Here is a 548633-nt window from a genome sequence, read left to right on the forward strand (position 1 = left end):
AATCTCTTCTGTGGTGAATATTCTGTCCATGTCCTCTCCCATTTTTGGATGGGGTTATTTGTTGTCTTGTTGTTGAGTTTGGCAAGCTCTTTGTATATGTTGGTTATTAAACTCTTGTCTGATGTTTGGCATGTAAGGATCTTCTCCCATTCTGTGAGGGGTCTCTTGGTTTGGGTAGTGGTTTCTTTTGCTGTGAAGAAGCTTTTTAATTTGATGTAGTCCCATAGGTTTATACTTGCCTTAGTCTTCTTTGTAATTGGATTCGTTTCATTGAAAATGTCTTTAAAATTTATGTGGAAAAGAGTTCTGCCAATATTTTCCTCTAAGTATATGATAGTTTGTGGTCTAACATCCAAGTCCTTGATCCACTTGGAATTTACTTTTGTATTTGGTGAAATACAGTGATTCAGTTTCATTCTTCTGCATGTTTCAACCCATTGTTTCCAACACCATTTGTTGAAGAGACTCTGCTTTCCCCATGTAATGGTCTGGGCCCCTTTGTCAAAGATTAGATGTCCATAGGTGTGGGGCCTCATTTCTGGGCTCTCAATTCTATTCCACTGGTCAGTGTATCTATTCATGTTCCAGTACCAAGCAGTTTTGATGACAATGGCCCTATAATAGTTTGAGATCTGGGAGTGTGATGCCTCCAGTTCTGTTCTTTTTTCTCAAGATTGTTTTGGCAATTCTAGTTCTTTTCTGGTTCCAGATAAACATTTGTAGCATTTTTTCTATTCTCCTAAAAAATGTGCTTGGGATCTTGATGGGGATAGCATTAAATTTGTAGATGGTTCTGGGTAATATATTCATTTTGGGGAGTCGGGCTGTAGCGCAGAGGGTTAAGCACAGGTGGCACAAAGCACAAGGACCGGCATAAGGATCCTGGTTCGAACCCCGACTCGACTCCCCACCTGCAGGGGAGTCGCTTCACAGGCGGTGAAGCAGGTCTGCAGGTGTCTATCTTTCTTTCCTCCTCTCTGTCTTCCCCTCCTCTTTCCATTTCTCTCTGTCCTATCCAAAAATGACGACAACAACAATAATAACTACAACAATAAAAGGAATAAGTAAAATAAAAATTTAAAAAATATATATATATATATTCATTTTGATGATGTTAATTCTTCCAACCCATGAACATGGAATATCTTTCCACTTCTTTGTGTCTTTTTCAATTTCTTTGAGTAGTGACTCATAATTTTCAGTATACAAGTCTCTCACTTCCTTGGTTAGATTTACTCCTAGATATTTTATTGTTTTTGTTGCTATAATAAAAGGAATTGATTTCTTGATTTCAATTTCTTCTAACTTAGTGTTTGCATAGAGGAATGCCACTGACTTTTGAATGTTAATTTTATAGCCTGGCACCTTACTGTATTGCCTGATGATTTCCAAAAGCTTCTTGCTGGATTCCTTAGGATTTTCCATGTATACTATCATGTCATCTGCAAATAAGGAGAGTTTGACTTCTTCTCTTCCAATCTGTATCCCTTTAATTCTTTGCTCCTGCATGATTGCTATAGCAAGAACTTCCAACACTGTGTTGAATAGTAATGGTGATAGTGGGCAGCCCTGTCTAGTACCTGATCTGAGTGGAAATGCTTCCAGTTTTTCACCATTGAGTATGATGTTGGCTGTAGGTTTGTTATATATAGACTCCACTATCTTCCGGAATTTTCCATCTATTCCCATTTTTTGTAGTGTTTTGATCATAAAGGGATGTTGGATTTTGTCAAAGGCTTTCTCTGCATCTATTGATATGACCATGTGGTTTTTGATGTTGCTTTTGTTGATGTGGTGGATCACATTGATTGATTTACATATATTAAACCAATCTTGCATGCCTGGGATAAACCCCACTTGGTCATGATGAACAACCTTTTTGATATACTACTGTATCCGGTTGGCTAGAATTTTGTTTAATATTTTCGCATCTATATTCATCAGAGATATTGGTCTGTAGTTTTCTTTTTTGGTTCTGTCCCTATCTGCTTTTGATACAAGGGTGATGTTGGCTTCATAGAAGCTGGCAGGGAGTAATCCAGTGTCTTCAATCTTCTGGAAGACTTTTAAAAGTAGAGGTATTAGTTCTTCTTTGAAGGTTTTGTAGAATTCATTTGTAAAAGCATCTGGTCCAGGACTTTTATTTTTGGGGAGATTTTTAATAACTGTCTCAATTTCATTAGCTGTGATGGGCCTGTTCATGTTATCCACTTCCTCCTTACTTAGTTTTGGAAGTTGGTAGGTATCTAGGAAATCATTCATTTCTTCCAGGTTCTCTAGCTTGGTAGCATATAGTTGTTCATAGAAGCCTCGCATGATATGTTGAATTTCTGTGGTGTCTGTTGTGATATCTCCTCTTTCATTTACTATCCGATTTATTTGGGTCTTCTCCCTTTTTTGTTTTGTGAGTCTGGCTAAAGGTTTGTCAATTTTGTTTACTCTTTCGAAGAACCAACATTTACTTTCGTTGTTCTTTTGTATGGTTTTCTTATTCTCAATGTTATTTATTTCTGCCCTAACTTTAGTGATTTCTGTCCTTCTCGTTGCTTTAGGGTTCCTTTGTTGTTCTTCTTCTAGGTCTTTAAGATGTGCAATCAGGCTGTTTATTTGTGCTTTTTCTTATTTCCTAATGTGTGCTTGTATAGCTATGAACTTCCCTCTTAGGACTGCTTTAGCTGTGTCCCAAATATTTTGATAGCTTGTGTCTTCATTTTCATTGAACTCTCGAAACATTTTGATTTCTTCCTTAATTTCCTCTTTGACCCAGAAGTTGTTAAGAAGTGTACTGTTGAGCTTCCACATTTTGGGACTGTTACTAATCTTTTGTTGATTGTTAAGTGTTAATTTCATTCCACTGTGGTCTGAGAAGATGCTTGGGACGATTTCAATGCTCTTGAATTGGCTGATGCTGTCTTTGTGGCCTAACATATGGTCTATGCTTGAGAAGGACCCATGTGGATTTGAGTAAAATGTGTATTCCAGTTTCTTGGGATGAATGACTCTGAAAATGTCCAATAGTTCTAGTTTATCTATCTCTTCATTTAGCTCCCTTATGTCTTTATTGATTTTCTGCCTGGATGAACTGTCAAGTTGAGAGAGTGGGGTGTTGAAGTCCCCTACTATGATTGTGTTACTGTTAATATATTGCTGTAGCTCTTTCAGTAGAAGTTTGATGTATTTAGATGGCTTCTGATTGGGTGCATAGATATTAGTAATTGTTAAGTCCTCTTGTCTGACTGAACCTCTGAGCATTAAGTAGTGTCCATTCCTATCTTTTGTAATCTTATCTATTTTAAAGTCTATCATGTCAGATATGAGAATAGCTGTTCCTGCCCTTTTTTGTGGGCCATTGGCTTGTATGATAGTTTTCCATCCTTTCACTTTAAGTCTGTGTTTGTCTTGTTGAGTTAGGTGGGTTTCCTGTAGACAACATACTGTTGGGTTGTGTTTTCTGATCCATCTTCCTACTCTGTGTCTTTTAATAGCTGAATTCAGGCCATTGATATTTATTGATGTCCAAGATTGAAGATATTTTAAAGCCATTCTTGTAGAGTTTTAGAGTGTTTTGATATATGTCCTATTTGTGGTGCTCTGATTGTTTATAGACCTTTCAGAACTTCTTTCAGGGCAGCTTGGTGATGGTTGCTTCCTTCAACTGTTGCTTGTCTGAGAAGGTTTTGATGGCTCCCTCTAGTCGGAATGACAGTCTAGCAAGATATAGTATTCTTGGCTGAAAGACTTTCTCATTGAGCACTCAGTAGATATCTTGCCATTCTCTTCTGGCCTGTAGTGTTTGTATGGAGAAGTCTGCTGCTAACCTTATAGGTTTTCCTTTGTAGGTGACTCTGTTTTTCTCTTGCAGCCTTCAGGATCCTTTCTTTATCCTTATTCCTTTCCATTCTAAGTATGATATGTCTTGGTTTCTTTAGGTCTGGGTTAATTCTGTTTGGGACCCTCTGGGCTTCTCGAATCTTTATGTCTTTGATGTTGTCTAGAGTAGAGAATTTTTCAGCTATTATGGCCTGGAATGCAGCAAATGCCAGAGAGGGTGTGGGGGTCAAACGAACCCTCCTGCACTGCTGGTGGGAATGTCAATTGGTCCAACCTCTGTGGAGAACAGTCTGGAGAACTCTCAGAAGGCTAGAAATGGACCTACCCTATGATCTTGCAATTCCTCTCCTGAGGATATATCCTAAAGAACCCAACACATCCATCCTAAAAGATTTGTGTACACATATTTCATAGCTGCAAAATCTGTAATAGTCAAAACCTGGAAGCAACCAGGTGTCCAACAACAGATGAGTGGCTTAGCAAGCTGTGGTTTATATATACACAATAGAATATTACTCACCTATTAAAAATGGTGACTTTACCGTTTTCAGCCCATCTTGGATGGAGCTTGAAGAAATCATGTTAAGTGAAATAAGTCAGAAACAGAAGGATGAATATGGGATGATCTCACTCTCAGGCATAAGGTGAAAAACAAGATCAGAAGAGAAAAAAACACAAGTAGAACCTGAATTGTAGTTGATGTATTGCACCAAAGTAAAAGACCCTGGGATGGAGTGTACAGGTCCAAAAATGATGACAGAGGACCTAGTGGGGATTGTATTGTTATGTGAAAACCAAGAAATGTTATACATGTATAAACTATTGTATTTACTAACGAGTGTAAAACATTAATCCCCCAATTAAGAAATTTTTTTAAAAAGTAGGTGACTAACTGAATTTGGTCCACACGCTATAGCCCTAATCCAGGAAACAGAAAAATAAATCTTCATAACGACTTTTAATATATTCTGTTGTTCTTTGCTATGCAGACAGGTATGATAACTACCAGAAGTTATTTAGAGACTTCCCTAAAAAGGCAAGCTTTTTTTTCCCCCCTTTTGTTGCTCTTGTTGTAGCTTTGTTGTGGTTATTATTATTGCCCTTGTTGACGCAATTCGTTGTTGGATAGGACAAAGAGAAATGGAGAGAGGAGGGGAAGACAGAGAAGGGAAGAGAAAGATAGACACCTGCAGACCTGCTTCACGGCCTGTGAAGCGACTCCCCTGCAGGTGGGGAGCCGGGGGCTCGAACCGGGATCCTTACGCCGGTCCCTGCGCTTTGCGCCACATGCGCTTAACCCACTGCGCCACACCGCCCGACCCCCAAAAGCAAGCTTTTAAAAAAATATTTATTTGTTCCTTTTTTGCTGCCCTTGTTGTTTTATTGTTGAACTTATTATTGATGTCGTTGCTGTTGGATAGGACAGAAAGAAATGAGAGAAGAGGGGAAGACAGAAAGGGGGAGAGAAAGATAGACACCTGTTGACCTGATTCACTGCTTGTGAAGTGACTGCCCTGTAGATGGGGAGCCGGGGGCTCGAACTGGAATACTTATTGCGCCACCTGCACATAACCCTCTGCGCAACCGCCCAACTCCCAAAACCTAAGCTTTTATTTTTTTTTTAATTTTTTAAAATTTTTTTAAAGACTTTTTTAAAAAATATTTATTTTATTTATTTATTCCCTTTTGTTGCCCTTGTTGTTTTATTGTTGTTGTCATTGTTGGATAGGACAGAGAGAAATGGAGAGAGGAGGGGAAGACAGAGAGGGGGAGAGAAAGATAGACACCTGCAGACCTGCTTCATTGCCTGTGAAGCGACTCCCCTGCAGGTGGGGAGCCGGTGTTCGAACCGGGAACCTTATGCCGATCTTGGGGTTTGCGCCACCTGCGCTTAAACCTAAGCTTTTAATACTCATTTAATCATTTAAAATGAGAAGAGGGGAGCCAGGCAGTAATGCAGTGGGTTATTAGTGTGAAGCACAAGACCAGCAAGAACCAATGTAAGGATCCTGGTTCGAGCTCCTGGCTCCCACTTACAGGGGGCGGGCGTCACTTAAGTGGTAAAGCAGGTCTGCAGGTGTCTGTCTTTCTCTCTCCCTCTCTGTCTTCCCCACCTCTCAATTTCTCTCTGTCCTATCCAACAACAACAGCAATAACAATAATAATGACAACAAAAAATGGGGGAAATGGTGTTCAGGAGCAGTGGATTCATAGCATAGGCATGAAGCCCCAGTCATAAGCCTGGAGGCAAAATAAATAAATATGACAGGACTAACAACAAGATACCCACCTGGGAGGGTGCCCGCTCTGCCATCACAGCCTTGGTTCAAGCCAGCCCCCAGTACTAGAAAAAAACATAGTGTTTTTCCCTCTCTCCCACCGTCTCTCTGTAAAAGTCCACCCAATGCAATGAAGCCCCAACAACAAAAAGGAAGATAGCCCAGAAAGACTTTTTTTTTAATTTATTTTTTACTGGGGAATTAATGTTTTACATTCAACAATAAATACAATAGTTTGTACATGCATAACATTCCCCAGTTTCCCATTTAACAATACAACCCCCACTATGTCATTTATCATCCTTCATGGACCTGTATTCTCCCCACCCACCCAACCCAGAGTCTTTTACTTTGGTGCAATACGCCAATTCCATTTCAGGTTCTACTTGTGTTTTCTTTTCTGATCTTGTTTTTCAACTTCTGCCTGAGAGTGAGATCATCCCATATTCATCCTTCTGTTTCTGACTTATTTCACTTAACATGATTTTTTCAAGGTCCATCCAAGATCGGCTGAAAACGGTGAAGTCACCATTTTTTACAGCTGAGTAGTATTCCATTGTGTATATATACCACAACTTGCTCAGCCACTCATCTGTTGTTGGACACCTGGGTTGCTTCCAGGTTTGGGCTATTACAAATTGTGCTACCAAGAACATATGTGTACACAGATCTTTTTGGATGGATGTGTTGGGTTCCTTAGGATATATCCCCAGGAGAGGAATTGCAGGATCATAGGGTAAGTCCATTTCTAGCCTTCTGAGAGTTCTCCAGACTGTTCTCCACAGAGGTTGGACCAACTGACATTCCCACCAGCAGTGTAGGAGGGTTCCTTTGACCCCACACCCTCTCCGGCATTTGCTGCTGTTACCTTTTCTGATGTATGACATTCTCACAGGAGTGAAGTGGTATCTCATTGTTGTCTTTACCAGAAAGACTTTTAACATATGAACGTTCTTCATGTTAAAAATTTGTTGACGCCAAGTGCTGGCTCATACAGTAGAATATATATTCTACTATATGTAAGAACCTAGATTCAAGCCCCCAGTTACCATTCAATATATATGTACAACTTCATGAAGGAATCTTTAGGAACAGTAGGGTAGGGAGTGCAGTAGTATCTCTGCTCTCTCCCTATCAAAAAAAAAAAAAAAGTAAGTAAATGAGATAAAATATAGATAGGTAGATTAGCTAACAGTAATTAAGGTATGAGCTGGAAATTTAAAATACACGGGTATACACAAATCCATGTTACCCAAATGCTGACACTGATCTATCTTGTGTGGTATTGAAGCATGCTCAGTATCACTCATGGCTGGTTCTTCATTTAAAGAAACTCAAAATTAATAGCCACAGAAGATAAGAAACTACCCATATTCAGCTAATGTATTGTAAGTCATTACCCCACACACAAACACACAATAAAATGATTTTTCTTTTTTGCCTCCTTGGTTATTGCTGGGGCTCAGTGCCTGCATGAATCCACTGCTCCTAGAGGCCATTTTTCCCCCTTTTGTTGCCCTTGTTGTTGTAGCCTTGTTATAGTTATTACTGTTGTTGATGTCGTTCGTTGTTGGATAGGACAGAAAGAAATCAAGAGAGATGGTGAAGACAGAGAGAGGAAGAGAAAGACACCTACAGACCTTCTTCATCGCCGGTGAAACGATCCTGGTTCGAGACCCCGGCTCCCCACCTGCAGGGGAGTCGCTTCACAGGCGAAGTGGGTCTGCAGGTATCTTTCTCTCCCCCTCTTTGTCTTCCCCTCCTCTCTCCATTTCTCTCTGTCCTATCCAACAATGACAACATCAACAACAACAGCAGCAACAATAAAAAGACAACAGGGCAACAAAAGGAAAATAAATAAAATAAAATGAAAAAAAAAAAGATAATGGCATCTGGAACCAGAAAAAACCTAGAATTGCCAAAACAATCTTGAGAAAAAAGAACAGAACTGGAGGCATCACACTCCCAGATCTCAAACTGTATTATAGGGCCATTGTCATCAAAACTGCTTGGTACTGGAACATGAATAGACACACTGACCAGTGGAATAGAATTGAGAGCCCAGAAATGAGGCCCCACACCTATGGACATCTAATCTTTGACAAAGGGGCCCAGACTATTACATGGGGAAAGCAGAGTCTCCTCAACAAATGGTGTTGGAAACAATGGGTTGAAACATGCAGAAGAATGAAACCGAATCACTGTATTTCACCAAATACAAAAGTAAATTCCAAGTGGATCAAGGACTTGGATGTTAGACCACAAACTATCAAATACTTAGAGGAAAATATTGGCAGAACTCATTTCCACATAAATTTTAAAGACATTTTCAATGAAACGAATCCAATTACAAGGAAAACTAAGGCAAGTATAAACCTGTGGGACTACATCAAGTTAAAAAGCTTCTTCACAGCAAAAGAAACCACTACCCAAACCAAGAGACCCCTCACAGAATGGGAGAAGATCTTTACATGCCATACATCAGATAAGAGTTTAATAACCAACATATATAGCTTATCAGACTCAACAACAAGACAACAAATAACCCCATCCAAAAATGGGGGGAGGACTTGGACAGACTATTCACACAGAAGAGATCCAAAAGGCCGAGAAACACATGAAAAAATGCTCCAAGTCTCTGATTGTCAGAGAAATGCAAAAAAAGACAACAATGAGATACCACTTCACTCCTGTGAGAATGTCATACATCAGAAAAGGTAACAGCAGCAAATGCCGGAGAGGGTGTGGGGTCAAAGGAACCCTCCTACACTGCTGGTGGGAATGTCAGTTGGTCCAACCTCTGTGGAGAACAGTCTGGAGAACTCTCAGAAGGCTAGAAATGGACTTACCCTATGATCCTGCAATTCCTCTCCTGGGGTTATATCCTAAGGAACTCAACACATCCATCCAAAAAGATCTGTGTACACATATGTTCTTGGTAGCACAATTTGTAATAGCCCAAACCTGGAAGCAACCCAGGTGTCCAACAACAGATGAGTGGCTGAGCAAGTTGTGGTATATATACACAATGGAATACTACTCAGCTGTAAAAAATGGTGACTTCACCGTTTTCAGCCGATCTTGGATGGACCTTGAAAAAATCACGTTAAGTGAAATAAGTCAGAAACAGAAGGATGAATATGGGATGATCTCACTCTCAGCAGAAGTTGAAAAACAAGATCAGAAAAGAAAACACAAGTAGAACCTGAAATGGAACTGGCGTATTGCACCAAAGTAAAAGACTCTGGGTTGGGTGGGTGGGGAGAATACAGGTCCATGAAGGATGATAAATGACATAGTGGGGGTTGTATTGTTAAATGGGAAACTGGGGAATGTTATGCATGTACAAACCATTGTATTTACTGTTGAATGTAATACATTAATTCCCCAATAAAGAAATAAATTTTAAAAAAAAGAAGTGGTTAAGTGGGGCTATAGGGGGTCTCTCTGTGTCTCTCCTTCTCTGTCTCCCCCTTCCCTCTCAATTTCTGGTTGTCTCTATCCAATAAATAAAGATAATTTTTTTAAAATTAAAAAAAAAGATAATGGCAGCATTTTTCATTGTTTCTTTAAAGAAAAAAAGTAGTTTCAAGCGAGAGATAGTATAGAGAGGTAAAACAAACTTTCTTTTTGCCTCCAGGGTTATTTGCCTCCACTGCTCTTGGAGGCCATTTTTTCCCCCTTTTATTGCCCTTGTTGTTGTAGCCTTGTGGTGGTTATTATTGTTATTGTTGATGTCGTTCATTGTTGGACAGGACAGAGAGAAATGAAGAGAGGAGGGGAAGACTGAGAGGGAGAGAGAAAGATATAGACACCTGCAGACCTGTTTCACTGCTTGTGAAGCGACTCCCCTGCAGGTGGGGAGCGGGGGCTGGAACCTGGATCCTTATACCGGTCCCTGTGCTTTGCGCCACGTGCGCTTAACCCACTGCGCTACCGCCCGACCCCCAAAACAAACCCTTATATGAGTAGTGCCGAAGGCCTTTTTTTTCTCCCCAATTTAGGAAAAGCTGAAAAACTGACATTTTGTTTACTGTTCAACTTCGTATAGTGAGATCCACACACAGTATGATCCTAAACTGCCTTACAATGTTTACCTGTCTTCTAAAAATATTTCAACTTGAAAAACTTAATTCTCTTACAAAATAGCATATTCTTAGTAGAAGAAACACTAGTGAAATTAGGTTTGAATTCCAGTCCAAAGCTAGCAACGAAATATATGAGAACCTGACATTTACTCATTCATCATGAATGAACTAAGAACTTATTAGATGCTAGAAACACATTAGTGGAGAAAATATTTAAAATCTTGCTGTCGTGATATTTTATAGTGAACCACTTAATCTCTAAAAACTGCTTCTTTTCTCTGAAATAATGAACTTTATTTGTTTGCATTTGATATACAAATATATTTTTTTCTTTCTTTTTTTTTTAAAAAAAAGATTTTACTTATCTATCAATGAGGAAGAGAGGAGGAGAAAGAAAGAACCAGACATCACTCTGGTACATGTGCTGCCAGGGATGGAACTCAGGACCTCACGCTTGAGAGTCCAAAGCTTTATCACTGCACCACCTCCCAGAACACTACATATATATTTCTTTTAAATTTTTTATTTTTTGCCTCCCGGGTTATTGCTAGGACTCAGTGCCTGCACTACGAATCCACTGCTCCTAGAGGCAATTTTTTCCCTTTTGTTGCCCTTGTTGTTGTTTACCGTTGTAATTGTTGTGATTGCTGTCATTGTTGGATAGGACAGAAAGAAATTGAGAGAGGAGGGGAAAACAGAGAGAGTGAGAGAAAGATAAAAGACCTGCAGACCTGCCTCACAGTTTGTAAAGTGTTCCCCTACTGGTGGGGAGACAGGGACTCAAACCATATCTTCAAACCAGTCATTGTGCTTCACGCCATGTGAGCTTAACCCGCTATGCTACCACCCGGGCCCCAAATAATGAATTTCATATTTAAGTATATACTCAATTGCACACACACACGCACACTTTTTCTTGGCCTGTTAAAAGTACATATTTTCATGCCTGAAGTTCTAGAGCTAACAAGTAAGAAATATATTTTTAAGGAAGTTTATATGGCGAATACATTTCCACTACTTAAATATACAAAAAGATTGTCTTCTACAGGGAAATATTTTACAAGGAAGTCAACCTCCCAGGAGCTTGGGTGAAAGAAAGATGGTTCTGCTGATTTGAGTTACTATAGGTTTGTCCATAGTAATGTGCTAGAGGTACAATGTCAAAGTAGGATCCTGAAGAGCAGAGTTAAGACACCTGGCAGTGGCCTTTCCAAGATTTCTGCACCAAGGGAAAAGTAAGTTTCAGTGGGCTGAAGGGGGTAATATGGTTTATAAATTTGGAAAGTTTTGATGTCAGACCCTTTCTAAAGCCTGTTAATTTGAGGAAATCAAGAACTTGGATTTTACACAATTTTTCATAGAGCTAAAACAACACATCATTAAAACTGTCATGTGAATACATATATTTCTTCTTTTTTTTTATTGCCACCAGGGTTATCACTCAGTCCTGGTGATGAATCCATGCATGATGCTCCCAGTGGCCTTTTATTCTATCTATCTCTAATCTTTCTTCTTATGTTATTTGATAAGACAGAAAGAAGTTGAGGGGGCTAGGCAGTGGCACACCTGGTTAAGTGCACATAATAGAAAGCGCAAGGACCCACATGGAAGGATCCAGGTTTGAACCTCTGGTTCCCCACCTGCAGGGAGGCACTTAATAAGCAGTGACGCAGGTCTGCTTTCTTTCTCCTCACTGTCTCAATTTCTCTCTGTCTTATCAAGTATAACAGAGGGGAAGAAATGGATGCCAGTGGCAGGGAATTTGTAGTGCCAGCACTGAGCCCCAGTGATAACCCTGATCATTGGGAAGGAAAGAAGGGAGGGAAGGAGGGAGGGAGAAAGGGAGGGAGGGAAAGAGGACTCAGGAGTCAACAACTCTATAGTAAATCATTAGCCCCTCCAACAAAATAAACAAAAATCCACTCAAAAAAAAAAAAAAAAGATTATCTAGTGAATTAATCATTTTTATTTTTCTTCAGAGTAGGATCTCATCTTTGTTTTCAAACTGCATGCCTCAAAACAATTTTTTAAGATTTTATTTATTTATTTTTAATTTTATTTATTCCCTTTTGTTGCCCTTGTTGTTTTATTGTTGTAGTTATTATTGTTGTTGTCGTTGTTGGATAGGACAGAGAGAAATGGAGAGAGGAGGGGAAGACAGAGAGGGGAAGAGAAAGACACCTGCAGACCTGCTTCACCAGTTGTGAAGTGACTCACCTACAGGTGGGGAGCCAGGGCTCGAACCGGGATCCTTACATTTGTCCCTGTGCTTTGCGCCACCTGCGCTTAACCCACTGCGCTACAGCCCGACTCCCTATTTTATTTATTTATTTATTTATGAGAAATATAGGAGAGAAAGTACCAGACATCACTCTAGTACATGTGCTGCCAGGGATTGAACTCAGAACCTCAATGCTTGAGAGTCCAATGCTTTATCCACTGCGCCACCTCCCGGACCACAGCCTCAAAATAATTTATCAGAAATACAATCATAGATTCAAATATGGTTCCTGTATGTAACAATACAATTTCTATTTCATTTATCATCAAGATATACTCCCCTCCCCCCACAGTTAAGTAGGCATAGCAATCCTTCAAAGATTCCACAACTCCAAATCTTAGGTTGCTTTATAAAGATTTATTTAAAGAGAGAGAAAGAGGTCAGAGTACTAATCTGATATATGCAGGGTTATGGATCAAGCCTGAAGCTTCATGCATGCAAGTCCTATACTCTACATGCTGAGCCACTTCCCCAACCACCATATATGTAATTGTTTTTGTTGTTCTTTTTTTTTTTTTGCAACTGGGGCTTGGGCACTGGGAGGAAAGGGGACTGATTATCACCATACAAGAAAACATCATTTTATATTAACAGGTGAATAATTTCACCACTGGGGATGTGAGGGGAGTCAAAGCTAAAATTTTAAAGTATGTATGAAAGGATAGTAAAAAATTCCTACCTTTAAACCGACTGCTATAAGATCTGTAACAACACTGTATGGGAAAAGTAAAAAAGAGAAAATGGAAAACAAAGTTAGAGAACAAGATCTTAAAAGACAGTAAGATTAAAGAAAAGAAAAAAGCACTATATTAACAATAAAAATAAGAATGAGTTGTGAAATGCCAATACAAAGAAAAGTGATGAGACAGTAGCAACAGCAGAGTATAAAATAAAGCTTTATGGGATATGGGTAGTAGTGCAGTGGGTTAAGCGCACGTGGTGCAAAGCACAAGGACCAACGGAAGGATTCCGGTTAGAGCCCTCGCCTCCCCACCTGCAGGGGAGTCGCTTCACAAGTGGTGAAACAGGTCTGCAGGTGTCTATCTTTCTCTCTCCCCCTCTCTGTCTTCCTGTCCTCTCTCCATTTCTCTCTGTCCTATCTTACAATGACAACAATAATAACTACAACAATAAAAACAAGGGCAACAAAAGGGAAAATAAAAACTCCAAGTCAAAATTTAAATTTACTAAAGTTCATTCTTTTAAACCAGATATAAATGAATAATGAATGAACTTTACAGAAATTGAAGATACCTATAAACTTGCATCTACCACCCAAAATAAAGCTAAAGTGGTCTCTTACAGTTAAAATAAACACAGATATAAAGGCTTTCAGAGATACGTGTAAAAAAAAAAAAAAAACTTGTGGCAAATCAGGTGCTGTACAGAGTGGCTAGAGCACTGGAATAAAAAGCATGAGGTCCTGAGTTCAATCACCAGCACAAAATGTGCAAAAGTGATGCTCTGGTTCTCTTAGTCTCCTCTTAATAAATCTTAAATAGAAAAATAATGTCTTATAGCCCAGAAAGTAGCACAGCAGGTAAATCTCTAAACTTGCACACATGAAATTCCAAATTCAATCCTAAGTACCACATATGACAGAGATACTCTGATTCTTGATCCTTCATTAATAAACTAAAATTCAAAACAAACTATTTGTAAAATAGCTCAGGAGGAAATAAACACCCATATACAAAAGACAGAGTCTGAAGAGAAACTAGAAAGGTATGTTTGCTAGTACTAGTTGGCTTTTTGTTTTAACTACCCAAAATAATGAAAGGGGAAGTTGTTTTCTGGTGACGGAAAAAAGGTGTAGAAAAACCCAGTTCGCCTCTCAAAACCAAAAAAAAAAAAAAAAAAAAAAACCTCTATTTTCTATGCTATATTTTAATAAAGCATTTACCACTATGGATTGTTTCATGATGCAAACTTAGCTACTTTAAATAAATGCACTTATTTTCTTCACAGATGTTTTAAACTGGAAATTTATTTGTCTGAAATTTAACTGTGAGAATTCTGACCAATGGTCCTGATACAAAGGCTATATAGCAAACTGGAATCCCAAAATAATTTACCTTCCACTATCTGTCTTATTTACACCAATAAGCTAACTTTTTAATAAGTTTTTAGTGATTCACATATCCAATTTAAGTTTCAGAACACAGCTTCACACCTCAATATGTACCAGTATGTATATACCACACTACCCCCACCAAAGTTCTAAACACATCCACCACTATCAAATTGATCCTCCTCTCCCTCCCCTCTGATAGCCATACTTTTCTCAGTCTGTTATTTTTGTTGTGCTTTGTTAACCTGTTTACTGTGAATAAGTTATTAATATTAGCTTTAAAATCATACATGGGGTGAAGTGTTACTTCCTAACCACTGTCCAGAAGAGTAAGCTTGCACTTTCCAGTCATCTAAGTCAAGAGGCATAACCCAAGAGTTCTTGTTATTATCATATAAATTTTCCAAAGCATAAACTAGCTTGTCTCAATAGATCATGTAAGCCATCTGACAACTTACAATACATAATTTCACAGCCTTCCTGAACTGAAAGTGACATAATTCCACAAATTACAGTAACAAAAATTTGCACACGTGTAAAATGTAATTATACAAAGTAATGTGTTGTGAGCTTTCAACAATATTCTAAAAGAAGTTTCAAACAAATAAAAGCAGGACTTTGAAAAGTATCGCAGTCGTAAATAAAATCAAGGTTGCCCTTTGTCTAATATATGCAGCAGTGTGCAATCTACATTTAAATGAGCCATCCCAATACATCCCAATACTTAATACTGAGAAACTAGAATAAATGAAGGCAAAAACTGTTGGGCGACTCCAAAGACTAACAATAATCATCAACTGTATGGCGACATGCACACGACACATGTTCAAGTTTCAAATATTCTGTAGCCAACAAGTTTAGAGAAATTTTGCCACCGAAAGCATGCAAAAGGCCAAACAAACCTCAAATACATAATAAAGATAAATGAATTTGAAACCTCCAATAGAGCTGGAGGAGTGTGTGTGTGTGTGTGTGTGTGTGTGTGTGTGCGCGCGCGCGTGCGTGTCAAGATCTTGATTGTAGGTAGAATACGACCTTCCATGAATTTTACTCAATTTCTCATTAGATCAAATTCATGTCAGCTCCCACCCCCAAAAACCTGGATCCTCTGAGAAACGGTTGTAGGTGCTTTGCGATCTATTCGCATTGATCACGGATCTGATTAAGTTCAGTGAAACCTTGAACTTTACACAATGTTTTACATCTCCGGCAGAGCATTCTTTTTTTTTGGGGGGGGAGGGCGGGTTTTGCACAATGTTTTACATCTCCGGCAGAGCATTTTCTAAGTTTGCTTTTTTTTTTTTGGGGGGGGGGGTTACACAATGTTTTACATCCCCGACAGAGTATTCTCAAGTTTGCGGTGCTACATGGGGAAGTGTCCATGGTCACCTCCAGACACCTCTGCGTCTGGAGATCTCGGCCGCCCCTCGCGGGGCCCCGGCTCCGGGTCGCCGCCCAGACGTGTCCCGACGCGTGCATTCGCCGCCCGCCAGCCCGCGGCCACTGGCCTCCCCGCTAGGGGAAGCTCCGGCGCTCGCCCCACCTCACCGGTAAACAGCTACTCCCCGAGAGCCGCCTCCGCCTCCCCCAGCGCCGCGCACCATTTTCTGAGAGGAAGTGTCGGGAGGCCGGGCTCCCCCAACTCTCTGAAAGGGAAGCGAATCCCACGACCCGGCGGCCGCACGGGCCTTGCATGCGCTCCCCCGTGCGCGGGTGGGAAGGGGCAGACGCTACCAGGGCGTCCCGCGGGGGAAGGCGGCTCCGGCTTCCCCGAGGAGGCGCCCGGAAGCCAAGCCGTCGGGCTGGGTCATCGCCGCCCTGGCGGCCAGTGCAGCAGCGTCCGGCTTCCCGGTTTCGACACGTCGGGCTGGAGGCGAAAGGAAGGGGGACGAGCGCTGGTCGTCGCACCGCCGAGCACTTACCCATCCATGGCCCAGACGGAGCAGCACAGCGAGCAAGGAGCTGGGCGGCCCGCCGCGGCCGGAGGGCGGCGGCGGCAGCAGGGCGGCTCCGGAGACGCGCGAGCGGCACCTCTCCCGAAGCCTCGGCCGGTCGGAGGTGGAAGGAGTGGGAAACAGGGGCGGAGACCAGGGACGCTCCCGCCACCGCCGCGCCCCCGCCTTCCCCACCCCGCAAGCGCGTCCTCGCCTCGCCTTTCCCCGCCCCTCGGCGTCACGCCCTGCCCTCAGCCCCGCCCGAAGTCGCCCTCCGCCTCGGCTCCGTGGCGCCCTCTTCCTGCGAGTGCGCTTCAAACTCCGCCTCCCGGTTCCTCGCAGGGCGCGCGCACCCCGTCCCTCCGGGACTCGCGGGCGCGCGCGCCTTGTACTTCCCGCTCCCTCGCCCCGCCCGCCCCCTGCGGGCTCCACTGCCTTCCGGCTTCTCGGCCCTGGCGACCTGGCTCCAACAACTCCCTCTACCGGCCAGAAAAGCTTCGGGGACCCCAGAAGTGCGGTGCAAATGCCCCGCGTGGGCGGTCCTGTGGCTGACTCGGAGGGTGCCGGGCTCCGGGCTCTGGGCTCTGGGCTCCGGGCTCCGGGTTCCGAGTTCCGGGCCCCGGGCTCCGCAACCCGACGGCAGCGCGCTCCCGAGAGGGACCCGCACCGGGAAGGTGCGAGCGGTGCGGATGGACTGAAGGGGAGTGAAGTGCCAGGCGACGGCCCCGTACGTTTTTAGTCTCCGGCGGGTGCTTTTCGACCCGACGGTCTGTAGTTACTGAATTAACAGGAAACAGTAAGTGCACGACCTGGAAAGGCCACGTATGCCGCCGTCCTTGCTATAATAATAGTTCCTACAGTCCTGGATGTAAACTGGCAAAAACTAGGCGGGAGTGATCTCGTTTTTCCCGATGAAAATTTAGACACGAATAAAGTGATTTAAACACTGTTTCAAAGTCAGGAAACGCTTGTCACCAAAGCAGGCGTTTTACTTCTAGTCTGAACAAGTGTGGGGCGCTGGCAGTTTTCTCTGTCTATGCAGTTCTGAAATTGAATGATTTTTCATTTCTCACATCACCAAAATACGAACGATAATATAAAACACTATCTTCAGTCAATTTTTAATCTGACTTTAGAAAGGAGGACTGCTCCTTCTCAGCCTCCTTGTTTGAAAAGCATGGACAAGAATCTCACTCATTTGTCTGTACTATTTTTGAATAAGTGGGTGCTACCAAGAAGATTTAAACTCAATTCATCCATCATTCAGTGAATGTTTTCTTGCCCCCTCAATGGCAAGCACTCATAACCAAGAAAATAAGGATCCATGGGCCGGAGAAATAACTGCCTTGGAAAGTGTCTCCTTTGCCTTGTACATGACTCAGGTTCCACCCCAGCCCCCATCACACTAAAAGAAGCTGTGGTGCTGTGGTCCCTGTGTCTGTCTCTGTGTCTCAGTTTGGAAAGGTAAATTTTAAGAAAGAGGGAGCTGGTGTTAGCACAACTCGGTTGAGCACACATGGATTGAAATTCAAGCCCTCCCTACCTGCAAGGGGGAAACTTCAGGAGACAAGAGGCAATGTTACAGGTGTCTCTCTTTCTCTCTCTCTCTCTGTCTCTCCCTCTCCCTCTGTCTCCTCTCAATTTATCTTCGTCTCTAGCCAAAATAATTAAGAAAAGGATAAATAGAAATCCATCCAGTCTTGATGATTGAGTCAACTCATGTATATGTGTATATTTACACACACATATATGAGTATTATCTCTGTGTGTATGTGTGTGTGTATGTGTGTGTATATAGACTTGTTTTGCATACAGAGAAAGAAATTTGAGAGGGAAGGGTGACATAGAAAGGGAAAGATACATAGTGGGGGTTGTATTGTTAAATGGGAAACTGGGGAATGTTATGCATGTACAAACTATTGTATTTACTGTTGAATGTAAAACATTAATTACCCAATAAAGAAATAAATTTAAAAAAAAGAAAGAAAAAAAGAAAGATACAAGGACCGATATTAGGATCCCAGTTGGAGCCCCTGGCTCCCCACCTGCAGGGGAGTCCCTTCACAGGCGGTGAAACAGGTCTGCAGGTGTCTATCTTTCTCTCCCCTCTCTGTCTTCCTCTTCTCTCTCCATTTCTCTCTGTCCTATCCAACAATGACAACATCAATAACAACAATAAAACAAGGGCAACAAAAGGGAAAATAAATGAATAAATAAATATTTTTTAAAAAGAAAGGGAATGATAGACACCGCCTATCCCTGATTGTTTGTTTAATACACACACATATGAAGACCATAGGTCTTCATACATGCAGCCCTATTTCAGTATGCTTTTTCACTTAAAGATCCTATGACAAATTCTTTTTTTATTTCTTTATTGGGCAATTAATGTTTTACATTCAACAGTAAATATAATAGTTTGTACATGCATAACATTTCTCAGTTTTCCATATAACAATAGAACCCCCACTAGGTCCTCTGTCATCCTTCTTGGACCTATGTTCCCCCCCCCCCCCCCCCGCCACCCACCCACCTGAGTTTTTTTTTTTTATCAGTACTTTTTATCTAGTTAATACTTTTGTTCACCTCTAGCATATGGCTGGGGATTAAGCCTGGCACCTTGGAGCCTCAGTCATAAAAGTTTTATGCAGAACCATTATGCTGCCTCTTTGTCCCTGTTGATTCTAACTACTCAAAATAACAACATTGCCAAGAAGATCATGTATATATGAACATCTTCCCACACATATCTACTAAATAAAACTTTAGAAGTATATAAGCATCATATAAAAGTATATAAGAATGTAAGAATATTTTATATGAGTATATAAGAATTTACAAATTTGATAAGTAATGCCAAAATAATTTTTTTAAAGCTAAAACCTTTTGGAACAGATTTTAAGAAAAAAAGGTAAAATGTAGGAATTCTCATAATATTTTTAAAAATTTATTTTTATTTTTTATTTATTACTGGATAGAGACAGAGAGAAATTGAGATGGGAGGGAGAGATAGAGAGGGAAAGAGACAGAGACACCAGCAACCCAGCTTCACCATTCATGAAGCTTTCCCCCTGTAGGTGGGGACTCTCATAATCTTAAGATGGCTAAAAGATTTTAAAATTAAAAAAATTATAATGTGAGGTCTATCTAAAATGAACTGGCCATATATATTTTTATTTTTTTTATTTATTATATTTATTAGCTAGAGACAGCCAGAAATTGAGAGGGTAAGGGGAGATACAAAGGGAGAGAAACAGAGACACTTGCAGCACTGCTTCACCACTCACAAAACTTTCCCCTACAAGTGGGGACAGGGACGTGAACCTGCATCCTAAAGAGGAACATAAAGAGGAACGGAGATACCTATAGGCCTGCTTCACCATTTGTGAAACTTTCCCCCAAAGGTGGGAACCTGGGGCTTGAGTCAGGGTCCTTGTGCATTGTAACATGTGCACTCAACCAGGTTTGGCACATTATTATACATTTATTAACTTTATTCATTTAATTTGATAGGACGGAAATTGAGAAGGAAGAACACTTGCAGCACTTATAAAGCTGTCCCCCGGGAGTCCAGCGGTAGCGCAGCGGGTTAAGCGCAGGTGGCGCAAAGCACAAGGACCCCCCCGGAAGGATCCCGGTTCCAAGCTCTGGCTCCCTACCTGCAGGGGAGTCGCTTCACAGGCCATGAAGCGGGTCTACAGGTGTCTATCTTTCTCTCCCCCGTCTTCCCCTCCTCTCTCCATTTCTCTCCATTCCTATCTAACAACGATGACAACAATAGTACAACAATAAAAAGAAACAACAAGGGTAACAAAAGGGAATAAATAAATAAATAAATATTTTTTTTAAAAGTAAAAGCTTTCCCCCTGTGGGTGGGGACTGGGTCCTTTAATTTGGGTCCCTGCACGTGGTAATATGTGCACTTAACCGGGTGTACCATTGCCCAACCAGCTGCATTAAACATTTGTTATTGCTTGAGGAGAAGGGAAAGAAGAGGACAATAACAACTGACACTCAAATTTGGAAGACTATATAAGTTTAATGCAATTCCATTATACCCATATTATTAACAGTAAAGCCTCCATAGGGCTTATTTTAAAAACAGCTTATTTTACTAACATAAACAAAACTTCATGGCATCCCCTAAAATCTTACAGAAACTTTTACAACAGAAGCTATATGAAAATAATTCTCAACAGAAAACAAGATAAGACTTTTCCCTTTCACCTGCCTCTTGATTATACTTCTGAGAGGGGGTAGATAGCAAAATGGTTATGCAAAAAGACTCATGCCTGAGGCTCCAAAATCCCAGGTTCAGTCCCATGCACCACCATAATTCTTAGCTGATCAGTGTTCTGGTTAATAAAAAAAGAAGACAAAACACTTTTTATTTTTTACCTTTTGTTGCCCTAGTTGTTTTATTGTTGTTGTTCTTGATGTTGTCGTTGTTGGATAGGACAGGGGCCACGTGCGCTTAACCCACCACTCTACCACCCAACTCCCAGACAAAACACTTATAATGGGAGCACAGTGATAGCTCACATGGTTGAATGAACATGTTACAATTTTGCAAAGTCCCAGGTTCCAGTCCCTGGTCCCACCTGCAGGGGGAAAGCTTTGCACGTGATGAAGCAGTGCTGCAGGTATCTCTTTTCCTCTCTCTCCCTCTACCCTCTCAATTTCTGACTGTCTCTATCCAATAAATAAATATAATAATAATAATAAATAGCTCACCTGGAAGGGTACCTACTTAGCCATGGGTGCAATGCAGGTTCTAGCCCCTGGTGAACTATATAGGAGAATTTATACACTGTGATATCTTTTCCTCTCTCTCTTTTTCAGTCTGAAAAAGTCAATCTAGCCCTGGTAATACACTTTTCTTGGATTGAGGTCCATGAGTTTGTGAGTCTCTCTGATTCAAAAACAGTAAATAGAATGGGATTTAATCATCTAGGACCACATCTGGAATAAATCCTATCTATTCCTTATCCATGATCTTTTGTAATTCCAATTTAAAATTCTAAATTTTCTAAATGATCAGATATAAACCATCCCTCACACCTAATTTGGCTTGAGAGCTTTATGTTCTATATACTGGCTTCTTTTGTTTTCTTTTTCATATATATGAGACAATGATAAATTGAGACTAAAGGGGGAGATGTAGATGGAGACAGGACCTGCAGCACTGCTTCAACACTTGTGAAACTTCCCCCCCAAAAGGTGGGGACTGGGGGTTTGAACCCAGGTTCTTGAGCATGGTAATGTATGTGGTCAACCATATGCTTATGAGAGAGAGATCCAGAACATCCCTGTGACATGTGCAGTGCTAAGATCAAACTTAAGAACTTGTGCTTGAGAGTCCAGTGATTTTTTTTTTTTAATTTTTAATTTTATTTATTTATTTATTTTTACCAGAGCACTGCTCAGCTCTGGCTTATGAATAGTGTGGGGGATTGAACCTGGAACTTTGGAGCCTCAGGCATGAGAGTCTCTTTGCATAACCATTAAACTATCTATCCCCGCCAGTCCAGTCCTTTATCCTTGTACCAGCACCCAGGCCTTTATATATTGGCTTCTTGATGGTGAAGAAGGCAATGAATTAATTTGATAATTGTTTTTCTTTTTCTTTTTTAACTTGATAATTGTTTAAATTGTTTTTTTTCCTTTTTGTCATTACTAGGTCATGTATACACACATTTCACTGTTCCACATTTCACTGTTTCAAGTTAGATTTTTCATTCAAGTAAAAAGAGAGAAGGGATAAGATGCCTCAGCACTGGTATTCCTCCTGTGTTAACTGTAGCATACCCTCAAGGTCTGCCAAGGCATGAGTCATCCTACTCAATAAGCTATTTCTCTGCCCCCTAAAGATTTGTTTTATTTCATGAGAGAGAGTCTAGAGTACCACCCTGGTACATTGTGTACTTGGGAATCAAACCTGGAGCCTCGGACATGAAAATCCTGCTTTCTATCCACTCAGCCATTTCTCTACCCTTTTAATTTGTTAATTGCTCCATACTTGTCAAAAATGAGTTACAAAAATCAATTATAAGTACTCCAACATTTTAATGTCCTTATGTTTGTGTTCTAACTTGTCTAATAGATTTCCCTAAAATGGTGGGAGAAAGCTCACCCAGTAGAGCATACACAAAGCCCTATGTTCAAGCCCTGATACCAAATGGGACCGTCGTATTTGTGTGTGTGTGTGTGTGTGTGTGTGTGTGTGTGTGTGTGTGTTCCCTACCCCTCTGTCTTACTCTCTTCCTGTCTATTGAATCATACCTGTAGTAGGGCTGGAAGATGTGAAAAAAAAAAAAAATTCAGGGCCAAGCAGTAGCACTACAGGTTATGCTCACAAGGACAAGGACCAGCTTAATCCAGGTTTGAGCCCCAGGCTCCTCACTGCAGGGGGGTCACTTCACAAGCGGTGAAGCAGGTCTGCAGGTGTCTATATCACCCCTCCTCTTCCCTTCCTTTCTCCATTTCTCTCTGTCCTATCCAACAACAATAATAGCAATAACAACAGCCTCCAGGAGCACGGCATAATAGTGCTGTGATAATCCTGGAGGCAAGAAAAAAATCCTTTATTTATTTATTTTACCAGAGTACGGCTCAGCCCTGGTTTATGGTGGTGCAGGGGATTGAACCTCCCTATCCTTTAATATCTTTATCTGACAAGACACACCCTCGCACTGACTATTTCTATGCTAAGACAAAATGCAACCTTTGAACTTGTCTCTCTTTTTTTTTTAATTTATAAAAAGGAAACATTGACAAAACCATAGGATAAGAGGGTTACAACTCCACACAATTCCCACCACCAGAACTCCATATCCCATCCCCTCCCCTGATAGCTTTCTTATTCTTTAACCCTGTGGGGGTATGGACCCAAGGTCATTGTGGGATGCAGAAGGGGGAAGGTCTGGCTTCTATAATTGCTTCCCCACTGAACATGATCCATACTCCCAGCCTGCCTCTCTCTTACCCTAGTAGGGTGGGGCTCTGGGGAATCAGAGCTCCAGGACATATCGGTGGGGTTGTCTGTCCAGGGAAGTCTGGTTGGCATCCTGCTAGCATCTGGAACCTGGTGGCTGAAAAGAGAGTTAACATACAAAGCCAAACAAATTGTTGATTAATCATGAACCAAATGCTGGAATAGTGCAGATGAAGAATTGGGGGGGTGTCTCCATTTTGTAGATTGCTAGTAGACGTATTTTAGTTATATTCCAAAGGGCCTGTGGCTATACTAATGTTTTGTTTTGTTTTTTTCTTTTTTCCTTTTTCTTTTTTCCTGAGCCTGAAATCTGATATGTAGGTGGATCCAAGTTATTGTCTGGGGAGATGATGTCATGGCTGGAAAAAGGACCAGAAAGCTGGATCAGGGAAGAGAGTAGCTCCCTAATATGTATAAATATTGTTGACCGTAAACCCCAGTGATGTGATCTGGGGCCCATATTCAGCTTAGGAGCCTATGTGACCTCTTCATCCCTCTAGATCTGAGCTCACATTCTGTGGTCATGAGTAGGTACGTTCCAAGCTTCCCCAATATCAGGACCCATCTTCCTCAGGTGTAGCATAGAGTATGTTGTCCATCCTCCCTTTGAGGATGGGACATTTTCTACCATTGTTGATCCAAGTTAAGGGCAAGGTCCTGTGGGGACCCACAAAGGGGTCTGTTTTGTTGTTCCTGATAGAAATGACAGGAAACAATGGAGAGAAGGATTTATTCAAGGTCTAGGCCCATCATATCTGTATGGGAATCTCAGGACTTCCTGATTAGGGCCCCAGCTGATGGGGTGGCCTGATAGTGACTAAAGGGCCGTGGTTAAAGTATGCCAATTTCTTGCCATTATTCAGCTTTTGCAGTCCTTGCTTTGATAAGGATAGCTTGGGAGTGATTGAGGGAAGTGTAACAGGAAGTAGGTGATGAGGGTATCTAAGTCTAAGTAGACACTAGTCCATTATGAACTTTATTCTGACTCACTGCAGACTATTGTGTACTTTTGCTTTCAGGTATATTTTTTGCACTCATTTATGGATACATATGAACATATTCTCTATCTCACAGGACCTGGTCTATATCTAGGTTTTGGGGCTTTGTTAGGAACTGAGCCACCTGGAATGGAATTAGAGAATCCTATGAAAGGAAAGGTCTCAGGAGTCAGGTGGTAGTACAGCGGGTTAAGCACACATAGCATAAAGCGCAAGGACCAGCGTAAGGATCCCAGTTCCAGCCCATGGCTCCCCACCTGCAGGGGAGTAGCTTCACAGGCAGTGAAGCAGGTCTGTAGGTGCCTGTCTTTCTCTCCCCCTCTCTGTCTTCCCTTCCTCTCTCCATTTCTTTCTGTCCTATCCAACAATGACAACATCAATAATAACTACAACAATAAAACAAGGGCAACAAAAGTGAATAAATAAATATTAAAAAAAGAAGAAGAAGAAAGGAAAGGCCTCACCAGAGTAATGAGGCTGAAGGGTTGACATTCCATGTCTGGACACAGTCTGAAGTGAAGCATGCTGAGGTGGTACTCATTGTGTTGATTAGGTTGGGATCGGTGGATGCAATATCATTTGGAATGAATTGAGAGAAGCATGCAGGAAAGTGAGCCTCACCCTAGAGGTTCCAGGACTGGGGGAAATATAGGTTCTATAGAGGAAGCAGGAGGTTCTTGCTGTCTTAGGGTTTAAGAAGACAATACATAGTTATTGTAATAATCACATTATTTGGCAATTGGGTTAACTTTCAAGTATCCGTTTTAGGATTTGCTGTATCATACACAACATCACCGTAATTTCTGGCTTTTGACATTATTTGTATATAGCTGTGCCACTGGTTGCTTCTCTTCTCCCTGGTCTGAGCTTTTAAGAGAGTCAACATGTCAAAGACTCAGCGTATGTATGAAAAAGACTCAGTCTTTGCTTTAAAAAGTTCAAGACCTACAATCAATTTTTCCCCTCTCATATTAATTAGTGATTTATGACTACAAATTAATGAGTGTACATAAACACCATACCTACCACCAAAAGACTGTATCTTCCCCTTCCTCCCCCTCCCACCCCCCCACACCCTACCCCCCACCCCAATGGTGAAGCCGAACATCCACCCTCACCCTCAACCCAGGGTTTTTATTTTGGTGCCCTACTCCAATGAACTTGCCTCTTAAGATATTCCAGGGGCATGATCCGGGAGGTGGTGCAGTGGTAAAGCTTTGGACTCTCAGGCATGAGGTCCCAAGTTTGATCCCAGGCAGCACATGTGCCAGAGTGATGTCTGGTTCTTTCTCTCGCCTATCTTTCTCATAAATAAATAAAATCTTAAAAAAAAAAAAAAAGATATTCCAGGGGCTGGGTGGTGACGCACGTGGTTGAGCACACATGTTACAATGCCCAAGGACCTGGGTTCACTCCCCTGGTTCCCACCTGCAGGGGGAAAGCTTTGTGAGTAGTGAAGCAGTGTTGCAGGTGTCTCTCTGTCTCTCAATCTTTCTATCATCCTCTTTCCTCTCAATTTCTGTCTCTATACAATAAACAAATAAAAAATTGTTTTTTTTCAAAAAAGATATTCCAACATGTGGTAGTAGTTAACATATAACGGCCTGGGGAGATAGCATAGTGGTTATACAGAAGACTTTTTTTTTTTTAATTTATTTTATTTTATTTATTCCTTTTGTTGCCCTTGTTTTATTGTTGTAGTTATTATTGATGTCATTGTTGTTGGATAGGACAGAGAGAAATGGAGAGAGGAGGGGAAGACAGAGAGGGGGAGAGAAAGACAGACACCTGCAGACCTGCTTCACCGCCTGTGAAGCGACTCCTCTGCAGGTGGGGAGCCGGGGGCTCAAACCGGGATCCTTCTGCTGGTCCTTGTGCTTAGCGCCACCTGCGCTTAACCCACTGTGCTACCGCCCGATACAGAAGACTTTCATGCTTAAGCCTTCAAGATCCCAGGTTTAATCCTACCTTAAGCCAAAGCTAAACAGTATTCTGGTAAAATAAATAAATAAAATTATTTGAGGTTTGGAAAGTAGTCTCCTGAATAGTACATTTGTTTTTTGTTTTTTTTTTTGTTTTTTGAAAAGAGAGTTAACATACAAAGCCAAACAAATTGTTGAGCAATCATGGACCCAAAGCTTGGAAAAGTGGAGAGGAAGTATTAGGGAGGTACTCACTGCAAACTCTAGTATACTTCTGCTTTCTTACTTTGGTGTCATACTCCAAACTCAGTCAATTTCTGCTTTGCGTTTCTACTTCTTCTTCCTTTTTTTTTTTTTTTTTTACATGCATAACATTCCCCAGATTCCCATTTAACAATACAACCCCCACTATTTCATTCATCAAGTACATTTGTTTTGTTATTCATGTAACCCAAATTCAAGCCTGCCCCCACCACACTAGAGGAAACTTTGGTGCTGTAATGTCTTTCCCTCTGTTTGTTTCTTTTTCCTCATCCTCTTCTTCTTTTTGAGTTTTTTATTATATTTTTTCTATTTTGTTATTTTTATTAAGAGAGAGAGGAAGAAAAAGATACTCTGGCTTATGCAGTACTGAAGAACAAACTCAGGACACCATGCTTGAGAGTCCAATATTTTATTTACTGTGCCACCTCTAAAGTTACTCTGTCTCTATCTTTAAAAGTTCTGGAGTGCTAAAACCCCTGTGACAACAAAAAAGCAAACATATATTCTTCAAATTGAAACATCTGATTTTATGCTAAGAAAGATAATCTCATAGCCTGGAAGGTCAAGCAGTGGACAAATCACTGAGTTCTGAGTTCCATCCCTGTTATCACATGAACCAGAGTGATGCTCTGGCTCTCTCTCCCCACCCCCACCCTTGTTCATAAATAAATAAAACTTTTACAAAAAGCAAATTAAAATTAAGGAAAGATAGTCTTAAAAGGTTTTGTATTGTAGCATTCCATTTATATAACATTCTCAATGAATAAAGTAATGTTTTGCCAAGGGTTAAGAATGCAGTTGGATGGTTTGAGAGGAATTAGGATGGGTGTACTATTATGGTGATGAAAGAGGGATGTTTATGATGTTGAGACTGCTCTCTAGGTTCTGTATCTTGATCATTACATTGGTTATACAAATTTACACAAGAAAAAATACAGAACTTTAGGCACATGCAAACTATATGTAAAATGGGCAAAATTCATATAAAGTCGGTGTATGTACCAATGTCTGTTTCCTGGTTTTAATACTGCCTATAGTTATTTATTTATTTAAAAAATATTTTATTTTATTTTATATTTTATTTATTTATGAGAAAGATGGAGAGAGAAAGAACCAGACATCACTTCGGCACATGTGCTGCCAGGGATCGAACTCGGGACCTCATGCTTGAGAGTCCAAAGCTTTACCACTGCGCCACCTCCCAGACCACATAACACTGCCTATAGTTATTAAGATGTTAACATTAGAGTAAATCTTCACACAAGTTCCTGTTTATAGTATTTCTTAAATTTATTGGGAATTTTTTTAAATTTCTAATAAAACAGTAAAGTATGATGTAGTACAGTGTTTCCTTAATACTCATTATTTGTTCAGCAGTTAAACAACAACAAATTTAAGAGGCTTCAGGAAAATGTGTGGGAGTATAATTTATATATTTCAAACTAAATCATCTTGGTTCTCATAATAGATTATAGTAGCTGATATACACACTGTACTCAGACTCTTGACAGACTCTGCCCAGCCAGCTGAATTGTGAGCCTGCCTTCAAAGTCTTTCTCAACTATTTGAGAAAGAAGCTTACAAGTGTCTCCTACATACTCTTTCAACCTCACAACCACCATTGAGTCATGTTCATTTTCCTTATTTGGTGCCTGGGGTCCATTTAAAGCTCCTAATAGGACCAATGCCTAATTTGAAGGAATCCACTGTTTTTTGCACTGAAGGTTTCTGTCCTGTGGTAGAAGTTTCTAGGCTATGTTAAAGTTATCACTGGATTTTTGTGGAGTGCTTTTCTGAAGAGAGGAGAGTTTCTTTCCCCTGTCATTTTGTCAGACTGTGCCATTGAGGTCCTAGTGCCTCCCAAATTATTTAATAAGACAGCATTTTCTTTCTTTCTTTCTTTCTTTTTTTTTTTTTTTTTTTTGCCTCTAGGGTTATTGCTGGGGTTCAGTGCCTCTACTATGAATCCACTGCTCCTGGAGGCCATTTTTTTCCCATATTGTTGCCCTTGTTGTCATTATTGTTATTGTTGCCATTGCTGTCATTGTTGGATAGGACAGAGAGAAATCAAAAGAGGAAGAAATGACAGTGAGAGAAAAAGATAGATACCTGCAGACCTGCTTCACCTCTTGTGAAGCGACCCCCCCACCCTGCAGCTGGGGAGCTGGGGGACTCAAACTGGGATCATTATGCCGGTCCTTGTGCTTCGCACCATGTGTGCTTATTAACCCACTGCGCTATCGCCAGACCCCCCTCTCCTTTTTCTATTTTATCCACTGAAAATCCTTTAACACTTAGGTGAGAGTCTATGGTGTTAAGCCAAAGAAGAGTTTTCAGTATTAATCACTGTACTGCTAAGAATTACAATTTAGGGTGTAGGGTATTGCACCAAAGCAAAGAACTCCCGGGAAGGACAGAAAGGGATGGGATAGAGGGGCTCTAAGTGCTGGTATATGATGATGGAGAAGACTGAGAGCAAGAATGTCTTTCAGACACCTATCATGGGGAGATGAGAGATAATTCATAATGTGAGATGGTTCCCAAAATCACCTGCTTCCTCTTGCCCCTTTAATTGTTGGTGTTTTTTCAGGCTGCAATATTTAGAGAACTTATAGAATTTTCTCATTCCTATCTGGAATAGGATGCCCACACACTGTATAATTAAAGAGTTTACTTTTTAAATTTTTTTTTTACTTATTTTTTATTTGATAGGACAGAGAAATTAAGAGAGGGAGGGGGGGGTCGGGCGGTGGCGCAGTGGGTTAAGCGCATGTGGTGCAAAGCGCAGGGACCGGCTTAGGGATCCCGGTTCGAGCCCCCGGCTCCCCACCTGCAGGGGAGTCACTTCACAGGCGGTGAAGCAGGTCTGCAGGTGTCTATCTTTCTCTCCCCTTCTCTGTCTTCCCCTCCTCTCTCCATTTCTCTCTGTCCTATCCAACAACGAATTGCATCAACAAGGGCAATAATAATAACCACAACGAAGCTACAAGGGCAACAAAAGGGGGGGGGGGGAATGGACTCCAGGAGCGGTGGATTCATGGTACAGGCACCGAGCCCAGCAATAACCCTGGAGGAGGAAAAAAAAAAAAAAAAGAGAGAGAGGGAGGGAAGATAGATAGATAAAGAGAAACATCTACAGAACTGCTTCAATGCTTAGGAAACTCCCCCATAGATGGGAACTGGGGGCTTAATTTGGGATCCTTGCATGTGGCAATATGTTTGTTCAACTAGGCGCACCACTACCTGGCCCCTACATTACAATTTTTTAAAATTATGATAGAGACAGAGAGAAATAGGATAAGAGAGGGGAAGATAGTGGGAGAGAGGGAGCACATGCAGCACTGAAGCTTCCCTCCGGTAGATGGGAACTGGGTACTCAAAACTGGGTCCTTGACATTGGTAACTTGTATCAAAAAACTGTACAGGGGAGGGGTTCACTGTATGCCTGGGAGCAGAGTTTTGTTGGAGTCTCAGGGTTGAGAAATAAACTTCACTACATTATTAGCAGTGAGAGAAATGAGGGGATGTGGAGGGGGTGGTCAGTGGCTCACTGGGTTGAGCACACATAGTACAAAGCACAAAGACCGGGGTAAGGATCCAGGTTGGAGCCCCAGCTCCCCATATTGCAGGGGGTCAATTCACAAGGGTTGTGAAGCAGGTATCCATGCGTCTTGCTTTCTCTATTCCTCACTGTCCTCCCCTTCTCTCTCAACTTCTCTCTGTTCTGTCCAGTAAAATGTAAAAAAATGGCTGTAGGAGCATAGTGCAGGTACAGTAACCCTGGAGGCAAAAAAAAAAAAAAAAAAAAAAAAAAGGATATGGAGTGGCTGACACATCTTACAGTGAGGTTCTGCCAAACTGTCTCTGCTGAATTTGTCCAAAAGCTTTTTCTGCCTTTGTACTCTACCTATCTGCAGATATATGAAATTCATATAAAAGCATTACATAAATGCCTTTATACTTACAGCAGTATGGCATTGTAAATGTCTTAATCTGTTTCACAGGATAGTTCTTTCGTAGGTGTTTGAGATCATATCACTAGTAGAAAAATATAAATTTTATTTTGCAACTTGAACAAGACATTAAATTAGGCTACTAAATCAACACTTTCCTCTAATTTTTTAAACATAACTTTATAAAAGATTCCAGATCAGTGTATATCTGTTTTTTTTTCCCTTTTTGAAATAACAGCCATGTACAAAATGCAAACTATTGTTTGCAAGATTAGTGGAAAGGTTTTTGGGTGCCAGACAACCTGTGAGTGCTGTTGTTCTCCCTCCCCTACATGGTTCTAAAAAATGCTTAGTAGCAGATGATCCCACAGGGCACCAAGCAAGTGTTCAACCTTGAACAGATAAAAATGCAAAAGGTCAGTAGCAAAAAAAAAAACAAAAAGAACAAATTGGAACACGTTTCTATGAGAATATGTTATTTATGTAACTAGGAAAGCAAAGCTCCCCAGTCCCACCCCCACCCATTAAGATGGAGGACTGCTTGTATCTGAGGATAAGTCTTCATGTAGCCTCTCTTCTCCAAGAGTAGTGGGAGTATGAGGCCTTAATCAAGAATTTAATTTTGTAAAGAGTAGTAGGAGGATGACACCTACAAGAATTTAATTTGGCACAGAGTAAAGTCATGGGATAATTCCAAAGCTTGGTCTTTGTGTAGCAAAACAGTGACCATAGGTAGGTGGCTGGGGACAGGAAAAATAACTCAGTAGATCACACACTGAACTGTTTAAGAGGGCCTAGGTTCAAGCCACATCTACCACATGGGAACAGCTACAAGGGGAAGCTTCTTAAGCAAGCCATGGGGCAGTGCTATGGTGTCTTTACATCTTTCTCTGATTCATTGTCTCTTACTCTCTATCAAGATTCAATTGCAGGGCTGGGTGGTGGCACACCTGTTTGAGTGCACATATTAAAATGCACAAGAACCCAGGTTCAAGCCCCAAACCCCCACCTAAAACGGGAAAGCTTTGTGAGTGGTGAAGCAGAGCTGCAGGTTGTTTCTCATTCTCTCTCCCTCTGTATCTCCCTCTACCCTCTCAATTTCTGGCTGTCTCTATCCAGTAAATAATAATAATAATTCAGTTGGGAAGAAAATTTGTACAAAAGCAGAGGAACTGTGCAGGAAAGGAATCCCAGTGATAAGCACATGAGAGATAAATAGCTTAATATAGGCCTGATCCTTAAACTAATTTGAAATGTTGTTTGTTCATTTATTTATTTATTGTCTCTAGGGATTCACTTCTTTAGGCCAATTCCTTCTTCTCCTTCTCCTGCTTTTTTGCCATCAGGATTACTGTTGGTTCTTAGTGCCAGCAATACGAATCCATTGCTCCCAGCAGCCACTTTTTTCCAGGGACAAGGAGCTAGAGAGGAGAGAAAGATAGACACCTTCAGACCTGTTTCCCTGCTCATAAAACAGACCCTCTGCAGGTGCAAAGTGGGAATTTGAACCTGGGTCCTTGCACTTGGTAAAATGTGCATTCATTCAGGTGTGCCACTGCCCAGCTTCCCAGGCTGACTTGTTTGGACAGAGAGACAGAGGTGAAGAGAGGATGAGGGAGACCACAGCATCAAAGTTTACTCCAATGCATTGGGGGCCAGGCTTGAACCTTGGTTGTTGTACACATGATAAAGTAGCAAACTATTCAAATAAGCCATTTTGCTAGCCTAAATAAAGGTCCTTTGTTTTGAAAAAATGCCTCATAGGCAGTTTGAAAACTAGACAATAAAAAGAACTGACATTGCTTTGGAAAATAAGATACTATCTTTTAAGTGAGGGGTGAAATTATGATTATGAAAGAATCAAATGTTTCTCTTTCTCAGCATGCACAGATTATATACTTAAATTTTTTTATTCTTTATTTATTTATTGGATATAGAGACAGCCAGAAATCAAGAGGAAAGGGGGTGACAGAGGGAGAGAGAGACACCTGCAACACTGCTTCACCACTGGCAATGCTTTCCTCCTACAAGTGGGGTCTAGGGGCTCAAACTTGGGTCCTTGTGAACTGTAACGTGCACTCAACCAGGTACACCACTGCCCAGTCCCTATGCACAGATTATATTATTCACATAGTGTTGTGACACAGCCTGTGAATAGGACTTTGGGACTTGATTAGTGTATAGCCGAGGCTGACCATGACAATACAATGAGCATACGCCTGATGGACTTAGATAAATCAAATGATTGAATTTACAGGCAGCCAGAAGGCTAGCCCTTTTCCCCGGCTCCTTCTCCTGCTTTCGCTCAGGCTGGCCTGACTTCCCAAGGACCAGCCATGCTTCCTATCCTGGGAGCTGAACTTTGGTAAGGTATAGATTCACGGACCTGTCCTACTCTTCTAACAATAATTATCTACCTTGCTGTACCTAAAATATACTGTTCCAGACTGCTGTACTGCCATGTAATAAACTTTGATTGTTTTAAACCAATGCCAAGCAGCAGCAGCTGCACCTCTTGAAAAGTCCTTTTATTTTTTAAATTACAATAATGCTATGAGTGCTATGTCTCAAAAGTTATATACGACTCTGGGAGAGTTGACTTTTGTTTGACTTAATAATTATTAGGGACTAGGAAGGATTGGGTAGAAATAACACCAAGAGAACTGTATATGGGATACCCTTCCCACCCATGTCTCTCTTACTAAAATCATATTTTAAATAAAATGGTGAAAAGACTTGAGACAATGAGAAAGTGATGTGAATCCTGGCATGAGACCAACCTATGTGAATAGGGTATGGAGTGTCCTGGCAGTGATGTTATTATTATTGTTATTGTTGCTTTATTATTATTATTCCCTTTTGTTACCCTTGTTGTTTTATTGTTGTAATTATTGTTGTTATTTATGTCGTCGTTGGATAGGACAGAGAGAAATGGAGAGAGGAGGGGAAGACAGAGAGGGGGAGAGAAAGATAGACATCTGCAGACCTGCTTCACCGCTTGTAAAGTGACTCTCCTGCAGGTGGGGAGCCGGTGCTTGAACCGGGATCCTTCTGCTGGTCCTTGTGCTTTGCGCCACGTGTGTTTAACCCGCTGCACTACCACCGGGCTCCCTATTATTATTATTTTTAACAGAGCACTGCTCAGTTCTGGCTTATGGTGGTGTGGGAGATTGAATCTGGGGCTTTGGAGCTTTAAGCATGAGAGTCTCTTCGCATAATCATCAAGCTATCTACCCCCACCCTCTCTAATGTGATATTAAAGACTATTTTATTTTATTTTTTAAAATTTTTTTATTAATTTTATTTTAGAGAGAGATGCAGAGAGAGAGGGACAGAGAGAGAAACACTGGAGCACTGCTCAGCTCAGGTTTGTGGTGGGGGGGGATTGAACCTTGGATTTAGGAGCCTCAGGCATGAGAGTCTGTTTGCATAACCATTGTGCTGTCTCCCCCGCCCATTAAAGACTATTTTAAAGAAGGAATATAGGCCCAACCTCCAGATTTCAACTCACTCCCACCTCCAGATTTCTGATTTATGAAGTCTTGCATAATGGAGTGGAAGAATTTGTACCTGCAGAAGGTTTCTAGGTAGTGCTAATGATATTAATTGGGACATCAGAAGATATAAGCCAGTAGTTCTTACTTTTGATTGTAAATTGGAATCACTTGGGGATCTTTTTTTTAAAAAAAATCTGACTTGGTCTTCTAGGGATTATAATAAAATTGTTGTGGGGCACAAACAGTAGTAAGTTTTTCTTTCGGGAGTTGGGCAGTAGTGCAGTGGGTTAAGCACACGTGGTGCAAAGCACAAGGACCAGTGTAAGGATCCTGGTTTGACACCCCCCCACTCCCCACCTGCAGGGGAAGTCGCTTCACAGGTGGTGAAGCAGGTCTGCAGGTGTCTGTCTTTCTCTCCCCGTCTTCCCCTCCTCTCTCCATTTCTCTCTGTCCTATCCAACAACAACAACATCAACAACAATGATATCAACAACAACAATAACTACAACTACAAAACAACAAGGTCAACAAAAGGGAAAATAAATAATAATTTTTTTTTTTAAATAAGTATTTCTTTCATTATTTTTTTTTTCTATCAGAGCACTTCTTAGCTCTTGCTTGTAGTGGTATCAGGCACTGAAGCTGAAACCTCAAAGTCTCTGACAGAAAAATCTTTTGCATACACTGCTATACTATCTCTCTGATCCTAAATAGTACATTTTTTTCTTTCTTGGATTTATTTATGAAAGGGTGAGAAAAAGAGAGAGCGAACCAGAGCATCGATCTGGAACATGCAATGATGGACTTGGACTTGGATCCTCATAGTTTTGTGATCCAACACTTTACCACTGCACCACCTCCTGGGCTGCAAGTAGTCTCTACATACATCCATCCATCCAAGAGATTTATTATTTATTTATTTAAGTAAAACATTGATGATAGGAATGGATTACATTGACCAAGATCAGTGATTCTCAATATTGGCTGCATATACCTGAGAGGTATTAGGAAATACTATTAATGCTTAGCTGGTCCGAGAGGTGGTTCAATGGAGAAAACATTGAACTCTCAAGTGTGAGGTCCTAAATTCAGTCACTATAGAGTGATATTCTTTTCCTCTCTTCCCCTGCATCTCTTTCTCTCTTATAGCTCTCATAAATATATCTCTTGGATGGATGGACGGACGGATGGATGGATGGATGGATGGATGGATGGACAGCTGGGAAGGTGGCATGCCTGGTTAACTGTGCACATTACATAAGGACCCAGTTTCAAGCCCCCTAGTCCTCACCTGCAGGGGGAAAATTTCATGAGTGATGAAGCAAGCTGCAGTTATCTCTGTTTCTTTCCCTCTCTACTTTCCTCCTCCCCTCCCAATTTCTGTCTCTATACAATAATAAATAAAAAATGTAATTATTTATTTTTTAAAATATTTTTAACCTTTATTTATTTGATAGAAACAGCCAGAAGTTGAGAGGAAGGGGGAGATAGAGAGAGGAGACAGAGAGACACCTGCAGCACTGCTTCACCACTTGTGAAGCTTTCCCCCTGCAGGTGGGGACCAGGGACTCGAACTGGGGTCCTTGCACACTATAACATGTGCACTCAACCAGGTGCGCCACCACCCAGCCCCATATAAATGCAATTAAAAACATATTTAAGGGGCTAGGTGGTGGCACACTTGGTTGAGTGCACATGTTACAATGTGCAAGGGTCATGGTTCATGCCCCCAGTCCCCACCTCCAGGGGGAAAGCTTTGAGAGTGGTAAAACAGGGCTGCAGGTGTCTGTCTCTCTCCCTCTCTATCATCCCCTCCCCTCTCAATTTCTGACTTTCTATTCAATAAAAAAAATAAAGACAATTAAAATATTTAAATAAATAATAATAAATCTCTTGGATGGATGGAGAGGCTACTTGCAGGCCAGGAGGTGGTGCAGTGAGTAAAGTGTTGGATCACAAAAATATGAAGATCCAAGTCCAAGTCCATCATTGCATGTTCCAGATCGATGCTCTCTCTCATCCTCTCACCTTCTCATAAATCTAAGAAAGAAAAAATGTACTACTTAGGATCTATAAGATATAAGCATTCTCATTCAGTTGAAACAAACAAAGCTTTTTAGTTTAAATTAGTTTTTAAAATTGTTATTATCTTTATTTATTTGATAGCCAAAAATTGACAGGGAAGTGGGTGATAGAGTGGGAGAGAGACAGAGAGACGCTTGCAGCCCTGCTTCACTACTTGCAAAGCTTTCTCCCTACAGGTGGGGACTGGGGGCTCAAACTGTGGTCCTTGCACATTATTACACATGTACTCAACCAGCTGCACTACTACCTGCCCCCGCCCTTTTTTTACAGTGGAGTTCTAGTTGGAACTGGAGTCTCATGCATGGTAAAGCAACACACTATCCAAGTGAACTATTTCACAGGCCCTGTAGCTATAATGTCATATAGTTATCTTTACTTTGTTACAGGTCAAGTCTTCTTTCTTTCTTTCCTCCTCCCTCTCCTCCTTGTTCCTCTCCTTCTTTCTCTTTTCTCTCTTCACTTCTCTCCTTCTCTCTAAGTTTTTCTCTTTTAACTAGTAAGTACATGAGAAGGAGTTTCCCCCTGCAGGTGCTCCCTTGTGATTTCCCAGGACTCCAACCTGGGCTGTTGTGCAAGCCACTTACTGACCTCATACTACTTGTCATTATTTTAAAAAATGATAACTGACACATATATATCACTCACATCTATGATAGTGTGAGTACCTAGGGCAATTTTCCCTTAGGGGGGTATTCAGAAATTTCTAGAGACATTTTGGTGGCCTGGAGATGATTGGTGGTGTTAATTTTTTTATTAATAATTTACATGATTATAATGTAATAGAGGTATAATTCTAAACCACTCCCACCATCAAAGCTCCCAACCTCCTTCAACAGTGACCACTATAGTTCTCCCAAGGTCAAAGATAAGGGTTGAATATACTTTTCCTCCAAAGTTCATGTATTTGAATTCTCCATATTCCACATAAGCATACTCACTGTCATTCCATTCATTTTGTCCCAAAGGACACAATATAGTCTTTTAAAAAATATATCTATTTATTCCCTTTTGTTGCCCTTGTTGTTTTATTGTTGTTGTTTTCCACTGCCCCCCTCCTGTTGTTGTCATCAATGTTGTCATTGTTGGATAGGACAGAGAGAAATGGAGAGAGGAAGGGAAGACAGAGAGGGGGAACATAGACACCTGCAGACCTGCTTCACCACTTGTGAAGCGACTCCTCTGCAGGTGGGGAACCAGGGGCTGGAATTGGGATCCTTACATTGGTTCGAGTTTTGCGCCACCTGCACTTAGCCCACTTCACTACTGCCCAACTCCCAATATATTCTTTTTTAACTGCTTAATAGCCTATTGAGTATATGTCTTGTGGCTTTTAAAAAAATATTTATTTATTCCCTTTTGTTGCCCTTTTTGTTTTATTGCTAAAGTTATTATTGTCGTTATTATTAATGTTGTTGTTGTTGGATAGGACAGAAAGAAATGGAGAGAGGAGGGGAAGACAGATAGGAGGAGAGAAAGATAGATACCTGCAGACCTGCTTCACCGCCTGTGAAGCGACTCCCCTGCAAGTGGGGAGCCAGGGACTCGAACTGTGATCCTTACGCTAGTCCTTGCACTTTGCACCACCTGTGCTTAACGCACTGCGCTACTGCCCAACTCCCACATATTTATTAATTTATAATGTTTATTTATCGGCTAGATAGTGCCAACCTGTTAAAGCACACACATTAACCATCCTCAAGGACCTAGGTTCAAGTCCCCAGTTCTCACCTGCAGGGGGAAAGCTTCACAGTGAATCAATGCTGTAGCTATCTCTCTTACTATTCTTCCCCTTTCAATTTCTCTCTGTTATCAAATAAATAAAAATTATTCTTAAAAATATATACTTATTAACAGGAAAGTGGGAAGGAGAGAAACAGAGCATCACTCTGGCAAATACGATGGTCAAACTCGGGCTTAATGCTTTCAGATTCAAAGTCAAGCCACTGCACCACCTCCTGGTTTTTGTTGTTGTTATTTATTTGTAAAATAAAAATTTACGACAAGACTATAGGATGAGGGGTAAAATTCCACATAATTTCCACCACCAGAGCTCCATATCCTAGCCCCTCCCTTGAAAGCTTTCCTAGTTTTTATCCCTCTGGGAGCATGGACCCAGGATCATTACAGGGCACAGAAGGTGGAAGGTCTGGCTTCTGCAATTACTTCACCTCTAAACATGGATGTTGGCAGGCCTGTCCTTGTCTTTCCCTAGTAGGGCAGGGCTCTGTAGAGGTGGGGTTCCAGGATACATTGGTGAGGTCCTCAGTCCGGGGAAGTCATGTTGGCATCATGGTAGCATCTGCAACTTGGTGTCTGAAAAAGCATTAAGATATAGAGCAGAACAAATTGTTTAATAGTCAGGAACCTAAAGGCAAGAATATAGCAGGTGAGACTTGGGGTCTCCATTTTGGAAGAGGCTAGAAGGTCTATTTTATGTATATTCCAAGGGGGCCATGACTTTACTAGTTTTTACCTGAGCACTACAGCTAACATGCAGGTGGACCCAAGGTCCACCTAGGGAGATGGTGTCAGAGCCGGAAATAAGACTAGAAAGCTGGATCAGGGCAGAGAGTAGCTCCTAAATATGGGAAGGGTATATAAGTGTCATTTTATGGTGTCTTTTTTTTTTTTTCTTAAGGTTTTTCTACTTGCTGTTTTGGGTCACTGCAGACTATTGTGCACTTTTGCTTTAAAGTGTATATTTTCCCCTAACTTATGGGCACAAGTGCACATATGTTCTGTCTCATGGGCCCTGATCTATATCTAGGTTCTGTGGCTTTGTTAGGTGGTGCACCACCCAATATGGAATTGAGGAGTCCTGTGAGCTAGGAAAGGTTTCCTCAGAGTGCTGAAGCTGAAGGGTTGATATTCCACACCTGGTGTCTCTGGACACAATCTGAAGTGAGATGTGTTGAGGTGGTACTGGTTGCATTGATTTGGTTGAGCTGATCAGCAGATGCAGTATCAAATGGTATGGATCGAGTGAAGCATGCAGAAAGACAAGCTATGCCCCAGAGTTTCCAGGACTGGGAGAAATATGGGTTTTATTAAAAAAAAAAATATATATATATATATATGGGTTTTATAGAGAAAGGGGAGGGTTCCTGCTATCTTAGCGGTTAAGAAGGCAATAGATAGTTTTTATTGTAACCAAGTTACTAGGGAATTTGGTTTACTTTGAAAATCTCATGGTTAGGGTTTGCTCTTTCATACAAGACCTTGCCATGATTTATGTCATTGATGCTATTTACGTATAGCTGTATCTTATATAGTGGCACAAGCAGTTGCTTCTGGTCTCCCTGATCTAAAACTATAGGTGATTTAATATTTCAGTTCAACAGTCATTATTAGAAATGTATTAAAAATTTGATCCCACTGTTAAAATTCAATCAGGTTACTGATTTGAAATTGTAGGCGCTCAGGCGGAAGGAATATATACTCAGAACTGGGGTCTGTACCTAAAAACGTCTGAGTTTCAATCTATTTTTCCCCTCACATATTGGTTAAATAGTGATTTATAAGATTATAAGTTAATAAGAGTGTATATTAACACTGTTCCCACCACCAAAGGTCTGTGTCCCCACCCCACATCCCTACAGTGAAGCTAAAAGTCTACCTTCTCCCCACCACCCAGAGTTTTTTACTTTGGTGCAAATACTCCAAACTCAGTCAAATTCTACTTTGTTTTTCCCTGTCTGTTCTTCTGTCTCAATTTCTGTTTATGAGTGGGATCATCCCAGACTCATCTTTCCCTTTCTGATTTATCTCACTTAACAAGATTCCTTCTAGCGAAGGTGGGTTCATTATTCTTAATAGCTGAGTAGTATTCCCTTGAGTATATATACCACAGCTTTCTTAGCCATTCATCTGTTGTTGGGTACCTGGTGGCTTCCAAGTTTTGGTTATTATGAATTGTGTTGCTATGAACACAGTTGTATCTTTTTGTATCTTTTTGGATGGGTGTGATTGTGTCCTTAGGATATATCCCTAGGAGAGGAGTTACTGGGATATAAGGAAGGTCCATTTCAAGCCTTGTGAGGGTTCTCCAGATTGCTCTCCTCAGGGATTTGATCAATTGACAGTCCAACCAACAGTGCAGGAGTTCCTTTGTCACACAATCCAGCATTTGTTGCTACTGTCATTTTTGATGTATGATTTTTTTTTTTTTTTTTTTTTGCTAGAGAGTAAGAAGACAGAGGGAGAAAGGGGAGACACTTTGGGGATATATTTAATATTATTTTCTTTAAGGAGTTTAAAAATGTATATCCCTTTTTATTTTCCTTTTATGGCTGTCTTACAGAGATACTCATACCATTTTTTTTTGCCTTAATTCAAGTCAGATAATATATGATATTGTCAAATAAATTTTGAAATAACAGTGCCATCTGGTGGTTATAAGTATAGACCTAAATGTGAAACTTTTTTTTTTTTTTGTATTTGTTTTTCCAGATTACTAACCTTTTTTTTTTTTTTTTTTTTTTTTTTATGCACCCCATGACCCTGGGTCCATGCTCCCAGAGGCTTAAAGAATAGGAAAGCAGGGGCCAGGTGGTGGTGCACCTGGTTAAGCGCATACATTACAGTGCACAAGGCCCCAGGTTCAAGCCCCTGGTCCCCCCTGTAGGGGGAAAGCCTCACAAGTGAAGTAGGGCTGCAGGTGTCTCTCTGTCTTTCTCTCTCTATCTCCCCGACTCCTCTCAATTTCTCTCTACCTCTATCCAATAGTAAATAAGTAAAAATATTTTTTTAAAAAAAGGACGGTGGGTAGACAGCATAATGCCCCCGCACCACCATAAGCCAGAGTTGAGCAGTGCTGTGGTAAAAAAATAAAAAATAGGAAAGCTGTGATCCGGGAGGTAGTGCAATGGATAAAGCACTGAACGCTCAGGCATGAGGTTCCAAGTTCAACCCCCGACAGCACATGTACCGGTGTGATGTCTGGTTCTTTCTCTCTCTCCTCCTATCATTCTCATTAATAAATAAATATTTTAAAAATAGGAAAGCACAGATTACTAACCTTTTGAGGAACTGCAAGACTGTTTTCTACAGTGTCTATATCATTTTACAGTCCCAGTCACAATGTATGAGGATTCCAATTTCTCCACATTCTGACCAACACTGTTATTTTTCAACTTTTTTTTCCCCCCTCAGAGCTCTGCCTATTTCTGGAGTTATGATGGTGCTGGGGACAGAACCTGGTACCTTTGGAGCCTCAGTATGAAAGTTTTTATTTTTTGAATAATCTTAAACTTTTCTATTATAATCATGTTAGTGGGTATAAGGTGGAGTTTTATTATGGTTTTAATTTGCAGTGCCTTAATATTTAATGTTGGGAATGTTTTTCGGTAGTTTGTTTTAAAAAAGATTTATTTATTAATGAGTCAGGGCATCACTGGCAGGGCATCACTATGCCAGGGTTCAAACTTGAGACCTCATGTTTGACAGCCTAACATTTTATCCACTGTGTCACTTCCCAGTCTATTTTATGTACATTCATGCCATAGATATAGATATATTATTTTGAAAAAGTCTTATTTAGGGGCTGGGTGGTGGCACACCCTGTTGAGTGCACATGCTATAATGCATAAGGACCCGGGTTCAAGCCCCCACCTGCAGGGAAAGGCTTCGTGAGTGGTGAATCAATGTTGCAGGTGTCTATCTCTCTCCCTCTCTGTCACCCCCTTCCCTCTCAATTTCTGGCTGTCTCTATCCAATGAATAAAAATAATATAATTTTTTTTAAATGAAGTCTTAGTTACCCCTCATGTTCCCCGCCCCCCCATGCCACACACACACACACACACACACACACACACACACACACACTTTTGTCCAGGAATGAATTCTGGCCTTACACATGTGTCATTCTGCTGATCAGTATTCCTGGGTCAAGCTTTCCATTCTTTATTTTTGAGAGAGAGAGGGAGAGAGAAATATACACAGAGGGGAGAGAAGGTCTACTATTCATGAAGCTTTTCCTGGTGTTATTCATGGTGCTTGAATTTGAATCCAGGGGCCTTATGCCTGGGTAAAATGTGGATGCTCTATCCACTGTGCTATCTTTTAGCCCCACACACACTTTTTTCTTTTCTTCTCTTTTTTCTTTTTGCCCCTAGGACTTTGCCAGGTCTTTCAGCCTGTGTTCACTCAATGAACTCTTTCCTCTCCCCCTTTCAATCACAGATAGAAATACAGTGAGAAGGTGGTGGTGCACTTGTTTGAACACATATGTTACAATGTGCTAGGACCCAGGTTCAAATCCTGGTCCCCACCTGCAGAGGGAAAGCTTTGGAAGTGGAGAAGCAGTGCTGCAGGTCTCTTTCTCTCTTTCTCTCTCTCTCTCTCTCTCTCTCAAAAATAAAGAATGGAAAGCTTGACCCAGGAATACTCTCTCTTTCTCTCTCACTTCCCCAACCCTATTTCTGGCTGTCTTTATCAATAAGTAAAGATAAAAAAATAAAAATAAAAATAACACAATGAGAGAAAGATACCACAGCACAGTTCTATAACTTTTGAAGTTTTTCCTGGTACATGGTTCTTACTTTTGTCTTTGGTGTTTGAGCTTGGTAAAGAATGTGTGCTACCAGGTGAGATATTTCCTGCCCTCCCATTAACTCATTTTGAAAAAAAATATATATATATATATATTTGGCAGCCTAGGAAGTGGTACTGTAAATAAAACATTGGATTCTCAAACATCCTCATGTTCAAGTTTGAGTTCCAGCATTGCATGTAGCAAAGTGATTTTCTGGTTATCTCTCTCTCACATAAATAAATAAATAAGTTAAAGGTATTTTTGTTGCTGTGTTAAAGAGTTCTTCATATTCTGGATACTATACTTTATCAAATAACATGATTTACAAATATGTTCTCCCTTTCTGTGGGTTGTCTTTTTACCTTCTAGAGTGAAAATATATTGCATCTAACATTACCAATCAATACTCTTTTTAATATTCTTTTTTAAAGTGCTTATTTTTGACTTAACAGAGATATTGAGAAGGGAAGGGGAGATGAAGAGGGAGAGAGACACCTGCAGCATTGCTTCATCTCTCATGAAGTTTCTCCCCTGCACATAGGGATTGGAAGCTTGAATCTGGACCCTTGCATATGGTAACTTGTATATTCAAGAAGGTTCACCACTGCCCAGCTCCTCAATACCCTTTCTAAAGCTATTACTATTATTATTATTACCACCATCAGAGCATTGCTTACATCTGGCTTTTTGTGGTGTGGGGGATTGAACCTGGGACTTTGGAGCCTCAGACTCAAGTCCTTTTGCTCAACCATTATGCTGGCTCCCTCTGCCCAGGTATCTAATATTTATAACAGTAAATATAACACACTGGCTTCTAGTCATCCTTCCTTCATAGGGAGGTATTGTCTTTTTAGTCTTTATTTCCAGTGATCTGAAGATAGTAGATGTGAATATTTTTTTTTTTTTTTTTTTTTTTTTTTTTTTTTTTTTTTTTTTAAAACTTCAATTTCTTTTTTTTTAAATATTTATTTTATTTATTTATTCCCTTTTGTTGCCCTTGTTGTTTTATTGTTGTAGTTATTATTGTTGTTGTCATTGTTGGATAGGACAGAGAGAAATAGAGAGAGGAGGGGAAGACAGAGAGGAGGAGCGAAAGACAGACACCTGCAGACCTGCTTCACCGCCTGTGAAGCGACTCCCCTGCAGGTGGGGAGCCGGGGTTCGAACCGGGATCCTTATGCCGGTCCTTGTGCTTTGCGCCACCTGCGCTTAACCCGCTGCGCTACAGCCCGACTCCCAGATGTGAATATTTTTTGAATAATTTCTAAAGAGCATGTCCTGTGGATTACAAACAGAAATATCTCAAAGAAATTGACAAGTGGGTGGGGAGAATACAGGTCCATGAAAAATGATGAATAAAATAGTGGGGGTTGTATTGTTAAATGGGAATCTGGGGAATGTTATGCATGTACAAACTATTGTATTTACTGTTGAATGTAAAGCATTAATTCCCCAATAAAGAAATAAATTATAAAATAAAATAAAAAAAGAAATTGACAAGTGACTGTAAAATGTTAAACCCCTAATAAAAAAAGAAAAAAAAAGAAAAAAATTGGCAAATGATATAAATAAGTAGAGCCATTAGAGGCTTCAAATAAATAAGAGATTATATACCTCATCTCTATGCTAGTTTCTTTTTTTTTAAATTTCTTTATTGGGAAATTAATGTTTTACATTCAATAGTAAATACAATAGTTTGTACATGCATAACATTGCCCAGTTTTCCATATAACAATACAACCCCCACTAGGTCCTCTGTCATCCTTCTTGGATCTGTATTCTCCCCACCCACCCACCCCAGAGTCTTTTACTTTGGTGCAATACACCTCTATGCTAGTTTCTTCATCTCTTCATCACATAACCTCATTATATTGTTCTACTTCATGACACAAAACATCTTCACTGGGCCAGGCAGTAGCACACATGGTTAAATGCACACATTACAAAACAGCTTCACGTCTCCATAAAACTTTGCCAGTCTAGTTTACTAGGGAAGTTGAGTTGTGTCCAAAGTATACTACCAAAAGCAATAGTGGGTTCCAGTTATCGCTTCAGATCCAAACTGAGTTTGGGAATTTCCTGCAGAGATTCTGCCTAAAAATGCAGGTGGAGGGTGATATAGCTGGTCTGGATAGTGTACTGCTTTGTTGTGTGTGCCACCCAGGTTCTAAACTGAGCCCCCACCACCACCACCCACACACACACAGGACGAAGAAAATTTAAGTGTTGTGGCTCTTTTTGTATATATTTATTTCTGGTTTACCAGCGCACTGTTCAGCTCTTCTGAACAGTGAGGAGGTGAGGAGGGACTTTGAAGCCTCAGTCATGAGAGTCTGTTTGCAGAACCATTATGCTATCTACCCCACCCTCTCTTTATATAATTGTTTAAAATCTTTATTATTGATAGAGACAGCCAGAAATTGAGAGGAAGGTGGAGACAGAGAGAGACAGAGGGACACCTGCAGCCCTGCTACACCACTTCCCCCAGCTGGTGGGGACTGGGGGCTTGAGCCAGGGTCCCTGAGCATGGTAAAATAGGCGCTTAACCAGGTGCGCCACCACCAGGCCCCTGTACCCCACCCTCTCTGCCTCGCTCTTAAAAAATAAAATAAAGGAGTTCCCCTCCCCCCAACATTAACTATTAATTCTTTTAAATTTTATTTTATTTATTTTTAATAGAGACAGAAATTGAGAGGTAAGAGGCAGATAGAGAGGAAGAGAGACTCTTGTAACACTGCTTTACTGCTTGTGAAGCTTCCCCCCTCCCCCCGCAGGGGGGGACCAGGGGCTTAAACCGTGTCACCACCTGGCTCCAATTATGGCTTCTACTAAGTGTGGCAAGAGTTCTGACCCAGAAGTTCTGACCCTTCAGCACACACAAAGGTCTATTCTTTTTTCTTTTTAAAAATATATGTTGGGGGGGGGGGGCAGGCGGTAGCGCAGCGGGTTGAGCGCACGTGGCACAAAGCTCAAGGACCGGCCCAAGGATCCCGGTTCGAGCCCCCAGCTCCCCACCTGCAGGGGAGTCGCTTCACAGGTGGTGAAGCATGTTTCCAGGTGTCTTTCTCTCCCTCTCTGTCTTCCCCTCCTCTCTCCATTTCTCTGTCCTATCCAACAACAACAATAATGTTAACAACAACACCGATAAACAACAAGGGCAACAAACGGGAACAAATGGCCTCCAGGAGCAGTGGATTCCTAGTGGCAGGCACCGAGCCCCAGCAATAACCCTGGAGGCAAAAAAAAAAAAAAAAAAAAAAGAATATATATTGGATAGAGCCAGAGAAATTGAGAGGTAAGGGAGAGATGGAGAGACCTACATGTAGCAGTTTCATCGCTAGTGAACCTTCTCCTCTTCAGGTGGGGACTGGGGGCTTGAACCACTGAGATAGGTACACGCTACTAGCTGTACCACCATTTGGCTGTTTAGATCTTTCAACACACAGGCGAGGTAGGCCAGCTTTCATCCAGCTTCAGTGGGAGAATGGAAATGCGATGCTGGCTGGCTTCTGGCAGAAAGTGCCTATATATGACAAGGACAACGTTCATCAAGGAGGCCCTCTAAGGCGCGGGTGTCCCGGAGAGACGCCAGAGTTGGTCCCAGGGTGAGCGAGAGCCCAAGTGCCCCTAGGTCAGGCAGCGTCCTTCTGCAGCCGCAGCCTAGCCCTCGAGGCTTTAACAACACGACTCAGCGGCCACCCTGATGGCAGGCGAACACAGCACTGCCACCACGAATCCTTCACCGGCTTGGGCAAGTGGCACGTAGTTGCTGATGCGCGGAGTGAAGTCTGGCGCTGGCAGGAGACCGATTGTCACCGTATAGCCCTGCGAGACGGGTGTGGCGGGGTTGTCCCTCACAGCGCCTGCGCAGAGACCGGACCTCTATGGATCTGGCTACCGGGGTGGGGGGCGGCAACTAGCGCAGGCAAGGCACACCGCGTGCGCAGGCGCACCCAGCACTCTCTCGGTTCTCTGAATCCTCAGCAAGCCTCGGGGGCAGGGCCCCAGGGGGCGTGGTCTGGGGCGGGGCTAAATGCAGAGGGAAGGTCTGCAGTTCCCTGTCCTCTTTTGCGGTGTTTTGCCACTGACTCAGATCTTCGGAAATCATGTTACCCAACACAGGGTAAGGGGCCGGGGCCGGTTGGGAGGTCTGGTCTGGTTGAGAGAATGGTCCTGAAGACCCTGCCGCGGTGGTGGGAGGGTTAATGAAGTTATAGACTGCTCTCTGAGAGATTGCTCCGCGCTGCGCGCTGGGTTCTAAAATCTGCTACAACAGGCCAAAAAAGTAACCCAGAGTTGTGTGTTTCAGCAAGGCAGCTGTGTAAAAACCTCTTCCAAAGGTTTAAAACAAACAGACAAATCCAAAATGGATTACCCCGTCTCCCTAGTACTTGGCCCCACCTGGTGATTAGCATTGGTCTTGTTTGAGTGCATGAAAGTTCTAGGGGAAAGGTCATGGTGACACTGCACCGAGTGAGTCTCGCTAGTTACTCATGCTTCAGAGTCCAACACCCTCTCCAGAGCACTACTTCCCAGGCTACAGTCTCGCTAGTTCCTAAAGCTCGTTCTAGAATAATAAAATAATGTGGTGTTTAAAGAGCTATTTAAAATTAGTGAAAAATTATTAAATACGGATGGATATTTTGGGGGGATTTTATTTTTACTTTCAAACAATTTTCAATTGTTATATGTACATAGAATTTGCCTTTTTTTTATCTTTTTTTTTTTTTTAATTAGTTTTACCAGAGCAATGCTCAGCTCTAGCTTATGGTGGGGCGGGGATTGAACCTGGGACTTTGTAGCCTCAGGCATGAGAGTCTCTTTGTATAAACATTATGCTATCTACCCCCGCCCGAATTTGCCTTCTTATTCATTTAAAAATCTGTGGTTTTAAGTATATTCACACTATTGCAACCAATCTCCAGAACCTTTCAACTTGGAATTTTAGTTTCTATATCCATTAAACAATTCCCCCTTGGGGTCGGGTGGTGGCGAGCATGTTACAGTGCACAAAGGACTCAGGTTCGAGCCCCCAGTACCCACCTCCAGGTGGAAAGCTTTGCAAGTGGTGAAGCAAGACTGCAGGTGTATCTCTCTTTCTCTCTCACTCCCTTCCCTCTCGATTTATGACTGTCTCTATCTAATCAGTAAATAAAAATAATTTTTTAAAAAAATTCCCCCTTCCTCTTTCCCTAGCTCCAAGCAACCATCATTCTTTTCTGTTTTCTCTTTTCTTAACTTTTGAGTGTCCTTAGAGAAAGTGACATATCCATTTTGTAATTTGCGTGAAACCTATGGGCACATAACCTAAAAACTTAAATGGTTCAAAAGGTTTGGGCAAACTTTCTTCATTCCCAACTTGAAGTTTGCTACCCTCTGAATATGATTCCGAAGATAGTCTATGCATTTAAAAACATATTTTGTATACCTAAACTCGTGCACACAATCTCTGTCTTTGTCTCTGTCACACACCACTTTAAAACCAGTTGCACACTTCCTTACAGGCTTTGCTATTTTTAGCTTTCCTATTTATTTATTTATTTATTTATTTATTTATTTTTACCAGAACACTGCTCAGCGCTGGTTTATGGTAGTGCTGGGGATTGAACCTAGGACCTTTTGTACCTTAGGGATGAAAGGCTTTTTGCTATCTTCCCAGCCCCAACTTTGCTATTTCTTAAAATAGTTTTTTAAGCAGAAGGTAGATAGCATAATGGTTATGCAAACAGACTCTCGTGCCTGAAACTCTTAACATCCCAGGCTCAATTCCCCGCACCACCATAAGCCAGAACTGAATAGTGTTCTGGTAAAAAATAAAATAAAATAAAATAAAATAGTTTTTAATAATTTTATTGTTATTGATTTATAAAATAAAAAATCACGACAAGACCATAGGATGAGGGGTACAATTCCATACAATTTCCACCACTAGAGCTCCGTATCCTATCCCCTCCCTTGAAAGCTTTCCTAGTTTTTATCCCTCTGGGAGCATGGACCCAGGATCATTACGGGGTGCAGAAGGTGGAAGGTCTGGCTTCTGCAATTACTTCACCTCTTTTCTTCTTCTAGCGTTTGCCCTTCTTCCGTAGCCAGTCAACAGCATCAGGTTGAGCCTGATGTAAAGTTTCGAGACCTCCTTTGAATCTGGAGAGGTGGCAGTCGTTGACTATGTGGGTCATAGTCTGTCTGTAGCCGCAGGGGCAGTTCAGGTCGTCTCTGGCTCCCCAGCGGTGGAACATAGCGGCGCACCGGCCATAGCCTGTTCGATAGCGATTGAGGAGGGCCCAATCATAACGTGCTAGGTCAAAGCCGGGTTGACGCTTGCAGGGGTCTGTGATGAGGTGTTTGTTCTTTACCTCAGCTGACTGCCAACTCTGTTTCCAAGAGACTGGAACAGAGAAGTTCAGTGTAGGCGTAGGGGACCAGATTGGGTGACGAGACGTCAAGCGTTGGGCAGGGTGGGCAAAGATATCCGCGTATATTGGCAGGTCCGGTCGAGCGTAGATGTGGGAAATGAACTTAGATGATGCCGCATCCCGACGAATATCTGGCGGGGCGATGTTGCTAAGAACTGGCAGCCATGGAACCGGGGTGGAACGGATGGTTCCAGAAATTATCCTCATGGAGGAATATAATTTGGAATCGACCAAGTGGACATGGGGGCTACGGAACCATACTGGGGCACAGTATTCTGCAGTGGAATAGCATAACGCCAGAGATGATGATCGTAGTGTGGAAGCGCTCGCGCCCCATGAGGAGCTGGCCAGTCTTGCAATGATGTTATTCCTCGCGCTCACCTTTGCTGCAGTTTTTATGAGATGTTTGTGAAATGACAGAGTACGATCGAGAGTAACGTCAAGATAGACTGGCCTCTGAACATGGATGTTGGCAGGCCTGTCCTTGTCTTTCCCTAGTAGGGCAGGGCTCTGTAGTGGTGGGGTTCCAGGATACATTGGTGAGGTTCTCAGTCCGGGGAAGTCATGTTGGCATCATGGTAGCATCTGCAACTTGGTGTCTGAAAAAGCATTAAGATATAGAGCAGAACAAATTGTTTAATAGTCAGGAACCTAAAGGCAAGAATATAGCAGGTGAGACTTGGGGTCTCCATTTTGGAAGAGGCTAGAAGGTCTATTTTATGTATATTCCAAGGGGGCCATGACTTTACTAGTTTTTACCTGAGCACTACAGCTAACATGCAGGTGGACCCAAGGTCCACCTAGGGAGATGGTGTCAGAGCCGGAAATAAGACTAGAAAGCTGGATCAGGGCAGAGAGTAGCTCCTAAATATGGGAAGGGTATATAAGTGTCATTTTATGGTGTCTTTTTTTTTTTTCTTAAGGTTTTTCTACTTGCTGTTTTGGGTCACTGCAAACTATTGTGCACTTTTGCTTTAAAGTGTATATTTTCCTCTAACTTATGGACACAAGTGTGTTGTATTCTTTACATTGGGTTGTTCTAGCTCTCCCCCTGCCAAGAAAATTTGGATCAGTCCTGCTAATTTCGCGGCTGCTTGGCCCCGCCCAAGGAACCCGGAGAGGGTTCCAGAGTTCCAGAGTTGAAGAGTTAGAGAGTGCTTGGCGCCATCGTGGGGGAAAGAGGCAGCAGAGTTCTGTTTGGTGATTAGTTTGTCTTAGTTTATAAATCGTTGTTCCTGAATAAAGAAATACAGCTTCCCTGCCCAGCCGTATGTCTCTGGTCGTCTCTGTTACCCGCCTGTGAAGCAAGCCCGGCCAGCTAGAGCCTCCGAATTTTAACAACACAAGTGCACATGTGTTCTGTCTCATGGGCCCTGATCTATATCTAGGTTCTGTGGCTTTGTTAGGTGGTGCACCACCCAATATGGAATTGAGGAGTCCTGTGAGCTAGGAAAGGTTTCCTCAGAGTGCTGGAGCTGAAGGGTTGACATTCCACACCTGGTGTCTCTGGACACAATCTGAAGTGAGATGTGTTGAGGTGGTACTGGTTGCATTGATTTGGTTGAGCTGATCAGCAGATGCAGTATCAAATGGTATGGATCGAGTGAAGCATGCAGAAAGACAAGCTGTGCCCCGGAGTTTCCAGGACTGGGAGAAATATGGGTTTTATAAAAAAAAAGAAAAGAAAGAAATATGGGTTTTATAGAGAAAGGGGAGGGTTCCTGCTGTCTTAGCGGTTAAGAAGGCAATAGATAGTTTTTATTGTAACCAAGTTACTAGGGAATTTGGTTTACTTTAAAAATCTCATGGTTAGGGTTTGCTCTTTCATACAAGACCTTGCCATGATTTATGTCATTGATGCTATTTACGTATAGCTGTATCTTATATAGTGGCACAAGCAGTTGCTTCTGGTCTCCCTGATCTAAAACTATAGGTGATTTAATATTTCAGTTCAACAGTCATTATTAGAAATGTATTAAAAATTTGATCCCACTGTTAAAATTCAATCAGGTTACTGATTTGAAATTGTAGGCGCTCAGGCGGAAGGAATATATACTCAGAACTGGGGTCTGTACCTAAAAACGTCTGAGTTTCAATCTATTTTTCCCCTCACATATTGGTTAAATAGTGATTTATAAGATTATAAGTTAATAAGAGTGTATATTAACACTGTTCCCACCACCAAAGGTCTGTGTCCCCACCCCACACCCCTACAGTGAAGCTAAAAGTCTACCTTCTCCCCACCACCCAGAGTTTTTTACTTTGGTGCAAATACTCCAAACTCAGTCAAATTCTACTTTGTTTTTCCCTGTCTGTCCTTCTGTCTCAATTTCTGTTTATGAGTGGGATCATCCCAGACTCATCTTTCCCTTTCTGATTTACCTCACTTAACAAGATTCCTTCTAGCTCCATCCAAGATGGTCAGAGAAGGTGGGTTCATTATTCTTAATAGCTGAGTAGTATTCCCTTGAGTATATATACCACAGCTTTCTTAGCCATTCATCTTGAAGATGCTCTTCAAGGAGCATCTTGGACACCTACATGAGGTATCTGGAAATATTTGGCAATATTTTTGATTGTCCCAATTTGGAGGGGCCAATATTACTGGGATCTAAGAGGTAGAGTCCACAGGTGCTGGTAAACAGCCTGCAATACACAGGATAGCCCTCTACAACAAAAGGTCAGGTAGTCCAGATTGAGCAAACTTGGTTTGAAGCCATTTGTTTATCTTCTTTGCCTGATTTTCATAACTATGTATTTTACTGGTCCCTGTGAGCTCTATTAAACATTTTATTCTACATCTTAATTATGTTATTGAGTAAAGTTATCCATCTTTTAAAGCTTTTTTCCCTTTATTTTTATTATAGAAACAGAGAGAAATAGGTTGGGGGAGTCACCTGAAACACTGCTTCACAGCTCCTGAAGCTTCCCTCATGCAGGTGGGGGCAGAGAGTTTGAAGCTAGGTCCTTGATCATGCTAACCTGTGCTCTCTACCTGGTGCACCAATGCCCAACCCAATTTTTTTTTTTAGTTTTTGTGATAAATCCATAAGAGCATTTTAAGCAAGGATTTGTTGTTGTTGTTAAAGGGGTAGTCTTACATTTTATGTTTTGAGTTTTGTTGTCGCAGATTTTTCAATCACATGTGAGGAAATACTGTTTTCCATTCTATTTAGATATAGAAAAGTTGTTAGAAAGTCCATTTCGGGGGCCAGGCGGTAGTGCAAAGGGTTAAGTGCAAGTGGTGTAAAGTGCAAGGACCAGTAAAAGGATCTCAGTTCCAACCCCTGGCTCCCCACCTGCAGGGTGGTAGCTTCACAGGAGGTGAAGCAGGTCTGCAGGTGTCTTTCTCCCTCTCTGTCTTCCCCTCCTCTCTTGGTTTCTCTCTGTCCTGTCCAACAACAACAATGGCAAGAACAAGGGCAACAAAAATGGAAAAAAAATGGCCTCCAGGAGCAGTGGATTCATAGTGCAGGCACTGAGCCCCAGCGATAACCCTGGAGGAAAAAAATAGTCCATTTCATTTTGGTTCAGATGGCTGGATTTACAGTTGGTCTAGCACCATTTTCTACTAGAAATACCACCTCAGTCATTCACTGAATTCTTCTATGTATGGGAGTCTGTTTCTGGGTCTGTTACTCTGGTCTCTCTAGTCATGTACAATTACTAAACTTGTTTTAATTTGTTCTAGTTTTATACATTTAATTTGTTCTAGTTTTTTTTTTTTTTTTTTTTTCCCCTCCAGGGTTATTGCTGGGCTCGGTGCCTGCACCATGAATCCACCGCTCCTGGAGGCCATTTTTCCCCCTTTTTGTTGCCCTAGTTGTTGCAGCCTCGTTGCGGTTATTATTGCTATTGTTGACGTTGCTTTGTTGTTGGATAGGACAGAGAGAAATGGAGAGAGGAGGGGAAGACAGAGAGAGGGGGAGAGAAAGTTAGACACCTGCATACCTGCTTCACCGCCTGTGAAGCGACTCCACTGCAGGTGGGGAGCCGGGGGCTTGAACCGGGATCCTTACGCTGGTCCCTGCGCTTTGCGCCACGTGCGCTTAACCCACTGCGCCACCGCCCGACCCCCAATTTGTTCTAGTTTTATACATTTTCAAAATATAGAAAAGACCAGTTCCTATCTTTGTGGAGTACCTGCCCCCCCCCCATAACTTTTCTTGTTTATTTTTGAATTTTTAAAATTCAAATGAATTTTAAAATAGCTTGTATAGCTTTTTTAAGTGATTTTTTTCTTTTTAAAAATAGTTGAAATTTTTGCTGCCTTTGTCAGAATTTTGAAGAGTAATAGAATATTGGTAAATTGTGATTTAGATTAACTCTACATTGGCAAGTTTCAACCATCTATCAATGGTACAAAGCATATTGGTGCATCTTTCTCTTTCTCTTTCTCTTTTTCCTTCTCTATCTCCTTCCTCTCTCTTTCTCCTATACTTTAGTTCTAATGCTTTAAAGCTAGAGGAATTCCTTAGCAGTATAGAGTCAAGTTACATGAGAATGGGAGAAACAATATACCTTACTTTCTGCCAGTGCCTTTTAGACTCTTCAGCGAGGAGTCCTTTAAAATGCCTTTTGTCCTACTGGGAATCAATCCAAAACTATACTGAATGCAGAGGGATACAACTTTAAAGCAGTAGTTGAGATATTTACATCTAAATATTTATGTTAAAGTCATTTTAATAATCTGTACATACCACTTTTTGTTTTAAAAAGAAGGGAAAATTATAAACACATAAGATACGTTATACATAAGTGTTTACATATATATTTTTTTTTTGCAAAAATAAATATAAGAAGGACAAGCCAGAAACTAATGGAGCTGATTGCTTACAGATTAGGTAATTTTTTTTTGGTGTGTGACTTATATTTATTATTATTATTATCATCATTATTATTTATGAGAGCACTGCTCAGCTCTGGCTTCTAGTGGTGCTGGGAATTGAACTGAGACTTCAGAATCACAGGTATGAAAGCCTTTTGCAGAATGATTATGTTGGCTCCTTTTGAGAACCATTATGCTGTCCCTCCAACCCAAAGTTGTGACTTTTAAACTGTATGTTTTACAACATTCCTCACTAAAGGTACAAAAGAGATAAACTAATTTGGAATGCCATCTAAAAGGAACCCAGCTGTATGTAAATATTAGCTAATAAATATAGAAAAGTAATTCAAATAAAAATAACATAGTAATTTTACTGTATACTTTTAAAGGGATTTATTTCAAACAAAAAGAAATATAAAGCTTGAGTTTAAGTAAACTTATTCATGTTTTTTATTGACTTTAACTTTAAGAGAGTGACAGAGGAAGAGATGGCAGAGCAACAAAGTTGGGACCTTGTGTTTTTGAGTTCTATGCCTTATCCACTGGTCATATTATTCATATTTTTAAGAGGTTTATTTATTAAAGAGAGAGAATCAGAGCATCACTCTAGTAAATCAAGGATCAAACTCAGGATCTAATGCCTCCAAGTTTTGTGTTCTACCACTGTACTACCATCCAGGCTATCTTGGTATATTACTATTATTGGTATTGGTGTAATACTTCTAAATGTGCTTTATTACTATTATTATTCATTTATTGCATAGAAACACAGAGAAACTGAGATGTAATAGGAGATAGCTAAAAAGAGAGAGACCTGCAGTACTGCTTCACTGCTTGTGAAGCTTCCCAGTGTAAATGGGGACTAGGAGGTTGAATTTAGGTCCTTGTGCATGGTAACATGTGCACCACTGTCTAGCTCCAGTGTAATACTTTTTCCCCCCATCAGGGTTATTGCTGGGATTCAGTGCCAGCACTATGAATCCACTGTTTCCAGCAGCCATTTTCCTATTTGTTTTTCTTTCTATTTTATTGGATAGGACAGAGAGAAATTGGGAGAAGGGGGGAGATAGTAATAAAGATAGACACCTCTAGCAGACCTGCTTCACTGCTTATGAAGCTTCCCCTCTGCAGGTAGGGAGTGGAGGCTAGAACCCAACCCCTTGCACATGGTAATATTTAGCTTAACTGGGAGCACCACCATCTGGCCCCAGTGTAATACTTCTAATATTAGTGTCTTACGATATTAAATATAACTTTTGTTAAGTAACTTACTGTCATATTTAGCAGTAGATGAGGATCCTTATCTCTGCATTGCCATGGCCAAGACCATATTAGAGGAGACTTTTAAAAAATATATTTATTTATTCATTTTTCCTTTTGTTGCCCTTGTTTAACATTGTTGTGGTTATTATGGCTGTTGTTACTGATGTTGTTGGATAGAACAGAAAGAAATGGAGAGAGGAGGGGAAGACAGAGAGGGGGAAAGAAAGACAGACACCTGCAGACTTCACCGCTTGAGAAGCGACTCCCCTGCAGGTGGGGAGCTGAGGGCTCAAACTGGGATCTTTATGCAGCTCCTTGCACTTTGCACCACGTGCGCTTAATCCACTGCCACCACCGGACACCCGAGACTTTTTTTATCTCCTAATCTGACTCCAAGGGCCCTTACTCTTTTTTCCAAAAGTTTATTTAAAATAGTTTTTTATAAAAAAGTTTATTTATAATAGTTTTATTTCTTTTTTTTTTTTAATTGGGGAATTAATGTTTTACATTCAACAGTAAATACAATAGTTTGTACATGCATAACATTCCCCAGGTTCCCATATAACTATACAACCCCCACTAGGTCCTCTGAATCCTTCTTGGACCTGTATTCTCCACACCCACCCACCCCAGCGTCTTTTACTTTGGTGGCATACACCAATTCCATTTCAGGTTCTACTGGTGTTTTCTTTTCTGATCTTGTTTTTCAACTTCTGCCTGAGAGTGAGATCATCCCATATTCATCCTTCTGTTTCTGACTTATTTCACTCAACATGATTTTTTCAAGGTCCATCCAAGATCGGCTGAAAACGGTGAAGTCACCATTTTTTACAGCTGAGTAGTATTCCATTGTGTATATATACCACAACTTTCTCAGCCACTCATCTGTTGTTGGACACCTGGGTTGCTTCCAGGTTTTGGCTATTACAAATTGTGCTGCCAAGAACATATGTGTACACAGATCTTTTTGGATGGATATGTTGGGTTCCTTAGGATATATCCCCAGGAGAGGAATTGCAGGATCATAGGGTAGGTCCATTTCTAGCCTTCTGAGACTGTTCTCCACAGAGGTTGGACCAATTGACATTCCCACCAGCAGTGTAGGAGGGTTCCTTTGACCCCACATCCTCTCCAGCATTTGCTGCTGTTACCTTTTCTGATGTATGACATTCTCACAGGAGTGAAGTGGTATCTCGTTGTTTTCTTTATTTGCATTTCTCTGACAATCAGAGACTTGGAGCATTTTTTCATGTGTTTCTCGGCCTTTTGGATCTCTTCTGTGGTGAATATTCTATCCATGTCCTCTCCCCATTTTTGGATGGGGTTATTTTTGTCTTGTTGTTGAGTTTGGCAAGCTCTTTATATATGTTGGTTATTAAACTCTCGTCTGATGTTTGGCATGTAAAGATCTTCTCCCATTCTGTGAGGGGTCTCTTGGTTTGGGTAGTAGTTTCTTTTGCTATGCAGAAACTTTTTAATTTGATGTAGTCCCATAGATTTATACTTGCCTTAGTCTTCTTTGTAATTGGATTCGTTTCATTGAAGATGTCTTTAAAATTTATGTGGAAAAGAGTTATGCCAATATTTTCCTCTAAGTATCTGATAAATTTCTGGTCTAACATCCAAGTCCTAGATCCACTTGGAATTTACTTTTGTATTTGGTGAAATACAGTGATTCAGTTTAATTCTTCTGCATGTTTCAACCCATTTTCTCCAACACCATTTGTTGAAGAGACTCTGCTTTCCCCATGTAATAGTCTGAGCCTCTTTGTCAAAGATTAGATGTCCGTAGGTGTGGGGGCTCACTTCTGGGCTCTCAATTCTATTCCACTGGTCAGTGTGTCTATTCATGTTCCAGTACCAAGCAGTTTTGATGACAACGGCCCTATAATACAGTTTGAGATCTGGGAGTGTGATGCCTCCAGTCCTGTTCTTTCTTCTCAAGATCGGTTTGGCAATTCTAGGTCTTTTCTGGTTCCAGATAAACATTTGTAGCATTTGTTCTATTCTCCTAAAAAATGTGCTAGGGATCTTCATGGGGATAGCATTAAATTTGTATATGGCTCTGGGTAGTATATTCATTTTAATAATGTTAATTCTTCCAACCCATGAACATGGAATATCTTTCCTCTTCTTTGTGTCTTTTTCAATTTCCTTGAGTAGTGACTCATAATTTTCATTATACAAGTCTTTCACTTCTTTGGTTAGGTTTACTCTTAGATATTTTATTTTTTTTTGTTACTATACTTAAGGGAATTGATTTGTGAATTTCAATTTCTTCTAACTTAGTGTTTGCATAGAGGAATGCCACTGAGTTTTGAATATTAATTTTGTAGCCTGACACCTTACTGTATTGCCTGATGATTTCCAAAAGCTTCTTGCTGGAATCTTTAGGTTTTTCTATGTCATCTTTTATATCATCTTTATGTCATTTTTATCATGTCATCTGCAAATAGGGAGAGTTTGACTTCTTCTCTTCCAGTCTGTATCCTTTTAATTCCTTGGTCCTGCCTGATTGCTATGTCAAGAACTTCCAACACTGTGTTGAATGGTAATGGTGATAGTGGGCAGCCCTGTCTAGTACCTGATCTGAGTGGAAATGCTTCCAGTTTTTCACCATTGAGTATGATGTTGGCTATAGGTTTGCTATGTATAGACTCCACTATCTTCCGGAATTTTCCATCTATTCCCATTTTTTGTAGTGTTTTGATCATAAAGGGATGTTGTGTTTTGTCAAAGGCTTTCTCTGCATCTATTGATATGACCATGTGGTTTTTGGTCTTGCTTTTGTTGGTGTGGTGGATCACATTGATTGATTTACATGTATTAAACCAACCTTGCATCCCTGGGATAAACCACACTTGGTCATGATGAACAATCTTTTTAATATACTGCTGTATCCGGTTGGCTAGAATTTTGTTCAGTATTTTAGCATCTATGTTCATCAGAGATATTGGTCTGTAGTTTTCTTTTATGGTTGTGTCCCTGTCTGCTTTTGGTATCAGAGTGATGTTAGCTTCATAGAAGCTGGCAGGGAATATTCCAGTGTCTTCAATCTTCTGGAAGACTTTTAAAAGTAGAGGTATTAGTTCTTCTTTGAAGGTTTTGTAGAATTCATTTGTAAAAGCATCTGGTCCAGGACTTTTATTTTTGGGGAGATTTTTGATAACTGTTTTAATTTCATTAGCTGTGATGGGCCTGTTCATGTTATCCACTTCCTCTTTACTTAGTTTTGGAAGTTGGTAGGTATCTAGGAAATTGTCCATTTCTTCCAGGTTCTCTAGCTTGGTGGCATATAGTTGTTCATAGAAGCCTCGCGTGATATGCTGAATTTCTGTGGTTTCTGTTGTGATATCTCCTCTTTCATTTACTATCCGATTTATTTGGGTCTTCTCCCTTTTTTGTTTTGTGAGTCTGGCTCAAGGTTTGTCGATTTTGTTTACTCTTTCGAAGAACCAACATTTACTTTTGTTGATCTTTTGTATGGTTTTCTTATTCTCAACGTTATTTATTTCTGCCCTAACTTTAGTGATTTCTGTCCTTCTGGTTGGTTTAGGGTTCCTTTGTTCTTCTAGGTCTTTAAGATGTGCAATCAGGCTGTTTATTTGTGCTTTTTCTTATTTCCTAATGTGTGCTTGTATAGCTATAAACTTCCCTCTTAATACTGCCTTAGCTGTGTCCCAAATGTTTTGATAGCTTGTGTCTTCATTTTCATTGAAGTCTCAAAACATTTTGATTTCTTCCTTGATTTCCTCTTTGACCCAGAGGTTGTTAAGAAGTGTACTGTTGAGCTTCCACATTTTGGGACTATTACTAATCTTTTGTTAATCTTGATTGTTAAGTGTTAGTTTAATTGTACTATAGTCTGAGAAGATGCTTGGGATGATTTCAATGCTCTTGAATTTGCTGATGCTGTCTTTGTGGCCTAACATATGGTCTATGCTTGAGAATGACCCATGTGAATTTGAGTAAATGTGTATTCCAGTTTCTTGGGATGAATGACTCTGAAAATGTCCAAGAGTTCTAGTTTATCTATCTCTTCATTTAGCTCCCTTATGTCTTTATTGATTTTCTGCCTGGATGATCTGTCAAGTTGAGATAGTGGGGTGTTGAAGTCCCCTACTATGACTGTGTTGCTGTTAATATATTGCTGTAGCTCTTTCAGTAGAAGTTTGATGTATTTAGATGGCTTCTGATTGAGTGCATAGATGTTAATAATTGTCTTCTTGATTGACTGAACCTCTGAGCATTAAGTAGTGTCCATTCCTATCTTTTGTAATCTTATCTATTTTAAAGTCTATCATGTCAGATATGAGAATAGCTGTTCCTGCCCTTTTTTGTGGGTCATTGGCTTGTATGATAGTTTTCCATCCTTTCACTTTAAGACTGTGTTTGCGTTGTTGAGTTAGGTGGGTTTCCTATAGATAGCATATTGTTGGGTTGTATTTTCTGATCCATCTTCCTACTCTGTGTCTTTTAATAGGTGAATTCAGGCCATTGACATTTATTGATGTCAAAGACTGAAGATATTTTAAAGCCATTTTTGTAGAGTTTTAGAGTGTTCTGATATATGTCCTATTTATGATGGTTTTTAGAAGACCTTTCAGAACTTCTTTCAGGGCAGGCTTGACGATAGTTGATTCCTTCAACTGTTGCTTGTCTGAGAAGTTTTTGATGCCTCCATCTAGTCTGAATGACAGTCTAACAGGATATAGTATTCTTGGTTGAAAGCCTTTCTCATTGAGCACTCGATAGATATCTTGCCATTCTCTTCTGGCCTGTAGTGTTTGTGTGGAGAAGTCTGCTGCTAATCTTATGGGTTTTCCTCTGTAGGTGACTCTTTGTTTTTTCTCTTGCAGCCTTCAGGATCCTTTCTTTATCCTTATTCCTTTCCATTCTAAATATGATGTGTCTTGGTGTCTTTAGGTCTGGGTTAATTCTGTTTGGGACCCTCTGGGCTTCTTGAATCTTTATGTCTTTGATATTGTCTAGACTAGAGAAGTTTTCAGCTATTATGGCCTGAGAATACTTTCTTCCTTTCCTTCTCTTTCTTCCTCTGGTAAGCCAATAATGCGTAGATTGTTACTTTTGAAGTCATCCTATAGGTCTGTTGTTGTTTTCAGCATCTCTTAATCTCTTTTTGAGATCTCTTACTTCTTTTTTAGTTGTCTCTAATTCATCCTTGATCTTGCTAATTCTGTCTTTAGCCTCATTGATTCTATTCTCTCTGCCCTCTGCTGTTTTCTGGAGTTCATCTATTTTGTTTCCCTGTTCTGATACTGTTTTAGCTTGTTCAGCTAGTTGTGTTCTTAGCTCAGCTATTTCAGCTTTCAGCTCTCTAATAACCTTGAGATAGTTAGTGTTTTCTTCCATAGTCTCATTTTTTGTTCCTGTATTTCTGATTACAATTCTTTCAAACTCTTTACTCACTCCTGTTATTATTTCCTTAGCTAATGTTTGGACGTTGAACTCATTATTTTGTGCTTCACCCTTTGGGAGGCTTTTAGCTGGACTGTTGTCCTGGTTCGTTTCTCCAATATTTCTTCTTGTTGGTTTACCCATTTTATATATTATTTATTCGTTCCCTCTCTTAGTACTTTTCAAATTACTGATCACTATTTCCTGGATTGACTTGTGTCTAAGTAAGTTAATTAAAGGGCTCACAGTGGTGGAAGTTAACTGTTGTTTCAATAGTATTTTACTCCCTGAGTTGGAGCTCATTGATTTAAAAGCCTCTTTTTTTTTTTTTTTCCTTCTCTGTAAGCTATGAGAGCCTGAGGGCTTCTAACTATAAGTAGGCTTCTTAGCTTAATCACTGACTCCTAACCAAGCTATAAGGCAGGGTGTGGCAGTGATAGTCCAGTGGTTATGCAAAGAGACTTTCACAGCCCCATAGCTATGCCACTGAGGTATAGGTCTTCTGAATTTCCTGGTTAGATCTCTGTCCCCTGCTGCTGCTCCAGATTTTGAGGGCAGTAGCAATGGAGACTCAGAGTTGCACTTGGTGAGTCTCCAGGGAGTCCTCTCCTCCCTTCAGCTGTCCCCTTGTTGGTGGAACAGACTGGAGGTGGTGTCTCAACTCATATACTGTCGAACTGTTACCAGCCACTTAGTCTCTCCCTAGGATCCTCTCTGTCACCAGCCTTGTGTGTTTGCACTCACTGGTGATTTGGTGGGTTCCTGTAGTCATTCTAGTCCTGTCTTGTTTCAGTCTCAGGTGGTCTCCTTTGGTATTCCTAGTTGATTCGGGAGAGGAGAGGAGAGGACTTATTATTATTTTTTATTGCCACCAGGATTATTGCTTGGTGCCTACACTACAAATCCAGCACTCCATGCAGCTATTTTTTGGTGTGTGTTTTTCTTTTTTTTTTTTTTTTAATTTTATTTGATAAGACAGAAAAATAGAGAGGGAAAGGGGAGATAGGGAGGGATAGAAAGAGAAACACCTACAGCACTACCTGACTGCTCATGAAGCTTTCCCCGTGCAGAAAAAGGGGTCTGGGGCTTGAATTTGGGTGCTTGTACATGGTAATGTTTGTGTCAGCAGAGTTCCTAATAATATTTGTGTGGAGAAGTCTGCTGCTAATCTTATGGGTTTTCCTCTGTAGGTGACTCTTTGTTTTTCTCTTGCAGCCTTCAGGATCCTTTCTTTATCCTTATTCCTTTCCATTCTAAATATGATGTGTCTTGGTGTCTTCAAGTCTGGGTTAATTCTGTTTGGGACCCTCTGGGCTTCTTGTTGTGTTGTATTTTCTGATCCATCTTCCTACTCTTTGCCTTTTAATAGGTGAATTCAGGCCATTGACATTTATTGATACCATAGATTGAAGATATTTTAACACCATTATTTTAGATTTTTAGAGTGTTCTGATATATGGCACATTTATGGTGTTCTGACTGTTTATAAAGACCATTCAGAACTTCTTTCAGGGCAGGCTTGGTGATAGTTGATTCTTTCAACTGTTGCTTGTCTTTGATGTTGTCTAAACTAGAGAAGTTCTCAGCTATTATGTCCTGAAGAATTTTTTCTTCCCCTCCCTCTCTTTCTTCCTCAGGTAAGCCAATAACGCATATATTATTTCTTTTGAAGTCATCCCATATGTCTCTGTTGTTGTTTTCAGTATCTTTTAATCTCTTTTTGAGATCTCTTACTTCTTTTTCAGTTATCTCGAATTCGTTCTCAATCTTGCTAATTCTGTTATGGAGAGTTCTTAAACAAATAAAAATGTAGTCACCTTAGGGTACATTCTTAATGATTTATCCAAAGGACACTGAAACAGCAATTAGAAGGGACATATGCACCCCTATTTTCATAGGTGCAGTATTCACAAGAGACAAAGAATGGAAACCCATTTCATAGCTGATACCCTTCTCTTCTTGTAACCCTGGTAAAACAGAATAAAGATAAGTGATAGAATTTTGCCCATGTCCCAATTCTTCCCCACAAAGAATTTTGGAGGTAGAAGGGAAGAAAATTCCTTTATAAGGTGACATCACTTTATTCCACTCTCTTCTCAGGATCAGCAAACTCTTAAATCAGTAGTTTCTGGTCTGTAGGATGTGGCTGTGAAGAGACAGAGTTGATTTTATTATTATTATTATTATTTATTAATGATTTAATAATTATCAACAAGATTGTGGGATAAGAGGGGTACAATACCATACCATTCCCACCACCAGAGTTCTATATTCCATCCCCTCTACTGAAAGTTTCCTTATTCTTTATCCCTCTGGAAATATGGACCAAAGATCTTTATGGATCTTTACAGAAGGCTTGAGATTTGGCTTTTGTAATTGCTTCTCTGCTGAGCATGGACACTGGCAGGTCGATCCATATCCCCAGCCTGTTTTTGTCTTTCCCTAGTGGGATAGGGCTCTGAGGATGTAAGGTTCCAGGACATATTGGTGAGGTCATTCCCCTGGGGAAGTCAGGATGGAATCTTAATAGCATCTACAACTTGGTGGCTGATAGGCAGTATGATAGAAATCAGGACATGGTTTATAAATAATATCTATATGTAACTGTATAACTACTGTCACACACCTATTCATACTATATATATTTCAAAAGTATGATATAGTGTAGTTGTGATTAATAAAATACAATTGCTTGAAAGCAAAAAAAAAAAAAAAGGAGGAAAGAGAAAAATCAGGGTGTGGAGGGACATCATGTCAAATGTGATGCTGGAAATTTCACTCAAGGCCTCATACTTGAAAAGCCAAGGTTTTCTTTTCTTTTTTTTCCCCTCCAGGGTTATCACTGGGGCTTTCTGTACCTGCACTATGAATCCACTGCTACTGGAGGCCATTTTTTCCCATTTTGTTGCCCTTGTTGTTATTATTGCCATTGCTGTTACTGGATAAGACAGAGAGAAATTGAGAGAGGAGGAGAAGTGAAAGACACCTACAGACCTGCTTCACCTCCTGTGAAGTGACCCCCCCCCACTGCAGGTGGGGAGCGGGGATCCCTCACGCTGGTCCTTGTGCTTTGCACCGTGTGTGCGCTTAACCCGCTGCGCTACCAACCGGCCCCCAGAAAAGTCAAGCTTTTATCCACTGCATCCCTTCTCAGATCATAGTCAGGAAACTCTTAAAGAAAAAGTAGGAAATATTTACCTTATCCGTTATTAAATTGGAAATATTTAAATTTAATATTAAATTGGAAATATTTACCTTATCAGTTGCTAAGACTGATAAAACTCTTATAATTAAAATATGTGTGATTCTGGGAGTCAGGAGGTAGCGCAGGGCATTAAGCTCACGTGGTGCAAAGCGCAAGGACCGGCTATGATCCTGGTTCAAACCCCTGGCTCCCCACTTGTAGGGGAGTTGCTTCACAGGCTGTGAAGCAGGTCTGCAGGTATCTCTCTGTTTCTCTTCCTCTCTGTCTCCCCCTTCTCTCAATTTCTCTCTGTTTCTATCCAATAACAAATTTTAAAAAATTAAAAAAAAGAAAAAGGCAAGTAAAATAAAATTGTGTGATTCATGAAAGATGTGAAGTACAAGAAGAAATGGAAACCAAAGTTACTGTACAGAAACTTAACCAAAGTTAAGTACAGAAATCTTTGAAAATATTTAATGTATTACTAAGTCATTACTAGTAAGAACTGGAATGAAAGTGATAATGAACTAGAATAGAGAGCCTTGGAAACACCTATATATTTATAGAGACACAGTCTAAGAGAAAGGTGGCATTGAAGGGGCTTTTTATTTTATTTATTTATTTATTTTCTTTCTCAACTTTATTGTCAACTTTTAAAAAATTTTTTATTTTTATTTTTTTTATAAAAAGGAAACACTGACAAAACCATAGGATAAAAGGGGTACAACTCCACACAGTTCCCACCACCAGATCTCCATATGCCATCCCCTCCCCTCATAGCTTTCCTATTCTTTAACCCTCTGGGCGTATGGACCCTAGATCATTGTGGGATGTAAAAGGTGGAAGGTCTGGCTTCTGTAATTGCTTCTCCGCTGAACATGGGTGTTGACAGGTTAATCCATATTCCCAGCCTGCCTCTCTCTTTCCCTAGTAGTGTGGGGCTCTGGAGAAGCGGAGCTCCAGACACATTGGTGGGGTCATCTGTCCAGGGAAGTCTCTGGTCGGCATCATGCTAACATCTGGAACCTGGTGGCTGAAAAGAGAGTTAACATACAAAGTCAAACAAATTGTCCAGCCTCCCTTCAGAGGATGGGACATTCTCTACTGTTGTTGACCCAAGTTGAGGGCTAGGTCCTATGGGGGGCCCACAGCGGGGTCTGTTTTGTTGTTCCTAATAGAGAATGACCGGTAACAAGGCAAGAGGGATTTATTTGAGGTCTAGGCTGAAGGGGCTTTTTAGAATAAGATAGCTGGTTCACCATGTGGGGAAAAATGTACTTTTATATCCACCTGCATTCATCTGCAAAAGACTTTCATGCCTGGGGCTCCAAAGATTTAAGTTCAATTCCTGACACCACCATCAACCAGAATTGTGTTCTGGCAAAAGTAAACAAAAACAACTGGTAGGTAAAGAAAACATTGGCATTTCTTATAAGATCACATTTCTCTTTTGTAGGAGGCTAGCTGGATGTACAGTTTTTATCACTGGTGCAAGTCGTGGCATTGGCAAAGCCATTGCATTGAAAGCAGCAAAGGATGGAGCAAATATTGTCATTGCTGCAAAGACTACACAGGCACACCCCAAACTTCCAGGCACAATCTATACTGCTGCTGAAGAAAGTGAGTGAGTGTAATAGTTACGCTTTTTCTTGAAATTTTCTTACCAGAGTTTCAATATGTAGAAGTTTGCTTGAGGAGTTGGGTAGTTAAGCAAGCGCACATACTATGAAGCTCAAAAATCCGTGCAAGGAACCTGGTTTGAGTCCCTGGCTCCCCACCTGCAGGTGTGTGGGTGTAGGGTTGCTTCACAAGTGGTGAAATAGGTCTGCAGGTGTCTGTCTTTCTCTTCTGCTCTCTATCCTCCACTCACAATTTCTCTCTGTCCTATTGAATTAAAAAAAAAAAAAAAAAAGGTGCCAGAAGTGGTGAATGTGCAGTGCTGGTGCAGAGGCAAAGAAAAAAAGAAAATTTGCTTGAGAGTTGAAAGCACTTTATAAATAGTTGTATCTCAGGGGGTTGGGCGGTAGCGCAGCGGGTTAAGCGCACGTGTTGCAAAGTGCAAATACCGGGGTAAGGATCCCGGTTGGAGCCCCCGCTCCCCACCTGCAGGGGAGTCACTTCACAGGTGGTGAAGCAGGTCTGCAGGTGTTTGTCTTTCTCTCCCCTTCTCTGTCTTCCCCTCCCCTCTCCATTTCTCTCTGTCCTATCCAACAACGAACGACATCAACAATAACAATAATAGCCACAACAAGGCTACAACAACAAGGGCAACAAAAGGGGGAAAAATGGCCTCCAGGAGCAGTGGATTCATGGTACAGGCACTGAGCCTCAGCAATAACCCTGGAGGTAAAAAAAGAAAGAAAGAAAGAAAGAAAGGAATAGTTGTATCTCTTTAAAGAATTATTTTGTCACCTTAGAACAAGAATTACTTTTCCTATTCCAGCACTTTTGAGAGATCCTATCTTGGGAAGGGTAATGGCTCTGGATGGAAGTAGAAAATGGGGAGCAGAGTGGAGAGAAGGAAATTTGAGAGGTAGATACTGTGAACACTTTGAAAAAGCTCTTCATGCTGTTTTTCTCTGCACAAATAACAAGTCATTATTTTAATAATTTTCGTGCACACGTAATTATCAACTACTTATACATGACATTGTTAAGCACAGAACCAGGAGGGAGGGCTTAAAATTTCAGGTTCATTTGATTTTCTTAGTATTATTATGTTAATAAATTTGTGGTTATGTTAGGGGAATATATATGAAGTATTCTTTTTAAAAAATATTTTTTACTTATTCCCTTTTTATTGTTGTAGTTATTATTGTTGTCGTCATTGTTGGATAGGACAGAGAGAAATGGAGAGAGGGAGAGAGAAAGATAGACACCTGCAGACCTGCTTCACTGCCTGTATATGTGAAGTATTCTATGAGTGAAATAATTCTTGGGATTTGTTTTAAATGCATTAGCAAAAAAACAATGTGGTACTCAGAGCAGACAAATAAAGACTAACAACTAGCAAAACATGACAAAAACAAAACAAAGCAAAAACAGTTGTTGAAAATAGGAGAAAATATTGGTCTCTATATATTTGAAATATTCAATAATAAAAGCTTTATTTGCTTGTTTATTTTTTTATTTATTTATTTACCAGAGCACTGCTCAGCTCTGGCTTATACTGGTGCAGGGGATTGAACCTGGGACTTTGGAGCCTCAGGCATGAGAGTCTGTTTGCATAGCCATTATGCTATCTACCCCTGCCCTATTTGCTTGTCTTAAAGAATTACTTATTCATTACTGAGAGAGTGAGAACCACAGCATCATTCTGGCATATGCATTGCCAGGGCTCAAACTCAGAACCTTGTGATGGAGGGTCAAACATTTTATCCATTGTTCTACTTCCCAATTAAAGTTTATTTTAATTAATTATTTTTATTTTACTTTGTTTCTTTTTTTTTCTTCTTCTTTAATGTGATGCCAAGGAATGGACCGAGGATCTCACACTTGCTTGATTGTACTGATTTGTCTTCCTACCCCAGTTTTTAAGTTCTGCTTATTTAGAGAGGAATAAAAAAAAGAGGAGAGGGAGAAATAGAGAGAGGAGATAAGGGGATGGGTGGTGGTGCACCTGCTTGAGTACACACATTACAATGCGCAAGGACCCGTGTTCAAGGACCCAGTCCTCACCTGTAGGGAAGATAGAGTAGGAGAGAGAAAGACATCTGCAGACCTGCTTCACCATTTGTGAAGCATCTCCCCTGCAGATGGGGAGCTGGGGTCTCAAACCCAGATCCATGTGCAGGTCACTGCTTCGTACTATGTATGCTCAACCAGGTGTGCCACCACCTGGCCCCACAAATGATTTTTTTTTTTAATTACATTCCTTTTTAAATTTTTCAATACAGTTGTTCTAGCTAGTCTGAAGCTAGATATGCATTAGTCAAATCTTTACCATTAAAGGGTTGAGCTACTAGTACTTAAAAGACATAGTTGTTACTATTGATTTCCGGTAATAGTATACTCTTTCCTTTTGACTCAAACTGAAAGATTTAATGCTCTTTGTTTATCTTTTGTAGTAGAAGCAGCTGGAGGAAAGGCCTTGCCATGTGTTGTTGATGTGAGAGATGAACAACAAATCAGTAGTGCTGTGGAGAAAGCAGTTGAGAAATTTGGAGGTACTGTCTTAATTCTGAAATAATTCTTGAATATGAAAATGTAGGTGAAACTATATTTAAAAATATTGTCTAAGTGTCTGGAATATAAGCTGGGATGACTGTTTACTTTTACAGGAATACAGGAACATAGTTTATAAATCAAGTAATGCTTTAATTATTTTGCAATTTTATTAGTGACAACATTGATTTACAAAATTATAATATAAAGGGTATAATTTCATACCATTCTCGTCACCAGAGTTCTGTGTCCCCATTCCCTTCATTGGAAACTCAAGTTATTTCTCCCAAGGTCACAGATATGGGCTATTATTTCTACAAGAGTCTGTCTATATTTATGTATATTTGCCCATTTTTTCCCATGGCCCCATCTTCTCTTTCTTTTTTAAATTTTTTTTCCCTTTTGTTGCCCTTGTTGCTTTTTTATTGTTGTTGTAGTTATTATTGTTGTTGTAGTTGATGTCGTCGTTGTTGGATATGATGGAGAGAGGAGGGGAAGACAGAGAGGAGGAGAGAAAGATAGACACCTGCAGACCTGCTTCACCACCTGTGAATCGACCCCCCTACAGGTGGGAGCCTGGGGCTCGAATCTGGATCCTTACGCTGGTCCTTGAGTTTCGCACCACGTGCGCTTAACCTGCTGCACTACTGCCCGACTCCCCTTCTCTTCCTTTCTAACTCATACCTACACCTATCACTAGTTCTGAATACCCCTCCCCTTTTCCTTTTTCTCATCTTCAGATGGAATTGGAGTTCAGAGCTCTCTGATCGTCTTTTACCTATCATTTCTCCTCTGCTGGGACTATGGACCAAATTTCTTTTCAGAGTGCAGGAGCTGGGAGTTCTGGTTTCTATAATTGCTTCTCCACTGGATATGGACATTGGCAGGTCAATCCATACCCCCATCCTGTTTCTATCTTTCCCTAGTGGGGTAGGGCTCTGGAGAGGTGAGGTTCTAAGATATACTGGTAAAGTTGTCTGCTCAGGGAAATCAGGATGGAGTCATAGTTGCATCTACAACTTGGTAGTTGAAAGGAGGTAAGATAGGGGGCCAGGCAGTGGGCTAAACGCATGTGGCGCAAAGCTTAAGGACCGGAGTAAGGATCTGGGTTGGAGCCCCTGGCTCCCCACCTGCAGGGGAGTTGCTTTCTCTTTCCCTCTCTGTCTTCCCCTCCTCTCTCCATTTCTCTCTGTCCTATACAAAAACAGCAGCAGCAATGGCAACAGTAGCAACAACAAGGGTAACAACAAGGGCAACAAAATGGGAAAAATGGTCACCAGGAGTAGTGGATTCATTTTTAGTGCAGGCACCGAGTCCCAGCAATAATCCTGGAGGCAAAAAAAGGGAAGATATAAAACAATAATATGATTAATCAACAGGAACTAAAAAGTCAGAATAGGGATTTTAGGGTGGAAAGAAGTGTGAAAGTCTATTTTAGGTATGTTCCTTGGGGCCTATGACTTTCGTAGTTTTTACTTGAGTTTGATAGCTAACATGGAGTTGGACAAAAATATTGTCTGAGAAGATGGTGTCAGATTTGAGAATGGGGGTAGAAAGTTGGACTAGGGCAGAAAGTAGCTCCCAATCTTGAAGAAAATCTATGTATACTATTAACTGTTTACCCCATCCACCTGACTCAGGGGCCATATATATTTATATTTAGCACAGGAGCCTGTGTAACTTCTGAGTTCCTGTTTGTTGGAGCTTGCAGTTATTGGCCACAGGTGGGAACATTCTAGGCTGTACTCATTTCAGAACCAGTCTTCCTCAAGTGGCAGGGTAGGATGACCCAGCTTCCCTTAGAGAGTGGGGAAGCCCCTACCTTTTTTTTTTTTATTCTTTTTTATATTTTTATTTATTATTGGATAAAGACAAATAGAAATTGAGAGAGAACAGGGAGAGAGGGAGAGAGATAGAGAGACACCTGCAGCTCTGCTCCACCACTCATGAATTTTTCCCCCTGCAAATGGGGACCAGGGGCTTGAACCTGGGTCCTTGCACACTGTAATGTGTGCACTTAACCAGGTGTGACACCAGCTGGCCCAGTCCCTACCTTTAATGCTTTTAATTTGTTAAAAAAAATTTATTAATATAATCTGCTCTATAGTATAGATTTAGGACCTTGATAATAATATACATCTATTCAAACAGTTCCCCATATGCCATTCATCTGTATTTCCCAGCTAATCTATCAATTTATGACTTTTGCTAATAACCCTAAGTGCAAGAACACTGTGTTATAGTGGGCTGACAGAGCTTTGGCTCAAGTGGAGCTTCTTTAGACCTAAAATCTTGTATTTGCTAAGAACCTTTCCCAGAGTAGTGTGAATGCCCATGTGAAAAGAGATAAGCAAATTCAAACTTAAGATTTTCTTATTGTTAAGGTTAGAAATGTGGAACGGAGAGGAAGCCACATTCATATGGAGCCTTTTTTCTCTACCTGCTTGTAAAAGTGACTGGTTAGTATCAGTTGGGCTTTACCAATTGGGCTTTACCTGACTGGCAACCTGAGAGGTGACCCACTTGGCTCTCAAATATGAGGTCCCAAGATTAATCACTAGTGTTACATGAGCCAGAGTGATGCTCTAATGTATTCTCACTCTCTCTTTCTCCTTCTCTATCTAATAAATAACTCATTTTAAAAAATTTCCCTAATTAGATTATTTGTTCATTTTAAAAAAAAAATCTTTATTTATTTATTGGATAGAGACAACTAGAAATCAAAAAAGAAGGGGGAGATAGAGAGGGAGAGAGACAGATAAACACCTGCAGCCCTGCTTCACCACTCACAAAGCTTTCCTCCTGCAGGTGGGGACTGGGGGCTTGAACCCAGGTCCTTGTGTAGTGTAACGTGCTCTTAAACAGGTGTGCCACCACCCGGCCTCTTATCTGTTCATTTTAAAAGGAAGATTTAAGGGATGAAAGTAGCTGGGGTTGATTTGAACCTTTTCCATTGATCATTCAGTGTACTTTTTGTCTGTCAGTTGAGAATTAGCTTGGAGCATGACATCATGAGAATGTCAGAGAGGCTTGCTACTACTTTTGCCTGATGTCTTTCCTAGTTTTTATTTCTACCCTTTGAGTGACTTAAGCCAAAGTTTTTAAGGATGTGTTTTCAGAAAACATTAGGAGTAGAAACTCTGTATTCCCAGCAACAACGACAGCAATAACAACAACGAAGATAAACAACAAGGGTAACAAAAGGGGGGGATTACATAATAAATAAATAAAAAAGAAAGAAACTCTGTACTAAAGAGTATGGAGGACCAGAATGATACACAGAGGTAACACATTTAATTATCATGTCTGAGGCTGCAGAGCTCCCAGATTCAATCCCTGGCACCACCTTTTGACAGAGCTGAATAGTTCTCTGGTCTTCTTTCTTTCATATATATATATTACTTATTTATTTATTCCCTTCTGTTGCCCTTGTTGTTCCATCGTTGTAGTCGTTGATGTCGTCGTTGTTGGTTAGGACAGAGAGAAATGGAGAGAGGAGGGGAAGACAGAGAGTGGGAGAGAAAGACACCTGCAGACCTGCTTCACCGCCTGTGAAGTGACTCCCCTGCAGGTGGGGAGCCGGGGGCTCGAACCGGGATCCCCAAGTCGGTCCTTGCACTTCGCGCCATGTGCACTCAACCCGCTGCGTTACCGCCTGACTCCCCTGTCTTCTTTCTTAATATCTCAGTGTCTTGAGAGAATAAATAAATTTTGGGGGCTGGGTGGTGGTTTACCTGGTTGAGTGCACATGTTACAATGCACAAGGACCCAGGTTCGAGTCCCCAGTCCCCACCTGCAGGGGGAAAGCTTCATGAGTGGTGAAGCAGTGCTGCAGGTGTCTTTCTGTCTCTCTTCCTCTCTCTCCCTACTTCCCTCGATTTCTAGCTGTCTATCCAATAAATAAATAAAGATAATGCAAAAAATTAAAAAAGAAAATAAATAGGTTTTTTTTAAAGACTTAAAGATTTTAGAAACAAAGGATTGAAGATAAGATCAATTTTTTATTACATATGAAAGAAGTGTGTTTGTGCAGCGGGTTAAGCGCAGGTGGTGCAAAGTGCAAGGACCAGTGTAACAATCCCAATTCAAGTCCCCAGCTCCCCACCTGTAGGGGAGTCGCTTCACAAGTGGTGAAGCAGGTCTGCAGGTGTCTCTCTTTCTTTTCCCCTCTCTGTCTTCCTCTCTTCTTTCCATTTCTCTCTGTCCTATCCAATAATGACAACGTCAATAACAACAAGAATAACTACAACAATAAAACAAGGGCAACAAAAGGGAATAAGTAAATAGATATTTTTAAAAAAATTTAAAAAAAGAAGTGTGCTTGTGACTGAAATGTTTTAGTGAGTATGACAGTTGTATTTAAACCATTATCTAGATATTTTGAGAAAGGAACATAACAATGTTACTCTAATAACAAAAGATATTTACTATAGTGTGATATAACAGTAGAAATTATTATTGAATGTCCTCTTTAAAGAATTATATGGGGGTTGGGGCTTGGCACACAACAACAGCAATGGCAACAATAACAATATCAACAAGGGCAACAACAACAACAAAAAAAGAGGGGAAAATGGCTTCTAGGAGCAGTGGATTCATAGTGCAGGCACTGAGTCCCAGCAATAACCCTGGTTGCAAAACAAAAAAATCAAGTGGTATTTGGCATGGCTACAGAGTCTTGCATTGTTTTATTAGCAGTTATACTATTAAAAAGAAATTTGTTGGGGCCGGGCACTAGCATACTCAGTTGAGTGCACATATTACCATGTACAAGGACCCGGATTTGACCTCCTCTATATCTGCAAGGGTGGAAGCTTCATGAGCAGTTAAGCAGGTTTGCAGGTGTCTCTTTGTCTCTGTCTCCCCCTCCATTCTCAGTTTCTCTGTCCTATCTAATAAAAATAGAGAGAAAGAAAGAAAGAAAGAAAGAAAGAAAGAAAGAAAGAAAGAAAAAGAAAGGGAGAGAGAAAGGAAGAGCTCTGGATCAGAAGGGAAAACTCTAAGCAGAACTTGGACTGGAGTTGGTTTACTGCACCAAAGTAAAAAGACTCTGGGGTAGGGGGAAGAGTTCGGGTTCTGAAACACGATGACAGAGGAGGACCTAGTGGGGGTTGTGTTGTTATGTAGAAATGTTATACATGTACAAACTATTGTATTTTACTGTTGACTGTAAACCATTAATCCACCAATAAAGAAATTTAAAAGTTAGAAAGAAAAAAAGAAAAGAAAGAAGGAAGAAAGAAAGGTCTACGAGATGGCACAGCATTAGACTCTCAACCATGGGGTCCTGAGTTTGATCCCTGGCACACATGTACTAGAGTGATGTCTGGTTCTTTCTCTCTCTGTCCTTCTACCTTTCTAATAAATAAAACTTAAAAAAAAATTTTTTTTAATAAAGAAAGAAAGGAATCTGTGAGACATCAGCTTCATACAGTTGATGTTTTTATTGATTTATTTTTCATTAAGTTTACATGACATTAACATAAAATTGATTATTTGAAAACAGGGATTGATGTTTTGGTGAATAATGCCAGTGCTATTAGCTTGACCAACACATTGGAAACACCTACAAAGAGAGTGGATTTGATGATGAATGTCAACACGAGAGGCACTTACCTAACGTAAGTTAAAGACGTGGGGAGAATTTTGCAGTATTTTCTAAGACAGCTAGGTAGAAACAGTTTTTAACAGATTAACAGTATAGTTCAAAATCTAGTAAATTATTTTAAAGGCCTAAAAGTATTCTAAGTCAATAGATAATATTTTCAATATTTAATTTTATCCAGAGTTCATTTTCTATGTGAGTCTTATAAAGACTATAGTATAATTGAGGCATTTTAGGATATTAGCTTGAATGATGACACAAATGCATACCAAATCTTCTGATTACTCAAGTCAACAATAATCTCTCCTGTAAAAAAACAAAACAAAACTTTGGTTTTAGTTTTATAAAACATAAGTTTGTTAAGGATCACATTTTAATATTACTGACAGAAGTCTACTACTATCTTGGGCAACACTGAAGAAAATATAGAAGACACAATGAAAACTTATGTAGTGCTGATTTTGTCTGGGTTGGTTAGACAATCTATACTTTTGTTTATTTGCTTATGTACTCTCATATCTTAGCAATTTTTTCTGTTGATATAAGGATAGACCAACAAAGAATTTGCTTGTCTGCCTTAAGTAATTCTTCTATGTATCTATTTTATATGTATACATGGAATAGTGTTTTGGTGTGAGACTCCTTTGTATTTGACTCAAATCCTATCCCCTGTTCTTCATGACTTCATGTTTCTTTTTTTTTTTTTTTTACTTTATATATTTTTCTTTTTTTTAATGTTTTTTTATTTATTTAAAAAAGGAGGCATTAACAAAACCGTAGGATAAGAGTGATACAACTCCACACAGTTCCCACCACCAGATCTTCGTATACCATCCCCTCCCTTGGTAGCTTTCCTATTCTTTTTTTTTTTGTAAGGTTTTATTTTTATTTTTATTTTTCAATCAGAGCACTGTTCAGCTCTGGCTTATGGTGGTATGGGAGGTTGAACCTGAGTCTGTTTGGAGCCTCAGGCATAAGAGTCTGTTTGCATAACTATTATGCTATCTACCCTCTGCCCAGCTTTCCTATTCTTTATCCCTCTGGGATCATTGTGGGGTGCAGAAGGTGGAAGCTCTGGCTTCTATAATTGTGTCCCCACTGAACATGGACGTTGACAGGTCAATCCATACTCCCAGCCTGCCTCTCTCTTTCCCTAGTAGATTGGGGTTCTGGGGAGGCGGAGCTCCAGGACACATTGGTGGGGTCATCTGTCCAGGGAAGTCTGGTCGGCATCATGCTAGCATCTGGAACTTGGTGGCTGGAAGGAGAGTTAACATACAAAGCCAAACAAATTGTTGAGAGTTTATTTTTTTTAATTTTTATTTATAAAATGGAAACACTGACAAGAGAGATACAATTCTCACCACCAGAACTCTGTATCCCGTCACCTTTCCTGATAGCTTTCCTATTCTTTTTTATTATTATTATTTTAATTTATTTATAAAATGGAAACACCAACAAGATCATAGGATAAGAGGGGTACAATTCTCACTACCAGAGCTCCGCATTCCATCCCCTCCCCTGATAGCTTTCCTATTCTTTAAAGCCCTGGGAGTAAGGACCCTGGGTCATTATGTGGTGCAAAAGGTGGAAGGTCTGGCTTCTGTAATTGCTTCCCTGCTGAACGTGGGTGTTGGCAGGTCAATCCATACTCCCAGCCTGTCTGTCTCTTTCCCTACTAGGGCAGAGCTCAGGGGAAGTGGAGCTCCAGGACACATTGGTGGAGTCATCTGCCCAGGGAAGACCTGTTGGCATCATGGTAACATGTGGAACCTGGTGGCTGAAAAAAAGAGTTAAGATATGAAGCAGAACAAATTGTTGACTAACTATGAACCTCAAGGCTAGAATCAATTGCAGATGAAGATTTTGGGTCTCTGTTTTGGAAATATCTAGTAGGTCTATTTCAGGTATATTCCAAAGGGCCTATGACTTCATTAGTTTTTGCCTGAGCCTGACATCTGATAAGCAGGTGGACCCAAGTTATTGTCTGGGGAGATGATGTCATGGCTGGAAAAGGCGATAGAAATCTGATAAAGGAAGAGAGTAGCTCCCAAATAAGGGAAAAGTGTATAAATATTGTTGATTGTAAACCCCATTGATTTGATCTGAGACCCATATTGAGCATTGGAGTCTATGTAACCTCTGCATGCCTGTAGATCTGAATTCGCATTTTGTGATCATGAGTAGGAACATTCCAAGTTGCACTAATTTCAGGACCCATCTTCCTCAGGTGGCAGATAGAGTATGTTATCCAACCTCCCCTTTGGAGGATGGAACATTTTCTACCATTGTTGATCCACATTGAGGGCAAGGTCCTATGGGGGTCCACAGATGGCTCTGTTGTGTTGTTCCTGATAGAGATGATGGGTAACAATGGAGAGAGGGATCTATTCGAGGTCTAGGCTCATCAGGTCTGTGTGGGAATCCCAGGACTTTCCAATTAGGGCCCCAGCTGATGGGGTGGCCTGATAGTGACTAAAGAGTCATCATTAAAGTATGCCAGTCGCTTGCCCTTATTCAACTTTTGTAGTCCTTACTTTGATAAGGTTAGCTTTGTAGTAACTGAGGGAAGTGTAATAGGGAGTAGGTGAAGAGGGTATCTATGTCTAAGTAGAAACTCTTTCATTATGTATATTATGGTGTCTTTTTAGGTCTTTCTACTGGCTTGCTTCATTTATTGGCTCATTGTAAACTATTGTGAACTTTTGATTTAAGGTATATATTTTGCCCTAATTTATGGATACATGTGTATGTATGCCCTATTATGGGACCTGGTCTATATCTAGGTTTTGAATCTTTGTTGGGAAGTGAACTACCCAGAATGGAATGAAGGAGTCCTGTGAAAAAGGAAAGGCCTCACCTGAGTAATGAGGCTGGAGGGTTGACATTTCACTCCTGATGTTTCTGAACACATTCCAAAGTGAAGCATGCTGAGGTGGTGCTCATTGCATTGAATAGGCTGGGATCAGCAGATGCAGTATCAGTTGGTATGAACTGAGAGAAGCATGTAGGAAAGTGACCCCCCACCCTAGAGGTTCCAGGACTGAAGGAAATATGGGCTTTATAGAGGAAGCAGGAGGTTCCTGCTGTCTTAGGGTTTAAGAAGGCAATAGATAGTTATTGCTATAACCAAATAATTTGGCATTTGGGTTAACTTTGAAAATCCCATTGTTAGGATTTGCTGTATCATACATACCTCACCATAATTTATGTGCTTTATGCTATTAATATATATCTGTATCTTATAAAGTAACACCACTGGTTACTTCTGTTTTCCTGGTCTAAGCTTTTAGGAGAGTTAACGTTTCAATGACTCAGCCTATGGTCTGTGCATGAAAAAGTTTGAGACAATCAATTATCCCCCCTCTCATTTTAATTAAATAGTGATTAATATGACTACAAGTTAATAGGAGTGTACATAAACACCATTCCTACCACCAAAAGACTGTGAAGCTGAACATCCTCCCTCATCCTCTGCCCAGAGATTTTTACTTTGATGCCATACTCCAAAACTCACATTCTGTGGTCATGGCTAGGAACATGCCAGGCTGCACTAATTTCAGGACCCATCCTCCTCGGGTAGTAGGTAGAGCATATTGTCCAACCTTCCTTTGGAGAATGGGACATTCCCTACTATTGTTGAACCACATTGAGGGCAAGGTCCTATAGGGGCCCAACAAAGGGGTCCATTTTGTTGTTCCTGATGGAGATGACCAGTGATAGTGGAGAAAGAGATCTGTTAAGAGGTCTAGGCCCATCATGTCTGTGAGAATCCCAGGACTCCCTGACTAGGGCCTTAGGTGATCGGGTGGCCTGGTAGAGACTGAAAAGTCATTATTAAAGTATGCTAGTCTCTTGCCCTTATTCAGCTTTTGTAGTCCTTAATTTGTCTGACAAGGTTAACTTTGGAGTGTTTGATCCTTTAGCTTTTGCATAGTTGAGAAGACCTTTAATATTCCCTCATATTTGAAGGACAGTTTCACAGGATACAAAAGCTGTGGCTGGAATTCTCTTTCTTTTTGTACTTTGAATATGCCATTCCATTCTCTCCTTGCCTCTGGGGTCTATGAAAATATATCTGATGAAAGATTGATATCTCTACCTTTGTATGTAACTTCTTTTCCCTAGCAACCTGCAATTTTTTCCGTTGTCATTGAGTTTTTATAATTTTAAAATAATGTGCCTTGATGTTGGTTGTTTTACATTCATGTACCTGGGTGTACAGTTGGTATCTTGAATAAGTGTGTTGTGAGGATTGCCTAGGTGAGGGAAATTACAACCAAAATTTCTCTGAAAATGGTCTCTGGGCCTTTGACCCTCAGTATTCCTGTCACTCTTATATTTGACTTTTTAAAAAATATTTATTTATTTATTCCCTTTTGTTGCCCTTGTTGTTTTATTGCTGTAGTTATTATTGATGTCGTTGTTGGATAGGACAGAGAGAAATAAAGAGAGGAAGGGAAGACAGAGAGAGGGAGAGAAAGAGAGACACCTGCAGACCTGCTTCACCACTTGTAAAGCAACTCCTCTGCAGGTGGGGAGCCAGGGGCTTGAACCTTAGGCCTGTCCTTGTGCTTTGCGCCACATGCGCGTAACCTGCTGCGCTGCTGCCTGACTCCTTATATTCAGCTTTTTATGGAGTCTGCAATTTCACAATTCCTTTATTCTTTCTAATTTTTCTTCTCCTTCATCTTTAAGTTGAAAGAGTGGACTTGATGCCAACCAGACTTCCCTGGAGAGACAACCAATGTGTCCTGGAGCTCCGTTTCCCTAGAGTCCTTCCCCACTAGGGAAAGAGAGAGACAGGCTGGGAGTATGGATCGACCTGTCAATGCCCATGTTCAGTGGGGAAGCAATTACAGAAGCCAGACCTTCAACCTTCTGCATCCCACAATGACCTTGGGTCCATACTCCCAGAGGGTTAAAGAATAAGAAACTTATCAGGGAAGGAGAGGGGATGCAGAGTTCTGGTTGTGGGAATTGTGCGAAGTTGTACCCCTCTTATCCTATGGTTTAGCCAATGTTTCCTTTTTATAAATAAAAAATTAAAAAAAAAACTGGACAAACTATCTTCTAGATTGGAAATTCTTTCTTCTGCATGTGTGAGTCTTATTTCCTAAGCTTTCTACCTGAGACGAACTGCACTCAGAGTGTCTTTGACTCCCTGCAGTTCTGTTTGAAGTTTTTATTTCATGCTTCCTAACTGCTTAGTGAATTCTTTTATAAAAATTTATTTATAAAAAGGAAACACTGACAAAACCATAGGATAAGAGGGTACAACTCCACACAGTTCCCACCACCAGAACTCCGTATCCCATCCTCTCCCTTGATAACTTTCCTGTTCTTTAACCCTCTGGAGTATGGACCCAAGGTCACTGTGGGATGCAGAAGGTTGAAGGTCTGGCTTCTGTAATTGCTTCCCTGCCCCGGCCAGTGGGGTGAGAACAGGGGCTAGGAACCCTGGGACCTGGAATGAAAGGGACAGGAGACACAAAGAATGACAGCAAGACAGGATTCTGATCAAGCTGCAAAATTTTATTGTGCTTACAGGCATTATAAGGCTTTGGGGAAGGGGGAGTGCAAGAGGAGAAGGAGGAGGGGGAGCAATTATCAAGGTGGAATGTCCCTTGCAACATACATAGCCGAAACTATGTCTATTAACTATAACTATGTGTTGTGTCACTTGTTTTCTGGTAAATGGCCTACCTGCGGGGAAATAGAAACTTACCTCGAGGGCTTTCATTGTTTCAAAGGCTTATCTTCTATAAAGCAGAGAATGGCTCTTGGCATCTCCTCCCTTCTTTTCAATTTTAACTGAGGCAGGAAATTGAGGGTGAGGGGTAGGACCTTAAGAGCAGATTTGGTGGGCATTAACCAGAGTGAGGGAGTATTGATCTGATTCCTCCCACGGGGTGAATAGAAACCAATCTTCCCGCATCTCTTGGTGTCTTTTGGGGAGGGGAGGGAGAGCCACAGTTTCCAGGGTGAAGAGAACTTCAAGGCAAACAATTTTTGTTGCTGACACCAACCTCCATGCAAATCAGGTTTGCTTCACGGGGGACTCAGAGGCGGACTATATAGGGTCCTCCCCCTGCAGTGCTTAGCCTCACACCCCTTACTGGTGTCTTTGCCCTGCCAAGGTTGGATGCCTCAGTGCATAAATCTGAGTTTTATGCCATCCGTAAAGGAGGTCTGTCACCCTCAGGTTCAGCTAGGCCTCTGTCAGCCAAATCAAGTCTATGATAATGTATTTGTAAGGGTTTTGATGGCAAGGAGTCAGTTTGCTGTTTTATAAAATCAGTAATCTTATTGAAAATAAAGGGTCCTAAGGTAATCATTAACAGAAGACTAATCAAGGGTCCCATAAGGGGCTCTGTAGTGACTCAAGACTATTTGTGGTGGAGTCTATAACCTGTTGTAGTTTGTCAGAAAATTCATGGGAGGAATATATAGAGTGTCCTAGCGTGCCACCAGCAAGTCTAAGGGAAGCAGTCAGTGGATGTGATGTCCAGGGGAAGAAACACAGCATGTCTGGTCCTCTGGTGGTCATCAGCACCAACTGATGAAATTTTTCTTCTTCATAGAGGGTCAGCTGTGGAACAAGCAAAACTAGGAGGCAAGGACCAGGTAGAGAAGAATTGACATGAAAATATAGGATGGTGTTGTACCAAAACACAGAGGAGGTGCATACACATTAGGTGAGGTTCCTTGAATATGAGGAATATTTTGAGAAAAGTGAGCTGTCAAATGAACATGCAAAGATGAAGTCAGCAGTGGTAGGTCAGCAGAAAGAGAAGACTTGGATAGGCTGGTGCGGTTCGCTGGAATATATACTGCCATGGCGTCCTTTGTGGTAAGGACTTGCCAACAGGGACTGTGGATTTTGCAAGAGCAATAATGTCATCCACCATAATAAAAGGAAAACAAACATGGACATCCAGTGTTGAAAAAAGAGAAAGAAGAAATATGTCTTTATGGCTGGAAAAGTGGGTGGCTTTGTCAATGAGATATAATAAATGGACAATTCGAATTTTTGTAAATATTAAAAAGTCTTAGTATAGTTACTTCATTGACACTTTAGCCAACTGAATACTGGGGGGTGCATTCCCCTTCTTTTTTTATTAATTGAGCTTAAGGATTTTAGTTTTTCTTGTTTGAGCTGTAGCCCACATAAATTTGGAAAAAATACCAACTGAGAAAAAAAATGTTTTTGTTTACTAAACATGGGCAGGTGAATCACAATCTGCCAGAGAGCATTGGCTTTTATCAATGGAGATTAATCTTAAAAGTCTGAATAGCAGGGTCTTAATTAAACAATGCAGGAGCCAGTAAAGTGCTCTCACTATGGCAGGTCAAGCGTTAAAATTTTAAGAGGCTTGTAAAAAAAATGAGAAAAATTTTAGGATATAAGTGACTTTCGGAGTCATCACACACCCATAAATAAAAAATGAAAAATGTTTAGTTTTAAATCTTACCATATAAGCAGTCAGTTCTTCATGTGCAGATGTACCTATAATTATTTACTTAGGGAGAGAACTTGTACCAATTGATGATCTAATGTTTAGAATTGGCTTGAGTTTTTTTAATATGATTTTAGAAGGCTTTTTATTAAAATATACCAATATGTTATAGAAAGTCAATACATAATGTGTGGACATGATAAAATGTTTATCATTTTTTAGCATTATTTTAAACTGATTAGACAGTTTAAGCACACTATTACAACTTAGTTTACTAAGATCTTTACTCATCACAAGGCTATCATGAGTAAGCGTAGATATAAAACTCAATAGATTTTGCTCTTTAGAACTCTAATATGGCAACTTAAAAGGCTAAAATAAAACCTCATAGCTTAAATGTTTAAAATAGTAATTTTGTTAAATCCGGATTTGCCAAAACAAATCTTTTATCAGACCAAAAACACCATTTGCCAAGAATAAATCTCTGACAGCATCTTAAAACAAACCAGATAATTTTTAAAAGCAGAGAGATATAAAGAGGAAAACCAGAGCAAAAGCCTCAGGCTAGAACATCATTAATATAACCACTGTGTTATTTTTCACTTACCTAAGCCAGTTCTACTTTTTTAGTTGAGAAGGTATTTTAAAACTTTTACATGTCAATAACCTTTCTGTCATTTTCCACACAGGAGATAGAGACACATCTGCAGTGTGTGATACCTAACTTGAGAGGCTCTGTTTGAATTTTAAAGAGCATAAATTTAAAAGTCATCTTTTTAACCTCCTGTAGCAATTCCTATAACCAGGATCTCTAAACCCAATTCAGTTTAACTAAATTTTTCTTTAAACTTTAAACAAACTTAAGTTACTTAAAGAGTTAACACACATTAGTGACATTGGTTCTCAAAACATCTCTAGTGTCAGACAAATGCCAAATTTGCTGTGGACCAATATCCACAAAACAGTTCACAGGACATTTTGGGGGCCCTCCAGAATGTACTGGAACTTTTTCAGTTAAATACATAGATAATTTGCATATCAATTTGGAGAAGAATTGTCACATTAAATACTTAAGACTTTTACTTTAAATCTTTAGCTGTATTAGCAAATGAATTTTTACCTTTATGTTACCACATAAGAACTGTGTTGGAAACCTTTTTTTTTTGAGTCACTTAAACAATTTTAAGTAAAATGTTAAACTTTGTTAGGATCTCTGCTTATCACAAAGCTATCACACCCTTAGGGCAGCTATGAACAAGGGTGGGTACACAACTTAATTTATCTTTTACTTTGATTTGGATAGGTAACTTAAAAAGCTAAGATAAACCTTATAGCTGAAATGTTCAAAATAAATTTTTACTGTTAACATTTCTTTTAGATGACCATTTTACACTAAATAATTTTGTTGAATCACATCTGCCGAATAAAAATTTTTATCAGGCCAGGAATAGCACGTTTAACCCTTTTTTCCTGGCAAGGCCACTGCTCTACCCAGAGTGGGTTATTAGAAAGCCAGTTAAGCATGGAATTTGTTACAAACAGTGGCAGTTGGTATTGGGGTGCTGTTAAGGTTTAGAATTTTCACAAGAGTGAGAGAGACTGCAGAGGCATTTTACCACGCCTAGAGATCTCAGAAAATCTTTTAACTAATGAATTGATGCTGATATTAGCTATCAGAAGGATGAAACTGTCCTATATTTTACTTTGGTAAAGGTGTGCCAACTCTATGAGTCGGGATCTTTAAAACCACATTTAGCTTAACTAAATCTTATTTAAAACTTAAAACAAACTTTAGTTACTTAGGGGTTAACACACATTAATGAAAACAAAGTTAGCACACAGACTTAAAACAGACATTCTTGGTGAAAAGAAAAATTTTCCCTTTGAAAAGCAGATTTTGGATTTCTAACTCACAGCCTCTCCATCCCACCCCACCCCCGCCCAGGGGCGTTTGTGGCTTAGGGGATGATTGACTGAAGTCTTTGCCAATCTGTGGAGCAGGAGCTCTGTGCCGTGACTGGCTGCGCGGATGGAACAGGCGGGCTTAGTTTACTGCCACGCATGGAAAAAAATCTTTGAAAGTTCTTTTTCTGGGCTAAGGTACATTTTACAGTTTTAAAGAAACAATTCATTAAATTTCTATCAAAAGTGTGTACTGGTTCTCTGATTAATAGCTTTTAAGTTAAAGAGAACGTCTTGTTTGATTGATTTCATTCTTTCTTTAAAGAATAGCTTGCTAGCCAGATAAGATCTCACTCAGAATTGGTTTAACGCTTTCTGAGAGCTCTGGGGGAAGCCAGAGGGAAAAAGCTGGATCTTTTTTGGCTGGCTAGTTTTAAGATAATGCCAAATCAAGAGCAGTTCTTTAACTAATTGTAAATGCTCTCATTTTTTTTTCTATTAATTTTCTAAGGCAAGCTGTTTTTTGTGCTAGTTGAGTTTTAGCCTTGGTGGTATAATCAGTAATATTGGCCAAGTCAAGGACCAGAGCACAAAACAGAGGGGTGGTGGCGTAAGGAGGTGGTCTGGACAAAGAAGAGCGTAGGGGTGGCTGGTCAGGATTATGATATTTGGCCATCTCTTCATCAAGGGATAAGGCCTCTTCAGGAGAAAGACTATCATCACGCCCTTCTTTGGTGTGGGGGTCTGAAGGTTGTCAAAGAGGGGTAAATCTTAACAGGAGGGCACTTAGCAGGGGTCTCCTGAATCAGGCATGGGAATAGAGACAGACTCACAAACAGAAGGTCGCCGGGAGTGTCCCTGTAAGACTTTTTCTCCCTCTCTCATGACTTCCTGTACATCAGGACAATGTTTATAGACTTTGAGTATATCATTTACTAAATTCCAATAAGAAAAAGCCTAGACTGGAATCTTTTCTGGACCAAAGGTCTCATAAAAATCTCTTAAACAGTTTCCTACTCTAGCCCATCTTTTTTCATCAATAGTCCCCTCTAAGGGAAAACATGGGCAAACATCACTCACAAAATAAAAAAAACTTCTTGAGATCCTTTTTCTTAACCCTTACTCCTCGTGTCTTTCATTGTTTCAAAGGCTTATCTTCTATCAAGCAGAGAATGGCTCTTGGCACTTCCCCACTGAACATGGGTGTTGACAGGTCAATCCATACTCCCAGCCTCTCTCTCTCTTTCCCTAGTGAGGTTTTCTTCTGGGGAAGCAGAGCTCCAGGACACATTGGTGGGGTTGTCTTTCCAGGGAAGTCTGGTTGGCATCATGCTAGCATCTGGGAACCTGGTGGCTGAAAAGAGAGTTAACATATAAAGCCAAACAAATTGTTGACTATACTTAGTGAATTCTGATTAAATATCCCGTTTCATGCTTTTTATCTTTTTTTTTTTTTTTCCTCCTCCGGGGTTATTGCTGAGCTCGGTGCCTGCACCATGAATCCACCGCTCCTGGAGGCCATTTTCCCCCCTTTTTGTTGCCCTAGTTGTTGCAGCCTCGTTGCGGTTATTATTGCCATTGTTGACATTGCTTTGTTGTTGGATAGGACAGAGAGAAATGGAGAGAGGAGGGGAAGACAGAGAGAGGGGGAGAGAAAGATAGACACCTGCATACCTGCTTCACCGCCCGTGAAGCGACTCCCCTGCAGGTGGGGAGCCGGGGGCTCGAGCCGGGACTTTTTATCTTTTAAGAGAACTTTGTTCTAAGATCTTCTTTTATGTTTCTTAATTATATAATGAAAAATTCCTTCAACTCATGTGTATGTTTCTCCATACTATGCTTAGGTTCTTGGAGAGTCTTCATAATAAGCTTTCTGTTCTCTTTCTCTGGTAGTTTCCTTACATTTGTAATTTCTTGGGGTCCCTCTGTTTCATATCTGTCTGACTGATATGGCATGGCTACTTTTTCTGTTTCTCTGGTTACTTTTTTGTGCTCATGCATTTATTGTGCTGGCTATTGCTGGCCAGCTGGGGGTGATATCGTTGTGACTTATAGGCTTCTCTTTGTTTATATATTTTGTGTTGCATGGGGTAGAGCTGAGAATGGACTTTCTAATGGTCACAAATGTTTCCTGTTTTTTTGGTGTGTTCTTGCCCAAAAGTGTAAGGCTAAAATCCCTATGTCAAAGATTGAAAGGTCGTAAACTCCCTTCTCTTTTTGCCAGTGTGGGGAGTATTTCATTTCTTGCTGTGCATAGTGACAAAATGGCACTGTACTGTGCCACCCGGAGCTCTAAATTCCTGTGTTCAGCTTAAATCCTGTGCAACCCTTTCGCTCCTAATGCACACAGGAGCACCGACCTGAGGCTGAGGATGTTTAAGTTGTAGTTGGTGGATTCTGTTTAGGTATATAATTGTGATAATTTTTTGTTTTGGGGTGAGATCTGATTTGATCCCTGTTACTCCATGGCCATGCCTCCTGGAAATTAAATATCTTTCATAGACTAAGTATTGATCTACAGGATTATTTCACAAGGATGCCTTTCTACATTTCCCTTAGTTATCAGTACATTTCACACTCAAACCATCATCTTGTTCGACCATAGAGACTTGGGTCCCAAACCTGCCGTTAGTCCTTCTCCTTTTCCCTTTTAAAATCCCCAGTTCTGCTGCAGTGGACTATAATCCATTGAAGTTTCAACCTGTGTTGTCCTTTGCTTTGTTTCTTAGAACCCATCTATGAATAAGATCAACTGGTATTCATCCTCCTTTTGGCTCACTTCATCTAACATAATTCTCTCTAGTTCCTTCCATGTTGTTCCAATGGAGAATATGTTGTATTTTTTTTATGGCTATATATTATTCTATCATGTACATATGCTACAGTTTCTTTTTTTTTTTTTTTTTTGCTACAGTTTCTTTAACCATTCACCTTTTGTTGGATACTTGTGTTGTTTCCAAATGCTGGTTGTTTCCAAATGTGTTGCTATGAATAGGCGTGTACATAGAATTTTAAAAGTCTCTTATAATTAATAATTTGATGAAAGAATTTTGATTGAATCTAAACATAATTTTAACAGGTGTTTAAAAATATAAAGTTTGGGCTATCAAGATAGTTCACCAGGGAGGGTGCTTGCTCTTGTGCATGATCCAAGTTTGAATCTGGATCATTTTTTGGCACCATTTGTGCAGTACTCCACTCTTTCTCTGCCTTACATTAAAATAAATCAGTATTTTATTTTTATAAATATGAGAACATTCTACAGATTAATGTCTAAGTTTGCTACTCTGTAGAAGAAGCTTAAAATATAACTTTAAAAAGGCGAAGTTGTTGGAAAGCTATTAATTTGATGTATGTTTTCTTTTTCTTTCAGATCAAAGGCATGTATTCCTTATTTGAAAAAGAGTAAAATTGCTCATATCCTCAATCTCAGTCCACCACTAAATCTCAATCCAATGTGGTTTAAACAGCACTGTGGTAGGTGATAGGATAAGGGGGAAAGTTTGGGGTCGTGGGGATGGAATACAGGATTTGTAATGAGGGCATGGTTTGGATGATTACTTTTGTACTAATTCAAAGTGTCTTTGATGCTATTACAAATTGTGTATAATTCCAATTGTGTATAATTAAAATTTCTATGCAACTTGAGCAACATTTTGGAAAATAGATTCTTAATCTTTTATGCAATAAAAATGAGGTATAATTTACATTCAGTGAAATTCACAGATCTTAATGATTCGATTTGATGAGTTTTGACAGACACCTACATATGTTTAACCAACATCCAAGTTAGAATATGTATTTCAGGGCCACGTGGTGGTACACCCAGTAAAGCTCTACATTTCAGAATGCACAAGGACCAGAGTTCAAGCCCTGAGTTCCCACCTGTAGGGGAAGCTTCACAAGCAGTGAAGTTGTCTCTCTCTCTCCCACTCTATCTTCTCCTTCCCTCTCAATTTCTCTCTGTCTCTATACAATAAATAAATAAATAAATAAATTTCCATTCTCCAAAATTTTCCTAAGACCTAGAAGATATTTTTTCTTAATATTTATTTATTTATTCCCTTTTGTTGCCCTTGTTGTTTTATTGTTGTAGTTATTCTTGTTGTCATTGTTGGATAGGACAGAGAGAAATGGAGAGAGGAGGGGAAGACAGAGAGGAGGAGAGAAAGATAGACACCTGCTGACCTGCTTCACCTCCTGTGAAGTGACTCTTCTTTAGGTGGAGAGCGGGCCTCCAACTGGGATCTTTACTCCAGCCCTTGCTCTTTGTGCCACGTGCATTTAACCCGCTGCGCTACTGCCTGACTCCCGAAGTTATGTTTTATTGAAAGTGATTTCTTTTTCTGTAAATTGGTTAAAAACTACTTATGTGGGAGTCGGGCGGTGGCACAGTGGGTTAAGTGCATGTGGCGCAAAGCACAAGGACCGGCATAAGGAGGGGAGCTGGGGGCTTGAACCTTTATCCTTAAGCCAGTCCTTGTGCTTCGTGCCACCTGTATTTAACCCACTGCACTATATCGCCTGACTCACTAATTACCTCTTTTAACTTGTATCAGATACTCAGTCCTGACTTCACCAAGATATACTGCATATGGAAAGGCATTTAAATAGGATCTCACATAATGAAATTTAAAAAATATTTTCAAGCATTAAAAAAAGAAAAAGCAATGGGGCTAGGCTAAGTGGTACACCTGGTTAAGTGCACACATTACAGTGCATAAATACCCAGGTTCAAGCCCCTGGTCCCCACCTGAAGGGCTGCAAGTGTCTCTTTGTCTCTTACCCTTTCAGTCTCCTATCCCTTCTCAATTTTTCTCTGTATCAAATAAATTTTTAAAAAATCAAGAAAAAAATTTTAAATATAAAGAAAAAAGCAGACTGATTAAAAAATGTAAGCCCATAATATTAAAAAACTTGAAGCTTGTGGACTGGGTAGATAGCATAATGGATATGCAAAAAACTTTCATGCCTGAGGCTCCTAGGTCCCAGGTTCAATTCCCAGAATTCTCTGTGTGTATTTCTCCCTCTGTATTTCTTTCTCTCATTAAAAAAAAAAAGTGGGGGTCGGGCAGTGGTGCAGTGGGTTAAGTGCACTTCACAGGCGGTGAATCAGGTCTGCAGGTATCTATCTTTCTCTCCCCCTCTCTGTCTTCCCCTCCTCTCTCCATTTCTCTTCTGTCCAACAACGAACAGCATCAACAATGGCAATAATAATAACCACAACGAGGCTACAAGAACATGGGCAACAAAAAGGTGGAAAAAATGGCTTCCAGGAGCGGTGGATTCATGGTGCAGGCACCGAGCCCAGCAATAACCCTGGAGGGAAAAAAAATAAATAAATAAGTAAAGTTTAAAAAAGGACGATTGAAACATATTACTGTTTCTTTACTCTTTTTTTTTTTTTTAATATTTATTTATTCCCTTTTGTTGCTCTTGTTGTTTTATTGTTGTAGTTATTATTGATGTTGTTGTTGGATAGGACAGAGAGAAATTGAGAGAGGAGGGGAAGACAAACCTGACAATATATGTTAAAATGGAAATATATAAAACTAATTTATATTTAGCTACTTCCATAAAAACTTTTTAAAATAGTCCATTTGTGGGAGTCAGGTGGTAGCGCAGTGGGTTAAGCACACATGGTGCCAAGTGCAAGGACCAGCAGAAGGACCACCAGATCCTGATTCAAGTCCCCGCCTCCCCACCTGCAGGGGAGTCGCTTTCCAGGCGGTGAAGCAGGTCTGCAGGTGTCTTTCTCTCTCCCTCTCTGTCTTCCCCTCCTCTCTCCATTTCTGTCCTATCCAACAGTGGCATCAATAACAACAATAATAACAACTACAACAATAAAATAACAAGGGCAATAAAAGGGAATAAATAAATATTTTAAAAAATAGTCCATTTATAAAATCATTTTTGTATTATTAAATAAATTTGGAAATATATATCAGAATCTATTAATACAAAAGAATTGGTTAATTATACACAAATTGATCTGTGTCTTAGTTAAATTGTTATTTTTTTGTGGTTTCTTTCAGCTTATACTATTGCTAAGTATGGTATGTCTATGTGTGTGCTTGGAATGGCAGAAGAATTTAAAGGTGAAATTGCTGTCAATGCGTTATGGCCTAGAACAGGTAAGTAATTAAAAAAATTATTTTTGTTATTGAATCTCTTTTTTTTTTCATTTGTTGATTTTAGACTCTTGGCATGCAACATGGCTAGATGATCTCAGTTTTTTTTTTTATAATTTATTTCTTTATTGGGGAATTAATGTTTTACATTCAACAGTAAATACAATAGTTTGTACATGCATAACATTCCCCAGATTTCCATTTAACAATACAACCCCCACTATGTCATACATCATCCTTCATGGACCTGTATTCTACCAACCCACCCACCCACCCCAGTCTTTTACTTTGGTGCAATACGCCAATTCCATTTCAGGTTCTACTTGTGTTTTCTTTTCTAATCTTGTTTTTCAACTTCGGCCTAAGAGTGAGATCATCCCATATTCATCCTTCTATTTCTGACTTATTTCACTCAACATGATTTTTTCAAGGTCCATCCAAGATCGGCTGAAAACGGTGAAGTCACCATTTTTTATAGCTGAGTAGTATTCCATTGTGTATATATACCACAACTTGCTCAGCCACTCATCTGTTGTTGGACACCTGGGTTGCTTCCAGGTTTGGGCTATTACAAATTGTGCTGCCAAGAACATATGTGTACACAGATCTTTTTGGATGGATGCGTTGGGTTCCTTAGGATATATCCCCAGGAGGGGAATTGCAGGGTCATAGGGTAGGTCCATTTCTAGCCTTCTGAGAGTTCTCCAGACTGTTCTCCACAGAGGTTGGACCAATTGACATTCCCACCAGCAGTGTAGGAGGGTTCCTTTGACCCCACACCCTCTCCAGCATTTGCTGCTGTTACCTTTTCTGATGTATGACATTCTCACAGGAGTGAAGTGTTATCTCATTGTTGTTTTTATTTACATTTCTCTGACAATCAGAGACTTGGAGCATTTTTTCATGTATTTCTCAGCCTTTTGAACCTCTTCTGTGGTGAATATTCTGTCCATGTGTTCTCCCATTTTTGGATGGGGTTATTTGTTGTCTTGTTGTTGAGTTTGGCAAGCTCTTTGTATATGTTGGTTATTAAACTCTTGTCTGATGTTTGGCATGTAAAGATCTTCTCCCATTCTGTGAGGGGTCTCTTGGTTTGGGTAGTGGTTTCTTTTGCTATGCAGAAGCTTTTTAATTTGATGTAGTCCCATAGGTTCATGCTTGCCTTAGTCTTCTTTGTAATTGGATTCGTTTCATTGAAGATGTCTTTAAAATTTATGTGGAAAAGAGTTCTGCCAATATTTTCCTCTGAGTATCTGATAGTTTCTGGTCTAACATCCAAGTCCTTGATCCACTTGGAATTTACTTTTGGATTTGGTGAAATACAGTGGTTCAGTTTCATTCTTCTGAAACACCATTTGTTGAAGAGACTCTGCTGTCCCCATTTCATAGTCTGGCCCCTTTTTCAAAGATTAGATGTCCATAGGTGTGGGGCCTCATTTCTGGGCTCTCAGTTCTATTCCACTGGTCAGTGTGTCTATTCATGTTCCAGTACCAAGCAGTTTTGATGACAATGGCTCTATAATACAGTTTGAGATCTGGGAGTGTGATGCCTCCAGTTCTGTTCTTTTTTCTCAAGATTGTTTTGGCAATTCTAGGTCTTTTCTGGTTCCAGATAAACATTTGTAGCATTTTTTTCTATTCTCCTAAAAAATGTGCTTGGGATTTTGATGGGGATAGCATTAAATTTGTAGATGGCTCTGGGTAATATATTCATTTTGATGTTGTTAATTCTTCCAACCCGTGAACATGGAATATCTTTCCACTTCTTTGTGTCTTTTTCAATTTCTTTGAGTAGTGACTCATAATTTTCAGTATACAAGTCTTTCACTTCCTTGGTTAGGTTTACTCCTAGATATTTTATTGTTTTTGTTGCTATTGTAAAAGGAATTGATTTCTAAATTTCAATTTCTTCTAACTTAGTGTTTGCATAGAGGAATGCTATTGACTTTATGTTGGTATGCATGAGACCCCTTCTGTTTCATTTGGTTTAAATCCCCCCTGCTTAACACTATTCTATTTACATAACCACTTCATTCTGTTTACATAACCACTGTTAACAAGTACCACCCTCCCTCCAGGGCATTGGTGGTTCAGCGATAGGATTCTCGCCTGCTCAACCCCCTCCTTGTCACACTCTGATTTTCACCAGTCACTTTTCTCTCCACCCTCTCTATGTCACATCCTGTTTCCACCCTACTTGACAAGTATATATAAAGACAGCATTGTGAGTTTTACTTTACCTTTAGTTTAGCTTAGCTCGGCTTAGATTGTGCTACGTCCTGCATGAATAAAGAGATACTGCCTACAGCTCAACCATGAGTCCCTGGTCGTCTGTTACCCACCCGTGAAGCCAGCCTGGCGAAAACAACAACTTTAAAATGTTAATTTTATAGCCTGACACCTTACTGTATTGCCTGATGATTTCCAAAAGCTTCTTGCTGGATTCCTTAGGTTTTTTCTGTGTATATTATCATGTTATCTGCAAATAGGGAGAGTTTGACTTCTTCTCTTCCAATCTGTATCCTTTTAATTCCTTGGTCCTGCCTGATTGCTGTGTCAAGAACTTCCAACACTGTTTTAGCTTGTTCAGCTAGTTGCATTCTTAGCTCAGCAATTTCAGCTTTCAGCTCTCTAATAACCATGAGATAATTAGTATTTTCTTCCATATTCTCATTTGTTGTTCCTGCATTTCTGATTACAATTTTTTCAAATTTTTACTCACTCCTGTTATTATTTCCTTAGCTAATGTTTGGATGTTGAACTCGTTATTTTGTGCTTCACCCTCTGGAGGACTTTTAGCTGGACTCTTGTCCTGGTTCGATTCTCCAATATTTTTTCTTGTTGTTTTAACCATTTTATATATTATGTTATGAGTTCCCTTTATCAGTACTTTTCAAATTATTGATCACTATTGCCTGGGTTGACTTGTGTCTAAGTAAGTTAATTAAAGGGCTCACAGTGGTGGAAGTTAACAGTTGTTTCAATCCCTGAGTTGGAACTCAGTGGTTTAAAAGCCTCTTTATTTTTTTCTCTCCTTCCCTGCAGGCTATGGGAGCCTGAGGGCTTTTAAACTATCAATAGGCTTCTTAGCTTAATCACTGACTCCTGACCAAGAGATAAAGCATGGTGTGGCAGAGATAATCCAGTGGTTATGCAATAGACTTTCACAGCCCCTCAGCTATGCCACCGAGGTATAGGTCTTCTCCTGAGTTTCCTGGTTAGATCTCTGTCCCCTGGTGTTCCTCCCTGTCGCTGCTCCAGATTCTGAGGGTAGTAGCAATAGAGACTCAGAGTTGCACTTGGTGAGTCTCTGGGGAGTCCTCTCCTCCCTTCAGCTGTCCCCTTGTTGGTGGAGCTGACTGGAGGTGGTGTCTCAACTGATAAACTGCTGAACTGTTAGCAGTCACTTAATCTCTCCTTAGGCTCCTCTCTCCTCTCTGTCACCAGCCACACGTGTTTGTGTTCACCATTGATTTACTGGGTCCCTGTGGTCATTCTAGTCCTGTCTTGTTTCAGTCCCGGGTGGTCTCCTTTGGTATTCCTAGTTGATCCGGGAGAGGAGAGGAGAGGAGAGAAAGCGATCTGCTGCTCGTAACTCTGACTCCGGAAGTCGAATCCCCCTTTGTTAGATTTATTCCTAGGTATTTGATCTTCTTGGATTCAATTGTGAATGGTATTGCTTCCTTCAATTTTGCTTCTTCTGACCCATCTTTTCCATAAAGAACGTCACAGGTTTATGTTGGTGTTGCATTGCATTGTGGGGGGAGAGAGAAGAGACCAGGAATTCATGGCGGAGTGGGAACGCAAATATTTATTCATGTGGGTGCCCCAGAGTTGGGTTTGAGCACAGTGGTTTAAGCCATGTGGAGCTAGCAAAATGGCCGTCTCCCACTATGCCCACCAGCCCTTCTCTAGGTCTTCTCAGAGTCAGGACACGGAAGAGAAAAGGGGCAAAACCGGAATAGCAGCAGGCTTTATAGGGCAAAAACTGAAAATGGCAAGTAGGGATGGGATTGGCTAGGAAAGAGGTAAAAGGCATGCTGGGAATGTGGAAGTGTCCTTACCAACTGTTGCAATGGTTTCAACTGAATTAGCAATATCCTGAGGGGATAACATGGTGGGGATCTTTCAGGCAAAACAATTTTTCTGTAAGCAGAGCAGGGGGGCTGGCTTTAAGGCCCAACAGGTTTATGGATATTGCTTTTTAAAAAAAAAAAATTATTTATTTATTTATTTCCTTTTGTTGCCCTTGTTGTTTTTATTCATTTATTTCCTTATGAGAAACATAGGAGGAGAGAGAAAGAGCCAGACATCACTCTGGTGCATGTGCTGCTTGGGATTGAACTCAGGACCTCATGCTTGAGAGTCCGATGCTTTATCTACTGCGCCACCTCCCGGACTATGGGTATTGATTTTGTAGCATGCTACTTTACTGAATTGAGTGATGATTTCCAGTAGTTTCTTGGCAGAGTTTCTGGGGTCTTCTGGGTATACCCACATATCATCTGTGAATAATGAGAATTTAACTTCATCCTTTCCAATTTGGATTCCTTTGATATCTCTTTCTTGTCTGATTGCTATGGCAAGGGCTTTTAGGACAATGTTGAATAAAAATGGTGAGAGTGGGCACTCTTGTCTAGTTCCTGATTTTAGGGGAAAAGCTTTCAATTTTCCCCCATTGACTATGACATAATCTGTGGGCTTATCATATATAGCCTTTATTATGTTACAGGATTTTCCTTCCACCCCCAGTTTCTCGAGGGCCTTTATCATGCATGGGTGTTGCATCTTGTTGAATGCTTTTTCTGCATTGATTGATAGGATCATGTGATTTTTATCTTTATTTTTGTTGACATAATGGATTACATTTATTGACTTATGGATGTTGAACCATCCCTGTTTCCCAGGGAATGAATCCCACATGATCTTGGTGGATTATTCTCTTAATAGTTTGTTGAATTCAATTAGCCAAGATTTTGTTGAGGATCTTTGCATCAGTGTTCATCAGGGATATAGGTGTATAGTTTTCTTATTGATGGGGTCCTTTTCTGCTTTGTGGATTAGGGTGATGTTAGCCTCATAGAATGTAATTGGGAGTGTTCCCTCTTCCTCTATTTCTGAAAGAGTTTGAGGAGGATGGGTATTAGTTGTTCTTTGAATGTTTTGTAAAATTCCTTGGTATAGCCATCAGGGCCTGGGCTTTTATTCTTGGGTGGGCTTTTGATTACTTTTTCAATTTCTTTATTAGTGATTGGCCTGTTAAGTTTATCTACTTCCTCTTGTATCAAGGTTGGTAGTGGGTATGAATCTAAGAATGTGTCCATTTCTTCTAAGTTGTCAAATTTGGTTCCATACAGATACCCATAATATTCTTGCATAATCTTTGAATCTGTACCTCATCTGTTGTAATGTCTCCTCTTTCATTTTTGATTTTTGATTTTGATTTTTTATTTTTCATTTTCATTTTCTCCCTTTTTCTCCTGGTGAGTGTAGTGACTTATATATTTTATTTATCCTTTCAAACAGCCAGCTCTTGGTTTCATTAATCTTCCTAGTGGTCTTCTTGTTTTCTATTTCATTGATTTCTGCTCTGATTTTGACTATTTCCTGTCTCCTGCTGACTGTTGGTTCTTTTTGTTGCTCCACTTCTAGTTGATTGAGGTGGGTTGTTAGATAGTTTACTAGTGATTTCTCTTATTTATTAATGTGGATCCGTATTGCAATGAACTTCCCTCTCAGCTCTGCTTTTTCTGCATCCCATAGGGTCTGGTAACTGGTTTCTTCATTTACATTGGTATCAAGGTAATTCTTAATTTCTTTTTTGATCTCTTCAATGACCCATTTATTGTTCAGCAGCATATTGTTTAGTTTCCAAGCTTTGCGGGAAATTTCTTTTCCTTTTTTGGTTGATTTCTAGCTTCATGCTCTCATGGTCTGAGAGGATGCATTTTATAATTTTAATATTTACATATAAATGTTCCATGTGTACTTGAGAAGAATGTGTATCCATTACTTTTGGATGGAAAGTTCTGTATATATCTATTAGGTCCATTTCATTTATGGTTTCATTTAAGTTCGCTATTTCCCTATTGATTTTTTTTTGTCCAGATGTTCTGTCTCTGTCAGTGGTGTGTTGATATCTCCTACTGTTTTTTTTTTTAATTTTTTTATTCCCTTTTGTTGCCCTTTTTTTTGTTGTTGTAGTTATTATTGTTGTTGTCATTGTTGTTGGATAGGACAGAGAGAAATGTAGAGAGATGGGGGGAAGACAGAGAGGGGGAGAAAAAGACAGACACCTGCAGACCTGCTTCACTGCTTGTGAAGATACTCCCCTGAAGGTGGGGAGCCGGGGCTCGAACCAGGATCCTTACACCGGTCCTTGCGTTGTGCTCCACCTGCGCTTAACCTGCTGCACTGTAGCCCGACTCCCGATATCTCCTACCGTTATTGTGTTGCTATCAATGTCTCCCTTGAATTCAGTAAGTATTTGTTTTATATATTTGGGTGCTTCTAAGGTGGATATATATTTATGATGGTTATATCTTATTGTTGGATTGATCCTTTAACCATTATGTAATGTCCTTCTCTATCTTTGATTACTTTCTTTGCCTGAAAGTCTATTTTATCAGAGAATAGGATAGCTGTCCCTGCCCTTTTTTGTGAGTTACTAGCTTGGAATATCTTGCTCCAACCTCTTATATTCAGTTTCCGTTTGTCTTTCTTCGGATGTGTGTTTCCTGAAGACATATAATGGATGGATCTTGTTCTTTAATCCATTTAGCTACTCTTGAGTCTTTTGATAGGTGAATTTAGGCCATTCACATTTAAGGTGATTATTGATATATGTGGTTTACTTCTGATTTTTTTTTAAATTGTTGAATCTTTGCCTATTTATTTCTATCTGACCTCTTGAGTGGATGAGTTTCTGTGGTGAATTCCTCACTGATTTTTCTTGTGTTTTCTGGTTACTATGTGTGTAATAACCAGCATTGTGTATCTAGAAAAGTCTTTTTTAAGTTTATCTTGATTAACATTTGATAGGACCTCTTTGTCTTTTAATTCCCTCCCTTATTTGTTCCCTACTGCCACTCACCTTGCTGAGAATGCTGAGAATGTGTGTTCGTTTTCTTCCTCCTTTCCTATAAGACTCCATTCAGTATTTCTTGTAAGGTGGGGGTAGATTGTGGTAAATTCCTTTAGTTTTTGAATATTTGGGAATACCTTTATTTCTCCTTCACACTTGAAAGATAATTTTGCAGTATACAAAATTTGTGGCTGAAATTCCCTCTCTTTTAGTGCCTCCAATATGTCATTCTGCTCTCTCCTTGCCATTAGTGTTTGTGGAGAAAAATATGATGAGAGTCTGGTATTTCTCCCTTTGTATGTATCTTCTTTCCTTCCCCTAGCAGTCTGTAAAATTTTCTCCTTGTCGTTGAATTTTGATAATTTTACAACAATTGCCTTGGTGTTGGCCATTTTGAATCTGTGAATCTGGGTGATCGGTCTGCCTCTGAAATAAGTATGTTCTGAGGATTGCTCAGGGGAGGGAAATTTTTATTTAAACTTTCTCTGAAAATTACCTCTGGACCTTTGACCCAGTCTACCTCCTCAGGTATCCCTATAACCTGTATATTTTACCTTTTTATAGTGTCTGCAATTTCACAGAGTAGCTTTTTGCTTTCTAAACCTTTCCTCTCCATCTTGTGTCACTATAGTTGATTAGTACATTTCTTCTAGAATGAAAGCTTTTAAAGGTAGTGACGAGATTAAAATTGTTTCCAGGGAGTTGGGTGGTAGTGAGCAGGTTAAGTGTTTGTGGCGCAAAGCGGAAGGACTAGTGTAAGGATCCCAGTTTAAGCGCCCGGCCTGCAGGGGAGTTGCTTCACAGGCGGTGAAGCAGGTCTGCAGGTATCTATCTTTCTCTTCCCCCTTTCTTTTTTCCCCTCTTCTCTCCATTTCTCTCTGTCTTATCCAACAACAATAATAACTACAACAATAAAACAACAAGGGCAACAAAAGGGAATAAATAAATAAATAAATAAATACTTAAAAAATAACTAAAATTGTTTCCATGTGAGTTAAAAGCCTATTATATGTAAAGATCTACAACATCTAACCTCCATAATGGCCACCTCCTTCTCAGTTCCTACTGCTTTCCCCTCACTTCAGACTCACTGACCTTTTCCCTGCTCTTTCATTATGCCACACGTTGCTCACTTACAAGAACCTTTACACCAGCTACTTCTCTGCTGGTATTTTCCCCCAGCTACCTACTGGCTAACACACCCTCTAGGCTAACTGTATCACCTTATCCAACCTATGTTCAGTTGTCTCCTTCTCAAAAAAGACTAAACTTTGATATCCTATTACTGACTTCTGAGAATCCAAACCTTACTTACCTTATTGCTTTGTTAATTATTATAGGCATTCAATAAAAATTTTTAATGTGCCTATGGTTACTTTTCATATGGCTCCAAAGACACTCTGAACAAAGGTTATGCAAAAAAAGAAAAAGAGGAAGAATATTATATGACAGGGACTGTGATTATCAGGAATAGTGGGAGAAATCAGTTCACTATTAAGATCATAGCTTTAGGGGAGTTGGGCTGTAGTGCAGCGGGTTAAGCTCACATGGCATGAAGCACAAGGACCAGCTTAAGGATCTAGGTTCCAGCCAGAGCCACTTCACAAGCGGTGAAGCAGGTCTGCAGGTATCTTTTCCTCTCCCTGTCTTCCCCATCTCTCTCTATTTCTCTCTGTCCTATCTAAGAACGACAATATCAATAACAACAACAATAACAACAACAACAACAAAAAAAAAACCAATGGGAGTCATTGTTAAGCGGTTAAACGCACGTGGTCCAAAGGACAAGGATTGGCCCTCGGCTCCCACCTGTAGGAGGGTCCCTTCACTGGCGGTGAAGCAGGTCTGCAGGTGTCTGTCTTTCTCTCCCCCTCTTTGTCTTCCCCTCCTCTCTCCATTTCTCTCTGTCCTATCTAACAACAATGACATCAATAACAACAATAATAACTACAACAATAAGAAAAACAAGGGCAACAAAAGGGAAAATAAATAAATAAAAATATCTTAGCTTTAGCCTTGAGATGTCCATTTTTGAAGGTTTACTATGAAAGTATTAGTACTATTTGGATCCTAGATTTGATATACTGTCAACCTTAATTTATAGTCATGTTCCATGATGAATTATGTACAGGGTACTCTTTGGAACATAGTGTGAGGGCCATGTAACTCAACTGAAAGATCAGAAAGAGCAGGCCAGGCGGTGGCGCACCCATTTAAGCACACATATCAAGATGTGCAAGGACCTTAGTTTGAGCCTCTGCTCCCCACTTGCGAGGGATACATTTCACAAGCAGTGAAGCAGTTCTGCAGATGTCTATCTTTCCTCCAACCCCTCTCAATTTCTCTGTCTTGCCAAATAAAAATTAAAAAATGGTAAAAATGGCCACCAGGATTGGTGGATTTGTTGTGCAGGCACTAACCTCAGTGATAACCCTGGTGGCAAAAAAGAAAAAAGAAGAAACAAAAAGGTCAGAAGGGAAATTTCCTAACTGAGGTAAACAGCTGAAATAACACCTCTAGAAGGTGTTGTAAATTAGCAAGGAGGGGAACTGGACGAGGCATTCCAGGCAGAGAAAACTACAAAGTCTGAAGACTGTATTTGGTAGAAAAGGAGTTTAACGTGTCTGTGTGGTATGGAGTGAATTCATGAATTTAAGCATCTCCAAGTATATCAGATTGACTGGTTTATTGGGTTGGTGTGAGGTTGTGGGGGGGAGAGGGTTAAACTAAGTCCTAGGTCTTGTTTGCCAACTTGAGAACCTTGAATTTTAATGTATACTTAGTGATGCAGGGCTGCTTTAGAATTTGAGAAGCAGGAGACTGGATAATAAGCAGAGGGGAAGTAGGAGTAGTGTGGTGAAATGACTGTTGATGAGGTTTATGAAGCTTAATTTGGAATCTGAATGTAGGATTGTGGAGAGAGGAGGAGGAAAGCTAGATAGTATATTGCATTATTCATTATTGAGGCAATGAAAATGAAAATGAATTTGACAGGGTGTCCAAGCTTCTGGTGGTTTGAGGCCTTCATTTTTTTTTTTAAAGCACATTTTCTCTTACTAGATTCTGAAGAGTAGCTCTTTTTATGCTTGCTAGAACAAGAAGTAATTTCACAACATTATTGCTCTTCAAGGGAAAGGAGATTTATTGCACTTTGTTTAATGGTTTGGATATAGTGTCATACATAATCTACAATCAAAGTACTATCCTGGCCTATTGTTTGTCATCTCTGGTTCATTATTTCTTCTCTAAACCAGCTACATTATAACTCCTGGGTCTAGAACCCCCCTGAATTCAACACATTCCCAAAAAGGGATCAGACAGCATCTAGTAATTTCCCACCATGAAGGTGTCAGAGCCCAACAAATCTCCTCAGATATGTGTAAATTCTTACTTTTTTCCCCTCTTTTTTTTTTTTTTTTTTTTTTAAATCCATGTCATAGTTATGGTCCAAAGGGAGAATGCTGAGGGGAGTGGGAATGAGCCTCTGAGCACTGCTATTCAAAATGTCTGCTGCTTTTTAACTTGAGTGACCAAAATAAGTATGGCAGAAGGAGGAAAGTTCATCCTCAAATACAGTTTTTGTGAGCTGAGGAGGGGAATGGTGGCAGCAGAATGAAAGATGGCAAAGGCATCACAGGACAGCTGCAGTCTTCTGTCACCTGGACTATATGACAAGGAGACATAGAAACTCAGCCAGGGAAGTCAAGATGGCTGTTGGCACCAAAACTTCTGTTTTTCAAAGGACTTAGAAGTCATCCAGGTTAGACAACAGTTAATAATATCATTCATGATTCTGAAATGCCCATGTTCTTATATTTTTATTAGATATCTGATAGCAGTATATCTTTATCATTTATAATGTCTTTTAGCTTATTGGCAGTTTTTTTCCCCCTAGGAGTACATAAAATTGTGATATGTTTATCATCAGTGATATCTTTGGTTCAGTGATTACACAAAAAATATATGGGCATGGTTGGTGGGTGTTGGAGAACTGAAACACGCTCTCTCCCCAGACAGAGTCAAAGGAAGCATTTATGTTTTAAATCTGATATATGCTCCAGAAGTTTCATGTTTCACTGTTCTTATGTTTTACATATGTTTTTGCATGTGCTCATGTGGAAAAAAAATCTACAAGTAATTTAAAAATAGATGTCTTATTTTAATAAGAGAGATTTAGGGAGAAAATACAGAGAAAGAAACCAGAGTACTGCTCAGCTCTGATTTATGGTGGTGCAGGGGATTTAACCTAGGACCTCAGGATCTCAGAACCTCAGGCATGAAAGTCATTTACATAGCCATTAGCTATCTCTGCCACCTGATTTTTGTAACATTTTTTAAATTTTCTTTTCCTAATTTCTTCCATTCTTTCTCTCTCTCTCTCTGTCTTCCTCCATCTCTCTCTCTCTCTCTCTCACCTCCAGGGTTATTGCTGGGGCTCAGTGCCTGCACCATGAATCCACTGCTCCTGGAAGCTATTTTTTTCCCCTTCTGTACCCCCCCCTTTTACTGTTGTTGTGGTTATTATTATTGTTGTTATTGATGTCGTTGTTGTATAGGACAGAGAGAAATGGAGGGGGGAGGGGTGGGGGGAAGAGAAAGATAGATACCTTTAGACCTGCATCACCACTTGTGAAGCAACCCCCCTGCAGGTGGGGAGCTGGGGGCACGAACCAGAATCCTTACACCAGTCTTTGTGCCTTGCACCATGTGCGCTACCGCTTGACCTCATTTTTTTAAAAAAATATTTATTTATTTATTAGAAATATAAGAGGAGAGAGAGAAAGAATCAGGTATCACTGTGGTTCATGTGTTGCCAGGGATTGAACTTGGGACCTCATGCTTCAGAGTCCAATGCTTTTTCCACTGTGCTATCTCCTGGACCACTGTAACTGTTTTCTTTGTAAGATTTTTGTAACTGTTTTGAGCTAACTATTACCAGGAGTACCAACCAGAATCCATTAGTTACCTATTCCATTCTCAAATAATACTTTAGTTTTAGGATCACTCTTAAGCAATTTTCATTACATATCTTACTTCTTTTGTTTTTTAAATTGAAGTGAGGCTGGTTTACAAACCTGTATACTTTTTAAATTTTAACATTATGAAAACGATGTACAAGACAGTGGTTTTCACATGAGTACAATTTCTTTTTAAAAAAATATTCCCTTTTGTTGCCCTTGTTTTATTGTTTTAGGTATTATTGTTGTTATTGATGTTGTTGTTGTTAGGTAGGACAGAGAAAAATGGAGAGAGGAGGGGAAGACAGAGAGGGGGAGAGAAAGATAGACACCTGCAGACCTATTTCACCACCTGTGAAGTGACTCCCCTGCAGGTGGGGAGCCGGGGCTCAAACCGGGATCCCTACTAAGGTTCTTGTGCTTTGCACCACCGTCCGACTCCCATGAGTACAATTTCTTTTTTTTTTTAAATTATTTTTATTTATTAATTTTTTTCCTTTTTCTGCCCTTGTTTTTTATTGTTGTTGTAGTTATTAATGTTGCTATTGATGTTGTCGTTGTTAGATAGGATAGAGAGAAACGGAAAGAGGAGGGAAAGACAGAGGGGGAGAGACCTGCTTCAAGTGCAAATATAATAAACAAATAATTAGGCTTCCTGGAGTGGTAGATTTATCATGCAGGCACTGAGCCCCAGCTATAACCCTGGTGGGGGAAAAATTATCTGGGCTTAAAGAGAACCTTCCAAATTCACTCTGCCTCTACTGTATGCGTATGATTGTTTTAGACTCATACAGTCATGGACTGTAAAACAAACAAGATTCTAGAAGAAGAGAAAGACAGTAAACTTGGGAAAGAAGCTTCATATTTTGGAGACAGCCAACTAAGGCAAAAATCACCAAGCTGATTTACCAAAAACTACAGTGTAATCAGTACTAAAATCCCTGACTTGTCACTCAGTGCTTTTTCTCTTCTTCCCATCTGATTTATTTTACTGAGCACACTATCCTCAAGTCACTTCTTTGTTGCTGTAAATGCTGAGATTTCATCTTTCAATAAAGATTTTTTCTTTCTTTTTTTAATTTTTATTTTTTTTCTTTATCTAAAAGAAACAATGACAAAACCATAGGATAAGAGGGGTACAATTCCACACAATTCCCACCACCAGAACTCCATATTCCATCCCATCCCTTGATAGCTTTCGTATTCTTTAACTCTCTGGGAGTATGGACCCAGGGTAATTGTGGGATGCAGAAGGTGGAAGGACTGGCTTCTGTAATTGTTTCCCCGCTGAACATGGGCATTGACAGGTCAATCCCTACTCCCAGCCTGCCTCTCTTTTCTAGTGGGGCGGGGTTCTGAGGAATTGGAGCTCCAGGACACATTGGTGGGGTTGTCTGCCCAGGGAAGTCCTATTGGCATCATGGTAGCATTTGGAACCTGGTGGCTAAAAAGAGAGTTAACATATAAAGCCAAACAAGTTGTTGACTAATTATGAACCTAAAGGCTGGAATAGTGCAGATGAAGAGTTAGGGGTGTCTCCATTCTGTAGATTGCTAGTAGGCATATTTTAGTCATATTCCAAAGGGCCTGTGGCTATACTAGGGTTTTTTTTTGTTTGTTTTTTTTTCCCCTGAGCTTGAAGTCTGATATGCAGGTGGATCCTAGTTATTGTCTGGGGAGAGGATGTCATGGCTGGAAAAAGGACCAGAAAGCTGGATCGGGAAGAGAGTAGCCCAAATATGGGAAAGAGGTATAAATATTGTTGACAGTAAACCCCTTTGATTTGATCTGATCTGGGGCCCATATTCAGCTTAGGAGCCTATGTGACCTCTGCATCCCTATAAATCCAACCTCACATTCTGTGGTCATTAGTAGGAACATTCCAAGCTGCCCTAGTATCAGGACCCATCTTCCTCAATTGTAGCCAGTCTCTTGCAGTCCTTGCTTTGATAAGGATGGCTTGGGAGGATCACGTGAGGGAAGTATAATAGGAAATAGGTGAGGAGGGTATCTAAGTCTAAATAGAGACTATTTCATTATGAACTTTATACTGACTCACTGCAGACTATTGTGTACTTTTGCTTTCAGGTATATATTTTGCCCTAATTTATGGATACATGTGAACATATGCACTATCTCATGGGACCTGGTCTATGTCTAGGTTTTGGGACTTTGTTAGGAAGTGAATCACCTGGAGTGGAATTAGAGAATTCTATGAAAGGAAAGTTCTCATCCAAGTAATGAGGGTGAAGGGTTGACATTCCACACCTGACATCTCTGGACAGTCTGAAGTGTAGCATACCGAGGTGGTACTCATTGCGTTGATTAGGTTGGGATCAGCAGATGCAATATCATTTGGTATGAATTGAGAGAAGCATGCAGAAAAGTGAGCTCCACTTTAGAAGTTCCAGGACTGGGGAAATATAGGCTCTATAGAAGATGTGGGAGGTTCCTGCTGTCTTAGGGTTTAAGAAGGCAGTAGTTATTTATTGCTATAATCAGATTATTTGGCAATTGGATTAATTTTGAAAAGTCCCTTTGTTAGGATTTGCTGTATCATACACAGTATCAACATTATTTATGTCCTTTGACATTATTTATATATAGCTGTGCTATAGGTTGCTTCTGTTCTCCCTGGTCTAAGCTTTTAAGAGAGTCAACATATCAAAGACTCAGCCTATGGTCTGTGCATTAAAAAGTTTCAGGCATTCAATGAGTATCCCCCTCTCATATTAATTAAATAGTGATTTAATTAAATGATTTAATTTAAATAGTGATGACTACAAATTACTAGGAGTGTACATAAACATCATTCCCACCACCAAAAGACTGTGTGTCCCTTCCCACCCCCCCACCCTGCTCCATGAAGCCGAACATCCACCCACTCAGTACTTTTTTTTTATGCCTAACTGACTTTTTATTTATTTATTGACTCCCAAGAATAGTAAGCAAATTCTAAATTCTAAATCAGAAGTCATAATTTAATCTTACTGTGAATCTCAGGAAGGAATCCTTTTTCAGACAGAATTGTACAGAATTAGGAACATGTGTTTTCTATCCAGTTATGTATATATTGGATTGTCAGAGAAGGCATATGGCATGACTTTTCTGACAACCCAGTAGACCATTTGACTGATCCCTTAAATTCTCTGAACCTTCTTTTTATCACCTGTGAAGGAAAGAGATTAGCGGTGCTTGTATATTACTTTCATAGTGCTAATACTTGATCTGACATTATATATGTGTATATTTACTTTCTCCACAGCTATACACACTGCTGCCATGGATATGCTGGGAGGATCTGGCGTTGAAAGCCAGTGTAGAAAAGTTGATATCATTGCAGATGCTGCATATTCCATTTTCAAAAAGCCAAAAAGTTTTACTGGAAACTTTATTATTGATGAAAATATCCTAAAAGAAGAAGGGATAAAAAACTTTGATGTCTATGCAATCAAACCAGGTAATGTTTCTAAGTTTTAAAAAGTAGTGATGTGTTTTTTCATCTTTTCTCCAATGGACACATGTTCTGTGTGCATATTTGTGTGCTTACAAATTAATATTTATTCTTAAAAGCTATCCTCCCACTGAAAGAAAAAAATCCTACACAGATACAACTTCAAATAGAAAGAAAAGAAGGAACAGAGAAAGAAGGAAGGGAGGAAAGAAGCAAGGAAGTTTGAGTGATATGAAAGTATTGGGTTATCAGAAAAGTTATGATGTATTTTTGTTTATTTACTTAATTTATTTTCATTTTGCATTAGTGATTTACAAAATTATAAGCTAATAAGGGTATACCCACCATTCCCACTGCTAGAGTTCTGTGTCCCTACTCCCCTCCAGCAGAAACTGCAGTAGTTCTCCTCATGTCACAGACATGGGTTAACTTTATATGTATATATACATATGTATATATTTATATCCCATTTGTTTTATGGTTCTGCTTTTACTTCCTATGTCATTTTTTATTGGTGATTTAATATTGATTTACAGAATTACATGTCAATAGGGTATAATTCCATACTATTCCCACCACTAGAGTTCTGAATTCCCAATCCCTCCATTGTAAGCTACAGTAGTTTTCCTAAGATTGCATATATGAGTCAACTATTATTTCTACAATTATATGTCTATATTTGTATATAATTGTATATAATTGCCGTTTTTTTTTAAAAAAAAAAGGTCTCGTTTTCTCTTCCTTTCCAAGCTACACATAACCCTATTACTATGTCCAAGTGTTCCTCTCTTTTTCCTTCTCTCTCTGGGTCCTGATGGAGTTGGAGTTCAGAGCTCTCTTATCTACTTCCTATCAATTCTCCACCACTGGGAGTATGGATCAAAATTATTTTTGGGGTGCAGAAGGTAGGAGTTCTGGCTTCTGTAATTGCTTTTTCACTGGGCATGTGTGTTGGCAGATCGATCCATACCCCTAGCCTGTTTCTATCTTTCCCTAGTTGGGTAGAGCTCTGGAGAGGTGAAGGTTCAAGACATATTGATAAGGTTGTCTGCCCAGAGAAGTCAGGATGGAATCATAATAGCATCTGCAACTTGGTGGCTGAAAGGTGGCAAGATACAAAGTGGGACAAAATGGTTAATAAACAAGAACTAAAAAATAGGAACAAAGCAGATGAGATTAGCAATCTTAGCATGGAAGGAAGCTAGGAAATCCATTCTAGGCATGTTCCTAGGGGCTCATGACTATTGCAGTTTTTTTTGCTAGCGTTTGATAGCTAACATGGACTTGGACAAAAATATTGTCTGAGAAGATGGTGTCAGAATAGAGAAAAGGGCTAGAAAGTTGGATTAAGGCAAGAGTAGCTCCTATTACTGAAAAAAAATCTATGAATAAAATTAACTGTTTACCTCATCCACCTAACAGAGCGTGTGTGTGTATGTGTGTGTGTGTTAGCATAAGAGCCTGTGTAACCTCTAAGTCCTATTGATCTGAGCTCAAAGTTCATGGATACAGCTGGGAACATTGCAAGCTGCACTAATTTCAGGACCAGTTTTCCTCAGGTGGCAGAGCAGGATGACTCAAGTCTCCCTTTGAAGGCTAGGGCAGTCCCTATCATTGCTGCTTTTTATGGTGAGAACAAGGACCTGTGAAGGCCAGTAAGAGGGCTTATGATGATGGGACTATTGATTGTTGAGACAGATAGTCACTAGAGGTTTAGGCCCATCATATTTGTGTGGGATACAAGGATTCCCTGGCTAAGGCCCCAGATGATGGGTAGTGTGATATTGACCAAAAAGGCACTATAAGTGAGCCAGTCTCTTGCCCTTATCCAACTTTCGTCCTCCCATTATCTGATGACCTTAAACTTTTTGTGTGTGTGTGTCTTTTATTATTTATGAAAAGGAAACACTGACAAAACCATAGGATAAGAGGTATACAAGTCCACACAGTTCCCACCACTAGAACTCTGTATCCCATCCCCTCCCTTGATAGCTTTCCTACTCTTTAACCCTCTGGGAGTATGAACCCAAGGTCATTGTGGGATGCAGAAGGTGGAAGGTCTGGCTTCTGTAATTGCTTCCCCGCTGAACATGGGCATTGGCAGGTCAATCCCTACTCCCAGCCTGCCTCTTTCCCTAGTGAGGTGGGGTTCTGGGGAATCAGAGCTCCAGGACACATTGGTGGGGTTGTCTGTCTAGGGAAGTTTGGTCGGCATCATGCTAGCATCTGGAACCTGGTGGCTGAAAAGAGAGTTAACATATAAAGCCAAACAAATTGTTGATAAATCGTGAACCTAAAGGCTGGAATAGTGCAGATGAAGAGTTGGCCGGCGGGGGGGGGGGGGGGGATGGTCTCCATTTTGTAGATAGCTAGGATAGCTAGTAGGACTATTTTAGTTATATTCCAAAGAGCCTGTGACTATACTAGTTTTTTTGTCCCCACTCCCAGCCTGAAATCTGATATGCAGGTGGATCCAAGTTATTGTCTGGAGAGATGATGTCATGGCTGGAAAAAGGACCAGAAAGCTGGATCGGGGAGAGAGTAGCTCCCAAATATGGGAAAGGTGTATAAATATTGTTGATTGTAAACTCCATCGATTTGATGTGATCTGGGGCCCATATTCAGTTTAGAAGCCTATGTGACCTCTACATCCCTGTAGATCTGAGCTCACATTCTTCAGTGCCCCACCTGCAGAGGAGTCGTTTCACAAGTGGTGAAGCAGGTCTGCAGGTATCTTATCTTTCTCTCCCCCTCTCTTTCTTCCCCTCCTCTCTCCATTTCTCTCTGTCCTATCCAACAATGAGGACATCAGTAACAACAACAATAATTACTACTACAACAACAAAAAAAGGGCAACAAAAAGGAAATAAATAAAAGAAATACCTCTAAAATCAATAAATATGGATTATATTTTTGTTTGTTTGATTCAAGTTCGTGTGTTCAGTTCTCTAGATTCCACATGAGTGAAACCATCGTATAGTTGTCCTTTACCTTCTTACCTCAATAAGCAAATCTTGATTTCTATCTATTTTATCACAAAGAATACAAAGTCATCTTTTTATTGCTGAGTCATAACCCATTGAGTAAATTGTCCCATAACTTTTTGAAAAAATATTTTATTTATTTTATTTTTGAGATGTGAAAAAGAGAGAGATAGGAACACCAGAGCACTGCTCAGCTCTGGCTTATGGTGGTGTGGGGGATTGAACCTGGGACTTTGGAACCTCAGGCATGGGAGTCTGTTTGCATAACCATTATGCTATCTCTTCCACCCATCCCATAATTTTTTATATATTTATCCCCTTTTGTTGCCCTTGTTGTTTTATTTTATTATTATTGTTGTTGATGTCGTTCGTTGTTGGATAGGACAGAGAGATATGGAGAGAGGAGGGGAAGACAAAGAGGGGGAGAGAAAGATAGATACCTGCAGACCTGCTTTATCACTTGTGAAGCGACTCCCCTGCAGGTGAGGAGAGGGGGCTTGAACTGGGATCCTTACATGGGTCCTTGTGTTTTGCGCCACATGCACTTAACCCGCTGCACTACCGCCAGACTCCTCATCCTATAACTTTTTTTTATCCAGTCACCTGTTGCAGGGCATTTTGATTGTTTACATTATTTGGGTACTATGAATAATGCAGCTATAAACATGGGTGTACAAATATCACTTTAAATTAGTATTATTGTCTCTTTTGGATAAATGCCTAGGAGTGGAGTTTAAGGATTCTCCCGGTGTCAGGTGGTGGTGCACGTGGTTGAGCACATGTTACAGTGCACAAGGACCCGGGTTTGAGTGCCGGGTCCCCATTTGCAGGGGGGAATCTTTGCCAGTGGTGAAGCAGTGTTGCAGGCATTTCTCTCCCCCTTTTTCCCCCTTCCCTCTCCATTTCTGGCTGTCTCTAGCCAATAAATAAATAAATAAATATAAGGAGTTGGGCGGTAGCTCAGCGGGTTAAGCGCACCTGGCGCAAAGCGCAAGGACCAGTGTAAGGATCTCAGTTTGAGACCCCAGCTCCCCACCTGCAGGGGAGTCGCTTCACAGGCAGGTCTGCAGGTGTCTATCTTTCTCTCCCCCTCTGTCTTCCCCTCCTCTCTCCTTTTCTCTCTGTCCTAACAACAATGACATCAATAACAACAATAATAATTACAACAACAATAAAGAACAAGGGTCACAAAAAGGGAAAATAAAAAAATAAATAATAATAATAATAAACATAATAAAAACTATTAAAAAATTTTAAAGGATTCTCCTTATTGTTTTCCATATTTGTACAAGTGGCATTCCTCCCAGCAGTGTAGTAGGGTTCCTTTCTCTCTACATTCTTTCTAACACTTATCCTCTCCTGTTTTATTGATAAAGGCCATTCTAACAGGTGTGAGGTGACATCTCAATCTGGTTTTAATTTGTATTTCTCTGATGATGAGTGAATTGGAGCATTTCTGTGTATGTCTGTGGGCCATGTGTATCTCTTCTTCAGAGAACTATCCATATTTTCTGCCCACTTGTTTCATTGGGTTGTTATTTTTCTTTTTGTTGAGCTGAATGAGTTCTATATAAATGTTTGATATCAGCAGCTTGTCTGAAGTATGATGTCAAGTATGTTCTCTCAGTTGCTAGGTTTCCTGTTTATCCTTATGGAGTTTTCTTTTGATTTGATATATTCCCATTTGTTCAATCTTTGTATTTGTTTTCCTTTCCCATGGGGTAAAGTCTCCAAATACATCTTTAGTGCTGATGTCATGAAATGTTTCACCTATATGTTATTCTATATATTTTATACTTTCAGGTTTAATATCTAAATCTTTGATCCATTTTGAGCTAATTTTATTGTATGGTGTTATTTGGTTATCTAGTTTCATTTTTCTACATGTGGCTGTCCATTTCTGTGAACACCACTTTTTTTTTTAAGGTTTTAAAAAATATTTATTTCCTTTTTGTTGCCCTTGTTGTTTTTATTGTTGTTGTGGTTATTATTGCTGTTGATGTCATCGTTGTCGGATAGGACAGAGAGAAATGGAGAGAGGAGGGGAAAATAGAGAGGGGGAGAGACACCTATCTAGACACCTACAGACCTGCTTCACTGCTTGTGAAGCAACTCCCCTGCAGGTGGGGAGCCGAGAGCTCGAACTGGGATCCTCACACTGGTCCTTGTGCTTTGCAGCCACCTGCACTTAACCCGATGGGCTACCGCCCGACTCCCCCTCTATTTCTTTTAAGTGTTTTATAGTTTTCCTTGAAAAAGTCCTTCATGTCATTTGTTAGATTTCTTCCTAGGTATTTTGTTTTTTGGATTCAATTGTAAATGGGATTGCTTCCTACAGTTTCATTACTCTGGCCCATCTTTTGTGTAGAGAAATGCCACAGACTTGTGAGTATTGATTTTGTAACCTGCTACTTTATTGAATTTACTGATGATTTATTTAGTAGTTTCTTGGAAGAGTTTCTGGGGTCCTCTAGGTATATCAATATGTCATCTTCAAATAATGGTAGTTTAACTTCATCCTTTCCAATCTGGATTCCTTTGATATCTCTTTCTTGCCTGATTGCAACGTCGAGGACTATATTGAATATAAGTGGTGAGAGTAGGAATCCTTGTCTAGTTCCTGAGTTTTTAACTATTTTTTAAGATTTAAAAATTTTTTTTTTAATTTTTATCTTTATTTATTGGATAGAGACAGCCAGAAATCTAGAAGGAATGGGGTGATAGAGAGGAAGAGACACAAAGACACCTGCAGCCCTGCTTTACCACTCATGAAGCTTTCCCCCTGCAGGTGGAGAGTGGGGGCTCGAACCCGGGTCCTTGCGCTCTGTAATGTGTGCGCTCAACCAGGTGCGCCACTGCCTGGTCCCTTTAAGATTTAAAAAAGATTTATGATGTTAGTCATGGGTTTGTTATATATAGACTTTATTATGTTGAGTAATGTTATATATAGCCTTTATGTTGAGGAATTTTCCTTCCACCTCCAGTTTTTTGTTTTTGGGGTTTTTTTTAGATGGCTTGTATCATAAAGGGGTTATGGACCATGTCAAATGCTTGTTCTGGATCAATTTATAAAAATCATGTGGTTTGGGCTGGGGAGACAGCATAATGGTCAAGCCTGAGGCTCTGAGGTCCCAGGTTCAATCCCCAGCCCCACCATAAGCCAGAACTGAGCAGTGTTTTGGTCTCTTTCTCTCAGTATCTTTCCCTCTGTATCACTCTTTCTCATAAAATAAAGCTAAATAAAATATTTTTTTAAAAAGTCATGTGGTTTTTACCTGTTTTTATCTTTCTTTTTGTTAATATGGTGGATTAAATTGGTTGACTTGTGGGTGTTGAACCATCCCTGTTTCCCAAGGATGATGATCCCACATGATCTTGGTGGGTTATTTTCTTAATATGTTGTTGAATTCGATTAGCCATAGTTCTGTTGAGGGTCTTTGCATCAGTGTTCATCAGGGAAATAGGTCTATAGTTTTCTTTTTTTGGTGGGGTCCTTTTCTGCTTTGTGGGTCAGGGTGATGTGATTGGGAGTTTTCCCTCTTCCTCTGTTTTCTGAAAGAGTTTGAGGAGGATGGGTGTTAGTTCTTTGAATGTTTTGTAAAATTCATTAATATAGTCATCTGGACCCATGCTTTATATCTTGGGGAGGCTTTTGATTACTGTTTCAATTTCTTTTTTAAAAATACTGTATTTATTTATTAATGAGAAAGACAGGAGAAAAGAGAGAAAGAACCAGACATCACTCTGGTACATGTGCCACCAGGGATTGAAGTTGGAACCTCCTGCTTGATAGTCCAATGCTTTATCCACTGTGCCACCTCCTGGACCACCTGTTTCAATTTCTTTACTAGTGATTGGCTTGTCAAGGTTGGCAGTTGGTATGATTCTAAGAATGTGTCTATTACTTCTAAGTTGTTTAGAATTTAGTTCCATACTGATGTCCACAGTATCCTTGCATGATCCTTTGTATCTCTAATTCATCTGTTGTAATGTCTCCTCTTTCATTTTTGAGTGATTTTACCATAGCATTCTCCCTTTTTCTCTTAATGAGTGTCGTTAGTTTATCTATTTTATTTATCCTTTCAAAGAACCAGCTCTTGGCTTCATTAATCTTACTTATGGTTCTTTCTTTCTTTCTTTTTTCCTTTCTTTCTTTCTTTCTTTCTTTCTATTTCATTGATTTCTACTGTCCAAAGACTCAGAAAAATTAAATGTATTAAAGAACAGGATCCATCCATTATATGTCTTCAGGAAACACACATCCAAAGAAAATACAAATGTAAGAGGTTAGAGCAAGATATTCCAAGCTAATAACGCACTGAAAATGGCAGGAATAGCTATTCTATTCTCTGATAAAATACAATTTCAGGTAGAGAAAGTGAATAGAGACAAAGAAGGACACTGCATAATAGTCAAAGGTTTAATCTAACAAAAAGACATAACTATCGTAAATATATATATATGCCCCAAACTCAGGTGTCTATCTTTTTCTCTCCCTCTGTCCCCCCCCCCCCAATTTCTCTCTATCCTATCCAACAACAATAACAGCAATGACAGTAATAATGACAAGGGTAACAAAATGGCAACAAAATTGGGAAAATGGCCTCCAGGAACAGTGGATTCGTAGTGCAGGCACGGAGTCCCAGTAATAACTCTGGAGGCAAAAAATTAAAAAATAATAAAAAAAGGCAAAGCAAAGTAAACAAACAAAAAAGACCTGAGAAGATTATGCCTTTGTATAAAAAAGCAGTTTACTAATAAGTGGCTGAATCCAAAACAGACCCAGGGCTTTTGGGTACTAGTACAATTACAATTTAAATCCTATTTTAGGCACTCAAGGTATAGTGTCATTATGCACAAAATGTTAAATTTGATTTAAATTAAATATCCTACCATATGTAAAGAATTGAACATGATTAAATGCAACAGTAAATGTTAGGATATAACAGTACATTCCTGCCTTCTAGTATTTTTTCCCCAAAAATCACTTTATTGAGGGAGAATGATTTACAAGATAATTGTTAAGGGCCTGGGTTGTCAAAACTGATAAAGCATACATGGTACTAGACAGTTGTTACACGAGCAGCCCTCTAGCATTTTTTTTTCTTTCTTTTTTTGTGTACTGAGAGCTACAGACAAACAGATGGCTCTAGCCACTGTTATAACTTGCCTGACTGTTTTGGTTAGATTTCCTTTCTTCCCCTCCCTTCTTCTATTCCTTCCTCTTTCCCTTCCTTCCTTCCTTCCTTCCTTCCATCTTTCCCTCTCTCCCTCCCTTCCTTCCTTTCTTCCTTCCTCTTTTTTTTTTTTTGAGAGAGAATACAGCTCTAAAATTTCCTTCAATGAATTGGGGCCAGGCTGGATTGAACCTAGGTCATGCACATGGCAAAGTAGCACACTTTTTTGTTTATTTTGTTTTGTTTTGGGAATTATCCAATTTATTTAATACATTCTGAAATACAATTGTTTATGAAAACAAAAATTTCTGTGGTTGAAAACAGAAAAATTAAGTGTTTTTCTCATTATCTATTAAGAAAATTAGAGCATAATCTACACAGAAGGATGTTTAAACCTAAAAAAATATATGGAATGCTTCACAAATTTGCGTGTATTCCTTGCAAGGGACCATGCTTTGTATCGTTCCAATTTTAGTATATGTGCTGCCAAATCAAGCATGCAAAGTAGCACACTTTCCCAGTGTGCTATTTTACCAGCCCTTTGGTTGGATCTTGAAGATGAAGTTTGTCATAGAAAAAAGGATAACTGGGTTATGGAAAAATATTTTAATTTAATAGATGTCAAGTGGTTTAGCACTTATCATGATGTTCTTTTCCACTGTATAAGAATGAGTGATCACTAAAATAAAATAGACAAGAAGTTTATTGAGCAGGTGTTAAGATATTAATATGTTAAAGTTAATATGTTAATATTAACTTTAGGTTAGTATGTTATTAACATATGTTAATATGTTACATTAACCTGATTGTTTGGGGGGGTGAATTTTTCAGGCCATCCTTTGTTACCGGATTTCTTCTTAGATGAATACCCAGATACCAAGAAAATGGAATCACATGGTAAGATGTCAACCATATTATATGCAGGAAACTAAAGATACTGATTTATGTATTTTTCCTAAACCATATAATTGGACATTTCTGCCTTCTACTTTTAAAACATTTTGTAGTTTAACTAGACATGTAAGGTGGAAGCTTAGTTAATTCTACTAAAGAAAATTCTTAAAACAAAACAGGGAGTTGGACAGTAGCGCTGTGGGTTAAGTGCAGGTGGCGCAAAGCGCAAGGACCGGCGTAAGGATCCTGGTTCCAGCCCCCGGCTCCCCACCTACAGGGGAGTCACTTCACAAGTGGTGAAGCAGGTCTGCAGGTGTCTATCTTTCTCTCTTCCTCTCTCCCCCTCCTCTCTTCATTTCTATCTGTCCTATCCAACAATGACGACATCAACAACAATAAAACAAGGGCAACAAAAGGGAATAAATAAATATTAAAAAAAAAGAAACTTCTACCAGTAAGAAATTCTTAATATATTCATTTCATTTGGCTAAAGAAAAATTTTCTAAAAATAACTATTTTAATGTTTTATTTATTTTGCCATGGCCTTTAAATGTTTCATTTTTATGTGTGTTAAGGAAAAAAGTATCACACCAAAGTAAATCTCACACCATTCTTCAAGTTTATTCTATGTGATTTTTTTTTTTTTGCCTCCAGTGTTATTGCTGGGGCTCATGGCCATTTTTTCATTTTATTGGATAGGACAGAGAGACTCAAGAGGGGATGGGGAAATAGGGAGAGAGAAAGACACCTGCAGACCTGCTTCAGCATTGGGGAAGCTTCTCCCTATCCCCTGCATGTGGGAGCTGGAGGTTCCAGCCTGGATCCTTGTGCAGGTTCTTGTGCTTTGTACTATGTGTGCTTAACCTGGTGCACCAGTGCCCAGCCCCATGCTTTGTGATTAATATTATGGGAGAAATTAACTTAAAATTTTTTTTTGGTTTCACTGTTTTGTTTTGCAGTTTGGAATCAATAGCTTTCCCAAACTGTCTAGGGTTTCTATTTAGTCTTTGTGTTTTGACATGCTACTGGCTTAGTGCAAAACATGTAAGAAGCACTCTAGCAAATCCCCATGAGAAGAATGTCTTTCATGGTTTATTAACAAGATGACTATATTGTTTCTGGGTCCTTATTTTTTGCCCATAAATACTGAACTTTCTTCCTTCTTCTTTTTTTTTTTTCTTTTTTCTCTTTTGTCGCCAGGGTTATTTCTGGAGCTCGGTGCCTGCACCATGAATCCACTGTTCCTAGAGGCTATTTTCCCTCTTTTGTTGCCCTGGTTGTTTTTTTTTTTCTCTTTAATAGTTGTGGTTATTATTATTGTTGTTGTCGTTGTTGTTGGATAGGACAGAGAGAAATGGAGAGAGATGGGGAAGACAGAGAGGAGAGAAAGATAGATACCTGCAGACCTGATTTACCACCTGTGGAGTGACACACACACCCACCCCCCCAACCCCCCCACCCCCGCAAGTGGGGAGCCGTGTGCTCGAACCGGGATCCTTACGCCGGTCCTTGCTCTTCATGCTACGTGCGCTTAACTCGCTGCGATACCACCCGGCCCCCAATACCGAACTTTCTAATTGATCATGGATTTGTTTTTTGTTTTAAGGTGGGTGTTAAAAATTTTAGAAACAAAATTCCCAATTTCCTCTATAACTTTAGCAAATCTATACACTTTACTGTAGTACATTTAGTGTCAAGTCTTATTTCTGGCTTCATCCTATTTTTACTATTTTTTTTACCCAATTTTGGAGATAGTTAAAAAAATTACTTAGGTAATAGAAAAGACCATTTTTCTTTTGCAGTATAAAATATTTGAAAAATATAGCAATAAGAGGCATTTGTAATTCCACCATTGAAATATTGTTGTTGTTGTTGTTTTTTTCCTCCAGGGTCATTGCTGGGCTCAGTGCCTGCACCATGAATCCACCGCTCCTGCAGGCCATTTTCCCCCCTTTTTGTTGCCCTAGTTGTTGTAGCCTCGTTGTGGTTATTATTATTGCCATTGTTGATGTTGTTCTTTGTTGGATAGGACAGAGAGAAATGGAGAGAGGAGGGGAAGACAGAGAGGGGGAGAGAAAGATAGACACCTGCAGACCTTCTTCACCACCTGTGAAGCGACTCCCCTGCAGGTGGGGAGCCGGGGGCTCGAACCGGGATCCTTACGCCGGTCCCTGCGCTTTGCGCCATCTGCGCTTAACCCACTATACCACCGCCCGACCCCCTGTGTTTTTTTTTTTTTTTTTTTTTTTTAACAAGAGCACTACTGAGCTCTGGCTTATGGTAGTACCAGGAATTCATATTGGAACATGTAAGAAATTCTGCTGTATAAATTTCCTGTTATTCCCCTGACCCTGGCATAGCTCATTTTAAAATTAAAAGATTTGTACCTGGGCACGTAGTTCAGCAGATAAAGTCACACACTTCACCCCCAGCACTGCATTAGAAGATTAATCATTTAGTTAATTAGCATTGGCAAGATAGCTTATGTCAGTGTGTACGTGATCCAGCCTTGAGCCTGACCCCCACCTCAGTGAAGAAAGCTTCAATAATGTGGTGCCTCTTTCTCTCTCTGTTTCTATTATATTCTGTGTCTTGTTCTTTCTATCTGAAAAAGTCAGTCTAGAGCAGTGAAGCCTCAGGACAAAAATAGTAATTCAAAAATTAAAATTATCATTTTAAAACCTATTATTATTTTGCTACCAGGGTTATTACTGGGTCTTGATGTCTATGTAAAAATTTCAGAGCCTGCAGCTTTATTCAGTGGGTAATACTTCTCCACAAAAAAATTATATTTGACTAATTTTTATGTAACCACCATAAACACTGAGGCAATAAAGGGGTACACTATCTGTAGTCAACTTAAAAACAGTAACAGTAGTGAATAAAAATTTACAATGTATTTTCTCTTTGCTGCACTGGATCTTAAGGATTTCATCTTTAATATCTGCTTGGACTTCAGCTTAAAAGAGGATAAAAGCTTTATTATTTTTTTTATTTGTCTCTGGAAATATCATAATGGAGTGTAATTTATATTCAACAAATTTAGAGTGCTTTTTCTGTGTCATGGAGTATCTATGTTGTCAGTTAGATTTCATTTAATAACTTTGGGTGAGTTATGTTGGACAACATGGCTGGTTACACTTTGAATTGGGAGCTAGACACGAGAGTTAATTTTGAGTTGAGAGTACAGGTTGGCCTTGTAGTTAATTTAATTAATGAATTATTCTATTGTTCCCACCTGTTTCAGCGTGGGAGGGCTAGCTGCCAAACTGACTACAAGTAATTTTAGGAAGATAAACAAAATAACAGAGGTTGGTAGTGGAAAACAATTTCATGATGTGTGAGTCCAGCACTCCTGTGGACTACAGTTCTTTTCCATAGTTTATCACACTCTGAGTGGTTAGGTCCAGTGGGTTGTGAATGCAGGTTACAAACTGATATAACCTCCATTCCTCTGACTTTGTGTTTCTGTTGGGGTAGGGGTATAGGGGAGACTTTCTTGAATGACTGGCCTACCTCTTCATCCAGGGGGGAGAGTCCAAAATGATAAAATTGGGAGTACAAACATTCTGAGAAGGCTGTCATCAGTTTGCACACAATCTTTACTTTTAGAGACATATCTTACCTCTCATGGGAGGAGCAAAGTTCAGTCTAGAGATGTAGGGACTAGGTGAATAAGGTCAATTTAGAGGTTACAGTTATTGGGAAGTTAACTTTGTTTTTTAGGTTACCCTCTCCAGTTCAGTTACACTAATGTCTGTAGACTATATTTTGATCTCAGGTTTCCGACTATTGTGTCTTACTTTCTCATTTGGTTTTAGAACTAAGAGTTATTGTTACCTCTAAACTACATTAGGTTCATTTTAATATAAAAACCTGTATTTTTTAGTAGTAGCTTTTAAAAACTTAATTAAATTCAACATTTTACTTGGAGAGTATAAACCACTTACATTTATAATTATAACATATGTTTGATTGTTAGTCCATCAGAGTGATTTATGCTTTTATATGAAGCTGAATGTATTTAAGATCATTTTAGTCAAATAGGTTCAATTATTAGCAAGGTATTCTGCCAATTAGTTAATTCTGTATATAGCTTATACCTTTCTGGCTAGGCTTTGAAATCATGTACAACAATAATATTTTGCAGATGCTACTCTAGAATTAAAAGAGGAAAAGCCAAAATCACCACCAAAACCACGCTCTGGAGCTGTGGAAGAAACATTTAGGATTGTTAAGGACTCTCTCAGTGATGATGTTGTCAAAGCCACTCAAGCAATATACCTGTTTGAACTCTCAGGTAAGAGAGCCTAGTAGGCTGTGGTTTTTATGTAGCAAAAGAGACTGTTTCCTTTGCAAGAAAATTGGCTGCCAATATTCACCACTTGGATAATTGACTGTACCAGGACCTTTACCCTAGAATCTTGACAATCAAAAATAGCAAATGACTATTGATAGTTTTTTCCTTTTTTTTTTTTCTTTTTGCTGCCAAGGTTATTAGTGGAGCTTCAAGCTTGCACAATTCCATTGCTCACTGCTCCCAGTGGATTTTTTTTTTTTTGAAAGAGGGTGAAAGGCAGAGGGGAAACACAGTATCACTGTTCCACTCTACATAAAGCTTCCCCATGTGGGTCCTCTCATATGGTGGCTGGAGACTTATTTCTCAGAGATACTGGCTTTTCTCTACCTCCTCCAACACACAATCCTGGTCCAGGGACATATTCAAACTCTTGAACTACCCAGCACTATCTTTTTTCTTTTTAATATTTTATTTATTTATTAATAAGAGGAATAGGAGGAGAGAGAGAGAACCAGACATCACTCTGGTACATATGCTGCCGGGGATCGAACTCGGGACTTCATAGCTTAAGAGTCCAACTTTATCCACTGCACCACCTCCCGGACCACCCTACTTGTCTTTTCTATCCTCTTTAACTCTTTCAAGTTCTCTGTACTGCTGTTAAGTTGATATTTTTAAAATATAAACTTTCATGGTGTGAAGTGCAAGTATCAGTGTAAGGATCTCAGTTCCCGCCCCTAGCTCCCCACCTGCAGGGAGGTCGCTTCATAGGTGGTGAAGCAGGTCTGCAGGTGTCTTTCTCTCCCTCCTCTGCCTTCCCCTCCTCTCTCAATTTCTCTCTGTCCTATCCAACAACAACATCAACAATGGCAACAAAATGGAAAAAACGGACTCCAAGAGCAGTGGATTCGTAGTGTAGGCCCTACTCTGAGGCCCAGTGATAGCCCTTGAGGGGAAACACACACACACACAGATATGTAAACCTTATTTTCATTACAAAGCATGTCTCTTAAGATTAGTGAGCGCTGGCAAAATAGTTCATTTGGCTAGTGTGCTAGTTTGCCATGTGCATGACCTAGGTTTGAGCCTGACTCCCACCACAATGAAGGAAATTTTAACGTTATTCTTTGTTTCTATCATCCATCTGTCTATATGTCTGCCTACCTATCTATCTATCTATCTATCTATCTATCTATCTATCTATCTATCTATCCATCTATCTGAAATAGTCAGCCTAAAGTGGTACATCTCTGGAGAGTTAGTGAATCCTTTACCTGGCTCACTATACTGTGCTTCTGGATTGCTTCAGAAACTCATCTAATGCTACTGTCTACGCTCTTCCTTCAAGTTAATTTTATTTGGTTTGATTTTTGCAGCACCAACTCCCACATGTATTATTCCATTGCTCCAAGGCCAAGTCTCTCATTGTTTTTCATTTCAGATAGAGAGGAGAGAGCCCGAGACTATGGTACCACTCCACCATCTTGAGTGGAGTGCCCAGTACACCACATGGGGGTACTGTGACATTGGAGGAAGCTTTGGTGCAGCAGTCTCTTGATTGTTACCTGAGGATGAGGAGAAGGACGACGAACTGTAAGAGGAGGAGGAGAAGAAGAAGAGTATATTTTCATTGGTGTTTATAATTCTTTTTTATCTTCTCTACAGGTGAAGATGGTGGGACATGGTTTCTTGATCTTAAAAGCAAGGGTGGGAACGTTGGGTATGGAGAACCTTCTGTTCGGGCAGATGTGGTAATGAGTATGTCAACTGAAGATTTCATAAAAATGTTTTCTGGTGAGTTTTCAGTTTGCTTTAGTTTCTGTTTGTTTAAAGAATATTAGTTCTGGGCGAGGTGGTGGTACACCTGGTTAAGTGCACACATTACAGTACGCAAGGACCCAGGCTCAAGCCCCTGATCCCCACCTGCAAGGGGAAGCTTCACTAATGGTGAAGCAGGACTGCAGGTGTCTTTCTGTCTCTCTCCCTCCCTATCTCCCTCTCCCCTCTAAATTTCTCTTTGGAATATCAAATAAAATGAAAAATAATAAATATAGAAAAGAATATTAGTTCTAATATTTTGCTGTACTCTTTTCAAAATAATCAAGGCTCATATGTGTTTGTAGCATTGTTATTGTAGTAGCTATTGTGAGAGCCCATAATCTTGGAAAGGCCATTCTTATTGTTAGCTCTGCTGTCCTTCGACTTCATCTAACAAATGGGGAGTAAAGTGGTCCAGGAGATGGCACAGTGAATGAAGTGTTGGACTTCAAGCATGAGGTCCCAAGTTCAGTCCCTGATAGGGATGTTCTGGTTCTCTCTCTCTCCATCTCTCTCTCTCTCTCTCTGTGTGTGTGTGTGTGTGTGTGTCTCTCTCTCCCTGCCTGTCTCTCTCATTGATAAATAAATACATAAAATTTTAATGTAGAGTAGATGTCAGACTTCTTTTTTACATGGTTGAGAATCTACTAAGATAATGTTAGAAACGGCTATTACAAAGGGGCTCCTGGGTGATCTTCATTTCTGTAATTGCCAATACATTGGTCATGGGCCATGCTGAATTCAGCTGCAGCTCATTTATAAAGAGTAAAATCAGGAGGGTTCAGTCCTGTTAGCTATTATAGTGTGAAAATGCAGCCCTCTATATCACCCCATGCCCCTGCTTTCTTTCTTTTTAAAAAATATATTTTATTTATTTATTTTGTTTTGTTTACCAGAGCATTGCTCAGCTCTGGCTTATGGTGGTGCAGGAGATTGTACATGAGACTGTGGAGCCTCAGGCATGAGAGCCTCTGCATGGCATTATGCTATCTACCCCTGCCCTCTGTTTACTGTGTTATTGTTTTTTGTTGTTGTTTGTTTGTTTTGGTTTTTAGTACTTTATTTACTTTATTTACTTATTTGCTAGAGACAAATTGAGAGAGGAGGGGAAAATACAGAGGAAGAAAGAGAAACACCTACAGCACTGATTCACCACTCATGAAGTTTTTGGGGCTGTGGGTCCTCACACATTGTAATGTGTGTTCAACCCGGTGTGTCACCGCCTAGCCCTGATCCTGTTTTCTGTGGAATTGCTAACCAAGAGAAATTTTTACATAACATAACTTTCTGTTCTGCCCATGTAACCATGCCAGAGATTTTTAATGGTAAGCCTGCTACTTTCTACTCTTGGAGTACTACTCCAAGTGCTAAGGTAATTAACACATCTATTTAATAGTTGCAGCACTTTAAAAAGCATTTTAACATTCTAATCTAGAGAGTCTTTTATTTAGTGAATTATAAATATGCTCATTATTTATTCTGTTTAACTCTTCATAAATTAAAGGTAACCATGCTTTGTAGGTCTTACTTTCCAAATCTTTTAAAAAGTATTTGTTTAGTTAATCAGAGAAAGACCAAAGTGCCTCACCATTCTGGCAAAGTATCAGGGACTGATATGGGGTGGACAGGTGCAAGTCCCACACTCTACTCACTGAACCATTTCCTGTTTGCTTCCTACTTTTAACCCAGATACTAGGGGCCTCCATATTATCTGAGGAAATCTATGTATGATGTTTTGAATGATCAGGGTTTCTTCACTTTTTCCTTTCTTTTTAATAGTGTTGAATAATCGTGGTACCAAAAATAAAAAGTAGACTTAAAAAATAAAATAAATAAAATTAAGTCTTTATGATTTTGGTTTATGATCATATATATAATTTTTGTGTGAATGTCTATAAATGCATACATGTGTTTATGAGAACAAGTTTGTAACATTACTATTGTTTGGTAATATTTCTCACTGCCACAATGTCTTTCAGTGTTAAGGTGCCTCCTCCCTCTCTGTTCTTCAAACTCTATCTTAAAAAAAATGTCACCATGAATACTACTAATGAGTAGTTTTTATTTCTTTAATCATTTAAAAAAGAAGACTTATTGGGGGCTGGGCAGTGGCACACCAGCTTAAGCGCACATAAAACAAAGCACAAGGACCTGCACAAGGATCCTGGTTCCAGCCCCAGGCTGCCCACCTGCTGGGGCGTTGCCTCTCAAGCAGTGAAGCAGGTCTACTGGTGCCTCTCTCACTTTCTTCTCACTTTCTCTGTCACCTATCCAATTAAAAAGAAAGAAAATAAACTGTAGAAGATTTGCTGATTAACATGCAGAAAGGAACAACACACACATCTATAGAATATTATACATACTAGCTTTTTACTTTTGCAGAGCTGGGACCTCACACACATGCGATTTCACTCTTCCTGCTGGGGGTGGTGGTGAGGTATGGGACTAAGAGAGAAGAAGGGAAAGAGGGAGGGGACACTTTCAGGAGAAAAAATGCTATGCCCAGAAGACCTACTAGCATCTCCTTTCTGTTGTAGTTTACTGTTTTATTTTTTCCCCCAACTGGGTGATCTCAAGGCCTCTTACATGTATACCACAGTTTAGTAGTATTCCCAGGCCAGTTTTTTCTTTTTTCTACTTTAAAGAGATGAGGTTGGAAGGGAGAGGGAGAAACAGAACAGAGAGACAATACAATACCATTTCATCATCCATGTGGCTCCCCAGGTGCCATCACTGGTATTCCCAGGTGCTAGAGCTTGACTCATGCACAGTAAGATGAATGCTCTTATCTGGTAAAGTATCTCATGATGTCCTTTGTTGTATTTTTTTTAAATAATGTTTTAGATTGTTGAAGTTTATTTTGTTTTAAGAAGAGAAAGGGTGGTCCGGGAGGTGGCGCAGTGGTAAAGCTTTGGACTCTCAAGCATGAGATCCTGAGTTCGATCCCTGGCAGCACATGTGCCAGAGTGATGTCTGATTCTTTCTCTCTCCTCCTATCTTTCTCATAAATAAATAAAATCTTTAAAAAAAAAAAGAAGAAGAAGAAGAGAAAGGGAGAGAGATCAGAGCACTGGTCTTTGCAGTGCTAGGGGTTAAACCTGGGGCCATATGCATGTAAGTACTGTACTCTACTACTGAGATATCTCTCCAGCCTCCCCAATTGTATTTTAATATAATCTATCAAAATTCTACTTTCCAAGAGCACACTCTCATTTTCTGATTGTTTCATTCTTCTAATGATTCAACTTCCTCAGTTTTTTTTTTTTTTCATTCTCTCCTTTAAAAAGAAATATTTACTTAATTTTGATGAGTGATAAGAGAAAGTTGGGGAAAGAGAAACACAGAGCACTGCTCAGCTCTGGCTTATGGTGGTGCTGGGGACTGAACCTAGGACTTGCATGAGTGTCTTTTGCATGACCATTATGCTGTCTCCAAAGACCTCCCCCGTCCCGTTTTATGCCCATTAATCCTTACACATGAGTCTCTATAAAGCTGAGACAATCTGTGTATGAGCTAGGCTTGTAGTTTTTGTAGGTTTTCATTGTAGAGTAAAAGAGCAGGTATCCAGATTTAGCCAAAGGGCACACAAGTGTCAGCATTTGTAGGTTTGGGGGAAGGGTTATTCTGTTCTTATAAAGAAAGAAGATCTTTGGGGGTCGGGCTGTGGCGCAGTGGGTTAAGCGCATGAGGTGCAAAGCGCAAGGACCGGTGTAAGGATCCCGGTTTGAGCCCCTGGCTCCCCACCTAAAGGGGAGTCGCTTCACAATTGGTGAAGCAGGTCTGCAGGTGTCTATCTTTCTCTCCCCCTCTCTCTGTCTTCCCCTCCTCTCTCCATTTCTCTCTGTCCTATCCAACAACAAAGCAACGTCAACAATGGCAATAATAATAACCACAACGAGGCTACAACAACAAGGGCAACAAAAGGGGGAAAAATGGCCTCCAGGAGCGGTGGATTCATGGTGCAGGCACCGAGCCCAGCAATCCCTGAAGAAAAAAAAAAAAAAAGAAGGAAGATCTTCAAATATCTTATCTGTAAATAAAAATCATTCCTTAGTCTGTTATCTGTAAATTTTGGTATTTTAGTATCATATTTCTATGAAATATTAGTTTATTAAAATTAAAGACTTAGATTTTTATCTTTAATCATAACCATTATAATTTAGTTCCATGACCAATTTTAATATAGCTCCTACTAAAATAAAGATGTTTACTTTCTGAGTATATGTAGATGCAGTACATAAGTCCATATTTTAGAGAGAGAGAGAGCTGATGTGTGGCACAATAGCAATTTACTGTGTACCAGACACATTGTGTCTTCTGAAGATAGGACCTGCAGATAAGCCAAAATAGTTTATCAACATAAAACTATAAATGAGAAAACATTCCTGGTTTTGAATTGCAGCACTGTCATATACACAATCTGTGGCCTTGGGAAAGTGAAATATTTCTCTATGCCTCCATTTCCTCCTTAGTTCTACTTTGTATCAGGCCCTGCATTATCACTGGAGAGCAACAAAGTTTCCTCCCTTCACCTGATGTTCATTAATTACGTTGTTACTAACTATAGTTCTCTTTTAATACTCACCTTTGATACCCTGATTTCTGTGGTTGATATAATGGTAATATACACTTTCTATGTCCTGCCATTATATTTTTAATGAGGATTTCTTAAAATATATGTATTTGGAAGATTCAAGAACTCTGGGGGAGGGGGCCAGGTGGTGGTGCACCTACTCCCCCACCTGCAGGGGTGGAGGGGTCACTTCACAAGCAGTGAAACAGATCTGCAGGTGTCATTCTCTCTCCCTCTCTATATTCCCCTCCCCTCGCAGTTTCTCTCTGTTCTATCCAAAAAAATCGGGAAAATGGCCACAGGAGCAGTGGATTCATAGTGCAGGCACCGAGCCCCAGTGATAACCCTGTGGGGGGGGGGGGGGGCCCTCTGGAGGAGTGGGGAGTGGAAGGGGACTGAAAAGAGAAGTGTGGACCTGCTGTCCTATGGTAGAGGAAGATTTCAAATTGGTACAGGGTGTGGTGTGCTGATGCCTGTGGTGGAGAAATGTGAAACTTTCATCTGTGACAAGAGTCTTGCAAGTGAATGTATCCTCAGTAATCTTGAAAAAAAAAAAAGCATGCATTTTGATGGTACATGTTTCTGTTTTAATTAAACCACAAGCCTTGCTCATATACAGCTTCCCTTAGCTTTATAGAGGCTCACCTATAAGGATTAATGGTCATAAAATAGGGGTGGGGGAAAAAAAGGCCTGTCGAAAGTCGGGCGGTAGCGCAGGGGGTTAAGTTCAGGTGGCACAAAGCGCAAGGACCAGCTTAGGATCCCGGTTCGAGCTCTTGGCTCCCCACCTGCAGGGGAGTTGCTTTACAAATGGTGAAGCAGGTCTGCAGGTGTCTTTCCCTCCCCCTCTCTGTCTTCCCCATCTCTCTCCACTTCTCTGTCCTATCCAACAATGATGACATATAAATAACAACAATAATTAGAAAAATAAAACAACAAGGCTAACAAAAGAGAATAAATAATTTTTTTTTTAAAAAAAAAGGGCCTGTGGAGATAGCATAATGGTTATGCAAAAAGACTTTCATGCCTGAAGCTCTGAGTTGCCTGGTTCAATCCCCAGTACCACCAGAAGCCAGAGCTGAGCAGTGCTCTGGTCTTTCTTCTGTGCCTTTCTCTGTATCTCTTTCATTAAAAAAAAAGAGTAAATATTTTAATTAATTAAAAATGAATGTATTTATAGCGTTTGCTTCTAAACTTGTAATGTTTAATGAAATACAGTAGTTTGTAATGTTAGCAAAAATAGATAGTATTTGGCTGGCCAAATATTCATTTAAGCACCATGTATCTTTTAGTGTATCATAACCAATATGTAAGTGTTACAACTTCAACTTTTTGCTATACTTTTGGTAATTATTGTTTTTCCATTATCATACTATAGAATATTGTCTGACTCTAGGAAATGAGATTCCCAAGATAATGATAAAAAATGCTATATTCGAAATTTTTATGTTTACAAGGTTTATAGAACTCAAGGACTTTCAGAATTTGTTTTTGGTGCCAGATATCCCTAATGGCACCAGTTGATGCTTCTCTTTGTCTCTCATTTTCTCATTTTAGGGAAACTAAAACCAACAATGGCATTCATGTCAGGAAAGTTGAAGATTAAAGGAAACATGGCCCTAGCAATCAAACTAGAAAAGCTAATGAATCAGATGAACACCCGACTGTGAAAAAAAAAAAAAAGGAAAAAAATGTTGACTGTTTAGCTAAAAAGTAAAAGGGCTCAACAGTTAGTCTGTTGTTTGTTTTCTTCTCTGTGCATTAAAAGGATATGCATGTTCTGAAAAAAAATTTTCTGTATCTATAATTGAAATTGTAATTAAAACAGCTAGCTAATCAAACCTAAGTGTTATTAAGTGAAATTTTAAGACACTTCTTTGTTGCTTGTTTTTTTCTGTTTTGGAAGTTTTGCTCTCTGTGCCCTGAATATATCTCACTAACCATTTTCTTCTAGGAAAAACATTATAAATAACCAATCAGGGTCAGGCAGTAAAATTAGCTATTTTTCAAAGATTTTTCCCATGTAAAATGAAGCTACTATATTTTTTAATGTTTGGATTTTGAATTGTATACTAATAAAAAAGTTTATTATATTTCAGGCTTTTATATACTTTAGAGATCTACAATGAATTTTATAGAAATAACAATAAACTATAGTAAGTACTATGTGAAGAGTAATGAGTCTTTAAAATTATTTTATTTAGAAATGATTTTGTATTTACTTCTATAATAAAGAGGGGAAAACCAGAGTATTGCTGGGCACTAGCATGTGAGATAGGTGATAGGGATTGAACCTGGGTTCTCTGAGGTCATGGTATGCAAGCAAGTTCTATGCTCTACTTAATTTTTTCACAAACATGATTATTTCTTGATGTATTAATTTTGGAGATTTTCTGCTAACAATCATATGACCTACCACACACACACACACACCTTAAGTTAATAAAAAAATATCTGTTTTACTTTATGTTGTTACTTATTACTGAAGATTTAAGCTTATGTATTTACTTCTATCAATGAAGACAAAATTTAATATGGAATTGTTATGATAGGAGAATACTTTTTTAAATGGTTTGTATTATCTTTTATTTACTTATTTATTTAATTATTGGATAGAGATAGCCAGAAATCAAGAGGGAAGGGGGTGATAGGAAGAAAGACAGAGAGATACCTGTAGCCCTGCTTCACCACTCACAAAGCTTTCTTCCTTCAGGTGGAGACTGGGGGCTCAAACCCTCATCCTTGTGCATTATAACATGTGCCCTCAACCAGGTGTGCTACCACCCAGTCCCAGTAGGAGAATATTTATATGCCAACTTTTCTGTCTTACTTCCTTCACAGTGGTGTCATGTCACTTTGACTCGTATTGTTGAAAACAAATATAATTCCCTCATCCCTCAACTATAAAGCCTTCATGCTTTGCCCAAAAGTGTATATTCCAACAACTGAAAATCTATTATCTTTCTTACCATAATTACATACATCACTGCATATCTAATTATTTTGCTATTAAATAAGTTTTTTTAGTTTTATTAGCGACTTAATATTGATTTACAAAATTATAAGATAATAGGGGTACATTTTAAAAATATTTATTCCCTTTTGCTGCCCTTTGTTGTAGTTATTATTGTTGTTGTTAATTGATGTCATCATTGTTAGATAGGACAGAGAGAAATGGAGAGGGGAGGGGAAGACGGGGGGGGGGGGAGAGAAAGATAGATACCTGCAGACCTGTTTCACCTCTTGTGAAGCGACGCCCTAGTGGGTAGGGAGCCGGGGTCTCGAACCGGTATCCTTATGCCAGTCCTTGCACTTTGTGGCACCTGCGCTACCGCCCGACTCCCTAGGGGTACAATTTTGCACTGCTCCCACCACCAGAGTTCTATAATCCTATTCCCTCCATTGGAAGCTATAGTAGTTCATCCTATGTTGCAGATATGGATTGACTTATTTCTGTAACTGTCTATATTTATATATATTAGCCTTTTTTCCCCCCTGTGATCCTAAGTCACATGTACACTTATTTATACTTCTGAATATCCTTCCCTTTTCCTCTTCTCTCTCCAGATCCTGATGGAGTTCAGAACCCTCTGGTCATCTTCCCCTATCATTTCTCTCCCTCCCCTCTGGTAGTATGGACCAAAATTCTTTATAGGGTGCAGAAGGTGGGAGTTCTGGCTTCTATATTTGCTTCTTCTCTAGACATGGGGTTTAGTAGATCATCTATACCCCCAACTCATTTCTATCTTTCCCTATTGGATTGTTCTGGGGAGGTGAGGTTCCAGGACACATTGGTGAGGTTGTCTGCCCAGGGAAGACTAATGAGTTTTTCATAAGAAAATATTTATACCCTACTAGGGAAAGAGAGAGGCAGACTGGGAGTATGGACCGACCAGTCAACGCCCATGTTCAGCGGGAAAGTAATTACAGAAGCCAGACCTTCTACCTTCTGCAACCCACAATGACCCTGGGTCCATGCTCCCAGAGAGATAGAGAATGGGAAAGCTATCAGGGGAGGGGGTGGGATATGGAGATTGGGTGGTGGGAATTGTGTGGAGTTGTACCCCTCCTACCCTATGGTTTTGTTAATTAATCCTTTCTTAAATAAAAAAAAAAAAACTTCCCCTCAGGGGATAAAAAAAGAAAAGGTAACAGCAGCAAATGCTGGAGAAAAAAAAAAAAAAAGAAAATATTTATATGGGGGTCGGGCGGTGGCGCAGTGGGTTAAGCGCATGTGGCGCAAAGCGCAGGGACTGGCATAAGGATCCTGGTTCAAGCCCCCGGCTCCCCACTTGCAGGAGAGTCGCTTCACAGGTGGTAAAGCAGGTCTGCAGGTGTCAATCTTTCTCTCCCCCTCTCTGTCTTCCCCTCCTCTCTCCATTTCTCTCTGTACTATCCAACAATGAACAACATCAACAATGGTAATAATAATAACCACAACGAGACTACAACAAGGGCAACAAAAAGGGGGGGGGGATGGCCAGTATTTGATAGTTTCTGGTCTAACATCCAGGTCCTTGATCCATTTGGAGTTGATTTTTGTTTCTTGTGAGATAAGGTGGTTCAGTTTCATTCTTCTGCATGTTTCAACCCAGTTTTCCCAGCACCATTTATTGAAGAGAGTCTCCTTCCTCTGTTTAATACTTTGGGCCCCCTTATCAAAGATTAGATGTCCATATGTGTGGGGTTTAGTTCTGGACTTTCAATTCTGTTCCACTGGTCTGTGTACCAGTGTTTTGTTCCAGTACCAAACTGTTTTGATAATGAGGGCCTTATAATATAGTTTGAGATCTGGGAGTGTTATGCCTCCATTTCTGTTTCTTTTCCTCAAGATTGTTCTGGCAATTCTAGGTGTTTTCTGGTTCCAGATAAATTATTGTATTTTTTGTTCTATTCTCTTAAAGAAGCTTGGTGGAACTTTGATGGGTATCACATTAAATTTGTATATGGCTCTGGGGAGAATGATTTTACTTTCAAGGTGTAGTTCTTCAAGGGTAACAGCTGAAACTCTGAGCTGTTTAATAGGGCACTTCTTTTTCTAGTTAATTCTTTTTTTTTTTTTTCCCTCCAGGGTTATTGCTGGGCTCAGTGCCTGCACCATGAATCCACCGCTCCTGGAGGCCATTTTCCTCCCCTTTTATTGCCCTTGTTGTTGTAGCCTCGTTGTGGTTATTATTATTGCCATTGTTGATGTTGTTCGTTGTTGGATAGGACAGAGAGAAATGGAGAGAGGAGGGGAAGACAGAGAGAGGGGAAGAGAAAGATAGACACCTGCAGACCTGCTTCACCGTCTGTGAAGCGACTCCCCTGCAGGTGGGGAGCCGGGGTTGGAATGGGGATCCTTACGCCGGTCCCTGTGCTTTGCGCCACATGCGCTTAACCCATTGTGCCACCGCCCGACCCCCTTTCTAGTTAATGCTTTCCAGTACCATGAGACAAAGGTAGATTTCTGCTTACACTTTTTACCTCAGATTTATTTTATTTCATGAATTATATAGTGAAAGTGAGGAAAGAGACAGATACAGAGAGAGACTGAGACTGAGACCAGAGCAGCACTCTGACATATATGGTGTTGGGAATTTCACTCAGGACCTCATACTTGCAAGCTGCAAACTGCCTCACTGCACCACCCTTTTTGCTTGATTTCTTGTCCCTGGAAATCAGTGTATAGTTTAAGAAGTGTCATGTAGACCTATCAATTCCTATTACTGACCTCCCAAGTCAAAATCAAGCTGCCTTGACAGACTGACCTCCAATCTTTCTACCTACAGTCAACTAAACTGCCTGCTTTGTTTCTATACTCTTTTTTTAAAAAATATTTTATTTATTTACTTATTATTGGATAGAGACAGAAAGAAATTGAGAGGGGAATTGGAGATAGAGAGGAAGAGAAACAGAAAGACACCTTTAGTCCTGCTTCACCACTTGTGAAGTTTTCTCCTGCACGTGGGGACCTGGGTCCTTGTGCATTGTAATGTGTGCACTTAACCAGGTGCACCACTGCATGGTCCCTGTTTCTATACTCTTTAAGCACAAATCATCAATTCCCTGAGAAGGAATAGTGACTAAGTATATTGAATTCAGTAACTGTATTGACAGTCCCCTTCTTGAATTTTTGGACTAAAGTCTTGGTAGCCTGGGTGCCCTATTATATATATATATATATATATATATTGCATTTTTTTTAATTTAAGAAAGGATTAATTAACAAAACCATAGGGTAGGAGGGGTACAATTCCACACAATTCCCACTACCCAATCTCCATTTCCCACCCCCTCCCCTGATAGCTTTCCCATTCTCTATCCCTCTGGGAGCATGGACCCAGGGTCATTGTGGGTTGCAGAAGGTAGAAGGTCTGGCTTCTGTAATTGCTTATATATCTTATTTATTTGTTAGGATAGAGACATTGAATGGGGGAGGCAAAACCGAAAGAGACAACTGCAACACTGTTTCACTACTACTGAATCTTTCCTCCCTGCAGGTGGGACCTGGGAATTTGAACATGAGTTATTGGTTCTATAATATCTTTAAACAGCCTTCACCCCTCCCCTCCATTAAAATCCACGCTTGGGGTGTTGGGTGGTAGCGCAGCGGGTTAAGCGCAGGTGGAGCAAGGTGCAAGGACCAGCGTAAGGATCCCGGTTCGAGCCCTGGTTCCCCACCTGCAGGGGAGTTGCTTCACAGGTGGTGAAGCAGGTCTGCAGGTGTCTATCTTTCTCTCCCCCTCTCTGTCTTCCCCTCCTCTCTCCATTTCTCTGTGTCCTATCTAACAACGATGACATCAATAACAACAGTAATAACTACAACAAAAATAAAAAGACAAGGGCAACAAAAGGGAAAATAAATAAAATTAAAAAAAAAAACAGTCTTTACATTTCTCAGTGGAAGTTTTAGTTGACAAGATAATCCCATCATAGTGGAAGCCTGCATCATCCATCTATCTATATATCTATATATCTACATCTATCTATCTATAGATAGATATAGGTATAATTTAGTGGAGGACCTAATCTGGGGGAGGGTGCAGGAACCTATCACAGGGAGATGAGAAATTGTACCCAAGGGTCCAGGTGGTGGCACACCTGGTTGAGTGCACATGTTGCAATGCATAAGGATCCAGGTTTAAGTCCTGAGGCCCCACCTGTAGGGGGAAGTTTGGTGAGCAGTGAAGCAAGGCTTCAGATGTCTCTTTGTTGCTCTATCTCTCCCTCTCAATTTCTGGCTGTCTCTGTCAAATAAATACACTACAAAAAAAAAAAAAACTCTTAAAAAAAGAAATTGTGCCCATAATTGTGTCAATAACTGTACTCTAAGCTATTATCCACCACAACACAGTGATTTGTGAGGAAAAACAGAAAATTAGATCTTACATTAAAAAAAAATTATGGTTAAGCGCACATGGCCCGAAGCTCAAGGATTGGAGTTAGGATCCCAGTTCCCTACCTGCAGGATGGATCACTTCACAAGCAGTGAAGGAGGTCTACAGGTGTCTATCTTTTTTCTCCCCCTCTCTGTCTTCCCTCCTCTCTATTTCTGTTCTATCAAACAACAAATGACATCAGCAACAACAATAGTAACAACAATGATAACAAGGGCTACAAAAGAGAAAAAAAGGCCTCCAGGAGAAGTGGATTCAATAAGTCCCAGCAATAACCCTGGAGGCAAAACAAAAAACATCATGATGGAAACATTTAAAAAATAAATGGAATTACATTTAACATTTTTATCTCTTTTAATTAATTAGATAATTAATTAACTTTTTACCACTAGGGATATTGCTGAGGATTCAAGTTGACATAATTCTATGGCTCCCAAGAGACTACATTTGGGTTTTTTTTCTCTTTAGTTAGAGGGTGAGAAACAGAGGGAAAGTGAGGGATAGCATAGCACTGCTTAACGACTTGTGGTGCTTCTTTCATATATGTGCCCCCATATTTTCCCCAGGTCCTCATGCATTGTAAAGCATGTTCTACTGAGCGAGCTACATCTTGACCCCTTTAATACTTTATTTTAAACACTATTTATTTGTTTTGAGTAAAGACAGAAAAACTGAGAGGGAAAGGGGGGGGATTTGCACTGATTCACTGCTCATGAAGCTTTTTCCCTGGAGGTGGGGACGGGGGGGCTGGGTCTTTGCACACTATAATGTATGCTCTCAACCAGGTGTACCAATGCCCTGCCCTGGACCCCTTTAATTCTGTTCAGCTCTGGCTTATGGTGTTATGGGGGCTTGAACCTGGGACTTTGGAGCCTCAGGCATGAGAGTCTGTTTGCATAACCATTATGCTATCTACCCTCCGCCTGTCTCCTTTAATTTCTTTAAATTGCAAAGACACTGAAAGGGTGAGAAATGCACAGAGAGAAAGAGCTCAAAACACATCACTCAGCCCTCTGTGTAGCTTCCCCTAATGGTGGTTTTGTGATACTCCAGTGTTGTGTTAGGTCTTGAACCCAGGTCCTATGCATGGTAAGGTATGAACTCTAGTGGGTGAGCTACCTTCTGCTGTGAACTTAAATTTATTTCTTCTCCTTCCTCTTCTCTTTCTTCTTTTGGTCATTGCCAGGGTTTCACTGCTGTGAACCAATTTCTTTTTTCAGATAGAGACAGAGGGAGCCAGGTTTGAACATGGGTCTTGAACATGACAAATCAGTTGTATTATCTAGGTGAGCTATCGTGCCAGCCCATACTTAAAATCTGTACTTGTGGTAAAACTTTATCCTCTTAACTAGTTTAAGTATATAATTCAGTAATACTAACTATATTCACATTGTCATGGAACATTTCTAGAACTTTCTCCTTTTGTAAAACTGAGACTATGTTCAGGGAGCAATATCCCACATTCCCCTTCTCCAGTCCCTGGCAATTACCATTCTACTTTTGGTATTTATGACCTTGAAAGCTCTCAGTACCTCATAAGTATCTCATCCAGTTTCTGTCCTTTTGTGACTGACTTATTTCACTCATGATGTCCTTAAGGTTTATCCTTACTTCAGCATTTTTTTTTTTCTTTTGTAAGAGTGAATATCAGCGGGCTGGGGTGATAGCAGAATGGTTATGCAAAAGACTGTCATGCCTGAGGCTCTGAGATGCCAGGTTCAATCCCTAGCACCACCATAAGCCAGAGGTGAGCAGTGCTCTAGTCTCTTTCTGTAATTGTCTCTGTATCTCAATTTCATTATTAAATAAATAAATAAAGTATATATATTTTAAAAGTAAGAATGGACCTAAGGTTAGTATTTTTAAAAAGTGATATATATGACATATTTGGTTCATGTATCCATTCATGTATTTATTCATTCATCCATGAAAGGATACTTCATGGCAATTATGGTACAGCAAAAATGGGTTGTCCAAATGTCTATTTAGGGTCCTACTTTAAATTCTTTTTTCCTTAATATTATTTATTTATTCTCTTTTGTTGCCCTTGTTGTTTTATTGTTGCAGTTATTATTGTTGTTCTTGATGTCGTCGTTGTTGGATAGAACAGAGAGAAATGGAGAGAGGAGGGGAAGACAGAGAGGGGGAGAGAAAGATAGATACCTTTCGTCCAATGTTGTTTTCATTTCTGTGATTAATAAGTTTATTATTGCTTGCATACTTTTCTTATCTATGGCTACTTCTGGCTGATTTGTAGTTTCTTCTGGGCTCTTATCTTCATTCATTGGAGTAACAGTTTTATTTGTTTTTGATCTACCAGGACAGCAGCAACAAATGCTGGAGAGGCTGTGGGGACAGAGGAACCCTTTTGCATTACTGGTGGGAATGTAAATTGGTACAGCCTCTGTGGAGCGAAGTCTGGAGAACTCTAACAAGGATAGACATGGACCTTCCATATGATCCAGTAATTCCTCTCCTGGGATTATACCCCAAAGACTCCATAACATCCAACCAAAAAGAGGTGTGTACTCCTATGTTCATAGAAGCACAATTCATAATAGCTAAAACATGGAAGCAACCCAGGTGCCCAACAACAGATGAGTGGCTGAGAAAGCTGTGGTATATATACACAATGGAATACTTTGCAGCTATCAAGAACAATGAACCCACCTTCTCTGACCCATCTTGGACAGAACTAGAAGGAATTATGTTAAGTGAGCTAAGTCAGAAAGATAAAGATGAGTATGGGATGATCCCACTCATCAACAGAAGCTGAGTAAGAAGATCTGAAAGGGAAACTAAATGCAGGACCTGACTAAATTACAGCAGGAACCCCTCATCTCCACTATAGAGCCTCTACTTTCCCCAGTCCTGGAACCTTTGGATAGGGCCCACTTTCCCATATGCCTCTCCCAATCCATATCAAATAATATTGCATCTGCCGATCACAACCTTATCAACACAACGATTGCCACCTCAACATGCTTCACTTCAGACTGTGTCCAGAGACTTCACGTGTGGAATGACAACCCTTCAGCTTCATTACTTGGGTGAGACCTTTCCTTTCATAGTATTCTCTAATTCCATCCCAGGTGGTTCACTTTCTAACAAAGTCCCAAAACTTAGATATACACCAGTTTCTGTGAGAGAGACCATATGTATGTTCATAAGTATCCATAAACTACTGCAAAATATATATCTGAAAGCAGAAGTACACTAGAGTTTGCAATGAGTACCCCCCTAACACTTCCTCTCCACTATTCCAAGCTTGGGGTCCATGATTGCTCAACAATTTGTTTGGCTTTGTATGTTAACTCTCTTTTCAGTCACCAGGTTCCAGATGCCATCAGGATGCCGGCCAGGCTTCCCTGGACTGAAGACCCCACCAATATGTCCTGGAGCTCAGCTTCCCCAGAGACCCACCCTACTAGGGAAAGAGAGAGGCAGACTGGGAGTATGGACTGACCAGTCAACGTCCATGTTCAGCGGGGAAGCAACTACAGAAGCCAGACCTTCTGCCTTCTGCAACCCACAATGACCCTGGGTCCATGCTCCCAGAGGGCTAGAGAATGGGAACAATAAACTACAACAATAAAACAAGGGCAACAAAAAGAATATATTTAAAAAAGATTTACTTTATTATTTAAATCACATATAGAGTTTCATATAACATAGCTACAATCCAGAGCACCATTCTGGCATATACTCCAACAGGTATCAAACCAGGACCTTAGGCATGTAAGGTCTGTATTCTATTAACTGACTTAATTCCCTAGTCGCCCCAATTTTTAACTTTTTGAGAAACTGCCACACTGTTTTCCATACTGGGTGTACACACACACACACACACACACACACACACACACACACACACACACACTTTAAATAGAGACAGACAGGCAAAGAGGCAGAGAGAGAGAGAGAGAATGAAAAACACCATACCACTAGAGGAAACTTCAGTATGGTGGAAGCCCAGGCTTGAACCTGGATTGCACACATGATGAAGCAACACACCATCCACATAAACTATTTCACTAGCCATGGGTGCACCAGTTCACATTTTCACCAGGGCTTCACGATCTCCACATGGTTTCATATTTGAAATATGTAGTGATTGACTGGTTGTGGTTTTAAAAGTTCTTTTTAATTTTTTTGAATAGAGAAACTGATACAAAGAGGGAAATATGGAGAGAGAAATTGAGACACCTGCAGCACTGCTTTACCACTCATGAAATTGCCCCCAGGTGGGGACTTGAACCCTTATCCTTGCACAGAGTAACATGTTTACTTTGTACCACCACCAGACTGGGCTGGGTGTGTTAATTTTAAAAAATATATGTATAGGGGGTCGGGCGGTAGCGCAGTGGGTTAAGCGCACGTGGCGCAAAGCGCAGCGACCAGAGTAAGGATCCCGGTTCGACCCCCCCGGCTCCCCACCTGCAGGGGAGTCGCTTCACAGGCGGTGAAGCAGGTCTGCAGGTGTCTATCTTTCTCTCCCCCTCTCTCTCTGTCTTCCCCTCCTCTCTCCATTTCTCTCTGTCCTATCCAACAACAAAGCAACGTCAACAATGGCAATAATAACCGCAAGGAGGCTGCAACAACTAGGGCAACAAAAAGGGGGGAAAATGGCCTCCAGGAGCGGTGGATTCATGGTGCAGGCACCGAGCCCAGCAATAACCCTGGAGGAAAGAAAAAAAATATATATATGTATAAAGATTTACATGAGGGGGGTAGGACACAAACCAGGGCTGAGGAGACAACATCATAATGGTTATGCAAACACATTCTCATGCCTGAAACTCCTAGGTTCCAGGTCCCAGGTTGAATCCCCAGTGCTCCATAAGCCAGAGCAAAGCAGTGGTCTGATGAGAGTGAGAGGGAGGGGGAGAGGGAGTGGGGAGGCAGAGGCAAGGAGGGGAGAGGGAGAGGGAAAGAGAGAGAAAGAGATATCAGAGAATCACTCTAGCACATGCAATGCTAGGGACCTCCTGCTTTCAAGTTCAACACTATCGCATATAAGATCACGTGATTTGGTTCATTGAAGAGACATTATTTCATCAAAAATTTCTATACAAATTTATTCAGCCTAGACCAGGAATGTTCATAGCGCAAGGCGTTAGGAACTCATTGTACTTGGTTCAGGGTTTAAGTTTCTTTTTTTTTTTTTTATTTATTCCCTTTTGTTGCCCTTGTTGTTTTATTGTAGTTATTATTGTTGTTGTCGTTGTTGGATAGGACAGAGAGAAATGGAGAGAGGAGGGGAAGACAGAGAGGAGGAGAGAAAGATAGACACCTGCAGACCTGCTTCACCGCCTGTGAAGCGACTCCCCTGCAGGTGGGGAGCCGGGGTTCGAACCAGGATCCTTATGCAGGTCCTTGTCCTTTGCGCCACCTGCGCTTAACCCGCCTTGCTACAGCCCGACTCCCTAGGGTTTAAGTTTCTTTTTCTGCTTAGTCATATTCTCTCTCATTACCTTTCCCCAAATACAACTGACAAAGTAATATCTCTGTCACAAAATATCTCTGTAACAAATAATGCCAATTGTACATGCTCTAAATACCACTTATTACCACTACAATATTATTTTGGAGCTGCTCAGTCCTATAAATGAAAAGGAATTTCCACAGTGTGAAACCTGGAGCTAGTCTCAAGAGGAATCTAGGCTTCTTCAGCTACTCTATGTGATGTTGGACACATTAAATTTGTTTCCACATCTACAAAAAATTGTAATACAAACATGACCTACTTGATAGAACTTTTCCCCCCCTACATGGAATCAACAGCTCTGGTAGACTTGTTCAGATAGTCAGAGACAGGGACCTTACTATTCCCATATTGCCATACCTGGGGTCCTAATGGCAGCAGGCGCCCTCCCAGGTGAGCTCTTCCACCAGACTTCCTAAAACCCTTAGGACTAAATATGTTTCACTTCGCACAGTAATTAGTGTAAATTCCAAGCACACAGGAAACGCTACAAAAATGTTTTCTAGGCAAATTAGGAGTGGTGGTCACCTGGTAGCACGAGGCAGAGCTGAGAAGGTAAGTGTTTACAGGGTGCTTCCCTGATCTTAATGCGCTTTAGATGTCATCGAGCCGTCCTCCGCCCCCCCTCCCTTGGGATGGGAGCATCTTGTAGTTGGACTAGAAACTTCCACTGGGCAGTGGAGAAGGTGGGTTGTCGGAGGCGATCTTACACACAGGTTATAACTTAGGGCGTTAAGAGAGGTGTCCACACAGTTCTAGCAAGAAGGTGTGCTCCTTGTATTTAGAGCGAGCTGCACGGAGATCGGAGGCGCCAGAGGACCGGGAGACCCGGGCGTGTGTCAGAAGGGCGTGCGGTCCAACACAGAACTTCGCGGGGCTCGCGGGTCCCACACCTGTCGCGGCGCCGAGAGGGAGCTCGTGCGCGCGCGTGTAGACGGGGGGTCGCTGCACGCCCCCTCCGGGCGGCCGAGACCGCGAGCTTGGAGCGCGTCGTGGGAGGTGTCGTTACACACTTCCTGTGGGTCTCGCGGACCACGGCGCGTTTCCGGTGCCGGCTGGAGCCCGGGGTCCGAGCCCCCGCCCCGCTCGCCGGCGCCGCCCCGCCCGCGCCCCGCCCCCCGACCCCGCTCGCCAGCCCCCGCGCTCCGAGCCGGGCGCGCAGAGCCTGGGGCGCACAGAGCAACGCGCGCGGGTCGCGGAGCCAGGCTGGCGCCCCCGTCCCCGCCCCCGCCCCCGCCCCGCGCCTCCGCCCGCCGCCCGCTCGGCGCCTTCCCAGCTCCACTCGCATTCGCTCTCCGGCCCTTCGCCCCCTCCGTTCCGTCCCGTCCAGTCCCGACAGCCCGGCTCCCGCAGGCCCCCCCCATCACCCGCCGCCCGCGTTCCTATGGACAGACGCACAGACACCTGCAGGTGGGTGAGAGCCCGCGCGCGGGGCGGGGATGAGCGCGCCTGAGCTGCGACCTGGGTCGGGGCGCCCCTTTGTGCAGGGGGCGGGCGCTCCGCGGTCGGCTCTGCCTCCCCCTCCACCCCTCACCCCTCACCCCCCCCCCCCCCGCCCCGGCGGCCGTGCGGTGTGACCCGACTGAACCCTCCTTTTGTCTCCTCTGGGGCTGGGAGGGAAGGCCGAGAGTCAGGGCTGAAACCCGCGCGGCCCGATGTCGCCCGCGACAAGTCTGGGGGTGTGTGGGCTGGAGACCCCACGCGGCCGAGAGGGCTGGGGGCAGCACCCGCCGCCGCTCCATCTGCCCCTCCCGGGCTGGCCGGCCGCCCAGCATCTCCAGTCGCCGCGGCCGCGCTGCAGGGGTCTGGCTCGCCTTCTCCCGCTCCTGGGTCGGCTTGAGGTGGAGAGCAGGGCAGGAAGGAGAAAGAAAAGACCTGCCCCCGTAGTTTGCAAGTCCTAAGGTGGTCATGAAGAGGGAGGGAGAGAGGTGGTTCAGGGTTCTGCCCCACTTGTTTCCCTCCAGGGAGGTGAGCCGAGGTGCAATTGGGGCGTGTGTGAAGGAACGTGCATCGCCGGGTCTCTTATTTATTGTTTCTAACGGAGGAGGGCTTTCTCCAAAGGCTCTTCCGCGGCCCCCTCCATTGCCCCCCTTCGTCCTCCCTCTTCATCCGAGGCTGCGCACAGTGATTAGTGTTTGTTATCGAATACATCGAGAATATATTCTCCCCGCTAGGAGACTGGACTAGCCAAAATAAAAATGTTTTTGGTTTTTTGATGGATTTCTTTCTCTTCTCACCTTTATATTCGATAGAGACTTAAAGGCCAGGAATAAAAGATGAATATGGCTGTGAATTTTACAATTTTTCATTCATATATATACATATTTATATATGTTTTAAGTTTGGCGGTAAAGTTTTGTTTTCTAGACTCCTTAGGATTAAATGCATGACAGCATCTTCTACCGATTAAATAGTTAACAATCAAGAGAGTCAGGTTGTGGTAGCTGCTACATTAGAGGTTCAACTGGAATGGAATAAACAATTATTTAGCTTTCTATTCAAAGCAGAAAAGAAGGGTTTTTGTTGTTGGTTTAAGATATGAACGTTTTCTCAACATATGGGGGGGCATATAGGGTCCCCCCTCCTTTCCTAATCCTTGTTTTGTTCTTGTGTATTTATGCATTCTCTATATAGAATGAGATGGTTGGGTTGAAATATGTTTTGGAAAGTACTGTAGGTGATATTTCTGATTTATATTAATTGTTTGGCTAAGTTTCTTATGAATGGTTCTGTGTAGTTATAGGTCTACAAATGATAAACGAATAACCCAGAAGATGAACTTAAGATTCAGATACTTAATGTGAACGTGGTATTATATCTTTGTATTAATCTCAGTGTATTGCTCACTTCTGGAGACTGTGTGTGGCTATTGTGTTAGAATCCATGTGGAAACAAATCTAGCGTTTATCAAGGAGACTAAAAATATAGTTTGGGGGAACAACTGTATCTGGAAAATGAAGACTTTCTTAAAAAAAAAGAAAGGAAGGAAGAAAGAAAGGCATTATAATCCAAACTTGAAGGTAAAAAGCATGGTGGGATTTTTTTTGTTACTTGAATTTCCGTGAATGAGATGTAGAAATTCATTGGAAACCAGTATACTACCTATACCTTTTAAATTAAATAAGCGGATTTATGTTAATATAGAGGGGAAGCAGTTTAGCAAGCCGGAAATAGTGGTCTTTTTTTTTAAAATTAATATTTATTCCCTTTTGTTGACCTTGTTTTACTGTTGTAGGTAGTTATTGATATCGTCGTTGTCAGATAGGACAGAGAGAAATGGAGGAGGGGAAAGACACCTGCAGACCTGCTTCACGGACTGTGAAGTGAGCCCCCCCTGCAGGTGGGGAGCTGGGATCCTTATGCCAGTCCTTGTGTTTTGCACCACCTGCACTTGCTGCCGCCCGACTCCCGAGGTCTTTTTCTAATAGAAAAATCCTAGATTTGCCCCTCCCTCCCAGTTAGAACAACACATTGGTATTATTAGCATGGCTAATTTTGTAAATGTCCCTCATTTGTTCAGATTGAAGATATTGTAAGATTAATTTTGAGTATGCCTAAGGTGTACAAATTTATGCACTTGGCTTAAAGTTTAGAAGTGCCTGCACTTAACAACAATCTCACCACAATTCCTTTGAATTGATCACATTTTGTTGCTACTTTTTTTGACATTGCATCTAGATTAGATAAATGAATTTAAACTCTGTGCAAAGGCACAAAACTAGGCCCTACCAAGCCCCTGAGTAAGGTTTCTCTTCATTTTCTGTTAAGTGTGGGCCAAAGAAAGCGAGTATTTAAATTCCTTTCAGCTTTATTTTGCCTAGTGGAGTTCTTCTTCTTCTAGCGTTTGCCCTTCTTCCGTAGCCAGTCAACAGCGTCAGGTTGAGCCTGATGTAAAGTTTCGAGACCTAGTGGAGTAGAATTAAAAAACACTCCTAGACTTTCAGAACCACTCCCCAGTTTCAGCTCTTAACATACACACTCTATTAGTTCTTAGAAGTATTAAAGATAAGGCAGTAAATTAAATTGCTTGTTTATGTATTTGTTACAGGACTGTCAGTCATAGTGATAAAGTTTAACAAAGAGTCATTGTATAAACTAAACTTTAATAAAGAGTGGCATATGCTGAGAATTATCTGACAAAGTTGTGGTTGTGTCTAATAATTTCTGGGCTGACTAAAAGGTAACTTTTTTGCTTTGCTTTGTGTTTACCTTTTGATTGTGATATATAGATATTAATTTTTTAAAGAATTTCTTTTTAAATTATCTTAATTTATTTATTGATACAGACAGCCAGAAACCCAGAGAAGGAAGGGTGAGATAGAGAGGGAGAGAGACAGAGACATCTACAGACCTGCTTCACCACTCGCAAAGCTTTCCCCTTGCATGTTGGGGCTGGGGGCTGGAGCCCAGGTCCTTGTGCATTGTAACGTGTGCTCAACTAGGTGTGCCACCACCTGGCCCTAGATATTAATTTTTTTGAGACTTGTACAGTTGTTATATTTTAACATAGCATTCTTAAGGACCTTATATATTTTCAACTGTTTTCATTTCTGGTACACTAATGCTTAGGAAGTTAATATAATTGTTTTTTACTTTACTTTTTTTCTTTTTAAAGATTTTTTATTTTTATTTATTAATGAGAAAGGAGGAGAGAGAGAACCAGACATCACTCTGGTACATGTGCTGCTGGGGATCTCAGGATCTCATGCTTGAAAGTCCAATGCTTTATCTACTGTGCCACCTCCCAGACCACTGTTTTTTACTTTTCAGGATTGAAAAAGTTTCTGCTACTTTTGATATTATGACAAATGCTCTCATCAGAAGATTTGAATGACTGTAAAGTTGTATTTTTAAATATAACTCAGCAGATGCCAGGTAGTGGCACACCTGGCTGAGTGCTCACATTATAGTGCTCAAGGACCCAGGTTCAAGCCCCTGGTCCCACCTGCAGGGGGAAAGCTTCATGAGTGGTGAAGCAGGGCTGCAGGTGTCTCTGTCTCTTTCCCTCTCTATCTCCTCCCCTCTCAATTTCTCTCTGTCTCTATTCAATAATACATAAATAAAAGTAAAAAGAAAACTTAAAAAATAAAATAAATATTACTCAGCAATATAAACAGATGTCTAGCAACTTCAAACAAACACCCACTAGGTTACCCACAGTTAAATTAGAAAAACTTTAAAATCCACAGATTTTTCTTACCTTTTCCTGTTACAAGTGTGGGGCCATTAAAGCAAATTCAAAATAATCTCATTATATATCCTGGAATGCTCAAATAACTAATATTATCACAAGCAGTGACCAAATGGAAAGTTGAAAAGTAACACTTTTTATAATAGGCATCTGACTTTGACGTCTTTCTTTTTGCAATATTTCTGGGGGATGAGGATGGGGAGGGAGGAGAGTAGGTCTGACTTACTGGTGTAGAGGACCTTGACCTCTCATCCCAGCCCTTATCATCCTGATTGTCTAAGGAAAGCAGAAATCCATGCTGCTTGCTGAAGATGGAGAATGTATTCTTGGATTAATATTCTGCTACCAGATGTATGAGGCTGGCTCCAAAGAAGCTTTTTCTCTTAAATACTGTCAAAAACAGGGAAGCTGAAGATTGGAGAGAAGCCATTTATTTTGAACAGTTTATTTTCTGACATTTTGTGTTTGTAAAGAAACCTGCTCATAATATTTACTTAAGAAGTCTACATAGTTGCCCAAAGAAGAGGAATAGGTTTCTTTTTCCTTTTTAAAAAAAGTTTCCAGAGAGAGTTCAACTCTAATATGATACTTCTTGACTTTGCTTCTGATTAATTGATTTATGGACTTTATTTACCAGCATAATTGGAGAATTCTTTTGCTGTACTGAAATTGCATTCTGCTTGTGCTCTGGTCTGTTTCCTAGGTAACAAATGCACTGCATAGATTTCATAATGAGGACTGTGACTGGCTAGTAATAGTGTAAATTCTCTTGTTTGGTAAAGCTTAGTTTCAAATTCAAATAAAGGTCAAGAAACCAAAAGTATTGAAAATGCAAATTTTGCATTTTATTTTGTCAACAAAGTTTAATATACTTTACTGGAGAAAGGCAAATAATACAGCAGTATTCAAGTTTGATTTGCAAAGTTTTACACTTACATTGCTGAATAGTTTTTAAAAACTGTTTCGTAATTGGTAATAACAACAATATTATATATTTAAGAAGTATTTTATCAGACTAACAAGAGAGTTCACCTGGGAAGGTTTCTGCTTTGCTTTGTGTGTAACCAAGGTTCTACTCTAGTGCCAGTCACACTGGAAGAAACTTCTGTGTTTTGCTTTCTTTGTCTCTTACTGGTTCTTTTTCTGAAAAAGTCTACTAGGAGCTGAAGCCTCCCGGAAGATCAAAAAGAAAAGAAACATTTTATCACACTATATATAAGGAATTCAAAGATACTTGGTGAAGAACATCAGAAATAGGGCCTTTCGTACTTAAAGATTAGTGAGTGATGTCATGTATGTATCCAAAGATAAGTTGTGTAACTTTTAATGAAATCTGATTTTTTAAAAAATCTGATTTTTAAAACTTTAACAGTAACCTGGAGGGTGGTATACTGGTTAGAACATGAAGTTAAACTTAAAGCTAAAAGCATGAAGTTAACCTTTAAAAAAGTGGATTTTATTTTATTTATTTACTTATTTATTTATATTTATTTCCCCCTTTTTGTTGTCCTTGTTTTCTATTGTAGTTATTATTGTTGTTGATGTCGTTGTTGTTAGATAGGACAGAGAGAAATGGAGAGAATAGAAGACAGAGAGGGGAGAGAAAGATAGACACCTGCAGACCTGCCTCACCGCCTGTGATTCCCCTGCAGGTGGGGAAGCTGAAGGCTGGAACCTGGATTCTTAGGCTGGTTCTTGCGCTTTGCACCACATGCGCTTAACCCGCTGTGCTACCGCTGACTCCCATTTATTTACTTTTAACCAGAGCACTGCTCAGCTCTGGCTTGTGGTGCCGGGGATTGAACCTGGGACCTTTGGTGCCTCAGGCATGAAAGACTTTTTGCATAACCATTATGTTACCTCCCCAACCCCATGAACTTAAACTTAAAAGCTTGAGGTTTGGGGGCTGGGTGGCAGTATACCTGGTAGAACACACATTCTGCCATGCACAAAGACCCAGGTTGAAGCCTCTGGTCCCCACCTGTATGGGGAAAGTGTGTGTTCTATCAGGTGAGCTATCTCCTGACCTTAGTTTCTTTTCTTTTTTTTTTTTTTCTTTCCCTCCAGGGTTATTGCTAGGCTCGGTGCCTGCACCATGAATCCACCACTCCTGGAGGCCATTTTTTCCCCCCTTTTTGTTGCCCTTGTTGTTATAGCTTCGTTGTGGTTATTATTATTGCCATTGTTGATGTTGTTCTTTGTTGGATAGGACAGAGAGAAATGGAGAGAGGAGGGGAAGACAGAGAGAGGGGAAGAGAAAGACACCAGCAGACCTGCTTCACCGCCTGTGAAGTGACTCCCCTGCAGGTGGGGAGCCCGGGGCTTGAACTGGAATCCTTACGCCGGTCCCTGCTCTTTGCGCCACATGCGCTTAACCCAACTGCGCCACCGCCCAACCCCCCCTGGCTTTAGTTTCTTATCTTATTTCCTTTCTAATTATATTTTTCTTTCTTTTTTGTGGAAATGCTGTCTCCAAGATAGTATTCTTTCAGTGATACAAGTTCATATCTCCCTGCAATATGGGCTTAGAATACTGAATCTTTTTGTTAACGATTTTTAAGACTTACTTATTTTAAAGGGGGGAGGGAGGGAGGGAGGAAGAGAAACAGACAGAGAGAGAGAATTTGAACCAGAGCATCACTCTGGCATATATGATTCTAGGGCTTGAACTTGAACTTCATGAGCTCTTTTTTAAACATTAGTAACTTTTAGAAAATATTTTATTATTATTTTTGTTGTTGTTGTTGTATAGAGACAGAAATCAAGAGGGAGGAGGGAGATAGAGCAAAAGAGAGACGGGCTGGGGACTCATAGCTTGGTCCTTGCACAGGGTAATGTATGTGCTTTACTGGATAAGCTATTTCTTGGTCTCTTATTTGTATTTAAAAATACCTTAGTTTGGGGAGTTGGGTGGTAGTGCAGCGGGTTAAGTGTAGGTGGCACAAAGCACAAGGACCTGCCTAAGGATCCTGGTTTGAGCCCCGGCTCCCCTCTTTCAGGGGAGTCGCCACTTTCAGGGGAGTCGCCACTTTCAGGGGAGTCGCCACTTTCAGGGGAGTCGCTTCACAAGTGGTGAAGCAGGTCTGCAGGTGTCTATCTTTCTCTTTCCCTCTCGGTCTTCCCCATCTCTCTCCATTTCTCTCTGTCCTATCCAACAACAACGACATCAATAAAAAATTTTTAAAAAATACTTTAGTTTGAAAAGTTTAAAGTAGAAAATTGATTTTTGGGGGCTGGGCAATGATGCACCTAGCTAGTGCACCTGTTATCATGCACAGGGATGCAGGTTCAGGTCCCTAATACCCACTTGTAGGGGGAAAGCTTCATGAGTGGCGAAGCAGTACTGCAGGTGTCTCTCTTCTAGCACCTTCCCCTCTCAGTTCCTCTGTATCCTATCAAATAAAGTTAAAAAGTTTAAAAGCAAAAAGAAAATTAATTAAAAAAATTTTTTTTTATTTAAGAAAGGATTAATTAACAAAACCATAGGGTAGGAGGGTTACAACTCCACACAATTCCCACCACCCAATCTCCATATCCCACCCCCTCCCCCGATAGCTTTCCCATTCTCTAGCCCTCTGGGAGCATGGACCCAGGGTCATTGAGGGTTGCAGAAGGTAGAAGGTCTGGCTTCTGTAATTGCTTCCCCGCTGAACATGGGCGTTCACTGGTCGGTCCATGCTCCCAGTCTGCCTCTCTCTTTCCCTAGTAGGATGTGTCTCTACTAGGGAAGCTGAGCTCCAGGACATATTGGTGGGGTCTTCAATCCAGGGAAGCCTGGCTAGCATCCTGATGGCATCTGGAACCTGGTGATTGAAAAGAGAGTTAACATACAAAGCCAAACAAATTGTTGAGCAAGAAAATTAATTTTTATATGTGAGAGACACATATCAAAAAGAAAGATTATTTCACCACTGTCATTTGTGATGTTCTGTTCTTTATATTCAGCCATAATTGAAACTAAGGCCGCCTCCTATATCCAGGGCATGCACTCTTGCAGAGCCACTCCCTGAACTGGAAAATCCTTAACAAGTAGTTTAGAGTACTTGTGGCCATATTCAGTAAAAGTACTGATGTGTGTGTGTTTCACATAAAGTCTGAGGACCTGCTGTTTCTTTTTTTTTTTTTGTCTCAAGTGCTTTCATCATGAGTTATACACTATATTGATCACTTCATATAGTCCTTGGCCATGATATATATAAACTTCAACTTACCTTTTTCTTCATATGTCTTTTTTACATTCCATAGCTTCGTGAATGGTACTACCTGGCCACCTATTTCTGTAATTCAGAAATTGTGAATCTTCAGTCTCATGTTCCATACCTAATCAAGTCTTTGATAGTCAGTTTCTATTTTTGTCAGTTCTGTCAATTAACATAGATCACATATTAACTACTCTGTTTCCCTTTGCACATCATTAATATTAGTTCTACAGTTAAGTATGTTTAGTGTGCAATGTAAGTCTTTATGCTGAGTCTTATGTAATTATCTGGTAGTCTGAAGCTCATTGCATCCTCATAAATGACTCATCTGAGCAATATCTAATATTTAAAACTATTTCTACATGGCTTTTATATTTGAAGGTCAGTTTTGCTGGCTCACATTTTCTTTCTTTGGTATCTTAAATGTGTTACTCTGTTGCAGAGTTTGGCAGGCGTTTTTGGCTTTGGGGGGGCATAAACCAAGGCCACAATTATTCAGTTGCTATTGTAGAACAAGAAAAGTCAGAAAGAGTACATAAATGAGTAAGTATGATTGTGCTTTAACACAGTTTTTTTTTTTTTTTTGGTTGGGAAATATGTTTATTTAAAATAACCAAGGGACACTTAATTCCACTCCTTACATACAATTAATTTCCCCCCTCTCGTATTAATTAACTAGTGATGTATATGACTACATTTTACTAGAAGTGTACATAAACACCATTCCCACCACCAAAAGACTGTGACCCATCCCTCCCACCCACTCCCACCCCCCACTGGCCCAGGAAGCTGCATGTCTACCCCTTACCTCAGGGTTATTACTTTGGTGCCCTACTTACAATTTGGTCAGGTCCTGCTTTTAGTTTCCCTTTCAGATCTTCTTCCTCAACTTCTGTTGATGAGTGGGATCATCCCATACTCATCTTTATCTTTCTGACTTAGCTCACTTAACATAATACCTTCTAGCTCCGTCCAAGATGGGTCAGAGAAGGTGGGTTCATTGTTCTTGATAGCTGCATAGTATTCCATTGTGTATATATACCACAGCTTTCTCAGCTACTCATCTGTTGGGCACCTGGATTGCTTCCAGGTTTTAGCTATTATGAATTGTGCTGCTATGAACATAGGAGTACACACCTCTTTTTGGTTGGGTGTTATGTAACACAGTTTTATATAGCAAACAATGGACTGTAGTTTGTCAGCAGCCATAGTTTGTCAAGGCTTTTTTTTTTTTCTTTCTCTTTTTGGTTCAAAAAAGTTTATGTTAACAATATGACTTTCTCTTTTTCATGTGACTATGTCTTTTTGCCCAGATGTCCAAGTTATTTTTCATCTTTAATGACCAATTATATTATTAAATCATGCCCTAAATGTTTTTTCTGTTGCTTTTTTCATATATATAATGTGAATTTTATTGTTGACTTACATTTTTAAAAAATATTTTTTGTTACTATCTGTATTTATTTATTGGGTAGAGACAGAAATTGAGAGGGAAGGGGGATGTAGAGAGGGAGAGAGAAAGACACTTACAGAACCACTTTACCACTTGGGAAGCTTTCCTCCTGCAGGTGGGCATCGGGGGCTTGAACCACGTCCTTGCACATTGGAACGTGTACTCAACCAGGTGTGCCACCAGATCCCTTGGCTTAAATATTTCTCATAATCTCATCAACTGTAGATCTTGGTACTTATTCTATTTCCATTGTTTTTATTTCCTTATTTGGTGTTTGCTGTTACATGTCTGTGGAATCTTCTTTGCTTGTCTTTTATATCTATACCTTTCTTTAATTTGTTTTTATTATGCTATTTTATATTTATTTTTTCCTCTTTATCTTTTAGTTTCTGTAATGTACATTATATGTATCTACCTATTGTGTCTAGTGCTCTTCCTATTCTTTCAAATATATATATTTTTAATATTTATTTATTCCCTTTTGTTGCCCTTATTGTTTTTTATTGTTGTAGTTGTTGGATAGGACAGAGAGAAATAGAGGAGGGGAAGACAGAGAGGGGGAGAGAAAGAGAGACACCTGCAGACCTGCTTCACTGCCTGTGAAGCAATTCCCCTGCAGGTGGGGAGCCAAGGGCTCAAACCCGGATCCTTCTGCTGGTCCTTACGCCTTGCACCACGTGCGCTTAACCCACTGAGCTACCATCGGACTCCCCTCTTTCAAATCTTGTCCTGAATTATGTCATATCTTTCTGTATATACTCTTGTTATTTATGCTATTTATTTATTTAGGTTTTTTGCCTCCACGGTTATCGCTGGGGCTTGGTGCCTGCACTATGAATCCAGTGCTTCTCGAGGCCATTTTTCCCATTTTGCTGCCCTTGCTGTTGGATAGGACAGAGAGAAATTGAGAAAGGAGGGGAAGATAGAGAGGAGGAGAGAAAGACAGACACCTGCAGACCTGCTTCACTGCAGGTGGGGAGCCAGGGACTTGAACCGGGATCCTTGCTCCAGTCCCTGTGCTTTGCGCCACATGTGCTTAAACCAGCTGTGCTACTGTCTGGCCCCCAGTTTTTCAATTTTTAACGTGTGCTATTTCATTGCTTCTATCATTCTCCTCATTTATTTGAATTCATATTGAAGTACAGTGTTACAGTTCTTTATTGTGTCATGCAAGCTAAAGCCTCATTATCCAAAGTAACTTGGTCAAAATCAGACTTATTGTGTAGAAAGGTGAAAAGCACTTAAGTTTAAGGATACAGATACTTTGAAGTGTGATTTATCTGGGGTACATCAACATAACACTGTATCACATAGTATATATAGTTGCCATTTGGGAAGAATTTCAGTTTGGGTTGATTGCATACAGTGCTACAAACATCTAGAACATTGATTTGGTAAGTACATATCTTTGAGTAGAATTATTGAGTCATAGGATATGCACTTGTACAACTTGAGTAGTTACTGCCAAATATCTTTCCAAAGTGCTAGTACTCCATTTATATTTCTCTACCAGTTGATACTTAGCATGGCAATGGATGAGAATTCCGGTTATTCTACATTCCTACCAATACTTGATATTCTTTTTTTTTTTAAATTATATTTATTTATTTATTTTTCCTTTTGTTGCCTTTGTTGTCTTTTTATTGTTGTTGTAGTTATTATTGCTGTTGTTATTGATGTTGTCATTGTTAGATAGGACAGAGAAATGGAGAGAAGAGGGGAAGACAGAGAGGGGGAGAGAAAGACACTTGCAGACCTGCTTCACCGATTGTGAAGTGACTCCCCTGCAGGTGGGAAGCCAGGGCTTGAACCTGGATCCTTCTGCTGGTCCTTGCACTTTGTGCCACGTGCGCTTAACCCACTGCACTACCGCCCAACTCCCAATACTTGATATTCTTAATCTTTTAAACTTTATTTCATATGCAATAGAGAGTTTCATGTGATAGATCATCCAGAGCAGCACTCCAGGGATGGGCTGGGAGCCTAAACTGTGCAAACCCTGTAGTCTTACCAATAGCTGCTAATCTTCATTTAATCATTTTTGTACATGCCACTTTAATTTTAAGAAAGTGGTCATATTTTTAAGTACTTCTCTTAGGCAACAGAAGAGAAAAATCTTGACTCTATAAGACTACAAAACTACCATGGCATATTCCCACAATCATCAGAAAAACCTTTTATTAAAGCACAGGGAAATCCATCAAATTTAAACACGAACAAGAAAAAAGTACAGTCTAATCATTATGTAGAATACTTCCCTGAGACCGTATTCAAAGGAAGTGCTGTAGTAGGCAAGGTCATGTGGAAGAAAGTCAAGTGCTTGAACTGATGACCAGCATTTACTACAAGACATGTGAAGTCATCTTTGGCCTTACAGTTCATCTCACTCAGCAAGTAATAGTAGCCACAGGAACAAATCCCGGTTAAACAAGAAGAGAAAATGAATGAACAACTCACCAATATTTTCATTTGTGTGTAGTGATACTGTGGTTTTAACTTACATTTTCCAGATTGTATATCTTTTCATGTACTTATTTAACATCTATATATCCTCTTATGTGAAATGCTTATTTATGTCTTTTACTCTTTCAATTGATATTTTTTTTCTATTTGAGAGTTTAAAAAACTATGTTCTAGATGCTAGTTTTATTTTTTATCTTTGTTTATTGGGTAGAGTCAGCCAGAAATTGAGAGGAGGAGGGAGATAGAGAAGGAGAGAGACGGAGAGAGACACCTGCAGCCCTGCTTCACCACTCGTGAAGGTGGGGACGGGGCTGTTGAACCCAGGTCCTTGCGCACTGCAATGTGAGCACTCAACCAGGTACACCACTGCCCAGCCCGAGATGCTAGTTTTTGGTCAAATATGTAGTTTGAAAATGTTTTCTTCTTGTCTGTAGTGTTTTTTAGTCCACTTAATACAGGTTTTCACAAAACAAAGTTGTTTTGTTTGTTTATTTTGTTTAGTTTTCCACCAAGAAATGAACTCAGGACCTCATGCATGCATGATTTTATTTATAGAGAGTGGAAAGAGGAAGAGAGAGTATAGTATGGTATGCTCTCATCTATAGCTCTTCTGGTGTTGTCCATGGGGCTACTATGTGGTCCCAGGACTTAAACTCATGACTATTATATACAAAGTATTTAATTTTTTGACCAATGTTTCTTTTATAGATTATGCTTTTGGTCTCAAATCTAAGAACTATTTGTTTAGCCCTGGATTCTAGAGATTTTACCTACTTGTACTGTTTTCTACAAGATTTTTAGTTATTCTTAAAAATTTACTTAATTTACATATACGAGATAGAGTTTCACATGAGACAGAGAGAGGAGGGAGTGGGATAGGAAAATAGAGATAGAGAAGAAAATAGAAGAGAAGAACAGAGCAGAGCAGAGCAGAGAAAGAATAGAGAAAAGTAAAGCACCACTCTGGTACATGTGGTGTTGAGGCTTGAACCAGGAAACTCAGGCTTGAAAGTTTGGTATTCTGTCATTTGAAATATTTTCCCCAGACACCATGTGTTTTTAGCTTTATATGTAAGTGTGCTATCCATTTATTTATTTATTTATCTTGCATATAAGAGAAAAAGATGAGAAGGAAGGAGATGGGGGAAGGACACCTAAGTATCTTTCCACCATTCCTGGAATTCCACTTCTTTCCACCCTTGGTACTCTCATGTAGTACTGGGGATTGAGTCCAGAACTTATATATGGAAGGCTTGCACTGCACCCATTGAGACATCTCTCCAACTCCCTTCTGTCTTTGTTGTTATCAAAGGAGTAAAGTTTAAGTAGTTTGACTCCTTTCATTCCTTCCTTCTTTGACCTGTGGCTGTCCAGTGGCTACAGCATCATTTGTTAAAAAGGCTATTCTGATTGGGAGGTAGCACACTCAGTTGAGTTCATATATTTCCATGCTCAAGGGCCCTAGTTCAAGTCCTGGTCCCTGTGTTCAGGGGAGAAGCTTCACAAGTGGTGAAGCCATGCTGCAGATGTCTCTTTCTTTCTCCCATTCTGTCTCCCATCCTCTCTGTTACTGGTAAAATAAAAGAAAGAACACAAGGCTGTCTTTCCATTTAATTGCCTTTGCACTTTTGTGAAAAATTAATTGAATGCATGCATGTATAAGTGTGTTTCTTCATCTGCTTAATCTATTTTTATGAGTAGATTTGAGGAGCATTTGCTGCCATCCTGTTTTTTTTTTTTAATTTCTCTATTGGGGATTAATATTTTACAATCGACAGTAAATATAATAGTTTGTACATGCATAACATTTCCCAGTTTTCCACACAACAATACAACCCCCACTAGGTCCTCTGCCATCCTGTTCCAGGACCTGAGCTTTCTCTCCCCACCCACCCCAGAGTCTTTTACTTTGGTGCAATACATCAACTCCAGTCCAAATTCTGTTTTTTTCTTCTGATCTTGTTTTTCAACTTCTGTCTGTGAGTGAAATCATTCCATATTCATCCTTCTGTTTCTGACTTATTTCACATGACATGATTTTTTTTAAGCTCCATCCAAGATGGGCTGAAAATGGTCACCATTTTTATTCTGAAAATGTCCAGTAGTTCTAGTTTATCTATCTCTTCATTTAGCTCCCTCATTTCTTTATTGACTTTCTGCCTGGATGATCTGTCAAGTTGAGAGAGTGCGGTGTTTAAGTCCCCTACTATTACTGTGTTGCTATTAATATATTCCTATAGCTCTTTCAGGAGTTTTCGACGTATTTAAATGCCTTCTCATTGGGTGCATAGATGTCGATGATAATTAAGACCTCTTGATTGATTGATCCTCTGAGTACTAATGTCCATTCCTATCTTTTTATTTATTTATTTATCTATTTATTTATTTTTATTTTAAGGTTTATTGTGTCAGATATGAGAATACCTGTTCCTGCTCCTTTTTATGGCCCATTGGCTTGTATGGTAGTTTTCCATCCTTTCACTTTGACTCTGTGTTTGTCTCATTGAGTTAGGTGAGATTCCAGCAGACAGTTGGGTTGTGTTTTCTGATTCATCTTCCTACCCTTTGCCTTTTAATAGGTAAATTCAGGCCATTGACATTTATTGATACTATAGATTAAAGATATTTTAATGCCATTATTGTAGATTTTTAGAATGTTCTGATATATGGCATGTTTATGGTGATCTGATTGTTTATTATAAGAGACCTTTCAGAGCTTCTTTCAGGACAGACTTGGTGATAGTCTGAGAAGGTTTTTATGCCTCCATCTAGTCTGAATGAGTCTAGCAGGATCTAGTAGTATTGGCTGAAAGCCTTTTTTTTTTTTTTTATGGTTAGTTGTTTGGGATTTCTGAATCACTTTATTTGTAAACCCATGCTATTTTATTTTTTAAATTTTTATGTTACAGAATTACATGTCGACAGGGGTTTGAATCCACACCATTCCCACCACCAGAGTTCTGAATCTTTACTCTCCCCACTGCAATCTACCACAGTTCCCCTAAAGTTGTAGACATGGACCAACCATCTTCTTTACAACTATCTATCCATATTTATACATAGTTGCCCCTTCTTTTTCTGATTCAGTCCTCTCCCTCTAAACCACTCATGACATCATATGACTCATGACATCATAAGTCCCTCTCCTTTTCCCTCTCTCTCTATGGGTACTGATGGAGCTGGAGTGCAAAACCCTCTTATCTTCATCCTATCACTTCTCTCCCACTGGCAGTATGGATCAAGGTTGTTTATGGAGAGCAGAAGGTAGGAGTTCTGGCTTCTGTAGCTGCTTCTCCACTTAGCATGGACATTGACAGGTTGATCCATACCCCCAGCCTGTGTTGAAAGCCTTTCTCATTAAGCGCTGGATAGGTATCTTCCCATTCTCTTCTGACCTGTAGTGTTTTTATGGAGAAATCTACAGCTAATCTTAAGGGTTTTCCTCTGTAAGTGACTCTTTGTTTTTCTCTTGCAACCTTCAGGGTCCTTCCTGTATCCTTATTCCTTTTCATTCTAAATATGATGTGTTTCAGTGTCTTTAAGTCTGGGTTAATTCTTTTTGGGACCCTCTGGGTTTCTTGAACCTTTATGTCTTTTATGTTGTCTAGACTAGGAAAATTCTCATCTGTTATGTCCTGTAGAATGCTTTCTTCCTCTGGCAGGCCTATAATGCATATATTATTTCTTTTGAAGTCATCCCACACATCTCTGTTGTTGTTTTTAGTATTTCTTAATCTCTTTTTAAGATCTCTTACTTCTTTCTTAGTTTTCTCTAGTTCATCCTCAATCTTGCTAATTCTGTTTTCTGCCTCATTTATTCTATTTTCTATCCCCTCTGCTGTTTTTTGTAGCTCAGCTATTTTGTTACCCTGTTCTTATATTGTATTAGCTTATTCAGCTCGTTGTGCTCTTAGCTCAGCTAGTTCATCTTTCAGCTCTCTAATTACCTCAAGATAGTTACTGCTTTCTTTCAGAGTCTCATTTGTTGTTTCTGCATTTCTGATGACAATTCTTTCAAAGTCTTTACTTACTCCTGTGACTATTTCCTTAACTAGTTTGGATGTTGCCTCATTATTTTGTGCTTCTATCTTTGGAGGGGCTTTTAGCTGGACTTTTGTCCTGGTTCATTTCCTCAATGTTTCTCCTTGGTTTAACAATTATTATAGTATGTTATGAGGTCCTTCTCTCAGTACTTTTCAGTGCACTGATCACTCTTGCCTGGATGACCTGTGTCTAAGTAAGGTACTTAAAGAGTTCACAGTTGTGGAAATCAACAGTTATTTCAGTGTTGTTGTTGTTTTTTTAACTTTTTAAATTAATATATATTTATTTCCTTTTCGTTGCCCTTGTTTTTATTGTTGTAGTAATTATTGTTGTTGTTACTGATGTTGTCATTGTTAGATAGGACAGAGAGAAATGGAGAGAGGAGGGAAAGACAGAGAGGGGGAGAGAAAGACACCTGCAGACCTGCTTCACCTCCTGTGAAGCGACTCCCCTGCAGGTGGGGAGCCAGGGGAACGAACCGGGATCCTCATGCTGGTCTTGTACTTTCCTGCCACATACGCTTAACCTACTGCGCTACTGCCTGACTCCCCAGTTGTTTCAATGTTATCTCAGTCCCTGAGTTGAAGCACAGTGGCAGTTAATGCCTCTTTTGTTCTTTTTCTTCCCTGTAGGTTCTGGTAGCTTGAGGGCTTTTACCTGTAAGTAGGTTTTTTAGCTTAATCTTTCACTCCTGACCAAGTGATAAAAGAGGGTGGTAGAGAGATAGCACAGTGGTTATGCGAAGAGACTCCCACACCCCAAGGATTCAAAGCCCTGGGCTTAGTTCAGCTTCTCTGCTGGTAGCCAGAGCCAAGCCGGACAGCCCTGCTTTGCCCTGTGAGTTTTTAAACAAGTCCCGTTTATAGTCTGTGGGTTCTGAGGCAATTATTCACCATGTTCTCATCAGGAAAACAATGTAGAAATGCTCCCACTATACAGCCTCACCTCTAGTCCACTGGGTTGTAGATCTTCTCCTGAGTTTCCTGGTTAGTTCTCTGCCCACTACCTCCATGCCAGCACAGGGCCTCCCCACTGCTGCCCCAGCCTCTTAGGGGCAGTAGGAATGGAGACTCATAGTTGCATTTGGTGAGTCTTCAGTTGTCTTTTTGTTGGTAAAGCAAGACTGGAGGTGGTGCCTCAACCAGCAGACTGCCGGACTGTTACCAGCTGCTCAGGAGTTGATATGGGCTTTAGCTCCAGGAGTCTCTCTTTAGGTTCCTCTCTGTCCATGAGCTGCATGTGTTTTCATTCACTGGTGACTTGGTGGGTTCCCAAAGTAGTTCTAATCTTGTCTTGTTGCAGTCTCCACCATCCTGTTGTTGATGAGTCCTTGCTCATTCCTAAGTATATGTGTGTATGTATGCATGTGTGTGTATGTGTACTTATTGTTGTCTTTTCCTGTTGGTCAAATGATTAAAATATCTAAATCTATTTATACCAGCAGTGGTGACAGGAGATAAAGTAGAGAGTGATGAGTGAAGTATAAATCCATCTGATAGTGTATATACTCAAAATTCTATTATTTGAGTGTCCTCTAACCTTAGAGGCTGGAAGGCACTAAACCCAATAATGAATATAGTTGATGTTGAGTTTTTCTAGAAAATGATTTAATTTTAAAAATATATACCAAAAAAACTTTTGTAAAATGGTGTGTGTGGGGGTGGGGTGGGAGGGGATTCAACTTATACAGTACTTTCAGAATCTGTGAGAAAGATGTTAGATGTATTTTTCTTTTTGCCTCCAGGGTTATTTCTGGGGCTCAGTTCCTGCACCAGGAATCCACTGCTCCTGGAGGCCATTTTTTCCTCCCCTTTTTTTGTTGCCCTTGTTGTTGTAGTTAAGGATTATTTTATATACGCAGTACATACCAGTTTACTATTTGAGATTGCCTACAATTCTATTACTTTTTTTTTTTTGCCTCCAGTGTTGTTGCTGCGGCTTGGTGCTCCAGGAGGCTGTTTTTTCCCCCTTTTGTTGCCCTTGTTGTTTTATCGTTGTTGTGGTTATTATTGATGTTGTTATTTGATGTCGTTGTTGTTGGATAAGACAGAGAGAAATCACAACAGGAGGGGAAGATACAGCGGGGGAGAGAAAGACGTCTGCAGACCTGCTTCACCACTTGTGAAGAGATCCCTCCTGCAGGTGGGGAGCCAGGGCTCGAACCAGGATCCTTCAGTTGGTGCTTGCACTTCGTGCCATGTGCACTTAACCCACTGCACTACTGCCTGACCTCAGATTGTTACTTTTTACAGAAAAAAAAATTTGAAAAATGAAGTACTTTTACAGTGTCAGCTTTTTTTTTTTTCCAGTACTAAGTCAGAAGGATTACTTGCTCAAGCTGCTGTTTTTGTTTTTTTTTTTCCTCCAGGGTTATTGTTCCTGGGCTCGGTGCCTGCACCATGAATCCACCGCTCCTAGAGGCCATTCCCCCCCCCCCTTTTGTTGCCCTTGTTGTTGTAGCCCTGTTGTGGTCATTATTATTACCATTGTTGATGTTGTTTTTTGTTGGATAGGACAGAGAGAAATGGAGAGAGGAGGGGAAGACAGAGCGGGGGAGAGAAAGTGCTGTTAAAAATTCGGGACGGCTCCTGCGGGGCGGGTAACAGAGACGCGGAGACAACAGCTGGGCAGGGAAGCTGTATTTCTTTATTCAGGAACAACGATTCATAAACTAAGACAAACTAATCACCAAACAGAATTCCGCTGTCTCTTTGCGGCGGCGCAAGCACTCTCTCCAACTCTGGAACTCTGGCGGGTTTTCTAGGGGCGGGGCCAAGCGGCCCATGAAATCTAACTGGACTGATCTAATTCTCTTGGTGGGGGAGGGCTAGAACAAACCAATGTAAAGCATACGACAAGAAAGCTAGACACCTGCAGACCTGCTTCACCACCTGTGGAGCAGCTGTGCCACCGCCCGACCCCCAAGCTGCTGTTTTTTAAAGTGTGTGTGTGTGTGTGTGTGTGTGTGTGTGTGTGTGGAGAGAGAGAGAGAGAGAGAATCAACAGTACAAAACTTAGTGCTATAGTGCTCCCATGGGGTATACTGGAGGCTTGACTATGGGTTGTGTACATGATAAGCAGGTGTCCTTCTATGTGAGCTATTCTGCCCCCATCCCCCATGCAACTAAGTAAATGTGGGTATAATCAACAATGTTTCTGCCATAACTTTTGACAAAAGTGGGGCAGTTTTGGTCCTAAGATCCTAACAGGACTCAGGTTCTTTAACATGCTTAGTATTAGTAGTCCATTTCTGTCATAACATTTATAGTATTTAATTGAACCTGACAGTCCCTTGAAATTTTCTTAATCTGTCACATAAGAGTGTAGGAAGATCTCTGAGAAGGTTTTTAAGCCATAAAAATATTTATGATTTATTTAATATTTAAGACTTACAGAAACACCTGGAGGTGGGAGGAAGGAAGGCCACACATTTACAGAGTCCTTCAGTAAACTGCTAGCAATATCTAATTAGTCTTTTACAGCTCTCTGCTTATTACCTTAGGCACTGATCCAATAAGTAGCATAGGACTCAGTTTGCCTTTTAACATCCTTGGCTATTCTTTTTTTTTTTTTAATCTTATAAAAATTTAATTTTTATTTGGGCTTTGACAATCACAGAAACAGACCTGTTCATTTATTATTATTTATACAGTTAGAATTTGGTTGAAATGAGAAGACATTCAGTTCCCATCCCACAGGTGTGAACAGGGTCCTGTGCACTAAGTTGGGTGATGCACCTCCCCGGCCCCTGAAAGACATCTAAATTCTCGAAGTTACTCTCCTCCTTAGTAGGCACCTGCTGCTCTCTCTGTCTCTCAGAGTTCTACCCCTCCATGTGATAGCACGAGGAAAGCAAGGCAGGGACTGTACCACTGAGCTCTATCTTGACACACCTTCAACTTATGCTTCACCATGCAACCTGCCAGATAAAGGATCCCTGTATAGTCGAAGTAACTGAAGCAAGTGAAGATATCTCCCCTGTAATCCAGCCGTCTGGAATTTCCAGTGAAAGCTCTAAGCCAGCCATCTGGAATTCCCAGTGAGAGCACATGAACTTACTTCCCTGAGAGAGCGTATCCCAAAAGCTTGGCTACTATTCTTTTCAGGGTTTAGGTTGATAAGTCATTTGCAGATAATTCACCTTGAATGCTTAGGAAGTATGTGTGGAATTTCTTTTAGGTTTTAAGAAATGTCTTGTGATTGATTAGTTTCGTTTGAGTTTTTTGAATAGGGACTTTTGGACCATTAGCACCAAGTGAACTGCATTTGTATCAACTGGAGTATCAGTCAAACTTCCTGTACCTGTAAGAGCAAAATGTGACTCTGATAGATCTGAGAGATTGTTCTTTTAGCTCTACTTGGTAATTCTTTTGTTGGCTCTTTTTCCCTTTAGTTTTTTATTTATAAAAAGGAAACATTGACTAAATCATAGGATAAGAGGGGTTCAACTTCACACAGTTCCCACCACCAGAACTCTGTATCCCATCCCCTCCCCTGATAGCTTTCCTATTTATCCCTCTGGGAGTTTGGATCCAAGGTCATTGTGGGATGCAGAAGGTTGAAGTTCTGGCTTTTGTAATTGCTTCCCCGCTGAACATGTGTGTTGACAGGTCAATCCATACTCCCAGCCTGTCTCTCTCCTTCCCTAGTGGGGAAGGGCTCTGGGGAAGCAAAGTTCCAGGACACATTGGTGTGGTTGTCTGTTCAGGGAAGTCTGGTCGGCATCATGCTAGCATCTGGAGCCCTATCCCGAGAATCCCTGGTCACAAGCTGCTGCTTGTTGGAGCTCACGCCAGCTGCTGCTTCTAAGTCGCCATCTTCCTTTTTTTGGCTTTTGATCCCTTTGAGGAATGGATAAAAAATTTTGATTCTCTTCTTAGAAAATGCATTTCTGTGGTCTGGGAGGTGGTGCAGTGGGTAAAAGCACTGACTCTCAAGCATGAGGTCCTGAGTTCAATCCCTGGCAGCACATGTACCAGAATGATGTCTGGTTCTTTATCTCTCTCCGCCTTTCTCATAAATAAATAAATAAATAAAATCTTAAAAAAAAGAAGAAAAGAAAATGCACTTCTGCCATATAAGATATACTTTGTATAAATTATAGGAAATAAGTGGGTCCCCAATGCATAATTCTAACAGTTTGTGTTTTATGGGTATATTTTAGTGCATGAGTTTCTTCTGTTTAAGAATAGAGACCTTGGGGATGGGGCAGGTAGAGCACATAGCGCAAAGCACAAGTACCGGCAAAAGGTTTCTGGCTGGAGCAGCTGGCTCCCCACCTGTGTGTGTGTGTGTGTGTGTGTGGGGGGGGTCGCTTCACAAGCAGTGAAACAGATCTGCAGGTGTTTATCCTTCTTTCCCTTGAGTTCCCCTCCTGTCTCGATTTCTCTCTGTCCTATCCAGCATTAACAACAATAACAACAAGGGCAACAAAATGGGAAAAATGGCCTCCAGGAGTAGTGGGTTCATAGTGCAGCCACCGAGCCCCAGTAATAACCCTGGAGGCAGAAAAAGAAAAGAAAAAAGTAAAAAAAGAAACTTTAAAGGTTTGAGCTAAGAGTTAGGAAAAAGGAACTCTTAAACTTCTTGGGAAAGTATACCATTTTTGAAGGAGGAAAGGACAAAATGACATTTTTATAAAGAAATTCATTTAAAGATATTTGTGATAAATAAGGTAGTAGTATGCATCTGGTTAAATTATTCTTCTGTAGTACAGATTGGAAAAAATAGCACCTCACTACTAGTGCATTGACAAAGGCAGTCTAGTAAGGAAACATTAAAAAGCTTTAATTCTTACTCTCATTTCTACAGCAATAAAGAGGAAGAATTCATTATGTCAAGCATTGCAAATAAGCTTGTATTAAAGCAACTACATATGATGAAGGCACATTGTAGGAACACCTTGTGAAAGACAATTTTCATGGAAGATGATTATTCAATAGGGCTTTAATTTACAAGAAACATTCCACCATATAATTGAGCTCTTTTACACACATTGCTTTGCTTCAGTAGATTGCATTTGCTCCCTGCATATGTACAATGCCATAAGGGTGGTTAAAATCTGATTCAGTCTAGCTGGAAGGTGAAACAACAGCTGAAAGTCATGTCATAAAAACATACATTATTAAGCATCTGAGAATTGTTTTCGAAATCAGTTTTCTGTTCATTGGTTTGTAGCAGAAAGCTGATTGTGTCTCTTTTTGTTCTTTTTTTGTTAACAAGCTTTATATTGTAGGAATGGTTTTCTTCTGTTGGCCATTAGTTAAACTATATAATTCAATTTGAGTTTTTTTTTTTTTTCATTATTATAGGTGATTCACCTGTATTTTCCTTTTGTGACATGAACAAACATAGTCTATACTTGTAGTCATTATAGAAAGAAACTTACTCCCCACCTACAGGAAGGAAGCTTCATGAGTGGTGAAGTAGGTCTGCAGGCGTCTCTCTCCCTTTCTCCCTCCCTCTCTATCCCCCCACCGCAATTTCTCTGTCGTATCAAAGTGGGGGGGGCAATTGGACACCACAAACAGTGGATTTGTTATGCTGGCACTGAGCCCCATCAGTAGGGGCAATAAAGAAAGAAAGAAAAAAAAACCAAAATTATTTGGTAATAAAAAACACATTAAAATAAATATTTCAACAAATAACTGATTTAAATACCCAGAGATAGTTTTTTTAAATAGATAATGTAAACTTATCTAATATCTTCTTTATTTCTATTAGCAAATAGCTTATGGATAAGCTTTATCATAGAAAAGAAGTGTTAGATGAACCTGGAACATCTGGTTTCTCATGGATGTTTCATCCTTGAGCCATTTAAACATCACAGCAGTCAGGTAGATCATAAGAATTGCATGGATGAGTTTTGATTTCACTCCCCATCAAGAAGAAGGTATATGGACATTGAAGGAAAATGGTAGTTATTGCCCTTTGCAAGAATATTGATGGAAAGAGGAAAATAAAAACCCTGAAAATAAGATGAGAGTTTCAAATGAAGGGATGACAGTTTGAAACATTTTCTACTTGGCACCTTCCATGTTTTTGTTGAATGAAATCTTCCAATAGTTTAAAACTTAGAGTGAAAGTGGGCAACTAAGAAGACTGGGAAGAAATGATTTGGTAGCTTGCTGAGATAATGGTTCCTGGGTCTGGGGAGATAGCATAAAGGTTGTGCAAAAGACTCTTATGCCTGAGGCTTCTAGGTCCAAGGTTAAGTCCCCAGCACTACTAGAAGCCAGACAATAACAACAAAATGGGAAAAATGGCCTCCAGGAGCAGTGGGTTCATAGTGCAGGCACGAGCCCCAGCAATAACTCTGGAGGCAAAAAAAAAAAAAAAAAAAAAAAAAAAAGCTGGTCTCTGCACCTCTCTCTCATTAAAACAAAATAAACAAAATAATGTATTAATATTATTAGAATGTTGGGAAAGTCACAGCACTTTCTTTGAATAGAAAAACAGAAAAATCCATCATGACTTTTCTGACAGCCCAATATTTTTGTTTTATTTTTTTCACCAGAGCTCTGGCTTATGGTGGTGCCAGGGATTGAACCTGTGACCTCTGATGCCTCAGAGAAAGACACTTGCAGTACTACTTTACTACTGGTGAAGCTTTCATCCTTCAAGGATTAGGGACTTGATTCTGGGTCCTTTTGCACATTGTAACGTGCTCTTCAATCATCAAAGCCATACAAATTATAACTTGAATTCTTTTTCCCTTCCTTCTCTCTACTATGGCTTATGGTAGTGGTGACAGTTGAACCTGGTACCATTGGTGCCTCAAGTATGAAAGTCTTTTTGCATAACCATTCATTATGTCGGGAAGACATAATATCAATAGGTCTACAGAATTTTTCCTTTCAATATTCCAGTTTTCCTTACAGAAATGAGAAAGCCAATCCTTATATTCATTTGGAATTACACAAGACACCAAATAGTTAAACTAATTTTGAAAAAGAACAAAGTTGAAAGCTCTACTAATAAAGACAGTGTGATATTAGTATAAGATAATATACTGATATATATATATATATATATATATATACACACACATACTGGTATATGATATATATATATATACATACTGATAAATGGAGTATAATTGGTGGCCTACAAATATGTCTATGACCAGTTGATTTTTTTCCCTAAAGTTTTATTTATATATTTATTTGCCTCCGGGGTTATCACTGGGGCTTGGTGCTGGCTCTACAAATCCACTGGTAGCCCTTTTTTATCCCATTTTATTAGATAGGAAAGAGAATTTAAGAGAGGAAGGGGTATAGAGAGAGAGAGAGAGAGAGAGACAGCTGCAGATCTGCTTCACCACTTATGAAGTGACTCCCCTGCAGTTGGGGAGTTTGAGGTTTGTGTGGATCCTTGAGCATAGTACTATGTGTGCCTGGCCCCCTCTAAAGTTTTATTTATTTATTTATTGTACTTGTGTTCTTTATTTTTTTATTTATAAAAAGGAAACATTGACAAAACCATAGGATAAGAGGGGTACAACTCCGCACAATTCCCACCACCAGATCTTCGTATCCCATCCCCTACCCTGATAGCTTTCCTGTTCTTTATCCCTTGGAGGGTATGGACATTTTGGGATGCAGAAGGTAGAAGGTCTAGCTTCTCTAATTGCTTCCCCACTGAACATGGGCATGGACTGGTCAATCCATACTCCCAACCTGCCTCTCTCTTTCCCTAGTAGGTTGGATTTCTGGGGAAGTGGAGCTCCAGAACACATTGGTGGGGTTGTCTGTCCAGGGAAGTCTGCTCGGCATCATGCTAGCATTTGAAACCTGGTGGCTGAAAAGAGAGTTAACATACAAAGCCAAACAAATTGTTGACCAGTCATGAACTTAAAGGCTGGAAAAAGAGATGCAGATAAAGAGTTGGGGGGGGGGGTCCTCCATTTTGTAGATAGCTAGTAGGCATATTTTAGTTATATTCCAAAGGGCCTGTGGCTATACTAGTTTTTTGTTTTTTTTTTTCCTCTGAGCCTGAAATCTGATATGCAGGTGAATCCAAATTATTGTCTGGGGAGAGGATGTTATGGCTGGAATAAAGTTTTATTTATTAATGAGAGAGAGAGAGAAAGAAAGAAAGAGAGGTGCAAAACACTACAGCATTATTCTAGCATATGTGATACTCGAAATCAAATCTGGGACCTCACCATTGCATGCCCTGAACTTCACCATTGTACCATCTCCCATATCCTGGCCAGTTGACTTTTGAGCAGTGTGCCAAATTCATCCAGTCTGCTTCAACAGATGGTGCTGGGGCAACCATATTTTTACACACACATAAATGAAGTTTAACCCCTATCTCATCTATTGTTTGAATCAAATTAATGAATATTAACTTTAAGTGAATCAAAGAATCAAAGCCAAGAAATGCTTATAATGATAAAGTACAAGAAACACTGTATGCTGCTTTGAATTTATGATTTCTTTATAAAAAGTGAGATTTTAATAATTATTATACAAATATAAAATTTAATATAAATTAGATACTTCTTTTAAAAATTACTTAATTAAAAACTTTTTTTTGCCTCTGGGATTATTGCTGGGGCTCAGTGAGCCTGCATCACAAATCCACTGCTCCTAGAAGCTATATTTTTCCTTTTGTTACCCTTGTTGTTTTATCATTGTTGTGATTATTATTGTTGTTGTTATTGATGTCCTTGTTGTTGATTAGGACAGAAAGAAATTGAGAGAGGAAGGGGGACAGAGAGGAGGAGAGAAAGACACCTGCAGACTTGCTTCACCACTTGTGACATGACCTTCCTGTAGGTGGGGAGCCAGGGGTTCAAACCGGGATCCTTATACCAGCCCTTGCCCTGCTTGAACTGGGATCCTTAATGCTGGTCCTTGTGCTTTGCGCCATGTGCGCTTAACCCGCTGCACTACCGCCTGACCCCCAATTAAAAACATTTTTATGTGGTGTTCAGGGATGAACCTAAGACCTTGCACATGTACAGTATTACCAGGTTGTCTTCCAGCACAGCCTTCATTAAAAATTTTTTTTTGAGAGACAAGGCAGGGAGGGGGGAGAAAGAGACACCAAAGTAGTGTTCCAATATCCATAGAGTTCCTTTGGTGATGCCTTGGGTGCGCTCAAGTGCTGCCAGGAGTTAAACCCAGGTCCTAATGTAAGGCAAGGCATTTGCTGCACCCACTGGATCACCTCCTGGGCCCTTAGTGTTTCTTTATGATTCACGGACTTGCTCTCAACAGCACTTCAAACTATCGAGCATTCATTTGGAAGTTTCATCATCTGTTTATATTTATTTTGTTCTGAGGATCTAATCCAGGTCTTTGTGTATATAAGACATGTGTCCTATATTGGGGCAACATGGAATGTTCCTACTCATGACCACAGAATGTGAGCTCAGATCTAGAGGGATGCAGAGGTCACACAGGCTCCTAAGCTAATAACAGGCCCCAGATCAGATCAAATCGATGGGGATTACAGTCAACAATATTTATACACCTTTCCCATATCAGGGAGCTACTCTCTTCCCTAATCCAGCTTTCTGGTCCTTTTTCCAGCCATGACATCATCTCCCCAGACAATAACTTGAATCCACTGGCATATCAGATTTCAGGCTCAGAGAAAAAAAAACAAAAAACTAGTATAGCTACAGGCCCTTTGTAATATAATTAAAACCTGCTGACTAGCTATCTACAAAATGGAGGACACCCCCCCAACTCTTCATCTGTACTATTCCAGCCTTTTGGTCCATGATTGGTCAACAGTTTGTTTGGCTTTGTATGTTAACTCTTGTCAGCCACCAGGTTCCAGATGCTAGCATGATGCCGACCAGACTTCCCTGGACAGACGGCCCCACCAATATGTCCTGGAGCTCCACTTCCCCAGAGCCCTTCCCCACTAGGGAAGGAGAGAGACAGGCTGGGAGTATGGATTGACCAGTCTACGCCCATGTTCAGTGGGGAAGCAATTACAGAAGCCAGACCTTCCACCTTCTGCATCCCACAATGACCTTGGGTCCATACTCCCAGAGGGTTAAAGAATAGGAAAGCTATCAAGGGAGGGGATGGGATATGGAGTTCTGGTGGTGGGAATTGTGTGGAGTTGTACCCCTCTTATCCTATGGTTTAGTCAGTGTTTCCTTTTTATAAATAATAAATAAAAAAAAAGACATGTGCACTACCATTGAGCTAATCCTGTACAGTCTAGTTTTTGTGTATTAGTTTATCATCATGTCATTACACACAGTTATTTAAATATATTTCACAATTAACAAAGTCTCTTAAAAGGCAAATATAGAAGAAAGAAAAATACCTATCCAAAGAAATCTATGTATACCTGTGTTCATAGCAGCACAATGCATAATAATCCAAACTGAAAGCAACCCAGATGCCCAGTGACAGATGTGTGGATAAAAAAGTTATATATATATCATGCTAGCATCTGGAACCTGGTTCTTGACAAGAGAGTTAACATACAAAGCCAAACAAACTGTTGACCAGTCATGGACCAAAAGGCTGGAATAGTGCAGATGAAGAGTTGAGGGGGGTCCTCCATTTTGTAGATAGCTAGTCAGCAGATTTTAATTACAAAGGGCCTGTAGCTATACTAGTTTTTTTATTTTTATTTTTTCCTCTGAGCCTGAAATCTGATATGCCAGTGGGTCCAAGTTATTGTCTGGGGAGATGATGTCATGGCTGGAAAAAGGACCAGAAAGCTGGATTAGAGAAGAGAGTAGCTCCCTAATATGGGAAAGGTGTATAAATATTGTTGACTGTAAACCCCATCGATTTGATCTAATCTGGGGCCCATATTCAGTTTAGGATCCTGTGAGACCTTTTCATCCCTGTAGATCTGAGCTCACATCTTTAGTCATCAGTAGGAACATTCCAAGCTGCCCCAGTATCGACCCATCTTCCTCAGGTGTAGAATAGAGTATGTTGTCCAGCCTCCCTTCGGAGGATGGGACATTCTCTACCATTGTTGATCCAAGTTGAGGGCAAGGTCCTATGGGGTACCCACAAGGGGCTCTATTCTGTTGTTCCTGATAGAAATGACTGGTAACAATGGAGAGAGGGATTTATTTGATGTCTAGGCTCATCATGTCTATTTAGAATTTTAGTACTCCCCAATTTGGGCACCAGCTGATGGAATGGCCTGATAGTGACTAAAGAGTCATTGTGAAAGTATGTCAGTCTCTTGCCCTTATTCAGCTTTTGCAGTCCTTGCTTTTTTAAGGTTAACTTTGGAGTGAGTGAGAGAACTGTAATAGGAAGTAGGTGAGGAGGGTATCTAAGTCTAAGTAGACATTATTTCATTATGTACTTGATACTGACTCACTACAGACTATATTTTTGCTTTCAGGTATATATTTTGCCCTAATTTATGGATACATGTGAACATATGCTCTGTCTTACAGGACCTGGTCTATATCTAGGTTTTGGGATTTTGTTAGGAAGTGAACCTCCTGGAATGGAATTAGAGAAAGGAAATGAAAGGAAGGGTCTCACCTAAGTAATGAGTGTGAAGGGTTGACATTCCACCCCTGACGTCTCTGGACACAGTCTGAAGTGAAGCATGCTGAGGTGGTACTCCTTGCAGTGATTAGGTTGGGATAGGTGGATACAATATCATTTGGTATGAATTGAGAGAAGAATGCAGGAAAGTGAGCCCCACCCTAGAGGTTCCAGGACTGGGGAAAATATAGGCTCTATAGAGGAAGCTGAAGATTCCTGCTGTCTTAGGGTTTAAGAAGACAGTAGATAGTTATTGCTATAATCACATTATTTGGCAGTTGGGTTAACTTTGAAATATCCCTTTGTTTGGATTTGCTGTATCATACACAACATCACCATAATTTATGTCCTTTGACATTCTTTGGATTTAGCTGTGCCACCGGTTGCTTCTGTTCTCCCTGGTCTAAGCTTTTTTTTTTTTTTTTCCTCCAGGGTTATTGCTGGGCTCGGTGCCTGCACCATGAATCCACCGCTCCTGGAGGCCATTTTTCCCCCTTTTTGTTGCCCTAGTTGTTGCAGTCTCGTTGCGGTTATTATTGCCATTGTTGACGTTGCTTTGTTGTTGGATAGGACAGAGAGAAATGGAGAGAGGAGGGGAAGACAGAGAAAGAGGGGAGAGAAAGATAGACACCTGCAGACCTGCTTCACCGCCCGTGAAGCGACTCCCCTGCAGGTGGGGAGCCGGGGGCTCGAACCGGGATCCTTACGCCGGTCCCTGCGCTTTGCGCCATGTGCGCTTAACCCACTGCGCCACCGCCCGACTCCCTCTGGTCTAAGCTTTTAAGAGAGTCAACATATCAAAGACTCAGCGTATGTATTAAAAAGACTCTGTGTTTTAAAAAGTTCAAGACCTATAATCAATTTTTCCCCTCTCATATTAAATAGTGATTTATATGAGTACAAATTAATAGGAGTGTACATAAACTTCATTCCCACCACTAAAAGACTGTGTCCCATCCCATCCTCACTCCCTCCCACCCCCGGCCCTGTGAAGGCAAACATCTACCCTCACCCTCAACCCAGAGATTTTTACTTTGGTGCCCTACTCCAAATTTAGTTAAATCCTGCTTTTAGTTTCCCTTTCTGTTCTTGCTCAGCTTCTGTTGATGAGTGGGATCATCCCATACTCATCTTTATCTTTCTGACTTAGCTCACTTAGCTCACTTAACAGAATTCCTTCTAGCTCTATTCAAGATGGGTCAGAAAAGGTAGGTTCATTGTTCTTAATAGCTGCATAGTATTCCATTGTGTATATATATTACAACTTTGTCAACCACTCATCTGTTGTTGGGCACCTGGGTTGCTTCCAGGTTTTAGCTATTATGAATTGTGCTGCTATGAACATAGGTGTACACATTTCATTTTTGGTTGGGTATTAATGGAGTCCTTGGGGTATATCCCTAGGAGAGGAATTACTGGGTCATATGGAAGGTCCATGTGAGAGTTCTCCAGACTGCTCTCCAGAGAGGCTGGACCAATTTACATTCCCACCAGCAGGGCAGAAGGGTTCCTCTTTCCCCACATCACCTCCAGCATTTGTTGCTGCTGTCCTTTTTGATGTATGCCATTCTCACAGGGGTGAGGTGGTATCTCAGTGTTGGTTTTATTGGCATTTCTCTGACAGTCAGTGACCTGGAACAATTTTTCATGTTTGTTAGCCTTTTGGATCTAGTCTGTAGTGAATGTTCTGTTTATATTCTCTGCCTATTTTTGGATGGGGTCATTTGCTTTTTTGTTGCTAAGTTTGCTGAGCTCTTTGTATATTTTGGTGATTAGTCTCTTGTCTGATGTATGGCATGTAAAGTATTTGATAGTTTCTGGTCTACCATCCCGGTCCTTGGCCCATTTGGAGTTGATTTTTGTTTCCAGTGAGAAAAGGTGGTTCAATTTCATTCAGTTTTCCCAGCACCATTTATTGAAGAGAACCTCCTTCCTCTATTTAATACTTTGGGCCTCCTTATCAAAGATTAGATGTCCATAGGTGTTGGGGTTTAGTTCTGGGCTTTCAACTCAGTTCCACTGGTCTGTGTGCGTATTTTTGTTTCAGTACCAGGCTGTTTTGATGATGATGTTCTTATAATATAGTTTGTTTCCTTTTCTCAAGGTTGTTTTGGCTATTTTAGATGTTTTCTGGTTCCAGATAAGTTTATTGTAGTTTTTGTTCTATTTTCTTAAAGAAGCTTGGTGGAATTTTGATGGGTATTGCATCAAATTTGTATGGCTCTGGGGAGAATATTCATTTTGATGATATTTATGCTTCAAATCCATGAGCAAGAGTTGTCTTTCCATTTTTTTAAATAAAGATGTTATTTATTTATGAGAAAGATAGGAGATGAAAGAACCTGACATCACTCTAGCATATGTGCTGCTGGGGATCAAACTGAGGACCTCATGCTTGAGTGTCCACAGCTTTACCACAGCTTCACCTCCTGGACCACGTCTTTCCATTTCTTGGTATCATTTTCTATTTCCTTGAATACTGACTCATAATTTTCAGTATACAAGTCTTTCACTTCTTTGGTCAGCTTTATTCCTAGGTATTTTATTGATTTTGCTGCAGCAGTGAATGGGAGTGATTTCTGGATGTCTTCTTCAGATTTAATGTTTGCATAAAGAAATGCCACTGATCTTTGTACATTGATTTTGTAGCCTGACACCTTGCTATATTGCCCAATAACTAACTACCAGTAGTTTTCTGCTGGATTCTTTAGATTTCTTTATGTATGCTATCATATCATCTGTAAATAGTGAGAGCTTGACTTCTTCCCTTCCAATCTGTATTCCTTTGATTTCTTTCTCTTGCCTGATTGCTATGGCAAGAACTTCCTATACTTTGTTGAAGAGTAATGGTGATAATGGACATCCTTGTCTAGCCCCTGATCTGAGGGGGAATGCTTTCAGCTTCTGTCCATTGAGGATGATGTTGACTGTAGGTTTGCTATATATGGACTCCACTCTCTTGAGGAATTCCGCATCTATTCCCATTTTTTGTAGTGTTTTGAGCATGAATGGGTGTTGGATTTTGTCAAAGGTTTTCTCTGCATCTATTGATATAATTATGCGGTTTTTTGTTTTGCTTTTATTGTTTTGGTGAATGACAATGATTGACATATGTATGTTGAACCAGCCTTGCATTCCTGGGATAAATCCCACTTGGTTGTGTTGAACAATCTTTTTGATAAACTGCTGTATCCGGTTGGCCAGGATCTTGTTTAATATTTTGGCATCTATGTTTATCAGAGATATTGGTCTGTAGTTTTCCTTTTTTGTTGTGTCCCTCTCTGCTTTTGGTATCAGGGTAATGTTGGCTTCATAGAAGGTGGAAGGGAGTGTTCCTGTTTCTTCGATCTTGTGGAAAAGCTTTAAAAGTATAGGTATTAACTATTTCCTGAAGGTTTTGTAGAATTCGTTTGTGAAGCCGTCTGGTCCAGGAGTTTTTGTTGTTGGGAAGATTCTTAATAACTGTTTTGATTTCTTGGTCTGTTATTGGTGCATTTAGGTTTTGTAGTTCTTCTTGGTTCAGTTTTGGAGGGGCATATGTTTCTAGGAATTCTTCCATTTCTTCTAAATTCTCTAGCTTGGTGGCGTATAGTTCTTCATAGAAGTTTCGCATAATTTTCTGGATTTCTGTGGTGTCAGTTGTGATATCTCCTCTATCGTTTACAATTCTATTTATTTTAGTCTCCTTCCTTTTTTTTTTTTTTGTGAGTCTGGCTAGGGGTTTGTTAATCTTGTTTACTTTTTCAAAGTACGAACATTTGGCTTCATTGAGATTTTTGTATGGTTCTCTTATTTTCAGTGTTTTTTTTTTTCTGCTCTCATTTTAGTGATTTCTGTCCTGGTTGCTTTAGGGTTCCTTTGTTCCTCTTCCTGTAAGTCCTTAAGGCCTGCAGTATGATCGTTTGAGTTTTTTCTTGTTCTCTAATATGTGATTGTATGGCTATGAGTTTCCCTCTCGGTACTGCTTTAGCTGTGTCCTAAATATTTTGAAAGCTTCATTTTCATTTGTTTCCAATTTCTTGCTTGATTGTCTCTCTGACCCACTGTTAAGCAGTATGTTGTTGAGTTTCCAAATTCTGTGGCTTTTAGTAATTTTCTGTTTGTTGTTAAATGTTAGTTTTACTCCAATGTGGTCTGAGAAGATACTTGTGATGATTTCAGTGCTCTTGAGTTTGTTGATACTGTCTTTGTGGCCTAACATGTGGTCTGTCCTTAAGAATGTGCTGTGTGGATTTGAAAAGAATGTGAATTCCAGTTTTTGTGGGTGAAGAACTCTGAAAATGTCCAGGAGGTCTAGTCTTCATTTAATTCTCTTCTTTCTTTGTTGATTCTCTGCTTCATTGATCTTATTAGAAAATATTATGTAGGTGGTATGTTTGTGAAAATATATCTTAAATTTTTAGCTCTTTGAAGCAAGTACAGTGTGAATTATCACTACAAGTCTTAACAGTGAGAAATGCACTTATATCTTGGATTTCAAAGGCATATTTGTGTTGTTTTGATAAAAAAAGTCATGTTATGGGAATAATCTGACCCCCATGGATTATCAGTTCATTTAGTTGTTGGTCTGTTAAAGCATTTAATTAGTACTTTTGTAAGTACTGATATAAGTATATATTGAGTTGTTTCTAAGTCTGCAGTGGACCAGTATAATAGAAAAGCACTGGTTCAGTCCCCTCTATCATAAATCATATTAACTAAGATAAAAGTATCCTTTAGTTTTGTTTATTGGAAAAAATGGAGACATGGAAACAGTTTTTTTTTTTATATTCTTTTTTTTTTATTTAAGAAAGGATTAATTAACAAAACCATAGGGTAGGAGGGGTACAACTCCACACGGAAACAGTTTTTGTTTGTTGTGATTTTACACTTGGCTTGAATGATTTCTAAAAAGAAGCAGTAAATAAAATTTATTTTACATGCTAGGTAAGCATACTGTTTTTATTTCTTCTTAGTATATTAATTCAATCTTTAGCAATGACTTTAAGTAGAAGTACTACTACCCTAGTTTGTAAATCCGATAAGACTTGTGGTAAAGTCTCAGGTAACTAGATAGAGAATTAAAAAGTACTTGTGTGTTAACTACATTATTTATCACTCTGAAAGCAGCAGCATATGCTTAATGGCCTACTGTTATCTCCTTGACACTCTATATATAGTCCATTTGAGTTTGCCCTAGATGAACAGCTTTTTTTTCCCCCACCAAGGCTATTACTAGAACTTGTTGCCAGCAAGATGGATCCACTGCCATTGCTCAGCACCATGATTTAAATATTATATGTAATGCTGTTTTGAATGTAGGGGTGCAAATATATTTTTAGTTATTATTTTCAGGGTGGGGGTGGGTGGGTGAGGTGAGGTCATTGTGAGGATCTTTGCACATAGTACTTTGTGTTTTTAAAGGGGTGTGCCACCACTCAGCCCCATTTTTAGTGTCTTAAAATATAAGAGTAGATTGTTTGCTTGGGATTCTGATATCACTTATTATTATTTTTTAAATTTACTTTTTAAGTTTTTAATTTTTTTTGTCATCAGGATAATTGCTGAGGCTCAGGCCAACACTACAAATCTGCCGCTCCCCATGACCATATTTTCCTTTTTATTTTTTGTTCTTTTTAATTTTTATTAGATAGGATAGAGAGAAATTGAGAAAGGAGGGGGAGATAGACACCTACAGACCTGCTTCACTGCCTGTGAAGAGTTCCCCTGCAGCTGGGGAGTGAGGACTCAAACCTGGGTACTTGACATGGTAATATGTGTGCTTAACCAGGTATACCACTGACCAGCCCCCATCATTTTTTTTTTTAAATTATTCTTTCACCCATTACTTATTTAACTGTAAACTTAGTTTCCAAATAAATAATCCAATGCTATATTTGAAGGCACTAATAACTAGAAGCAGAACGGTGGTGCACCCCTTTGAGAGCACATAATATTATGCGCAAAGACCTGCAGAAGAACCACCCCACCATCCTCCCCATCCTCACTCCCCCCACCCCCAGTCCCCAACCCCTCACCAAGTATTTGGTCATAAACCAATGTGGTTATTAAACATTTGGAATATGACTAGTGAGGGAATGAAATTTTAATTATTTTAAGTTTAAATGCCACTGTAGAAGATGATTAGCAAGTTATTGCTCTTCCCAGGGAAGTCAGAGCTTGCCATCTATGCTAAATTAAGATTGAATTTCCTTGTTGGAAAAATAATACAAATTCTAGTTGGCTGTATTTTATAATATAGTTTTTTCCACAGAAAAGTCAGAACTTATTTACATTTTCAGTAATATATAATTTTTAATTTGAAGTAATTCATAAATCTTATTTATTTATTTTCTGCTTCCAGGGTTATTGCTGGGGCTCAGTGCTTGCACTACGAATCCACTGCTCCTGGAGGCCATTTTTCCCATTTTGTTGCCCTTGTTGTTATTGTTATTGCATAGGACAGAGAGAAATATAGAGAGGAGGGGAAAACAGAGGGGGAGAGAAAGACTCGTGTAGACCTGCTTCACTGCTTGTGAAGTGACATGCCTGCAGGTGGAGAGCTGGGGGCTCAAACTGGGATCCTTACAACCATCGTCATGCTTTGCGTCATGTACGCTTAACCCACTGCACTATCGCCCAGCCCCCTCAAATCTGTTTTGAAAGTAATAAGAGTTGCAGTTACAAAGAAATGCAGTAAGCAAGTGGCTATCATTAACCTCTTCAATCATTAATTAAGTACTGAAGAGGGTCCTCTGGGACATGTGGCCATGGAATCACCAGGATCGAATCATCTCTCCTCCCAAAATCAAATACAACAAGAGACCTAACTAAAGTCATAATCTACAGCTGAAAGATCTGTAGCCTCAGGTGAGTGCTCGTGTGTGAAAAGGGGACTGGGTTGAAGAACAGCAAAGTCAAATCAGAGCTCTGGTTGGCATGGCACTGAGCTACACCACTTTGACGATTTTGCTTTAAGCGCAGCAAGCAGTGAAGGTTGTTCTGAGTGCTGGAAACAAAGAAAAAGTGGCTTAAACCTCCCAGTCTTTGACTCAAGAGATTTTTAGCCTTCTAAATTTAAGGCAAGGACACAACATAAACAGAGCATTTGTGACTACAAGACAGCCCAAAGCAACCACCCCATCCCATCCATTACAGATCATACAAACAAGAGGAGCTTAGAGATCATAGTAGCACCACCTGCTGGCCATCAATAACCAGTACAGAGTAGCAGCAGCTGCATCTCTCTACTCTCCCCAGTCAACTAAGAATAACAAAGGAGATCACCTGAGAACACAAAACAAGGCTCTATAACTGAACTCTTTTTTTGGATATGACAGAGAGAAATCAAGGGAGGAGGGGAAGACAGAGAAGGGTAGAGATAAGACACCTGCAGACTTCCTTCACCTCCCATGAAGCAACTTTCCCCTGCAGGCAGGTGGGAAGCTGAGGGCTCGAACCAGGATCTTTATGCTGGACCTCGCTCTTCATGCCATGTGCACTTAACCCACTGAGCTATTGCTCCCACCCTCACCCCCAACTCTAAGTACCTTACTTAGACACAAGTGAATTCAGGCAAGTGTGATTAGTGGATTGAATAGCACTGAGAGAGGAACCTCATAACACACCATATACAATGGTTAAACCAACAAGAAACATTGGAGAAATGAACCAAGACAAAGCTTTTATCTAAAAGCCTCCCCAAAGGGTTTTGAGGACAAGATCCAAACACTAATTGAAGTATTAGTCACAGGAGTTAGGAAAGAGTTTGAAAGTAATATCAGAAATAGGGAAACAGTAAATGAGACTCTGAAAGAAAACATTAACTATCTGGAGTTAATTAGAGAGCTAAAAGCTGAAATAACAGATAAGAGCACAACTACCTGAACAAGCTAGTGAAGTATCAGAACAGGGTAACAAAATAGCTGAACTACAGAAAACAGTACAGGGGAGAGAGAATAGAATAAATGAGGCAGAAAACAGAATTAGCAAGATTGAGGATGAATTAGAGAAAACTATTAAATCTCAAAAAGATTAAATACTGAAAATAACAACAGAGAAATATTATTTCAAAAGAAATAATATATGCATATTGGCTTGCCAGAGGGAAAAAGAGAAAGAGGGGAAAAAAGGATTCTACAGGGATTCTAAAAAGGATTCTATAGCTGAGAACTTCTCCAGTCTAGACAATATAAAAGACATACAGGTTCAAGAAACCCAGAGGGTTCCAAACAGAATTAACCCAGACTTAAAGATGCCAAGACACATCATATTTAGAATGAAAAGGAATAAGGATAAAGAAAGGATTTTGAATGCTGCAAGAGAAAAAACAAAGAGTCACTTACTGAGGAAAACCCATAAAATTAGCAGCAGATTTCTCCACACACACTACAGGCCAGAAGATATCTATTGAGTGTTCAATGAGAAGGGCTTTCAACCAAGACTACTGTATCCTGCTAGACTGTCATTCAAACTAGATGGAGGCATAAAAATCTTCTCAGAAAAGCAACAGTTGAAGGAATCAACTATCACCAAGTCTGCTCTGCATGAAGTTCTGGGAGGTCTCTTATAAACCATCATCACATCATCATCATAAACATAAACATGCTATATATCAGAACACTCTAAAACTTTAGAATAATAGCATTAAAATATATTCATTCTGTAATATCAAAAAATGTCAGTGGCCCCTGCATCCACCTATTAAAAGGCATTGAGTAGGAAGATGGATCAGAAAACACAACCCAAACATATGTTGTCTGCAGGAATCCCACCTAACTCAACAAGACAAACACAAACTCAAAGTGAAAAGATTGAACTTTACTGTACAAGCCAATGGACCACAAAAAAGGGGCAGGAACAGCTAGTTTCAATATGACACGATAGACCTTAAAACAAATAAAATTTAAAAAGATAAGAATGGACATTATTTAATCCTCAGATCAGTCAGTCAAGAGGACCTAACAATTATTAACATCTATGCACCCAATGAGAGACCATCTAAATACATCAAACATCTACTGTAAGTGCTACAGCAATATATTAACAGCAACACAGTAATAATAGGGGATTTCAATACCCCTTGTATGTTAGACCAGAAACTACCAAATATTTAGAGGAAAATATTGGCAGAACTCTTTTCCATCTAAATTTTAAAGGCATCTTCACTGAAATAAATCCAATTACCAAAAAAAAAAAAGTTGAACAATAAACACAAAGCAGAAATTGGACTGTGTCTGTTGTATTGCACCAAAGTAAAGGACTCTGGGGTGGGGGGGAGGGTTCAGGTCCTGGAACATGAAGGCAGAGGAGGACCTAGAACATGGTTGAATTGTTATGTGGAAAACTGAGAAATGTGAACAGGTATAGATTGCATAATGCTTATGAAAAGATACTCTAATTCCTGAGGCTCCAAAGTTTCAGGTTCATGGTGAACTCACCTTCTTGGATGGAGCTTGAAGATAGCATGTTAAGTGAGATAAGTCAGAAACAGAAGGATGAATATGGGATGATCTCACTCATAGGCAGAAGTTGAAAAACAAGCTAGAAGGGAAAACTCTAAGCAAAACTTGGACTGGAGCTGGTGTATTGCCCCAAAGTAAAAGACTTAGTGGTGGGGAGTTGGGTTCAGGTCCTGAAGCATGATAGAGGAGGACCTAGTGGGGGTAGTATTGTTATGTGGAAATGTTATACATGTACAAGCTATTGTATTTTCCTGTTGACTGTAAACCATTAATCCACCATTAAAGAAGTTTTAAAAAAATTGAATCCTAAAAAAAAAATTAAGTACTGAAATTAAACTTTCAGTTAAGTATGTCATTAAGGGTTAAAGAAAGCTGTCTTTGGGTGTCGGATGGTAGCGCAGTGGGTTAAGTGCACGTGGCGCAAAGCGCAAGGACCTTTGTAAGGATCCCAGTTTGAGCCCCCGGCTCCCCACCTGCAGAGGAGTCACTTCACAGGCAGTGAAGCAAGCCTGCAGGTGTCCTATCTTTCTCTCCCCCTCTCTGTCTTCCCTTCCTCTCTCCATTTATTTCTCTTATCTAACAACAAACAACATCAACATCAACAACAACAGTAATAACCACAACAAGGCTACAACAACAAGGGCAACAAAAGGGGGGAAAATGGCCTTCAGGAGCAGTGGATTCATGGTGCAGGCACTGAGCCCCAGAAATAACCCTGGAGGCAAAAAAAAAGAGCAGTCTTCAATTTATTTATTATTTTAAAATTTATTCAGATATGAATATTTTACCTTAATTGGTGCCTTGCATTGATAAATACCAAAATAAATTATTGGTCAAGCAGATATACTAGTATCTTATATTACTGATAAAATGATTGATAATAGTGAAATAGACTGATTCTGGGGACCACCAGTGGTCTGTTCATTGCCTGAATTATTTGTACCTAATGATGAAATTACTCCTGTTTTATTGGTGTTTATTGCTGCAGTTATTCACATATAAAAGTATTTTACTGGGGGCCAGGTGGTAGCGCAGTAGATTAAGTGCACATGGTGCGAAGCACAAGGACCGGCAATAAGGGTCCCTGTTGGAGCCCCGGTTCCCCACCTGCAGGGGGGTCACTTCACAAGAGGTGAAGCAGGTCTTCAGGTGTCTCTCCCCCTTTCTGTCTTCCCTGCCTCTCTCGATTTCTTTCTGTCTTATCCAACAATGACAGCAGTAATTTTTTTTGCCGTGGAGGCAAAAAAAAATTATTTTATCTAATACCTATTATATGAAGGGAGATTTAGTATTTATTTTTATGTGACTTTTTTTTTTCTTTCCCCTCCAGGGTTATTGCTGGGCTCGGTGCCTGCACCATGAATCCACCGCTCCTGGAGGCCATTTTTCCCCCTTTTTGTTGCCCTAGTTGTTGCAGCCTCGTTGCGGTTATTATTGCCATTGTTGACGTTGCTTTGTTGTTGGATAGGACAGAGAGAAATGGAGAGAGGAGGGGAAGACAGAGAGAGAAGGGGAGAGAAAGATAGACACCTGCAGACCTGCTTCACCGCCCGTGAAGCGACTCCCCTGCAGGTGGGGAGCCGGGGGCTCGAACCGGGATCCTTGCGCCACGTGTGCTTAACCCACTGCGCCACCGCCTGACTCCCTATGTGACTTTTTTAAAGCATTTTATTTATTTATTTTTCCTTTTGTTGCCCTTGTTTTGTGATTTTTTAAAAAGTTTTTAAAAAATATTTATTCCCTTTTGTTGCCCTTGTTGTTTTATTATTGTAGTTGTTATTGATGCCATCGTTGTTGGATAGGACAGAGAGAAATGGAGAGAGAAGGGGAAGACAGAGATAGACACCTACAGACTTGCTTCACCGCTTGTGAAGCGACTCCCCTGAAGGTTGGGAGTGGGGTCTTGAACTGGGATCCTTACTCAGGTCTTTGCACTTTGTGCTACGTGCACTTAACCCGCTGTGCTACCACCTGACCCCCCCTTTTAAAAATTTTTAAAAAATATTTATTCCCTTTTGCTGCCCTTGTTGTTTTTTTATTGTTGTAGTTATTATTGATGTCGTTGTCACATAGGACAGACAGAAATAGAGAAAGGAGGGGAAGACAGAGAGGAGGAGAGAAAGATAGACACCTGCAGACCTCCTTCACCGTTTGTGAAGCGACTCCTCTACAGGTGGGGATCCGGGGCTGGAACCGGGACCGGGATCCTTATGCGTCCCTGTGCTTTGCGCTACATGCGCTTAACCTACTGCATTACCGCCCGACTCCCTTTTATTTTATTATTATTATTATTTTTGTCTCCAGGGTTATTGCCAGGGCTCGATTCCTGCACCACGAATCCACTGCTCCTGGAGACCATTTTTTCCCCTTTTGTTGCCCTTGTTATTTTATCATTGTTGTGGTTATTATTGTTGTTGTTGCTGTCGTTGGATAGGACTGAGAGAAATAGAGTAGGGGAAGACAGAGATAGACACCTATAGACACCTATAGACCTGCTTCACCACTTGTGAAGCGACTCCCCTGCAGTTGGGGAGCCGGGGGCTCAAACTGGGATTCTTATGCTGATCCTTGCGCTTTGCTCCACCTGCGCTTAACCCGCTGCGCTACCACCACCTGACTCCTTTTATGAGACTTTCTAGTCTTAATAAGGTTCCACAATTTCACTTCCTCTGTATGAGAGAAACCACATCATGTCCTTTGTTCTTGCTTCTATTTTGCAAACTTACTACATTGTATAATTGAAATATTAACAAATAGCCCTTTAACTTACTGAATCTGGGTGAGCACAGAAGAGAAGGAACAGGAAGGCTCTGGGGTAGTTTTTAGGGACATTGGTGTAAGAGAGAAGTGGAAGAACTCTTAATATTCATTTTTATGTGTTAAGCACACATGGCACAAAGCACAAGGGGCCGGCATAAGGATCCCGGTTCCAGCCCCCAGCTTCCCACCTGCAGGAGGTCGCTTGGCAAGCCGGGAAGCAGGTCTGCAGGTGTCTATCTTTCTCTCCTCCTCTCCTTCTTCCCCATCTCTCTCCATTTCTCTCTGTCCTATCCAACAACAACAGCTATGACATCAATAATAACTACAAGCACAACAAGAAGGGCAACAAAATGGGAAAAATAGCCTCCAGGAGCAGTGGATTTGTAGTGCAAGCACCGAGCCCCAGCAATAACCCTGGAGGCAAAAAAATTTTTTTTATGTATCTCCATTGATGAGTTCTCCTAAGTAGGATTTGTACATATTGATTAACTATAGAAATTCAGATTGTGCTATATGTTGCTGACCCAGCGGTGGGATGCGAAGGAGAGAGAATCCAAGTGCAGAGGGAACACAAATCTTTATTGTTGGGTCAGACGGGTGGTTCAAGCCACGTGGAGCCAGCCAAAAAAAATGGGTGTGTCCTGCTACCTCACCACAGGGCAAGAGAGAGCAAGCCATGAGAGGAGGGAGAGTAGGTGGACTTTTTAGGGACATTATTGGTTGGGGAAAGCCTTGAAAGTACCATATTACTCTGTGTAGGGTGGCAGGGCCTTGGAGAGACATCTGCACAGCAGCTGTAGACCTGGGAGATGTTTGTAGTAGATTATTCATTTAGTCACTAAGAGGCTTATATACTAATCTTTTCGTTTCACCTTTTTTTTTTTTAATTTTTTTTATTTTTTTATTTTTTTTATTTAAGAAAGGATTAATTAACAAAACCATAGGGTAGGAGGAGTACAACTCCACACAATTCCCACTGCCCAATCTCCATATCCCACCCCCTCCCCCGATAGCTTTCCCATTCTCTATCCCTCTGGGAGCATGGACCCAGGGTCATTGAGGGTTGCAGAAGGTAGAAGGTCTGGCTTCTGTAATTGCTTCCTCGTTGAACATGGGCGTTGACTGGTCGGTCCACACTCCCAGTCTGCCTCTCTCTTTCCCTAGTAGGATGGGTCTCTGGGGAAGCTGAGCTCCAGGACACATTGGTGGTGTCTTCAATCCAGGGAAGTCTGGCTGGCATCCTGATGACACCTGGAACCTGGTGACTGAAAAGAGAGTTAACATACAAAGCCAAACAAATTGTTGAGCAATCATGGACCCAAAGCTTGGAAAAGTGGAGAGGAAGTATTAGGGAGGTACTCACTGCAAACTCTAGTATACTTCTGCTTTCTTACTTTGGTGCCATACTCCAAACTCAGTCAATTTCTGCTTTGCGTTTCTACTTCTTCTTCCTTTTTTTTTTTTTTTTTTTTACATGCATAACATTCCCCAGATTCCCATTTAGCAATACAACCCCCACTATTTCATTCATCATTTTTCATGGACCTGTATTCTCCCCACCCACCCACCCACCCCAGAGTCTTTTACTTTGGTGTAATACTCCAATTCCATTTTAGGTTCGACTTGTGTTTTCTTTTCTAATCTTGTTTTTCAACTTCGGCCTGAGAGTGAGATCATCCCATATTCATCCTTCTGTTTCTGACTTATTTCACTCAACATGATTTTTTCAAGGTCTATCCAAGATCGGCTGAAAACGGTGAAGTCACCATTTTTTTACAGCTGAGTAGTATTCCATTGTGTATATATACCACAACTTGCTCAGCCACTCATCTGTTGTTGGACACCTGGGTTGCTTCCAGGTTTTGGCTATTACAAATTGTGCTACCAAGAACATATGTGTACACAGATCTTTTTGGATGGATGTGTTGGGTTCCTTAGGATATATCCCCAGGAGGGGAATTGCAGGATCATAGGGTAGGTCCATTTCTAGCCTTCTGAGAGTTCTCCAGACTGTTCTCCACAGAGGTTGGACCAATTGACATTCCCACCAGCAGTGCAGGAGGGTTCCTTTGACCCCACATCCTCTCCAGCATTTGCTGCTGTTACCTTTTCTGATGCATGACATTCTCACAGGAGTGAAGTGATATCTCATTGTTGTCTTGATTTGCATTTCTCTGACAATCAGAGACTTGGAGCATTTTTTCATGTGTTTCTTGGCCTTTTGGATCTCTTCTGTGGTGAATATTCTGTCCAATTCCTCCCCCCATTTTTGGATGGGGTTATTTGTTGTCTTGTTGTTGAGTCTGGTAAGCTCTTTATATATGTTGGTTATTAAACTCTTATCTGATGTATGTCATGTAAAGATCTTCTCCCATTCTGTGAGGGGTCTCTTGATTTGGGTAGTGGTTTCTTTTGCTGTGAAGAAGCTTTTTAATTTGATGTAGTCCCATAGGTTTATACTTGCCTTAGTCTTCCTTGTAATTGGATTCGTTTCATTGAAAATGTCTTTAAAATTTATGCGGAAAAAAGTTCTTCCAATATTTTCCTCTAAGTATCTGATAGTTTCTGGTCTAACATCCAAGTCCTTGATCCACTTGGAATTTACTTTTGTATTTGGTGAAATACAGTGATTCAGCTTCATTCTTCTGCATGTTTCAACCCATTGTTTCCAACACCATTTGTTGAAGAGACTCTGCTTTCCCCATGTAATATTCTGGGCCCCTTTGTCAAAGATTAGATGTCCATAGGTGTGGGGCCTCATTTCTGGGCTCTCAATTCTATTCCACTGGTCAGTGTGTCTGTGCATGTTACAGTACCAAGCAGTTTTGATGACAATGGCCGTATAATATAGTTTGAGATCTGGCAGTGTGATGCCTCCGGTTCTGTTTTTTTTTCTCAAGATTGTTTTGGCAATTCTAGGTCTTTTCTGGTTCCAGATAAACATTTGTAGCATTTGTTCTATTCTCCTAAAAAATGTGCTTGGGATCTTGATGGGGATAGCATTAAATTTGTAGATGGCTCTGGGTAATATATTCATTTTGATGATGTTAATTCTTCCAACCCATGAGCATGGAATATCTTTCCACTTCTTTGTGTCTTTTTCAATTTCTTTGAGTAGTGACTCATAATTTTCAGTATACAAGTCTTTCACTTCTTTGGTTAGGTTTATTCCTAGATATTTTATTGTTTTTGTTGCTATAGAAAAAGGAACTGATTTCTGGATTTCAATTTCTTCTAACTTAGTGTTTGCATAGAGGAATGCCACTGACTTTTCAATGTTAATTTTATAGCCTGACACATTACTGTATTGCCTGATGATTTCCAAAAGCTTCTTGCTGGATTCCTTAGGTTTTTCCATGTATACTATCATGTCATCTGCAAATAAGGAGAGTTTGACTTCTTCTCTTCCAATCTGTATTCCTTTAATTCCTTGCTCCTGCCTGATTGCTATGGCAAGAACTTCCAACACTATGTTGAATAGTAATGGTGATAGTGGGCAGCCCTGTCTAGTACCTGATCTGAGTGGAAATGCTTCCAGTTTTTCACCATTGAGTATGATGTTGGCTGTAGGTTTGTTATATATAGACTCCACTATCTTCAGGAATTTTCCATCTATTCCTATTTTTTGTAGTGTTTTGATCATAAAGGGATGTTGTATTTTGTCAAAGGCTTTCTCTGCATCTATTGATATGACCATGTGGTTTTTGGTCTTGCTTTTGTTGATGTGGTGGATCACATTGATTGATTTACGTATATTAAACCAACCTTGCATGCCTGGGATAAACCCCACTTGGTCATGATGAACAATTTTTTTGATATACTGCTGTATCCGGTTGGCTAGAATTTTGTTCAATATTTTCGCATCTATGTTCATTAGAGATATTGGTCTTTAGTTTTCTTTTTTGGTTGTGTCCCTGTCTGCTTTTGGTATCAGGGTGATGTTGGCTTCATAGAAGCTGGCAGGGAGTATTCCAGTGTCTTCAATCTTCTGGAAGACTTTTAAAAGTAGAGGTATTAGTTCTTCTTTGAAAGTTTTGTAGAATTCATTTGTAAAACCATCTGGTCCAGGACTTTTATTTTGGGGAAGGTTTTTGACAACTGTTTCCATTTCATTAGCTGTGATGGGCCTGTTCATGTTATCCACTTCCTCTTTACTTAGTTTTGGAAGTTGGTAGGTATCTAGGAAATCATTCATTTCTTGCAGGTTCTCTAGCTTGGTGGCATATAGTTGTTCATAGAAGCCTCGCATGATATGTTGAATTTCTGCAGTGTCTGTTGTGATTTCTCCTCTTTCATTTACTATCCGATTTATTTGGGTCTTCTCCTTTTTTTGTTTTGTGAGTCTGGCTAAAGGTTTGTCGATTTTGTTTACTCTTTCGAAGAACCAACATTTACTTTCATTGATCTTTTGTATGGTTTTCCTATTCTCAATATTATTTATTTCTGCCTTAACTTTAGTAATTTCTGTCCTTCTGGTTGCTTTAGGATTCCTTTGTTGTTCTTCTTCTAGGTCTTTAAGATGTGCAATCAGGCTGTTTATTTGTGCCTTTTCTTGTTTCCTAATGAGTGCTTGTATAGCTATGAACTTCTCTCTTAGGACTGCTTTAGCTGTGTCCCAAATATTTTGATAGCTTGTGTCTTCATTTTCATTGAACTCTCGAAACATTTTGATTTCTTCCTTGATTTCCTCTTTGACCCAGAAGTTGTTAAGAAGTGTACTGTTGAGCTTCCACATTTTGGCACTGTTACTAATCTTTTGTTGATTGTTAAGTGTTAGTTTAATTCCACTGTGGTCTGAGAAGATGCTTGGGATGATTTCAGTGCTCTTGAATAGGCTGATGCTGTCTTTGTGGCCTAACATATGGTCTATCCTTGAGAATGATCCATGTGGATTTGAGTAAAATGTGTATTCCAGTTTCTTGGGATGAATGACTCTGAAAATGTCCAATAGTTCTAGTTTATCTCTCTCTTCATTTAGCTCCCTTATGTCTTTATTGATTTTCTGCCTGGATGATCTGTCAAGTTGAGATAGTGGGGTGTTGAAGTCCCCTACTATGATTGTGTTACTGTTAATATATTGCTGTAGCTCTTTCAGTAGCTGTTTGATGTATTTAGATGGCTTCTCATTGGGTGCATAGATATTAATAATTGTTAAGTCCTCTTGATTGACTGATCCTCTGAGCAGTAAGTAGTGTCCATTCCTATATTTTTTAATCTTATGTATTTTAAAGTCTATCATGTCAGATATGAGAATAGCTGTTCCTGCCCTTTTTTGTGGGCCATTGGCTTGAATGATAGTTTTCCATCCTTTCACTTTAAGTCTGTGTTTGTCTTGTTGCGTTAGGTGAGTTTCCTGTAGACAACATATTGTTGGGTTGTGTTTTCTGATCCATCTTCCTACTCTGTGTCTTTTAATAGGCGAATTCAGTCCATTGACATTTATTGATATCAAAGATTGAAGATATTTTAACGCCATTCTTGTAGAGTTTTAGAGTGTTTTGATATATGTTCTATTTGTGGTGGTCTGGTTGTTTATAGGAGACCTTTCAGAAATTCTTTCAAGGCAGGCTTGGTGATGGTTGCTTCCTTCAACTGTTGCTTGTCTGAGAAGGTTTTGATGCTTCCATCTAGTCTGAATGACAATCTAGCAGGATATAGTATTCTTGGCTGAAAGCCTTTCTCATTGAGTACTCGATTGATATCTTGCCATTCTCGTTTCACCTTTTAAATAGTCTGTATTCTGTAGGCATGAAGACATTTACTCCTATATCTTACATGAGTATTTTCTTTGTGTATTTTTAAAAACCCCACTCCATTTCATGTATCTTGCTCAGTTGTATTTCTCAGGTATCAACTTAGAGTCATTGCTTCAGAAAAGTCTCCCTGACCATACTTGTTTGAATTATTTTCTGGCAATTGCCCCATCTTTGATTACTTGCCATATCCATATCTTAAACCCCTTAATTTAGTGACCTTCAGTCTTATTTATCCACTTACCTTTGTACATTTATTTGTTTTCAAGTATTTATCATGTGTCTACTCTTTGTCAGGTGGTTTTATTTCTAGAAAAGTTTCAGATTTGGGGCCGGTTGGTGGCACACCTGCTTGAGCACACATGTTGCAATGCGCAAGGACCCAGGTTAGAGCTCCCGGTCCCCAACTGTAGGGGAAAAGCTTCACGAGTGGTAAAGCAGGATGGTAGGTGTCTTTCTGTCTCTTTCCCTCTTTGCCTCTCCCTTCCTCTCAATTTCTGACTGTCTCTATCCAATAAATAAAGATAATAAAAAAAAGAAAAGTTTCCGATTTAAAAAAAAGAAATGTGAAGATATTATAGAGAATTGCCATACACTGCATATGCTTTTTTCCCCTTTTAAGAACATCTTACATTAATATGGTGCATGTGTTACAAGTCATGAATCAGTATTGATACAGTATTATTAATGAAAGCCCATACTTCATTCATATTTCCTTAGCTTTTAACCTAATGACTTTTCTACATCCAGGATCACACATTATATGTAGTTTTCATAAACTGTGTTACTCAGACCTTGTTTTTTAAAAATATTTTTATTTATTTGTTTATTGATGAGAGGGATAGAAGGAAAGAGAAAGGACCAGGCATAACTCTGGTACATGATTTGCCAGGGATGGAACTCAGGACTTCATGCTATAGAGTCCAACTGTGCTACCCCCTGGATCACAATGTTTTTATTTATTTATTATTAGATAGAGACAGAGAAATTTGGAGTGGAGAGGGCTAGAGACACAGAGATACCTGCAGCCCTGCATCACCACTTGAGAAGTTTTCTCCCTGCAGGTGGGGACCAGGCTCTGGAGCCTGGGTCCTTGTGCACTGTAATGTGTGTGCTTAACCAGGTGTGCCCCCACTTGGCCCCATGTCTATCATTTTTTTAATGCATTGGCAAGAAATGAACTTAAGATGTCACATGTGAGGTTGCACTGAGTGACCACCTGGGTCCCATTACATTTTTATTCTTTATTTGTGAAGAGAAAGTACAAGGGAGGGGATACCTCAACACTATTCTACCTTCCATGGAGCTTCTCTGATACCGTCAGTGTGCAATATGCTGCAGAGGCTTAAATTAAGGCCTGTGCATAGAAAGGCATATACTATCCCTCTTCTTGAGGAGGTAGTATTTACATAAATTATTTAAAATTTTTCTGTGTAATGTATTTGTGTTTTTTTCCATTTGTTAATTATTTATATTGTATGAACACATAGATACTTTAGTTTATAAGCTACTACTGCATTATTTTGTCCAATGAATTGTTCTAGGTTTGGCCATTGGAGCTCTTAGCATTAGCTCCTGTGTCCCTTTGGCATATTCCCATCAGTTTGTTTTTGAGTACTTCCTTATCTTGTATTATAAGGGTACTCAGGTAAAATTTCCTTTCTCCAGCAAGAAGATAATGCAATAGTTGTACAAAAAGAACTTTCATGTTTGAGGCTCCAAGACCCTAGGTTCAATCTCTGGTGCTACCATAAACCAGAGCTGAGTAATACTCTAGTTAAAAATAATAAATTAATAATTTTACCTCCGATTTAATATAAAATATGTTCACATATGAACTCAGTTTATTAAAATAGATAAAAGGTTTTTCAATATTCTATTTTTTTATAAATGAAATATTTATTTCTTAATGTATTTATTTATTCCCTTTTGTTGCCCTTGTTCTATTGTTGTAGTTACTGATGTCGTTGTTGGATAGGACAGAGAAAAATGGAGAGAGGAGGGGAAGACAGAGAGGGGGAGAGAAAGAGAGATACCTGCAGACCTGCTTCGCCGCCTGTGAAGTGATTCCCCTGCAGGTGGGGAGCCGGGGGTTCGAACTGGGATCCTTATGCTGGTCCATGCGCTTTGTGCCACCTGTGATTAATCCACTGCGTTACCGCCTGACTCCCTCATTCTGTTTTTTGATGATTTATATAGCTTCATCTCAAGGTATAAATTTATGTGAGTACTTTCTTAGAATAATAATTTTTTTACTACAGTTTTATTATTTCATATTTTTTGGATATAGCTTTTGCTTTTCTGTCATTAGAGAAGTTTTGCTTTTCTCTGGCTTTATGGTTGCCAGTAACTGAACAGACACCATTGTGCTAGCACTGTTTCAATGATTATATATACTGAGTGGTAAGATTGCTTAGTCTAAAAAACAGACTCCATAATATTTGGCTTTGGGCTGTAATTACCAGTCATTCTTGCCAGAAATTAAGTTTAGCTTTTAAAAGGCAGAATTTCTTCTTATATTTATCTCTAAATATTTCAGAGAGTGTTATAAAACTCTTTGTTATTCCGTTCCATATTTATTTACAGTTTATTCTGAGTTACAGATGCTTGATTAAGGTATAACAAGTAATTGAACAACCACATGGAAAATGTTTGATAACAGGATATAAATATAGTAACATTTGATTTGATTAATACTTTGTTTAAATGAAATTAACTGAGCCGAAGTACAAATAAAAGACTGGGAAGAAGTACCAAATGTTAATAGCAAATGCTTATTAAATAGTATGTTTTCCTATTACTAATTTTTTAATTTGGCATATATTGCTTGTCTAATGAGAAAATGAGGGCATTTTTTTTTAAATTTAAGAAAGAGCATATTCTACAAGGAATTTTGGTGGGTGCTAATTTGATTATTCGAGTATAGTTACTATTTAAGTATATTATTCCAGTATACTATTCCAGTAAATTATTCCAGTATGGTTACTATTCCAGTATAGTTACTATAGAAAGGTACTAGACTTTCTTAAAAAGTAGAGAATGTTTCATCTTCTGAAGGGAGGATGGACAACATACTCTCTCTTCCACCTGAGGAAGATGGGTCCTGAAATTGGGGCAGCATGGAATGTTCCCACTCATGACCACAGAATGTAAGCTCAGATCTATAGGGATGCAGAGGTCACATAGGCTCATAAGCTGAATATGGGTCCCAGGTCAGATCAAATCGATGGGATTTACAGTTAACAATATTTATATACCTTTCCCATATTTGGGAGCTACTCTCTTCCCTGATCTGGCTTTGTGGTCCTTTTCCCAGCCATGACATCATCTCCCTAGACAATCACTTGGATCCACCTGCATATCAGAAAAAAAAAAAAGTAGTATAGTCATGGGCCCTTTGGAATATAACTAAAATAGGCCTACTAACTATCTATCAAATGGAGACCCCCAAATCTTCATCTGCAATATTCCATTCTTTAAGTTCATGATTAGTCAACAACTTGTTCTGCTTTATATCTTAACTTTTTTTTTCAGCCACCAGGTTCCAGATGCTAATATGATTAGTACCTTTGTGTCCTGGAGTCCCACTTTCCTAGAGCCCTGCCCTAGTAGGGAAAGAGAGAGGCAGGCTGGGAGTTTGGATTGACCTGCCAACACCCATGTTCAGCGGGGAAGCAATTACAGAAGCCAGACCTTCCACCTTCCGCAACCCATGATGACCCTGGGTCCATACTCCCAGAGAGATAAAGAATAGGAAAGCTATCAGGGTAGGGGGTGGGATACGGAGTTCTGGTGGTGGGAATTGTGTAGAATTGTACCCTTCTTATCCTATGTTTTTTTTGTCAGTTCTTCCTTTTTATAAATAAAAATAAAAAGTATTCCGTGGCACAGTTTGGTTTTCTCCACGGATGATCCTTATAATAAAAACACTTTTTAGTTTATAGATGTTTAGATAAATTTAAAAATATATACTTTATTACAATCTAATTCACACTGTTTTGTAATGTTATCTCTCCATCTCTGTTTTTTAAAAATATTTATTTATTCCCTTTTGTTGCCCTTGTTATTTTATTGTGTTGTAGTTATTGTTGTGGGATAGGACAGAGAGAAATGGAGAGAGGAGGGGAAGACAGAGAGGGAGAGAGAAAGATAGACACGTGTAGACCACATGTGAAGCGACTCCCCTGCAGATGGGGAGTCAGGGGCTCAAACCTGGATACATATACCAGTCCTTTCACTTTGTACCACATGTGCTCAACCCGCTGTGCTACCTCCTGACTCCCTCTCTCTCTCTCTTTGTGTGTGTGAGTATGTGTATATATTTAAAGCCAGAGCACTGCTCAGCTCTGGTTTATGGTGGTCTAAGGGATTGAACATGGGGCTTTGGAACCTCAGATATGAGTCTCTATGCATGTGCTATGCTATTTCCCCTTTCACTCACCCACCCACCACCCTCCCTCCATTCATTCATTCATTCCTTCCTTCCTTCCTCCCTCCCTCCCTTCCTTCCTTCCTTCCTTCCTTCCTTCCTTCCTTCCTTCCTTCCTATAGATGAATTTTTACAGCAGTTATACACATAAATGATCTAAGTATAGAAGTTAACACTCAGTATTTATCTGTTGAATACATGACTTTATTAATGTCTGCTCAGTTGGAGCAGAATTGGGCTCTGAGGTTTCTAAAGGCTGCAGAGCCTAGTCTGGCTTTACAGTAACTATTGACATTTTGAGAAATAGCCTCATAGTCTTCTCCTCACAGTCTTCTTAAAGAAGACTGATGGCCTCAGTATATACCTTGGGGGAGTTTCTTTCTATTAAAAATACCTAATGCCATTTAGTTGTTTTAAATTTTATTTTAAAGAGAGGTGAATTGAGGCTTAGAAGTTGCAGAGTAGCTTTTGTAGGCTTTGGGTAGCCTCTATTAGAGGTAGAATTTTTTTTTTTTTTTTTTTTTTTTTTTTACAAAAGATATATTCCAGTCTTTAAATAACTTGCAAATTCACCACAATTGGAGACAGATGTATTTAAAATATTTTCCTTTTCAAGCCTCCCCTCCCTGTTCCCATTTTTTTTTTTTTTTAGTAAACCATACTTTTCTTTATAACTTAGAAATACATTCAAGTGGATTTATTTGAATCTTAAGACAGATAGGATATTCCTCATCTTTGTTGTTATCATAAAGGAAAGAAAAAAGGACAAAAGAAAAAAGAAGAAGAAAAAGAATAGCTCCTGGGTGTGGTGTTGTGCAGTCACAGATCCCTTGAAATAATGTTGGCTAAATAATAAAGTAAATAAATATCTAATAAGTCCTCAACAGTGGATATTATTCTTATTTTAATATTATTCTAGTTATAAGCAAAGAATATCAGAATGCAACTTTAAAATGCATGTTTTTGGGGGTTGGCAGTAGTACACTGGGTTGAGCGCAAATGGCGCAAAGCACAAGTGGTGAAGCAGGGGGTCACTTCACAGGTGCTGAAGCAGGTCTGCAAGTGTTTTTCTTTCCCCTTCTCTATCTATCTCAATTTCTCTCTGTCCTATAAAAAAAAAAAAAGTAAGTGGTAGGAATAATATCAGTCTGTAGTTGTTAAACTAAACATGACCAGACTGAATTCTTCCATTGAAAGAAAGAGTATGCCATCCTGAGTTTAAGGCCTCAGAATACTGTTTGTTAAACAGTTCAGCTACTTGAAATTTCATGTTCTTTTAAAAAAAATAATGTATTTATTTATTTATTCATGAGAAAGATAGGAAGAGAGACAGAACCAGACATCACTCTGGTACGTGTGCTACTGGGGATCGAACTCAGGACCTCATAGTTGAGAATCCAATGCTTTATCCACTGTGCCACCTCCTGGACCATGAATTTTCATATTCCTTATTTATTAATTATATTAAGTTTTTCAAGGTAGCACAGCAGTTTATGCAGAATTTTCATGCCTGAGGCCTGGGAGTACTAGGTTTAATTCTCAGTACTGTCATAAGTTAGAACTGATCAGTCCATCATGTTTAACATGTATTTAAATACATGTTAAAGGTGAAACAAAGCAGTCAAATCAAGGAGCTAAAATCTTTAGTTTGGTAAAAAAAAAAAATTCCAAGAAGAATTCAAAATTACATAGGAAAATAGAAGAAGTAATCAACTGATAGAACTGCTATATGTTTTTACGGTTTTATAAGAGAAAAACTTGTTATTTTTGCATGTATCTAAGGCTTAGGTATTGGAATAAAACAAGAAAAGTAGCTCAAGATGTAAGACTCTGTAAGATTTAAGAAATATTGAGACCCTGCACTGGTTGATGTGTGCTTGGAGGTAAAAGTTCTTGTAGAAGTATTTTAATTCAGAAGTGAACAACTATATTTTCAGTACTGTTTTAAGGAAGGCTAAAATAATTGGATGAGTTAGTTGCCTTGAAAGTATACTCAATATAGTGTGTACAATGAATATGAGTGTATTCTTATGAAATTTTCTTAATGAATCTATTGATATTCATTAAATTTTAAACTGAGTTCAAAATTTCCCAATATCGTCAAGAGTACAGACCATGAATCAATATATGTTGATGGAAATATGAATATAGTATTAATGAATATATTGGCATTCATTAAATTTTAAACCAGATTTAGAAATGTCCCAATATGGTCAAGAGCATAGCTCATGAATATGACTATGAACTTATGAAAATGCTCATGAATCTATTGATATTCATTATTTTAAAACTGTAATGTTTTCCCAATAGCGCAATGAAGAATATATTCATGAATATATTCATAAGAAGGATATGTTCATGAATATAACCACAGCAAAGAATAGATTCACATATTGGATATATTCATGAAACATATTCATAAGAATGCTAAGCTTTAAAAAAGAATGTTAAGCCATTGTATGGCTTTTTGCTTTTTACAAATTAAATGATTCTTCAAATACTCCTATGATGCAAAACCAAATTTCTCTGAAATATTTTTTTAAAAAGTATAAATTTGGTATATTCAGTGAATTGATCTATTTATGAGTTGGTTCCTAGTGAGTACTTTTTAGCAAATTAAAATCCTGTCTTTCAGTATGAAATGAACTGTTATTTAATCACAGCTTTTACTCTGGGAAGCTAAGACAAAGAGAAGATGTTGGAAACAGCTTGTCTATCTTAGTACATGAGAAAAATGCTTAATGCCACTAAAGAAATTGCCTGTTAGGGGGTCGGGCTGTGGCGCAAAGCTCAAGGACCTGCATAAGTATCCTGGTTCGAGCCCCCGGCTCTCCACCTGCAGGGGAGTCGCTTCATAGGCGGTGAAGCAGGTCTGCAGGTGTCTCTCTTTCTCTCCCCCCTCTGTCTTCCCCTCCTCTTTCCATTTCTCTCTGTCCTATCCAACAGTGAACAACATCAACAATGGTAATAATAATGACCACAAGGAGGCTGCAATAAGGGCAACAAAAGGGGGAAAAATGGCCTCCAGGAGCGGTAGATTCATGGTGCAGGCACCGAGCCCAGCAGTAACCCTGGAGGAAAAAAATAAAATAAAATAAAATAAAATAAAATAAAATAAAATAAAATAAAGAAATTGCCTGTTGAAGGGAGGGCCTCAAGCTATTACATGATATCAAAGAAGTAAAGTACTCAAATAAATGAGAATTATGTGCCAGACAGTGAGTGTGGCCACATATTTCTATTTTAAGTTTCAGCACATGGGGTCCATGCTAGTTAGACTATAGTTTAGCAACAAGGAGCAGTTTCTTTTCTTTTCATTAATCTTTATTTATTTATTGGGTACAGCCAGAAATTGAGAGGGAAGGAGGAGAAAGAGTCGAGACAGAGAGACATCTGCAGACTTGGTTCACCACTCATGAAGCTTTCCCCTACACCCTACAGGTGGGGTCCTGGGACTTTAAACGGGGTTGGGGGGAGTGGTGGTGGGGAGTCTTGCACATTGTAACGTGTGCACTCAATCCAGCCTCGACCCAGTCCGGAAACTAGCAGTTTCTAGCCTCAGACTATCCTCACTTGAAGCCAGACTATGCCTCTCTCTGAACCTTTGGGAAAAAAAATTGAGGTATAATTTACATGTACAAATCTTAAATGAATTATTATTTTGCCATCACTATAACTGCTCCAATTTGAAAAATTTTTTTATTTTAATTCATAGAGACGGTGGCATTGGGGACAAACCAGACATTCTCCTTGGTGAGCTAACTTGCTGGCTTGAAAAGTAATCATTAAATGTCAATAAATAGTGAACTAGGTCTTGTAAGCATCTTAATTATACATTGTTTTTAGCTGTGGTATTGTTTTGATGTTAATTTTCTGGTGTTTATATGAAGAATTTTGTAAAATACTTAACATCTTCATTAACGTTAGCATTGAATTGTGAGCTTCTAAAGTTCACTGTCCATTTCAGATATATATATATATATATATATATATATATATATATATATATATATATATATATATATATTTGATTTAATATCATACCTAGCACTATTGAAAATACTTAATCGGAAGTTTTTGTGACATTTCTGCTCTACCGCATGTGCCATCATCCAGCCTCAGATTTGGAGGTTTTTGAATAAATACGTAAAACATCTTTTGTGGAAATACCTTGTTGTAGATGCTTATAATACTATATCTAAGATATTTTAATCAAGATTGGAACATATGTTTTCCTACAGTATTTACATTTTCCCTATATCTCATCTCTGCCTTCATCTCAGTCTCGCTCTATCCTATCAAATAAAAATAAAGAGGTTCTCTTTTCCTTTATATCCCCAGTCTCTGTCTACTAAATCCCTCCATACCACAGTTCCTTGGCATATGGATTCATTTATTTAAATTTTATTTATTTTTTTCCACCAGGAGTATCACTGTGGCTGCATGACACCACCGTTTCTGGTGGCTATTTCAACTCCCCTCCTATTTTTTTAGAGGGTGAGAGACAGAGAGATGAAAGAGACCCCCCCAAAAAAAAAGAGAAGGAAAGATGCATACAATATTGCTCCATTACTCATGAAGCTTTCCCTTTGCAGATGGGGGTTGGGGGCTTGAATTTGGGTCCTTGCATATGGTAATGTATGTGCTTTATCAGATATGCCAAATCCAGCTCCAGTGGATTAATTTAAAAAAATATTTTCTTGGGCAGGGGAGACAGCATAATGTTTATGCAAAAAAGGCTTTCATGCTTTAAGGCTCTGAGGTCCCAGGTTCAGTCCCCAACATCACCATAAACCAGAGCTGAGCAGTGCTCTGGTCTCTTTGTGTATGTATCTTTGTATTGCCCCAGTCACTTAATGGATAAGGCACTGGCCTCCTTAAAATATATATTTTTTGTATTATCATTATTTATCTGTTGGATAGAGACAGGCAGAAATTGAGAGGGAAGGAGGTAATAGGAAGAGACAGAGAGATGCCCGCAAAACTGCTTCACCACTTGCAAAGCTTTCCCCCTGATGGTGGGTACTGGGGGCTCGAACTTGGGTTCTTCTGCTTTGTAACATGTGTGCTCAACCAGATGTGCTCAACCAGGTGCGCCACTACCTGACCCCCCAGCACATTAATTGCGTAGAACTTTTATTTCTCAGTGGCTTTCATAATTATAAAATGGATGGAAATACTGAGCAACTTGAAAATATTTAAAATGTTCTATACTACTAGGTTTAAATGTCAGATCTTAGAGGACCCTAAGGAATTTATATTCTGTCCCTTTATTTGACTGTAAAAAACTGAAAAAAAATTGGATTCCTTCTTCTAACTCTTACCAAGGTGTTTTGTACTTGGTTGTTTAATTGTTGGCATTTCTAGCTAGAATTTAAATTCCATGGGAATAGTGATCATACCCGTGTAAAATTGAATGTTGCTAAGAAGAGTGTTTGGAAGGGAGTAAATGTTCAGTTATTGCTGCTAAATGAATGCAGGAAGGAAGATTGATGAAGAAATTGGAAGACTGTGGCTGTTGAATCTAAGTTTAGCACGCTGAGAGTTGGATGTTTGTAATCTACTCCATCACATTAGAAAGTCAAGGTTTGAAACATATAGATGTGGCACTGCTTGCATTGACTGAGTTGAGATGAGCAGATGCAGTACCAAATGGTATGGATTAAGAGAAGCATGAAGGAAAATGAGCAAAACCCCAGAGGTTCCAGGACTGGGAGAAATACTGATTTTTACAGAAAATGAGGAAGGTTCTTTGCTGTCTTAGAGTTTAAGAAGGCAATAGATAATTATTATAACCAAGTTATTTGGGAACTTGGTTTGCTTTGAAAAATCCCATGGTTTGAGACATTCAATCAAATTTTCCCCTCTCATTAATTAAGTAGTGATTTATATGACTACAAGTTAATAGGAGTTAATACATAAACACCATTCCCACCACCAAAAGACTGTGTCCCAACCCCCCCCCATGCTACCCCCTGCTACTTCCACCCCCACCCCCCCCACCCCCCCCACCCCCCCGGTTAGGCTGAACATCTACCCTAACCCTCAACCCAGAGATTTTTACTTTAGTGCCCTACTCCAAACTCAGTCAAATCCTGCTTTAAGTTTCCCTCTCTGTTCTTCTTTCTCAATAGGAGTATATGTTAACACCATTCCTGCCACCCAAAGTCTGTGTCCTTATCCCCACCTCCCAACAGTGTAGCTGAAAATTGACCATTTGCCCCCAGAGTTTTTTTTTTTTTCATTTTATTATCTTTATTTATTTATTGTGTTAAGACAGTGAGAAATCGAGATGGAAAGGGTTACAGAAAGGGAGAGAGACAGAGAAACACCTGCAACACTGCTAGACCACGCCAAAAGCTTTCCTTCTGAAGATGGGGACCAGGGGCTTGAACCTGGGTCCTTGTACCTTGTAACGTGCACTCAATTAGATGCGCCAAATCCCTGCCAGTTTTTTTGTTTGTTTGTTTTACTTTGGTGCAGTACTTCAAACTCAGTCAATATCTGCTTTGCTTTTCTGTTCGTCTTTCTCAACTTGTGTTTATGAGTGGGATCATCCCATACTCATCTTTCTCTGTCTGGCTTATTTCACTTCAACATAATTCCTTCTAGCTCCATCCAAGATGAGTTGAAGATGGTGGATTCATTATTCTAAATAGCTGAGTAGTATTCCATTGTGTATATAGACCACAGCTTCTCAGCCATTCATCTGTTGTTGACACTTGGGTTGCTTCCAGGTTTTGACTATTAGGAATTATGCTGATATGAACATAGGTATGCACATCTTTTTGGATGAATGTGTTTGACTGCTTAGGCTATATCCCTAGGAGAGGAGTTACTGGGTCATAAGGAAAGTCCATTTCTAGCCTTGTGAGGGTTTTCCAGACTTTCTCTCCACAAAAGTCAGACATTCCCACTAGCAGTGCAAGAGGGTTCCTTTGTCCCCACAACCTCTCCAGCAATTGTTGTTGCTGTCATTTCTGATGTACGACATTCTCACAGGACTGAGATGGTATCTCAGTGTTGTCTTAATTTGCATTTCTCTGACAGTCCACGACTTGGAGCAATTTTTCATATGTCTTTTGACCTTTTATATTTCTTCTGTAGTGAATATTCTGTTCATATTCTCTCCCCATTTTTGAATTGAGTCTTTTGTTGTTGTTGCTCTTTATATATTTTGGCTATTAGCCTCTTGTCTGATGTATGGAATGTAACAATGTAAAGATCTTCTCCCATTCTGTGAAGGGTCTCTTTGTTTGGGTGACGTTTCTTTGCTGTGGGAAAGCTTTTCAATTTGATGTAGTTCCATTGGTTTACTTTTGTTTTATCTTCTTTTTTTGCATATTTTATTTTTATTTATTTATATTTATTTATTTAAGAAAGAAGACATTAAGGAGGGGTACAACTCCACACAATTCCCACTACCCGATCTCCATATCCCATCCCCTCCCCTGATAGCTTTCCCATTCTCTATCCCTCTGGGAGCATGGACCCAGGGTCGTTGTGGGTTGCAGAAGGTGGAAGGTCCGGCTTCTGTAATTGCTTCCCTGCTGAACATGGGCATTGACTGGTCGATCCATACTCCCAGTCTGCCTCTCTCTTTCCCTAGTAGTGTGAGTCTCTGGGGAAGTGGGGCTCTAAGACACATTGTTGGGGTCATCAGTCCAGTCCAGGGAAGTCTGGTTGGCATCATGCTGGCATCTGGAACCTGGTGGCTGAAAAGAGAGTTAACATACAAAGCCAAACAAATTGATTTTATCTTCTTTGTTATTGGGTCTGTGTCATTAAAGATGCCCTAAAGATATAGATGGGAAAGAGTTCCACCAATATTTTCCTCTAAGTTTTTGATAGTTCTGGTCTAACATCTAGATACTTGATCCATTTGGAGTTTACTTTTGTGTTTGCTGAAACATAGTGGTTCAGTTTCATTCTGCACATTTCAACCCAGTTTTCCCAGCACAATTTATTGAAGAGACCCTCCTTTCTCCATTTAATATCTTGGGCCCTCTTATCAAAAACTAGATGTTCTTAGATGTGGGGGGTTATTTCTGGGCTTTCAACTCTGTCCCACTGTTCTGTGTCTATTTTTTTTTGAAGATTTTATTTATTAATGAGAAAGAAAGAAAGATAGAGAGAGAGAGAGAGAACCAGACATTACTCTGGTACATGTGCTGCCAGGGATTGAACTCAGTACCTCATGCTTGAGAGTCTAGTGCCTTAGCCACTGGGTTACCTCCCGGACAACTGTGTGTCTATTTTTGTTACAGTACCAGGCAGTTTTGATTACAGTGGCCTTATAGTTTGAGTTTGGGTGTGTGATGCCTCCAGTTCTTTTTCTTTCTCAAGATTGTTTTGGCAATTCTAGGTGTTTTCAGGTTCCAAATAAGTATTTATAATTTTTGTTCTATTGTCCTAAAGAAATTGGTGGGACACTGATGGGTATCATATTAAATTTGTATATGGTAAAGTATTCATTTAGAAGATGTTAATTTTCCCAATCCATGAGCATGGGATATCTTTCCACTTCTTCATATCATTTTCTATTTCCTTGAGTAGCAACTCATAATTATCAGTATACAGGGTTTTCTGTTCTTTGGTTAGATTTATTCCTAGATAGTTTATTGATTTTGCTGCTATAGATGAGGGAATGATTTTCAGACATGTCAGGCCTGGGATGTCAACCCTCCAGCTCTAATAACGTGGTGAGATCTTTCATAGCTCACAGGACTCCTTAGTTCCATTTTGGGTGGCACACTTGCCAACAAAGTTACAGAACTTAGATACAGACCAGGGCCCAAGGGATAGGGCACATGTATGCGTGTATCAGTAAGTTAGGGGGGAAATACATACCTTAAAGTAAAAGTGCAGTAACTCAATAAGTGCAGCAAGTAAGTAGAAAGACATAAAAAAAGACATCATAAAATACTTAATAGTTTCTACTTAGACCTAAATACCCTTTGCACATCATATTTCAGTTCCCTCAATCACTGTAAGTCTAACTTTGTCAGATAAAGTAAGGACTACAAAAGTTGGGTAAGGACAAGAGACCAGCGCACTTAAATGATAGCCCTTTTGGTCACTACCAGGCCACCCCATCATTCAGGGCTCTTGGCAAGGTATCCTGGGATTCCCACATAGATATGATGGGAGTAGACCTCTAACAGATTCCTCTCTCCACCATCACTGGTCATCTCCATCAGGAACAACATTATAAAACCTCTTGTGGGCATATATAGGACCTTGCCCGCAATATAGAACAGCAATGGTGGAAATTGCCCCAGTCTCTGAAGGGAGGCTGTGTCAACATACTCTGCCATTCAAGGAATACTGGTTCTGAAATGAGTACAGACTAGAATGTTCCTAGCTGTGCCCATGGACTGCAAGCTCATACTGACAGGGATTCAGATGTTACACAGGCTCCTGTGCTAAATATCAGTAGATACAGACCTTAGGTCAGATTGATGGGGTTTACAGTTGGTGATATTTATATACTTTTCCCATATTTGGGAGTTACTCTCTGCGCTGATTTAGCTTTCTAGTCCTGTCCTCAGCTCTGACACTATCTTCACAGATGATGTAAAAACAAAAAGCCTATAAGCATGTCAGCTGTCAGGCCCAAGCAAAAATTAGTAAAGTCATATATCCCTTGGAATATACTTAAAATAGACATGCTAGCTCCTTTCAACATGAAGGCCTCAAATCTCCTCTGCTATATTCTTACCTTTAGATTCCTGATTTATTAACAGTTTGTTCTGCTTTGTATCTTGATGCTTCTCAGCCACTAAATTGTAGATGCCACCATGATGCCAACTTGACTTCCTTTGGTAGATGACCTCACCAGTGTGTCCTGGAACCCCACCTCCATAGAGCCCTATCCCACTAGGGAAAGACAGAAATAGGCTGGAAGTATGGATAGACCTGTCAATGCTCATGTCCAGTGGAGAAGCAATTACAGAAGCCAGACCTCCACCATCTGCACCCCATGGAGATCTCTAGTCATGGGAGTTATATGGAATTGTATTCCTCTTTTTTCACAATCTTGTCAATCATTATCAAATCACTAATAAAAAATTAAAAAGAGGGAGTTGGGCGGTAGCACAGCGGGTTAAGCGCAGGTGGCACAAAGCACAAGGACCTGCGTAAAGATCCCGGTTCAGGCCCCTGACTCCCCACCTACAGGGAAGTCACTTCACAAGCGGTGAAGCAGGTCTGTAGGTGTCTGTCTTTCTCTCCCCCTCTGTCTTCTCCTCCTCTCTCCATTTCTCTCTGTCCTATCTAACAATGACGACAACCATAAAAAAAAAAAAAAGAAAAAAAATTAAAACACTCATTCTACACAAGGAAAAAATAGTCTTTTGTATAACCATTATGCTACCTCTCTGGCACAAAATGTGGCCTTCCTAAAACCCTGATCAAATCATTTCCCCAATTTAAACCCTACACCATTTGTTGAAGAGACTCCCCTTTTCCCATGTAATAGTCTGGGCACCTTTGTCAAAGATTAAATGTCCACACATGTGGGTGTTTATTTCTGGGCTCTCAATTCTATTTCACTGTTTAATGTGTTTGTTCATGTTCCAGTACCAAGCAGTTTTGATTACAATGGCCCTATAATACAGTTTGAGATCTGAGAGTGTGATGCCTCTAGTTCTGTTCTTTCTTCTCAGGATATTTTTGGTAGTTTAAACCCTTAATAAACTGGTTTTGTTTTGTTAAAAAAAGTCAAGGTTTGTGGAAATGATTAATTTTCTTTTTAAATTTTTTTTATTATCTTTATTTAGTGGCTAGAGACAGCCAGAAATCGAGAGGGAAGGGGATGATAGAAATGAAGAGAGACAGACACCTACAGCACCACTTCACCACTTGCAAAGCTTTTCCCCTGCAGGTAGGTTCATTGTAACATATGCACTCAACCAGGTGCACCACCACCTGGTCACGGAATGATTAATTAATTTCCTTAAGTACAAGCCTGTAATATTCTGTTGGGAGCCCTGTAATACAGTTATAAACATAATATCAAATATCTGGATGACTGTGTCTATGTGTTTTTCTTTTTTTGCCATCCCAGGGCCTTGCATATATGTGATAACTGCTGAGCTCTTCTAACCTAATTACCTACAATTTTTTTTAATGCTATGCTGAGGAATAAAGTGAGGATCTTGTACATGTGTAAAACTGTTGAGTGGCCTCCCTAGCCTAATTTATTATTCTGTATCTGTCTTCTCTTCCTCCTCTTTCTTGAGAGAGAGAGAGAGAGAGAAGTGAGGAAAGAGAAACAGAGCACAGATACCACAGCATCACACAGGGGTGGCAGTAGTATAGTGGTTATGCAAAAAGATTTTCATGACTGAAGCTCCAAAGTTTCAAGTACAGTCTCCCCACCCCATATCATGGTGAACCAGAGTTGAGCAGTGCTCTTGTCTTTTTCTCTATGTATCTTTCTCTGTGTATCTTTCTCTATGTATCTTAATCATTAAAATAAAAAAATAATAATTTTGTTTTATTGCTTAATAATATACATGTACATATACATACATATACATAAATACATATGTGTTCATGAGTAGCATACATGAGAGAATCTATATAGTAAGTGTACTTTGTTTCAGGCTCTGGCCTCTCCTTTCTAATAAAGTGCAGACTCCTTAACTTGGCATTTGTAATCTCCATGATTCTCAAACTTTTTTTTCCTTTATTTTATAGGACATAGAGAAATTGAGGGGAGAGCAGGACATAGAGAGGGAGAGAGACAAAGAGATATGGTAATATTTGCTTCACTGCCAGTGAAGAAGCTTCCCTTCACGCACTCTCCTTCCCCTTATAGATGGGCAGTGTGGGTTTGAATCCAGTTCCTTGCACATGGCAACCAGGTATGTCACTGCCCAGTCCTCTCATATTTTTTCTTAAGTAATATCCTGTAATTTGCTTCTATTTTACACTTTAAAATTAAAAAAAAAATATTCCCTTTTGTTTCCCTTGTTTTATTATTGGAGTTATTATTGTTGTTCTTGATGTCATCGTTGTTGGATAGGACAGAAAGAAATGGAGAGAAAAGGGGACGACAGAGGGGGAGAGAAAGATAGACACCTGCAGACCTGCCTCACCACTTGCGAAGCGACCTGCCTGCATGTGAGGAGCCAGGGGCTCGAACCGGGATCCTTATGCTGGTCTTTGCACTTAGCGCCACCTGCGCTTAACCTGCTGTGTTACTGTCCAACTCCCTCCTGTAATTTCCTTTAACCTAATTTATTCTCAAGTGAATGAAAGTTTGTTTTACTCTGTACACACTGAACTTCCCACTTTCTTGGCTACACTTGATGTTTTCTTCTTGTAACCCCCACATTATGCATATCCTTATATATGTTCAGTCAGTCCACAAATATTTATTGAGACTGACTTATGCCAGACACTTGGCCACATTAATGAAACCAGATTGAGAGATTAATGAAATCATAGCTTTATGCTAAAAGAGTTAATACTAGTAGAGATGGGCACTTAAAAGTAGGGACATATGATCCCAGGGGGACAAAAAGAGTAGCACCCCACCAAGACTTGGTGTCAGGAAATTGTGAGGATGTGGTTGAGCTTGGGAGGGCTTGAGCTGAGTAGTGCATCTATCCTGTTAGTCTCTCTACTGAGAGATTGAGCAAGGAGGGACAGGAGTAACCCCAAAGGTGTGTCTCATCCTATCAGACTCCCTGCCTCACAAAGCACCCTGCATTCCTGATATTATGGCCATTAGATAAAAAGAAAGGGGGAGATGTTGGGTAATTGTGAGGAGCCTCACAAAGCACCCTGCATTCCTGATAATATAGCCTATCTACATAATCATTGTTTTGCCTGAGAGATCCCCACCCATTCCATTTCTTTGATCTATCTTCTTTCTACCTTGAGACCCTCCCTGCCTACAGGGTAATATTAATCCTACCAGTTAAAACCCTTGCAACAGTTGCTAAGGAAGTTCCTACCTTTCCAGCTCGCTTTTGCCTTTCTCCACCCCCTTCCTAGCCATCTCCATTTCCGACTTGCCACTTCCAGGTCTACTGTTTAAAAGTGTTGGCTCTCTGATCAGTAAAGATATTGCATTGCCACTCTGCCACGAGTTCCTGAGTCATCTCTCCCACATCGCTGAGTGAGTAGCAGCCCAGGCTGGCTCTGGTCGAGTTCTCTCCAACCCAGAGAGTACGCACCTGGGAAGAGGCATCCCCATGCTAGCCTGGCATCTCCCCCTTTCTTTTTATCTAATGGCCATAATATCAGGAATGTGGGGTGCTTTGTGAGGTAGGGAGTCTGATAGGACGAGGCACACCTTTGGGGTTACTCCTGTCCCTCCTTGCTCAACCTCTCGGTAGAGAGAGAGACTAACAGGATAGATGCACTCCTCAGGTCAAGCCCTGGCAAGCTCAACCACATCCTCACAATTTCCCAACAATTTGGAGTGAAAAAATAACTCTGAATTAGTGGTTTTCAAATGGGTTGGATTGGTGCAGGGAGATGCATTTGACTGTATCTGAAGATGGAGGCATTTGGGGTTGTCATAGAAAGCTCATAAAACTGTTGTACTCATGGTTAGATTATTAAAGTGAAAGAGTATAAATTAATCCCAGCAAAGGGTTCTCCCTTTGCAGATTGGACAAAGTGTAGGATAAACCAGGCATAGGATTCCAGCTATGCCTTTTCTGTGCTATCATATAAAGACACACTTAATTCTCCCAGCAACAGTATATGTCAAAGCATTAAGTACCAACCAGGGAAGCTTACCCAAGTCTTAGTGTCTAAGACTTTTTATTGAGAGTCAGTTACAAAAGCATGTAACACTAGTGCAATTGAATTTTATTTACATAATTTTCAAACTCCCAGAGGTCAAACCATGCAATATGTTTCAAGGCCTCAGGCATACTCAGTCTTATCAGGCACAATATTGCATGAATTTAGGGGTTTAGGAGTTGAATCTTTAGGAGCTGCTCAAGAGCTTGCCAGTTTTTCTTTGTGTGTTTTAACCAGTTCTACTGAATTTATCCTTTACTGCTCAGACTTTTTTTTTTTTTACTAAGGGAATTACATTTTGTTCCTTTACTATTAATTTTGCTCTTTGTAATTGTAGTAAAATATACATAATGTGAAACTTCATTTTTTAAACTGTTTATTATCTTTATTGGGTAGAGACAGCCAGAAATTGAGAGGGAAGGTGGTGATAAAGAAGGAGAGAGACAGAGAGAGAAGGCTACTTTACCACTTGTGAAGCTTTCCCCCTACAGGTGGGGACCGGGGACTCGAACCCCTTGCACATTGTAACATGTGTGCTCAACCAACTACACCACCACGGGCCTTGAAACTTCATTTCTTTTTTAATATTTATTTTATTTATTTATTTATTTATTCCCTTTTGTTGCCCTTGTTGTTTTTTTATTGTTGTAGTTATTATTGTTGTTGTTGTATAGGACAGAGAGAAATGGAGAGAGGAGGAAGACAGAGAGGAGGAGAGAAAGATAGACACCTGCAGACCTGCTTCACCGCCTGTGAAGCGACTCCCCTGCAGGTGGGGAGCCGGGGTTCGAACCGGGATCCTTATGCCGGTCCTTGTGCTTTGCGCCACCTGCGCTTAACCCGCTGCACTACAGCCCGACTCCCAAAACTTCATTTTTAAAACAGTTTTTAAGTGTACAGCTCAGAAATAAGTATATTCATTTACATTGTTGTGTAACCATCAACACTATCCATGTCCAGGATATCTCTTGTCATCCTAAATTAAAAATTAACTTCATTTTTCTTTTAGGTAACTCTTGTAGGTAGTATTTGCCTTTTTGTGTCTAGGTTAGCTAATTTATCATAATGACCTTAGGGTTCCCATCCATGTAGAAGCATGAACGAGAAGTTTTTACTTTTTTTTTTTTTTTTTTGTCTCCAGGGGACTTGGTGCCTGCTCTGGGACTTGGTGCCTGCACTATGAATCCACTGCTCTTGGAGGCCATTTCTTCCCTTTTGTTGCCCTTGTTGTTTATTGTTGTTGTTGTTATTGTTCTCGTTATTGGATAGGACAGAACGAAATCTAGAGAGGAGGGAAGACGGGGAGAGGAAGACAGACACCTGCAGACCTGCTTCACTGCCTGTGAAGTGCCTGTAGCTAGGGAGCCCTGGCTAGAACCAGGATCCTTAAACTGGTCCTTGGCTTTGCGCCATGTGCGCTTAACTCGCTGCGTGACCACCCAAGCCCCGAAGTTTTTACTTTTTAAAAAATTTACTTACTTTTTATATTTATTTTGCCTCTAGGGTTATTGCTGGGCTCGGTGCTTGTACTAGAATACACTGCTCCTGGAGGTCATTTTTTCCCCATTTTGCTGCCCTTGTTATTATTATTATTGTTGCCATTGATATTGTTGTAGGATAGGACAGAGAGAAATCGAGATGGGTTGGAGAGAAAGACACCTGCAGACCTGCTTCACCACTTGTTAAGTGACCTCCCTGCAGTTGGAGAGCTTGGGGCTCAAACCCATAATGAAAATATATTTAAAATGAAAAATATTTAAATAATGAAACATATTTAAAAAATTAATAACAACAAGGGCAACAAAATGGGAAAAATGGCCTCCAGGAGCAGTGGATTTGTAGTGCAGGCACAGAGCCCTAGTGATAACCCTGGAGGCAAAATAAAATAAAAGTAAAAATTGATGATGAGCCTACAGGAAGCAGGCCTGTCAGGCAGAGTCATTGTAAGAGATAATCACTTTTATTTTGGAAGGGATTGATTTATTTTTTTAAATCCCTGCTGAGACTTAATACTTAAACAATTCTACCATTCCTGGGTCTATCTGTCTCTCTCCTTTTTAAAAAAATATGTTTTAATTTATTTTGAATAGAGAAAGGGAGAAGTTGAAAGGAGAGAGACAGAATGGTAGAGAGACACCTATAGCACTGCGTTATCACTTGTGAAGCTTCCCCCTGCAGGTGGGGACTGGGTGTTGTGGTGTGTTTTTGTTTGTTTTTTGTTTTTTACCAGAGCACTGCTCAGCTCTGGCTTATGGTGGTGCGGGGATTGAACCTGGGCCTCTGGAGCCTTAGGCATGAGAGTCTTTTTGCATAACCATTATGCTATTTACCCTCTGCCCTGGACTGGGTGTTGTGTATTGTTCCAAAGCAGAAGACTGGTGAAGGAGAAAAGGGGACAGGGTGAAGGGACATTGGGGATCTGTTGTGTCTCCTAGACACCTATCAAGGGGGAGATAGAGGCTGTGCCTATATGTGAAGGACTATACTATAAACTATCAACCCTCCCCTTCCCCCAATAAAATTAATACATAAGTAAGGAAGTAACTACTGAAAAAAAAAATGGAAAAGGAAAGGTAGGTCATCCCAGAGTGGTGATATATCTTTGCATTGATCAAAACAAATAAATAAATAAAAGATTCTCTTTCCCTTTCCTGTTTATAGTTATATTTTTTTTTTTGGCTCCTCATGATCTTGATTACAGTCACTTTAAAGTATTATAAGAAATTTTTAATAATTTTGGAATCAGGTAGATTTATTCTAATTTTATTACTATTTAAAACTTTTGTATTTCTTTATTATTTATTTCCATTGTTGCTCTTGTTGTTTTTATATTTGTTGTAGTTAATATTGTTGTTATTTATGTCATTGTTGGATAGGACAAAGGGAAATGGAGAGAGGAGGGGAAGACTGAGAGAAGGAGAGAAAGATAAGACACCTGCAGACCTGCTTCTCCGCTTGTGAAGCGACTCCCCTGCAGGTGGGGAGCCGGGGGCTCAAACCAGGATCCTTACGCTGGTCCTTGGCTTTGCACCATGTGTGCTTAGCCTGCTGCGCTACTGCCTGACTCCCAAAACTTTTGTATTTCTATATAAATCTTAGAAGGGCTGGGTAGAGATGTACCATGTAAAACATATACACACTGACCTGGATTGAAGCCCCCTGGATCCCACCTGTAGGCACAAAGCTTCATAAGCAGTAGAACAATGCTGCAGGCATCTTTCTTTTCTGTCCCCCCTCTGCCATCTCACCCTCTATCAAAAGAAAAGGGAGTGGGGAGAGAATGGCAACCAGGAGTGGTCAGGTTGTCATGCTGGCTCTGAGCCCCAGTGATAACCCTGATAGTTTTTCTAGGATCAACTTGTAAGTTTCAACTAAAATAGCCTGGTATGCTTTTGATGGAAATTATGTTGAATATATAGATCCATTTGAGAATATCAACCTAACAGATTTTGAATATTATAATCCATAAGTATGATATAGAGCTTTCCTTACTTAGGTAACATTTATTTCTCTGAGCATGGTTTTGTAGTTTTGGTCTTATATCTCTTTTTTTAGGTTTATGCCTAATATATTTGGCACTTTATAAGTAGTTTTAAAAATTCTGTTGTCTATTAGATTATTAAAATACTAATCTTATGTCCTATTACTTTAATAAATTCATTTATGTGTTCATTTGGTAGTTGTTTTGTGAATTCTAAGCAGCCATACAATCTACAAATAGAAACAACTTTACTTCTGTTCTAATACATCTTTTATTTATTTTTATTACATTATTTCAGTTACTACTACTTTAGTACAGTGTTGACTAAAAGTAATATAAGTACGTATGCTTACCTTATTCTGTTCTTGGGGGGAAATAATTTTGTCTTATATTGAATATGATGCAAACTGTATAAATTTTCTATATATTCCATTTATCAGTTACAGGAATGTCCTACTTACATTAGTTTGCTGAGGATTTTTAACCTACATGAATTATGCATTATTGAAGTGATCTTGCATGGACTAGGAGATAATTCACCTGGTAGAACATGGGTTTTATTATGAGCAAGGTGCTGGTATTAGTTCCCTGATTTCATATGGGAGCATCATAGAGCATCATAGATAGAGAACTCTGTAGATAATGGAGTAGTACCGTTGTATGACTCCTCTGCTTCTCCCCTTCCCTCTAAATTAAAAGAAGATAATAAAACTGGCATAGGGAAGTCACTTAAGTGGTATTGTGCATATGTATGCAAGTTCTCAAATTTATTCCCCAGAATCACATTTTTAAAAAGAAATGATTGTATGGGTTTTCTCCTATAAACTATTCCTCTATTAGATAATATTGATTGATTATTTTGAATGTTTAGCCAACACCGCATTTCTGGAAAAGTCTAAATTATGATACATTATCTGTTTTAAGTATTATTGGATTCAGTTTGGTAAGATTTATAAAGGTTTTTTGTATCAAGTAAAAACTATTCTTGGGGCTGGGTGGTGGCGCACCTGGTTGATTGCACGTGTTACAATGCGTAAGGACCCAGGTTCCAGTCCCTGGTCCCCACCTACAGAAGGAAAGCTTCAGGAGTGGTGAAGCAGTGCTACAGGTGTCTCTCTGTCTCTCTTTATCTCTACCCCCCCTTCCTTCTTGATTTCTGGCTGTTTCTATCCAGTAAATAAATTAATAAATATAATAAAAATTAAAAAAATTTAAAAAGTACTCTCATCTATACTTTTTTTGCATCTTCAATAAGTTGGGTGTTCTCTCTCCTATTTTTTATTTTTATTATTTTTTATTTATAAGATAGAGATACTGACAAGACCATAGGATAAGAGGGGTGCAATTCTACACAGTTCCCACCACCAGAACTCTGAATCTCATCCCCTCCCTTGAAAGCTTTCCTATTCTTTATCCCTCTGGGAGTTTGGACCCAGGGGCATTATGGGGTACAGAAAGTGGAAGGTCTGGCTTCTATAATTGCTTCGCTGATGAACATAGGTGTTGGTAGTGTTGCTTGAGTTTGGTAGCTAGCATGAGGTTGGATGAGAGTATTGTCTGAGGGAATGGTGTCAGGGTGGAGAAAAGGGCTAGAAAGTTGGATTAGGGAAGGGAGTAGCTCTCATTCTTTAAAAAAATTTTTTTTTTGTGAGTAAAACTGTCCATCCAACTGCTCCAGGGCTCATATATAAAAGCATGTTTATATTTAGTGACAGAGCCTGTGTAACCTCAAAGTCATATTGGTCTGAGCTTCTAGCTCATGGTCACATCTGAGGAACATTGCAGGTTGCATTCATTTTAGGACCAGTCTTTTTCAAGTGGCAGGACAGGATACCCCCAGCCTCCCTTCAGAGACTGGGGTTATCCCCACCGTCATTGCTTTATGGTAGAGCCAAGGTCCTGAGAGGGCCCACAAGATGCTGTTCCTTACGGAAGCGACCAGTGGTAGTGGAGAGAGGGACCCTGTAGAGGTCAAGGCCCATCATGTGTATGGGAATCCAAGGATTCCCTAACTAGGACCCCAGAAGATCAGATGGTGTGATGTTAACCAAACAGGCCATTATTAAGTGGGTCAGTCTCTTGCCCTTCACCAACTTTTGCAGTCCTTTCTTTATCTGATAATTTTAGATTTTTCTCTGAGTTGTTGAGCCATTGAGTATCATTTCTTGAACCCAACCAGATTTAGGTTTTGGGGATCTGTCTTCTTTGGGCCTTTCTGCTAGGCTGTCCTGCTAATTTTGGTATAAATCCATTCAATTACAGAATTTATGATTCCTTCTTTAGGCGCTTGAATCATTATTGAGCACTTTGACTTTGAGTTATATGATTGCCCCTTGTTTATGGATTCGTGTACGCCTATATCCAGTACCCTAAACCCTAGCCTAATCTGGAATCTGTTACTTAGTTAAATAACATGCCATCTAATTTGGATGTAGGTAGTCCCATGTGTTAGGATAGGTCTCACCAGATTTGAAGAGTTGTGAGGTTGACTTCTCAGGCTGGTATCAGGTTACAGTCCACAGTAGGATTTCAATAGCAGCATAATATAAGGTGGCAGCACCAGTAATGATTTGGTTGAAGTTGATAGAGTCGGTATGGCAGTAAGGAATCATAGAAAAGGAATTTCAAGAAATATGGGCATATCCTAGAGGTACCAGGACTAGGAGAAATGCAAGTATTAAAGAGGATTCAAGGGATTTCTTACAGTCTTAGAGAGAGTTAAAATATCAATCATTAATTATTATAGCCAGGTTAGTTGGGGGGGGGTTAGTATCTGTATTAGTATACTTGACTTCACTATGATTTGAACCCTTTTAGTGTTATCTTAACCTCTTTGTAAATACTTACAAGGTCAAAAGGTCTTGATTTGTCTGGCCTAAAGCTATAGTTGATTTAGATGTTTGCAGAGCTTTATTTTCAGTTACATTTTTTTTTTCTTTTTTATTTAAGAAAGGATTAATTAACAAAACCATAGGGTAGGAGGGGTACAACCCCACACAATTCCCACCGCCCAATCTCCATATCCCACCCCCTCCCCCGATAGCTTTCCCATTCTCTATCCCTCTGGGAGCATGGACCCAGGGTCGTTGAGGGTTGCAGAAGGTAGAAGGTCTGGCTTCTGTAATTGCTTCCCCGCTGAACATGGGCGTTGACTGGTCGGTCCATACTCCCAGTCTGCCTCTCTCTTTTTCAGTTACATTTTTAGAGATCCATAAACAATCCCCTTATCAGAGTTTGATCATTTTGCAAATCTAAGATAAATATTAGGAAGAGCTAGTATTTGACTTAGGGCTATGGTCTAGGCAGTTGGGGAACTTGAAATATTAAATTTATCCACCCCTCCCACATGTCATATTGCTATTGATAGGACTAAATTGTGATAGGACTAGATTTTCACATCTTCCCTGCCACTGAAAATCTGTGCCCTCCCCCCTTTCCCCTCTAGGTAACCACTATAGTTTTCCCATTTTAAATATGGGTTGTGTTGTGTCTGGTTGTTTATTTTATGTATGTGTGTTCCACATATGAGTGAGACCATCTTATAGTTTTCCTTTACCTCCTTGCTTATTTCACGAAGCATAATATTCTCAAGTTTCATCCATTTTATTCCAAAGGATATAAAATCATCTTTTTTATTAAGTAGTATTCCATTGAGTATATGTCCCATAACTTTTTTTAAAAGAATTTTTGTATTTATTTATCCCTTTTGTTGCCATTATTGTTTTATTGTTGTGGTTATTATTATTGTTGTCGTCATTGTTCGATAGGACAGACAGAAATGGAGAAAGGAGGGGAAGACAGAGAGGGGGAGCGAAAGATAGACACCTGCAGACCTGCTTCACCGCCTGTGAAGCAACTCCCCTACAGGTGGGGAGCCAGGGCTCGAACTGGGATCCTTACTCCAGTCCTTGCAGTTTTTACTTTTACCTGTGCTTAACCGCTGCGCTACAGCCTGACTCCCTCCATAACTTTTTTAATTAGTCATCTGTGGAAGGACATTTTGGTTGCTTCCAAATTTTTGCTATTGTAGATAATGGGGCTGCATATATCCCTTTGAATTAGTGATATTATCTCTTTTTTTTTTTTTTTTTTCCTCCAGGGTTATTGCTGGGCTCAGTGCCTGCACCATGGGCTCAGTAGCCTGCACCGCTCCTGGAGGCCATTTTCCCCCCTTTTGTTGCCCTTGTTGTTGTATCCTTGTTGTGGTTATTATTATTGCCATTGTTGACGTTGTTCGTTGTTGGATAGGACAGAGAGAAATGGAGAGAGGAGGGGAAGGCAGAGGCGGAGAGAGAGAGAGACACCTGCAGACCTGCTTCACTGCCTGTGAAGCGACTTCCCTGCAGGTGGGAAGCCGGGGGCTCCAACCCGGATCCTTACGCCAGTCCCCGGATCCTTACGCCAGTCCTTGCGCTTTGCGCCACATGCGCTTTACCCACCGCGTCACCGACCTACCCCCGTGATATTATCTCTTTTGGGTAAATGCCTAGGAGTGGAATTGCTGGGTCATAAGGCATTTCCATCTGTATTTGCTTAAGGATTCTCCATACTGTTCTCTGTTGGGTTTCTTGGGGGAAATGGGCCAGCTTCCACTTCACTGTCTGACCTGTTGGCCACCAGAGACAGGTGGAAAGTAGTGAATCTCGGGTCAGCAGCAGCAAGGATGAGCTTGCTGAGTGGTCTTCCAAGTACTGTGGTGGCAGATGGTAGGTACCACAAACCACCTCAGGGTACCATGCTGGTGGACAGAACACTTGATTGTTTCAGTTACAAGTTTATAAAGGGGAAGCTATGCAGGGAAAGGCAGCCAGGCTGGCCAATGAGACCAATATCTCCTTATAAGGAAAAAGAACAAGGCAATGAGAAGGTATGGATGGTGATGCAGGAACGGGGAAATAGAAATTTAAAGAAGGCGAAGCCCACCAGAGGGAGGAGGGGTGTGTTGATGCGGCGAGATTGATAGGCTGGTTGGAATTCCCCACATTCTCCAGCTCATCTTGCTCAACCACAGTGGCTGGCATGCCAAGGGGAGATGGTAGATGAACTTGGGGCGGGGGGAGTCAATCATCCATGCTCAAACACGCATTAGACCCACAGTTCTCCATAATGGTTGTACCATTTTGCATTCCCACCAGCAGTGTATTAGAGTTCCTTTCTCTCCACATCCTTTCCAACATTTATCTTCTCCTGTTTTATTGGGTTGTTCTTTTTGTTGTTGTTGTTGAGCTGAATGAGTTCTTTATAGATGTTTGATATCAAGTGCTTGTCTGAAGTATGGTGTGTGAATGTGTTCTCCCATTTGCTGGGATTCCTGCTTATCTTTATGGAGTTTTATTTTGATGTATAGATGCTTTTTAAGTTGATATAGTTTGACCTGTTCAGTCTTGCTTTTGTTTCATTTGCCCATGGGGTGAAGTCTCCAAATATGTCTTTAGTGTTAATGTTAGTGAAATGTTTCACCGATACGTTCTTCTATGTATTTTATACTTTCAGGGCTGATATCTAGATCTTTGATCCATTTTGAGTTAATTTTGGTGTATGGTGTTAATTGGTGGTCTAGTTTCATTTTTCTACATGTGGCTGTCCAATTCTGCCAACACCATTTGTTAAAGAGAATTTCTTTTCCCCAATGGTCAGATTTGGCCCCTTTTTCAGATATGAGGTGTCTGTACATGGGTTAGGGATTGACTTTTGGGATCTCTGTTCTGTTACATTGGTCCATATGACCATTTTTGTTCCAGTACCACACTATTTTGATTACTACTGCTTTGTAGTATAACCTGAAGTGATGCCTCCATTTTTCTTCTTTCTCCTTAGTTTTTGCTATTCGTGTTTTTTTCAAGTTCCACACAAATTTTTGAATAATCTGTTCAATTTCCTTGAAATATATCATTGGGATTTTAATAGGGATTGCATTGAATCTGTAGATTACTTTTGGCAAAATTGCCATTTTAATGATATTTATTCTCCCAATCCATGAATAGGGGATGCTCTTCCATTTCTTTATGTCATCCTCTATTTCTTTTAACAGTGTCGTATAGTTTTCCTTGAAAAGGTCCTTTACATCCTTTATTAGATTTATTCCTAGATATTTGATCTTTTTGGGTTCATTGAATGGTATTGCTTCCTTCAGTTTCATTTCTTCTGACCTATCTTTTGCATAAAGAAATGCCATGGATTTATGGGTATTGATTTTGTAGTCTGCTACTTTACTGAATTGATTGATGATTTCCAGTAGTTTCTTGGCAGAGTTTCTGGGGTCTTCTAGGTATAACAACATAATGTCTGCGAATAATGAGAATTTAACTTTATCCTTTCCAATTTGGATTCCTTTGATATCTCTTTTTTGTCTAATTGCTATGGCAAGGACTTCTAGGACTATGTTGAATAAATGGTGAGAGTGGTACCCTTGTCTAGTTCCTGATTTTAGGGGAAAAGCTTTCAATTTTTCCCCATTGACTATGACGTTAGCTGTGGGCTTATCATATATAGCCTTTATTATGTTAAGGAATTTTTCTTCCACTCCCAGTTTCTTGAGGGCTTTTATCATAAATGAGTGTTGTACCTTGTCGAATGCTTTTTCTGCATTGAGTGATAGAATCATGTGATTTTTATCTTTACTTTTGCTGATATAGTTTATTACACTTATTGACTTACGGATATTGAACCTGTTTCCCAGGGATGAATCCCACTTGATTTTGGTGGATTATTCTCTTAATATGTTGTTGTATTTGATTAGTCAATATTTTGTTGAGGATCTTTGCATTAATATTCATCAGGGATATAGGTCTATAGTTTTCTTTTTTGTTGGAGTCCTTTCCTGCTTTGGGCATCAGGGTGATGTTAGCCTCATAGAATTTATTTGGGAGTGTTCCCTCTTCTATTTTCTGGGAGAGTTTGAGGAGGATGGGTGTTAGTTCTTCTTTGAATATTTTGTAAAATTCATTAGTATAGCCAACAGGACCCTGGCTTTTGTTCTTGGGTAGGCTTTTGATTACTATTTCAATTTCTTTACTAGTGATTGGCCTGTTAAGTTTATCTATTTCCTCTTGTGTCAAGGTTGGTAGTGGTATGACTCTAAGAATGTGTCCATTTCTTCTAAGTTGTCAAATTTGGTTTTATACATGTGTCCATAATATTTTTGCATAATCTTTTGAATCTCTACCTGTTGTAATATCTCTTTCATTTTTGAGTGATTTTACCATAGCATTCTCTCTTTTTCTCTTGGTGAGCATAGCTAGTGGCTTATCTATTTTATTTATCCTTTCAAAGAACCAGCTCTTGGTTTCATTAATCTTCTTAATGGTCTCCTTGTTTTCTATTTCATTGATTTCTGCTCTGATTTTAACTATTTCCTATCTCCTGCTGACTGTTGGTTCTTTTTGTTGCTCTACTTCTAGTTGATTGAGGTGGGTTGTTAGATGGTTTACTAGTGATTTCTCCTGTTTATTATTTTGGGCCTGTATTGCTATGAACTTCCCTCTCAGCACTGCTTTTGCTGCATCCCATAGGGTCTGGTAATCGGTTTCATCATTTACATTGATATCGGGATAATTCTTAATTTTTTTTTTAATCTCCTCAGTGACCCATTTATTGTTCAGCAGCATATTGTTTAGTCTCCAGGCTTTGGGGAAATTTCCTTTTTTGGTTGATTTCTAGTTTCATGTCTTCGTGGTCTGAGAGGATGCATTTTATAATTTTAATATTTATATATTTGTTTAGACTGTCTGTGTGGCCCAGCATATCATCAATCCTTGTAAATGTTCCATGTGTTCTAGAGAAGAATGTGTATCCATTACTTTTGGGATGGAAAGTTCTGTATATATCTATTAGGTCCATTTCATTTATGGTTTCATTTAAGTTCGCTATTTCTCTATTGATTTTTTTTTTTTTTTGGTCCAGATACTCTGTCTCTTTCTGTGAGTGGTGTGTTGAAATCTCCTACTGTTATTGTGTTGCTGTTAATGTCTCCCTTGAATTCAGTAAGTGTTTGTTTTATATATTTGGGTGCTCCTAAGTTGGGGGCATATCTGTTAATGATGGTTATATCTTCTTGTTGGATTGATCCTTTAACCATTATGTAATGTCCTTCTCTATCTTTGATTACTTTCCTTGCCTGAAAGTCTATTTTATCAGAGAATAGGATAGCTGTCCCTGCCCTTTTTTGTGAGTTACTAGCTTGGAATATCTTGCTCCAACCTCTTATATTCAGTTTCCGTTAGTCTTTTCTTTGGATGTGTGTTTCCTGAGACATATAATGGATGGATCCTGTTCTTTAATCCATTTGGCTGCTCTGAGTCTTTTGACAGGTGAATTTAGGCCATTCATATTTAAGGTGATTATTGATATATGTGGTTTACTTATGTCCATTCTGATTTTTGTTTTGAGTTTATTTTAAATTGTTGAATCTTTGCCCATTTGTTTCTATCTAACCTATTGTGTGGAGGAGTTTCTGTAGTGAATTCCTCACTGATTTTTCTTGTGTTTTCTGTTTTTTTGTGTGTGTGTTCACCATGTGTACAATAACTAGTATTGTGTATCTAGAAAAGTCTTTTTTAAGTTGACCTTGATTAACAAACATTTGATAGGGCTTGTCTTTTTTAAAAATTTTTTTATTTATAAAAAGGAAACATTGACAAAACCATAGGATAAGAGGGGTACAACTCCACACAATTCCCACCACCAGAACTCTATATCCCATCCCCTCCTTTGATAGCTTTCCTATTCTTTATCCCTCTGGGAGTATGGGCCCAAGGTTATTGTGGGATGCAGAAGGTGGAAGGTCTGGCTTCTGTAATTGCTTCCCCGCTGAACATGGGCATTGACAGGATGAACCATACTCCCAGCCTACCTCTCTGCTTCCCCAATGGGGCAGGATTCTAGGTAATTGGAGCTCCAGGACACATTGGTGGGGTTGTCTGTCCAGGGAAGTCTGGTTGGCATCATGCTAGCATCTGGAACCTGGTGGCTGAAAAGAGAGTTAACATATAAAGCTGAACAAGTTGTTGCCTAATCATGAATCTAAAGGCTGGAATAGTGCAGATGAAGAGTTGGGGGTGTCTCCGTTCTGTAGATAGCTAGTAGGCATATTTTAGTCATATTCCAAAGGGACTGTGGCTATACTAGGGTTTTTTTTTTTTTTCCCTGAGCCTGAAGTCTGATGCAGGTGGATCCTAGTAATTGTCTGGGGAGATGATGTCATGGCTGGAAAAAGGACCAGAAAGCTGGATCAGGGGAGAGAGTAGCTCCCAAATATGGGGAAGGTGTATAAATATTGTTGACAGTAAACCCCTTTGATTTGATCTGATCTGGGGCCCATATTCAGCTTAGGAGCCTATGTGACCTCTGCATCCCTGTAGATCCGACCTCACATTCTGTGGTCATCAGTAGGAACATTCCAAGCTGCCCCCAATATCAGGACCCATCTTCCTCAAGTGTAGCATTGAGTATGTTGTCCAACTTCCCTTCAGAGGATGGAACATTCTCTACCATTGTTGATCCAAGTTGAGGTCAAGGTCCTATGTTCTTTGTCTTTTAATTCCCTCCCCTATTTGCTTGTTGTTCTTTCATATTTTATTGTGTTTTTTGTTTCTAGTCTAGTGCTGTTCACCTCGCTGAAAACGTGTGTTCCTTTGTTTCCTCCTTTCCTGTAAGACTCCATTCAGTATTTCTTGTAAGGTGATCTTAATTCTGGCCAATTTCTTTAGTTTTTGAATATTTGGGAATACCTTTATTTCTCCCTCATACTTGAAGGATAATTTCGCAGGATACAAAATTCGTGGCTGAAATTTCCTCTCCTTTAATGCCTTGAATGTCATTCCACTCTCTCCTTGCCTCTAGGGTTTGTGTATAAAAATATGATGAAAGTCTGATATTTCTCTCTTTGTATGTAATGTCTTTCCTTTTCCTAGGAGTCTGCAAAATTTTCTCCTTGCCATTGAGTTTTGATAATTTTACAATATGTGCCTTGGTGTTGGTCATTTTAGATGTGTGAACCTGGGTGATTGATCTGCCTTCAAAATAGGTATGTTCTGAAGATTGCCTAGGTAAGGGAATTTTTCATCTAAAATTTCTCTGAAAATTATCTCTGGACCTTTGACCTGGTCTACTTCCTCAGGTATCCCTATAACTCCTATATTCGACCTTTTTATGGAGTCTCTAATTTCACAGAGAGTAGCTTCATTCTTTCTAAACCTTTCTTTTCCCTCATCTTTGAATTGAAAGAGTGGGGTAATTGTGTCTTCTAGATTGGAAATTCTTTTTTCTGCATGTGTGAATCTATTTCCTAAGCTTTCTTTTTTCAAATTTTTTATGTTTATTTATTCCCTTTTGTTGTCCTTGCTGTTTTATTGTTGTAGTTATTATTGATGTTCTTGTTGTTGGATAGGACATAGAGAAATGGAGATAGGAGGGGAAGACAGAGAGAGGGAGAGAGAGACACCTGCAAATCTGCTTCCCCACCTGTGAAGTGACTCCCCTGCAGGTGGGGAGCCGGGGAATGGAACCAGGATCATTGGTTCTTGGGCTTTGTGCCACGTGCACTTAACCCGCCGTGCTACCTCCCGATTCCCTTTCCTAAGCTTTTTACCCGAGACTGAACTGCACTAAAGGTATCAGTCCTTGCAGTTCTGTTTGAAATTTTTCCTTCATGCAGTTAAAGCTTAGTGAACTCTGCTTTTAGTTCTTCTTTCACGCTTTGTAGCTTCTTATCAAAATTCCAAAGTAAAATGCTTTTTCAAATCTTGCTTATATTTTTGTAGATTTCTCATAAGATTTCTATAGTCTGTCTCTGATAGACTCTCTGTGTCTGGAATTTCTTGGATTTCGTATGATTTACTTCTCTCTGTGTGATGTGCCAGGCTGTTTAACTTTCTGCTTCTTTGCTTTCGCATGTATGGTGTTGGTTATTGTTGGCCGGCAGGTGGTGCTGTTGTGGTCTTTGCTTTCCACTTACTGGACTCTGTGGTGCTGGGTGGGGGGAGGGGTGTTTTGGGCTGTCTTGTGGGCCGAATTTTGTCTTTGTCTTAAACTCAGACTGATAAAAAACAAAAATGAACACTCACAAAGAAATAATAATAAAAATAAGAACCCTAAGTCAAAGATTGAGAGGTTTTAAGCTCCAATTTCTTTTCTTCTGGGGAGTCTGATAACTGTGCTACTGTCCAAGATGGCGAGGACGAGGACCCGTGCTGAGCGCCTTCCTCACCTAGAGCTCTCGTTTTGACCTACCTTGTCTTCCAACCCACTCCCATTTCCCCAACTGCACCCGCTGGCACCCACCTGAGGCTGTGTATTTTTTTCAGCTGTAGATTATTTGTCCAATTTGATCTCTTGTTGTGCTTAATAGTTAGGGGGAGACTGAAGGTCTGATTGCAGCTACTCCATAAGCCACGCCTCCAGGAAGTTCCAAAAGCAGAATTGTTGACTAATCATGAACGTAAAGACAAGAATATTTCAGATGAAGATTTGGGGTCTACATAAAAGCTAGGTCCATCCTAGGTATATTCCAAGGGGCCCCTGGATATACTAGTTTTTGCCTGAACCTGACAGCTGCAGATGGACCCAAGGTATTGTCTGGGGAGATGGTGTCATAGTTGGCCTGCTTTTTATTTTAATAGTAATTTTTGTTTGTTTTTGAGGTAACCTTGGATGACAAATCTGTTTTGGAAATACAATTTACTTCCTCAGATGTGTCCTTCAGCACCAAGCCCTACCAAATCACCTGTATTAGGCCAATATTAAGCTTAGTAGTAGAGAATCTCTGTCTAGATTTACTGTGTTTTTTATTTTTAATAATATAAATTCTATTACATACAATATCTGTTTTCTTGAGTTAAAATATAATATGATGATAGCTTTATAACTTGGTTTGTCAATTTAGGATGATCAAATCTCATACTTTTTTATTATCTTTATTTATTGGATAGAGACAGCCAAAATCAAGAGGGAAGGGGGAGATAGAGAGGGAGAGAGACAGAGAGATACCTGAAGCCCTGCTTCACCACTCATGAAGCTTTCTCCTTGCAGGTGGGGACCAGAGGCCCGAACCTGGGTCCTTGTGCACTGTAACATGTATGTTCAACCAGGTGCGCCACCACCTGGCCCCTCAAATTTCAAACTTTATCTAAACCTTTCTCCTAGAGTTTCAGTTTTTAGGGAAGTGCTGCTTGATAGTGCTGTAAAGGTGAATGACATTTTTGTTCACTTTTTAATTATTTTTTAAAAATTTTTGTTCACTTTTTGAAAATGTAGAAAAAGCCTTATTCTTCAGCATAGAGCTTAGCAAACTGCTGAAGGAGTCAGTCTTTCTAGAAACTATTCAATACTATAAAAGTGTTTTAATTTTATGGTACTCAAGAAAAATTTTAAGAACCTCTTCATGAGATTGCCAATGATGTTCTAAATGTAATAAAAGTGATGCATAATTACATATTGTAGTTTCTTAAAGGTTGGTGAGTATTATAGAATTAAGTGAATAAGCTTTTAACCAAATTAAAATTTATCTTTATCTTATATTTATTTTCACTTTAATATTTTTACCTGGATGGTAACTTCTTTGACTTCCACATGCTTGTGCAATTTCTTATTTTGATTCTACCACATTTTTTAATATTTGAACTGTTACATCTACATTCAAATGTTATGCCACAATGTATCTTTTTTTTTCCTATATGACTATATATCAACACTCCCCCCCCATATCTCTAGAGTATCATTCAGCTCTGACTATTGATGGTTGTGGGGATTGAATTTGGGACATCATAGGTTCAGGTTGTGGGGGCCATTGCTGTTCTGTTTCCTTTGCTCAACTCCTTTTTATTTTCTCATTATCTTATGGCATTTAGAGTAGTGTATTACTTTACCATCACGCATGCATGCTATTTTTATAATGTCAATTCATGATACCTTTCAGTGGAAAATTATTGTGCTGGGGAGATAGCATAATGGTTATGCAAAAAGACTTTCATGTCTGAGGTACCGAAGGTCCTAGATTCAACCCCTAACACCTAAGTCAGATCTGAGCAGTGCTGTGGTAGAGAACAAAGTGTCCTCATTTGAAAATTATTAATATGAAAAAAGAAGTCTTGTCTTTGTAAGCAGATTTCTTAATGGCTTGGAAAGTTGAATGTTAACACTTTATGTGATTATGAACATTAATATGAAAAAGATACAAAGACAAAGGGTGCTAAAATCATAGAATACTTCAGTATAAGGTGATTATGTATTTCATAATGTACTTAAATAATTGTATTCTTATTGTGATCTAAATAAAATCACTGTAATCCCCCATGAATTTATTTCTAGAATCTAATCTGAGAAACTATTGTATTACATTGTGATGCAGAAAAAATAAAATTACTCAAGGATTTCAAAAGGCGGATAATTTTTTTGTGTATCATTTAGTATCTGAATTCAATGGTATGCTATGAAATAATTCCAAAACAGCAATGGCTTAAGCAATATCAGGAGATTATTTATTTACTTATTTATTTATTTAAGTTTTTTTGCCTCTAAGCTTATTGCTAGGGCTCGGTGCCTACACTATGAATCCACTGCTCCTGGAGGCCATTTCCCCCATTTTGTTGCCCTTGTTGTTGTTGCCATTGCTGCTGTTGTTGGACAGGACAGAGAGAAATTGAGAGAGGAGGGGAAGAGAAGGGGAGAGAAAGATAGAGACCTACAGACCAGCATCATCATTTCTGAAGCAACCTCCCTGCAGGTGGGGAGCCAGGGGCTTGAACCAGGATTCTTATGCCAGTCCTTGCACTTCACACCATGTGTGCTTAACCCACTGCACTACCACCTGACCCCCTATTCTTTTTTTTTTTTTTTCCAAAGATTTATCTATTTATGAGAGGGAGAAAAATCAAATCAGAGCTTTACTCTGGCTTCACTGTACAACTTCCCAGGTCACAAGGAAAAAAAATCTGTATTAAAAAAGACATCTATGTGGAGTAAATAAAAAGAATATGTGCAATATGATACAACTTATGCATGTTAAAAACACACAGATCAGTCCTACATGTTACTTATGGATGCAGACATATGTTGTGTAGGCATGAAGACAGCTGTGAAGTGATAAGCAGGGAGGTGCAAATGGTAATGGGACAGAGTGTGGTTTGAGAAGAGAGGAAGGAGAGTGCACTGGGGGAGAAGTACACAGGAGCTTCAGTTGCACAGATCCTGGTTTACTTCCTAGCTGGGTGCTGCATCCATTCTCTCCCTTATAAACTATTTTTGCATGGTTGGGGATAAAGAATTATGGTTATCCAAAAGACCTTCCTGCCTGAGACTCTGAGGACCCACATTCAAAAGGAGTTTTTTTTTTAATTATATATATTTACAGTAACACAGTAATAGTAGGGACTTAAACACCCCACTCTTTCGCCAGATCATACAGGCAGAATAGCAGTAAAAAAAAAAAAATGAAGAAGCTAAATAAAGAGATAGATAAACTAGAACTATTGGACATTTTGAAAGTAAAAATGATGACTTCACCATTTTCAGCCCATCTTGGATGGAGGTTGAAGATATCATGTTAAGTGAAATAAGTCAGACACAGAAAGATGAAAATGGGATGATCTCACTCACAGGCAGAAGTTGAAAAACAAGATCAGAAGAGAAACACTAAGCAGAACTTGGACTGGAGTTGGTGTATTGCACCAAAGTAAAAGACTCAAGGGTGGCGTGGGGGATTGCGGGGGGTAGTTCAGGTCCTGGAACAGGATGGAAGGGGACCTAGTGGGGGTTGTATTGTTGTGTGGAAAACTGATAAATGTTATGTATGTCAAAACTATTGTATTTACTGTTGACTGAAACATTAATCCCCAAATAAATAAATAAAAGAAATACATCTGTCATAATGCCACCAGGGACTCAAGGTTCTTTTAGCTTTCTCTCCTTTCTATAAACTTGCTTATTCCCAAGATGGCCTCTAAAACTATAGCCATTAGATCCTGTTTCAGTCTGGAGGAAAGGGAAAGGCCTCAGGATATGGCAAAAAAAAAAAAAAACCTGACAAACGTTGTGTTTCTAAGGGCTTTCCCAAAACCTCCAATCAGTGACTCGGTTTATATTATCAACTAGAAATTATGCCAGGGCTTGGAGAGAGGCAGTGTTGTGGCTATGTAAAATGTCTTTTATGCCTGAGGCACCAAAAGTCTCAGGTTCAGTCCCTAGCAACACTATAAACTGGAACATAGAAGTCTGGCAAAACAAAATAAAACACTATGTCAAATGACTACTTCCTTTTCTAGGAAAGCTGAGAATTATGCTTAAAGTGAGCATATTGCTACCCTCATAAGATTTTTTTGTTTGTTTTTATCAGAACTGTGCTAAACTCTGGCTCCTGGTGGTACTAAGGTTTGAACCTGGAACCTTTGGTGCCTCCGGCATGGAGATCTTTCTGAATAACCACTATGCTATCTTCCCTCTCATAGTATTCTCTACTCTGTAAGGAATAAGAGACTAACAATGAGTAAACAAAGAGCAGTTTGCCACACCAACTAAAGCAGGTATTGAGAAAGAAAAAACAAACAAACAAAAACCCACAGCCCAGACTTTCTCTTATATCTCCATATCTCCTTTAAGTAAAATTAGATAAAATGCCTATGAATGAATCAGTCTGTAAGTCACCAAAGCATGACAGAAATAGATTGGTCCTGCCATTTTAGATTAAGAGAGTTACTTGTTGAAGCCACAGACATCAGGATCTCCATAGCTAGAAGGTGAAGTTCCTGGCTCTTATGTCAGTCACTGTTCTATCTGTTTATTGTGCTGCATAATGAAATATGGTTGTTCAAAAATAAAATCTGATTGCTCATGTACTACTCTCCTATATACACAAGACAGCTGTATTTTGGTTGTGCCATTGGGGAGAGAAATTCTTTAATCCTTAAATGATAACATGAAGAATGATGAAAGGAAATTTCCTGTTTCTTATTTGAGATCCGTATATGTTCACTTTGTTAGTGTTTCTAGTACTGGCAATATTTACATATTCATTCATTTTTTTTCAGTCTCCATTAATTTATTCAGTACCAACAATAGATTATGAAGTCTCAAGAACAGGAGCATTTATTTTTTAATTTTTTAATTTTTTATTTTTTTCCCCTCCAGGGTTATTGCTGGGCTCGGTGCCTGCACCATGAATCCACCGCTCCTGGAGGCCATTTTTCCCCCTTTTTATTGCCCAAGTTGTTGCAGCCTCGTTGCGGTTATTATTGCCATTGTTGACGTTGCTTTGTTGTTGGATAGGACAGAGAGAAATGGAGAGAGGAGGGGAAGACAGAGAGAGAGGGGGAGCGAAAGATAGACACCTGCAGACCTGCTTCACCGCCCGTGAAGCGACTCCCCTGCAGGTGGGGAACCGGGGGCTCGAACCGGGATCCTTATGCCGGTCCCTGCGCGCCACCTGCGCTTAACCCACTGCGCCACCGCCCGACCCCCGAACAGGAGCATTTCTTATTAATCTCTGCCTCTCTCAAGTAGGTCCTTACTAATGAATGACAAATTACATCACAGTCCCTGTCCTCAGGTCTTAAGAGATAGACAGACATGCCAGTCGCTGTTCAGGGTGCCATTATGCCGGGTGACATAGCTTTGTGGGCGGGAGACAGACGACGAGGGACTCATGGCTGAGCTCAGTATCTCTTTATTCATATGGAACGCATCACAATCTAAGCCATCTAAACTATATATAATCACAATCCTGTCCTTATATATATATACTCGCCAAGTAGGGTGGAAATAGGATGTGACGTAGAGAGGGTGGAGCCAAAAGAGAATGTTGCAAATCAGGGTGTACTATGAGAGGGGGCGGAGCAAAAAGACATCATGAACCAGTGGGGATTAAACCAATGCCCTGCCAGGGTGGTGTTTAGTTAACTGGTTATGTAAATAGAATACAGTGTTAAGCAGGGGGGATTAAACCAATGAAACAGAAGGGGTTTTAGAAGCAGAATTAGAAGCATACCAACACAGGCATGTCAGCAATAACAGTACAGCAATGGCAAATGTCCTCGGGAGATTATAGAAGTGCAGATGAAGAGTATCTACAGAAACGGAGGAAGGTTCTGGAGGAGGTAGTCCTAAATTCATGTGAATAAAGGGGGAGTGGGTTTGCATATTAAACCAAAGAACAAGGCTTTAAAGATTCATGTGAGTGAGTAACTGTTTAGAAAAGAGACCACAGGAAGTGTGGGAAAAGGACATGATAGTATAAAATGATGTTTGAGAGTTTAGTCATGGTCATGATTATATCACAGAGCCTGCATGACATCTTGAGCTTTTATTGTTTTTGCCAAGGCTTTACCTCTCTGGCCCTGCTTTTTTTGGGTAGAGAGGGAGAGAGGGAAAGATATTATACCAGTGTGGTGGAGGAAGCTTGAACATGGTTATGCTAAAACAGGTACACTGTCCACTGAGCTATCTTGCTGGCACTAAAAGGTTTGAATTTACTTCTTGGTCAAGTGTCAAGGAGATAGGACAAGGAATGGTAGCTAGGACATGCCCACTCACACTGCCATCTAACATTGGAGATAGATCCTGTCACCTTAGGATAGACTAAATCTCACGTCAAGACCCTGTCCAATTTTCTGAAGGCTTTCTCTTTCAGTAGAGTCTTTTTTTCAAATCTTTTTTTTATAAATATTTACTTATTCTCTTTTGTTGCCCTTGTTGTTTTATTGTTGTTATTATTGTTGTTGGATAGAACAGAGAGAAATGGAGAGAGGAAGGGAAGACAGAGGGAGAGAGAAAGACACCTATAGACCTGCTTCACTGCTTGTGAAGGGAGCCGGGGGCTTGAACTGGGATTCTTTTTTTTTTTTGACTTCTGCTCAATGAAGAATGATGTACTTTGGGGCCTGGTCGGTAGCACAGTGGGTTAAGTGCACGTGGCGCAAAACAAAGCACAAAGGCTGGCCTAAGGATCCCAGTTTCTGCCCACAAGTGGCAGTCCTCTCTGTCTTCCCCTCCTCTCTCGATTTCTCTCTGTCCTATCCAACAGCAACAGCTACAACAACAATAACAATAACAACCACAACAAGGGCAACAAAATGGAAAAAATAGCCTCCTCCAGGAGCAATGTATTTGTAGTGCTGGCACTGAGCCCCAGCGATAACCCTGGAGGCAAAATAAATAAATAAATGAAATGATGTACTTCTATTTTGTAGCTTGTAGATATACAGGAACTTGAGATGGTATAATACTCCAGACACATTTTTCCCTATCTGTGAAGTGAAAAACAATAAATTAACTCAAGAATTTTAGTCAACAAGGAGAGAGGGAGCTTGCTTTTTTTTTTTTTATCTTTTATTTATTCATGAAGAATGATAGATACAGAGAGAGAGAAAGAATCAGATATCACTCTGGTACATGTGCTGCCGAGGATTGAACTCAGGACCTCGTGCTTGAGAGTCCAGCAATTTGTCCACTGTGCCACCTCCTGGAGCTTGCTTTTAAGCTTTGGTTACCATGCTGGAACCTGACCTACCTACCCACTCTTACTTCTGGTCTGTGTCTGTGCCTTATCCCCAGCCAGAGTCTCTGGGATCTTTTCTTTTCTTTTCTTTTCTTTTCTTTTCTTTTCTTTTTTCTTTTTTCTTTTTTCTTTTTTCTTTTTTCTTTTTTCTTTTCTTTTTTCTTTTTTCTTTTTTCTTTTCTTTCTTTCCTTCCTTCCTTCCTTCCTTTCTTTCTTTCTTTCTTCTTTCCTTCCTTCCTTTCTCTCTCTCTCTCTCTTTCTTTCTTTCCTTTTAGAATTTATTTATTTATTCATGAGAAAGAACCAGACATCACTCTGGTTTGATCTGCCGGGGATCAAACTCAGGACCTCATGGTTGAGAATCCAATGCTTTATCCACTGCACTACCTCCCAGACCACACACCAGTCTTTTCTTCCTTCTCTGCGAAAGACTTTTTATCTCTACTTTCTGTCCTTTAGGGAAGAACAGTTCATATTTTGTCCTAGGACCCTTTAGTTTTATTTTCTGGTGCCAACAGAGGGTTGACATCACTTCTTTAGTATCCACTTTAGAGTGACTGCCACTGATAGTGGAGTTTCTAACAGCAGAGGTTCATGCTGGAAATATGTTCACTTGGTTAATATGTATATACACAAATGTTATTATTAGGGAACTGACCAAGCATCTCTGTGATGTTGGAAGTATCATAAAAAAGCCTACTTTTTTCCCCCTTAATTATTCCTTTCCCCCCAGACAAATATTACTGGTTTGGGGAAATAGTGTAGTAGTTATGCAAAAAGGCTTTGGTGTCTAAAGCAACAAAGGTCCTAGGTTTAATCCCCAGCACCACAGTAAACCAGAGCTAAACAGGGCTCTGGGGAAGGACCAAACAAAACATTATAAAAGTAAAGGAAGGGCTGGGGAGACAGCATAATGGATATGCAAAAGACTTTCAAGCCTGAGGTTCCAAAGTTCCAGGTTCAGTCCCCAACACACCATAAGCCAGAGCTGAGTAGTGCTCTGGTAGCTCTCTCTGTATCTTTCTCTCTGTATCCTTCTTTCATTAAAAATAAATAAATAAATTTTTTTAAAAAAAGTAAAGGAAATGAACAAAAACTTGCTCAAATCCCATAACCACAAGTCATTGGATATTTTTACTTTTTTTTTCCTTCCTGTATTCTGTTCTAGTCCCTGCTCATATGCAGTAATATTAACTAGACATAGTTTTGAAAGACATTTATTATTTTTTTTATGCCACATCACTATCATAGTTCAAAGTAATTGAAGTAATTGAGTTATGGGAATGTCTTGGGTAATAACAGCCTTTATTATTTTTTTTATTTTATTTTAGGAAAGAGACTGCTGATCCTGTAACATGGAGGATTGCCTTCATACCTCATCTGAGAATCTGTCCAAATTGGTCAGCTGGGCCCACAGTCATGGGACCATTTGCAACCTCATTCCAAACCTGAAACACTTGCTTTCAGAAGGTTCCCATGGGAACCTAACAGCAATGTGGGGTTGCAGTGCCGGTCATGCGTACCACTGGCCACTGACAGCTACTTGCAGAGCTGGATCACAAGAAAGAGTCTGTTTCCAGGATAACAGAAGTTTTAACTCTGATAGTCCCAGTATAATTGGAGTACCCTCTGAGACACAAACTAGTCCTGTTGAAAGATATCCTGGGAGACCAGTGAAAGCAAAACTAGACTGTAGTCGAACCAGAGATTCTTGTGACTTCTCTTATTGCAGTGAGCCCTCTGAACTAGATGAAGCTGTTGAAGAATATGAAGATGAAAACACCCTATTTGACATGGTTTGTGAGTCTTCTGTTACAGATGAAGATAGCGACTTTGAACCTCAAATGCAAAGGCCTCAAAGCATTGCTCGAAAAAGACCTGGTATAGTACCATCTTCTCTTCATTCAAGCTCCCAGACTCAGATGGTTGATGAATGCAGCAATGATGTCATCATTAAGAAAATCAAACAAGAGATTCCTGAAGATTATTACATTGTGGCAAATGCAGAGCTAACTGGAGGCATAGATGGGCCAGCTCTGTCATTGACTCAGATGGCAAAACCCAAACCTCAGACTCATGCTGGTCCCTCTTGTGTGGGGTCTGCTAAGCTGATTCCCCATGTAACATCTGCCATCAGCACAGAGCTAGACCCACAGGGTGTGTCTGTATCCCCTTCTATGTTGTCCAGACCAATTGTCCAGAAGACTGCCAGGGTATCTCTGGCTTCACCGAATAGAGGACCTCCTGGTAGTCATAGCACCAGCCAGCAGGTTACCATGCAGATGCCTGTAAGCACATCCCATCCTAACAAACAGATCAGCATCCCTCTGTCTGCTCTGCAACTGCCTGGACAAGATGAACAAGTTGCTTCTGAAGAGTTCCTCCCCCATTTGCCCAGCCAGGTTTCCTCCTGTGAGGTAGCCCTTTCTCCCTCAGTTAACACAGAGCCCGAAGTGAGCTCCAGCCAGCAGCAGTCCTCCATTGGTCCAACCATAACCACTGAAGCTACGGCCCAGTGCATACCAGGTATGGCACATGAGGTGACAGCAAGTCCCTCATCCATATATGTCAGAGGATACCGCGCCGTCAAGACTTCTAAAACTGTTGGTTCAGTTTACTACAATTTAAGTCTGTACTATTTTTAGAAAGGTAGTAACAGTGAAATATATGCAGGCCATACAGTAAGGGAAATTCATTTGAATTAAGGTTATCCATGTAGTTAGTGTACCTCAGCATTGAGAATACAGCTGTAGGTTATGCTGTTGATACTACATGGCTAAATTTAAAGTTTGTATCTGCTCTTAAGCCGAACAGAAAAATAATTTTTAAAAGTCTTTTTTTTTTTAATGTTCTCCTACTATTATTAAGGTATTTGGTGACTGAAGCCAAGATGATGTTGGGCTGGATCTATGACAGTAGAACTAATGTTTTTTTCATCATTATTTGAACCAACTGTGTATTCTATTTACTTTAGTTGCTGTGGCAATTTATAATAAGTTTTAAAGAAAAGAATGCACATCTCTAAAAGAGGCATTTGATCTTTTCTCTTAAAACTTAATAGTAAGATAATATACATTTCTGAAATAGATGGACCTAACTGAAATGGATTGAGAGAAGAGGGAAATGATTATATGAGACCCTTATCTGCAATTGTAATATTCTGTACTTTTGACATTCATTATTTCTATAATGTGAGCTATACAAGGGGTTTGGGTGTCATGCTTTTGGATTCATGACTCAAGTCTGTTGGAGACCTAGCATAGCATTAGCACACACATGAGACTTACATGCATAGACCTTCTAGCATGAGATCTGGTGCTCTGGTTAAAACATAAGCAAAGTAAACAAACAAAAACACACACACAAAAAAAAAGAAAACAAGAAATCAAATCTAATACACCAGAAATAGAAAAACTGCCAAGCATGAATAGCAGTGCAAGACTGATTTTTATGTCATTTTAGTCCCTCTCAAGAAAGTCCTAGAAGCCTGAAGTACCTGTGTCCTGTAATTTCCTGTAAGCTGCTTTACAAACACACTTTTCCATTTTTAATGTGAACATTAATTCCCATTGGAAACCTTCAGTTTATTTTTTCTTCTAACATGGTTATTAATAAAATAAACAATTAAAATAATTTGTCTTGATAAAGTGTTTAAATGTATTCATTTTTCTTTATTTTAAAATATTAGCTACTTTGAGGTGTAATTTAAAAACCATAAAAATTCACTCTTTTAAAGTGCAATACAATGATTTTTGGTACATTCACAAATTTGTACAGCCATTAACACTAATTGCAGAACATTTCCATCACAACATACAATGTAGCAGTCACTAGTTCCTTGCATTGCCTGTGAACCACTGTGTGAACTACTTTGTCTTTTCTGCATTATATAAATGGAATCATATTATGAGACCTTTTATGACTGCCTTTGTGTACTCAGCATACTTTCCCCTAAGGTTTTAGTATATTGTAGCATGTATTAGCATTTCCTCTTTATTTCTAAGTAAGACTTCACTGTATGAATATATCATATTTTGTTTTTCCTTTCACTAGTGGTCATTAAGGCTGTTTTCATTTTAGGGCAATTATGAATAATGCTGCTAATAACATTTGTGTATAAGTTTTTGTGTGAGCATATTATTCATATCACTTGGGCAGTTACCTAGAATTCTAATTAATAGGTCTTGTGGTAACTTCATTCCTTATTTTTCTTGATTCTTTTAAGAGTGGTTAAGTTTGAGTCTATTGAATCAATATAAGAACACTGCATATCTTTGAAAATGTTTTTAAAATAAATCATTTGTTAAATGACTATTAAGTCATCAGAAGCTAAGAAAATGTCTCATTTTCTTTGGTTTTACTGATACCATGTAAATTGTACTCTCTTAGTGGAAAGTCATCTAATTTCTGTTAAGAACTGAAGTCACAAAGTTATAAAATGTTAATCAAGATATGAATAAAATCATTAATTTTCATGTCAGTTCTGTTATACTCTTCAACTTAAATCTTAGCAAACAGTAATGCGTAAAGAGGACATATTTTATTAGAAGACTTACTATTTCCCAGTGACTTAGATTCCATTAGTTTTTGAGGTTTTTATGTAAACTTGGGGCATTTATCATAAATCTATTGCATTATGAGTTGGGTTTTTATGTGTATAAAATATTTATACACACAGCTTCCTTTGTGATTTTGTGCAGATATATACTTTTATTTTCAAAATGATTTTCACGAAAGACTGAATCTGCGGAGTCTGAGGCCTCAAGTCTCTGCTATACTATTTCTCTTGGCTTAAAGACAACCCCACATTTTTTAAAACATGTTTTTAAAGGTTTTATTAGAACATAGCTGTGCCTATCTGTTTACTTTTTTTTTTTTTTTTCTTTTTACCAGACCACTGCTCAGAGATTGAACCTGGGACTCCTGGTGGCCCAGCCATGAGTCTGTTGTATAATCTGCTATGCTGTCTCTTTGACCTGAAGATCCTTTTTTTCTTTATTCTTTTCTAGAATTAATAGACAACTTTAGCTTATTAGATTTATATGAATGGTTTTCCTTTTAAAAGAATGCATCTCTGTTACCTTTGATATATATTTATTATTTTTTTAATTGCTACAAGGACCATCACTGGGGATTGGTGTCTGCACGATGAATTCACTGCTCCTTGCAGCTATTTTTCCTTTTTATTTTTTCCTTCCTCTCCCTTCCCTTCCCCTCCCATCCTCTCCCCTCTTTTCCCCCTTTTCTTCTTCTTTGAGAGGGGAGGGGAAGATAGAGAGGGAGAAACATAGAGACACCTGCAGTACTACTTCACCACTCATGAAACTTCCTCCCTGCAGGTGGGGAGCAGGGGCTTGAACTGGGGCCTTGCACATTATAATGTGTACACTTAACTGGGTATACCACCACCCAGCCCCCTCTGCTATTTTTTAATTGATTCAACTCACATTGCTTATATATTTTCCAGTCTGCCTTGTATATTGGATATACCTGTCCCACTTCATTATTAACTTTTCACCTGCTGACGTGACTATCACTGGAGTTTCACCGCTCCAACACCAACTTTTTCAGATGGAAAGATTAAGAGAGGCACAGAGAGACACTCAAGTGTCCGTCCAACAGTGTGGTGGGAATCTAGGTTGTGTCCGTGATAAAGCAAATGTGTGGATTTTTATAATCTCCAAGAAAGTTTTTTTCTTCTTTTCTCTATCATTTATCTATATGTCTGTCATCTTCTGCCTTTGTATTTTTCTAAGAAGCTCTTTTCTATATTTTGAATAAAATATTTATGAGTAAAGTAGTGTGGCTCTTTTATGGCTTTCTTTTCATTTCCTCTACTTGTTTTCTTCTTCCTTTTTCTTCTGTTTTCTTATTCTTTACATTAGAATGTATTTTGGGTTGGAACCTCTCATTAATTTTGCAAGTAGCCAATATTCCAGAAAAATGTACTGAAAAAAAAAAAAAGAATTGTGTGTTTCCATTCTCTGCTGAATTCCAATTTCCATTCTCTGCTGAAATTGACTGATGTACTACATGCTTGTTTATAATTGAGTCTTTCTGGAATTTTAGTTCTACTTTTATTGGTATCTTTCTGAAATTTTTAGATTTTTATTATGCTTTATATAAAACAATCCATTCAGAGAAAAAATGAGTATGAATCATCTAATAGAATATTTTATGAAAGATTGCCCTTGTAAAAAAAATTGGGTTCAGGGAGTTGGGCGGTAGTGCAGCGGGTTAAGCATAGGTGGCGCAAAGTGCAAGGACCAGCGTAAGGATCCCCCAGCTCCCCCACCTGCTCCTCTCTCTGTCCTGTCCAACAAAACAACAACAATAATAACTACAACAATAAAAAAAAAAGGGCAACAAAAGGGAATAAATAAATATTTTTAAAAAAACTGGATTCAGTGAGCTTTTTAAAATTAAATTATATATTCCAGTTATTTGGCCTGTGTTGACACTTAGGAATAATGGCTTTTCTTTTACAGAAACACAAACCTGAGTCAAAGTAGGTTTAAAAGAGGAAGTCAATTGCTTTGTAGTCCAAGAGAGATATTTAAATGAGTTCCTATCCAGCATTCCAACAGCGTCTAATTTCTCTCTTGCCGGTTTTCTCCCTAGCTTCCTTGTATTAGCTTTATTTATAAATGCTTGATCTCTGCATGGTTCTAAGGTCATTGCCAGGTGATGCTGGGCTTCATGTCTAGGCATAAATAGAGCTTGTATCACAGCATTCCCACTCACCTCAAGTCAGTCATTGAAACATCAAGCCAACCCTGGAATCAGTATTGAAGTCAGTCAGATGCGTATTACACTGCTAAGTGTGGGTATGGAGTGGGGGTGTTCTTTCAAGGAACACTGTCTAGAAAAAAACTTTTTCAAATAGATATATTCAATGTCTAGAAACAGCAACAGTAACATTCCAGAAGTTGTAGTTGTATGGGATGGTGACTGAGATGTTACCACCTGAGAAAGTCTGCAGTGTGGCCAGAGCATTATTTATGGTCATCTCCAGAATTGATTTATTGAGATTCCAGGAAATTCTGTGCCTTTTATTAACTTCTTTTTCTGCCTAAACTATTTTGACTGGGCTCCCATTGTTTTATAATAAAGTATCTGGAGTATTCTGAACCTAGGAAAGGTATTAACTTCTCCTATATGTTTCATAAAAAATAATTTTCTTTTTGTCACTAGGCTTGTATTTTCAACTAAAATAAATGGCTAGCAATTATCGATACTGTAATGCCCCATATTGTATGCTATCTTGTTTATATATAAACTGTCTAGGCAACCTATAATTACTTCACCCACTCCCAGTTGGAAGCTTTGCTGAAATGTGTCCATTTTGAGGACTGATTGACACCAGAGGTAACATATTTTGAACCTAGAATGGGTGAGAGAGGTACTTAATACCTTTGGTAACAAACAGCATGGACTGCATGGGCAATCCTGAAGAATGAGAGACATCCTAGAATTTCTTTGTACTACGTTGAGTTAAGAAATAATTAATAATAATAATTAATTATGATAATAAATAATAAATATAATAAATACTTAATTAACAATCAAATAACTATTAAGAAATAATTTTAAATTATATGTTTTAGGAGTATGCAATTTTCCATGTTAATTTACATATGCTATTCATTGTATTTTCTGTTTAACTTCCTTACCACTTCTCAATTTGATCCCTTATGGAAGAGGCATTGAATAGCAGTATCATGAGGAGATAGCTCCCAAAAAGGAGCATATTAGAATATCTGGACATTTACAACCTATACTGATTCATATTTTTTCCTTTTACCCTCCACTTTTTTTTCTTGAATAATTTCAGCTTTGAGCCACTTTCAATACTGGAGATTATATGGGAAGTTTCATAAGATCTGGTAAAAGAGAGTGAACTTTATTTCGTAATTCCTCTTAGAAAGTTAATGGAGGGGTTCGGGCAGTGGCGTAGTGGGTTAAGCGCATGTGGTGCAAAGCGCAAGGACTGGCGTAAGGATCCGAGGATGCTGGTTCGAGCCCCCGGCTCCCCACCTGCAGGGGAGTCGCCTCACAGGCGGTGAAGCAGGTCTGCAGGTGTCTATCTTTCTCTCCCCCTCTCTGTCTTCCCCTCCTCTTTCCATTTCTCTCTGTCTTATCCAACAACGAACAACATCAACAATGGCAATAATAATAACCACAATGAGGCTACAACAACAAGGGCAACAAAAGGGGGAAAGAATGGCCTCCAGGAGCGGTGGATTCATGGTGCAGGCACCGAGCCCAGCAATAACCCTGGAGGGGGAAAAAAAAAAGAAAAAGAAAGTTAATGGAGTAGATACTTACCTAATTTATTTTGTGTTCCCTTCTCTTGTAATGCTGAATGTTTTTAATGGAACTTCTCCTCAAGTCCAGGACCTTGCACACAGTACACAGAAGATTGTTACATTGGAAAATAATCAAGGGAATTGGGCAGTAGCACAGCGGGTCAAGCGCAGATAGTGCAAAGCACAAGGACCAGCTTAAGTATCCCAGTTCGAGCCCCTGGCTCCCCACCTGTAGGGGAGTCGCTTTGCAGGCAGTGAATCAGGTCTGCAGGTGTCTATCTTTCTCTCCCCCTCTCTGTCTTCCCTTCCTCTCTCCATTTCTTTCTGTCTTATCCAACAACAATGGCATTAATAACAATAATAGCAACAAGTGCAACAAAAATGGGGAAAAAAATAGCCTCCAGGAGCATTGGATTTGCAGTGCCGGCACTGAGTCCTAGCAATAACCCTGGAGGTAAATAAATAAATAATCAAATAGAGGACATATTATAAGAAGAAAAAAAACTATATACATAGTATAAGGAGTTTCTGGAACTCACTGATGTAAGCTGTGTTAGTAATATTAGCTGTGGGTTTGTCATAAATAGTATTTGTTATTTTTAGGAATGGTTCTTTTTTGTTTGTTTTTATTATCTTTATTTATTGGACAGCCAGAAATTGAGAGGGTGGGGGAGATAGGGAGAGAGATAGACACTTGCAGCGCTGATTCACCATTTGCAAAACTTTACCACTACAGGTGGGACCTGAGGCTCAAACCTGGGTCCTTGCACATTGTAACATGTGCTCCTGACCAGATGTGACACCACCCACCCCTTAGGAATGGTTCTTCTATAAACAGTAAACTTGTTTTATTGCTCCACTAATTTAATTGGGCAATGAAGAAATCAGCATCACCCCTCCCATTATGATAGGAAATGCACATCTATAGAAAGACAGGTTTTAAAAAAAAAACCTTAAATTTATTATTAATAGTTTCCGAAATCACACCCACCACTGAATCTCCTCCCCTATCCTACCACCTCACAAAGATAACCATCATAGTTCTTACAAGTTTTATAGTTTGCTTGCTTCTGTTTTGTTTGGAGATTTTTTTTTTTTTTTGGCAAGTTCATGTAAATCAGATCTCTTGATTCCACATATGAATGAAGTTGTCTAGTAGTTGTCTTTCATCTCTTATTTCGCTAAGCATAATCACCTCCAGTCCCATACATTTTATCCTAAAGGACATACTATCCTTTTGATTGCAGAGTAGTATTTTGCAGAATATATAGTCCATAACTTCATTAGCCAGTCATCTGTTGATGGCCATTTAGGCTGCTTCTACTCTTGGGCTGTTGTGAATAATGGAGCTATGAACATAGGGGTGCATTTGTCCCTTCTGATTAATGCTTGAGTGTTTATGGGTAAATGTCTAAGGGTGGTATTGCTGGATCATATGGTAATTCCATTTTTATTTGTTTAAGGACTGTCCATACAGTCTTCCAAAGGGGCTGTACTAGTTTGTATTCCCACCAGCAGTGAAGTAGAGTTCCCTTTCTTCACAACCTTTCCAATACCTGTTATTTCCTGGTTTGTTTCTCTCAGGTGTAAGATGGTATCTCAGTATAGTTTTAGTTTGGATTTCTCTTGATAAATGAAGTGAAGCATTTCTTCATGTGTCTGTTAGCTATGTATACATTTTCTTTAGAAAACTGTTTACTTTTTTTTTTTTTACGTTTTTTTGTTGTTATCTTTAATAGAGAGGAAAGGGGGAAATAAAGAGGAAGAGAGAGAGAGAGACCAGTAGCTTTGCAAGTGGTGAAGCAGAGCTGCAGGTGTCTCTCTCTCCCTCTTTATCTCCCCCTGCTGGTAGGGACTGAGGGCTTGAACTTGGGTCCTTGTGCACTGTGAATGTGTGCGCTCATCCAGGTGTGCCACCACTCGGCCCCAGAAACTTTTTACTTCTTTGGCCCACTTTTTTATTGGGTGATTTTTTTGCTTCTTTTGTGATCTGCACTAATTTTGTATAGATGTTTGATATCAATCCTTTGGTGTGTGATGTGCCAATATCTTCACCCATTTACTCGGTTGCCTGATTATCCTTGTGTGTTTGCTTTTGATGTGTAGAAGCTTTTTAGTTTCATGTAATCCCATTCATTTATTCTTGTTTTCATTTTCTGTGCCCAGGTGGTTGAGTCTCCAAATACATCTTTGATGTGAAGGTCCTGCAGAGTATCATTGACACTTTCTTCTATAAATTTTAGAGTTTCTGGTCTAATATCTAGATTTTTAATCCATTTTGATATGACCTTGGTATATGGTGGTAGGTGATGGTCTAGTTCCACTTTTCTTCATGTAACTGTTCAACTTTTCCAGCATTATTGAAGAGTCGTTTACCCCACTGAATGACTTTGGCCCCTTTGTTATATGTTGAGTGGTTGTATATGTGTGGGCTCATTTCTGGGCTTTTCAGTCTGTTCCATTGACCCAAATGTTCATTTTTTATTCTGGTACCATTCTGTTCTGATTACTATGGCTTTGTAGTATAAACTGAAGTTGGGGGGCATGATAGCTCCATACTTTTACTTTCTTCTCACAAGTGCTTTGGCAGCTTGTGGCCTTTTCTGGTTCTACACAGATTTTTGGACAATTTGTTGAATTTGCTTAAAAAAAAAACCATTGGGGGTCTGGTGATAGCGCAGTGGGTTAAGTGCACATGGTGCAAAGCTCAATGACCAGCATAAGGATCTCGGTTCTAGCCCCTGGCTCCCCACCTACAGGGGGTGGGGGTGGTGGTTTGCTTTACAAGTGGTGAAGCAGCTACCAGGTTCCAAATGCTAACATGATGCCAACCGGACTTCCCTGGGCAGATGATCCCACCAATGTGTCCTGGAGCTCTGTTTCCCCAGAGCCGTCCCCCACTAGGGAAAGAAAGAGATAGGCTGGGAGTATGGATCGACCACATTCAGCAGGGAAGCAATTACAGAAGCCAGACCTTCCAGCTTCTGCTCCCCATAATGACCCTGGGATAATGACCCCTGCACCCCATAATGACCCATACTCCCAGAGGGATAAAGAATAGAAAAGCTAACAGGGGAGGGGATGGAATATGGAGCTCTGGTGGTGGGAACTGTAGCCCTCTTAGCCTATGTTCTTATTTTATTTCCATTTTATAAATTAATTAACTAATTAAAAAGAACTCAGAGGGGGGTTGGGTGGTGGCACACCAGGTTAAGTGAACAGAGTGCAAAGCACAAGGACTCACACAAAGATCCCAGTTCCAGCCCCTAGTTCCCCACCTGCAGGGGGGTTTCTTCACAAGTGGTGAAGCAGGTCTGCAGGTGTCTATCTTTCTCTCCCCCTCCCTGACTTCCCCTTTTCTCTCAATTTCTCTCTGTCTTTTCCAATAAAGTGTGTGTGTGTGTGGGGGGGGATGACCACCAGGAGCAGTGGATTCATAGTGCAGGCCCCAGTGATAACACTTGAGGCAAAACCAAAATGAAACAAAGAAATACACCCAAACTATGGAGATGGAACAATACACTTTGGAATAACAATTGGGCCACTGAAGAAATCAAAAGAGAAATTAAAAATCACTTGGAGAACAATGAAAACGAAGAGACGACTACCAGCCTCTGTGAAATGTAGCAAGAGCTGTCCTAAGAAGGAAGTTTATAGCAATACAGGCCTATATTAACAAACAGGGATCTCAAGCTACCTAACATCACAACTGGGCCAACTAGAAAAAGAGCAACAAAGAGACCCAAAAGTCAGCAGAAAGAAGGAAATAGTCAAAACCAGAGCAGAAATTAATAGAATCCAGAAAGATGATTCAAAAGATTAATGAAACCAAGAGTTGGCTCTCTGAAAAAATAAAACACTAGCTAGACTCACAAAAAGAAAAAAGAGAGAAAGGTATGATAAAAGCAAACAGAAATGAGAAATGAAATTACAACTGAAGGTGATAAGATACAAAGAATCATCCGTGAATATTATGAACATATCTATGGGTAGAAATTAGATAACCTAGAAGAGATGACTGCATTTCTAGAATCATACTATCTGCCAAGCCTAATGCAAGATGAAATAGAACGCTTAAACAAGCCAGTCAATAGTTTGGAAACTGAATTGGTGAGGCCAGGCGTCAGTACACCTGGTTGAGTATACACATTATAAGGACCCAGGTTTAAGCCCCTGATCCCCACCTGCAGGGGGGAAACTTAATGTGTTATGAAGTAGGGCTGCAGGTTTCTTTCTGTCTCTTTCCCTCTCTTCTCAATTTCTTTGTCATAAATAAATAAATACCCTCAGAAAAAGCTAATTTACAAAGAAGAAGGAGGAGAATGAGATGGAGGAGAAGGAGAAGAAGTAGAAGGAAAAGAAAGAAATTGAATCGGTAATAATAATAAAAAAAAAAATCTACGCCCAGATGGCTTTAACAAATTCTATAAGACTTTAAAGAAAAAACTAATACCTATTCTCAAGCTATTCCAGAAAAATGTGGAAGGGCAAACTTACTAAATACATTCTATAAGGCAAACATTACATTGATCCTCAAAGCTGTAAGGACTCTACCAGGAAATAAAACTGTAAGCCAATTTTTTGGGGGGGCCTCCATAGTTATCACTGGGGCTCGGTGCCTGTACTATGAATCCACAACTCCTAGTGGCCATTTCCCCCCCATTTTATTGGATAAGACAGAGAAATTGAGAGGGGATGGGGAAGATAGACAGTGAGAGAAAGACAGACACCTGCTTCAGCACTTGTGAAGCGACCCCCCTGAAGGTGGGGAACCAGAGGCAGGTCCTTGTGCTTCGTATTATGTAGGCTTAATCCAGCGGGCCACGGCTCAGCCCCTTAGATCCTATACTCCTGATGAACATTAATGCAAAGATCCTGAATAAGATCTTAGCAAATTGAGTCCAAGAACATATCAAGAGAATAATTCACCAAGAACAAATGGAATTTATCCCTGGGAAACAGGGATAGTTCAATGTCCACAAATCAATAAATGTAATTCATCATATCAACAACAACAACAACAAAAAAAAAGATGAAAATTGATGGCAAAAAGGCATTTGAAAAGATTCAACACCCATTTGTGAAAAAGACCCTCCAGGCAGTGGGAATAGAAGAACCATTCCTCAACATAATAAAGACCATATATGACAAGCCCACAGCTAACATCGTTCTCAATGGAGAAAAGCTGAAAGCTTTGCCCCCTAAAATCAAGAACCAAACAAGGATGTCCACTATCTCCACTGTTATTCAATATAGTTCTTGAGGTACCACAGCAATCAGACAAGAAAGAGAAGTCAAAGGCATATAGATTGGAAAAGAAATTACTCTTTGCTGATGACATATTATACCTAGAGAACCCCAAAGAGAATCCCTCCACGATGCTCTGTCCCTGGCTGCCCACAATCGCATTGATATGCCTGTTCCCACACAGGCCCGGCACTCTGCAGCCTCCAGTGCTACCTTATCAACTTAAAGATGAGAATGGGTATGCCAGAGGATCCTAGATTCCGCCCTTCTGGCTACCTAAGATCCTTAACTAAGTCAAACTCTGCACTTTATCCCCTGCCCCTCATATCACTAGATATGAGCAGGTCTACAGGTGTCTATCTTTCTCTCTCCCTCTCTGTCTTCCCCTCCTCTCTCAATTTCTCTCTGTCCTATCCAACAACAGCAGCAATGGCAATAATAATAATAACAACAATTATAAACAAGGGCAACAAAAGGGGAAAATAACCTCCAGGAGCAGTGGATTTGTAGCGCAGGCACAAGCCCCAGCAATAACTGTAGAGAAAAAAAAAATCATTGGAACTTTGATAGGGGATTGCATGGAAATTGTAGATTGCTTGTGATAGAAGGGCCATCTATATAATGTTTATTCTTTCAATCTAGGAACAAGATTCTGTTTGTCCTTTATTTCTTTTTGCATTGTCCTATCATTTTCATTGTAAAAGTCCATTCACCCCAAGGTATTTTATCTTTTTGGACTCAATTGTAAATAGGATTGAGTCTTTAATTTTCCTTTCCTATAAAGCCAAATGAATTGTTGACTAATCATGAACCTGAAGGATGGAGCAGATGAAGATTTAGGGTCTCCGTTTTGGAAATAGCTAGTAGTCTATTTCAGGTATATTCCAAAGGGCCCATAACTTTACTAGTTTTTGTCTGAGCCTGACATCTGATATGCAGGTGGACCCAAGTTATTGTCTGGGGAGATGATGTCATGGCTGAAGAAAGAGCTAGAGAGCTGGGTCAGGAAAGAGAGTAGTTCCCAAGTATGGAATAAATGTATAAGTATTGTTGACTGTAAACCTCATCGATTTGATCTGGGGACCATATTCATCACAGGAGCCTATGTAATCTCTATATCCCTGTAGGTCAGAACTTGCATTCTGTGGTCATGAGTAGGAACATTCCATGTTGCACCAGTTTTAGGACCCATCTTCTTTTTTTTTTTTTTAATTTTTTATTTAAGAAAGGATTAGTGAACAAAAGCATAAGGTAGGAGGGGTACAACTCCACACAATTCCCAACACCCAATCCCCATAACCCACCCCCTCCCCTGATAGCTTTCCCATTCTCTATCCCTCTGGGAGCATGGACTCAGGGTCGTTGAGGGATGCAGAAGGTAGAAGGTCTGGCTTCTGTAATTGCTTCCCCGCTGAACATGGGCGTTGACTGGTCGGTCCATACCCCCAGTCTGCCTCTCTCTTTCCCTAGTAGGGTGTGACTCTGGGGAAGCTGAGCTCCAGGACACATTGGTGGGGTCTTCAATCCAGGGAAGCCTAGCCAGCATCCTGGTGGCATCTGGAACCTGGTGATTGAAAAGAGAGTTAACATATGAAGCCAAACAATTTGTTGAGCAATCATGGATCCCAAGCTTGGAATAGTGGAGAGGAAGTGTTAGGGAGGTACTCACTGCAAACTCTAGTGTAGTCCTGCTTTCAGGTATATATTTTGCAGTAGTTTATGGATACGTGTGCACATAAGCTCTCTCTCACAGAAACTGGTGTATATCTAGGTTATGGGACTTTGTTGGAAAGTGAACTACCTGAGATGAAATTAGAGTGTACTATTAAAGGAAAGGTCTCACCCGAGTAATGAAGCTGAAGGGTTGTCATTCCACACGTGAAGTCTCTGGATACATTCTGGGGTGAAGCATGTTGAGGTAGCAATCGTTGCTTTGGTTAGTTTGTGATCGGCAGATGCAATGTTGTTTGGTTTGGATTGGGAGATGCATACGGGAAAGTGGGCCCTATCCAAGGGTTCCAGGACTGGGGGAAGTAGGGGCTCTATAGTGAAGATGTGAGGTTCCTGCTGTCTTAGGGTTCAAAAAGACAATCGATAGTTAATATTATCATCACATTATTTGTTAATTGGGTTAACTTTGAAAAGTCCCTTTGTTATGGTTTCCTGGACAGTACCCAGTATCTTGTATATAGCTGTGCTATTGGAAGCTTCTAATCTACTTGGTCTAGGCTTTTGAGAGAGTCCGCATATCAAATACATAGCCTATATATTAAAAAGATTCAGTTTGTCTTTTGAGAAACTTTGAGACATACAATTGATTTCCCCCTCTCATATTAATTAACTACTGATTTATATGTCTACATTTTGCTAGGAGTGTACATAAACACCATTCCCACCACCAAAGGACTGTGACCCATCCCTCCCGCCCACTTCCACCCCCCACTGGCCCAGGAAGCTACATGCCTACCCCTCACCACTGGGTTTTTACTTTGGTGCCCTACTTACAATTTGATCAGGTCCTGCTTTTAGTTTCCCTTTCAGATCTTCTTAGTCAGCTTCTGTTGATGAGTGGGATCATCCCATACTCATCTTTATCTTTCTGACTTAATTCACTTAACATAATTCCTTCTAGCTCTGTCCAAGATGGGTCAGAGAAGGTGGGTTCATTGTTCTTGATAGCTGCATAGTATTCCATTGTGTATATATACCACAGCTTTCTCAGCCACTCATCTGTTGTTGGGCACCTGGGTTGCTTCCAGGTTTTAGCTATTATGAATTGTGCTGCTATGAACATAGGAGTACACACCTCTTTTTGGTTGGGTGTTATGGAGTCCTTAGGGTATAACCCCAGGAGAGGAATTATTGAGGACCCATCTTCTTCAGGTGGTAGATAGAGTATGTTATCCAACCCTTCTTTGGAGGATGGAACATTCTCTACCATTATTGATTCACATTGAGGGCAAGGTCCTATGGGGGCCCCAAAGGGGTCCATTATGTTGTTCCTGATGAAGATGGCCAGTGATAATGGGGGAGAGGGATATATTCGAGGTTTAGGCTCATTGTGTCTATGTGGGAATCCCAGGACTCCTCTACTAGGGCCCCAGCTGATGGGGTGGCCTGATAGTGACTAAAGAGTCATCATTAAAGTATGCCAGTCTCTTGTTCTTATTCAGCTTTTGTAGTCCTTACTTTGATAAGGTGAGCTTTGGAGTGACTGAGGGAAGTGTAATAGGAAGTAGGTGAGGAAGGTATCTAGGTTTAAGTAGAGACTATTTCATTAGGTACTTTAAGGTGCGCCACCACCCAACCCCCCTGAGTTCTTTATATACATTGGATAGCAGTCACTTGGCTGATTACTGATGTGCGGATATCTTCTCCTAGCCTTTAAATGTGTGTGTGTGTGTGTGTGTGTGTGTGTGGTGTTCTCTTAAGCTGTACAAAATCTTTTTTAGTTTGTGGTCTTATTTTTTTAATTAAAAAAATTTGTTAGTGATTTATTATTGATTTACAAAATTATGAGATAACATGGGTATAATTCCACACCATTCCCACCACCAAAATTTTGTGTCACCATTCCTTCCATTAGAAACTATAGCAGTTCTCCTAAGGTTACAGATATAAGCTATTATTTCTATAGCTATCTATCTCTTGATACATATATTTGGCAATTTTTCTATGGTCTTGCTCTATTCCTTTTCTTTTAATTTAATTTATTTGTAAAACAAAAAATAGAAAATATCAACAAAACCATAGAATAAGAAGGGTGAAATTCCACACATTTCCCACAGAGTTCCATATCCCATACCCACCATTGGAAGCTTTGCTATTCTTTATCTCTCTGGGAGCATGGACCCAGGGTTATTATGGGGTACTGAAGGTGGAAGGTGAGGTTTCTGTAATTGCTTCTCTGATGGACATGGGCATTGACAGGTTGATCCGTACTCTCAGCCTGTCCCTATCTTTCCCTACTGGGGTGGGGCTCTGGAGAGGCTGGGTTCCAGGGTATGCTGGTTCTGGCGAGTCAGACTGACAACATGGTAGCATCTGCAATGTGGTTCTTGGAATGTGTATTCCTTTGCTTCCTCCTTGTGGGAAGAAGTAGTTTTTTTTTTTTTTTTACTGTTGTTGTAGTTATTATTGTTGTTATTGATTTTGTCGTTAGATGGGACAGAGAGATGGAAAGAAAAGCAAAGAGAAAGATAGACACCTGCAGACCTGCTTTACCGCCTGCGAAGCAACTCCCCTGCAGGTGGGGACTCGGGGGCTCGAATCGGGATCCTTATGCCGGTCCTTGTGCTTTGCGCCACCTCCACTTAACCTGCTACGCTACTGCCCGACTCCCGAGGAAGTAGTTCTTGTAAGGTGGGGTTGATTGTGACAATTCCTTTAGTTCTTGAATATTTGAGAAAACCTTTATTTCTCCCTTATATTTGAAGGATAATTTTACAGTATTCATGGCTGGAATTCCCTCTCCTTTAGAACTTTGAATATGCCATTCCACTCTCTCTTTGCTTCTAGAGTTTGTGAAGAGAAATCTAATGAAAGTCTTATAGTTCTGCCTTTGTATGTAACTTCTTTCCTTTCTTTAGCGGCCAGCAATTTTTCTTCTGTGTCATTGACTTTAGATAGTTTTACAATAATGTACCTTGGTGTTGGTCTTTTTGTATTTATAAATCTGGGTGATCGTTCTGCCTCTTGAAATTCGAGAATGTTCTGATGGTTTCCTAAGTGAGGGAAGTTCTTAGCTAAAATTGCTCTGAAAATGGACTCTGAGCCTTTGGCCTTGTCCTCCTCTTCAGATATACCTATCTGTTGTTTTCGCAGGGCTAGCTTCACGGGCGGGTAACAGACGACCAGGGACTCATGGTTGAGCTGTACGCAGTATCTCTTTATTCATGCAGGACGCAGCACAATCTAAGCCGAGCTAAGCTAAACTAAAAACTACAATCTTGTCCTTATAAATATACTAGCCCAGTAGGGTGGGAACAGGATGTGACGCAGAGAGGGTGGAGAGAAAAATGACTGGTGAAAATCAGGGTATGACAAGGAGAGGGGGCGGAGCAGGCAAGAATTCTATCACTGAACCACCAATGCCCTGGAGGGAGGGTGGTGCTTGTTAACAGCGGTTATGTAAATAGAATGAAGTGGTTATGTAAATAGAATAGTGTTAAGCAGGGGGGATTAAACCAATGAAACAGAAGGGGTTTTTAGAAGCATACCAACAATTCCCCCTTTCTTTTTAACTAATGGTCATAGTATCAGGATTATGGGGTGAACAGAAACCTATATCGTACAGGCGTTTTCAAAAGAACTGGCATAAGACATGGAAAACAAAATAGGCGAGCAGCAATAACCAGTGTGATGCCAAGGGGAACGTTTCTTGACTCAGAGGGCAAGGCCTAACAGGCGAAAGGGCATTTTTTGCCTCTGGGAGCGCTTCATGCCTCTGGAGGCATCTCTTGCCTCAAAGGGCGTTTCCTGTCTCTGTGGACATAACCTAATAAGGAGGGGGAGTTTTCTACCTCTGGGAACAGAACCTGCAGGCGAGGAGACATGGTCTATAAAGTCTCAAGGCAATTGGCTGAAGTTAGTCTTTGAGATGGAGGTGTTAGTCCAAAGTAGCTGACCACAGAAGAAAATGCCAAGGGATGAAACACTGCATGTCTGTCTCGATGGGGAATGTCGGCCACCAGAATTCTGCTTTTCTGTAGAGAGTGATCTTTGGAGTCTGTGAATCTGTTTCTTCAGGTCGTGCCAGGTCACATCATTGGTTTCCGGGGGTGTGTTGTAGTCATTCCATCTTGTGGGCGATGTCAGAGAACAGGATCCAAATGGATTTCCAGGAATTCCATTTGAGTAGATGCTTTTTATGTGAAGACTTGACAGCTGAAATTCACTTACTTGTCAAACAAAACTTGTAGCAGATTAAAAGTTTACTATAATTGATAACTCCATTATTAGTGACCGTCAGCGAAACTCGAACCAGGCTTAGGGAGTGTCTGCTGGGCCTAGATCGAGGCCAATCAGGTCCCAGCATCTCCCCCTTCTGTTTTTGTAATGCCAGGTTGCATAGCTCCTGTCTTAGGTTGTCACCACGCCAGTGATCTTACCCGTCGTTGGATACCATGCCTCACGCTGGCTTTTGGGTATTGGCTTCATGACCTGTCTTAGGTTGTCTCAGTCTCTCTGAGATCTTACCTGTCATTGGTCTACTGGAGTGCTGGGGAGGGTTCGTAGCCGTCAGGCTCCAGAGTCCTGAGTCTGTGGTAGTGGACCTCAACTTGGTGAAGCCATATTTCCTCGAGCCTTTGCTGGATAAACTGTGCGCTTTTATTGAGCAAGCAAGGCCCCATGGTCAAGAGGAGGAGAAGGAGGGGGCCTAGAAAGGGGAGAAAATAGGGTAGCAGGCCATGGAGGCCAGTCCACAGGGAGGCTGTCTTGGAACTCTCTCCTCCTTTTCTCTAGATCTTCTTGAAGCTTCTTTATCTTGTCTTGGACGATCCCAGACCTGTTGGCATAGAAACAGCACTTTTCCTGTAAGAACAAACAAAGGCCTCCCTTCTCTGCTGTAAGGACATCTAATCCCCTACGATTTTGTAAGACCACTTTGGCGAGGGAGTCAAGCCGTCTCTGGAGGTCTAGAATGGTACTGGAGACAAGTTGCATGTCGTTTACCAGCTGGAGTGAGAGCTTTTTATAAAAATGGGATGACAGCCCAATACCTGCGGTCCCAGGGCCACCCCGGCTGTCACATCAAGACCAACTAACAGGGGTATCATGACAATGGCTCTCTTATGTCTCCCTCCAATGAGGTCAAATTAGGGGATGGGAAGAGGCTCACCCCCAGGGATGATGTCAATGTCTGGCAAGAGAAAGGCCAGAGCACAACGGCCCGCCCAGTTGGTTGGTAAGAAACTGTGGGCAAGTCTATTGCCGCAGGTAAAGACCATTCCTGCTGGAGGGCATCCTCTGTCACCTGGATTTAAGGTAATATTGTTGTGACATAAAGGGTGGATCTCTCCCACGTCTATGCGGGAAATGTTGGGTTGAGGAGACGTGTGAAGGCAGGTCCCTGGATTACCAAGGGGGAGTACCTGGACCTCCACGTGTGGAAATAGAGTGCAGTGGTTGGGGGAGAAGGTAGGTTGGGTTAGCTGGGTTGGACTTCTGATCGATTGATAAGCTGAACCCCGAATAGTTGGAAATGAGGGCGAGGGGTAGTGGGTGACCAGTATTTATACAGAGCTAACAGTCTTGAGCAAGGTTAGGGGAGGTTTGGTTGAGGAGAGCAAAGGTGGTCTCAAGGACCCCCTCAGTCTGAGAATCAAGGGCCAATTCTCCCCGTTCCTCAGGGAGGACCAAAGGATGGTGATTTAACTCAGGATATTGGGAGCTGATGAGCCGCTCAGTCATCTGTTCAGTTTCTATTTTTCTAACTCTGTCTTGGACCCCTCCTCCATCGGAAAACCCCATGGGTGCTGTGAGGTCCCAACAGAGGGTATCTCCTGGTGAACCATAGCAAGGGGAGGAGGCTATATTTCCTCCCTCTAACCTGGCCGTAGGATTAAGGAAGTTCCGGGTGCCCGTCCAAAAGGTCTTATTATCAGACGTGGGTGCATTGTTGGGCCTGGTCATAGCATGTGGAATGCATGGTTCGATAGTAAGAGGAGCAAGGGCATGGTCCCGGACGGCCATTGATAACGGGAATGGCCTTGGGCTTTATGACACATAACAATTTGGACATATTTTGTGGATTATTATAAAGGTAGGCGATCTCAGAAGGGCAATCCACAGTCCGGGCTGGAATATCCATGGTAGGGAGAGCCTTATATTTGCCTCCCCCACAATCACAAGGTTTACCCATGATCTTTTCAAGAGCGTTCCAGGCTTGTCCTGGGTCACCAAATCCTCCATCACACATCTTGGGGAGTGTCATCATCACGATCAACAGGAGGGCCTTCATTTTCTCCTTCGAAGAATTCTGTGGAGGAAGCAGAGGGGAGGGTCTCAGGGACAAGAGCTACCTTGTGAAGATCATTGTCATCATCCCCCTGTTGGGGCAAATATTTTATATTTCTGGCCGGTATCCATATTGGTCTTTTTTCATTTTGGGGGAACACACATCCAAATCCTCTACCTGCTGTGAGATGTGGGTCTGGCCCTCTCCAGGCTCCAGTGAGTGGGTCTTTCCACCGGACCCAGATTGAGCAATATGAGACAGAGGAGGTCCAATGTTTCTGGAAGGGGGATAGCTGAGGACTTTCGTTTGAAAAATTTAATATATTCAAGGCGAATAATGCCTTTTTTAGTTGGTCATGTGGGGATAGGGACTCCCCCTTTTGTTTTTGTAATTGAGATTTGAGGGCCTGGTTTTGTCTTTAAACAATTGCCTATCCTCTGGGGTTGTACGGGATGCCCATAGTGTGGGAAATTCCCCATGTGTGGAGAAACTGTGAAAAGGATTTGCTGAGAAAGCACAGGCCATTATCAGTTTTAAGCTGGTCTGGAAGTCCGAGGATGGCAAAGCACTGAAGCATGTGACTGATAGCATGTTTAGATTTTTCTCCGGAGTGGGCAGATGCCCAGCATGCGCGGGAGACGGTATCAATTGTCAAAAAGATATACTTGAGTTTTCCAAAAGGAGGATAGTGGGTAACGTCAGTTTGCCACAAATGATTAGGACGGAGCCCCCGGGGTTACTTCCCATGGTCTGAAGAGGGGGCACCTGTAGAAAGGGCTGATAGGACTTGCAGGGTGCACACTATTTTTTGAGGTCTCTTGTGGGGATATGCGGGAACCTATGGCGGAGGCCTCTCCAGTTGAGATGTGTTAAGGAATGAAACCACATGGCCTCAGAGACGGTGTGAAATTGTAATGGAGAGGCCAATTGGTCAGCAATGTAGTTTCCTTGGGATAGGAGTCCCAGAAGGCCTTGGTGTCCCCGAAGATGTTGGATGAACAGAGGGTTTTTTCTTTGCTTAAGCAAGTTTTGGGTCAGGATCATAAAGGGAGTAATGGGATTGGAGTCAAGCCTGATATGGGCCTCAAGCAGATTGGGTAGTAGGTTGAACATAAAGACTATCAGAAAATAGGTTAAATGGCTCAGGCATGGCATTGAGTGCCATGACAACTGCATACAGTTCTTTGAACTGAGCTGACCCCTTGACAGCGTAAACATCTGTCTTTATGGGTGTGGGCGGATTGTCTTGTCTAGGGGGAGGAAAAATAACTATGAAGGATCCCGAGTGCCCTCCATCAGTAAAGATGGTGAGATAATCAGGGTCCGGCTGGGAGAGGAAGAGACGGGGAGGCCTCCACTCAAGTCTAGAAAAGGAGCTCATCCATTTGTAAGGCCCATAGTGACAGTCTATATTTCCAAGAAAGCCTTCTAGAGCCAGGGCAATCCGGCCATTGTTCCTCTGTAATCAGAGGAAATCAGTATTTTTGAAGGGGGTGATAAGAGATGAAGGTTCGACCCCAAAGAGTTGGACAGAAAGGTCCCTCCCTACCTTTAACAATATAATCAGCTAGTTGGTCGGTCATGGAATAGACTCGGGGGGCCCCTCCCACGGAAAGATGAACCCAATGAACAGGTTCACCGTTTTGACCGAGCAGGATAGTGGACAATGTTTTTCCAGGGAAAATGTAAAGGATGAGGGGCAGACTGGGGTCGCAGCATTTAAGAACCGCTGAATCAATGGTGGCCTGGACCTTGGCAAGCAGCCCTAGGTGATCAGGCCCCAGGGGTATATTGGAGGAGAGATCACCATCTCTTAGGAGGTCAAAGAGGGGGAGAAGCTCTTCGGTAGTGATGGGGATCCAAGATCTCAACCAGTTAATTTCCCCCAACAGCTTTTGCAGCTGAGGGAGGGTATAAGAGCCCTGGATCTGGAGCTGAGGTTTGACCGGGGAGACCGAATCTAAGCATAGTATAGATCCAAGAATCTTAAAAGGGGGTATCTTTTGGATCTTTTCAGGGGCTATCTGGAAATGGTTTTGTTTAAGGATAGAGAGACACTGAGCAGTGAGCTTCTGGATGGCGGCAGAGTTAGGGGCTCCCAGGATGATGTCGTCCATATAAATGTAGAACAGGACATCAGAGTCTTTTTGGAGGGCAGAAAAAAATGGAGCACATATAATATTGGCAGATTGTTGGACTGTTAGCCATGCCCTGGGGCAGAACAGTCCACTCAAAACGGGAGTCAGGTCCCCCAAAGTTGGTGGAGGGGATAGAGAAGGCAAATTTACTGTAGTCATCAGAGTGTAGGGGGATGGAGAAAAAACTATCTTTAATATCAATTATGGTCAAATGATATGAACTGGGAATTTCTGGTATCCAGGGTAGCCCTCTTTGAGGGGTCCCAAGGAGGACCATTCTTTCATTAATCTTTCTTAGATCATGTAAGAGCCTCCATGAGCCATTTGCTTTTTTAATCACAAAGACGGGGGAATTCCAAGGGCTGGTAGAAGTCCACACATGACCCAGTTCTAGCTGTTGTTGGACCAGTTGACGTAATTGATGTAATTTTGGGGTTGGAAGAGGCCACTGCTCAACCCATATGGGGTCTCCCAGCTTCCACTGAATTTTTGGTACTGGGGGGCGAGAAGTGGCCCTTAGGATTGGGAGTGAAACGGCAGCAAGGACTTGCATAGTTTCTCAAAATGGGGATCTCCCCTGTAGATGGGGGAAAATCTTCTTTCCCTGTTCAAAGGACTGTTGATACTCCTCATCATCTAAGAGGTCATAATAGAATCTCTTGTGGTCTGTTGTAATGAATGCTTCTCCGAGGATGTCCTGGCTCAGGAGATTGGCTGTAAGGCCAGAGACCACCAAGGGGTGCACCTCTCCATGATTGCCTTCGTGATCAGCCCAAGGGAGCCAGGTGAAGGTTTCCCATGACGTGGACTGCCCTCCCACTCCCAATAGAGGGGGTCCTAGGGACAACTGCCAGGAAGGGGGGACCTCCTCCTTTCAGATAACTGTCTGATCGGCTCCAGTGTCAATGAGGAACCTGAATGTCTTTTCTCCTATGGTAAGGGTCATTTTAGGTCTAAGTCCAGGAACCAGGGGGACAGTCCAGTGGGCCCTGACATGACCCCTCCCCTTGTTTAACGGGGCTGGGGATGGCCCCTGAGGGAGTTTAAAGGTTGGCCGTTGATACTGAATTTAGATTTGCAATCTCGGGCTCAATGAAAGCCCTTTTTGCACTTGGGGCAGGGTGTGCGAGGCTCCCCGGTAGATTGGTTAGGGGGGTTTCTTGCCTGGTTAGGGCACTCTCATTTAAAATGGCCCTCTCTGCCACAACCAAAGCAAGTGCGCCCTTTGCTAGTTGAAGTTTGTTGGAGGGTATTAACTAGGACGGCTATATCTTTTTTATGGGGTTGTTTAAGGGCGGCTGCCAAGGCCCTAGTCTGGTGGGAGGAAGAGCCAACATCTCTGGCGGCAATAATCCAATGATTAAGACTCTGCTGACGTAGCCCGGCACAGGCAAGTTTATGGTCAACGTTCATGCCATCCCAAACCAATGCTCTGACAAAGCGGTCCCTAAGTTCACCTGCTGGAAATTTTCTTTGCAAGCTCTTCTGGACCTTATCGATAAAGGAGGGGAGGTCCTCACTGGCCTTTTGATTAATGCCTGCTATGGGGGATTCAGTGGGTCCCTCATTGAGCTTTCACCAGGCCATGAGGCCAATGGCTCTAATTTGATCTTGATAAGGGCGGGGGAATAGCCACCTGTTGGGCACCTGTGGCAAATTGGTCAGAGGTGTCAGAGAGCATACCAACGGTGATAGGGATGGGGGTTGGGCGTTTTGGTTTCTTTCTCCCTGGGCTCAGCACTCTTAGTTAAAATAGGCCAGAAATTTAAGAAATGTGGGCCCAGGCAGGATGGCTTTAGCCAATTCTTTCCAATCCCACGTGACACAGGCCTGGTGAGGTAGGCCCTCAAGAATATTATCGGCCCAGGGTGAGCTGGGTCCGTCTTTGGCCACAGCCTTTTTTAGTTCTTTTAATTCTCTGGGGTCCCAGGGATACCAGGTGGCTGGTCTTTTACCCCTGGGATTAAGATTGACTGGGTAAAGGTGGGGAGTTTCTCCTAAGCCGAAGGCCCCTCCCATATAGGGAGGGGGCACTGAAGGCAAGGGACCAGGAGTGCAGAAAGGGTTAGTGAGCAACTCAGGAGTCGGGGACTTGGAGGAACAGGGCTTAATGCCGGGCCAGGGAGCACAACCAAAGGGGTCTAAAGAGGGGTACAGGGGCTCTAAGGAAGGTGGGGGCAATTTATCAGGTGCATCTATCTTTGGGTCAGTCTTAATCTCTGTCTCCTTTTGTGGCCATTTTTCTTTGGTTTCCTTGGGAGGCCTGGGTGGAAAGCAGTTTTTTAGAGCTGCGATAGTAGGGAGTACCCCGAGAGTGGGAATCTTTCCTTGGTCAACCTGGGCCCGAGTAATCAATTGTTCTACTCGGTCCCAGGTGTTCCAGTCAAAGAGGCTGGTGACAGGAAGCCAAGGGGCGAACTTGAGTAGGCACCCCCAGGCTTGAAGGGCTTGATTATCAGAGAGAGTCAAGCCTCGACTCTTAAGTAAAATATGCAAGGATTCAAGGGAGGGATCTGGCTGCCCCTTGGATGAAGTTGAACCCATGATAGGACTAGAAATAAAAGGTGTGAAAAAGAACTGGCACCCGAGGGGTGACAGACAATCAACTGTGCTCGCCTGACCGGGCCCCTCATGGGACCTTAAGGAGTCTTAGTTTAGGAGTGGCTGTATAAACCCTGACCTCGGTCTTGGCATGGCCAAGAATCTCCACTGAGCTGAAACGACTCCACGGACATGCAGGTAGAGAGCCCACTCACGCCCCATGGCCGTGAAGGCCATGAGGCTCACAGCATGCTCGCACACAATCACACGGAGGCAATTATTCAGTCAAGGCAGGAGCAGCAACAACCAGACCGGCCACCATTACTTGAATATCGTAAGTCAGACCTTCAAGACTCACCTGAGAGTAGCCCCAGCCACAGCCCGTCAGTTGTCGTGACAAATTCAATTCTTTCACATGTTGCCAAAGTGAGAGGGGGAAGAAAGAGAAGAGGACTGCCCTATAATTTATGGGGGTACACTCACCAGCAGACCAATTGGCCCGTCAGTGTTCTTCCGTTGAGCAGCCTCACATGGGGCACCAGTCTGTCAAGTTCTCCCTGACAGGTAGTTGCCAGGAGGGAGATCTGGACCAGCCGGACCCCCCTTTTGGGGCTGAGCGGGAGGGAGAGTGTCGACGACTTGAGAAAAGAAAAAACACCAAGTCGGGAGTTCTGTTAAGGCAGTGACTCGCTTTATTGAGGAAAAGGCGGTGGGGGTGGGGGGAGGTAGGGATGGAAAGATAGGGTGAGATGACTTTAGAGGTGGTGTGAGGTGGCTTCACCATCGTGGGGCCTATGCTCTTTACACATCATCATCAGTTGGAGGGCAGAGGTGAATTCAGGCACGGCTCACAGGAAGTGCTGTGTCACTCTGAGGAAGTTAGTGACCGTCAGCGAAACTCGAGCCAGGCTTAGGGAGTGTCTGCTGGGCCTAGATCGAGGCCAAGCAGGTCCCAACATTCTAGTTTTTCCCAAAGTCTGATATATCCTTCTGATTATCCCCTCTCCTCTGGCATTCATTTTCAGTGTGATACTTTGCAATATGTTGGCTCTGGAACAAACCCAAGGCACCAACTGTTCTAGTGTTGGCTTTACTTAAGGTTGTTTTTATTTCTTATCTGATAGAACATAGAGAAGTTGAGAGGGAAGAGGAAGATAAGAGAATACCTACAGACCTGTTTCACTACTTGTGAAGCTTCCCCCTGGCAGGTGGAGAGCAGGGGAATGAACCCATTTTCTCCCACATGGTAATGTGTGTACTCAATTGAGTACACTACCACTTAGCCCTTGAGGTGAAGTTTTTCTTGTGTATAGAATAAAATACTGTTAAGAGTTCTGAAGCATGCCGTTCATTAAACAAATATTCATTGTAAGGTGTTGTTAAATTACCAGGTTCAGATTGGGTGCCATATCACAGAAAAAAAAAAAAAAAAGAAAAAAGAAACCAGCAAAGGGGCCAAAGCATGGTTCCTATCCTCATAGTATCTATACTAACGGGAAAAAGATATCTCTAATTTTTACCCTCTCGAAAATCACCCATTTTTTTAAGCTGTTAAAATTATTTCTTGAACCAAATTTTTCATTTGTGAATGACTTTACTAGATTAAATTGCTTAACTTTAGTCATTTATTGTGGCTATTTCTAGAATAATATATGTCTAGAAAATGGTTGAGTGAATAATGAAGCCACTGTGATAAATGAAAGGCAAGGGAATTAAAAGTGCCGAGGCTAGCCATTCCACATCATAATTTACTTGAAACATTTTTTTCACCTAAAGACAGTAAGAAGTTCATTATATTAAAATTACAATATGGTGTGCTTTTGCAGATAATCAGCAACGAATCTTTAAACATATAATTCTTTTTACAAAGTATAATTTACAAGATTTATGAGTACCAAAAGTAGAAAATCAAAGTAGTTGTTAGCTGCTTTTTCTCCTATACTTGTATGTCCTTGTTTAGTATCATTCATACTTATTTTATGTATTAGAGGAGAGATAAAGCGATTATCAGAACATTGCCCAACTCTGACTTGACTGTGCCGAGAACTGAACTTGTACCTCTAGGTCTTAGTTATATAAGTCCTGTGCTCTAGTGCTGTGTTATCTCCCCAACCTACAAACTGATTTTAATTTTTTGTTTGTTTGTTTTGTTACCAGAGCACTAGTCAGCTCTGGCTTATGGTGGTGCAGGGGATTGAACCTGGGACTTTGGAACCTCAGGTATGAGAGTCTCTTTGCATAACCATTATGCTATCTGCCGTTGCCCTTATTTTTTAAAAACAAACACATTTTACGATTATACCAGTGAGGTAAATACTCATATTTAGAATATTTAACATTCACATATAATTAATGTTTCTAAATATGCAAAATGAATCTAAATATAGCAGACTAGCAAATAGTTATTATACACTTCAAAATATAGTTTCCTTACACTTTTACTCCTTCCCTCTTTCCTTCCCTTGCTTGCTCAGCTCTGGCTTTTGGTGGTTTCCAGGATTGACTTGTAATTTTCTTTTAATGAGTTTAGATTTGATTAAGATTGCTAAGAAACCAGGGACCTGTTCATAAGTGAAAAGACATTGCCTTGATTTTCTAGCCTTGGTATTAGTTATGGCTTCCAGAGATAAAATGGTGTATAACACCAGGGCACAGAAGCCAATCTCAAATGTCATCTCCTGGCTTTTTTAAAAAGATGTATTTTTAATTTATTTTTCCTTTCGTTTCCCTTGTTTTTTTTTTTTATTGTAATAGTTATTGTTGTTGCTATTGATGTTGTTGTTGTTAGATAGGACAGAGAAAAATGGAGAGAGGAGGGGATGACAGAGAGGGGGAGAGAAAGATAAACACCTCCAGGCCTGCTTCACTGCCAGGCACCTCACGCCATGTGAGTTTAATGGGCTGCACTACCGCCTTCCTGTTTTGTTTTGTTTTTTTTTTAGTGAGGCAACAGCCTCCCCTCTCTCCTCACTGCATAAGCTGCCTGACCATTTTGGCTTACAACAAGGATGGGAAGAGTGCATTTTAGGCCCAACCAAATTAACTTCTCTTTCAGTAGAGCTCACTCATACAAGTTATTGTGTTGTGAAGAGTCTGTTAGATAGATGGAACTTGAGATGCGTATGTTTTGTTAAATAAGGAAGTGAAAGACAACTAACTACTGGATGATGTTGTTCATATGTGAAATATAAAGATTTGAAACACATGAACTAATAAAAAAAAGGTAACCAAACTGCAGCTATCTCTAAGACTTTATGGAAACTATAGTGGTTATCAGTGTATGTGTTTGTGTTTGGGGATGTGTGGCACAGAACTTTGGTGGTGGGTGCTGTGTGGAATTACTGTGAGGCTAGAGAAAAGCCCCGAATATTGAGAACAGCCGTTAACCCGAAACCAACTGTTCCTTGTTCCGCGTAAATATTTCCACCTGTACCCACCCTTATGCTAACTATAAAAAGGTGGGATGAAAAATGATTGGGGTCGCAGACTCTCCCCTTGTGTGGAAAGGGGAGCTTAAGCTTGCTAATATAGGATCTTGCTATTGCATGTGATTCTGGTCTTGTGTGTGATTAGGACTCGAACCTCTGGGCATAACATTAAACCCCTGTAATTTTATGGCCTTATAAGTCACTATTAAGCCACAAATAAAAAATAAGAGTATAATGGATACAGAAGAGATATTTATATAAGACATGAAGAGGGGACAGGGGGACAAAAACAAAGGGGGAAATGTCAATTAATACTTACATGAGTACAAAATAATTTTGCCCTTATTTTAGGTGAAAACAGTGATTTTAAATTAAATAAACTGATTTAATGATTGCTATACTTTAGCTGCTTTATTGACTTCAGTTGTGTTATATATCGTAGCTTAGAACTAGAGGATTTTTTTTTTCTCAGAAAAATAAATAAAAACTTTTTCCAGTTTTTCCTTATTCTTACCAAGGGAGTACATGTCTGTGGCCATCAGTATGATATTATTGCTGAACAATGGCTTGCCTTACCTTATATATCTACTTTAAAAAAAAGTCTCCTGACTCTATTTTCAGTTCTTTAAAAATTCTGAAAGAATAATTTTTTATACTTTTGCTCTTGATTCATCAGCTTTAGAAAACATCTAAAAACTGTTATGAATAAGAATTTAACTCATTTTCACTACTCTCCAGGTAGTTGATGTTGTATTATTATAACACACAAGTAAAAAAATAGGACTAAAGATAATGAGAGAGGAAATAATTACACTTTCTCAACCTAACGTTTACGATATTAGTGTTTCTGTCATTCCTTCCACTGTTCTCTACTCCTTTCTCATACATTCTTAATTTATCAAGATTACTAATACTTTCCTTCTTTTCTGTGGCCTTAAGTAAGTTTTTTTTTTTTTGCTTTATCCTTGAGTTGATTGTAAACATTTAAAACCAAGGTAAACATTAATATTATTTTGACAATATAGATATTGTCCATAGCCGTTACTGTTGTACAATTGAATTTCTTGCTACCAAGATGAATTTCATGACCTTTGGAAAACTGAAAGGACAGAGTTCATAAGAACTATTGTGTGGATAAATGACTTAATCCAGGTAAGGGCTTAAAACAAAATCTAGCACAGAGAATAAGGCCTCAATAAATTTCCTCAAGCATGTTATTACTGTATTCCACTGCATTCAAAATAACATTGATAATAAGATGTATTATCATTTTATGTTACATATAGAAAGAAAAAGCTAGCTACCCATTAAAATACAATCCCAAAGAATTATGAGATTGATTTCAGAGATGATAAAATGTAAAGAAGTACTATCTTACAAACAGTGAAGTATGGTGGCATTCTATTTTTTGTTCTGTGGAGCATGTGTGTGTTTTCCTAAAGTTTTTGGTTCCATTTCTTGACAGAAGGGAATTTGCTCTCATTTTCTCTTTCTGGTATCTGCACATTATCAAGTGAGCTATCTTGCTGACCCTAGATTATTTTCTTTTTTATTATTTTTTTTGGGGGGGGAAGAAATTAATGCTTTAGAGTCAATGGTAAATACAGTTGTTGGTCCATATGTAAAATTTCTGTTTTCTGCAAAACACTGTCACCCCCAGCCTAGGTCCTCTTCCACCATCATGCACCAGGACCTGAAAGCTAGCCCCTTCCCTCAGCCCCACAGTCCTTTACTTTGCTGCAATACACCAAACCCAATCTAAGATCTGCTTTGTGTTTCCCCTTTCTGTTCTAATTTATCAGCTTCTGTCTTTGAGTGAGATCACCCCACACTAATCTTCTCTTACTGGCTAAACACACCCATCCAAAAAGATATGTGTACATCTATGTTCATATCAGCACGATTTGTAATAGCTGAAACCTGGAAGCAACCGAGGTGTTTAACAGCAGATGAGTGGCTAAGAAAGTTGTGGTGTATATATACACAGTGTAATACTACTCAGCTATTAAAAATAATGAATCCACCTTTTTCAACTCATCTTGGATGGAGCTAGAAGGAATTATGTTAAGTGAGATAAGTCATAAAGAGAAAGATGAATATGGGATGATCCTACTCATAAACAGAAGTCGAGAAAGAACAGAAAGCAGAATTTGACTGGGTTTGGACTATTGCACCATAGTAAAAGACTCTGGGGCAGGGGGAGGTACACTGACCTTTGTTGGTGGGAATGATGTTAATATATACTCCTATTAACTTATAGTCTTATAAATCACTATTTAATCAATATGAGGGGGGGGAAATAGATTGAATATTTCAAGCTTTTTAATTAATAGACTTAAATTCTTAGTATATACTCCTTCAACCTAAGTAGTTAAGACTTCAGATTAGTAAACTGATTAAATTTTAACACTGGGTTTAAATTGTTAGTGCATAGCTAGTAACTTTTAAAAAATATTAAATCACCTATAATCTTAGACCAGGGAGACCAGAAGCAACTGGTCTTATCAGTATATAAGATATCGTTATTTGTAAATAGCATAAAATGACATAAATCATGGTAAAGTCTTGTATGGCATGGTAAAACCTAACTATGGGATTTTAAAAGTAAACCAAATTCCCAAATATATTTTTAAAAATTTCTTTATTGGAAGATTAATGGTTTATAGTCAGCAGTAAAATACAGTAGTTTGTACATGTGTAACATTTCTCAGTTTTCCACATAACAGTTCAACTTCCACTAGGTCCTCCTCTGCCACCATGTTCCAGGACCTGACCCTTACCCCAGAGTCTTACTTCAGTGCAATACACTAGCTACAGTCCAAGTTCTGCTTTGTGTTTTCCCTTCTGTTGTTGTTGTTGTTCTTCTCCTCCTTCTTTTAAGATACAGAAGCAGAGATAGAGACCACAGCATCAAAGTATCTTTCAGTGTGGTGGAGGTTGAGTTTGAACCTGGATTGCGTATATGGGAAAGCAGCACACTATCCAAGTGAGCTATTTCAAACACACACACACACACACACACACACACACACACACACACACACACACACCTGTCATTTTATTTCAGGTGTGTGTCCACAGAGTAAGAGGGGGACAGAAAAGGAGAAAAACAGACAGACAGATACCACAGTCTGGTGCGATGGAAGTCCCATGTGGTGCTAGGATTCAAAATCAGGACTTTTCTCAGGGTAAGTTGTATGCCTTACCAGTAGAGTCATTCCCTGGCTCCAGATTTGAAATTATACTGGAGCCAGTTGAGGAGCTGTGCCGAGTGTGCTCCTGATTAAAAAGTTTTATTCTCTCCCCTCACCCAGTGACTTAGGCAAATGTGATTTTTGCCTAGTCTCTTGACAAATAAATGTACCTTGTTTGTAGCATGATGCTGGTATAAAGCTCTGCAGTTGAATTCACAGATACTGACTCTATTAATCAGTTATACAGATAGTTGTAACTTCTGCTAGGTTCCTAGGAAGACTTTGCTGTGGTCCCTGAATGGGTCCAAGTGGGTAAGATTAATTCTGGACCATAGCTGAGAATGGCTGTATCATATCCTCAGAATTATTTCATATTTCAATGCCAACACCTGGCTCTGGAGGCACAAGTAAGTGTATTTCTTTCCAGGTCTCTAAGTGAATTGGTTTGCTCCTTGTCTATATTCATGGGGGATAGAGCTTAACAAAAGACTATGTTAGCATTTCCAAGAGGTACATATAGGAGTGTCCCTTGCTGGTTTCCTGGCTCAGTAAGAATACTCTTTATGGATGAATTCTCATAGCTAAGAAAAGAATTTCTGCTACAGGGAGATGCTATGTTCCTTTCTGAATCTCTATGTTTGCAAATAGGAGTGTCTCCCTTAGAGACCCTGGTGGACCCTCAAAATACATAGTGGCTTAGGTAACTGGTAATAAGTATGGAGGGGGGTGCTGGGCAGTGGCACCTGGTTGAGCACACATGTCACAAAAACCAAGGGCCTGGGTTTGAGCCTCTGGTCCCCACCTGCAGCAGGAAAGCTTTGTAAGTAGTGAAGAAGGCCTGCAGGTGTCTCTTTCCCTATCACCCCCTTCTCTCTAGATTTCTGGCTGTCTCTATCCAATAAGTAAAAATAATTTTAAAAATTTAAAAAACAATAATTTTAAAATAATACATATGGAGAACTTTTTATATTCTCCAGGGCTAGAATTGGTACTGCCTCTGCCAATAGACCTTCTCTTAGACTGAAGCTGTGAGGGGGTTGAAGCTCTTGTAGATCTCAGGGAGTGCAAATAATAGTATCTCCCACTGACTCCAGAATTGCTGGTAGTCTGTGACTTGAATTGGGCTGGCACTGAGCAAAGGACTTTTTCATATTCTACCCTCTGAGTGAATTTGACAATCTTACCTTAATGGGCTCCCAGAATACAAGGCAAATGGACAAGAGATGCTTCATGGTCCTAAGTCTGAAACAAGGTCTATATGATGTGCTGGCAACCAAACCAAACTAAATTAAACCAAACCAGACCAGACCAGACCAGACCAGACCAGACCAAACCAAACCAAGGTTGTAGTCCTCAGAAGTACACAGTTATTTCCAGATCTCTAGTCAGGACCATGGGATTGAGACTGCCATCCATCTTGGATTGTATCAAAGTTTCCAGTCTCTGAACCAATCCCTAAAAATCCCAGGGGGGGAAAGATAATGTTTTCCTATAGATGGATGCCAAATAATTGTTGGTAATACAGAGATAGGCATGAAGGACATATTATTTGGTCATCTAGGTGATACCACTTCTAGGAATAAAAATTTTAAAACTTCATTGTTACTCGGTTTTTAACTTAGTTTCATTCAAATAAAGAATCCTTAAACTCCTAGAATGTTCTGCTTATATACATTTGACTATAGGATTTGGTTCAATAAGTATAAGTACATATTTATTTAATCCCTAAAGGGGGCCAGGTGGTGGTGCACCTGATTAAGCACACACATTACAGTACACAAGGATCCAGCTTCTAGACCCTGGTGCACACCTGCAGGGGGAAAGCTTCACAAGTGGTAAAGCAAGGATGCAGGTGTCTCTTTATAGCTGTCCCTCTATCATCCCAATCCCTCTCAATTTCTTCTGTCTCTATCTACTAATAAATAAATTCAAATATTTTTTTAAAAGGGAAAAATTTAAAAAATCCCTAAAATCATATTTCACAGTTTAGTCTCTAAAGTGTACTGGGATTTATGTTTCAAATCACTAGCTTTTTAACACCTTTCTACTATTATGATCAATGCTGTTAAATTACTATTCTGTATAATAGAAAGCAAATACTTTCTTATCTTTTTAGAGCTTTTTCCTGTTTTGCCTGTGTTTATAAATGGGTAAAAAAATATGTGTTCATTTAGGAAAATTCTTAAATTTTATTTTGTAATGAATTTTTCAAGAATATATTTTGTTACTATCCACTGACCCACATAGAGAAATTAGCATCCTCCTATCCATTAGGTTTTTCCTTCTTGGATGGAATTTAATGAATATTAATAGCCTAACTCAGAAAAGCTGGAGGTAATTTATTAGTATTATGCATATCCATTTTTATGTGTTATCTATTGTCCCTTGTTTGTGCATCATACATCTTTTGTTTCAAGTTGCTAATAATTCCATTGTGTTTTCACTTTTTTATGCAGTTTGAGTAAAGAATGCCTTTACATTTTTATATTTACTAATTAAGAAATGCAGCCCCACAACCTGAATTAAAGTTTATTTTTATTTTTTATTGAGTGATTAATGTTTTATAATCGACAGTAAATACAGTAGTTTGTACATGCATAACATTTTTTCTCATTTTTCCACACAGTACAACCCTTTTGGGGTCTCTCTCTGGTTGGGGTGATCTCCAGGGGAAAGGTAACGGACTGGTTCTTTCTCGCTCACGTCAGGGGTGACACAAAGTAAAAGACACCAGGGAGCTCCTCAACGTGTTAACTCAGAACTCGTTTATTAGCAAGGCGGACATGAGTTAAATAGAAAAACAAACGAAGGGAATTATTACTGAAATATGTCAGAAATTACAGGTTTCTTAACGGTCAGCATGCCCCTAAGATAGGGGGCTGGTATGACAGGAATTGATGAGATACAAGACAGTTATTCTCCATGACACAAGCAACTTAATTATCCAAAGGTATTTGAGAGTAGCATAGGGGTTAAACCCGTAGGGTGAGACAGAGAGAAGATGGATATCAAAAAGCCATATAGTTTGGAATTTCTCTTGTCTGGGGTCTGAGGTGTGTGATGAAGTGTGTGATAAGGTGTGTTCTTCTGTGATCAGAAGGTGACTTTGAATAAGTGAATCTGTGGCCATGTGGCCTGCAGTTAATGGAGGGAAGTACTGGGGTTTCTGTGGGCCTGAGAGTCAAGAAGGAAAGAACCAAGTCTGAGTTTCCCCCCTTATGCTCACCTCGTTTGAGAGAGACTTACCAAGAGGTTATCTTCTCAGACCTCCATCCAAGGATGGGGCTGGTTCTCCCTAAGCTCTATCAGGCTTACACATAGTCCCAACACAACCCCCACTAGGTCCTCTGCCATCCTGTTCCAGGACCTGAACTCCCCCCCACCCCAACCCAGAGTCTTTTACTTTGGCACAATACACCAACTCCAGTCCAAGTTCTGCTTAGTGTTTTTTTCTTCTGATCTTGTTTTTCAACTTCTGTCTGTGCCTGTATTCATCCCTCTGTTTCTGACTTATTTCACTTAGCATTATTTCTTCAAGCTCTATCCAAGATGGGCTGAAAACAGTGAAGTCACCATTTCACTGAAAACAGTGAAATCACTATTTTTACTCTGAAAATGTCTAATAGTTCTAGTTTATCTATCTCTTCATTTAGCTCCTTCGTTTCTCTGTTGATTTTCTGCCTGTATGATCTGTCAAGTTGAGAGAGTGGGGTGTTTAAGTCCCCTACTATTACTGTGTTACTGTTAATCAATTGCTGTAGCTCTGGCTTCTCCTTGGGTGCATAGATGTTGATAATCATTAAGTCCTCTTGACTGATTAACCCTCTGAGCACTAAGTGATGTCCATCCCTATATTTTTAAAATTTATTTATTTTAAGGTCTATCATGTCAGATATGAACATGGCTGTTCCTGCCCTTTTTTGTGTGTGTGTGGTTCATTGGCTTGTATGGTAGTTTTCCATCCTTTCACTTTGAGTCAGTGTTTGTCTTGGTGAGTTAGGTGGGATTCCTGCAGACCACATATTGTTGGGTTGTGTTTTCTGATCCATTTTCCTACTCTGTGCCTTTTAGTAGGTGAATTCAGGCCACTGACATTTTATTTTTATTTTTTAATTTTTATTGGGGAATTAATGTTTTACATTCAACAGTAAGTACAATAGTTTGTGCATGCATAACAGTCCCCAGTTTCCCATATAACAATACAACCCCCACAAGGTCCTCTGAATCCTTCTTGGACCTGTATTCTCCCTACTTTGGTGCGATACACCAATTCCATTTCAGGTTCTACTTCTGTTTTCTTTTCTGATCTTGTTTTTCAACTTCTGCCTGAGAGTGAGATCATCCCATATTCGATTGAAGATATTTTAATACCACTATTGTAGATTTTTTAAAGTTTTATTTATAAAAAGGAAACACTGTCAAAAACCGTAAGATAAGAGGGGTACAATTCCACACAATTCCCACCACCAGAACCCTGTATCCCATCCCCTCCCCTGATAGCTTTCCTATTCTTTATCTCTCTGAGAGTATGGACCCAGGGTCAGTATGGAGTGCAGAAGGTGGAAGGTCTGGCTTCTGTAATTGCTTCCCCGCTGAACATGGGCGTTGAAAGGTGGATCCATACTCCCAACCTGTCTCTCTCTTTCCCTAGGGGGTGGGGCTCTGGGGAAGCGGGACTCCAGTACACATTTTCCCAAAAGGGAAAAAATAGCCTCTAGGGACAGTGGATTCGTGGTGCAGGCACCTAGCCCCTGCAATAACCCTGGAGGCAACAAAAGACAAAAGAAGGTTCCCTATTCTCTATACCTCTGGGACTTTGAACCAAAATTCTTTATGGTGTATAGAAGGTGGGAGTTCTGGCTTCTGTAATGCTTCTCCATTGTATATGGATGCTGGCAGAGAGATCTATTAGAGATCTAGGCCCATCATATCTGTCAAAGATTCCCTAAGGCCCCGGATGATGGGGGGACCTGATATTTACCAAAAAAGCCATCATTAAGTGAGCCAGTCTCTTGTTTTTTTTTTCCCCCCAGCTTTTGTATTCCCTTCTCTACCTGACAAGTTTAGGCTTTCTCCCAGTTGTTAAAGGGTTGAGTGCCATTTTTTGTATCCAAACTGGTATTAGGTTTATGAGGTCTTCCCTCAAGTTAGGGAGGAAATAGACACAGTGTTTTAGTGGGGTCTAAATTAAACTTAAGTTTTACTGCATTTACTTGTTTGATGATTCCAATAAAGGTTGTTATGGAGACAATAATTGTCTTTCAGTTGATAAATATGTTTTTCCAGTAGATCCCTTTGATAATTGTAGACAGTTCTAAATATTATCAAGTAGTGACAATAAAGCTGATGCTGTCAGAAGAGATTAGGAGACATATCTCACTCACTTTCTTTTGAATAATTAATTGAGTAGATAAAGTGATTGAGGGAAGTGAAGTAGTGGGTAGGAGAGGAGGATGTATAAGCCTAAATAATAAATATCTGATTAGAAGGTTTATGGTGTTTTTCTTTAGGCCATTCTACTAGATTGCTGAACTAAATAGTTTTAAATCTAACTACAGGACTATTAAGCACTTTTAATTTGCGATATACATGTATACATGAATCCAGTCCCCTAGGCCCTAGCCTTTATCTAGGATCTGTAACTTTGCAAGAGAAATCACTATCTGAAGTGGAATAAGGTAGCCCCATGTGTTAAGAAAAGTCTCACTAGATTATTGGGGTTGCAGAGTTGATTTCTCCAGCTTGGTATCTTTGGAGACAATCTGAAGCAAAAAGGCAGTGGTGGCATAATGTAGCATAGTGCCAGTGGTTGCTTTGATTTAGTTGAGGTCAGCAAAGGCAGTATAACAGGGCAAGGGATCAAGAGGACAGGCATCAAGAAATACAAGCAAAGTCCCAGAAGTTCCCAGACTGGGAGAAATGTGGATTTTATAAAGAATGGGGAAGGTTCCTTATTGTTTTAGGATTTAAAAAGGCAATAGATAAGTATTATTATAAACAAGTTAATTGGAATTTTGTTTTATGTCAAAAATCTCCATTTTATTTTTTCTTAAATATTTGATAGGACAGAAAGAAATTGAGAAGGGAGGGGAGACAGACACCTGCAGCACTGCCTCACGACTCATGAAGTGCCACTTCCACCCCTCAGCCCCCCCCCCCCCACCGGCAGGGGCTTAAAACTGGTTCCTTGCATATTAACATGTGTGATCTATTGGGTATACTACTGCCTGACCCTATGACTGAACTGTACAAAGGCTAGTGTTTAATTTTGAGAATATTGAATATTCAGTAACATTTTACTTCACAATCAGTTCCTGAAAGCAATGACAAAATATGTATAGGTTGATGAAATAACTGCTGTTTGACAGCATTCTGCTCAATGCACTAATGCAGTTGTAGAATAAATCAAAAAGGAGAGTGTAAACTGTAACTTCATTGCTGAAACTGCAAAATGTAAATGTCACATGTATAATGGAGTCATGTATCTTCCGTGACTTCCTTAACTTAAAGAAGGTAAGAATTAAAAAACAAGGCTCTTTTTAGAAAATGTGTGGTTTATGTATCGAAATCAGATGGCTGTATTACATCAGCACAGATATTTTAGATACGTTGGAAGGTGCTCTTGCTTGATTCAGTGTCTTTGGAAGTGTAATAAAAAAAGTGGGGGAGAAATCTCTACAGTTTCTAATAAGCAGTATATCAACGAGTACTGCCAGATTCTATAGAAACTTCCACAACATGATTTATTACATTAATTACAGTCATGTGGGTTTCATGCTGCTAAGCCTGAAAATACAGCCACATTCTAAATTTCATTTAAGAATATATTTTGGCCAAGTCAAAAATGCTTCTTTTTTTGATTGGTAAAGTAAAATACTCATTCTCTCATTCTACTCTTATTTTGCCTTTGGAGTGGTTAATTTCTTTTCTCTGTCTTGAAATTAAATTTCAGATCTGAGAAGCTTCAGCTGCTTCTTATTCTCTCCTGTCAGTTGGTCTTCTTTTTTCCTTGTGATGAATGAATCAGTATGTGAGTTGGCTGAGTAAATGTGGTTATCCTAGAGCTAGCTAGCATCATTGCCCTCAAGGCTTATTAGGTCAGACCTATAATACTGTATTCTTTTGAGGGGAAGAAAGTATTGAGAAAGGGCTTCATTTTTTTTTCTTCATTATGATCATTTTAGGAACATTAATATGATCACTGATAGGACTTTGACAGGACTTTGTTCATTTTATGAACATTAATATCACTGACAGGACTCTGTGCCTGCTTGATTACACCACTCCCAGCAGCCTTTTTGTAAAAAAAAAAAAAAAATTTTCTTTTTTCTTTCTTTGTTTCCAGTCAGAGGAGGAGAGACCAAAAGGAAGAAAGAGAAAGAGACAGAGGGGGAGGAGATAACACTGCATGCCTCTACCACTTGTGAAACTTGTGTGGTGTTCAAGAGCTTGAACCCCTTTTCTCACATATGGCAAAATGTAGGCTTTATCAGGTGAGCTTTCTTTAAAAAAAAAAAGATAAAAGAAAGAGAAAGAAAGGAAGGGAGATAGGGAGAGAAGGGAGGGAGGAGCAGTCTTACAAAAAGATTATAGTTACATAACAACTCATACAATGAACTTCTCAAATAACAGGATTCTAGGTCATGTGAAATGGAACGTTTCCTAGGACCTGTTTTAGATAATGGCATTGTTTATGTATGTCCTTGAAAAGATATGTTGTTACACCAAATGCTTAACATTGATGGTCATTATAGATCTATCCTGAAAGAATCATTCAGTGTTTGCTATCAGTAAGAACTCAGGTCAAGTATGAAAACTAACTTAGTAAATTAGAACACTTTTTTCATCCAATTTTTTCTACTTTATTGGTGTGGGGTTAATGATTTACAGTATAGTTGTTTACACATAAATCAGCGGGACACATTTTAATTAATTAATTTATTTTGTGTGTGTCCTTCCTTTTTCTTTCTTTTTTTAAAAAATTTTTTATTTATAAAAAGGAAACATTGACAAAACCATAGCGGTACAGCTTTGCACAGTTGCCACCACCAGACCTCCGTATACCAACCCCTCCCCTGATAGCTTTCCTACTCTTTAACCCTCTGGGAGTATGGACCCAAGGTCATTGTGGGGTGCTGAAGGTTGAAGGTCTGGCTTCTTTAATTGCTTCCTCGCTGAACATGGGCGTTGACAGGTCGATCCATACTCCCCAGCCTGTCTCTCTCTTTCCCTAGTGGGGAAGGCCTCTGGGGAAGCAGAGCTCCAAGGCACATTGGTGGGGTTGTCTGTCCAGGGATGTCTGGTTGCATCCTGTTAGCATCTGGAACCTGGTGGCTGAAAAGAGAGTTAATATACAAAGCCAAACAAACTGTTGAACAACTATGGACCTAAAGGCTGGGAATAGTGCAGGTGAAACATTGAGGGGGGTCCTCCATTTTGTAGATAGCTAGTAGGCATATTTTAGTTATATTTCAAAGGGCCTGTAGGTATACTAGTGTTTTTTTGGTGTTTTTTTTTTGTTTGTTTGTTTGTTTGTTTGTTTTTTGGGTTTTTTTTTTTTTTGCCTGAGCCTGAAATCTGATATGCAGGTGAATCCTAATTATTGTCTGGGGAGATGATGGCATGGCTGGGAAAAGGACCAGAAAGCTGGATCAGGGAAGAGAGTAGTTCCCTAATATGGGAAAGGGGTATAAATATTATTGTAAATCCCATCAATTTGATGTGATCTAGGACCCATAATTAGCTTAGGAGCCTGTGTTACCTTTACATCCCTCTAGATCTGAGCTTACATTCTGTGGTCATGAGTAGGAACATTCCATGCTGCTCCAGTATCGACCCATCTTCCTCAGGTGTAGCATAGAGTATGTTGTCCATCTTCCCTTCGGAGGATAGAACATTCTCTACCATTGTTGATCCAGGTTGAGGGCAAGGTCCTATGGGGGCCCACAAAGGGGTCTGTTTTGTTGTTCCTGATAGAGAAGACTGGAAACAATGGAGAGAGGGATTTATTTGAGCTCTAGGCCCATCAAGTCTGTTTGCGAGACTCAGGATTCCCTGATTAGGGCTCCAGCTGGTGGAATGGCCTGATAGTGACTAAAGAGTCATCCTTAAAGTATGCCAGTCTCTTGCCCTTATTTAGCTTTTGCAGTCCTTGCTTTGCTAAGGTTAGCTTTGTAGTGAGTGAGATAATTGTAATAGGAAGTAGGTGAGGAGGGTATCTAAGTCTAAGTGGACACTATTTCATTATGAACTTGATATTGACTCACTAAAGACTATTGTGTATTTTTGCTTTCAGGTATATATTTTGCCCTAATTCACAGATATATGTGAACATATGCTTTATCTTATGGGACCTGGCCTATATCTGGGTTTTGGGACTTTGTTAGGAAGTGAACCGCCTGAAATGGAATTAGAGAATCCTATGAAAGGAAAGGTCTCACCCAAGTGATGAGGGTGAAGGGTTGGCAATCCATGCCTGATTTCTCTGTACCAGTCTGAGGTGAAGCATGCTGAGATGGTACTTGTTGCTTTTGATTAGGTTGGAATCAGCAGATGCAATATCATTTGGCCTGACTTGAGAGAAGCATGCAGGGAAGTGAGCCCCACCTCAGAGGTTCCAGGATTGGGAGAAACATAGGCTCTATAGACGAAGCGGGAGATTCCTGTTGTCTTAGGGTTTAAGAAGACAATAGATAGTTATTGCAATAATCACATTGTTTGGCAATTGGGTTAACTTTGAAGAATCCCTTTGTTAGGATCATACACACCCTCACCATATTTCATGTCCTTTGACATTGTTTGCATATAGCTATGCCACCAGTTGCTTTTGTTCTCCCTGGACTAAGTTTTTTTTTTTTTTAATTAATTAAGTTATTTAAGAAAGGAGACATTAACAAAGTCATAGGATGGGGGGGGGGGCGGTACAACTCCATACAATTCCCGCCACCTAATCTCCGTATCCCATCCCCTCCCCAATAGCTTTCCCATTCTCTATCCCTCTGGGAGCCTGGGCCCAGGGTCGTTGTGGGTTGCAGAAGGTGGGAGGTCTGGCTTCTGTAATTGCTTCCCCACTGAACATGGGCATTGACTGGTTGTGGACTAAGCTTTTAAAAGAGTCAACATATCAAAGACTCAGCCTATGTATTAAAAAGACTCAGTCTGTTCTTTAAAAAGTTTGAGATATTCAATCAATTTTCCCCTCTCATATTAATTAGTTATTTATATGACTGCAAATTGATAGGAGTGTACATAAACACCATTCCCACCACCAAAAGACAATGTCCTATCGCCCCACCCCCACCCCCACCCCCGCCCCATGAAGCTGAGATACTCACCCTCACCCTCCACCCAAGGTTTTTTCTTTGGTACCCTACTCCAGGGACACATTTTTTTTTTTTTTAATTTTTTATTTAAGAAAGGATTAGTGAACAAAGGCATAAGGTAGGAGGGGTACAACTCCACACAATTCCCACCACCCAATCCCCATAACCCACCCCCTCCCATGATAGCCTTCCCATTCTCTAGCCCTCTGGGAGCATGGACCCAGGGTCGTTGAGGGTTGCAGAAGGTAGAAGGTCTGGCTTCTGTAATTGCTTCCCTGCTGAACATGGGCGTTGACTGGTCGGTCCATACTCCCAGTCTGCCTCTCTCTTTCCCTAGTAAGGTGTGTCTCTGGGGAAGCTGAGCTCCAGGACATATTGGTGGGGTCTTCAATCCAGGGAAGCCTAGTCAGCATCCTGGTGGCATCTGGAACCTGGTGATTGAAAAGAGAGTTAACATACAAAGCCAAACAATTTGTTGAGCAATCATGGATCCCAAGTTTGGAATAGTGGAGAGGAAGTGTTAGGGAGGTACTCACTGCAAACTCTAGTGTAATCCTGCTTTCAGGTATATATTTTGCAGTAGTTTATGGATACGTGTGAACATAAGCTCTCTCTCACAGAAACTGGTGTATGTCTAGGTTATGGGACTTTGTTAGAAAGTGAACTACCTGAGATGAAATTAGAGTGTACTATTAAAGGAAAGGTCTCACCCGAGTAATGAAGCTGAAGGGTTGTCATTCCACACGTGAAGTCTCTGGATACAGTCTGAGGTGAAGCATGTTGAGATGGCAATCGTTGCTTTGGTTAGGTTGTGATCGGCGGATGCAATATTATTTGGTTTGGATTGGGAGATGCATACGGGAAAGTGGGCCCTATCCAAGGGTGCCAGGACTGAGGGAAGTAGGGGCTCTATAGTGAAGATGTGAGGTTCCTGCTGTCTTAGGGTTCAAAAAGACAATCAATAGTTAATATTATCATCACGTTATTTGTTAATAGGGTTAACTTTGAAAAGTCAGGGACACATTTTTAAGCAGTAGTATCTTTGAAGAGTTGGACTAGATGATTTATGTGTCCTTCATTGAGCAAAGTAGTTTACTTCTCTGTCTTACTCAGTTCTCATACTTTTTTTCTTTTTCCATTTTGTTGGAGGAGTATGTGGGAAGGGTTAATGGTTTACAGTACAGTATCCATAAGTTAGGGGAAAACATATACCTTAAAGCAAAAGTGCATAATAGTTTGCAGTGAGTCAATAAATGTAGCAAGCAAGCAGGCCTAAAAAGACACCATAGAGTATCTAATGAAATAGTTTCTACTTAGACCTAGCTATCCTCCTCACCTACCTCCTATCTCACATCCCTCAATCACTCGAAAGCTAACCTTGTCATATAAAATAAGGATTACAAAAGTTGAATAAGGGCAAGAGACTGGCATACTTTAATGATGATTCTTTAGTCACTGTCAGACCATCCCATCACCTGGGGCCCTAGTCAAGGAGTCCTGGGATTCCCGCACAGACATGGTGGCCTAGACCTCTAGAGGATGTGTCTCACCACTTTCACTGGTCATCTCTATCAGGAACAACATAATGGACCCCTTTGGGGGCTCCTATAGGAACTTGCCCTCAATGTGGATAAACAAGAATAGGGAATGTTACATAACAAATGTTGGATAACATACTCTACCTATCACCCGAGGATGATGGGTCCTGAAATTAGTGCAGCCTGGAATGTTACTAGCCATGACCACAGAATGCCAGATCAGACATACAGGGATGCAGAGGTTACATAGTGCTGTTACATAGTGCTGGCTATGGACCTCAGATCAAATCTGTTGGGTTTACAGTTAACAATATTATATACTTTTCCCAAATATGGGGGCTACTGTCTTCCCTGATCCAGATTTCTAGTCCTTTTTTCCAGCTATGACACCATCTCCCCAGACAATAACTTAGGTCACCTGCATGTTAGATGTCAAGCTCAGGCAAAAACTAGTAAAGTCATGGGCCCCTTGGAATATACCTAAAATAGACCTACTAGCTTTTTCCAAAATGGAGACCCCCAAATCTTCATTTGCGATATTCTTGTCTTTAGGTTCATGATTAGTCATCAATTTGTTCTGCCTTATATCTTAACTCTTTTTCAGCCACCAAGTTCCAGATGTTAGTTATCATGATGCCAACCTGACTTTGCTGGGCAGATCACCAATGTGTCCTAGAGCCCCACCTCCGCAGATCCCTACCCCACTTGGGAAAGACAGAGACAGACTGGAATTATGGATTGACCTGTTAATGCCCATGTTCAGTAGGGAAGAAATTACAGAATCCAGACCTTCCACCTTCTTACCCCATAATGATCCTGGGTCCATACTCCCAGAGGGACAAAGAATAGGAAAGCTTTCAAAGGAGGGCATTGGATATGGAGTTCTGGTGATGGGAATTATATGGAATTATATCCCTCTATCCTATGGTCTTGTCAATACTTCCATTTAATAAATAAATAATAATAAAAAGAAAAATATTTTTAAAAGAAAAAAGATCAGAAGAATCTGCCCTCCCAGTAATGTGAGAAGTATTGTAGCTGGGACTAGGCTTATTGATGCAAGAAGATTCAGTTACCCTGGGACTGCATATGCCAGAGTGCTTCTCTCTCTCTCTCTGTCTGTCTGTCTTTCTTTGCCTCTCTCTGTGTCTCTTCCTATCTCTTCCTCCCCTTCCCCCTCTCTTTCTCCTTTTCTCCCCCATTTCTCCCCCCATCTGTCATAAAATAAACCAAACCTTTTTGAAAATTAAAACTATTTCAAACTTTAAAAAAAAAAAAAGAAGCAAAGGGACATGATACAGAGTTAGGGAAAGAAAAAGGTAAGGGGTACTGTTTTTGAAAACATGGCTTATTGAACCACACCTGTTTTAGAACTCTATGGAAGCTTGAAGTGCAGGCCTTGCATCCTTTTTTCTATAAATTAATTCTCTGTGAAGTTCTGCCAGGTCAGTGCCTAATATCCTTTGCACAGGTAGTATTATTGTAGCCCACCTTCCAACAAGTTCCTTGGCCTGGTATTTCTGTGCTCTGTTTTATTTACAAATTTTTATTAGGTGGAAAATTCTTCAGTGACTAGTCACAAAACATAGAACTGAAAGAAATAGGCAGATGACTAGTGTTTGTTTAAGTGATTTCTGCTTCAGTGAAAAATTCTATCAAAAATAATACTGGACTAACTGGGATTATTCTAAATTCCAATGTTCCTGAAGGTATATGTAAGAAATGTGTTTTACTTCCACTATAGGGAAATATTAACTGAGCAATTTGCTGGTCAGTTAACTATAATAGCTTACAAATCTGGCTTCAATTAGTGATGTTAACAATCCTAGAAATAGGCTGCATTTAAAAATTCTAAGAGAATGCATACAAAATGCAAGTAGTTGAACCTTTAAAACAGAAAATACTAACTTTTAAATACATTTTATGGTAGTTATAAAGTTAGCTCAATTCATTTTCTACTTTTAAAGTAAATACAACTCCTTGGAGTATTTTTTTCAAAATAAATTTCTGAGGTTAAGAACTACTTTTTTTTTTTTTTCTCAAAAATTAGACCTGTATATTGATATATATGATTCATGTAACCCTTATTTCCTAAAAGTCACAACTAGGGCATATTTTTAAAAAATGCTAAGTTCATATTTCTTTAACATGGGAAAAATCATATATTTTTCCTTAGTGAAAAATAGCAAGTGTGTTTGTTTACTAGCACTATCATAACAAAGTACTGCCAAATGGGTGACTTAAAACAGATGTATACTGTTAACATTTCTGGAAGTCAGAAGTTCAAAGTCAAGATATCAGCAGAGCTATGCTTCCCCTGAGATTCCAGGTGAATTCCTTTTTGCCTTTTCCTAGCTTTTGGTGGTGCCGTGAGATATACCATTTCTATAGCTATACCTCTCCAGTGTCAGCCTCTTCTTATCACAGGTTTTCTTTGTTCCTGCTTCCCTCCCCCTCTCCCTTCCTTCCTCTCCCCTTCCCTCCCTATCTTCTTTCCATCCTTTCTTTCTGCTTTGTAAAAATTGAAGCATTCCAGTTTTAAAACATCATATAGGTTTCAGGTGTACATCATTGTTCTGATTGATGAACCACGCTCTCCATACCTAGGTCTTCCCTTTTCTTTTGTGGTAGCCATTAATTGGTCTTCAAATTCAAAATCTACTGTTGCTTTTTTTTTTTTAAGTTTTTTAAAAATCATCTTTATTTATTGGCTAGAGACAGCCAGAATTCAAGAGGATATGGGGAGATAAAGAGGGGAAGGGAAAGAGAAATATTTGCAGCCCTGCTTCACCACTCATTTCTCCCTGCAGGTGGGGACGGGGGCTCGAACCTGGGTTCTTGTGCATTGTAAGGTGTGTTCAACTAGGTGCATCACCACCTGGCTCCTATTATTGCGTTATTTAGTTCTTCTGTCTGATTTGTCTTTATACTACATGTGAATAAAATCATGTGGCATTTGTCTTTCTTCACCTGCCTTTTTTTCTTTCTTTATTGGGGGGGGGGGTAATGGTTTACAGTCAACAGTAAAATGCACTAGTTTGTACATGTGTAACATTTCTCAGTTTTCCACATAATAATTCAACCCACTCTAGGTCCTCCTCTGCCATCATGTTCCAGGACCTCAACCCTACTTCCTACACCAGTCTTTTATTTTGGTGCAATACATCGACTCCGGAGAGTCCAAGTTCTGCCTTGTGTTTTCTTATTTTTCCAATTTTCTTTTTTTTATTATTGTGAATTGATACTGATAGACAAGATTATGGGATAAGAGGACCAACTCCCACCACTAGCGTGCCATATCCCATCCCCTCCATTGGAAGCTTCCCCATTCTTTATCCCTCTGCCAGTATGGACCAAAGTTAGCCATGGGGCACAGAATCTTCACCTGACTTTTTTTTTTACTTAAATTAATATCCTCTAGGCTCATCCATGTTGTTATAAAAAGTGAGATTTTTATCTTTGTTTATACATACAAAACTCTGGCTGTTATGGAGTTCAGATTCCAGTGGAGAGAGGCAGATACTAAACAAGTAAACTAGTAAATATGTAGTATATCATCCAGTGACAGGTATATGGAAGAAAAGAATACAAGAGGAATGAAGATTATTAAGGAATAATAGAGTTTTGATTTAATTTAAAACAAAAAAACTTAACTTTGACTTTTGAAGGTTCTTTGTACTAGTCTAGTCTAATTTCCCACTCTTCTCTACATTCAATCCAGGATGCAGTACTTGTGAACATAAGCCAGATTCTTTTCCATATCTTTCCCTTTGCTCATGCAATTTCTCCCTGGATTATCTCCTTAACCAAATGATTCTGCTTAGTCAAATAGTGCCCATCCTTTAATAACTAACATATCCCCCACAACCACAGAATAGAACTCCAAAATAACCCAAACTCTAGTTGACTTCTCTTTTCTTTCTTAATTCCTATGCCACAAACTCAGTACCTAATTGCACAGTGCATATGGTCTTTTTAATTAGTTATAATTTAGCTATGTTGTAGTTTACATAAACTACCAGGGACTTTGCCTTTGACTGTATATCCCACTGGTCTTAAAGTTCTAGGAGGCACAGAAGGTACTCAGATTTAAAATACTTATTTAATAAGTTCATGAATTTATCATTCTCTGACTTATAAAGAGAATTTGAATATCATTTCCTCTATCAAGTAAAGACATACAATACTCTTCCTAAATGAAAATAATAAAGAAGCTAAACATCAAGAAATATTTCTTATTGCTTCAAATTTATTGCTTTAATAAAATCACAAAAGAGATGTGATAGCTAAGTTTATTTTTGGTTAAATTGAATGCTATAGCTATAGAAGCAAGGGGATCTGAGTTTAAAGTTAACATAAATCTTCTCAAATTAAATGAGAACACAGGATACTGCACTAATAATATATTTTTTCATGCCACTTTCTAACAAGGGAGGAAATAATTGGATTAATTGAACATGAAAACCATGTAAATAAAATAAGTACATAAAAACTAACTGCATAAAAACTTTACTCAGGGTATCAGGAAGAGTTCCTGAGCCCATGCTGAGGCTCTTCCTTGGCTCTCTCTTTAGGCCACAGATCTCCTGAAAGTCAGTAACCTAAAACTTTTCCATTTGCTACTATATTTATTGAAAGCCCCTTTTGTTATCCTACTTTGAGAAGGTCACTTTTTTGTTATTTATTTATTTAGTATGGATACAGAGAGAAATTGAGAAGGAATGGGTGAGGGAGAGAGAGACAGACAGACAGACTCCTACAGTTCTGTTTTCACATTCATGAAACTTCCCTCTGCAGATGGGGACTGGTAGCTTGAACCTGGGTCCTTGTGCACTGTGTGTGCTCAACTAGTTGTGTGTCACCCAGCACCAGGGTTTAAGTCCTTTAGAGAAGCTCAGAGTAAGGTTAACTGATTATTATGACTCTTATCATAATAATCCATATTAGTCTTATGGATTATTATGACTCTTAAGGTTAACTGACTATTATAACTCTTATGGAAGGTACAGACAGAAAATAACTATTTATTCAAAGAACCAAGGTCATGTTGTACCTTTTACCTAGAGAACTTTTCCATTCTCCCCAATTAAAAATAATACTGTATGGGGTCAGGCAGTGGCGCACTTGGTTAAGCCCACACACTACAGTGTGCAAGGACCCAAGTTCAAGCTTTTGGTCCCCACCTGCAGGAAGAGAACTTTCATCAGTGGTGAAGCAGGGCTGCAAGTTTCTCTCTGTCTCTCTTCCTCTCTATCACCACCTTCCCTCTCAATTTCTGGCTGTATCTGTTCAATAAGTAAATAAAGATAATAAAAAAATTTAAAGGAAAATAAATCTATTTTAAAAAGAAATAATACTTCAGTGGCAGCAAAGACCCATGAAGCATTCCTTCTCAAGGAGGTCACAACTAATAGAGGAGTTATATGGAATGAAAACATATGGAAAGGCAGTGAATATGTAATCTGTTTATTGCGTGGTATCTCCTATTTAAACTCTACGTTATAATGAGTTCAGATCTCTATCCCACAGTTTTTAGACTCAGAAGTTCTTTCTTTCCTTTGTCCTAGTGGCTGTGAGAAAGTGAGTAGGTTGTTGACTTGGACAGTGTCGTGTTGCCTTTGAATTTGTCCTTCAGCTTTCTCTTAGGTATTTCAGATTATGAATTATTTCATTATGTGGGAATGGATTAGACCAGGTTATCTACATGTGAACTCAATCCTACTTATACAAGACAAACTTTCTTAAATATTTTCTGAGCACCTGAGGAGATAGGTAAATTTATATCATAACAGGACTGGATTGGACAGAGGAGACAGCATAATGGTTATGCAAAAGAACTTTCATAGGAGTTGGGCGGTAGTGCCGCAGGTTAAGCGCACGTGGCGCAAAGCGCTAGAATTGGTGTAAGGATCCTGGTTCAAGCCCTGGCTCCCTACTTGGCGGGGGAGTCTCTTCACAAGCAGTGAAGCAGGTCTGCAGGTGTCTGTCTTTCTCTCCCCCTCTCTTTCTTCCCCTCCTCTCTCCATTTCTCTCTGTCCTATCCAACAACGACATCAATAACAACAACAACAGAAACAAGGGCAACAAAAGGGAAAATAAGTAAATAAATAAATATTAAAAACAAAACAAAAAGGGACTTTCATGGCTGAGGCTCTGAAGTCCCAGGTTCAATCCCCTACACCACTATAAGACAGAGCTGAGCAGTACTGTGGTAGGTATCTCTCTAATAAAAAATAGTTTTCATCATAACAGAACAGGATAATTTTTTTAAAAATTTATTTTCCCCTTTGTTGCCCTTGTTGCTTTTCATTGTTTTTGTAGTTATTATTGTTATTGTTGATGTCGTTGTTGGACTAGACAGAGAGAAATGGAGAGAGGAGGGGAAGACAGAGACGAAAAGAAAGACCTGCAGACCTGCTTCACCGCCTGTGAAGTGACTCCCCTGCAGGTGGGGAGCTGGGGGCTCGAACCGGGATCCTTATGCCGGTCCTTGTGCTTTGCACCACATGGGCTTAACCCGCTGAGCCACCGCCGGACTCCCAGAACAGGATAATTTTAACTTGTAGTTTCTGACTAAGTAGTTCTTCTTAGTATAAAAATCAGATAAGTCCTACAAACTCCAAAGCTGTCAAACATCTCCTTGTGCCATTGTTGGTCACTTCCTCCAGGAATTCTTGGTATTTCAGTTTCTCAGAACTTTAGCTTCCATTATAGGAACTTCTCACGTTCCTTTTACAATTCCTTCTACCAAAATTTGTATGAATGACGTCTCAGTTTTAGGTTTCAACTATAAAACTGTTAGTATGTCCTGGAACAGCTTTTCCTAGGTAGGTCTCTTACTATTGCTCATGATACTTTTAGTTTTCATCATAACACTTGTACCAATTTGTCTAAGACTTATTTGTGGTCTGGATGTTTTCACTTACTCTTTGGAAAATTACACAAAAGGAAGGACTGTTTCTACTATACTCACGCAACACTTTGGCTACTTAATTCTTAACATATTTTATTTACAAAGTGTACTTGAGTGAATGAATGGTGTTTCTCAGCAGAGTATGAGATGGAATAACTATAGAAGGAAGGAACGAAGGGACAAGAATGAAAGATAGTATTCAGATTTCAGGCTTGACCATAGTTTATTGAGTAGGCTTTAGGAAACATAATTTTTATTTTGATCTCTATACTTTATTTTTTTATTTAATTTTTAATTTTTTTATTTTATTTATTTATTTTTTTCCTCCTCCAGGGTTATTGCTGGGCTCGGTGCCTGCACCATGAATCCACCGCTCCTGGAGGCCATTTTTTCCCCCTTTTGTTGCCCTTGTTGTAGCTTCATTGTGGTTATTATTATGGCCCTTGTTGACACAATTCGTTGTTGGATAGGACAGAGAAATGGAGAGAGGAGGGGAAGACAGAGAAGGGGAGAGAAAGATAGACACCTCCCGCCTGCTGGCTATTCTCGCTGGCTGTTCTGAGTTCGCCCGATCGAGTGGAAACCACAGAGTGGTCCAGAGATAAATGTTCCAGAAACAGCAAAACAGTCTTGTGAAGAAAGAGCAGAGGCCTTTGGAGATCTCTTCACAAACAGAAGAGAAGGCCATAGTGCATAGGTAGCCAAATTGTCTTTACTTATCTGAGAGATGCGCAGGTCAGGTCCACGTGGGCGCCATTTGTTGTTAAAAATTTGTTGTTAAAATTCGGACGTCGGCCTCTTGCGGGCTGCAGGGCTGCGGGGCTGCGGGCGCCAGAGGGCGGGAGGCGAGGCGCGGAGCTGCTGTTTCCACCTGGTTAAACAGCCAGCCAGCCTGCTGCGCCCAGACAACCCCGCACACCGCCCCTCAGCCCTGCAGCCCGCAAGAGGCCAACGCCAGCACACAAGAGCCCCAAGAGCCTCCGAATTTTAACAACAAGGTGGTACTCCTTGCATTGATTAGGTTGGGATCGGCGGATGCAATATCATTTGTTATGAATTGAGAGAAGCATGCAGCAAAGTGAGCCCCACCCTAGAGGTTCCAGGACTGGGGGAAATATAGGCTCTAAAGAGGAAGTGGGAGGTTCCTGCTATCTTAGGGTTTAAGAAGACAGTAGATAGTTATTGCTATAATTACATTATTTGGCAATTGGGTTAACTTTGAAATATCCCTTTGTTAGGATTTGCCATATCATGCACAACATCACCTAAATTTATGTCCTTTGACATTATTTGTATATAGCTGTGCCACTGGTTGCTTCTGTTCTCCCTGGTCTAAGCTTTTTTTTTTTTAATTTTTTATTTTTTAAATTTTTTATTTAAGAAAGGATTAATGAACAAAAACATAAGGTAGGAGGGGTATAACTCCACACAATTCCCACCACCCAATCCCTATAACCCACCCCCTCTCATGATAGCTTTCCCATTCTCTAGCCCTCTGGGAGCATGGACCCAGGGTTGTTGAGGGTTGCAGAAGGTAGAAGGTCTGGCTTCTGTAATTGCTTCCCCGCTGAACATGGGCGTTGACTGGTCAGTCCATACTCCCAGTCTGCCTCTCTCTTTCCCTAGTAAGGTGTGTCTCTGGGGAAGCTGAGCTCCAGGACACATTGGTGGGGTCTTCAATCCAGGGAAGCCTGGCCAGCATCCTGGTGGCATCTGGAACTGTTTCCAGAAGAAGTGATCAGAGAACATGCTGTTAGCAGCTTCTCAGTCCGCCATCTTACCCCTGGTCTAAGCTTTTAAGAGAGTCAACATATCAAAGACTAAGTATATGTATTAAAAAGACTCTGTGCTTTAAAAAGTTTGATACATACAATCAATTTTTCCCCTCTCATATTAATTAGTGATTTATGACTACAAATTAATAAGAGTGTACATAAATACCATTCCCACCACCAAAAGATTGTGTCCCATCCCACACACCTACCCCCACCCCTGACGCCCTGGGAAGCAGAATATCCACCCTCACTCTCAACCCAGGGTTTTTACTTTGGTACCCTACTTCAGATTTAGTTAAATCCTGCTTTTAGTTTCCCTTTCTATTCTTCTTTCTCAGCTTCTGTTTATGAGTGGGATCATCCCATACTCATTTTATCTTTCTGACTTAGCTTTCTTAACATAATTCCTTCTAGCTCCATCCAAGATAGGTCAGAGAAGGTGGGTTCATTGTTCTTAATAGCTGCATAGTATTCCATTGTGTATATATACCACAGCTTTCTCAGCCACTCATCTGTTGTTGGGCACTTGGGTTGCTTCCAGGTTTTAGCTATTATGAATTGTGCTGCTATGAACATAGGTGTGCACATATCTTTTTGGTTGGGTGTTATGGAGTCCTTGGGGTATATCCCCAGGAGTGGAATTACTGGGTCATATGGAAGGTCCATGTCTAGCCTTCTGAGAGTTCTCCAGACTGCTCTCCACAGAGGCTGGACCAATTTACATTCCCACCAGCACTGCAGAAGGGTTCCTCTGTCCCCACAGCCTCTCCAGCATTTGTTGCTGCAGTCCTTTTTGATGTATGTCATTCTTACAGGAGTGAGGTGGTATCTCAATGTCTTTATTTGCATTTCTCTGACAATCAGTGACCTGGAACAGTTTTTCATGTGTTTGTTAGCCTTTTGGATCTCTTCTGTAGTGAATGTTCTGTTCATATCCTCTGCCCATTTTTGGATGGGATCATTTGCTTTTTTGTCACTAAGTTTTCTGAGCTCTTTGTATATTTTGGTGATTAGTCTCTTGTCTGATGTATGGCATGTGAAGCTCTTCCTCCATTCTGTGAGGGGTCTCTTTGTTTGATAGTTTCTTTGGCTGTGCAAAGGTTTTCAACTTGATGTAGTCCCATTGGTTTGTTTCTGGTTTAGTCTTCTTGCAATTGGGTTTGTTTCATCAAAGATGTCCTTGAGGTTTATGTGGAAGAGTGTTCCATCAATGTTTTCCTCTAAGTATTTGATAGTTTCTGGTCTAGCATCCAGGTCCTTGATCCATTTGGAGTTGATTTTTGTTTCTGGTGAGATACGGTGATTCAGTTTCATTCTTCTGCATGTTTCAACCCAGTTTTCCCAGCACCATTTATTGAAGAGAGCTTCCTTCCTCCATTTAATACTTTGGGCCCCCTTATCAAAGATTAGATGTCCATAGGTATGGGGAGGAAACATAATTATGATACCTGCCTTTTCACTCATACAACATCACTTCAAATATTTAACTGCCTAATATGCTTAGGAAAAAATATTTTCTGCTTGCTTATTTTTTTCTCCACCTGGATTATCACTGGGGTTAGATACATGATGGGTTCATTACGTGTAATAGCCTTTTTTTTTTCTTTATTTGTTACTTTTTTCTTTCTTCTTATTAGGGATGGAGAGAAATTGAGATGGGAGTGGGGACATAAAGGGAAAGAGAAAAAGATACCTGCAGCACTTGCTTCAACACTCATGAAGCTTTCACTCTGCAGTTGGGGAATCTGGCTCAAACCAGGGTTCTTTAATATGTGTGTGCCCTCAACTGAGTGCACCACCACCCAGCCCTGCACTTACATTTTTTTTCACCTGCAACTTTGTCTTCTGTAGTTATCTAGACCTTTAGAATTTCCCCATGTTTTGTTTTGAAGATTTGTTATCAGTTGCTTTATTTAATGAGACCATTATGCTCATCTCAATGCATGGGGTTGTTTTTTCTTTTTTCTTTATTATTTATTTTTATTTGTGGTATTATTACATTCAATAATAAAATACATTAACAAAAATAAAATACATTAGTTTGTACATGTATAATATTTCTCAGTTTTCCACATAATTCAACCCTGTCTAGGTCCTCTGACATCATGTTCCAGGATCTGAACCGTCCCTGAACCCCAGAGTCCTTTACTTTGGTGCAATATACCAAATCCAGTCCAAGTTCTCTTTTGTACTTTCTTATTTTTTTATTTCTTTTTCTTTTTATTTATTATTGGTGATGTAATAATAATCGACAAGGTTGTGGGATAAGAAGGGTACAGTTCATACAATTCCCACCACAAATGTGCCATATCCCATCCCCTGCATTGGAAGATCCCTATTCTTTACCCCTCTGAGAGTATGGACCAAAGATCTCTATGGGGCACAGAAGGTCACAGATGTGTCTTCTTTTGCTTTTCCATTGGACATGGGCATTGACAGGATAATCCATACCCCCAGCTTGACTCTATCTTTCCCTACTTGGGTAGGGCTCTTGGGAGGTGGGGTTCCAAGACTCATTGGTGAGGTTGTCTGCCCAGGGAAAGCAGGCCAGCATCGTGGTAGTATTTTTTAACTTCTGTATATGAGTGAGATCACTCTATATTTATCCTTCTCTTTCTGATGTATCTCAGTTAACCTTCAAAATGGGTAAAAAAAAAAAAAAAAAAAGCTGAAGTCACCATTTTTAATAAGTGAATATATATACCACAGCTTACTCAGCTACTCATCTGTTGTTGGACACCTGGGTTGCTTCCAGGTTTTGGCTATTAGGAATTGTGCTGCTATGAACATAGATATACACAGATCTTTTAGGATGGATGTGTTGAGTTCCTTAGGATATATCCCAGGAGAGGAATTACAGGATCATAGGAAGTGTCCACTTATAGCCTTCTGAGAGTTCTCCAGATTGTTCTCCATAGGGATGAACCAATTTACATTCCAACCATCAGTGCAGGAGTGCTCCTTTGTTCCCACAACCTCTCCAGCTACCTTTTCTGATGTATGACATTTTCACAGGAGTGAAGTGGTACACCATTGTTGTCTTTATTTGCATTTGTCTGACAACCAAGGACTTGGAACATTTTTTCCATATGTTTATTGGCCTTTTGGAACTCTTCTGTGGTGAATATTCTGTTCATATCCTCTCTTCATTTTTAGATGAGGTCATTTTTTTTCTTGTTGCTCAGTTTAGTGAGCTCTTTATATATTTTGGTTATTAGCCTCTTGTCTGATGTATGTCATATAAAGAACTTCTCCCATTCTTTAAGGTGTCTCTGTTTGGATGGTGGTTTCTTTTGCTGTACAGAGTGTTTTAACTTGGTATAGTCCCTTTGATTTATTTTTTTTAGTCTTCTTTGTAATTGGATTTGTATCATTGAAGATGCCTATAAAATATCATTAAAGATGGAAAAGACTTTGCCAATGTTTTTGTCTGAGTATTTGGTAGTTTCTGGTCTAACACCCAAGTTTTTGATCCACTTGGAATTTACTTTTGTGTTTGGTGAAATATAGTGGTTCAGTTTAATTCTTCCACACGTTTCAATCCACTTTTTCCAACACCATTTGTTGAAGAGACTCTGCTTTCCCCATTTAATAGTCTGGGCACCTTTGTCAAAGATTAGATACCCATAGGTGGGGGAGATTACTTCTCAGTTCTCAATCTGTTTCACTGGTCAGTGTGTCTATTCATGTTTCAGTACAAGCACTTTGATTACAGTGGCCCTATAATGCAATTGGAGATCTGGAAGTGTGATGCTTCCAGTGCTGTTCTTTCTTCTCAAGATTGTTTTGGCAATTCTAGGTCTTTTCTGGTTCCAGATAAACATTTGTAGCATTTGTTCTATTCTCCTAAAAAATGTGGTTGGGATCCTGATGAGGATTGCATTAAATTTTTACATGGCTCTGGGTAGTATATTCATTTTAATGATGTTAATTCTTCCAGCCTGTGAACATGGAATATCTTTCCACTTCTTTGTCTTTTTCAATTTTCTTGAATAGTGACTCATAATTTTCAGTATACAAGTCTTCCACTTCTTTGATTAGGTTTATTCCTAGACATTTCATTGTTTTTGTTGCTATAGTAAAAGCGATTGATTTATTTCTGGATATGTTCTTCTGCTAATAGTATTTGCATAGAGGAGTGCCACTGACTTTTGTATGTTTAATTTTGTAGCCTGACACCTTTCTGTATTGCCTGATAATTTCCAAAAGCTTCCTGCTGGGTTCTTTAATTTTTCTATATATACTATCTTATCATCTGCAAATAGGAAGAGTTTGACTTCTCTTCTAATCCGTATTCCTTTAATTCCTTGCTCCTGCCTGATTGCTATGGCAAGAATTTCCAACACTATATTGAATAGTGATGGTGATAGTGAGCAGCTGTGTCTAGTATCTGATCTTAGGGGAAATGCTTCCAGTTTTTCACCATTGAGTATGATGGTGGCTGTAGGTTTGCTATATATGGACTCCACTATCTTGAGGAATTTTCCATCTGTTCCTATTTTTTGTAGTGTTTTGATCATAAAAGGATGTTGGATTTTTTCAAAGGCTTTCTCTGCATCTATAAACATAAAGTTTTTTGTCTTGCTTTTATTGATGTGGTGGATCATGTTGATTAATTTGGGTATATTAAACCAACCTTGCATTCCTGGGATAAGTTCCACTTTATCATGGTGAACACTCCTTTTAATATACTGCTGTATGTGGTTGGCTAGAATTTTATTGAATATTTTAGCATCTCTGTTGATCATTGGTCTGTAGTTTTCTTTTTTTTGTTGTATCTCTGTCTGCTTTTGATATTAGGGTGATGTTGGCTTCATAGAAGCTGGAAGGTAATATTCCTGTGTCTTCAAACTTTTGGAGGATTTTTAAAAGTAAAGGCATTAACTCTTCCTTGAAAGTTTTGCAGAGTTCATTTGTAAAAACATCTGGTTCAGGACTTTTACTCTTGGGAAGGTTTTTGATATGATAATGGTTTCAATTTCATTGGCTATGATTGGCCTATTCATATTTTCTAGTTCCCCTTTGTTTAATTTTGGAAGTTTGTAGGTATCTAGGAACTTGTCCATTTCTTCCAGGTTCTCTAGCTTGGTGGCATATAGAAGCCTCACATGATATGTTGGATTTCTGTGGTATGTTGTGATAGCTCCTCTTTAATTTACAATCTACTTTATTTGGGTCTTCTCCCTTTTTTCTTTTGTGAGTCTGGCTAAAAGTTTGTCGATTTTGTTTACTCTTTCAAAGAACCATCATTCAGCTTTGGTGATCTTTTATCTGGTTTTATTATTTTCATTGTTATTTATTTCTGCCCTAACTTTAGTTATTTCAGTCCTTCTGGTTACTTTAGGGTTCCTTTGTTCCTCTTATTCTAAGTATTTAAGGTGTGCAGTCAGGTTGTTTACTTGAGCTTTTTCTTGTTTCCTAATGTGTGCTTGTCTGGCTATGAACTTCCCTCTCAGTACTGCCTTAGCTGTGTCCCAAATATTTTCTTACTTCATATCTTCATTTTGTTTGAATTCTTGAAATGTTTTGATTTCTTCCTTTATTTCCTCTTTGACCCAGTAGTTGTTAAGTATTGCACTGTTGAGGTTCCATATTTGGGGACTTTTTCTAATTTTTTGTTTGTTATAAAGTGTTAATGTAATTCCACTGTGGTCTGAGTAGATGCTTGGGATGATTTCAATATTCTTGAATTTGTTGACACTGTCTTTGTGGCCTAATATATGGTCTATCCTTGAGAATGACTTATGTGGAATGGAATAGAATGTGTATTCCAGTTTCTTGGGGTGAATGACCTGAGAATGTCCAATAGTTCTAGTTTATCTATCTTTTCATTTAATTCTCTTATTTCTTAGTTGATTCTCTGCCTAGATGATCTGCCATGCTGACAATGTGGATTGTTGAAATTCCCTACTATTACTATGTTGCTGTTAATGTATTGCATAGCTCTTTCAGTAGATGTTTGATGTATTTAGATGGCCTTTCATTGGGTGCATAGATATTAATAATTGTTAGGTCCTCTTGATTAACTGATTGTCTGAGCACTAAGTAACGTCCATCCCTATTTTTTTATTTTATTTATTTTAATGTCTACCATTCAGATATGAGAATAGTTGTTCCTGCCCTTTTTTGGTGGGACATTGGCTTGTATGGTAGTTTCCATCTTTTCACTTTGAGTCTGTGTTTGCTTGGTGAGTTAGGTGGGTTTCCTGCAGATAGCATATTGTTGGGTTATGTTTTCTGATCCATCTTCCTACTCTGTGCCTTTTAATAGGTGAATTCAGGCCATTGACATTTATTGACATTATAGTATGATAATATTTTAGGCTGGGAGTATGGATTGACTTATCAATGCCATGTTCAATGGGGAAGCAATTACAGAAGCCTTCAATAATAATTAATTGTGCATCCCACAATGACCTTGGGTCCATACTCCCAGAGGGTTAAAGAATAGGAAAGCTATCAGGGGAGGTGATGGGATACAGAATTCTGGTGGTGGGAATTGTGTGAAGTTGTACCCCTCTTATCCTATGGTTTTGTCAATGTTTCCTTTTTATAAATTAAAAAAATTTAAGAAAAAGAAAAAGAAAATCTTTTAATGCCATTATTCAAAAAAGTTTAGAGTGTTCTGATATATGGCATGTTTTTGATTATGTGATTGTTTATAAGAGACCTTTCAGAGCTTCTTTTTAAAAATTTTTTTATATTTATTTATTTTCCCTTTTGTTTCCCTTGTTATTTTATTGTTGTTGTAGTTATTATTGTTGTTGTTATTGATGTTATCATTGTTAGACAGGACAGAGAGAAATGGAGAGAGGAGGGGAAGACAGAGAGGGGGAGAGAAAGATAGACACCTGCAGACGTGCTTCACCACCTGTGAAACGACTTCCCTGCAGGTGGGGAGCCAGGGGCTTGAACCGAGATCCTTATGTTGGTCCTTGCACTTTGTGCCACATGCGCCTAACCTGCTGCGCTACCACCCGACTCCCCTTTCAGAGCTTCTTAAGGGCAGGCTTGGAGATAGTTGATTCCTTCAACTGTTGCTTGTCTGAGAAGGTTTTGATGCCTCCATCTAGTCTGAATGACAATCTATCAGTGCTGGGGCTCACGTGGGGTGACTCTCAGTCATGAAGGTAAGCTTACCGAGACTCCATCACTTGCTCAAGAGACTACGTGATAAAGAAAGAGACTCAGGGAAGATTCTGATTGAACACTCTTAATTTATTTGGGGGTGGGCTTGGGTTTATATAGAGATTTAAACAATGAACATTCTTCAAATATGTCAGAAATTACAGGTTTCTTGAATGTCAGCTTGCCCCTATGGTAGGGGGCTGGTATGACAAGAATTGATTGTTGGTGTGGTTGATGAAACCCAGAACCTCTCATATGCAAGTCCTGTGCACTGCTAGTTGTGCTAGGCCAATACTTTTCCTCCCTGCCTGCCTTCCTTCCTTCCTTACTTCCTTCCTTCCTTCCTTCCTTCCTCCCTCCCTCCCTTCCTCCCTCCCTCCTTTCCTTCCTTCCTTCCCTCCCTCCTTCCTTATTTTCTTTTTCTTTTACTTCTTTTTTTTTTTTTTGGTTATCACTGCACTTTCACTGCTTAAAGCTGACTGTACCACATAGAAGGGGAAAGACAATAAAGCACCAAAGCTTCTTTTTTAAATTTTTTATTATCGTTACTTATTTATTGCATAGAGACAGCCAGAAATCGAGAGGGAAGGGGATAGTAGAGAGGGAGAGAGACCTGCAACACTGCTTCATCACTTGCAGAGCTTTCCCCCTACAGGTGAGGACCAGAGGCTTGAATTCAGGTCCTTGCACATTGTGACGTGTTCTCAAGCAAGTGCACCACCACCCGGCCCCCCCAAACTTCTTTAATGTGGGGGGTCCACTTCACAAGTGGTAAAGCAGGTCTGCAGGTGTCTATCTTTCTCCCACTCTCTGTCTTCCCCTCCTCTCTCCATTTCTGTCTGTCCTATCCAACAATGACAACATCAATAACAAAAACAACAATCACTACAACAATAAAATAACAAGGGCAACAAAAGGAAATAAATAAATATTTTTAAAAATTAAAAAAAAAGAATTCATTAACAGACATCACTAAGAAAATGAGAAGATATTTGCAATACATATACCTGTCAAAGACTCATATACAGAGCACATCAATATTTCCTATAAACAGTAGGTAAAGAATATACTTAAAAAGAATAGTCACACAAGGAAATATCCAAATGGTGAATGATTTTATGAGGAGGTGCTTAACTCATTCTTTAGTCATCATGAAAATTTAAATTAAAACTAAAATGCAGTATTACTACTAGAATGACTAAAAAAAATTTATTATTTTTAAGTATCACCAAAGATATGAAACAGCCTGTACTCTCATACCTTTGTGTTTGTTAAGATAAATTGGTACAACAGTTTTAGAGAATTGGTTGCAGTCTGTTAAAGTTGACATATGAGACAGGGGTAGATAGCATAATGGTTATGCAAAGATACTCTCATGCCTGAGGCTCTGAAGTCCTGGGTTCAATCCCCACACCACCAAAAGCCAGAGCTGTGCAGTGCTCTGGTATTTCTCTCTGTGTCTTTCTCTCTCTGAATCTCTCTCAAAAGTAAAATAAAAAACAAATAAAATACTTTAAAAAATAAATAAATCCTAAGACAGCAGGAACCTCACATCTCCACTATAGAACCTATATTTCCCCCAGTCCTGGAACCTTAGGATGGGGCCCACTTTCCCGCATGCCTCTCCCAATCCATATCAAATAATATTGCATCAGCCGATCGCAACCTAATCAACGCAACGATTGCCACCTCAACATGCTTCAGCCTCAGACTATGTCCAGAGACTTCAGGTGTGGAATGACAACCCTTCAGTTTCATTACTCAGGTGAGACCTTTCCTTTCATAGTGTTCTCTAATTCCATCCCAGGTGGATCACTTTCTAACAAAGTCCCAAAACCTAGATATAGACCAGGTTCTATGAGAGAGAGCATATGTTCACACGTATCCATAAATTAGTGCAAAATATATACCTGAAAGCAGAAGTACACTAGAGTTTGCAGTGAGTACCCCCCCCAACACTTTCTCTCCACTATTCTAACCTTTGGGTCCATGATTGCTCAACAATTTGTTTGGCTTTGTATGTTAACTCTCTTTTCAGCCACCAGGTTCCAGATGCCATCAGGATGCTGGCCAGCCTTCCCTGGACTGAAGACCCCACCAATGTGTCCTGGAGCTCAGCTTCCCCAGAGACCCAGCCTACTAGGGAAAGAGAGAGGCAGACTGGGAGTATGGACTGACCAGTCAACGCCCGTGTTCAGCGGGGAAGCAATTACAGAAGCCAGACCTTCCACCTTCTGCAACCCACAACGACCCTGGGTCCATGCTCCCAGAGGGATAGAGAGTGGGAAAGCTATCAGGGGAGGGGATGGGATATGGAGATATGGTGGTGGGAATTGTGTGGAGTTGTACCCCTCCTACCCTATGGTTTTGTTAATTTATCCTTTCTTAAACAAAAAATAATTAAAAATAAATAAATAAATATTTTTTAAAAAAACTGACATATGGTTTCCTACAACTCAGAAACCCCATTTCTAAATGAATACCAAACAGAAATTCATGCCCGACAGAAATTCATACCCATAACCCCTGAAACATACATAGCAGAAAATTTATAGCAATTTTGATTGGAAATAAATCAAAACTGAAGACTCCTCAAATAACTAATAGCATGGAAAAATAAATAGCAGTCTGTTCTACTGTGGAATGTTCCACAGCAATGTGGATAAATAACCCACAACTCTAAAGCAGTATGAATGAAACTTACAAGTATAATACTGAGCAAAAGAAGTGAGAAGAGATCTTGTTTGTCCTCTAAGATCCATTCTAAAAGTTTTTTTTTTCATTTTTATTTATAGAAAGGAAACACTTTCAAAAACCATTGGATAAGAGGGGTACAACTCCACACACCACCAGAACTCCATATCCTATCTCCTCCCCTGATAGATTTTCTATTCTTTATCCCTCTGGGAGTAGGATCATTATGGAGTGTAGAAGGTGGAAAGTCTGGCTTCTGTAGTGCTTCCCCGCTGAACATGGGCATTAAGAGGTGGATCCATACTCCCAGCCTGTCTCTCTCTTTCCCTAATGGGGCAGGGCTCTGGGGAAGTGGGACTCCAGGACACACTGGTGAGGTAGTCCGCTCAAGGAAGTCCGGTTGGCATTATGTTAGCATCTGGAACCTGGTGGCTTAAAAAAAATGTTAACATAGAGAGCAAAAAAAAATTGTTGACTGATCATGAACCTAAAGGCTGGAAAAGTTCATATGAAGAGTTAGGGGGTCTCCGTTTTGTAGATAGGTAGTAGTCCTATTTTAGTTATATTCCAAAGAGCCCATGACTATACTAGTTTTTGGGTTTTTTTGGTTTTTTTTCCTGAGCCTGACATCCGATATGCAGGTGGATCTAACTTATTGTCTGGGGAGATGATGTCATGGCTGGAAAAAGGACCAGAAAGCTAGAAGCTACCAAAAGAGAGTAGCTCCCAAATATGGGAAAGGTATATAAATATTGTTATCTGTAAACCCCATTGATTTGATGTGATCTGGAGCCCATATTCAGCTTATGAGCCTATGTGACCTCTGCCTCCCTATAGATCTGAGCTCACATTCTGTGGTCATGAGTAGGAACATTCTTTTTTTGTTGTTTGTGTTTGTTTTGTTTGTAATTTATTTTTTATTTAGGAAAGGATAAATTAAAAAACCATAGGGTAGGAGGGGTACAACTCCACACAATTCCCACCACCATATCTCCATATCCCATCCCCTCCCCTGATAGCTTTCCCACTCTCTATCCCTCTGGGAGCATGGACCCAGGGTCGTTGTGGGTTGCAGAAGGTGGAAGGTCTGGCTTCTGTAATTGCTTCCCCGCTGAACATGGGCGTTGACTGGTCAGTCCATACTCCCAGTCTGCCTCTCTCTTTCCCTAGTAGGCTGGGTCTCTGGGGAAGCTGAGCTCCAGGACACATTGGTGGGGTCTTCAGTCCAGGGAAGGCTGGCCAGCATCCTGATGGCATCTGGAACCTGGTGGCTGAAAAGAGAGTTAACATACAAAGCCAAACAAATTGTTGAGCAATCATGGACCCAAAGGTTAGAATAGTGGAGAGAAAGTGTTGGGGGGGGGGTAACTCACTGCAAACTCTAGTGTACTTCTGCTTTCAGGTATATATTTTGCACTAGTTTATGGATATGTGTGAGCATATGCTCTCTCTCACAGAACCTCATCTATATCTAGGTTTTGGGACTTTGTTAGAAAGTGATCCATCCACCTGGGATGGAATTAGAGAATACTATGAAAGGAAAGGTCTCACCCGAGTAAGAGTAGGAACATTCTAAGCTGCCCCAATTTCAGGACCCATCTTCCTCCGGTGGGACATAGAGTATGTTGTCCAGCCTCCCTTCAGAGTATGGAACATTCTCTGCTGTTGTTGATCCACGTTGAGGGTGGCCCACAAAGGGACCTTAGCATGCTTCACTTCAGACTGTGTCCACAGATGTCAGGCGTGAAGTGTCAACCCTTCAGCCTCATTACCTGGGTGAGACCTTTCCTTTGATAGGATTCTCTAATTCCATTTCAGGTGGTTCACTTCCTAATAATGTCCCAAAAAAACCTAGATATAGACCAGGTCCCATGGTATAGGGCATATGTTCACATGTATCCATAAATTAGGGCAAAATATATACCTGAACGCAAAAATGCACAATAGTCTGCAGTGAGTCAGTATATGCAGCAAGCAAGTAGAAAGACCTAAAAAGACACCATAAAGTTCCTAATGAAATAGTGTCTGCTTAGACTTAGATACACTCTCACCTACCTCTTATTATACTTCCCTCAGTAATTCCAAAGCTAACCTTATCAAAGTAAGGACCACAAAAGTTGAGTAAGGGCAAAAGACTGGCATACTTAAACGTGACTCTTTAGTCACTATCAGGCCACCCCATCAGCTGGGGAGTCCTGAGATTCCAAAACAGACATGACGGGCCTAGATCTCAAATAGATCCCTCTCTCCATTGTTACTGGTCATCTCTATCAGGAACAACACAGTTATGTACATACTAATAAGTTCTAACAGCATGCTAAATAAATCTATGCCGTTTTAAGTCAGGATAGCTGTTATTCTTGGTGGACTGCAATGATTGAGGTAAGAGGACATGAGAAAGGTATCAAGTGCTAGAGATGTTTTATTTTCTTGATCTGTTCAGTTACATGAAAAATTTATCCCCTTTACTTAATGATAGTCTACTACATTATAACTATTGAAATATTTATAAAAGGAAGTGGACCAAACATTTTTTCTAAAACTAGAGAAAAATGATTCAAATGACTAACCCCTTCAGAATTCTGAAGTTCAGAACATCCCAATTTGGACCCAGTACACTGTGTTTTTAATTGAATATTTCACCTGTATCAGAATGTTATCAAACACAGGACAAGAAACTCTATGAATTTGTTCATCAATTTACAAATTTTCTTTGGCTCAAGTTTCTTATACCTAAGAGGGCAGCATGTGAACTCATCTCAGACAAATATGTTTTGGAAAATTTCTATGTGAAAGTTAAAGAAGTGAATATTTTTCCCCTAAAGTCTATATTTATTTATTTATTGGTAAGTCTTTATTTATTTATTTATTTATTGCTTGATGTTGGAAACCACTGTGTATAAATAGCCAAAATAAGCAGATGTATTGACTTCTTTATTTTTTATGTGTGAACAGTTAAGGAACCAACAATACAAAAAGTTAGCACAACCTATGTCTTCCATCCTTGTGATGTAAAGATATATATCATTAGTATTGGCATATAAATTATTTAAACCAAAGAAAAAACTTTCATAGCTGGACATTAAACCTAGTGAAGCATGAAATATAATTTGTATCTCTCTCAGAATGTACCTGTGAAGACTAATTAGCAACTTAGTCAATTTTATTTCATTTTATGGACTTATGAAGCTTTTGGAAATTATAACTTAGAACTGTGATTTTTAACTAACCTGGTCATTTATATGTATGTATTTTAATACAAATATATGTTTTTCAAATAAAATTCTGTTTATTAGAAATTTTATTTTTATTATTGTATGTGTTTATTACATAGACTTCCACTGAGCAAACCATACAAATCTGGCTAAAATTATCCTAAGTAATTAGGATAAACATTATAACTTTAGAATCAGAAATTAAATTCTTTTTTTTATTATTATTATTATTTTTTTTTCTTCTTTTCCTCCTCCAGGGTTATTGCTGGGCTCGGTGCCTGCACCATGAATCCACCGCTCCTGGAGGCCTTTTTTTCCCCCCCTTTTGTTGCCCTTGTTGTAGCTTCGTTGTGGTTATTATTATTGCCCTTGTTGACGTAATTCGTTGTTGGATAGGACAGAGAGAAATGGAGAGAGGAGGGGAAGACAGAGAAGGGGAGAGAAAGACAGACACCTGCAGACCTGCTTCACCGCCTGTGAAGCGACTCCCCTGCAGGTGGGGAGCCGGGGGCTCGAACCGGGATCCTTACGCCGGTCCCTGCGCTTTGCGCCGCATGCGCTTAACCCACTGCGCCACCGCCCGACCCCCCCAGAAATTAAATTCTAATGTTGTCTTAAATTAGTTGCAGTGTTTGCATCTTGCCAATCAACAGTATAGCCTAGAAGTGTGACCCCATTTTTAAAATTTATTTTTCTAATCTCTTTTTCTTTTTCTAATTCCATCCAGACAATGTCTAGTATAATAGTGATGAGTTTTTTAAAAAATTATTTAGAAAATGCTGTTTGACAAGGTAGATGTCTTAAGGGTTCAATGTTGTATCTTCCCCAAACCTCACCACCATTAAAGTGTTATCTCCTTGCACTGTGGTGATTTTGCCCAAAATGTTTCTGATTTTTATGTTAAGATCCTATAAATTATGTATTTATAAAAGGAAACCATCTCAGTTGTTAATTGTGAGTTCATTCATTCAAAAATGAAGTCACAAAGTAGGATATACATTATAAGATGAGCACTAGAACTTTATTTCATAATGTGTTTTCTTTTGAACTTCATTCTGAACTTGCAGGTGCTAATTAAAATGCAGATTCCTTGGCCTGCCATATAGAAATCTGATTCTGATGCCACCCACATCCTGACTGATTCTGAAGGAACTAGAGAACTGCTACTCTAGAGCAATGTTATTTAATCGTGGATGATTGATAGTGGAAAGAGACGTCTTGTCTCTTGGTGGCAAGGTATAAATAATATACTAATAAAATAGAACAATTTAGCCAGGTAACATATCCCCTTTCTTACATTTTGATTCTAATAATCTATTTAAAAAGTCATCGTCCTGTCTTTATTGCTATGAAGTTTTATCCTCATTACTTTCCAAAATAGTGATTATTTTTTATTACAAGCTGCCTTCAGTTGCATACATAGTATTTATAAACTGGGTTTACCGGAATTGCTGTAGAGTAGTGAACTAAATGTTGTACATAATGTGTCTAGAAGATTTTGACTATGTAGCTCTATTGAGGTGCTAAATAATTATTATTCTCTTTTGTTGCCATTGTAGTTATTGTTATTGTTCTTGATGTCGTCATTGTTGGATAGGACAGAGAGAAATGGAGAGAGAAGGGGAAGACAGAGAGGGGGAGAGAAAGATAGACACCTGCAGACTTGCGTCACTGCTTCAAGCTGGGGCTTGAACCGGGATCCTTAGCCGGTCCTTGCGCTTTGTGCCACCTGCGCTTAACCTGCTGCACTACCGCCCTACTCCCACATCGTAGGGTTTTTGTTCATTTGTTTTTACATAGAGACTGAGAAAGTTAGTGAGAAACACCATAACAATGAAGTTTCCTTTCATGTTGTGGAGGCCTGGCTTAAATCTGGCCCTCATAACTGCCAAAGCAGCATTCTATCCAAGTTAGTTATTTCTTGGTATTTCCCCTTCTCTCTCTCCCTTTCTCTCTCTCTCTTTCTCTCTCTCTCTCTCTCTCTCTCTACCCCTGAAGACATTTTTTTTTTTTTATTTGAGAGACAGAAGACACCACAGCACTTGTGAAGCTTCTCCTTTGCCTGGTACTCCCACATGGTGATCAGGGCCTCTTCTGTATGAACTATCTCCTACCCCCTGAATATTTTAGTTTAATTCAGTAAGATGGAAGTAGTACAACCTCTAGTTTCACAAAAAATTATTCAAACCTAGTGTGTCAGCTCTAGTGGGACCCCTACATACAATAATAGGATAAATATTTAGCATGTTTCTGTCACACATCACATTTTTTTTCTAAGAGGAGGGCTGCCTCTAACCTCATGCTTCACAAAACTCCATACACTAAACTATGACAATGACATCAGAAGTACATTTTTACTTTAAAAGGCCATATTTTTTTCTAGTACATCATATGTGAAACTGAAATTGGCTATTATAATGCAACAGGTATGTACAAAACATTTATTAGTGATCTCTGTAAAATTGATTCCTCTTTTCCTTTTCATTATGAAATAAACTTTGTTTCAGAGTAGAAAGTGCACTGTCTGAACTCATCAACACCCTTTCTATCCCTCCCCTCCCCAATTTGTTGCAGACCAGGATGAAAGAGCAGCTGAGCTCAGCAGGGAGCAGAATGAAAAAACCATCCGGAGCACTCAGACTGCGCTCCGTAATTTCCGTGAATTCCTCATCTCCAAGTATCCTTCTGAAACAAGAGAGATTTATGTCATCCCTTGCAAAGAATTGGATGCTTACCTTGCCTCTTTCTTTGTGGATGCCAGGCAAAAGGATGGGTCTGAATATGAACCCAACAGCCTGGCCAATTACCAATGTGGGCTTGAACGGTACCTCAAAGAACACAGGTATGGCTATAGTATCACCAGGGATAAGGAATTCAAGCGTTCCCAGGAGGCCTTGAAACAGAAGCAAATTGAACTTCGTTGCAAAGGAAAAGGAAATAAGCCACACAAGTCCATGAAGCTCACCTTTGCTGATGAACTCATTCTGCGGAAGAGGGGCCTACTAAGCCGCTATAACCCTGAGGGTCTGCTCAACCTTGTCTGGCTCAACAACACAAAAGCTTTTGGACACTGTACAGGCTTTCATGGATCTACTTTGAAGTGGGGTGATATCCGCCTTCGGGTAACAGAAACGGGTCTGGAATACTTGGAGTGGATGGGTCAAGACACTGGAGACCTGAATGCAAAAACCAAGAGAGGAGGGACAGACTCCCGTGTGTATGCCACCCAACATGCCCCACAGACCTGCCCTGTACAAGACTATAAGGAATATGCCCAGCGGCGACCTCCTGCCATGCGCTATGAGGATGCCCCCTTCTACTTATCCATCAAGCCTGTGGTGAACTTAGCAGCTCTGCATTGGTATAATTGCCAAGCCCTCGGCAAGAATAAACTGGCCAAGATGGTGAAGACCATGTGTGAGAAGGGCAACATCCCTGGCAGGAAAACCAACTTCAGTGTATATCAGAGCTGCAGCACCTTGTCTGAGGCCCAGAGCAACCAACTGGTGCTTATCTGTAACAATTTGAGCCAGCAGGCTGCCCAGTCAGTAGCTGGGCACTCCAACAGCAGCAATTTCATTGTCTCGGCTTCCTATGACTCTTCTTCAGATACTGCTTGACCAGGTGGATTGAGCAAAACCCCGTTTGCTTATTATGTCCAGAGAAACTGTGATTGCTCAGTTTCTCATACCCTTCCCTCTGCCCTCAGTGTTAACTTTATAAAAAAATAAACATATAATCTATTTTTCTTTATACAAATAAGCCAGTTAAAATAGTTTAGTATTACTAACTTAGTATTTATAGGCTTAAATCAAATGTGCTTGTGGATGATCAAATGTAATTACTGTTAAAAACTTTACAAAAACATAGTCATTCTCAGGCAACACAAAATAGATAAATTCCATTTCTATTAAAAAAAAACTGTATAAAAGGAAACAGAGACAGGAAATTTAAGATACTGCTTTTCCTTCCCACCTCACCTCTCATTCTTAGTCTTTTAGTGACTAAGACTTATTTATATTTTTAAATTTTATATTAATTTGAGGGAGACAGCACTTACTTCACTGCTTACACAAAATTGTGTACAGTCAGACCCAGAATATTAAAGTCTTAATATAAGCTTGACATCAAATTATTTGCATACACTTTTTTAAAGCTTAATTCTGATTTTGAATACTATGCCTCATCTGTTGGAATGTATGAAAATCTAGAAATTTAGCTATCATTTTTGTGGAGGGATGAAAGAGAGGAAGAAATAAAGGTGCCATCTTTAGGGGAAGAAAAGGAAGAAATTAAGGTATCATTTTTGGATGGTACATGATTTTATAATAACATGCAAATATAAGTACTGTGAGATAGGGAGGGAAGAGTGTTCTACAGCCCATTTTTGCTTTTGTGCTTGAGTCTGAATAGAACTCTTTTTGAGATGACAGTGTAAATGAAGCTAAGTGATAGATTTGCAAAAAATTTAAAACTAGGAATTTTTGACAGTGTTCCCAAGCATTAGATTATATATGAGACAGAAGAGGGTAGAGAGAATAAATAACTTTTTAACTTAAGATCTAAAAGTACTAGTCAAGACAACAAAAAACTCATCCTCTTCAAAGCTCAGATCCCCTGAATTGATCAATCTCAGTCTCTTTTCCATAGGGGATTGCTTGACCCTATACTTCATATCAAAAGAATATTGACACTCGTTTTAGGTAACAGTCTTTTATTACCAGATTTAGATTAATTCAAAGCATTCTTGAAAATGTTCAGAGTTTCTTCTACAGTAAATATAATTGTACTTATCTACTATATCCTGCAATTATAATAATTTTAGTTAAACAGCTCTTTGTGGTGGTTTTTCCAAGGTCTCTATTTTCCAGTCTTGATGCCTGTGGTGAATTATTAGTTAAGATACTTCAAAAATGAAAGAAATTATATATTAGGATCACGTTAAAGCTAAGCTGTATTTCTATCCTTTTAATTATTAACATATTAAAATTGGATATTGCTTTGTTATATCTGGATGTTCTTTTTAATTTTTATTTCTTTATTTTAATGAGAGAGATATGGGGGGAGAGTGGGGCACCTATCAGAGCATTGCTCAGCTCTGCCTCGTGGTAGTGCTGGAAATTGAACCTGAGACCTCAGGCATGAAAATCTTTTTGCATAAAAAAACATGCTATCTCCCCAGCCCTGGATGTGGGTTTTTCTACTGGGAAGTGTTTGTTCTTAAAGAAAGGCTTATAATTCACATTAGGAAGGTAGAAGATACTTGATGTACTCATATAATGTGTGACCAGGACAAATTTCATTTTAATTTATGTCATTTAACTTAAACTCATCATATTAGTTGTGCTTGCCTGTGGCTTGACTACTCTTTCCAACATAAATGCATAAAAACTCATTCCACTGAACAGTGACCTTTTCTTTAACTATTGAGTGGTAACTCATTATGAGTTTTGTGTGATGGAATTAATTTTGTTTCATGACTTCCTCCATTGAGAGGCAGAAGCAAGTAGGAAGGGTGGAAGATACCTTACTTTTTTTTTTTTAATCTAATGATAGCCACCACTTTTGAGCCATTATGCATGCCAACACTGTATAAAGTGACTAGCTTGCATCACTTATGTACATGATATTTACTCATTGTATGAAAGTTAGAAAATACAGATAAGCATAAAGAAAACATTAATCTGCTGGTCAAAAATAACCACTCTTAACATACTGGAAAATATCTCTTCAATATTTATTATTATTTATTTATTTATTTTTGCCTCCAGGGTTATCGCTGGGGCTCGGTGCCTGCACTACGAATTCACTGCTCCTAGAGGCCATTTTTCCTATTTTTGTTGTCCTTGTTGTTGTTACTGTTATTATTGTTATTGCTGTTGTTATTGTTGGATAGGACAGAGAGAAATTGAGAGAGGAAGGGAAGACAGAGAAGGAGATAGAAAGATAGATACCTGTGGACTTGCTTGTGAAGCGGCCCCCTTGCAGGTGGGGAGCCAGGGACTCGAACTGGGACCCTTAAGCTGGCCCCTGCTCTTTGTGCCATGTGTGCTTAACCTGCTGCACTACTGCCTGGTTCCCTGTTTATTTCTACATACATTATTTTTAGCAGCTTTGAAAGGAAGGTAAATTATTTCAACTTTGCGTTAAGATCAAGCCAAGTCAGTTAGATTATAGGTAAGGAAATGGTACTGTCACCTGACTCCAGGTTTTTCTATTTGCCCTCCTTGGTTCCAGCTTGTAACTTGTTTCCTGTGGTTTAAGCCAGATGTGAAGAGACAGTAGCCTATCTCTCAAGACTGCCAATTAAAAGGAATACTGAATGAGCTGTCATGATGGCACAGTGTCCCATATTTCTCCTCCTTCCATTCATTTTAAACCACAGCATCTTTTTCTCCCAGTTTTTTTTTTTACAAGGCTTTCTTGTTCTCCTTATTCTGTTACTACTTTTTAATGTACACAGAACAACTTAACTGTTTTTTTAAAAAAAAGATTATTTGTACATGGGTTACCCCTCATTTAAAGAAAATAATTTTGTAAAATACTTAATGATATACATTTTATTTTTTCTTTTACATATATTTTTTAAATTCTTGATTATGTTTTTAACAGTAAAACAAAATTCTTACTAAGAAGTGCAGTCATTATCACTTAGAAAGGAAAACAAGAAATTTTCAGAATTCTGTTTGTCTTTATTATAGAACCAAAATGAAGAGTCTCTTTTCTTTTTAATCCTATTGCATTTTCCTTTAAAATAACATAATTAAGGATGTAAACTATTCATTTATATAGCTCAAATCATATAGAAACATATGGTATGTAGTTTTAGAAAATTTCTCTGGGGAATGGATTGGTAGGAGGGTAGCCAGATTACAGTTGAGCTAATTGGTTGTGGGACATTATCTGCAACTACCTCTAAATTTTGTGGACCTTGTGTAAACAGTAAAGGCATGTTACTGCTAGGTGCCATTTTTATTTTTTATTCTCCAGTCATGTGCTTACTGTGGTGGTGGTCAATGCCAAAATCATGTATGCTTTAGGCAAAAATTTACAGTCTCGCTTATATCTGCTACAACTGAATGTATTACCCTTCTACAACATCCCATAATTAACACAAAAACAATGGACCCTTATTTGCAAAGTTTATACTTTTAGATCAGTGTGACATCATGTAAAAAAATTCCCACTGTTCTTCGCACACCTCTGGAAGTTTTTTATTATTTATAACAAGAACACCAACCACTTCTGTCATTTGGATGACATAGCTGTATAATTCCATCTTCTATATTCATGTGAATGGCTATTGAAAACCACAGATGGCTGTAATTTTTTAAAACTATAATAATACTTGTTAATAGTTAAGAGATATTTGGGATGTTTATCCAACTGAGCTTAATAAGATCCCATGTGTATGTGTATGGCTAGTAGAGGTCAAAATAGGATTCATTATAGCTGTTTTCCCTATATTAATTTATTTTTCCTTATCATTTTTTTTTTTCTTCCTCCAGGGTTATTGCTGGGCTCGGTGCCTGCACCAGGAATCCACCGCTCCTGGAGGCCATTTTTTTCCCCCCTTTTGTTGCCCTTGTTGTAGCTTCGTTGTGGTTATTATTATTGCCCTTGTTGACGCAATTCGTTGTTGGATAGGACAGAGAGAAATGGAGAGAGGAGGGGAAGACAGAGAGAGAGGGGGAGAGAAAGATAGACACCTGCATACCTGCTTCACCGCCTGTGAAGCGACTCCCCTGCAGGTGGGGAGCCGGGGGCTCGAACCGGGATCCTAACGCCGGTCCCTGCGCATTGCGCCACATGCGCTTAACCCACTGCGCCACCGCCTGACCCCCATTTCCTTATCATTTTTTTGTCTACAAAGGAAATATTTCTGTGTTAGACTAGGTGTCTTTGCGTATTCAACTAGATCATTATTAGCAGAAACCTGCATCACATTATAACTTGTATAAGTCATATGACTTAACTTCCCAATGCTATGAAACCATATATTCTTTAGATTGTGTTATCATGTACTTTGAATATATATTTAGAAGTGGTATTGCTAACTCATAAAGTACTTTTAATTTCATTTGTTTAAGAACTCTTCATACTACTAATACCCTGAAATTAGGTGACTTTACTAAAGTGAGAATTTATGCTCATATCAACAAGTAAAATACCTCATGTCTAGTAACTGGGAGGGGTACAAAGATGTATGCAAGTTCCTGCTCTCAAAAATATATCAAAGTTAATAAAAATTTCTTCTCATTTTTAGAGCCTTGCAAAATCCTCTAATAAAATTACTCTCTTTCATAGTTACCCAAACTCTATGCTTAGTTGACTCATTAGCCATTAAATGGGATGGTTTGCTATAAAATACAAAATACCGCTTTAAGTATTTTTAAAAACATACTTCTTTTTTTTTAGTGACAGAGACTGACAGGCAGATACCCTGAACACTGCTTAGCTCTGGTTTATTATGGTGCGAGAGATTGAAGCTGGGACATTGGAACCTCAGGTGTAAAAATCTTTTTGCATAACCATTATGCTTTTGTTTTGGAAGCAGGGCTATTTTTCTGAACATATATAATTAAATAAAAACCAAACACACTCAAAGGCATGATACATAAATCATTGAAGTAGAAGCAGTTACTTAGTGTTCCTTTTTATACCACTTTATACACCATGATCAATTAGGACTCTGGCACTGAAACATGAATCATCACAGCCCATTTAAATAGTGTTTGAGAGTCTTTTTGTGTCAGTAATAAGACAAAGCTATTTCTACATCATCTATTGTGTTCACATAGGTGCGCAATATATAAAAATGTGCAAATTGTCATAAATACTGTTACTACGTACCATTATATTAAGTACTTCTATAAGCTGTTTCACTTATTTCTCCCAATAGCCTGCCCTGTGATGGTATCATTTTCTTTTTATAAATCAGGAAATCCAGAGAAGTCAAATAGATTACCCATATAGTATAGTTGACACATAAGAACATCAGGATCAGAAAGTAGATTCAGATGCCATTAAGACTATTTCTCTTTTTTAATATTTATTTATTCCCTTTTGTTGCCTTTGTTGTTTTATTGTTGTGGTTATTACTGTTATTGTTATTGATGTCGGCGTTGTTAGACAGGAGAAATGGAGAGAGGAGGGGAAGACAGAGAGGGGGAGAGAAAGATACCTGCAGATCTGCTTCACCGCCTGTGAAGCGACTCCCCTGCAGGTGGGAAGACGGGGGCTCGAACCAGGATCCTTACGCTGGTCTTTGTGTTTTGAGCCACCTGCAATTAACCCACTGCACTACAGCTACCGCTGACTCCCAAGAATATTTAACTGTAAACCCCATCAATTTCATTGGAGCCCATAGTTAGTGCAGGAGCCTATGAAACCTCCGCATCCCTGTAGGTCTGAGCTCATTCCGTGGTCACTGCTAGGAACATTCCAGGCAAAAAAATAAAGAGTATTTCTTTAAAGGGCCAGGTGGTGGCGCACCTGATTGAGCGCACATGTGCAAGGACCCAGGTTCTAGCCTCCCCCCCCTTCCCTACCACGGGGTAAAGCTACACCAATGATGAAATAGTGCTGCAGGTGTCAGTATCTCCCTCTGTTTCTCCCTTCCCTCTCGATTTCTGGCTGTCTCTATCTAATAAATAAAGATAATTTTTAAAAAATCAAAAGAATATTCATTTTCAATTCTAGCCACAATTCACTAAGTGATTTGTTGTGCTTCTGTAGACCCTCCTGAAATGATGAATTACAAATGAAATTCCTGGTATAATATCATTATCACTATTCATTCATTTCTGAATTCATTGAGACCACTGCTGTTACCTCACGTTTGTTAACACAACTTTATTTGGGACTCATTCCTTAGTTATTTTGAGATAGGACATTCAACAATTTATTTCTCCTTGAGTTGAAAGCTAACTTTTGTCTCAGTCTCTAGAGAACACAACTTTGTCAAGAAGATGAGTATATATGTGCAGAAGTAATCATATTTTTTCAAGAAGTAGCCATTTGTTTAAATACAATTTGGAGAGCTTCTTACAGTTCAAACAGGGAAGTTTTTAGAGAAACTTAACTTCTTTGAAGTGCAGGAGCTGATACTGTCATCCAGGAATACTGAATATTGGTTGCCAGTCTGCCAAGGAATTTGAGCTTTCCAAATTTGGTACCAGAAAATAATCACTTTTAGTCAAAGATATTTTTTACTTTTTGTTTTGTTACAGTCATGATTGCTTATGATAGAAAGATTTTAGAGAAGAAATACTATCCCTTGATTCTCAGAATTAAAGATTGTCTGTGAAGCCAGATTTTTTTCCCCTAGTTTGACATTGTCACAATATACTATTTTGAGAAAAGCACTTCTGATTTTAATCAACTACCTTCTAACTTTTTATGTATTAAAGGGACATATTTTGAACTTTATTTCTCTAGCCAAGATAAAGGTGTAATATTTAACATTTATAAATAAAAACTTTCAGCCATGTGAAAGAAAATAAATTTGCAAACTGCAGGGAAATCAAAGGTTCACATATCAAAACACAGCTATAAATACTAAAGAATTAAATTATCAATCGTTTTAATAGAATTTTCTCAAATACAGTTCCTTTATGTGAGCTGTACCTTCATGCCTTCATATGTGTGGTGTAGATAGTGTATTAAGAATTTCACCAATGGCCAGAACATTCTCAATTGTCTTTTGTTTTTGTATGTCCTTCATACATGATATTCAACATTGCTTCTTCCCATTCTTGGGTCTGACTGAGATATAATAATACCTAGTTTTACAGAATAATGAAACTAGGATGATTTTAAGCCAACTTGCTACAGTATATATTTGGAATAAAGAAGTAAACTGCATATAGCATCGTGGTGATTGTTGAGGGTTTTTTGTTGTTGCTAGTCTCTTTATGTCAGTATGTTTTATAGTATACCTAGAGGTTGTTTTATAGTATACTTGGATGTAAAACTGTGTTTTATTTTTATCTATAGTAGTTTTGTTTTGGGAGATGTTGTATATTTAATGACATAAAAACAGACAAGAAGAGGCGATATTGTTAAACTACCAACAATTCTGATTTTACTTTTCTAAATGGGGGAGGGGGGATAGTGGAAATTTCTCATGGTCTAGTAGTCTGTTTATAAATTGACCACCTGGAGCTGCCAAAACTAAAGGGAAGAGTTGATTTGGTGTCAACTACAGGTAGTTTTCCGGTACATTTTAATTAAATTTCGTGTGTGAACTATGATTTTATTGAATTAGACTCAGTATAAATTAGGTCTGAGTATTCATGTTGTATACCATCATCTTCATTTATTTATAATCATAGAGGCTGGGTCTGGAGCAGATAATTTTGCACAGTTATTTTCAATTCTGTGACCAATAGGAGTCATGACAGATAAGAGGGAAAGCAAGAAGATAGAGATTACGATGGAAACACACCATCAAATACAAATTCTTAAGTAATTCTCATATTCTCTATAGCCCTAGCTTCTCTTTGATGGGAAAATCAAACAGGAAACATCTAGTACAACTTACTCCTCCTTCACAGAAGAAACAGCCTCAGAGAGATTAGATTCATGCCCAAACATACACACTTGTTTTATTTAAGAGTCAAAACCACGATTGGCACCCAGGTGCCGACTTTCAGGTGTAATCTGTAAATGTAATTGTTCTTTTTAACAAGCATCTTTCAGTGTGCTCCATTTGTATTTAGTTTACATGTATAAGTGGTAAAAGTAAATTAAAAAATTAGGTATATGAATTTCAGTTACAGATTATGAACTAAAAAGTAACTTTTCTTTAATTTGGTATTCACTTGAACATCCAGCAGTGCAGCATATGTTGGTTTTGAATGCAGTTATAATATCTTTTTAATATATGTAAAGGCTGAAAAAGCATGTTGAAGTTATGGAATATCCCTTCAAAATGATTTAAGTTTCCATCAACACAATTAGGATGTGAATTTATTTAGAGATAACAAGGGGAAATAAAATAGAACTGATGGAAGACCTACAGCAGAGAGATGTAGAAATATAAAGTATTTGTAAAATCTTATATCTTCTTGCTTACTCTTAACAGAAATTCAAAAATAGATATTTCCACAAAACTTTATTATATAAATTATAACTACATAGTCAAAATGAAAATTCTAGGATGGTTAAAAAAAAAGGTACAGTCAAATTGTCTTTTATAAGAAATGTTGAATTTTACTAGACTTCTAATGTTCTTTGTAATACACTGGAATTAGAATTTTTACCAATATATATTCATTTCAGAGAGTTTTGAAATGCTCTGGTATAATTTGTGAAGTAGAATTAGGAAGACATCAGCAATGGAGAATCCTAAAAGCAATGTTCATACTACAGATGATTTTTATGACTGTTTGCTTTCTGTAATACTTAAATTTTATAAATCAAATTCCCTAGTATCTGTCCTCTAGGAATTAATTTATAATTATATTAGATAAAGTAGCAAGTCCATTTAGTATTAATTCACTGAAGTTAACTTTATCTAACTGAACTTTTATATCTATAATCCATTATATTGCAATTTTTTAAATAGCATTTATAGCTAAATACCTTTTGTTTTATAAAGTATTTGTTACAAAAAAATTAACACCTTGCCAAAAAAATTACAATTTCTATGCAGTGTGTAATACTCAGTGGTGTCATTGTTGAGATTTTGCATGTTGTTGTAGGTACTTTTCATATGTGTGTTTGTGCTGTTTCTGTAGAACTGTTAGCCATTGCTGCTATCACTTCTTGTAGTTTAAACTAAAAAGCTGTGCTAAGAGGCTGTGCCAGTCAACATTTATATGTGTAACTTGTAAAAGTATGTACTTAGTTGTTTAATGTTTTGAGCCAGCACTTAGTGGCCTCTGTAAGAAGAAATATTGTAGTTGTCAAGTGGTGCTAACTTTCAAAATATTTTTATGCATATATAATTCCAGGCCATCCTTAACTTTTCCAAAAAAATTTGCTGACTTTACAAAAAAGAAAAACAAAAATTCTGAAGTTTTCCATTATTCTCCCTGACCTTAGTTTCTCTCTCTCTCTCTCTCTTTTGCTACTTGAGCACCAAGCAAAGAAATTCAGTAGAATGGAGGTATGGCAGCATAGTTTCCCTTGACCTAGATAGTTTTAGACTGAGTAACTGAGGCCGATGAGGTACATACATTATTTTTGTTGTGTACCATGGTTTATTGTTTAAAATTGGATTTAGTAAGAATATTAAGTATTTTAATTTTTCTTAAAAAGGGCCACTGAAACCTCAAACATTCAGCATTTGTACAAACTCAACATTTTTGCTTGCCTTATGAGCATCAGAATTTTTTTATGACTCCCTGCCTTTAATTTGGTTCTTGGTCTTTCCATCTTGCCTCAGCAATTCAAAAAGTTTCTGAAACTAAAGAAAATTATTTCAGTGAATTACTTCTACTGTATTTTGTTAAAACTCAGCACGGTAAAAGTGTTATTATGTTATATTTATACACTTAAACTCTTAAGATGGAGAGAAAACCTGTCATGTGATGCTAAGAAGACTACTTCCTGAAGAAGCCCTTTATTCAAGAACTCCCCCACCAAATGCAGGGCTTCATTCTGTATATTCAGTGGATTTACAATTATAAGATTTCTTAAATAGATATTTCCTGAGTTATGTAGGCAACTTCACATACACACACACACACAATGACAGCAAATACTGTATTTGAAGATATTGCTGCTAACACTGCTAATTTAATTCTAAGAATATTTAAACTGATTTATCAAAGTCCATACCACTTCTTTGTTTAGTAGAAAAGTGAATTTTAACTAGGAGTCTTTCTCTTGTGTATGCTTTAACCATTTGCCCCTCCATGGAGGTGATAAAGCAATAAAAGGAAACTCAATTCTGTGTGCTTTAAAGAAGTCCTGCTTGTTCAGTGACTTCCAGAGTAACACTAAAGTATTTCATGATTCCTGCATAAGGAGTTTTCAGACAAGGCCTTTGTACTTAGAATTACTTTTATATTTTGGACACCAAAGACTAAGGCATGATATATCTTAATGATTAGCGGTTTATCTTAGATAGCAGTGGGCAAGTTCACGTGATCCCTGCTCTTGGATACTTATGTCTTTTGTATATTTTGTGTATCTGTTCTAGGATATTTATGCCTAGAGTAGCTTTTCAAATCAAATAATGTGTAAATACCTATTATGTTTCTCATTTATCAAGTATGTTCCCACCATAACTTTAAACTTTATTTCACTATTAAAGTATGGTATAGATTTTCCAGATTATTTTATTGGTGAGCAATAGTTTGTACCTTTTCTGTTGTGACCTGAAAATTTAATTGCAACCCAATGGACCTAAAACATGATGAGAGAACAACCAGAAGTATTTTGAATTAAACAGAATCACTACATGTGATTCATTTATCTGTTAAATTGAGGGAGTTAGTGATTTAGTAGAATGAATAATATATTCAATTTGATTATGGTATACCACTTAGAAATTGAGAATAAAATTTTAGATTTATCAATTTTGTCAGTATAACACCAGGCATCAGTTTAGAACCACAATTAATTCTTAGAAAACTTTAATGAAAAAATATAATACTGTTCTCTGAAGATGCATTTACTGTTTCTATTTGATAGTGGGTTTTTTTTTAAACATATTTTCAGGCCACTTGGCTTTCAGCTGATTTAAATGAATACAGTACTTCTGTACCTATTCACTCTAATCATATTTTTCATTCTTCTCAGGCTGCTACAAATTACAATTTCTGAAAGAATGGAGAAAGATGAGTTGAAATAGGGGCAATATATGTTAATATGTTAAAATGTTACTCTTGGTTAGCTAATACTCTTGGTTAGCTCCAGTTGATATTTATGATAATGTGATAAAATTTTTTGTTGATAAGAGCAGGTAGTTGTTTTCATTGTCATCTTGCTACTCACTGATTTTTATACTAAAATGTTTCATTTTTACCAACTCACTGTTTTTGCTTCATATTTGTTTGTTTACTTGTGCTCTAAATACAATTCTGTTTTGTGTCACAGCTTTTTCCATTGTGTGTATGATGTTTGCTCTAATGTAAGTGTAATTTTCTATTGTTTTAAATATTTGTTGGCACAGCCTAAAATTCATGGAAATAAAAAATAAATCGGTGAACATCAATGAGGTTTCTGTAATGAGAGCATGCTTTAATTACATTATCATGTCTGTACTTGAGTATGGCTAGAATTCATTCACTTAATAAATGTTTTTCTGCAAAGCTGTCTGCTTTTTGTAGCTGCAACAGTTAAAAATTAAAAGTTAAACCTCTTTTTTAATAAAATACTCTGTTCACTCTGCACTAGCTCCAGGACATAGTCAGTGCATACTGAGCAACACATTCCATGTCAAGTGTTATTTTTAACCACAGTATTGGGGAAAATCATGAAAGGAGAAAGATTTCTGCATGCAAGTGCCAGTAGGTTAGGGGAGAACTTTTGGAAGACTTCTACCAGTGAATTAATCACAGTCTTCCTGGAATCTCAGACCTAGTTTTTTAATTAAAGATTTATTTTATTCATGTGTGAGAGAGGGAAAGAGATAGTGTTGGGGGTCAAACTTAGGATCTTATACTGCTAAGTCTAGAGCTTTACCTCTACACCTGCCATCTGATAAGGGAGGAGAAATCTTCACTGTGAACTCATTCTGTCTTTCTAGCTATGGCATTCTTATGGTATATTTATCTGTACCAAGATAAGTAGATGTCATGTTACAACTTCCATAGTTTTAAGAAAATCATTTTGATCTGATAGAGTTCAAATACTGTATTTAGAACATTTAGCAGAGTTCTTTGAGCAGAATATAAATGTTTGCTTAACGTGATTATAACTGAGGACTGGCAAGATAGCTCACCAGGGAGAGTGCCTGATTTGTAATTCTTATGACACACATTCAATCCTTCACCCCCAACATTAGAAAGCTTCAATGTCTTTCCCTATTTATAATTGAGAATTGAGTATTCAGATATCTTTGTTGTAAGAGGGCCAGGTGGTTGGTACACCCCATAAAGTGCACATGTTATATTGCAGAAGGACCCAGGTTCAAACCCCAGTCCCCAACTGTAAGAGGAAAGCTTCACAAGCGATGTTGCAGCTGTCTCTCTCTTGCCTTCCCTTCCCTCACAATTTCTATCTCTCTCCAATAAATAAATAAATAAAATGTTTTTAAATGCATGTTAAAATAATGTGCTCTCTCTATCAACTATTTTGCAGAAGTACAAATGTATTTCACAATTGTGAACATTCCATCAAAGTACTCTAGGAAAGCTTGACTACTACATATAGTTATGACTTTATTTTTGTATGATATTTTGAATTATTAAAATTACTTTTTAAATTTTTTTGTTTCTTTTTTTATTAGTAAGTTAATAATGATTACAAGATTGTGGGATAACAGTACAATTCCCATCACCAGAGTTCCATATCACATCCCCTCCATTGGAAGCTTCCCAATTTTTATCCCTCTGGGAGTATAGGCCAAAATTCTTTATGGGGTACAGAAGGTGGGAGATCTGGCTTCTGTAATTATTTCTTTGCTGGACATGGGCAGGCTTTGACAAGTCAGTCCATACCCCCAGACTGTTTCTATGTTTTCCTAGTTGGGATAAGGTTCTTTGTATCTGAATGCTTCATTTAATTATATACATAAATGACATAGAAAGGTAAAGAACATCAAAGTATTACATCTCATTTAAGCTAGGAAAGGCCTTACCAGATTATTGGAGCTGGAGTGTTGACACCCCAGGCTTACTGTCTCTGGACACAGTCCAAAGTGAAACATGTTGAGGTGGCACTGGTTGCATTGATTAGTTGAGATCAGCAGATGCAGTATCAACTAGTATGGATCAAAGAAACATGAAGGAAAACAAAACCCCAGAGGTTTCAGGAGTGAGAGAAATATGTGTTTTAGAAAGAATGAGGAAGGTTTAAGAAGACAGTAGAACCAAGTTATTTGTAAATTTGGTTTGCTTTGAAAATTCCACGGTTAGGATTTACTGTACCATACAAGACCTTACCATGATTTATATCATTTATTGCTATTCACAAATAGCTTTTTTTTTTTTTTTTTTTTGCCTCCAGGGTTATCTCTAGGGCTCAGTGACTGCACTACGAGTCCATTGCTCCTGGCAGCCATTTTTTCCATTGTTGTTGCTATTGTTGCAGCTGTTGTTGGATAGGAGAGAGAAAAATTGAGAGAGATGGGGAGGGGGGATAAAAAGATAAGACACCTGCAGACCTGCTTCACCACTTGTGAAGCAATCCTCCCCCCTCTACAAGTGGGGAGCCACGGGCTCGACCAGGGATCCTTGAGCCTTGCACTATGTGTGCTTAACCTGGTGTGCTACCTACCACCTGGCCCCCCAATAACTATACCTTATATACTGATAAAAGTGGTTGCTTCTGGTATAACTTTGTTTTCTTAGTACTTAAATAGCAAAGAACTCATTACACATTAAAGAAATAACAAGTTACACATTTTAAATGTGCCAAATTATATTTCCCCAATAAAGGGAAAAATACAATAGTATATTCATGTTGAGTAATATTTAGCCTACAAGTCAGAAACTTTTCATTTTTTTTTAAGATTTTATTTACCAATGAGAAAGGAGGAGAGAGAAAGAATCATACATCACTCTGGTGCATGTGCTGCTAGAGATTGAATTCAGGACCTTACGCTTGAGAGTCCAATACTTTATCTACCTCCCAGACCAGGAAACTTTTTCTTTTAAATGAGGTTTATTTATTTTTAATATATTTGTCATCTTTTCCAAGATTTCAAGTAACTATAATTAATGGTGACGATACGTCATCTGAAAAAAGTAATGCTGAAGATAATGATAAGGGACTGGCAAGATAGCTTCCCCAGAAAGGCCCCTGCTTTGCCATGTGTTTGGCTCAGGTTTGAGCCACTATACACCAGAATGGAATACAGGAGTACAGGAGAAAGCTTTGGTGATGTGTTGCCTCTCCTTCTATCTTTCTACCCCCCAAAAAGTCTACTCAGCAATGACCAAAAATACATACATACAATTTGGCATCAAGTATTTTCACAACAATTTTTATAATATTTACATTGTTAATAATTTGACAAATTCTAATAAATATCATAGGAAATTAAAAATCACAGGGGAACATGAGATTCCATAAATAATGACATTTTAATGTAGTATTGGAAAACTTATACACAAAAATATTTCAAAAATTATAGTCAACCTTTTCTTTCTATATTAATTACAGATGTTTAGACTTTGAAAGTACAATTATTATTTCATAGTTTTCCATTACATGATATTACTAAGATATTTTTTACAATGTTTTTTTTTTCTAAACTAGATTTGCTTTCAGTTTTTCACTTTTGTAAACTTCCTTAAAGAACATCCTTCAGCATACACTTTTGTATATGTCTCTGATTAAATTCTTTGGGTGAATTGTTTTTGTTCATATTTATTTTCTTTTGTGTATTTATTTTAAATTTTATTAGTGACTTAGTATTAAGTTAAAAAATAATAAGATAACAGGTGTATTTCTGCACCACCCCACCATCAGAGTTCTGTATCCCCATTCCCTCTACTGGAAGCTACAATAGTTCTCCCAAGGTCACAGGTATGGGCTGACTATTATTTCTGTCTATATTTATACATATTTTCCCTTTTTTAATATTTTATTAGTGATTTAATAGTGGTATTTATTTATATTTTTGCTTAATTCTTATTTCTGGAGATAAAAATTTACTCTCCTAGTTGAAAATACTGTTTATTTCTTTTTTCCACTAGGGTTGTTGCTGGGGCACAATGCCTGCACAATGACTCCACTTCTCTTGGTAACTTTTTTTTTTGGGAGGGACAGAGGTTGAGAGATAGGGAAAGAAGATGAGAGAGACAGAAAGAAGAAAAAATACCTGCAGACCTGTTCTACTGCTTGTGTCAAACTTCCCATCTGTGGGTGAGGACTGGGGCTTAAACCTGAGCCTTCAGCATAAAGTGTGCATTCTACTGGGTGTGTCACCACAATATTATAACAATTCTTTTCTTTTTTAAGAATTGTGTTTTGGGAGTCGGGTGGTAGCAAAGCGGATTAAGCGCAGGTGGTGCAAAGTGCAAGGACCTGCGTAAGGATCCGAGTTCGAGTCCCCAGCTCCCCACCTGCAGAGGAATCACTTCACAGGTGATGAAGCAGGTCTGCAGGTGTCTATCTTTCTCGCCCCCTCTGTCTTCCCCTCCTCTCTCCATTTCTCTCTGTCCTAACAACAGCGACATTAATAACAACAACAACAATAAAACAACAAGGGCAACAAAAGGGAAAATAAATAAAATTAAAACTTAAAAAAAAAAGAATTGTGTTTTCTTTAAGATGTATTTATTAATAAATGGGTGAGAACTTGAGCATAACTCTCTAATATCTGTGTTGACAGGGTTTGAACTCAATGCACTATATAAGTACTGAGCTCTACCACTGTGACACTTCCTAGGCTCTGGCTTCCTTTACTTTTTCAAAAATATTTTTTTTATTTGAGAGAGAGAAAAAGAAGCCAGAACATCTCTTCAACATATGAAATGCCTAGAATCAAATCCAGGATCCCAGACATGCTGAACTTGCACTCTGTCTACTGATCTACCTCCCTAGCGTCACTGGCTGTTTTTCTTGTGTTTTACTTTAAAAATATTTAAACGTATTTAATGTGGTGCCAGGATCACATGTAGACACAGTGCCATCACTGGGAGCCACCTTTTTCTTTCATTAGAGTATGAGAGCTTGACAAAGGAGAAACATGACAGCATCACTCCACCATCCATGCAGATTGTTCCTGTGTAATGGTGCTCCACACAGTGCTAGGGCTTTAGCCCAGGGCCTAGCACAAAAGTGCATGTTCTACAGGGTGAACTAGCTCCCACCCTGAAACATCTTTGTATTGTGTTGTTTGTAGATTCATTGCTCTGGGCCAACTCTTTTATAGTTATTTATTTTATTATATATCTTTAATAAAAGTACTGATCAGATATAGCTTATTGAACCTGGAACGTTTGGTTTCTCAGATATGAAAGGACCAACTCCAATAGATAGATGATGATGATAGATAGATAGATAGATAGATAGATAAGAAAAAAACACACAGTTCCTTAGTATTCCCATGTGGTGATAGATAGATAGATAGATAGATAGATAAGAAAAAAAAACACAGTTCCTTAGTATTCCCATGTGGTCTATGGGAAATTTGAGCCTGGGTCATGATGATGAAAAAGCTGGCACCCTCCCAGATATGAGCTATTTCTCCACTCCAATATGTTTTTAATATCAAAAAATTAATCTGCATTAATAATTTCTCTCTTCTGTACTCTATTTTGCTCACTAACTTTCCCTAAAAGAATGAGACAAGCCTCAGTCAGAGTTTATTTATTTTCTCTTCATATTTTATTGGAGTGATGAGGCTTTTAATTTAAGATTTTATTGCATAATTTAACAATCCTATCTAAACACTTATTCTATGCTTATTGGTCACATTTACTTCTATGAAAAAAAATATTTGTTCCTCACTATATTTTGTACTGTTTTCCCATTTTTTATACTTTTTTAATTTTGTTGCCAGATATTCATGCGTTTTTTTCTTATTAAGAAAGATTGCTTGAGGAATGGGGACATAACATAATGGTTATACAAAAAAGACTTTCATGGGGGCTGGGCAGTAGCGCACCAGGTTAAGCGCACATGGCACGAAGCCAAGGACCAGTGCAAGAACCACCTGCAGGGGGATCACTTCAGAAGCTCACAAGCGGTGAAGCAGGTCAGCAGGTGTCTATCTTTCCCCTCCTCTCAATTTCTATCTTATCCTATAAAAAATGGAAAAAAAAAAAAGACCACCAGGAGCAGTGGGTTCATAATGCTAGCACCAATCCCCAGTGATAAACTTGGAGGCAAAAAAAAAAAAAAAAGACTAATGCACCAAAATTTTAATCCCCAGCACTGCCATAAAGCAAAACTGAGCTGAGTAGTGCTTTGATTAAAGAGACATTGCTTCCTCCCCAGAGCACTACCCCACAAAGGAAAGATAGAAACAGGCTGTGGGTGTGGATCAACCTGTCAATGCCCATGTCCAGTGTAGAGGCAATTACATAAGTCAGACCTCCCACCTTCTGTTCCCCATAAAGATCTTTGGTCCATACTCCCAGAGAGATAAAGAATAGGGAAGCTTCCAGTGGTGGGGATGGGATATAGCACTCTGGTGGTGGGAATTGTATGGAATTGAACCCTTCTTACCCCACAATCTTGTTCATCATTAAATCACTAATAGTTATTAAAAAGAAGTTGAAAAATAAGAAAACACAAAGCAGAACTTTAATTGAGCTTGGTTTGATCCTTACTAAAAAATCTTAGGGGGGCCAGGTGGTAGCACAGTGGTTAAGCCACATTGCACAAAACGCAAGGGCCAGCGTAAAGATCCCAGCTTGAGCCCCTGACTCCGATCCTGCAGGGGAATTGTTTCACAAGCAGTGAAGCAGGTCTACAGGTGTCTATCTTTCTCTCCCCCTCTCCATCTTCCCCATCTCTCTTGATTTGTCTCTGTCCTATCCAACAACAATGACATCAATAATAATAATAACCACAACAACACTAACACAACAAGAGCAACAAAAGGTGGGGGGAGAGTCTCCAGGAGCAGTGGATTTGTGGTGTAGGCACTGAGCCCCAGCAATAGCCCTGGAGGAAAAAAAAAAATCTTAGAAAAAAAGTGCTTGATCTGAATGCTTTTGATCACTCTTCTTTCATTGTGGAAAATGTTGGTCTCTTGTCCTACATGTGAATGATACTTTTACTAGCTAGCAGAATTTTTCCCATACAACTCTCAGGAGATTTGGAGTGTTATTTTTTTAACACTTGATGTCACAGATACAAAATTTCTTTCTTGTTATAGTGCTGGTAGCTTTTCTCCCCCTACTTAAAAGATTATGAAAACACTTTTTGTTCATCATGCTGGGTACCCTGTGCACATAACAAGGTGTGTCACTTCATGCTGGAATATGTCTTCATTCAGTATGTCTGTTTTACCATTGATAAAATTTAACATGCTAAGAATTTAAACCTTTCTTTGAGTAATAGAATTCTTCATATCATTTATTTGACTACTGATTTTATTCAGTTATCTTATAATTTGTTCTTTTTTAAAATTTGTGGTTAATACTGGGTTACAAATTGTAAGGTTATAGGGTATAGTTCCACACCATACCCACCACAAATGTTCTGTGTCCTCACCCTCCCACCTCCCAAAGGTAAGCACCATAGTTCTTACAAGGTTTAGAAACTACTTGTTTGCTTCTGTTTTTCTTTTCTTTCCTTTTTTGCAAGTTCATGTGTATCAATTCTTTTTTTTTTTATTATTTCTTTATTGGGGAATTAATGCTTTACATTCAACAGTAAATACAATAGTTTGTATATGCACAACATTCCCCAGATTCCCATTTAACAATACAACCCCCACTATGTCATTCATCATCTTTCATGGACCTGTATTCTACCCACCCATAGTCTTTTACTTTGGTGCAATACGCCAACTCCAGTTCAGGTTCTAATTCTGTTTTCTTTTCTAATCTTGTTTTTCAACTTCGGCCTGAGACTGAGATCATCCCATATTCATCCTTCTGTTTCTGACTTATTTCACTCAACATGATTTTTTCAAGGTCCATCCAAGATCGGCTGAAAACGGTGAAGTCATCATTTTTTACAGCTGAGTAGTATTCCATTGTGTATATATACCACAACTTGCTCAGCCACTCATCTGTTGTTGGACACCTGGGTTGCTTCCAGGTTTTGGCTATTACAAATTGTGCTACCAAGAACATATGTGTACACAGATCTTTTTGGATGGATGTGTTGGGTTCCTTAGGATATATCCCCAGGAGGGGAATTGCAGGGTCATAGGGTAGGTCCATTTCTAGCCTTCTGAGAGTTCTCCAGACTGTTCTCCACAGAGGTTGGACCAATTGACATTCCCACCAGCAGTGCAGGAGGGTTCCTTTGACCCCACACTCTCTCCAGCATTTGCTGCTTTACCTTTTTGATGTATGACATTCTCACAGGAGTGAAGTGATATCTCATTATTGTCTTGATTTGCATTTCTCTAACAATCAGAGACTTGGAGCATTTTTTCATGTGCTTCTCAGCCTTTTGGATCTCTTCTGTGGTGAATATTCTGTCCAAGTCCTCCCCCCATTTTTGGATGGGGTTATTTGTTGTCTTGTTGTTGAGTCTGGCAAGCTCTTTATATATGTTGGTTATTAAACTCTTATCTGATGTATGGCATGTAAAGATCTTCTCCCATTCTGTGAGGGGTCTCTTGGTTTGGGTAGTGGTTTCTTTTGCTGTGAAGAAGCTTTTTAATTTGATGTAATCCCATAGGTTTATACTTGCCTTAGTCTTCCTTGTAATTGGATTCGTTTCATTGAAAATGTCTTTAAAATTTATGCGGAAAAAAGTTCTTCCAATATTTTCCTCTAAGTATCTGATAGTTTCTGGTCTAACATCCAAGTCCTTGATCCACGTGGAATTTACTTTTGTATTTGGTGAAATACAGTGATTCAGTTTCATTCTTCTGCATGTTTCAACCCATTGTTTCCAACACCATTTGTTGAAGAGACTCTGCTTTCCCCATGTAATAGTCTGGGCCCCTTTGTCAAAGATGAGATGTCCATACATGTGGGGCCTCATTTCTGGGCTCTCAATTCTATTCCACTGGTCAGTGTGTCTGTTCATGTTCCAGTACCAAGCAGTTTGGATGACAATGGCCCTATAATACAGTTTGAGATCTGGGAGTGTGATGCCTCCAGTTCTGTTCTTTTTTCTCAAGATTGTTTTGGCAATTCTAGGTCTTTTCTGGTTCCAGATAAACATTTGTAGCATTTTTTCTATTCTCCTAAAAAATGTGCTTGGGATCTTGATGGGGATAGCATTAAATTTGTAGATGGCGCTGGGTAATATATTCATTTTGATGATGTTAATTCTTCCAACCCATGAAAATAGAAAATCTTTCCACTTCTTTGTGTCTTTTTTAATTTCTTTGAGTAGTGACTCATAATTTTCAGTCTTTCACTTCTTTGGTTAGGTTTACTCCTAGATATTTTATTGTTTTTGTTGCTATAGAAAAAGGAACTGATTTCTGGATTTCAATTTCTTCTAACTTAGTGTTTGCATAGAGGAATGCCACTGACTTTTGAATGTTAATTTTATAGCCTGACACATTACTGTATTGCCTGATGATTTCCAAAAGCTTCTTGCTGGATTCCTTAGGTTTTTCCATGTATACTATCATGTCATCTGCAAATAAGGAGAGTTTGACTTCTTCTCTTCCAATCTGTATCCCTTTAATTCCTTGCTCCTGCCTGATTGCTATGGCAAGAACTTCCCACACTATGTTGAATAGTAATGGTGATAGTGGGCATCCCTGTCTAGTACCTAATCTGAGGGGAAATGCTTCCAGTTTTTCACCATTGAGTATGATGTTGGCTGTAGGTTTGCTATATCTAGACTCCACTATCTTCAGGAATTTTCCATCTATTCCCATTTTTTGTAGTGTTTTGATCATAAAGGGATGTTGTATTTTGTCAAAGGCTTTCTCTGCATCTATTGATATGACCATGTGGTTTTTGGTCTTGCTTTTGTTGATGTGGTGGATCACATTGATTGATTTACGTATATTAAACCAACCTTGCATGCCTGGGATAAACCCCACTTGGTCATGATGAACAATCTTTTTAATATACTGCTGTATTTGGTTGGCTAGAATTTTGTTCAATATTTTCACATCTATGTTCATCAGAGATATTGGTCTGTAGTTTTCTTTTTTGGTTGTGTCCCTGTCTGCTTTTGGTATCAGGGTGATGTTGGCTTTATAAAAGCTGGCAGGGAGTATTCCAGTGTCTTCAATCTACTGGAAGACTTTTAAAAGTAGAGGTATTAGTTCTTCTTTGAAGGTTTTGTAGAATTCATTTGTAAAACCATCTGGTCCAGGACTTTTATTTTTGGGAAGATTTTTGATAACTGTTTCAAGTTCATTAGCTGTGATGTGCCTGTTCATGTTATCCACTTCCTCTTTACTTAGTTTTGGAAGTTGGTAGGTATCTAGGAAATCATTCATTTCTTCCAGGTTCTCTAGCTTGGTGGCATATAGTTGTTCATAGAAGCCTTGCATGATATGTTGAATTTCTGCAGTGTCTGTTGTGATATCTCCTCTTTCATTTACTATCCGATTTATTTGGGTCTTCTCCCTTTTTTGTTTTGTGAGTGTGGCTAAAGGTTTGTCGATTTTGTTTACTCTTTCGAAGAACCAACATTTACTTTCATTGATCTTTTGTATGGTTTTCCTATTCTCAATGTTATTTATTTCTGCCCTAACTTTAGTGATTTCTGTCCTTCTGGTTGCTTTAGGATTCCTTTGTTGTTCTTCTTCTAGGTCTTTAAGATGTGCAATCAGGCTGTTTATTTGTGCCTTTTCTTGTTTCCTAATGTGTGCTTGTATAGCTATGAACTTCCCTCTTAGGACTGCTTTAGCTGTGTCCCAAATATTTTGATAGCTTGTGTCTTCATTTTCATTGAACTCTCGAAACATTTTGATTTCTTCCTTGATTTCTTCTTTGACCCAGAAGTTGTTAAGAAGTGTACTGTTGAGCTTCCACATTTTGGGACTGTTACTAATCTTTTGTTGATTGTTAAGTGTTAGTTTAATTCCACTGTGGTCTGAGAAGATGCTTAGGATGATTTCAGTGCTCTTGAATTGGCTGATGCTGTCTTTGTGGCCTAACATATGGTCTATCCTTGAGAATGATCCATGTGGATTTGAGTAAAATGTGTATTCCAGTTTCTTGGGATGAATGACTCTGAAAATGTCCAATAGTTCTAGTTTATCTATCTCTTCATTTAGCTCCCTTATGTCTTTACTGATTTTCTTCCTGGATGATCTGTCAAGTTGAGATAGTGGGGTGTTGAAGTCCCCTACTATGATTGTGTTACTGTTAATATATTGCTGTAGCTCTTTCAGTAGAAGTTTGATGTATTTAGATGGCTTCTCATTGGGTGCATAGATGTTAATAATTGTTAAGTCCTCTTGATTGACTGATCCTCTGAGCATTAATTAGTGTCCATTCCTATCTTTTTTAATCTTATCTATTTTAAAGTCTATCATGTCAGATATGAGAATAGCTGTTCCTGCCCTTTTTTGTGGGCCATTGGCTTGTATGATAGTTTTCCATCCTTTCACTTTAGGTCTGTGTTTGTCTTGTTGAGTTAGGTGAGTTTCCTGTAGACAACATATTGTTGGGTTGTGTTTTCTGATCCATCTTCCTACTCTGTTGTTAAAATTTCGGAGGCTCTGGCTGGGCTAGCTTCACGGGCGGGTAACAGAGACGACCAGACACACGGCTGGGTAGGGAAGCTGTATTTCTTTATTCAGAAACAACGATTCACAAACTAAGACAAACTAATCACCAAACAGAACTCTGCTGTCTCTTTGCGGCGGCGCAAGCACTCTTTCTTTTTCTCTCAAACTCAGGAACCCTCTCCCTTACTCTCGAACTCAGAAACTCTCGCACCCTCGCACTCTCGAACTCCGGAACTCAGGAACTCTGTCACTGGGGAACTCAGGAACTCTCGGACTCTGGAACTCAGGAACCCTCCCTCAGGGTTCCTTGGGGCGGGGCCAAGCAGGCCCGCGAAATTAATTGGACTGATCCAATTCTCTTGGTTTGGGGAGGGCTAGAACAAACCAATGTAACGCATACGACAATTCCCCCTTTTCTTTTTAACTAAATGACTATAGTATCAAGGGTGTGGGGTGAACAGAAACATATATAACAAAAACCAGCATGTTGCCAAGGGAAGGCCTGAGGGGGCCATATCTGAAAAAAAAAATTTCTTGCCTCTGGGGGGCTACTTGCCTCGACGGGCAATTGCATGGGGGCGGGGAACGGCCTAGGGTCCCACAGGCAGCTGGCTGCAACTTACTTACTATGAAACAAAACTTGTTATTAGCATATCTACTGCAGGATCCAACGTTTCTAATAGAGAAGGAATTTGAGACTTTTACATATCAACAACGTCTTTTAACCTTTTGTTACACCCATTCAAGATGGAGACACACCCTAGGTGTGGGCCGGAGAGGAAACCTCAGGCATGAGAATAATTAGCATAGCCATTGTGCGATCTACCATTTCTAATAGAGAAGGTAGTGTTTTACATATCAACAAGTCTATTTAACCTTTTGTTTAGACCAACTTAGTTGAAATATATTGATTGTTAACTAATTTTTACCTCAGACTTTAAATGTAAGTTAATTTTTATCTTTATGAGAATTACGTTGAAAACCTTTTTCATTTATCTTTGACTAGTAAGAATTTAGCCTTAAAGCTACTGTTTACCAAACTTTAAACATACACATAAACATAGTCATTAATACACGAGGAGAGAAACCTTTGTTACGAAGACATGTCATTTTAAACACGAATTTAAATCTATATTGTCTTAGTTGTTGGGGGGGGGGGTTCACCATCCGGAGGTGGCTTCCCGCGCAGCTCCACTTCTAGGAATTGCAGGTTGCGATCTCTGCACAAATCTCTGCGTACTCCAGCTTGTCTGTCTTCAGACCGGACCGGCGGCTGGAGATCTCGTGTGCCCAGTTTTGGCAGGGAGCCCGGGGGTCCGGTAGGCCCGGGATGGTTCCAGAATTCATAGAAAGAGGGCAGGCAGGCCATCTTTGTAGAAGGCGTGAGCCTAGGTGCCCAGGGGTGGCGGCCATGATAGAACGCCGCGGCCCTGCCCCATGGCCCTGCCATGTCTGCTGCCCTGTTTGCAGTGGCCGAGCAGCGTGGAGGGATCACGCGTCCAGTGCCCTGCGCCACGTGGTGGAGAGCCGGCTCCTGTGGGCTGGCCTCAGGCTCTTGCATGTTGGCCTCGGGCTCCAGCATGTTGGCCTCAGGCTCCAGCATGTTGGCATCGGGCTCCAGCATGTTGGCCTCAGGCTCCAGCATGTTGGCATCGGGCTCCAGCATGTTGGCATCGGGCTCTAGCGTGCTGGCATCGGGCTCTTGCATGGTGGCGTAGGCCTCCTGCGGGCTGCGGGGCTGCGGGGCTGCGGGCGCAGTGTGCGGGGTTGTCTGGGCGCAGCCGGCTGGCTGGCTGTTTGACCAGGTGGAAACAGCAGCTCCGCGCCTTGCCTCCCGCCCGCTGGCTCTTCCCGCTGGCTGTTCTGAGTTCGCCCGAGCGAGTGGAAACCACAGAGTGGTCCAGAGATAAATGTTCCAGAAACAGCAAAACAGTCTCGTGAAGAAAGAGCAGAGGCCTTTGGAGATCTCTTCACAAGCAGAAGAGAAGGCCATCGTACATAGGTAGCCAAATTGTCTTTACTTATCTGAGAGATGCGCAGGTCAGGTCCACGTGGGCGCCATTTGTTGTTAAAATTTCTGAGGCTCTTGCCGGGCCGGCTAGCTTCACGGTGGTGAACAGAGACGCGGAGACAACGGCTGGGCAGGGAAGCTGTATTTCTTTATTCAGGAACAACGATTCATAAACTAAGACAAACTAATCACCAAACAGAACTCTGCTGTCTCTTTGCGGCGGCACAAGCACTCCCTCTTACTCTCGAACTCAGGAACTCTCCAACTCTGGAACTCTGGAACTCTCTTACTGGGGAACCCTCTGAAACTCTGGCTAACTCTGGCACTCTCGAACTCCGGAACTCAGGAACTCTGTCACTGGGGAACTCAGGAACTCTGGCTAACTCTGGCACTCTCGAACTCAGGAACCCTCTCCCTTACTCTGGAACTCAGGAACTCTCTTTTCTCTCGAACTCAGGAACTCAGGAACTCTGTCTCTCTGGCACTCTCTCTTACTCTGTAACCCTGAAACTCTCGAACTCAGGAACTCAGGAACTCTGGCACTCTCGAACTCAGGAACCCTCTCTCTTACTCTCGAACTCTGAAACTCTCGCACCCTCGCACTCTCGAACTCCGGAACTCAGGAACTCTGTCACTGGGGAACTCAGGAACTCTCGGACTCCGGAACTCAGGAACCCTCCCTCAGGGTTCCTTGGGGCGGGGCCAAGCAGGCCCGCGAAATTAATTGGACTGATCCAATTCTCTTGGTTTGGGGAGGGCTAGAACAAACCAATGTAACGCATACGACACTACTCTGTGTCTTTTAATAGGTGAATTCAGGCGATTGACATTTATTGATATCAAAGATTGAAGATATTTTAACGCCATTCTTGTAAAGTTTTAGAGTGTTTTGATATATGTCCTATTTGTGGTGGTCTGTTTGTTTATAGGAGACCTTTCAGAACTTCTTTCAGGGCAGGCTTGGTGATGGTTGCTTCCTTCAACTGTTGCTTGTCTCAGAAGGTTTTGATGCTTCCATCTAGTCTGAATGACAGTCTAGCAGGATATAGTATTCTTGGCTGAAAGCCTTTCTCATTAAGCACTCGATAGATATCTTGCCATTCTCTTCTGGCCTGTAGTGTTTGTATGGAGAAATCTGCTGCTAATCTTATGGGTTTTCCTTTGTAGGTGACTCTTTGTTTTTCTCTTGCAGCCTTGAGGATCCTTTCTTTATCCTTATTCCTTTCCATTCTAAGTATGACATGTCTTGGTGTCTTTAGGTCTGGGTTAATTCTGTTTGGGACCCTCTGGGCTTCTTGAATCTTTATGTCTTTGGTGTTGTCTAGACTAGAGAAATTTTCAGCTATTATGGCCTGGAGAATGCTTTCTTCCTCTCCTTCTCTTTCTTCCTCTGGTAAGCCAATAATGCGTATATTGTTTCTTTTGAAGTCATCCCATAGGACTCTGTTGTTGTTTTCAGCATCTCTTAATCTCTTTTTGAGATCTCTTACTTCTTTTTTAGTTGTCTCTAATTCATCCTCAATCTTGCTAATTCTGTCTTCAGCCTCATAGATTCTATTCTCTCTGCCCTCTACTGCTTTCTGGAGTTCATCTATTTTGTTGCCCTGCTCTGATACTGTTTTAGCTTGTTCAGCTAGTTGCCTTCTTAGCTCAGCGATTTCAGCTTTCAGCTCTCTAATAACCATGAGATTATTAGAATTTTCTTCCATATTCTCATTTGTTGTTCCTGCATTTCTGATTACAATTTTTTCAAATTCTTTACTCACTCCTGTTATTATTTCCTTAGCTAATGTTTGGATGTTGAACTCGTTGTTTTGTGCTTCACCCTCTGGAGGACTTTTAGCTGGACTCTTGTCCTGGTTGGATTCTCCAATATTTTTTCTTGTTGTTTTAACCATTTTATATATTATGTTATGAGTTCCCTTTATCAGTACTTTTCAAATTATTGATTACTATTGCCTGGATTGACTTGTGTCTAAGTAATTTAATTAAAGGTTTTACCGTGGTGGAAGTTAACAGTTTTTTCAATCCCTGAGTTGGAGCTCAGTGGTGTAAAAGCCTCTTTTTTTTTCTTCCCTGTAGGCTATGGGAGCCTGAGGGCTTTTAAACTATCAATAGGCTTCTTAGCTTAATCACTGACTCCTGACCAAGAGATAAAGCAGGGTGTGGCAGAGATAATCCAGTGGTTATGCAAAGAGACTTTCACAGCCCCTCAGCTATGCCACCGAGGTATAGGTCTTCTCCTGAGTTTCCCGGTTAGATCTCTGTCCCCTGGTGTCCCTCCCTGTTGCTGCTCCAGATTCTGAGGGTAGTAGCAATGGAGACTCAGAGTTGCACTTGGTGAGTCTCTAGGGAGTCCTTTCCTCCCTTCAGCTGTCCCCTTGTTGGTGGAGCAGACTGGAGGTGGTGTCTCCACTGATAAACTGTTGAACTGTTAGCAGTCACTTAATCTCTCCTTAGGCCCCTCTCTCCTCTCTGTCACCAGCCACGCGTGTTTGTACTCACGGGTGATTTACTGGGTTCCTGTGGTCATTCTAGTCCTGCCTTGTTTCGGTCCAGGTGGTCTCCTTTGGTATTCCTAGTTGATCCGGGAGAGGAGAGGAGAGGAGAGGAGAGGAGAGGAGAGGAGAGGAGAGGAGAGGAGAGAAAGCGATCTGCTGCTCGTAGCTCCGCCTCCAGAAGTCCTATCAATTTTTTTTTAACTTTTTATTTTTTAACTATTTTTTATTAGATAGAGTCATCCAGAAATGAGAGAGAGAGAGAGAGAGAGAGAGAAGATAGGGAAAGAAACAGAGAGACTCCTGCAGCCCTACTTTTCCACTTGTGAAGCTCTCCCCCTGCAGGACTAGGGACGTGAACCTGGGTGCTTACGCATTGTAACTTGTGCGCTCAACCAGGTGCACCACCATGCAGCCCCTGTATCAATTCTCTAGATTCTATATATGAGAGGAACCATCCTATAAGTGTCTTTCATCTCTCTTTTTTTCATTTCCTTATTGGGGAATTAATGTTTTACATTCGACAGTAAATACAATAGTTTGTACATGCGTAACATTTCTCAGTTTTCCATATAACAATACAACCCCCACTAGGTCCTCTGTCATCCTTCTTGGGCCTGTATTCTCCCCACTCACCCACCCCAGAGTCTTTTACTTTGGGGCAACATGCCAATTTCAGTTCAGGTTCTACTTGTGTTTTCTCTTCTTATCTTGTTTTTAACTTCTGCCTGAAAGTGAGATTATCCCATATTCATCCTTCTGTTTCTGACTTATTTCACTTAACATTAATTTTTCAAGGTCCATCCAAGATTGGCTGAAAACGGTGAAGTCACCATTTTTTATAGCTGAGTAGTTTTCTCATCTCTTAACTTATTCTTCTAAGCATAATCACTTGCAGTTCCATCTATTGTGTCCCAAAGAACAGAATATAGACTTTCTTTGATTGCAGAGTAGTACTCTGTAGAGTATATATCCCATATCTTCTTTATCCAGTCATCTCTTGATGAGCATTTAATCTGTTTTCACTCATTAGCTATTGTGACTAATGCAGCTCTGAATTTGGCATTGTTTATGTCCTTTCCTATTAGTATCCTTTGGATAAATGCCTAAGAGTGGTATTGCTGGATTATAAAATAATTACACTTTATTTGTTCTGACTTAGCCTTAAATTTAGTCAAAGATTGAAAGGTTTTAAGCGCCCTTCTATTTTCTTCGGGCACTAGGAGATACCCTCACTGTTTGTGGCATGTAAAAGCAGCCTGGAGCTCTGAATTGACTATGTTCCACTTTCAACCTGCACGCCTTCTTGTCCCAACTGCAAATGAGCACCCATCTGAGGCTGCAGGTATTTCAGCTGTAAATTATAAATTCTATTTGTGTCTCTTGTTGTATTTATTTATTGTTTTGGGCAGGGTGGAAATCTGATCTGATCCCTATTACTCCATGACCATATCTCCTGAAAGTCCTATTTTTGTTTAAGGACTCACCATATAGTCTTTCAGAGGGTCTGCACCAGTTTGAATTGCTACCAGCAGTGTAGCAGAATTGTTCTCCACAACCTTTCCAACACTTGTCATTTCCTGTTGATGTAGGCCATTCTCACAGGTGTAAGATGAAATCTTAGTGTAGTTTTTAAATTTTAAAAAATTTATTAGATAGAGACAGATACTGAGAAGGAAGGGCAAGTATGAAGATAAAAAGAGACACGTGCAGCACTACTTCACCACTTGTGAAGCTTCCCTCCTGCAAGTGGGCACTGGAGGCTTGAATCTGGGTCCATGTGCATTGTTAACACATGCACTAAACCAGGTATGCTATCACTGAGTCCCTCAGTGTAGTTTTAATGTGCATTTCTCTAGTGATAAATGAAGTGGATCATTTCTTCATATGTCTGTGGGCCATCTGTATCTAATTTTTAGAAAACTGTTTAGTTTTTTGGCCCAGTTTTTTTTTCTTATTGCTACCAGGGTTATCTCTGGGGCTAAGTGCCAGCACTATAAATCCACCACTCCCAGCAGCCATTTTTTTCTTTCTATTTTGTTTGATAGGGCAGAGAGAAATTGAGGGAGGATGAGAAGATAAAAAGGAAGAAAGACAACTGCAGACCTGCTCACCACTCTTAAAAAGTGCCCCCTGCAGGTGAGGAGTGAGACCCAAACTTGTGCTTGGAGATAAGTGTGCTTCACTGGGTATGCCACCCCTTAGCCCCACTGGCTCAATTTTTTAGTGTTGTTGTGCGCGGGCCACAGAGAAGAGAGAGAGGGGGTCCGGAGCGAAGAGGAAACACAAATCTTTATTTGCGCTGGCACCTCAGAGTTGGGTGCTAGAGAGGCAGGTTGGGCCACGTGGAGGTAGCGAAAATGGCCGCCTCACGCAGTAACCTTTCCTGCTTCTGAACACCGGAGTGAAGCACTGGCAAGAGAGCGAGGTGCAGAAGAAGAAGGGCTTTTATAGGAGTAGCTTTTACAAGAATGGGAAGGGGGAGGAATAACCATAGCACTCCAGGATAGGATAATAACTCTCGTGAGAATGGGAGGGGGGAGGAGTAACCAAAGCACTCCAAATATCGCAGGGATATAGACAATGCCCTGAGGGCACAACATGGCTGAACAGGCACTCTGAGAATGTCCCAACTCTCACGGGAACTAGCAGTAGCCTGAGGGGACAACATGGCAGATGTGACTGCATCGGCACAATTTCCCAGCATTTTAGTGGATTTATTTTTCTTTCATTGAGCAGTCACTTGTTGGATGATCGATATAAAGTAAACTTCTCCCATTTACTGGGTTACCTGATTATCCTTATGTAGTTTTTTTTCCTATGTGTAGAAGCTCTTTAGTTTCATGTAATCCCATTTTTAAATCTTGTTTTCATTTCCCATACCCATGGGATTGAGTCTGCAAATACATCTTTGATGTAAAGATTCTGCAATGTTTTACCAATGTTCCTGTCTATAACATTTAGTATTTCTAGTCTAATGTCCAGGTCTGTGCTCCATTTTTTATTTGATTTTGGTGTATGGTGTTAAGTGGTAGTCTAGTTTCTCTTTTCTACATAGGGCTGTCCAATTTTCCCAGCAGCATTTATTTATTTATTTATTTATTTATCTCCAGGGTTATCACTGGGATTCAGTGCCATCACTGGCAAACGCTAGTAGTAGTAGTAGTAGTAGTAGTAGTAGTAGTAGTGCCATCACTATGAATCCACTGCTCCTGGAGGCTATTTTTCCCATTTTTGTTGTCCTTGTTGCTGCTCTTGTTATGGTTGTTATTGTTGTTATAGCTGTTGTAGGATACGACAGAGAGAAATCATGAGAGGAGGGGAAGATAGAGAGGAGGAGAGAGAGATAGACACCAGCAGACCTGCTTCACCACTTGTGAAGAGACCCCCCTGCAGGTGGGGACCTGGGGGCTTAAACTGGCATCCTTGTACCTGTCCTTGCACTTCATACCACGTGTACTTAACCTGCTTCACTACCGCCCAGCCCCCAGAAACCTTCTTTACCTCATTGAGTAATTTCTGGGTTCAGTTCCACTGATCCAAGTGTCCACTTTTATTCCAGTACCAAGCTATTTTAATTACTGTTGCTTTGCAGTATAATTGAAGTTGGGGAGCATAATACCTCCATTTTTCCCATTTTTATCAGAAGTACTTTGGCTGTGTGTGTGTGTGTGTGTGTGTGTGTATGTTTTCTTTCTTTATTTCTCTTTCTTTTGTTGTTCCACACAAAATTTTGGAGAAGTTTTTTTGATTTCTTTGGAAAATGTCATGGGAATCTTGATAAGGGTTTCATTGAAACTCTAAATTGCTTTTGGTAATGATCATTTTATTAATTTTTTTTTTTTAAATAAACACCATTTCCACCACCAAAAGACTGTGTCCCATCCCTTCCCCACTCCCCTCCCCTTTGCTCCATGAAGCTGAACATCCACCCTCACCCTCAGCCCAGGGTTTTTACTTTGGTGCCCTACTCCAAATTTAGTCAGATCCTGCTTTGAGTTTCCCTTTCTATTCTTCTTTCTCAAATTCTGTTTATGAGTGGGATCATCCCATACTCGTCTTTATCTTTCTGACTTAGCTCATTTAACATAATTTCTTCTAGCTCCATCCAAGAAGGTCAGAGAAGGTGGGTTCATTGTTCTTAATAGCTGCATAGTATTCCATTATGTATATATGCCACAGCTTTCTCAGCCACTCATCTGTTGTTGGGCACTTGGGTTGCTTCCAGGTTTTAGCTATTATGAATTGTGCTGCTATGAACATAGGTGTGCACATATCTTTTTGGTTGGGTGTTATGGAGTCCTTGGGGTATATCCCCAGGAGAGGAATTACTGGATCATATGGAAGGTCCATGCCTAGCCTTGTGAGAGTTCTCCAGACTGCTCTCCACAGAGGCTGGACCAATTTACATCCCCACCAGCACTGCAGAAGGGTTCCAATGTCCCCACAACCTCTCCAGCATTTGTTGCTGATGTCCTTTTAGATGTATGCCATTGTTATAGGAGTGAGGTGGTATCTCAATGTTGTCTTAATTTGCATTTCTCTGACAATCAGTGACCTGGAGCAGTTTTTCATGTTTGTTAGCCTTTTGGATCTCCTCTGTAGTGAAAGTTTTGTTCATATCCTCTGCCCATTTTTGAATGGGATCATTTGCTTTTTTGTTACTAAGTTTTCTGAGCTCTTTGTATATTTTGGTGATTAGTCTATTGTCTGATTTTATGGCATGTGAAGATCTTCTCCCATTCTGTGAGGGGTCTCCTTGTTTGTGTGATAGTTTCTTTGGCTGTGCAGAAGTTTTTCAACTTGATGTATTCCACTTTATTCTTCCTTGCAGTTGGGTTTGTTTCATCAAAGATGTCCTTGAGGTATAGGTGGGAAAGTGTTTTACCAATGTTTTCCTCTAAGTATTTGATAGTTTCTGGTCTAACATTCATGTCTTTGATCCATTTGTAGTTGATTTTTGTTTCTTGTGAGATAAGGTGGTTCAGTTTCATTCTTCTGCATATTTCAACCCAGTTTTCCCAGCACCATTTATTGAAGAAAGCCTCCTTCCTCCATTTAATACTTTGGGCCCCCTTATCGAAGATTAGATGTCGATAGGTGTGGGTGTTTAGTTCTGGGCTTTCAATTCTGTTCCACTGGTGCCTATTTTTGTTCCAGTACCAGGCTGTTTTGATGATGATGGCCTTATGATATAGTTTGAGATCTGGGAGTGTTATGCCTACATTTCTGTTTCCTTTCTTCAAGACTGTTTTGGAAATTCTAGGTGTTTTCAGGTCCCAGATAAATTATTGTAGTTTTTGTTCTATTCTCTTAAAGAAGCTTGGTAGAACTTTGATCACTTTATTTTGTCACTCAAATAGAGCTCCAGCCACTTAGAAAAAAAGAGAAGGAAATCAAAAAGGAAAAGGATTGGAATGACACCCCTGGTGAGCCAGTAATCTTGGTAAAGAAAATAGCTCAGTGGGAAGCCTGCTAGAAGCCGCTGTCCAGCCTCTGGGGGCTGGTTCTGTTGTGGGGGGGAGGGGGGAGCTTCAGAAATAATCAAAAGATTTCCTTTCTTTTTCCTCCTGGTCTCAGTTTTATTTACTCTTGATTTAACCATTTTTTATTGATGTTTTTGTTATTTTTCTGTTCTGTCATTCCTCAGTTGTTGTGTTTTGAGTACAAGCCACTCTATACTAAATACCTTTATGAAAAATGGAGTCACCAACCTCAGAAATTACAACAGTAGTAACTGAAGCAAGGATTGATGCAGTTTATATTTATTTTATTTATTTATTCCCGTTTGTTGCCCTTGTTGTTTTACTATTGTAGTTATTATTGTTGTTGTCATTGTTGGATAGGACAGAGAGAAATGGAGAGAGGGAGGGGAAGACAGAGAGGAGGAGAGAAAGATAGATACCTGCAGACCTGCTTCACCACCTGTGAAGCGACTCCCCTGCAGTTGGGGAGCTGGGGTTCAAACCAGGATCCTTATGCCAGTCCTTGTGCTTTGCGCCACCTGCACTTAGCCCGCTGCACTACAGTCCGACTCCTGGATTCATGCAGTTTAATCAATACCAGTTAACCAAATAACACCTCCAGTCCAAGAAAAAATAGCAATCAAATCCAAAAGAAAAAGAAAGGAAAAAAGGGAAAGCAAGAATAGACAATTATGTAAATCTACTGTCCACTGTAAATTCTATGGATAGCAAGAGGAGAAAGGGAAGTAGAGAAGAGAGACACACACAGAGAATCCACTGAGTCAGATTTCTTCCCCAAAATAATTCAAAAATGAGTATCAGTGAATTCAGAAAGCAAAAGAAGGAGGAAGAAAAGAAGACAAGAACAAGAAAAAGAGAGAAAAAAAGAGCAGTGAAAGGAAAGAGGTTTGTGTGTGTGTTTTTTTTTTTTTAATTAGCTAGGAGGAGGAAAAAAGGAGAGTGGAGGGAAGAGGTAGAGTGAAACAAATTTCTCTCACAATGGGTAGGACACCCAGTCACCTAGCAATGGAAAAAACAATAACAGTTTATTTTGGTCAACCTGAAGAAGGAGGGGGTAAAAAAGGACACGTGTATCTATAATAGTAATAGTAAAATAGAATAGCGTAAAAACCCTATCAGTCAGTCTTCAGCTTGGATGGCTCCAGATTGGCTCAGGCAGCCTGAGCAAAGACAGCCAATTGTAAGAAGTATCCAAGAAAAAAAAAAAAAACAACTCCAGGTAGTCTTTCCCAGGCAGGGGTGAGGCTCTGATTGGTCAGATATTTTGTCACTTAGAGAAAAAAAAAAAAGGATGGAAATCAAAAAGGAAAAGGTTTGGAATGACACCCCTGGTGAGCAAGGAATCTTGGTAAAGAAAATAGCTCAGCAGGAAGTCTGCTAGGAGCAGCTGTCCAGCTCCTAGGAGCAGGTTCTGGGGTTGGGGGATGGGTGACCTTCAGAAATAATCAAAATATTTCCTTTCTTTTTCCTCCGTTTTCTAACCCAAGAGTGAGCTATAGGACCCCTCCTTGGTGTCACACTTAGGACCCCTTATTCATCCTCCTGCTGACAGCCCAGTATCCAGAGAATCCTAGGTCACAAGCCACTGGTTGTTGGAGCTCACGCCAGCAGCTGCCTCCAAGTTGTCATCTTGGCTCTGCCCCCCTCTTAATGGCTTTTCAACAGTTTATTCTTCTGTTCCATGAACAAGGAATGTTCTTCCATTTCTGTATGTGATTCTCTATTTATTTTTACAATGTCTTATAGTTTTCCCTATAAAAGTCCTTCACTTCCTTTGTAGGATTTGCCCCAAGGTATATTATCTTTTTGGATTCAATTATAAATGTGACTGACTCTTATGTCCCTTTCCTTGGAATCCTCATTTATATACAGAAATGCCACAGATTTATGTGTATTGATTTTGTTCCATACAACTTTACTGAACTTATTGTTTTCAGTAGTTTTTGGTGGAGACTTTGGGGTTCTCTAGGTATATTATTATTTCATCATCAAATAGTGATAGTTTGTTTTCTTCTTTGCCAACTTTGATATCTTTGTTATCTGATTGTTGTGGTGAAGACCTTGAGGACTATGTTGAATGAAAGTGGTGGTAATGGACATCCTTTTCTGGTTTCCAATTTTAGAGAAAAAGCCTTCAGCTTAAAAAAGAGTCAATATATAAAGCCAAACAAATTGTTGACTGATCATGAACCTAAAGACTGGGATACTTCAGATGAAGAGTTGGGGGGGGGGGTCTCCATTTTGGTAGATAGTTGGTAGGCCTATTTTAGTTATATTCCAAAGGGCCCATAACCATTTTAGTTATATTCCAAAGGGCCCAAAAACAACCATTGTTGTTTTTTCTAAGCCTGACATCTGATATGCAGGTGGACCCAAGTTATTGTCTGGGGAGATGATGTCATGCCTGGAAAAAGGACCAGAAAGCTGGAAGCTACCAGAAGAGAGTAGCTCCCAAATATGGGAACGGTTTATAGATATTGTTGACTATAAACCCCATCTATTTGATTTGGTCTGGGGCCCATATTCAGCTTAGGAGACTATGTAACCTCTGCATCCCTGTAGATCTGAGCTCACATCTGTGGTCATGAGTAGGAACATTCCAAGCTGCCCCAATTTTAGGACCCATCTTCCTCAAGTGGAACACAGAGTATGTTGTCCAGCCTCCCTTTGGAGGATGGAAAATTCGCTGCCATTGTTGATGCATGTTGAGGGCAAGGTCCTATGGGGGCCCACAGAGGGGTCTATTGTGTTGTTCCTGATAAAGATGACCAGTGACAATGGAGAAAGGGATTTATTTGAAGTCTAGGCCTATCATGTCTGTTTGAGAATCTCAGGACTCCCCAGTTAGGGCCTCAGTTGATGGGGTGGCCTGATAGTGACTAAAGAGTCATCATTAAAGTATGCCAGCTTTTGTAATCCTTACTTTGATAAGGTTAGCTTTGGAATTACTGAGGGGAATGTAATAGGAATTAGGTGAGGAGGGTATCTAAGTCTAAGTAGACACTATTTCATTAGGAACTTTATGGTATCTTTTTAGGTCTTTCTACTTACTTGCTGCATTTACTGACTCACTGCAGACTATTGTGCACTTCTGCTTTCGGGTATATTTTTTGCCCTAATTTATGGATACATGTGAACATATGGGACCTATATCATGGGACCTGGTCTATATATAGGTTTTGGGACTTTATTAGGAAGTAAACCACCTGAAATGGAATTAAAGGATACTATGAAAGGAAAGGTCTCACCCAAGTAATGAGGCTGAAGGGTTGACACTCCATGCCTGACGTCTGTGGACACAGTCTGAAGTGAAGCATGCTGTGCTGGTACTCATTGTGTTGAATTGGTTGGGATCAGCAGAAGCAATAGATGACCTTACTTCATGCCTTAAGGACTTAGAAGCTTTCCTATTCTTTATCCCTCTGAGAGTATGGACCCAGGATCATTATAGTGTGCAGAAGGTGGAAGGTCTGTCTTCTGCAATTGCTTCCCTGCTGAATGTGGGCATTGACAGGTCTACCCATATTCCTAGCCTGTCTCTCTCTTTCCTTAGTGGGGCAGGAGTCTGGGGAGATAGGGCTCCAGGACACAGTGGTGGGCTCGTCTGCCCAGGGAAGTCAGGTTGGCATTTGGAATCTGGTGGCTGAAAAGGAGGTAAGATATAAAGCAGAACAAATTTTTGATCTAGCTTTCTAGTCCTTGTTCCAACTCTGACACCATCTCCCCAGACAATAACTTGGGTCCATTTGCATGTGGCTGTTGGGATCAGACAAAAACTAGTGAAATCATAGGCCCCTTGGAATATACCTAAAATAGACCCACTAGCTTTTCCAAAATGGAGACTCCAAATCTTCATCTGCAAGTAGCTCCCAAATATGGAAAAGCATATAAATCTTATTAACTGTAAACTCCATCGATTTGATCTGGGGCCCATATTCACCACAGTAGCCTGTGTAACCTCTACATCCCTGCAGGTCTGAGCTCAAATTCTGTGGTTACAGCTAGAAACATCCCAGGCTGCACCAATTTCAGGATCCATCTTCCTTGAGTGGTAGAGTATGTTGTCCAACCTCTCTTGGGAGAATGGAACATTCCCTACCATTGTTGATCCACATTGAGGGGCAAGGTCCTATAGGGGCCCACAGAGGGGTCCATTATGTTGTTTCTGATGGAGATGACCAGTGACAGTGGAGAGAGGGATCTGCTAGAGATCTAGTCTCATCATGTCTGTGTGGGAATCCCCAGACTCTGACTTGGGCCTCAGGTGATGGGGTAGACCACAGTTATAAGGAATATCAAATATGAGATGCTTAAGGGGAGAATAATGAATTTAGGTCTGTGTTCAGAAAGATTATGTAGAAATGAGTTTGAGACCTGGAGGTGATGCAATGATTAGAGCATCGGACCTAAGAGCATGGGATCCTAATTTCTATATCTGCCATTACGTGTGCCACAGTTTTGCTTTGTACTTTGCCCCAACCCTCTCATAAATAAATCTAAAAAGGAAGAATTTGGAATTCAAATTTTAAAAACACACAATTTTTATTGTCACAAAGTCCAAGGACTATTTCTTAGGTGAGGGTGTGGTATGGGGACTTTTCACTCTAAAGTATGGTAAAGTAGATTAAACCTCAAAAAGATTAAGATTAAGGTAGATTAAGATCTCTTAATAGGTGATGTTAAGACTGAAAAGGAAGCTGGTTTTGGGAGTTTCTCAGTGAAAATAGTAAAAAGCGAGATGAGTTGGGCAAAGTGGTACCAATTTTGATAATTATATTAATTTTTCATTTCACTATTTCTCAGACTCCTAGCCTTTTAGTGCCCTGATTGAATGCAGAAAGATTTCAGAGTCCAAAAGGCATTGACTTTTCTTTCCTATCCAAAGACAGTTTGAACAGTTTAATCCTGGTTTAAGTAGACCACGCAGTATAAAGACTAGCTAGTGGTTATGGACTTGGCTATTTGTAATTTTTTTCCCCTTCCTTCCTGCCTTCCTGCCTTCCTGCCTTCCTTCCTTCCAAAGCACTGCTCAGCTCTGGTTTATGGTAGTGCTGGGAATTGAATCTGGGACCTTTAGTGCCTCAGGCATGAAATCTTTCTGCATAACCATTATGCTATCTCCTCAGCCCTTGGCTATTTGGCAAACAACACTTAAAGTGGACATAATAAGGAAAACCAGTATTCATTTGAAGCAGTTTGGTAGTTGCAGCTTAAAATCTCTCCAGAGATTTTCCCTTTCCTTAGAAAAAGAGAATCATTCCAGAGTATTCATCTTTCCCCTAATGTTATTCTCATTTATTCTTTCATTCTGATTCTAAACTAACTGATGAGCTGTGGAGTCAGAGTATACATTTCTCACATTATTAATTTGTGAAAAGAATTTTTAAATGTACTAACATCATTTAATTCAAGGTGGCCCAAAAAGCACATGAAACATTTGAGATTATATAGTACAAAGAAATAATAGCTTGGGAATTGGGTGGTAGCGCAGTGGGTTAAGTGCAAGTGGCACGAAGCACAAGGACTGGCAGAAGGATCCTGGTTCAAGCCTCCGGCTACCCACCTGCCAGGAAGTCACTTCACAAGCGGTGAGGCAGGTCTGCAGGTGTCTTTCTTTCCCCTTCTCTCTGTCTTCCCCTCCTCTTTCCATTTCTCTCTGTCCTAACAACAAGGACATCAAGAACAACAACAATAATAACTACAACAATAAAAAACAAGGGCAACAAAAGGGAAGATAAATAAGTAAATAAATAAAAATAAAGAATAATAATAGCTCTTTGTATATTGAGAATAAAGAGAAAGGCTATAAAACTTATCCTTCAGGGAGTCGGGCTGTAGCACAGCGGGTTAAGCGCAGGTGGCGCAAAGCACAAGGACCGGCATAAGGATCCCGGTTCGAACCCCGGCTCCCCACCTGCAGGGGAGTCGCTTCACAGGCGGTGAAGCAGGTCTGCAGGTGTCTATCTTTCTCTCCTCCTCTCTGTCTTCCCCTCCTCTCTCCATTTCTTTCTGTCCTATCCAACAACGACAACAACAATAATAACTACAACAATAAAACAACAAGGGCAACAAAAGGGAATAAATAAATAAATAAATAAATTTTTAAAAATTAAAAAAAACTTATCCTTCATATTTTCTATCTTTTTGTGGTGATTCATAATATAAATTCTAGTTTTGGGGGCCAGGCAGTTGTGCAGTTATGAGAACGTACATATTACCATGCTCAAGGTCCCAGGTTCAAGCTCCTTGTCCCCACCTACAGAGAGGAAGTTTCACACATGGTGAAGCTGTGTGGCAGGTCTCTCTCTCTCTCTCTCTCTCTCCCTCCCTCCCTCCCTCCCTCCCTCTCTACATCCCCCTCCCTTCTCAGTTTCTCTCTGTCCTATCAAAATAGCTAAAATAAAATTGTAAAAATTTTAAAAAGAAATTTTACCTTTTTCCAATGAAAACTTTACAACATTATTTTTCTGCATTAATTTTTTTCTTCTGTTATTGGAGTGCCAGCATTAGTGCATTTGCCAGTATGTATTACAGAATTCTTGAGATTAAAGGTGAGGGTAACTGTATTGACTTCATACTAGAAATAATGTTCCCTACTTTATCTACTGTAATATATGTATACTTGATAGAAATTTCACTTTTAAAATATTGCCTCTTTATATAAGATATAATTCTCTAAAGAAGAGTATGGCAAATTATTTTAATGACTTTCATTATTTTTGTTTCTAGCCTATTCTACTAAGCTCAACAAGTTTCCTGTATTTAATATAAATGATGACTTGAATGATCTATGTACCAGTGCTGTAAGCCCAAATACTACCAAAGCCACACGGTATGCCTTGAATGTGTGGCGATATTGGTGCATGACCAACGGACTCAAAGATCACACTGACATTACCAAGGTAAGAAGCTCTTAAGTTTATTTCTTTCAACCAACTTCAATGAGCAAGTACCTAACCCTATGGTAACCATTACAGATGCTTTCTGCTCAAGGAAGCTTGAAAAATAATAATAATAAAAAGTACCAACTGTACAAAGTAGAATTTAATAAATGTTCTATGAATGTATACATCAGAATTGCCCCAAATTTTAAAGGGGGCAAATTAGTTTTAGCTTGTTATGGCTCGTGATTTCTGCTTAATCCATATTTTGAAGGAGATAGAGAATTTTAGTTGAATTAGATGGAGATAAGAAAAACTTTTTTAGGGTGAATAATAACTATGAAGGGTAACATTTAGAGGGTTAGAGTCACTTGCCTGTGGCAGAGGCTTAATAGTGGACTGTAAAACTATTTTGATAATCCTAAAAATCTTATAAATAAATATTAGGAAGTCATTGAAATTTTGGTTTGATTTGGTTTGACTTTTAAGAAGAAGCTTTGTTTTTTAAATTTATTTATAAAATGGAAATATTGACAAGACTATATAGGATAAGAGAGGTATAATTCCCACCATCAGAGTTCTGTGTCTCATGCCTCTCCCGAAAGCTTTCGTATTCTTTATCCCTCTGGGAGTATGGACCCAGAATCACTATGGCTTCTGTAATTGCTTCTCTACTGAACATGGGCATTGGCAGGTCTATCCATACTCCCAGCCTGTCTCTCTCTTTCCTTAGTGGGGTAGGAGTCTGGGGAGGCAGGGCTCCAGGACACACTGGTGGGGTCATCTGCCCAGGGAAGTCAGGTTGGCATTATGGTAGCATCTGCTGAAAAGCATTAAGATATAAAGCAGAACTGATTGTTTAATAATCAGGAACCTAAAGGCAAGAATATTGCAGATGAGATTTGGGGGTCTCCATTTTGGAAAAAGCTAGTAGGTCTATTTTAGGTATATTCCAAGGGGCCCATGACTTTACTAGATTTTGCCTGAGCCTGACAGCTAACATGCAGGTGGACCCAAGGTATTGTCTGGGGAGACGGTGTTAGAGTTGGAAAAGGACTAGAAACCTGGATCAGGAAAGAAAGTAGCTCCCAGATATGGGGAAAAGTATATAAATATTGTTAACTGTAAACCCCATTGATTTTGAAGAGGCTTTATTTGAAGAATGGAATGGCAGCAGGGAGGAGCTAGTGCAATAGAAAGAATACTCAGAAATCTACTAATGTCTTAAGGGATAGGCAGAAGGGAAATCTACCGATTTTTTTTTTGACAGGAAAGAGCCTGATGAAGATGATACTTTAGAGAAGTAAACTGAAAATGATAAGCAAAATTTTACTTAGTTTTTTTGGTCCTTAATTTTCTTCTTTTTTTTAATATTTTTTATTTATTTTCCCTTTTGTTGCCCTTGTTGATTTTTATGGTTATTGTTGCTGTTGATGTCATTGCTGTTGGATAGGACAGAGAGAAATGGAGAGAGAAGGGGAAGTCATAAGGGGGAGAGAAAAATAGACACCTGCAGACTTGCTTCACTGCTTGTGAAGGGACCTCCCTTGCAGGTTGGGGGGGGGCGCTTGAACCGGGATCCTTAACGGGTCCTTGAGCTTTGCGCCACGTGCGCTTAAGGTCCTTAATTTTCTAATTTTCTGTGAACTCTTACAATCTTTTCCAACTTGAGAAGTGACTAAAGAAGGAAAATATTTTAGACATATAAGGACAGTACAGAAAAATGTATTTTCTTTTTTTTATATATTTATTTATTTCCCCCTTTTTGTTGCCCTTGTTTTTTTATTGTTGTAGTTGTTATTGATGTTGTTAGATAGGACAGAGAAATGGAGAGAGGAGGGGAAGACAGAGAGGGGGAGAGAAAAATAGACACATGCAGACCTGCTTCACCGCTTGTGAAGCAACACCCCTGCAGGTGGGGAGCCAGGGCCTCGAAGTGGGATCCTTACGCGGGTCCATTCTTCTTCTTCTAGCGTTTGCCCTTCTTCCATAGCCAGTCAACAGCGTCAGGTTGAAAGCTATGGGGAGGTGCTTGTTGCTGGCTTTGAAAGTGACTGGGATCCATGCGGATTCAGTCGGCTAGGAAGGATTGTCAGTTTCCCCAATGAATGGGTACTCACGGGATGCACCACGAGAAGGTCGATCCAATGCATCCTGCGCGGGTCCATAACTGGGATCCTTATGCCATACGCTTTGCGCCACCTGCGCTTCACCACTGTGCTACCACCTGACTCCCAGAAAAATGTATTTTCTTATGGATATATTGAGTTTAAATTAGATGGGTATCACCAGTGTGTCCTGGAGCTCCGTTCCCCAGAGCCCTGCCCCACTAGGGAAAGAGAGAGGCAGGCTGGGAGTATGGATCAACCTGTTCATTGGGAAATGTATGGATCAGCCCATGTTCATCGGGGAAGCAATCACAGAAGCCAGACCTTCCACTTTCTGCATCTCACAATAACCTGGGGTCCATACTCCCAGAGGGTTAAAGAATAGGAAAGATCAAGGGAGGGGGTGGGATACCGAGTTCTGGTGGTGGGAATTGTGTGGAGTTGTACCCTTCTTATCCTATGGTTTTTTCAGTGTTTCCTTTTTATATATATAAATATATATATATATATATATATATATATATATATATATGGAGAAAAATTAGATGGGTATTCTAATGAGCATGGCCAATAAGTAGTTGTGTTGTGAAATTAAAAACATAGAGAAAATATTAAAGCTGGAATTACTAATTCAAAGATCATACAAGTGAGGTCATAACTGAAGCCCAAGGGTTGGTGACAGGTCCAAGTGATGACATCACAAGACATGACATAGAAAATTCAGATTTCTGCTTCTGGCTGAGTGCACTATATACTATAAAACCTTTCTGCTGTACTCACAGAAGGAAAGGGAAATTAGCCAAAGGATCAAAAAAGGATAACTGGAACTGGAGCATGAGCAGCAAGAATTCCTAGAAGGCAGAGTTCTTCCTGGAGCATATGTGATGACATTATTAAGAAACAGAAACAAAGATAAATAAACTAAGGACTTCATTGAAGCGTGGATGATTCTGAGAGGAACCTAAAGTAGTTTTAGCTTCTCATTTCTTGCAGTCATGTGCAAATAATCTTTGAAGAGAAATCCAGGATCCTAAATATAGGTACAGATTAATATCACTAGTTATGTGCTTACTTGAAAAAAATTATAAAGCAACAAGATGGCTCAATCAGTAAAGTGTATGCCTTATCATGCATGAGGTCCTGGGTTCGATGCTTAGCATCACACGGGACCACCATGGACAACACCAAGGGAACTTCATGAAAGACAGAGTATGCTTTTCTCTCACTCTATGTCTCTAACTGTATAATAGAAATTGTATTATGGAGGCAGCTTACTGCTAGTGTGTGTGTGTGTGTGCGTGTGCGTGTGCGTGTGCATGTGCGTGTGTGTGTGTATGTGTGTGTGTGTGTGAGAGAGAGAGAGGAGGGGGGAGATAAAGGGAGAGAGAGTAGGTGTGTGAGAGACAGACAGACAGACTGACTGACTTTTGGTTCATTCTCCAGAACTTCATAAAAGATAGACAACAATGAGATACCACTTCACTCCTATGAGAATGTCATACATCAGAAATGATAACAGCAACAAATGCTGGAGAGGTTGTGGGGACAAAAGAACCCTTCTTCACTGCTGGTGGGAATGTAAATGGGCCCAACCCCTGTGGAGAGCAGTCTAGAGAACTCTCGGAAGGCTAGAAGTAGACCTACCCTATGACCCTGCAATTCCTCTCTTGGGGATAGACCCTAAGGAATCAAACACACTCATCCAAAAAAAAAATTGTGTATACCTCTGTTCACAGGGGCAATATTTGTAATAACCAAAACCTGGAAGCAACCTATTTGTCCAACAACGACTAAGTAAACTGCAGTATATATACACAATGGAATACTATTCAGCTATTAATAATAATGAATTCACCTTCTTCACCTCATCTTGGAACTTAAAGAAATCATGTTAAGTGAGATAAGCCAGAAAGAAAAGGATGAATGTAAAATGATCTCACTCATAGATATAAGAAAAAAAGAACAGAATGTAGAAGCACAAAGGACTTGGACTGGGTTTGGTGTATTGCATCAAAGTTAAGAACTTTGATGGGGGGGATTTTTAGATTTTTAGATCCTAGTGTATGATGTTGGAAGAGGACCTAGGCTGGACATGAGAGTGTTTTGCAGAAAATTTAGAAATGTTATATATGGACCAGTAACTATTTACTGTAAACCATTAATATCCCAATTAAAAAATGAAAATAAATGAATGAATACAACAAATCACAAACTACTCAGAGATGTATATAACAAGAGAGAAGGTGACAATAAAGGTTGGTGTGATAGCTTAAAAAAATTTGCATGCCAACAAAGGTCCCAAGTTCAATCCCTAGTACCACCTTAAGCTAGAACTTGGTAGTAGTGCTCTAGTTTTGTTGCGGGAGATCATTTAATAGAAACATCTGGCAATAGATTTAGACAAAAACTTTAAGGTAGATCAAATACTAAGTATGTATTAAATGTAAAGATGAAAAAAATTACAAAGGGGCCAGCCAAGTAGTGGTACACTCAGGTAAGCACTCATAATACTAAGCGCAAGGACCTGTGCAAGGATCTGGGTTCTAGGCCTTGCTACCCACCTATGGGAGGGGAAGCTTCACAAGCTGTGAAGCAGGTCTGTAGGTGTCTCTTTCTCTGTCCTTTTTTATTTTCCCCTCCACTCTCAGTTTCTCTCTGTTCTATCCAATAAAATGGAAAAAATGGCCACCAGCACCGAGCCCCAGCAATAGCCCTGGAGGAAAAAAAAAAAAAAAGAAGGAAAGGAATCACAAGACTGAATGGGTAACATCACTATAATTCAAATGAACCAACAAACTTTAAATAAACAGAAACAAAGGATCTATAATTATACTTGGCTGTAACTAAAAAAACTAGGTAAAGACCACTCTTCTTGGCAGAACAAGTAGCACAGGGCTTGATCTTTAAGATAGGTACTAACAAAAGAGAATCACTCTACTATCTCTCAGGCTACCTGCAGGTAGTTTCTGAACTACACTGAAAGGAGAGAAACCCAGAACTTAGCATGCCATTGAGACCGTTTACTGTTTTTCTTTAGTTCAGGATCTGTATTCTAGAGCTTTATAGTATATGTCTGAATATTTCTCACTTTCATTCACCTTATTGAGTTGCATTTCCATTGATTTCTTTATTTTAGTGAGCATCATTAGGACCATTGCTTTGAAATTCCACTTAGGGTTTTCTCCAGGTTGTCTTGATATATCAATGCATATAATTTCTTCTGCTTTATCCTTATGGTTATCCTTATTCCTTGAGGGCCTAGGCCAAGGGTCTGTGCTTATTAAAGAAAATGGTGTGTGTGTGTGTGTGTGTGTGTGTGTGTGTGTGTATGGTACAATGAAATATTATGCAGCCATAAAACCAATGGAAGCTTGCCCTTTATGCAACAATGATTAACCTTGAAGGCATAATGTTAAATAAGCCAGACAAAGACAAATTGCCATATGATATCACTTATATGTAGTACCTAAACAAAACTGAACTCATACATACAGAAAACAGATTGATGGTTGCCAGAGGAAAAGCATGGAGGGTGGGAAATAGGTGAAGTTGGTCAAAAAGCTTAGACTTACAGGTGCAAAGGTAAATAATAAAATTCTGAGGATAGAATAAGTACTAATATAATTCTATAAATCAGTTATATTTCAATAAAAGCAAGATTCAAAGGAATTGAATGGTTTTCAAGTAATTAACTGTATCTTAAAATAAGGCTCAACAATATAGAAACAACAACAACAAAAAATATCCAGGACCCAAGAAGTAAAATTCACAGTGCCTGGCATCTAAACAGGAATTATCAAACACAAAGAAGCAAGAAAATATTTTTTTTTGAGGAAATCAGTTAGGTTAAGATAGTGGCCCAGTAGTAGGGTTCATATCCTGAATGCCTAAGACCCTGGGTTAACTACCCAGCAGTGCATTTAAGAAAAGAAAATCAACAACAGACAGAACTTTATAGACAGAGGATCAGGATTCTTATTGCTTTTCTCTTTCTATCCTCACTTTTAAGAAAAATAAATCAGAGAATGGGAAATAGCTCGGTGGGTAAGGTTTACAATTAACTGTATGTGAGGTTCTGGCTTTGATTCCCAGCATAACATGGGAACACTGTGGATGACACTGGGGAAGCTCTATGGAGTGACGTTGTATTGTGGCTTCGCTCCCTCTCCTCTTTGTCTGCCACCCCTCCATGTATATGGAATAAAAACTATTTTTAAAATTTTTTTTTTTTTTTAAATATTTTAAAGGGATAGAAATCAACTCTGAACTGACATTTTACAGTTACCATTATACTTAGAATTAGATTAAGCAATTATTTATAACTATATTTAAAAGCTCTAAGTAGAGACATGGAAGGTATTAACAAAAGTCAGGCAGTGGCACACTGGGTTAAACACACATAGTAGGATGGGCAAGGATCCCGGTTTGAGGCCCTGGCTCCCCACCTGCAAGGGGGGTTGCTTCACAAATGGTGAAACAGGTCTGCAGGTATCTGTCTTTCTCTCTATCTTCCCTCCCCTCTCAAATTTTCTCTTTCCTATAAAAAAAAAAAAATTGGAAAAAAATATGGCCACAGGAGCAGTGGATCCATAGTGTAGGCACCGAGCCCCAGCAATAACCCTGGAGGCAAAAAAAAAAAAAAGAAAAATGACTTTTCAGGAGACATTACTACAGTGAGGGATGATAAATAAACTGACTAAGCATATTACCTATTAGAGAAGAAAGTATGAAAATGTAAACAAATAACAGTAGTAACAATCCAAAATGAAACACAGAAAGAAAAGAAAATTAACAATTTGATCAGGACATTGTACTACAACTCTTTTATGATCAAGTAGCCTGATATGCATGTAATTAGACTCTCTGAAGGAAAAGGAAGGGGGGAAAGGGAAAACATTTGAAGAATAATAGCTGTTATTTCTCCAATTTGATAAAAACTTTAAATCCATATCTAAAAAACTCATTGAACACCACACAGGAAGTGAAGAAAACTACACATTACAATCAAATTACATAAAAGTGATAATGAAAAAAAAATTAAAGCATCCAGAGAAAATGACTTTACTTAATGAGCAAAGATAAGGTTGCTGACAAATTTGTCATCAGGAACAATGCAAATAGATAGAATAAAACAACTTCTTTAAATAACTGAAAGAGAAAATAAAACTATTCCCACCAAAAATCTCTCTGAAATAAAACATCAGTCAGATTTTCCATTCCTGTCCCACTCCCTCCACATTCCTGTCCCCATTTCCACCCCCACCCCAGCACCACCCAGATGCCTAGTGCTGGCTTTTAGTTGGCAATGCTGCCAAGCTACCACCACCATCATGGACCTGAGTTTGAGCCCTGGTTCCCACCAGCCAGGGGAAAGCTTTATGAGTGGTGAAGCAGGACTGCAGGTCTCTCTCTTTCTCTCTATTTCCCCCTACCCCCTCAATTTCTGATTGTCTCTGTCTAGTAAGTAAAGATAATAAAAAAAATTTAAGACATGCATTTTAAGACAGAGCTAACATGTTTTCTTTATCAGAAAACACTGATAAAGCTTAAAGAAAAATAGCAAAACTGTTATTCAAATTGAAGATTTCAGCCTTCTTTCTTGGTAATCTGTAGAACTGTGGACCAAAATAAAAATGAGTATAAGATAAGAAATACTTAAACAACACTGCTAACCCAACTTGACCGACCTGACTTGTACACAACTTTTCAACCAACAACTGCAGTACACATTTCTCTCCAACTTCAAGGTAGATCATATGCGGGTTAATAAAACAGAATTGAAATCATAGCATGTTGCATCCACACTAGTAAACCATATGTACACTATAGTATACACTATATGTAATCTATAAACTAATTACAAATAACTAACTAGGAATTTCTTGATCCTTCATAGTTATATATGTTTTTTTTTTTCCTCCAGGGTTATTGCTGGGCTCGGTGCCTGCACCATGAATCCACCGCTCCTGGAGGCCATTTTCCCCCCTTTTGTTGCCTTTGTTGTTGTAGCCTCGTTGTGGTTATTATTATTGCCATTGTTGATGTTGTGTTATTATTATTTTTTTTAACGTACCAGAAGTTAAAACACAACTGGGAAAAGGAGATAGTATGGTTATATCTAAGACTTTCATGCTAGGGGCTGTGAAGCCCCAGGCTCAATCCCCCATACCACCATTGGCCAGAGTGTTGCAGTGCTCTGGTTAAACAAACAACTTACCCAATTTTGTAGGATGCAGCTAAAGAAATGCTTAGAGATTTTTTTTTGAAAAAAATGATCATTTTAAATGCACATACTATCAAAGAAGCAACATCTCAAATTAATGAATATAAAACAAAAAGAATTTCAAAACAGGGCTGCCTTACTAGAAATACTGAAGGAAATTATATCAAATGAAAACATAAAATGATCTCAACCATAGGAAACAAACAAACAAAGCTGGAAATAGTACAATCATACAAGCATGTGAACCCAATGGCAAAAGTAAAGAAAGGAGGGAGGGATGAGAAATAGTTGCCTCAATAATTTTCTTTTTTTATTTAAACTTTTAAAAAATATCTATTTATGTATTTATTCCCTTTTGTTGCCCTTGTTTTTTTAAAATATTTATTTTATTTATTTATTCCCTTTTGTTGCCCTAGTTGTTTTATTGTTGTAGTTATTATTGTTGTTGTCGTTGTTGGATAGGACAGAGAGAAATGGAGAGAGGAGGGGAAGACAGAGAGGAGGAGAGAAAGATAGACACCTGCAGACCTGCTTCACCACCTGTGAAGCAACTCCCCTGCAGGTGGGGAGCCGGGATTCAAACCGGGATCCTTATGCCGGTCCTTGTGCTTTGCGCCACCTGCGCTTAGCCCGCTGCGCTACAGCCCGACTCCCTGTTGCCCTTGTTTTTATAGTTGTAGTTATTATTGATGCCATCATTCTTGGATAGGACAGAAAAAAATTAAGAGGGGGAGAGAAAGACAGACACCTGCAGATCTGCTTCACTGCTTGTGAAGCAACTCTCCTGCAGGTGGGGAGCCTAGAGCTTGAACTGGGATCCTTACACCAGTCCTTGAGCTTTGTGTCATGTGTGCTTAACCCACTGCACTACCGCCCGACTCCCTAATTTAAATTTTTATTGGTGGATTAATGTTCAACAGTAAATGCAATAGTTTGTACATTCATAAAATTTCCCAGTTTTATACAATACAATCCCCACTAGGTCCTCTGCTATCCTTTTCCAGAACCTGAACACTCCCACAAACCCACCAAGATTCATTTACTTTGGTGCAATACACCAACTCCAGTCCAAGTTCTGCTTAGTGTTTTCTGATCTTGTTTTTCAACTTCTGACTATGAGTGAGATCATCTCGTATTCATCCTTCTGTTTCTGACTTATTCCACTTAACAGGAGTTCTTCAAGCTCTATCCAAGATGGGCTGAAAAAGGTGAAATCACCATTTTTAATAGCTGAGTAGTATTCCATTGTGTATATATACCACAGCTTACTCAGCCACTCATCTGTTGTTGGACACCTGGATTGCTTCCAGGTTTTGGTTATTACAAATTGTGCTCCTATGAACATAGGATTATACAATGTTTTTGGATGGGTGCATATGGTTCCTTAGGATATATCCCTAGAAGAGAATTTGCAGGGTCATAGGGCAGGTCCATTTCTAGCCTTCTGAGAGTTCTCCAGACTGCTCTCCATAGGAGTCGAACCAATTGACATTCCCACCCGCAGTGCAGGAGGGTTCCTTTGTCCCTACAACCTCTCTAGCATTTGTTGTTGCTATCTTTTCTGGTGTATGACATTCTCATAGGAGTGAAATGGTATTTCATTGTTGTCTTTACTTGCATTTCTGTCATAATCAATGACTTGGAGCATTTTTTCATATGTTTGTGGGCCTTTCAGATCTCTTCTGTGGTGAATATTCTGTTCATGTCCTCTCCCCATTTGTGGATGGGGTCGTTTGTTTTCTTGTGGTTGAGTTTGGCAAGCTCTTTATATATTTTGGTTATTAGTCTCTTGTCTGATGTATGGCATGTGAAGACCTTCTCCCATTCTGTGAGTGATATCTTTGTTTGGGTAGTAGTTTCTTTTGCTGAGGAGAAGTGTTTCAATTTGATGTGGTCCCATTGGTTTAGTTTTAGTTTTCTTTGTAATTGGATTTGTTTAATGAAGATGTCCTTAAAATTTATACGGAAAAGAGTTTTGTCAATATTTTCCTCTAAGTATCTGATAGTTTCTGGTCTAACATCCAAGTCCTTGATCCACTTAGAATTTACTTTTGTATTTGGTGAAATATAGTGGTTCAGTTTCTTTCTTCTGCACATTTCAACCCATTTTGTCCAACACCATTTGTTGAAGAGACTTCCCTTTCCACATTTAATACTCTGGGCACCTTTATCAAACATTAGATGTCCATAGGCTTGCTTCTGGGCTCTCAATATATCCATCTCAATGGTCAGTGTGTCTATTCATATTCCAGTGGCACTATAATACAATTACAGTGGCACTATAATACAATTTGAGATTTGGGAGTGTGATGCCTCCAGTGCTGTTCTTTCTTCTCAAGATTGTTTTGGCAATTTTAGGTTTTTTCTGGTTCCAGATAAACATTTGTAGCATTTGTTCTATTCTCCTAAAAAATGTGGTTGGGATCTTGATGGGGATAGCATGCAATTTGTATATGGCTCTGGGTAGTATATACATTTTAATGATGTTAATTCTTCCAACCCATGAACATGGGATATCTTTCCACTTCTTTGTGTCTTTTTCAATTACCTTGAGTAGTGACTCATAATTTTCAGTATACAAGTCTTTCACTTCTTTGGTTAGGTTTATTCCTAGCTATTTTATGTTTTTATTGCTATAGTAAAAGGGATTGATTTCTGGATTTCATCCTCTTCTAACTTAGTGTTTGCATAGAGGAATGCCACTGACTTAAAAAAATTTTTTATTTTATTTTATTATTAATTATCTTTATTTATTGGATAGAGTCAGCCAGAAATTGAGAGGGGAGTGGTGACAGAGAGGGAGAGAGACAGAGAGACACCTGCAGCACTGCTTCATGACTCGCAAAGTTGGGGGCCCCCTCCCTGCAGATGGGGGCCGGGGGCTGGAACTCAGGTCCTTATGCATTGTAACACGTGCACTCAACCTGGTGCGCCACCACCGGGCCCTGGTTTGCTTATTTTCAGTGTTACTTATTTCTGCCCTAACTTTAGTTATTTCAGTCCTTCTGGTTACTTTAGGGTTCCTTTGTTCCTCTTATTCTGAGTATTTAAGCTGTGCAGTCAGGTTGTTTACTTGAGTTTTTTCTTGTTTCCTAATGTGTGCTTGTCTGGCTATGAACTTCCCTCTCAGTACTCCCTTAGCTATGTCCCGAATATTTTCTTACTTCATGTCTTCATTTTGTTTGAATTCTTGAAATGTTTTTATTTCTTCCTTTATTTCCTCTTTGACCCAGTTGTTGTTAAGTAGGGTACTGTTGAGTTTCCATATTTGGGGATTTAAAAAAAGTTTTTTGTTTATTTTAAAGTGTTAATGTAATTCCACTGTGGTCTGAGTAGATGCTTGGGATGATTTCAATGCTCTTGAATTTGTTGACACTGTCTTTGTGTCCTAATATATGATCTATCCTTGAGAAGACCCATGTGGACTGAAATAGAATGTGTATTCCAGTTTTGGGGGTGAATGACTCTGAGAATGTCCAATAGTTCTAGTTTATCTTTTCATTTAATTCTCTCATTTCTTAGTTGAGTCTCTGCCTAGATGATCTGCCATGTTGAGAGAGTGGGTTATTGAAATCCCCTGCTACTACTGTGTTGCTATTAATATACTGCTGTAGCTCTTTCAGTAGATGTTTGATGTATTTAGATGGCCTCTCATTGGGTGCATAGATATTAATAATTGTTAGGTCCTCTTGATTGATCTTCTGAGCATTAAGTAATGTCCATCCCTATTTTTTTAATTTCATTTATTTTAATGTCTAGCATTCAGATATGAGAATAGTTGTTCCTGCCCTTTTTTGGTGGGACATTGGCTTGTATGGTAGTTTCCATCCTTTCACTTTGAGTCTGTGTTTGTCTTGGTGAGTTAGGTGAGTTTCCTGCAGACAGCATATTGTTGGGTTATGTTTTCTGATCCATTTTCCTACTCTGTGCCTTTTAATAGGTGAATTCAGGCCATTGAATTTATTGATATTATAGAATGAAGATATTTTAATGCCATTATTCTGAAATTTTAGAATGTTCTGATATATGGCTTGTTTATACTCTTGTGATTATTTATAGGATAACTTTTAGAACTTCTTGCAGGTCAGGCTTGGTGATGGTTGACTCCTTCAACTGTTGCTTGTCTGAGAAGGTTTTGATGCCTCCATCTAGTCTGAGTGACAGTCTAGCAGGATATAGTAGTCTTTGTTGAAAGCTTTTCTCATTGAGCTCCAGATATATAACTTGTCATTCTCTTCTGGCCTAGAGAAATATGCTGCTAATCTTACAGGTTTTCCTCTGTAAGTGACTTTATTTTCCTCTTGCAGCCTTCAGGATTTTTTCTTTATCCTTATTCCTTTTCACTTTAAATAGGATGTATCTTGTGTTTAATTAATTAATCTGTGTGGTACTCTGGGATTCTTGAACTTTTATGTCATTTAGAATAGAGATGTTTTCAGCTATTATGTCTTGTAGGATGCTTTCTTCCCCTACTTCTCTTTCTTCCTCTGGCAAGCCAATAATGCATATATTATTCTTTAGAAGTCATCCCTAATGTCTCTATTGTCTTTCTCAGTGCCTCTTAAGCTCTTTTTTGCTGTCTTACTTTCCTAATTTTCTCTAATTCATCCTCAATCTTGCTAATTCTGTTTTCTGCCTCAGTTATTCTGTTGTCTCTCCCCTCTGCTGTTTTCTGTAGCTCAACTGTTTTGTTACCCTGTTCATATACTGTGTTAGCTTGTTGAACTACTTTTTCCTCTTACCACAGCTATTTCATCTTTCAGCTCTCTACCTATGGATAACTAGTGTTTTGTTTTGTTTTTTAAAGTACCACTTGTCTCCCTATTTATGACGATATTACTTCAAAAAGCTTTCTTCACTCCTGTAGTTATTGCATAATTAGTGTTTGAATGTTGTCCTCATTATTCTGTGCTTCTACCTTTCAGGGACTTTTATCTGGACTTTTCTCAAATGTTTCTTCTCATTTTAACCATTATATTTGGTGTGTTATGAAGTCTCTCCCTCACTACTATTCAATCCACTGATCACACTTGCCTAGATTAACTTGTGAATCTTAACAGTTGTTTCATTGTTATCTCAATCCCTTAGGTGAAGCACAGTGGCTTTTATACCTTCTTATGTTGTTATGTTATTTATCTTCTCTGCAGACTTTGAACTTTTTAAATATAAGTAGGTTTTTAAACTTAATTACTCACTCCTGACTGAGAGATAAAACAGCATGGAAGATAGATAGCACAATGATTATGCAAAGAGACTCCTATGCCCAAGGGCCTAAAATCCAAGGCCCAATCCCCTAATCCACCACCAGCCAAAGCCAAACTGAGCAGTGCTTTTTGGCCTTATGAGTTTCCAAATAAATCATGGGTTCTAAGGAAATTAATCACTGTGTCTCCTAATTTATCAGAACAATGTAGAAAGGCTTCTACTATATATCCACACATCTGGACCATTGGGGATATAGAGTTTATCCTGATTTACCTGGCCAGTTCTCTGTCCCCTGATGTCAGTATAGGGTTTCTCTGATGCTGTTCCAGCCTCTGAGGGGCAACAACAATGGAGACTCGCAGTTGTAAATTGGTAAATTTTAGTTTATTTTTCTCCTCCCTTCAGCAGTCTCTTTGTTGATAAAGCTCATACCCAAGGTGGTGTGTCAACTGGTAAACTGCTGGACTAGTACCAGCTGCTCCTGAGTATGGACTTTTAGCCCCAGGAATCTCTCCTTAAGGCCCTGCCTGTACGTGAGCCACACTCACCTGCAGCTAGATGGTTATTGGAGTGATCCTAGCCTTATCTTGTTGCATTCTCAGGTGATCCTCTTTTCTATTCCTAGTTTATCAGGGAGACAAAAGACAGCCATTGTTACTCCATAGCCATACCTCCAGAAGTCCTGGGTTAATATATATATTTTTTATTTACTTCAGTATTGTTAACATCTGGAGTTGTCAAAGAAATTAGTTCTGAGATAATTTAATACTTGATAAGTTTAACTTAAACTTCTTCAGAGGAAAGTTGAATTTTATGGAAGGGGAAGGAAGGGAATGATTTACTATAAAAGAGAAGAAAGGGCCTTCAGAGAGGAATAATTAAAGTTAGAAGACTAATAATTACTCATTGTGTAGTCTATATATAAATAAATATTTTGTAGATATATTTACACACATGTATTTTTTATTATTTGCAGCCTTTGATAGCCAGTATTTTATTTAAGCATTACAATAATCCTTTGAGAATATATGGGCTAATATATCTGATTTTGCACCTTGAAATAGACTTAAAGAGATTAATTGAAGCTATGGATGGAACCTAAATCTTTCAGCTTGAAGTTCACTGTTCTTTCTGCTATATCATACTAAGGGGTAAATACTTTAAAGGCCAGAAAATGTTCACAGTCCAACCCTGGTGAAAATTAGGAGAAGGAAAGAGGGTTCTGACTATTTGAGTGTTCTCAAGTGTGTAACCTCAGTGTTTGTCTCATTTGAGATCCCTGCAGTGAAGTTGAATGAGCTGCTTGAGAACTTTTATGTCACCGTTAAGAAGAGTGATGGCTCAGACTTCCTGGCCACCTCCCTCCATGCCATTCGACGAGGACTGGACCGTATCCTGAAGAATGCAGGTGTGGGCTTTTCCATCACCAGCAATACCTTCAGCTCTTCCACCAAAAAACTCAAGGAGAAGCTGTGGGTGCTTAGTAAGGCAGGGATGTCAGGTGCCCGTTCTCGCAATATTGTCTACTTCTCCCTTTCAGATGAAGAAGAGATGTGGCAGGCAGGGTGTCTAGGGGATGACAGCCCTATCACACTCCTGTCCACTGTTGTCAAGTACAACAGTCAATACCTGAATATGCGGACACTGCAGGAGCATGCAGATCTGATGTATGGTGACATTGAGCTGCTCAAAGACCCACAAAACCAGCCCTACTTTGCCCGGACAGACAGTGTCAAACGGGAGAGTCGGAGTGGTTCCACTAGAGTATGTCATGGGAAAATCTACCATGAGCATTCCAGGGGACACAAACAGTGCCCTTACTGCCTCCTCTACAAATACATGTATATCCACCGACCACCCACCCAAATGGAGGCCAAGTCCCCCTTCTATCTTACAGCTAGGAAGGAGACTGCAGACATGGGTAGTGTGTGGTATGAGGAGCAGAGGATGGGACTGCGGTCACTTCGGGGAATTGTGCCCAATTTAGCCAAGAAGATCAAGCTGGAAAACTGTGAGAACTTCACCTTCGTCTCATTTACTCAGGTGTCAAGGAGACTGGGTTCTCACAGCTGCTGCCAGTGAATCTTCCCTGGCATTGTCCTGATCTGCCCATTGCGGGGAGCACCTACGTAGCCAAGATCTAGATTCCGAGGCAGCTGGAAATCATTCTGTTCTTTGTCAGTGTGACAGACTGTTTCTTGATAGGTTTTTGTTTTTAAATTGAAAGTATGTGAGTCTGAATAACTAGGATGTTTTATCCAAGTGTGTGTCACCTTTGTTAAATGATAGAATCTAGCACAATGTATAATTTCTACATATACAAGAGTAAGGCAGTTCATTTTATCTAGTGCCTTTTTAGCACAGATTTTTCTCAAGAAAAGAAAACTGTTTAAGTGTTTATTTAAAAAAAAAATCCCAACAGCCTCGTAGCTTTAGAATGTTATGAAGACTGTATACACTTCATTGAATTACACTCACAATTAGGAACTAGACATGGAGAGCAGACCTGTTAACTATTTTCAGGAGAAAATTGCACTTGACACTCCCTTATATTTCGTGATGAATAACTCAGTTCTGCAGAGCAAGCTGCCTTGTTTGATGGAAGATTATGAAGCTGCACTCAGTCACACTGAAAAAGAGATGGGGAGCTTCTCTGACTGCTCTCACCACTGGGAAAAACTTGATCTCTGCATCATTGGAGACAATTTTGCAAAACAAAAAAAGGATTAATGCACCAAAAGGTGTTTGTGAAAACATGGTTTCCATTGAATTTGATAGTTTGTACTATGTGGGGATTTCCGGTAGTGAAACAAAGTAGCTTGGAAAAGTGACCTGTGATCAAAATGTGAAAACCTCCTCAAGCAGAAGTGCCTACATTTTATTTCTCAGCACCATTTGAAAGCTATTTTATTTGTACATTTGTTAGAGGGTTTTTTAAATTGTCATTTCTCTCTCTCCAGTTGTTTTATTAGCATAAAGCACTGGATCTGTAAAACAACCAAGTGTCATTTTCAGGTGTATCCAGGAAAATTCAGCAAATCAAGCCAGAAAGCAACCATATCTCCAAATGTGTTTAGTAAAGGCTTTGAGAATTTTCTGTCAATATAAGACATTTTCAGCCACAGTGAATGTCATTTTTGGTTGGCACCAATGTTTGGGACATGCTGATATGGTCAGCCCACCAGGTAAGCAAACCCAGCATTAGGGATGTAGTTTTAAAGTCACAGCGTGATGATAGATGCAGTCTGAACTCATTTCACTCAGGTAAAATTCAACCTGGTCACATGTTACTAAAACATAAGCAGAATTTTCTTATAACTATCCTAAATAAGTGAAAAAGGAGCCCAAAGAGTTCTGATTAACAATAACAGTAATCATTCCTAGGAGTCTTTATTTTGCATTTGAGGAAAGACAGTACAGCTTTGTACCATTATGCTCCTATATGCTTTCTAATGCAAAATTAAAATTCCAATACTAATTCATTTTGTAGAAGGCCTAAAATCAGTTCTACTTCTGTTTCAGAATAACACCTTGGTATTTGACTAATTACTTTTAAAAATCATCTCATGGTTATTGAAATACGTAATGCTTTCTTTACCAGAGATAACCACTGATGCCTTAAGGTGTACTGTTATTTCCTTTGGAAGTTATTGCACATTTATAATTGTGTTTTTTGCTAGTTGATCTTCCCTGAATGTGGACTAATTCTGGCATGGCTCCACCTATATATAAACAACAGGTAATATTTGTAATCTGTCTTGATTTGAGTTGAATACTGTTTTGTTATGGTTTTCTATTTTAGAGTTTTCACTAAAAAGAGACACAAAATTAGGTACAGTTTTCTCGAGCTTGATAGCACCCAAAGGATTTTGTGGGAGGAATAGATCATTTTGCTTTTCAACTCTGTGCTTAAAAATATAACCTACATGAATTATTGGGCAGAGCCTGCAGCCCAATTAATTGGAACTACCATCTTTATTTTGAAAAAGATTCAAGAAGAAGCTGCCATTAAAAACCACTGAGATCTTTTAGATTTAAACATTTCCAAAAGTAGCAATAACTGATCTAGAGGTTGGAATCTTTATATTGATAGTGGTTTCATCAGCTGAATAAGCATCTCTGCCTCAAAGTTGTTGTTTATCTGTTTGATATATTATAGAATCCCCAGAGTTATGAAATGGATAATTATCAAGAAAAAAATCATGAGATGGAATCTTCATTGATAACAGGTAGACCTATTCAACACCTTCTACACCTGCCCTAAAGTGTACCCTGCTTACTTGCTATCCTCCTCCCCAGAATATAGCACATCTTCCTATTTCTGCCAGATAGAGGGTCAGAAAACTATAAAAGGTTTGGCACAGCATTAGGCAAGTTCTGGTTATCATATAACTCCATGAGGAATGGAAGTTAGGATGAAAACATATGTATCAAATTTTACTTTGTGCCACCCACTGCAGTAGGTACTTTTTCTGTCATGTATTTGTGTATAGATGTCTCTCTGTGTGCACACACACTTTAAATGTATATGTGGAAACACTAGTAAGCCTGCTAAAATAGTAAAGCATATGTCCTCCTATAGGAGGACATACTCATTCTCAGAGGAGGCGATACATGGGACCTAGAGTAGCAAGCTCTATCAATAATTGGTGTTCAGCTAAGGCACTTATTTTGGTCTTTCCAGCCAGCTGTCAACCATACCCATTAAGGGCTCTGTGATGTTCTACTCTTTCTGGTTAAGAATTGAAGTACCGTTGCACTGTATAAGTTTTGGGGTGTATTCTTCAAGATGATTTCCTTCTCATCCTATGCCAGGAAAAAGGAAATCCTAGAAAAGAAAAGGGGAAGATTAAGATTGTTTTCTCCACTTGAACCTTTGGATTTTTTTTAACCCCAAAGTGGGAGTGGATACCAAGTATTCACAGATTCACCTAGGTACGAATAGTTGTTGAGAGGACCTGTGTGGTCCTTTGGGTGATCTCTTCCGCTCAACACCTTCTACACCTGCCCTAAAGTGTACCCTGCTTACCTGGTATCCACCTCCCCAGAATATAGCACATCTTCCTATTTCTGCCAGATAGCAGGTCAGAAAACTATAAAAGGTTTGGACACAGCATTAGGCAAATAGCATGCAATAAATGTTTAACTATTTTAATTATAATTTTTTGTAGTAGTAATATTATTTATCTAGTTTATACTACATTATTTACTTCTTCCATTGTGGAAACTATTTCTTCTCAAAACTATTAAACTTGAAGAGGAAACCAAACCTGATAATCTGGTCACATGTATACCCATGAATTCTACCTCCAACACAAGCAAACTCTAATACCTCAGATATAAGAAAAATAAAGGAAGAACAGAGAAGCCTTAAGAGGCTGTATTAAAAAGCTTTTTCATTGTTCAGTGTGTTTGCATAAGGGAATATTATGTAATTACCTAACCAAAGTTGTGAAAGAAATGTTCATCGTGTGCCATTTTCGAGCTCTGTTGATTCTCCCTGGCTGATAAATAGATTTGAAGAAAAGTGAAATTTTGTTATTTGATTTTTTTAATTCAACCTTTTTAAAATGATAAAATACTATTATATTCTCACCATATTAGTAGACATTCATTAGAGGAATCAGAACAAAGGAATCCTCATGTAGAAGCTGACATCTCTTGCTGGAGTAGAAAGATGACTAATTTCTAAGAGATCCTTCACTAGTACATCAAATCTCAGTTTTAGCTATACAGTTAAATCATTGGAATGGATCAGTTCCAAATTGAATAGTGTTATACTTTTGTAGTTCCTCAAAGTCATATAACTTCTCCACGGTTATGTAGTGAACCTCAACATAGTATTGATTTTATTGCTCAGTGTAAGTTAACACTGCTTTGTTGCTATTTAAATAAAGTAAACAGAATGCTAATTTATTAATTAATGTTCAGATATTATCTTATCATAGTTGTTAATTTGTTACATTTATTAAATCTGAATTGCTAAATATTATTTAACAGCCAGACCTTTTGGCATCAGTAGATGCTAACAATGGAGATCTCAAGAGTTAGCTTATTTTCTCTATGAGTTCCAATTTAGTCTATATTAATGTCCATACATATTTAAAGCTGTTGATAGGGGGTGGGCATAGTATGCCTGGTGGAACACACATTTTACCTTGCACAAGAAACCAGGTTCAAGTCCCTGTTTCCCTCCTGCAGAGAGGAAGCTTCGCAAGTGGTGAAACAGTACTGCAGGTGTCTCTCTTTCTCTCTCCCTCACTGCCTCCCCCTTCTCTCTCAGTGTCTCTATCTAAAATATAAAAAAAATATATATAAAGGGGTCAGGCGGTAGCACAGCGGGTTAAGTACACACGGTGCGAAGCACAAGGACCGGCATAAGGATCTGGGTTCGAGCCCCGGCTCCCCACCTGCATGCAGGTCGCTTTGGTCTGCAGGTGTCTGTCTTTCTCTCCCCCTTTCTGTCTCCCCTCCTCTCTCTATTTCTCTCTATCTTATCTAACAACAACATCAATGGCAACAATAACGACAACAATAAGGGCAACAAAATAGGAAAAAAGGGCCACCAGGAGTAGTGGACTCATGGTGCAGGCACCAAGCCCCAGCGATAACACTGGAAACAAAAAAAAAAAAAAAGAGAGATAAAGCTGTTGACAAATAGGCCTGAACAGAAGAATACACTGAAAGTTTCAAATTTGTATGTATCCTTACAAATTTTTATTTGAAAGTGAAAAACATTTTTTTACCACCATGATTATTGCAGAGACTCATTACTTGCAAAACTCCACCACTCATAGTGGCCTTTTTGGCGGGATGAGGAAAGGAGAGAAAGAGAGAGAAATACCACAGCACCACTCCTTGGCTTGTGAAACTTCCTCCCTGCAGGCACTCCCATGTGATGATGGGGGATTGTCTAACCCAGTCCTCAGGCAAGATAGTATGTAAATGAGACACCTTCCAGCCCGTTGGAGGTGAATTGTTAATGCTCTTTATTGAAAGAAAAACACCTAGCTGTTCAGGTATATTCTTAGGTCAAACAAACCTTTTGTGTATTTTCCCATGAGCAGAGGAAGAGGCTGGTGATGACATGAGGCTCAACTGTTTCTGAGAGAGGAGGAGATCTTGTGGGGTAAACTACCTTACCTCTAGAAGACCCTGTGCATTCTGTATGTATTCTGACATTACAGAATTTTCTAAAAACTCTCTTGAGTGAGAGTACCCTCTTGAGTGTGAGTATCCTCTGGAAAAGCATGCCATTTATGGTGATTTTAGGTACTTAGTTCTTCATTACCCAAGACAATCAGAGAAGTGGCCCCTGTTTACTGGCCAAAGTCTCGTTTCTTTTTTTCAAAAGATTTATCTTCTGAGAAAGAAAGAGACCAGAGTACCACTCTCCTCTGGCATATATGATACTAAGAATCAAACCCAAGACTCACACATGCAAGTTCTGTGCTTTAGTTTCTGAGCCATCTCCCTGACCACTAGACTGACATTTTCATGCTTACGGTATTTTATTTAGTGCAGCTAATATGGGAGTGAATAGATTTAGTTAAGACCAAAAGCATCACTGAGCTATATATTGTAGATATAATTGTATTTCTTTTTTCTTTTCTTTTTTTTTAAGATTTTTTAACTATTTATTTATTCCCTTTTGTTGCCCTTGTTTTATTGTTGTAGTTATTATTGCTGTTGTTATTGATGTCATCGTTGTTGGACAGGACAGAGAGAAATGGAAAGAGGAGGGGAAAACAGAGAGGGGGAGAGAAAGATAGACACCTGCAGACCTGTTTCACCGCTTGTGAAGCAACCCCCCTGCAGGTGGGGAGCCGGGGGCTTGAACCCTTTTTTAAGATTTTATTTATTTATGGGAAAGATAAATAAATAAAAGGAGGAGAGAGAAAGAATCAGGCATTACTCTGGCACATGTGCTGCTGGGGATTGAACGTGGGACCTCATGTTTAAGATTCTGATACTTTATCCACTGAGCCACCTCCCAGACCACATATATTTCTTTCATTACTAGATGGATGCAAATTAATTCCTAATTTTTTTCTGTACTTTTTATAGTACTCTAGGGGCTTAGTACCTGCACAATTCCATTGCTCTCAGCAGACTTTTTTTTAAAAAATCCAATCTAAAATAGAGAGAGGGAGGAGGGAAGACAAAAAAGGAGGTAACAGAGAGAGTGAGAGAGAGAGAGAACAAGATGGGGGGGGAGAGAGAAACTATAGCACCAGACATGCATTGTGGTCTCATGTGATGCTAGGGGCTCAAACCCTGCATAGTGTTCACTCTACGGCATGAGCTATCTCCCTGCCTGTTACAGTTAATATAACTGATTTGACTGATTGTATTTAAATGTAGTTGTTACTGATTTATTCAAATAAAAATTTCTAGAAAGTTGAGGTTGGACTAATGGAGGGGTGCTCTGCTGTGTTTTACTAAGAAATACATGAATGAAGCAGTTGTGCAAGAAAGCAAGTGCTTTCCACCATCCATAATGTTCTACCTGCTTTTGTTATTGGTTTTCTCATATAGTGCCCAGCATCAAATCCAAGACTTCACTTATAGAAAGGGTGTGCTCTACCCACCAAGCTAACTCCCAGACTCCACAGTTTCTATATTTGAAAAAGTATTTAATTTCTCATGCTATATACTCTGTTATAACATTTATCTATTATCTTACTAGTTGATTGGCCACTTGGTATAATTCAGGTATTCCTGAAAAGCCAGATTATTTTCTGTGAATGAGTATGACATTTGTTGTCTACAGTGTACCTTCTGACTTTATGCAATATATAATTTACTATCTTAAAGAGCAGATGGTCATGCCGGTTCTAATAAAAGTCAAATCTTATAAACTGCACTTGGTTTCGGTGCAGTTTATTTTCTTTCCTCTTTCCTCCCTTTTTTTCATTCCCCCTTTCTCCCCCTTCTTTCTTTTTTTTTTTATTTTACAATTGCATCTATTTTGATGTTAGTATCATTGCCTTAGAGGTTCTTAATGGTTGCTTTTTATTTAGGTGTTAAAGTTTATTTATAATCATTAAGCTAAAGCACTCCATAGAATAATGTATTTTGTCAATTTTTTTCTAGTCTTTTTTATCAGGCAATGTTTAGGTTCTGTTTAGGGTCTTAAAATACAGTAAGTTACAGATAACTCCAAGATTACCAAGTCAAATTTCTTCATTTTATTAATAAGAAGTAAAACCCTAGAAAAGTATTAGAGTCCAGTCAGGAGCGCTAAGCAGGAATTAGTAGAGTGAAGACTATAAAATTGGCCTACAACTTATAGCTGAGAAGTTTTCAGTTTTCAAAAATTAACTGAGGTGGTCCAGGAGGTGGTGCAGTGGATAAATCACTAGACTCTAAAGCTAGAGGTCCTGAGTTCAATCCCTGACAGCACATGTACCACAGTGATGTCTGGTTATTTCTCTCTGTGTTTTAATCTATCTCATTAATAAATAAATAAAACCTTAAAAAAAGAAATTTAAAAAATTACTTGAGGGCTGGAGAGATAGCTCACTCAGTAGAGGGCACATTTTACCATGCCCAGGCATCTACTCTCCCTACCTCATCTTCAGTCCAAATCTCAAATCCTAAAATGTAAGATGTTAGAAAGCAGAGAGGATCTATTAGAAACAAGGTTTGTCCCCAGAAAAATGTCCATTATATAATGGCAGAAGAAATAGGAAGCATAATATGCAGTTACTGTAACTTTTCATATGCACTGTTTGATTCAGAGATTCAGAAAACCAAGCCATGCAAAGGCAACAATGCCACTTGCATATAAAAATGTTCAATGTAAAATAAAACTTAGAGGTATTCTCATTTCATTATTCTCATCCACCTTTATGCTTTATGTAAAAAATTAAAAAAAAAAAGATTAGGAGGCCAGGCTGTGGCACACCTTGTTGAGTGCACATGTTAGGGTGCACCAGGACCAAGCCATTCCATACCTGAGGGGAGATACTTCACGGGCACTGAAGCAGGTCTGCAGGTGACTGTTTTGCTCTCTCCTTCTCTATTTCTCCCTCCCCTTTCAATATCTCTCTGTCCTGTCAAATAAAATAGAAAAATAAATAAATGAAAGGGAAAAAATGGCTGCCTGAATGACGGTAGATGTAAAGTGCCTGCACAGAGCCACAGCGAAGTCCTGGTGATAAATAAATAAATAAATGGTTAAAAAAAAAAAAAAACACCATGCAATTGTCTATTTAACCAAATGCAAAATCTGGATCTGGGAAGAAAAGATCACATTTATGAATTAGTACAGAAAAAAAAGGGAGGGGCATGTAAAAATGTTATTTGAACCAAGGAAAAGGAATAACTTCAGAACACTTGAAGTTGTGCTCTAGGGACCAGGAGATAACTTAGTCTGTAGGTGCACAAGACCCTAGTTTGACCCCTGGCTCAACATAGGAACACTATGGGTGAGACTGGGAGAACTTCAAGGATGGCCTATCTCTCCCTCACTTCTCTCTCAGATAAAGAATATTTTGAAAAAGTGGGATAATTCACAAGCAAGGCCCCAGAACCCTACAATAGTCTGTTGTAGAATAGCAAGAGATTTGTCATAATTAAAAAGTATGGAAGAATTGCTCCTCTATTAGAAACTGTTTAAAAGTGAATTGTTTCAGAGAAGAAGGCAATAGAATAAAATGAAGAAGAGGGTGGGAAGAGGGATTTCAAAAAAGATTAAAATACAATAGCAGATTAAAATCCAATTAGAAACAGAAAATCAACACTGTAAAAGGAAAACAAGATTTTTTTCTTCCTAATATTCTTTCAGAATAAATGAGATGGAAATAATGGGTAAAACAATGGATTTAGAAGATAAAACATTAGTTAACATCTGATATTTTTTTTGGGGGGGAACAGACTGTAAGAAAATCTCGGGACCAGGCAGTGGCACATTGAGTTAAGTGCACATATGAACAAGCACAAGAACCTTGGTTCAAGACCCAGCTCCCCAGTTGCAGAGGGTGCGTGTCATGAGTGGTGATTGCAAGTGCCTATCTATCTATCTACCTATCTATCTATCTATCATCTATCATCTATCTATCTATATTTATCATCTATCTGTCATCTATCTACCTACCTATCTACCTATCTAATTTATCATCTGTATCTCCCTGTCATCTCTCAATTTTTTTCTGTCCTATCGAATAAAAAAGTTAGAAAGGGTAGGGGAGGGGACAGATGGTAGCACACCGGGTTAAGTGCACATAGTGCAAAGTGCAGGGACCAGAGCAGGGATCTTGCTTAGAGCTCCAGGCTCTCCACCTTCGGGGGGGGGGGGGTCACTTCACAAGTGGTGAAGCAGGTCTGCAGGTGTCTTTCCCCCTCTGTCTTTCCCTCCTCTCTCAATTTCTCTCTGTCTTATCCAGCAGCAGCAGCAACAATAACAGCAGCAGCAACAAGGGGAGCAAAGATGGCTGCCAGGAGCAGTGTAATCATGGTTCTAGCACCTAGCCCCACTGATAACCCTGGACCTAAAGGCAAAAAAAAGGGGGGGGAGGAAAAATGGCCAGCGTTAGCAGTGAATCATAGTGCAGCAATAAGCCTGGTGGCAATTTAAAAAAATGAATTAATGAAATCTCTTCTGAACAGAATGAGAATCTGTGTATATAGATCAGAAGAACTCGTATTTCAGTCCAAAAGAAAAAACATACAGAAGGAAAGAGATTTATACCTAGGCATCTCCTAGAAAAAATATCTTTATTATTACTATTAACTTGATTTATTGGATAAAGACAGTCAGAAATCAAGAAGGAATTGGGTGATAGAGAAGGAGAGAGACAAAGACAGAGAGACACCTGTAACCCTCCTTCACTACTCTCTCACAAAGCTTTCCCTCTCCAGGTGGGGACCAGGCACTCAAACCTGGGTCTTTGGGCATTGTAATGTGCACTCAACCACATTCACCATCACCTGGCCAGCCCCACAAAAAATGTCTTTCTTTACTAGAGATAATGAAAAATCCTACATGCATCCAATCAGAAAGAGAACATTTAATCTGTAGACTTGTGCTACAGGCACTATTCAAGAAGCTGCTGCACATAATGTGTCCATGGGATCTTGGGGTTCAAACCTGGATCCTCATGCATGGTAAAATACGCACTCTACCACTTGAACAGTCATCTTGCCCCATGGCTATAGGATTTTATACAGGTTTGAACTGAGGTGGTCTTGCTCATGTGAAATACCACTGAATAATTTCCATTCCCTTTTAAAAAATATTTATGTATTTATTTATTTATTTCTGACATAACAGAAATTAAGAAGGAAGAGGAGTTAGAGAGGAGCGAGAAAGAGAGAAGCACCTGCAGCACTGCTTCACTGTTTCTGAAACTACTCCCATCCCACAGATGGGAATCCAGGGCTTGAACCTGACTCCTTCTGTGTGGTAATGTGTGTGCTCAACCAGATGCACCACCACTTCAACTCTCCATGCCACCCTTTTTAAAAAAAAAAAAAAAAAAAACAACTAAATACTTAGAGAAGTTGAGAAAGAGGGAGAGAGAGAAAGAGAGAGAGAAAGACAAAAATATCATATTACCATCTATGGAATCCCCTAATCCCTGCTCTTGGTGCTCCTATGTGGTGCTAAGGATTGAACCCAGGACTTCTTGCACAGTAAAACATATGGTCTACCATGCTGAACTAGCACCGCCAGAGAGAGAGACTCTGGAACACGTGGCTGAGCGGGAAGGCAATGCAATTTTTTTATTGATCAGAGAAAAATGCCTTTATACCTTCTGAAGTGGAAGTGGCAGGTCGGAAGAGGAAATGGGTAGGAGAGGGGTGGAGAGAAGAAAAAGAGCGAGAAGATAGCAAGCTTCCATCTAACCAGTGGGGATTAAACCAATGCCCTGTAGGCAGGGTAGGTCTCCAGCTGTTGAAGGTTCTAACCAGTGGGGATTAAACCAATACCCTGCAGGCAGGGCAGGTCTCAGGCAAAACAGTGATTATGTAATGGGACCACAGCATCAAGCAATGCAAGGGAACCTGGCAAGATGACCAACATGGACAGAAACAGAAGGGGTCTTTAGAAGCAGAATTAGCCAAAGGAGAAATGATGACCAATACCACCAGCTAAGCTATCGCTTGGCCTGAGCATGTTTTACATGAGAAAATAGGGAAAGATATTTTCAGTTATGCCAGGCATTCAAGAAATAAACCATCTAAATGCTATCCTTCTAATAAAATTGTACTGTAACCTACAAAACTTTATATATATATATGTATATATATATATATTATATACATTGTGTTCAATATAATTTCAAGGAACTCTGAGACATTAAACATAAGCTCATTACACCATAGAAGGATATGTATGCTTTTAAACAGACTATATAACCATAAGCCATGTATGTAAAAGTGCTCAGTACTAATGTAAATAAACAGGCCAAGAAAATAGACATAAAAAGTAATTGTAGCACCGCATTTTGTTTGTTCTGTTTTATCACTGAAGTAATACATGATAATTATAGTAATAAATAAAAATTCAGGTACATTTCTTACTAATTAAATTGCTCTGAATTTTTCCCACCACCCCAACCCATATTTTAAAACATGATCTAGAAATAGTTCATAGCTAGCAAATGTTAAAAGAGAAGAGAGCCCCACACTTATTTTAGGGTCTGGTAATAAAGACTGGAGTATGCTAGCTCCATCCCAGGTGCTTCTGCATTCTTCTCCAACTCAAAAATAACAAAAACAAAATTAGAAAATGACAGAATGTAGATCTGCGTTTGAAAGCAACTAGGAAATGAAACCAATATTCAGATACAAATACGAGAAAAGTTGGATTTCAACATCAGGAAGCTGGCCTGAAGTGGCAAGGTACTTTGTTTAGCTGAACTTGAAACTTTATGGAACCTTATTTCAGTGCAGATATTAAGAGACTGAAACCTGTTTTTTTTTTTTATTTATAAAAAGAAAACATTGACAAAACCATAGGATAAGAGGGGTACAACTCCACAAAATTCCTACCATCAGAACTCCGCATATCATCCCCTCCAAGGATAGTTTTTCTATTCTTTATCCCTCTGGAAGTATGGACCCAGGGTCATTATGAGATGCAGAAAGTGGAAGGCCTGGCTTCTATAATTGCTTCCCCAAGGAACATGGGTGGATCCATACTCCCAGCCTGCCTTTCTCTTTCCCTAGTGGGGTGGGGCTCTGGGGAAGCAGGACTCCAGACACATTGGTGGGGTTGTCTGTCCAGGGAAGTCTGGTTGGCATCATGGTAGCATCTGGAACCTGGTGACTGAAAAGAGAGTTAACATATAAAGCCAAACAAGTTGTTGACTAATCATGAACCTAAAGGCTGGAATAGTGCAGATGAAGAGTTGGGGGGGGTCTCCCTTTAGTACATAGCTAGTAGGCCTATTTTAGTTATATTCCAAAGGGCCTGTGACTATACTAATTTTTTTTTGTTTTGTTTTGTTTTGTTTTGTTTTTTCCCCTGAGCCTGAAAGCTGATATGCCAGTGAATCCAAGTTATTGTCTGAGGAGATGGTGTCATGGCTGGAAAAAGTACCAGAAAGCTGGATCAGGGAAGAAAGTAGCTCCCAAATATGGGAAAGGTGTATAAATATTGTTGACTGTAAACCCCATTGATTTGATCTGATCTGGAGCCCATATTCAGCTTAAGAGCCTATATGACCTCTGCATTCCTGTATATTTGAACTCGCATTCTGTGATCATGAGTAGGAACATTCCAAGCTGCCCCGACTGCAGAAACCATCTTCCTCGGGTGGAGTATGTTGTCCATCCTCCCTTTGGTGGATGGAACGTTCTCTGCCATTCTTGATCCAAGTTGAGGGCAAGGTCCTATGGGGGCCCACAAAGGGGTCTATTGTGTTGTTTTGTTCCTGATAGAGATGACTGGTAACAATGCAGAGAGGGATTTATTCGAGGTCTAGGCCCATCATGTCTGTCTGGGAAGCTCAGGACTTCCTGAATAGGTCCCCAACTGATGGTGTGGCCTGATAGTGACTAAAGAGTCATCCTTAAAGTATGCCAATCTCTTGTCCTTATTCAGCTTTTGCAGTCCTTGCTTTGATAAGGTTAGCTTTGGAGTGAATGAGGGAAGTGTAATAGGAAGTAGGTGAGGATGGTATCTAAGTAGACACTATTTCATTATGAACTTGATACTGACTCACTGCAGACTATTGTGTACTTTTGCTTTCAGGTATATATTTTGCCCTAATTTATGGGTACATGTGAACATATGCTCTATCTCATGGGACTTGGTCTATATCTAGGTTTTGGGGCTTTGTTAGGAAATGAGCCACCTGGAATGGAATTAGAGAATTCTATGAAAGGGAAGGTCTCAACCTAGCAATGAGGGTGAAGGGTTGACATTCCAAGACTAACGTCTCTGGACACAGTCTGAAGTGAAGCATGCTGAGGTGGTAGTCATTGCATTGATTCAGTTGGGATCGGCAGATACAATATCATTTGGTATGAAATAAGAGAAGCATGCAGGAAAGTGAGCTCCACCCTAGAGGTTCCACGACTGGGGGAAATATAGACTCTAAAGAGGAAGAGGGAAGTTCCTGCTGTTTAGGGTTTAAGAAGGCAATAGATATAGTTATTGCTATAATCATATTATTTGGCAATTCGGTTAACTTTGAAAAATCCCTTTAAGATTTACTGTATCATATATTACCATAATTTATGTCCTTTGACATTATTTGTATATAGCTGTGCCATGGTTGCTTCTGTTCTCCCTGGTCTAAGCTTTTTTTTTTAATTTTTAAAAAATATTTACTTATTCCCTTCTGTTGCCCTTGTTGTTTTATTGTTGTAGTTATTATTGTTGTTGTTACTGATCTTGTCATTGTTGGATAGGACAGAAAGAAAGAGAAATGGAGAGAGGAAGGGAAGACAGAGGGGGATAGAAAGACACCTGGGAGTCGGGCGGTAGCGCAGCGGGTTAAGGGCAAGTGGCACAAAGCAAAGGACCAGGGGAAGGATCCTGGTTCGAGCCCCCGGCTCCCCACCCGCAGTGGAGTTGCTTCACAAGTGGTGAAGCAGGTCTGCAAGTGTCTATCTATCTCCCTCTCTGTCTTCCCCTCCTCTCTCCATTTCTCTCTGTTATGTCCAACAACAACAACAATAAAACAACAAGGGCAACAAAAGGGATTAAATAAATAAATGTTTAAAAAAGAAAAGATAGACGCCTGCAGACCTGCTTCACTGCCTGTGAAGCAACTCCACTGCGGTGGGAAGTGACTCCCCTGCAGGTGGGAAGCCAGGGGCTCGGATCGGTATCCTTCTTCCCCTGTTCCTTACGCTTTGTGCCACATATGCTTAACGCTCTGTGCTACCACCTGACTCCCTGTTCAAGTTTTAAGAGATTCAACATATCAAAAACTCAGCCTATGGTCTGTGCATTAAAAAGTTTGAGACATTCAATCAATTTTTCCCCTCTCATATTAAATAGTGATTTATAGGACTACAAATTAATAGGAGTGTACATAAACACCGCTCCCACCACCAAAAAGACTGTGTCCCATTCCATCCCTCCCACATACACCCCCAGCGAAGGTGAACTTCTACCCTTGCCCTCAACCCAGAGATTTTTACTTTGGTGCCCTACTCCAAATTAAGTCAAAACCTGCTTTGAGTTTACCTTTTTGTTGTTCTTTCTCAACTTCTGTTTATGAGTGGGATCATTCCATACTCTTCTTTGTCTTTCTGAGTTAGCTCAGTTAACATAGTTCATTCTAGCTCCATCCAAGATGGGTCAGAGAAGGTGGGTTCATTGTTCTTCACAGCTGTGTAGTAAAACCTGTATTATAATTATTTAATTCTTTCTGGAGTCCATAGTATCAGCTTTAGAACTAAATAAGATTGTTTTGTTTGTTTTCCATGTGTTTGCACTGGAAGGATTTGAATACACAAAAGAATGTCAATTATCATTGACCTTAATGCTCAGTTCTTCCTGGCAGTGTAAAGGTGTCTTGCCAATTTAAACTTTAAATTGAACTGGCAACACTGCCAGCACATTTGTTTTCAATTTAGCAACAGAATAGTTAATGGTTTGATTAGATTTTCATTCTGAAGCACAGCAACCTCTTTCAGATGGAGAAAATTTCTTCTGCATTGGTTCCAAGTACAATCTTTCCCAGGGTCTCCTCTTGCTTGCTGGAATTTATGAAAGTCTGTTCACTTTAACTATTAATACTTAAATAAAAAACACAATGCTTTTGTGCAACGGACCGCTCAGGCGGAGGAGCAGCAGGAAGGATCAGGGAACTCCAAAGGTGACCACCAGGGTGGGTCAGGAGGAGAACAGAATACAACACACTGTTGGAGGGTGAATCTGAACTCAAGTTTTATTTAGCAAGTGAGAGTTTATATATCCTTCAGCCTTACATAAACAATATCTGGAACAAAGCTCATTTCTTGATTAGATGGCCTTGCAGTTTTACACAGTAATGTCGTACTTCATGGGGTGATGCATTTCTGAGTAATAGGCTTAGCAGATAGTATTTTATGTAGAGTTTTAACATATTTCATAAGAGGAGGTGAGTAAGTATTATTAAGAATTTTTTCTAAAACTTTATGTATTTGATGACCCATAACTTTGTCCACCTCATTTCCTGTTCATCTGTATCTAATCTGGGAACAGGGGCTGTTTGTCCCTGATTACACAGCATCATTACCATGTACATAATGAAAACAATAATCAGAGTTTTCAATTTAGATCCGCTCAGGATGCCAAGACCCACTCCCAGAATTCTTCTTCCCTGAAGAGAGTTTTCTAGGGTGCTGACCCTGTCAGACCCATCATTCTGGAGTTGAGCGGGGCGTGGCACTTTTGTTTAAAATGCTAATGTGTCTTATGTGGCACTGTATTCCAAATGATAACAAAACTATGTCCTAATGTTCTGGCTGTTCTGGATCTACATTTTATTTAATGTAGAGGAGGATATTCATTTCTTAAAGTTGGGAACATTCTGGATGATACAGCAAATAGTACCTTCACTGAGTTTACTCCTACTGCTTCAACTTTTACTTTCTTCTTCTCTTCATGACAACTGCACACGTACACATATACGTGTGTATGTGGGAGCACATGAGTGGTGTGTGTTTTCTGTCAGAGTCAGAGTAGGAAGGGATTTACTTGTTCATCTCTCTAGTTAATAGTCTAGTCAGGTTGGTTAATTTACAAGGTTCTGGGTTTTTGTTTGATTTATATACTTGAAGCTTGACTGTTCAATTCAGATTTTTGAAAATAAAGAAATATGTATATTTTGTCTGTTTTATTAAAGCAACCTAGTTATTTTAATTTAAATAGCAGTGTTATGGTTTCTGGGTATTATAATTATTACTACATCATATTCCTGGAAACAGTGCTTTCCTTTTTAATTTCACAATATCTGTGTTTGTCATGGTCTGCTTCTGAGCTAGTATTCTGGAAAAAAGTGTTGACCAATTTATTCTCCCTCTGGTTCTCTGACTGCATTTCTTAATTGGGTAAACTGAGAACCTGTTGAAAATCTCTTATGGTGATTGCATATTGACCATTGCATACATTGTTCTAAGTGTGTTTCTGCTCATTAAGAAATTATTTCTGGCTTTTGAAGAGTACACTTTTTAATGCAATGCAAAGGAATTAAACAGGGTCTTTGCATACATGTGCCACACTGCTAAACTGCCACCCTGTTTGAGTATTTTAATTCTGTATATTTATAAAAAGGAAATATTGACAAAACCATAGGATAAGAGGGGTACAACTTCACACAATTCCCATCACCAAAACTCTGTATCCCATATCATCCCCTGATAGTTTTCCTGTTCTTTATCCCTCTGGGCCTATGGGCCCAAGGTCATTGTGGGATGCAGAAGGTGGAAGGTCTGGTTTCTGTAATTGTTTCTCCGCTGAACATGGCCATTGACAGATTGATCCATATTCCCAGCCTGTCTCTCTCTTTCTCTAGTGGGGAAGGACTCTAGGGAAGCAGAGCTCCAGGACACATTGGTGGGAAGTCTGGCTGGCATCATGCTAGAATATGGAACCTGGTGGTTGACAAGAGAGTTAACATACAAAGCCAAACAAATTGTTGATCAGTCATGAACCTAAGGGCTAGAATAGTGCAGATGAAGAGTTGGGGGGTTCTCCATTTTGTAGATAGCTAGTAGGTATATTTTAGTTAAATTCCAAAGGGCCTGTGGCTATACTAGTTTTTTTCCTTTTTCTTTTTTCCCCTGAGCCTGAAATCTGATATGCCAGTGGATCCAAGTTATTGTCTGGGGAGATGGTGTCATGGCTGGAAAATGGACCAGAAAGCTGGGTAAGGGAAGAGAGTAGCCCCCTAATATGGGAAATGGGTATAAATATTGTTGACTATGAACCCCATCAATTTGATGTGATCTGGGGCCCATATTCAGCTGAGGATCCTATGTGACCTCTGCATCCCTCTAGATCTGAGCTCACATTTTGTGGTCATGAATAGGAACATTCCAAGCTGCCCCAATATCAACCTATCTTCCTCAGGTATACCATAGAGTATGTTGTCCATCCTCCCTTCAGAGAATGGAACATTCTCTACCATTGTTGATCCAGGTTGAGGGCAAGGTCCTATGGGGGCCCACAAAGGGGTCTATTGTGTTGTTTTGTTCCTGATAGAGATGACTGGTAACAATGCAGAGAGGGATTTATTCGAGGTCTAGGCCCATCATGTCTGTTTGGGAAGCTCAGGACTCCCCAATTAGGGCCCCAGCTGATGGGGTGGCCTGATAGTGACTAAAGAGTCATCCTTAAAGTATGCCAATCTCTTGTCCTTATTCAGCTTTTGCAGTCCTTGCTTTGATAAGGTTAGCTTTGGAGTGAATGAGGGAAGTGTAATAGGAAGTAGGTGAGGATGGTATCTAAGTAGACACTATTTCATTATGAACTTGATACTGACTCACTGCAGACTATTGTGTACTTTTGCTTTCAGGTATATATTTTGCCTTAATTTATGGGTACATGTGAATATATGCTCTATTTTATGGGACCTGGTCTATATTTAGGTTTTGGGACTTTTGTTTGGAAGTGAACCTCCTGGAATGGAACTAGAGAATACCATGAAAGGAAAGGTCATACCTGAGTAATGAGGGTGAAGGGTTGGCGTTCCATGCCTGATGTCTCTGGACATAGTCTGAAGTGAAGCATGCTGAGGTGGTACTCGCTGCATTGATTAGGATGTGATCGGCGGATGCAATAACATTTGGTATGAATTGAGAGAAGCATGCAGGAAAGTGAGCCCCGCCCCAGAGGTTCCAGGACTGGGGGAAATATAGGCTCTATAGTGGAAGCGGGAGGTTCCTGCTGTCTTAGGGTTTAAGAAGACAATAGATTGACTTATGTATGTTAAACCAGCCTTGCATTCCTGGGATAATTCCCACTTGGTCGTGATGAACAATATTTTTGATATACTGCTGTATCCGGTTGGCCAGGATCTTGTTTACTATTTTGGCATCTATGTTCATCAGAGATACTGGTCTGTAGTTTTCCTTTTTTGTTGTGTCCCTATCTGCTTCTTGTATTAGGTTGATGTTGGCTTCATGGAAGGTGAAAGGGATCCTTCGATCTTGTGGAAAAACTTTAGAAGTATAGGTATTAACTGTTTCCTGAAGGTTTTGTAGAATTCATTTGTGAAGCCATCTGGTCCAGGACTTTTGTTCTTGGGAAGATTATTAACTGTTTTGATTTCTTTGTCTGTGATTGGTGCATTTAGGTTTTGTAGTTCTTCTTGGTTCAGTTTTGAGACCTCTAATATATTTTTTAAAATTTTATTTATTTTCCCTTTTGTTGCTCTTGTTGTTGTTATAGATGTCATCATTGTTGGATAGGACAGAGAGAAATGGAGAGAGGAGGGGAAGATGGGGAGAGAAATATAGACACCTGAAACCTGCTTTACCACCTAATAAGGGACTCCCCTGCAGGTGGGGAGCCGGGGGCTTGAACCAGGATCTTTATGCTGGTCCCTGCACTTTGCGCGATATGCACTTAATCTGAAGTGCTACCGCCCGACTCCCCTTGGTTCAGTTTTGGAAGGGCATATGTTTCTAGGAATTCTTCCATTTCTTCCAGATTCTGTAGCTTGGTGGCATATAGTTCCTCATAGAAGTTTTGCATGATTTTCTGGATTTCTGTGTTGTCAGTTGCGATATCACCTCTATTGTTTACAATTATATTAATTTGAGTCTTCTCCCCTTTTTTTAGTGAGTCTGCCTAGGAGTTTGTCAATCTTGTTTAATTTTTCAAAGAGCCAACATTTGGCTTCATTGATCTTTGGTATGGTTCTCTTATTTTCAATGTTGTTTATTTCTGCTCTAATTTTAGTGATTTCTGTCCTTCTGGTTGCTTTAGGGTTCCTTTGTTCCGTTTCCTCTAAGTCCTTAAGGTGTGCAGTAAGGTCTTTTATTTGACCTTTTTATGTTCTTTAATATGTGATTGTATGGCTATGAGTTTCCCTCTCAGTACTGCTTTAGCTATGTCCCAAATATTTTGATAGCTTGTGTCTTCATTTTTGTTTGTTTCCAGGAACATTTGAATTACTTGCTTGAGTGTATCTCTAATCCAGTGGTTCTTAAGCAGTATGTTGTTGAGTTTCCAAATTCTGTGTCTTTTAGTAATTTTCTGTTTGTTGTTAAATGTTAGCTTTACTCCACTGTAGTCTGAGAAGATACTTGGGATGATTTCAATGTTCTTGAATTTGTTGATTCTGTCTTTGTTGCCTAACATGTGGTCTATCGTTGAGTATGTGCTGTGTGGATTTGAAAAGAATGTGTATTCCAGTTTTGGGGGTGAAGAGCTCTGAAAATGTCCAGGAGGTCTAATCTGTCCATCTCTTCATCTAATTCTTTTGTTTCTTTGTTGATTCTCTGCTTTGTTGATCTGTCTAAGTGTGAGAGTGGGGCGTTAAAGTCTCCCAGTATTATTGTATTACTATTGATGTATTTTTGTAGTTTTTTCAGTAGGTGTTTGATGTATTTAGATGGTCCCTCATTGGGTGCATAGATGTTAATAAGTGTTAAATCCTCTTGGTTGATTGATCCTCTAATCATTATGTAATGGCCTTGCCTATCTTTTTTTACTTTATTTAATTTAAAGTCTATGGTGTCAGAGAGGAGAATGGCTGTTCCTGCCTTTTTTGTGGTCCATTAGCATGTATGATAGTTTTCCATCCTTTCACTGTAAGTCTGTATTTGTCTTGTTGGGTCAGATGGGATTCTTGCAAGCAGCATATTGTTGGGTTGTGTTTCCTGATCCATTCTCCCACTCAGTGCTTTTAATGGGTGAGTTTAAGCCATTGACATTTATTGATATTATGAATTTAATGTATTGTAGTGCCATAATTTAACAATTTTTTAATTTGCTCTGACATATGGTAAGTATTATGATATATGATATATGGTAAGTATTATGGTCATGTTCTTGTTTATAAGAGGTCTTTTAGAACCTCTTTCAGGGAAGGCTTGGTGATGGTTGCCTCCTTTTTCTGTTGCCTGTCTGAGAAGGTTTTGATCCCTCCATCTAGTTTGAATGAAAGTTTAGCAGGATATATTATCCTTGGTTGAAACTCTTTTTCATTCAGGGCTTGATAGATATCTTGGAATTCTCTTCTGACCTTTAGAGTTTGAGTGGAGAAGTCCGATGATAATCTTATGGGTTTTCCCCTGTATGTGACTTTTTGTTTTTCTCTTGCAGCCTTTGGGATCCTTTCTTTATCCTTACTTCTTTTCGTTGTAACTATGATGTGTCTTGGTGTCTTCAGGTCTAGGTTGATTCTGTTTGGGACTCTCTGGGCCTCTTGAATCTTAATGTCCTTTCTGTTGTTTAGGTCTGGGAAGTTTTCTTTTATTATTTCCTCTAGAATGTTTACTTCCTTTCCTCTCCTTCATCCTCTGGTAGGCCAATTATATGAATGTTACTTCTTTTGAGATCACCCATCTGTCTCTGTTGTTGTTTTCAGTGTCTCTCAATCTCTTTTTGAGCTCTTTTATCTCTTTTTTAGTTTTCTCTATCTTATCCTCTGTCTGGCTAATTCTATTTTCTGCTTCTATTAGCCTGCTTTCCTTTCCCTCAGTTTCTTTCTTCAGTTCTTTTATAGTATTAGCTTATTCTGCTAATTGACCTTTTAGTTCAGCTATTTCAGCTTTCAGTTCTCTAATTACCTCAATGTAGCTAGTATTTTCCTTGAGGGTCTCATCCGTTGTTTCCCTAATTCTGATATACTTTTCCTCTAAAGTTGTCTTCATTTCTGTGATTATGAGGTTTACTACTGCTTGCATACTTTTCTTATCTATGGTTACTTTGACTGATTTGAGGTTTCTTCTGGACTCCTGTCTTGATTCATTGTGGTAGCAGTTTTATTTGCTCTTGATTTAACCATTTTTATTGATTTTTTTTTTATATTTCTGTTCTGTCATTCTCAGTTGTTGTGTTTTGAGTACAAGCCATGCTATACTAAATACCTTTATGACAAATGTAGTCACCAACCTCAGAAATTACAGCAAAAGTAACTGAAGCAAGGATTGATGCAGTTTAATCAATACCAGTTAGCTAAATAACACCTCCAGTCCAAGAAAAAATAGCAATCAAATCCAAAAGAAAAAGAAAGAGAAAGGAAAAAAGGGAAAGCAAGAATAGACAATTATGCAAATCTACTGTCCACTGTAAACTCTAGGGATAGCAAGAGGAGAAAGGGAAGTAGAGAAGAGAAACACACACAGAGTCCACTCTGAGTCAGATTTCTTCCCCAAAATAATTCACAAATGAGCATCAGTGAATTCAGACAGCATAAGAAGAAGATAGAAAAGAAGACAAGAACAAGAAAAAGAGAGAAAAAAAAAGAGCAGTGAAAGGAAAGAGTTTTGGTTTTTTTTTTAATTAGGTAGGAGGAGGGTAAAAGGAGAGTGGAGGGAAGAGGTAGAGTGAAACAAGTACCTCTCACAATGGGTAGGACACCTAGTCACCTAGCAATGGAAAAAACAATAACAGTTAATTTTGGTCAACCTGAAGAAGGAGGGGGAAAAGGGACACACACACACACACACACATATATAATAGTAATAATAAAATAGAATAGAGTAAAAAACCCTAACAGTCAGTCTTCAGCTTGGATGGCTCCAGATTGGCTCAGGCAGCCTGAGCAAAGACAACCAATTGTAAGAAGTATCCAAAAAAAAAAAACCTTCCAAGTAATCTTTCCCAGGCAGGGGTGAGGCTCTGATTGGTCAGATATTTTGTCGCTCAAATAGAGCTCCAGCCACTTAGGAAAAAAAAAAAAGAGAGAGAGAGAGAGAAGGAAATCAAAAAGGAAAAGGATTGGAATGACACCCCTGGTGAGCCAGGAATCTTGGTAAAGAAAATAGCTCAGCAGGAAGTCTGCTAGGAACAGCTGTCCAATCCCTAGGGTCTGGTTCTAGGCTGGGGGCGAGGGGTGAGCTTCAGAAATAATCAAAAGATTTCCTTTCTTTTTCCTCCGTTTTCTAACCCAAGAGTGAGCTTTAGTACCCCTTATTCACCCTCCTTCTGATGGCCCAGTATGCTACCCTATCCAGCGAATCCTAGGTCACAGGCCACTGCGCATTGGAGCTCACACCAGCAGCTGCCTCCAAGTCGGCATGTTGGCTCCGCCCATGGTTTATTTCAATCTTTCCATCTCCTTTTTCTTGCTTTTCTCCCACATTAAGACCTGGAGTTCCTGAGAGTGTACATCCATCTTCCTACTACATTTTCTTTTTTTCCTTTTAGTTTTCCTAGTTTATGCCTGCCTTTGTTTAGGAGCATTTTAACTGCCTTTTTTTTTCCTTGTAAGGCACTAGGGATAGGATATGAAAGACATTAAACAATATATATTTCTGCAATAAAAAAGCTTCTTGTATATTTCTCATGGGATCCCAAAGAAATAAGGAGGAGAAATAAAAATTCCTGCTGGAGTATTTACAATGTACTCAGCTGTTGAAATGTTTGAAATGCAGTCAAGGAAGTAATTTAACACATTTCTAATACCCTTAAATATAGTAATAATTTTAAGATCTGGCCAAATTTAAAGAACCAAATGTGTCATTTATGACATTATTAAAAAATCTAACCCTCATCAAGAACAAATGAACTTTTGACAGTTAATTATTAATACTGTTTTTGTGGTTTATAGTTATTAACTGTCCCTAGGATAATGGACCATAAAGGGAAGGATGCGGTTTGATCTCCCCTTGAGTAGAGTACAGAATGATTTGTATGTTTCCATTTGTCCTATATTCTCAAGACATGAGAAGACTATGGACAGTACATTGTCATGAATTTCTTTTGCTCTCTTGTTATTTCTCAATGTAATTATCCCACCATGTTCTCCACATACCAGTCATTCATATAAACCCTTTGCAATGTTTGTGATAACTAAGTTCACTTATTCTATTTATTTGATATTTTAAAATTCTTTTTTTTTCTACTGAATTCATGTAAAAGCACAGATTTTATTATATTTACTTTCAATGAGAGACCCCAGAGCACTGCTCAGCCCTGGTTTATGGTGGTGATGAGGATTGAACTTGAGTTCTTAGAGCCTCAGGCATGAGAAGTCTTTTGCAGAACAATTATGATGTCTCCCCAGCCCCATGAAATAACATTTAATACAGGGTTCCCATGGCCAAACCATTTGGACACAAATTCCAGCTATACTTCTTATTTGTTCCATCACTTTGACCAAGTTATTTGGCCTATGCTTGCTTCCATTTCTCATCCTTACGTGAAGGATAGCAACAACTCTACCTTACAGATATTAGGTGATAAAAATTAAGTAAGACGATATATATATCACCTTGAACAATGTGTGGTACCTAGTAACTATCAAAAAAAAAAAGTGACTGGGAGGCATCTTAACACTAGCATAGAACTTAATGCCCCAGGCCTGAAAGATCCCAGATTCAGTCCCTGGCACTGTCATATGCCCTAGCAGAATAGTGCTCTAGTCTTGCATTCTTTCTCTTATAAAAATAAATATTTTAAATGATAATAGTAACTATGGTTAATATTATATTACTACATAAATGCTGTATTACTTGTAATAGAGATAGTTATATAATTATTATAATTTTAAGTATTTGTGTATACCATCAGTAGCATCAGCAGAGGCACAATAACCACATTTTAATTTTTCTGTCTCCAGGGTTATTGCTGGATCTTGTTCCAACACTATGAATCCATTGCTCCTGGAGGCCATTTTTTCCATTTTACTGGATAGGATAGAGAGAAATTGAGAGGGAGGGGGAGCAAGAGAGGAGGAGAAAGATACCTATAGACCTACTTCACCTCTTGCAAAGCAACCCCCCTGCAGGTGTGGAGCCGGGGGCTTGAACCTGGGTTTTTGCACAGGTCCTTGCACTTAGTAATATGTGTGCTTAACCTGTTGTGCTACCGCCTGGCCCCCAATAACCACACTTTGAGAGATAGCCTAAAACCCTTTTCCACTTTAAAATTATCTTATGTTTGGCTTTCAGGAGAATTTATTGGGTTGTCAGAAAAGTCTTAGCATATGTTTGTACACAAAAAAATGCATCAACTTTCCAACAACCCAACATTATAATTGTCTCCTGGTTTTTCTAGTATATCAGTAGACTACTTTTCTCAGGCTTCTCATCCATTGATACTGTCATTTACATGATTCAGTTTTTAAAATACTGTTTTTATTTTTACTTTAATGAGAGAGAGACAGAGACAGACAGGCAGACAGACAGATTAGAGCACTATTCTGGTTTATGATGTATAGGATTGAACCTGAAACCTCAGAGCCTCAGGCATGGAAGTCTTTTGCATAGCCATTATGAGATCTCTCCAGCTATATTGATTCTTTTTTATAAACGTTGCCAGGTCAATTTAATCAATTCCTGTAACTTTTGTATAAGTAGACCCACACTATCTAAACATTACCAACTGGGGTTCTTCATCTGAACCATAAAATGCAAACAACTAGTGTGTCCTTTTTTTCTCAGTTTTCCCCAGAAGGACAGAATTACATAACCAGTGCAATTCTATGTTTTTGTGTGGGTTTTTTGTTTTGTTTTGTTTTCCTTCTTCTTCTTCTTTCTTCTTTTTTCAGAATAGTTATCCTACTAGTGTGGTCTCGTGAGTTTGCTTCACATAGTCCCATCTTTATTCTGGGCCTTCCATACATATTTAAATGTTCTAGCTGCTATATTAAATATTCTTAACTGTGGGGTGAGAGGGAGGGCAGGGAACAGATGAGAATGTTATTACAATAAGTAACCTAGGAAAATGATGTTGGCTTGGAACAAGATGATAGTGGCTCCTGGGGTTCTGGATACATTGAGACTAAAACTGACAAGACTGAAAGAGTAGGAGAAAGGAGTCTAGAATGACTCTTATGTGTAAGAGCTGTGCAAATGGCAATTTACTGACTGAGAAAGAGGAATGCCAGCAGAAACATACTCTGGGTTCATACTCTACTGAAAGTCAGATTATAACCTGGTGCCTATAGACCCCCAAGTGGAGGTATTGTGTGAAAACAGATATAGGAATCTGATGATTGAGGGTGTTTTTCTTAATTTTCACTGCATAACAAACTGGCCAAGGGTCCAGGAAGTGGCTCAGCAGTACAGTGTATGTGTTGCATGTGAGAGTGATCATGGATTCACTGAATAATATGGCAGAGCAGTGTTATGGTCAGTCTCTTCTCAGCTCAAAACAAGTCAACAAACCGCCACCCCCCAAACCTAAGGTTTTAAACTAACATTTTACTTATTATTTTTAATTTTAATTTTTTTTTATTTAAGAAAGGATACATTAACAAAACCGTAGGATAGGAGGGGTACAATTCCACACAATTCCCACCACCCAATCTCCATATCCCACCCCCTCCCCTGATAGCTTTCCCATTCTCTATCGCTTTGGGAGCATAGACCCAGGATCATTGTGGGTTGCAGAAGGTGGAAGGTCTGGCTTCTGTAATTGCTTCCCTGCTGAACGTGGGTGTTGACTGGTCAATCCATACTCCCAGTCTGCCTCTCTCTTTCCCTAGTAGGGTGGGTCTTTGGGGAAGCGGAGCTCCAGGACACATTGGTGGGGTCGTGAGTCCAGGGAATTCTGGTCAGCATCATGCTGGCATCCGGGACCTGGTGACTGAAAAGAGAGTTAACATACAAAGCCAAACAAATTGTTGAACAATCATGGACCTAAAGGCTGGAATAGTGCAGACTTACTATTTTTTAAGCAGACCATTGTTCAGTTCTGGCTTATGGTGGTGCGGGGTATTGAATTTGGGATTCTAGAACCTTAGGCATAAGAGTCTGTTTGCATGACCATTATGTTATCTACCCCAGCGCTAGCTACATTTTACTATTCCTTACAATTCTGGGAGTTGAGTTGGCTCATCTGGGCAATTCTGGTCTATGTGATATGACCTGGAGTTAGTCACTTGGTTGTATTCAGCTAGTAGCTACTGAGAAGGACAGTCCAATGTGGCTTCACTGGCACCATGTAGCTTTCCATGTGCTTAGCTTGGACTTCTTCACAGCATGGTGATTACAGGAGTCTGATTCCTTATTTAGCCACTGGCTTCTTCAGAGAAGAAAAGTATAGAGGCTTTGAGATCTCTTAAAGGATCGGTCAAAAAGACTCAACACAGTCCAGTTCAGCACCAGCAACCAGTCATAGGTGCCTTGTTACAACTCTTTTGATCAAAAGGAATTTAGTTCTTTCCTTTTCCATTTACCAAAATAAGTCACAAAACTACTTCATATACAGGAGAGGGCAAACTACCTTTTGATGGGTACAGTGGCATATATGCCTTTAGGGGTTGGAAAAGTCTTTGAAAAACAAATCGTTTATTTATTTATTTATTTATTTATTTATTGTTTCCAGGGTTATTGCTGGGGCTCTATGAATCCACTGCTCCTGGAGGCCATTTTTTCCCCATTTTATAGCTTTTGTTGTTGTATTTATTGTTGTTATCATTGCTGTTGTTGGATAGGACAGAGAAATTGAAAGAGGAGGGGAAGACAGAGTTGGGGAGAGAAAGATAGGCACCCGCAGACCTGCTTCACTGCTTGTGAAGAAATCCCCTAAGGGGGTGGGTTTGGGAACTGAAACTGGGATCCTTATGCTGATTCTTGCATTTTGTGCCACGTGTGCTTAACCCACTGCGCTACCACCCAGCCCCCAAAACATGATATTTTAAGATTATTTGGGAAATGACTGCAGGTAGGAAATGAGCAGGTTGTCTTTAAGGCTTTTCAACACTTCGCATTTGGAGAAGTCAGAAAATGCTTCTGTAAGCAAGTTCAAGTAAGACAAAGGAATAAAAATACACTATTGGGGCACAGAGTGGGTTGGGGGGAAGGGATTGGGCAGTATGCTCCTGGAGGATCACATATTATCACGTGCAAGGATCCGGACTCAAGCTTCTAGTCCCCACCTGCAGAGAGGAAGCTTCACAAGTGGTTTCTTTCTATCTCCCCCTTCCCTCTCAATTTCTCTCTTTCCTATAAAATAAAAAAGAAAGGGGAGAAATTGGCTATTGGATTTGGCCAAGTGGAGATCACTGGTGATTTTACAAAAACTGTTTCAATGTACCTATGATGAGAGAAGTTTAACTGGAGTGAACTTCACAATGAGAGAGAAAAGAGATAATGAGTACTGCTAGCATAATCTTTGGGAGAGATGCTATACAAAGAAAAGGAAAGGGAGCAAACAGAATGGAATGTAGCTCAATGAAAAAGAAATATGGAAACATGGCTATCAGCCTTCAAAAACAGTGTTTGGGCCAGACAATGGTGCACTCAGTTAAGCACACGTTACCTACCATACACAAGAACCTGGGTTCAAGCCCTTGGCTCCCATTTGTGGAGGGAAGCTTCACAATGGTATATAATACCACCACCACCACCCCCCACACACACATGCACAACTTTTTTATGGTCTTCATGTAGTGTTCTCAGGAAATGGAAGTATATCCATAAGACTTGGAAAACTTGTCTGTGTTGCCATTTGGATAACATGTCCAACCTTGAATTAGTTTCTGTTCTTTGTAAAGTATGTGCTTGCTGGCTGTGGCAAAAGGGAATTATCCTGCTTGGATTTGAGCAGGTAAACTTTTTGCTGTCACTTCACTGGTAAGAACGTGCACTTCAGCATTAGAGAGGTGGTTCAGTGGTAAAACACAGGACTTGAACGCCCATGCTCAGCGGAGAAGCAGCTCCAGAAGCCAGAACTCGGGGGTCGGACAGTAGCACAGTGGGTTAAGCACATGTGGCATGAAGTGCAAGTACCCGGGTAAAGATCTAGATTTGAGCCCCCAGCTCCCCACCTGCAGGGATCGCTTCACAGGCCATGAAGCACGTCTGCAGGTGTCTTATCTTTCTTTCCCCGTCTCCCCCTCCTCTCTCCATTTCTCTGTCTTATTCAACAATGACAATAAAACAAGGGCAACAAAAGGGGGGGAAGCCAGAAATCCTACCTTCTGCCCCCCATAAATAACCTTGATCCATACTCCCAGAAGGGGAGAAGTGATAGGATGAAGTTAAGAGCACTCTACACTCCAGCTCCATCAGCACCCAGAGAGAAGGAAATAAGGAGAGAGGGACATAAGGAGGTAGCTAAGATGTTATGAGTGGCTTAGAGAGGATTGAATCAAAAAAAAAAAAAAAAAAGAAAGGGAACTATGTATAAATGTGGACAGATAGCTGTAGAGAAGATGGTTGGCCCATGTCTACAACTTTAGGGTAACTGTGGTGGATTGTAATGGGGAGTGAAGATTCAGAACTCTGGTGGTGGGAATAGTATGAATTCAAACCCCTGTCGACATGTAATATAAAAGTAAAATAAAATTTTCAAAAAGTAAAACAGGACTTGCATGCCTGAGGTCCTGACTTGCATGCACAAGGTTCAGCACTTAGAATATGCTGATTCTCCTATCAATGTATATTTTTAATGGAAAAAAAATATACCCACTCCACTACCTCACTGACCTATGAAGGTTAAATGAGTACTGTGTACCTTTTTTTTTTTTCTCTCTCTCTCTTTCTGAAGATTGTTACAGGTGGAGATATAGAAGAAAGCATGGGGAGAGAAGGCAGAAAAAGGACAGAGGTAAGGAGAAATTTGGTGGAAGGGTCCAACAACTAAGAGATAGCAGAAGTAGATGGGACTGAAGTTGGGATGTGGGTATAAACTGAACACACCTATATAAATTCTCAACAGAAATTATTCAAAAATATTCTTCTGGTGCCTTACAAGTTTCATTTTTCAAGAACTGATAGAAACCTAGTGGGCTAATCTCTGTGTTCAAAAATATTCAATAGCTCCCAGCTGTGTTCTAGCCTAAAGCTATGTACATTTCCCTGGAATTCAAGTTCTCTAGTGTAGGAGTCCAGCCTACCTTTGACTTCATTTTTTTAAATTTTAATTTATTGGGGAATTAATGGTTTACATTCAACAGTAAATACAATAGTTTGTACATGCATAACATTCCCCAGTTTCCCATACAACCCCCATTTCTAATTATCATCTTATACAAATCAATCTCTGCTCCAGACAAACTTTTGGTTGTTTCACAACCCCTTCCTACAACTCCCTTCATCTCTACTTTGGTGCAGGTCCTTAAAATCCTTTTCACCTATCTTTTTTTTTAAAGTATTTTTAGAAAATTATTTATTATTGGATAGAAAAAGAAAGAAATTGAGAGTGGAGGGGGAGATAAAGAGGGAGAGAGATACCTGCACCTACAGCTCTACTTCACCACAAGTGAAGCTTTCTTCCTGCAGGTGGGAACCAGGGGCTTGAACCTGGGCTCTTTTTTTTTTTTTTTTCCCTTTTGTTGCCATTGTTTTTGTCCTTGTTGTTGGATAGGACAGAGAGAAATAGAGAGAGGAGGGGAAGACAGAGAGGGGGAGAGAAAGACAGAAACCTGCAGACCTGCTTCACCGCCTGTGAAGCTACTCCCCTGCGGGTGGGGAGCCGGGGGCTTGAACCGGATCTTTCCGCCGGTCCTTGCGCTTTGCGCTGCATGCACTTTACCTATTGCACCACCACCCAGCTCCCGAACCTGGGTTCTTGTGCACTGTAGTGTGTGTAATCACTGCCTGACCCCTTCTCCCATCTTTCCTGGCTAAAAGTCTCTCATTTAAAAAAAAAAAAATCATGCAATGAGTGCCACCCCAGCATGCTTCACTTCAGACTGTGACCAGAGACTTCAGGTGTGGAATGACAACTCTTCAACTTCATCACTCGGGTGAGACCTTTCCTTTCATAGTATTCTCTAATTCCGTTCCAGGTGGTCCACTCCCCAATAAAGTCCCCAAACCTAGATATAGTCCAGGTCCCCTGAGATAGAGCATAGATTCGCCCGTGCCCATAAACTAGGGGAAAAATATATACCTGAAAGCAGAAGTACACAAGAGCATGCAGGGAATACCCCCAACACTTCATCTGCACTATTCCAGTCTTTAGGTCCATGATTGTTCAACAATTTGTTTGGCTTTGTATATTAACTCTCTTTTCAGCCGCCAGGTTCTGGATGCCAGCAAGATGCTGACCAGACTTCCCTGGACAGACGACCCCATCAATGTGTGCTGGAGCTCCACTTCCTCAGATCCCCACCCTATTAGGGAAAGAGAGAGGCAGACTGGGAGTATGGATCAACCAGTCAATGCCCATGTTCAGCGGGGAAGCAATTACAGAAGCCAGACCTTCCACCCTCTGCAACCCACAACGACCCTGGATCCATACTCCCAGAGAGATAGAGAATGGGAAGGCTATCAGGGGAGGGGATGGGATATGGAGATCAGGTTATGGGAATTGTGCGGAATTGTACCCCTCTTATTCTATGGTTTTGTTAATGTCTCCTTTCTTAAATAAAAATAAAATAATTTTAAAAAAGAAAAAAAAATCATCTTACTATGTAAGTCAAGAGAGACAGAGAGAGACCAGAGTACTACTAAGGCACAGGTGGTGTCAGAGGTGAATCAAGAGCCTCTAGTCTTACAATCTTATCAGCTAAGCTATTTCTCTTAGCTGCTGAAATCCTCTCATCTTGAATTTCAAGTTCAACTGCTTGTTCTCTGGTCCTTCAAGGCTGTTGCACTCATCCTTTCCTTACTGTGTGGCACTCAGTGTTAGCTACTATGTTTTTTTTTTTTTTCTTTACCAGAACACTGTTCAGCTCTGGCTTATGGTGGTGCAGGGGACTGAACCTGGGGCTTTGAAGCCTCAGGTATGAGAGTCACTTTGCATAACCATTATGCTATCTACCCTCTGCCCAGCTACTATGCTTCTTGTCTCACCTGTTCTAGATTGTCAGGTTAAGGACTGGAAATACCTTCCTCCATTCATTGTTTGTTCTTTATCTGCTCATTAAAAAAAAAATGTCAGTGACCTAGTACTTATTCATACACATGACAACTGGGACTTTCCTGTAGATCTACAGATGTTTTGCAAAAATTTATACAAGCTCTCTCAGGAGTCACTATGTTGACATCTTTAAAAAGTTGATACTAACGGGACCAAAAAGTGACTCACCCTGTACTGTGTGAGGATCTGGGTTTGATCTCCCTGACCACCACATGGGAGTCTGTATCAGGCAACCTTCATGAGTGGTGGAGTGGCTTTATGGTGCCTTTCCTTCTATTTTCCTCTGTCAGTCTGTCAAGCTCTATTCTTAAAAAATAATAAGATGGGTGTCTATTATATGCCAAACACTTGAATAAAAAAGAAAAGCAGTCAGTAAATACTGGCTGAGCCTAATACTATTGAAATGGGCCAGACTTGTGCTAGCTGAGGGATTTAGGTAAGTGGAGCTCAAGAGCACTAATGAGTTGACATTATCTTTGTTGATCTTCAAGTCTCAGCATAGCCCTATTTGCCAAAACCCTAATGTCAATGGACATTAAACTCATAAAGGCTTAGTTTCTGTTGCCAATGTGAACCAAAGAACTGAGACCATTTAATGAGACAGCTCATACATTATTCAGGGTGAAAAAATCTGCCTTTGAAACTGAGTTACTATTTTTATTCCAGAGTCATACAAAACACTATTATCTGCTAGATAGCAATGGCTTTCAATGTTTTTTTTTTTTTTTTTTCGGATAGGACAGAGAGAAATGGAGAGAGGAGGGGAAGACAGAGGGGGAGAGAAAGATAGACACCTGCAGACCTGCTTCACCACCTGTGAAGTGACTCCCCTGCAGATGGGGAGCCGGGGGCTCAAACCGGGATCCTTATACTGGTCTTTGTGCTTTGTGCCAGGTGCGTGCACTTAACCCACTGCGTTACCACCTGACTCCCTGGTTTTCAATGTTTTGTCATTACTCTCAATAAAAGAAATGCCTTTTGTCATGACCCATGTCATATACTGTATATTTTCATTCATTCCTTCAATAAATAGGTACCGACTACCTATTATACACCAAATACTACTCTAAGTGGAAGACAGCAATGAACAAAGAGAAAACAAGGAAGGGGAAAAGGGAACAAACATCTTTGCCTTTAAAGATTTACCTTAACAAATGATAAAAACATACCATAATGTAAATAAAATACAAACACAGAGAAACAGAGATTCATGAAATAAAATTACTGCTACATACAATGTACTTTTATATTTTCTAATTAATTTTTGCAAGGGAAAAAATGCTGGCCTCACACTGTCAAGTTAAAAATCCCAAATAAGAACAGGTTAAAACTTGTACTTCGAGAAAATACTCATAAGACAATGTGTCTATAGGCAGTATGTATTGTTCCTATTTTATGGACATAGTGGAGTGCTAAATAAGAAGTTATATATTTAGTTACCCAAATTCACCCACAATCTGAGGGAAGCAATGCTGGAATTTCACCTTGGTTTCTGAGTCCACTGCTACCTTTTCCACCATGTTCTGCAGTCCTCACAAATGGAGACCTCCAAATTTTCATCTGCACTAATCCAGCCTTTAGGTTCATGAATAGTCAACAATTTGTTTGGCTTTATATATTAACTCTTCTTTCAGCCACCGGGTTCCATATGCTACTGTGATGCCAACTGGACTTCCCTGGACAGACAACCCCACCAATGTGTTCTGGAGTCCTGCTTCCCCAGAGCCCCGCACCACTAGGGAAAGAGAGAGACAGGCTGGGAGTATGGATCAACCTGTCAATGCCCACGTTCATCGGGGAAGCAATTACAGAAGCCAGACCTTCCACCTTCTGCATCCCACAATGACCTGGGTCCATACTCTCAGAGGGATAAAGAATAGGAAAGGTATTTGAGGTATGGAGTTCTGGTGGTGGGAATTGTGTAGAATTGTACCCCTCTTATCCTATGGTTAAGGTTGTCAGTGTTTCCTTTTTTTTTAAACTGAATTTTTTTTTTTAATTTTTAAAAAAATATCTATTGATTCCCTTTTGTTGCCCTTGTTGTTTTACTGTTGTAGTTATCATTGTTATTGTTATTATGTCGTTGTTGGATAGGACAGAGAGAAATGGAGAGAGGAAGGGAAGACAGAGAGGGGGAGAGAAAGACAGACACCTGCAGACCTGCTTCACTGCCTGTGAAGTGACTCCCCTGCAGGTGGGGAGTCGGAGGCTCAAACTGGAATCCTTATACTGGTCCCTGCGCCTGGCGCCACCTGCGCTTAACCTGCTGCACTACCACCCGGCTCCCCAGTGTTTCCTTTTTATAAATAAAAATTGTTAAAAAAAAAAAAAAAAGGAAATTCTGACTCTTGACCCAAGTCATGTAAAAATCTCAGAACTATTTCTAGGTGTATGTGGACTGCCGGTATGCTCAGAATGCCTCTTTCTGTGCATCTATGCTTTTTGACATCTTTACTGCTAAACCAGGATAGGCTCCTTTTCATGGTGATTTCCTTAAATGAAGGCTTCACTCATCTTTCCCCCTAAAGTACAGTACTTTATAGAGTAAATATTAATACACATCAAATTAGCAAGTGATCCAAAGGCAGGAGGTATGGAAATGCTTACTAGCTAAGACTGCAATATTTAGGCAGCATCAACTTAAAGGTCAAGACTAGAAAAAGACTTTGGGGAGAAAAGTCACTTTAGCTAGGCTACAAAAGTCACAAATTAGGTTGAGTCTTCAAAAGTATAAAAACTATATATTTTATTTATTTTCTTATTGTTACTAGATAGATAAATTTAGAACTATGCCAACAAGTTATAGACCAGACAGAATAGAAACTTAGTTAAATTAATTCAAGAAAATGAGGGTCATTATAAGGTAACCCAAAGAACAGGTGGGTGGACCTGAGGCAGTAAAGGAGCCGGAAGCCTCCTGAGCTCAGCTTAGCTCAGCTCAGCTCCTCAGCAGCAGTGGTAAAGGCACTCTGCCAGCTGATACCTATCACAGTGCAGACAGCTGCCAGCACACCAGAATAGCTGAAATGCTCATGACACTGTCAAGATCAGAATTCTCTAGTCCTGCTTTAATTAGTTTGGATTATATGAGTCTGTGTGGTTAATACAAATATATAGAGAAAGAAAAGAAGCTAAAAAAGGAGATGAATTTTGATTTAAATATTAGTCCAAGCTGGAGTTTTTAGGTTTTAAATTTCATCCTATTCAGAGAGGACAGGAACTCAAGGCAAAGATAAGTTCAGATAATTATAATTTCAATCCTATTAACAGTTTTGTAAAAATGCAGATTTCAGCTCAATGACTTAAGTTTCAGGGACCAGCAAATGTCATAACAATGAAATTATCTAACCTATGGTTTCCGACTTTATTTTGAATTACTATTAAAAAAATTTTTTTATTATCTTTATTTATTTATTGGATAGAGACAGCCAGAAGGGAAGGTGGTGATAAAGAGGGAAACAGAGACACCTGTCACTTGCGGCAGCGGGACACAGAAAAAGGAGGTTTGGAGCAGAAAGGGAACTCAATCCTTTATTTGCGCTGGCACCTCAGAGTTGGGTGAGAGAGCAGCAGTTTGGGCCATGTGGAGGTAGCAAAAATGGCAGCCTCATGCAGCAACCTTCCCTGCGTCTAATCCCCAAAGTGAAAGGCAGGCAAGAGAGAAAGGGGCGGAAGAAGGAGGGCTTTTATGGGAATAGCTCTCGCGAGAATGGGAAGAGGGAGGAGTAACCATAGTACTCCAGGGTAGGATAATAACTCTCGTGAGAATGGAAAGGGGGAGGAGTAACCATAGCACTCCAACTATCGCGGGAAATTGACAGTGCCCTGAGGGCACAACATGGCAGATGTGACTGCATCTGCACAATTTCCCAGCATCTCCCCCTTTCCTTATATCTAATGGCCACAGTATAGGAAACTTAGAGTGGAGCAGGCTTCAATGGTTTCAAGGAATGCCTGCTCAGGTGGGAAGATGTAGGATGTTTTTGTGGGGGAGGAAGACTTAGATGGCCGCCAACCTTGTAAGATTTATGTGTCCCCCCTGTGCTCAACCCCTCTGTAGAGAGACTTAGCTGGAGGGACTCATCTTATAGGTTAAACTCTGCCAGTGTGATGTCAAGGGAAGGCTTGGTGTGCAAAAGAACAGTCCCTGTCTCTGGGGGAAGGGCAAGGGTCCGTAATGAGGGGGCATTTCCTATCTCAAAGGGCAGGACCTGTAGGTGGGAGGGCATGGCCTGCCAAGCGGAGGGGCTATTTGACATTGTATAGTCCACAAGGCAACAGTCTGCAAAGTCTATGAACTACTCAGGGTCAGTCTTTGAAAAGCCAGCAGCGTGAAGGGAAGGAAGCTGTTGTAAAATTGTATAAAGTGTCCAAAGGGTAAACCAGCAAGTCCAATATAACTGTCAGTCCAAAGTAGGCGACTAGGGGTAGAAATGGCAGGGGGTGAAACGCTGCAGGAGGAAGGTCAGCTGCTGGAATTCTGCTTCTCTATAGACAGTGAGCTGGAACCACCAAAACGTGACAGACAAAGCAGAAGCAGGAAGCACAGATAGGCAGTAAAAAAGTTCTGTCCTTGGAGTCTGTGAATCAGGTTCTTCAGATCGCGTCAGGTGACATCTAGGGTTTCAGGGGGTGTGCCACTGTAGTCGTGTCATCTAGTGGGTGATATCAGAGTGTGCAGGGGTCCAGATGGTTTTTCCTGGGATTCCTATGAAAGAAACACAAACAGTCTGCTTCTCGTGGTTAGCAGGGCATCTGATTTGAATTTTTTTATAGAAAAAGAGGTTTGGTGCCTTAGCCAACTGAGTATTGGGGGATGTATCTTCCCTATTTATTATTATTATTATTATTATTTTACTTAATTGAGCCTAGGTGTTTGGCGGGCCTTCTCAACAGCCATTTGTCTTTGGGGGTAGTAAGAGATGTCTGTGGCATGGATGATGTTATAAAGGGAAATATCTTTAAATTGTTGGCTGACAAAGGCAGGCCTATAGTGGCAAGATGAGATACATCAGTTAAGTGTGGAAGAATATGTGAATGTTGTTAATTCACATAAGTTGTATATGGAGGAACTTTTTATAGTTTAATATCTTACCATATGAACATATGATTCTTCATATGAAGGCTTGATAGCTGTAATCACTTACTTGTGAAAAAAATAAAACTTGTAACAAGTTAGAGGTTTACTATAATAGATACCTCGATGATTATAATTGTTTTAAATATCTTTATGATTTTGTTTAAAGGTCATCTAATGTTACCTCTTGTAGCAGTCTCTACAGCAGGATCTTCAGACCAATTTTAGTTAAAATATATATTGGCTTTTTAACCATTTTACTTTGGACTATAAACAGACTCAGGTTACTTAGAGAGTTAATGCATGTTAGTGACAATGGTTTTAACATTTACAGTGCCAGATTGATGCCAGATCTGTTGCAGATTAATTTCCATAAGATAGCTTACAGGGCACTTTTGGAGGCACTCCAAAAGTGCCCTGTATAGAGAATTTGTATTTTAGTTTTGGGGATGTATTGTCACATTAAATATTTAGACTTTACCTTAAATAGTTAGTTACTTTTAGCAAATTAATTTTACATTGTCTGGTAATAATGTAGCTTCAAGGTTACACTTTTAACCGTTAAGTTAGTGTTTACCAAACTCGAAACATACCTATAAACATTTAGTTATAGCACACAGGAGAAAAACTTTTGTTATGAAAACATATCATTTTAAAAACAAATTTAGATCTGTCTTTACTCACACAGTTTAAGACTAAGCACTTTACATATATACCAAGACTTATATATAAAAAATCAACAGAGAGAAAAAAAATTTTTTTTGGAATGTTTGTGGAAGTCTCCAGAAACATTGGCTGTGTCCAGCATTTTTATATAAAGTCAATTAAGTTTTAGAGTACTCTGAGCAGATGGGTCATACAAAAATTTTTGGTCATTCAACACACTCACTCACAAAACACAACTAGCCAGTCATAACATAAGACAACCAGAGAAGGGGTAGTAGAGAGGGTTCTGTGAGCCAGATTTTCCAGATTCTGCCATGTCGTATTATGGAACCTGGGATGTATCCTGCATCTAGTCCTCTTGTAGTATTTCTTGTTCTTCAGGGATAGCAGTGCCATCATGCGGGTATTGTCGGACATGGCGGGCAGGAACCCAGACAGGTTTGGAGTAATTCTGTGGGAAAAACGCATGTGAAACCCCTCCCCGTGGTCAATAGGGGCGTTAGGCCCATTCCAAATTTTATCGAGTGGGTCTTTCCATGTGACCTTAATAGCTGGGAGGGTCGATGGTGTTTGCCAGTGAACAATAATAGGAGGTAGGTCCGAGTTATTGTAAATTTTAGAGATATTAACGTAGTTGAGGCTTTTGCTAGCTGGATATTGGGGGGGGGGTACATTCCTCCTTTGTCTTTATTTAATTGAGCCTTAAGGGTTTTTTCTTTTAAATAATTTATTTCTTTATTGGGGAATTAATGTTTTACATTCAACAGTAAATACAATAGTTTGTACATGCATAACATTCCCCAGAGTCCCATTTAACAATACAACCCCCACTATGTCATTCATCATCTTTCATGGACCTGTATTCTCCCCAGCCACCCACCCACCCCAGAGTCTTTTACTTTGCTGTAATACTCCAATTCCATTTCAGGTTCGACTTGTGTTTTCTTTTCTAATCTTGTTTTTCAAATTCGGCCTGAGAGTGAGATCATCCCATATTCGTCCTTCAGTTTCTGACTTATTTCACTCAACATGATTTTTTCAAGGTCCATCCAAGATCGGCTGAAAACGGTAAAGTCACCATTTTTTTACAGCTGAGTAGTATTCCATTGTGTATATATACCACAACTTGCTCAGCCACTCATCTGTTGTTAGACACCTGGGTTGCTTCCAGGTTTTGGTTATTACAAGTTGTGCTGCCAGGAACATATGTGTACACAGATCTTTTTGGATGGATGTGTTGGGTTCCTTAGGATATATCCCCAGGAGGGGAATTGCAGGGTCATAGGGTAGGTCCATTTCTAGCCTTCTAAGAGTTCTCCAGACTGTTCTCCACAGAGGTTGGACCAACTGACATTCCCACCAGCAGTGCAAGAGGGTTCCTTTGACCCCACATCCTCTCCAGCATTTGCTGCTGTTACCTTTTCTGATGTATGACATTCTCACAGGAGTGAAGTGATATCTCATTGTTGTCTTGATTTGCATTTCTCTGACAATTGGAGACTTGGAGCATTTTTTCATGTGTTTCTCAGCCTTTTGGATCTCTTCTGTGGTGAATATTCTGTCCAAGTCCTCCCCCCATTTTTGGATGGGGTTATTTATTGTCTTGTTGTTGAGTCTGGCAAGCTCTTTATATATGTTGGTTATTAAACTCTTATCTGATGTATGGCATGTAAAGATCTTCTCCCATTCTGTGAGGGGTCTCTTGGTTTGGGTAGTGGTTTCTTTTGCTGTGCAGAAGCTTTTTAATTTGATGTAGTCCCATAGGTTTATACTTGCCTTAGTCTTCCTTGTAATTGGATTCGTTTCATTGAAAATGTCTTTAAAATTTATGCGGAAAAAAGTTCTTCCAATATTTTCCTCTAAGTATCTGATAGTTTCTGGTCTAACATCCAAGGCCTTGATCCACTTGGAATTTACTTTTGTATTTGGTGAAATACAGTGATTCAGTTTCATTCTTCTGCATGTTTCAATCCATTGTTTCCAACACCATTTGTTGAAGAGACTCTGCTTTCCCCATGTAATAGTCTGGGCCCCTTTGTCAAAGATGAGATGTCCATACGTGTGGGGCCTCATTTCTGGGCTCTCAATTCTATTCCACTGGTCAGTGTTTCTGTTCATGTTCCAGTACCAAGCAGTTTGGATGACAATGGCCCTATAATACAGTTTGAGATCTGGGAGTGTGATCCGGTTCTGTTTTTTCTCAAGATTGTTTTGGCAATTCTAGGTCTTTTCTGGTTCCAGATAAACATTTGTAGCATTTTTTCTATTCTCCTAAAAAATGTGCTTGGGATCTTGATGGGGATAGCATTAAATTTGTAGATGGCTCTGGGTAATATATTCATTTTGATGATGTTAATTCTTCCAACCCATGAACATGGAAAATCTTTCCACTTCTTTGTGTCTTTTTCAATTTCTTTGAGTAGTGACTCATAATTTTCAGTATACAAGTCTTTCACTTCTTTGGTTGGGTTTATGTTGTTGAGGTGGTCTGGTGTCGGGCTGCACCGCGGAGAAGAGAGCGGACGTCCAGAGCAAAGGGGTACACAGATCTTTATTATAGGATGGGGGGGAGGTTTGGTTCAGACCACGTGGAGCCAGCCAGCAATGGCCGACCACGGGGGGAGAGCAGGGAGCGAGACCTCAGAGAGGGAGAGCCGAGAGCCCAGAGAGAGCTGAGAGCCCAGAGAGAGAGAGCTGAGAGCCCAGAGAGAGAGAGAGAGCCGAGAGCCCAGAGAGAGAGAGCCGAGAGCCCAGAGAGAGCCGAGAGCCCAGAGAGCGAGAGCCGAGAGCCGAGAGAGGGGAGGGGTGAGGGGGCATTTTATTGGGCGACAACAAGAGGGGAGGGGTGACGTGTAGGGCCAGGATTGGTTGAAAGGGGGCACTCTAGGATTTAGCGGGGCATAGAAAAACCTGGGGGCGGAGCCAGGATTGGTTGAAAGGGGGCAGTCTAGGATTTAGCGGAGCATAGAAAAACCTGGGGGCGGAGACTGCATCAGAATAAGTCCTCAGCAACATCTCCTCCTATCCCTTTATATCTAAATGGACACAGTAAAGAAAAATGGAGCAGGCTTAAATGTTTTAGAGGAATGCCATGCTCGGGTGGGAAGATGTAGGACTTTCTGTGGAGGAGGGAAGGCTTAAATGGCTGCCAACCTTGTGAGATTTATGCGTCCTCCTGTGCTCAACCCCTCTTTAGAGAGAGAGAGACTTACCTGGAGAGACTCATCTCATAGGTTTAAGCGCAGCCTGCTCAACCATCTCTTCACAATAGGTTTACTCCTAGATATTTTATTGTTTTTGTTGCTATAGAAAAAGGAACTGATTTCTGGATTTCAATTTCTTCTAACTTAGTGTTTGCATAGAGGAATGCCACTGACTTTTGAATGTTAATTTTATAGCCTGACACATTACTGTATTGCCTGATGATTTCCAAAAGCTTCTTGCTGGATTCCTTAGGTTTTTCCATGTATACTATCATGTCATCTGCAAATAAGGAGAGTTTGACTTCTTCTCTTCCAATCTGTATCCCTTTAATTCCTTGCTCCTGCCTGATTGCTATGGCAAGAACTTCCCACACTATGTTGAATAGTAATGGTGATAGTGGGCATCCCTGTCTAGTACCTGATCTGAGGGGAAATGCTTCCAGTTTTTCACCATTGAGTATGATGTTGGCTGTAGGTTTGCTATATATAGACTCCACTATCTTGAGGAATTTTCCATCTATTCCCATTTTTTGTAGTGTTTTGATCATAAAGGGATGTTGTATTTTGTCAAGGGCTTTCTCTGCATCTATTGATATGACCATGTGGTTTTTGGTCTTGCTTTTGTTGATGTGGTGGATCACATTGATTGATTTACATATATTAAACCAACCTTGCATGCCTGGGATAAACCCCACTTGGTCATGATGAACAATCTTTTTGATATACTGCTGTATCCGGTTGGCTAGAATTTTGTTCAATATTTTTGCATCTATGTTCATCAGAGATATTGGTCTGTAGTTTTCTTTTTTGGTTGTGTCCCTGTCTGCTTTTGGTATCAGGGTGATGTTGGCTTCATAGAAGCTGGCAGGGAGTATTCCAGTGTCTTCAATCTTCTGGAAGACTTTTAAAAGTAGAGGTATTAGTTCTTCTTTGAAAGTTTTGTAGAATTCATTTGTAAAACCATCTGGTCCAGGACTTTTATTTTTGGGAAGATTTTTGATAACTGTTTCAATTTCATTAGCTGTGATGGGCCTGTTCATGTTATCCACTTCCTCTTTACTTAGTTTTGGAAGTTGGTAGGTATCTAGGAAATCATTCATTTCTTCCAGGTTCTCTAGCTTGGTGGCATATAGTTGTTCATAGAAGCCTCGCATGATATGTTGAATTTCTGTGGTGTCTGTTGTGATATCTCCTCTTTCATTTACTATCCGATTTATTTGGGTCTTCTCCCTTTTTTGTTTTGTGAGTCTGGCTAAAGGCTTGTCGATTTTGTTTACTCTTTCGAAGAACCAACATTTACTTTCATTGATCTTTTGTATGGTTTTCCTATTCTCAATGTTATTTATTTCTGCCCTAACTTTAGTGATTTCTGTCCTTCTGGTTGCTTTAGGATTCCTTTGTTGTTCTTCTTCTAGGTCTTCAAGATGTGCAATCAGGCTGTTTATCTGTGCCTTTTCTTGTTTCCTAATGTGTGCTTGTATAGCTATGAACTTCCCTCTTAGGACTGCTTTAGCTGTGTCCCAAATATTTTGATAGCTTGTGTCTTCATTTTCATTGAACTCTCGAAACATTTTGATTTCTTCCTTGATTTCTTCTTTGACCCAGAAGTTGTTTAAGAAGTGTACTGTTGAGCTTCCACATTTTGGGACTGTTACTAATCTTTTGTTGATTGTTAAGTGTTAGTTTAATTCCACTGTGGTCTGAGAAGATACTTGGGATGATTTTAGTGCTCTTGAATTGGCTGATGCTGTCTTTGTGGCCTAACATATGGTCTATCCTTGAGAATAATCCATGTGGATTTGAGTAAAATGTGTATTCCAGTTTCTTGAGATGAATGATTCTGAAAATGTCCAATAGTTCTAGCTTATCTATCTCTTCATTTAGCTCCCTTATGTCTTTACTGATTTTCTTCCTGGATGATCTGTCAAGTTGAGAGAGTGGGGTGTTGAAGTCCCCTACTATAATTGTGTTACTGTTAATATATTGCTGTAGCTCTTTCAGTAGAAGTTTGATGTATTTAGATGGCTTCTCATTGGGTGCATAGATGTGTACCTGTTCAAAATAACCGGTTGGAAACTTGGCTTCTGCCTGCTGAATTCGTTTCAAACTCTCCCGCTCCAAACAATGCATTAAAATTCCATTCTAGCTGTTTGTGACTATTTTTCTGGGATTGTTTTGAGCATTCATCACAAAAGCATGCCTCCCATTGCAGGTAGAGGGGGTCTGGGAGCATAGCAAGAACTAAGTCCCTCCAATCTTGGGGGGTATTAAGGTGCTGGAAAAAGCCTCGTAAAATGGACTTGGTCCATGGGGCATGAAACCCGTCCTCCTTCACTGCCTGCCTGAATTCTTCAATTTCTTTGAGGGGTATGGATGCCCACACCTGAGGGTTTTGTTTATTAGGGGCCACATTTACCGGGAAGGTGTGGTCTTGGTTTGATGATGAGGTATCAGTGGGGGAAGGAGTCACGGAAGTAGAAGCCACTGGGGAAGCAGCTGCTGGAGAAACCGAACACGTGTCTGCCAAAACAGAAACAGAACTCTTGGGGCAAACTGCAGAAGGCTTAGGGTGTTTAAGTGCCGAGAACATATCTTTTAATACTTTTATCTCAGCCTCAAGGTCTCTTAACCTTTTGACAGGGTGCCTTATACATATCCCAAAAGTTGCAAACATAGCCAAGAGAACACACGGTGTAGCTCCAATTAAAGCGTCTCTGAGATAGAGAGCCTGTCCCTCTAGAATGTCTGGGACGCCTCCTTGTAAAGCGGAAAAATCCCATGGTGGGGGGAAACGCAGGGCCACAGAGTCAGGTGGCTGCCACTTACCTGTGTCTGGGCGGCTTTTCTGGACCTCAGGCCGGGCCACTCTGTGGGGCGTGAGTGCGGGACACGTTGGGCGCCAGGTGTCAGTTGTGGCAGTGCAATGCAGAAAAAGGAGGTTTGGAGCAGAAAGGGAACTCAATCCTTTATTTGCACTGGCACCTCAGAGTTGGGTGAGAGAGCAGCAGTTTGGGCACGTGGAGGTAGCAAAAATGGTTGCCTCGTGCAGCAACCTTCCCTGCCTCTAATCCCCAAAGTGAAAGGCGGGCAAGAAAGAAAGGGGAGGAAGGAGGAGGGCTTTTATGGGAATAGCTCTCGTAAGAATGGGAAGGGGGAGGAGTAACCATAGCACTCCAGGGTAGGATAATGACTCTCGTGAGAATGGGAAGGGGGAGGAGTAACCAAAGCACTTCAGGGTAGGATAATAACTCTCGTGAGAATGGGAAGGGGGAGGAGTAATCATAGCACTCCAGGGTAGGATAATAACTCTCATGAGAATGCGATGGGGGAGGAGTAACCAAAGCACTCCCAACTATCGCAGGGAATTGACAGTGCCCTGAGAGCACAATATGGCAGATGTGACTGCATCTGCACAATTTCCCAGCAGACACCTTCAGTACTGCTTCACCATTTGTAAAGCTTTCCCCCTACAGGTGGAGACAAAGAGCTTGAACCTGAGTCCTGTCACACTGTAACATGTGTGCTCAACCAGGTACACCACCACCAAGCATCTCAGATACTATTAAAGATGTGCAGGCTGAAAAACCTTTTTTATAGTTAGTAAAAAGGGACTCAACTTGTATACATTTTTAAATAGCACAAAATGGACAGTAAAATCAGGCAGCACAATATGTAGTGACACTATGAAAAGCATGTAAATTTTTTTAAAAACACATTTCTTATAGCTTTTAATATCATTTAGCTACATCATTGATAGTTGCATAGGTTAACAAAATATTTTTAAGACTGATTCATTTAGTTTTATCTTGAGTTTTCCTTTAAAGGTGAGAACAGGGTAACTAGTTCTGAATTATGCAATATTTTAGGATGATCTGTTGACTATACTTCAAAAGGTACACTGATATTAATTCTATAAACAACCAGTGTAAATGTAACTTATTGATTCACATTTTTAAAAAGCACCTTCACTTCTTTAAAGTACTATAAATGATTCTTGAAAATCTATTATAGACGTGATATACTTAGGGCTGGGAGATGAGTTTATGTGACCATCCAATTCAGAGTCTGATTTAGACTTAAAAATCAAACTGCATTACACAAGTCACAAGTGCATAATCAGTTCCTCAGAAAATATAGCTTCCAAAGCCATCAGCATCTTGATTATCTTCCTTTTTGGTGTTTCACTTTCACATCTTCTAAAAAAAGCAAAAAATGTTAAGTTTGCCAAAATTCTCAAAAGTCATAGTATGTCTAGAACTGAAAGATAGTAACTTTGGCATTTGATATTACAGTCATTTTTGTTATAAATATCTTCTTCATTCTGGGTCAAGGCGAGGCAAAACAGGAAGAATAAGATTCCCAAATGCAGAGTCTTGAGTTATGAAGTATCCAGATGAATGTGCGTGTGCATGCTGGGAAAGAATTAAAAAAAGGGGGGGGGGGCAAATAAGGCATTAAGAGTCATCATCATTCAAGGCATTAAATCACTTATATTTTCTGAATGCTTGAGACTAAATTAATTTTTTTTAGGCAGTTACTATGCTGCTACTTTTGTTTAAATACACAAGAGATGGAGAGTAATAAAGAACTGATACTAACATATCAGATACTCATTTATCATTCCAGTCTCTCTAATTCTTTTCAAAGACATGAATTATTTTGTTCCTTGGAATGGGGGAGACTAGCAATAAGAGTCCCAAGCTCTGCTCTTGATCAACAAAGGAGTCTGAGAAGAAAGGAAAGTAGCCAGCAGGAGAAGGAAGAAGAGGCACCTAGTTACTGGTGATTAAAATGCCAACATTGGGAGTCGGGTGGTAGCGCAGTGGGTTAAGTGCACAATACACGTGGCACAAAGCACAAGGACCGGCATAAGGATCCCAGTTCGAGCCCCGGCACCCCACCTGCAGGGGAGTTGATTCACAAGCGGTGAAGCAGGTCTACAGGTGTCTATCTCTTCCCTTCTCTGTCTTCCCCTCCTCTCTCTATTTCTCTCTGTCCTATCCAACAACGACATCAATAAAAACTACAACAATAAAACAAGGGCAACAAAAGGGAATAAATAAACATTAAAAAATAAATAAAATGCCAACATTTTGTAGTCAACACTGGGATGTAAATAACAGAAAAACACCAATGACATCCCTATGTCACTAAATAAGAAGCTATTTTTTAGTTTATATAAAGAGATATGGTATGGAACATCCATATCCTTTGTAGCATTCTAAGGTATAATGGCATAAGCAAAAATGCCTTATATAAGGTCTCTGGGAATCTTAAATTATTTAAGATAATGTCTGTCCTTCCATCCTCCAAAGGGAGGCTGGGCAATATACACCTGAGGAAGATGGGTCCTGATATTGGGGAAGCTTGGAATGTTCCTACTCAGGACCACAGAATGTGAGCTCAGATTTACAGGGATGCAGAGGTCACATAGGCTCATAAGCTGAATATGGGCCCCAGATCACATCAAATTGATGGAATTCACAATCAATATTTATACACCTTTTCCATATTTGGGAGCTACTCTCTTCCCTGATCCAGCTTTCTGGTCCTTCTGCCAGCCATGACATCATCTCCCCAGACAATAATGAGGATTCACCTGCATATCAGACTTCAAGCTCAGGCAAAAAACACTAGTATAGCCACAGGCCCTTTGGAATATTACTAAAATATGCCTACTAGCTATCTACAAAACAGAGACCCCCCCCCCCACCTCATCTTCATCTGCACTATTTCAGCCTTTAGGTTCATGATTGGTCAACAATTTGTTTGGCTTTGTATGTTAACTCTCTTTTTAACCACCAGGCTCCAGATGCTAGCATGATGCCAACCAGACTTCCCTGGACAGACAACTCCACCAATGTGTCCTGGAGCTCTGCTTCCCCAGAGCCCTTCCCCACTAGGGAAAGAGAGAGACAGGCTGGGAGTATGGATTGACCTGTCAAGACCCATGGTCAGTGGGGAAGCAATTACAGAAGCCAGACCTTCAACCTTCTGCATCCCACAATGACCTTGGCTCCACACTCCCAGAGGGATAAAGAATAGGAAAGCTATCAGGGGAGGGGATGGGATACTGAGTTCTGGTGAAATTGTGTGAAGTTGTACCTCTCTTATTCCCCAGTTTTGTGACTGTTTCTTTTTTATAAATAAAAAATTTTAAAAAAAGATAATGTCTGTCCCAAGATCAATACTAAAACTCTACTACAATAAAGAACAATTATTTTTTAATAAATATTTATTTATTTTCCCTTTTGTTGACCTTATTGTTTAACATTGTTGTGGTTATTAATGTCGTTGTTGTTGGATAGGACAGGGAGAAATGGAGAGAGGAGGGGAAGACAGAGAGAGAGGGGGAGAGAAAGATAGACACCTGCACACCTGCTTCACCGCTTGTGAAGCGATTCCCCTGCAGGTGGGGAGCCAGGGGCTCGAACTGGGATCCTTAGCAGGTCCTTGCGATTTGCGCCACGTGCGCTTAACCCGCTGTGCCACCACCCGACTCCCAAGAACAATATTTTTAAAAAGTGATAATTATCACATTCTTATGTAAGAGTTGGTCTTTAAATATCAATATTTTTCTGTACAAGCACATTGACCATTAGCAAAAGAATCCTAGCAGTAAGATCATCAATGGATACAATGGCATGACAACTTTGAAAACAATACATATCCATAAAATTAAATAGACACTTCAGCTTCTAAGACCATTCTGCTCACGCAAATATCCTAAAGTCTTTTGTGCACAAAAAATTCCTTGCCAGGTGCAACACAGAATCAATCATGATTACGTCAACACCATAAAAGATACCCCATCAACACCATAAAAGATACTTTCATTACTATTGTACTGGTCCTTCAAATCCTCTGGGCATGATTGAATATCAGCAAACCACTGCAATTAGGCATAGAATATTTTTATTGACATTGCTACACTAAAATACAAAACTGTGAGAGTTACAAAGACCCAGGAATCTCCAGTGAGACAAGAATGGTAGTTATATTTTGCTTACCTGTAAAGCTGCTTTCTGTTGGGCTGCAATATGCTGCTGCTCAGCATGATCCCGGAAGTCCTTATTAAGAGAGGATCTGGAGAGTGAAATACTAAAATGGGAATCTTAGTTAATTGGCTGTTTAAGGTAGAAACTTCCCTACTTACGAGTCACATTTTTTTCAAAATATTTTTTTAAGTTTTTATACTTATTTATCTTCCCTTTTGTTGCTCTTGATTTTTATTGTTGTTGTTGTTATTGATGTCATCTTGTTAGGACAGAGAGAAATGGAGAGAGGAGGGGAAGACAGCGACTCCCCTGCAGGTGGGGAGCCAGGGGCTCTAACCAGGATCCTTATGCTGGTCCTTGTGCTTTACACCACATGCGCTTAACCCGCTGAGCTACCACCCGACTACTGAAATATTTTTAGTGATAAAAAAAAAAAAAGCTTTCCAGAGTAAGTCTTCTTCTGACCACTAGCTATATTAATTTATAAAAAGTTTATTATTTAACTAGAGCATTAATTATTCCTTCCTTTAAAAAATTTTTTTATTTGTAAAAAGGAAACATTGACGAAACCATAGGGCAAGAGGGGTACATCATCTCCCCAGACAATAACTTGGATCCACTGGCCTATCAGATTTCAGGCTCAGGGGCAAAAAGAAAAAGGAAAAAAAAACCCCAAAACTAGTATAGCCACAGGCCCTTTGGAATATAACTAAAATATGCCTACTAGCTATCTACAAAATGGAGAATCCCCCCCCCCCTTCATCTGCACTATTCCAGCCCTTAGGTTCATGATTGGTCAACAATTTGTTTGGCTTTGAATGTTAACTATCTTTTTAAACACCCAGACTTCCCTGGACAGACAACCCCACCAATATGTCCTGGAGCTCTGCTTCCCCAGAGCCCTTCCCCACTAGGAAAAGAGAGACACAGGCTGGGAGTATGGATTGACCTGTCAATGCCCATGTTTGGCGGAGAAGCAACTACAGAAGCCAGACCTTCAACCTTCTGCATCCCACAATGACCTTGAGTCCATACTCCCAGAGGGATAAAGAATAGGAAAGCTATCAGGGGAGGGGATGGGATAACAGTATATAGACCAGGTCCCATAAGATAGAACATATGTTCACATGTATCCATAAATTAGGGCAAATATATACCTGAAAGAAAAAATACACAATAGTCTGTAGTGAGTCAGTATCAAGTTCATAATGAAATAGCGTCTAATTAGACTTAGATACCCTCCACACCTACTTCCTATTATAGTTCTCTCACTCACTACAAAACTAACCTTAGCAAAGCAAGGACTGCAAAAGCTGAATAAGGGTAAGAGACTGACATACTTTAACGATGACTCTTTAGTCACTATCAGGCCATTCCATCAGCTGGGGCCCTAATCGGGGAGTCCTGAGATTCCCAGACATGATGGGCCTAGAACTCGAATAAATCACTCTCTCCATTGTTACTGGTCATTTCTATCAGGAACAACAAAATTATCTCTTTCTTATTGATGATTTATGGCACCCTACTTTTATTTTATTTATTTATTTGCCTCCAGGGTTATTGCTGGGGCTCGGTGCCTGCACTACAAATCCACTGCGCCTATAGGCCATTTTGTTGCCTTTGATGTTGTTCTTATTATTGTTGCCAATAATGTTGTTGTTGGATAGGACAGAGAGAAATGGAGAGAGGAGGGGAGACAAAGAGGAGGAGAGACAGACACTTGCAGATCTGCTTCACCACTTGTGAAGTGACTCCCTTTGAATGTGGGGAGCTGGGGGTTCGAACCGGGATCCTTACTACACTCCTTGCGCTTCATGCCATGTGCGCTTAACCCACTGCACTACCGCCTGACCCCCGCACCCCACTTTTAAACAGAGTTGAGATACTACACAATCTACAAAGTTGCATTTGTAATGAAAGCTGAAGAACTGAATACTTAAAGTAGAAAGTACAGCATGCAAAAATTATCTGGGACAAAAGAGCTTAACATGTTTGAAGAAATCAAGAGTATATTAAGACTGTAGGTCAAGACTGTGGAGAGATGAAACAGGTTGTTAAAAAATGAGGCTGGAAATAATGAGCCAGATGTAGACCTTATTCTGTAATATTAAGGGGAGATATCCCAAGACCTAAAAGCAGAAGAGCAATATGATCAGAAGTATTACACTACAGGCTGGTGGCTCACCTGGTAGAGTGCATGTTACCAAGCAGAAGGACCCATGTTCAAGCCCCTGCTCCCCACCTGCAGGGGGAAGCTTCATGGAATGTGGAGCAGTCTTGCAGGTATCTCTGTCTCTCTCATCCTTTCTCCCTCTCACCTCTATAAAAAGAAAAGAAGCAAAGAAGGAAGAGGGAAAAAAAAATTGCCACTGAGAACAGTGGAGCCATGCAAGCACAGATCCTTTAGAAAAGAAAAAAGAATAATGAAGGAAGGAAGGAAAAAAAGAAGGGACAGAAAGGACAATTAGAAAACTACTAATGGAAGCGAAACTTGGTTTAATTATTTAGTATTTAGGTGATCTCCTGCCTCAGGGTTAACGCCATTCATTTCCTATGCTGGTTTCTGATTCAGCGAGAGAGAGAGGGGAGAGAGTGGTAGTGCACCCGGTTAAGCACACACAATATGGAGCACAAGTATCCAGGTTTGAGCCCCTGGCTCTCCACCCTCAGGGAGGACACTTCATGAGTGGTGAAGGAAGTCTGCAGGTTCTCTCCTCTCTCCCTCCCCTCCCCTCCCCCCTCTCCCTTCCTCCTCTCTCAATTTCTCTCTTTCCTAACCAATAAAGTGGAAAAAAAAAAAAAAAAGGGCACCAGAAGCAGTGGATTCGTAGTACTGGCACCGAGCACCAGCACTAACCCTGGAGGCAAAAAAAAAAAAAGAATTGCACCCCTCTTATCCTATGGCTTTGTCAGTGTTTCCTTTATATAAATAAAAATTAAAAAAAAGAGAAAGGTACACAATCTGGACAACTAGATGATTAAAGTTAGAGATGTAAGTGTGTAACAGTTATTATCACATAAGTAAAAGGCTGTGAAAACTGACATGTCTTTTTAGTGGAAAGCTGTAATCTGGAAACTAAGTCTAGAGCAGAACTCTAATGAACATCAGCATTCAAGGGATATGTATTCTGCAAAAGAAATCAAGATAACGGGGAGTCAGGCGGTAGCACAGCGAGTTAAGCACATGGTGCAAAGTGCAAGGACCGGCATAAGGATCCCGGTTTAAGCCCAGGCTCCCCACCCGCAGGGGAGTCGCTTCACAGGCGGTGAAGCAGGTCTGCAGGTGTCTATCTTTCTCTCCCCCTGTCTTCCCCTCCTCTCTCCATTTCTCTCTGTCCTATCCAACAACAACAACAATGGTAACTACAACAATAAAACAACAAGGGCAACAAAAGGGAATAAATAAATAAAAGAAAAAAAACTTGAAAAAAAAGAAATCAAGATAACATTAATAGTAAATTAATGGAAGTCAGATTTTTTTTTTTTTAAAAAACAGTGCTAAGGAATGAACCTGGAGTCTCATGCAGTGCCATCATTGTACATGATGTGGCCTCTATAGACCTTTTTTTCATTTTCTTCACTCTGTATTTTAAAGGTAGGGACAGAGAGAGAAAGCACAGCACTGCTTCACAATTTTGGGAGCCCTTTGGTGCCATCTAGTATGCTCCCATGTTTGGGCTTTTTCATGTGCTGCTCTACTGGGCAAGCAATCTCTCAGTTCCTAAAGAGAATATATATATATATATATATATATTTATTTTTTTTATCTTTATTTATTTATTGGGTAGAGACAGCCAGAAATCAAGAGGGAAGGGTGGGATAGAGATAAAGAGAGACAGAGAGACACCTACAGCACTGCTTCACTACTTGTGAAGCTTTCCTCTTGCAGGTGGGGTCCGGGACTCGAACCAGGGTCCTTGGCATTGTAATATGTGCGCTCAACCAGGTGCGACACCACCCAGGCCCACGAATATATTTTTAGAGGACAGAGTTGTGACCAGTGAGGTAGTTAAGCATATTCCTTATATGCTGGAGGTCCTGAGTTCCAATCCCTATTCCTGCATGTGACAAAGTGATGTTCCAGTTTTATTCACTCATAAAATAAATATTTTTTTAAAAGGAATGAAATTATTAATGGTATCAATAGTACAAACTTGAAAGGTATTTTGGTCCACCAGAATTAGCCACAAGGAAATTATAAGTAAAAAAATAATTAAAACCTATTTTTGGTATGTGGTTCAGATGGCCTGAAAAGCAGATCATAGTGGACAGAAGCATAAATAAGGTCTTAGCAGTGTTCTGGTGTGCAAGTGCACGCGTGTGCGTGCGGAAACCATCTAAAATTTACCTACTTTTGTTTATAAGTATGTTTATAAGTATTTCAGTAATTTCATATAATTTCAATAATTTCAGTAAGAAAAACCCTTTTTAAAAAAAGTCCTGGGAGTCAGGCGGTAGCGCAGCAGTTAAGCACACGTGGCACAAAGTGCAAGGACTGGAGTAAGGATCCCAGTTCAAGCCCCCGGCTCCCCACCTGCAGGGGAGTCGCTTCACAGGTGGTGAAGCAGGTCTGCAGGTGTCTTTCTCTCCCCCTTTCTGTCTTCCCCTCCTCTCTCTAGTTCTCTCTGTCCTATCCAACATCATCAACAACAGTAAAAACAACAAGGGCAACAAAAGGGAAAATAAATATAATAAAAAAAATTTTTTTTTAAAGCCCATAGAGAATATATCTAATGAGAATTTAAAAAATCCAATCAATTGGTCAAGTTTCTGTCCTCCAAATCTCACTAGGAAACAGAATATAACATGCAAATTATATGTTAAAAAAAAATTGCCAAACAATTTGAGTTATTTTCTCCAAAACATTTTTTATATCACTGAATGTAAAAAACATTCTTCAATACCTAGCTCCAGGATGATTTGTAGAAGACTGGTTCTGCATTAGTAATTTTCTTTTCTCTTTGTCCAGTTCTGCCAAGATTGCAACTCTATTTTTGTTTTGAAAACCTGAAAGGGAGGAGAAAACAGAAAGAAAAATTTTTAAAAATTAGAGCTCTTGGGAGTTGGGCAGTAATGCAGCGGGATAAGCGCACGTGGCACAAAGCGCAAGGATCAGTATAATGAACCGGTTTGAGCCCCCAGCTCCCCACCTGCAGGGGAGTCGCTTCACAAGTGGCGAAGCAGGTCTGCAGGTGTCTATATTTCTCTCCCCGTCTTCCCCTCCTCTCTCCATTTCTCTGTCCTATCCAATAACAACAACATCAATAACAACAACAATAATAACTACAACAATAAAACAAGGGCAACAAAAAAGGAAATAAATATTTTTAAAAATATTTTTAAAATTAGAGCTCTTTTATAAAACTAGGTCATCTAGAAACCCAGAACAAAATTCTTTTTTTTTTTTTTTTTTTTGCCTCCAGGGTTATTGCTGGGCCTGCACTAAGAATCCACTGATCCTTGCAGTCATCTTTTTTTTTTTTTTTTCATTGTTGTTGCTGTTATTCAGACATTACCATGCTAGAGGACCTGGGTTCAAGCCTCTGGTCTGTAACAGCAGGTGAGAAGCTTCATAAGTGGGGAGGAAGTACTATAGGTGTATCTTTCTTTCCCTCTCACCCCTTCCTACTCATTTTGTTTCTGTCTCTATCAAAAAAAAAAAAAAAAAAAAAAGGTGAAGCATCACCCTGCAGGTAGGGGGTGGGGGTCCAAACCCTGGTCCTAGTGCATGGTAATACATGCACCACCACCAGACACCCTTTATTTACTACCTGAACGCTGCAGCTCTGGCTTATTGTACTGGGGACTGAACATGGAACCTCCAGTACCTCAGGCATGAAAGCCTTTTTGCATAACCATTATTCTATCTCCTCAGCCCAATGTATATAAATTTATATAAATATTTTCTACTTTTATTGATATATCTTTTATGAGGTGCTAGGACTTTGTGCACATACAGTACCATTACCTTGGGCCAATTATATTTAAGAGATTGATGCTACACTGTCCACAGAACTTCCCTAGTGCCATAGTTGATTCTCCCATGTGGTGAAGGGTTCAAATTTAGGGCCCTGCACCTGGCAAGCTACTGGTAAGCTACTGGTAAGCTATCCTTGGACCCTACTTGTTTTCAGGGGTAGGGCAGTAACACAGATAATAGAGTGCACACATTACCATGTGTGAGACACAGGTTCAATCCCCCAGTGCCCATCTACAGGAAGGAAGCTTCACAAGTGGTGGAGTAGAGCTGCAGATATTTCTCTCTCTCTTCCCCTCTATTTCTCTTGTCACTATCCTGAGGGAGAAAAAGGAAGAAAGGGAGGGAGGAAGGGAGGGGAGGAAAGAAGGGACTGAGGGAAGGAAGGAAAAAACGTCTAGTGAAAGTGGTGGAATCATTGTGGAGGTACAGAGCCCCACCAAAAATCAAGGTGACCAAAGAATAACCATAAAGTAAGCTATTCTCTTGCTCTGAGAGGTGTTCTCTTGTTAAAACTTATTATTTCTTTTATATCCTTAGATTCGGGTTAGGGAAGAATTATTATTTCTTTGTAACCTTTTCTCTAATGATTTTAGACTGTTTGACAGACAGTTCTAAAAATATACTTCCACTTTTAGAACTATAACCCTGTCTCCATTCACAATCATATATAGTCTCATTTTCATATTCATTTAGACAAATTTAACTTCCACACATTTCTCTATCACTAAAAACACTCTCAAGTTAACTAGCATTACATTAAATTACATTTAAAAGCTAAGAGATGATATTAAGTTTCTGTTAATAGCTCTATCACATTTAAATAATGGTTAATTGGAACAGAGAAAAAGGGAGAGACAGCACAACACCAGAGTTGTCCTTGATGTATGACACACCCATGTGATGGCAGGGCTCAAAACCGGGCCATGCATATGGTAAGGTAGGCACCCTACCTGCAAGCTGTTCCTCTGACCCCTGGAATTGTTTTTATTGGGGAAAAAAAAAAAACTAAGTGTAGAACCGGATAAGGGTCCTGGTTCCAGCTGCCTCCTGACCTGACCCTAGGGGAGTCGCTTTCTATCTTTCTCTCCTCTCTGTCTTCCCCTCCTCTCTTCATTTCTCTCTGCCCTATCCAACAATGACATCGATAACAACAATAATAATAATCACAACGATAAAACAATAAGGGCAACAAAAGGGGAAAAAAATAGCCTCCAGAGCAGTGAATTCATGTGCAGGCACCGAGCCCCAGCAATAACCCTGGAGGCAAAAAAGTTTGGCAAGCAGAAAGACCTAAAAAGACAACATAAAGTACCTAATGAAACAGTTTCTACTTAGAACTACATACCCTCCTCACTTATGTTCTATTGCACGTCCTTCAGTCACTCCAAAGCTAACCCTGTCGCACAAAGTAAGGACTACAAAAGCTGAATGAGGGCAAGAGACTGGCATACTTTAATGATGACTTTTTAGTCACTACCAGGCCACCCCATCACCTGGGGCCCTAGTCAGGGGGTCCTGAGATTCCCACACAGACATGATGGGCCTAGACCTTTAACAGATCCCTCACCACTGTCACTGATCATCTCCATCAGGAACAACCTCTCTGTGGGCCCCTATAGGACCTGGTCCTCAATGGAAATCAACAATGGAAGGGAATGCTCCATTCTCCAAAGGGAGGTTGGATAGTATACTCTGCCTATCACCCGAGAATGATGGGTCCTGAAATTGGCGCAGCCTGAAATGTTCCTAGCTGTGACCACAGAATGTGAATTCAGACCTATAAGGATGTAGAGATTACATATAGGCTCCGTGCTGACTATGGGACCAATTTCGGATTGATGGGGTTTACAGTTAACAATATATATTTTTTTAATTTTTTAATATTTATTTATTTATTCCCTTGTTGTAGTTCTTATTGTTGTTGTTATTGATGTCATGGTTGTTAGTACAGAAAGAAATGGAGAGAGGAGGGTAAGACAGAGAGGGGGAGAGAAAGATAGACACCTGCAGATCTGCTTCACCGCCTATGAAGTGACTCCCCTAAAGGATCCTTATGCTGGTCCTTGTGCTTTGCACCACGTGCGCTTAACCCGCTGCGCTACCGCTGGACTCCCCAGTTAACAATATTCATGTACTTTTCCCATAGGGAGCTATTTTCTTCCCTGATCCGGCTTTCTGGTCCTTTTTCCAACTGTGAGTGACACCATCCTTCCAGACAATAGCTTAGGTCACTTGCATATTGGATGTCAGAAGCAGGCAAAAACTAGTTGGGTCATGGGCTCCCTAGGATATGCCTAAAATAGACCTACTAGCTTTTTCCAAAATGGAGACCCCAAATCTCCATCCATAATATTCTTGCCTTTAGTCATTACTAGTCAACAATTTTCTCTGCTTTCTATTTTAACTCTTTTTCAGCCACCAGGTTCTAGATACTAGTGATGCCAACCGGACTTACCAGGGCAGATGACCCCACCAATGTGTCCTAAAGCCCCATATCACCAGAGCCCTGTCCCACTAGGGAAAAACACAGGCTGGGAGTATGGATCAACCTGTCAACACCCATGTCTAGTGAAGAAGCAATTACAGAAGCCAGACCTTCCACGTTCTGCACCCCATAATGTCCCTGGGTCCACACTCCCAATGGGTTAAAGAACAGGAAAGCTATCAAGGGAGAGGATGGGATATGGAGTTCTGGTGGCAGGAATTGTGTGGAATTGTACCCCTTTTATCCTATGGTCTTTTCAGTTTTCCATTTCACAAATAAAAACTAAAAAAAAAAAAAGAAAGAAAAAAGAAAAAGTGAAGTGGTGCTGTGGTGTCTCTTCCCTTCTTTAAAAATAAAAAATAAGGAAGTTGACCCCCACAGGCTGCTAGTTGATGGTATGGCTGCTAGTTGATGTGGTGCCCTGGTGCATTAATTTAAAAAAGGTAAAGAATCTCAGGAGTCGGGTTAAGCACACATGGCGCAAAGCACAAGGACCAGCATAAGGATCCCGGTTCGAGCCCCCGGCTCCCCACCTGCAGGAGAGTCGCTTCACAGGCAGTGAAGGAGGTTTGCAGGTGTCTGTCTTTCTCTTCCCCTCTCTACCTTCCCCTTCTCTCTCCATTTCTTTCTGTTCTATCCAAAAATGACATCAATAATAACTACAACAATTAAAACAAAAAAACAAGGACAATAAAAGGAGATGGATAAATAAATAAATATAAAATTTTTTTAAAAAGGTAAGTAATCTCAAATAAATAAATTAATTAAATCAATAAATTAATTTAATCTCAAATTAAATTAATCTCAAATAAATTAAGATAAGTAATCTCAAATAAATTAATGAAATAAGGAACCCTCCTGCACTGCTGGTGGGAATGTAAACTGGTCCAACCTCTGTGGAGAACAGTCTGGAGAATTCTCACAAGGTTAGACATGGACCTTCCATATGACTCAGTCATTCCTCTCCTAGGGATATACCCCAAGGACTTCATAACACACAACCAAAAAGATATGTGTACACCTATGTTCATTGCAATACAATTCATAATAGATAAAACCTGGAAGCAATCCAGGTGCCTCACAACAGATGAGTGGCTGAGAAAGCTGTGGTATATATACACAATGGAATACTATGTAGCTATGAAGAACAATGAACCCACCTTCTCTGACCCATCTTGGACGGAGCTAGAAGGAATTATTTTAAGTGAACTAAGTCAGAAAGACAAAGATGAGTATGGAATGATCCCACTCAAACAGAAGTTGAGAAAGAACAACAGAGAGGGAAACTTAAAGCAGGATCTGAGTGAGTCTGGAGTAGGGCACCAAAGTAAAAAATCTTTGGGTGGCAGGTGAAGGTGGATGTTCAAGCTTAAGGGGGGGAGGGTTAGTGGAGGGGGGAGATGGGGTGGGATGGGACACAGTCTTTTGGTGGTGGGAATGGTGTTTATGTACACTCCTATTAACTTGTAGTTATATAAATCACTGTTTAATTAATATGAGAGGGGAAAAATTGATTGAATGTCTCAAACTTTTTAATGCAGAGACCATAGGCTGAGTCTTTGAAATGTTGATTCTCCTAAAAGCTTAGACCAGGATGAACAGAAACAACTGGTGGCGTTACTCTGTAAGACACAGCTATATACAAATAATGTCAAAGCACATAACTTATGGTGATGTTGTCTATGATACAGTAAATCCTAATAATGGGATTAAAAAAAGAATAAATTAATGAAATAAATTAAATTTTTAATTGCCACCATGGGTATCACTGGGGCTTAGTGCCATGGGTCCCAGGGGTCATTCCCCCTTTTACTTCTATTTTGTTTGAAAGAGAGAAATTAATGTCTATAATAGACATTTACTGGAGTCAAAGTTGAATAAATTCAGCCTATCTTATGTTCAGAATAGAGTACTGAGAAAAACACTTGAGTTAAAACCTAGAGGATGAATAATATCACACTAGCCCACTGCCCTTTAAAAAGATCTCTCTAAGGGAGTCGGGAAGTAGTGCAGTAGGTTAAGCACAGGTGGTGCCAAGCACAATGACCAGCATAAGGATCCCGGTTGAAGCCCCCCGGCTCCCCACCTGCAGGGGAGTCGCTTCACAGGTGGTGAAGCAGGTCTGCAGGTGTCTATCTTTCTCTCCCCCTCTTTGTCTTCCCCTCCTCTCTCCATTTCTCTGTCCTATCCAACAACAATGATATCAATAACTACAACAACAATAAGAAAACAACAAGGGCATCAAAAGGGAATAAATATAAAAAAATCTTTAAAAAAATATCTCTCTAGCTGCTATGTTTAGAACAGAATATACAAGAAAAAATAGGAGATTTACAGTAAAGATCAACTCACAGATAAGATATTGTTAGTAACTAAGGACCTGAAGAGACATGAATAGACAGAAAAATTATTTAGTATGTTAAATCAAAAGGGTAGAGTGAATATGAAGTCAGGTTTTGGGCTCTTATAATTAAAAATCATATTATTTGTTTTTCTATTGTTACTGTAAAAAAATATCACAAACTAAGAGGCTTAAAACAATACAAATACATTATATTTACAGTTTTCTTTTTTAAAAAACTTTATTTATTTATTTATTCCCTTCTGTTGCCCTTGTTTTATTGTTAATAGTTATTATTATTGATGTTGTGTTGGATAGGACAGAGAGAAATGGAGAGGAGGGGAAGACAGAGAGGGGGAGAGAAAGACCTGCTTCACCACCTGTGAAGCGACTCCCCTAAAGGTGGGGAGCCGGGGACTCAAGCCAGGATCCTTACATGGGTCCTTGCGCTTAGCGCCACCTGTGCTTAACCCGCTGCGCTACCGACCGACTCCCCTGACTCCCATCTTTACAATTCTTTAGGTAAGTTGGTATTCTCACTTGGCTAAAATTAAAGACTCTTAACTCTACCTTTTCTAGCTTCTAGAAGCTACCTGAGTTCCAGGGCTCCTTTCTTTACAAAAATAGACTTCTCTTAGTTGGAGAAATAATTCAACTGTAGTATATAGCTATAATGCAATTTTCAGAACCTTCTACAGTCATTTTTATGACAATAGCCAAGAAAAAGTTCACTGTTTGTAAGGACTCAAGTGATTGGACCCACCTGGATAATCTTCCCAATTTATCTTAATAATGTGTGTAAAATTCCTATTGTCATGTAAGTTAAGAGTGACATATTCCAGGGATTTTGATGTAAGCCAGGGGTTGGAGAAAATAATTATTTTTGCCTACCACTCTTTTTTTAAAAAAAAAAAATTTATTTATTCCCTTTTGTTGCCCTTGTTTTATTTTTTTAGTTATTCTTGTTGTTACTGATGTCTTCATTATTGGATAGGACAGAAAGAAATGGAGAGAGGAGGGGAAGGCAGAGAGAAGGAGAGAAAGATAAGACACCTGCAGACCTGCTTCACCACCTGTGAAGCGACTCCCCTGCAGGTGGGGAGCCAGGGGCTCAAACTGGGATCTTTATGCTGATCCTTGCAATTTGCGCCACCTGTGCTTAACCTGCTGAGCTACTGCCTGACTCCCTGTCTACCACTCTTTAATGATGCATGGAATGTATTCAGTGGTCAAAGCTCAACTCATATCAAAGAACTATAGTTGATGTTCTCAAAAGGCACATACTGGCATTCTGTCCCCTATACCAGAGACATTAATAAATTATAATGTATGGATTTTTTGGGCATTGTCATTCAGTAGCTACATTAAGTTTTTCCTATGCAAACAGTATAGAAATAATTTAATACAAAGAGTAAATGTAATATATCCAAATAAACAAGCATTTAGATATTTCAGCAAGAGCCTTAGGGTCTACAGAACATATATGGACTCCCTCTGCTGGTACTTAATAGTAGTATCTGATGACACTAACAAAATCACTGTCAAAAGAATAATGGAGGGAGTCAGGTGGTAGTGCAGCGCTTAAGCGCACGTGGCGCAAAGCACAAAGACCGGTGTAAGGATCCTGGTTCGAGCCCCCGGCTCCCCACCTGCAGGGGAGTCGCTTCACAGGCGGTGAAGCAGGTCTGCAGGTGTCTATCTTTCTCTCCCCCTCTCTGTCTTCCGCTCCTCTCTCCATTTCTCTCTGTCCTATCCAACACAACATCAATAACAACAATAACTACAACAACAATGAAAAACAACAAGGGCAACAAAATGGAAAATAAATATAAAATACAGATTTTAAAAAAAAAGAATAATGGAGAGGGCTGGTGGTAACACACAGTGCAAAGTAAAAGGACCAAAGCAGGGATCCAGGTTTAAGTCCCTGGCTCCCCACCTGCAGGGGGGGGGGGGTCTCTTCACAATCAGTGAAGTAGGTCTGCAGGTATCTATCTTTCTCTCCCCTTTTCTGTCCCCTCCTCCTCTCTCAATTTCTCTCGGTCCTATCCAACAACAATAGTAACAACAACAGCAACAACAATAGGAAAAAGATGATCTCTAGGAGCAGTGGATTCATAGTGCAGGCACCAAGTCCCATTGATAACCCTGGAGGCAGAAAAAAAAAAAAAAGAATGGAAACTAGAGGTCTGATCTAAATTCACAAATTCACTTCTATTTAGAATAGGAAATGCTTCTTAGTAGGTTCAATCAACAGCAAAGCTAAGAACAATTACTTTATATTGCAACTAGTAAAAAAAAAAAAAAGCAGCAAACTATCCCACAATTATTTGTGCTACTAAAGGAATATAAAGTTTATTTTCATTTGTATGGTATGACTGATTTTTTTTTTTTTTTTTTTAAGAAGAATTCTTTTTTTTTTTTTTTTTAAACTAGACCACTGCTTAGTACCTGCAATTGAACATGGAGCCTCACAGCTTCAGGCATAAAAGTCTTTTTGTGGGGGGAGAATACAGGTCCAAAAAGGGTGACAGAGGACCTAGTGGGGGTTGTATTGTTATATGGAAAACTGGGAAATGTTATGCTCATACAAACTATTGTATTTACTGTCAAATGTAAAACATTAATTTCCCAACAAAGAAATTAAAAAAAATAAAGAAAAGAAACAAAAGAAGTCTTTTTTGTATAATTACTATGTTATCTCCCTAACACAGCAGCAGCATGTTTTTCTTCCAAAATAGACTTCTCTCAGCCAGAAAAAAATTGAGTTGTTAGAAAAATCATGATTTTTTTTTTTCTAAGCAAAAAAGCATCATGACTTTTCTGAAAACCCAATAAATAGCTCAGTTGGTAGAGAGCACAGAACTTGAGTGTGTAAGGCCCCTGGTTCAATGCCTGGCATTGTATGTACCAGAATGGTGCTCTAAGTTCTTTCTACCCACCCCTGACTTCTCCCCAGGTGAAACTCTATCTTATACAAAATACACAGATTTTTTTTTTTTTTTTTTGCAAACAGGATTATCTCTGGGGCTCAGTGTCTATACAACTCCACTGCTCCTGGCAACCTTTGATTTATCTTTTTCTTTTCTTTTTTGGTAGAGGTGAGAGAAAAAATAGGGAGGGCAAGGGAGGGGGGAGAGAGAGGGAGAGATATCTGAAACACTGTCTTACCACTGCCCCAAACCAAATCTTTAAAAAGTTTCTAAAGTAGTTTTCATTTTTGTTCACATTATTATTATTTGCCTAGAGGGTTAGCATTGGGGCTTGGTGCCTGCACTACAACTCCACTGCTCCTGGAGGCCATCTTTTTTTTTTCTCATTGTTGTTGCTGCTGTTGTTCTTGGATAGGACAGAGAGAAATTAAGAGAGGAACGGAAGACAGATAAGGGGAGAGTAAAATAGGCACCTGCAGACCTGCCTCACCACTTGTTAATCGACCCCCCACACACACACACACACACACAACCAGCAGGTGGGGAACCTGGATCCCTGCACTTCACACTATGTGCTACCACCTGGATCCCACATTAAATTATTTTTAATATGAGCCCTTATAACTTGGTAACAACAAAAAAAGAAGAGATCAATGAACATAGGAGAATGGTGACCTATGAATAATCCACACAGCACACATGACTTACAGAACAGAACTATACTATCAGGTTAAGCTGACACACAGCAAACATTTCACAATTCTCCCTCTCCCTCCCCCCCACCCCACCCCCACCCCAGGTTATCACTGGGGCTGGGTGCCTGCACTATGAACCCACTGCTCCTGCTGCCATTTTTTCAATATTTTTTTATAGGACAGAGAAAACTTGAGAGGGGAGGGGAGGTGGGGGGGGCAGGTGGTGTACCTAGTTACGTGCACAGATTACAATGTGCAAGGACCCGGGTTCGAGCCTCCAGTCCCCAACTGCTGGGTGAATGCAAGTGGTGAAACAGTATTGCAGGTGTCTCTGTCTCTCTCCCTCTCTATCACCCCCTTTCCTCTCAATTTCTGGCTGTCCCTATCCAGTAAATAAAATAGAGAAAGAGAGAGAGAGACAGGTAGACACCTGCAGACCTGCTTCACCACTTGTGAAGCGACCCCCCTGCAGGTGGGGAGCCAGGGACTCGAACCAGGATCCTTGTACTTAGTACTTAACTCACTGCACCACTGCCTGACCCCCACATTTCACAAATCTTTATTTTCTTACACTAGGGTTATTATCACTGGTGCTCAGTGTCATTTCCTGAGAGCCATTTTTCTCTTTTTCTTTCTTAAATAGAGGGCAAGGGCATGGAGAGATAGACAAATGTAGCATGGCTCCACTACTCATGAAGCTTAAACTCAGGTCTCTGCATATGGTAATGTATGTGCTCTACTAGAGCCCTACAATTGTATCCTACAAAAACCTTTAATTTGGGGCAGGGGCAGATAGGATAATGGTTATACAAACGAACTGTCATACCTGAGGCTCTGAAGTCCCAGGTTCAATCCCCCACACCACCATAAGCCAGAGTTGACCAGTGCTCTGGTTAAAAAAAAAAAAAAAAAAGATAGGGGAGTCGGGCAGTAGCGCAACGGGTTAAGCGCTTGTGGCCGCAAAGCGCAAGGACCAGCATAAGGATCCCGGTTAGAGCCTCCAGCTCCCCACATGCAGGGGAGTCGCTTCAGAGGCAGTGAAGCAGGACTGCAGGTGTCCGTCTTTCTCTCCCCCTGTCTGTCTTCCCCTCCTTTCTCCATTTTTCTCTGTCCTACCCAACAAGACGACAACAATAATAACTACAACAATAAGGGAATAAATAAATATTTTAAAAAAAAAAGATAGGTACCAAAAGCCTTTAATTTGTCTAAATTGCAAATAGTACACCAAACAGATTCAGGGGGCTTCCAACTTCTAGTGCTGGCAGAATACTTTGGTCAGATTAGTTCTGCAAGTATAATTTAAAAATATGGGAAATATTAAAGTTTTACTATATGAAGACACTGGAGACTGATCAAAATCAAGCAGAAAATGTGTGGCGTTTTTCCTGAAGCACTAACCAATCCACAAACATCTAGATACCCACACTTTACTGGTTTGAGGTATCAAAGGGTCAAACTGAGGACTGGAAAAGTAGTTGGAAATCATGATTGAGATCTGAAAGGAAAAGGTAAACAAGTGTAAAGGCAAAAAAAATGTGTGGAAAATTCACACAAAAATTTCGTTTTTGCTACTGTTAATCTACATAGGTAGGTTATTCTGGCCCAATAGAAGTAACAGCTGGAGTCTAAAAACACTGATCAGGAGATTCCAGCAGCTGCCCAACAGAAGGAGGATAAGCGTTTACAGTCTGAGGTGAGTTAGAATCCATCATTGAGAAAATTACACTCAGAATTCAAACTTTCTATAATATACTAGTATCTATAGTATCTAGTATCCAAAAGTAAATCACTTAGTGTGAAAAAGGGAAATGTGATTCATACTAGAAAGGAGGAAAAAAAAGAAAAAAGCAAGACTGGTTACACAGCATAGTGGTTATGCAGAAAAACCTCCAAACCGAAGCCAGGTGGTAGCACACCTGGTTGAGTATACAGTGTGCAAGGACCCAGGTTTGAGCACTGTACCCCACCTGCAGGGGGAAAACTTTGTGAGTGTTGAAGCAGTGCTTTAGGTGTCTCTTTGTCTCTCCTTCTCTATATGCACCTACCCTCTCGATTTCTAGCTGTCTCTATCCAATAAATAAAGATAATGAAAAAAATAAAAGACCTCCATGCCTAAGGCAACAGTTTACAGGTTCAAACACCAGCACCACCAGGAACCAGAGGTCAGCACTGCACTGGGGGAAAAAAATAGGGGTTAGGCAGTGGTGCACTTTATTGAGTGCACATATCTCTATGCACAAGGGCCTAGGTTCAAGACTCTAGTCCCCACTTCACTTCACAGTGCTGCAGGTGTCACTCTCTACCTCAAAATGATGCACACAATGCAATTAGTAGTAATCAACTATTATGTATTCAAGGATTTAAGGAAAATAGACACCTAACAAATAAAAGGGGCATCTTAGCAGGAAAGTATGAACTTACAGAAAAGGACCAGATGGAAATTCTAGAGAAAAAAAAAAAACAAACTACAGAATGAAAATGCTCACTGAGTTGAATTAACACCTGACTGGATGTATCAGACCAGTCATTAAACTTGAATTTAGGGGCCAAAAATGTAGCTGACTGGGGCCAGAGGGTAGCGCACCTGATTGAGTGCACATGTTACAATGCACAAGGACCCAGGTTTGAATCCCCGGTCCCCACCTACAGGGGGAAAGCTTTGCGAGTGGTGAAGCAGTGCTGCAGGTGTCTCTCTGTCTCTCTCCCTCTCTATCACCCCCTTCCCTCTTGATTTCTGGCTGTCTCTATCCAATAAATAAATAAAGATTAAAAAAAAAAAAGATGTTGAGTATGGCACAGCATGTCTTGTATATGCATAGTCCAGGTTTGAGACCCAGTACATGGTGTGCTATGATATCTCTCTCCATCCCTTTCTCTTCCTAAAAATCAGCCCATTGCAGTATAGTCACTCAAGCATGAGGCCCCAACTCTACAAACAAAATAAAAGCCAAAACCTTGAGGTTAGAAAACTGGAAGTAATCCAATCTAAATCTTGCCACTTGAATAAATTCAAGTATTCAAGAAAAAGAAGTTGTCATGGATATTTATGCACCATGTCAAATGATCTAGGATATATGATTATAGTCCCAGAAAAAGAAAAGTTGGATCAAAAAAATTGCTAAACAATTATCCACAATTCATGAGACTCATTTTTATTCCTGTATTACTATTATTATTTTTATCAGAGCACTCCTCAGTTCTGATTTATGGTGGTGCCAGAGATTGAATCTAGGACCTCTGGTACCTCAGGCACGAAAGTCTGTTGTGCTACTAATGATGCTATTTTCCCAATACACTCAAGAAAATTTCTGGTTAAAAATAAGAGAAGTTGGGGGCCAGGTGGGCACAGGGCACAGTGAGCTAAGCACAAATAGTGCAAAGCACAAGGACCACTTAGAGGATCCTGGGTTGAGGCCCCGGTTCCCCACCTGTGGGGGGGGGGGGTCACTTCTCTCCTCATCTCTGTCTTCCCTTTCTCTCTCAATTTCTCTCTGTCCTGTCCAACAACAATGACAGCAATAACAACAATAACAACAACAATAAACAAGGGCAACAAAAAGGGAAAAAATAGCCTCCAGGAGCAGTAGATTCATAGTATAGGCACCAAGCCCCAGTAATAACCCTGGAGGCAAAAAATAAAATAAGTTATTTTGTACTGATGCTATGGACTCAGATAACTCATTTTAAAACAAATATTCCTTTAAGATACATATATTTTATTTTGCTTGAGAGAGTTCTTAACAAAGGTGAAATGCATGTGTAAGTTTTCAGGAGGGAATGAAGGTATTAAGGCCTGGTGACAATGTAACTTCTTTAAAAATAGTTCTAACCAACACAACGATTGCCACTTGCTTCACTTCAGACTGTGTCCAGAGACTTCACGTGTGGAATGACAACCCTTCAGCTTCATTACTCGGGTGAGACCTTTCCTTTCATAGTATACTCTAATTCCATCTCAGGTGGTTCACTTTCTAACAAAGTCCCAAAACCTAGATATACACCAGTTTCTGTGAGAGAGAGCATATGTTCACACGTATCCGTAAACTACTGCAAAATATATACCTGAAAGCAGAAGTACACTAGAGTTTGCAGTGAGTATCCCCTTAACACTTCCTCTCCACTATTCCAAGCTTTGGGTCCATGATTGCTCAACAACTTGTTTGGCTTTGTATGTTAACTCTCTTTTCAGTCACCAGGTTCCAGATGTCATCAGGATGCCGGCCAGGCTTCCCTGGACTGAAGACCCCACCAATGTGTCCTGGAGCTCAGCTTCCCCAGAGACCCACCCTACTAGGGAAAGAGAGAGGCAGACTGGGAGTATAGACTGACCAGTCAATGCCCATGTTCAGCGGGGAAGCAATTACAGAAGCCAGACCTTCTACCTTCTGCAACCCACAATGACCCTGGGTCCATGCTCCCAGAGGGATAGAGAATGGGAAAGTTATCAGGGGAGGAGGTGGGATATGGAGAATGGGTGGTGGGAATTGTGTGGAATTGTACCCCTCCTACCCTATGGTTTTGTTAATTAATATTTTCTTAAACAAAAAAAAATAATAAATTAAATAGTTCTAATTTCAGGTTAAAAAAAAAGCAACAGAATACAAATATATTCTGTTGAGAAGGTCCTAAGGTTTACAATGTGAATAACTTAACACAGACTAAAACACAAGTTTAATAATTACTACAGATGTTACATAGTTGACACAATGTTAGGCTTGTTTCAAATACAGGGTCTTTGCGATTCATCTTTTCAATTCTCTCTAACTGCACTATGCTAAAATCTAAAATTAACAAGATATATTTATTATAAGGAGGGAAGGCTCCTGGTGAAATAAGAATTTCCGGTATGCATTACCTTGTCCTGATGTGTTTGCTGCCATCTTCCTATTTCCTGTTTCAACTATGTTCAGTGGCAATTGGTCAGCACTTTACAAGCAAGCACCTGTAAGAACTGTGCACACACATATAAAATATGCACACACATATAAAATGCACCATTTTAATAACAAACTGAAAGTTGTCAGGAACATCTAACCTTCCTACAGTTAAATGTTTGCACTTGCTTAATCTCTTCAGAAACATCTGAGAATCATACAGATTTAAATTTAAACTCAGCACAGCTTTAAAATAATTATATCATTAATGTTGCTAATTCTTGCAGATGCTGATTTCACATTTAGCATTACTGTGTGTGTTTTTTTTGGGGGGGTATAATTCTAGGTTTTGACTTTTTCACTTTGTCATTGTTGGTTTACAAGGCTGTATGACCCAGGGGTACAATTTCTTACCTCTTCCTATTATATGCTACTACAGCCAAGCCACAAGCCACCACCAGAGCACAAGTAACGTTCCACCGTAATCTACTTCTACCCTTACCACAGCCTTGAGTGAACTCAGTTCTACAGATAGTTTAAGAGCTTCTTTCCCTTTGATTTTGTTCCCTTGCTTTGCTTCTCTATATTACAATTATAAGTGAGAGCTTCTGGTTTTGTCCTCTCCGGACTTATTTCAGTTGGCACAATCCCCGCCTCCAGTCCCATCTGTATCGTTAACATTGTCTGTAATATACACCACCAGGCTGCATTTACCAAATTACTAACAAATGTAATCATTTGATTACATAAGTATCAGTGCTAGGAAGAAAATTATTCATCTATGATGACTTTTGATTCCTTAAAAGAAAAAAACACACCCAGCAACCACAGCAAATGCTGATAACTAAAAAGTGAAATGAATACAAAATCTGCACCATAAACTGAAAATGTTTCAAATTGTTTTTCTAAGTGGGGAAATGGTGTTTGATTTGTTAGTTTCCAGGCAGGTGGTTTTGTACTGGGTCTTGTGGAGATTCCAAATGATTAAAACCCTGGATGCCTTCGAGGAACATAAATTCCCGTGGGTAAATACAATCTCATTCAAGCAAATATACTAATAAGGATTTTAAAACGCACTTCTTAAAAGGTGCAAACACTTCTGGGAAAACAAAGGGGGACAGTCTTCTGACCGGTATGAGGGACGCCTTCTGGGGAGCCAGGGAATAAACAGCCTGCAAACAGATGTAGGTTGTGAACAAAATATTGTTGGGTGTCCGCTGCAGCTGAAGCACGGGCGAGAGAAGCCAAGTCACAAAGGAAGAAGAGGGTCTAGTGAGGTTAGGCTGGGCAGTGACAGGACTGGAACCGCGTCTCAGAAGGGTCTGGGCCGGAGGGCGTAGCAGGCGGCAGGGCGGAAACATAATAAGAGGAAAGGGGTGGGGAGAGAGAAAAGCTGAAAAGCAAGGAGACTCCGAAGGCCGCCACCTTACGGTAACAGGGACCGCGGCAGCAAGTCAGTGCTGAGGTCACACATTTTTTTATTCCGTAGCGCTGCCGGGATGCCCAACGTACCTGCGATGCGGGAGCGCCCCAGGACTGCTTTGCTGCAGAACCGCGCTTTCAAAGGGGGCGCGACCACTCAGAAACCGGCAAACCGACTCCAATGTGCCGCACTCCAACCTTCCCGCCCCCGCTGTGCTTGTGCTTCCGCTTCCGGACTGGTGGACACCCGACCGAGCGGAAGTCCCGCCTTCCTTCTGGATCCAGGGCCATTCCCTATCACAATTCGTGCTTTAACTACTATATCGTGTATATGTCACCTCTTTTCTAAAGAGCGGCAGCCAAAGAGGCTCATGGGAGATGCAGGCCGCGGGGCCTGCAGATGTTAGGGGCGGGGCCGGAGACAAGGTGTAGAGACTTTGAGCAGGCTAGTCCACGCCTGGGCCGGGCCGAGGGCAGTGGGCCCCTAGGACCTTAAATGACTAAATCCTCCAGGACCAAGGCCTGAGAAAATCTGCCAGCACAGATTTGGGTCTGTTTAGGCTGGGCTCACTTTCAAGCTTTCCTTTTTATTTCTCTGAAGGATACTGATAGGGATAGCTAATTAGTTATGCTGCTAGCTTACAGTCAAAGAATTATTTAGCACATCATAAATACCCTTTTTCATGGCATGTAAAGAAAAGACAATAAAACATGCATTCTTTAATTGACGTAACATTTGCTTAACAGCCAATCAAACTCCAACAGCCATCTCAGATTACACACACACAGAGGGATATTTTTTCTTTCATAGCTTACACGATAATATAAAAATAAAATGCTTATATGTAGTTTTTGTTTGTTTTTTACTACTGTGTAATAAAGCATAAGCAGGGGAAAAACTTCATCCCAATCCCCACTGCACTGGAGGAAGCTTCTGTGCTGTGGTACCTTTCTCTCCCTCTATCTCTGTCTCTACCTGAAAAAGGGAGCCCTGAGCACAAAAGCTCCAGCAACAAATAAAAAAAATTGAGAAGATGGTGTGCCAGGAACCAGGAAGACAGAGTTCATAACTTATCATGAGCAAGGACCTGAGTTTGAGCCCCCACGTGTATGGGTAACACCAGAGGGAAGTCTACAGGTGGTGGAACAGTGCTGTAGTATATCTACTTCTCTCTTTGTGTCTCCCTTTTCTCTATATGAAAAGAAAATTTTTTATTTAAATCGGTCAGAGAACTAGCTCACTAGATAGGTTACATGCTTTCCATTTGTGCTGCCCAAGTTCAAACACCCTACCACTCACCACATGAGAGGTGCCATGATACTGTATTAGGGGGAATTTGGGCCAAGTTTGTACCCCATGTTTCAAGGTTCACCACACATAATCCTTACAAAGAATTGAGGAAAAAGCATGATTTTCAAGAATTTTAAACCTATTCAGAAAATTTGAGGGCATCCACATGTTTGAGTACACATGGTCAGAGAAAGAGAGACAAAGGGAGAAGACCATGCCCATAGGACTAGCTTATAAACATCCAAGCCCCATTCTCACTTCCTTTCTAAGCTGTATCTGCTACCACTTGCATTTCCTGTGCAACAATTCCCTTCCTTCTAGCAATCAGGTGTGCTTGGGGAACATGTGTCAGCTGTGATGCAGTAGTATCTCTGTTCCCCCCAGGTACTTCCTGTCATTTCTGACCTTAATAGTGCTGGAGGGAGCTCTTGTGCAGTGGTTTCTCTCTCTTTCTGTCCTCCTCTCTCCCTTTAGCTCTATCTTAACAACAGAACAGCTAGATCTGTAAATTCATATGTGTATGAAGCTCAGGATCTGCTTAACAAAATCACTTTTAATTACACTATGTTACTAAGATGAAAATTAGAAAATCCTCCTTCCACACCCACCAAAAAGATCTGTGTGAACCTATGTTCACAGCAGCACAATTTTTTTTTCTTTTTGCCTCCAGGGTTATTGCTGGGCTCGGTGCACATTTTTTTTTTTTTTAAACCAGAGCACTGCTCAGCTCTAGCTTATAATTATTCTGCGGATTGACTCTGGGACCTTTGGTGCCTCAAGTCTGAAAGTCTTTTTTGCATAATCATTATGTTGTTCCTCCAGCCCAGTAGCATAATTTGTAAAAGCAAAACCCCAGAAGCAACCTAGGTGTCCAACAACAGAGTAGCTGAGTAAGCTATGGTATTACTCAGCTATTAAAAATGGTGAATTCACCTTCACCTCATCTTGGATGAAGCTTGAAGAAATCATGTTAAGTGAGGTAAGTCAGAAACAGAAGGGTCCTAGACACACACACACACACACACACACACACATACACACACACACACATACACACACACACACACATACACACACCATATTGTTGTAAGACTTTCTAAAAATACTGAAATAAAGTGATAGAGTTCAGAGTAAAACCACTCCCAAAATAGGCCAAAGTGGCATATTGGTTATTTCAAATTAATCTACTTAAGAAGCAGGTGAAGCATATTGGCCCTCACTGTCACCCTGAAGACAGGTGTGGGTCTAATGCATGTTTGACCATGGATGATTGACACCCCCCCCCCCTCCCCATCACCCCCACCCCGAAGCTCATCTGTCAGTCTCCCCTTGGCATGCCAGCCTTGTGGTCAAGTGAGATGGGCTGGAGTATTCCAACCAGCCTATCAGTCTCGCTGTATTACCCCACCCATCCTCCCGCTGGTGGGCTTCGCTTTCTTCAAATTTCTATTTCCCAGTTCCTGCATCACCATCCATACCTTCTCATTGCCTTGCTCTTTTTCCTTATAAGGAGATATTGGTCTCATTGGCCAGCTTGGCTGCCTTCCCCTGCACAGCTACCCCTTTATAAACTTGTAACTGAAACAATAAAGCATTCCTTCCACAGCCACGGTGCCCCGAGGTTGTTTGTTGTACTGTCCACTGCCACAGTATTCTGGAAGACCACTTAGTTAGCTCACCCCTGCCGCTGCTGGCCCAAGATTCCCCGCTCTCTGTCTGTCTCTGGTGGCCTACAGAAAGTGGGAGCTGGGCTGGCTCGTTCTCCCGAGGAACCCAATAAACAGGGACAAAATTTCCCTTGCAAAAAGCATGCTGCCTGACTTTATCACCAGAGATAAAATATTCAGGACTGGTTTAGCCTATAAATAAAATCTGTTTAGTTCCTAAATAAGTTAGTACCTAAACTCAAAGTTTCTTTTCTAAAAAGTATATACTTACTGTTTTGTTTATTGCATAGGTTCCTTATTCATGGACTTCCCTGTCTGTAAAATTATTTTTTCTTTCCTGTTAATTTGTGTTATGTCAATTTAAGTATTTGACCAGTCAAAAAGTGGCCAGGAGGTGGTGTAATAGATAAAGAACTGCATATGTTTGATCCTTGGCATCATATGTGCCAGAGTGATGCTCTAGTTCCAGCTCTCTCCCCATCTCATTTTTTCATCAATTTTTAAAATTATTTATTTGTTATTGGACAGAGACAGAGAGAAATTGAGAAAAGAGGGGGCGATAGAGAGGGAGAGAGACAGAGAGAAATCTGCAGCCCTCATGAAGATTTTCAGGTGTGAGCACTTAACCAGGTGCACCACCACCTGGACTCTCCTCCCCTCTTTCATTAATTAATAAATAAAGCTTTGGAAAAAGTAGACTAGCCAAAAAGAACTCAGGTGGGTAGGAGACATTTCCTTTTTTTCTAAATATGTATATATAAGACTAAGGAGATAGTGTAGTGGTCATGCAGAAAGACTTTAGTGCCTGAGGTACCAAAGGTTTTAGGTTTAGTCTCTAGCACCAGAAGCCAAAATTTAGCTGTGTTCTGATAAAAACTAAAATAAGAGAGGGCCAGCTGGTGGCACTCCCAGCTAACTGCACACATTTTTTTCTTATTTATTATAATCTTTATTTATTGAGTAGAAATAGCCAGAAATTGAGAGGATAGGGGAAGACAGAGAGGGACAGAGACAGAGAGAGACACCTGCCGCACTGCTTCACCACTCACAAAGCTTTCCCCTTGCAGGTGGGGACTGGGGGCTCAATATGGGTCCTTGTGCACTATAACATGTGTGCTAAACCAGGTGCACCACCACCTGGCTGCTAATTTTTTTTCTTTATTACGGAGATTAATAGTTTGTAGTCAACAGTAAAATATAGTAGTTGGTAGATGTGTAATATTTCTCATTCTTCCACATAACACTGTAACCCCCCCCCCCACACACACACACCTTAAACGCACAAGTTGCCACATGCAAGAACCCAGATTAGAGCCCCTATTCTCCACCTGCAGGGGTGAAGCTTCATGATCAGTGAAGCAGGTTTGCAGGTGTTTCTCTCTATCTCCTGATTCTCTCTCAATTTCTCTCTCTTATCTAATAAACAACAACAACAACAACAAAAGAAAAAATGGTCGCCAGAAGCAGTGGATTCATAATGCAGAGTCCCAGTGATAACCCTGGTGGCAATAAAAAAACAAAACAAAACAAACAAAAAAGCAACTATATAACACACACTTCATATTATTTTTAAAAAGAACGAAAATTATTCAAATATATATACATGTGTAAATATATGCATATCCTTTGCAATGTGTATATAACTTTGTGTGAAAATCTTTGATTTTTCCTTGTTTTTCTTTCTTTCTTTTTTTGTGTGTGTATTTGATGGGACAGAGAGAAATTGAGAGGTAAGGGGAAAATAGAGAGGGAGATAGAAACACCTGTAGTACTGCTTCACTTCCTGTGAAACCTCCTTCTGCAGGCAGGCACCAGGGGTTTCAACCTGGTATGTTACCATGCCAGCTCAACAGAGTATGCCACCACTTGGACTCTCCCTCACCTTGTGTGCCTTCTAAATGCAAAGCACCATCTAGGGTATCTTGTATGATAGACAACAAATTAGACATGACAGCTTTGCACTAGCATTTGTCCTGTTATTAGACTTAAAAATGTAATCTCTTACAGGCTTATTCCCATTGTTTTAAAACAACTTTCCTTGATTAAAACTTACCTGCTAATGCCAAATTTACAATTTTAGCTTTGAATTAATAGCATGCTTGTCTTTCTTTTTGCTCTTTATTTTTCCAAATTATTTGGTTTTCATAGAGAAGTAAGGCTTTTTTTTTAGTTGACAACAAGAATTATAATTTTTTTACCAATTTACTCCCAGTGCTTGCAAATATACACAAGTCCTGTGCCTGCATATGGAGATTGTATAACTTTAAGAGAATTTCAAATTAAATATGGTATTTCTCAAAATTAAGAATTGTTTAGAATTTAGCTTTACAGCTTAAAAACAGAACCAAAAATCTAATCCGTTCAAATAATTTTGGTAAATTTGACATGAAAACATATGGTTTAACAAACTTCTTTGTTGTTGTTCTGCTGTGGTTTCACTCCATGCCAACTTAGTCAGGAAGAAAGGGGTGGGGGTGGCAGTGAGAGAGAGAGAGACCCCCAAAGCACCTTCTCCTAGCATCATAGTATTGTGTGCCAGAGGGCTCAAACCATGGTCACTTGAATGGCAAAGCAAGAAGTTACTATCCCAGATAAGCAAACTTGATTCTATTAGTCCTATGAAGAGGATGCTATAGGAGATGACACATTAGTATGCCTTTCTTTGGATTTGCTTGCTTCTCCCACCAGTTCTGTCAAGAGTTTTATGCCTGAGATCCCAGAGGTCCCACATTCAATCTGTAGCATCAACATGTCAGAGCTGAGCAGTGCTCAGTGCTTTAGTGCATATTTCTCTTTTTCTCTGATTTATTTATAAATTTGTTCATTTTGCCTTTAGGGTTATTGGTGGGGCTCAGTGCTGGTGCTATGAATCCACTGCTCCTCATGGCCATTTTTTCCTTTTTTTTTTTTTTGTCTCCAGGGTTATAGCTGGCTCCACTGCTTCTGGAGGCCATTTTTTCCCATTTTGTTGCCCTTCTTGTTGCATTGTTATTATTGTTGTCATTGCTGTTGGATAGGACAGAGAGAAATTGAGAGAGGAGGGAAGACAGAGATCGGAGGCAAAGATAAGAAACCGACAGATTTGCTTCACCTCCTGTAAAGCGGCCTTCCCCCTACCCCCACCCCCGCAGGTGGGAAGCTGGGGGCTCCAACCAGGATCTTTATGCCAGTCCTTGTACTTTGCACCATGTGTACTTAACTCACTGTACTACCTACCGCCTGAATGGCGGCATTTTTCATCATTTAGTACCAATCCCCCAGTAATAGCCCTGGTGGGGAAAAAGATAATTAAAAACCCCATTCATCTGTACAGTAAAGTGAAAATTCAGTTGAGTTAGGCCCAAACAAGGCGGGCTCCTGTCCCCACATTTTAGATAAGCTCAACACACATACCTGCCGAAGAATAGATAAGTGCCTCTGCCACTGGAAACTCCATGCTTAGACATCTGCTAGAGTGACTGACTATACTGAGGCAAGCAAGGGTTAACTTCTCAAAATAAGCTAAAGGTTAACTTCTTAGTTGAAGAAAAATGCAGTTGGTGGCATTCTTATCTCTTTTCTTAGCATAAAGAGGGCTTTCTACTGTAACCAAAGTGGCCTTAGAACCTGCTAATTCTGATAATAACAAGGGCAACACAGGGCAACAAAAATAGGATAAAATGACCTCCAGGAGTAGTGGATTCTTTTTTTATTATTATTATTTATTTATTTATTCCCTTTTTGTTGTCCTTTTTTTTATTGTTGTAGTTATTATTATTGTTGTCATTGTTGGATAGGACAGAGAGAAATGGAGAGAGGACGGGAAGACAGAGAGGGAGAGAGAAAGACACCTGCAGAGCCGCTTCACCACTTGTGAAGTGACTCCCCTGCAGGTGGGGAGCCGGGGCTCGAACCGGGATCCTTACGCTGGTCCTTGCGCTTTGCGCCACCTCTGCTTAACCAGCTGCGTTACAACCCGACTCCCTGAGTAGTGGATTCTTAGTGCAGGCACCGAGCCCCAGTGATAACCCTGGAGGCAAAAAAATAAAAAATAAAAATAAAATAACCTATTAAGCTTATTGAGTTACTATAGAAAAGTTGGTATCTATATAAAAGGGCAAGTGCCACTGCACTCAGGCCCAGTCCTTTGTGGGCCTGCTGGGTCTGCTGGCATAATAAACCCTGCTTCCTGCATTAGAGCCTCAGTGTGTCCAGTCTCTCTTCCTGAGAATCCGATAACAATGTAGGCCTCTTAGAAGCCCTTCACATCTCATCTCAGACTCGATGCTCTGTGTGTGTGTGTGTGTGTGTGTGTGTGTGTGTGTGTGTGAAGGTGAATTCAACTATGCCCACTGAAGCCTAAGTTGAGAGTAAAGAAACCTTCATCCTACATTCCCCCTTTATTCTCAAACTATTACTATACTCACAACACTTCTTTGTTAAAAAAATCATTTATATAATAAAAAATATTGACAAGGCCATAGGATAAGAGGGGTACAATTCCACACAGTTCCCACTACCAGAGTTCCATATCCCATCCCCTCCATTGAAAGCTTTCCTACTCTTTATCTCTCTGGGAGCATGGACATAGGATCATTAAGGGGTGCAAAAGGTGGAAGGTCTGGCTTCTGTAATTGCTTTTCCAATGGACATGAGCATTGATAGGTTGATTCATACTCCCAGCCTGTTTCTTTCTTTCCCTAGTGGGGCTGGGCTCTGGGGAGGTGGGGTTCCATGCAGGAAACATTGTTGAGGTCATCTGTCCAGGGAAGTCAGGTTGGCATTATGGTAGCATCTGGAAACTGGTGGCTGAAAAGCATTAAGATATAAAGCAGAACAAATTGTTTAATAATCAGGAACCTAAAGGCAAGAATATTGCAGATGAGATTTGGAGTCTCCATTTTGGATAAAGCTAGTAGGTCTATTTTAGGTATATTCCAAGGGGCCCATGACTTTACTAATTTTTGCCTGCGCCTAACAGCTAACATGCAGGTGGACCAAAGGTATTATCTGGGGAGAGGGTGTCAGAGTTGGAAATAAGACTAGAAGCTGGATCAGGGAAGAGAGCAGCTCCCAAATATGGGAAAAGTATATAAATATTGTTAACTGTAAACCTCATGGATTTAATCTGGGGCCCATATGCAGTGCAGGAACCTGTGTAACCTCTGCATCCCTGTAGGTCTGAGCTTGTGTTCTATGGTCATAGCTAGGAACATTCTAGGCTGCACCCTTGCCAGACCAAGCCTCCTTCAGTGGTAGAGTATTTGGCATAGTCTCCCTTCAAAGAATGGGGCAGTCTTTACCATTGTTGATCCACAATGAGGGCAAGGTCCTGTAGGGGTCCACAATGGGGTCCATTATGTTGTTCCTGATAAAGATGACCAGTGTCAGTGGAGAAAGGGATCTCTTAAAGGTCTAGGCCCATCATGTCTGTACTTATAACACTTCTGACACCAGTATGTGGGTGTTTTCCCACACCAAGAAATTTTGAGGCACAAGATGCATGTGTGTGTGTGTGTGTGTGTGTGTCCCTTTTCCCCCTCCTTCTTCAGGTTGACCAAAATTAACTGTTACTGTTTTTTCCATTGCTAGGTGACTAGGTGTCCTACCCATTGTGAGAGGTACTTGTTTCACTCTACCTCTTCCCTCCACTCTCCCCTTTTCCCCTCCTCCTAGCTAATTAAAAAACAAACAAACACCAAAACACTCTTTCCTTTCACTGATCCTTTTTTTTTTCTTCTCTTTTTCTTGTTCTTGTCTCTTCCTTCCTCCTTCTTATGCTGTCTGAATTCACTGATACTCGTTTGCGAATTATTTTGGGGAAGAAATCTGACTCAGAGTGGACTCTCTGTGTGTGTCTCTCTTCTCTACTTCCCTTTCTCCTCTTGCTATCCCTAGAGTTTACAGTGGACAGTAGATTTGCATAATTGTCTATTCTTGCTTTCCCTTTTTTCCTTTCTCTTTCTTTTGGATTTGGTTGCTTTTTTTTTTTCTTGGACTGGAAGTGTTATTTGGCTAACTGGTATTGATTAAACTGCATCAATCCTTGCTTCAGTTACTACAGTTGTAATTTCTGAGGTTGGTGACTGCATTTGTCATAAACGTATTCAGTATAGCATGGCTTGTACTCAAAACACAGCAACTGAAGAACGTCAGAAAAGACAAAGAAAAACCACATCAATAAAAAAAAAAAGGTTAAATCAAGAGCAAATAAAACTGCTACCACAATGAATCAAGACAGGAGCCCAGAAGAAACTCCAAATCAGTCAGAAGTAACCATTGATAAGAAAAGTATATAAGAAATAGTAAACCTAATAATCACAGAAATGAAGAAAACTATGGAGGAAAGGGCTATCAGAATTAGGGAAACAACAGATGAGACCCTCAAGGAAAATAATAGCTACATTGAGGTAATTAGAGAAATGAAAGCTGAAATAGCTGAACTAAAAGGTCAATTAGCAGAACAAGCTAATACTATAACTGAACTGAAGAAAGAAGCTGATGGAAGGGAAAGTAGGCTAACAGAAGCAGAAAACAGAATTAGCCAGACAGAGGATGAGCTAGAGAAAACTAAGAATGAGGTAAAAGATCTCAAAAAGAGATAGAAAGACACTGAAAACAACAACAGAAGCATATGGGATGATCTTGAAAAAAGTAACATTCATATAATTGGTCTGCCAGAGGATGAAGGAGAGGAAAGGAAGTAAACATTCTAGAGGAAATAATAAAAGAAAACTTCCCAGACCTAAACAACAGAAAGGACATTAAGATTCAAGAGGCCCAGAGAGTCCCAAATAGAATCAACCCAGACCTGAAGACAGCAAGACACATCATAGTTACAACGAAAAGAAGTAAGGATAAAGAAAGGATCCCAAAGGCTGCAAGAGAAAAACAAAAAGTCACATACAGGGGAAACCCATAAGATTATCAGCAGACTTCTCCACTCAAACTCTAAAGGTCAGAAGAGAATTCCAAGATATCTGTCAAGCTCTGAATGACAAAGAGTTTCAACCAAGGATAATATATCCTGCTAAACTTTCATTCAAACTAGATGGAGGGCTCAAAATCTTCTCAGACAGGCAACAGAAAAAGGAGGCAACCATCACCAAGCCTTCCCTGAAAGAGGTTCTAAAAGACCTCTTATAAACAAGAACATGACCATAATACTTACCATATATCATATATCATAATACTTACCATATGTCAGAGCAAATAAAAAATTGTTAAATTATGGCACTACATTAAATCCATAATATCAATAAATGTCAATGGCTTAAACTCACCTGTTAAAAGGCACTGAGTAGGAGGATGGATCACAACCCAACCATATGCTTCTTGCAAGAATACCATCTGACCCAACAAGACAAATACAGACTTACAGTGAAAGGATGGAAAACTATCATACATGCTAATGGACCACAAAAAAGGCAGGAACAGCCATTCTCCTCTCTGACACCATAGACTTTAAATTAAATAAAGTAAAAAAAGATAGGCAAGGCCATTACATAATGATTAGAGAATCAATCAACCAAGAAGATTTAACATTTATTAACATCTATGCACCCAATGAGGGACCATCTAAATATATCAAACACCTACTGAAAGAACTACAAAAATACATCAATAGTAATACAATAATACTGGGAGGCTTTAACACCCCACTCTCACACTTAGATCAACGAAGCAGAGATTCAGAAAAGAAACAAGAGAATTAAATGAAGAGATGGACAGACTAGACCTCCTGGACATTTTCAGAGTTCTTCACCCCCAAAACTGGAATACACATTCTTTTCAAATCCACACAGCACATGCTCAACGATAGACCACATGTTAGGCCACAAAGACAGAATCAACAAATTCAAGAGCATTGAAATCATCCCAAGTATCTTCTCAGACTACAGTGGAGTAAAGCTAACATTTAACAACAAACAGAAAATTACTAAATTACTAAAAGACACAGAATTTGGAAACTCAACAACATACTGGGTCAGAGAGACACTCAAGCAAGAAATTCAGATGTTCCTATAAACAAACAAAAATGAAGACACAAGCTATCAAAATATTTGGGACATAGCTAAAGCAGTACTGAGAGGGAAACTCATAGCTATACAATCGCATATTAAATAACAAGAAAAAGCTTAAATAAATGACCTTACCGCACACCATAAGGATGTAGAGGAAGAGGAACAAAGGAACCCTAAAGCAACCAGAAGGACAGAAATCACTAAAATTAGAGCAGAAATAAACAACTTCAAAAATAAGAGAACCATACAAAAGATGAATGAAGCCAAATATTGGTTCTTTGAAAAATTAAACAAGATTGACAAACTCCTAGCCAGACTCACTAAAAAATAGGGGAGAAGACTCAAATAAATAGAATTGTAAATGACAGAGGAGATATCACAATTGACACCACAGAAATCCAGAAAATCATGCAAAACTTCTACGAAGAACTATATGCCACCAAGCTAGAGAATCTGGAAGAAATGGAAGAATTCCTAGAAACATGCCCTTCCAAAACTGAACCAAGAAGAACTAGAAAACCTAAATGCACCAATAACAGACCACGAAATCAAAATAGTTATTAAGAATCTTCCCAACAACAAAAGTCCTGGACCAGATGGCTTCACAAATGAACTCTACGAAACTTTTAGGAAACAGTTAATACCCATACTTCTGAAGCTTTTCCACAAGATCAAAGAAACAGGAACAATCCCTTTCACCTTCTAAGAAGCCAGCATCACCTTGATACCTAAAGCAAATAGGGACACAACAAAAAAGGAAAACTACAGACCAATATCTCTGATGAACATAGATGCCAAATATTAAAGAAGATCCTGGCCAACCATATACAGCAGTATATCAAAAAGATATACTGCAATCTAATCAATGCATCGAGTGCCACCCCAGCATGCTTCACTTCAGACTGTGTCCAGAGACTACACGTGTGGAATGACAACCCTTCAGCTTCATTACTCAGGTGAGACCTTTCCTTTCATAGTATTCTCTAATCCTGTTCCAGGTGGTTCACTTCTTAACAAAGTCTCAAAACCAAGATATAGACCAGGTCCCCTGAGATAGAGCTTATGTTCACACGCATCCATAAACCAGGGTAAATTATATACCTGAAAGCAGAAGTACACAAGAGTCTGTAGTGAGTACCCCCCAACACTTCATCTGCACTATTCCAGCCTTTAGGTCCATAACTTTAACAATTTGTTTGGCTTTGTATGTTAACTCTCTTTTCAGCCACTAGGTTCCAGAGGCCAGCAGGATGCTGACCAGACTTCCCTGGACTGATGACCCCACCAATATGTCCTGGAGCTCTGCTTCCCCAGAGACCCACCCTACTAGGGAAAGAGAGAGGCAGACTGGGAGTATGGATCGACCAGTCAATGCCCATGTTCAGCAGGGAAGCAAATACAGAAGCCAGACCTTCCACCTTCTGCAACCTACAATGACCCTGGGTCCATACTCCCAGAGGGATAGACAATGGAAAAGCTATCAGGGGAGGGGATGGGATATGGAGATCTGGTGGTGGGAATTGTGTGGAGTTGTACCCCTCCTACTATGGTTTTGTTACTGTCTCCTTTCTTAAATAAATAACTAACTAAATAAAAAAGAAATCAATACCCAAAGAAACCTCTCACAGAATGGGAGATCTTTTTATGCCATACATCAGACCAGAGTTTGATAATCAAAATATATAAAGAGCTTTCCAAGCTCAACATCAAGAAAACAAGTGACCCCATCTAAAAATGGGGAGAGGACAGGGATAGAATATTCACTACAGAAGAGATCCAAAAGGCTGAGAAACACATGAAAAAATGCTCCAAGTAAGTGGACGTGGTGCAAAGCACAAGGAACAGCGTAAGGATCCTCACCTGCAGGGAAGTTGCTTTATGGGCAATGAAGCAGGTCTGCAGGTGTGTCTTTCTCTCCCCCTCTCTGTCTTACCCTCCTTTCTCCATTTCTCTCTGTCCTATCCAACAATGACAACATTAATAACAACAACAATAATAACTATAACGACAATAAAAAACAAGGGCAACAAAAGGGAAAATAAATATATAAAAAAATGCTCCAAGTCATTGATTATCTTAGAAGTGCAAATAAAGACAACAATGAGATACCACTCCACTCCTGTAAGATTGTCATACATCAGCAAAAGTAGCAACAACAAATGCTGGAGAGGTTGTGGGGTCAAAGGAACCCTCCCTCACTGCTGGTGGGAATGTAAATAGGTCCAACCTCTGTGGAGAGCAGTCTCAGAAGGCTAGAACTCTCAGAAGGCTAGAAATGGACCTACCCTATGATCCTGCAATTCCTCTCCTGGGGATATATCCTAAGGAATCCAACACACCCATCCAAAAAGATTTATATATACCTATGTTCATAGCAGCACAATTTGTAATAGCCACAACCTGGAAGCAACCCAGGTGTCCAACAACAGATGAGTAGCTGCACAAGTTGTGGTCTATATACACAATGGAATACTACTCAGCTATTAAAAATGGTGACTTCAGTGTTTTCAGCCCATCTCAAATGGAGCTTGAAGAAATCATGTTAAGTGAAATAAGTCAGAAACAGAAGGATAAATATGGGATGATCTCACTCACAGGCAGAAGTTGAAAAACAAGATCAGAAGAGAAAACACTAAGCAGAACCTGTACTAGAGCTGGTGTATTGAACCAAAGTAAAAGACTCTGGGGTTGTTGGGGGAGAGAGTACAGGTCCTGGAAAAGGATTACAGAGGACTTAGTGTGGGTTGTATTATTATGTGGAAAACTGAGAACTGTTATGCATGTATAAACTATTGTATTCACTGTCAAATGTAAAACATTAATCCCCAATAAAGAAAAAAAATTATACTTGTAATTTATTTTATCAGCTTTATATTTGAGAATCTGTATTTTGCTACAGGGAATATGCTGCCTGTTCAGGTAATGCTTTGAGACCTGCCTTCACATGACTTTCTGTTGGTCATTACGCCAGGTCCCCTGCATTGCTTGATGCTGTGGTCTATTTACATAATAATTGTTTTGCCTGAGACCCGCCCTGCCTACAGGGTATTGGTTTAATCCCCACTGGTTAGAACCTTCGCAACAGCTTGCTACCTTCGAGCTACCTTGCTACCTTTTTTTCTCTCCACCCCCTCTCCTAGCCATTTCCTTTTCCCACCTGCCACTTCCATTTCAAAAGATATAAAGGCATTTTCTCTGATCAACAAAGGCATTGCATTGTGTTCCCCCTCAGCCACGAGTTCCTCGTCTCTCTCTCTCTCTAGTCCAGAAGCTAGTCCAGCAACTTTCTCTTTTACATAAAGAGTTGAGACAGGGCTCCTAATACCAATGACCAAGAAGGAGTCAACATGTGCCTAGCAATGTTTTTCCAGATTGGGGGAGAGAAGTAAACATTATGCAGAAACCTGATAAACACTACCTCAACCAGGCAATGAAGATTAGTATCATAATGATAATTCATGGCGGTTGGTAGCATGTACCCTTGATGTGATGTGGTGTGATGTGATAAAATAGTTCCTCACTCATGTGGCCTTCCTTAATATCTAACCATGAGAATGACACCAGAGAAATTGAAGGACATTTTATAAAATGCTTTATCAGTAAACTTCAGCATTTTCCAGGACACCATAAACAAAGGAAGTCTGAGAATTAGTCATAAAGCAAAGGAGAACAAGCGGCCTAATTACAAAATGTAATCCTGTATGGGATTCTGTACCAGAGAAGGAACAGGAGAGGAAAACTAGCCAATTTTAATAAAGTTTACAGCTCCTTAGTTGTAACAAAAATACCATAATGGTATAAGAGGTTAACAATAGGGCACTAGATGAGGAATATGTGGAAACTTTCTGTGCTACCTCTGCAACTTTTCTATAAATATAAAAGTATACTATTCTGAAAAGCTTAAATTAAAAGGGAAGGGGAAACATTTTTGCTATCCACATCCTTCCTGAGGGAATATATTGAGGATGAAAAGCATCCTGCCTTCTGAAGAAAAGAGTTGGTGCCTCCACAACCTTGTGTTTAATTTGAATAAATGATGTGGGTGGGTCAGAAAGTATTCTGAAGAGTTGTTTCCTCTGTCCAAATCTCACCAGATGGGTCAGTTGAGAAGCTTTCTAGAACAGTTAATTACAGCTGTGCTAGTCACCTCATGCAGTCCACCCCAGCAAGCACAATGCTTCACAATGACATCACTTCCTTCCTTCTTTTCTTTTCTTCTCTTTTTTCTCTCCTTCCTTCGTTTTTTCTTTCTTTCCTTCCTTCCTTCCTTTCTTTCCTTCTTTCTCTCTTTTCTTTCTTTCTTTCTTTCTTTCTTTCTTTCTTTCTTTCTTTCTTTTTTTTTTTTTTTTTACCATAGCACTGCTAAACTTCAGATTAATCCTGGAACCTTTGAAGCATCAGGCATAAAAGTCTTTTTTTGCATAACCACTATGCTATCCCTTCAGGTTCATAGTAACATTATTACTAACACACTCCTGTCCCCACACTTAGTCACAAGATGCTACTCAAGACTACCAGAAGATTTATTTTCTGGACCTGTTGTTCCTGGTTCTTGAATCTTGCTTCTGTTTGTGACTACTGACATTTTCTTTTTTTTTTTTTTAATTTTCTTTTTTTAATATTTATTTTTTTATTCCCTTTGTTGCCCTTGTTGTTTTATTGTTGTAGTTATTATTGTTGTTGTCATTGTTGGATAGGACAGAGAGAAATGGAGAGAGGAAGGGAAGACAGAGAGGAGGAGAGAAAGATAGACACCTGCAGACCTGCTTCACCGCCTGTGAAGCGACTCCCCTGCAGGTGGGGAGCTGGGGTTCGAACCGGGATCCTTATGCCGGTCCTTGTGCTTTGCGCCACCTGTGCTTAACCCGCTGTGCGACAGCCCGACTCCCCATTTTCTTTTTCTTTAGTGACCAATGGAGATCCTTCACCCTAGTTTTCTGATCTTGGTTCCTCATATACTCAACCTTGACTAATCTCTTGATTTCTTTACCACCTCAAGCTACAGATGACAGTTATCCCTTCAATTGCCTGTCTTTTATTTATTTATTATTATTTTTTGGGATGTCAGGGCTTCATGCATGCAAAATTCTATTGCTCCTAGCTTAATAATTTAACTCTTGGGGAAAAATTGATTTCAGATAGAGAGAGGGAAAAATATGCATGGTAACATCTGCACTCTACTGGGTAAGTTCTTTCCCCACCGCATCTTTTTTTTTTTTTTTTTTACAGATTCATTCATTCATTCATTCATCATACAATAAGAGAGAAGATGAAACCAAAGTAACATTCTGGCCACATGTAGTGCTGGGAATAGGGGCCCAGGTTAATAAACTATCACTCTACCCACTGAGCTACCTCCTAGCCACCCACTGTCTTTCACTGCTTGATTAACACAGGGTCCTTGGGGGTCTCAGTTGGGAGGACATTGCAGTTTTTGTCCATGTGATGAAACACCATCAGCAGCTATAAAGGACATCCTCCCTACTCTATGTATGGAGCAGTATACTGGAGCAGTATGAGAATAGCTTAAAACATACACTGTTCTCTTCTATTAGTAATTATACTAATATATCAAATTATGATTTTGTAGCACAAGCCCCATTTTTTAAAAGAGACAGGGATATGACTTATTTTCTGGCATCCCTTTTAAGCATTTCAATTCCCAGATAGTATTGGCCACGTGCCTGTAAGTCAGTGCTCCAGGGAGTTCTGAGTGGTAGTAGTGCTGACCTTAATTCTGAGGCTGTACAGAGAACTCTGCTCTCACCTCAGCATTAAAGGGCTTTGCACATTTCCCCTCCCTCCACTTCACCATGGGAGACTGTATGTTTGGTCTCTCTCTCTCTCTCTCTCTCTGTCTCTCTCTTTTAAATTTATTTAAAATGAAAGGAAGAATGGGAGAGCCAGAGCATCACTCTGGCACATGTGATTCTAGGGTTTGTACTCAAGAGTTTTATGCTTGAGAGTCCAAGGCCTTATCCATTGTGCCACCTCCCAGTTCATGGATGTGTGAGTCTCCTAAGTAGATCTTAGGTGTGCTTGACCTAATTATAAGTGGAAGTTGCATGAGTAAATTCAGAAGACTGACAATCTTAAAAAGATGTGGACCTTGAGAAGCCACACACCACTTCCATTGAAACTCGGAGCTGAATGAACCTTCTTCATTCTAGGGAGGTGGCTAGGGAGGTGGCACAGTAGTAAAGTGCAGGACTTGCATGCATGAAGTTACAAGTTGGAACTTTGGCATCAAGTGTGCCAGAGTGATGCTCTGATTCTTTCTAATTATGAGAGAGATTTTTTTTTAAGTCTCACAGAAGACTGGCTTTGATTTTACAGTAAACGAACAATCCAATAGATTGTTGGTTTCTATTTTTAAAAACATTTTATTTATTTATTTATTATTGGATAGAGAAATAAAGAAACTGAGAGGAGGAGGTAGAAAGGGAGAGAGACATAGGGACACTTGCAGTACTGCTTCACCACTCATGAAGCATTCTTCCTGCAGGTGGGTACCAGGGGCATGAACTTGGGTCCTCGAACACTGTAATGTCAGTGCCTATCCAGGTGCACCACCACATGTGCCCTAGAAGTTTCTATAGTTACAGGCTACAATTCTCTCAAAGCAAGCAGAAAGAATCTCATTCATGGGTGTTGCTGAGGACTTATTCTGATGCAGTCTCCGCCCCCAAGTTTTTCTATGCTCCGCTAAATCCTAGAGTGCCCCCTTTCAACCGATCCTGGCTCCGCCCCCAGGTTTTTCTATGCCCCGCTAAATCCTAGAGTGCCCCCTTTCAACCAATCCTGGCCCTACACGTCACCCCTGGTTGTCGCCCAATAAAAAGCCCCCTCACCCCTCCCCTCTCTCTCTCTGGGCTCTCGGCTCTCCCTCTCTGAGGTCTCGCTCCCTGCTCCCCCCCCCCCCCCCCCCCCCCCCCCCCCCCCCCCCCCCGTGGTTGGCCATTGCTGGCTGGCTCCACGTGGTCTGAACCAAACCTCCCCCCCATCCTATAATAAAGATCTGTGTACCCCTTTGCTCTGGAAGTCCGCTCTCTTCTCCGCGGTGCAGCCCGACACCAGACTGCCTCAACAACATCTGGCGCCCAACGTGGGGCACGAACCCACGACCCTGAGATTAAGAGTCTCATGCTCTACCGACTGAGCTAGCCGGGTGTTGCTGAGGACTTATTCTGATGCAGTCTCCGCCCCCAGGTTTTTCTATGCTCCGCTAAATCCTAGAGTGCCCCCTTTCAACCAATCCTGGCCCTACATGTCACCCCTGGTTGTCGCCCAATAAAAAGCCCCCTCACCCCTCCCCTCTCTCTCTCTGGGCTCTCGGCTCTCCCTCTCTGAGGTCTCGCTCCCTGCTCTACCCCCGGGGTCGGCCATTGCTGGCTGGCTCCACGTGGTCTGAACCAAACCTCCCCCCCATCCTATAATAAAGATCTGTGTACCCCTTTGCTCTGGACATCCGTTCTCTTCTCCGCGGTGCAGCCCGACACCAGACCACCTCAACAACACATGGGTATGTGATGAGTACAACTTCCTGAATCTCCCATAGTGGTGGAGATGGTATGGGGGAGTAGGGGAGACCCAGACTTGTGTGCTGCCACTTAGAACCCAGGAACACTAGCAGACTTAATGACCTCACACTGCTAGGAATTTCCTTGGCATGTTACCTCACTTAGAACTGAGTATAATTTTCTATTTCTGCCCCCAGCACCATCTTGCTACACATCCCTGTGCTTGCAACCTCACATCCTCTGGATCAGGAAGAGTTTGTAATGTCTGGCATTAGTGTCATAAAGTGCAAGGGGTTGGGGGATGGCTAGGAAGGGCAGGTTGGGACCACTACAGTGGTAGAACTTAGGGTGGTAGAACTGCAAGTAGAATTGAGAGGCTATGTTTTAGAGCTTTTCCATTAGAGAGCAATGTTTATAAATCTTTTACATAGATACAGACATAGCTACATAGATACAGACATAGCTGTATCTGTAGGGAATACAAGCTAATTAGGTTTCTATTACCTCTGACACAAATATTAAATACTAAGTTAGAAAACTTTGCACAGTAGCCCAGGAAGTGGCACAGTGTATAGAGCATTGTACACATGAGGTCCTGATTTTGATCCCCAGTATTACATGTGTCAAAGTCACATGTTGGTTTTTTTCTTTCTTCTAATAAATAAATTAGTAAAATTTTGCCAGATAGGGCTGAGCTTTAGAGGACCACAAGCCAGTGTAGCTATCAAAGACTATTTTTTGTCTTTCTAACTAATTTTTACCCTTTTGAGGGGCAATCACGTCTCTCTTGAAAAATGCATTAGGAGTAGCACCACGTGGGTCTCTACCCATTACTCTAGATCATGATGTACACATTTATGAAGTGAGAGTCACAGATCAGACACCTTTTTATGTAAACTGAGCACTGTTCAGCTCTGGTTTATGGTGGTGCCAGAGACTGAATCTGGGAACTTTGGTGCCTCTGGCAGGAACATTGTTTGCATAACCACTGTGCTGTCTCCCCAGCCCTTTTAATGTAAAATTTTAATTGAAGTATAACATAAAGGTTATGCTTAATGGATTTTAACAAAAGACCACTCTCCAAATCAAGAAATGGAATATTATTAGTACCCAAGAAACTCATAAAAGTAACACACTGTTCTAACTTCTAGCACTATTTACATTAACCATGTCTGCTTCTGAGTTTCATACAAATGAAATCACATAGCAGATAGTTTTATCCATCTGACTGCTATTGTTTCATTTGCTTTTAAGATTTATTCACTGTGTTTCTTCATTCTCATTGTTGTATAACACTCCACTGTATGAATGTACTATTGTTGATTGTCACATGAGTTTTTTGTTTGGGTTACTACAAATCTCCATTGTGGTGAAGATTCTTGAACCCATATTTTGATCAATATACATATACATTTCTGTTGCTATATTGTCCTGGGAGTAGAACTGCTGGTTCATCTAATGAGCTAATGCTTGAATGTTCATCTATGTTCATCTTTTTTTTTTTTTTTTGCCTCCAGGGCTATTACTGGGGCTCAGTGCCTACACTATGAATCCACTGCTTCTGGAGGCCCCATTTTTTTAAAATTGTTGTTGTTGTTGGATAGACAGAGAGAAATTGAGTGGGGAGGGGAAGGCAGAGAGGGAGAAAGATAGACACCTGCAGACCTTCTTCACCACTTGTGAAGCAACCCCCTCCTGCTGGTGGCTTGCACGGGGTCCTTGTGCCTGTCCTTGTGCACTATGTGTGCTCAGCTTCTTTTAAGTAATTAATTAATTTGATAGAGACAGAAATGAAGACAGAAGAAGTAGAGAAGAGAGAGACACAGAGACACCTGCAGCTCTGCTTCATCACTCCTGAAGCTTCTCCTCCTGCAGGTGAGGACCAGGGACTTGAATCTGGGTGCTTGCTCATGTTATCATGTGCACTCAACCAGGTGCTTTACCATCCAGCCCCTGAATGTTCAATTTTTACATACCATTCAAGGATCATGCTAACTAGTGAAACTATCATGAGACACACAGCCAGAAAATAGGTTTTTCATCCTATCAAAAGATTCACTGCTAGTAGAACCCAATGCCAAGGTTTCTATTTCTTGTCAACTCAAGATCTTCTCCAGCGCAAACTCGCTAAAACGTAATTCCACAAAAGAATATACATTATCAGGGTGGGGTGGTGGTGTACCCAGTGCAGCACACAAGTTACTAGGCACAAGAACACAGGTTTAAAACCCCTGGTCCCTGCACAAAGGGGAAGCTTCATGATCGGTGCTGCAGGTGTCTCTCTCTCACCCTACCTCTCTGTTTCTATCTATATTAGAATAAATAAATAATAAATAAAATAGAAAAACTAAACAAAAACTAGCTGCCAGTTATCAAGCCCCAGAAGAAGAAGCCCCAGAGATAACACTGGTGGTTAAGGACAACAGCTTATTGCCCAAACACACCCACATCTCCTAAACTGCTTTGTGAAAAAATTCAGTATCCCTTAATTGATGGTAGTAGTGGTTCATGGTAAATTTTATTTCTACAAACTCTTTTTTTTTTTTTAGTAGTCAGCTCCTTTCCCTCCCCTAACCACCAAATTTGAGTATGGTGAGGGTTTGTAAATCATCTGCTTCATTGTAGGGCCAGAGCTATGTAATGACTCTATCAATAAGCAATTTAGCTCACTTGAGCTCTTCACAATTTTAAGCACCTGGTAGATGTTCTAGAAAAACAACCATTAAAGTTTAGGGCAAAAGGCCCCTGTAGTTGAATTTTGTAAAATTCTGCCCACAAAAACTTTTTGAAAAACAAGAATTTTTTCAAAGTAGGCATTGAAGACTGATTTTCAGCATCTGGGAGATAGGTCACTTGGTAGAGAGTACATTTTAGTATGAATTAGGACCTAGGTTTGAGTCCTGAGTCACCACATGGGAGTACTAAGCACAGAGGAAGTTTCTTGAGCAGTAAAGCAGTGCTATGGTGTCTCTTTCCCCTTTCCCTCTCTGTCATCCACCCTCTACCTTAAAAAGAAAAGAAAGAAAGGGAGTCAGGTGGTAGTGCAGTGGGTTAAGCACAGTTGGCACAAAGCGCAAGGACCTGCATAAGGATCCCAGTTCAAGCCCCCGGCTCCCCACCTGCAGGGGAGTCGCTTCACAAGCGGTGAAGCAGGTCTGCAGGTGTCTATCTTTCTCTCCCCCTCTCTGTCTTCCCCTCCTCTCTCCATTTCTCTCTGTCCTATCCAACAACAATGACATCAACAACAACAACAACAATAATAACTACAACAATAAAACAACAAGGGCAATAAAAAGGAAATAAATTTTAAAAAAATTTAAAAAAAGAAAATAAAGAGTCCATCAGTTAATTGTAGTGGCAAACAATGACAATAACAACAACAAACAAACCAACAAAAAGAAAGTGATTTATAGAAGGTTTGAAATGCTAATGTAGTTTATAGTAATGAACAGACCATAAGAACAATATATATATATAGCCTCCAGGGTTATTATTATTGGGGTTTGATGCCAGCACTATGAATCCACTGCTCCTGGTGGCCATTTTTCCCCATATTATTAGGTAGGATAGACAGAAACTGAGGGGAGGGGAAGATAGAGAAGGAGAGAGACAGAGAGACACCTGCAGACCTGCTTCACCATTTGTGAAGTGTTCTCTCTGCAGGTGGGGAGAAGGGGTAGAATCCAGATCCTTGCACAGTCCTTGTGCTTTGTACTATGTGCACCTAACCCAGTGTACCACCACCTGCCCCCCAGAACAGCACTTCTTTAAAAAAAATTAACTAGAGACAGAAAAATCAAGAGGGGAGGAGTAGATGGGAGCAGGGGTGGAGGGCAGTGGGGAGGGAGAGACACCTGCAGCACATCTCTTGTGAAGCTTTCCCCCATAGGTGGGGACTGGGGGTGTGAACCTGGGTCCTTGCACATTGTAACATGATTGCTTAACCAAGTGAACTACCACCTGACCTCCAGAACTTAATGAATAGTTTGTACATCTGCATGAGTATCATCTAGGAAATTGTCAGGCTAAAGCCAGAATCTCTGGCATAGGTCTAGTTATATGTATTTTAGTAAACTCACAGGTGGTTCTTAACTCTAATTCCATGTTGTGTGTTGCATTACTAACTATAGAAGGTCTCTGGGGCATGGGGACCAGGAGCTGCAATATGAAAAGATAAAATGATCTGATCATTTACCCACAAGTCACACTGTTGGTTGCAGGACAAGTTTCAATTTCTCATTTGCAAAACTCTTCAGATATTGTCTTCAAGTGGACCTGCTGGCTTTTGCCTTATCCTCAGTCATTACTGGCTAAATTAGATTATTCACACAGTTTTGACTCTGTTGATGACAGTGCCTTCTCAGTTGCCCCTCTTGTTTGAGGCAGCCCTCTACCTGTCACTCTGAATGTTCTTTGAAAACCTCCTTTGTCCTTATCAGCCTTCCACTTCAGAAATGGTGGTGTTATTTTGAGGCACAGTTTGGGATGCCATGTAGAATAAAGCTATGATTGTGTTAAAGACCAGAAAGGGATAAGCAGCTAACACAAACATGAATGAGGCCTAAGCACATGCTGTACCAGGGGGGAGAAAGAAAGAAAGCTTCATGTGATTCTACTTTGTTTCTGACATCTGGGTATTCATGTAAAAATCCTGAAAGACTTGCTATTGAGGTTTACAGCACCCAAGCTCAGCAAAGTTAGTAAATTCTGGGGCTCAAAGGCTTGTCTCCTGAAAGGTGATGAAGATTCCCTCTGGTCAGAGACCATATGTTGTGTGTTTGGGCTCTGGTGCCATCTACTCTGTGGAACCATGCTTATATACCCAGTGAGTGCATTCCTCCTTAGAACTCACTTTTAGAATTCAGACAAATACTGCAGTCGCCTGCCCTGATATGACAGTTTATGCTGCATTCTCATCACTGTAGTTAGAATGTAGTAACAACAACAACAAAACTGAGGTCAGACTGTGGTATACAGATTGAGAGAACATATTACCATGTACAAGGACCAGGGTTCAAAGTTCTGGTCCCCTACCTTGAGGGTGGGGGGATTGGAAAGAAGCTTCAGAAGCAGTGAAACAGTGCTACAGGACTCTCTCTCCATTCCTCTCGATTTCTCTCTGTTCTCTCAAATGAAAGAAAGGAAAAAAAAAAAGGGGGGGGGGAGTCACCACCGGGAGTGACAGATTTTTTGTGCAAGCACCGATCCCCAGCAATAACTTTGGTGGCTAAATAAATAAACTTCTAGTAGAAGCATAGTCATATACTTTGGGACACAACATTATTTTAGTAGCAATTGCCCACCACAAGAACACTGAAATAGAACAGGAAATGATGAATATGAAAAGATATCCCTGGGCTAAAAGTGAATGGTAGAAACATTACACCAAAATGTTTTCTATGGAAGTACACTTTTTTTAGTTTTCATGACTACCCACTGGATCACTGTGGACAGATGCCAATGACCAACCGAATAATTAGAGAATAGTTTTGTCTTTTAGGAACTCTCAAGTTTTGTTTTCATTTTTATTTTTGGGAGCACAGAATAGTACTCTAATCTACACTGAGCATGAGTTTGGCATATATAGTGCTTAATTATGAGAACTCTAAGACTGTCAATTCAGAAGAATAGTAAAGAAAATCTGACGAAGAGGAAAAGGGAGTTAACATACAGGGAGCATCTATTTTGTCACTTTTACTAGGATCTTGCATAGAGAATGGTATTCTCACAACCACATTAGGTAAGTAGTGATATTATTTCCCTGTGTTCCACCTTTTCAAGGTTAGGAAAGAGGTTCATCAGTTTAGATAATTTGCTTATGGTCACCTACTTGTAGTGACAGAGCAAGATCTCAAATGTGTGAATTCTCTTTACACCTTTCCCTGGTGTCCTGAGGAGAAAACTGTGTGGAGTTTTATTTCATTTATTTATTTATTTATTTATTTGTCATGAACTTTTCTGCTGGAGATTCATGCCTTCAGGATTCCAACATTCCCAGTGGAGTTTTCCTTTTAGATAGACAGTGAGAGGAAATAGAGAGAGGGAGACTGAGACACCACTCCATTTGTAAAACTTCCTGTTTGCATGGTGCTCGCATGGCATGGGGTGTACCAGGTGGAACCAAATCCTTGTGTATGGCAAAGTGAGTGCTCTACTAAGTAAGCTATCTCCTAGGCCCTGTGTAGAATTTTAATAAAATAGGGGGTCGGACGGTGGCGCAGTGGGTTAAGCGCACGTGGCGACCAGCGTAAGGATCCTGGTTCGAGCCCCCGGCTCCCCACCTGCAGTGGAGTCGCTTCATGGGCGGTGAAGCAGGTATGCAGGTGTCTATCTTTCTCTCCCCCCCCCCTCTCTGTTTTCCCCTCCTCTCTCCATTTCTCTCTGTCCTATCCAACAACAAAGCAACGTCAACAATGGCAATAATAACCGCAACAAGGCTGCAACAACTAGGGCAACAAAAAGGGAAAAAAATGGCCTCCAGGAGCGGTGGATTCATGGTGCAGGCACCGAGCCCAGCAATAACCCTGGAGGGAAAAAAAAAAAGAATTTTAATAAAATAATATCACTATTATGTTAGACCTAGTTGTTAAATAACACTAACAAAAGCTATGTTATACACCTGTAGAGAACTCATTTCTAGTTAAATTCATGCTGTTTTAATGCTAATCAGGCCACAATAGGGTCTGTAGTAGTTGCAAGCACCTCTTGATTATAAAAGTGTTAATTTTAACTCTAAGAAAATCTGACACTGGTATTCCTGCGATGAAGACACAACATTTAAGTTGTTCCCAGCACTCTCAGAAGCCTATTTCCGACAACCAAACACTCTCTGAATCCAATCTGCCCGTATCTGGGAGAGATAAACATTATGAACCAATGAATTATACCGAAGGGAAAAAGGAAAGGCCTCCCCAGCTCAGTGAATCTGTGTGCCGTATTTAGGGTCAGCCTCAACCCTTTGCATTCTCTTTCACTTGCCTTTTTTTTTTTTAAATAGATGAAAGCACGGACAGAACAAAGAATTCTAGCCTAAAGATTAATGATTAAAGGAACCTAAGGGATTTGGGGGTAGGAAAAATAAACATGCCCTTCACCATGAGGCAGCCTACCTAGTACTTTGCTAGTACAATCTGCTCTTGCATGGACTGATGACCTCTGCTGAAGTACAGAAGCTGCAGAGAAAGGTAGCGTGGAAAAGCGGGGTGAATCTCCACCCCCCCCCCCACCAAAGAACCGGAAGTAATGTACGTCCATTCTGCTGCCAAAGGGAGCTGTGAATGCAGCTCAGCCCCAAACCTGGAAAAGCAGCATAACAGCCTGAAAAAAAACTTGAAACTCAACTGTTTTCTCAGAGGCAGTTTGGTCTATGTGTGAGTTTGCCATAGATAATCTGCAGCACTCCCCTTTTTTATTCAGTGATGCTCACTCTTCGAAGGCTGATCCTTATTACGTAATCCTGGCTTAACTGCAGAAGGGGATCTCAGTGTGCATCGTAGAAACCCCACACTGCCTCCCTGAATTCCTTTCCAGTTTCCCCACTCACTGTCTTCTTTCAACCTTTCATGACATTTTTACAAAATGCATGGCAATTCCTACCATATTGGGTTATTTTAGAAGCCAGAAGACTCCTACTCTCGTGGGCACCCCAAAGTCCCCAGCTCCAAACGTGGCGCACCAGGAAACGCAGGTGGAATGGAACAGGTTTCTCCAGCGTTCACCTCTGATTTCCGTTAAACATTTGCTTTGGAGACGGTGCGCAGTCTTCGCAGCACCGGCCGCCCGCAGGCGAGGGTGGACTGGCGGAGCACAGTGCGGCGGGCTCTGGGCTCACTTCCTGCGGGGCGCCTGGCCGCGGGTTGAGGCGGCGGGCGGCGGGCTGGGGCGGAGCTGCCAGGCTCCTTGCTCCCCGCCCTCTCCCGAGGCGCTGCGGGGGCGGGGCCGGGAGCTGGCTGGGCGGCGTGGCTCTACTAATTGGGCTCTGGGGCCGCCGAGCGAGCTGACCCGCGCGGACTCGGGCGCAGAGCGGAGGCGCGAGGAGCAGAGCAGCCCGGGCAGCGCCGCCCGGCCTGACCCAGCCGCTTCAGTGTAGGGCCTCTGGTGGCGACGGCGACTTCCAGCCCGACCGGTGCAGGGCCTCGACCGAGCGGCGGCTGAGTGGGGCCTTGGCCCGGGCGCTGGGGAAACCCGCCCCGCAGGACAGCGGGAGGAAGCGGCCGCGGCGCTTCCCTCCCGAGCAGTGCGCGCCATGTCGGGTGGGCCCCCCAAGGCCCTGCAGTCCACGGGGCCGCACTCCCTGCGCGACATGCCGCACCCTCTGGCCGGGTCCAGCAGCGAGGAGGCCGTGGGCGGCGACAGCACGCCCAGCCCGGACCTGCTTATGACCCGCAGCTTCGGCGACAAGGTGGGGACTTGCAGTATTGGGGGTTAGGGGAGGCTCATTTTGGTGTGTGTGTGTGGTGTGTGTGTGTGTGTGTGTGTGTGTGTGTGCTCATTTTGGTGTGTGTGTGTGGTGTGTGTGTGTGTGTGTGTGTGTGTGTGGTGTTTTCACAGTTTCGAGCCCTTCTGACGACCGTACCGCGCCCACCCAGGCGCCCCTTCCGGAAGGGCGGTCGTGCCTTCGCCCCCAGATCCTTGGGGAAGAGCGTCATGTTTTTGCCGTCCCTGCGGGGTCTCAGTCACTAGGGGGCTTGCCCGGCTGATCGCAGGCGCCGGTAACAAGTGGTGTGGAGGGGTACTGATTGCGGCTACGGCTGGGGGGGCCGGGCAGAGGCTTGTGTGCTGTACTAGGTGTTTGAGACCTGGGAAGGGGGTCCCAAATTCCTCCAGCTGCATCCCTGAAGGTTGAACTGCGGAGTCACTTGTAGCTCCTCTAGTTCCTTGGGACTGCAAAAAAGCAGGAGTTAATGGTTTTCCGTGGACTGGGCAGCGTTGATCTTGGTTGCCAGAGTCATTTTCTTCCCGCGTCTAGTTCTGGAGAGAGTGACATGTAGTTGGGTTTGCTGTGCGCCCCAAGGAGTCACCTGACTCAGATCCCAGCCAGCGCGGGGAGGGAGGAGAGTCTTGCTGTGGTTTTGTCTGAGGCCCCGTTCACCTCTGACGGCCTCCCACACTCTTTAGGTTTGGCAGAGTCTGGTTTTGTGGTTGATGGAAAGCCAGCTCGCCCTTTGACCTTCTTTGTACAAAGGGAGGCTCTTGGTTTTCTTAGCTCTGAGTAGCAACCTTCCTGCTGATTTTAGGAGCAGCAGAATTCAGGGATGGGTAAGGGGTGACACCCCCCTCATCCCTACCGCCATTTCATCTATGACCAGGACTTGAGCTGTGATTGTGTTAACGCTGCTATTGCCACTTGGATATTAATTTCAGAAATCAGAAAAGCTCTCAACACTTGTGATCAGGATTTCCTTTCCTTATTAAAATACTAGGTGAATTCCTCATTATCCCAATACTAAATGCAACCAGGAAACCTTTTTCTCCCTTAGATGGGAGGATATGTGGTACAGTATAAATGACTGTGGTCACTCAAAATAGCTAGCAGGTGGGTCTTGATGTACCTTTAGAAGGAGGGGTTGTGAAAGCAAGAAGTGGGAAGTGGGGGTGGGGTAAAGCTTTAGGAGCAGGAAGATCAAAAGCTCGTGAAACCAACTGATAGAGCAACTTGAGTTGTCTGTGTGTGCACCTATTTGTGACTTTTTAAAGGGGTATGTCACTTGGAAATATCTTGTCTATTTTTGATACTCAGTAACTATTGAGTGACAATGATTTGTTCCTCTTTTAGAGATAGAGAAATGGGTCCTACATGTATGTAGGGTAGAATTGAGTTTAAGGTTTCTGTTTTTCCTCTCATCTATTGCTGTATAACAGATTACTACAGAATTTAGCATCTGAAAATAGTGCTTGTGGATCAAAATCTGGGAGCAGGTTGGGTGGGTGGTTTTGACTCAGGTCTTCTGTGAGGTTGCAGTTAAAACTGACCAATCGTTTGGGGAGAGGATGTTCACTTTCCAGCCTTTCCCACTTGGTTATTGGCAGTCCTAAGCTTTCCTCTATAGATCTTCCTTCCTTCCTTTTTTCTTTTCTTCTTCCTCATCCTTTTTTTTTTTCTTTTTTCTTTCTACAGGATTTCTTGACAAGGTAATAGGCTTCCCTCAGCATAGGTTCTCCAAGAAAGTGAGAAATCACAACTCAAGACACAGTTTTGTATAATCTAATTTTGCAAATGACATGTCTGTCATATTTTCTATGTTGTCATCAGGCCTAGGTTGGTACAGTGTGGGAAAAGGATGTGCTGTCCAGGATCATTTTGGAGACATCTTAGAGACTGAATGCTATGCATGGCTATTTAAAATACAGCAGATCCTTGATCTTAGTGGCCTGGTGGTGACACACCTGGTTGAGTGCACATGTTACAATGTGCAAGGACTTGGGTTCAAGTGTCTTGGTCCCCATGGGCAAAAGGAAAGCTTTATGGATGGTAAAGCTGCAGGTGTCTCTTGTCTCTCCCTTGTCCTCTCTCCTATCCCTCTCGATGTCTATCTCTGTCCAATAAAAAAAAATACAACATATTCTTGATCAGCATTGTTCAAGGTCCTTTTTGTAGAAAATATTTTGATGGAAATAAAATATTAAGGACTGGTTTTTGTTATACATCACTTAGCTGTAAATTACAGTTTCCAAAAACTCACTGATGATATTAAGTGAAAAATAATTGTGTTTGTTTAATGATCTGCTCTTAGAAGATACCTGGCTTAGTAAAATAGCTATTTTACTAATAAGGGCTGGGGAGACAGTGTACTACCAAGATCTTGTTGGTGGATCTATAATTAATTCTGGCTTTCTTTACAGGGACAGTTCTGTGAGAAGGATAATGAAAGCATTATTATTAATTATTGAATATTTAATAAGTCTCTTTACAGTTGTGAGAAATATGAAATCTCATATGTATAATTAAAGTAAGCCATTATTCCTTAGAGGCTAAGCAATGTAATTTTTTTAAACCACATATATATGCACACATATATATTCATATATGTATATTTCTTCTTCTTCTTCTTCTTCTTCTTCTTCTTCTTCTTCATCATCATCTTCACTACTCAGAGCTGAATTTTTTCAGGGAAGAGAGAGAGGCCAGGTCAAAGGGAGAGAGGGGAAAAGTTCCATAGCACCCCAACTCCTTTCAGTGCACTGGCGGGGAGCTGGGTTTGAGCCTGGGTTCTGTGAATTTACAAAGCAGGGGCATTATCTAGGTAAGCTGTCATGCTAACTCATAATGTAGAGAGAAGATAGCAGGCAACAGTGGAGGGAAGCCTTCCCTTTGCCCTGCTTTCTCTTGCCCAGGTGCATGGGGGTTAGGTGGGGGTCACTGGAAGACAGCTAAGTGCTTTGATCTGTCTTTGAAAAGAAGCATGCTTTTCTTGCCTTTTTGGACATGAGGGTTGTGATCTTGAATGATTGATTCAGAAGTCAATTCTGGACTGGGAAAATGAGGGATTGATAGGCTGTGCAAAGTACATTTTGATATATTATACAAAAGGAGTTCCTTTCTGTGGACCTAGGATGTTGCCATGAATAGGGGAACCTTGCATCTTGGTCCACCTGATACTTCTGAGTAGTGTCTGGGGTGCTGGGTTCCTAGGAGGTAAAGATCAATTGTGGTGGCCATTCACCAATTTCTAAAGTCATTCAAGCTACATGAGATGGAAGGTTACCTTGCTATCTATCAAAGGTAACGAGGATTAATTCTTTTGATGCTACTAGCTAAACACACCAGGCTTTCTGTCTCTGTATCCTTAATCTTCACCTAAAATGTAAACAAATCACTTGGCCCATGTCTCTTGTTCACTTTCTTCTGTGGCCTGCTCTCAGCTGTTTCTCCCCTGACTTAGCCATTCATTCCTATGTGTTACCCCAAATTTAACTAAACCCTCTCCTCAAGCCCCAATTCTGGGTAACATCCTTACCCGTAGCCTCATCCTCTTCACTGAACTCTTGCATCTCTTCCTAGCCTCTACCCCTCTAGTCATTGTTTTCCCTGAAATCTTCAAAAGGGAAGTGTCTTTTCCTTTTAAACCCCACTTATAATGACCAGGAGATGGAGGTCAGTATCCTCTGTCTTCACTGCCTTTTACAAACCAAACTCTTATTTCTTTGAGGCTTGTGTCATTCTTTTTGTTCATTCAGCAAATATTTGATGGTCTCCCACTGCTGTAGGTACTTGAACCAAATTGACTGATGATCCTTTCAGTCCCTCACCCTCAGTGGGTACATTTTACTGAGTATATACTATATTATCTAATACATGCTATGGAAGGAAGAGAAAATGTGGTGGGGGTTATTGGGAAAGGGGTCTGAGTAGAACTTACTGAGAACTTGAATAGAGCAGAGACCTAGAGGAGATGAAGTCAGTGGATACCTGAAGTATTCAGGTGGAAGAGACAATCACAGCAGAGGTTTGAAAGCACAGGACTCAAGTGCCGAGGAATAGCTCAGAGACGGGGCAGAGTGGCAGTGAAGAGTCCTTGGTGTCCCATAAAGGAGGGGCTCATACTGTGTAGGGCCTCATAGACAATCCAGAGGACTTTGACCTCTTTGTCCTTTACTGGGTCTTGAGTTGAAAAAAGAAAAAAAAGGTTTGACTTAGGTGTTAAAAAGGATCAGGTTCCTTTTAGTTGAAAGGATATAAACTAGATGCAAACTGGTTACAGAGAAAAAGTTGGACCCACATTGTTGAAAAGCCCTGGGTATCTTGGCTAGAATTTGAATGCAAGTAAGTAGGTAACACTAGGTATTCCGGTAATGTCAGGAATCTGTCACTTCCCATCTCTTGGCTCTGTCTCCTTCTGTGTTAGCATTCTTCTCAAACTGCAGAAGGGATGTATTCTGCAAACAGCTTCACAAATTCAGCAAAGAGTACCTTTCCTTAGAGTTCCAGCAAAAACTATGGGCTGGTGCTTCATGAGCCTAAATTGGGTCAGGCATTGAAATTAATCTTAGTAACTCTGATTGCCCAGATTTGGACCAAGTGCTTACCTTTGGAGAATAGAGGAAGGACGCTTGTATTTGTTCGAGCTGTGAAATATATCATAAATTATATACACACCTATAGTGTGTGTGTGTAGTGTATGTATATAATGAATAAAATGTAAATATACAATTTAAAGAATAACAAAATGAACATTCATATTTCTACTCTCTTACCCCAAGATTACAGACCTCTTACTACCTTTTTCTTTCCTCTCATCTTCTAATTTCCCTGTACTTAAAAAATTTTTTTTTATTATTTATTTTCCCTTTTGTTGCCCTTTTTTTAATTGTTGTTGTAGTTATTATTGTTGTTATTGTTGATGTCATTGTTGTTGGATAGGACAGAGAGAAATGGAGAGAGGAGGAGAAGACGGGGAGAGAAAGAGAGACACCTGCAGACCTGCTTCACCACCTGTGAAGTGACTCGCCTGCAGATGGGAAGCCAGGGCTCCAACCAGGATCCTTACCGCCAGTTCTTGCACTTCCCGCCACCTGCACTTAACCGCCCATCTCCCTCCCTGTACTTTTATTCATTAAAGTCTTTATTTACCTTGTATATATACTAGGCATATATGCAGTTCCACTATTCCTGGGCTGACTTTTTTTTTTTCCTTTCATTTTAGAAAAAGTAGAAAATAGAAATACATCACAGCACTACTCCACTCTGGAGTACCTGGAGCCCAGGTGCATATGTATAATAAAGCATGCACTCTATCAGGTGAGGTGTCTGCTAGCCCATCATTAGAATATTTAGCTCCAATTTACTCTCTTCTCAAATTATGGCTGCATCTCAAGAGACTGTCCACGTCTCCATAACTATTTATTGAACTTACCATCTTAATATTCTTTAATTCAGCTGCTCTCTCCCATGACAACACTCTTGTCTAATATTTAAAATTGCTCCAGCTCTGCAGTAATGCTGTCAGATAGCATCTTGCCTTCTCCTCATCGCAGTCACTAATCACTGACTCTGCTCTTTTGTACTCATCTTTTTTCTTAGATTCTAGTCTTATCTCTTGCATTGCTTTTGTCACTCTCCTTACACAGTTCCCTGCTCTCTCTCTTTTTTAAAATTTTATTTTATATCCAACCTTGGTCATTCTATTAGTTAATATCTTTTGCTGACACCTAAGGAGTAAGGATACCTTGAGAATTCTTACCCAGTTGAAACTCACATGTTCCACACCACGCTGGGGCCTCAGTGGGGCTGACTATCCCTTCCTTTTCATTATAGTCATCTCTTTTGTAACATGACTGATGATCTGAAGACTTTTCTTTGCTTCTCCTACCTTCTACCTTGCTGCTCCACCTCCTTTCCTACTGGTGGCCTCACCTACTTTAGAGAAGATAGAAGCTACCTGAAAAGGACTTCCTTAAACCAATCTACAAATTTATCTCAATTATAGTCACCCTTCCTTTTTTTCTCCCTATTGCAATAGAAGAGATTCTTTTTTAAAAATTATTTTCTTTCTTTTTTTTTTTAATTATTTTTGAGAGATATTCAGAGAGAGAGACACACACAGAGAAACACCAGAGCACTGCTCAGCTCTGGCTTATGGTGGTGCAGGGGATTGAACCTGGGACTTAGGAGCCTCAGGCATGAGAGTCTATTTGCATAACCATTATGCTGTCTTCCCCGCCCAATAGAAAAGATTCTTTTTTTATATATATATTTATTTTATTTATTTATTCCCTTTTGTTGCCCTTGTTGTTTTATTGTTATAGTTATTATTGTTGTTGTCGTTGTTGGATAGGACAGAGAGAAATGGAGAGAGGAGGGGAAGACAGAGAGGAGGAGAAAAAGATAGACACCTGCAGACCTGCTTCACCGCCTGTGAAGCGACTCCCCTGCAGGTGGGGAGCCGGGATTCGAACCGGGATCCTTATGCCGGTCCTTGTGCTTTGCGCCACCTGCGCTTAACCCGCTGCGCTACAGCCCGACTCCCAATAGAAAAGATTCTAAGGCTAATCATGGATTATATGGACTCTTGGAAACCTAGATTTGTTCACCATCCTTCTTCACTCTTTTATGTCTTCAGGTTCCTTCTCAGCAGGTTTACATCAATATGCTCAGGCTGCTCTCACTTCTAAAACAAAGCAAGAATAAAGAAAACTCTCGCTATGGTGCTTCCTTCTCCATCTCCTGTACTGTTTTGTAACTTCTTAATTAATTAATTTATTTATAAAAAGGAAACATTGATAAAACCATAGGATAAGAGGGGTACAACTCCACACAATTCCCACCACCAGAACTCTGTATTGCATCCCCTCCCCCATAAGCTTTCCTATTCTTTAACCCTCTGGGAGTATGGACCCAAGGTCATTGTGGGATGCAGAAGGTGGAAGGTCTGGCTTCTGTAATTGCTTCCCTGCTGAACATGGGTGAAACTCTTCTTTATAGCTAACCTTTTTGAAAGGTAAGTTTGCTGCTTTTTCTACCGCTACCTTGTTTCTTAGCCTACTGTTGTCTGATTTCTAAGCTTACTATTCAAGATCTCTCATGACTTTCTGATTGCTTAATCCAGTAGATGCTTCACAGATCCTACCTGACCTTTTAGTAGGCAGCATGAGAGTCCAGTCCAGAATCCTGAAATACCATTTGATGAACTTTGTGTTGTAGAGTATACACTCAGATCATCTGGGTTTGAATTGCAGTTCCACCACTTAGAATCTTTGTTAGCAGCAAATTAGTTAACCAAGTCTCAGTTTCCCTCATCTGTGAAAAGGAGACAACAAAAGTATATCTCCAAGTAGATAGAAATAAGTGAGTTTGGGCAGGGCAGATAGCATAGTGTTTATGCAAACAGACTCACATGACGGAGGCTCCAAGGTCCCAGGTTCAACCACCCACACCAACATAAGCCAGAGCTGAGCAGTGCTCTGGTTAAAAAAAAGAAAGAAAGCTGTGAGTTTATGTTTTGAGTAGTGATTGATACCTAGTGAACCTTTAATAAATGTGAGGTGTTGATAATCTGTATTATTCTTTGATGCTGTGCTCTATTTTCTTTGTATAGTTTACCCCTATTCTTTGACCTTTTAATTAAATAATTATTATTTTCTTTTACTGGATAGAGACAGAAAATAAGAGGGGGCAGTGGGAGATAGAGAAGGCAAGAGAAAAGAAACACCTGCAGCAGCACTTGTTCACTGCTTATGAAGTCCGTCTGTGTGCCACCCCCCCCAACCCCCACCCCCCATAGATGGAGACCAGGAATTTGAACCTGGGTCAGCAGCACTTGTTCACTGCTTGTGAAGTCCATCTGTGTGCCACCGCCCCCCCCCCCGCCCCCGCCCCAAATAGGTGGAGACCAGGAATTTGAACCTGGGTTTGTGTTCTCAACCTGGTGTCATTCTCCCCTCACCTCATCTGTAAATCACTTGTGGTTTGGTCAGGGAATAAAAGCCACTATAGGTATTTCAAAAGGAGAGACTTTGTGAACTGTGGCTCAGTGTAGAGGGAGAAACAACCTGGCTTTGGTCTTTCATCATATCTTTCATTGGCTAGAACATCTCAGTGCACATATGACCCTAGCAGAGTCAGTCTCTCTTGTGTTTGGCTTAGGTGGATGCTGGGGGAAAAAGTCTTCTAGATTATTAACCTTTGTCACCTATGATTTGGGGAGTACTTGCGTAACACTGAAACCTGAGGGTGAAGTCAAACTGGAGAGAAGGGGGCAAGCCTGACGATTACCTGAACCCTCCATCCATCTATGGGGGATTCCTTTTAGAGGAATCCCATTTTGTTTTGTTTTGTTTTGTTTGCATTCCCTTTTGTTTACAGTTTTTCAATTTGGCTTGCCACTTAAAAACCAAAACTTAGGGGGCTGGGCGATAGTGCAGCAGGTTAAGCACACATGGCAGAAAGTGCAAAGACCAGTATAAGGATCCCAGTTTCAGCCCCCGGCTCCCCACCAGCAGGGGGGTCGCTTCACAAGCAGTGAAGCATGTCTGCAGGTGTCTATCTTTCTCTCCCCCTCTCTGTCTCCCCTCCTCTCTTGATTCTCTCTGTCCTACCAACAACAACAGCAATGACAACAATAACAATAAATACAATAACAAGGGCAACAAAATGGAAAAAATGGCCTCCAGGAGCAGTGGATTCGGAGCCCCAGTGATAACTCTGGAGGCAAAACAAGAAAAAAAAAATAAAACCCAAAACTTAAAAAAAAAGTCACTTATGGGAAGTCAGGCTGTAGTGCAGCGGGTTAAGCGCAGGTGGCGTAAAGCACAAGGATTGGTGTAAGGATCCCGGTTCAAGCTCTGGCTCCCCACCTGCAGGAGAGTCGCTTCACGGGCGGTGAAGCAGGTCTGCAGGTATCTATTTTTCTCTTCCCTTCTCTGTCTTCTCCTCCTTTCTCCATTTCTCTCTGTCCTATCCAACAATGACGGCAACAATAATAACTACAAAAATAAAAAACAAGGGCAACAAAAGAGAATAAATAAATAAATAAATAAATAAATAAATAAATAAAAAAGTCACTTATGCAGTGTCCTTAAAATGTAAAGTGAAAATTGAGTTTGCTTTGGGAGCATTGAGAACTGGGTGCTTATTTTCTGTTATCAGTACCTCCATGGGGGTGAGGTAGGGTGTCTGCATATTAGCTAAAGTGGTAGAGGTCCTTGGAGTTTAATCGCATTTTAGATGTAGGGAGCGGAAAGCATCATGGGATGAGGAAGTAGTTTGAGCAAAACCAGGAAAAAACAAGGAAAAGACTAGCTGCTGGAGTTGACTTGAGTTTGTTATGTGCTGCAAGCTTTGTGAGTCTTGAGGTGGTGATTAGTGAGAGAGAAGGTGGGAAGACAAACCAGGAAGAGACTGAAGATTGCTTTGAATGTGGTGATGTGGAGTTTATTTTTATTCTTGAGATAATTACCAGACCTAGAGGGGGTTTGAGCAGGGGACTATAATTAGTTCTTGGGATGGGCTGACTGGCAGTGAAAGAGATAGGAAGGTGTTAGCTCTATTTAGATTGAAGTTGAAGTCTGGAAGAAGAAAGACTAGAAAGTGGGAAGATGACTAGTTTTGGTGTAGTGGGGATGACTGATTATTATTATTATTAAAATTTTTTTATTACATGTATTTATTGAATAGAGACAGCCAGAAATTGAGAGGGAAGGGGAAGAGAGAGAGAGAGAGAGAGAGAGAGGGAGAGAGAGGGAGAGGGAGAGGGAGAGGGAGAGGGAGAGAGAGAAACATACAGCACTGCTTCACCACTCGGAAAGCTTTCCCCCTACAGGTGGGGGCCAGGAGCTTGAACCCAGGTCTTTGCACACTATAACATATGCGCTCAACCAGGTACACCACCACCTGGTCCCTAAGACTGATTTTTTTTTTTTTTTAGTCTTGGAGATTATGTTGATGTCCTCCCTAAGAAGGGATCATAGGTAGGAAGTGAATGTAAGCGTAGAGTGTAAACATGATTAAGATGCCATTTAAAGTGAGAAGTTCAAGATAGAGTATCAGAATTCTGCTGTTGATAATCCATTCAAACTTCAATACAGAACACAAATAATGCCTCAGGGAAACTCTTCTATCAATTGATCATGTAGGTGTGCAATCCAATACATCCAAACGGATTTGAGAGAGAAGGATGCAGAGATTGAGGTCAGAATTTAGGAGGGATGTTGATAGGAAAATGGAAACTGGGAGATCTTACTGTTGATAGAAGGGTGCCAGCTTAGGGGAAAAACAGTTGGGATAAAGCATCTAGGATAGGGTACATTTGAGCATTAATGGAGGGTACAAGGAAGAAGACAGATGTTTCATATTAAGATAAATACATAAATAAATTGGCAAAGGTATACTCATTCACATATGAGCAATTGGGTTTGCTTAGTAAATATTATAGGGTCCTGTGCTGTCTCATCTGCCTTGCCCACAGAATTTCCCATTTTGGCCCTCAGGGCAAGATTAATTACTGTTGATGGTGGAGCAGGGTGAAGGAGAGGACAAGGCAGGAGGAATATGCAGAAAAGATGGGTTAGGGTCTATTTCAGAGAAAGCACAGAGGTGGGAAAAATACATACTATGTTTGGGTAGCAGAGAGCATTTTTCAAAACCCTTGTCTCTTGAGCATCGGGTCTGTGCTAGATGCTGGGGGCATTGAGAAGGTTGAAGAAAAACAAATCTCAAGTTGGGAAAGGACAAAATAAAAGGAGGCAATCTTCATCGATCCAACGAAAAAGACACACACAGATGGTTGCAGAAGAATGTGAATAATGCTGTATGTTTTGCTAGTTCTCTGGCCTTGGGCAGGTTTCATAACCTTTTAATGCTTCAGTGATCCTGCCCCCACCCTTAAGTTTTGAATTATTTTAGAGGGATGTTCTGAAGATTGAATGTTTGGAATATTTGGCATGCAGTAAATACAATGGAAATGGTAGGTGTTATTTTTGCCTTAGAAGCAATTTCAAAAAGGGTTGAACTATCTACCAGTATTTTATTTGTGAGAAGGAAAGACGGGAGGGTAGCCATTAAATTAATGATGATGTCAACAAGCTAATTTCTAGTGAATGTACTAGAATTTTTCTCTACTGGGAAACCATAGGAGCTTGCCTAGAACCTGTAGAGAGCATGTACCTCCGCTATCCTCCACCCAGAGCTGAAGGCTTCTGCTTGGGGGTGTTGTCATTAATCCCCAGCCATTTCCTAGTGTGCCCCATGAATGGGCAAAATAGGCTCAGCAATCAAGCCCCAAAATGCAGGTCCTGGCAGTTGGAAGTTAGGTCAGTGGGTGAAGAACCAGTCAGTGTGAGGGATTGTAGGTAGAATGCTGACAGCATAAATACTCCCAAGTATTCAGAAAACAGTAAGTAGTGAATAAAATGGAGTATTCAAGCTTAACTAAGAGAGAATCGGCCTTTCCAAAAGAGATGATGTTTGAGTTGGGAAATAAAGAAGCAGATGTTTGTTTTTGCCCCGGATGATTTTTTTTTTTATTGATTTAATAATGATCGGCAAGACTGTAGGATAAGAGGGGTATATTTCCCATCGCCAGAGTTCCGTATCTCATCCTCTTCATTAGAAGATTTCCTATTCTTTGTCCCCCTGGGAGTATGAACTCGGGATCACTATGGGGTGCAAAAGGTGGAAGGTCTGGCTTCTGTAATTGCTTCTCTGCTGGACATGGGCATTGGCAGGTTGATCCATACTCCCAGCCTGTTTCTCTCGTTCCCAAGTGGTGTAGGGCTCTGGAGAGGTGGGGTTCCAGGACACACTGATGAGGTCGTCTGCCCAGAGAAGTCAGGTTCGCATCGTGGTAGCATCTGCAACTTGGTGTCTGAAAAAGTATTAAGATATAAAGCAGACTGATAGTTTAATAATCAGGAATCTAAAGGCAAGAATATAGCAGATAAGATTTGGGGTCTCCATTTTGGAAAAAGCCAGTAGGTCTGTTTAGGTAAATTCCAAGGGGTCCATGACTTGACAAATTTTTGCCTGAGCCTGACAGCTAACATGCAGGTGGGCTGGGGAGATGGTGTCAGAATTTGAAATAAGACTAGAAAACTGGATCAGGGAAGAAAGTAGCTTCCAAATATGGGAAAGTATATAAATATTGTTAACTGTAAATCTCATCGATTTGATCTGGGGCCCATATTCAGCACAGGTTATCCTGTATGATTTTTTCACAGAGAGACAGAGTGACAGAAGGAGTGAGAGAAAGACACTGCAGCCTGGAAGCTCTCCTCAGTGCAGTGGGGTCCAGCCTTGAACCTGGGTCACATGCATGGTGAAGCAAAGCACCCTCCCAGGTAAACTATCTTGCTGGTCCAAGAAGTAGAAGTTTTACAGATGGACTGAGGAAGGGAGAGTAACTCAAGCTGAAAAGTGTTAAATCTGAACTGTGTCAGACTGCATCAGTGATACGTGTGCAGGCTGAGTAAAGAACCTGGAAAGGTAGGGCTTATTGTGGTTCATTGGTGCAAATACCAATTTAGCAGATTGACTAGAAGGCCAATTGCATCTTAAACAGGGGAGGTGGAAGGCCATATTTGTGGTTAGATCACTATGACTGAACTCCTAGCTGGGATAGGGTTAGTGAAGCCAAGAGGCAGAGTCAATATAATGGTAGTGGTTTGACTCAGTGGATTCATGAAGTATGCTGGTCAAGAGTTTGTTTATACACAGTAGAAATCCAGCTTATACTGACACCAGCTGAATGAAGGCTCATTTTAACTATAGGAGGGAGCTGGAACAAGGGGACTATTGAGCGTCAGTGTTATTTTAGACCAGCATCATCCATGTGGTAGAAGTGGGGGAACATGGCAACTGACAGTTCCCACTTCCCACATTTCACAAATCTGCCTTCAGAGGAATGAATCTCTCTTCAAGATTTGACTTGAGTCACCGGTCCAGGAGACTGAGCTACTATTATTTGACCCAATTGGACCCAGACAGGCAACTGGGGCTAAGAAACTGTGGCTGGCAGAGAAACCTGAAAGGGGAAGAAAGCCCTCATTCCAGTTCAGGGATCTTCAGACCCAGCTTCAGGGTCTGAGCTTGGCAAACTGGTAAAAGATCACACTACAAGGTAGACTTTTGAGTCACGTTGACTTTAGTAATGAGCTGAGTGAAGGAGGCAAAACATTACTCTAGATTTTCTTTTAAAAAAAATTTAAATTTATTTATTTATTCCCTTTTGTTGCCTTTGTTTTATTGTTGTTATTGGTATCATCATTGTTGGATAGGACAGAAATGGAGAGAGGAGGGGAAGACAGAGGGGGAGAGAAAGATAAGACACCTGCGGACCTGCTTCACGGCCTGTGAAGCGACTCCCCTGCAGGTGGGGAGCCAGGGCTTGAACCGGGATCCTTATACCGGTCTTTACACTTTTTGCCATTTGTGCTTAACCTGCTGCACTACAGCCCGACTCCCCCAAACTGAGATTCTTATGCCAGTCCTTGCGCTTTGTGCCATGTGCGCTTAACCTGTTGCAATACTGCTCAGCCCCCAATACCCAGACTTTTAAACAACCATGCCAGCTATTTTTAGGATAGTTCAGTAGTGATAAGTACATACACATTGTTGTAAAGATCTTCAGAGATTTATTTATTTATTTATTTATCCTACCAGAGTTATCACTGGGGTTCGGTGCTAACCCACTGTGCTAATCCACTGTCCTTGAGAGCTTGCTTGGAGGCCCAAGCAGGGGAGCACAGCTTCTCATATACCCTCGACCAAAGACTGGTCCGTCTCTATTCAGGGAAGGCCATCCTCTTTGACCGAACCGAGCACACAGCTTTGGGAGGGACACACATGGAGCGGTTAGGGAAGAAGGGGATACCCACCTAGCCAGCCAGATCAGCCGAATCAACCCTGGCGATCAATGGGGTGACAGATGTCACAGCCAGATCGCCCTCACATCCAGGAATCCACTGTTCTTAGCAGCTACTTTTTCAGTTTTTAAAAAAAATTTTTCTTTTCTTTTTTATATTTTATCTGATTGGACAGGGAGAAATTGAGAGGGGATAGGGATGTTACAACAGTCTTCTCCCCTTCCCTCCAGCCCCTAGTAACTACCATTCTACTTTTGTCTGTATGAATTTGAGTATAAATATTTCATGTGAAGGGGGTCGGGTGGTGGCACACTGGTTTCAGCGCACATAGTATAATGTGCAAGGATATGCGCAAGGATCTGGTTCGGACCCCTCCCTCCCCCCCACTCCCCACCTGCAGGGGGGTTGCTTCACAAATTGTGAAGCAGGTCTGCAGGTGTTGATCTTTCTCACCCCCTCTCTAGCTTCCCCTCCTCTCTCAATTTCTCTCTGTCCTGTCAAAAAAACCCCTTCATTTCTTTTCTACCAATTTATTTCATTTAGCGTAATGTTCTGAAGGTGTATCTGTGCTCTGGTAAATGATGGGAGCTTCTTTTTAAAACTGACAAATGCCACAGTGGGTGCACACTTTGCTTTCTCAATTCATCTGGTAATTAGAACAGAAAAGAATGTGAAATTATTGTTTTATTGCCAAAAAAAAAAAAAGGACCCGTAGCCTTTGGGAATATTTATTTAGGGTAGAGGTATGTTCTAAGAAACTGGGTTTGTCATTCTGCTGGCATCAGCATCTATGCTGCAAAAATGCAAGATAGCAGCCTTTCTGTGAACTGTCCAGTCAACCAAATCTCCTTTTTTTTTTCATGACTTACATCAGCAATTGTGAAGGACACTTGGACTTTCAGTTTATTCCACAAAGCTTTAACATGGACCAATCGGGGGCACATAGATGGATAAGATTAACTCACTTTCTCAGCATCTTTTTCTCCCAGGAAGGGGGAACATACATAATTTTAAGATGATGATAAGAGTATTCACAGAATACCGTGAGAGCTTTTGGGGATTTCTTTGAGTTGAAATTCTGTAGTGAAGCAATGTTTGAGGGAAGTCATGAATAAACTATCATAGGCAGCAACTATATTTTGTCTTTTAAAGTAATGGTCACTTGTCCTCTTTTTTTAAAATAATAATTCACCTTTTTAAAAAATTATCTTTATTTATTTATTTGGATAGAGAAAGCCAGAAATTGAGAGGGAAAGGGGGAGATAGAAAGGGAGAGAGACAGAGAGACACCTGCAGCCCTGCTTCACCACTTGTGAAGCTTTCCCCCTGCAGGTGGGGGTCGGGAGCTTGAACCCAGGTCCTTGCGCACTGTAACGGGCACTCAACCAGGTGCGCCACCACCCAGCCCCTTGGTCACTTGTCTTCTAATCTAATGAAAGTGATAGAATTTTTCCCCATTTTCCAGACCTTAGATTTTATTATATATATGGTAATTCAATAAATGTTCTTTACCCAGAATATTCAAGATTGGCTATGGAATTTGTGGTGCTCATTGCAAAATTAGAATGTTTGTCTCTTGTTAGGCTGGGGAGACAGTGTAATAGTTATGCAAAAGATTTTCATGCCCTCTTCCCCAGTGGGTAAGGACCAGTACTTGAATCCAGGTCCTTGTTCATTGTAACTTGTGTACTCTAATGGGTATGCCACTGTCCAAGCCCCCCTTTTATGTTTTATGCAACTGAGAGGGAGATAAGGAGAGAGATGGGTTGGCAGGAGGAAAGGCACTTGCAGCACTGCTCTACTTCTCATGAAACTTGCCCCTGCAGATGGGGGACTAGGAGCTAGAATCTGGGTTATTGTGTAGTTAACGTATGTGCTCTACCAGGTGAGCCACCACCTAGTTTCCTGTCTTATTCTCTTAACCACCACTACTACAGAATTGGCATCCTTTCCCAAACTACCCCCTCCTTTGCTTTTTTATTTTTATATTGTTTTAGTACTTTGCATGTATTGGGCATTCTGTGTTGCATTAAAAAATATTCAATGCTGTAGAGCCCTGTGCTTTGCTCATACATACATCTTTTACTGAAAGTTTTTTTTGATATATATAAACCACACTCTTCAAGTTAAAGGGGAATCTCCCTTCTTAGGTTTTCCAAGGCTGAATGTTTTCTTTCTTTCTTTTTTATTTTTATTTATAAAATAGAAACACTGACAAGACCATAGGATAAGAGTGGTAAGGTTCCACACAATTCCCACCAGAACTCCTTATCCCATTCCCTCCCCTGATAGCTTTTCTATTCTTTAACCCTCTGGGAGTATGAACCCAGGGACATTATGGGATGCAGAAAGTGGAGGTCTGGCTTCTGTAATTGCTTCCCTGCTGAACATGGGCATTGGCATGTCAGTCCATACTTGGCTGGTTGTTTTTTTTTACCTGTTTTCTCCCTGTCACTGCCATGCTCCTTGGATGAGTGATCTTTGTATACTGCTTCCATCTGCCTCACCATCTGCCTTCTCCTGCCTCAACATCAAGCTCCACGGGTAAGGTTCTACCCATACCACCCATTGCTCACAGAGATCTCAGTGGGTTGTTTTTCTGCTGTAGCATCTCAGACCTTATGAGTTGCACAAGCTTCAAAGGTCAGCAACTCCAAGCCTCTTTTCAGTTGATGCAAATGGTCCCAAGAGAGAAGTCATCAGCTAGACTACAGTCATCTTGTCAGTTTGTGCCACAGCTAAGTTTAGGGTTCAGGCTTCCAGACCTTTGATTAGGTGCTCATTTTTCTTGAGTGATGACATTAACCAATCTCCCCTAATTAATTAACATTAGTAATTTAATAGTAACTTACAAGATTATAAAATTATAGGGGTATAGTTCCACACAGTACCCACCATGGGACCTGTCATTTCCCGCCCAGTCTAGCACCAACATATCAGATGCATAGCAGACATGCACTAGATGAATTGATTTTTTTTTTCTCTCTTGGTCTTCCTCTCATCTTCCTCTGCTTCTCTGGATCTTCCTTTTATTTTATTTTATTTTTTCATTCTCTCTCTACTTAGTGAGCTCATCAAGCTGTGGTTCCACCTAGCTTTTTATTTACCATTTGTGGACGAACTTTATTATTATTTAAATTAAAAAAAATCTCTGTTTATTTATTGGATAGAGACAGCCAGAAATCTAGACGGGAGGGAGAGAGACAGAGACACCTGCAACGCTTTTTTACTACTCACAAAACTTCCCCCCTGTAGGTCAGGACCAGGGCTCGAACTCAGTTTCCTTTGCATTGTAACATGTGTGTTCAACCAGGTGCCCCTGGATGAACTTTACTACTACAACAAGAGTTAAGATTCCCAGATCTTTTCTTTCTTTTATATGCATTTTTATTTTTCCTAAAGAAAGAATTATTTATCTGAGAGTGAGAGAGAAATACCAGAGCAGTGATCACTTACCTCTGCTGTTGTGGTATAGGGGACTGAACCTGGTTCCTCTTACATGCAAATGCTGCGCATTACCACTGCACTCTCTTTTTGGCCCTCAACCAGATCATTTGTAGTTGCTAACATACCTTTCCTTTCAAGTATTTCTATGATTCCTGTTTTTCACACCTTATAGTCACTCTGGGGAGAGGGAATTAAAAACCATATCTTAATTACCTTTTCAAATATCCTTTTCCTGCATACATTATCACTGTTCTTGAATGTCTTTCTGCATTTGCATTATCACTGTTAATATCCTAATCAAGATATACTGATTGTAGTACTGATTTTCCTGCTTTCCTGGATTAGGTCTCAACTTCTTCATCTAGTTTATTCAGAACACAGTAGCAATGGTCAGGATTCATCTCCCAAAAGTACTGTCTTACGTCTCATTCTCATCTTTGGAGACCTGCAGTAACTTTCTGTTGCTTACATAGTAAAGGTACAAACCCTTGACCTGGCCTTCTTTCTCTTACTCTCTCCTAGGATGTTATGTCCCTGCCAAGTGCTTTTTCTCACACACTTCCTGGCACATCTTGAATTTTTGCTTCCTCTCCTTTGATAACTGTGTGTTTCCAGTTTCCTCCTGTTGTTGTCATTGAATCTTGCTATTCAAAATGTAATCCATGGACATCATGACTAATGTTACCTGGGAGTTCACTGGAAATACAGAATTTCAGGCCTCATTCCAGACGCACTAAATAAGAATGTGCATTTTGACATGATCTGTTAATGATGTGTGTGTGTGTATGTGTGTGTATGAATTTGAGAAGGAGACTGGGGAGATATCATAGTGGTTATAAAAAAAGAATTTCTACCTAAGGCACTAAAGGTCCCAGGTTCAATCTCTAGCACTATGATAAACCAGAGTCGAACAATGTTCTGGTGGTATTAAAAAATTAGAAACACTGTTTTAGAGTAAGGTTTTCAGGTCTGGCTAAGAATTCACATTATCTACAGACCTCTTATATGGTAGTGATACCCTGAACTCTGAACTCCATCTCAAAAAGTTTGGATCTAATGAATCTAGATAGTTCAGTCTTTCTTTTTTTATTTAATGTTAATGAGAGATGGAGAGAGAAAAGACAGAGACCAGAATATTACTCTACTCTGGCTAATGGTAGTATTAAGGATTAAACCTGAGATCTCTGGGGCATAAAATATGATGTACAAGGGCCAGGCGATGGCACACCTAGTTAAGTACAGCCATTACAGTGTGCAAGAACTCAGGTTCAAGCCCCTGGTTCCCACTTGTAACGGGAAAGCTTCATGAGTGGTGAAGCAGTATGGCAGCTGTCTCTCTCTGTCTCTTTCCCTCTCTGTCTTCCCTGCCCCACTAAATTTCTGTCTCTGTCCAATAATAAATGAAATATAAAAATATGATGCATAGACACTATCCCTTAGCCTAATTAATTTATTCATTCATCTTTGTTGTCACTGGGGCTATCCTGCTCTGGGTTGGCTTTTTTAAGTAATTTTTTTTTAATAGAGACAGAGAAGCAGAGGTGGTGAAAGAGATTACTGCACTGATACCTCCTTTAATGTGATGGGGGCTGGCCTCAACCTGGGTCATGCACAAGGCTTGAGTTTTCAGATTAAAAAGTGAAAAACAGAGTCAGAGACAGTGAGAGAGTGGCAAAGATACCATAACATCAAAAGCTATCAGGGGAGGGGATGGGATACGTTGTTCTGGTGGTGGGAACTGTGTGGAGTTGTACTCCTCTTATCCTATGGTTTTTGTCAGTGTTCCCTTTTTTTAAAAAAAATATTTCTTTAATATTTATTTATTTTCCCTTTTGTTGCCGTTTTTCAATTGCTGTTATTGATGTGGTTGTTGGATAGGACAGAGAGAAATGGAGAGAGGAGGGGAAGACAGAGGGGGAGAGAAAGATAGACACTTGCAGACCTGCTTCACCACCTGTGAAGCGACTCCCCTGCAGTTGGGGAGCTGGGGGCTCAAACTGGGATCCTTAAGCCGGTCCTTGCGCTTTGCGCCATGTGCGCTTAACCCTCTGCGCTACCACCCAAGTCAACTCCCCAGTGTTTCCTTTTTATAAATAAAAATAAAAAAACAACAAAAAAATAAGTTTCCTTTAGTGTGGTAGGAGCCAGATTTGAACCAAGGCAACACACATGGCAAAGCAGGTACTCTAAGTGAGCTATTTTGCAAACCCTTAGTCTAGTGTTTTGAAAAATACATACATGGAAGCCGAGGAGACAGTTTAACGATTATGCAGACTTTCATGTGTGAGGCTTTGTGGTTGCAGGTTCAGTCGCCACCATGAGTGAGAGCTGAGCAGCAGTCTGGTCTTTTTCTTTATATCTTTCTCCCATTAAAATTAACAAGTGGAGGAGTTGGACGGTTGCGCAGCAGGTTAAGCGCACGTGGCGCAAAGCGCAAGGACCAGCAAGGATCCTGGTTGGAGCCCCCTGATCCCCACCTGCAGGGGAGTCGCTTCACAGGCGGTGAAGCAGGTCTGCAGGTGTCTTTCTCTCCCCCTCTGTCTTTCCCTCCTCTCTCCATTTCTCTCTGTCCTATCTAACAACAATAACAGCAATAACAATAATAACTACAATAACAATGAAAAACAACAAGGACAACAAAAGAGAAAATAAAATATTTAAAAAATTAACGAGTGGGGGGCATCGGCGGCGGTAGGGCAGCAGGTTAAGCGCACGTGGCACAAAGCTCAAGGACCTGCGTAAGGATCCCGGTTTGAGTCCTTGGCTACCCACCTGCAAGGAGGTCGCTTCACAGGCGGTGAAGCAGGTTTGCAGGTGTCTTTCTCTTTCCCTCCCCTCTCCATTTCTCTCTGTCCTATCTAACATCGGCGACATCAGTAACAACAACAATAATAACTACAACAACAATGAAAAACAAGGGCAACAAAAGTGAAAATAAATATAAAAATAAATAAATAAAGCCCTTTAAAATTTTTTTTTAATATTTATTTTATTTATTTATTCCCTTTTGTTGCCCTTGTTGTTTTATTGTTGTAGTTATTATTGTTGTTGTCATTGTTGGATAGGACAGAGAGAAATGGAGAGAAGGAAGGGAAGACAGAGAGGAGGAGAGAAAGATAGACACCTGCAGACCTGCTTCACCGCCTGTGAAGTGACTCCCCTGCAGGTGGGGAGCCGGGGTTCGAACCGGGATCCTTATGCCGGTCCTTGTGTTTTGCGCCACCTGCGCTTAACCCGCTGCGCTACAGCCCGACTCCCAATAAAATCCTTTTTTAAAAAAATTAACAAGGGGTAGGAATACAGAACTCTGGTGGTGGGAATTGTGTGGAATTGTACCCCTCTTGTTGATCATATTAAGTCAATAAAAAAAGAAGTCAACCAGAGTTAATGATAAAATTATTGTAATTGTAAAAAAGTAAATATGTATAAAAAAAGAAAAGTACATACATGGACAAGAGAGCACCAGAGCACCACCTTGGCATATGTAATTAATTCAAACACAAGACCTTACTCTTGCAAGTTCCATGCTCTACTGAAATGCTACTTTCCTGGCCACAGGACCAGTGTCTTCACCTTGCTTCCAGATAATTCTAATGTACAACAGAGGTTGAAATCAGTTGCCTTAGACAAATTCTTTGCTTAACCCAGAGGGAACTGACTATCAGATATGCAGACCCTCCTACCTATGGAAAGGTTCTATCTGATTAGTTCATTGCTGTAATTTTGGTGTATGAACAAAATCTAAATGGTGTGGGACACAAATATTTGTAGAATCAATAAATGGACATTGCTAAAATGTGTGGACTGGGACTTTTTTTGTAATATTATTTTTAATAGCAAAAGATAAGAGCCAAGGACTGGCAAAGTAGTTCATCTGGGTAGTGCACTTGCCATGCATACAGCCCAGCTTTCAGTCTGGCTCCCAGCACACTGGAGGAAGCTTCACTATGGTGCTGTCTTTCCTTTCTTTTTTTAATATTTATTTATTCCCTTTTGTTGTCCTTGTTGTTTTCTTGTTGTAGTTATTATTGATGTTGTTGTTGTTGTTGGATAGGACAGAGAGAAATGGATAGAGGAGGGGAAGACAGAGAGTGGGAGAGAAAAACAGACACCTGCAAACCTGCTTCACCACCTGTGAAGTGACTCCCCTGTAGGTGGGGACCTGGGGGCTCGAACCGGGATCCTTGCCGGTCCTTATGCTTTGTACCACGTACACTTAACCCGCTGCACTACTGCCCAACTGCCGTCTTTCCTTTCTAAAAAAGTTTTTTTTTACCATCAGGGTTATCACTGGGGCTTGATGCTCTTATGATGAATCCTCTGTTCCCTGCAGCCACTTTTTCCCTTTTCCCCTGCTTCTTTATTTGATAGGACAGAGAGAAATTAAAAGAGGAGAGAGAGATAGAGAGGGAGAGACACTTTAGTACTTGCTTTACTACTTGCAAAGCTTTCCTCCTGCAGCTGGGGAGTGGGGGTTAGACCCTGGGTCCTTGTGCATGGTAATGTGTGTGCTTTACCATGTGCATCACCACCCTCTCCCTGACTTTCCTTCTCTCACTTGCCTTCACTCACCCAGAGTGGTGAAAATCCATTGGGGGAGATAAACCAAAAATATCCATAGCTTTATATACTATGGTAATTGAAAAATGTAGTTAAAAAGAGTAAGACAGCTTTATATTATGTAACAATGAGAATAAGATTTGTTAAAGAAAAAGTACAAGATTTGTTAAAGTAAAAGCACAAACTATATGTAGTCTAGGATGTCTAGTACTGTGTGTGTGTGTTTGTGTGTGTGTGTGTGTGTGTGTGTGTGTGTGTGTGTGACGTGTAGGTACAGATGTGTACTCTAACCTAGGAAGGCTTCAACATTGTCTCTCTTTGGATCCTCTCAGAGTGGAATCTTCCTCATATGGAGGCTGTTTAATTATATTATAGCGAAAGACTCTTTATGCCCGATTTGGTTAGTAGTGATTGATATTGACTAAAAAGGAAAAACCTGACCAACCCCAATCATATTTCAAACACAAATAACAATAGCAAAAATGGGGTTCTTCCTTATTGTCCTGTTGCATGTGTGTGTGTGTTGCCCCTACTTGAAAATTGAATCATAATTGCAGCAGGACTAAATTCTTCTTCACTGAGTGATAATAGAGACAATGCTATACTGGCAGTTCTTAATCTGTCCTGAGCAAACATGAGTGAACATTGACTCAGAGTGACATTTGCCCTCTCCTTGACGATCTGTAAATATTGCTTCTATCCTTACTGGCAAAGAGGTTTCCCTAGACATTCCTTCCTATCTTCATGAAAAAAGAGAAGGTGTTTTCAAACCAGTGACTTCCGCTCTTTTCTTCCCCATTTCCTTCACAGCTATCCTTGCTCTGGTGAGGGGGTAGCATGGGCTTTGTTGCTGTTGATTAGAGAATGGTGGCACCTGCAGAGCTGTCTGACCGCTTGTGAAGCGACTCCCCTGCAGGTGGGGAGCCAGGGGATTGAACTGGGATCTTTAGGCCAGTCCTTGCGCTTTGCGCCATGTGTGCTTAACCTGATTTGATACTGCCCGACTCCAGTATGCAGATTTCTAACCATGTCTCAAATGCCTCGGTTTGAACAAAATGATCACCTTGCCAGTTTCAGCCTGATTGAAGCACAAGATAGCCACCTTTTGTTTTTTCTCCTCACAGAGTTTATTTTATTTTATTTTTTGCCTCCAGGGTTATGCTGGGGTTTAGTGCCTGCACTACAAATCCACCACACCTGGAGGCCATTTTTTTCCCTTTTGTTGCCCTTGTTGTTTATCATTGTTGTTGCTATTATTATTGTTCTTATTGCTGTCGTTGTTGGATAGGACAGAAAAAGGAGGGGAAGACAAGAGGAGAGAAAGATAGCCACCAGCAGACCTGCTTCACCACTTGTGAAGTGACCCACCTGCAGGTGGAGAGCCGATGGCTCGAACCAGGATCCTTACACCAACCAGTTCTTGTGCTTGGTGCTATGTACGCTTAGCCCGCTGCACTACCTCCCAGCCCCATCTCACATAGCTTTTAAAAAAAATATTTTATTTATTTATTTATTTATTTTCCTTTTTCGTTGCCCGTGTTGTTTTTATCATTGTTGTGGTTATTATTATTGTTGTTATTGATGTTGTTGTTGCCGGATAGGGCAGAGAGAAATGGAGAAAGGAGGGGAAGACAGAAATGGGGACAGAAAGATAAGACACCTGCAGACCTGCTTCAGTGCCAGTGAAGTGACCTCCCTGCAGGTGAGGAGCAGGGGTCTTGAATCGGGTCCTTATGCCAGTCCTCAAGTTTCGTGCCATGTAGTGCGCTTAACCTGTTGCACTACAGCCCAACCCCCTCCTCACATAGTTTCTAATCTTTATGATTTTGCTGTATCCTGTGCTAAATGTGAGTGGAAAGATGAACATTTATTGAAGACAAGTCACAACATTAACATTTTCAATTGTAGAAGTGGTTTGCATTTCACATAGACCAGTTTTAGTGTCAGATAAATAGGTTTTCAAGTGCTGACCTTGTTGTGTTTGCTTCCTTTTTTTTTTCTTTTCTGATTTTTTTTTAATTAGGGAATTAATGTTTTACATTCAACAGTAAGTACAATAGTTTGTACATGCATAACATTCCCCAGTTTCCCATATAACAATACAACCCCCACTAGGTCCTCTGAATCCTTCTTGGACCTGTATTCTCACCACCCACCCACCTCAGTCTTTTACTTTGGTGCGATACGCCAATTCCATTTCAGGTTCTACTTGTGTTTTCTTTTCTGATTTTGTTTTTCAACTTCGGCCTGAGAGTGAGATCATCCCATATTCATCCTTCTATTTCTGACTTATTTCACTCAACATGATTTTTTTCAAAGTCCATCCAAGATCAGCTGAAAACGGTGAAATCACCATTTTTTACAGCTGAGTAGTATTCCATTGTGTATATAGACCACAACTTGCTCAGCCACTCATCTGTTGTTGGACACCTGGGTTGCTTCCAGGTTTTGGCTATTACAAATTGTGCTGCCAAGAACATATGTGTACACAAATATTTTTGGATGGATATGTTGGGTTCCTTAGGATATATCCCCAGGAGAGGAATTGCAGGATCATAGGGTAGGTCCATTTCTAGCCTTCTGAGAGTTCTCCAGACTGTTCTCCACAGAGGTTGGACCAATTGACATTCCCACCTGCAGTGTAGGAGGGTTCCTTTGACCCCACACCCTCTCCAGCATTTGCTGCTGTTATCTTTTCTGATGTATGACATTCTCACAGGAGTGAAGTGGTATCTCGTTGTCTTTATTTGCATTACTCTGACAGATACTTGGAGCATTTTTTTTCATGTGTTTCTCGGCCTTTTGGATCTCTTCTGTGGTGAATATTCTGTCCATGTCCTCCCCCCATTTTTGGATGGGATTATTTGTTGTCTTGTTGTTGAGTTTGGCAAGCTCTTTATATATGTTGGTTATTAAACTCTTGTCTGATGTATGGCATGTAAAGATCTTCTCCCATTCTGTGAGGGGTCTCTTGGTTTGGGTAGTTGTTTCTTTTGCTTTGCAGAAGCTTTTTAATTTGATGTAGTCCCATAGGTTTATACTTGCCTTAGTCTTCTTTGTAATTGGATTTGTTTCATTGAAAATGTCTTTAAAATTTATGCAGAAAAGAGTTCTGCCAATATTTTCCTCTAAGTATTTGATAGTTTGTGGTCTAACATCCAAGTCCTTGATCCACTTGGAATTTACTTTTGTATTTGGTGAAATACAGTAATTCAGTTTCATTCTTCTGCATGTTTCAACCCATTGTTTCCAACACCATTTGTTGAAGAGACTCTTCTTTCCCCATTGAATAGTCTGAGCCTCTTTGTCAAAGATTAGATGTCCATAGGTGTGGGGGCTCACTTCTGGGCTCTCAGTTGTATTCCACTGGTCAGTGTGTCTATTCATGTTCCAGTACCAAGCAGTTTTGATGACAATGGCCCTATAATACAATTTGAGATCTGGGAGTGTGATGCCTCCAGTTCTGTTCTTTTTTCTCAAGATTGTATTGGCAATTGTAGGTCTTTTCAGGTTCCAGATAAACATTTGTAGCATTTTTTCTATTCTCCTAAAAAATGTGCTTGGGATCTTGATGGGGATAGCATTAAATTTGTAGATGGCTCTGGGTAGTATGTTCATTTTGATGATGTTAATTCTACCCACCCATGAACATGGAACATGGAATATCTTTCCACTTTGTGTCTTATTCAGTTTCCTTGAGTAGTGACTCATAATTTTCAGTATACAAGTCTTTCACTTCTTTGGTTAGGTTTACTCCTAGATATTTTATTGATTTTGTTGCTATAGTAAAAGGAATTGATTTCTGGATTTCAACTTCTTCTAGCTTAGTGTTTGCATAGAGGAATGCCACTGACTTTTGAATGTTAATTTTGTAGCCTGACACCTTACTGTATTGCCTGATGATTTCCAAAAGCTTCTTGCTGGATTCCTTAGGTTTTTCTGTGTGTACTATCATGTCATCTGCAAATAGGGAGAGTTTGACTTCTTCTCTTCCAATCTGTATGCCTTTAATTCCTTGCTCCTGCCTGATTGCTATGGCAAGAACTTCCCACACTATGTTGAATAGTAATAGTGATAGTGGGCAGCCCTGTCTAGTACCTGATCTGAGTGGAAATGCTTCCAGTTTTTCACCATTGAGTATGATGTTAGCTATAGGTTTGCTATATATAGACTCCACTATCTTGAGGAATTTTCCATCTATTCCCATTTTTTGTAGTGTTTTGCTCATAAAGGGATGTTGTATTTTGTCCAAGGCTTTCTCTGCATCTGTTGATATGACCATGTGGTTTTTGGTCTTGCTTTTGTTGATGTGGTGGATCACATTGATTGATTTACATATATTAAACCAACCTTGCATGCCTGGGATAAACCCCACTTGGTCATGATGAACAATCTATTTAATATACTGCTGTATCCGGTTGGCTAGAATTTTGTTCAGTAATTTAGCATCTATGTTCATCAGAGATATTGGTCTGTAGTTTTCTTTTTTGGTTGTGTCCCTGTCTGCTTTTGGTATCAGAGTGATGTTAGCTTCATAAAAGCTGGCAGGGAGTATTCCAGTGTCTTCAATCTTCTGGAAGACTTTTAAAAGTAGAGGTATTAGTTCTTCTTTGAAGGTTTTGTAGAATTATTTGTAAAACCATCTGGTCCAGGACTTTTATTTTTGGGGAGGTTTTTGATAACTGTTTCAATTTCATTGGCTGTGATGGGCCTGTTCATGTTATCCACTTCCTCTTTACTTAGTTTTGGAAGTTGGTAGGTATCTAGAAAATCGTCCATTTCTTCCAGGTTCTCTAGCTTGGTGGCATAATTTCTGTGGTGTCTGTTGTGATATCTCCTCTTTCATTTACTATCGGATTTATTTGGGTATTCTCCCTTTTTGTTTTGTGAGTCTGGCTAAAGGTTTGTTGATTTTGTTCACTCTTTCGAAGAACCAACATTTACTTTTGTTGATCTTTTGTATGGTTTTCTTATTCTCAGTGTTATTTATTTCTGCCCTAACTTTAGTGATTTCTGTCCTTCTGGTTGCTTTAGGGTTCCTTTGATCTTCTTCTTCTAGGTCTTTAAGATGTGCAGTCAGGCTGTTTATTTGTGCTTTTTCTTGTTTCCTAATGTGTGCTTATATTGCTATGAACTTCCCTCTCAGTACTGCCTTAGCTGTGTCCCAAATATTTTGATAGCTTGTGTCTTCATTTTCATTGAACTCTCAAAACATTTTGATTTCTTCCTTGATTTCCTCTTTGACCCAGAAGTTGTTAAGAAGTGTACTCTTGAGCTTCCACATTTTGGGACTCTTACTAATCTTTTGTTGATTGTTAAGTGTTAGTTTAATTCCACTGTGGTCTGAGAAGATGCTTGGGGTGATTTCAATGCTCTTGAGTTTGCTGAAGGTGTCTTTGTGGCCTAACATATGGTCTATCCTTGAGAATGACCCATGTGGATTTGACTAAAATGTGTATTCCAGTTTCTTGGGATGAATGACTCTGAAAATGTCTAATAGTTCTAGTTTATCTATCTCTTCATTTAGCTCCCTTATGTCTTTATTGATTTTCTTCCTGGATGATCTGTCAAGTTGTGAGAGTGGGGTGCTGAAGTCCCCTACTATGACTGTGTTGCTGTTAATATATTGCTGTAGCTCTTTCAGTAGATGTTTGATGTATTTAGATGGCTTCTCATTGGGTGCATAGATGTTAATAATTGTTAAGTCCTCTTGATTGACTGATCCTCTGAGCATTAAGTAGTGTCCATTCCTGTCTTTTTAAATTTTATCTATTTTAAAGTCTATCATGTCAGATATGAGAATAGCTGTTCCTGCCCTTTTTTGTGGGCTATTGGCTTGTATGATAGTTTTCCATCCTTTCACTTTAAGTCTATGTTTGTCTTGTTGAGTTAGGTGGGTTTCCTGTAGACACCATATTGTTGGGTTGTGTTTTCTGATCCATCTTCCTACTCTGTGTCTTTTAATAGGTGAATTCAGGCCATTGACATTTATTGATATCAAAGATTGAAGATATTTTAATGCCATTCTTGTAGAGTTTTTGTTTTTTTTTTAAATTTATTTTATTTATTTATTCCCTTTTGTTGCCCTTGTTTTTTTTTTATTGTTGTAGTCGTCGTTGTTGGACAGGACAGAGAGAAATGGAGAGAGGAGGGGAAGACAGAGAGGAGGAGAGAAAGACAGACACCTGCAGACCTGCTTCACCGCCTGTGAAGCGACTCCCCTGCAGGTGGGGAGCCGGGGTTCGAACCGGGATCCTTATGCCGGTCCTTGTGCTTTGCGCCACCTGCGCTTAACCCGCTGCGCTACAGCCGGTTTTCTTGTAGAGTTTTAGAGTGTTCTGATATATGTCCTATTTATGATTTTCTGGCTGTTTATAGAAGACCTTTCAGAACTTTTTTCAGGGCAGGCTTGGTGATAGTTGATTCCTTCAACTGTTGCTTGTCTGAGAAGGTTTTGATGCCTCCATCTAGTCTGAATGACAGTCTAGCAGGATATAGTATTCTTGGTTGAAAGCCTTTCTCATTGAGCACTCAATAGATATCTTGCCATTCTCTTCTGGCCTGTAGTGTTTGTGTGGAGAAGTCTGCTGCTAATCTTATGGGTTTTCCTCTGTAGGTGACTCTTTGTTTTTTCTCTTGCAGCCTTCAGGATCCTTTCTTTATCCTTATTCCTTTCCATTCTAAATATGATGTGTCTTGGTGTCTTTAAGTCTGGGTTAATTCTGTTTGGGACCCTCTGGGCTTCTTGAATCTTTATGTCTTTGATGTTGTCTAGACTAGAGAAGTTTTCAGCTATTATGGCCTGAAGAATGCTTTCTTCTTCTCCCTCTCTTTCTTCTTCTGGTATGCCAATAATGAGTATATTGTTTCTTTTGAAGTCATCCCATAGGTCTCTGTTGTTGTTTTCAGCATCTCTTAATCTCTTTTTGAGATCTCTTACTTCTTTTTCAGTTGTCTCTAATTCGTCTTCGATCTTGCTAATTCTGTCTTCAGCCTCATTGATTCTATTCTCTCTGCCCTCTACTGTTTTCTGGAGTTCATCTATTTTGTTTCCCTGTTCTGATACTGTTTTAGTTTGTTCAGCTAGTTGTGTTCTTAGCTCAGCTATTTCAGCTAACAGCTCTCTAATAACCTTGAGATAGTTAGTGTTTTCTTCCAGAGTCTCATTTGTTGTTCCTGTATATCTGATTACAATTCTTTCAAACTCTTTACTAACTCCTGTGATTATTTCCTTAGCTAATGTTTGGATGTTGAACTCGTTATTTTGTGCTTCACCCTTTGCGGGGCTTTTAGCTGGACTGTTGTCCTGGGTAGTTTCTCCAATATTTCTTCTTGTTGGTTTACCCATTTGATATATTATGTTATGAGTTCCCTTTCTTAGTACTTTTCAAATTACTGATCACTATTTCCTGGATTGACTTGTGTCTAAGTAAGGCAATTAAAGGGTTCACAGTGGTGAAAGTTAACAGTTGTTTCAATAGTATTTTAATCCCTGAGTTGGAGCTCAGTGATTTAAAAGCCTCTTTTTCTTTTTTTCTTCTCTGTAGGCTATGGGAGCCTGAGGGCTTCTAACTTAATCACTGACTCCTAACCAAGAGATAAGGCAGGGTGTGGCAGAGATAGTCTGGTGGTTATGCAAAGAGACTTTCACAGCCCCACAACTATGCCACAGAGGTATAGGTCTTCTCCTGAATTTCCTGGTTAGATCTCTGTCCCCCGGTGTCCCTCCCTGCCGCTGCTCCAGATTTTGAGGGCAATAGCGATGGAGACTCAGAGTTGCACTTGGTGAGTCTCTGGGGAGTCCTCTCCTCCCTTCAGCTGTCCCTTTGTTGGTGGGACAGACTGGAGGTGGTGTCTCAGCTGATTGAGCGTCGGACTGTTATCAGCCACTTCGTCTCTCCCTAGGCTGCTCTCTGTCACCAGCCACGTGTTTGCACTTACTGGTGATTTGGTGGGTTCCTGTAGTTGTTCTAGTCCTGTCTTGTTTCAGTCCCAGGTGGTCTCCTTTGGTATTCCTAGTTGATCTGGGAGAGGAGAGGAGAGGAAAGAAACAGATCTGTTGCTGCTTGCGTGAATGCAGTTTTGTTGTTTTTGTTGCTGTTAAGATCTGAAAGACCATTTTCAGTAAAAGCAAAAGTAACCTTTCAGCTCCTCTCAGGGTCTGTGTATTTTGGTCTCTGACCTCTGGACTCAGCTTCACCTCTTTTCATTCTTGCTGTGCCTCCCAGTGGATAGTCACAGTGGTCTCCTTGCCACTCCTGAAGTTCTTCTATCTCTCCAAGCCGGGCTCCGGGGCGAGTCTGCAGGGCCCCCTGGACCTGCGCCTCTCAGCTCAGCTCCAGTTGGCTCTTCCTTCAGGTCCCTGTTCCAGGTGCCACCTGCCACGGACCGCTCAGGTGGGGGAGCAGCAGGAGTTGTCAGGGTTCAAAGAAAACTCCAGCGGCCCAGCTTCAACACTCTGAACCAACAGATGGGAGGATGGTCTCTCGCAGCTTCCCTACCTATGGGAGGACAGCGTCTCACTCTGTGTTTGCTTCCTAATTTAAAACAAACAAAACCACAATTTTGTCAGTGTAAAACTTTGTAGTTATTATGAGAGTGACAGAATAACTCTTATTGATATGCTAAGGTGTCAAGAAAACGCCATTTGTGGAGATTGATGTAATTAACAAAGATTGTGTGGAGATCAGTGGTTTTAGAAGCTGAATAACGAAAGACTATTTTCTTTTCTTTTTTTTAATTTCTAATTTTTTATTTATAAAAAGGAAACACTGACAAAACCATAGGACAAGAAGGGTACAACTCCATACAGTTCCCACCATCAGAACTCCGTATCCCATCCCCTCCCTTGATAGCTTTCCTGTTCTTTAACCCCATGGGAGTATGGACCCAAGGTCATTGTGGAATGCAGAAAGTGGAAGGTCTGGCTTCTGTAATTGCTTCCCCGATGAACGTGAGTGTTGATAGGTCGATTCATACTCCCAGCATCCATACTCTCTCTCTTTCTCCTACTAGGGTGGGGTTCTGGGGAGCGGAGCTCCAGGACACATTGGTGGGGTTGTCTGTCCAGGGAAGTCTGGTTGGTATTATGTTAGCATCCGTACCCTGGTGGCTGAAAAGAGAGTTAATATACAAAGCCAAACAAATTGTTGATCAATCATGAACCTAAAGGCTGGAATAGTGCAGATGAAGAGTTGGGGGGGGTGCCTCTGTTTTGTAGATAGTTAGTAGGCATATTTTAGTTATCCAAAGGGCCTGTGGCTATACTAGGTTTTTTTTTTTTCCTTTGAGCCTGAAATCTGCTATGCAGGTGGATCCAAGTTATTGTCTGGGGAGATAATGTCGTGGCTAGAAAAGGAACAGAAAGCTGGATCAGGGAAGAGAGTAGCTCCCTGATATGGGAAATGGGTATAAATATTGTTGACTGTAAACCCCATTGATTTGATCTGATCTGGGGCCCATAATTAGCTTAGGAGCCTATGTGACTCTGCATCATTGTAGATCTGAGCTCATATTCTCTGGTCCTGAGTAGGAACATTCCATGCTGCCCCAATATCAGGACCTATCTTCCTTAGGTGTAGCATAGAGTATGTTGTCCATCCTCCCATTAGAAGATGGAACATTCTCTACCATTGTTGATCCAAGTTGAGGGCAAGGTCCTATCAGAGCCCACAAAGGGGTCTGTTGTGTTGTTCTTGATAGAGAAGACTGGAAACAATGGAGAGAGGGATTTATTTGAAGTCTAGGCCCATCATGTCTGTTTGGGAATCTCAGGACTTCCTGACTAGAGCCCCAGCTGATGGAATGGCCTGATAGTGACTAAAGACTCATCATTAAAGTATGCCAGTCTTTTGCCCTTATTCAGCTTTTGCAGTCCTTGCTTTGTTAAGGTTAGCTTTGGAGTGAGTGAGAGAACTGTAATAGGAAGTAGGTGAGGAGGGTATCTAAGTCTAATTAGATACTATTTCATTATGAACTTTATACTGACTCACTGCAGACTGTTGTGTACTTTTGCTTTCAGGTATATATTTTGCCCTAATTTATGGATACATGTGAACATCTGCTCTATCTCATGGGGCCTGTTCTATATCTAGGTTTTGGGACTTTATTAAGAAGTGAACCACCTGGAATGGAATTAGAGAATCCTATGAAAGGAAAATCTATTTTCTTCTACCTCTACTTCCAGAGCAAGGAATATTAAAAAAATATATTAGAACTATTACACTAGAGAAATTAATTTCAACAATGTAGCTGATGTATGGATGTATACCACATGGTATAGGCTGGCAAGTCAGATATGTACTCTGAACCTGTTATGCCATAAAAAAGTGGGGATAATAACAGTATCTACTTAAGAAGGATATTTTGATGACTTAAAGAACTTATACAGGGGAGTTGGGTGGTGGCGCACCAGGTTAAGTACACATAGTAGGAAGCGCAACGACCTGCATAAAGATCCCAGTTCGTGCCCCCAGATTCCCCACTTGTGGGGGGGGGGTCATCGCTTCATAGGTGGTGAAGCAGGTCTGCAGGTGTCTTATCTTTTTCTCTCCCTCTCTATCTTCTCACCACTCTCAATTCTCTCTCTGTCCTATCAAAAAAAAAAAAAAAAGGGTGGGGAGGATAATGGCTGTCGGGAGCAGTGGATTCATAGTGCAGGCACTAAGCCCCTCAAAGCTGTTCTCAAAACTAAATAATAAATAACTTCAAAGTAGATTATTTGGCTATTTCTGGTAAGCACTGGTGGTGGGGACTAGTGCATCTTATGGTGTAAACTTTCAGAAAGTAAAAGATGAAAGAAAGGAAATGCTTTCTGGAACAGGAAGACTTTTTTTTTTTAAGGAAGACTTTATAGTGAAGGATTACAATAAAATTGAACAGAAAAAGGAAGACACAACCAATGTAGAATAAGAACATATAAATTGCGGGAAAGAAAAGCTTGAATATGCCTTAGGATTGTTTTCGTTTTTCTTTTTCTTTTTTTTTTTTTTTACTAGAGCACTACTCAGCTCTGACTTATCGTGGTGTGGGGGATTGAACCTGGAACTTGAGGAAGCCTCAGGCATGAGAGTCTGTTTACATAACCATTACATAACCATTACGCTATCTACCCCCACCCAGGATTGTTTTCTATAATGTGTGACTCCAAAGACATACTGCAAATAGCCTTAGCAAATAAGAAGTGCATATTGCAATTATATTATATATATTATATTATATATACATTACTACTGATCCGATTAATCTCATCTGCTGGTCATATCCTTTCCTTAATTTGATTTTCATTTTATTTGGATAAGAGTGAAATTACTCTTGGCTCATTTAACATGATGCTGAAAAGTAAATGAGAAATTTGTGATACCTGAAATAAATCTTTTTATTATTGCGAGCTATATAACTTGAGAAAATTTACTTCTACTGGCAAGAAAAGAGAATTCCCTCCCAAAGGAAATAGATGAGAGGGGTCAGATTTAATCAGGAAATTCATATTCCATTAATTTACTCATCAAATATTTATAAAGTTCCCGGCAAAACGTTAGGTGCTGGATTCACTTTGTGCAATCTGTTGCATTTGAGGGCTTTTCAGGCTCCTGTTTGTCTCCCTAATATCAAGATTAAAAGATAAATGTCCAAGAATCAAATTATTGCTCTTTTAAGTTTCTTTCTATATTTTTGTCAGTATGTAGAAAAGCAAGTCATTTTTCAACGTTTTGCTTGTGTCTAGCAATATTATTGAATTCCTAGTAGCTTTGTTGTTGCTCTTTGTCTTTTCTTCCTCCCCCTCCTTCCCCTCCTCCCCTCTCCCCTCCCCTCTCCCTGCCCTCCTCCTTCCCCTCCTTTCCCTCCTCCCCCGCTTCCCCCTCCTCTCCCCTTCCTGCCCTCCTCCTTCCCCTCCTCCCGCCTCTTCCCCTCCTCCCCCTTCTCCCCCCTCCTCTCCTCTCTCTGTGCCCTCCCCCTCCTTCTTTCCCCTCCCCTTCACTTCTCCCCTATTTTTATAGACACCTATTATTGTTGACCCGTTTGTCAACAATTGTACTGTAAAACATTAACCCCCCCTATAAAGTATATATATATATATATATATATATATATATATGTATACATAAAGAGGTTGGATAGAACCTTCTTAATTGAGGAAGTGGGAAAAAAGTTGCTTTGCAGATGGAGAATTCTATGGTTAATTAAAAAATATACTTCCTCTTTTCTTTCCTCAAGTTGCAGTTGAAACTCAGCATTCCACAGTTCTTTTGTAACTCCTTTCTTGCTGTCCCAGGGTCTGCTTCTGCTCTCAGTCACTGTCATCTCCACATGTGGGCATTCTTCAGATCCTCTCCATATCCACATTTCTCATTTTGGTTTTGACTTCTCACCCCTGGCTGCACTTGATTTTTCTCTAGGTTTGATTTGGTCTCATCTAGACATTCCCTATTAAGAAAGAAAAACTGATAGCATCATCCTTTGTTTTCTGATCTCCATATGGATTTATTCTTATTTTTGTATTTCTTCTTAACTTGTTACTTTTTTCCTTATGCATAACAAGCTTTGTTTATATTCATCCATCCATCCATCCATCCATCCATCCATCCATCCATCCATCCATTCTATACTCTTGAGCATCTGCTACATTTGGTGATGGGGACCCACAGGAGAACAAAAAGAAAGTCTCTACCTTTATGAAACTTGAAGTTCAGTTGAGGATGCAAATATAAATCAAATAACTACACTATCAAGAGTAAAACACAATTCTAACTATAACACATAGAAAATATACAAAGAACTACATGGGTCAGGTAGAGAAGTGAGGGAACTGGGCCAGCAAAATAGTTTACTTGGATAGTGTGCTGCTTAGCAATGTGCACTGCCCATTACCTTTTACTTTTCAATGGCAGAGACATTGTAACCTCTTTAATCAGTTTTTCTCCTTGTTTGTACCTCTTGAACATAATTAATATTAGCAGCAACTATTAAATTGGGTGTTTGCTATTGCTATGCATGCCAGAGTTGATTCAATTATTTTTTCATTTTTTATGAAAATATTTTACTTATTTATTAATGAGAAAGATAGGATGAAAGAGAGTGAGAAAGAACCAGACATCACTCTGGTACATGTTCTGCTGGGATCAAACTCAGGACCTTGTGCTTGAGAGTCTTTATCTACTCTGCCACTTTATGTACTCTAACACTTTATCTACTCTGCCACCTCCTGGCCACTGTTCCTTCATTTTTAAAAGACGTTTTACATACTTATTTTTAATGATAGAAAGATATACACAGAGAGCTACCAGAGCACTGCTTAGCTCTGGCTTATGGTGGTACTGGGGATTGAACCTGAGATTTCAAAGCCTCAGGCATGAAAGTCTTTTGCATAACCATTATGCTGTCTGTCCAGCCCAATTCTTTAATTTTTGTACCCCCATGTGCCAGGGTGTCATTGTCCGGTTATCCACAAGTCACCTCCAAATGAAGATGGTTAAAATAACAAACGTATTATTGTCTTTTGTGATTTTTAGATTGCCTGGCCCTAGCTGGGTGGTTCTTGTTATCATCCCCAAGTTCAGCTGGGCTGGAGGTCTAAGTTGACTCACTTATGGCAAGCAGTTGACTTACGTGACATCTCTATGTGGCTTGGGATGCTTAAAGCACTAAGGATGGGATTCTTGGAAGATAAGTGCCAAGAATAAGCATTTCAAGTGTTAATAGAAACTTTTAGACCCATGTGGAAGCTATATCCAGAATTGGCAAAGCATCACTTCTACCACATTCTTTCTTTTCTCCCACATTTGTATGGTCAGAACATGCTTAGGGTCTGCCTGTGTTCCACAGGGGTAATTGACAGACTCCATCTCATGTGGGGAAGTGACCAAGTCTTTCTGCAGATAATGTGTATGATGTGAATGTTGTTATGTCCATCCTTTCAAAAATACAGACTGCCACAGATATCATGCTGGAGATAATAAAGATCATAATATCAGGTCCATAGCTCCCCATACTTCATGTTTCAGTTGTAGAGCAGGTAATGATGATGCAGCTAATAAGGATTACAGAAGTGCTAGGTAGAGGCATCTAATTGTGGAGAATATGTTACCCAGATGGGGTATGTACAAGTGTGGATAGAGGCCAGTTGAGAAAGGAGGCAGCTCTTGAGCTATATACACTAGCTAGGTAAACAAAAAGAAAAAAGACATCCCAGTGAGAGGAAAAATCCCATATTGAGAAGTAGCAGCACTTTAGTAGTGTTGCTTATTGAGATCTAGGAGTGGCAGGTAGTTGAGGCTGTTGCACAGGTGAAGGGCATAGAAACTGCAGCAAAGGAAATCTTTAAGATTCTGTGAATCCTCGGCCTGATGTGTGGGGTCCATATCCAAAGTTGATTGGTGGGTAGCTTATGTGCCTTAGGGACCAAGAGTGGTGGAAGAACAAGCTTTGTTGACTCCACTTTGGAGACCCTTTCCTGGATCCTCTTCATTCTTCATCATTAGTTTTCCCTTCTGTCGCTTAACTCTGCTCTTCTCAATGTGTAGCTCATTTGTATCACAGCTTATGCTCCATGCTTGACAATAGCAATCAAGGGCAGAGGGAGATGAGAGTAAGAATTGGAGAATCTCCTGAATGCACAGCAGTTGGCTAAACACTGCATAGTATTTCTCTCTTCTGATTGTTCCCCATTTTACAGATATAGTCTCTCAGTGAAGAACAGACAGGAGACAAAGTTATAACTAGATGTGCCCCCTAAATATCTTCAGACACATGCTTATCTCCAGGATCCATAGACAGATTGATGATTTAGGGCAGAAACTGCCACTTTTAGACTAGAATGCACCGTTTCCTGCCTGCATATGTGAGGCTCTCTACCTTCTGCTTCTACCTTCTTTGGGAGGCACAGTCAGTTCCTCTAAACAGTGAAACTTATTCTTGTGTCACCACTGGGGTATGTATCCTGTGCCCATGCATCCATGTCTGTGTTTGTGTATGTAAATGTACATGTGCATGCAAAGCATGGTAGAGTTTTGGGAACTGGGATAAGCTCAGTCATAACGTGAAATTCTGTTGGTTAAGAGAGAAGATTTATTTTCTCTTTTAGCTTGCAGTCTGAGAAATAGCTCAGAGGCTGGTACTTACATGTCTGAGGCTCCTGATTATATCACTGACCACATGTACTGGAGTGATGCTCTGACTTTTGGATTGCCCCCTTCTCCCATGAGCTAAACAAACAAAAAAAATATTAAAAAAGGAGGAGTTTTGCAATGAGTTCTGGAGATTAACTGTGCAACAGTGTGAATGTACTTGACACTGCTGAATCACACACTTAAAAATGATTAAGATGGTAAATTTAATGTAATGTGTGCTTTACGACACTTTGAAAAGGACAGAGGGAAAGAGGGAAGGGGAAAGGGAGGGAGGGAGAGGGAGAGGGAGAGGGAGAGGGAGAGAGAGAGAGAGAGGGAGAATGCTGCTGGCTCACAGCCTAAGGAAATCACTCTAGAATCCTGAAAAAAAAATTGATGTGTGGGTTTGCTGATGGCAGTTGGCAGGGGATTGCTGAGCTTTTTAACTTGCACTTTTGGAAACTATTATCTTCACAGCAAAACCCAGGAAAAACGGGTTTCTTGCCTTCTCTGTGTGGACTCCTCCCTTGGCTATGTGACACTACTTTGCATAGAATGAAAAATGTCACAGGAGTTTCAGTACAGCATTTGACTGACTGCTCTTTGTGTCCTGTTTCCTTCCTTAAGCAGACTTTGAAGACTGCTTTCCTAGAACTTAACTCACAGTGAGATGGAATTCACTGGGCATAAATATTACCATCTGTCATTAGACACATCTGACAGAGGAAAAGCCATTGAGTTACTGAAGACTAATGTATGTGTTTCTCCTGTGCTTTTGTCCTCGCCATAGGGATTGATAACATGTGATCTTCATGACTGAAGAATGAAAAGTATTTCTCTTTAGCTAAGGTAGGCCACCCTGACCATAGTTTTTACATCTAGCCTTTATTCTCTCAGAATTAAAAAAAATTTTTTTTTGAGATTCATTTATTTTGTGAGAGGGAGAGAGACCAGAGCACCACATCACCAGAGGTAGTGCCAGGGAAGGCACCCAGGGCCTTTCTCATGCAAGGAGTGCTCTCTACTACCGTGCTCACCTCCTTGTCCCCTATTCTGGCTTGGTTATAACATCCTTCCTTGCTCTGTTCCCTCTGCACAGAGCTTTGAGAAAACTGTTTTTATTTTGTTGTCCTAAATATTTTTAGTGTAAATGTAGTAGAACCTGCATTACTTTAGAACAGAGGTTGTCGGGAGTCAGGCTGTAGCACAGCTGGTTAAGCGCAGGTGGCGCAAAGCGCAGGGACTGTGTAAGGATCCTTGTTCAAGCCCTGGCTCCCCACCTGCAGGGGAGTTGCTTCACAGGAGGTGAAGCAGGTCTGCAAGTGTCTTTCTCTCCCCCTCTCTGTCTTCCCCCTCCTCTCTTCACTTCTCTCTGTCCTATCCAACAACGATGACAACAATAATAACTACGACAATAAAACAACAAGGGAAACAAAAGGGAATAAATAAATAGATTAAATATTTAAAAAATTAAAAATTAAAAAAAGAACAGAGGTCATTTTAGTCTTTGACAGTTTGTTGAAATATATATATATATATACACACACACATATATATACACTCTTAATTTTGAACAGCTATTGTTTACTAACATATTTACCTCATCTGCCCATTTTTGTATCAGGTTCCATATTTAAAAAAAAAATTTTTTTTTAAGTTGCCACTAGGGTTATCACTTGGGTTCCATGCAGGTACTATGAATCCACTGCTCCCAGAGGTCATCTCCCACCCCTTTTTTTCCCCATTCCTTTTCTTTCTATTTTGTTTGATAGAACAGAGAGAAATTGAGAGTGCAGGGGAAGATAGGGAGAGAGAAAGATAGACACATGTAGGCTTGTTTTACTGCTTGTGAAGGGTCCCCTCTGCGGGCTCAAACCCAGGTCCTTGCACATGGTAACATGTGTGCTCAATTGGGTGCACCATGCCCAGTCCCCAGGTTCTGTCTTTTTAGAGTACTGATTTTCAAAACCCTTAATATATTAAAGCTAACAGCATGTGGTTATGTATGTTTAATTCTTCTCCTGGTTTTCTGTTTATCTTTTCTTTTCTTTTCTTTTCTTTTCTTTTCTTTTCTTTTCTTTTCTTTTCTTTTCTTTTGCCTCCAGGGTTATTGCTGGCGCTCAGTGCCTGTACCATGAATCCACAGCTCCTGGAGGCCATTCCCCTCCTCCCTTTTGTTGCCCTTGTTGTTGCAGGCTTGTTGTGGTTATTACTGTTGTTGGATAGAACAGAGAGAAATAGAGAGAGGAGGGAAATACAGAGAGGGGGAGAGAAAGACAGACACTTGCAGACCTGCCTCACCACCTGTGAAGTGACTGCCCTGCAGGTGTGTTGGTATGCTTTTAAAAACCCCTTCTGTTTCATTTGGTTTAAATCCCCCCCCTTAACACTGCATTCTATTTACATAACCACTGCTGTCTATTTACATAAATCACTTTTACATTTACATAAAGCACCACCTTCCCTCCAGGGCATTGGTGGTTTAGTGGTAGAATTCTCACCTGCTCCACCCCTTCTCCTTGTCACACCCTGATCCTCTCCTTGTCATACCCTGATTTTCACCAGTCACTTTTCTCTCCACCCTCTCTGCGTCGCATCCTGTTCCCACCCTACTGGGCTAGTATATTTATAAGGACAAGATAGTAGTTGTTAGTTTAGTCTAGCTTGGTATAGATTGCGCTGCGTCCTGCATGAATAAAGAGATACTGCGTACAGCTCAACCATGAGTCCCTGGTCGTCTGTCTCCTGTCAGTGAAGCTCAGCCCAACATATGGCACCTGAACAGTGACTGAAATAAGCCCTGAAATATGGACCGGCATCAACGTAGGACCTAACCCACCCATTGCCCAGATAAGTAAACTTGGCTACCCATCCACCATGGGTTGCCTTTCTACTTATGAAGAGGTTTGCCAAAGCCTCTACTGTTTCATCATGAGACAGTTACTCTGTCTCTGGAACATTTTACTCTGGGCCACACTTCGGTTCCCTGACCGGGAACTTTGGTTTCTTATGACCGGGATCGTAGAGCTTGGGAGATGCACGGAGATTTCTCCTTGGACTTTCTGGATTCCCTCTCTCATGTTTCCCGAGGAAAAGGACTACATTTTGTTCCAGGCCACAATTTGGTTCTTTATGACCGTGATCGTAGACCTTGGGATATGCACGGAGATTTCCACTGGGACTTTCTGGACTTCTTCTCGCATGTTTCCCATGGAGAAGGACTACTCTAATTTGAGGAGCATTCTCCAGTACCGTGGCAGGCCCCAAGAATGGAGACACGTGGTTAGTTCTACTCTCCTGAATGGATTCTTTCTTCGATGGGAAGACACTTTTAAAAATGGATGCTTGAAGCAATCCAGCAGTAACAGTCAGAAACACCCTAAATGGAATTTCGAGGAGCTTTTTGGACTAGGATGCCCTCCGGGGACTCATGATACTACATGGTGAGATCTGTTTCATAAGAGAGTGATTTAAATGACTGAATTTTTGTATGACATTGACTTAAAAAAAATACTTAGACGCAGCCATGATTTCTAGAAACATCCAGAAACAATCCAAAAAATTGTTTTTTCCCTCCTTTGATTTCTCTTTTACGTCTTGACATGAATCTGAAACGTTTAATCCTGAAAACTGTATGAGTTATGGGTGGGGCAGATAGTGCAATGATTATGTTAATTATTCTCATGCCTAAGGCTTCTACCGTGGTTCTTCTGTTTACCTTTTCACATTTTATTGAGTTTAAACTGTTTAAACAACCTTAAAATCATACTAGAAAGGACTTCCAATTATAATGGAGTTATCAATTATAGTAAACTTCTAATCTGCTACAAGTTTTGTTTGACAAGTAAGTGAATTTCAGCTGTCAAGTCTTCACATGAAAAAGCATCTACTCAAATGAAAATTTCTGGAAATGCATTTGGACTCCTGTTCTCTGACATCGTCCACAGGATGGAATGACTACAACACACCCCCGGAAACCAATGATGTGACCTGGCACGACCTGAAGAAACAGATTCACAGACTCCAAAGATCACTCTACAGAAAAGCAGAATTCTGGTGGCCGACATTCCCCATCAAGACAGATGTGCAGCGTTTCATCCCCTGGCATTTTCTTCTGTGGTCAGCTACTTTGGACTGACACCTCCATTGGACTTACTGGTACACACTGCTGTGTTTCTCAAAGACTAACTTCAGCCAATTGCCTTGAGAATTTATAGACCATGTCCCCTTGCCTGCAGGCTCTGTGCCCCGAGGCAGAAAACTTCCCCTCCTTATTAGGTTATTCCCACAGAGGCAGGAAACGCCCTTTGAGGCAAGAGATGCCCCCAGAGGCATGAAGCGCTCCCAGAGGCAAGAAATGCCCTTTCACCTGCTAGGCCTTGCTCTTTGAGGCAAGAAATGTTCCCCTTGGCATCACACTGGTTATTGCTGCTCGCCTATTTTGTTTTCCATGTCTTATGCCAGTTCTTTTGAAAACGCCTATACGATATAGGTTTCTGTTCACCCCACAATCCTGATACTATGGCCATTAGTTAAAAAGAAAGGGGGAATTGTTGGTATGCTTTTAAAAACCCCTTCTGTTTCATTTGGTTTAAATCCCCACTGCTTAACACTGCATTCTATTTACATAACCACTATTAACAAGCACCACACTCCCTCCAGGGCATTAGTGGTTTAGTGGTAAAATTCTCACCTGCTCCACCCCCCTCTCCTTTTCACACCCTGATTCTCTCCTTGTCACACCTGATATTCACCAGTCACTTTTCTCTCCACCCTCTCTACATCACATCCTGTTTACACCCTACTTGGCAAGTATATATAAAGACAGCATTGTTAGTTTAGTAGTTTAGCTTAGCTTGGTATAGATTGCGCTGCATCCTGCATGAATAAAGAGATACTGCGTACAACCCAGCCATGAGTCCCGGGTCATCTATCTCCTCTCGTGAAGCCAGACCGACACAGGTGGGGATCTGGGGCTTGAACCGGGATCCCTATGCGGGTCCTTGTGCTTTGCGCCACATGCTCTTAACCCATTGTGCTACCGCCTGACCCCCTGCCTTTTCATTTTTATAATTATCTTCAGAGAAAAAAAACATGCTTACATTTTTGGTCATTTCATTTATAAATTTTGCTTTATGTGGGGGTAGGGGGGGCTTATGAAACTTTACCAACCACAGGACTATATATACTATTCTAAGTAAAGAATCAGCAGTTTGAAGCCAAGAGGCCGAATCTCATAAGCCTGATATTTTTGTACAGCCTGTAAGTTAAAATTTGTTTTTGCTACTTTGAAATACTGTTTAATTTTGAAATAATTGCAGATTCATCAGAATTTACAAAAATGTGTATAAGGAGGTGACTGGTACCCTTCCCATAGGTTCTTCCAGTGGTAACATCTTGCAAAATAATATCAGGGAATTGATACTGGTGCAATGCATAGAACTCATTCAGATTATGTACACTGGGTTATGTGTAGTCATTGGCTCTGTGCAGTTTTTTAATGTATAAATTTTCATAACTAGCACCACCATGGCCAAGACACATAATAATTTATTGGACACACAAACACACACACACACACACACACACACACACACACACACACACACACACACACATATACACTTTTTTTGTCACCCTGGATTGAGTTTTTTCTCTTACTCCTCCACTTCTTTGAGGAATAAAAAAAAGATTATATTTAGAACTAGCTTGCTGGACTTAGTTTATTTTAAGTAGTTGATTAATTTTTGCTCAGTTTAGATGATCACAATTTTGTTGGGAACAACCCAGCCATCATAGTCAGAAGCCAATTAAACATAGACCTTCTTTGGTCAGGGTGTTAACCTTAGCCACATTAATGTCTCTTTATAGCCTGTTTATCTGTTGTTTATTGACTTTGGCATCCACAATGAAAACAAGTGTGTTATTCTTTTTTTGTTTGTTTGTTTGCCTTCAGGGTTACTGCTGGGACTCAGTGCCTGCACTGCGAATCCACTGCTCCTGGAGGCCACTTTGTCCCATTTTTTGTTGCCCTTGTTGTTTATCATTGTTGTTGCTATTATTATTGTTCTTATTGCTGTTGTTGTTGCTAGATAGGACGGAGAAAAATCAAGAGAGGAGGAAAGATAGACACACCTGCAGATCTGCTTCACTTCTGAAGTGACCCCCAGCAGGGGGAGCCGGGGGCTCGAACCGGGATCCTTACGCAGGTCCTTGTGCTTGGGGCCATGTGCACTTAACCTGCTGTGCTACCATCCAGCCCCCTGTGTTATTCACTTCCATCTCCATGGCTGATGCAGTGGTCAGGGTAAACTTGATGATGTTATAGTGGTCAGGTTTGTTTCTTCTTGGAGTGAGATTCCAATGACATTTGGGCTGTCTTTGGAGCCACAAGTGTCTTGGGCCAGTGGAAGGTTGGACGCATTCACAGTTTGTGTGTGTGAGATTGTGGACTCTTGTCAGCTCTGTTCTTTTGGCCTTCAAAGCTTTGATGTTATCTTCAGCTTTGGGAAGGGCCTGGGCTTCTTTCTTTGCTTTTAGATAACAACTTTCTGGAAAATCTAGGTTGACTTTTTCAGATAGAAAGACAAGAGAGAGGAAAAGGCACCACAATATAAAGCTTCACTTAGTATTGTGGGGTTGGGCTTGAGCCTGGGTTGCCTTACTGGCAACTCAGGTGCACTATATCCAGGGGAGCTATTCTGCCAGCTCTCTCCTGCTACACTTTTGTAGCCATAGCTATTCTATTTCCCATCCCAAACCATTCAATAAGGCTGTTCAGTTTTGGGGCCAAGAGATAGCTCACCTGACAGTGAATACTTGCTTTTGTGAGGCTTTGGGTTGAACCCCAACCCCACATGGGAGCATCATGGGTAGCATCAAAGTAGGTCCATGAGTGATGTACCAGTGCTGTGATGTATGAATTTCTTTCTTTAAAAAATTTTTTTTTCTATATTTATTTATTTTCCCTTTTGTTGCCCTTGTTGTTTATCATTGTTGTTATTGCTGTTGTTGTTGGATAGGACAGAGAGAAATGGAGAGAGGAGGGGAAGACCAAGAGGTGAGAGAAAGACAGATACCTGCAGACCTGCTTCACCATCTGTGAAGCGACACCCCTGCAGGTGGGGAGCCGGGGGCTTGAACTGGGATCCTTACTCTGGTCCTTGTGTTTTGTGCCACCTGCACTTAACCTGCTGCTGCGCGCTACGCCTGATTCCTGATGTATGAATTTCTCCCTCTTTCACTCTCTCCAAAAAAAAGAAAAGAAAAAAAAAAGAAAAAATTGGGCTGGTGTGACCACTCAACAGTGTTATATGTCTGAGAGTCTGGATTCATTCTATTTGCATAGCATTAAAAAAAAGAGCACTTAGTTTTAAGAATAATTTATACGTTTAAATAGTTTTTTTATTTTATTTGAGAGAGAGAGAGAAGGAGAGAGGCTGAAAAAAATCTGAACACTGTTCAGCTCTGGCTACAGTGGCACTAGGACTGAACCTGGAGCCCCAGAGTCTCAGACATGAAAGTCTTTTGCATATCCACTATGTTATCTTCCCAACCCGAGAATGATCTATACATTATTAAATAACACACACGTGTGTGTGTGTGTGTGTGTGTGTGTGTGTGTGTGCGCGCGCATACATGCACCTTAAAGCAACACTTCAGCATATATACTTCAAGGATTGTACTGCATATTTTCTTTGTAAGTCTTGTGCTCTACCACTGTGCCATCTCTCTGACAGCAAAGCATGTATTATTTCTAGATTGGGGAGATAATTCACTTTGTAGAGTGCAAGTCTTTCTTTGTGCAAGGCCTTAGGTTGGAGCCCTGGCACTACATGGGAGCATTATGCATGGTACTGGGGAAGCTCCACAAGTTGTGGAGTGGTGCTGTGGTGTCTCTTCTCTCTCTGTGAAACAATGAGAAAAGTTGACATGGGAGACTATTCCGCAGTGATACTACACATGCTTATTGCCTTGGGTATGTTCTTGATGTCATATGAAAAAATGATGAACATTTCCCAACATAAGAAAATTAATGTAATTCTAATTTCAATTTCAGTAAGTAATTTTTTTTTTTGCCTCCAGGGTTATTGCTGGGGCTCGCTGCCTGCACCATGAATCCACTGCTCCTGGAGGCCATTTTCTCCCCCTTTTGTTGCCCTTGTTGTAGCCTTGTTGTGGTTATTATTGTTGTTGTTGATATCATTCGTTGTTGGATAGGACAGAGAGAAATGGAGAGAGGAGGGGAAAACAGAGAGGGGGAGAGAAAGATAGACACCTGCAGACCTGCTTCACCGCCTGTGAAGCGACTCCCCTGCAGGTGGAGAGCCGGGGGCTTGAACCGGGATCCTCATGCCGGTCCTTGCACTTTGCACCATGTGTGCTTAACCCACTGCACTACCACCCGACCACCAGTAAGTAAACTTTTAATGGTGCTGTAACAACATAAACTTGTTTACCTCCTGTCTCAGACTGCTTTTGCATTACAGTAGCAGACTTGCTTGGCTGCAACAGACTGTATAGCATGCGAAGCTGAAAATGCTTCCTGACTCATTCTTTACAAATATGCTGACTACTACTTTCTTTTTTTTTAACCTTGCATGTAATTCTCCAAATGAATTGATGCTTATTTTTGCATGGAATATAACATTTCTCAAATGGTTTACCCATTTTCTCATCATTGTTTATTAATAATCCTTTTCTCATAATTTGCTTTATTTATTAACATTTTAAAATAGCATGCACACACAAATAAATGTGTGTTATTAAAGTGTTAAATAAATAAATAAAATATTTATTAATGTGCGAGTCAGAGAGAGGAAGAGGACCAGAGCATCTCACTGACACATATGCTGGGGGCTGATCTTGAGATTTCATGCTTCTAAGTCCAATGCTCTAGCCACTGCACCATGTCCTGGATTACTATTTGAAATCCCACAGTTATCATATACTGAAAATTCAAATCTGTTTCATTAATTAAGGGAATGACAGAGTGAATCATCAAGTTATTTGGGCAGGATATATATATATAAAATTAATGAGTTCTCTAGGGATGGGGAGCCATCACCCTTGCATTAACTCTAGGATTTTCAAACCAGTTGTGCTTTTTCACAATAGTATCTGACCACTCAACCTTATTTATTAAGTGCAGGTAGAATGGCAGGGTCTTGGTTTATTTCTCTGCAGTCCATGGGGGGTTGCTGATGGCCAGATGGAGCTATTAGTTAATGGCTTCTGACTCATTCTGTTGGATCTTCTGTGGAGCTGGTTGACACTTAAAAAATCCTCTGAGAGCAGTGACTTGATTTATTTCTCCAACACTAGTGGATCAGGAATGGTTTTATGAAACACATATGGATGGACCTGGGAGGTGACTTTAATGGTATAATATATCACTTGCCTATGTGAGGGACTGTGCTCAGCCCCTGCACTCCATAAAAGAGTGGAGCAGCCACTGGTCTCTCTTTCATTAAAAATACCAAAACCCACCAATCGAAAGAACTTAAAGCCAGATAAAAGGATTGCACATAGCCAGACTCTGTTGCATAGATGAATGTGGTAGTTGTTGGGGTCTTTTGTCTAGTAGTGCCCTTTTAAATGACATCTATGACAAGGAGGCAGGTGGTCATAGACTATCAGCTTCCACTGTGAACTCTTTGGTCTGGGCTGCACTTGAGCCTCTGCCTGTTAGTGACCAAAGTACCACAGACCCATCTTCTAACCTTCTTGGGCCTGTGCTATTAGTAGAAAGTACATACAAACTATGCCGGGCTCGTTGGGGGAATTAGCCAGCCCGGCTTTCACTTCACAGTCTGGCCTGTTGGACACCAGAGCCTAGATGGAGAGTGGGGAATCTCGGGCCAGTAGCGGCAGGAGTGAGTTTGCTAAGGGGTCTTCCCAGCGTACCATGGCAGCGGACGATACAACAAACCTCCTCAGGGTACCATGGCGGAGGACGGAACCTTTTATTGTCACAGTAACAAGTTTATAAAGGGGTAGCTATGCAGGGGATACTAGTAGCCAAGCTGGCCAATGAGACCAATATCTCCTTATAAGGGAAAAGAGAACAAGGCAATGAGAATGTATGGATGGTGATGCAGGGATGGGGAAATAGAAATTTAAAGAAGATGAAGCCCACCAGAGGGAGGAAGGGTGGGGTGATGTGGTGAGGCTGATAGGAAGGTTGGAATTTCCCCATATACTCTGGCCACATCTCGTTCAACCACAAGGCTGGCATGCCAAGGGGAGTCTGATAGACAAGCTTGGTGGGAACTCACCTTGTTTGTATAAGGTGAGCTGTGGAATGAGAGAGACTAGGAGGCAGGGGCCGGGTGATGAGGAGTTGACACACGGAAGGACAAGGTGAAGTTACACCAGAACATAAAGGGAGGGGCATACACATTAGAGGATAGGGAGAGGTTCTTTGAATAATGGGGAATGTTGGGAGAAGAGGAGGAGGTCAATAGACACAGAAGGGTGAAGTTGGGGCTGATAGCTTTCATGTAGAGAGGGATAGAAGTGAGGGGGCAGTTTAGCAGAGGAGGAGGAGTTAGGTAAACTAGCAAGATCCAGTGGAGTATTGTTCAGTGGTGTGGCGGCAAGGAGAGGTCTGTTGAGGGAAGCGCATAGGAAGCAGCTGGAAGTTTTGGGAAGGATGGAGGATTGGTTCAGGAGAGATGGCATAGCGCAGATACGCAGGCCAAGATGAAAAGTGAAGGCCGGGTGGTGAGGCAAGAGCACATGAGAGAGGGCTTGTTTCTGTTGGGCTATCTTATTCTGGGTTTGGATGGCACTGGGGACGGGGAGCAGCTGTCGGGAGATAAAAATACTGGCTATGGGGGAAGAGGAAAACGTATTATGGTATAGTTTTCCGGTAATTCCATTAGCCCATCTGTTATCTCATGGGTCATGGATGGTGAACTTGAGGGAGCCTAGGCCAGGGAAATACTATTTCTCTGGCCTGTATGAGCTATAATATTGGCTGTAAGCATTGGGGACCCCATGAATTTTACATGACCAATAGTGGCATCCTCCATAGTAGTAGACCCACTCTAGGCAGCTCCCGGTATTGTCAAAGGGGAAGCAGACAGTGGGACATCCTTGAGCACTGGGAGCAAGGTGTCGTGGAGGCAAGGGTGACTGAGATGATGACAGCAAAAGATAAACTGAAACAGGGCTGGTAGGAGTCTCTAATAATCAGACTAGGGGTCATCAAGTCATCTGGCTTTCTGGACCATAATGGTGTTTCCATAACTGTGTAAACAATTTTCTGTAAACAGTGCAAGAGAGTAACTGGCTTTTGCCTAATCTAGTTTAGCAGTGTTACCATCTTAGGAAGCCTTTTCACTGGGCCCATAGATTCAGCCCCCTCTTTTCTTTCTATCAGGCTTCAACCTTGGGATAACATGTGCGCTCATGATATCTAGCTTCAACATGATAACATGTGCGCTCATCCAGGTGCACCACCACCTGGCTTCTGCCTGACCTAATTTTTAATTCAGGCTACAATGTTAGATAGTCCTGTCCCTTTGGGACAGTGTCATGCATTTTATCTGAATTTTTGTAAAATTTTATGTATGATTGTCATTGTCTTGCTTAAGAATGTAGCTTTTGCTTCAGAGGTGGGCACCTCAAATTGTGTATGTATGTATATTAATTATAAATATATAATATATATAATTTATTTTTTATTATTAAAGACAGAGAGAAATTGAGAAGGGTGGGATAGAGGGGGAGAGAGACAGAGACACCTGCAGCTCTGCTTCACTACTTGTGAAGCTTTCCCCCTGCAGGTGGGGACCAGGGGCTTGAACCTGGCTCCTTGTGCACTATAATGTGTGCGCTTAAAACCAGGTGCACCTGGCTCCTTCCTGTACGCTCAAATTCTTTAAAATGTTTTTTTTTTTTATTTTTAAAGATTCCTCAGAGTCTGGAGCTGTCTTGCCTTCTAGGCCTTATTTCCTGCCACCCCTATCTCTCCCCTCATCCCCAGTCCAGGCAGCTCACATTCTGTCCTTGGTGACAGCTCTGTCTCTTGCACTTGATCTTGTGGTAATTTTGCTGAAGCCCCTGTTTCATGTAGGAACACTGTATCTCCTTTGTATGACTCTTCACAGTTTAAGAGGACTTTCACAATTATTCTCCAAACAGCCTTGCCTCCTGGTCTTGACATTTTCCAGCCAATGTTGGTAACTTTAAAAGCTTTTTCTAGCCTCTTAGCTAGAAGAGCTGACATTGAAACCCCAATCTCCTGCCGTCCTACCAAGCCCAGGTCAAACTGCCTTTCTCTGCAGCCTTCCTCAGAGGACAAAGTTATTCCGCATTTTCTACATTCTAGTGCAGCAAGTTTCTCCTCATTCCTGTTTGTCCTGGGTCTATGCCATGTTCCACATTTCACCCTAATACTTGATTCCTCAAAGGAAATCCTTACCAGCTTGCCTTCTCCTGCTTCTTAAATAGTACCTAGCACCTAGTGGGAGCTTAATTAGTGTTTGGATGAATACAGGAGTAGATTCTCTTTTTCTTTCCTGTAGATTCTAACTTTATGGTTTGGGGGAGCATAGCACCCTTGTTATTAGTTAAATCTCTCCTGTGTTGGAAAACAACTTGTTTCTGATTTATAGAATAGATAGAAAGTAGTAATTATACTGAGGAGTGACTCTGAGGAAAGATAGCTCTTAATCTGTTAGCACCCCCCAAAACAAAACAAGACAAACCCACAAAAAACCAGGGTTATCGCTGGGGCTTAGTGCCTGAACTACGAATCCACTGCTCCTGAAGGCCATTTTCCTCCATTTTTATTGCCCTTGTTATTATTCTTATTGCTATTGTCATTGCTGTTGTTGTTGGATAGGACAGAGAGAAATTGAGAGAGGAGGGGAAAATGGGGAGAAAAAGATAGATACCTGCAGACCTGCTTTACTGCCTATGAAGTGACCCCCCTGCAAGTGGGGAGCTGGGGGTTTGAACCGAGATCCTTATGCCAGTCCTTGCACTTTGTGCCATATGCTTTTAACCTACTGTGCTACTGCCCAGCCCCCTGGACCAAAATTCTTTATGGGATGCAGAAGATGGGAAGATTGGCTTCTGTAATTTCTTCTCAGCTGTGCATGGCCATTGGCAGGTGGATTCATACCCCCAGCCTAGTGAGATAGGGCTCTGGGGAGGTGAGGTTCCAGGACACACTAGTTAGTAAGGTTGTCAGGGCTCTAGGGAGGTGAGGTTCCAGGACATATTGGTTGGTAAGGTCACCTTCCTAGGGAAGTCGGGAAGGTGTCATGGTAGTATCTACAACTTGGTGGCTGACTGTTAAGATATAAAGCAGGACGAATTCTTTAATAATCAGGAACCTAAAGGTAAGAATAGAGCAGATGGAACCAAGGGTCTTCATATGAAATAAGCTAAGAAGTCTATTTTAGGTATATTCTAAGCCTCATTCCTGTGGTTAGGGAGGTAGCTTAGTGGGCGGAACATAGGGCTTGCCTGTGAGAAACCCTGTGTTTGAACCCAAGCATTGCACAGGACAAGATAGAGTGGCATTCTGACCTATTTCTGTTTCTCAGTACATTTATATATATATTTAAAAAGTCCATTCCTGCCTTTTCTTTCACTTTTTACTATTTCTTGTAAGAGAAGAAAAAAAGTAAGGTGGAAACTTTTTTCAGGTGTGACCTACTTGACAATAGTCACATATTCTCTTTTCTTCTAATTTATCATCATGTTTTGTTGGGTTGAGGGTTTAAGTATATATCCCCATCCATAAAGATAGGGTGTTGGGGGTCGGATGATGGCACACCTGCTTAAGTGTACATGTTACTGTGTGCAAGGACCTGGGTTCAAGCCCCTGCTTCCCACATTCGGGGGAAAGCTTCATGAGCAATAAAGTAGTCTCTCTCTCCCTCTCTATCCTCCTTCCCTCTTCATTTCTCTCTTTCCTGTTAAAAAAAAAAAGGGTGTATGTGTCAAATCATTGAGTGAGAGTGCTCTGTAGAGGATAGTTAGGATTTGGCTATCTTGTGCAAGTTGAAATGTACTTTCTTTTCTCTTTTTATTTTTTATTTATTTTCCCATTTGATTGTCCCCCTTTTAAATTGTTGTTGTAGTTATTAATTGTTATTGATGTCATCTTTGCTAGATAGGACAGAGAGAAATAGAGAGGAATTTTCCCTCATTTTTATTGCTCTTGTTGTTATTATTGTTATTGTCATTGCTGCTGTTGTTGGATAGGACAGTGTGGGACTGTGTGGAAGTTTGGTAGAGTTTAGGGAAGCTCCCCCCATCTTCACAGATGGAGGTCTGAAAAGACACCTCTCTTGTTAGCCTCTCTCCATAGAGATGAGCCAAGAGACAAAAGTCTATCAGACTCAGCTTCTCCTCTGTAAGACTCCCAAAATCCACAAAGAGCCTACCTTCTCTCTCCCCTGCTGTTAGCTAAATGGTTACATTCACTCAGAGTTCACACATTCCACTTCACCTTTTGATCACAAAGGAAGAGCACATGCTGTCACACACTCCTAACACCAGATAAGTAAAAAGCCCCCCAAGACCTTATTTCCTGGAGCCCTTTTGATGTCTTTAAAGCTTTGTTCTTCCTTTTCTATCTCACCTTACTAGTTCAACCCCTATTCTTCTCTCAAATGCCTTTGGATAATTAAATGCCTGCATCAGGAGACTAATTGTATTGATCTTTATGTATCAACTCTTGTCATACCAGCCCCTGCCATAGGGGCATGATAACCTTTAAGAAACCTGTGAATTCTGATGTATGTGAAAAACTGTTCTTTGTCTAGCCTTCTATATTAACCCAAACCCACCCTCCAATAAACGAGTGTGTTTGTACCAGAATCCTCCTGGAGTTTCTTTCTTTTCACGCAGTCTCTTGAACTGGTGATGAGAAATTCGTTAGTTTACCTTTCTAGCTGAGAGTCAACCCACTCGAGCTCCGACAGGACAGAGAAATGGAGAGAGGAGGGGAAGACAGAGGGGGAGAGAAAGACAGACACTTGCAGACCTGCCTCACCACCTGTGAAGCGACTCCCCTGCAGGTGGGGAACTGGGGCCTTGAACCAGGATCCTATGCCAGTCCTTGCTCTTTGTGCCATGTGCGCTTAACCCGCTGCACTACTGCCCAACTCCCCCCTTTTTTTCTTTTTACATTATTATTATTGCCACCAGGGTTATTTCTGGGTTCAAGTGACTACACCATTCCATCCTCTTCCCCTTTCCCTTCCCTTTTCTCTCCCTTCCCCTCTCCCTTCCCCTTTTTTTGGTGAAAGATAGGGAAAGAAAGACTGGGGGGGGGGAGGTGAGACACCAGGGGCTCACCACTTGTGAGCCTTCCCCCCTGCAGATGGGGATTAAGGGCTTGAAACTGGGTCCTTGTGTATAATATGTGTACTCTACTAGGCGCATCATTACTAGGCTTCTTATGCTATAGTGATTTAACAGTGGTTTACAAAATTATAAAATGGTGCTGGGGGAGGAGTGTAAGTTCCAAACCTGTATGTGGTATGTGTAAGGAAAAGGAAGACACTGCTTATCTTTCTGATTTAGAATCTCCTGTGTTAAACCTCATGGATATTTTTGAGACTCATAAAATCCTTCCAAGGGAAGATTCAAAAGCACATGTAAACATACACCTTTTGTCACATTTTTTTTTTTTTTTTTTTTGTGAAAGGTACCTGTGTTTTAGAGGAAAGGCAAGCTTTAGGTAATTCTTTTTTCATTTTGAAATATTTCATTCTCAGGGTCAGGTGGTAGCGGAGCGAGTTAAGCGCACATGGCGCAAAGCTCAAGAACTGGTGTAAGGATCCTAGTTCAAGTACTCAGCTCCCTACCTGCAGGGGGGTCACTTCACAATTGGTGAACCAGGTCTGCAGGTGTCTTATCTTTCTCTCCCCCTCTCTGTCTCCCCATCCTCTGTCCATTTCTCTCTGTCCTATCCAACAACAATGACATCAATAACAGCAACAATAATAACCAAAACAATGATAAAAAAACAAGGGCAACAAAAGGAAAAAAATAGCCTCCAGGAACAGTGGATTGGTGGTGCAGGCACCAAGCCCCAGCAATAAGCCCCAGCAATAACTCTAGAGGCAAAAAAAGAAAAAAAAAAAAGAAATATTCCATTTTCTGACAGAAAAAATATTTCCATCATACTCTTAAACTGCTTTTACCTAGTAATGCTTTTTCATCTGTTATTTTCCTATATTTCTTTCAGATGTTAAAACAGTTCCCGCTAATTTTTTTAATTAGAATTTAATTAAATCTACAGATGAACTTGGGATGAAAAGTCCATAGATCAGTATTCAGTGTTCTGGTCTGCAAGTCTTTTACTGTCTTCTTCCTTTTTAAGTATCAGGAGAAATTTCTTGCATTCATTATTGACTTGGTCCTAGTACAAGTTGGTAATTGTTTTAAGTATTGAATAGTATCAGTATTTTTGTTATATATTTAAACTGATGATACCAAATTGGGAAAGTGCTTTTTCATATTCAGCCATCTTTCTAATTTCTTATTCATGCTAACAGATTTTTTAAAATATATGTTAATTGGGAGGTTAATGATTTACAGTACAATTGTGCAGGGACCGAGCCCTGGCAATAACCCTGAGGGCAAAAAAATTAATATTTATTTACTTCCTTTTGTTGCCCTTGTTTTATTGTTGTAGTTATTATTGTTGTTGTTCTTGTTGTCGTCTTTGTTGGATGGGACAGAAAGGAATGGAGAGAGAAGGGGAAGACCGGGAGAGAAAGACAGACACCTGCAGACCTGCTTCACTGCCTGTGAAGCGACTCCCCTGCAGGTGGGGAGCTGGGGCTCAAACTGGGATCCTTACACGGGTCCTTGTGCTTTGCGCCACCTGCGCTTAACCCGCTGCACTACTGCCCGACTCCCACAGTAGGTAACTTTTCAGGTTACCAAATGTGCATGACTTTTTAAGGCACATTTGAATGATGTGGTCTGTGAGCCTAGAGTTATAAGTAACCACTTGGGGGGGGCAGGTGGTACCACACTGGGTTAAGCACACAGTGCAAAGCACAAGGATCCCTGTTTGAAACCCCCCCCTCCCACCTGCAAGGGGGAGGGTCACTTTGCAAGTGGTGAAGCAAGTCTGTAGGTGTGTCTTTCTTCCCTTACCCCCCCCCCCCATCTTCCTTTCCTCTCTCAATTTCTCTTTGTCTTATTCAACAACAACAGCAACAACAAAAAACAAACAAAACAAACAAAAAGATGGCTGGCAGGAGCAGTGGATTTGTAGTACAGGCACTGAGTCCCAGCAATAACCCTGGAGGCAAAAAAAAAAAAGTAACCACTTGCAGGCACTTGTTACTGGTCATTGAGTCATTGAGTCCATCCCTGTTTTGTTCCTATCCTGAGTGATTTTTGCTCTTGAAAAGGCTTGTTCAGGAGTGATTAATCACCAAGTATTTGATCACCTTATACATATTCAATTAGTATGATTTTGTTCTGAAGAATTAAAAAATGTCATTTTATTTAGCTTTGCTTGGGCACAAGCTTGTTTAATCAGATACTGAGTGCATTCACAGTGCACTGTGTCAGGTGGTAGCACAGAAACATGTAGAGATGAATGAATGATATTGAAAAAAGAGTAGGAAATAATTCACATTTACTAAGGGATTATACCAGGAATATTATGTTTTCTTTAATCCCTACGCTTTCTTCTTCTTCTTCTTCTTCTTCTTCTTCTTCTTCTTCTTCTTCTCCTCCTCCTCCTCCTCCTCCTCCTCCTCCTCCTCCTCCCCCTCCCCTCCCCCTCCTCTCCCCCTCCCCTCCCCTCCCCCTCCCCTCCCCCTCCCCCTCCCCCTCCCCCTCCCCCTCCTCCTTTTTCTTTTTTTTTAAATGTTTATTATTTTTATTTTTGAGTGAGATGCAGAGAGAGAGAGAGAGACACGGAGAGAAACATCAGAGTACTGATTAGCTCTGGCCTATGGTGGTGCGGGGGATTGAACCTGGGATTTTGGAGCCTCAGGCATGAGAGTCTCTTTGCATAACCATTAAGCTATCTCCCCTGCCCGAGTCCAGTGCTTTTATCCATTGTGCCACCTCCAAGGTATCAACTTAGGCTCTTTCATTTTAACTTTATTTATGATCTTGTTAGTGTTTACATTAGTCCAATGGTGTATATTACTTGAAGTGTAAGCTTTCTAACAGAAAAGTTGGGAAACATAGTTCGCTTTTTAAAAAATTAATAATATATATATTGGGATTTTTTTCTCATTCATCTTGGTTCAGGGTGCTTCTAGTGCTGTTTCTGTCTGAAGGAAGATTCTTCCAGTAAATCTTGCTTTTCCTCCTAGGCTGGCAGAAGACAGTGGAGCAAGCCCACACAACTTCTATTTGTGCATGGCTAAAGATGGTGGTGCTCAATCTTTTTTACCATTATTAAATCACTAATAATAAGAAGAAGAAAAATAAGAAAACACAAAGTAAAACTTGGATTGGGTTTGGTGTATTGCACCAAAGCAAAAGACTCTAGGGTGGGGCCTGGGGAGGGTTCAGGTCCTGGAACATGATGGCACAGGAGGACCTAGAAGAGGTTGAATGTGGAAAACTGAGAAATGTTGCACATGTACGAACTACTGTATTTTACTGTTGACTGTAAACCATTAACCCCCTATAAAGAAAAAAAAAGATGGTGGTGCTTTCATAGCACTTTGAGAACTTGCTGTGTATGAAGGCTCGACTCCAGACACTTCTCCTTTTCTGCTTCTTTTCTTCTAGAGAGGGTTGGAGTAGTTCCTTTGCCAGAGGCAGCACCAAAGTTTCTCTCAGTACAGTTGGCCTAAGCTCGAACCCAGGTTGCACATATGACAAAGCAGGCATCTTCCCAGGTGGACTGACTTATTGGCCCAGGGACTTGGAGGTGTTGAAGAATATTTGATACAGACATTTTGGGGGTAGGGTGGGGTGGGGATAATGAAGGAGGAGGATTAAACTTCCTCCTAATAAGCAAGTTGGGTGCTATAGCTTAGGATAGACTTAAGATGTATTCAGATAACTCAAGGATGAGAGAGAGAGAGAGAGAGAGAGAGAGAGAGAAATGGTTATGCAAAGAGACTCTCGTAAAACAAGGACATTCAAACAATTTATAGGAAAGAAAAGGAGAAATTAATCCCTTCATATTAAAATTCCAAACTTTAAAAATTAGAGACATTTTATAATTATGTCTTAGCCTTGCTGTGCTAATATAGACCCCCCCCCCCAAATTCAAAGACTTTTAGAAACACTAATTAGAAATACTAATTTCTAGGTCATGTTATGTACTGGCAGTGGTGAGTCAGTTGCTGCAGCTCTTTTCCACAACCCTCCTCACTGAGAGAGCAGCTAGGGTGGGATATGCTGGTTTTAAGATAAAGGAGATGGAAAAAAAAAAGATAAAGGAGATGGATGGAGGGGCTTGGTGGAGAAATGCAATGACTTTATTATTTTTTTTAATTAAAAAATTTTATTATGTTTGGATAGAGACAGAAAGAAATTGAGAGGGAAGGAGGAGATAGAGAGGGAGAGAGACAGAGAGACACCTGCAGCTCTACTTCACCACTCATGAAGATTTCCATTTGCAGGTGTGGACAAAGGACTTAAACCTTGGTCCTTGAGCACTGTAGTGTGTTTGCTTAACAGGGCCACCACCTGTCCCTGATATCCAATGACTGTAAAATCTGCTCCCATCTGACTTTTGTGACATTAGCCAGAGCAAGTCACACTGAAGGTCAATGGGATAAGGATGTGTCCTACTGTGGCAGCCACAAGGCAATTGTAAGAACATACAATCCTCTCAAGTCAATGTAATAATTGCAAGTGATAGTACAGTCTGCTATATAGTTTGTTCTCTTGATTTTTTTTTTCCCCTCCAGAGTTATTGCTGGGGCTCGGTGCCTGCACCATGAACCCACTGCCTCTGGAGGCCATTTTTTCCTCCCTTTTGTTGTAGCCTTGTTTCCTCCTTGTTGTAGCCTTGTTGTGGTTATTATTGTTATTGTTGATGTCGTTCATTGTTGGATAGGACAAAGAGAAATGGAGAGAGGAGGAGAAGACAGAGAAGGGGAGAGAAAGATAAGACTCCTACAGACCTGCTTCACCGCATGTGAAGAGACTCCCCTGCAGGTGGGGAGCCGGGGGCTCGAACCAGGATCCTTATGTGGTCCTTATGCTTTGCGCCACGTGTGCTTAACCCGCTGTGCTACAGACCAACCCCCTCTCTTGATTTTTTTTCTACCAGCCTTGTTTCCTATATGATGAAACTATCACTCTTGAATCTAGTGCATGGTAACTGGGTGTACTACTGCCTGGCCCCTTCCTGATTTTTTTTCCCCCACTAAATAATTAGATTAACACATAAGCTCAGGTTTACCATTTTAAAATGTTTTAAACATATTTTCTTTCTATCATAGATTACAATTTTTTTAATTTGGTGTGTTTGGGGGAGGGGACTGACCTTGTAGTGGATCACTACATGTATTTATTTGTTCATGCCTGGAGCTTTGTTAAACGTGTGTGTGTGTGTGTGTGTGTGTGTGTATGTGTGTGTGTGTGTGTGTGTGTGTGAGAGAGAGAGAGAGAGAGAGACATTTTCAGTGTCAGTCAGCCTCCAGGGCCATTTGAATAATGAAGTGATATTCGGGATCAGAATCTCATTTATGAATTAGACAGGCCTCCAGTATATCACATTGTTTGCCGGAGGCTTGAACCTGGGTCCTTGAGCATTGTAATGCATACACACTGTATGGTAAACCATTGTTGGACCCCATCATTCGATCATTCTTGGTTTTCTGTGTTTAACTTTATTCTTCTGTATTCTTCATTTTAAAATAATTTTTTGAGACTTTGTGTATTCACAACTCCACTAGGTTGACTATTTTATTCTTTATATTTCAGATAGGTAAATAGAGAGACACACTATAGTATCACCCTACTACCCATAGAACTTCCTCGGGTACCATGGTGCTCCAACCAAGGACTTCATACGTTAGTTAAGACACACACACTCTACTGGTTAATTTATTTACTGGCTCTTAGTTATTTTAATATGCCATTGAGTTTATGTCTAGTTTCTTCTTTGTTCTAATATTTTGATATCAGATACCTTTGACCTTCTTAAAATTATTTTATAAAGAGTTGTCTGGTCTATAAATCTGTATCTTAAGAGTGTTTCATCAAAATAGACTTACTTCCTGAATGTTCATTTAGAGTTTAGCTGTAAAAACCAATTGGGTCTGGTTTACTTTTTGTACCTCCCCTTCCCCTTTCCCCTTCCCTTCCCCTCCCCTCCCCTCAGATATATTTTCTGGTTTTATTATGTCTGACTGATGAGATAATGCAGGCTAGGCATATAGCCCACTTATGTCAGATGAGGTAATGCAGGCCTGCTATTTGATTTTCAGGAAAACAAGTGAGTTACTGGTCTTTTCTGCTTTTGCTTGATGCCAGAATTGTTTTCTCAGGTCTTAGGTTAAGTTGAATAATCATTTGACAGCTCAGCTGAGTCAACGGGGAAAGGACTTGGGTAGTTGATTAGGGAAGCTTATCTGTGCCTGGATTCAATGTAGAATGATTTTCTTCTTATTTTAGATGCTTTCCCATCTTGGTAGAGTCCTGTCTTTCAAGACTTTGACATCTTACCTGCTTTGTGCTTGTGGACCTGCCCAGGAGAGCTGTTCCAGGTGCTCCTGTTCTCTGAACTTTCTCCCTACCCCCCCCCCCTTGTGTGTGTGTTTGTGTAAGATGAAGTTGTGCAGATCGAGCTCTCTTTACTGGTAGTTTGTACATGGTGTAGCTGCCTGCCCTTAATGCTCCCTTGTTGACAGCAGCCAGCTACTCTGGTGGTCCTCTTTGCTCTGTTGTCTGCTTTTTTCTTTTTGACATCTCTCTTGCCTCAAACAATAGCACTTTCAGGTGAAGAAAATTCAGGACTTTTTCTACTTCATAACCTTGATAACCTTCATACTATCGATGAAAGATGTTTTTAGTTCTTTTCTTAGTTGTGTCCCAGTTATATCTAGTAGAAAAATCACTGCAATTTTTAGCATATTGATAACATCCTTCCCCACATTCTGATGTGATATGATTCTCATTGCTGTTTCTAAGCTGTTAAATTCATATTTACGGGGTGGGAATAGAGCTAAAGCAAAGAATTTTGTTCAATTTTCTGAGTGTATCTAAAAGTCTAGGTATATAATTTTTAAATGTGTAGCATTCTTATTAATGTAAACATAGTAATTTCCTGGTTATTTAGCCTTTGGGATTCTTCCAGGGCTCATGCTGTTTTCTTTGCTCTGCTATGAACCTCTTTGGGCAGAACATTTTTGAAATTTTTCCCTTTGAGTTTATTCTCCAAAGTGGGCTGATATTTAACTTTGCAACAAGGTCAGCAGTCATAAGAATTCTGTCCAGCTTATGTTTAGGGCACATTCATTCTTCAGTCATCTCCTGTATGCCTGGCAGGAGGAAGTTAAAACTTAAGACAAGAGGTCATCCACTATTGGCAAACAAATGTTAAGGAGCCTTAGAAGGTAAAGATAGAATTGCTGTATGGTCTAGCAATTTCACTTTGGGGGTATTTATCTGAAGGAAAAGAGAAAAAAACAAAAACACTAATTTGAAAAGAATATATATATATATGTATATATATATATATATATATATATCGCCATGTTTATTGCAATAGGATTTACAATAGCTCAGATATGAAAACAGTCTGCATGCTGTTGATGGATGAACGAATAAAGAAGTTAGGTCAAGGAGTAGTATAGTGAAAGCACATAGAACTTGTGTGCAAGAAGTTCCAAGTTCAGTCCCCAGCACCAGTAATAGCTAGAGCTGAGCAGCCATCTAGGAAAAAAAAATTGTCGTAGGTATACACTTCCCAGAAATTTCATTTTGGGGAAGCAATTACAGAATCCAGACCTCCCACCTTCTGCACTCCATAGTAATACTGGGTCCATACTCCCAGAGGTATAAAGAATCAGAAAGCTATCAAGGGGAGGGGATTGGATATGGAGTTGTGGTGGTGGGAATTGTGTGGAATTGTACCCTTCTTATCCTAATAAAGATTTTAAAAAATGAAATTTTGCCATTTCTGCAGTATGATGGGCCTTAAGGCTTTATGCTAAATGAAATAAGTCAGAAAAAAAAAGGCTGTATGATTTCATTTATATGTGAGATTAAAAAAAGAAACCTCAGAAACAGATCCTCGTATATAGAGAGAAGACATTGGTGGTTGCCAGAGACAGACTGGCTAAATGAAATAGGTGAAGGTGATTCAAAGGCACAAGCTTCCAACAATAAAATACATAAGCCATAAGGATATGATGACTGTAGTTAGTAATAGTGTATTGTATATTTAAAGTTGTTATGAAAGTACATCATAAAAGTTTATATCACAAGAAAAAAAATTTTTCTGAAAAAATTTAAAAACATTGGCAATGATGATGGTGGTAAGAATGGTAATGACTAGAATTCAGGTATAGTCTATGCATTCAGGGAGCACTCACTCTCCAACCCCAGGCTACCTTGAGAGACCTTGTCAGACTTTTTTTTTTTATTGTTGTAGTTATTGATGTTGTCATTGTTAGATAGGACAGAGAGAAATGGAGAGAGGGGGGAAGACAGAGAGGGGAAAGAACGACAGACACCTGCAGACCTGCTTCACCACCTGTGAAGTGACTCCCCTGCAGGTGGGGAGCCGGGGGCTTGAACCGGGATCCTTAAGCTGGTCCTTGCGCTTTGTGCCACCTGTGCTTAACCTGCTGTGCTACCACCCGACTCCCTGTCAAACTCTTATGAAACTACATGCCTCTAATAGTATCAGATAGAGAAATAGGCGAGCAAGATAGCTCAACTGAATAATGTGGCTGCTTTGTCATGAGCATAACAGGTTGGAGTCCTACCCCCACCACAGTAGAGGAGATGTCAATATTCTGGTGTCTTTACCTCTCTCCCTGTGTCTCTCTGCCTCTATTTTTTTTCTCTCTTTCAACCTTAAAAAGCAGTGAAGCCCTAGTAATGACCAGAAGAAAAAATAGAAAAATGAGTACTTTCACAATACTTTTTAAAAAAATTATTAAATCTGTATTGACTTCTCATGCATTCTACTTTCACTTCATAAACTATATGTTTAATGCAAGCCATGATTAGGAGGTGATTTATATTAATTTAATGATCTGTTTTGTGGCTCGCTCACCGATCACAATGGTAGATCTTATAATAGAAATTCCTTGAGCCAGAGGGGTTTCTAAAGCAACCTATCATGATCTTACTCATAGACAGAAGCTGAAAAACAAGATCAGAAGGGAAAATACTAAGCAGAACTTGGATTGGAGTTGGTGTATTGCACCAAAGTAAAAGACTCTGGGGATGCGGGGGAGGGTTCAGGTGCTGGAACATGGTGACAGAGGAGGACCTAGTGGGGGTTGAATTGTTTTGTGATAAACTGAGAAATGTTACCCATGTACAAACTATTGTATTTTACTGTCGACTGTAAAACCATTAATCCCCCAATAAAGAAATTTAAAAAAATAAAATAAAATAGAGCAACCTATCTATGTATTTTTCTTTGAAGACCCCCTAGTTTCATTTGTTCTATTCCTACCTTTGGGTTCCTGATTACTGAACAATTTGCTTTATATCTTACCACCTTTCAGCTACCAAGTTGCAAATGCTACCATGACACTATCCTGATCTCACCAGGTAGACAACCTCACCAATGTGTCCAGCAACCTCACTGCTCCAGAGCCCTGCCTCACTAGGGAAAGATAGAAATAGGCTGGGGTTATGGATCTACCTGCCAACGTCCATGCTCAGTGGAGAAGCAATTACAGAAGCCAGACCTTCCACTTTCTGCACCCCATAAAGAATTTTAACCATACTCCCAGAGAGAGATAAAGAATAGGGAAATTTCCAGTGGAGGAGATGGGACATGGAACTCTGCTGGTAGGAACTGTGTGGAATTGTACCTGTTATCTTAAGATCTTGTTAGTCATTACTATATCACTAATAAAAATTATTTTTTGAAAAAAGCAGAGATAGGAAATTTTTCTTTTTTCTTTTTTTTCTATGCCTCCAAAGTTACTGCTGGGACTCTGTGTTGGCACTGTAAGTCCACTGCTCCTGGTGGCCATTTTTTCCATTTTATTGGATAGGACAGAGAGAAACTGAGAGGGGAAGGGGAGACAGAGAGGGAGAGAGAAAGCTAGATAACTGCACACCTGCTTTGCTGCTTCTGAAGTGTCCCACCTGCAGGTGGGGAGCCGGGGGCTTGAATACAGGTCCTTGTACTTAGTGCTATGTGTGCTTAACTGGGAGCGCTACTGCCCAACTGGAAAAATTCTGCTGTAACCAAAACAGACATGGCAAGAATTGACATTTTAGAGTAATGAGGAATTTTCATTCAATTATCAACTTATGTTGCAACTCTCACAGGTGATACTGGTTATCTGGTGCTTTGTCAGAATCACTAAGGGAAGTATAATTGAGGTACCAGCTATAACTTTTGGTAGTTTTATTTTTAACATCCTGTTTTTCATGGTTTCTATGAACCCAGACCCGTAAGTCTGTAAGGCTATATCAGTAAAATTTGCAGACAAATAAGCTTCATTTTTTTGGGGGGGATTTGTTTTTCTCTTTCTTTTTTTTCTTTTTCTTTTTTTTTTAAAGATTTTATTTATTTATGAGAAAGATCGGAGGAGAGAGAAAGAACCAGACATCACTCTGTCACATGTGCTGCCGGGGATCGAACTTGGGACCTCATGCTTGAGAGTCCGAAGCTTTATCACTGTGCCACCTCCCGGACCACGGAGTTTTTCTTAAGTATTGTTATATGATGGAGTACCCACTGCCCTCTGTGCATTATTCCAACTTTTCTCATATGTCACTTAACTTAGTCCAATTATACTCATTTTATAAATGATGAAATGGGGAATAAAGAAGTTGAGAAATTTGTTTCAGTCATACAACTAGTAAATAGTGGAATTGGTAGGATGCAAAACTGGATAGTCTGCCCCAAGCTAGCCTCAGCTTTGTTATTCAACAGAAACATTCTGTTGACAAGCAATTGAACTGGTTCATTTCTTTTTTCTTTCTTTTTCTTTTTTTTTTGTTACATTTTTTTTGCCTCCAGGGTTATTGCTGGGACTCAGTGCCTGTACTACAAATCCACTGCTCCTGGAGGCCATTTTTTCCTATTTTGTTGCCCTTGTTGTTGTTGTTGTTGTTATTGTTGCCATTGGTGTCATTGTTGTTGGATAGGACAAAGAACAATTGAGAGAGGAGGGGGAGAGAAAGACAGACCTGCTTCACTTATTGAAGTGACCCCCCTGTGGGTGGTGGTCTGGGGGCTCAAACTGGGATCTTTAAGCCGGTCCTTGTGCTTTGTGCCATGTGTGCTTAACCCACTGCGCTACTGCCCAACCCCCTAAGACTCATTCATCCTGTACATAACATGTGCCAGAGGATAGTGGGGGTGAACAAGACAAGTCTCTACTCTTATGAAATTTACAGACTTTAGGGACCATCGGCAAACAATGTAATGAACTCTCATGCAGTGATAAGTTCTGTAACTAAAATAAAGCCAGGGAAGGGGCTGTAAAGTAACAGGGAGGCACAGGGATGTTTTTAGATTTTGTGGGCTGAGGAGACTTCTTGGTGTAGGTGTCATTTCAACAGAAACCCATTTTAAAAAAGGAGTCAGACACATGGAAATCTGAGGAAAGAGGACGATTCTAGGTAAATAGCAAGAAGAAAGGCCCTAAAGTCAAAGTGTGCTGAGCTGAGTATCTGGCCTGAGCCTGAGTTGCCAGAGAATGTCCCTGTGAGGTCAGACATAATGATGAAGGCATGTTTGTCCCTCAGTATTATGAGAGGGAGTTTGGATTTTATTCTGAATGTGTTTGGATGCCTTTGAGTGTTTTGAGTGTGGGAACATTTTTGATGAACATTTTTCAAGAAGCATTCTGACTACAGTATAGAGGACTGACTATAGGGTGGCAGAACAAGGCTTTTGTGTAGAGTCAAGGAGTCCCGGGCACCTCACATTCTATGCTGTTAATTCTAAAGGTATTGCTGTCACACCGCACCTAATCTAGAATGTGGATTTCTTAGTGAAGCAAACCAGTTCCTGAATGATTCTGAGGGCAGAGGAACTTCTGAGTTGTTCACCAGACTGCTTCCTCTTTCCTCCTAAGATTTTCATCATTTGGAGATCAGGAGATAGCTCAATCAGTAGGGAATGTACTTTGTCATGCATGAGGCCCAGCAATACATGGGGGTACCACGACCCTTGGGGAAGCTCTGATGCTGTGGTCTGTCTGTCTGTCTCTGTCTCTGAAATGAAAAGGAATGAGATGGTTAGCCTGATGTAGTGGAATCATGATTATCCAAGGCCTAGCATCCACTGCCCACTTCACAACAGCAAAAGATAAGACATTTTTCACTTTCATATTTGTTTCTCATAGAAACTATATCGGAAGGGGGGGATTATTGGTAGAATGGCCCTAAGGAATTGCACAATGAACCTGCAGGTACCAGTTTCAACATTATCAAGTTTGAAGCATCTAGTATCATTTATATCACCACCTACCTATCTTTAATTATTTTGAAACAAATACTGGACAACTTATAATTTTATGAATATTTTATCACATAACTATATATTTTTTTCTGTTTTCCTTTTGGGTTATTGCTGGTGCTGTTTGCCTACATAATTCCTTTGCTCTTGGTAAAACCTTCATATGCGTTCTTCCCCCCTTCTTTCTTTTGATTTTCTAATTAGTGATTTAGTAATGATTGACAAGATTGTGGGATAAGAGGGTATAAGTTCATACAGTTCCCACCACCAGAGTTCCCTATTCTTTATCCCTCTGGCCTTTGTTCTTGCTATTTATTTACCTAGAATTGTTCTCTTTCCTCAAACGATCTTTATGGGGTGCAGAAGGTGTGAGTTCTGGCTTCTGTAATTGCTTCTCTGATGGACAGGGGCATTGACAGGTTGATCCATACTCCCAGCTTGTTTCTGTCTTTCCCTAATGGGTTTAGGGTTCTGGGGAGGTGGGGTTCCAGGACACACAGGTGAGGTCTGCCCAGGGAAGCCAGGTTGGCATCATGGTAGCATCTGCAACCTGGTGGCTGAAAAACATTTAGATATAAAACAGGACAAATTGTTTAATAATCAGGAACCTGAAAGTAAGAACATAGCAGATGAAATTTGAGGTCTTCATGTTGAAAGAAGCTAGGAAGTCTATTTCAGGTATATTCCAAGGGGCCTATGACTTTACAAATTTTTGCCCGAACCCAACAACTAACATGCAGGTGGGCTGAAAGTGTTATCTGGGAAGATGGTGTAAGAGTTGGTAATAGGACCAGAAAGCTGGATCAGGGCAGAGTGTAGTTCCCAAATATGGGAAAAGTATATAAATAAATACCATTAATTGTAAACCCCATTGATTTGACCTTAGGCCTATGTCTGTTCATATTTAGCACAGGAGTTTGTTTGTGTAACCTCTGTATCCCTGTTGGTCTGAGGTCGCATTACATGGTCACAGCTAGGAACATTTTAGACTGCACTCATTTCAGAACCAGTCTTTCTCAAGTGACAGCATATGTTGACCCAGAGGTTGGAGAGATGCAGGTGCTTCCATGTGGTTACCAGAGACTTGGATTTAGGTTCTCGTATGTGGTAAAGTGTGCACTTTACTGGGTGAGCTATCCCTTGTATGTATTTCTCAAAGATGAAGACTTGTGGCTGGGAAAATGGCTCAATTGGTAGAACAACAGACTTTGATGCTTGAGATTACCAGTTAAATCCCTAACCCTGCATGTACCAGAGCAATGTTCTGACATGTCTTCCTTTGTCTCATGTGAACCCCTCAGTGTCTGTCTCTCTCTCTTCTTCAAATGTAATAGAATAAAAAATAAGTCTTGGAATATACCTAAAATAGACTTACTAACTTTTTCTGGAATGGAAAACCCAAATCTCATCTGCTCTATTCTTGCATTTAGGTTCCTGATTATTAAACAATTTTTTCTGCTTTATATCTTAATGCTTTTATAGCCACCAAGTTGCAGGTGCTATATGATGCCAACCTGACTTCCCTGGGCAGATGACCTCACCAATGCATTCTGGAGCCCCGCCTCTCCTCATCTAGAACCCTGCCCCACTAGGAAAAGAGAGAGACAGGATGGGAGTATGGATCAACCTGCCAATCCCCATGTTCAGAGGAGAACCAATTATAGAAGCCAGACCTTCCACCTTCTGCACCACATAGTGATTCTGAGTCCATGCTTCCAGAGGGATAAAGAATAGGAAAGCTTTCAAGGGAGGGGGTGGTGGAAATTGTGTGGAGTTGTATTCCTCTTGTCCTAAGGTCTTGTTGATATTTTGATTTTATAAATGAGAGAGAGAGAGAGAGAGAGAGATACCAAAAGGTTTTAAAGAATTTATAAAGCCATGAAGACTTAGTAAAATCATAGTGCACCTGTTACTATAGGTTACTATCTCTTACAGTCATCACATAACTAAATCGGTATTCATATTTACCAGACTATCTCAAAACCTTTTAACATTATATTAACTTGTCAGAATTTGTTGCAATCAGTTAATAGATCTCTTATGCTTCTTTATATCTGTAGATGTTTCATCTGTTGTTTTTCTTGAAATTTTTTTATCATTTTTATTCAAGGCATTAATGATTTGTAGTACAGTTTTTTGACATATGAGTACAGTTTTTCATTTCCTCGATAGGTGTCTACAAAACACTCTCATTCCCAGCTTAGGTCCATTTTTACCATCTTGCACTAGGACCCCCCATACCCTTTCCATCCCTTTCTTTCCTTTCTTCCCTTGTGCCCTTTGCTTCAATACAATGTACCACACCCAGTTCAAATTAAATAAAAGGTTTTACTTTATATTTTCCCTTTCTGTCTTTGTTTCTTAGGTTCCACCTATAAGTGAGATCATGCAGTATTTGTCTTCATTTTGGCTTTTCTCACTTCACATGACTCCTTCAAGTTCCATCCATATTGAGGCAAAGGAGAATACACTATCATTTAAAAAAGCTGAATAGTGTTCCATTGATTATATAGCACAACTTTTTTAGCCACCTATCTGCCATCGGACATTTGGGTTGCTTCCAAGTCTAGACTATTACAAATTATACTGCTGTGAACATAGGAATACATAGATCTCTTTGGATAGGTTTTTTGGTTCCTTTAGGCAAATCTCCAGGAGAGAAATTGCTGGGTCATAGTGCGTGTTCATTCCTAGTGTTCTAGGGAACCTCCAGGCTGTTTCCCACAAGAATTGGACTGATTTACATTCCTATCAGCAGTGTAGAAGGTTTCCTTTCACCCAACATCCTCTCAATGTATGATATTCTCACAGGTGTAAAGCGGTTTTTGTTTGTATTTCTCTGATAATAAGTGACTTTGAGAATGTTTTCATGTGTCTGTTGACCTTCTGGAATCTCTTCTTAGATAAAAATTCTGTACATGTCCTTATCCCATTTTTTAATGGAGTTGGGTTTTTATTTTTATTTTGTTGTTGTTGTTGGTAAGTTTAGTGAGTTTTTTAAATATCTTGTTTATTCGACCTATATCTGATGTGTGTCATACAAAGAATTTCTTCCCCTCTGTAGGGTGTCTTTCTGTCTTGGTGATGATTCCCTTTGCTATACAAAAGCTTTTCATTTTGATGTAGTCTTGTTGCTTTGGTTTTGTTTTTTCTGCTGCTGGATTTGAGTCGTAAAGATATTTCTAAGCATGTATCTTTTAAAAAATATTTTTATTACCTATATTTGGTAGAGATGGTCAGAAATCGAGAAGGAAGGGGAAGATAGAGAAGGATATAGACGGAGAGACACCCGAAACACTGCTTCACCACTAGCAAAGCTTTCCCCTTGCAGGTGGGGACTGGGGGCTTGGACATGGTAACATGTGTGCTCAACCAGGTGCGCTACCACCTGGCCCCCTGAAGCACATATCTTGAAGTATTCTGCCAGTATTTCCTTCTAAGTATTTAATGACTTCTGGTTTAATGTCCATGTCTTTGGTCCATTTGGAGTTGATAAAATTAATTTCTTGGGAGTCGGGCTGTAGCGCAGCGGGTTAAGCGCAGGTGGTGCTAAGCACAAGGACCCGCATAAGGATCCTGGTTCAAGCCCTGGCTCCCCACCTGCAGGGGTGTCTCTTCACAAGCGGTGAAACAGGTCTGCAGGTGTCTATCTTTCTCTCCCTCTCTCTCTGTCTTCCCCCTCCCCTCTCCATTTCTCTCTGTCCTATCCAACAACAATGACAACAATAATAACTACAACAATAAAACAACAAGGGCAACAAAAGGAAATAAATAAATAAATAAAATTAATTAAAAAATAATTTCTTTATCTTAACTTTTCATTCTCTTTATATTCACATGGTGTGGATTTTATTGGTTGCATCCTTACAGTATTATTCCACATATTCCTCACACCTCTGTTGGTCTAGCTTCTCGGGTGGGAGACAGACGACCAGAGACTCATGGCTGAGTTGGGAACGCAGTTCAATTTTTATTGACGAGCAGGGATGCAGTTCAACAATCTAATCTCTTCTAAATCTCTCTTCATTAGTAAGCCCTGTCTTTTATATCTCCTGAGGCGTAAGTGTCAGGAAGAGGAAGTACGTAGGATAGGGGGTAGGAGAAGGAAAGTAGCGTTCAAACCAGTGGGGATTAAACCAATGAAAACAATGATTATGTAAATAGACTTCAACATCAAGCGTCAAGCAATGCAACAGAAGGGGTCTTAGAAGCAGAATTTAGAAGTAGACCAACACTCCTCCATATTTTCTATTAATTGGTGCTGTGTTTAAAGATTTAGCCAGGATTCAGATTCAGTATTTTGCAGGCATACTTTATAGGTGGTAATGTGAACTTCTTTTAGGGAGCACATGATACTTAGTTGTCTCTTTGTATAGGTTGACTTGAGTTCTAAAATGTGTTTCATAGTTAAAACAACTTTGGCCCATTGATATTTATGTAGGTCCAAGTGATACTCTTGGGAAGGTTGGAAAAAGAGAGAACATGATATGCTCAGAGTTCTTACTCAATCAAAGTCTGACGATGATAAGAGCAGTGGTATTCTTTATTCTGGAACTATTTGCTTCTGTGGGCCCCTCTCCCACAGAAGATGAATTGGCACCAGTATGTCATAGAACATTGCTATGGTTTGTTTCTCTTGGCCACAAAGGCCTTTTCACTCAAGAAATATTAAGAAGAAGCTCAGATTCTTTGACTAGTATTTATTAGATTTACTATTTAGACTTTTTAAAAATTTTGATAAATCATCTAGTTTTGTTGATATTTTCAAGATGTATGTTTCCATTTAATTTGTATGGTAATTCTTTTCTTTTTCTAGGACCTCATTTTACCTAATGGTGGTACCCCAGCTGACACATCAAGTCCAGCTTCTTCATCATCCCTGCTCAACAGACTTCAGCTTGATGATGATATTGATGGTGAGACCAGAGATCTCTTTGTAACGGTTGATGATCCCAAGAAGCATGTCTGTACCATGGAGACCTACATCACATATAGGATCACCACTAAGGTAGGTCCTTTGATTGTCTTTTGTCCATGTGGATAGTATTGGAGCCTTGGAATTTTGCCCATATTATTCCTACCTTTTCTTCTCTTTCCCTTTGTACAGCTCTGTTCACCTTTATTATCATTGCAGTATGGCTTTTTGTAAGAATGGGCATTTTTTTTAAAAAATATTTTTTAATATTTATTTATTCATTTATTTCCTTTTGTTGCCCTTGTTTTATTGTTGTTATTGTTGTTGTTATTGATGTCATCATTGTTGGATAGGACAGAGAGAAATGGAGAGAGGAAGGGAAGACAGAGAGGGGGAGAGAAAGATAGACTTGCTTCACCACTTGTGAAGCAACTCCCCTGCAGGTGGGGAGCCAGGGGCTCGAACCAGAATCCTTAAGCGGGTCCTTGTACTTTGCGCCGCCTGCGCTTAACCCACTGCCTGACTCCCAAGAATGGGTATTTTTTGGATAATGGATTTATGTGTAAGTTTTTTATTTTAATGAAGGAAAAGTTGTAACTACAGTATTTCTTTTTTATGAATTTTTAAATTTATTTTTGGATAGAGACAGAAAAATTGAGGGGGGTGATAGAGAGGGAGAGAGAAAAAGAGACACCTGCCATTCTGCTTCACCACTTGTGAAGCTTTCCACCTGCAGGTGAGGACCAGGGGCTTGAACCTGGGCCCTTGCACATTGTAATGTATGTGCTCAACCAGGTGTCTCACCACCTAGCCCCTATAACTACAGTATTTCACATAAAATATTTCACCCCTACATAGTCATTTTTAACATGTTAATAGCACATTACTTTTTTTATTTTCCTGCCAGGGCTTCACTAAACTTTGTGCCTCAATGACTCCACCACTCCTGGTGAACTCTTCTTTTACTTTATTTTCTACCCAGAGGGTAAGGAAGGGTGAGAGAGACAGAGAGGAGAGACATTGCTCCACCAATTGTGAAGCTTTCCTTATGCATGGTGCTCCCAGGTGGTGAGTGGGGACTCAGTCTTGGGTCCTTCCACATGTTAAATGTGTGCTCTATAGGGTGAGTTATCTTTTTACGCTTGAAATTTGTAAATATCCTATTAACCTAGATCTCTGTGATGAGTCCATGATTATAATTTGATGTAAATGGATTTGATGGCAGTGAGAGAGAAGTACAAGAAACAAAACTAATATTTATTGACTTTCTTCTATTTGTTAGGATTTGGAGTTTGAATTAATGTTTACAGCAATCCTCACAGAAAGCTCTTAAGATAAAATTTTGTGAATGAAGCTAAAGTTTAACTTGTTCATGGCTACAAAATTGGTAACTTAGATTTCTAGGACTATAAAATCCATGAAATAGTTTATTTATTTTCTAAATAATTTTTAAACTTGTTATCAGTAGTTTGTTGTAAGATTATATATAGTTCCACACCACACCTACAACCAAAGTTCTATATCGTTACCCTCCAAAACAGTGGTAGAATAGCTTCATGTGTGAGGTGCTAGGTATGGTTCTTAAGAGCAGCCAAGACAGAGAGAACCCCATGGGTGGTGGAGCAAGTCTTTGTATTCTCTGTCTCTCAGTATCACATTAAAAAATACAATAAAAAAGAAATCATGCCAGGGAGGTGGTTCACTGGTGGAGAACATGCATAAGCACCACACTAAATAAATTTAACCATATCCTCCTACTTAGGAAAATAACATGAAACAACTTTTTTTTTTTAAACTTGAAATGATAGCATTGAAAGTTTAGATTTGGATCAGGGTTTGTCAACCTTGGCAGTGCTGACATTTTGGATTATGTAGTTCAGTTTTATTATACATCCTTTAGCAGCAAACAGTCCTCTGCCCAGTAGATGAAGGTAGCTGCTCATTGGTGCTCAGTTTTGATAAACACAAATGTCTTCAGACATCTCTAAAAATTCCCTGGGGAGACAACTTTTTTCCTGGTTAGAATTACTAATCTGGAGCAACACTAACAAAACAAACAAAAGGGCTAAATGATAACTCACATGGATAATGTGCCTGCTTTGTCATGAATTTAAACCTAGTTCCCACTGACTGAAGGAAGCTTTACTGCTGTGGTGTCTTTCTCTCCCTCTTCCTTTCTAATTTTATTTGAAAAACTCATCCCAAAGTAGTGAAACCCTAGTGACAACAACAAAAGTAAAATAAATTTTAAAATACAGAGGAAAAATGATATGTTTTATGTGGGTCGACCTCAGCTTTCCATCTCCTTGGCCACTGGTGGGGAAGACTGGGACAGCCCCTGGGGGTCCTAGGGGGCCCTGCTGATGAGGGAGAGTGCATGGAGTAATCACGCCACTCTGGGAGAAGCTTCAGAGAGACAACTTGTTTATTTGGGGGTACAAGCAAGCAGATATACTCAAGGGTTAGAAAAAAGGTTAAGGTAATCATTGATCTAAATACAATACAGGGTTAAATCTTGACCTGTCAAGTATTTGATCATAACTGGAAAGTTACCTTATAAGGTCTGGTCATGAGCTCATCATGCATAGGCAGGCTTTTCTCTATGGGTGAATTACAAGCACCTCAGGGCATGGGGGAAGGGAGCAGTTGAGCAAAACCAAGATATTTGTGGTGGGTTTTTGTTGTATGCTTTACATTGGGTTCTAGTTCTCCCCCGCCAAGAGAATTGGATCAGTCCTGTTAGTTTCACGGGCCTGCTTAGCCCCGCCCCGAGGAACCCCGCCAGAGTTCCAGAGTTCCAGAGTTGCAGAGATCGCAACCTGCAATTCCTAGAAGTGAAGCTGCGCGAGAAGCCACCTCCGGATGGTGAATCCCCCCCCAACAACTAAGACAGTACAGATTTAAATTCGTGTTTGAAATGACATGTCTTCGTAACAAAGGTTTCTCTCCTTGTGTATTAATGACCATGTTTATGTGTATGTTTAAAGTTTGGTAAACAGTAACTTTAAGGCTAAATTCTTACTAGTCAAAGTTAAATGAAAAAGGTTTTTAACGTAATTCTCATAAAGATAAAATTAACTTACATTTAAAGTCTGAGGTAAAAATTAGTTATCAATATATTTTAATTAAGTTGGTCTAAACAAAAGGTTAAATAGACTTGTTGATATGTAAAACTCTCCATTACCTTCTCTATTAGAAATGGTAGATCACACAATGGCTATGCTAATTATTCTCATGCCTGAGGTTTCCTTTCCTACGCACAACTCCATCTTGAATGTGTGTAACAAAAGGTTAAAAGATGTTGTTGATATGTAAAAGTCTCAAATTCCTTCTCTATTAGAAATATGCTAATAACAAGTTTTGTTTCATAGTAAGTAAATTGCAGCCAGCTGCCTTTGGGACTCTAGGCCTTTCCCTGCCCCCATGCAAATGCCCGTTGAGGCAAGTACGCCCCCCAGAGGCAAGAAATGTTTTTTTTAAGCTGATAAAGTTTAGCCCACAGAGGCAAAAATGGCCCCCTCAGGCCTTCCCTTGGCAGCACACTGGTTCTTGTTACTTGCTTACATGTTTCTCCATGCTTGTGCCAGTTTCTTTTTTAAAAATGCCTGTATGATATATGTTTCTGTTCACCCCACACCCTTGATACTATAGTCATTTAGTTAAAAAGAAAAGGGGGAATTGTTGTATGCTTTACATTGGGTTCTAGTTCTCCCCCGCCAAGAGAATTGGATCAGTCCTGTTAGTTTCGCGGGCCTGCTTGGCCCCGCCCCGAGGAACCCCGAGAGAGTTCCAGAGTTCCAGAGTTGGAGAGTTGCAGAGTAAGAGAGAGTGCTTGCGCCGCCGCAAAGAGACAGCAGAGTTCTGTTTGGTGATTAGTTTGGTTTAGTTTATGAATCGTTGTTCTTGAATAAAGAAATACAGCTTCCCTGCCCAGCCGTATGTCTGTGGTCGTCTCTGTTACCCGCCCGTGAAGCTAGCCCAGCCAGCTGGAGCCTCCGAATTTTTAACAACAGGTTTTGGTTGGCCGTACATAGTAATTTATGGCCTTTGTTCAAAGGAATGAGGTAGTATGTGCAGGAAGGTTCCCGGCCTGGAAAACTCCATCCATCATAAAGTCATGAGGTCAGGTGGGGACCTGCGGACTGCACTTCCTGTAAGGAAGGGACTCGGAGTCAACCCTCTCAGACTTTCATGGAGATGATGGCCTGGATTTCCCAGACAGTGGGCTTTCCCCCACAATTTTATCAGGGAGAAAATTCATATTAACCCTTAATTTTTGACTTAAAAGAGTCTTCTAGCCTGTAAATTTTCATTTCTTGATATTGTCCTTTACCATATGCCACATAATGAGGAAGGACTTACAGATATTTTTAGAAGTTTTAGTAGGTTAATGGTACTTTTGTGGATGTTAATAGAGAAACATAGGTGGGTTTCTTTCTTTTTTCCTTTCTTTTATTAATTATTATTACTATAATAATGGGCAAATGCTAGAAGAAGAACTATAATAATAATAATAATAATAATTTTACCATAGCACTTCTCAACTCTTGCTTATAGTAGTGCTGGGGGTTAAACCTGAGACATTGAAACCTTAGGCATAAAAGACGTTTTGCATAACCATTATACTGTCTTCCTAACCCTCTTCATTTTTTTAGTGCAGCTCTTGGTTCTGAACATTTCTCAGTTTTCCACGTAACAATTCAACCCCCTGTAGGTCCTCTGACATCATGTTCCAGGACCTGAACCCTCCCCTGTACTGTCTTTATACTAGGCTTACATTAAAGATTGTCTCTGTGTGCATTCACACAACATATAATCTTCCTTCATTGTCATTGCCATTGGGTGTCAGCAAATTTCCAGGCGTTGGAGTAGGTACTTAGATATGTATTAATATCCTCAGAAGTTCTAGGTAAGTGTATGTAGCCCCCTGAAATATTTCTACTTATTTTTGCCCCTAGGAGTCATTTAGTTTTTGCCCTGTAGTCAGTGAATGCAAAATCAGTTTTCTTTGAATTTGCACTCAAAACAATTGAATGACAAGGTGACTGCTTCACTGGCATAATAGTGCTTGCCTACTTTGACATTTTTTTGTCCTTTACTTGATTCCTCTGCCCTGTAGTTCACCTCCCAGAATGCTAATATGGTAGGGCTTATGTTCAATAGCCTTAATAGACTAATGCATGCGTTGCAGCTCTTCACCCTTTGCTGAACCATTTCTCTTTCCTTCCTTCCATAACTTTTCTACCTGTGTTCCTACTTCTGTTCCTTTTCCTGGGGTTATGTGATTTCCTTGAATTCAGACAATGTCTTAGGCTAATTTTTTCTAAGTCCAAATCCCACTGCATGACAGCAATACCTTTATAATTAATAACACAGAATATGAGGAGCCCAGGACTCCTTGACTCCACACAAAAGCCTTGTTCTGCCACCCTATAGTTAGTTCTCCATACTGTAGTCAGAATGCTTCTTGAAAAATGTTCATCAAAAATGTTCCCACACTCAAAACACTCAAGGCATCCAAACACATTCAGAATAAAATTCAAACTCCCTCTCATAATACTGAGGGACAAACATGCCTTCATCATTATGTCTGACCTCACAGGGACATTCTCTGGCAACTCAGGCTCAGGCCAGATACTCAGCTCAGCACACTTTGACTTTAGGGCCTTTCTTCTTGCTATTTACCTAGAATCGTCCTCTTTCCTCAGATTTCCATGTGTCTGACTCCTTTTTTAAAATGGGTTTCTGTTGAAATGACACCTACACCAAGAAGTCTCCTCAGCCCACAAAATCTAAAAACATCCCTGTGCCTCCCTGTTACTTTCCAGCCCCTTCCCTGGCTTTATTTTAGTTACAGAACTGGCAAACCCTAGAAGAAGAAGTTACAGAACTTATCACTGCATGAGAGTTCATTACATTGTTTGCCGATGGTCCCTAAAGTCTGTAAATTTCATAAGAGTAGAGACTTGTCTTGTTCACCCCCACTATCCTCTGGCACATTGTCAGTCAGAGTTCAGGGCGCCAGAATGCCGGGCTGGCTTCACAGCGGGAGACAGTCAATCAGGGACACATGGCTGAGCGGATAAGCAGTATTTCTTTATTCACGAGCGAATGATTCAAAAAACTAATCTAATCTAAACTAATCACAACCCAATTCTGTCCTGCTTCTCCTCCGGCGGAAGAGTCAGGAACCAAGTAAGTACGTAGGATAGGGGGCGGGGAGAAGGAAGAAGCACGAACTAGCAAAGACTAAACCAAAATCTCCTGGAGGCAGGGGGAGTGAGACCAAACCAATGTAACAGAATGATCATGTAAATAGACCACAACATCAAGCAATGTAACAGAAGGGATCCCAGAAGCAGAACAAGAACCATACCAACAATTCCCCCTTTTCTTTTTAACTAATTGACCATAGTATCAGGAATGTGGGGTGAACAGAAACCTATATCATACAGGCTTTAAAAAAAAACTGGCACAAACATGGAGGAACAAGTAAGCGAGCAACAAGAACCAGTGTGATGCCAAGGGAAGGCCTGAGGGGGGCATTTCTTGCCTCTGTGAGCAAGGGTTTATCAAGCTAAAGGACCTTTCCTGCCTCTGTGGGCTTTTCTTGCCTCTGTGGGCATTAGCTAGCATGGGAGGGGGGTTGGCTTATAGAGTCCCAAGGCAGCTGGCTGCAGTCAGTCTTTGAGAAACCCAGCAGCATAAGGGAAGTTGCTGCAGTTTCCAAGAGGTGTACCAGTAAGTCCGATAGAAGTGCCAGTCCAAAGTAGATGTCCACGGAAGAAATGGCAGGGGGTGAAACGTTGCATGAGGAAGGTCAGCCGCTGGAATTCTGCTCTTCTGTAGAGAACTTGACAGCTGCAATTCACTTACTTATGAAACAAAACTTGTAGCAGGTTAGAAATTTACCACAATTGATAACTCGATGATTATAATTGGTTTAAGTATCTTTATAAATTTGGAAGGTCTTTCTTGTTTCATTTTGAGGCTGCTTAACCAATTTAAGCACAATAAAATGTGGTAAGGCAAAGAACCATTGTTAGAGCCTCAGGCATGAGAATCATTAGCATAACCGTTGTGCAATCTATCATTCCTAATTGAGAAGGTATTTGAGAGCTTTACATATCAATAACGTCTTTTTAAACCTTTTGTTACACCCATATAAGATGGAGACACACTCTAGGTGTGCGCAGGTTTTTTAGACCAAATTAGTTAAAATATATTGATTTTTAACTAATTTTTACCTCAGACTTTAAATGTAAGTTAATTTTACCTTTATGAGAGTTATGTTGAAAACCTTTTTCATTTAACTTTACCTGGTAAGAATGTAGCCTTAAAGTTACATTTTTAACCTTAAAGTTAATGTTTACCAAACTTCAAACACACACATAAATATGGTCTTCAATACAGAAGGAGAAAAACTTGTTACGAAGACATATGTCATTTTAAACACGAATTTAGATCTGTACTGTCTTAGTTGTTTGGGGGGGTGCATTGTCCGGCGGTGGCCTCTTGCCCAGCTTCACTTCCAGGAAGTGCAGGGTTGCGATCACTGTCTACATATTCTAGCTCCTCTGCTGTCAGAGCCGAGCTGGGGAATCTCGGCCAGGGGGCTCAGTCCCGGCAGGGAGCCCGCGGTCTCTGGATGGTCCCGGATCTGCCCAGACTTCATAGCAGGAGGGCGGGTGGGCCGGCCATGCAGAAGGCTTGGGCTGAGGTGCCCCGGGGTGGGGGTCAGGATGGGCTGCAGCTCTGCCCGCCATGACCGCCTTGCCTGCCTTCCTGACCCCTGTGGTGGAGCATCGTGGAGGGAGTGCATGCCCAACGCCCTCCACCCCGGGGCTGCAAGCAGGCTCCTGTGGGCGGGCGGCGGGTGGAAACCAGAGCGTGAAGAGCAAAATGTTCCAGAGACAGAGAAACTGTCTCATGAAGAAAGGGCAGAGGCCTTTGGAAACCTCTTCATAAGTAGAAAGGCAGCCCATAGTGCATAGGTAGCCAAGTTTACTTATCTGGGGGATGGGAAGGTTAGGCCCCACGTTGTTGCGCCATATGTCAGTCAGAGTTCAGGGCGCCAGTATGGTGGGCTAGCTTTGCGGCAGGAGACAGACACATGGCTGAGCAGAGAAACAACCCAATTCTGTCCTGCCTCTCTCTCTTCCGGTGGAAACCAAGGAAGTAGGTAGGATAGGGGGTGGGGAGAAGGAAGAAGCACGAACTAGCAAGGACTAAACCAAAATCTTCCAGAGGCAGTGGGAGTGAGACCAAACCAGTGTAACAGAATGACCATGTAAATAGACCACAACGTCAAGCAATGTAACAGAAAGGATCCCAGAAGCAGAACTAGAAGCATACCAACAATCATTTATAAAATGAGTATAATAGGACTAAGTTAAGTGACATATGAGAAAAGTTGGAATAATGCACAGAGGACGGTGGGTACTCCATCATATAACAGTATTTAAGAAAAACAAACCCCGTGGTCCGGGAGGTGGCACAGTGATAAAGCTTTGGACTCTCAAGCATGAGGTCCCAAGTTCGATCCCCGGCAGCACATGTGACAGAGTGATGTCTGGTTCTTTCTCTCTACAAATAAATAAAATCTTTAAGGAAAAGAAAGAAAGAAAGAAAGAAAGAAAGAAAGAAAGAAAGAAAGAAAAAAACAACCCCCCCCCAAAATGAAGCTTATTTATCTGCAAATTTTACTGATATAGCCTTACAGACTTATGGGTCTGTAAGGCTATGTAAAACAGGATGTTAAAAATAAAACTACCAAAAGTTATAGCTGGTACCTCAATTATACTTCCCTTAGTGATTTTGACAAAGGGAAACTTAAAAAATACCCTTGTAGATATTGAAAGTTGGACACAATATTCATGATAACCACAAAACAAAATACAGCATGAAGACAAAGAGAAAACATATATACAGTAGGCAAGACCATTATCGAAAACCATTAAACAACACAAACAAAACAACAAAACAGGAAGAGTCAACAAGAACATAAAACTAAAACCAGAATGATTATAAGCAAACCACATTTATCAGTAATCATGCTAAATGTGAATGGCATAAATTCACCAGTAAAAAAGGCTCATAGTGACTAAATGGATTAAAAACCATGACCCAGGGGGCCAGGCTGAAGCATAGCACATTAAGTGCACATGGCATGAAGTACAAGGACCAGCGTAAGGATCCTGGTTCGAGCCTCTGGCTCCTCACCTGTAGGGGGTTGCTTCACAAGCAGTGAAGCAGGTCTGCAGGTGTCTATCTGTTCCCCTCTCTGTCTTCCATTCCTTTCTTGATTTCTCTCTGTCCTGTCCAACAACAACAGCAGCAATAACAATAGGAACAATAAAAGAAAAAAAAAAGGGGGGGATGGCCTCCAGGAGCAGTGGATTCATAGTGCAGGCACTGAACCTCAGCAGTAACTCTGGAGGTAAAACAACAACAAACAAACAAAAACCATGACCCATCTGTTGTGTTTCCAGGAAACACACATCCAAAATATAAACACAAGCTCTGGGTGACAGGTTGGAACAAGGTATTCCAAGCCAATAATTCAAACAAAAGGGTAGGTTAGACTTTCAGGCAAAGAAGGTGAAAAAGCAACAGACATAGACTCTACATGTTGATAAGAGGATCAATCCAACTAGAAGGCATAATCAGTATTAAAAAATATGTTCCCAATATGTGTGCACCAAATATGTAAAAAAAAAAAAAAGCTACTTACTGATCTTAAGGGATATATTGGCAGTAGCACAATATTAGTTGGAGACTTCAGCACACCACTCACAGCAAGGGAGAGGTCATCAGAACAAAATTCAACAAGGAAGTAGATGTCTTAAATGAAGTCATAGATGAGATGAGCTTAAATGCCTTGAAATCATAGATGAGATGAGTTTAACAGATATATTCAGAACCATCATCTCTCCCTAAAATAATATACATTCTTTTCAAGTGCACATGGAACATTCTCAAAGATTTACCATGACAGCCTTAATAAATACATGAGCATTGAAATCATAAAAAGCATCGTTTCTGGCCATGAGATTAGAAACTAACTACAAGAAAGAAAGAAAGAAAGAAATACACCTAAACTATGGAGAGTGAACAATAAACTTCTGAATAAAACCTGGGTCCCTGAAGAAATCATAAGAGAAAATTACTTGGATAACAATGAAAATGAAGAGACCAATTATCAGATCCCATGGAATGCAGCAAAAGCTGTCCCTAGAGGGAAATTTATAGCAAGACAGGCCCATATTAATAGGTCTATATTAACAAACAGTGAAGATCTTAAGTAAGCTACCTAACACCACAACTGAGCCAACTAGAAAAAGGGCAACAAAGAGACCCAAAAATCAGTAGGAATAAGGAACTAGTCAAAATCAGAGTAGAAATTAATGGAATAGAATCCAGACAGACGATTCAAAAGATTGATGACACCAAGAGCTGGTTCTTTGAAAGGATAAATTAAATAAATCACTGACTAGACTCACAGAAAAGGAAAAGAGAAAGCTATGATACAAACAATTAGAAAAGAGAGAGAGAGAATTACAATTGAAGACAGTGAGATACAAAGAATTATCCGTGAATAATATAAACATTCTCTCTTGGAATAAATTGGACAACCTAGGTGAAATGGATGCATTCCTAAAATCATACCACTTTTTTTTTTTTTTTTTTTTGCTTCCAGGGTTATTGCTGGGGCTTGGTGCCTGCACTGTGAATCCACTGCTTCTGGAGGCTATTTTTTTCCCCCTTTGTTGCCTTGTTGTTTATTGTTGTTGTTAGTCTTGTTGTCATTATTGTTGGATAGGACAGAGAGAAATTGAGAGAGATGGGGAAGATAGGGAAGGGGAGAGAAGGATAGTTACCTGCTTCAGTTAGTTACTGCTTGTGAAGCGACCCCCCTGCAGGTGGGGAGCTGGGGGCTTGAACTAGGATCCTAATGCCAGTCCTTGTCCTTTGCTTCATGTGCGTTTAACCTGCTGTGCTACTGCCCAGAGCCTTATACAACCTTCTGAACCTAACCCAAGAGTTAAGTAGATAGCTTAAACCAGCCAATCACTAGTTTAGAAATTGAATCAGTCATCAAAAATCTTCCTAAGAATAAAAGCTCAGGCCAGATGACGTTACTAACAAATTCTGTAAGACTTTCAAAGAACTAACACCTATTCTTCTCAAGCTATTCCAGACGATGGTAGAAGGGCAAACACTACCAAACATGTTCTATGAGGTGAACATCATTTTGACCCCCAAAACAGGAAAAGAGTGCCATGAGAGAAAAGTATATATCCCTGATAAACATTGATACAAAGATCCTGAACAAGATCTTGACAAATCAAATCCAACAACGTATCAAGAGAATGATTCACCAAGACTAAATGAGATTCATCCCTGGGAAATGGGGTTGGTTTAACATACACAGATCAATCAATGTAATTCATCACATCAACAAAAAGGTCAAAAATCACATGGTCTTATCAAGAGATACTTAAAAGGCATTCAGTAAGATCCAACACCCATTTATAATAAAGATCCTCCAGAAACTGGGAATAGAAGAACCATTCCTCAACTTAACAGCATGACAAACCCACTGCTAAAATCTTTCTCAATGAGGAAAAGTTGAAAGCTTTCCCTCTAAAATTAGGAACCAAACAAGGATGTGCACTATCTCCACTGTTATTCAACATAAGTCTTGAGGTTGTCACCACCACAATTAGACAAGAAATATGAAAGGCATACTGCAAAAGGCATATTGCAAAAGAAGAAATCAAACTGTCACTCTTTGCTGATGACATAATATTATACCTAGAGAACCCTAAAGACTTCAAAAAGCCTACTGGAAGTAATTCAGCAAAGTAGCAGGATACAAAATCAATACACATGAATCTGTGGCATTTCTATATATAAACAAGGAGTCAGAGGAAAGGGAAATAAAAGACTCAATTCTGAGAGACAGGCTGGGAGTATGGATTGACCTGTCAACACCCACGTTCAGCGGAGAAGCACTTACAGAAGTCAGACCTTCCACCTTCTGCACCCCATAATGATTCTGGGTTCATACTTTCAGAGGGATAAAGAATAGGGAAGCTGTCAAGGGAGGGTATTGAATATGGAGCTCTAGGGGTGGGCAATGTGTGGAAATGTACCCTTCTTATCCTTATCCTATGGTCTTGTCAATGTTTCCATTTTATTTAAAAAAAAAAAAAAAGAATCCTATTTACAATTGAATCAAAAAAAGATAAAATACCGTGGGGTGAATCTCATGATGGAGGTGAAGGACCTTTATAACTGTAAGACATTGCTAAAAGAAATAGATAAGGACACACAGAAGGGGAGAAACATTCCTTTTTTCTGGATTAGAATAACACATATTAATTATTATAATGGCCATTCTAAAAACAACTGATAATTTCAGTGCAATCCATATCAAAATTCCAAAGGCATTTTTAAAGCAAATTGAACAACTTGTCCAAAAATTTGTGTGGAACAACAAAAGATCACAAACTGCCAAAGTACTTCTGAGGAAAAAGGAAAAATATGGAGGTATCATACACCCCCAACTTTAGTTTATACTACAAAGCAAAATTAATCAAAATTGCATGGTTCAGTGGAACAGAATTGAAAGCTCAGAAATGAGCTCACACATATAAAACCACCAAATATATGACACAAGGGCCAAAACAATTCAGTGGGGGTAGAGAAGCTCTCTTCATCAGCTGGTGCTGGGAAAATTGGACAGCTACATGTAAAAAAGTAAAACTAGGGGGAGTCAGGTGGTAGTGCAGCAGGTTAAGTGCACGTGGCATAAAGCACAAGGACCGGTGTAAGGATCTCGGTTCCAGTCCCTGGCTCCCCACCTGCAAGGGAGTCTCTTCGCAAGCAGTGAAGCAGGTCTGCAGACGTCTATCTTTATCTCCCCCTCTCTGTCTTCCCCTCCTCTCTCTCTGTCCTATCAACAATGACGACATCAATAACAACAACAATAAAAACAAGGGCAACAAAAGGGGATAAATAAATAAGTATTTAAAAAAAATAAAGAAAAGTGCAACTAGACCACCATCTAACACCAGACACCAAGGTCAAATCAAAATGGATTAAACACCTAGAAATTAGTCAAGAATCTCTAAAATTTATAGAAGAAGGTGTTGATGAAACTTTGCAGGACCTTCACTTCAAAGATTTGGAGACTCAATCCTTTGGGCCTGGGAAATGAAAACAAGAGTAAATGAATAAGAGTAATAAAACTAAAAATCTTCTACATATAAAAAGTAAACTACATAAGAATAACCAGGCAACCAAGTAAATAGGAGAAGAGATTTGCACATCACACATCAGACAAATGACTGATATCAAACATATATACAGAATTGTTACAGATCTACAAAAGAAGCAAAAATCACCAAAAAAGGGGGGGGGCAAAGAACTGGTTATTGCTGGGGCTCGGTGCATGCACTACAAATCCATTGCTCCTGGAAGCTACTTTTCCCCCCTTTTGTTGCCCTTGTTTATCGTTGTTGTTATTGCTGTTGTTGTTGCATAGGACAGAGAGAAATTGAGAGAGAAGGGGAAGACAGAGGGGGAGAGAAATATAGACATCTGCAGACCTGCTTCACGGCAGGTAGGGAGCCAGGGGGCTCAAACCGGGATCCTTAAGCTGGTCTGCTTCGCACCACAGGCGCTTAACCTGCTGCGCTACTACCCAACCCCCAACAGGTGGTTTTCTAAAGAAGAGATGCACATGGCCCACAGACACATGAAGAAATACTCCACTTCACTTATTAATAGAGAAATGCAAATTAAAACTACACTGAGATACCATATCACACCTGAGAGAATGGCTTACATCAACAAACCGGGAAATGACGGGTGTTGGAGAAGTTTTGGAGAAAAGGGAACTCTGCTTCATGCTGGTGGGAATGCAAACTGGTACAGCTCCTTTGGAAAACTGTATGGAGAATACTTAAACAAATGAAAATATTTTATGATCCTGCGATACCGCTCTTAGGTATTTATCTAGTCGACACTCAAAAACTAATTGGAAAGAGACATATTCACCCCATGTTCATAGCTGCATTATTCACAATAGCCAAAGAGTGGAAGCAGCCCTTCAAAAGATGACTGGCTAAAGAAGTAATGGGATATAAATACATATTCATTCCATGGAATATTACTCTGTAATCAAAAAAGTTGATATTGTGTCCTTTGGGACAAAATGGACAGAACTGGAGATGATTATGCTTAATGAAATAAGTAAAGAGATGAAAGACTACTAGATGATTTCACTCATGTGGAATCTAGGGATATGATTTATAGATTTATATGAACTTGCCCCCCCAAAAAAACCAGAAGCAAGCATACTGACTTATGAGAACTATGGTGGTTATCTTTGGGAGGTTGGAAGGTGGGGATATGGTACTTTGGTGGTGGGTGTGATGTGAAACTATACATTGTGACCATATAATCTTGTAACAAACTAGTAATAACAAATAAAATATATTTAAAAATAAATATGGCTGTGCTTTGGCACACCTCATTGAATATGTTACAGTGCTCAAGGACTTAGGTCCCCCACTTGTAGGGGGACCACTTCTGGAATGCTGAAACAATGCTACAGGTGTCTCTCATTCTCTCTCCCTTTCATTTCCTCTTGACTTCTCTCTGTCTGTATCCAATAATATTTAAATAAATAAATAAAATATTTAAAATATATTAATGAAATATATATATCTATTGTTTCAAAGTTGTGATCTTGCCAGAATATGGCAGATTAGGCAAAATATTTTCTGTTTTTTTTAAAATCTGTTTTCTAAATGACATGTTATCTCTACTTTTGTTTCCTCCCTGCCTTTGGTAAAGTATGTCAGCATATTTAGCAGAAGGTAATGGGAGATTTACTTTCTTTTAAGAGATTCAGATTTAATAGCAATATCATCAGTGGGATTATCCTAAAAGAAATGTTCAAAGTTATGACTAGAGTAAGTGAATAAATTCTTTCTAAACAATGCAGAGGTATAGTTGCATTCCATTTCCTGAGGAAGGAAAAATTGCCCAATGTTTTTCCTTCTAGATCCTTGAATTTCTAACTGAGCCTTGTAGCTCAAACACCTCATTGTATGCTGGTAAAAGCTGCCATCTGGCTGGAGGTCTTGGTGGAAGGAAAGTGTTCTTGCCCAGTTTTCTTACTCAGAGTGAGCTTTTTCCTGCCGTTCTACCAAAATATGCTACTATTCCATATACTTATTTTGTTCCTCTCTCATTTGCAGAGTACTCGGGTGGAGTTTGACCTGCCAGAATATTCTGTTCGTCGAAGATACCAGGATTTTGACTGGTTGAGAAACAAGCTAGAGGAGTCCCAGCCCACTCATCTCATTCCCGTAGGTACTAAGTCATTGCAACTTGCTACTCATTTCTCATGCATTATTCTCTCTTGTGAGAATGTTCTCTCAGTTCTCATTTTTTAAATTAAAAACAAACCTGACTTTGTATTTAGTACCAGACTCACCCACCAAATATATACAAAACAGGTTTATGGAGAGGTTTATAATGTATTTCACCTTTTAGGTTTTGGTTAGTTTGGTTTGGCTAACCAGTCCACCAGTTTCTTGAGCAAAGCGGGGGTACATTTTTATTATGACAGATTTTTTTGAGGCATGGAGAGTTCTAATTCTCATTTGCTGCCTCTTTAAAATCTGTCTCTCACCCTTTGTAAACAAATGCCAGCAGGTGAAGAATAATGCCTCAGATTACAGCCCACATGGGAAACTCAGGGAGCAGGAATCTAGTACACCATCCGTTCAACCATAAATTTCCATTAAAGAAGCAAACCTAAAGATCACTTAACTGTTTACTAAAATATTTAGCTGTTAAACATATCTGCATCTTTTCTTTTAAAAGAGCCAGAGCAAAGTTAAAAAACAAAACACAAACAAAAACCAAACAACTGAGATCAAAATACATATTGACCACAATAGCTATTTTGACCCAGATATTTCCTGGGCTTGAATCCGTAAGAGCAATTTGGGCCAAAATTTTCTTCAGAGACTTTATCTTTTAGTGAAAATCTTGACTGAACAACTTCTTAATACCTCTAATTGTCCTGTTACCACTGCATTTGCAGTGTTTCTCCTTCCTTTCTTCTTCCCACCCTCCCTCCCTCCATTTCTCCCTTCCTCACTTCCCCTAGAATTGAGCAGAACACTGCTCAGGTCTGGCTAGTGGTGGTACAGGTGATTTAACATGGGACTGCAGAGCCTCAGGCACAAAAGTTTTTGCATAACCATTATGCTATTCCCCCAGCTCACCAATGTTTGTTTCTTTTTTCCTTGCAACTGGAAGAGGTGGAATACTCTATGAACATAATGAGTGTTTATTCTTTTCAAAGAAAAAGGAGCCATGTTGCTAATGCTGGGTTGGAAATGTTGGGACTTGCCTGGGTCTCCAGTCTTCTTTAAGGAATCTCCTGTGGTTCCCTTCATTCATTTACCTTCAGATCTCCAAGTCTGAAGTCTTGCTTCTTTGTTTTCTAATCACTAAAAAAATGTTTGAAGAAGAAAGTAATTTTTTTGGTTAATATTATTTTTACTAGGATACTTCTGTACATAACTTCTGTATCTTTATTTATTTATTTAAAAATATTTATTCCCTTTTGTTGCCCTTATTGTTTTATTGTTATAGTTATTCTTTTAAAAATTTTTTTTATATTTATTTACTCTTTTGTTGCCCTTGTTTTATTGTTGTAGATATTATTGTTGTTAGTGAGGTCATCATTGTTGGATAGGACAGAGAGAAATGGAGAGAGGAGGGGAAGACAGAGAGGGGGAGAGAAAGACAGACACCTGCAGACCTGCTTCACCACCTGTGAAGTGACTCCTCTGCAGGTGGGGAGCCAGGGGTTCGAACCGGGATCCTTAAGCCAGTCCTTGTGCTTTGCGCCAACTGCGCTTTAACCCACTGCGCTACCGCCTGACTCCCTGTTATAGTTATTCTTGTTGTAATTGTTGTTGGATAGGACAAAGAGAAATGGAGAGAGGAGGGGAAGACAGAGAGGGGGAGATAAAGAGAGACACCTGCAGACAAGCTTCACTGCTTGTGAAGTGACTCCCCTGCATGTGGGGAGCTGGGCTCCTTATGCCAGTCCTTGCACTTTGTGCCACTTGTGCTTAACCCGCTGCGCTACCACCTGACTCCCTTCTTCTGTATCTTTTATATGAATTTCAATAAAACGGTTTTTAAAAATTTTTTATATTTATTTTGTTTCCCTTTTGTTGCCCTTGTTTTTCATTGTTGTTGTAGTAGTTGTTGTTATTGTTGTTATGTCGTCGGAGAGAAGAGGGGAACACAGAGAGGGGGGAGAGAAAGATAGACACCTGCAGACCTGCTTCACCGCCTGTGAAGCAACTCCCCTGCAGGTGGGGAGCCAGGGGCTTGAACCGGGATCTTTATTCCGGTCCTTGCACTTTGTGCCACGTGCGCTTAACCTGCTGCACCACCTCCCGACTCCCTCAATAAAACAGTTTTATCACCTGATTTCCAACTAAGTCTGTTATGAACATTTTCTTTCTGCCATAATTAAAATAATTGTATCGTTTAGAATAAGCCATTTATCAGACATTCTTGTCAGGAAGACAGAAAATTTTTCTCCCTAAGACTTCATTCCCCCCACCCCTCCAGCCCAGAATACACCTCTTCTCTGACTTATGGTAGTAAGGAACTTGGGACTTCACTTCAGGCATAAAATGTGTTGTGTAAACCTCATCACTATAACTCCTGTCTGCCTTCATTCTTTTTTTTATAATATCTTGAGAAAATAAAATAATAAAAGCTTACTCATCAACTTAGCTTTCTCACTTCTCCGTGCCTATTTAATCATCAATTATTTATTTTTTTTCCCACTTCCCAGTCTCTCCCATTTGCTTCCACCCTATCTGGTCTGCCTGGTGTGTATGTACGTACACACACACACACACACACACACACACACACACACACACACACACATACACACACACACACCCTTCTAGTCCTTCCATATCCTGTTCCTTCACCTCTAATACTTGCTTCTTTACTCATACCTCATAGCTATTGTTGTCCTTGGGAGAGGTTTGCCTGGGTTAGGGAAGTTGTCCAGCTGAGGGAAACTAATTTTGAAATTATTGGAATTATTCCTTAAAATAGAACCCTAACAAAAGATTCTTAGTTTGCAAAATTGGCAACCAGAAAAAAAATTTTTTACTTAGATTTATAGAATTACTGTGAAGACAGTATAGTGAGTTCTCATATATCCCATACCAAGATTTATTTATAATTAACATTTTACATTTGTCACAATAAATGAACCAGAATTCCTTTTTTTAAATACCTAATGTTCTTAGTCAGGAACCCATCTGGAATTCCACATTACATTTATTTGTTCTCTTAGGCATTTTGCTGGCTATAATAATTTTTCAGGCTTTCTTTTATGATGACTTTGACAGTTGTGAGGACTGCTAGAGACAAATTTTGTAGAATGTCCCTTAATAGAGATATGGCTAATGTTTTTTTATCATAATTAAACTGGAATAAGGTATTTTCTGGGGAAAAACCACAAAGGTAAAGTGCCATTCTCATGACACCATATCAAGGGTACCAACAATTTTCATCACTGTTGAGGTTAGCCTTCATCACCTCACCTATTTTTGTTTTTGTTATCCACTTCTTTTTCTCCCCTTTTTCATATTGTACTCTTTAGAAGGAAGTTGCTGTTTATGCATAGTCCACATTGTGCAAGTGTGTTCCCCTTCCAGGCAACTAATTTATTTGGAGTTTGGCACTTCAGGATAAAGGCTTCAGTGACATCTGCTGGTGAAGATTAGTAACACAGTAGATGGTGAAACCAAAACTGAAATAGTATAAATGTCTCCAGAATGGGTAAGGTGGATTCAGTCTATGTGTGGTCTTCTGTGGTCTGGGTAAAAACAGTGAGTAGGGAAGTGCCTTAGAAGCAGATGGAAACTTTTTTTTTTTTTTTTTTTTTTTTTTTTTTTACCAGAGTACTGTTCAGCTCTGGTTTATGGGGCTGCAGGGGACTTTGGAGCCTGAGGCATTAGAGTCTCTTTGCATAACCATTATGCTATCTACCCCTACCCGAAGCATATTTTTTTCATAAATTTCTGGTGTGTATCTTGGATGGAGAGAGATTTAATACAGGAGAGCATCTCTGAATTAAATGTGAAAGGATGGTGATGTGTGGCCTTAACTGCACCCGGTGTGCCACCACCAAGCTCCTTTTTATTTTTTATTTAATTGAATTAATTAATTGGATAACAGCTAACAGCTATGTTTAGAGAGATATGAGTATTTATGATCCTTCAGATTAGGAGCATGGAGATAAAGTTTCCACTTTACTTGGGCTTCACTGGAGACATATGAAGGTGCAGGCAAATAGCCAGCTAGACTGTAGTGCTGGGAGGCAGCTGAGTTCTCTCATTTGCCTTCCTCTCTTGAGACCTGCCCTGTTTCCAGTTCCTCTGGCAGCTTCCGGGGTTCTGCTGGGGAAACCCAGCACTACTTCCTAAGACAACCTTTCCTCTCCCTAAGTAGAATCACAAGATGATTGATACTGATAGACTTTTCTCTCAATGCAGTCTTTTCTATTTTGTGTCTTTGACGAATTCTGTTCAGTTAATAGTACCTTTATATTTACTGCTGCTGCAACAGGTTTTTCTCAATTTTATATTGATTTGTTTCCCTGGACATTTAAAAGCAGAAATGTATTGTCATGTTCTTAAAAACTCCTTTTTTTTTTTCTTTTTTAAGAACTTATTTTATGACAGAGAGAGAGAAAGAGAGAAAGAGATAGCAGAACAGTGGCATATACAGTGCCTGGGATTGAACCTGGGCTTTCAAGCATGTAAGTCTAAGACTATCCACTGATACACATTCCCAGATGCAAAGTTTTAAAGTTCTACATTATTTTATTTGTGTCATGTATGTTTTAGCTACTCCTTAGTTCTAAATAATTAGCAAGTAATGATTATATTACCATTATATAATCAGTAATCACAGAAGACTCATCATGTTTTGTACATATAGAAAGAGGTATAAAGGGCTGGGTGGTGGTACTGGATTAAAAGCACATAGTACAAAACACAGGGACCTGTGCAAGGATCCCAGTTGGAGCCCCTGGCTCCCCACCTGCAGTGGTGGTGGTGGGGAATCACTTCACAAATCGTGAAGCAAGTCTGAAGGTATCTTTCTCCCTCCTCTCCCCTCTTAATTTCTCTCTGTTCTATCCAATAACAATGGAAAAAATGGCCGCAGGGAGCAGTGGATTCATAGTGTAGGCACTGAGCCCCAGTGATAACCCTGGAGGGAAAGAGAGAGAGAGAGAGAGAGAGAGAGAGAGGAAGGAAAGAAGAAAGAAAGAAAAAGAAAGAAAGAAAGAGAGGGAAAGAAAGAAGTACAGTTCTCAAATTACTATAGTAATCTTTAATGTGAAGTTGAGACTGTTTCAAGAATTAAAATCAATTTTGTGGGACAGACAGTGGTGCATCTGGTTGAGAGCACATATTATATAATATGTATGGACTTGGGTTCAGGCCCCCAGTTGTCATCTACAGGGGGAAAGCATTGTAAGCAGTACTGTAGCTGTCTCTGGCTCTCTCCCTCTCTTCCTCCCTAACCCTCTCAATTTCTCTTTGTCTCTATTCAGTAAATAAAACAGTAAAGAAAATTAAAAGGAATCAATTGGGTGGGGCCGGATGGTGACACACTGGTTAAGCGCATACATTACAGTGCACAAGGACCTAGGTTCAAACTCCTGGTCCCTACTTGTAGGGAGAAAGCTTCATAAGTGGTGAAGCAGGGCTGCAGGTGTCTCTGTGTCTCTCTTCCTCTATATCTCTCCCACCCCTCTCAACTTCTGTCTGTATCCAATAATATATAAATAAAATGATTAAAAAAAGGAAATCAATTGGGTTATTTACCCCCAAATTCTTTACCTAGTGATTCCTCAAAATTAACCATAGTTTTTCCTTTGTATTTGAATAACAATGCTGTAATTCTGTAGCTTTAAAAATCTTTTTTCGGGCCAGGTGGTGGCACACTTGGTTGAGTGCAAGTGTTGCAATGCGCAAGGATCCAGGTTCAAGCCCCCGGTCCCCACCTGCAGGGGGTAAGCTTTGCGAGTGGTGAAGCAGGGCTGCAGGTGTCTTTCTGTCTCTTTCCCTTTCTGTCTCTCCCTTCCACTCAGTTTCTGACGGTCTATATCCAATAAATAAAGATAATAAAAATTTTTTTTTTAATTTTTCTTAAAGCTTTTGTTTTCCATGTTTTGCTGATATAAGGACAGACCCCTTAATGAAAAATTCTTAGAACTAAACTCTTAAAACTAAAAAGTTTTAGCTGTGTGTATTTTTATCTTATAATGGTAATTTACCTTTAATTAATTAATTAATTAATTGATAGAACAGAGAGAAATTGAGAGAAAAGAGGGAGGGAGGGAGGAAGGAAAGAGAGAGAGAAAGAGAGAGAGGGAGACCTGTATTACTTCTTCACCGCTAGTGAAACTTGCCAGTTGGAGGTGGGGACTGGGGTTTTCACCTTTATCTTTATTGTCTAATAATTGACCCACCAAAGAGTTTTCATTTTGGCATAGTTTTTGGCTTAAAAGTTGGTTGGTGCCCCACCAATGTGTCCTGGAGCTCTGCTTCCCCAGAGCCCCAACCTACTAGGGAAAAAGAGAGGCAGGCTGGGAATATGGATCGACCAGTCAACACCCATTTTCAATGGGGAAGCAATTACAGAAGCCAGACCTTCAGCCTTCTGCATCCCACAATGACCGTGGGTCCATACTCCCAGAGGGATAAAGAATAGGAAAGCTATCGGGAGGGATGGGATACAGAGATCTGGTGGTGGGAATTGTGTGGATATGCTTTTAGCCTCCCCAGAATATATATATTAATGTAGTTGAACTCTGATTGAACTTTCAAGTACTTGGCTGTTTAACCCCCTACTCTATATTCTTTTACCATCCCTCCCTTACCCTCCATCTGGTTCCTTGTCCCACTGTTCCCAGCATTTTTTTTCTTTTTAAATTTCTGAGGAGGGATGAGAGATAGAAAAAAGAAGAGACAGTATGACATGATTTTGTAGTTTATGTAACTTTCCTCAGTGCCAGTCATGGTTCTCCCAGGTGGTGCTGGAGACTTGAATCTGGGTCTTTACACATATTAAAGTGTACACTTTCCAAGTGAGCTAGCTCCTGTCCCTGCTCTTTATTTATTTATATTTATTTATTTAGTTTAGTGGAGATTTTTTTTATTTCTTCCTTCCTTTGCTTTTCTTTTTTTCCTTTCTTTCTCCTCTTCTTCTTTCTTTCTTTCTTTCTTTCTTTCTTTCTTTCTTTCTTTCTTTCTTTCTTTCCTAGAGCACTGGTTTATGGTTGCAGGGAAAGGATTGAAATTAGGTCTTCAGAGTTTCAGGCATGAGAGTTTTTTTGCATAAACATTATTTTATCTCCCTCTTTCCTACCTGCTCAATTCAGAAATTTCTGTTTTAATAGATAGGAATTATTTGCTAGTCCATTGTTTTTTCTTTGTACTGTCTTAATCAATTACTATTTATTTTCTTCATGTCTTCATAGCCGCTACCTGAGAAGTTTGTGGTGAAAGGTGTAGTGGATCGTTTTTCAGAAGAATTTGTAGAAACCAGAAGAAAAGCTTTGGATAAATTCCTAAAAAGAATTACAGATCACCCTGTGCTCTCTTTCAATGAACACCTCAGTGTCTTCCTTACTGCTAAGGTAAGGGCAAGCTTTTTAAAATATTCCTCCCCCAAATTAGAATTATTAAAGCTCCTTCTTCAAGAATAACAACAAAAACAGTTGTGATCTCTCACAGGCCCTTGTAATGCAAGCTCTCTCTCTTTTTTTGGTGCCTCTTTACATTAGCATATGGCTTCTGTGTTAGAATTACTGGGAAACACACTCTAGGGTGCAGCAACACATTACGCTTTAATTTTTCTTACTTGCTAAATGCAGGGGTAAGCATGTTCTTGGACACTTGTTGGCAGTGTGACAAGGTGAGGCCATTCTGATCAGCAGTGGACACACAAAGGAAAGGATGTCTTTTGAGGGTTTGGCAGAACCTTCAAAACTTACAAGAAGCCAGTGAGTGTTGACTTACATACTTAATTTACAGATGAGGAAACTGAAGTTCAGGGAGTTTGCACTAGCTTAAGTGACATTCTGAAGACTATGGTAGTTATCAGCGAGAATGGGGAGGGGGAGTAAAAGCTGAGCAGGTCAATATCCATGCTCAGCAGAGAAGCAATTACAGAAGCCAGACCTTTCCTCCTGCTGCACCCCATAAAGAATTCTGGTTCATACTCCTCAGGGATAAAGAATAGGGAACCTTCCAATGGAGAGGATGGGTGGTAGGAATTATATGTAATTGTACCCCTCTTGTCCTACAATCTTATTAAATCATTATTAAATCACTAAAAAAAAAAAAAACAAAAACCCAGATGGGTAGGTGGTATTGTTGCATGGGAACTTTGGTGGTGAGTTGTGTAATTGCTTATACTCAGGTGTGAAACTACCCTGACGATCTTGTAATATTGTAAACCAGTGTTAAATCAGTAAAACTAACAACAACAACAAAATTAAAGCCAGGTCTTTGTGGTACTTAACGCCATACTCTTAGTCTGTATCAGACTGCTTGATCTAGAGTAAGCTAGCATTACTGTAGCCAAGTGCCAGGTAGGTATTTTCTGAGCATTTGCTACAGAAGCATTTGGGTCCTCCACAGCTGATTTTATGTATTCAGGCTCAAGTTGGTCATTCACTGACTACTCTCAGTACTTCCCTCTTGGCAGAAATTGCCAGAAAACCATAAGTGCTTCATTCCAATTGTCTGCAGAAACAGAATCATATGCTTGAAAGCTCATGCCAGCTTCCTTCCAGCTCCATCTGTTTAGTTTCATCTATCATATTCCCACATTCACATCCTAGGTAACTTGCTTCATATTGGCAAAGGTACTGAGACCCAGCTATTTTGCAGTTTTCTTTTTTGAAATGACAAAATTGAGAAATATTTACAGATAATGGCAATTGATGTAAAAGATTATGCCTAGTGAAATAAGAGGTGAACGACAACTACAGGATGGTTTCAATAATGTGTGGAATAAAGATAATTAAAGCGTAAGAACTGAAAAAAAAATTAACACAACTGTCTCTCATTCTTTGTGAGAACTATGGTGGTTATAGGTGGGGAGGACCACAGACCTTTGGTGGTAGGTGTGGTGTGAAACTGTACTCCTGAAATATTATAATCAAATCACCAATTTAGAAAAGAAAGAAAGGAAAAAAGAAAGAAAGAAAGAAAGAAAGAAAGAAAGAGAGAGAGAGAGAAAAAAAGAAAGAGAAAAGGGGGTGAAGTAGGGGAGGACATTTTAAAGAAGCCAATCTCCAGATAATGGCTTCCCACATGGCAAAGTCCTCTAGCATTTGATTTATTTTTTAACTTCAGTTGGCATTTAGCCTCATCAATGACATTCTCATTCATCTTCTCTTTTTCCCTAGGGCCCTTTTCCTCCATAGGTCAAAACTTGTTCTCTTTAAAATAAGCATATCTTTGGGAGTCGGGTGGTAGCCCAGCAGGTTAATTGCAAGTGGCAGGAAGCGCAAGGACCAGTGTAAGGATCCAGGTTCGCGCCCCTGGCTTCCCACCTGCAGGGAAGTCACTTCACAGGCGGTGAAGCAGGTCTACAGGTGTCTCTCTTTCTCTCCCCCTCTCTGTCTTCCCTTCCTCTCTCCATTTCTCTCTGTCCTATCTAACAATGGCAACATCAATAATAACTACAATAATAAAAAACAAGGGCAACAAAAGAGAAAACAAATAAATATAAAAACAAAAGACTTAAAAATAAATAAGCGTATCTCACTTCATAGGCGGTAAAGCAGGTCTGCAGGTGTCTTTCTCTCCCCCTCTCTGTCTTCCCCTCCTCTCTCCATTTCTTTCTGTCCTAGCCAACAGCGACAATATCAATAACAACAACAATAATAACTACAATAAAACAATGAGGGCAACAAAAGGGAATAAAAAATAAATAAAAATAAGCATATCTTGGTGAACTGTTCTTTCAGCTTATATACAAAGTAAAATTCATTCTGTTTTCCAGAAATATGACTTACTTCTCAGTTTATAGGTGCACAGTGTGGGCAGTGTCAAGCTGGGGGGAGGGACCAGATGGTGGCACACTTGGTTAAGCGCACATAGTACTAAGCCATAAGGACCAGCGCAAGGAGCCAGGTATGAGCCCCTGGCACCCCACCTGCAAGGAGGATGCTTCACAAGTAGCGAAGTAGGTCTGCAGGTTTCTTTCTCTCTCCCTCTCTTCCCCCCCCTCAATTTCTCTCTGTTCTAGCAAATAAAAAAGTGGGAGGGGGAAGTTCTCTGGGAGTGGTGAATTCATAGTGCTGGCATCATCGATAACCTTGGAGGTAAAAAAAAAAAAAGAATCCGGGCATTAGAAACCCCAGTGAAAAGTAATGGGTTCAAGCTCCAGGTCACCACGTGTAGAGGGGAAGCTTCCCAAACAGTAGAGTTGTGCTTTGAGAAATCCCTGTCCACCCCACCCCACCCCCTCGCTCCTTTTCCCCTGTTTCTCTGTCTCAATAAGACAAAGAAAAAAACAACAAAAACAGCCACCAGGAGCTGTAGAGTCATTGTATATAGGTCCTAGCAATAATCCTGGTAGAGAAAAAAAAGTCTCTGTGAAAAATAAGTAGGAAAGTGTGTATAAATAGTGACATCTATTTATAGACCAAGCTTTATGAAGTTATTAGAAAAATTCCTTCAGTGTATTAATTAAAATACAAATTTGGATGAATTGAGTATAGATGAATTGACTTCAGATAGAATGAATTCTAGCCCTAGTTCAAGTTTACTTTGTAAGTTAAATGTATTAGTCTCATCTTCTCTTTTTTCTTTGTGATTATATAGTACACATAACATATTACCCACTTAAGATTGTACAGTTCAGTAGTGTTAAGTGTGTTAACATTGCTGAACAACTAGTTGCCATAACCTTTTCATTGGGCAAAACTGAAACTCTGAACCTATTAACTACCCATCTTTCTTCCTCCATCTTCTAAAAATGTTTAAATATATTTTTGTTTATTTATTTATTGGCTAGAGACAGAAATTGAGGGAAAGGGAGTGACACACAGACAGATAAACAGACACTTGCAGCACTGCTTCACCACTTGTGAAACTTCTCTCATACCGATTGGGATGAGGGGCTTGAACCTGAATCCTTGTGCATTATAATGTGTACCACCTACCCCTTATTCCCCCATCTTTTAAATCTCCTCAAACAACTTGTTCTTAGATGACCCACTTACATGTTCTGCCATAGCAAATTAAGAAGATTTTCTTTTCCTTGTGATAATGTGAATTTATCACAGACTAGCACCGTCTAAGAAGAAGCCAATAATGCTTGTAAAGGTCACTCAATGTCAGTTAAGTTCAGACTTATATTTTCATCTTTGGTAAAATGGATGCCACTAAATAACTTTATTCAACATACTAATTAACTGGACTAACTGGAAAGATCTCACTCAAAGTTATACTTAAGGGAACTGGGAGATACCTCGCACAACAGAGCACACACTTTACCATCCACAGGGACCTAGCTTTGATCCCTAGGCTACCACACCAGAGCATCATGTGTAGGAACAGTGAAGCAGTACTGTAGTGTCTCTCCTCCCTACATTTCTCTCCTTTTTTTGCTTATTATCCTTTATCTGGGAAGAAAAAAAAAGCTTATTGAAAGCAGTAGAATTATATAATCACAGAGTCCCAATGAAGTTCTAGTGGCAAAAAGGGAGGTGGGGGAGCTCTACTCAAAGTAGACTGTGTATTAGATCTAGTCCTGCTTCATAGATATAGATATAGATAGATATAGATATAGATATAGATATAGATATAGATAGATATAGATATATGTCTATGGAAGCAAATCCAGGAACTGCACAACTCCAGTTTTGGCCTTGTGAAAACATAGTGCTTATAAGGATATTTCTCTCTCTTCTTTCCTCTTTCTTTCTCTCCCTCCCTCTCTAACCACCCCACCCCCAGAGTACTGCAAAACTGGTTTATGGACTTGAGAGCCTCAGACATGAGTCCTTTGTATAAACATTATGCTATTTCCCCTTCCCCAATGCTATTTCCCCTTCCACAGAGATATTTCTTTGTCTAGGTTGTAAGTGGTTAGAAGGGAAGATGAAATCTTTTGAACATTCTCTCAGGCAACATCACTTTGAAAGGACAGAGAAAAGGTGTGGGATGACAGAGGAACTTACTGTTTTTTTAGGATACGTGATCCTTAAGCATATTTTATAGTCCAAAGAATTAGAAATTAAAGATAATGACAGAAGGATTAGTAAGTCAAAAGCTATGGTTAGAGAGAGGTTTGGATAGAGAAGGGTATAATCAAGCAAAAGTAAAGATCATGTCTGAAGAGAGAGAGAGAGAAAGAGAGAGAGAGAGAGAGAGAGAGAAAGAAAGAAGGAGGAGGAGGAGGAGGAAACTAAATCTGGAGGAGTTGATTAACATTCTATTCTTGTTGAGGTTGGATATAAGGAACAGACAGCTTCATCTTCTGTAGAGTTTTTTTTTTTCAACTGAGTCTCATATCTGCACAGTTGCACTGCGTCTGAAGTACTCACATCCACCCACCCCCTTTTTTTTAGTTTTAGATAGAATGAAAGGGAGAGAAGACAAAGATATCACAGCGTTGCTCTCCTGTTCATGGAGCTTCCCTTGGTGCTGTATATGATGCTCCTGGTGTTTCCAGGGGTTCTGATTGAAGTCCTAGTATATGGTAAAATGTGATCTTGTAAAGTCGTTCTTGAAAATACTGCTTTTAAAGTAAACGTCATGAGGGGGGTTGTTGGGGTAGGGTGTCACTGGGCTTCACTGCTTTAGGTCAACTTTTTCAGATAGTAAGAGAGAAAGATACCACAGCACCAAAGCCTCTCAGTGTAGTGGGAATCAGGATAAAACCTGGATCATGCCCATGGCAAAGAAAACACTCTATTCAAATGAGCTATCTTGCTGGCCCTGAAATTACTGTAAATTCCCTTGGAGTATAACAATAAGAAGAAATGTGTTTTACCTGGCAGGTTTATAATGCTTATAAGGTTTAAAACTTAGCTTATAAAACATAGCTCAATATATTCCCCACTTAGACTGTAACCAAGAAATTCAGGTGAAATGTTTTGTTTCAGGCGTCTGTCCTTAGCCTGAGTATTACTGCTTTTTTCTTGTACTGTTCCCCATTTTCTGCCTTCTACTGTGGACTGTCCTTGTGTGGCTTTGCTTAGAAGATAAACGAAGTACGGGAGTCGGGCTGTAGCACAGCGGGTTAAGCGCAGGTGGCGCAAAACACAAGGACCGGCATAAGGATCCCGGTTCGAACCCCGGCTCCCCACCTGCAGGGGAGTCGCTTCACAGGCGGTGAAGCAGGTCTGCAGGTGTCTATCTTTCTCTCCCCCTCTCTGTCTTCCCCTCCTCTCTCCGTTTCTCTCTGTCCTATCCAACAATGACGACAACAACAATAATAACTACAACAATAAAACAACAAGGGCAACAAAAGGGAATAAATAAATAAAATAAAATAAAAATAAAAAAAAATAAAAAAAAAAGATAAACGAAGTACTAGAATGAATTGTAACTCTTCAGTTTTACTCCTGAAGACAACTTAGGATTTTTTGTATATCAACATGGCATTGTTTGGTAAGAGGTTTTAAAAAATATTATTGGGGGCTGGTAACCCAGTGGGTTAAGCACACTTGGCGCAAAGCGCAAGGACCGGCTTAAGGATCCTGGTTTGAGCCCCCAGCTCCCTACCTGCAGGGGGCATCCACTTCACAAGTGGTGAAACCAGTCTGCAGATGTCTTATCTTTCTTTCCCCCCCTCTGTCTTTCCCTCCTCTCTTGATTTCTCTCTGTCTTATCTAACAGCAGCAATAACAGTAACAACAACAATAAGGACAACAAGGGCAATTAGAATAGTAAAAATGGCCTTTAGGAGCAGTGGATTCATAGTGTAGGCTCCGAGCCCCAGTGATATCCCTGGAGGCAAAAAAAAAAAAAAAAAAAAAAAAGATCATCTTGGAAATAGTGTGTGTTTAAAGGAAAAACCTGCTTAGAAAGGTAGGAGACCAGCTCTGCTGACAGAAACAGTAGTGTGAGGATGGTGTGGTCCAGCAAGGAGAAGATATGGTGATGTTTATGGTTAGCTCCTCTAACTTAGCTCCTTGTCTCTTCTTCAGTCCTCCAGACCCATAAGAAACAGGCTGGGTGGTGGTGCACCTGGTTGAGCACACATGTTACAATGCACAGGACCTTGGTTTGAGCCCCCGATCTCCACCTGCAAGGGGAAGGCTTTGCGAGTGGTGAAGCAGTGTTGCAGGTGCCTCTATGTCTTTCTCCCTGTCTACCTCCCCCTCCCTGCTCGATTTTTGACTGTCTATCCAACGAATAAAGATAATTTAAAAAAATTAAAGAAAGAAACTACCTGAAGGAGCCAGCTTACTTAGTCCTGTGAGTAATTGAGCCCTCTGAATTTATTTGTTCATGTGTCATCCTTAGGACCTGAATGTCTACAAAAAGCAGGGAATGGCGTTGCTGACTAGAGTGGGCGAGTCAGTCAAGCATGTCACCGGAGGTTACAAGCTGAGGAGTCGACCTCTTGAGTTTGCAGCTATCGGTGAATACTTAGATACATTTGCACTCAAACTGGGGACCATTGATCGAATAGCCCAGCGGATCATCAAAGAAGAAATAGGTGAGCTCTTTGTCGAATCTTGCTCAAACCTAGGGGACATACTTTCAGAAATGGAATTCATGTGATTCATGTGTGCCAATAATCTGAATTAAACTACAAAAATTATATTTTAAAGGAGGGCATACTCAGGGACTAGACATAACCAAATTAAACAAACTCTTGGATTCTAATCTAAGAATTGAAGTTACCAGAGGGGTAGCATGTAGAAAGAAGAAAGGGTGAAGGAAGTCTAGTGGACTGTGATGGAGATATGTTGGTACTTTGGTGTTTCATGTGTTATAGGTGACACATGCATTTAAAGAGAAATGAAACTGGACTCCTAAAATATAGACAGTATTATAAACCAACATTATCTCATTAAAATCAAGACACTTGCAACATGTACGTAGATTAAAAAAAAAAGAAATGGGAGTCGGGCGGTAGCACAGAGGGTTAAGTGCAGGTGGCACAAAGCACAAGGACCAGTGAAAGGATCCCAGTTATAGCCCTCGGCTCCCCACCTGGGGAGGGGGGTCCGCTTCACAATTGGTGAAGCAGGTCTGCAGGTGTCTATCTTTCTTTACCCCTCTCTGTCTTCCCCGCCTCTCTCCATTTCTCTCTGTCCTATCCAACAACAATGACATCAGTAACAACAACAATAATAACTACAATAAAAAAACAAGGCAACAAAAGGGAATAAATAAATATTTTAAAGATAATTTAAAAAAAAGAAAGAAACTTCTGGCATAAAGAATAACAAAAGAAAATATGCTGAGTGAATCACCAGTGGAACACACCTAATGCAGATTTTGTCCTCTCTGGTAGTTATTGAATCAGTAGCTCCAGTGATTGCTACCCAGTTAGCTCTTAGCTGATTTTTCTTTGTCCTGTAGAGTACCTTGTAGAGCTGAGAGAATATGGGCCTGTGTACTCCACATGGAGCGCCTTAGAAGGGGAGCTAACTGAACCCCTGGAGGGAGTATCAGCTTGTATTGGCAACTGCTCTACAGCATTGGAAGAGCTGACAGATGACATGACAGAGGATTTTCTACCTGTGCTCAGGGAATATATTTTATACTCTGACTCCATGAAGGTAAGGTGGTTCACTGTACATGTGAGTACTTCTTCTGTTAATAGTCATTGTCAAAAGATCAGTTGACAACTGCTATTCATATGCAGTTCAGGCTTCCTTTTTCCTGGGTGAGCAGGGTCAGACATGGACATCCTGGACAACTAAGTAGGCCCTATGTGTTTTATTTATTTATTTATTTATTTATTCACTTCTATTATTGGATGGAGATAGAAATTGAGAGGGAGATAGAGAGGGAGAGACAGAGAGATACCTGAAGCACTGCTTCACCACTCATGAAGCTTTCCCTCTGTAGGTGGGGGCTTGAACTGCATCCTTGCACACTGTAATGTGTGCACTTAACTAGGTATGCCACCGCCTGGCTTTGGCCCCATATGTTTTAATGGGGGAAAAAATAGAAGAAATTATTATCACCTGGATACTCCAGGTGATATAACATCTACTAAATAAAAACAGGATGCCATGAAAGGAGATGTAAATAACCAGAGTGTTTAGAAGTTAAAAAATTATTACTGAGGTAAAACAGTAAAGTTGGAAAATTAAATGAAGGAAATCTTGGAAAGTAAAGCAAAGTAGTTTAAGGATGAACAGATAGTGTGCCAGACAGAGTACCTACATTGCCAGGCTTGATCTCTGGCACTACATGGAGGTTCTGTAGCAATGGAGGAAGCTCTTTTTCTCTCTATGTGTATCTTTCTCTTAATAAGAAAGCAGTCTCAAGTTGGTGAAAGCTCACATAAATGAAGCCCTAACCCCCCCCCAGTAATTGGAAAGTAGAACAAAAATGAAAAAATAAATAAATAAAATACTAACAATATGAAAAAAATAATTAGCAATGTGGAGGAAGAGAAGTGTGGTGATAAAGGCTTTGCACCTGACTGATAAAGAGTTCCTGGTGGAGAGAACAGATAAAAAAAATCAATGGAAAAAAGTTATAAAAATAGCTCACTTGGATGGTGTTTGCCATGTGCACACCTCAGGTTCAAGTTACACCCCAGCTGTATTGAAGGAAGCTTTGGTGCTGTGGTCTCTTTCACACTCTTTCTCTGCTTCTGTTTCTATCTAAAAAAGATTATGAAGGAAATAATACAAGAAAATGTTCCAAAGTTCAAGGACCCGAGTTTTCAGATTATAACAATGAGCTAGTTGTCCAGAAAAAGTGGAAGACCAACCCACAGAATATCATTGTGAAATATTAAAACCAAAAAATTAAAGTTTTTTAAAGAGCAAAGGAAAAGAAAGTAATTAGTATGAAAGAAATAAGAATCAAAATGATGTTGGTCTAGAAGCTGTGGATGTGAAAAGACACAAGTACCATGACAAAGAGATGATTTCTAACTTCAGATTCTGTGTGCAGAATGGGACTCAGACAGAGGATCTAGTGCTTTAATGCCCACACTAGAAACTGCCCCAATCTAGTTGGAAAGTGTTGCTTCAGGGTATTCCTACAATGGCTGTATTCTCTAGAAACAATCAGTCTTCCTGACCAACAGAAGATATATGACTTGGTGTTCAATATCTGGTCTCCAAAACCCTTTTCCCAAAGAAACTCTGTGCATGATTGTGTTTGGGAGAGATATAGAGTGTCCCTTCAGGAGGAAGCACATGAATCTTTAAAAGAAACCCCTTGGCCAACCTGGGGTAGTGAAAATGGAAGACCGTGGTGCTGTGAGAATATTCTACATCTTGAGAAGGGGAGTAAAAATAATGAATCAGCTCATTTTAAGTACTTTAAAAAAAACACCTTGTTATGAAACAATCTTGAACGTATCCAAAAGCAGAGAGAATAGTATGATAAACACCCGCCTGCCCACTTTCCTGTTTTATCCTGGGGAGCAGAGACCTCAGCCTAGCGAGGAAGAAACAAGACTACCTAGTTCCCCTCTTTCTGGGTTGAAAATATCTCTGTGGAGGTCTGGGCAAGAAGAGTGCCTTGATTGCAAAGCCAAGACAGTTGATGGTTGTCAAGAGTCTCTGTGGTCAGTACTAAAGACCCTGGAAGAAAAACATATGTCTTAAGTAACTCCACTGCCTTCTCAAAAATTTGCAAACATCTATTCTCTTGACCTGCAAAAGCATCAACATACATACAACCTTAAAAATTATACAGCAACGAAAAAATTCTTTGTTCATAAGTCAGTGTATCTTTGGTGTCAGGTAATCTGCTGAAAACATGTTTTAAACCCCTTAGGAGTTTGCAGCACTTATCAAATATATTTCTTTAGGTGATTAAAAAGACTTGTATGTTAACTCTCTTTTCAGCCACCAGGTTTCAGATGCTAGCATGATCCCGACCATACTTTTCTGGACAGAGGACCCCACCAGTGTGTCCTGGAGCTCCGCTTCCCCAGAGCCCCAACCTACTAGGGAAAGAGAGAGGCAGGCTGGGAGTATGGATCGACCAGTCAATGCCCTTATTCAGTGGGGAAGCAATTAAAGAAGCCAGACCTTCCACCTTCTGCATTCCACAATGACCTTGGGTCCATACTCCTGGAGGGATAAAGAATAGGAAAGCTATCAGGGGAGGGGATGGGATATGGAGAACTGATGACCTTGGGTCCATACTCCTGGAGGGATAAAGAATAGGAAAGCTATCAGGGGAGGGGATGGGATATGGAGAACTGGTGGTGGGAATTGTGTGCAGTTGTACCCCTCTTATCCTATGGTTTTGTTAATGTCTCCTTTTTTAAATAAAAAAATAAAATGTCCAGTGGGGAAGCAATTACAGAAGCCAGACCTTCCACCTTCTGCACCCCATAATGACCCTGGTTCCATATTCTCAGAGGGATAAAGAATAGAAAAGCTATCAGGGGAGGGAATGGGATACAGAGTTCTGGTGGTAGGAATTGTGTGAAATTGTACCCCTCTTATCCTAT

General features: G+C 40.2%; 5 protein-coding genes and 1 pseudogene across 26 annotated transcripts in view; 3 read left to right on the plus strand and 3 right to left on the minus strand.

The window, feature by feature from the left end:
• The window catches only part of PTBP3 (polypyrimidine tract binding protein 3), an 81531-nt gene extending 64586 nt beyond the window's left edge, over positions 1 to 16945 (minus strand). The window contains exons 1-2 of one of the 2 annotated variants that reach the window (XM_060199960.1): positions 16473 to 16611; positions 13159 to 13192 (exon numbers count right to left, since the gene is read on the minus strand). In XM_060199960.1, coding sequence (XP_060055943.1) covers positions 13159 to 13192; positions 16473 to 16480 — 42 coding nt within the window. In that variant the 5' untranslated portion in view covers positions 16481 to 16611. Of the gene's footprint in view, positions 1 to 13158; positions 13193 to 16472 lie in introns of both variants that reach the window. The other variant, XM_060199961.1, reaches the window with a different exon arrangement.
• A 29704-nt stretch (positions 16946 to 46649) lies between these two features.
• Positions 46650 to 126591, plus strand: HSDL2 (hydroxysteroid dehydrogenase like 2). Of its 3 annotated transcripts, XM_007534755.3 has the most exons (11): positions 46697 to 46854; positions 65297 to 65460; positions 67908 to 68006; positions 73511 to 73625; positions 86345 to 86448; positions 89007 to 89105; positions 104410 to 104604; positions 113591 to 113656; positions 117804 to 117953; positions 119619 to 119747; positions 125902 to 126591. In XM_007534755.3, exons 1-11 carry the CDS (start codon positions 46838 to 46840, stop codon positions 126012 to 126014), a joined length of 1251 nt encoding a protein of 416 aa, XP_007534817.1. In that variant the 5' UTR covers positions 46697 to 46837; the 3' UTR covers positions 126015 to 126591. The 3 variants fall into 3 exon arrangements, with proteins under 3 accessions (XP_060055948.1, XP_007534817.1, XP_060055947.1); XM_060199965.1 differs by lacking the exon at positions 65297 to 65460 and having other exon boundaries at positions 46650 to 46854; XM_060199964.1 differs by lacking the exon at positions 119619 to 119747.
• LOC132541077 (U6 spliceosomal RNA) lies at positions 113161 to 113258 on the minus strand (annotated as a pseudogene).
• An 11890-nt stretch (positions 126592 to 138481) lies between the features above and the next one.
• Positions 138482 to 383931, plus strand: KIAA1958 (KIAA1958 ortholog). Of its 13 annotated transcripts, none has more exons than XM_007534757.2 (6): positions 146459 to 147141; positions 226507 to 227701; positions 294152 to 294235; positions 334709 to 334881; positions 349672 to 352135; positions 352556 to 352596. In XM_007534757.2, exons 2-5 carry the CDS (start codon positions 226531 to 226533, stop codon positions 350476 to 350478), a joined length of 2235 nt encoding a protein of 744 aa, XP_007534819.1. In that variant the 5' UTR covers positions 146459 to 147141; positions 226507 to 226530; the 3' UTR covers positions 350479 to 352135; positions 352556 to 352596. The 13 variants fall into 13 exon arrangements, with proteins under 13 accessions (XP_060055932.1, XP_007534819.1, XP_060055935.1 ...); XM_060199953.1 differs by lacking the exons at positions 294152 to 294235; positions 352556 to 352596 and adding an exon at positions 379460 to 379481 and having other exon boundaries at positions 146461 to 147141; positions 349672 to 351581; positions 352077 to 352135; XM_060199954.1 differs by lacking the exon at positions 294152 to 294235 and having other exon boundaries at positions 146461 to 147141; positions 349672 to 351581; positions 352077 to 352135; positions 352556 to 352587.
• Positions 383932 to 394295: 10364 nt separating this feature from the next.
• INIP (INTS3 and NABP interacting protein) lies at positions 394296 to 418697 on the minus strand. Of its 5 annotated transcripts, XM_060199934.1 has the most exons (6): positions 418546 to 418686; positions 417015 to 417110; positions 403897 to 404017; positions 402627 to 402729; positions 397735 to 397810; positions 394296 to 395136 (listed from the first exon to the last, which is right to left on the minus strand). In XM_060199934.1, the coding sequence occupies exons 3-6, from the start codon at positions 403931 to 403933 to the stop codon at positions 395041 to 395043; spliced, it is 312 nt and encodes a 103-aa protein (XP_060055917.1). In that variant the 5' UTR covers positions 403934 to 404017; positions 417015 to 417110; positions 418546 to 418686; the 3' UTR covers positions 394296 to 395040. The 5 variants fall into 5 exon arrangements, with proteins under 5 accessions (XP_060055917.1, XP_060055918.1, XP_016048754.1 ...); XM_060199935.1 differs by lacking the exon at positions 403897 to 404017 and having other exon boundaries at positions 418546 to 418697; XM_016193268.2 differs by lacking the exon at positions 403897 to 404017 and having other exon boundaries at positions 397735 to 397825; positions 418546 to 418697.
• A 26103-nt stretch (positions 418698 to 444800) lies between these two features.
• Positions 444801 to 548633, plus strand: part of SNX30 (sorting nexin family member 30) — a 137380-nt gene continuing 33547 nt past the window's right edge. For all 3 annotated transcript variants that reach the window (XM_007534759.3, XM_016193271.2, XM_060199963.1), the window contains exons 1-6: positions 444801 to 445337; positions 514746 to 514937; positions 530120 to 530230; positions 537478 to 537636; positions 544493 to 544688; positions 545561 to 545760. In XM_007534759.3, coding sequence (XP_007534821.1) covers positions 445182 to 445337; positions 514746 to 514937; positions 530120 to 530230; positions 537478 to 537636; positions 544493 to 544688; positions 545561 to 545760 — 1014 coding nt within the window. In that variant the 5' untranslated portion in view covers positions 444801 to 445181. The remainder of the gene's footprint in view (positions 445338 to 514745; positions 514938 to 530119; positions 530231 to 537477; positions 537637 to 544492; positions 544689 to 545560; positions 545761 to 548633) is intronic.

Source organism: Erinaceus europaeus, chromosome 10, assembly GCF_950295315.1.
Source record: "Erinaceus europaeus chromosome 10, mEriEur2.1, whole genome shotgun sequence".
NCBI classification, from domain to species: Eukaryota; Metazoa; Chordata; class Mammalia; order Eulipotyphla; family Erinaceidae; genus Erinaceus; species Erinaceus europaeus.

Excerpts from the sequence above, each read along its gene's own strand:
- HSDL2 (XM_007534755.3), top strand. Across the intron at positions 73,626-86,344 it reads ACGAGAGGCACTTACCTAAC|ATCAAAGGCATGTATTCCTT; the intron begins GTAAGTTAAAGA and ends TTTTTCTTTCAG. Across the intron at positions 104,605-113,590 it reads TGTCTATGCAATCAAACCAG|GCCATCCTTTGTTACCGGAT; the intron begins GTAATGTTTCTA and ends TGAATTTTTCAG.
- INIP (XM_060199933.1), bottom strand. The coding sequence starts at position 403,933 with ATGGGCACTGGGGGATTGAACCTGTGTCTCACACATG. Across the intron at positions 402,730-403,896 it reads GAACCTGTGTCTCACACATG|GTTTTCAAAACAAAAATAGA; the intron begins GTAATGTGTGCA and ends CCTCCCTTTCAG. Across the intron at positions 395,137-397,734 it reads AACAGAAAGCAGCTTTACAG|CATGCACACGCACATTCATC; the intron begins GTAAGCAAAATA and ends ATTCTTTCCCAG.
- KIAA1958 (XM_007534757.2), top strand. The coding sequence starts at position 226,531 with ATGGAGGATTGCCTTCATACCTCATCTGAGAATCTGTCCAAATTGGTC. Across the intron at positions 227,702-294,151 it reads TACGGCCCAGTGCATACCAG|ACCAGGATGAAAGAGCAGCT; the intron begins GTATGGCACATG and ends AATTTGTTGCAG. Across the intron at positions 294,236-334,708 it reads GACTGCGCTCCGTAATTTCC|CCTATTCTACTAAGCTCAAC; the intron begins GTGAATTCCTCA and ends TTTTGTTTCTAG.